The sequence below is a fragment of the Pezoporus occidentalis genome, unplaced genomic scaffold (assembly GCF_034315485.1).
Source record: "Pezoporus occidentalis ecotype Australia unplaced genomic scaffold, CSIRO_AGI_Poc_V1 ctg170, whole genome shotgun sequence".
Classification (NCBI taxonomy): domain Eukaryota; kingdom Metazoa; phylum Chordata; class Aves; order Psittaciformes; family Psittacidae; genus Pezoporus; species Pezoporus occidentalis.
This window is the reverse complement of record NW_026913532.1, coordinates 533,306-1,005,911: the sequence shown is the minus strand read 5'-3', so window position 1 is coordinate 1,005,911 and position 472,606 is coordinate 533,306. Positions and strand designations below refer to the sequence as shown.

Genomic DNA, 472,606 nt, shown 5'->3' with positions numbered 1-472,606 from the left:
GGCATCAGCCCACCTCACAGGCGTGTCAAGGTCCCTCTAGATGGCATTCCTTCCCTCCAGCGTTATCAACTGAACCACACAGCTTGGTGTCATTGGCAAACATGCTGAGGGCGCACTCAATCCCACTGTCCATGTCACCAACAAAGATGTTGAACAAGACCGGTCCCAACACCAATGCCTGTGGGACACCACTCATTACTGGTTTCCAGCTGGACATTGAGCCATTGACCACAACTCTTTGCTCGTGGCCATCCAGCCAGTTCTTTATCCACCGAGTGGTCCATCCATCAAATTGATGTCTCTCCAATTTAGAGACAAGGATGTCATGCAGGACAGTGTCAAATGCTTTGCATAAGTCCAGGTAGATGATATCAACTGCTCTACCCCTGTCCATCAGTTCTGTAGCACCATCACAGAAGGCCACCAAACTGGTCAGGCAGGATTTCCCCTTAGTGAAGCCATGCTGGCTGTCACCAACCACCTTGTTGTTTTTCATGTGCCTTAGCATGCCTCCCAGGAGAATCTGCTTCAGATTTTGCCAGGCACAGAGGTGAGACTGACTGGTCTGTAGTTCCCTGGGTCATCTGTTTTCCCCTTCTTGAAAATGGGGGTTATATTTCCCTTTTTCCAGTCGTCAGGAATTTCACCTGACTACCATGATTTTTCAAATATGATGGGCAGTGGCTTAGCAACTTCATTCACCAGCTCCTTCAGGACCCACAGATAGATTTCATCAGGTCCCATGGACTTGTGCATGTTCAGGCTCTTAAGATGGTGTCAAATCTGATCCTCTCCTGCAGTAGGCCTGAGGTCTTCATTCTCACAGTCCCTGCGTCTGCCTTCCAAGACTTGGGTGATGTGCTTGGAGCATTTGCCAGTGAAGACTGAGGCAAAGAGGTCATTAAGAACCTCAGTCTTCTCCAGGTCCAGGGTTGCCAGTTCTCCTGATAGATTCCGGAGAGAGCACACATTGTCCCTAGTCTGTCTTTCATTTGCAATGTATCTATAGAATCCCTTCCTGTTAAATTTCACATTCCTAGCCAAGTTTAATTCTGACTGGGCCTTAGCTTTCTGAACCTGGTCCCTAGGTTCCCGGACAACATCCCTGCATTCTTCCCAGGCCACCTGTCCTTGCTTCCACCATTTATAAGCCTCTTTTTTTCCCTCTAAGTTTCCTCAGCAGCTCCTTATTCATCCAAGGAGGTCTGCTGGCCCTCCTGCTGCACTTCCCTCTAGTTAGGACACAACACTCCTGAGCTTGTAGCAAGTGGTCCTTGAATATCAACTAGCATTCTTGGGCCCCCCTGCCCTCTAGGGCTATATTCCACGGAACCTTACTGAGCAGGTTCCTGAAGAGGCCAAAGTCTGCTCTCCTGAAGTCCAGGGCAGTGAGCTTGCTGCACGCTCTTCGCACTGTCCTGAGGATCTCAAATTCGACCATCTCATGATAGCTACAACAAAGGCTGCCCTGGAGCATCACATTCCCAACCAGCCCTTCCCTGTTGGTGAGCACGAGGTCAAGCATGGCACCTCTCCTTGTCAGCTCCTCTACAACTTGCAGAAGGAAGTTGTCTTTCAAACAATCGAGGAACTTCCTGGATTGCTTGCACCGGGCCGTACTGTCCTTCCAACAGATGGCAGGGTGGTTGAAGTCCCCCATGAGGACAAGGGCCTGCGAGCGTGAGGCTGTTCCTATCTGTCTGTAGAGTGCTTCATCCACAGAGTCCTCTTGATCAGGCAGTCTGTAACAGATCCCCACAGTAATGTCCCCCATCGCTGTTCTCCCTTTAACCCTGACCCACAAACTCTCTGTCAACTGCTCACCTGTCTCGAGACAGAGTTCTGTACTCTCCCTAACATAAACACCAACTCTCCCTCTCTGCCAGGCCTGTCTTTATTCTAGAGAGCCTGTAACCTTCCATTCCAACACTCCAAACACAGGAGCCATCCCACCATGTTTCTGTGATGCCTATTATATCATACCCCTGCAGACATGGACGTATCTTTAATTCTTCTTGTTTATTCCCCATGCTAAGGGCATTTGTATAGAGGCATCTGAGCCGAGCTCCAAATGAAGCTGGCTCATTGGCTGGAGGGGATGAAGTATCTTTACATTGCTCCGAGCATTTATTACAGGTGCTGGCAACTGACTGGTAGTGCTGGGATGGAATGATGCCCCTCTCTCCTACTACATCTAGTTTAAAGCTTTTGTGGACCAGCTCCACCAGCTCCCAGTAGACTTGGCCTCTCAAATTAAGTCCACTGTTCTAACCATTTATTAACCTGCCAGGTCCACCTGACCTTTTTAAGATCCTCTTTATCCTGCAGAACTGATAAAAAGACTGAGCTCCAGAGCCCCTAACCACCTCTCCCAGGGCTCTGTAGTCCTTCTTAATGTTCTCCAGGCTACTGCTATCTATATCACTAGCACCCACATGGATCACTAGAAGTGGATAATAGTCAGTGGGGCTTACTAGTGCAAGCAGCCTCTCTGCAACATCCCTGATCTGAGCCCCTGGAAGGCAACACACCTCCCTTGAGACTGGGTCAGGCTGACAGGTGGGTGCCTCTGTTCCTTTCAAAGTAGAATCCCCTACCACTACGATCTGCCACTTCTTCCTGGCAGCACCAGTAGAGATCTTTACCAGAGCATCAGCCAGTTGTTCCTTTGGTGCGGTGTGTTTCCTCGTTAGCCCCCTGCAGAACTGCGAAGTGGTTCTGGGTGGGGACATCAGATTTAGGAGGAAGCCCGTTGCTGTTAATTGTCCTCTTCCTCCTGGGTTTTTTTTTTTTGTTTGTTTTGTTTGTTACTTGTTCCCATCTTCCCGGGTTAATGCCCTCCTTTCCTGCATGAACTACTGTGGACGCTTGAGGCCCCTGCACATTTTGGGCCTGGAGCAAACAGTCCTGCTTCCTGTTAGCTTCCATGACATCTTTTATCCTATTGACAGCGTCCCGCAGCTCAGCCCCTGCTGCAGGAGGACCTCCACCAGGGCGCACCGAGCACAGCCCTGCCCATTGTGCACCTTTCCCTCCCCAGACCAGTGCAGGCACTCTCTACACCCCGAGCTCTGCACTGCAGCCTCCCCTCTCATCGGCTCTGTCTGAGTGCCTACGCTGCCACCACCGGGGCAGCCAGAGCAGAGCTCCCGGACCGGGCCCTGGTCATCAGGCGAGCGCTCACCATCCCGCTCGCCTGCCTGCGCCGACCTCTTAGTGGCTTGCGCTCCCTGGGGCAGGTTTTTAACCAATCAGGGCTGGTGCCGCCCCTCCTGGCTCCGCCCCCTGTGAGTCAGCTGCTCGCTTTCGTCAGCTGAGCTGCCGGCTCCTGGGCAGGTCCTGTCGAGGGCTTGAGGCTCCCTCGGTGGCTCTCGCTGCTCTGAGTTGAGGCTCCTGGACGCTGAGCTTCCCCAGCTCAGGTGTTGAAGGTGTTCTCTCTCGAGCTACTCACCTCAGCAATTGACCCAATTGACCCATCTTTCATGTCTTCCCTACACCTTCCTTTTCCAAGCCTTGCACATTTTTTCAGCTTACTGGTCAGTTTCAATCCATGTCTCAAAGACATGCTCCTCAGGAGTGCACAAGGAATATTGGCAACTGTGGACAGAAGGCTCAAATGAGTCCAAAAGGCCCACTGGGGAAGAGCAGGCAGGACTTCAGCTTTTCTCATCTTGTGAGGTCAGAGACAGTGAGTCTACCAGCATGTGCAGAAGTTGCTGTTGTGCACCCAGGCTACTTGTGCATGCTAATGTCCTCACAAGGCAAGAGGGAGCTTGTTAGCATGGGGAAGGTATTTGGGAACAGAGTTGAGAGACTGGAGGAGAGAAGGCTCTGCCATTTCTGTTGTTGGTGGGATGACATTAGAAATCTTTCTATAAGGGACAACTATGTTGTCAGATAACAATAGTTCATATAAACCAATTCAGTGTGTTGTTCATATATATACAAACATACATGTATACATTCTGAAAGCCATGATCTCTCCTGTAAGAAGCAATTATTTTGAAAGTACCATTGTTATGATGAAGTTATATTCTTTCTATATGCAGCCATTTAAAAATTTGCACTGAATTTCCCAGCACTGCAAATATGATAACATGTGTGAGTCCGGTTCAACTTGTTTTAATGACAAATGTCATGCCACAGTATTGCAGGTGCAAAGGGCATGAGTCAGGTACCTGAACACAGATAACTCATAGACTCATAGTATTATTGAATAGTTAGGGTTGGAAAGGACCTTAAGATCTTCTAGTTCCAATCCCCCTGCCATGGGCAGGGACACCTCATGCTAAACAATGTCACCCAAGACTTCATCCAACCTGGCTTTGAACACCACCGGGGATGGAGCATTCACAACTTCCTTGGGCAACCCATTCCAGTCCCTCACTATCCTCACAGTAAAGAACTTCTTCCTTATATCTAATCTAAACTTCCCCTGTTTAAGTTTGAACCCATTACCCCTTGTCTTATCACTACAGTCCCTAATGAAGAGTCCCTCCCCAGCATCCTTATAGGCCCCCTTCAGATACTGGAAGGCTGAGATGAGGTCTTCACGCAGCCTTCTCTTCTCCAGGCTGAACAGCCCCAGCTTTCTCAGCCTATCTTCCTACGGGAGGTGCTCCATTCCCCTGATCATCCTCATGGCCCTCCTCTGGACTTGTTCCAACAGTTCCATGTCATTTTTATGTTGAGGACACCAGAACTGCACACAATACTCCAAGTGAGGTCTCACAAGAGCAGAGGGGCAGGATCACCTCCTTCGACCTGCTGGTCATGCTCCTTTTGATGCAGTCCAGGATATGTTTGGCTTTCTGGGCTGCGAGTGCACACTGAAGCCAGCTCATGTTAAGTTTCTCATTAACCAACATCCGTAACTCATGCCATTTGAAATGCTCTGGGGTAGCCAGCATCTGTGTGAGGCTGGCAGTTGTGGCAAAGTGTAGAGGGAGGACCCAAGCTCTCTTGCTGCGGGTCTTGCCCTGGGCCATGTCAGAGAGGTTGGCAATACTACCGCTGCACACAGTTGACTTTGGGCAAGTCAAGCCCAAAGGGACAGCAGGAGATTTCCTTCCTGATGTGTTTCCCAGGTTGTGTCTGCAGCTTGTTTAATTGAGCAGTTCATCACCGTTTGTGTGGGCATCTTGCTGCAGTTCTGATGTGCCAAGTCTCCTTTTACTTATCTTTGACCATCTATCTCTAACACACCTCAGATTATTGAACCAGAATATTGGGACATTGAATCATAGAATCAATTAGGTTTGAAAAGACCTTTAAAATAAAGTCTAACCATTCACATCCAAAGGAGTGCTCAAAGAAAGTTTTTTTTAAAAATTGACTTCTAATACCTTTGCTACCATATTTCACTTGTGTTTCAAAGAATAGACATTTTTGTGGTAAAGCGTTGAATGAGATTATACTGCACTGATGGATTTATTAATGCAGTAAAAATCATACACAGTTGCCAAGACCTGCAAGTTTTGTTTTGGCGTTATCACATATCAGAGCAGCCAGAGGTGGCAGGGATGTAGTAATCCATGCTCCTCAAGTCTATTCCAGGAGGAGCACAAGGCTGAAGGGTCCTTTTACTCGCAGCAAACTTCCATGCATGCGAACTTCCTATCACATTAAGTTTGTCCCTGTTTCTCTAAGCTGCTGAGTAGTGTCAGAGCATGGCACACGAGTGTATAAGACTGCTGCCTACTTTAAGCTATGTCTTGGACAATATCTGCTCTTTGGCTTTAGAGGCCCTAAATCCCTACTGCTTCTTCAACGTGACCAGCAGTTATTGCCACTGATAGATGACTATTTCGATTGTTCCTGAGGCTGCTTCCACCACCCTATTCACTAGGAGCTCATATTGTGCTACAAACAAACCACAATTCAAGGTTTTATTTTTTATTATTCTGAATGGTAAGCAGTCTGTTGCTGTGTACAAAGTGAAAGCTTTTAAGAGGACTCTTTATTGTGACCTTCACAGAAAATACAAAACTAATATATCTCACTCTCAGCTGAGGATTGTTTGTGTATGTTAACTGTTGACAGAAGCCTTCACCTTGCACATAGATGGTAAGTAACAGTCTGTCAGTCAACTGCTTTAAGAGTAGATATTGTTTGGATAGCATTGGCAGCGTTTTCATATTTGTGGAAACCTGTCAGAGTAAATCTCTCCTGGGTGCACAGAGTAACTATTTTAAACATCAGTGTAAACAACAGCTTTGTCAATTGCTTAAGCTCTAGACTGGGCGTTGCCATCAGAAATCTAGATTCTTCTCTCAGGATTGCTCTTCACTGCTCATTCATCTTGGCTTCATCTCCCCCATCTACAGAAAGGAATCTAGTGGAGGTCTAATTCAGGGTGGTAATGCAATGAGTGTTTAGTATATGCTTCCTTGTTGCATGCCTTCTGAAGTGGAAAGAAACAGCTTCTAAAGACTGCAGTCTGCATGGATAAAGGTTCATTGGGTATTTATTTTTATCTGAGTGCTAGCTTACATAAAAGCATGTTATACCAAAGAATACTTTCATCTTTATCTCTTGCCTAATTTTTCCAGGTCACTATTTATGTACTGAATGATAAAAAACTGGGACAAGATTCCCATGGTTTGGCATGGGTTTAGGCCTTTACGTGAAGGTCAGGACACAGGAGGAAAAAATGTCCAAACATACCTCTCTAGTGTCTGCTCTTCCCTGCATATGAGTTTTCTTCTTAGATACATAAAAAGTGCTTTTCCCAGTCTAACAGTCAAGAGGGCCAGCAGTCTTCTCCGAAAGATTAGTCTCCTCTAAAACCAGTCACAGACTGGGAGCAAAGTATATGACATGTGGCATGTTAGAAGAAACTTTGGGTCTTACTCCCTGCCTTTAAGTTCTGTCTCTTCTGTCTCTTTCTGAATTTATTTCAAGGGAATACTGAGGACTATAAACCAGGGGCACACTCAGCCCTGTGTGGCTAGCCATGACTGACGCACGAAAGCCCCAGATTCTCCATTCAGAGCTAGTTCTGCTAATGGGTCAGGATTATCCCATGTGTAGTGCTCTAGACAAGAAAGTAGTTTTTGTGCCAGTAGAAATGCATGAACATAGACATAGCAATAGTACAAAGGAATGTAAGAAGCAAACCAGGACTGAGTGGCAATTGAAACCAATTTCCCTGTTGTAACATAGTCATGGGCTTAGTCTGGTCCCACTGAGATAAGGTGGGACTGATCTCACTATTCCTGCTGAAGCATCTTCCTTGGTATCACCTGGTATGTTGCCCACCTGAGCACAGCTTGTTCCCTTTCCTGCTGTGTTCTAGGTTATTGAAATGCAAGTCAAGATTTAATTATCATTCATATCAAAGTCTTCATAAGTGTTCATCTGGAGAGCTGTTGCTTAAGAAGGACCCAAGACAAAGTCCTGGTTGCTTTGGGAGGTGGCTCAAGGCAGCCCCAAACCACACAGTGGTGAGGAGACTCAGAATTCAGAGTACTGCCTAAAGGGTCCTGCTGACACCTGTGTCTCCTGTACAGCAGCTCTGCGCTGCTGGAGAGAAGTTAATGTTAAACTCATTATCTCATTGCTTAACATGAGGAAGAAGTCCTGCTTGTAAGAATAAAGGGATACTTTGTTAAGTTTCTAATTTGCATAATTAGAGGTATGATCAGTTTTGTTCTTAGTAATCTAGACAGCTTTGCTCTTACTTACGCTGTTACATGTATGAATTAAAGGAAACCTGTCTATGCTGTCACACCTGAAAAAAAAAAATGGAATTTTTGCACCTTGAGAATAAAGTCGCTTCTCTGGATTTGTAGGGTTGTCAGGACATAAAACAGCAGCTTTTCAAGGCTACAGGTAATAATAATACCTTGCTTCTCCCCACCCCTCAATCATGAATTGTGGTAAGTGGAATTGTGTGTAAATCAGGAAATGAACAGCTTCTATGACAGAGAGGAAATAACCACAGGCTGAGCCAGCCTTGGAAGACACATTTCTTAAGTAAGCTCTGTCAGGAAGTTCTATGTGAACAAACTTCCAAGGAGAGAAACACCCCTCATGAATGGACCCTCTGCTTTCTTTAAGGCTCAGGACAACCACAGAGGAGCACAGGGGGATGGATTTGTCCAGGTTGAGCTAGGTGGAAAAGCCACCTTCTTCCCAATGCTGACTCTCAACCATGTTATCCAACCAGTGCTGGAAAATGAAGCTCGTAAGATTTCTTCATGACCTTCTCTCCTTTTGTCATGTGTTTAGAGCAGCAGGTATTGGCTCTGCTCATAGGTTCACAAGATTTGACTTTTTTGTGTTCAGGACTTGTACTGCTTATATTGAGCTTATGAAATGCCAGCTGCAGACCAGAAATCACCAATTTGTGCCTGGGCTTGGATAAGAGACAATGGTAAAACCAGTTGTCTGGTTGTTGTCAAAATAATTTGAGCACCTTCCCAAACAACAGATGAGGAAAAAGAGTTATTAACAGTCCTGGGGGACCCTGTGTTGCTGGGTATTTTTCACATGTGAGTGGATGCTTTAGTAGGAGAGATAGAAATTTATTCAAGATAGTGTTCTGGATTGTGATATTAAAAAAAAAAACTCTGCTTTTTCTGCAAAACTTTGGTTAAAAAATAGAGATAAAATCTGTAATAAGGAAAACATACAATGAATAAAGAAGGGGCAGGGTGGAAGCTACATATGAGAAAAACTTAGCTTAATAGTCCACATCATTTAGGGAGGAAAATTTCTATTCTAATTGAAAGATGAAAATAAATTTCACGGTACTGTGTGAGGTCTGCTGCAATAATATATCATATAGAATGATTTGGGTTGGAAGGGACCTTAAAGCTCATCCAGTTCCAACCCCCTGCCAGGGCAGGGACACCTTTCACTAAACCAGGTTACTCCAAGCCCTGCACAGCCTGGCCTTGAACACTGCCAAGGAAGGGGCATATATGCTGATATTTTGGGGGTTTTTCACTTTTCTGGATTTTTCTTCCACATAGCTTTAGTTTTCAGCTTGTCATACAGCAAAATCACATTCCCCCAATTAACAAATCAGCTTCTTCAGAAAATCCACAGATAGATTATTGCCACAAAAAAACACAATTATGAGATTCATCATAAAGTTCACAAATGAAGAAAAACAACTTAACTCTGTTTCTCCTGGTTACAAGGCAGAATCTTACGATGATAGTTAACAAAGTGTAAGCAGGGCACATCAAGATTTCTTGACATTATTAAATCATGGGGGGCAGTTTTTCAAAGCAAATATAGGAATATTAACATTTTTTTTCAGCATATGGAACCCACAGCATCTTATAACTGAGCTAAAGTTGTTAGGAACTGAAATCAGCCACTGTGATGCCATCTCAAGGGTTTTGAGACAAGCTTTTAATGCATTCTGTGAATAGACTCATGTTTGTTTCTTTCAGAAACAATGAAAAAAATCCATTTACTTTTGCTAATAAAACCACAGTATATGTGACTACAGTTATGGGCTGGAAATTATATTTATTTTTTACATAATAAATTATATTATGTCAAGTTACTACAGTGAACAATAGTTATTGTCAGGAAATAGATTCAGATAAGTTGTACAAACAACACTTCCTCCCTTAGATTTTCCCAAATTGAATTTGCAGATTGTGGCCTGGGGACAAAGCGTACCCTGAGCTCTTGAAGCAATAGCAGATGCAGTTCTGGCTTGTTTCCTTGGGTCTCAAAGGGTGTGAAACTGTCCTCAGCAGACCAAGCGCACAAATGTTCCCTGCTTGCTTTTGTCCCAAGCCAGCCCTGCAGGAAATCAGCCATTGTTTTTAGTGATGCTACCCATAGTACTTTGTGGCTCTGCAGACATGGTGTCTGCATGGAAGCAATTATAGCATGGGTTACACAAATCATCTCCTTTACACTGTCCTGTAGCTGCAGAGCTCCTAAGAGGGGAACTATGCCCACCCAAGCCTGGATAGAGCACCCCCTGCACTCACCTCAACAGCACAAATGACCTGGGTCTTTTTTAGTGTGTGGACCTCAGCAGAGAAACAGCCATGGAAATGGCGTCAGCTGCACAATGCAAAATATCTTCTGATTAGGCTGTTTGGGCCAAGATCATAAAGCATAAACCAGTGACACCATGCCCTCTACTTCCACTGCCTTCTGGTTTCCCTTGCTGATGGTAACTCTGGACTCTGAAAACCTCTTCTCTGTATTTACTGCTATAAAACCAGATAATCAGCACAGCAGCACAAGCTGTCTTATTTCATGAGCAAAAGATATCAGTAATTAGGTTTTCTTTCCTCCCTCTACAGCTAAGCCAGTGTAGCAAGAGTAACAGGCAACAAAGAGTTTTGCACAGATAAAACACAATTTCTAACGAACATCTGATACACAAAAGTGTCAGGTGCTCAGTTGGAAGGGTGTGGCTGTAGGAAGAGTCCAGCCACAATGAACTGTTGAGTTATGCAAAACCTGCTGGTGCATTTAGGGAATTTCCCACAGGGAATGAGGAAGAGGAAGAGAAGCTGTTGGAGTGCCTGGCTGCTTCCACCTGTCCCCTCTCACCACCAGGTTTCCAGCTGGCATGAGTTTCGTCTAGCACTGCTGCCAGGCTGCAAGGGAGACAGACACTCAAGTTCCTTGAATGGATACTGGGGGTTGTTTTACCCACTTCTGTGTGCCTGTCTTCCATTTACTGTCTGAAACATGTTGGAGAAAAGATGGCAAGAGCCATTCTGCCATGATCCACCAATTCTTCAGATGCCTGAGGTCCCTTCCCTAGTTCCTCTTCTCAGGCAGGTGACTAGGTGAACAAAAATTAGGAAGTGTTAGGTTAGTAAGTTAAGCGTAAGTTAGTTTTCCTCTGCCAAAGCTTCTTCAGAATTGCATATAGTGTTCATTGGTCATTAGCCTTTGCCCTTCAGTTTCAGGAAGACATTTTAATCAGTTAATAAATAAATATAGTTCCTTAAATAATAGTTACTATCTAAAACACCTATGCACAGATTATTCTTCCTGTTCAAAGCCATCTTTAAAGTTATTAAGAAAAGAAGGTCGTATATAAACCCTCTCTCACTCCAGCTGTAATCTGATTGTTTCATGCTCTCAGGCCTACATGAAAAATAAGCACTAAAACGATGTTATAGAAACTTAGACCGGCTTTCTTTTGGAAAAGAGTTACTATTAAGGCTAAGATACAACTTGTGAGCTGAATTCATTGAGGTTTCTGAGCAAAACCTTATGTCTGAAAATTAAGGAGGTGCAGCTAATCATGTTTAAACACCACTAAGACAAGAAGGAAGAGGGAGAATAAGGTCAGCTCTGGAGCTGCACGCGAAGTCACTCACTCAGTCCTGTACATGCTCTGCAGCCAGAGAGTGCCAAGTCTTACAGTGCTTTTAAGGTGTAAGTTGGCAGTGAGGTTTTGTTGGCAATCTATGCAGGTTAAAGGCATCATTTCATTAAATGTAATTGTGTCCCCTCCCAAAACCTTCTGCTCCCACCTCAGAAAAGGTGCAGTTTCACCACTGGCTTAAAATGCTCTAAAACACAGCTGGTCATGATGGAAGGGGGTGTCATTCTCCCACCCAAACCCTGGACAACCTCTTTTTTTGTGTCACTGCTAGCGAATGAGTGGCTGCAAGGCAAGAACAACTTAGCGGTTTCATGGCTTGTTTTAATTTTCTGGCAGGTGAGCAAAGCAGGCCAATTTACCACACAATCATGGGACTGCTATTGTTTAAATAAAGCTATTACTAAAAACTTGTGGCTGGGGTAGGTAAAAGGAAATGGGCTAAAATGAGTGTAAAATCACTCTTTTAGAAAATCATTTTAGAATATCAAGTTGTGTTGAATAAAATATTGCATCTTAAGTGATCTACAAACCCATGTGGCCTCAGATCCCAGTTCCACAAGCAGATTTTGCCAAAAACATCTGTGCTGCCAAGAAAATTGGTTCTACTTTCCTCTGTCTTGTGGCCTTCCTTGCAGTGGCCAAACATTTGTCTGAATTACAAGTTCCCAAAACTGAATGACTTGGAAGAGCTGTGTTTTTTCTTCTGATGTTACAGCAACAGTTTATCCTATAATCTCGTTTAGGTGGCATTTTTTGCAGGAAAAAAAAAGGATCCAGAGCTGCTTATCATAAACTGAATATGAGTCAACAGTACCATGCTGTTGTGAAAAAGGCAGACGTTAGATGAAGCTGTGTGAGCAGAAGTGTGTCCTGCAAGACAGGTCCTTGGAGTGAATGTCTTGCCCAACTGTGGGCATCATATCAAGAAAGACAAGGACCTACTCAACTGAAACTAGGACAAGGGATGTGGTAACGATGAGTTATCTGCAAACAAGGCCAAAGGAGGGAAGACTGCAAAATAGTTTAACCTGGAGAGAGGCAGACATGGCAAGTCTTATGAATCATCAAAGGCTGCTGCAAACAAGAACAAGCCTGTTCCCTGTGTCCCACGGGTGTAGAGAGGTACAGACTTAATATCACAAGAAAGAAGATTCAGATTATACGTTACGGGAAAACTCCCAAATGTAAGGTTAGCTAGAGATGATGTGGAGCATCTGGGAAAAAAAAAACAAAGTCTTGGAGACCTCTGAAGCTGGGAGACAGCCATCACTCAGGGATGCAGGGATGGTGCTGGCTTGGCTCAGTCTGCCTAAGGAGAGGGTTAAATTTTTAAATCCTTCCAAGCTCTATGAGTTAATGGTATCATAGTAAATGTGTACATTAGAAGTTTTATACACACATGAATCAATAATAAATTCCTACATCATATACTTGTAACAAGCCCTATGATTTCAGTAATCAGGGAAGACTGGTTTCCTGCAAAAGCCTTTCGCAAAGGCTGGAGAGTGTGAGTTTTACTTTTTTCTTCCAATAGGAAGATTATTTTGGAACTGCTGACATGATAAAACTTTTTACCTAAATGATAAAATTTTCTGCTGAAAAGTTACCTGGGTCTTTTCAACAGAAGCTGCCTCCACACTTCAAGAATTTGAAGCAGAGAGGTTGAGGGGAGAGCCATATATGCTTTTTTGAAAGATAGCAAAGTCAAGAGGACAAGGAGAGCACTGCAGGCTGAATCAGTCGGGACAGCAGTTAATCACAGACAGCATCACACTATTAACATGCACTCAGCCCACAAGCACCATATGAATAGCAAGTCCTCATCAAAAGGGCTCAGCAAACACTTCGGAACAGACAGAGCATCAGCCAACCCTTCTTGCAAGGCTGGTGTATAGGTCTGTTTGGGGCTGCACATACAGAGTATTTATGGCCAAGAAGCATAATCCATGCCAGGGTCATGCCTGCAGAAACTCTTGCAAGTTTATAATGTGCAGAGCTGAAGGAGATACTGCTGAAGATGCTGTTTTGGCATAAGAAGGGTGGCAGAGCTCTCAAGATAGAGGAGAATGTGTTATCAAGCTTTGTACGCATGTTCTGGGAAATGTGCCTAAATGCTACTATATACCAGCTGATTCATTTGAGGGAGTCAGGAAGCAGTTGTAGCTCTTCTATCTGTATGTGACAAGCTGCTGCATTATGACACTCCATCTCCACTGGCAAATTTTTAAAAAAACAAAACAAAACCACATTTTTATTTTGGGCATATGATTGTCTTTACCACAAACTGAATTTAGCTAAAACTTTCAATATATTTGATTATAATGGGAAATGTGTTTGGGGAATAAACTCTTGTTTTTAATGCAAATAGGTTTGTATTTCTGCTCAGCTTTTGTGGGTAGATGAACACTGCAGGAAATCTGTGCATAGCTGTATTTTTATTTGATTAATTCAGAAGATTAGCTCAGAAAAGGATGTTTCAGAGGTAGCAGAATAAATGGGCACTTTGAGACCTTTCCTGAATATTTCCTCTATGAAGTTTTTTGCTGTATCTGGAAATAAAATAGCAGAAAAAAGGACAACAGTGACTATTACTAAGAAGTCCAAATGAAATCAGTAAGCTGATAGTTCATAATTTTGTTTCGTCCTTGCCTACCGAACTCCTTTACCTAACTCATTTTCTTGTCTGTTCCTCAGTTGTGCTAGTACTTCTAATTTTAACAGCTATTCTGATGCATATATGTTAATAGACTTACATAATTTATACAGTACATCCCAGTAAGGCTGACAATGTACAGCTCACAGATCAATTCAAGCTAGAGCAACAATTCAAGAAAGCACAGCATGAAAATGGTGTTAAGGGAAATTAAATCAGAACAATACTTTTAATATAAATTATAGACATTTCATTTATATTTCATATCCATTTTTACGTAATAACTCAATTTTAGTCATATTGGATGGCTCTAATTTCAGGCAATTATTATCTTTTAACTATTTTGGAAGAAGGGAATTTTGATGAAAAAAGTGCGGCAGAGAACAATAAAACCACCGTCTTTGTATATAACTGCCTGTATATATATGTGACATATCAAATGTGAGTCAGTCATTTATTGCCATTATAAGGTATTCTTGGAGCCATAGATGAACCATCAATTGCAACATGATAAAATGAGTCCAGCTTTGATGGTTGTCTAAGCATGTACAATTAATTTCATTCCTATCTACGGAGTAAGGAGACAAAATCAGCAGGAAAATGCTTAGCACATATTGGTTTTAGAGATCATACAATTATAGAATAATTGTATGATCCAGAATACTGGTTTGAGTTGGAAGGGGACTTAAAGCTCATCCAGCTCCAATCCCCTGCCATGGGCAGGGACACCACACTAGACCAGATTGCTCCAAGCCCCATTCAACCTGGCCCTGGAGATGCTATCTTCTGATGGTTTAAGTGCCATAGATGGGCTGGAATAGGAATAGCGAGATGCTAGATGCACCAGCCTAACCTTGTTAATACTTGGAGGATTCCCCAGGAGGGAGTTTCTCCTTTGTATTTTTTTCTTGATCTTTACACCAGAGGAAAATGGCTGTAAACATGAGGGAATGTGTCTCAACAAAGGTATGGAGCATGCTGACCTCTTTCTTCTTCCCCCATTCCATAGGCTCATGTATTACCCAACTTAGTAGAACTGGACAGGCGGCATTGACTTATTTACATTGCCTACTGACTAGATACCAGAGATAAATGAGCAATCATTACAGCCTTTACTGAGTATGAATGAGTGCCTGGAGGGCATAAAGTTCTGTATCACATTACTAATTCCACTTACCTCAGAGCATTTTAAAAGCTTTTCTGAAAAAGAGGTTGGAAAGCTTTCATCAGGTGGCTGTAGGAGAGGCTGAGAGGTATAACTTATTTTCTCCAAACTCTGTGCAGCCAAGGTGGCTGATGCCTTTCAATGCTACCTGAGAGACACATATCAAAACTCTTAACAAAACAGTTTCAATACATCCCGTTTCTGACAGGAAAGCATCCTGTACTCTAGACCTCCCGTTTTCTTTTCTTTCGGTTACAGTGCTTGTCACCTTGCATTACAGATGAGTAACACAGAAACGTAAAGACATACCCTCTAGAAGAAAAAGAATCAGTTGTATAAGATGAGCAAGCTTTATCATACATAGTAATTACATCAGTAAGTGGTAACAACTGTAGTATCCTAGAACGTTCCTTAAATCCATTGGAAGTAACAGTTTTAAACAGAAATCTATACATGAGCAATTAATAAAGATAACTACAATCCATATTAAGAAAGTGTATATAATGCACATATATAAAGCTTTCTGTCAAAAATCTTGTGAGCTGATTCTTTGCATAGAAGTTAAAGTTTATCATAAGTGAGAACATGTTAGATGACATGGAGAAGTATACAGGGCGTTTTTTCCTTCCCCCATGCAGCAGAATAGGACAGCCTGTCACCTGAAGCTCTTCCAGTGAATTCTCACTGATGTACTTCAAAGTGCTTTACAAATAAGTTCATGTATTTATTCCCACTGGATTGAAACTACAGCAGAGGGCAATGCTATGACAGCTCCAAGGACAGTAACTTTCATTCTGGGGGAGAACTCAAGATGTCTTGAGTTCTTTATGCTGGAACTGAAAGTGATTTTTCTAGAAGTATGGTTCATTAAAAAAATCTGTTTGACTAGCAGTGAACAATTTGAGGAAAAGTTGGTATTTGACATATTTGAATTTTTCAAAGAATTTTCAAATATATATAAGCCCTTTTTGACTTTTGCAAAACCAAATAAAAAATATCTGAATTTTACAGACTGTTTAAAAGGTTGAACAATACAATTACCCTAATCCATTTCTTCCCCAGAGTTTTGGAGATTAATAATTTTAGAGATTTCTGCACTGAGCACAACTTGCGATGAATAAAGCTCTTTTAAATCTTAAAAGTGGGAAATATTTCTCATCCAGTCTTACAGTATAGGTTTCATATCCTTACTTTACCTATACTGCAGGCTTATGTACCTATAGGATATGTAAATTCCAGATCTTTGTTGCTCTACCTGAAGAAGACTCTAAGGCATTATCTAATAAGCCTTTCCTAATACCTGACAAGACTACTACGTGATAGCTGTATCTCATCTATGTATCCACACTTATGTCAGAAATTTTGAACTATTTTCACAAAGCCATTATATACCGCAGCAAAAATTAAAACCAGTATAAATCAATAAGAGACGTATTTTTGTGTTGCCTCTTTCTTTGGTAAAAGAAGCATCACTCAAACAAAAAACAGTCTTACTCAAAATTATTGAATATTATAAATCTAACTTTATTATTGATACAAAAAATAGGATGTCAAATTGGAATAAAAAATACCTTTCAGCTCCCCTTGCTACCACTAATAATTAACAAAAAGATTGTGTTAATCAAAATAATCCAACTGACCTAAGAAGACAAACAGTAATGAGTGAACGTTTTACCATTTAGAAATGGTAAAATATTTTTTTAAACAGTAAAATATTTTTTCTTTCACTTCTTTACTATGCATTCAAGAAGAGCCTACTTGTAAAATAAGTCATGACTTATTTTTGCATTAAAACCCCCAAGTGTATTTTTATATGGATTCAGGCCTTTATTCACTTCAGCATGCAGCAGTAGCAGCTCTGCGACAAGTAGAGTAAATGTTATTTTTGTACTCTATTTAAAAAATAGATGCATTAATGTGAAGTGCGATTAATATCCTTCTACCTTGGAAAGCATTCTACTATGAAAGATGAAGTTACAAATTTTCTGGTGTTGAATGTAACTGTAGCTGGATATTGTTGTAGTTTTGTTTTGCTTTTTTGTTGGTTTTCTTTTTCTTCATGTGTTATGTTTTTCAGAATTTATTTTCTCCTGTTTTTCTTTGTTCTTTTAATAATTTTTTTTTTTTTTTTTTTTTGTCAGAAAAGCATACTCCATAGATACCAAGCAGCTACCAAGGTTATGAGCTGAGAATGTGAATGTAAGTCTGGACCAGGATGAATGGGCTTGAGCAACAGTGGGTCAGCAATTACAGATATCCCCTATCCACTTCCGACCTAACCAGAAATCCCCATGACAAGCAATGACTGATGTTAAGCTTAATTTCTTTACCCTTGTTAAGCAAGACTGTTTGGTATCTTTTCCTTGCACATGATAATGTTGCCTCAGATCACTGCTGCCAGGGCTGCTCTGCCTACAGCCTTTTAAGACTTTTTTTGTTTGGCGTTGTCCTGGGTTCAGCAGTAGCAGTCATTTTTCTCCTTCTTGGTGGCTGGTGCAGTGCAGTGTTTTGACTTTCAGCTCGGGAACAGAGCTGATAACAATGATGTTTTGGTTTGGGCAAGGACTTTGTGAGCCTCATGCTCTGCTGGGGAGGAGGGGAAGCCAGGAGGAAGCAGAGACAGGACAGCTGACCCAAACTGACCAAAGAGGTATTCCATACCACAGCACGTCATGCCCAGGATGTAACTGGGAGTTAGCCGGAAGGGCTGGGAGACTGCGGGGTTGGAGGAGGTATCGATCAGAGCTTGGTCGGGCTGGCGGGGGGGGGGGGGGTGTCGAGTTACTGGTTGGCTGATGGTGAGGTGATGTATTCTGTTCCCTTGTTATTTCCTTTATTATTGTTATTATTGGTGGTAGCAGTAGTGATTTGTGTTATACCTTAGTTACTAAACTGTTCTTATCTCAACCTGTGAGAGCTGCATTCTTTCCGATTGTCCTCTCTGTCCCTCCGGGAGTAGGGGGAGGGAAAGAAGGGGGGGGAGTGAGTGAATGAGCCCTCTGCCTGGTTTTAAACCACGACAGGTTTTTTTTTTCTGTTACATATATTTTCTCCAGGCATTTGTACAGTCCCAGCTACATCTAAACAGATTCATTAAAATAGTTTTCAATGTATTGCATCTGTACCAAATACAATGTTCTCATAAAAAGGCATTGTCTCAGAGATTTCACATGGTCTTGAGTGCCCTGCAATGTCTGATTTCTATTAAGAGAACAGTGGATTCCACTTCCCATAAAGCTGATTTTTATGGCATATGGGTCTGCCTACCTACAAAGTAAGGTGCTGTACTGCTGAAAGCTCAGCTGCATAATACATTAAATGTTTCTTTCAAGGTCACTGTAGGGAATGTTGCTTCTGGTTTATCAAACCTGTTGTATTGAATTATGCACCTCAGTGGCAGATTATTTGCAGGCTTTATGTCAGATGGATAGAATTCCCTGTATCAGCATTGAGCCTCATAAACATCACAAATTCTTCTCAGGGTTACTTACTTATTCCAGATGGCACCCACTGCACTCTCTTCCAATCTTCCAATTTCTTTTTTCCAAGAAATAAGGATACTTTAATATTTTACACATTTTTCCTATTTTTAGGCCAGTATGTGAGATTATCTTGACAGAATAAGCAAAAAGTGATTTGCATTTATACTCAGTTCACATTGAATAAGAGGAAATTTTATCCTACTCTGTATTTTTAATTCTAAAGTTGTTTTCCCAGTTACTAAGGGCTTTCTGAAACTTAATCATATCCTGGTGTCTGCTGAATCCTTTACTTGCAAGAGCTAAGAGCTCGGTTATCAGGCTGTTTCTCTTGACTCACATTTGGAGAATATTATTAAATCTGTGTTATGACATGCCAATGTCTTTGGAACATCCAAAGTACTAATTTAAAGTATCTCCCAAGAATGTCAAGACAGTTTTGTGCTTTGGCTATCAGTGACCCGCAGGACAATACTTTTCTTAAGGATACTGCACTAATCAAAGGGTCTGCAAAATTGTCATTACACAGCTGTCAGAATAGGAAAAAAAGGGAGTAATCTCTGCTAACTTTCAGATCTGACAGTCATGCTTTTGTTAAGTGAGTATGTGTCTCAATATGAAGATTTTAACCATGTGAAAGAAATTTTAAAATTCTATTTTCACTATACTTTGCATCAATCAGGAACTTAGTGTATGTCTATCGTATCTTTATTATATAAGTACCTCTGGAGATCTGAATTAACAGAGTATGTCTGCATAGCTTTAAAATTTTGGTCAGCAACCTGGGCGCTGGCTCTTCGATTTTAATCCCAGCTAGTGAACTTTTGCTCTCTCCAGAGCAAAGGAACCAGCTGAAAATAGGCTTAAGAAGAAAAGCTGCCTTTCCTTTCTTCCCTCTGTGTTTTTAGTGCTGGTTTGGACTACAAGCATGTCTCCATTCAAAATGCTGCTTTCTTCTTCAGCATTACCCTTGACCTAATCCTTTTGCTTTTTGTGCTGCATTGAACTGACTTTACCTGATTTTCCTGACCCATATCATTGCCTACCAACCCCATTAATTTCCCACTGTGTATAGATCTCTTTCTTGCTATTCCAGATTCCCACCAGGATCTCTGCAGCGGATTTCCACCTCTTTACCAATCATCTGGTTTTCCAGCTTTACCCAGCAGCATCCTCTGTTGCTCCCAAATTTCTCTTCTCCATGACAGTCCTTCCATAGAATGATGAAATCATAGAATGGCTAGGGTTGGAAAGGACCTTAAGATCATCTAGCTCCAATTCCACTGCCATGGGCAGGGACACCTCACACTAAACTATGTCACCCAAGACTCCATCCAACCTGGCCTTGAACACCACCGGGGATGGAGCATTCACAACTTCCTTGAGCAACCCATTACAGTGCCTCACCAACCTCACAATAAAGAACTTTTTCCTTATATCTAACCTGAACTTCCTCTATTTAAGTTTGAACCCATTACCCCTTGTCCTATCACTACAGTCCCTAATGAAGAGTCCCTCTCCAGCACCCTTGTAGGCCCCCTTCAGATACTGGAAGGCTGCTATGAGGTCTCCACGCAGCCTTCTCTTCTCCAGGCTGAACAGCCCCAACTTTCTCAGCCTGTCTTCATACAGGAGGTGCTCCAGCTCCCTAACCATCCTCGTGGCCTTCCTCTGGACTTGTTCCAACAGTTCCATGTGCTTTTTATGTTGAGGACACCAGAATTGTACCCAATACTCTAAGTGAGGTCTCATGAGAGCAGAGTAGAGGGGCAGGATCACCTCCTTCGACCTCTGCTGAAATCTCCCACTGACAGCAGTGGTCCCTTTGTTACCCTTTAATATGACAGTAAAAATTCTTTCCTCCCTGAGATTCCTGAAGGAAGGAATCTCATCAACAGTTATTCCATGACCTTTCCCATATGATTGAGGGGTATGTGTAGTCACATCTCTTCCACAGGAAGGCTGACTCCAACATCTGCTTCTAATTGCTAAAAAAAAATATTAGTAACCATGAGGAATGAATTACCATGATCTGGCACACACAATGGCTTAAAATTGGTTAGCCAAGCCAATTTCCCCCACAAAAAAAAGTCTAGATAAATAGGAAAAGCAAATCTTCTCAAATGACATGAAAAGCTAGATTTAGCAAACACAAACTTGTTTGTAGTAATTTAAAAGGAGAATCATAAAAGGCAAATGACATTTACATGTACATAAGAATAGTCTGTTATTTTCATGATAATCAGGATTTAACAATATCAGTGATGTGTAATACGTGTTTGAAAATTTTTCTGCTTTATCAGATAACAGATGAATGTTATTTTAAACATATTTTAAACATCTTTCAAATAGCTGTATCATGCTTTGTGCCTTAGAAAGTAAACCATTATGTCAGCAAAATTGTGAAAGTAAAATCACAAAAAGGATATTAGTCAGTTCTACTTTTCAGATGATATATATGAGGGAATATATAGGTATATTCTTAATGAAACCTAGTTTCTTCCCCATAAGATATTGTAAAACTGTTCAGCAACTTTACAGAATTATTTTGTACTTGATATATTACCTTGAAATGATAAGATAAATAATGATATACAATCATCTCAAATTACTGACAAATAAGCATTCAAAATGAGTAGCAACACATAGCAAATACATACAAGCCCAGACATAAAAATGGTAGTGTAACATCCTTTCCCCATTGCTTTAATCAGTTTTTACTACTGTTACATTAATAATACTTTTTCCAAGGTGATTTTGAGAACAGAGGCCTAGATTTTACATACTTTCTGAAATAGATTTTCCTGTCACTCATAAGAGTGACAACTCACTGGCATGCCCCCCAAGCTCTCATGGTCACTTCTGGGTCAGAATCAACAATTGCACAGTCATACGATGCTATGAACCCTGCTGTTTATGACAGCTCTGAACAATATGCAAAGAATTAGTTCCTCATGGAAATTTCAAAGTAGACATAAGCTAAATGTGTTAAATTAGCTTATATGTGACCACAACTTTCCACCACAGTTTCACAGAAAGCTCCTCGGGTCCCATAATGACACAGCTGTTGGGAGTGAGGTTTTATGAATGAATCCCCTGGAATGAAAATACAAAGAAAGGAAAGCGTTAATTAAGGAGTATAGAAAATAAAGGGGACTGGTGTGCTTATGTGTATGTTCTTTTCTTCAGAGCCCTCTACAGAATAAATCACTTCAACAGATTCCTTTACATCTGTTTGCACATACAACTCACCCATGTTCATACATATGAATTTGTCCTAGAATTTCTTTAAAAAAAAACCACAACAAACCACAGACAATCCCTTCTTTATTGTTGGTGATGAAGAAAAAAAAAAAACGACCATGTTTACTTACATGTGTTTAGATGTATTAGATAGTATATATATACATAGGTATGTAATAGATAAAGTAATAAAAACTAGGTTGGACTTGTGTAAGGATGATCAAGTAATTAAGAAAATATCATTAAGAGAAAATCATACTTTGAGCAGTAAAGCAGAGGAATTAATGACAAACTGAAGGTTACACAGTCAGCGTTCACTGTAGCAAACAGGAACACTAAATGCCTCGTAATTCCCAGGATTGCTATGCAATGACATATTCAAGACTTTCAGCTCAGGAAAAATGCATGTGTGCCTAGGAGAAAATTATGTATTGAAAGGAAACCCTTTCTTCCTTTATTTTGTAGTTAAAATTTAACTCCTGACATTTCTTTTTACTGTATGTCTCAAGTTTTGTGGTAGAATAGATGGTGCATAGTCATTTCTGATTTCTGCAGAAGCTTTATTAATGTACAGATTATGTAAACTGGGACAGAAACTTGCAACCTTATCTTGGCAAAGACAGGTTCTTACTGTAGCATTTGGTTGTGATATACAATGTGCTTACCTTGGAAAGCACTGACTCTGCACTTAGTGTCAAGTATCTGAAAACTCTTTTGAGTCTCAGACTGCTTCTTTCCCTTGTTTTTTTCTGCCTTGCCATTTACGTGCATCAAGACATACGATATCCCATGGAGTTCCACACACTGAATTAATACTGCCTTGGATAGTGCTAGTTGAGTGAATTTCAAATAAAGATGTACTGTAAGAAGCAAGAAAGCACAGTTACTGAGATGCATGCATGTGAGTAATTTCATACACACAAATCCCTCAAATGACCTCCAACCCCTTTCCAAAACCTGGACTCCGATGTTCTGTGTTAAGCTCAAATTTCACTGTGTGAAGCCACAAACAAAACAAGTCAGTTCCAGCGGGATTTGTGCATCTGTTTTTTTCTGACAGAAAGCTCTGTTTGCAGAATGAGAGCCTTAAAACCCCACATGGGTCCACAGTTCCTGTAAATAATATTCCAAATCATAGTCACTCACTGATATTACATGGGGAATACTTTCTAACTCGTTCTGTGCATTGTACAGCTCACCGAGTATTCCATTTTCACATTTTTGTTCAGACAGCTAGTGAGAGAATGAATTTTCTTTCTCACTTGTAAGACTTGATAAAGCAGAAGAGACATATCCAAAATGCATTTATAAATGAAAGAGTTTTCAAATGCCTTTTTGTGAAAGAACCTTAAAAGGAAGTTTAAGATATTTGGTAAATTACAGGCACAGAGTCCTCTAGTTCGTAGAAATTTCTCTATTGCTTATGTCTTATGTGAAACAGTTCTTGATACCAGCTCCTTTGTCAGAGCTTATTTTTTAGTATTAAGGTCTTACCGTTCCTCATTCTACTGTCCTGACTGCAGAAACAGAACCGTGCCCGCTTCTAGCCTCGCTAAACTCAGTGCAAGGAGTAAACATACAACAGGCTGTCTGCAGTCCTCGTCGGGTTACTCGTTCTCAGCAGAGATGCTGGGGAAGGAGTGGAGATGCAGGCTCCCCGTGATGAGCCCTGCCGACAAGCTCCCCTTCCTCACGTTGAATAAACGTCAGTACCGGGTTCAAAGCAACGTGTTTCTGGCATTTCAGTTGGATTTCGCCTCTTGCTTGTGCTTTAACACACGAACACAGCCACCGACTCCCGCCACCGGGCTCAACCCAGGGCTGCCTCTTTCCAAGATTTTCACTCAAAAGCATCAAAACCCCCACAAACTACCGGGAAAACAACCGCAAAGCCCCCAAATCCCGCAGCGGCCAAGCTCATCGCATCTGACCCCTCATCATCTTCATCCCCATGGTGCCCCGAGCTTCCCCCCCCGCGGCGGGCGAGCGGGAGCTGGCAGAAGGAGGGCGCGGGGCTCTGCAGCGGCGACTTTGCTCTGTAAATCGCTCTCCAAAGCGGATTACGCCTGATCCCTCCGCGTCACACCGGAGTTTGCTCGGGAAACGGGGGGAGGGGGGAGGGGGGGGAGGGGGGGGAAGGGAGGGAAGGGAAGGGGGAGTGAGTACCTCCCTCCTCCCGCGGGGCTCCGGGGAGGCGGGGACGAAGAGCGGGGACGAGGTTTAACGGCGGCCGCCTCCGAGGCGGGAGGAGATCTGAGAGGGCGGTGGTGGGGCGAGGGAAGCCCGCGGAGCGCGCCAGCGGCGCAGCCGGTATAGCGGAGGGTGCCCGGGGCGGCAGCAAACTGCAGGGCAAGATGCAGAAGAGCGTGCGGTACAACGAGGGGCATGCCCTGTACCTGGCGCTGCTGGCCCGAAAGGAGGGCACCAAGAGGGGCTACCTGAGCAAGAAGACGGCGGAGACCAACCGCTGGCACGAGAAGTGGTTCGCCCTCTACCAAAACGTGCTCTTCTACTTCGAAGGAGAGCAGAGCGCCCGGCCCGCCGGCATGTACATGCTGGAGGGTTGCAACTGCGAGCGGGTGCCGGCTCCCAAGGGATGCGTCGCCGTCAGCGCCAAGGATGCTGCGTTGGATAAGCAGGTACCGCTCCTCACGGCTGCGGGGCGGGAGGGATGGAGAGAGGCGGCCCCGGGGCAGCGATCCCGCGGTGCTGGCGGCTGAGTGGAGCCACGGCCGTCGGGGCGGTCGGGCACCCTATAACCCTTTCCCTCGGCATCCTTGAATCCATCTCGAAGAATGGTGGTGGGTGCGCTCTATAGAGCTCAGGCAGGAAGGTCTGTGCCACTCCCGAAAGAGCATCAATTGCTCAGAAAGTGGCAAGGGCAGTGGTTGTCCCACCCCGTCTAATGATTCTTCCTTCTCACCGGACTTTTTAGTTGCCACTGCCTGCCCACCTTGTTTCAGTAGGGTGCCCCAAGAGTAGCATCTGGCAAACAGGGTGTTTTATCATATTGATAATGACACTTCTGCAATACAGCTACACAATTCCAACCAAACTCAATAAACAGAGTGTGTGAGGGCACAAAGTACCAAAACAGCATATAGGGGACTTCAAACAGCCACCGAGCCCATTCTGATGTGGGGCTGCTGCTCATCCCAGTGATGCTGTGGGGGGTAATGAGCTCTCAGCTCTCCCTTGGGAACCCCTCCAAGGGCCAGGCTGGTGGCAGGGAGTCAAGGTGTGAGTGTGTGCTCTGGTTTAAGCGTGTGCCTTTCAGGTTCTTCTCCAGACAGGTGCTGTGAAGTTGATGGTGCTTGCAATAGGAATGGTGTCGCAATGCTCGAGGCAGGAGGCAGATCCTTCATGGTTTTGGGTGGGTGAGGAATGCTGAAGGCTCTGGTGGGATTCATTCGCTTGGGGGGTGGCAATTAATAGTTCATGAACTGTCAAATTACCTCCCGCCCAAAAGCTGATCAGTTTGACATACACATGTCAAACCAGCAAGGGGTTAAATACTATCTGTGTATTGCATAACAGTGTAGCAGAGGACACTGTAGTTGTTCATCGTAGATAGAGATTGGGTATCCTAACCACACACCTCCTATTTACACCATGTAAATTCTTGATCTCGCTGCCTGGTTGAATTTGTTTGAATTTGCATCTTGCATGCCCTAGCGTCTCTCTTCCTGAACAGGAGAAACTGAACAGGTGTCAAACTGGTTTGGAAAAGTTTGGGTAATTCTAAGGAGAGTGGTTTCGAACTGGCTGCAGGCATTTCCTGCTGATTATGAGGAAGAGACAAAGACTTAAGTCAGCCTCTGAAAACTGCTGTTTGCTCTGTTAGAGTGATAATTTTGCAAGGAGAACTCAGAACCTGGTCTCATGTTTGTGCTTTTTTGCCCTTTTGCAACAAATGTTTGTGTGCTTAAGCAGCCTTTGAGATGGTGCATAGTTAGGCAAGTGAACTTTGGGATGATTGTAGTTATGTCATATTCATCCACGACATTCTTGCTTGTTGCTTTGAAGCATATTTGTATAAGCAATGATAAATGAAACATTGGAGGATTCCCTAGATGAAAATAAACATTAATATTTCCTTGTCTGCTTTACATTGGCTTAGTGCACTTGTTTATTGGTAGTGTTGTTAAACTACGGCTTGACTAAGAGAAATGTGTGAAAACAATGCCTTTACATATCTGTTCTCTGCGAATCTTAAATAGTGCTTTTATAGTGATGAACCTTTGAGTTGTTTGTAATTACATTTAGTAGTGAAGAGACAAAATAATTGGAGGGTTTGAAACTGAATTTTGCTTTGCTTCAAACATCAGCTATGTTGATGTTCTTAACAATAGCAGTCTGCTGTCGAAGAGACAGAAGAACACTTAAAATTTTTTTTCAGGGGATACTATTTTGAATTTTGGAGGCAGGCCATCAGAAAATATCATTTTCCTGTTCACCTTTTTCTTGATGCAGAATAAAGCTTTTGAGTGTCAGTAGTTTCTACAGATGTTTGTTCATTAAAGTGCACCCTTATTTCTATATTCATTTAGGCACAAACCTTAGCTAAGGTGTACAGGAACCTCCCTCAACAACTAAAATTGATCAACCACAAGAAAAATGATAAATATTTGAAAATTAAACATTTAGAGAATGTGCTCATATTCCTACAGGTGTAAAGGAATAAACTGTGAGCCTTCAGTTTTTTAGCAGAGGAAGACAAAGTCATTTTAATCAGATAATAATGAAAACTCAGTGTTGTATGTGATAACTACTGGCAGTGTAAAAATGCTGCCTAGATTTAATTTGCTTTGATTTAATCACACAGATGTGTTAATGTCATGAAAAGTATTATCTTTATGCCAGTTTTTGAAGAATCAGATCTCTCTCCTCCAAAAGAAAGAGATGAAAAATAAAAATAAACTCTTTTACTTTGGGTTTTATTTACCTAGGCAATTTAGACATTAGAGTGATATGTGTTATAGAATTACACAGATTATGGAAAGAGAGAAAGAGAAATTAATCACATAAGAGGACTTCATCAGCATCCTTTGAGTGGAGTAAGCGATACATTTTCTTTAAGTTATGTAACTGAAGATTATGGAGAATTCATGCAGAACAAGTGGGTGTTGTTTTCCTTAGTTTGCGGATCTTTTAATCTTCCAGTTGTTTGCTTGTCAAGAACTGTGCTGAGAAGTTGTTAAGAGTTCAGTGCAGAGAGCAACGGAGCTGTACTAGTTGTACTTCCCTATACAGGAGACCATATTTCACTCAACACGTGTTTAGGTTTGGGTATCTGTCTCCCAACAAGCTGAATGATTTCACATTCAATCACTGCTGGTGCTCTTACGACCTTCCAGCAGTCTTTTATGAGGGGACAGTAAGTATTACAAGAACTGTACCACTGTGTTGTGGAAGATGCCAAATGCCATCATAAGATTTGCTGTAATTATTAAGAGCTTGGGAAAAAAAAATTGCAATGACAGAACACACTTTTTCTATCTTTTCCATTAAGATATTAGTGTATTTCTTTTCCTTCAGAAGGATACTTGCTTCAAAGCAAATTCATTTAAAGGTGCAGTATCTTTCTTGGTATTAACAAACTGCGTAATGCATGAATCAATTGATAGTCTGGGAATACGGGATCAAGTCAAGTATGTTGCACATAGTATCATTTTTTTTTTTTTAAAGTATTTTGGTCTTGCTCATATTTTAAAAGAGTTTTGTAAATGTCAGACAGGTGTTGCTATCTACTCTGATTTCACATTCTTGAAAAAAAAGACAGAATTTATTGAAACAGAAACAATGTGGAAGAAGCTGGGTTTCAAAACAGCTTCTGTTTAGGAGATGAATTAGAAGATTAAAATACTACATGTGGAAAGCTTAAATTCTGACATCAGTTAAACAGCTTGTTCCTGCAGGAGCTGTAGGCTGCAAACAAGTGCAGCTCCCAACAAGTTCTCTACTGTGACAATGACAGACTCCATGAAAATGAATTTCATTTTTCTTTCAAAAATCCTGGAAAGAGATTGCTTTATCTCAGTGAGTGTCTAGTCTCCCTCAGAAGCAGACTAAAATGCCTAAAACGATTCTTTCTGCAGTGTTTTATAGCAGACTGGCACTTGCTCACAGTTTTTCTTAAGAGTATTGGAAGCAAGAGTGTAGAGGAATGTAAATATTATTATTGTCTGATTTGGGAGGAGGTCTGTGTGTTTAGTTTCTTTTATAACTGTGGACTGAATGCATGGAAATGTTCTGATACAATTATTAATGACTGTCTTAGTGTATTTAAGCTTGTAAATGTTATATGATTTGAGCAGAGACTATTCTTTGTATCTTGCCTGCAATAATCTTCCTCCCACTTAACAAAATTAAATGCAGTATTAAGTCCTTGTCCCCACAGATTAACAGAATCCAATTATTTTAATTTTTTCTGCTTACTGTAGCTCTGAATTTATTTTATGAAGGACATGGTGATTTTGCAGTGTTTGAAACCTCTCTATTCCTTGAAGTGATAAGGCAGGCATATGCCACCAACAGCTTTTGCTGCACCTCAATGCTAATTTAGTGTATATAAAACCTAGCAACAGTGCTTAAAGGTTGTGTTTTTTTTTTCCCCTGAAGATACAATGAACTAAAAGTTAATCTTTTTGCTTTTATTTGGAGAACCCCACTCCACATTGTTCAGCATCTGTTACGTGTGTTACATGTATTATATCTGTTATATGTGGTAGATGACTGAAGAGTGATGTTACCTTTTTGGCTAGAAAATTCGCCACCTTTTGTCCATAATTGTCCACCTTTTGCTTACATGTGGGCAAGTAACAACCTGGGATGTTCCAGTGCAAAGATCCAACAGAGAAGCCCATGTTTTAGAAATCTCCTGCAGCATTTAAAAAATAATGGATGAATTTGTCTTCTCAGTATATAAGAAGAAAAAAGGTTGGCTTTTTTTTTCTTAATTTTTGTTTTTTTTGTGTGTTTTTTTTTTTTTTTTTACTTCAACAGAAGGAGTTAATTAAAAAAGATGGCCAGTGAGAAGATACTAGTGCTATTGGGATTAGTTATTTTTTGGGAAGACCTTCTCATGAAAGAGTCTTGCATGAAGACATCTTTGGGGTAACTAGCTCTTGTTTTCTTTCTCAGGTAACCCCTGCCCTGCCACTGTTGTTTAATCACTGTCGTGAGGTAATGTGGGCGCATTCAACGAATAAATGGGTTCAAACTGTTTTGGTATGCATTTAAGAAGAAAAACAAGTCACTGACTTTGTGCTTAAGGCAAGCTGCATCGAAGTGCCTGCCTCCGGCTCTTCGTGCAGACCTCTAAAGTGAATTTACAGTGTGCTTTCTGTCCTAAGGCAAAAAGCAGTAAATAAATAGAAAAGTATAACCCCTGTAGTCTCTCCAGGGACTGAACTTCGCCATTTAATGGATGTTTTGTGCTTACCTACTTGCTTAGTAATGAGCACACTGTGGGAATAAGAACAGAAAATCTCATGACGATCTTTATTGCTCTTTTGCCCAAATGTAAGCATTTCATTCTACCTCTTGAAAATGTATGTTTCTGCTGTAGTGTTCCAAAATGGGCTGTTTGTAACTATGCAGAAATGAGGAATATACCCAGCTGAGAAGTGAGTTACAGGTAGATCTAGTTTATTTTTGACATGTCTTCCTCTTGAAAGGTTAGTTGAATCTAGACAGACGTAACTTAGAGGATATTGATGCCATTGAATAGTTTAATATTAAACCTTTGTCTACTTTAATCCATATCAAGTGACTTTATAGAATCATAGAATAGTTGGGTTGGAAAGGACCTTAAGATCATCTGTTATGGGCAGGGACACCTTGTCATAAACCATGCTGCACAAGTCTCTGTCCAGTCTGTGCTTGAACACTGCCAGGGATGGAGCATTCACCACTTCTTTGGGCAACCTGTTCCAGTGCCTCACCTCCCTCACAGTGAAGAACTTCTTCCTTATATCTACCCTGAACTTCCCCTGTTCAAGTTTTAACCCATCACCCCTTGTCCTATCGCTACAGTCCCTGACGAAGAGTCCCTCTCCAGCATCCTTGTAGGCCCCAGTCAGAAGCTGGACAGTGATCTGTTTTCTGTTCTCCAGTGTGTGTCACACTTGAGGGCAACAGGCAACAAAAGACATTGCCTGAATATCTTAGTCTAAAGAGTAAGTAAAAGAACATTGGGACTGATGGTAATAAGACAAGATTTTGGTGAGACAAAGTATTAATGAAGAGAAACCACAGGGTGAAGTTCTTAACATTTCTCTGCAACATATTGTAATATCCTGAAATATTACAGTATGCTTTTACAGAAACACATACTCCTTAATTAAGTTATTGAAAAATAATTAGATCCCAAGGCAAATGACATTTGTCAAAAGCTTATTTGTGGAGTTGCTGGGAAATCCTAACAGGTTAGCTAACAGGTGACATATCAGCAAATGAAAGACTGGAAGCAAGTTAGAACTAAATTAGAAATGCATCCCAAAGCACAAAGACCAAAAATGTCACACAAACATTTATCATTTAATAATAATATGTTTCTTAACCTTAAACATCACATGAAGCTATGCAAGGTGACCAGAATCTACTACATACAGCAGTGTAGCTTACACCAATAATGTGAATACTCAAATTGCATTTAAAATAAAATATCATAACAGTTAAATATTAATTCAATTCTTTGACTAGTCTTGTAGTTAATGCTACTTTGTTTTAATTTTGTCTCTTTTATTGGCAGAGTTGCATTGATTTGTCTTGATCTGTTTAGTTCCTCAAATGTAAGAGGAAATTTGTAGAAAACAAATTCTGAGCACAAAAATAGCAAGTCAGCCTCTAACCTGAATTGTCAGTCTCTAGTCTACTGAATAATTATACTCCATTTATCTTAATTTGCCTTTATTTAACTTTAAAAATAGATTTTGCTCTTCTTCTTCGTCACCATCTGAGCAGACTGCTAAGGCACATGCCCTGTTTTCTGGTGGCATGCTACCCATATTAATTTCTTGCCATGTACCTGAATAGCAGATCCAGGCAGAGCTTCTATTTCTATAGTAACGTGACAACATTATGACAGTATTTGTATATCGATATATTATGCATTACAACGTCACCGTTAGTAGTATAGCAGCATTTTTTTGATCCACTTGCTGAGGATTTTTCCATCCTAAGAATCTGCATGTGCAATAAAAGCTGTCATGGTTCCTCAGCTTGGCCACATATATTGTAATTACCAGTCCTCTTTTGCCACTTGCGGTATGCATGCATTACGGAGTAGCAAGGACCTGGCTTGTTTTGATGCAGCCTATTATGGCTCCTAGTGTATGTGTCCATAATGCATCTTGAGCAACAATGATGTCCAACCCATATGGTAGTGCATAATACATACAGAGAGAGCTGATTGCTGCAGGATCCTCTGCCTGCACTGCAAGTGGGGAAATCTAAGTAGTGTCCCACCATGTGATTTCCATGGAGCAGATTCACACCAAGAAGAACTCCTTTGGTGCAGTAAATCATTAACATAGACCTCATGCAGCTGTTGAAGATGGCAAGGTCTGAATATATCAACCCACTGCTTTTGCCTGCATGCAACAGATTTTGCCACTAATGGTAGCACATTCTGCTAGGTCCACCACATCAAAGCAGGCTTGGTACCACAGCTGCTGTGGATTCTGAGGCAACACTAACCCGCTTTTCAGTGTGAATGTTCTAAGCATTCTCACTTCATGCTTCCCAAAGTAGTGACGGACTGGCCAAATTTAGGAACTCTTTCATAGATCTGCTGTGGGGGAAAAGTGGGGTAGATTTTGCCTGGATTGAAAATTTGTCAGTGTTTGCTGCCTCGTTCATCAGACACAGATTCAGAGAGATGATGTCACCTGCCTGTGAGTTGAAGGAAAATGAGATTCCACAGAGTACCTTTTTTTTTTTTTTCCCCTTTTTTCCTGTCTAACAGCCATTACTGATGCTGCGGGTTTTTTTAACACTGTGCCTCTGCACTAGATGTCTAGGAACATATACTTACAATCTAGCTTCCAATGTTTTTTGACTTACTAATCCCATAAGGTTTTCTGTTTGAGGTACAGCATCAGTATATATAGAAGAAGCGGCTTTCCCAATTCAATCCAGTTATTTCAATATCTGCATTGTATGTTCCATGAATTCAGAACTAACTTGAATTAGTGGAAGCATTTTACTGTGGCAGATCAGTTCCACTATTTCTACTGTAACTATTGAAAAGAGTATGGGATTATATTCTACCATTCCTTTGGATGGCATTCTGGAACAGTGGTGTTTGTCCATTTTTGCCTTTTGAGTTTTTGACTGTGGTATTTGAGTGTGTATGGCTGTAGCCTTAAATTCTGAGATTTCCTGTGCTGGATCCTAAAACATACTATATTACTGCTGTTTTCTGTTTTGATGTATTAGACATATGCAGCATCTTCATGTGTTGGAAGTTTAGGATGATTGCAGGTGACTGCTGGTTCTTTTTTTTTTCTGCTTTCTGTTCACTTCCTTTCCCTTACACAAGTAGTTTCTCGAGTTCCAGCAAATGCCAAAGGTTTTATATTCTTCTCTGGAACTGTGGAGACTGTGTTCAATGACTTGTACAGAGTCTCTCTGATATCCTCCAGGATGAAATCAGAAATTTATTTTTAACCCTGTGGATTTTTAGATGCTGAGGCAAGACAAGAAAATTGCAACCTTCTTTTGTACTCATCATTTTCTCTTCCATTTGGCACTTGAAGAGCTATTTTAGAGAAATATTAAAAACGCTTGCTCCTAATAAATCTGTCAGAGAGAATTCAAAATTTATGGGCCACCTGCAAAGCTCTCTGAAGAGAAAGATGGAGGAAATACTGACAAAGGCTGGAGGCATCCAACACCGATTCTGCACAGTATCCTCATTAGTCATGCAGATAGTTGGGTGTATAGATGAGAGGAAGAACAGTACTAAAAGGCATTGAGGTGTTAACAGTGCTGTTGCATCTTGAGGTTTTTTCCTTATTCCTGGGGCCTAACCACAAACATCAGGCAAAGTGATTACTCAGCCTTATACGTATAATCTGCTGGGTATATTTTTTTTTTGTGACTGTGAGGTCTTTTGGTTGTAGCTTTCCTACCCCAGGAAATATTTGATGACTGAAGGGAGTACCAGATGAGCTGAGGAACAGTAATGGGGAGATAGATCCAGATGAATTGGTGCTTCCAGACTCTGGAATCTTCCAGACTTCCACAATCCAGGCATCTCAGTGTTCCTGTGACAGAAGATGAGAAGCGTATGGCCTGCTGGAGAGGTACATGCTTTCTCCCTCTAGTGGCTATCCACACAGCAGATAGTCTGGCATCGGAACAGGCTGCCCAGGGCACTGGTAGAATCATCATCCCCTGAAGTGTACACAAACCAGGTAGATGAGGCCCTTAGCGACATGGTTTAGTGGTGGGCTTGGCAGCACTGGGGCAATGGTTGGACTTGATCTTACAGGTCTTTCCAACCCAGCTGATTCTGTGATTCTATGATACTACCCAGCTACCGCTGTCACAGTGTTGTCTCAGTGTAAAAGGTCCAAGGGCTGGAGGAGGGTCTCTGGTCCTGCACATGCTCCTTACAAGTATTAGTGTGTGTTGTGTGTGTTTTCCATCTCTTTTTTCTCTTCTGTGGAGTCCAAAGAATTGCGTGTGCAGAGTACATGAACAGGCCGTCAGGATGCAGGATGGAGTGGACAGTCACAGCTTCTTGAGCAGCCCAGGACTCAGTCACTCTTTCTCCTGTGTTATGATGTGATGTGCTCTGCAGTTTCAGCAGTTCTGTTTCTTTCCTGGACTCCTTTCTGATGAAGTATTCAAAACAAGTTTTTCAGTTAATACCCTGAAGGGGGCAATTTCCTATAGGGTTTTTCTGTGTCCCCCCACACTCCCCAACTCCTCTGAGCATTTAGAGTATGTGAAGCATGAAGCTACAGAAAGAGAAAAAATATTTCCTAATAAAATCAGAACACCACCTGTGGGAGCTAGAATCTGTCTTTTGCCTAGGACCTCTGTGAAAAACTACACCAATCAGATCTGTGAGGTGCTTGACAATAATTAAACATTCCTTGTTATAGAGCCCAAGCTCGGCACAAGAGCTAGGCATGCAAAGGTTGAACTGATCTCTGTGAAATTAGTGGTTAAAACCAAATAAATGCGCCATTTAAATACCAAAGGCCCATAGTTTTTCAGATCAGGCATGCAAACTGAGTTACATCTGAAACTGCTGGCATCTGTTCTGACCATATTTGCACTAATTCCATCTTACCTCACTGACTGTTGTGAAAATAAATGCATTAGTTCTAAGGAAGCATCTGAATTACTTCATGAGAAGGACATTACCCAAGAAGTTTCTTAACTTTGCTGATTTAGTATGCAATATATGAAACAGACAGATGTGCATTCAAAAATCAAGATAAAGACAGTATGAAATTATGTCGCACTTATATGTGGTAACTGAACTAGGATCTGAAAGAAGAATCACGTCATAAAGGACTGCAGTTACTATGCTTGCACACATTGGACTAAATTAACAATTCACAAGGCAGCTGGCAGCCCAGATGTGGTTCTCCTAACATCTGTGTGATCTTTGTGATCTAATGCCAAAAACTAAAAAAAAAAATAAATTAAAAGACCACCAAATAAAATAAAAACAACATAAAACTGGGATATAAACACATGTCAAAAAAAAAAAATGAAGCTTTTTGTCGTATTTGGTGTATGTTATAGTAACAACCAGATAGACACAATTCATTTGGTGCGGATTTGTTATTGTGTTAGGTGTAAGCTTGCCGGCTCTAGACAAGAGTTTTTGTCATATTTTTTCTGCCTATTGCAGATGGAAGTTTTGTAAGTTCATTACTTGGTGGCCTGAGGGAAAGCCTAGCTAGCTGGTGTCCAGTATTGTACGGTCCAAAATGTGCAGCGACCTGAGAGAGCTCCATCGTCAGAAGCATGAAAATTGCTGCAGACTTCAGAGAAGTCATGTCTGCACCATGTATGCTAATATTAAAATGCTTTAAAGAGAAATACTCTTCCCTTAATACTGCACTCTATTCTTTTAGCTTAGCAGCAGATAACTTGTCTACATGCCACTGAAGTGAATGAAGTAAAGACAGCCATTTGGATGTACATGACAATTCAGAGTAATGCTGAGTGGTTCCACCTGAAATAAATAAATAGATTTTCCCTTCCGCATTTCATAGAAGGGGGAAAAAAAAAAAAGGAAAAAAAAAAGGCACTTTCCCAGCTGTTATTTTGAATAGGATTTCTTAAAGATCATTGACTTTCTGTAAATACCTTATTTTTTTTTACTTTATTTTTTACTTTATTTTTACTTTTTTGAAGACCTCTGGACGTGAGTGTGTCTTAGTGTGTGTTCATAGGCTGGGTGGTACGAAGCAGAAGGATGGTTATTTGGGTTATGTGTGTCCTGGGTGCATTTGCTTCCTGAGCCCCTCACTCCCTGTGGCCTCCTGGTGAATCAGTTTCTTGACTGCCTCACTTCTGTAGTAGTAAACCAGTCCTAATAGTGTTTCCCATATGCTAGCATCTGCATGGGGATATTTGTTTATCCTTGCAGCATTGTAGGGTTTCATCTGCGGCTTAATGGATGAATGCAGAAGTGGTTACCAAGTTAGTCATAAGGTATCATGTGCAAGTTTCTGAATGTAGGAAAAGTACATAGTAAGGTCTGAGAAGTGCCTTATCCTGAAATGTACAGCTGGGATGTTCCTTTTGTTATTCTGTCTGCCACTGGGATCTGTTTGGTATGCCTTCGCCTTGCAAATTTGTCCTTCAAGGAAAAATGCTCTCTTTAGTCCCACTGACCTCAATTGTGCAACTAACTGTTTCAGGCAGTTTAGTTTTGATATACTTAGCCAACACTGGAAACAGTTTGGGTTGGCTTTTCTTTGGTTGGTTGGTTGGTTGGTTTGGGTTGTTTTTTGTTTGTTTTTTTTTTTGTGAATAAGTTACGTGTGATTATAGAAGGTCCTCTTAATACTACTTAGGCTAGAAGGATATTTCTTTTCTGTCAAGACTTACGTTTTTTATGATCATTGAAATTCATGGTTAGGATAATATATGCCTGTACACACATTTGCTTCATCTTTCTGGTGTCTTCTTCTTTGAGTCCTTCTCTTCAGTGTTTGCTTTGCCATGTGTAAATTGCAAGCTGCTTTTGTCTTACTGGGCTGGTTTCTGCCCCATAAATACTAATACAGTGCTTCTGAGCTGCCTTATGTATGCAGCACTGGGAACACCATACAAGTTTGCTTAGTCTCTGTGCTTCTCTCATTTTGATCATACTAGAAAATGACTCAATGTGCTAGCAAGAGTGAACAGATAAACAAAACCAAGTACCTATATAAGACTTTAATCACTTGTGTCCTTCCTTGTGCATGGTAGTTTCAAGGGCATCAGCATTTTATTTCTTGGTCTGCTGGGAGATCCTTTCTTATGTTACTTTCAAGGTTGGTGGAGAAGTGTAAGCAACCAAGTCTTTTCATTCTGACAGTGGTGTAGTGCACAGGAGGTTACTTAAAAAACAAAAGAGGTCATGGGCATTTATTCATCTTCTGTGCAGAAAACATGGAAGAGATTATTGTGGTGTGACCCCCAAAGAGCTGTTGTAGAGAGTGCTCTTTTTGGTATTTGTAACCTCACTGGGAGACCTTGGGTGTTCACCTTCACATGGCTTCTCACTTGCCTTATGCTCACAGAATGGTTTCCCATAGTGAACACCCTTGCAACCAGAGTCACTGTGTGATTCAGCCCTTTTCTGTAACTCTTGTCTTGGCTACTTGGTCTTGCTGTTGCCAGATTGCCATACCTTTTATTTTCTGGGTCATGTACTAGGGTGTAGGGAATGTATAAGACCTCAAATAGAGACCTAATGATTTGCTATATGGCAAGTATAATGGTAAATGTTGGATCTGCTTTTAACAGCTTGTAGAATAAGCTGAATGTCCAGGGGGAGCTCTTAGTAATTTGCTTTGCAAAGGTCATAGGGCAATGCCAAGTAATTTTGAAAGCAGTTCTGATTTTTGCCCATGTGCCTTTTTGAACTCTGTGATGGAGTGTGAGATTTTTTAAGTAAAAAGAGTAAAAACACGCAGCATCCAAGGCATCTCATCCTTTGAATTGTGTTTTTTCATCTTTCCTTATATGTTTAGATGTTTGGACCTTGCCTCTTTACTATAATGTCTCTGTTTGGCAATTATATGCAGTAAAAAGAGAACATTTTCCTATAAATTACTCCAATTTAATTTAAAAATTCAAAACTGTATATATTTTTGAATGACTCAGGAACACAAGTCTCTTTGACTTTGAATCCATCCATAGTCTTTAATTATGTCTTAATGTAGTTCAATGGTGTCCAGACTTCTTGCTTGGATGAAACTCTTATCATAGGACTGAAGACTTGAAGTCATGGTGACTGAGTGAAGGCTGGAGATCCTCAAGGAGGGCAAAAAGGAAGATCCAGGGGACTACAAGACAGTCAGTCTTATCATAGTTTCTGGAAAGGTGATGAATAAAATCCTCCTGGAAAGCATTTCCATAGAGTTGAGTTCAAGAAGGCGATTGGGAGTGGTCAGCAGGGATTTACAAAGGGGAAATCATACTTGACCAGCCTTTCAGCCTTCAAAAATAAGGTGGTTAGCTTGGTGGACAAGGGGAAAGCAGTGGAAGTTGTTTACTTTGACTTCAGTAGTCTTTGGTACTATCTCCCATAACTTCAGCATTGTAGACAGTATGGGTTAGATAAGTGGACAGTGGTGTGCACTGAAAACTGACTGAATGATCAGGCCCAGAACACAAGTAAAAGGTGATGTCAAACCTTCACCCAGGAAAGGCTTCCACTTTCTTACATTTTCCTCTCTACTTGTCAGGAAGTAAAATCACTGGTTAAAAGAACTATATATGTAAGGTCGCTGTTTTGAGTTGCTATGCAGATATCAGTCTTACTTTTCTTTCTCTGGAAGAAATTTATTGTTGGCTCAGCATCTTAGCTGATGGTTTACTGAGAACCGTAATAAAAATCTGAATTCAGAATTTTTAAGAGTTTTCTGAAAAGTAAAAAGATGAATCTCCTCTCTGGCTTTTTGTGCTTGTGATGTGCTTTTTTTTGCATATGTTAGTGCGATGTATGTGACATGTATTTTCTGCTTCAGTTATTCTGTTTTTCTGGGGGAGAAAAGTTGTTTTATTTTTAAATGGTTCCCATCTGATTTAAATTTGAAGTAATCGTTCTGGTTTGGCAAAGTTTTTAATTGTAGCAGGAAAAAATTCTGCAACTAGAATAAACTTTAAACTTCTTGCGCTAATGAGCAGAATGTGATATGACTTGTTAACTGAAGCTGAGCCTTTTTTCCTTCTCTTGAGGTACTTGGAATATATCCATAATTCAGCAGTTTTCTGCTTCTCTTTTCTCCTTGTGCTAAGCAGTAATAATATTTACAAAATACTTAGTTTTGCTACCCTGGGAAATGTAACATAACTTTGGATCTTCTTTAGGCTATATTTATTATAGAGACAGAAGGAAAGAGGGGAAAGTGGTTGTTAAGCTTTCGTGTATTCAGGAAACTGCCAAAAGGGCTAGTATGCTCTAGTGTGCATTACTTTGTTACCCTTTTTTTTCCCCAAGTTTCCTGGTGTCTGTACTGTTTATTCAGGTAGCTTTTTACTTTACTTTAAATCTTCACCCCCTGGAATGTATTTGGGGAGTACCTATGCAGTAGTGAAGCTGCATGATGTAAGAAACTGGAACACCCCCAAGCAAAGATAAACATTGTAAGGGTTTGTTCCCACTCCACTTCCTTTTATAAAAATGCATGAGTTGGTGATTCTTACATCAAAACCATAAAAATAAGAGTCTCTCCTTTACTATGTATATATCTGATATAACTTCAGTAGAGTGGGTTATTTAAACTAAGTGCCTTCAGAGTTTAGACTTTTCTAAATATAAATATAAAGCAGACCAGGTGCCTGATCTGCTTCAGTTCTGCGTACCTTTTACTAAGGGTTGATCATCTGCCATGTCCATTTGTATTTCCTGATGTTCTTTCTAGATTCAAGGTTATTTTTAAGCCACCCAGGTCAGGAAGGATATGAGTGTGGTGGGGTGCAGTGGCAAATGTGAACAATTAATTGAAAATATATCTGAAAGAGCGTTTTGGGAGCTTCCAAAGAAGTGTATTCAAATACAATTGACTTGTTTAATTAAAACTTCTTATCAGAATCAATCTCCCCCTTACTCTTTAAAAAAAAACCTGAATGTAGCTAAAGCAGATTATTTACTTATCACTGAGTAATACGCATATCACTAACAATATAGTACTGCATGTCTTGTATATATAACCTGCAGCTTCTATTATAAGTTACTCATGTCATAAGAATGTCAGTGTATGTTAATTTTTAGTTGCTATTTGGGATATGGGAATATGTAAAATCAGCTTAAAACACCAGCAGCTTTCCACAAACTATTGGAGAAAAACACAAGGCTATCAAGGTAAAAATATGGGAAGTTTTAGCCTAGAATTGTTGGCACCATGTCTTGTTTTTAACTTTGGATTACAATGTGGCACAACAGAGTATGACATAATATTGTTTCTTGGGTGTTTTTTTAAAATTTAAGGACTTAAAAGGGAGTAATTAGTGTGAGATACTTAAAACCCATTTTGTCACTGAGGGTGGTCATATCTGTTGTGAGTGTTTATGTTGAACAAAAACTGTCTCATAGAACAAATTTTTATGGTTATAGCTGTCAGTAGACTAAAACCCCTTTCTACCAGAAAATCGGAACTGGCACTAAAAAGTCTCAATTCCTTTTCTTTTTCCTTTTCTCCTCCTCAGGTAGCCATACTGGAAGTCTTTGATCTCTCACTGCCTTAATAAACTCCTCTTTGGTGGGCAAGAGTAACTGCAAGTTTTTATTATGCAGATAGCTGTTTCTAAAGCTCCAAGTAATTGAGAAAATGTGCGTTATTGTAAACTGTTCTGTGATGAATGGGTTCATGTGTGGATCAGAGCCTTGCTACCCCAGTCCTTCTTTGATGTTATCATTCTGTTCATCACTGCTTCCTGGGTGGGGTGGGTGTGGGGACAATATTGTTTGTATATATGTCACCAGAAATACCTAAGAACCCTTAGCAAACAACCTCTTCCTGTTAAATAATAATAGCACATTTATTTATCGGATATGTTTATTAATGAATTTAAACCTGTAGCAGCCATTTGGGTACACAGAAAACCTTATTTGATTGCAGTGCCTTCTGTTAAATACTCAGAGAAGCTAAATAAGAAGATACTGCTTGTGCATAGAAGAGCAAAAGCTGTATGACTGTATGCGTCTTTAGAGCTAGGCATGCTTAGCTTACCATACATAGACACGGGAAGGCAAAGTAAGATACAGCAGACATTCCAGATTGGATTAAATGGAAGTGTTGGCACCTGTTAGCATAATAAACACAGAGTACACTGAAAAAGTTCTTGTGATCAGTAGAATAAAATACGCAACATGAACTTAGAAGCATGGGGAGATGCACTTTTTCTTTGTTGTTGATGTTGTTACTGAAAACTGCTCTGAGGACCTCCTTAAATTCAGCAGTTGAAATATGTTTTTTAAAAACTGCTGATAAAATAATTGTTTTTGTGTGCTGGTTGAACAACAACTTGATTTTTGGAAACATTTGCCAATACTTGCTTTAAGTTTTTTCTGGAGCCGGGGTCTGGTCTCTTTAAGTGTTTTAAAAATATCTTATTTTACATGTTATTAAATATTACATGAAATTTAGTATATTTAGTGCTATTAAATACTAAATATATAAATATTTAGAGGATGGCAGTAATCCCCAAAGTTTTGTAAAATTTAATGTCATCTTTCCAAGTAAACTCTCTTAACATTCTCTCATCACCTAGAAAGACTTCTTGCAACCTTAAAATGTACTTTATTAAATGTCTTTTATGAACTTTTGTCTCTATAACTACTATCATCAGGAACTTCCAGATGTGGTAGTAATAATTCTTACTTACTGTGCTTGGTACCCACCACACTTAAAGTTGTGCAGTATTTTTTAAATGAACATGTAACTTCTCTATCTCTACACAGGCCATGTTTTAAAAATAATGCTTGCACATCTCCTTTATGGTTATCCACACTGCTAGCAAGCCAACTAGGTTTTCCAGGATAAGTTGACAGCCAGCAAGAGTAATATGATTGCTTTAAGTATATACTATCATCCTATATATTTTAAAGAAAAAATGTAATGAAAACTTGCATTAAAATTGTTTTTTCAGTCACACACCTAGATTAAGATCTGAAAACTGGTGTCTGGTTCCTTGCCTGAGATGTTCTGATGGTTGCAGAACATTAGATAACTGACACTTGTGGCACTCTTACCTAGCTAAACATTTCAAAATAAACAATAATTCTTTGAGGTACCCTTTTGATTTTGTTATTTTAACGGTGTATCCTTGTCTTCATAGGGAGACACACAGCTGGTTCTCTTAGCTCAGTTTTCTGAGCCTCACTGTTTTCTTGAGGTGATGCTGGTATCTGGGCCATTAAAGTACTTACCTGCAATTTATTTGAAAGCCCTTAAATGACCGGGGTTGCATAAAGCTAGAGACCTTTCATTTTAGAATATTTTTTGTTGAACTAAATGAAAGGGATCGCCATGTTTCTGTGGTGATGTCATGTGGTGCAATTTGTTATTATCAGATGTTTACATCTTGACATCCTAGCCTGAAAGATGAGGTCAAAAATACGAACAAAGCAACTTGGCTGTGTTTACACTGAGCAAATCAGAACACCATGTGCTTGGTTTAGCACTGTGGATGAGAGCATTTATCTTTAGGGTGCACAGAGTACCTTTAAAACAATGTTTCAGAACTCAGAGCTTGAGTCAACTTCTGAAAAGAGGGCACACACTTCAAGTATCAACTTTTGCTCTAAATCAGATTTAATTACATGACATTCATAATTGTTACAGAATGCTAGTTTCATTCCTGGAACAGTAGCAAGAATTCAGTATCAATTATGTCAATCAATCCGAGATTGTACAGAGAAGTGCTCAAGACCAGGTTGGACAGGGCTTGGAGCAACCTGGTCTAGCGAAAAGTGACCCTGCCCATGGCAGCGGGTTGGAACTGGATGTACAAGAATAATTGCCAAAACGAGAGCTGATTCCTTTGTTTTGGGTAGTATCGTTCCAGTCAATTCTCTATGGTTGGATCCTGTAGAACTTCCTCACAAAACTCTTGATGGAAACTTGTCCGTATATGACAATATTGATGGGACTGTCACTTTGAAACTAGAATTTTGTTTGACAGTATTCTCCCTCTTCTCAGTTTTCTCCCTTACTGCAGCTGGCTACGTCATTCATATTTCTGCAGCAGGCAAGTAAATTTACATGATTCTTACGCCACATCTCTTTTTACATGGGAATACAGAACTATAATGATACAAGACAGTATATACAAGAATGCACTATAAGAATCTCTATACATACAAATGTTTCCCCAGTTGTGTTCAAGATGTGAACTTTGAAACTTCCATCTTTTAGTTATCAAAAGCACTACAGCTGCTTTTGCATTGTTTTAGCTACAGCAATGACAATCTTAAGGGCTTGACAGGGGTTGTTTGTGGGTTTTTTTCTTCTCTATAAGAAACCTGAATGAAGTTACGTTTCTGACACCATGTCAGGCAGTAGGATGGCCATCTCCATGAATACTGCAACTGCTACAGGAGAAGTAGTATCCCGTTTTTATGTAACCAATAGAACAAAGAATTTTTTTTCCTTACAGGAGTTAAAGAGGGGGTGTCAGAAGTGTGAGAATGAAAGCAACCAGTATAAGAGTACAGACAGGGCTTCTGTATGATGGTCTTAAACTTTTTTTGGAATTATTTTGTATGGAAAAAGTAGTTTTAGAAGACCTGAAAAACTGTCTTTCAATTTACTGTGTTTCCCCCCCACCATGTGATTGAATACGTAGTTTTGTCTGGTTTGATTTTGTGAATGAGATTATCTGCTGACCACAGTGAAATATTTGGCTTTGAACTGAGTTGCATTAAACAATATAGTCAGTATATAGTGCTGTGGTGACCCAAACAAGTCACGTGTGGTGCCTATCACTTTTCCCTGTATATATTGACTCCTCACTCCTCGCAGTACATTCTCACACATTTTCACTTATTTTAATGAAAATAACACAAAAGGCTCACTACGGTAAATACATAGGATAAATCACGGCTTTAAACTCTTCATGTGTTAACTTCACTAGTTCAAAGAAACTAGGTTAAAATATAAACAGCTCAATAAACTATGGCTTTTGACTGTCCTTTTTCCTTTCTGTATTACTTTCATGATTTCAAGCTTATCTCCAGAAGGCCTAGAATTCTTTCTACTTCATTTGTAAGCATACCAAAGTGTTCAGTTTAGCTACGTGATTAGGTGAAGATTTGCTGAACATTATGTTATTTCTAATAAAAGGTAGAAAATCCAGGGTAACCTGATATTCACACCTTCTATTACAAATTCTTTCACTATCTTTAGAACATTTGTCCAGCTTGCTCTTAGGAGTCATGTTATGATAACACCTATAGTTCCTATTGGAAACAAAGTCTGTACTGTACTAAGACTTTGTACTGCAAGAGAACTCTCTCTGAAACTATATATATAGTGCTGCCAATTTCAGTGTAGTTTTATCCTAGTGGTTTTCATCCCTCTCCCTCCCAGCTGCCACGGAGAGCTAAGAATTCATGTAATGTTTGCTTATCTTTGATGAAACCTGTCTTCCACTTTAACCAAGTGTCAATTCACTTCTCAGCCTGAGGCTTCTTATCAGCAAGGCTCACTTCCGAAGAGAATACCTGAGATGGATTTTTATGGTGTGTGAAGGCACTTGCTCCTTCTTAGGAACAGCCTGTTCTAGAGGAAGGTGTCCCTGACCGTTGCAGGGGGTTGGATGAGCTTTAAGGTCCCTTCCAACCCAATCCAGTCTGTGAATCTGCAATTCATTGCTTCTGCTGCATCTGAGAGGCGTGTGTCCTGAAAGACATATGACCACAGACCCACTCTGGAAACACAACTTGGATGAATATTACACCTGTACAGGGCAAGAGCTGCATTACAGTTCCCTTCAGGCATGTATAGGTTGATGTGGGACAGTGTCCTGTGTTCAGCAGTAGCAGTCATTTTTCTCCTTCTTAGTAGCTGGTGCAGTGCTGTGTTTTTGACTTTCAGCCTGGGAACAATGCTGATAACCCTGATGTTTTTAGTTGTTGCTCAGTAATGTTTACTCTGATCAAGAACATTTTTAGTCTCATGGTCTGCCAGTAAGGAGGGGCATGGGAAGCTGGGAGGAAGCAGAGACAGGACACCTGACCCAAATTAGCCAAAGGGGTATTCCATACCACAGCACGTCATGCCCAGTGTATAAACTGGGGGCAGTTACCCAAAAGGCTCAGATCGCTGCTCGGGTTGGGGTGGGTATCGGTCGGCAGGTTGTGAGCAATTGCATTCTTTCCACTTGTTATTTCCCTTATCGTTATTATTATTGGTGGCAGCAGTAGTGGTTTGTGTTATACCTTAGTTACTGAACTGTTCTTATCTCAACCTGTGGGAGTTACATTCTTCCAATTCTCCTCCCAGTCCCTCTGGGAGTCTAGGGAGGAAAAAGGTGGGGGAGTGAGCGAATGGCTGTTTGGTTCTGAGTTAAGGGCTGGGCTTAAACCACAACAAACAGGCTTCAGACAAAGTGGGTTTCGGTTGATACATCACAGTTAGTGGACTCAACACGAAGTGCTAAAAGCTTTTGTTTTAATTTGATTTCACATTTCTAAGTGAATCTTAATATGATAAAATGTTAGAATTTTCTGTAGGGTAGAAAGTTGTTTTTCTTCCATGTTACTACCCCCTACACCTCCCTTGCCCACCTCTGCTGTAAATCAAAACAGAAGACGTAAACAGTATTTTTCATCTTACTAGAAATATTATTTAAAAGGAAAATTGACTTAAGGAATATTTTGTCAGCTGCTGCAGAAAAAAAATGTGTTCTGAGTAAGAAAGTAAGTGAGGCTTTTAACTGACCTGAAAGCTGTAGCTGATTTTCTATTGTAATTTAACATTATGCATTATATGCTGGTTAATGAAGAAAATTATATTCTTTTATAGTTTTCTTAGTACAGGGAATCTCTTAATTTTGTTATCAGTGGCAAACTGGATAGCTTTTCAATCCTTACACACTGTTGTATGTTTCTGTGCCTTTGAAAAGACTAATATGCATGTGGGCTACAAAGCTACAAATATGAGAGAATTGTGAGAAGGGAAATTGAATTTCTGGCATAGTCTTCCCACAGTACATTCCAGTGAGTTAAGACAAAAAAAACTTGTATTTAGATGCAGCAATTGGTGATAAACTGCTTCTCAGATGTTTTGGTTGAAACCGATGGCTGAAAGGTGTGGTGATATTTGTCTGTGTTTATCTTTAGTTAAAATTTTTGTAAAATTTAAAAGAAAATGACGCAATTTATATTTTGTTTGAGAAGAAAGAGAATTTCAATTAAAAATAAGACATATGCAAATGGAAAAAAAAAGAAATGTAGAGCAAATTGCATTTCAGCCCTTGCTGTGTGGATATTTGATTATTTGGGCTGTACAATTACATTACATAGAAAATGTGAATCATGGATATAATTTTGAAAAGCACCACTAGAATAGCAGAGATCTTAACTTCTGAAATTTGATATTAGCAGCACTGAAAGAAAGTGCCATAACATCCTTTGAGATGATTCTGTTTGTATTCAAGCTGAAGCTGATTTATTGCTCTGCTTTCACAGAATCGCAAAATCACAGAATCCCAAGGGTTGGAAGGGACCTCAAAAGATCATCTAGTCCAACCCCCCTGCAAGAGCAGGGAAACCTAGAGTACATCACACAGGAACTTGTCCAGGCGGGCTTTGAATATCTCCAATATAGGAGACTTCACAACCCACCTGGGCAACCTGTTCCAGTGCTCTGTCACTCTCCCAGTAAAGAAATTTTTCCTGATGTTCACATGGAACCTCCTATGCTCCAGTTTACACCCATTGCCCCTTGTCCTACCACTGGACATCACTGAAAAAAACCTAGCTCCATCATCCTGACACTCACCCTTTACATATTTGTAAACATTGATGAGGTCACCCCTCAGTCTCCTCTTCTCCAAGCTAAAGAGTCCCAGCTCCCTCAGCCTCTCCTCATAAGGGAGATGTTCCACTCCCTTAATCATATCTGTGGCTCTGTGCTGAACTCTTTCAAGCAGTTCCCTGTCCTTCTTGAACTGAGGGGCCCAGAACTGGACACAATAATCCAGATACGGCCTCACCAAGGCAGAGTAGAGGGGGAGGAGAACCTCTCTTGACCTACTAACCACACCCTTTCTAATGCACCCTAGGATGCCATTGGCCTTCTTGGCCACAAGGGCACATTGCTGGCTCATGGTTATCCTCCTATCCACCAGGACCCCCAGGTCCCTTTCCCCTTCACTACTGTCCAGCAGGTCAGCCCCCAACCTGTACTGGTACATGGGGCTGTTCTTCCCCAGATGCAAGACTCTACACTTGCCCTTGTTGAATTTCATCAAGTTTCTCTCCGCCCAACTCTCCAGCCTGTCCAGGTCTCGCTGAATGGCAACACAGCCCTCTGGTGTGTCAGCCTCTCCTCCCAGTTTAGTATCATCAGCGAACTTGCTGAGGGTACACTCGGTTCCCTCATCCAGGTCGTTGATGAAAATATTAAACAGCCCAGGTCCCAGCACCGACCCCTGAGGGACTCCACTAATCACAGACCTCCAGCTAGATTCTGCCCCATTAACCACAACTCTCTGCCTTCTTCCTTTCAACCAGTTCTTGATTCACCTCACTACCTGATCATCAAGCCCACACTTCCTTAGCTTATCTATGAGGATGCTGTGGGAGACAGTATCAAATGCCTTACCGAAATCAAGAAAAACCACATCTACCGCTCTACCATCATCCAGCTACCTAGTTACTTCCTCATAGAAGGCTATAAGGTTGGTCAAATATGACTTCCCCTTGGTAAAACCATGTTGGCTGCTCTTAATGACCCCCTCATCCTTGATATGTCTAGAGATGGTGTCAAGAATAAATTGTTCCATCACCTTTCCAGGGATGGAAGGCTGACTGGTCTATAATTACCAGGGTCCTCCTCGCCCTTCTTATAGACTGGCGTGACATTTGCCATCCTCCAATCCTTAGGCACATCCTTAGGCACCTCTCCTGTTTCCCACGACTTACCAAAGATGATGGAGAGTGGCTCAGCAATGACCTCTGCCAGCTCCCTCAGCACCCACGGGTGTATTCCATCTGGACCCATCTGTTTATAGATGTCCAGATTGCTCAACTGATCCCTAACCCAATCCTCATCTACCAAAGCAAACTCCTCCTTTATCCTGACTCCTTCTGGGGCTATAGGAATCTGGGTCCCCCATGGGGAGTCTGCAGGAGTAAAGACAGAGGCAAAGAAGGCATTCAGCACCTCTGCCTTCTTTATATCTTCTGTTTCCAGGGCACCCACCTCATTCAGCAGTGGGCATATATTGCCTCTTGTGTTAGTTTTATCTGCTATGTATTTGAAGAAGCCCTTTCTATTGTCCTTAACCCGACTTGCAAGACTAAGTTCCAAGGAGGCCTTAGCTGTCCTAATTGCCCCCCTACATCTTCTAACAACTGTCTTATATTCCTCCCAAGTGGCCAGCCCCTCCTTCCATAATCCATAGATTCTCTTTTTCCGCTTGAGTTTGCCCAGCAGGTCCTTGTTTAACCATGCTGGTCTCCTGGCTCCCCTACTTGACTTCCTACCCACTGGGACACTCTGATCCTGAGCTTGGAAGAAGTGGTCCTTGAATGCTGACCAACTATCTTGAGCCCCTTTACCACCTAGTACCCTTTCCCATGAGACTTCCCTTAGCAATTGATTGAAGAGGCCAAAGTTGGCCCTTTGGAAATCCAGAGCTGTGGCCTTGCTAGGTATTCTATTCCTCCCACACAGGATCCTAAACTCCACCATCTCATGGTCACTGCAGCCAGGGCTTTAATGCCATCCTAGATTTTTCAGCAATTTGTTATGAGAAACATTGTGAAACAAATATAGTGAGAAGCAGAGCTTTACTTAAAAGTAAATTTGTTTTTGGTTTTATGGCAAGTTCAAGCCCTATGGAACTGTGCATTTCTGTCTAATGGGCAAGAAGTCAATAACCTTTGGCTTTTAGCCTGCTGCGAAGTAAAGATCAGGATGTTGTTTTGCACTTCACAAGAAAAGGCTTCATGGGGTTTATTGTGGAACAGCTGTACCATCATGGGAAGGTTTCCCTGTACAAAGATGATCTCCCTCAGGAGCTAAAATTCTCTGTTTATTCAGATTAGCTTGTGAAAGGCATTGTTGCTAGGAATGCTGCTTGACATAGGAAGCAAAATTTGAGGCTGCATAAGAGGGAGGAAAATAAAATACTCTCTTTGTGGAAAATGAACAGAAAATCCCATTGTCCTTCATACAATTTACTCTTTTCTGGGAGAGTGAAAGCTATTCCTGCACTTTTCTGCCCCCCGCTTCCTTAACCTTTTTGTGACTGTCTTCTCCAAAATGACAATGTCAGCTTAGAATTGCACTCGCTTCTCACTGTCACCTGTTCCTTGTGTATGCTTTGAAATTCTCAAATCGTACATCTGTGGAGAGCAGGATCAGGCTTTACAGGTCACATAGCCAGCACGTGTGCAGGATAGCCTGATAGAAAAGTGCCTGAATTGGGGTGAGATGGCTGCGGTCACTGAGCCTAAGCAACACCTATGACTCTGAAAGAGTTCTGCTTTGCCCTTTGCAGCTTAAAACACACCAACTGTAGTCTTTGGCTTGCTTCCTAAAATATTTCAGAAAGTGATATTAATTTAAATGTGTGTCATATGAAGTGCCCTAAAAAACTGCATTGTTTAGAGAATGAAACTGCACTGCATGCACCTTACAGAATCAGCGAATCACAGGATCATTAGTGTTGGAAGGGGTGCTTGGAAATCACCCAATCCAAACCCTCTGCCAAGGTGGGGCCACCTAGAGCAGGTCACACAGGAACTTCTCCAGGTGGGTTTTGAATGACTCAAAAGAGAGAGACTCCACAACCCCTCTGGACTCTGCCATCATCAGTGTAAAGAAGTTCCAACTCATGTGGAGGTGAAACTTGTGTTTTAGTTTATGGGCATTGCTCCTCATCCTGTCACTGGGCACCACTGAAAAGAGTCTGGCCCCATTCCCCTGGCACGTGCCTTTGAGATGTTTATATGCATTAATGAGATCCCCTCTCAGTCTTCTCTTCTCTAGACTAAACAAGTCCAGCTCCTGCAATCTCTCCTCATAAGAGAGAGGCTCTGGACCCCTGATCATTCTTGTGGCCCTCCACTGGACCTTCTCCAGTAGCTCCTTGTCTTTCTATACCCTGAGTATTATCTCAGAAGAGCTAGTGGTGACACTGCTAAGATGATCATGAGATCCAGGAGTTGTGGAACGTCTAGGAAGCTCTCAATTATCAGAAAGGTGCTTCCAAAGGTCAGTGTTAACCAGTGCAGGAAGGGAAACTCATGCCTAGCATGTATAAAAGGGTTCTTCAACTTTCCTATCCTTTGGTAAACACACTGTGCAAAAAAAGCATCACATGTATTTTCTTGGCATCCAGCACTGTCATCACTCCAGGGGAAAAAGACTTGATATAAGGATATTATCAGTAAATGGATTTCTGAATGTAGTTCTGTAGCTTCTTTTGATGTATTTGTGTTAAGCTCATTTCACCTCTCACAGTCAGAAGTTCGATTAAGGTGTTCTTGTTTTTGAATGGGTGGGATGTTAAGAGTAGTCCAGCAAACTCCGTGGCTATGTGTAAATAGAAATGTGAGTTCCCCACCTGCCAGTACAGTTTAAAGAGTAAGAAATAGATTGCGCGTACTACATAAGTAATTTCGCGTTGCTCTCTTTGTGCAAACCTTGCTGTCTATAAATAGAGGTGGAATGACGCATGGAATTTAAACCAGAGTATTCACAACCAGTTTTTAGGGGAACCAAAAGCCAGGCATTCTCTAAAAGACATTGAATATTTCTATCCTTTTATCAGAGAAAATGAGTAATGGTTGAATTACTTAAAAAGGACACTTCAACATGTCTGTACCCGTATGCATGACACTCATTTAGGTGATGAATCAAGTATTATTTCTGAGTGTTTAAAGTACTTCATGTTGCATAAACTGCAAAATCTTTGTTACTACCAAGCTATTGAATGTATCACAGCTAACATGATTTGAGAGATATTAGTAAAAACCTGAACAGAAAACATGTAAAATAGTTGCAGTTGGGTACATTGTTGAAAACTGAATATATACTTAAGTAGGTCTGTGACAGTAAATATTATAAAATGTGGATGCTATCTCTAAAGCTATTTGTTTTAAAACCTAAAAATTATTTTATGCAAGCTATGAATACATTTCAACAGTCTCCAGCCAAATTTTGACAACCAGTTTTAGGCTCACCACTTGTACAGTGCAATTCAGTTCTCACCCTTCATAAAAAAATGTTCAGGGATGTGACACTCTTGTCAGTGTGAGGTTTTCATTTGTATATGCAAGGTGGGTTAGTTGATTGGGTTGTTTGTGGTTTTCTGGTATAGCATGTCTAAACAGATTCAACAGTTAAGGAAATTTTGGGGAATCGGTGTATAAAACTAAGGGTTGACAATGGATAGTTGAAAATTTGAAATTATGTTCCTCATGATAAGGGAGAGACTATCTTACAGATTGAATCATATTAATTGTTGCTTGGCCAAGATGAGGTGCACTGCATTTTTTTGTTTTCCTTTTTTTTTTTTTTCACTGATGAAAACTTGGAGAACTTAAAGGATAGCAGTTACAAGAATGCATATAGAAATGTCACAGAAATTTGATCCCAACCTTTCTTAGTGGGTAGGAGATGACAGGACAAAATATACTGGATCTTTGTGTATCAGAGTGTATACTCAGGTGATTTTGAGACAGAGCAGTCCAAACAGTTGCCTGGTGGTCTTGAGTGTCCTAATAGGCTTAGTTATAGTCCCCTCCAAATGAGAAAGCACTACTTTTCTACTTACAGTCTTTAGGAGCAAGGTTGGGAAATACAAGTTTAATGAAGAACTTGTTTCTATGTAAGTCATGGTTAGAGAAGCATTTTTTTCAACTCTGTGGATTTCATGGGCTTCTTGAATGCCATTACTTGGCCTCCTGAATGTGGTATAGGTAGCTCTCCTTTTGTTAAAATATGAGTAAATAGAAGGTAAAAGTCCAGGCAGAACATCATTCTGCTTCTGTTGCTTAAAACTAGATTCTGTCACTTTTCTTCCCAAGCTTTTCACTAGATTATGTCCAGGATCCAACCTCTAGGGCTAGTTAGTCACAGAGAAATGTTGTCAGTGAGCATGGTGGAACCAAAAGGACATATTCTCTTGTCATGGAATCATTCAGGTTTGGTAGGCAGTTTTGGAAGCGTTGTATGTGGCTCTTTTCAGTGGTCTTTTATTTTACATCAGAACCCTGTAACCTGTGTTGCTGGTGGGTGACTGTAGAAGTCTTGTCCTCATCTCACAGAATACTACAGTTGCTTGAAATTTTGAGTTTTTTTGTTTTGTTGTGGGTTTTTTTTTGTTTTGTTTTGTTTTGTTTTTTTTGAAACCGTTTATAGGTAGAAATGACTATATATAACAGAGATGTAACAAGGTCTAGGATTTGATGACTTCTTATTCTTGCTTCCCTATCATATGTTGGTTCACTTCAGGGAGAGAAGCCCTGTTTATAGCAATCTTGAGTTGAAGTCATTTACAGCAGATCTATATTCGGGTATCTTCACACATATCCTTGCGCCTAAAATGGGCACCATAATTGTTACCTTGTAGAGGAGTTTGAAGTTAGTTGCTGTCTGAAAAGAGTTTTAAAAATGACAAAACCTTTGTTTGCCTATCTTCAGAATGCAATAAGGAAGCCAGCCAATTAATCTACTTTCTAGAAGTAAATACTTTACAATTATTTGCTGTGTAAAAATCATTTATTGGGCATGATTTGGGGTAGGTGTACCTGTTTTTACTTTTTTTTTTTGAATATGTGTGGTGTTTACAGAGAAATCCAGTGCTACTCCTGCAGTAGAAGCTGTATGCATGCAGTCTTCAAAACAGGCCCATTATATAATTTCATTATTTACCCATTTATTCATAATTTAAACTGGAGATGTGCATTTATAGTAGTGAGGGTAATTTAATATCCAGAATAATTAAACATGGGCTCAGGTCAGTTTTTCATGACTTTTGATGTTAGGACTTATTAGGGAGGGTCTCTGTCTCATCTTGATCCTGTATGTTTGACGCATGAGCTGTCTAGTGAGATTTTTTCTTTATTACGTAGATCATTGGACTAGAAGGTTATAAATATCCCTTTTGGCCTTTAAAGTCTGATGTTTTAATTAAAATGCAGAGATTTCTCTTCAGGGCAAACCAAATACTAAGATAGTTCCTAGCTGAATTCATGTGAAGGAGCTTTGCATTATTTTTAGGTTTCAGACAAGAAAATTGGATATCAGATGCTCTGGCTGTTATTTGTACAAGGAGGTAGAGGCTGTCAGTACATGGAGAAAGGTTAAGGTTGCCTAAGAATGGTAAAGGAATGAGGCAGGGTAACAGAAGAACAAAACACAAACTGTCTTAGTTCCTAAAAAATACACAAACCTGCCAGTGATTACATTATTCCCTGTTGTCTCTTTCTATTTGTTTTCCCCATCTGTCCTTTCTGTGTCACTTTGAACAGCACAGTTTTCTACTTAATGCAGCTGTATTGTGCTCAGTTATGTGGTAGGGCTGTAATCGTGATTCTCTTTAGCTCTACCATACTTGAGGAGGGACCAGAACTTGGATTAAATTGTCTGTTCTTTCCCACCTCTTTAGCTCCAGTAGAAAGGCATCTAAGGGCACACAGGAGAAACAGCGGTAGGGACAAGAAGTGAGGAGCTGTGCCCCCATCCTCCATGCTGGAATAGGTCATCTGTAAGAATAATGGGATTTCTGTGCTCCTTTTTCATTGTTTGCACTGCAGACATGGCACTACAGGAGATCATGGCCCCACATGTATTAGACCATTTGTTGAACATTCCATATAACAGATTGAATGTGTTGAAAATGGCTCAAACTACGATTAAACTTAATTCTTTCAAAGGAAGTGATTTTTCCCTTCGCAAGCATAGGAAATATATTATAAAAAACCTGAAGACCTGAACAGATTGAAAGCAACAAGTAGTAGCTAATATTTACAGGTTTTATTGGTAAGTGGGATCTACAGACCTGAGTGCCGTGTCTTTTTCCAGTCCTTGTAAAGGTGAGAGTCCTAGGAATGAGATTGAGTGCCAACAGTGGTGAGCAGAAGGATACCTACACCATTATGTATTGGAAGCAACTGTCTCTTGGTTCAGTGAGGTTTGATTTTGTTGTAGTTGATAGAAAATGCTTTTCACTTCATAGAAATTCAGTCTAGAAAAAGTATCTTCAGAGCACAGCAACAGCCATCTAAGGAAGTTAGACGTAGACATATATCAATGTCAAGACCAGAAGACCTTACAAGTGGGAGGGGAGGCTAAGGATATGTGGGAAGGCAGCAGTTCTGAGAATGCTGTGAATGTTTACTAGTGAATATAATGGCATTGGGGTGCAGCCTTTCAGGGCCCTGAAAAGTTAAATGAGGGGCTTTATGGATTGCTCTGACAGACTCAAGCATGGTGATACAGTGGAAGTTGGTTGCCAAAAAGCCTTTAGGTCTGTCTTGTGTGCAGAATTCCCAACAAAATGCAATACTTCAGTCCCGTACTTTCACTATAGCTCTTATATCTGGAAGGAAGAGGCAGGGACTGTGAGAATGAAGAACTTCGGCTCACTGTATGGGAGAATCAGGCTCGAGATTGTCTTAAGAACATGAATGTGCAGAAGTTGGTGGGACCTTATGAAATCAATGTGTGGGTCCTGAAGGAGCTGGCAAATGAAGGTTCAAAGCCACTGTCTATCATATTTTAAAAGTCATAGCAGTCAGGTGAAGTTCCCAACAACTGGAAAACCTGAAATATAACCCTCATTTTCAAGAAGGGAAAATGGAAGACCCAGGGAACTACAGACCAGTCAGTCTCACCTCTGTGCCTGGCAGTCTTGGAGCCGATTATACTGGAAATCATGTCAAGATACATGAATAACAATGACGTGGCTGGTGACAGCCAACATGGCTTCACTAAGGGGAAATCCTGCCTGACCAGTTGCTATTTATGTTAGGGATAGGCTGGAGAGGATGGAACTCTCTTTGGAGACAGGTGATCAGTTAACAATTTTTGGGTCAGGGTTAAAGGGAGAACAGCAATGAGGGACATTACTGTGGGAATCTGTTACAGACCGCCTGATCAAGAGGACTCTGTGGATGAAGCTCTCTATAGACAGATAGGAACAGCCTCACGCTCACAGGCCTTCATCCTTATAGTGGACTTCAACCACCCTGATATCTGTTGGAGGGACAGTACGGCCCAGCACAAGCAACCCAGGAGGTTCCTCAATTGTGTGGAAGACAACTTCCTTCTGCAAGTAATAGAGGAGCTGACAAGGAGAGATGACAAGGAGGGACTGTGAGAATGAAGACTTTGTGCCCACTGTAGGAGAGGATCTAGTTTGAGACCATCTTAAGAACCTGAACGTGCACAAGTCCATGGGACCTGATGAAATCCATCTGTGGGTCCTGAAGGAGATCGCAAATGAAGTTGCGAAGCCGCTGGCCATCATATTTGAAAAATCATGGCAGTCAGGTGAAGTTCCCAACGACTGGAAAAAGGATAATATAACCCCCATTTTCAAGAAGGCGAAAATGGATGACCCAGGGAACTACAGACCAGTCAGTCTCACCTCTGTGCCTGGCAATATCTTGGAACAGATTCTCCTGGAAGGCATGCTAAGGCACATGAAAAACAACAAGGTGGTTGGTGACAGCCAGCATGTCTTCACTAAGGGGAAATCCTGCCTGACCAATTTGGTGGCCTTCTATGATAGGGCTAAGGAACTGATGGACAGGGGCAGAGCAGTTGGTGTCATCTACCTGGACTTGTGCAAAGCGTTCAGCACTGTCCCACAGGACATCCTTATCTCTAAATTGGAGAGACATCAATTTGATGGATGGACCACTCGGTGGATAAAGAACTGGCTGGATGGCCACATACAACGAGTTGTGGTCAATGGCTCAATGTCCAGCTGGAGATCAATAACGAGTGGCGTCCCACAGGCATTGGTGTTGGGACCGGTCTTGTTCAACATCTTTGTCAGTGACGTAGACAGTGGGATTGAGTGTGCCCTCAGCAAGTTTGCTGATGACACCAAGCTGTGTGGTTTGGTTGATACGCTGGAGGGAAGGAATGCCATCCAGAGGGACCTTAACACACCTGTGAGGTGGACTGATGCCAACATCATGAGGTTTAACCATGCCAAGTGCAAGGTCCTACACCTGGGTCTGAGCAATCCCAGGCACAGCTACAGGTTGGGCAGAGAAGAGATTCAGAGCAGCCCTACTGAGAAGGACTTGGGGGTGTTAGTTGATGAGAAAATGAACATGAGGCGGCTTCAGTGTCCGCTCTCAGCCCAGAAAGTCAACCGTATCTTGGGCTGCATCAAAAGCAGCGTGACCAGCAGGTCGAAGGAGGTGATCCTGCCCCTCTGCTCTGCTCTGGTGAGACCTCACTTGGAGTATTGTGTGCAGTTCTGGTGTCCTCAACATAAAAAAGGCATGGAACTGTTGGAACAAGTCCAGAGGAGGGCCACGAGGGTGATCACGGGCTGGAGCACCTCCTGTATGAAGATAGGCTGAGAGAATTGAGGCTGTTCAGCCTGGAGAAGAGAAGGCTGCATGGAGACCTCATAGCAGCCTTCCAGTATCTGAAGGGGGGCCTATAGGGATGCTGGAGAGGGACTCTTCATTAGGGACTGGAGTCACAGGACAAGGGGTAATGGGTTAAAACTTAAACAGGGGAAGTTTAGGTTGGATATAAGAAGGAAATTCTTTCCTGTTAGGGTGATGAGGCACTGGAATAGGTTGCCCAGGGAGGTTGTGAATGCTCCATCCCTGGCAGTGTTCAAGGCTAGGTTGGACGAGGCCTTGGGTGATATGATTTAGCATAAGGTGTCCCTGCCCACAGCAGGGGGGTTGGAACTAGATGATCTTAAGGTCCAACCCTAACTATTCTGTGATTCTATGATTCTATGAATTGAGGCTGTTCAGCCTGTAGAGGAGTAGCCTGCTTGGTGACCTCATCTCAGCCTTCCAGTATCTGAAGGGGGCCTACAAGGATGCTGGAGAGGGACTCTTTGTCAGGGATTGTAGTGATAGGACAAGGGGTAATGGTTTCAGGTTAGACATAAGGAAGAAGTTTTTTACTGTGAGGGTCATGAGGCACTGGAATGTGTTGCCCAAGGATGTTGTAAGTGTTCCATCCCTGGCAGTGTTCAAGGCAAGGCTGGACAGAGTCTTGGTCAATATCATCTAGTGTGAGACCTCTCTGCCCATGGCACGGGGGTTGGAACTAGATAATCCTTTCCAACTCTAACTATTCTATGATTCTATGATTCTGCTAAATGCAAGGCACTGGCGACAATGGTAGTAACAAATGTTTTGAGAAGGAAAATGTCCCGCAGCTGACTAATGCACAGTCTTCTAGGCAAGCAGCTTGTGGTTTATGGCAGGAAATTCCTACTGGACCGTGTCGAATACATTTTGAGATGATGGTAACCCATGCTCAGTTTATTATTAGTGAATAATTCAGCTCTGTTTACTGTTTTGTATCAGTTCCTGTAGGCTTTACTTTGTGAAATTTCTTTTCGTGTGATTTTTCCCTGTTGATAAACTACTGCTGATGTACAAATGGTCTGCATTGAAAATACAGCAGATGGGCCTGTATTTGCCTCATTCTCTTATCCATGAAAACAATGCTATAACCATTGTAATTTGGCATAATTTTGATGCAAGTCACAATTCTCATGCAGGAGAATTAAGGTCTGCAGTGACCTCTGTGTATTCCTCAATTGCTGTTTACATGCAAGATAGGTATAGTGGGTTTTTATTGATTTAATAAGAGCTTATAAAACAGGGTAGACTTATGTATAATCTTCCTAACTCCAAAATGGCTGATTGCATATTTATATATAATGACCTCAGAGTGCTGTTGCTCTTGGCCCAGACAATATTTGCAGAATGGCTCAGGAAGGTGATTCATTGGCAGATGCCAGAATAGATTTTATGCAGCAGACTGCATCTCGATTAATCCAATATTGGTTACAGAGGGAAGATACCAAGCCATCTCATCTCTGCAATACAATATAGGGGGTGTGTGCACGTGTGTGTATATATATATAATAAATACAATATATATATGCCCAGTGTTAAAACCCGGAGCAAATACTATAGCCCCTTCTCTGACTTTCTTTGGTGTGGGAGATGGAGATCATAGAATCATAGAACAGTTAGGATTGGAAAGGACCTTAAGATCATCTAGTTCCAATCCCCCTGCCATGGGCAGGGACACCTCATGCTAAACCATGTCACCCAAGGCTCTGTCCAACCTGGCCTTGAACACCACCAGGGATGGAGCATTCACAACCTCCCTGGGCAGCCCATTCCAGTGCCTCATCACCCTTACAGTAAAGAACTTCTTCCCTATATCCAGTCTAAACTTCCCCTGTTTAAATTTTAACCCATTACCCGTTCTCCTACCCCTACAGTCTTTAATGAAGTGTCCCTCTGGAACAATGTCTTCTAATGTGTTCTTGATCAAGTGGCTTAACAGATTAAAAAACTATTCTCATTTAAGTCTAGAAGTTTTTTCTCTGTGGTACTGTTCAATACCAGATTTTTATCTACCACAGGTGGCAAAATAACACTAATAACATGATAAAAAGAACCCCTTAATCTCTAGGTGCCACCACAGAGAAACACAAAAGCTGAAATACTGTGGTGGCTCTCCACCAGTTTATTTTTTTTAAGTATCAAAATCAAAGCCAACACATGCAAGAAAAAACCCAGACAATTAGTAAGTGCCAGGAGTTCATGAAAATGCCAGTGTATCTTGTTTATAATAAGATGTGAAGCTTTGGAAGGATTTAAAAGACTCATATACCAAATGAAGTTTTAATTAGCTCCTGTAAGACTATGAGAAAGGGTTTATTTGAGTGGACCAAAGGATAAACTGGTCTAGTATCTCATTCTGAGGACATGCTGGGGAAGGCATCAGCTGAGGTACATATTTTGCTTTTCCTTCCCCTCTCCTTTTAGACAACATTAAGCTTCCAGTTATTTTCAGCTTTGGGCCTTTTTGAATTCTAACTATGTGAATTCTATGTGTCAAGTAGCCCATGATTTCTCTACAGTGAACTCCATATTCTCCTCACAACCCACTGACACTTACTGTGGTTACCACTTCCTTTGTCAAGGAGGGACCCAGTTTACTACCAATTGTATGAAGAACCACTTTCTTCTGTATGTTGTGAAGCTGATTTTTATGATCTTTTTTTTTTTAATTGGAAGAGAATTAGAGCATTGGATTCCTATCCATCCATTTCATATCTCTTGTGATTTTGTAGACCTATGTTGTACGCTGAAGGTTGTCTCTTTGTTTGTACTTAAGAGTCTCAGCTTCAATTTTTACTAGGTATCTGATTTGGACATACACAAGTCTTTCCCTACCACTTTTATCTTTTTCTGAATCTGTCCCATTTCATATTGCCCTTTCTGTGATGAGAGGTCCAAAGCTACTCACAGTATTCAAGATGTGTTGTAGCTTTGTTTCTTTCCCAGTTGTCTCTGTGCGAACTGTGGTTTGCTTTTTTTGTAGCAGCACCTGAGCTTTGTCTAGTGTTTTCATGGAACTTACTCCAGGATCTTATTCCTGAGTGCTACTACTGATCACTGAGTTTATCTTTTCACATGTGAAGCTTGAAATGTTTTTCCTCACATATGTCACTATACATTTGCAGACAATGAATTGCAAGTGTCATTTTACTGCCCAGTAACTCAGGCTTGTTGAGTCTGCAGATCTTCATAATAGGTTCTTATCATTACTATCTTGAATAATTAAGAAATTTTGTCATCCTTTGTAATGCCTATCTCAGTCCTCTATGCTATTTCCTGAGGAAGTCCTTTGCTGATCTTGTTCCATAGTAAGAACTGAGAGCCTAATATTCCATCTCTGTTTCCTAGCTTGTGGTCAGATTTTTTTTGTTTTTTTTGTTTATCCAGAGAGGGACATTTCTTTTGTAAGTTCTAGACACTTATGTGTTTACATCAAAATTATTTTAAAACCATTTCATCGTAATCCAAATCTTTGTTGACCCCTTCAGAGAATGCCACAGGGTTCAGAGGAGATGGCATCCTTTTACGAAAGCTGCTCCGTCTCTTGCCAAGTACAATATATTAATTCTGATGCCCCCTAATCATGTTCTCATTATTGCTTCTACTAATTGGTGTGATACAAACACAAAGCATATTGGCTTTGTAGATCTCCCTGGAAACTTTAAAAAACATTGTCATGCTTTTCACCCTCCTGTCATTATTCCATTCTCAATTTATCAACAACGGGCTATGAATTCCCTGCCAGTTCTAGTGGCACAGCAAGTCTCAGAACATGGCAAAACCTCACCCTAGCATTTATCTTCTTTTGACTTAAGGCACAGTACTCTCCTTCCCACTAATATGCTGCTGATCTGGGGATGGATTATTGTCTTCTCCTCCAAACAATTTGCTCATCTGCATACACTCATCCTCTTGCACTTGTTCCTTGCACTTTAGGGATGCTACCTTCTTCCAAGCACGTTTCCTTCTTTTCATTCTCTTTCCCCATGATGTAAGAAATACAGTACAAATAATGTTTTATATTTCAGCAGCTGGGAAAATACTGTCAATAGAACACATCTTAATGTGTTATCTTAATGTGAAAACTTAATGATTTAACGTGCCCTTGAATAATATAAGCTGCTTTGATTTAGACTGCATTTTGCTGCTTTTCCTTAAAGGATTATTGGGGAATTTTCAGTTGCTGCAGTGATTGTCCTCTGCTGCCCAACAATTTCCTAGTGTTTGAGATTGCATAGAGGTTTCCAGCTTTAGAAATGGAAATGTCTTTAGAAGTCAAGAATGAGAAATACATTCAGCTTGTCATTTTAAATTCTCTTCCACATTTTTTACCCTCAGAGGTTTTTTAACATGCCCTTATAAACATCAGGTAGTGAATGTAAGCCTTAAAGGTACAGCAGATAATTAAGCTTCCTCATGCCTTGCACTGAAGACAGACTTTTGTGAAGTCTTTTCATTTTTGGTAGCAATCTTAGTACAGACTAACTTTTTACATTTGTTTTGCATTTATAGTCTCCATTCCTATCAATATTGATGACTGGAATTTTCTTTTCAAATTACTGACGTAGTCCTAGCTTGAATGATTAAACCAAGACTGTGCAATAAGTTACTAAAAGATCAGGAAATAACATCTATCAAGGTCATGACACATTTAAGCTTTAAAAATTATATTTTTATAGGATATTATGAGGATAATTAGATTTGTTCTGTTTAGTAAGATAAGTTTAGGGGAAAGTGGTTCTTAAGAAAGTAGCTATTACCACACTATAATATTTTACCAGCCCACAATACAACAAAATGTACTAGTCTCCTTGGAGAAACATAATTTAAATAGTTATATGCTGTGCTTATGGAAGGATAAGATAACAAAGCCACTGTCGACACGTGTCATTTCTCCAGTATCAGTTTTTCTATCTGGACATTCAAAGCTGACTAAATTTATGAGTTGCTGAAGACAGAAACCTGCTGTAGAAGTTGTCAAGCAGCATTATTATCTAGGGTGGCAGCTTCTATGCTTGTGACAGGTTGGAGCACCACTTTGAGAAGATGGGTGTCCATTCTTGGTCCTTCTGTGGTTCAGTAACTGAATTGTTGCAAGCATCACCCCTAATTTACAAATGGAAAAGTCATGTCAGGTTACTAGACCTACTGGGGGATGAAAAGGAGTAACGAATGAAGCAGACACAGTAATATGTTATAAGGGCATAGGGGATCAGAGAGAGGATAGGAGATGTTCTTTGTAGTGTCCATGTGAGGTAGAGGGAAGAGAATGAGCTGTGGGACCATACCAGTGTGTTGGACCATGTGATGTTTCTGTCAGTGTTGCTCTCCCTTCATAAACAGCACATGTTCTTGTTAGTCATGAAAAGAATGGCATTCTGCTGCTGGGATATTTTGTCTCAGGGTATCTGTATTGGTGGAAGCTCTACCTCAATATGCCTTAAAAGCAGTGTTTCTGTTACAGGGCATATATCAGTTTTGCCTTTTTTTTTTTTTTTCTCTTTGAAAGTGTGGCAACTTCAGAGCTTTTGATATCTTATTTTGAATACAGCCATTATTGAGGCAGTTTTATAAGTACAAAGTTATGGTGTCAACTGCTATCAGTGGTTAGCCCAGCATAATCAACATACTCTGTCACAGGACTTTTTTCACTCAGGGTCTTCATGCTGTTCCAGTTTTGTTTCTGAGGCAGAGGTGCCTGACAGCTCATTCCTTAGTCTTTCCTTTTCACCCTAGGAGGAAACTCTGATTAGCAGTAGGTGCAAGTCAGAGAAGTGATACACGACAGTATTCTTCATGCATCTTGATCCCATTGTTCTTTCCTTGACTGTGAGTCTACATAGTGCCTTCACACCTGTACAATGTAAATGAAAATTTCCCTTCTTTTATTCGCAAGCTTTACTTGAAGGACTCCCTGCCAAAGATGTTCTTGTTAAAACTGAGACTTACCATTTTGCTTGGGCATACCTGAATACTGAAAAGACATTTCAAATTAAATCAATGATTTTTTAATATCAAAATACAGAATGTTCATTTTATCTTCTCTGAGTATGATGATTTTTTGAATAAACAATAATAAAAAAAATATCCAACTGGACTACAGACTTACCTTGAAACATGTAGTCCAACAGACATAGTGAATAATGATGAGGGTAGTTGATGTAAATATGTCCTGTAGATCTTAAATATTTAGTTTCACCTCTTAGAGAAACTAATAGTGTGCATACAGAAAAGTGATTTGAAAAGTGATTTTTACCTGTACTGTACTGCAGTCATAAGGAAGCTAAGCTGTTTAACAAATTGAATAGCAGTAATAAAATTATATATGTCTATATATAAATATATATGCATATAGGCCCACTCACATACACCGTCAACTTGAAAATCTAATAATGCATCACAGATACACATCTTATTTTCTTGTAGTAAATTAGTTTTGTAAATGAGTAACATTTATTTTAAAAAGACAATTCAAGGATGACTTAGAGATTGTTTTTAGAGGCATGTTGTGGTATTTTTGCACTTCACTTACTCTAGAATTGACTGCTTCTGTGTAAATGATGTAATAGCTGACACTGATGCTTGAGTGCAGTATGCATCTTTGAATGGGGTGGATGGTGCAGATGATTTTTAAAGTAGCCTCTGAAAACAAATTCTTTTTAAAATCTAGCTGCTTTTTTTTTTTTCCTCCCACATTAAGCCAAGCCCTACTGTAGTAGCCCTCTGTTTGTTTAAATTTGTGCATTTTCTTGATCTAAAGAAGTGTTTAGATCATGCTTACCACCAAAGTAACTGCTGACCTCTAAGCCTTTCCCAAAAGACATCTGAGTTACTTCATTTTAAATGAAAAAGGAGGGAGGACTGCAATATTGTCTCTAACTTGTATCCCTACACAAGGGGATTAAATCCAGTGCTTGTTGACACTTGTATCTTTAATCTAGTTTTATATGTAGCAGCTTTATGAACAGAAATAACTTGTTACATAAAATGCAGCTCTGAACAGTGTGATTTATCTTTTAATACACTTTTTAAAATAGACCATTTCAAGTTATAAACAGAGCGCACTTGTGTCTAATCTTAATGCATTACTTACTCCCCTGTAGGTTGTTTTCAACTGCACTGTATTATTATAGAAGTTTTTATCTACCACTGCTATGGAGATTCCTATGGACCTGATTAAATATTTCTTTTTATTCATGGCATTGAGGTTTAAGTGATATAAACCACTGGGAAAAAAAAAACAAACCCAGTTTGGTTTTTGTTTGGTTTTTGTTGGTTTTCTGCTAGTTTTTTTGGGGGGGTTGGCTTGTTTGTTTTTGTTTTTTTTTTTTTAATCCTTTTAATGATTTTTTTGATCCTTGTCTGTGCTCCAAAGTGGTTTTGTGTCTGAAACTTAGTGGATCTGAGTATGGACTTTATATACCTGGTTAAATGTGAACAGCATGTCTTCCTGTGCCTTGTTTCTGCTTTGTTAGTCTGTGGCTAATCCTGCAGTACTTGTGGTCTTCTGTAAGAAAGGGGTTTTGTATACACGTAACAATGTTTAGAAAATCAATACAATGCTCAAATGAATAGCTTTCTCTTTATGGAATGCCGTAATATGAGTAATGTCCTCATATTACCCCAAAAGAAACCAGATGTATGAGTGTACTCAGATGCACACAGAGGCAGATCCCCAGGCACAAACCTTGATGCAAGTGCAGGTGCACAGACAGTGCTAGAGCCAGTGTGGTGAATCCAGTACATTTGGAGTGTATTGAACCTGCCCTGTACACGCTGTGCAGCCAGCTTGTGTGCTGTTTGTGTACATCAGGCTGCCAGATGTTTCAGAAGAGGCCACTAAATGGCTGGAATAATTTTTTTATATGGATGAAATTTGTTATCAGTGTTGACAATATCTGCTGCCAATTCTCTGAAGGTAGAATTTCATCCCTTCTGTTTCAGTTTATGTATGTGTTCCTCCTGCCTTGGAAATGGCTTTTAATTCTGAGCTGCTATTTGCTTCATCTCCAGCATGGTGTTTCCCTCAGAGAGGCTTTTTCAGCTGAGCTGTGGGTTTGACAAAGAAAGCAGAATGTTTGTTGACATCACTTCAGGTTTCTTACTGCTATGCACAATGATTAATGTCATGGGAGAATGCAAATTATATACTTGACTTGCTGACTGTAGAAAGTTTGGAGTTCACTCTTAAGACTCCAGAAAGTAATTGCTGCCACATACGGTTATACTTGGTTCCCTGTTAACTGGCATGACAGCAAAAGAGGGTCTGAAAAGTTCTAGGTAATGAAGAAAACTGAGTGATCTGATGCAGAGATGTTTAAGTATTAAGAGCTCCTGAATCACGTTGGACCTAATATCCAGATGGTTTTATGTATAAGCAGGCTGCCTGTGAAACAGCTGGCTTACTAATAGCTGCATTTAATGGAAATTACAGGTATGCACTTAGGTAGAGTATTTTCTCACCTATTTTTATATGAATTGGAATAATTCTGTTTGCTACGTGGCTTTAAGTTAATACTTAAGCTATGCAATGTAAGGTTTTTAATGACAAACTTTGAAATGGGTTTTAAGGGTTTTCACCTCCTTACTAGATATTGCTATTATTACTACATTCTGAAAGTAGCAAAGTCTTTCTTGAAATTCTGTGTTCTATGGAAATCTGAGAAACATCCTTCAGGTGCCATCAAAGAATGTGACACTCGTGTGAACAGCATTTTCAAAGGCATTGCAATGACAATTCTGAGTTCGACTTCTTGAAAGAAAGGCAAAAATGTTTTGTGACTGTGATGAATGAGAAGGGGCACTTTCCTAGTCCTGTTGGAAAAGTGAGAAAATAAGCTAGAGCTAGCTAAAATTTTGCATTTTTGGTGGCATTTCCAGATTTGGTATGGTGTGCTGGCATTTTTCTAGAGAAAAATTTTAAGGGAAAAATGAAAGGGAAAAAGAACTACAGGCACCCCACTACAGTAAGACTGTTGTAGTCAGTTGTAGAAGCTGCTTAGGAAATTCTATCCTGTTGTCTTGTGTATGGGAGCTTACGAACAGTAACTTATGACAAGTACCATGAAAGCTATTACCTTGACACACAGGGGAATATGTTAAGGATATAGTTTCAAGTTCAATCCATGTTTCATGACTAAGACCTTAAAACACATCTTCCTAGGCTGGCAGTGCTTTGGGCTATGTTTAAAAAGTCAGATTTTCCAGATTTTTTAAATTTGTTTTATATATCTATTTTATTTAAATGTGCTTCTAATTTTTTTTTCTTGCTCTAATTTGCAGCATTACTTTACTGTTCTTTTTGGCCATGAAGGGCAGAAGCCGCTGGAGCTGCGTTGTGACGATGAAGCTGATGGAGATGAGTGGGTAGAAGCTATTCACCAAGCTAGGTATGAAACCTGATTTTTAATCCTCAGCTCCATTTTATTGTAAATAAATTGATAAAAGTTTGAAAATCTAAATTCAGTCTCTAGATGTCAAGAAATGTTACAGTGGATTAGATGTGTATTGTGATTGATAGGTATGTTATAGGAAAAAAAGCCTCCTAGCATTCGTGCTTACATCAATGATGTATATTTAAGACCAGGCTGGACAGGGCTTGGAGAAACCTGGTCTAGTGGAAGGTGTCCCTGCTCATGGCAGGGGGCTGTAAATGGATGAGCTTTAAGGTCTCTTCCAACCCAAAACAAACCATGCTACGATTCTCTGATTCTCTGATTTTATCATTTTTGAGTGATTGTATTCCAGTTGAAATTGGTTAAAGAAGAAGACTCTTACTGAAAACAACCCCGAGGATTAGTCCTCTGTTAGAGGCAATGTTTATTATAAGAATGAAGAAAGAGTGATATGCCAAGTGAATAAATGAGTGTTTCTTAAAAAAAGCATATACAGAAATAAATGTAAGAAAGAGTAGGTGTTGTGATTTAAGCCCAGCTGGCAGCTAAGCACCACACAGCCACTTGCTGTATTGAATACCCCTTTGGCTAGTTCATATCAGGTGTCCTGTCTTTGGTCCCTCCCATCTTCTTGTGCCCCTCCTCACTGGCAGAGCATGAAATACTGAACAATCCTTGATCAGAGCAAATGCTACCGAGCAACAACTAAACCACAGTTGTGTTATCAGCATTGTTCTCAGACAGAAGCCAAACCACAGCACTGTGACAGCTACTAGGAAGAAAATGAACTGTATCCCAGCGAACACCAGGACATGAGGTCAAATCATTATGAGGATAAAGTGCAACAAATACAATTTTGAGTTCAAAACAGAAGTCCTGACCAATGACACAGGTCTTCATGGAGAATGGGCAAGGTTTACAGTATAGTCTAAATGCAGATCATCTAACTGAGGGTTTATGAAATGGTTTGTGGAGGCACATGTCTTTGCTGAAATGCACTTTCTCCATCCTCCTCTAATAGACAGCTAATCTACAATGCCATGGTAACACAGAAGGAACCAGGCAGTTTCTGAGTTGCTTAGGACATGAGCCACATAAACAGAAGTGATTTTGCTTTGTAGCTAAAAATGAACGCTACCAGCTAGTACCTTATAATTTAGAACTTGTGAAATGAGGCTAAAACTGCAGGGGTTGTGTCACCTGGGCATCCAGTCTTTGGTTCTGCATCCTCTTCTTAACATTGGTACCTAACTGAATGTGGTCTTGTCCTTTCTTGGAAAGCACCTGCTGGGCTGTGGTATTAGGTGAACCACATTTTGCATGGTAGCCCGCTGGTAACCACATTATTTCAGATCTTGAGAAGCTATGAGCTATCCCACCCATCTAATAGTCACACCACGTGCACCCCTGGGACTATCAGCAATGCCCTGGCAAAGGGCAGAGCCCTTCTTCCCTCCAGAGTGGAGGACAGCAACCCAAAACTTACTCGACAATAATTATCACCATCACAATGTGGAAGGCAGTGAAATACAGCTTTGGTGTACAACTGTCACATTGGCAAATCCACTGGTTGATCGAGAAAGAAAGTGGTGCATGTGTGCCTGTGACCAGTGGAGACTAGAACATTCAAGGCCTAGTTACCAGTTGCACTGAGTTTGCAAGGCAGTTACAGGAGAGATGCATAGAGTTTGGGTGTCTACTTGTGTTCATGTGTGCAGACTTAGGAACACCTGTCCATCAGTTAATGTGGGATCCACAGCGCATGTCTGTGCATGGTGTGGGTGTGTGAGGGAACTGGAAGTACATGGGTCCAGGGCTGGTTACTGGGGTAGACTAGTTGTCTTAGACCAGTTACTGGATCCACAGTGTGCTAGGAAGAGGGAGGATGCATGCATATCTCTGAGTGATGGGGACTGAGTACCAGTAACTAGAGAGGGTCTGTGGGCACTGGAGTACATCCAGGACCAGTTCCTGGACAAGTGGACAGGCTGCATGGATAAGATATTTTCTGGGAGCACCTATACGGTTCTGTTATCTATTTTTCCACTAGCATACCTTCATTCCCCTCTCTGATCAGTCTGAGGTGAGAACAGGATAAGGCTGCTGGTATGTCTGTGCCCAACTGAGTGCTGAATGTTTCTCTCTGTGTTGATCCCCTCATCCAGCTGTGTTTGTATGAATATGTATTGGAATTACATGGCCAGCTCACTTCTGGCTCAACATAAGTATAGGGAGCGGTGGCAGCCTCACCTCTGTCAACCTATCAGCTGTGGCAACCTCTACCACTTTGTTCTGTGGATCTGTCTAGATGTTATTTGAAAGGCAGATATGAGATTGCTTTGCCCGTGTTTTGGGCACTACTCAAATTCTCTCTCCCCCGTTCCCAGTCAACTGGAAACTACAAAATTGTAGTTTTATTATAGCACCAATCCTCAGGTAATGCAGTTTCTCCAACAGCAAGGCATTAGTAGCACAGCATTTGCTCCGAGCTTCCAGGCAGCTCTGAGCTACTATACTGAGCTTACAACTACCTGTAAAATATTTTGTAAAATACACCCTGCATTAGCAAATAAAGCATGATAACAGATCTGAGAGCAAGCCTTTTTTTTTTTTTTTTTTTAAATTACTGGTTGGAAGGCAGTAGCTCATCATACGGTTTAAACACTGACCTAGCTGAAAGAAGCATCCCCCCCAACATAGCACTCATGCTCTTCAATATCCCACCCATCTACTTCCCTCTCCCCTGTGCATGAACACAGGTGTGTTGAGTGGATGGTCACTGAGCAGACCCAGAAGAATTGAGATGATTAATACTAAGCAGGCAAAAAAAAAAAAAAAACACCCTAATTCCCTTTAGTGGACACCAGTTTCCCAATTAAGTTCACAGTTGTGCCTGCATGAGAGAAAGGCTGGTAAAGGTGTGGGAATGAATGGTTAACTTACAAGAAGGACAGCTGCTTCCTTCAGCAGCAACGTGGAATTATTCAGGACTGCAGCACACATGAAACTACAGCCTGAAGCACTTCATTTAAGACTTCCCAATAAGCTAAAGTAGAAGTGGGTGAGAAATTTGATGAGTACTGCATCCATATTAAAACAAGCATAGAAGATTTTGAGTTAAATGCAAAAAAAGAAAAACACAAGCCCATAGAGGAATTTGTAGGAGAGGGTGAAAAGTCTATCCCAGTGAGTGAAACGGATCTTTTATAGGAGGTCAAGTTCTGGAACAAGGCCCAGAACAGGGGCAGTCAGTAACAGAGGAATTAGAATTTGCCAGGAATAAGTCCTCCAGCCCAGAAACGTAACTTAGAAGAAGCAAACCTTACTGTGCCACCCTGAACATTACTGAGAACTCAAAACGCTGAGAATTCAAATAAAAATTAAAGAGATGAAAAGTAGGTATGGATGTGGCACTCAAAATAGTAATATTAAAATATACTGCACCTCCCATTGCAAGCTCAGAAGCCAAACAGTCTCTCTCAAATGAGGATAGAGCACTTCAGAAAGGAACATAAGCAATGTAGCATGTAGCTGCAGCATGAAAAAGCATGTCAGCTCTCAACTGTGTTCACAGTACCCCTCAAAATGGCAGTCACATCCCACCCCCAGTGAAATCTTCCAAGAAACAATGGACAGTGCACAGCAGGAAATCCTTTAGGTACCAGTTTGCATGCATAGTGCCTGTTTGTCTAGAGTGGGACATGGGGTGCAGTGAGATTGTGTTTTTTCAACAGTCTGTTCATGACTTGCAAAACAAAACATGGAAGAGATTTTGATGGCTGCAAACATGTACTTGGCAAAAAAGTAATGAAAAAAAAAATCCAAAATTGTATTTTGTGCATGTCGATCTAAGAAAGGGGGGGGGGGGGGGAAGGAAAAAGAAAAAAGGCTCAACATCTTTGTCTCAGATGAAATGTGGATTACCATGGCTACTCATGAGGATAAGACCCTCCAGAAAGCAATTAAATAATTCCATCTCATGGAAACCAACATGTTCACAAAGAACAGGATGTTTACAGTCCTGTTTTCAATTTAAGAGTAGGGGGATTGCTCTCCTAGAATTTCTACCTGAGACATCTGAGATACTACAAAAAAAAAAAAAACCCAAAACAAGTATCTTCAAAAGGCTACACAAAATGTAAGATAGCAATTCAAAACAAAAACCTGACAGAATGGTCAGAAATATCTTGGGCTAGCATCAAATGAATAGTAACAGAGAAAAAGTTGCAAAGCTTGTCCCATTTGTCAAAAATAAGGACAAACTCAAGGAAAAAATTCTAAATCATGATGCAGACAAAATTTAATCCCTGAAGCAAATCTGTTCTATTCTGTTTGATTAAGTTGGCAAGAAAAATCTAATGCAATAGTCTAAAACTATTATTTTAACTTCTTTGTTCAGTGTAGGTGGTAACTATACTATACTACACCCGTGACAGGCACAAACACATGTGTGCAAATGAGTTTCTTAGTCAACCCCCCGACCTCATGGTCTTCCCGGTAGCTGGGTTGTACTTCCTGTGTCCTCCAGTCATCAAATCACAGAGTCTCTGATGATCCAACCTAAACTTAATACATCTCCTAAAGCCAGGCTTCCCAGCAACTAATCCTATTCCCCAGGTAGGCAGGCATGACAGAGGCTGGTGATCACACACTGATATATGCACCCAAACTATACACACACACTCCCACCTCTCCAGTGAGTAACTGGCACTGCAGACACAGAGGGACATATGGCCCCTCAGTCCCAATTCCAGTAGCTGGCGCTTTTAGTTCCATGGATGTATATACAGAGTCCCCTCACCAAGGAAAGTAGTTAGAAATGAAGTTTAATGAGAAGACAGATTGGGCTGTGCTGATCAAGTGCAGAGCATGGCCAGGCAAGTTATTTTGGTTAAACTGGTGACATGTGAACCTTTATCCACTTTTTTTTCCCTTACCTCTATATTTTTCCAAGCTTCCTCCTCCTCAAACCTTCTTCATCCCTCCCTTTTACTGCCTTTGATTTTTAAACATCCTTTGATCCTTAAACATCCCATAACAAGCCTTGCACAATCCCAAAATGCTTTTCCTGTATCCCATAGTATTTTTCACACCCCTATAGCTGGTAACTCTTCTCAGCCTGAAAGATGATGTGGGGAGCCTTCCCACTGACTCATCTTGATGGGTTTGAGCGTACCTCCTGTGCATTTGTACTGCACATCATAGAAATCTGTTTTTTCCCCTAGAAGGTCTTTGTGCTGGAGCAGACATCTCACTGCTGCTGCAGAGGGCTCTTTACGTTCCTCAGTGGTGCTTGTAGGTGTCGGCAGACAGTTTTAGGTAACACAGACATGAAACTTCAAAAGGAATGGTTATACTGGTAATTACAGCTGTGCAGAAGGTTCGTGTGGTAGCTGTTTTCTAAGGGAACATTTGAAATCCCGCCAATCACACTTTCTGGAGACAGTAGCTACAAGTTCATGTCAGCTCTCTGAAGTCTCAGCTTGCCCTGCAAGGAGTGTCCTTTCCGTTGTATTTAGTGTGGATTTTGTGGCTGCTGTTGAACTTATGTCTTGGTTTTGTGTAATGGGAAAAGGTGCCTTTCTGCTCCAGTTTGTTTGTAGGTTAATTCCTGTAGTCAGGTTTTCCTAGATAAAGGAGTGTGCGGACAACTGGAATTCCTGGTTTTAGTAACAGTTGTGAGTCTGATAAGTAGTAACACATTATCTAGTGAGATGTGTTCTCATGATTGTCTCATTCTTACACAAGAGAGTAGCATTCCCCTCCCCACACACCCAAGCTCCTAGAGTAAGCCATACCCTAACTGACAAGGTTTGACTGCATGAAACCTCCTATGGTTGTTGGGCCACCCTTCAAAAATATTCCTTATTCCAGTTTGTACTTCCCTTTCTCAACTAAATGGATATTGTAGTAAAAATCATTTGGGGTACGTACTTCTCATGCTCCCCCATGCATCACACAGCCCTATACCTACCTACCCACCCTCTAAGTCCTGGTTGTTGTAGCTGTTCACCAGTCCAAGTACCATTTCCCACCAGTTTGACTGGAAATCAGCAGACAACCTCTTTAATAGCCTTTCTAAACAGTTGTCCATGCATATCTGAAAACCCATCTTAATTTTGCATTTTCTGATAAACCTCATCTCTGTAATTCTCACAGACATAGGTGTCCTTTGATTTCCCTATCATACAGGAGTTAATTAAAGTTAATAGTTCTTGGGTACAGGTAGTCCCTCAGGTCACCTTGGTTAGAGTCATGGGGGTGATTGTGTAAACTATATTGTGACTTTTACAATTTCCACCTCTAGTGTGGCTGTTCATATACCATTAGACTTTAAAACCTCCTTTGTTAAGGAGTCCTTTAGTTGCCTGAATATGATTTGCATGGGAAGATGTAGGCCATTTCTTTTACCTTCCAGATCCCCACAGCCATATTGCATGGCTTTTATAAAGAGTTGATTAGGTTGTCCATTTTGCATTTCAGAAGGATGATTTGATATGACCAATGCCTGATTCTTGCACCTGCCTTCAGTACAATTGGCATAGAGTGATCCAATGAACCATAACTCTGGCCTGAATTTGGTACAAAAATCAATTGTATTTGCTGATAGCACTACTGGAACCTTTATCTTGGTCTGCTACCACAACAAGGAGATTTTAATAATGAGGCATTGGTTAAACTTTCATACATTTTTCTGTATTTTCTCAACATGTTGGCTCTCACAGGGCATAAATGATGCATCATTTCTCTCAGGACTTTCTTCAAGTCTTCCTGTCTCTAGGAGTGGTAGGTAGTGGTCAAGCAGAGCTTAAGGTTCTTGAAATATCTTGTACAGGACTCCTTTGAGTCCTGTCTCTACAGATGATAGTAGGAAATAAGTATAGCCTCAGCTTTCATGATACTCCTTCTTTTGAGTCTTACTAGATATTATTATAAATTTATAGCACATTCTCTCAATGAAATGTTAATGCCTTTCATAGAAAGCTGTGGTTCACAGCAGTTGCTTCTTTCTATTAAATGATATCCAAGCCAGAAAACTAAATTTAAGTTGGCTGCTTACAAGTTGCTTTATGATTTTTTCATCTTCTTTTGGCATTTGAACACTTTGGTACACTTTTCTTTAACAAAGGAGTTTGTATGCATGTGTAATCAAGTCAGTATTGAAATCCGGCACTCTTGAAAGGCTCCTGACACTATGCTGGATATCCAGGTTAGCACTTGGGGCATGATGATCTTTAACTAATGCATGCAGAGAGATGGTTGAAAAGGGCTGTTGGAAGCATGTGAAGTTTATTCCAGAATCTTAGGATTTTCCTTTCCCAGAACAAGTAGCACTTTTGAGAAGGAAAATGAATAGCCTATTCTAAGATAGTGTAGGTGTACACAGGCTTTTCTAATTAACTCCTCTTTGTACTGCTCATTATGGCAGTGAAGGAAATGTTTGGTTTCTAGGCAGAGATTGACATTTTCTACAGCCAAAGCCACTGACTAGGCAAAATACTCTGCATATATTTCAAAAGTACAAAACCTTTTCAGTCTTCCATAGCAAAGTTCGTTTTCCCTAGTAAAGCAAGACTGTGGAAATCTGGCTTAATGCATTTAAAGAAACTGAAAAACCTCGATGAAGTTTCTTCCCCTAAAGGAGGAAAATAAAAATAAAAAAAAGTGAAAGAAAAACATCATATATAATAGTACCTCGAGTCTTACATCATTTCTGACTGCAGCTGCTGTTCACCCTTTGTGATTCTGTGCCCTACTAATTTCCTGCTTCTTGAATAAAGCAAAGCCAAATCTGTCAAATTCTGTATTGGAAATATTTGGTAGCAAAAGTTTAAGAAAATTTTGAAAATAACAAACAAGAAAAGGTGGTCACCTATCTGCATCTGGATAAAACTATGCTTTATATTCAATGTAAATCAAGATGGTGCTGCAGGTACTAAGGAATGCATTTTCTTGCACATGTTACATATATTTTTGTCTTCATTAACATCTCTCATTGTAAAGCGACCAGTGTTGTATATCTAACCCGGACATTTTTTTATCATGTACAAATATCCCTTACGGTAGAAAGAAATTATGTACTATGGTTTCTGAAAGAAACAGGATTCTTGAGAAACAAAAAAAGATTATTATCAAACAATTTTAAAGAACTAAATCTCACACTTTATTACTGTTTATTGCACAGTTAAAATACATGGATTACTTAATGACAGGTTTTTTTTACATGTGTTATTTAACTTGTTGGAAGAGATACTGTGAGCTTTTGTTTTGTCATTTATTGAGTAAGCTCAAACTGGGCTAAACAATAAAATAGGTGTTAGCAAATTTAAGTAACAGTTGTTCAGGCTGGATGTGGTTCTTTCTGAGCAAACTGATCTAGCTGGAGATGTCCTCACTCATTGTAGGAGGGTTGAACTAGGTGATCTTTGAAGGTCCCTTCCAACTCTAAGTGTTCCATGATTCTATGATTCTGTGATGGGAATTCTTCCATAAAGAGATATGACAGGTAGAGAGAATTAGAAATAGTTCTGATGAATCGCCTCCCAAAAGGATGGGGGAGGGAGGAAAGCAGCCCTTAACATAAAAAATTGAATTAATAGAACTCTTGGGTTTAGCCTGAGGATTAGAAACTCATAAAAAAGATAGGTGCAATTGTCTTGCTTTCAGTAACTGGGTACTGTGAATCCAGTACACCTATGTCTATAAAGGATATTGGACACTGTAAGTTTGGAGGATTTAGGACCAAGCTATTAATTTTATATTAAGACAAAGAAATACAGTTTTGCAGTTTTGTCATTGATGCAATGTTTATTCTGACAATATCTCATAAGGGGATATGGAGGACAATAGTAGCCTATTTTTACTAATGTAAATGTTTTTCTTTTAGTTATTCAGATATTCTGATTGAAAGGGAGGTGTTAATGCAGAAGTACATTCATCTTGTCCAGATTGTAGAGACTGAAAAGATTGCAGCTAATCAGCTTCGACATCAGCTTGAAGATCAAGACACAGAAATTGAAAGACTTAAATCTGAGGTATGTGCCGCAGCCATCAAGCAGTCCCTGAGAAGCTGTGGCTGCCCCATGCCTAAAAGAGTTCAAGACCAGGTTGGATGGGGCTTGGAGGAACCTGGTCAAGTGGAAGGTGTCCGTGACCATGGCAGGGAGTTGGAACTGAATGAGCTTTAATGTCGCTTCCAACCCAAACCAATCTGTGTTTCTATGAATTATAACATTTTGCTCTGTGCATTGCAATAATATTCAATATTTCTGTAATATTTGTGAAAATAACAAAACCCAGTAAGGTTAATAAGTGATAGTCTCCCTGCGAACCCTTGACTAAATGCTTTTTCAACATTTTTGAATATTTATTTTTTTCAATATTTTTAATATATATTTTCTGTTGCTTCTGTAACTGTGAATCTCATTAGCTTGAGAGAGCACTTAATGAATCATTGTTTTTGTCAGATTGTAGCTCTCAACAAAACAAAAGAAAGAATGCGGCCTTATCAAGGCAACCAGGAAGATGAGAACCCAGACATTAAAAAAATTAAAAAGGTAATTTTCTTAAGAGGAAAAGGGTGGGATGGGGGTGCACTTCTGTATTTTAATCTGTCTAGTTTTGTCTTCATTTATTTTTCATTGAGTACAGTCAAATAGCAAGATTCCTTTTTCTCTGCCCTTATTTAAACCTCAAATTACATCAGCTTCCTATGTTTTAGTGCCACATTTATCCCATGGTGTATTTGTTACTTATGTATTCATTATTACTTGCAAGATATATATTCAGTTTCTTAAAGAAGTTTGCACATTTTGCTCAACGGCTTGTTAAGGCTGAAGTTAAGTCATGGGCTGTGTGCTCTGGGAATCAAGTGCAGAATGACTTTATACTCCTTTCTTATGAAAATGATTATAAAGATGTAAGAGAATGACCTTTATTCTGCCACTGAAGCTGGAATGCAAATATTACAAATGCAGAGAGCAAACTGGTTTAGGTTGTCCCCTGCTCTGTTTGATGGCGATTGTTTCAGGACACTATGGCCAGTGTTCTTCATACCAAGGACAGAATTGTCCGACTCTGTATGGCATTTACATGTGCAGCTTTTGGCAGTATTGCTTAAGACTGGCTATAACCAGCCTCCAGAACTTTGCCCATCACTGACTCTCTCAAGTTCTAGTGAAGAAGCATGAATGGAATTCATCACATCTTCAAGCATGAATGGAATTCACACTAGAAGATGTGGTTCCATACGTGTTACCCTTATTCTCACAGTGTTCAGTCTCTTGAATTGCATAATATCCTTTATGTGATGTGGACTTAGTTTGTGACTTTTTCTGGCTCATGGGGTCTTAAGTCAGGGTCAGCACTAAGCTTGTGTGAATTTTCATTTTCATGTGGATTAAGCATCGTAGGAGAAGCTAGAAATTTCTCTTTTAGTAGAAGGAGAGCTCTGATTTTGTATGCAATTCACAGCATCTTGATTGTTTTGACAATTGGACCCTTTTTGAAAAGTTATTTATTCAAAGTAAACTGCTACCAGTGAGATTCTGCATTTATCTTTCAAGATGAATGATCTCCACATCAAGATCAGGACAAAGACATACAGAAATTTTCTGTGATCATATATAGACCTTTTCTGTAATCTTTAATCTACTTGTAACTTCAATGGGTATTATGCTTAAGTAGATTTTTCCATGAACACAGACGTGCTTTTTAAGAATGCCAAAAATCTGTTTCTTCTTCATAGTAATATTTCTGGCCTAGGTGTCTGGTACTAAGCAGTATATACATAGCTTTAAATACACATGCTAAGTGGTTTCTATTCAAAACTGTAAACAGCTATTTTAGTATTATGTCAGCAAAGATGTCTGTCTTGAAATATGTTACCTGGAAGCGTTGTACAGTACTGTAGGAGTTATAAGAGAAATGCGTAAAGGGAGGTAAAAGGAGATAAAAAGCCTGCACAGTGTGTAGCATGGTTGTGCATGATGGGAAAAGTATGTACAATGTTTGATCTTGCAGTAAAATATACTTTGATATGGATGAAATATCATCTCAGTTTGTTTCCTGGCAACAAGTATGACCAAATGATTGTAGGAAATTTAATAACGAAAAAAAAATGAGAAACAATTATAGATCAAGAAGGGCTTGTTTGTTTGGTTTTTAAACAGAGGTATTTCATTTACAGTCCTGGTTCTACAAGGAAGAGCTCATGATAATTTATGTGATGTTTTTTCTGATTCTTGTTCTCTGCTCGGTTCACTTTTAGGTCCAGAGCTTTATGCGGGGGTGGTTATGTAGAAGAAAATGGAAAACTATTGTCCAAGATTATATTTGCTCTCCCCATGCAGAAAGCATGAGAAAAAGGAATCAGATTGTTTTTAACATGGTGGAGGCTGAATCTGAATATGTACATCAACTTTATGTTCTTGTGAACTGTTTTCTGCGGCCCTTAAGAATGGCTGCAAGTTCAAAGAAGCCACCTATCAGTCACGATGATGTTAGTAGCATTTTCCTCAACAGGTATGGGGATTTTTGTTTGCTTTCTGGGGGTTTCGCTGACCACTTCTTCCCATTCTCCTTCAGTTTACAGTAGTGAGGTCTGGCGCTTGTTTGTTTGTGTTTTTTTTTTGCTCTAAATGGAAGCAATGTCACTGAGACAGACAATGTTTCCAGGGTAAAAGGCAAGGTGCTGTTGGTGATGCTGTTTGAAACCAGCTAGACCTCTTTGTCTTTTTACATTTTATTTCTTCCTCTGCTAGAGGAAAAAAAAAGAACAAATGACAAATTGTGCCTCTTGGGACAGTTCTTATAATTTTCTGCCACCTTTCCTGTTTCTTTTTCTCTTAAGAGAGCAAAATCGGACTTAGTGGCCTTATACGATCCAGATAAGACCCTGAGGAGAGTGCATCAAATCTTCTATTTTCTGTTGTCCAGCCTAAGGAGCCTCCTTCCCTCTCACTTGTCTTTTTATAGCCTACAAAAAAGCGAATTGCTCTTTGCAATAGGCATCCAAGTACTGCAGTAATGAGTATGTACAAAAAAGCCAGCAGGCATCAAACATTTGATACAGGGTTGGGATTGCATCCAAGTCCGCCCCAAACTTCTAATAAATGAAATGTGTTTGTTTAGTTATGAGACAAGTTTCCCTTTCATAGCTCATTCATGATCACTATAGTCTATGGTTTTTCTTAAAACTGAGATGTCCCCTACTTCTGTTGACCTCATAGACTAAAATACGGTATTGAGATTGATGTTGCAGAAAAGTTGTAAACTTCAGGTCTTAAACAGCTGCAAGCAAGATTGTAGATGACTACCATTGGCTTGAGGTTTCTGCGTCTTACTGGTCCTCTAAAACAATTGAATGCATTTTCAAGGATATTCTTAGAAAACCTATTCATGAAACTATGGAATGTTATTTAATAGATGATTTTATTTAAAATATCTAAACAGACAGAGTATGCTTTATGCACCGAATACTATGTATTTTTTAGGTATGCTACACTCAAATTTTTAATCCATGCAACAAAAGTAAGTGCTTACTTGCTTAATAATAACTATCTTCAGATGCAAAACATACTATTAACCAAAAGAGGTGTTTTTCTGTGAATTATTAATCAGAAAATAAAACCTGAATTATCTTTTTGTTTAAATACTTATTTTTCAGTGAAACTATCATGTTTCTTCATGAGATATTTCACCAAGGGTTAAAAGCAAGAATAGCAAACTGGCCTACCTTAATCCTAGGTAAGTTACTATATTTTATCTAGAGGTACAATTTTCATATTTAGTTTTGTAATTACAGTAAGGTTTGGGGTTTTTTTGTTGTTTCTTTTTGTGTTTTTTTTTGTGGTGTTTTTTTTTTTTTTTTTTAAAGAGGGCTTTCTAAAGTCCTCTTTGAATTAAACGCATTTCCAGAACTAACACCACAAGATCTGGTATAATGGGAGTCCCATGCGGGCAGTAATGCCTGTGTTCCAGTTGATATGTGAGAATGCCTCTGCCCTAAAATTTGATTAGACATGGGCCCTGGAACTTTCTGTGATATTGTCTGGTTATTAGCTAAACAGAGCAACAACGTTTAGGCAGGTAAAAGAGCCAACTTGAATATTTCTGAAATATCAGTGTATTTGAAACAGAACTGATTATAGTAGTTCACTTCCATAGAACATAGTAGTTTCTTTAAAAATATCTTTCAAGAGGTGGGTAGCTGGGAAAAAAAAAAAAAGCATTTCTTGACTTTTTCTAGCTGATCTATTTGACATTCTACTGCCAATGCTGAACATATATCAAGAATTTGTTCGGAATCATCAATATAGTCTACAAGTACTGGCAAACTGTAAGCAAAACAGAGATTTTGACAAACTCTTGAAGCAATATGAAGCCAACCCAGCATGTGAGGGGCGAATGCTGGAAACTTTCCTTACTTACCCCATGTTTCAGGTAGTCTCTGTATATTTTCTGTGACTATTTGTTTCTAATGCTTGGTTGATTCATTTTGTGTTGCTGACATTACAATTGATTGAAGATTCTTCTTGCTTAACTAAAACCACTTTCTGTTTTTAATTTATTTTGTTATTACACTGAACCTTTGCCTGTACAGATATTTTCCCCAACTGCACTGTTTCATGTCTATTGAGAATCTTATGTATGTTGAAGGAGAATGTGGGATGAAGACTAAAAGAAAAAAAGCTGAGAAACGATCGCTCTACTTCTGCCTGCTACAGGATTGTGGAACATGCCAGAGAGGAATAATGTATCTAGTATAGCAAGTTAGGGCAGCCACAAACGTTTTAATAGGAATACATTTTGAAACTTTCCTGACACTTTGTTCTCTTTGTTCTGTTTCTTGATGTTTTGAAAATTATATTGCAGAAGTTTTAAGAACTTTATTTATCCTGATATTTTGTCTTGATCTGCCTAGATTAGTAACTTGCAGCTGTCTTAAGAGGTTTGTGAAACACTGGTCTGATGGTTTTGTGCCTTTTACATTTAACCTAATATTTTACTCATCAAGAGAATAGTGAACTCCCTCGGTGTCAGTGATACTTGTGTTAGTGCTAGTTATTAACGATTTCTCTTTTTTTAATGTAGAGCTTATATGTTGCACAGTTTGGGGATTTTTTGTTTAAGATAAAAGAAGGTCATGGGATCTTAGAAGGGAGAGAGAGGATCCTATTCATATGTGATGGAGGATATAATTGCTGGTGACTTTTAATTTCACCATAATAAGGCACATCTCCTTCTCACAAAGAACTTTTATCTGTAAAGACAAGTTATACTGCAGTATCTCTTGTTTCTGGTTAAAAGCCCTGAAACTGCTTGAAGTAATAATAAATGGATCAGGGTCATTGTGTTACCCTATAGTCTTTAATAGCCAAATATGGCATATTTTTCAGTGTCCATTAGTGAAATGTGAGTTTTTTCTAAATGCAAGCAGGTTAGCTGATGTTTTCAAACTCACAAGAAATTTAGATGCACATATCATATTACAATTGAGAGAAGGCATGTGGATCTTCCAGGGAGTTTTGAAAGTTTTCTTTATTGGCAGTAGCATAGCAGCTTGAAACAATGAAATTTAATGTCATACTTGCGGCTGCCTCTGATCTGAACTTTTCTTTAGAATGTATTAAATGAATCTTGTGCTTCCTCAAACTGAAAACATACATATACATACACAGTCTCTGTCACCTAAAAGTTCAGTAATAGTTACATTTAGAATGTATGTAGTAATCATGTAGCTGTGAATATTAATTTAAAAAAATACTGTGTTTGCAAAACTTTTCTGATAAAGGTAATGGCTAATATTTAGCAAAAAGCTGTACTGGAGTTATTCCTTTACAGATGTACTTACTTCATACTTAATTTGTTTTAAGATTCCTAGGTATATTATATCACTTCATGAACTACTGGCTCACACACCTCATGAACATGTTGAGAGAAAAAGCCTTGAATTTGCTAAATCTAAACTAGAAGAACTTTCAAGGTAAGATTTTTCTACCTTTCTACCTTTCTAATGCCTGATAATCTTGCATCAAAAGGTTTTGAAATGAAAAATCTATTTTCTTTATTTTGGTTTGGTTTTGTTCTTTTAAAAATAATAAAAAAAAAACATTCTCCTGAAGAAAAGGATCAAAACCAAACCAAAACAAAGGTAATGAAAAATAAAACCCCAAATATTCCATCCTACTATTTTGTCTCTTCTGTTTTTTGTTTGGCTAACGTAAATCTACAAGTGTGTACTGGTATTTTGGGTAGGGGAGAATCTGAGTTGCCATAGGAACTGCCTACTTCTGGGTTTTGAGCAAAGCACTTCTGTTTATATAGAGAAATATATCTATATTTTTACAGTTTAAAGGAGGGCATTTTTGATACTCTGTGATAGGGGGTCTTGAAAAGTACTGAGTTCTCAATCTGTGTTATAGTTTATGTGCATTAATGAAATAAGTGATTTTCACATATGCTTCAGATAATGCCAGATAAACAGGAATTAAAGATAGCTTTAGAGAACTGGTGCTCCCTCTAGAAGCCTGCAAAATTAAGCTCTTCCCTAAACTCCCAGACCATTCGTGGGTGTTCGCCTCTATCAGCCCAGTAAGAAATTTGGTTATCTCTGGGAGACAAAGTTTGCTGCTGTGAACAAAGAAACTCTGCATAAACTCCAGGATATAAATCTAGGGTATCTGGAGTATTCACCAAGAATGTACTTTGGAAATATTTAAATATTCCCAAAGTGTGTAAATACTTTACATATGTTGTAAAGTATTTAATATGTAAAATAGGGATCAATTTATGGTTTTTGTTAATTTCATGCTCTTGACTGCTCAATTTTCTTTATTCTGATAAGACAAAGTTGCTACCATGTGCTAGCCACTTGTTAATTTAGAGCTTATTATTTTTTCCTTTTTGGTCCTGCTGTATATTTAACAGAGGCAGCTGAGTCAGATCATGTTGTGTCACCTCTCCGAGCTTGAACTTCTTGAAGAGTGGCGAAGGGAGTATCTTTTACAGAAATGCTTGAGTTTGATTCCTTTGGTGTTGAGTAAGTTCTGCCCTGTTCCAAGGCCATCTGAAGTAGAAGGAAGTAATGACTCCTTTCCACTCAAGCAAAGCAAAGAATTTCTCTGGGCAGGGTTTTATACATAAGCAGATCAATCAGCTTTGACTTGTATTCAACTCAGAAGTCAGAGTTCATTGCTGAGCCAACTAACTTATCACTGACTGTTCAAAATTGAGGCTGAGACTGATTGATTTTTCTCTGTTTATAAGGCAAGCACTATAGACCATAAGTGCAAAACTTTGTGACTAATTTCGATCCTTTTAGTATGGTTCTGAGGGAGGAGGAGCTTTCAGATAATGCAGTCCAATCCCAATTTAGGAAAATATTATGCATCACAACACTGTATAAACATCTGGGTTGGTTTTAGCCTTGAAAAAGGTCTATATATCTCTGTGTAAGAGAAGGTTGCTTGTGAAAGTAAGTTGAATAAAGTAGGTGGTAAGCCGTCAACAGCATTCATGTGGTTGTTACTGGAATCAAGGTTTAAGTGAATAGTACATTGAGATGGAAACTGAAGCAGAGCAGAGTGGGAACCTTAAGTCATGGGCAGAGACTCTACAATGTGTTATATAGCTAACACAAAGTGCTAAGAAACACTTCCAGGGTCATAGCAGCCTAGTCTATTACGGATCAAGAAGTACTGTTCTACCAGGAGTGAAGGGTTTTTAGCTTGGTGGCATCTTCCAAATGTTCTAAGGAATAATCTAAAAATAAGTCTAACAAAATCGTTTCCACTGCTAAAAAAAAATCAATTACTGCAAAAATTATTTGAAAGGGAGGGAAAAAACAGGTAAGAAGCTTGGTCTAGAGTGATTACGTACTGCATGGATATGCAGCTGGCTGTGTAAGTGCAAGTGAAAATGGACACAACAGGTATAAGATACGTTACAGAATTTAAAGTGGATTTTGTATTGTGTCTAACAGGGTGATGCATGATGAAGTGAGCGACACAGAAAACATCCGGAAGAATCTAGCCATAGAAAGAACGATAGTAGAAGGCTGTGATATATTACTAGATACCAGTCAAACCTTTATACGCCAAGGTAAGACATTCTTTTTTAAAGCTATCTATATAATAATGACAAAACTGTACTAAACCCAGCAGGGTTCATCAGGTCACTGCTGGGCATAGCTAACATCCTAAGACTATTGGTGGTCTGTGGAGGGTAAGTCGCAAAATACCCTGATGACAACTAATTCTGGGCTGTAGTGGAACCTCACTTCTGTGCTCTTTTTTTAAGAACCAGGAAAACCAACAGCACATAAAAAGTATAACACTCATGGGACAGTAACGTAGATTCTGCCTGGACAGTGATCTTCAAAGGTAGAAATTACCTACAGCTCTAGAGACCAGGGCTTCTTAGCCAGTTAACATGGCAGTCCCAGCTGATACCAACATTTGGGTAAAAGTGCAGGAGAAACTTGAAGCTTTGCAAGTAGTAAAGTAATTGGTAGGAAAGAAAAGAGCTGTCAATTGCTCCCATCTTTCTTGGTGCTTTGAAAACAGCTCAATGACAGTGTGACCATGGATATTGTAGCTGAGCATACTCATTTTGCTCCTTGAAATGCTCATTTTTGGGCTTTTGTAGAAGTTTAGGATAGATATAAAAAGCATTTGTACACAAGAATTCATGAAGAAAAGGCTTCCTGTTCTGCCAGGAATGTAAGACTACTGATACATTATTTAGTAAAACAAGAGGGAAAGAGCCATACTGTATTCATTTTTGTCTATTCTTGGCAGGTTTGGAAATTCTTTTTATTGAAATTTAGTTACAGCAGAAGAACTTGTTGTTAAGTTCCACAAAATTGTGGTAAAATAACTCTTCCATTTAAAATAAATGTCACTTTTTAGTAGGAACTGCAATCTGGTTGCATTTCTTATTTGGTGAGATTTACCTTTTTTTTTTTCCCTCCCATATGTATAATTTCCTTCTGGAACTTTTAAAAACAAGGTAGTAGTTTTGTATACAGTAACTACAGACCTGTATGTAGCATAGGGTTTTGACTGGGAAAAGCTTCTTTGTGTCTGAAAAGCATTATATGTAATGTCTGAAACGCATTAGGAATGTAATTTAGGTGCATCCTTTCATGAGGTCTTTTCATGAGCCTCAGCAGAACAGTTGGTATTTAATAGAGCTACATACACAGTTGGTAATTAATAGGCTTTGTATACATTTTGAAATCTATTCTATGCTGTTTCTGTAGTCATGTGGCCAAAATATGAAACTTTCTGTAATAACTTCCAAGATTGTTTGTATGACAGTCACTATTAAATTTCTTGAGTCTTCATTAAATGTATATTTGTTGTAACTGAGGAATTTAAGGAGTTATGCATATGGCTGTAAGGAAAGCATAGAGCTGTTGTATTGTATCCACAGCCAAAAAATTATAGGGCTGTGATAATCCTAGATTGACTTTAACCATGAAATTTAATTAAATTTTTGATTTTTTTTTCCAAGGCGATTACAATATTTTATGTTTATGTATTTGTTGGGGCTTTCCTTCTTAAGATTGACTGGTATTATTTTGTTTGTGTACCAAATGCTTCATCAGTAAAATCTTACTATTTTTTCTGGGGAATCAGTCTGAATAAGATTACTGTTGAAGGCTTAGACCCAGGTCAAACTCTTCGTTTTGGTCAAACTTAAACAAATAGTTTAAGTAAATTAAATTCAGATTTCTTTCTGGGCATACAGTCAAAGGATGAGGGATAAGACTGTAGGTTACAGGGGCTGTACAGAAGGCTTTTGCAACATCCACTGCATGTGATTTTGTGTGAGTGCAAAAATCTGAATAGAGCTAATGAAATAACACAGAGTGCTTTTTCCTTTCACACATGACAGTAGGGTCACTCTGACTGTGATGTGCACCTCATCTACTTTTGATTATGCTCCTATTCTTTGTATTGAGCACTGTAGATTGGTACAGGAAACCACTTTTCAGCTTAAAAAAGGAAAGATGTGCCTTTACCTTTTTTTCAGGCTTTTTCTGTGAAGGCAGACTACAACTTTGTTATGTTTTATATATTTTATTTTTCTAAGAAGAGATCGATCCTGTTGAGCTATGCAAATTGAGACCATAGGAACTATCTCTGACAGTGTTTTGCAATGTGGATCGTGGATTCCCCTTTATGTCTGCTTTTCTCTGTTTCTTGCTTAGATACAGCCTTCATTGCCAGGCACACTGCAAGTCTTGGCAGACAATTAAGGAACATTTTCTTTTAGAGTCTAAAGGAAACATACGGAGTCCCAATCTGCAATCCAACATTGGCTGACACGCAGACAACAGGGCATCTCAAGGCCCTTTAGATGCCTTTAAACACTCTGTCTGATATTCCTGCCATTGACTGTTATTAATTCAGCTTTACTGATAAATACATCACAATTACAAAATCATGGAGTAGTTGAAGTTCAAAGAGACTTCTAGAAATCATCCAGTCCAGTCTCGCCTGCTCAAAGCATCATCAGCTGGAGGAGGTTGCTCTGTTCCATGTCCTGTCAGGTTTTGGTTGTTTTGAAGGATAGAGACTCCACAGTCGTTTGGAATGAGCAACCTGTTTCAGTGTTTGACCATCTCTTCCAGAGTTTGGGGATTCCAGGTTGAGAGAGAGGCAAGACAGAATAGATAAAAAAACGAGTTTATTATTATACAGAAAGATAGGGAGAAAGAGCCTGCAAAGGGTTAAAGAATGGGTATTTTTGGTGATGGGTGTTTTTGGTGAGTGTTTATCTTACCAGCCCCAAAGACCACATGATGACGATCAGGAAACGAGCTTTGAGAGACATCATCACAGTGTGAGGCGGCAGGCTCAACCTTAGTGGGCGTCCCTGCAGAGGCAACGTTGACCTCGGCAGTATGAAGTTCTGCCTCCCCCTGTTGCATGAGGCTCGGGCTTTTATACTAGGAAAAATGCACACTCATTCTGACGTAGGGGGGCAGCCTACACTGGAAGGAGTAGCCAGCTGTACCAAAAGGGTCGCTGGAGGTCAGGACTTTTAGGGGATTGTCAGGAAGGAGACACCAAGGACCATTATCTCATGTGTCTTGCAACTGGTATGAGACTCCCTTTCGCTATTAATGGTGTTAACTCCCCTATTTTCAAGATTATGCTCCCACAACCCATGCCAGACAGTATTGTTCTACTTTTGTGTGTTTTACCAGGGACCATTATCTATTGTTACTGACACACCATCTTTATGGTTAAATTAAAAGACCTCCAGAATGGAGAAAGACAAACTTTGAATTTGTGAATCAGGCAGTTAAAAATGTAGAGCTTTTTTTCTTTTTTTTTTTTTTTTCAATGCAACCTTTTGTATTTCTTGGATTGAACAAAGCATAATGGAGTGACTCTTCTGGCAGCACTGGAGTACTGAAAGTGCTTAGGTTTGTAGCTGGATAAAAATTTCTGAGATTACACTGATCGTCCAAACTGTACTATTAATGAATTTTCTAAAATTAGGTGCACTTGCTCACTGCAACTGTACATCAGCCAGTCATGACCACTCTTTTCCTTAAGAGGAAATCTGTAATAGAATGCATAGTAGGCAAATGCCCAGTTTCATTAATCACAAAAACTTGATAGGAATGCATGAAGTCCTTGCTTGATGTCAGCCATGCAGCGCATATGTGTTTCCCTCTGTAAATATTGAATATCAAAGTGAAATAATGCAGTTTCCTGTTTCTGCATTTAAAAAAATCTAGTTTACTCTGATTTACCTTACTAAATGATAACATTTCAGTTCCATACAAGAACACCAGTAACTTTCAGCCCATTTCAGAAGAACATAATATGGTATTCCTAAAGAATTCTAATGAAAGATAAAAAAAAAAAAAAAAGCTACCTGTACCTGTGTACCTGTAAAGCTTAACCTGTAAGCACATCATACTTACAGATACTGTTATTCTAAGAAGCAAAGCAGAAATAAGACATACAGGTTGAATATTGTTACCCTATATGTGTAGAAGGAACTTCAGGAGAAAAATAAAAAATGACGCTGAGAATTTTGTGATGGGAGATTGCTTGGGAATTGTTTTTTACACAATACTTCACCTTGCAATGTGACCTAGGAGGGAGTCAATATAGAATGGAAAAGCCTCTGTTCCAACACATGGGAATGATCTCCTTCCTGTCTTTCAAAGTTAGGGCAGGTATGCTGCTTAGTCTGGAGGAAATGTACAACCACCAATAAGTATCTGTGGGTTTTGGTCAGAATTTAAGTGAATACAAAATATGTTCCAGACCTTTGCAAATCTCTGGAGTACTACTTCACTGTTTTGTTGCAGTGACACAAATCACTTCGTACACGTTTAGTTTAATTGTGAATTGGCTGTCAAAGAACAGTTTTCTGTTGCATATTTACTGATGTATATCTTGCTATGCCAGACAGTGTGAGTTTCAAATATATTAATAACTTAAAGCTCATTAAATATATGGAGGGAGCTAAGTGTAAAAAAATGTAGATGCACAGTAGCTTTCTCAGTTACTTTAATTTCTTTGTTTAAGATTCTTCATGTGAACTTTGAACAAGATAATTGACAATGTAGAATAAGAATTAGTAATCTAGTATTTCATGGGTGATTGTTTCGTCCGTGCTTGCCACTAGTTTGAGCATTGATACAGCTACACTAGTCCAATATCTTGTTGTCTCTGGAAGAGGAAGGCCAATATCCATCCCCTCATGCTTGTTCTGCTGCTTTTAACTTCCTTTGCATCATCACTGGTGATTATTTGACCTTTCAAGTGAGGGGTATCAGGGAATTAAGTCAGCTACTTCTTTGTAACATTAGTTTCCTGTTGGTTTAGCTCTATTAGGTAGCTAATGTTGAAATAAGATGAGAGCCAGTGTAAGGGTGATAGTAAGGATAGATGTGGGAAAGAGATTAGGAGGTCTTTTGGCTGCTCTGTCTGGTAACAACCAGTTGTGTCATAAAATCCTTCCCTTTGATATATAGAAGAATTGCACTTTACCTCCAAATTTAACTCCAGATTCAGAAGTGATACATGTGGTGGCACCAATCTGGAAATTTGGTCAGAAACTGGTTTTGAGGCATGAAATGTCAGAGAAGCAAAGCTGTCCCCAGTCTGGAGTTCTGCATAGCACAAATTCAGACTTATATAAGCAAGTTCAATTCAGTTCAGAAGTATTTTACTGGTAACACATTTTAGATGAGCTGTGGAGCACTGAAAATTATGCAGTAGAAGGTAAGAAATGGGCTTCATTTCCATCTCTCTTGCACACAGGCACACACATGCAAACTCTTTTGCTTCAAAACCTGTTCTTTTCATCCTCTGCCTCTATGGCTTATTAAGTAATATGTCTTTTGCAAGTCTAGCAGCTGTCAAAAGTGCAGTTTGCTATCCAGCTTCATTTTCTGATCAATGTATGATTAGTGTGTTTAAATTGCATAAGAATTTGCCCAAGATCTAATCCTGCCATGCATTTGTCTAGATATACTTGCTTGAGTCTAGTTATCATAAAAAAAAAAAGCGAACTTGTACATAAAAAGGGGATTGACTTTAAAACAGATGCTGATGTATGTTGATACGTACTGTAATGAAAAGCTGCCTTAAATAAAAATACAATATTCAACGCATTAACACTTTAAACACTAAATATTACTATGGTACAGTAAATTTTGAATCTTATTATCAGGTTCCCTTATTCAAGTCCCTTCAGTTGAAAGGGGAAAACTTAGTAAAGTTCGTCTGGGATCATTATCTTTGAAGAAAGAAGGAGAAAGGCAGTGCTTCTTATTTACAAAACATTTTTTAATTTGTACAAGAAGTTCAGGAGGAAAACTGCATCTTCTCAAGGTACAGACTTTACCTTCTAACTCAATTTACAAAATGAAAACACAACTTTAATATTTCATTATTTTATGGCTTTAACCTGAGATTTGAATAGATTGTTATGGATAGAAGCAAGGTGGTACGCAGTAGTTAACTGCTTTTCCTGCTCATTACAAATAATAGAATTTAGCCAAAGTTCTTGCTAACTACATTTTTTTTTCCTAAGAGCATGTAATTCTAATAAGCTGGAGGTTAGAAACAAGACCTATTTGTCTTGTTTCTGTTGTGTCTGTTTGTATAAGCTAGCACTGAATATCAGTTTTCAGTGCATAAAACGGCCAGTACAACTCCTTGGAATTACCAAGGAATATTTTCCAGAGCTCTAAGAAAATACTTTTTAAAAGTCAAACAGCACATTCTCTTAAAATGAAAGCTCTTCTAAGAACACTCCAGTCATATTTGTGAAGAATCAAGCTTTCATAGTGTTGGCTTGTGAATAAAGGAGTGTTGGTACTTTACAGAATGGATTATGTTGAATAGAATTTTAATTTGATAAAGACATTCCTGAGAGGTTTTTAAGACTGTTTGCATGCTTTCTCACTTTTCACCCCTTAAATAGTTAAAATATTTTGCAAAGTAAATAGAGTATAACCAAACTTTTAAAAAAATCTTCTATGTATTTTATTTAAATTCAGGAGAAGATGAAATTCTAGTTACCTTTTTTAATATTTGTGAACAAGTCTGTACGTGAGATAAAACACAGTGTGGTAAAAATGAAAAAAAAAATTGTACATAAGAGTATATTGTTGATTTGTTGGATTAAGAAAAAAGTTATATGTAATCTGTCTGGGTGCAGTTCTTGAGTAAAAAAATGTATCATGAAATTGATGTATCTTCCTAAAATCTTTAATGTAAAATCTTAAAGTTTATCAATGTTTAAAAATAACTGCAATAAGAAATGGAAACAAATGTAAAAATCTGTGAAAAATGTGCTTTGTTTTCATAGACAGGAGGTGTTCTGTCTTTAATAGAGTGCACACTGATCGAGGAGACAGAAGCAAGTGATGATGATTGTAAGTTAAGCTCAGCTGTTTGTAGTAATTACAGTTTCTAGTTTCTTTAAATTGGTACCCTTTGTTTATTCTTCACAGGAGCAAATTGATATGTTCTCCCCTTTCATAAAACCTGAGGAATACAGTGTTGAAGTGCTTCAGTAGAATAAATGTTTTAGTAACGGACATGCTGGCATAGATAAGAGGGTTTTGTTACTATGTTTATTCTTGCTGTTGACATCCCAGATAGGATTTTCAAGTAGACTGACTGAAGGAATGTGGCAAATTATTTGCTGACTTTTATATTGCAGCTTCACCCAGAGAGTGTTGGAAAGAAAAAAATGTGCCTTAAAGAACCAGTAGCTAATTGGGTTTCTTAAATACATGGGGGTTGATTAAGTTGGCAGAATTAGTGGAAAGTTCTTGTTTTGGAGTCCCTACAAATCTTAACTGCAGGCATGCTCAAATGAAATAAAACACAATGCTCAAATGAAATAAAACACAATCTCAGGCTGATTTTAGTGTTACTAATTTTGGCTTCCAACCTGCAGTTTTAAGCAAGTTTTGCACTTGAATTCTGAAATCAGTTTTCTTTAATTTCACTGATACTTCTTGTATACTGAAGGTATGTCAACATAGCAGTGTAGAAGGACTTTAGCCTTACTTAGTATCTTTAAAAGTAATGAACAGCAACTTCCCAGTATTGCATGTTTGCAACTTTTTTTTAAATTTTGTGTATAAATTTTGGATTCCCAGTTGGGTTTGCTCTTTGTCAGAGAGATGTTTTAAAGTAACTCCAGTTTTAAATGAAACAAGTATTTTCTTTGTCTTACAGTCTGAAGTCTTACATTTTGACTTTTGGGTTTTTTTTCTCTCCTCTGGCTGTAAAGCAAAAAGTTCTGGACAAGTGTTTGGACACCTAGATTTCAAGCTTGTAGTTGAACCTACAGATGCTCCTTCTTTTACTGTTGTCCTTTTAGCCCCATCACGACAGGAGAAAGCTGCATGGACAAGTGACATAAGTCAGGTAGTTTAATGTATTAATGTTTGTATTGAAATCTTAGGTTATTTTGCATTTCTGAAAACTAATCCAAAGGAGAGATGTTGATTTCTTGAGGGCTGATTTGCTGTAATATATGTAAAAACCCCTTAGTGTTATCTGTTTTCCTCAAAATTCTGTAACTGCATTTGAGTCATCAGTGACAGCTGTTTCTCACTGGGAAAGATGGGATGTAAAATACAAAATTGTCAGCTGACAAATATAATAGTAATGGTAGTATTTTTTGTGCCTAAGGAGAGCCCATCCAGATACGTATTTTGATTTACTTAACTTTCACACAGATCAGAAAACATCTGAGAGTCCTGAGAGTGAAAACAATACCATATCACATCAATAATCATCTCCCATGCAGTGAGAAAATAAGATAAACCCTGTTTCTCACCAAAAAGAATACTAACAAACCATTACTAATAATTACTGAGCATTCTAGCAATGTGCAGTTGTCTTTATTGTGAATGAAGAAAAATGGTGATTTAAAATACTTCAATGTCAAGGATAAAAAAAAAAAAAAGCGGGCTTTTGGCTAAAAACATAGCAGAAAAACTTTTACAGGACTCTGTTTGGGGAAAGAAATTGAATGCACTGTAAAAAATCTGAACTTTCAGGCAACCAGGTACGAATTAAGGCGTTGCTGTTTTGTTTATAGAGTTACAGAAGCGCAGAATGATTTTTATTGGAAGAGACATTAAAGCTCATTTGGGTGGAAGAGACCTTAAAGCTCATTTAGTTCCAACCCCCTGCCATGGGGCACAGTACATCGATTTCTCATAGTTCTGAATTTGAGTCCTATTCTCTATCACTATCAAGATAAACAGCTGATTAGACAAATATCAGTGTGGAATTTGATGGATTCCTAAAGATGCCACTATTGCTGGCAACATCTCCAGGTGAATTGGAGTCATAATTAGTAGGAATTGCTTAAAAATAAGTATTTTGAGTTACTTTCTTCTGGACTATTATAGACGAACAAAACAAAAAAGATACAAATCTCAAAATATTGTCTGAGTTGCACCTCAATGCATACAGGTCTTACAGACTGACGTGCTTGCAGATTTTTTACAAAATGGATTTTCAGTATGTATGCTGTTCCATTTACATACGAAAGTATTGGGATTATTTGGGGTGTAAGAAAGACTGCCTAAGAACTAGCCTGGAACATGGGATGCACAGGAATAAGTCCATTCTTAGCCTAAGTAATATTAAATTTAAATGAGAAGGTCAAATGCAGTCCATGTAGACTAGAGATCAGAGTTGGTTCTGCTCCAAAGGCCAGTTCTTCTCCTCCAAACCACTTCAGCTCCAAACAACCCTACTGTGGTGTTAGGGGAAGAGCTGAAAAGCACCACAGCTCACTGGAGAGCTGTGTGCCTAGAAAGCTTGAGAGTGTTTTAGCAAGGCAGAGGTAAACATGACTTCTCTAGGAAGGGAAGCAAGAGATGCTGAGGGGATAGGCAGTGGCTAAAAAGAGATAAAGGGATAAGAAGGGGCACAAGATGCTGTGTATACTCCATATAGAGAGCAAAGAAGAAGAAAATATTGCAAGAAGCATGCCACTTTTCTTCTGCTGGAGGAAGAAAATTAGGGGTGAAAAAACAGATAATGCATGAGAACTTCTAAATGAGTGAGACCACTGGTCTCCTGAAAACCATGATGGTAAGAGGGCTGGAGCACCTCCCCGTATGAAGACAGGTTGCGAAGGCTGGGGTTTTTCAGCCTGGAGAAGGGAAGGCTGCGTGGAGACCTCATAGCAGCCTTCCAGCATCTGAAGGGGACCTATAAAGGATGCTGGAGAGGGACTCTTCATCAGGGACTGTACTGACAGGACAAGGGGCAATGAGTTAAACAGGGAAGATTTAAGTTGGGTATTAAGAAGAAATTCTTTACTGTGAAGGTGGTGAGGCCCTGCCAGAATAAGTTGCCCAGAGAAGCTGTAGCTGCCCCAGTAAAAAAGTTGCCATTCAGTCACAGCATTAGTCTTCTTGTTTAGATTTGACCTTCTTATTAAATTATATATGCAGAAGAATTGTTGGTCTTTTTTTTTTCTGTGTTCCTAGTGACACCTCTTGAATTTATATTCCTTTCAAGCAAACCATACAATTTTTATGAAAAACGCATGGGTTTTGTTGGTGGTGGAGAAGCCTCCCTTCTTGTTTGAGCTTGTTGTCCTTCCGCCCTGGATCTCCATTACTGTCAGGGAGGTGGTAAAATGCTGGGCCAGTGCAGACTGAGCATAAGAGTGCTGAATTACCTCAGGCAGTTTTATGATTGGTGCTAAGGGCTTCTCTGTGAATTTAAAATTCACATGGGGGAAATTACGTATTTTTATTTGATGTGTTTTTCTCAGTGCTTTTAGGTAACAATTTGCTAAAATCATAATGTGAATTGTTAAAACTGCACTTTTCAAATAATCTTAAATACCTGAATTTAAAAACACATCTAGCTACGTAGATCATATTTTAAATGCATAGTTATGTAGATATATTTTAAAACTAAGAAGCCTCTGATTATCTTGTTTGACCAATCTAACATCAATCATTATTTTGCTATGAGATGTTCTAAAGCCAGCAATTTTTATTCTTGAATTCAAGGTAAATGTACCTTGTATTGAAGTCAAGGTAAATGTACCTTAGTATTTATATTTATATATATATATATATATATACACACATATATATATTAAAGATACTCAACAAATAAAACTACAAAGTATTATAAAGTAAGAGTGTTACAGTATTAGGTAGGAAGTACTTGCTGTAGAATGTATAAGCCTGATCCTCTGGCAGACTTTATGCTGACTTCCAAGAGCAAGGCTTACAGTGCTGGGTTGTCTTAACTATATAAAAGAACAAACCAGAAAATAACGGTGTAGAAATGGCTTTGAGCTACCCCTATGTGCCACTAGCACTGAGCTTTTCTGAGGCTTGAAGAGCAACTTACACACCCCTAGTATGTATACTTCTACTAGCCACAGGACTGCATGCAATTTCTATAGTATGTGCTGAGGCCATGCCCCAGAAGTGTCTTTCCAACTTCTAATGCCTAGCCTGAAACATTTATACAAGACTTTGCAAGGAACTACTTGGGCAGCACCCTCTCATCTATGTGTCAGAACAACAGGGACACCTGAATTTGGTTTTACAAGTGTATTTCTAGAAACTGTTTATATTTCTCTTTGGTCTTTTTTGCACAGGGTAAAGGTTAAGTATTAGTGTGTCTGTTCGTGTATAAAGGAGTCTTAACTTCCATGCAGTATTTATTTTTCAAGCTTAATACTCCTTCACAAATTGTTAGGGGTATTTAAATCTGTTCAAAGGAACTTCAAAGGAAGTTTCACTTCCAACTCAAAATACTTCTTCATGTGAAAAAAAAGATGCTGAGCTGAATACCCTGAGTGTGCTGGTAAATATGTGTGGACTTGCAGATGTGCAAATCAAAGACAGAAGACTAGAGAAGCCTGTCTGCTATAAATCTTGATTCACTGACTTTCATGTATGAAAATACCTTGTACCAATCAGTCCATACCTGTAGAAACTATGCTTTAAGTTTATAGTGATACGGAAAGTGTGGAAGGGAAAGTGTGGAAGTCCCCTTATGTTGTGTATTGATTTTAACTGATTTCAATGTTCATTTTCCAGTGCATTGATAATATAAGGTGCAATGGTTTAATGACCATAGTGTTTGAAGAAAACTCTAAGGTCACGGTGCCACATATGATCAAGTAAGTGCAGCATTTTTTCCCCAGTGTACTAAATATCTTGGTGTTTGGTTGGTTTTAACTTTTAACAAAATAGAATGTGTATTTTGAAAATGCAACCTTTTAAATTCCCCCCCCCCCCCCATTTTTTATTGAATAGATTTCATGCTACTTCCCAAAATGCACCTTTTAAAATCTCTTTCTTGAAATGATAGGACTGACTCAAAATGGTAAACTGTCAATTCACAGTATTGGACTGCATAGGATTACAGCTCAGATTTTTCCATTATTTGTGAAGTAACCTCAGTTATGCATCAGATGAATAGTTTTATCTTCTGTTAGCTTTTCTTGGTCATACCACTCCTAATTGTATTGAATATACCTTAAAATATATTCAGAATTTAGATGACTGCAGACAAGTATAATTTTCCAAGGTATTTTGTTATATTAGCCAAATCTTTTCTTCCACTTCTCTTATTTCTGAGGAAAAACAAAAAAATTTCTCTCATAATTTTAACTGATCACATGAAGTTAACATCATTGTTCATAAACTTGCTTCTTTCACCCTTGAATTCATTCAATTTTTTAAAAAAGCATTTTTTTAATTGTAGAGAGCAATTTTCAGTTCCAATTTCTAACACAATTTTACCTCTTGAAACCTCTACAGATCTGTATTTGCATGAGTTTTACCTACTGTTATACAATATAAATATCAAGGAATAAAACCTAGGAATAGAACTATAACTGTTTATTTTCTTACTGTTATCTGTCGCTAGGCCATTTCTCTCTCTTGGATGTACTCTGTACATGAAGTTTTCTCAGATGCCTCTTGTAGTTGTTGCCTCTCTTCTCTTTGTATATGAAATGAAAAAGAGATAATGTGTGAATACAGTGAAAGAGCACATACCTTTGATCCCTGGAAAAAGAAGGCATTTTATTGTCTTCAGTTTTATTTCAGGAGCTCCCCAGTGTGTAAACGCTTCTGTTACCTGCTGAATGTTAAAAATACATTCATCTGTTTTCAAATTGCGGAGTACAGCAAGGTCTTACTCCCGATGTCAAGGGAAAGAACTCTTAATTCTGAAAAAAATACAGGATCCTAACAACAGACACAAATCTGGTGTTCTTCTCCTGCAAAGGAAATCATCTGATTTTCAGTACACATTGACTTTGAGAGTCACATGTCTTTGGATGAAATAAAAAAACAAAAACAAGAACAAAGCTACTTTCCTGAGGACTCAACTTAAGAAAGAATGATTGTTTTGTAATGTATAAGTTACATGTAATTCAATGTATAAGTGTGTGGAATGTCTTCATACTGTATTCTAGGAAAATCCAATAATTTTTAATGAAAAGCTATGGCAATATGGAAAGATGATTTACTTAGTATCCATACTTCTTTTTTTTTTTCTTTACAAACTAGGCCTTCAATTAGATAAAGTTAAGCAAAACTAAACTGGAGAAATGGCATTATGAGTAGCATTATGTAAATGACTGATTTTTGTTTGATAGCCAAACCAAATTTAGTCCTTTTTTTTAACTTTTCCACTGAAACAAACACTCGCCACAGTTTCTGCTCTGAAATTTGAGATATTTCATGCTGCACCCTTTTCTTTTTAAAAAATAAAAGTAATTATTGGAGCCTGACAGCAAGTGTTACCTTGCAGGTGAGCCTTAAGATTTGCTAACAGGCTAATTTTGCTGTCTTTTGCTAGGGTCCGTTGGTTTATTTTAGGTAAAGCTAGATGCCAGCAGAAAAAATGCAGTCAGTCCACTATTGTTCTATAGTGAGCTTTTAATAATATTGGTGTACAAGCCACAGGAGCCTGAAAGAGACAAGAGGGGACAAATCTACCTCCTGTTCCATTTCAGAAATTTAATTATGAATGGTTTCTTAGACTTTGAAACGTAAATTAATTATTTGCCAGAAATAAAATTTAAATTCCCTTGGTTATGGCATAAATTATAACTGAATGGAAGCAGGTGTCGTGAGAGATTAACAGTTTCCTGGTGGTGTTGAAATACAAGAATGCATGGATATTCGATGCCATTATGTTGACAGGAGCAGCTAAAATTATGCCATTACTGTACCATGATCATAGAATCATAGAATCAATTAGGTTGGATAAGACCTTCAAGATCATCAGGTTTTTGGTGAATTGTTCTAAATTTAATTTTTGTGTAGATCTGATGCTCGTCTTCATAGAGATGACATTGATATCTGCTTCAGCAAAACACTGAATTCCTGCAAAGTACCCCAAATCCGTTACGCAAGCGTTGAGCGCCTTTTGGAGCGTCTAACAGACCTGCGATTTCTAAGCATTGATTTTCTGAATACTTTCCTACATACTTACCGCATATTTACTACTGCAGCTGTGGTGTTGGAAAAACTTTCAGACATATACAGACGGCCCTTTACTTCTATTCCTGTCAGGTGAGCTCTGGGGATTTTCCCTTTTAATCATAGGTTTCTTATGGAATTGTAATTTGTTGGGTTTTGGTTTTTTGAGTTTTGTTTTTTTGTTTGGTGGGTTTTACCATCATTTTCTATTACATAAATTAACTAAGAATAAGGTTTTTTCTTTGTTAATAAGATGTAAGTTTTCAGGTAAGTCCGTCTCAACCTTCTTCCTAGGCTTTGAGGGCTAAGTGTCATACAGATTTTGCAGTGCCATGCATATTTGTCCAAAACTTGTTTGCAAGTATTTTCACTCTTAAATCTATTTGGCATTTGTTATCATATTTTGCTTTTTTTGTTTCTTACTCTCAGGTCTCTGGAGTTGTTCTTTGTTACTAATCAAAACAATAGAGGAGAGTACCTGGCCGATGGGAAGTCACCACATCTCTGTCGCAAGTTTTCTTCTCCTCCTCCCTTGTCGCTCTCCAGAACATCCTCACCTGTCAGAGCCCGAAAACTGTCACTGACCTCACCACTGAATTCACGGATTGGTGCCCTTGACCTCTCTGCTTCATCTATGGCAAGCAGTCCTACCTCAACCTACAGCCCGGCCACCTCCCCACCACCGTCAGGTAGCAAAGTACCACTGGACCTTAGCAGAGGGCCCTCCTCTCCTGAGCAAAGCCCTGGCTCCATAGAGGACGGCCTGGAGAACCCTCGTGTTGACCTCTGTAACAAGTTGAGGAGAAGCATTCGGAGAGGTATTATATACCCACAAAATACTGAATGCTTTTTTTGATAAATGGGGCTGTCTCTAAGGTAGGCTTGACTTCTATCAGATCACTGCTGAATTGTTTTGCTTGTCTAACTCCTGATCAGCACAAGTTGTGTTATGAAACCATACTTTGCTCTCTGTTTCTTCTCTCGTAGAGGCTGTGATGAGTTGTTTGTTATCCTTCTTTGCAGGAAAAGCAGTATGACAGAATGGCCGTGTTTGTTTTCACTTCAGCAAAGTGATAAGGAGAATGGCAGAAGGAAATATTTAAGGCCAGTTGTGTTTCCTGAGGTGAAAGGTTTTGGGGTTGTACTGTTACTGCAGGAAGTAAAACATTAAGTTAGAAAGAAATACGGATGTAAAGACAGAACAGCTTTAACATGTTTACATAACAGGACTAGTTTTCCATAAACTGACCCAAACAAATAATTCATGTTATTTACTTGCTACATTGGTGATATTCATACCACTTGGTTGTAATCCATCCAGAAGGTACATGTCTAAAATAGATTAACTGCTCCTATGTGAAAGCCTGTTTTCCTCTATGGATTGTGTAAGGCACCTTGGAATAGGTACTGCTTCCAGAGGTCTGAAGTTAGTTGATATAAACCTCAATGTTGGCATCTAGAAGGGGATCATTGTACTCATAGATGGCAAAGCTCTAATCTCACAGGAGGCATACTTTCTCATAGAGAAAGTAGCTCTAATCTCATAGGATGCATGTGTGTGCTTATTTCTCATTGCTCTTTTGGGATGGAGGGATGGAGGGAATTAGAACTATATGGTATTTTTTTCTAATCTTTGTTACATTAAACAGAAAATAAGGAAATAATAATAATAAAAAATCTGTTTTGCTCCTGAAGTTCATATTTAGAAATGATCTTACATGGCCTGACTTACAGTCTGAGGAATTTGAACTTTGAATCTGAGCAAAATTTAGCCCAGCTTTACTTGCAAGTACTTGTAACAATGAAAATTGATGTAATCTGAGGGGAAAGAAGAAAAAGATTACCAAACATACACTGAGAAAAGCATTATGTCTGTTCCTTACTGATGAATTGAAATAAGTGCCCTGGTAAGAAATTTGATGTTGTACTATGCAGAGGGATTGCTTTTACAGAATGCAGTCAATTGTTTAACAAAAGAATGCTTTTAACAGGCAATTTAGCCACCTTAGCATTATAGGAGTCTATGCTTGCCAATGCTTTATGCTTTCATAAAATGCTGGTTGGCTGTTACACTTAATCCTTATATTTCTTTACACTGGATGTTATTAAATGAGTAGTGTAACAGACTGTTTACATATGTAAAATATAGTATTTAGTATGCAGATTTGAGCAAATTCTTCTTGTGTGTTAATATAACCACATTCAAATCAATATGATAGCACAACACAATATAGACCATGCATTAAAATTAATTGTACACAGATAACTGCAGTCTTAGACATAATGGTTTTTGCTACATACTGTAAAGGAAACTAGTAAAGAGAGATTATTCTGGCCTAGTGTTAGCAGTAGGCATAGTTGCAGAGGTATTTGTATTTTGTATTCCAGTCTATCAAAGCTGGGAGTGTCATCTGGGCAGTGTAAGGAACATTTGGAAATGGCCAGAACCTCATATAAATGCTAAATAACTCTCTGTGCAGTGTCTCCAGTCCCTCTGGGGAGCAGTTTGCACTCAGTTTGGAGTTTGGAGCGAGGTAGCTCAGTTCTGCAGGGGAAAGTCCTTTTGTAACCCAGCTGCATGAGCATGTTGGGGAAGAAAAGTAAGTTCAGAAAAAAAAATCTCACAAGGAGAATGGAGACGGGTAGTAATAGAACTACAAAAAGTTAATCTGCATGATTCTTATCGTATGTAATGTGCTTCTTCACTTCCGAAGTTTCCTGGGTAAGGAGGCCAGTTCTACTTAATCAGGAGCTACCAACCCATTACAGTTAATACTGTTGCTCTGGTAGTGCCTTATTTCCAAAAAAACGACTGTGGCTTGATCTAAATCCAATATAACCATACAGATTCTGTTCCCCAGGACATATTATTATGGTGGTTGTTGTTCTTCAGTGTTGTCCATTTCCATCCTGGAGTTACCACCTTGTTTGTTGTTTGTTGTTTGTTTTGAAAGTTTTTGGTTTGCAAAGTTTTTGTTTATATATATATTCTATATATAATGTTTGTGCTGCAGTCACAGTTGTCATTCATATCAAATGTATGATATATTTTATCAGCCTCTTTTCCCTCATTTCAGAAGTTGTATTTCTGTCATTCCCTTTTTGTTCTTCTGATAGAAGAACTTCTCCATAGAGTAATACACCTTCCAGAGCTGTTTGGCTATTTTATTAAGCAGGTTTTAGTTACACAGTTTTCCAACACAGAAAACGTTTCCTAGCTCATATAAAACCTATGACTTCAATTATCCTTATTACATGTGTGTTTCACTGCAAATTCTGCCATCTTCTCCAAGCTATTTTGAAAGCTGACAATTTGCTGATTTTCACCAAGTTCTTTATTTATGAGCTTTTATGTGGCTATGCCATTGATGCAAAACTTTCCCAGTCCTTTAACTCCACCCAAAGGATAATTATTACTGAGTCTTCCTAACGCAAAAATTCCAGAAGCATTACCATGTAAAGCAGCTATGTTCCTGAGATTAAACGTAAACAACTTTGTGTTAGATGGTATTTAGTGGTACTAGGCTGGTGTTGAAACACTGGTATTAAGTGCTTTTAATTAAATAAATTTAATTTTTTAAACAAGTGAAGTCCCCTTTGATGTCCATATTCTTTTTTTATCAATGCAGCACAGCTCACGTTGTTCAAAGTTGATCACTTTACAGACTTTCTGTCTTTAGGTGTTTTCAGAGATCCACATACTCTAAAATCTTGGCAGAGGCACTCAATATCTGTAAGACAAACTAATCAAACTATGCTCTTGTTCTTTAAAAAAACATATCTTAAATCCCCATACTGTAGTTGCCTATGGCCTCTTGATATTTTCAAAGAACATTTGTACTTTATAAATACATGAATATAATAAAATTAATATAACACAGTATAATACATCTGATAATTAACATAAGTTGTTACGTATTTATTTTTATATACTATATTATTGCATTAATGTACAATAATGTAAAACCATAGAATCAGACTACCAACTAGGTTGGAAAAGACATTTAGGATCATCAAGTCCTATACACGTTTATACACATGAAAGAGTTGTAAATTATGCATGAGCATCCCAGTATTAACACTGATTCTGTTTTAAAGCAGCAGTTCTAGAGTCTGTGTCAGTGGATCGGACAATTCCTGAAAGCACCTCAGCAGTGGACACCGCAGAGCTTTCCCCGTGTAGATCCCCTTCGACACCACGTCATCTCCGCTATCGTCAGCCAGGAGGTGACAGCCTGATGTTTCTTTCCCCTGTCAGTCACTTTGAAGTGTTTAAATACTGCAGCTGTAATCTTTGCAGGGTGTTAGAAAAGAATGATGGTTTATTAATATGTTCTGTTTGTATTTTTCTTATTTCTCAGGTATTGAAAAAAACCTATTAGAATGTGAATTACACTGGTTAATTTGTATAGTAATGTATGGAAGCATACTGGGACTTCGCTGTGACAAATGTTCTTAAATAGTTCAAGCAGGATGTGCCAAAGTTCAAGACTGATATTGAATAAGTCCTATTCTCACAAAAATCTCAAAACCATCACAGATTTCTCTCAGCTACTAAGGGGGCATATTTTGGGCACCATATGTAATCATGAAATACACAACACCCATTATCGTCAATGGGGAGTGACTGTGACTTGTTTCTTTGTATAAGACTGAACATTTACAGATGGTGTCACATTATTCATTCCAAAATTTGAATAAACTGCTCAACTGAAAAGGAAAACTGAGAGCTGGAGCTCCTCGAATAGCTCTCACGTGGCTCTTTGTAATCATTAGCAGAGCTGTGAGCTATGTCCATGAATGCTTAAAATGTTGCCATCTCATGCAAGCCACATTTCTAGGCAGCTATTTCATGCTTGGAATTAAAACAAAGCCAGAGCAGAGTCTTATCAACTATTAGGAAGTTGCTGAGACATTTAATTTCAAACCAATAGTAATCATCTGTTACAGGGCACTTTCACGTTGCAATGGCAAGATTTGGGAGTTGGAATCTCTGTGGAACACTGAATCTTATATGACTTGTGGTCAGAAGCAATGTTCATAGCATTCACTATAGAGAAAGCCAAATAAAATTTGCAAAACTGTACTCGTCCTGGGCAGTGAACTGGGAAAACAGGTGAACCTAGCTATCAGAAGTTGGTTTATGTGCTTAGCTCTCTAATACGATTTTTTGTTTAGGTTTCTTTTCTACACCATTGGTTTTGTCTCACCCTTCCCCCCTTTTTTGTCTCCCCCTTTTTGCCATTTGATTACTGCTTATTCCTCACCTTGGCAGTGTCTTAGATATTTTTTCCATAGCAACATTAATTATAGTGAAATGGAAATAAAACTTAAACCACAAATGTTAATATGGTATTTTTATTTCCCCTAACACAAAGGCCTCTGGCAATGAAAGCATAAAATGCTCACAAAGAATAAGCATTAGTGAAGATTTAATATCTTATTGTTGCTTAACTTGAAAAATACAAAAAAGTATATAGAAGTTGCTAACTTTTCCCTGCCTATTCCTTTACAGTCCAAACTGCTGACAACACCCACTGTTCGGTCTCTCCTGCTTCTGCTTTTGCCATTGCTACAGCTGCAGCAGGACATGGGAGTCCACCAGGTGAGCAATATGCTGTGCAAAAGAGAGGTAACAGTAAGATCCATAGGTCTCAAAAGGTATATTAAATATTTCTTAAGAACATACTTACCTGAATCCTAAATAGCCTCCGATTTGTTACTTTGATCTGCTGGTGGTTTGAGCCTGGAAACCTGGCCTTTGTGTGGACACTGCAGTACAGCATTCACAGATAGTTGGCATCTTGACTTCCAGTTATATGGACATTATGAAAATACTTGTATTTAATTTGAAAGTGAAATTGACCCGTAAGAATGACTAAAACAACTCAGGACAGGCTGATCAGATACATCCACCACATGCATACCTGCTGTGACAGTCTGGAAACTTTGACAAATGAAGCAATTTATGTCACCAAAGAGTAAAATCATCTTTTAGGCTGCTTATACACCACACTGTCCTGGGGACTTGCCAGCAACCACCACAACATATACTTGAAGGAGGGAAAGGATGAGAATTTATTCAGAAATATATTTAGAACAAAACACAAAACCTAGCAAATGTGGACTGCATACTATACCACATACCTTCAAGAAACAGGTGAGCTTCTGTGCCTTTGTTCTGTAGAATCTAAGGAGGCTGCCAAACCAGTGAGGTTTTGAACAATCATGGTGTAAACCAACGGTAGATTTTCTTGTTGACTTAAATCAGAATTATATTTATCACTCAACATTTTCAGTTCATCATCTATTGATTGGATTCCTGTATTCAGCTATTTCCTTGATATTTCTAGTTCAGCCTATTTCTCAAAGATTAATATTTTACATATATGCAATCTGCTAAACATCTTGATCATACCTTTCTTTTTTTTTTTGTTTTTGAGTATTCACTTAAAATTTAAGATTTTATTTTGAAAATTACCTTTCTTATGTCCAAGTTTGGCCTACATAAGAGCAGTTGTGCTTAAATAAATTACGGCAAGCGTGAACTCTATATTCCTTGGAAAGCAGCTCTGTTGTCTGATGACTGGAGGTATTTAGTGCAACTTAAAATACTTGATTTAAGTTTTGAATTTGCTTGCTGCCTTGCTGTGTACCCTTTGAAATATTAATATCTTCCACTGAGGCCTGTCCTAGGTTATGTTACAAATAAAACACAACTCTTTTAAGTCTATAAAATCACTTTCACTTTGCATTGGCACACGGAAGCCCACGGTTCATTTTGATTTTGTAGGAAAAAACATACTTCAACTGTAAATTAACATCTGCCTTTTTTCCATTATAATTGTTGGAATGTCAAGAAACTGCTTTGTAGACTGTCATCTCAAAATCATTCATGAAATTCTGTACAGGTCAGTAAATTGTCACCACTGATTGCAGTTGGTTTTGTGTTCACTTTGTCTAAAGTTGGGGTCATCCACTTGATGAGTGAGTAGGCATCATGAGAAAATAATTTCTGGATAACACGAATCAGTGCTTCTATCAGTCTTGTGTACTTCCTGTGAGCTTTAGAGAGTAATGTTAGTTTTAGCAACTTTATGAACCTGTCAGAAACATGCATTTAGTAAAAGTTTTGTTTGAAATGATTAATGATCTCTGGCTTTGGAATTAGGCACTACTAAGGAATCATTTTGCAGTATGAATTAATTCCAGTATGTTTACATATTGTTCAAAAAATGCAGTAAAAGTAAAATCTATTGGTTTTTCCCACTAGGATCAATTCAAGTAAGAACTACTGCTTTTGTATTGTTAAAAGCACAGCTTTTCAATATTTGCAGCATTGAAGTACAATAGAAATAAAATCTACAAGTATGCAATCAATTGAAGGAATATCAAAGCATGGGAATATTGAAAGAAGAAAAAAACATCATCCCTAATATTCATAAGTATTTTTTTTCTTTATGTTGCCATTTAAGCTAGCTCTGCATAACAGGTCGTTGTCCTGGGTGACTTAACAGTAAGAAGGTTCTGCAGCAAATCTAACAGGAAAAGTGTGTGCTGGGGAGTCTCAGGAGACTGAGCTGGAGAAAGGCTGTCCACCTGTAATCAATACAAAAATACAAGGCTACAAACCACAGCTCAAACAGCTTAATCACCTGGTTTGTAACTTGATGCAATTAGAATCATAGAATCAACTAGGTTGGAAAAGACCTCCAAGATCATTAGGTCCAACTGTTACCCCAGGACTGGCAAGTCCACCACTAAGCCATGTCACTAATTAATCATAGTAGACATGGTATTAATGTTGCAGAGTCATGCAGTTCAAATTTGGTGATTAAAATAATAGTATTTCTTCCCCAGGTATGTATTATTGTAATTATGTGTGGTTTTGTTAAATAATACCTTTTTTTTCCCAGTGGGCTCTGTCTCATTCACTGCATAGGATGGACATGATCCGTCAGTGAAGCAGGTCTGGGTAGTGTATGAGATTTATGGCACTTTTTTTTAATTCTTTTTTCAGTTGGTCATAGGCATCACACTGCAGCAGACATTATGATGTGTGCCATATAATATATTCCTAAGTGGAACGTAGTGGAATGGCAGGTGAAATTCAGTGTTGATAAATACTACATGATAGGCGTGAGGCAAAACAGTCAGAGCTCCATATCTGAAAGAATGGGCTTTGTGCTGGGTGTTACCAGTCAGGACTGAGACCTAGGATTACAATAGATAGTTCCCTTAAATGACATTAGTGCTCAGTAGAGCAAAAAAGATAAAGGAAACATAAGAAATTATTAGGAAAGGGACAAAGATGAATGCAGAGAAGACCTTTATGCTACCACAGTATAAATATCGAATTTGCATGTGTATTGAATACTGTGTACAGTTGTGGTGTCTCCTGTTTTACATGAAGGAATGAGAACTAGAGAAGGTTAAGAGTTTGCAATCAGTGATAAGTGGAAGTATGAAATGGCTTTTGTGCATTTGAAGTTTAGGTCAGAGATGACTTGGAGGGTTGATGAGAAAGTTCTGCAAAGTCGCAGATGTCATAGGGAGAGTTAGGAGGCATTTGTTGCTTTCTCTAATGCAAGAGGTAGGTGTCATCAGATGACTTGCATGAGGCCATGATTCAAAACGAACACGGGCTTGTGGTTCTTTGTGCAATAAGTAGAAAGCCTGTGAGATTCTGCTGAAGGACATTGTGAAGGGAAGAGGCTTACCTAGGTTCAAAAAGTGGGCAGATACCTGCAAGGAACAGTCAGTAGTAGTTACTAGAGTGGCAACCTAGAGTAGGATCAGGAGCTGAAATCAGCTGGAGGTTGTGGGAAGGTATTTGGAGCCAAGAGTCATTTGTGTGTCTTCAGTTCTCGCTGTTCCCTGAAGATTCAGGCCAATTTTGGTTTTGTTTTATTTTGTTTTGTTTTGGGGTTTTTTGTTGTTTTCCCAGGGTATGAGCTCTTAGTTCTTCTCAACTTTCTATCTTCCTGTTCTGATTGCTTAGCAATGAATTGAGGCAAGCAGATTAACAGTCTCCTAGCAAAGCTCTATAGTCACTCTACTAGAACCAGACATAAAGAATATTTAATCATCTCGTGGAGAATGCTGGTAATAGCATTTTATAATGATATTACCATGCAATGAAAAGTTTAAATACTCGTAAGTATGCAAAGTTCTGATCAGATGTCCCGTGGCATGTGATGGCTTTGCATACTGTTAGGTGAGCACCTAAGGGAACACTGTCTATGTTGGTCCTGTCTGCAGGCTGCATGACAGCACGTGGCTTGATGGGAAACCAAGGTTGAAAGACTTTTGAGTACTTTGATCTGCTTTAGGTATTGGTCCACTTCCCTCTTCAGGTGCAACCTGAGTGAAGTGTGTATTAGCAGTGCTCTTAAACTTCTTCATCCCCAGTGTGGTGGAGCAGAGCTGTGTTTTTTCTTCCACACTCATCTGTTGAGTTAATTTGCTATCTGGGTGCATAACGTATACATGTGCCCCTAGCTGGGCCCCAGGAATTGTTGATGCTTGGGTTGCCCAACTGCACTGTATGCTGGGTGCCTCATGGCTTGCTCCGCTTGAATTGGTGCTAGCTTCCAAAAGCAACACAGAAGTTATCTGGCAGCTCTGCTCCAATGTCTGTCTTATAACATGGAGAAGTTCCTACAAAAATTTTAGTGCTAGTGGTCTCATCCTAATGAATACTGTGCTGATCTCTTTTTTTTAGCTCTACCATGAGAGTTAGGTGGTCTTTAAGTGGAACTCCACCTCTTTTAAGTGGAAGTCCCACCTTTTCAGGAGTGATTTCCTTCTCTTTGAGAGTCTGTCACACAGCCAGTGTCAAGAGGAATAAGACTGGCAATGTTGGAGAGGAACCTCCTGCCAAAATGCTCAGCAACCATTTGTAGTTCTGCTGCAAAAATCCTGCAGATGTTACAGGAATTAATAAGAACAGCATAATGTATACAGCACCCACACGAAACCTAGCACTAGATAAAACCAGTTTGTATGGAAGAGTATTTATTTCATCCATGGCTTGTAGAACTTGAAAATTTCCGTGGTTTATCTTTGTACAGCTCTTTCAAGCGTGTTATTGCTGATTTTTAATCCTCGAATTTGTCTTTATGTCTGTTTTGCACAGAATCAGAGCACTGTGTCAGGATCAGTAAGATATCATATAAAAAAGAAACATCTTTTAGTGTTCATTTACTGAAACTCTTTGCTCTGCATGCAGGCCCCCATATTTGCTAATTCTCATAAACTGTCAAGGTGCTCTGTGTGACTGGGAGAGATTCAACCTTCACTTAAAGTCTCTGAACAGTTGTATGAATGAAGTCAAATTAGGGAAATAATGCAGTGGTGAGTGTGTAAATAATGAATAAAGTAAAAAGTACTTACATAAGCTTAGCAAAATTACAAATTTCTTCTCTGCTAAAAATGCCTAAGACAAATTGAAGAAAATAAATTGGTCATTTTATATTTAAATTAATCTACTGAACATAGGCTTCAAGCAGATTTTTTTGCCAAAAGCTTAAATTCAAAGTCTAAACTGAATTTTTTATATTGTGCAGCAGGTAGGCTGAAAAAACTTTGAGAAAGTTGTCTCTTAACTCAATCAAAAAATCCCCAAAATAGAAAATAAATGTTAGACAAGAAGCAAATACTTAAACCCAAAGAAAAGGCTTGTTCCCTAATGAACATTGCAGCTTTATTTCAATAATTCTGTCAGCTAATTGTGAGCTGGGCAAGTCAGTATTTCTAGCGTGCTGCAAGCTTCAAAGCTGCCTCCCTCCCCCTACAGCATAGCGATCCACGCTGTAGAGAATGTACCATTTTTCACAAGAACAAGGTGACATTATGGGAGAGGATGGAAGTGGGATGGAAGCTTGTGGTTGGCAGGAGGGTCTGGCTTCTTTAGTATAAGCATTTGTTTTTTAAAATACATGTGAAAGGGAGAGGAGAGAGTGAGAAAGAACTAGGGAAAAAAGAGCCTTTGGGGGAGTATCTCTGACAAATATGATTTGCACGTAGGAAAATCTGCTCCATGCAAGCAAGGAGGAAAGATGGGCTTATTCTCTCTGATTTTAGTGATTTAAAGGAGCAATTAAAATAACAGTTTGAAGCTTTGAAGCATCTACCTAAAAATGAATTGCTCATATACTATCCATTTCAATCAATCGCCTGCACATATCTCTGGGGCTAAATTACCTTTGACTTGAGTTATTTACCTAGGTATTGTTCAGGAGAGAGAATTTTTCCTAAAGCTCCTCTGTTTCACAGTTCATGCCCTATCAAAGAACATTTTGAAAGTTCTCTCAAACTATCAGTCTGCAAATCTTTTCTTATGCATAGAAAGTACAGCCAACTCCTTCTCTTTTCACAGATCTCTCTGGTGCTTCAGAGAAGCAATCTGAATCTAGACTGCCCTTGGTTTTAGGCTCGCAAGCCTCATCAACCTGTTTACCAGAACATTTTCTGGTATTATCTGTTTTTCCATAGTTCTTACAATCTGCCTGCAGAAGTGATCAGTCCTTTGCAGCTGCAGCAGATTCTCAAAAAAGCAAGCACAAAACCTGCTTCACTAATCTGCTAGCTGCAGCTGCTAAATGCAAGCAGTGTCCTCCTGCAAAGCAATTCAATATGCCTTGGCATACAGAAGTATGTCCTGGTGCCACTTCCATACACTGCCACTGAGTATTTTCCACTGTTGACAATGCATCTGCATGGATGGTCCTGCAATCACATCACTGATTAGGGAGGGGTCAAATTCCTTTCTTATTCTTGAGCTCTGTATAAAAAGGTAGTTGTATGTTAATTTCACTGATAATCAGTTACGCATTTGTGCACTAATTATGTGTGTAAGTTATGTATTAGTGATGGAAAAGGTGAACAGAGGGAAGTGTGTAATCCTGTTAGCGTATAAATGTCTGATTTATTTTGACTTAGATATTTTTGTACTCTTGATCCCTGCTTGTGATAAAATATTGTAGGGCCTTTCTGTACTTTGTTTGACCAGTTCTGAAGTAAAGCTGCTAAACCTCAGTTTTAGAGCAACTGAATGCATTTGAGGATAAACAGTATGCCAGTGATTGATGTGACAGTGTCAGCTTCAACAGCCACTGAAATGAATATGGAAAGTCCTCACCTCCTCAGAAGCACTGTAGGAGTTTGTCTGCCGTAACATAGAACTGTAGAATGGTTTGGGTTGGAAAAGACCCTAAGATCATCTAGTTCCACCCCCCTGCCTCACCCTAGATGATGTAGCCCAAGGCTCTGTCCAGCGTGGCCTTGAACACTGACCAGGATGGAGCAATCACTGCTTCTTTGGGCAGCCTGTTCCAGTGCCTCACCACCCTCATAGTAAAGAACTTCTTCCTTATATCTAACCTGAACTTGCCCTGTTTAAACTGATTACCCCTTGTCCTATTGCTCGTCTCTGATGAAAAGTCCCTCTCCAGCATCCTTGTAGGCCCCCTTCAGGTACTGGAACGTATATAACGTACCTCAACTGTAAGAGCAATAACAAATATAAGTGGACTTTCATAAATTACAGCTATGATTTCCACAATGATCTATCACTTGAAAGCCACATAAGCACTGAAGTTGAGCCAGATGAGTCCTGTGATCTCTCAGGCTCACACACTTTACCCCTGCTTGATTACTGTCACGATATCAGATGAATAAAAATTAACATTTAATGCGTTACCCCTTGTACTATCTCTACAGTCCCTAATGAAGAGTCCCTCCCCAGTATCCCTATAGGCCCCCTTCAGATACTGGAAGGCTGCTATGAGGTCTCCACACAGCCTTCTCTTCTCCAGGCTGAACAGCCCTAACTTTCTCAGCCTATCTTCATACGGGAGGTGCTCCAGTCCCCTGATCATCCTCATGGCCCTTCTCTGGACTTGCTCCAACAGTTCCATGTCCTTTTTATGTTGAGGACACCAGAACTGCACACAATACTCCAGGTGAGGTCTCACAAGAGCAGAGTAGAGGGGCAGGATCACCTCCTTCGACCTGCTGGTCACACTGCTTTTGATGCAGCCCAGGATACAGTTGGCTTTCTGGGCTGCAAGCACACACTGAAGCTGGCTCATGTTCATTTTCTCATCAACCAACACCCCCAAGTCTTTCTCCACAGGGCTGCTCTGAATCTCTTCTCTGCCCAATCTGTAGCTGTGCCTGGGATTGCTCCAACCCAGGTGTAGGACCTTGCACTTGGCATGGTTAAACTTCATGAGGTTGGCATCAGCCTACCTTACAAGCATGTTGAGGTCCCTCTGGATGGCATTCCTTCCCTCCGGTGTATCAACCGAACCACACAGCTTGGTGTCATTGGCAAACTTGCTGAGCGCACACTCAATCCCACTGTCCATGTTGCCAACAAAGATGTTGAACAAGACCGGTCCCAACACCAGTCCCTAAGGGACGCCACTCGTTACTGGTCTCCAGCTGGGCACTGAGCCATTGACCACAACTCGTTGTATGTGGCCATCCAGCCAGTTCTTTATCCACCGAGTGGTCCATCCATCAAATTGATGTCTCTCTAGTTTAGAGACAAGGATGTTGTGTGGGGCACTGTCGAAAACTTTACACAAGTCCAGGTAGATGACATCAACTGCTCTACCCCTGTCCATCAGTTCCGTCGCCCCATCATAGAAGGCCACCAAATTGGTCAGGCAGGATTTCCCCTTAGTGAAGCCATGCTGGCTGTCACCAAGCACCTTGTTGATTTTCATGTGCCTTAGCATGCCTTCCAGGAGAATCTGCTCCAAGATTTTGCCAGGCACAGAGGTGAGACTGACTGGTCTGTAGTTCCCCTTCTTGAAAATGGAGGTTATATTTCCCTTTTTCCAGTCATTGGAAACTTCACCTGACTGCCATGATTTTTCAAATATGATGGCCAGTGGCTTAGCAACTTCATTTGCAAGCTCCCTCAGGACCCACAGATGGATTTCATCAGGTCCCATGGACTTGTACACATTCAGATTTTTTTTGTTCCCCATGCTATGGGCGTTTGTATAGAGGCATCTGAGCTGAGCTCTCAATGAAGCCGGCTCATTGGCTGGAGCTCCTGGAATATCTCTACATTGCTCCGAGCATTTATTATAGGTTCTGGCAACTGACTGGGTGTGTTGGAATGGAATGATGCTCCCCTCCCCCAACACATCTAGTTTAAAGCCTCCTTGACCAGTCTGGCAAGCCTCCTACCAAAACTGCTCTTTCCCTTAGACCAGCTCCACCAGCCCCCACTAGACCTGGCCTACAGACTCGGTCCCGTGTTCAAGACACCCAAACCCCTGACTATGACACCACCCTTTTAACCATTTATTAACCTGGCCAATCCTCCTAGCTTTTTTTAGGTCCTCCCCTGTATCCTGGAGAATTGATGAAAAGACCACCTGAGCTCCAGAGCCCCTAACCACCTCCCCCAGGGCTCTGTAGTCCTTCTTTATGTTCCCCAGGCTACTACTATCTATATCCCTAGCACCCACATGTATCACCAGGAGTGGGTAATAGTCCGTGGGACTTACTAGAGCAGGCAGCCTTTCTGCCATATCCCTGATCCATGCCCCTGGTAGCAACACACCTCCCTTGAGACAGGGTCAGGCCAACAGACGAGTGCTTCTGTCCCTTAATAATTCATGTTTCATAGAAATCCACATTACATAGTGGGTCATGTGTAGTCTTTTCCCTTCTGATAAATCATGCACAGATTGATTTAAGCTGACTGCTAATTTTAAAAGGCCAAAATTAGCATGAGAAAATTTCACAAAAGTTTTTAACAAGACTTGCTTAACTTATTTTAGGTTGTGACCGATGGTGCTATTCTGCAGTCATTCAAACTACTTGCCAGCTCCCAGTGTGACAATATTTTTGTTTTGTTTGTTCTGGCATAAGACATAATTGGAGTAATGGAATGACACAGCTTGTGCCAAATGATACAAGTGAGATCAGACCCTGTGCGCTTGCTCATGTGTACGTGTGTAGTTATACGTATGACTGTGCCAAGAGGAGGCACTGTGGCTGTACACACTGCGGCCATCAGCACTTAAGTTGAATAGTATGACTTGGAGATGTACTGTTATCCTGAGTTCAGCAGTAGCAGTCATGTTTCTCCTTCTTGGTAGCTGGTGCAGTGCAGTGTTTTGACTTTTGGCCTGGCAACAGAGCTGGTAACAATGATGTTTTGGTTTGGCCAAGGACTTTGCGAGCCTCATGCTCTGCCAGGGAGGAGGGGAAGCCAGGAGGAAGCAGAGACAGGACACCTGACCCAAACTGACCAAAGAGGTATTCCATACCACAGCACGTCATGCCCAGGAGGTAACTGGAAGCTAGCTGGAAGGGCTGGGAGTCTGCAGGGTTGGAGGAGGTATGGGTCAGAGCTTGGTCGGGCTGGGGGGTATGAGTTATCGGTTGGCTGATGGTGAGGTGTTGTATTCTCTTCCCTTGTTATTTCCTTTATCGTTATTATTATTGGTGGTAGCAGTAGTGATTTGTGTTATACCTTAATTACTAAACTGTTCTTATCTCAACCCGTGGGAGTTGCATTCTTTTTGACTCTCCTCTCCGTCCCTCCGGGCGCAGGGGGAGGGCAAGAAGGGGGGGAAGTGAGTGAACGAATTGCCTGACTGGGTTTAAACCACGACAACTGTACAAAATAATGAAGGTGTACACGCCAAGTGGGATCCCATTAAAATGGAAAAACATGTAGAAACATACATTATGCTTTTAACAGATGCAGTATTTCCCCAGTCTTGCACACAAATTGATGTGACCATGTAGTTCCACATTGAAGGCTATCAGCTGTACTATTCAGGGAGTATTTCCCTGATTCTGAGCAGAAGCATAAGAAAGTGGCATTATGTTTCCTGAGAGTAGGCAGCTGAGTTAGTGTGGAATTTGGTGAAAATGAGGATAAATCGAGGTTCATAACAGAAATTATTACATTTATACCCATTGTGAGAAGGCAGGCAGAGATTTCCTTGCTATGATGGAGTTATGTGAAAGGTGAGCGGTATCTGATGGTGATGTCAAGATGGATCCTGCATTGTGTGGACAGCTGGGTAATGCACTTCTGTGTTGTGCTGTTCTAAATTCTTCAAATTACCTCAGTAGTTATAAGCTAGCTTCTGGAAAGGTATATATTTCTTTCTGGCTTTGTACATAAGTATCCATGTCTAAACCAAGACCAGAAAATATGTGTCTTTTCTAGTTGATATTCTAGTTATAATGCCGTAAACATTGCTATTAGTAATAGTTACAGTAATTTTGCACTCTAGCAGTTTTCTGGGTTATCACATCTCATTTCTTGTACTTAAAAGCTTTATGGAACCTTTTCCTTATAAATCCAAACCCAAAATAAAGGAAAAAAAACACCAACCCACCATGATGGTGATATAACCCAATCAACAATCAAGATGCAATGCATTTTAATTCTTTCGAATCTGCAGCTTATCCCAGTAGGGCTACTTTTCATGGGAGTAAATTGGATAATCGACTGTGTTGCAAGTATCAGAGACTGTTTCTAAATGATGGGAAACAGACCTTAATTTTAATGGTAATTCTTCAGGTCATGGAACTTCAAGATTGAATTTGAGAGCATCTAGGCTCCTGTCAGAGATACAGGATGCTATCAGTTCATAACTGAAATCATTGTTTCAGGCTGTCAACTTCCAACTGGATAAAATCTAGTGTCAGAAATAATCTGTTTGTGATTCCCAGAGTGAAATTAAGATGCAGACAAGGTCAAGTACTCCAATTGGACAGTTTGTTTATTATAAAAAGTTTAAAAATTCTTATAGTGATAGGACAGATCAGAAAAAAGGATACAAATTAAGCAAGCATTCAAAGTGCAGAGAGAGAGTTACCACTGTGGATGTAGTGGTGTCCCGAGGGTCTGTAGTCATCTTCGGTGGTGGATGTCCCCCAGTAGTGATTACTTTTTCCTCTTTTACAATGCATTAGGGGGAAGTACCTCTGTTCTTAGTGTCACCTACTGCACATTCTGGGTGCATCCAGTTTCGCTGGTCTTGTAGCCAGTTCTTCAACTGTGCATGTCAGTCAGCAATCCTTGAGATAATGGGCAGCAATTCCTGACACCAGTCCTTGAGATAAGGGATGGTGGAGTCTTACCTCAGCTCCTCACACCCACCTTCAAGATAACAGACCTCAGCTCCTCACATCAATCTTTGAGACAATGGGCAGTGGAGTCTGATTTCAGTTCAGTCTCTCACACAGGCATGCTTACCAATCCTGCTTCTGTTGTGACCCTCCCCGCCCCCTCCCCCAAGAAAGTTTGGTTCCAAGAAAGAAAAGAGTTGATGTTGGTAGGATGTGTTATCCTCTCCTGATCTCTTACACAGGACAACCATTTTCACTTGTCATTTATGTTTGACTAATGGCTCTAGCCAGGAACTGGGAAAGTAAGTAACAGCTCCCTGTTGGGAGCATGTTTTAATGACGTTTCCAGACCAATTTATGCAGATTCAGGGTAGTCTGAGAGGCACTGAGATCTGAAAATTAGACTTCCTTGGAGTTCTCCATTCTCCAGAACTCCAGGTTGGAAATACACAATGACTTACTCTACAGCTGATGCTGTTCTCTATTAAAAATGGTTATGTGACAAATAACCACTGGTTTTTACCCAACCAGCTTTCTTTCCTGGTGGCTGGAGTTGCCCAGATGTTGTTACCAAAGTAGAGGTGGCCAGCACACGTTTTGACCAACCCACTGGGGTTAAAAGGATAGGGTTAAAAAGGATGACTCCTCTAGCAGGGAGGGACACTTGCTCTCTGTTCCATTTTTAACACTTGTTCACAAGGCTGCTTTTATGAGACAGCTGTGTATGTTTTCTCCTGCCAGAGGATATTTTACTGGGAAATTCTTAGAAAAATGGAAATCAAGATTAAAATTAATTTTCTTGGAATCTGCCTTCTAATTCAATAACCCTGAATGTTATTTCTTTCCTCTGAATATTCACCTAGTCTGTAGTGCATTTTAATAGGCTTCTGTTTTTGTTCCTGAATTAGGACCCCTTTGAATTTAACAAAATTGTTGCTTAGCAATTTTAGATAACTGGCTAAGCATTCATGTTCAAATTGGGTTGAATCTTCCCTTGAAGTTTTATTAGAGCAACAACTTTGTTTTAAAATAATGACTTAAAAATTTAACATTAGTTTTGTCTCAAGTGATGCCTACCCTTGGGAGTTAAGAGCCAGAGGAAAATGATGATTTTTCTTCATTTTAGCAGAAATTTAAGATACCTTCTTTTTTTGTATATGCTTCCTTCTCTTGACTAAATTTCTTATTCTAGTTTATTAAGGGAGCTGACTACTGAGGATAAAGGTATTTGCGCTGGACATTTTGTGAGTTACGACAGTGTGAACCATATGTTTCCTGATCCTAAGTCCTGAACAGCAGAAAGGAAAACTCTCTGCATCATAGACATGTGCAAGCAATCTCCACTGAGAGAAGAATTCCTTCTTCATCTAAGAAAGGAGACTTAACTGCAGTCCATATCCCTGCCTCCCCAAAATAGGTCATGCCAATCCTACTGCAATAGATTGGGTGGGATGTGTTCAATATGTATTTTCCAGTGGTTTAGATAAGCTTCTCTGTCAAGCTTTTAGGTGGTATTTCCCTCTGCTCTTCTGAGCTGGGGAGGAGAGCAGCTGGAATGAAGCCCTGACCACTGCATGCAGAAAACCAGCCCTAGTATGCTGACGTTGCAGGCAGGGAGTTCAACCGAAAGGTCTGGGTTCATAATGAGGGCAGGTTTGTTTAGATTCTCTAATATCTTCCCTACATTTGGTGCACTCATTAATGTTTACAGGGTGGGAAGAGAAATTCTGGGAGGATTTTTATGTGAGACTTTTTTGCTTCCTTCCCCTTCCTCACTCACCCATTAAGCCTAACTGCATAGTTAATTGCATAATTAATATTTGTTTATGCTACTATTGAGTTGCTACTACTGATTTCTGGCCCAGTCATAAGTGGTCTGGAAGCTGCATATGAGATGGACATTTTGTTCAGAGATTTTTTGTTGACTGGTGTGCATCCTGCCAATTTTTGCTTTGCGTGACAATCAATTCTCTGCTCACAGATGGTCTGAAAAATTATACATTTGGATCTTTGCAATTATCGCCTCCTTTCCATTCAATGTTTACTCTTATTGTCATTAAAAAAAAATGAATAATTTTGCATACTACTTCCTTCAGCCTGTGCAAAATCCCAAACCAACTAAAGGAAAAACAAAAATCCAAAAGCACTTTTTACAGTTTTTCATTTCTAGCTGTATATTGCCATAGACTTTATTTTAACCTTTCCTTTGTGGCAGGGCTCACTGAGAATTTCAAAAATCTGAAAGCTTACTTCTAATAGTTCTTGGAAAGACTGAGTGTTATGCAAAAAATATCTGCTATACTCTTCATGTTGCTGATAGAGCAGGTTTAGAGTATAGTTGATGTGTAATTAAAGAAATCATGACGTAGATTTTGCTTGAAATGCAGAAATACATCAGTAGGTAAAAATTGCTTTTATGTACCCTGAAGACTAGGAGACATAGCAGGAACACTGGCAAATTCACTTGGCTGATGTAAAAATTCAAAGAAATATCAGCTGCAGTGTTGCCATTCTTGTTACTACTCATGAAAGATAATTCAAACATTACTTCAGTAAAGTAAAAGAAGTGACTAAGGTGTAATAAACCAGTCACAAATATAATTGTTAAGGTAGGCTGTTAAAAAGGGCTTCTCTTCTTCCTTGTCAATTGTTCCCCATAGTTCTTTTATATAGGATTTTATATAGGGGATAATCTGCTGTCACATTGCACATTTGTCATGATACTGTGCAATCTGTAAACACAATTGGCTACAGCAGCCTCTGAAATTCAGGATCTATTCTTTTTTAGAGATATATCTAAAAGCATAAGATCTGAGTGGTTTTGCGTAAGACTTCACTGGAAAAATTGGACTAGGAGCTTACACTGCATGCAGGTACCCTAAAATCTAGTACTAGGTTTTGGTGATGACATTAACTCTGTGTTTGCTCTCTTTGCTGTTGCTGAAAGAAGAAAAGAATAGGATGCTGTCGAGTGGTAATGGAGATACTGCTGTTTGCAGTTGTGGAAAATGCATCCTAAAAAGTGCAGTAGTCTAAAGCTTTAGATTTTCTTCCAGTTGTGAAACTCTGATGTAGGCTCCTGAAAGGACATCCCAAGAGTGTGTGCCAGTTTGCCAGTTTTATCTATTGCAGTAACCCTGTTTCTAAGGATTTTTTAAATCACAAATTTTCTAATTCAAAGAGTTCTTTACATTTAAAGGAATATTTTCATTCTTTGTGGTATTCATGTTTTAAGCATAAATCTCATATGCAATATATAGTAATATAATAATAATTGTCAGATAAACCTTAATGTTATTATTAGGAGTTAGAATAGTGCCCTGGTCATAAGTATGTCCTTTAGCTACTTACTTTTTTTTCCCCATCCATTAAACTAAAAGTATTTCACTGGACTGAGATTTTTTTAGACTTCTGGATTGAGTTCAACTTTGCAGCATAGTCATGACATAACTGCTTTATCTCAGTGCTGTATTCTTTAAATTTTTCTGATTAGAAAAAGCCTTTCTAAAGCAAAAGTCATTTAAAAATAGTTTACCAACCTTTCTCTTAAATGTTCTGCAGAAATCGAACAGAGTCAGTATAGCTCTATCTGTGTTACACTATTGTACATCAGCTGGTGCATTGAATCCATGGGATTTACCTTACTAAGACTATAATCCCTTCACTTGATTTGATAGTCAGATTGTATTTGTGGCGGAGGCTTTAGGCAGAAAAATCAAATACATACTTGGAATTACTTCTGATGTGGATGGTTACAACAGGGATTTTCAGTGGCATATTTCTTAGAAAAAATTATTTCATATGTCCCAAGAACCAGTGAAAGTGAAATTAAAAGCCTGAAATGCATTGGACACTTGATTTCTTCTGCTTCTTGATAGTCACTTCTTCTGATGCTGTATGAGATTGTAACCGTTTGTGAAACTCAAATCCTGGCATAGTGAATGATTACAAATGCCTCTCTCCTAAACTCAGCTGGCCCAAAGATGCGCCATGGCTAGACTTGATACCTCCTACTTTCAAGTCTCAGACTGCTCACATAGAATCCCAGAATTGTTTAGGTTGGAAAAGACCTTTAAGATCACCAACTGTTAACCCAGAACTGCCAAGTTCACCACTAAACCATGTCCTTAAGTGCTATATTTACACATCTTTTAAATACTGCCCAGAATAGTGACTCCATCACTGTCAACAGTTAATTTCTACTCATTGAGGCTGTTTCCTCTTGTCCTATCACTTTTACTTGTTATATAGAATCCTCCTTTCAGTTCGTTGTAGAAACCACTAAGGTCCTCCCTGATCCTTCTCTTCTCCAGATTAAACAACCCCAGTTCCCTTGGCTTCATTATGGTTCTGAATGTGTATGTTTGATAATTACAAAAACAAAAACAGCAACAACAAAAAAAAAAAAACAGCTGTATTATTGATCAAATATGCTATTCTATATACAGTGAGTGGGAGTTCATCATCTTTATGCTTCTTTTCATCGAAGTTAATATGGTCTTCTTTTCCAGCTCTGCCATTCTTCAGCTGGCTAGTGTTTCTCACCCTGATATCATAATTAATGAAATCAATAGAACAAGACCATTGACAGGTTAGATTTTTTTTTATCAATATTGGGCCGCTCACTCTCTGATGTATTTCTTTGAAAATGTGTAAAACTCAATTTCTTGCTTGAGAATGTATGACCAATAAAGGTGAGTATCTTTATTGAGTCATCCAAACTTTTTTAGGTATATCAAAAAAAACTTTTTTGTAATTAGGTTTTCGTTGTTGTATATATGTTGGGAAGGCTTTCCTTTTGTGCTGCATACATTGAAGAGGCTGTTTCAGTTTTAATCTGATGGAAACTGAACCAGGCTTGGGGTTTATTTGTTCTTTATCCATGTCAGAAAGTAACACTGATGTCTGCCAAGCCTAAGATTTCAGGATTTGGACCACACTGGGACATGAATCTGGCCTACAACTCATGAGAAAATTTAGCAGAAGAAAGAGGAAAAAAAAAAAACATCCACAAGACAGAATTGCATTTGACGTTTCTTTCGATTTTTTGTCTTTCGTCTCATGAACCATGAATACTCCCCTTCCGCCTCCCTGGGCCTCTGTGGGGTTCGCTGTAACTTCGTCAGAAGCTGGAGTGCAATTTCATCATGTGTTAGGCACTAACATATCTTCAGTGCCTGACTTCAGAGTATCTCAGTGAAATTGACACATAAAATCTTTTTCTGAAATCATACTTTTTGCTAAGAAAGACATCAGAAATTTGTTGAAGACACGCTTCGTAACTTCAAAAAACTTACCCCTAAATCTTGTGAGCAGAAATTATTTTTTTTTATAGAGAAACCCTTAAAAATAGATGTATCATCAAAGATTTAAACAATTTAATTGCTGTGGTCAGGAATTGTGAACTTCTGCATTAATGCAGAAAATCAAAATTCATAACTATAAAGTATATTATTAAGTATTAAAGTATAAGTATATTCATAAAGTATAAGTATAGTTGCTGTTACTAAACTGAGGTTTTGACATCCTAAGAAAAATATGCAAATGTGCATCATTTAGTTTCTTTGACAATACATGGTGCAAAATTTAACATAATGCAAATTTTCCTCTTGGGCAAGGTGGATTTTAAAGGGGAAATAATGTAAATTGCTGATAGAGTCAGGTTTGCTCAGTAGAAGAAGAAAAAGCAGGATAGAATTTTATTGTAGGGACATCTTAGAAGCTTTTGAGGAGGGGCCCATCCTCTGTCTCACGCTGGATGTGGTGAGATCCTTGGATCTGGTCCTGAGTGCAGCAGTTCCACACATCCTACCTGTAGGCATTGATTTTCTGTGGTTTTTGCTTTATGAATAGGATAGATGATGATACCTACTACTGAAAAGTGATTTAGACTTTTACATAAGAAGAGCTATCTATGTACAGGGTATTCTCATAATTTAATCTGTTTCTTTTCTGCAGATGTTGAGATTTATGTCTATTCAGCATCTTTTTTTTTTAATCCTCAATGACAGTGGAAGCTGTAAAGGTATTAGTTTTGAATCTAGTGCACGTAAGAAAAACATCTGAAGGTGAAACCAGGTTTTGCATAACATAATCTGAAGACAAGAGTGATTAAATTACATTGGAGGAGGTAATTCACTGAATCTAGCAACGCTGGCAGGTTAACATTGTGTTTGACAGCCTGTGATAAAAGATCTGCATCACTGTTACATGAAGAAACTTTGTGAAAGCTCTGTATATTAATCTCAACAGATACTGAGGAAAAACACTACCTGAAAGCAGCACTCACTGAAGCAGCTGCCCACTAAAATGATTAATGATTAGAAATACTGCTCATATTTCTAATGTGGAAAGATTGCTTCCCTCAGGACATAAGCAGATATTAACCAAGAAGTGTTTCAGGTTATTTCACCTTGGGGTCTGGATGTTAGCAGTCCCATCCAGAATCCCAATTAAAACACTGCAAAGGTTGGCACCCTGCTGGATTGGACCCTTCACCTCTCTTCTCCTGGAACCACAGTAAAGATGAACTTAGAAGAAATCATGCCTACTTACCCACTGATTTAAGTGTAACATGTAGTTAAGCCCCAAAACTGCTCAATGCCAAGGATATCACGCTATGTGAAAACAACTCCAAAACTGTCCCTTTTAAAGATTATTTCCACCAGGATTTGCTTCTGGATATCAAGCTAGACAAAACTTCATCTGAGGCTTGGGGAACACAGGCTGGAAATGAACCTGGAGGTGCTGATTGATGGCTGCTGAACATGAGCCAGCTTGTGCCCGGGCAGCCAAGGAAGCCAACAGCATCCTGGCCTGTATCAGCAATAGTGTGGCCAGCAGGACCAGGGCAGCAATCAACCCCCTGTACTGGGCACTGGTGAGGCTGCACTTCGAATCCTGTGTTCAGTTCTGGGCCCCTCACTACAAGAGAGACATTGAGGTGCTGGAGCAGGTCCAGAGAAGGGCAAGGGAGCTGGTGAAGGGTCTGGAACACAACTGTGATGAGAAACAGCTGAGGGAACTGGGGGTGTTTAGTCTGGAGAAGAGAAGGCTCAGGGGGACCTTACTGCTCTCTACAACTGCCTGAAAGGAGGATGGAGCCAGGCGGTGGCTGATCTCTGCTCCCAAGGAAAAGCAATAGGACAAGAGGAAGCTGCCTCAAGCTGCACCAGGGGAGGTTTAGACTGGGTGCTAGGAACAATTTCTTCCCCAGAAGAGTGGTCAGGCAGTGGAACAGTGGTGGAATCACCATGCCCGTAGGTGTGGCACTTAGGGACATAGTTTAGTGATGGGCTTGGCAGTTCTACATTAACACGAACAGTTCTATGATTCTGTGATTCTATTTTTTAACCTTTCAACCCACCTTGATTATAGCCAAATGGCAAAGAGTACTTCCAAGTACAGCTCATGGACAGGAATGATACTATGCTAGCTAGTGTATAATCAGAGTTAAAAACTAATCCTAGCCCCAAAATAAGTAGAAAAAGTATATGGGTTATAATAGCGCAGATGCCAAAATGCTAAAAAGTTAACTGGAAACTGGTAGGATACTTTCCAAGATATACTTTAGAGGTGTGGTGAAACCCTTGTTCCTTGCAGATCAACATCATACCTGAAGCCTTGGCTTCCAGTTCTGGTCTGTGGGTCAGCGCCCTTTCTTTTAGCTGCATAGCAGGGTTAAATAAAGACAAAATTTCATATTGCAAACTTTGCATAGTCACTTAGTGCAGGTCCAGGTTCACACTTACATATGGATAGGCAGGGCAGGTGATGTGTGGCCCAGCAATGTTCTGGCTGTCTCCTGTTTTATTGCAGTTGGCAAGACAGCTTGAATTTCCTGCTAGACCAGAACCACTGTCACATATTGCAGAAACAGAGAGAATTGGAAGACTTGGGTTACTGTTTGTCTGCAGCGTAAACAGCAGCAGACACATGGGTTATCCAAACTGGTGACATGAATGTGCAGAATCAAATAAGGTTGTATAATGGACTCCCTGAAATATGCATAAACAAGTAGGCTACTCATACGGAGTAGTTGCAGTTGTCATGGCAGCTCAGGGGTTTGTTTGGAGTTATATTAGGAGAGAATTAAGTGGGCAGAGAGTGAGTGGAGTAAGTAAGGAGCAGCAGTAAAGCTGATGCATTAGGAGGAATTTTCACTATGAAAGGTGCAGGAAAGACTGATGACACATACTACCAGCGTTCACTGATGCCTGCTTGGATAGCTTCTGTAGTGGCTTCATCAGATCTTAGTCTGTGGTCGTCTCCTCTTCGAATTTCTGTCCCAAAGCCCAGGTGGTTTTGAAAGTCACGAGGAGCAAAACCAGTACTGGACTTTCTTTGCATGTTTCTAATTCTATATGATGCAGCTGTGACAATAAGTTTATTGGGAAGAGGGGAAGGTTGTTTAGTCCTTTTCTATGAAAGTTAGAAGAACAAAAATTAACAATGCTCACTGATCTTACTTGTTTGCAGCTGATACTTTTTTCTGAGGTTTGTAAGATTCTGAAATTAATAGCAGTCTTCTGTGCAATTTGAACGTTCTTGAGTACCTTTTCTTTCACATGTTGTCACCTTTTGGTTAATGAAAAGGTCTACTCACTGACTGTAAGAACTACTGAGATTTCTGTTGCTTTCACCTTCAATGTTCACTAACTTTTTCTTTAGATTTCTGACACAATTTCCTTATATTGGGAATGATGCAATCCAGCACTTTAAATGGTGGGGGGGGTTTAGCTGTTGCTTCACTGACTGGAAGGGAGATAACATACCAGTTTTCAACAGATTTACTGGTATCTATGTATGTGTAACTTACAGAGTCTTATGATGTATAAGTGAATAAATAAAATAATGGGGTCTATTGTCTATAATTTTAATGAAAAATTAATGTGTATAAATCCAGTTAAGCTTATCTAATGAATAGTAGCAGTTATTAAACAACTTCTAATTTTTAGATGAATCTAATTAATCTGTGCCTGTTGGGCATATTAATGATAGGATGGTAACAATATCTACCTCATCCTGACAGTCCTGGCTCTGGCTTCAGTTACAAGTCAGCTCAGGACTGAAATGCTTAACAGCTGCATTCTAAGCACCACCATGCCACAGGTTCACACTTAGCAATGTCTTCTGGTGGTAAACCTGGATTATAAAATCATAGAATGGCTTAGCTTGGAAAGGACCTTAAGACCACCCATTTCCAGCCCCCTGCCATGAACAGGGACACCTTTCACTAGACCAGGTTGCTCCAAGCTCTGTCCAGCCTGGCCGTGAACACTGTGAGGGATGGGGCAGCCACAGCTTCTCTGAGCAACCTGTGCCAAGACCTCAGTACTCCCACAGTGAAGATTTCCTTCCTTATATCCCACCTAAATCTCCCCTGCACCTGTCAATGATGACTTCTACACCTCTGTCTTCATGAAGGGTAGTTCTTCATCTTCATCTCTTGTAGTGCATCTCCAGCATTGCCTAGAAGAGTGTCACCAATTTTTGAAGTTGGAGTATGGTCAATCCCTTTGTCCTGAACTGATCCATGTTCCTTCTTCCATGGCTGCAGAGTATTGAAAACCATGTCAATAAGGCCCTTAGTGACATGGTTTAGTGGTGGACTTGGCAATCCTGGGAGTAACAGTTGGACTTAATGACTTTAAAGGTCTTTTCCAACCTAAATGATTCTATGATCTGCTTGGAAATAGCATGGTAGATTGTAAAAGAGGAAGAGAGACAGATGCATTTCTTTCTGAGCATTACAAGTCCCATTACATTTGTCCTGCTCCAGCCTCAGTTGCCTCAAGAAGGTCCAAAGACTCCATGTATTCTCTAGCATTACTGGCTCTGGTTTAAGGCCTAAACCTGCTGAGCTGCTGTCAGAGTCGCTCAGTCTGGAGCCTGCCTGAGGTCTGCTGTTACTGAAAACAAGTCCTGAGGAAAAACCTTGAGGCAAATCCAGACATCCAAATGGAAGGACTCTGAGCCAGTATACAGAGAATATTGGTTATTGCAATCCAATCCATTTCTACGAGATTTTCTTCAGAATCAACCTGCAGATTTAAGTCTTAGACAGTGAGTGTTTCTTCAGGACTTTTGGATTCTTTTTCGTTCCTGTAAAGAATAATAAATTCTATGAGTTTTTTTGTGAAGAAAGAAGAAAACACATCCTGGCTATCTGAGTTGTTTGGTATTAAAAACAAAGTCAAAATGAAGTTAAAAGATTTGCAGTTTTATTTTGAAAAAAAAAATTATTTCATGAATTCAGTTATTTATTTAAAGTCTTGTACCTAAAGATGTACAATGAATCACCCACTTGGAGTTAAATTCACTTGTGTGTCTGTGTTCAGCCTCTTCCTAGAGAAATGTCATGGTCTAAATATGTGGTCGATGAGCTGAGTGAGGAACTGTCTGATATGCTGCAGCAGAGGATGGTGGCAAATAGGTCCTTTTCAAACTGGCAGCCTATCGCTAGTGGAGTCCCCCAAGGATCAATATTGGGCTCACTGTTGTTCAGTATCTTCATAAATCATCTGGAAGACGGGATCAAGTGTAACCTGACCAAGTCTGCTGACAGTACCAAACTGAGTGGGGAAGTGGAGACATTGGAAAGGAAAGCCACCCTGCAGAATGATTTGGATGGGCTGGAAGAGTGGGGTAGTAAGAACCCAAATTCTTGTTCATCAAGGACAAGTGTAAATTCTTGGCACCTGGGGAAACATACTTCAGGACTGCAGCAAAGGCTGGGATCTGCCTAGCTGAGAGCATCTCTGTGGAAAAGGACCTGGAGCTCCTGGTTGACAACAAACTTAACAAGAGTGAACAGTGTGCAGCTGTGGCAAAGAAAGCCAATAGAATGCTGGGGAACATCAACAAGGGCATCAGCAGCAGAGATAAAGATGACATTATCCCACTCTACTCAATGCTTCTCAGGCCACACCTGGAATACCAGGCTCAGTTTTAGTCCCTGCTATACAAAAAAGATGTGGATGAGATGGAGATGGTGCAGAGAAAGGCCACAAAAATTACAGAAGGACCAAGGAGCCATATTAGGAAAGGTTGAGAGAAATTGTTTTGCTCAGCCTTGACAAAAGGAGGCTCAGAGGAGACTTTATCACCGTGTTTCAGTATTTAAAGGGTGGCTACAAAGAAGATGGGGACAGTCTTTTACAGAGTCACATGGAAAGAGGAGAGGTGATGGGCGCCAGTTACTCCTGGGGAGATTCGGGTTGGACACAAGAGGAAAAATCTTCACAAGGAGAACAATCAGACATTGGAATAATCTCCTGAGCAACACAGCGGGTTCCCCAGTGTTGGATATTTTTAAGATTCAGCTGGACAGAGAACTGCCATCTTGTCTAGACCGTGTTTTTGCCAAAAACGGTTGGACCAGATGATCCTTTCCAACCTGTTATTCTATGATTCTTTTCTTGCAAAACTGGAGATCTCCATTTACAGGTTTGAGACATCAACATTACATACTGACAATGTGGATCTGAGTGAACATGTTGATTGCTCTCCACAACAAGCTAATTACCGCTTTAAAATTTTGAGGAGTGCAGATGTTTGCTGAAGTGATCTCTGGAGGTTTTCCTTTTTTCCTTTCTTGCTCTTTTTACTCTTTTTGCAGCTAACTGAAAACTGTCTCTGTAGGCTTTTTTTTTGTTTTCCTTCCAGCTTACTGAAACTCCTTTTCCTTAATGTTACTTTGATAAAAACTCCACTGCTTTAATATGTAATTTTCATTGTGACTTTCACTGCTGCAATTAAGTGGCTAATTGAAAGGTTTATAATAGGTATGCCGAATTGCTTCTGTGAGAGATTAACTGTGGAAGGCGTAGAAAATTAACACACAAAACGTTGCCTATGTTAACTTAAGCCTCAGAGATTTTGTTTACCTTGCTGTTGATGGGCAGTGAAACTCCAGAAGATGTTTTAATGTGAAACTTCCTTTGATACTGAATTTTAGATACCGACAGTGTAATATGCCATAGGTTAAAAAGCTTCCATGAAACAGAAAATATATGTGGAGTTTGGGGTCCAATCTGTAGTAAAAAATGTAAAAATACAGTTAAACTTTTGTTTTCCTGATGATCATTCAAAAAATATAGAGAAACAATTTGGGTTTTTTGGACTGCCGTTAATAAAAATGGAGCAAAACTGCTACTAGACTCTAAGAATACCTCCAATGAGTTTTTCACAGAATAAATAGAAGTTCTATCTGCTTTTGCCATCCATAATAATGGGCAGGTTTTTGAACAGCTTTTATGCCAAAAAAAATAGTAAAGTACTGGTAAAATAGAAGGGTGTTTCCAGGTGTTCCTTGGACTGTGCACTGAGTGAAATGGAAAGCAGCACAACGTAAGATCAAATCTAGCAGAAATTTCGAAAATTGTAGACTTCTAAAATATATCTTTGTCCTGGATTCAGCAGTAGCAGTCATTTTTCTCCTTCTTGGTAGCTGGTGCAGTGCTGTGTTTTGGGAACAGAGCTGGTAACAATGATGTTTTGGTTTGGCCAAGGACTTTGTGAGCCTCATGCTCTGCCAGGGAGGAGGGGAAGCTGGAAGGAAGCAGAGACAGGACACCTGACCCAAACTGACCAAAGAGGTATTCCATACCACAGCACGTCATGCCCAGGATCTAACTGGGAGCTAGTGGGAAGGGCTGCGAGTCTGCAGGGCTGGAGGAGGTATGGGTCAGTGCTTGGTTGGGCTGGGGGGGGCAAGTTATCGGTCGGCTGGTGGTGAGGTGTTGTATTCTCTTCCCTTGTTATTTCCCTTATCATTGTTATTATTGGTGGTAGCAGTAGTGATTTGTGTTATACCTTAGTTACTAAACTGTTCTTATCTCAACCCGTGGGAGTTGCATTCTTTTTGATTCTCTTCTCCGTCCCTTCGGGAGTAGGGGGGAGGGCAAGAAGAGGGTGAGTGAAGGAGCTCTGCCTGGTTTTAAACCACGACAGTTAACATTTTTTTTTAATTGGTGATTTTATAAAATAATTTTATTATTCTTAAAATAATGTAATAATTACTTTATCATACAGATGGTATCTGTGATAGAGCTAGAGCAGAAAGATGAGAAAGAAGCAATAATGTGAATGTAGGAAAAAACTTTCTTGCTTGTTTTTAAAAATGTATGTTAATATTGTAGAGTAAAAAAAAAAAGTTGTATTTACAAGATGTGTAGAGAAGTGGTGCAGTTGCCAACTGTTTTCAGGCAGCTGGGGTTGTAAATGTGTTCTCTGCATACCTTCTCACTTCGTTGTCATTCAGTGCTAAAAAAGAAAAAAAAGCTTATTTGAACAGTGTCTGTTGACTGTGTAATACTGCTACTACAAGAAGCATTTCTTGTGCTGACATTCTTCTCGTCTGTTTAAACTGCTACCCTCCCTTATTTCTTTACCTTCTGAAATTTACCTCTTTCCACTTTCTAAATCCTATTCACTTTCCTTCTGTCATCTGCTTGATGACAGACCCTGTACATTTTTGGGCTTGTCCTGTTTTTTACTGTTATTCTCTCCTATACTGAAGGGAGACCTTGATGTCAATGATGCACACAAATATTCTTCATGTTTCTAAAACTGAATGCTGACCCAGGGAGGTGTCTGTGTTAGTTATGATGTGCAAAGCTGTATTCTACAGATATTGCAGAATTTCAGCAGTCCAAATGGTCATATTTGTAAGTCTATATAGGCATCTTTCCTTTTATTGCACATAAATATTTCAGTTTACCAGTGTTGCTCATACTGTATTTGAATTTTTTCTACCTCCATTAACTTTAATGTGTGCTTTTTCCACACAGGATTTAACAATTCTGAACGCATGTGCGACAAAGAGTTTATAATACGCAGAGCGGCCACAAATCGCGTCCTAAATGTCTTGCGCCACTGGGTCTCCAAGCATTCTCAGGTATTCTGTTGCACTCTTCTCCTTTCCAGCTGTAATACATTTATGTTCTCCCTACTAAATATTTTAAGCTGCTGTATAATGTTGTGGAGGTCAAACAATCTGAAAAGTCAGTGCTCTAAAGGTGATACGGAGAATTTAGCTTGTAAAAACATGCTGTTAAGCAAGTGAGGATGCTTAAGAATGCTAAACCAGGCTGGTTAAGCATCTAGCCTCTGCAAATATCCAGTTACAACATTATTCCTGGTAACACTCCATGTGAATGCTTTACTGTTATAATGTGTGTTGAAATACATAATGGACAGGTTGAACTAATCTTTCAGATTGTCACTGTTCATGCTACTGGCAGCTTAGTTCAGTTACTTTGACCATGGTGTTTGCATACAGGTATTTATTTATTTGTTGTGAAATATGGGAAGAGTCACCAGACTTTCATGTTGGTCCCTCTACAACCATGACGGGACTGTGGGTCTGATATATAGTCATACAGCTGTACTGGCAGAGGAGGGGGGGGAAGAAATCTGAGCAGCTAGCAGAATTTCATAGGTAGAAATGTCCTTTAAGGTGCAGGTGAGAGGAAGGTTGTAAGGTTGTAAGGAGGAAGGGAGGGAGGAAGGTCAAAAAGAGGGACGGAAGGAAGAAGGGAGGAAAGGAGGAAGGGAGTGAGGCAGGAAGGAACCTGGGAAGGAAGGCAGAAAGGAAGGTAGGAAGGCAGGCAGGAAGGAATGAAGTAGGAAAGAGGGAAGGAAGGAGGAAAGGAAGGAAGACAACCTGGAAGGAGGGAAAGAGACAGGAAGAAGCAGAGGAAGGGAGGAAAGGAGAGAGGGAGGGAGGGACAGAGAGAGGGAGGAAGGAAGGAGGAAAGAAAAGAAAAAAGGAGGGAGGGAAAGAAAAAGCACACTGGAAGAAAATGAAAGATTTTTGTATGCCTTGGATAGATGGGAACTTCATGGCAATTATACTGATTTGACACTACATTATAATAATCAAGAACACTTGGTCTAAAAAGGTTTTATTGCACAGCTAACTGCAGCAATGTCGAACTGTCCTCTGCCAAACACAGTCTCCTTTTTTTCTGTGTAATGGGTGTAATTTTCATAGAGGTTAACTTTGCTAGGTAATGAAGTCAGTAAGAAATGCATAAATGTGAAAATTTGTGTTGTGGTTATGAAATTGGTTGTGTTTGAAAAGCTGAACAGTCCAGCAGAGATTAATAAAACCTCTCTTGCTATCATGGGAATGATTAAAAATTTGGAACATTGGCTGGAAACAGCCAATGTACACCAAGTTTTCTTTGACCTTGTTAATTGAAAATCATTGCATGGCAAAATCTGGAGCTGTAATGGGAACATAAGTCTGCTATTATTATTCTGTGTTATGATAGTGTATAGTACATGCTTAACATGTCCCTGCCACAGTTCATATTAAGTAATTGCTAGGAGTTGAGATTCTATACTAATTAAAAGATAGTTAATTAATGTGATTGTGAAAATGTTAGGGATCATCAGAATTTGTCTATATTAAGCAACTGTCTACAACTACTTAGGTGGAACATTATGTTTCAGAGGTGACCCTATCTGAGATGTGATGATTCTTTATCATAAACATAGCCAAAACCCTCATAGTGTAAAAGATGGCTCTTTTAGGTTTTCCAGGTTTTTTATTTACATGTTTTGTTCTTTTAATTCCTTATCCCTCCTCTTTTTCTCCCTATTTTGTCTCTTTTAGTCAGCCACCTGCAAGCCAACAAAGCTCTTGTCCAAAAAAACCAATACCAGAATGTTTACAATTCATTTTAAAATGTAATTGAGACGAACAGTGTAAGACCTTCCTGTTGTAAACAATGAAAACACAAATGACGAGGCAGACAGTCATTGTGAAGATAGTGTCGAAGGGAACAGAAAGGGTTTGTGAGGATAAAACTCCCACTGACTCCTGCAGAGATGGAAAACTAGGAAGGGAAAAGAAGCCAAAAGGAGAAAGTCTCTGATTTTCATTATCCTAGTGAGGTCTTGCATCCTCCTTTTCTTTGCTTAATAATAATTTCTTGTCTTTTATCTAAGCACTTTGTGTTACAAAATTGAGCTTTCTGCTTCTGAGGCAAGCAGATTGAAAGGGAGCTTGTCCAAGGAGAAAGCTTTCACATATGCTGATGAAGACAGAGAAGCTGGCTTCTCCATACTTCCCAGTTTTGAGTGCCAGCTGGGTGCTTGTTCCTGTTGGCTTCTTTGAACATCTCAGCTGGAATGAATTGGCAAACCTTAACTCTCTTACAAACTAGATGGCTGCCATACAGTGTCAGTGTCAGTGAGTTAACGGAGTTGCCACAAGACTTGAGCAGACCATGGGTTGAATTTGAGAGTACTAGTCATGATCTTGGTGCCTGTCTTGTTTCAGATGAGAAATAACCTACTACCAGTCATATTCTTGTTCATGCTGACAAAGCTGGCTTGCGTTTTCAACAGAAGGTTTTGCAGACGTAGTTATTTGTAGCACTTGGGGATTATGTAGGACACCTGCATACTGAGAGTTGTCCAAGCAAACATGATTTCAATTAGTTAAAAATAGTTTTAGTGCATATGAATTGGCCAATTCCATTTTGTACATTGGAATAAAAACAGATAAAAATTCCTTTACATGGGTTTCACTTGGCTCATGTTTAAAGGCATAAAGTAATGAAAAAGCCAGGCTGAATGGAGCAACCTGATCTAGTAGAAGGTGTTGCTGCCCATGGCAGGGGGTTGGAACTGGATGAGCTTTAAGGTCCCTTCCAACCCAAACCATGCTATGATTCTATGATTCTATGAATATGATGCCTGGCAAAGTTACGGTGTTTACTGTAGAAATGTGAACAAATTATGCCACACTTGCTGTATGATAGCAAGATGGGCTGTATTTTAACTACATTTCAAATAAATCCCTAGGATCTGTGGCCTCTGCCTTGAAACAGCACAATAATTTCTGGAGTCCTTTCTGGAATAAACAGACATCATGATACAAATTGTGAACTGAAGAAACAGGGGTTTCCCCAGAGAGGTAAAGCAAGGGAACAGCGAGTGAACCTTCCAGTGTGCCGTTGGTCACTTAGCGAAAAAATCCAGTTTGCACAAACTTATGCCCTTTGCAGAATACAGTTATGCTTTGAGTAGTAATGCACTTAATTGCTGCTGTGCTCTGCCTGGACGTTGCAGAAGTGTAATGGTTTGCTATACCATGACCCTTCAGGGAATATGAGATTCACCTCCAGAACAGAAACCAAGCTTGCAGTCAGTCAAACTACTTAGGAGTACTCTGCATCCACTTCTGCTGGAGCCTGACAGGTCCTCCTTCACTGAGGTCTTTCTGAAAAGCTCTTGAATGTACTACAGCCCAGGTCTTACAGGCAGAGATGTCACATTTCTTATCTGCCCTGAACACTTCAATCTGATGATACATAATGGCTAGATTCTTAACTACAGGGTTACAAAGTGCTTGGATAAGGAGAGGTTCGTATTGTATGTGCCAAGAGTTTCTCAGTTGTGCTGTTAACATAGCTTGTACTTTTAACCTGTTTATATTCCATCAGGAGTGACAAGCTAATGCTGATACTACAGAATCAGGACTTGGACTCGTCCCCAAATGATGACTGTCTCTTTGCGCTTGAAACTAGCTGAAAGACAAAGCTGTTATTCTTTGCTTGCTTCTTGAAGAAAGCCAGACTTACTTTGAGTCCAGGGATGAATTTTCCTGATAGCCAGTTATAATATCTTTTCTTTCTGCCTTCTTCTTCTGTAAATGTTTTGTGGCCAGTGAATTTATAAACATTTCCCTCAGCACAATTGGATGTGATGGCTGAAGTGTGCTTTTATGCTGGAAAATTAAATATTGTTGTAGGGGACTGCAACACTGGAGTAAATTCAGTTAACTCTGATAGAGTTTGATCTGCTGTGTACAAGATTAAAAACCACTCCACTGATGCCATTGAAATAATTATCTGTTTACACATTCGCAAGACAGCTGAGATATTAAAGTCATACGGCAAACCCTAGCTATTTAAAAATATTCCAGATTCCTTGTGAACAGTCTTCCAGTAATCTCTCTCCACTCCTGACTCTTCCTTCCCTCCCTCTACTGTTTTCCGTAGTTCTTATAACTTATGAACTCAAACATAAATTAGGCTCCCAGGTTTTAGCTCCCTTTTATTTGTCTGTGTTATTCAATGTTTCCTCACATTGTTTAAATGAAGAATGTTTGCTCTCAGGAAGATTTAAAGAAAGAGGGGAGGAAAATCTTTTGGGGTTTCACTGAGCCCATGGCAAAACTTGAAAATTACATTCTATTATATTGTATAAACCACCAATAACAAATCTACATATTTCTAGTTGTACCTTACCAGCATAGCTAAATTTTCTTTTTCTTGCTTTCTGCTGCCTCTGCTGCAGTCTCATCTCTTCTGGCCAGTGACTTCAAATCCATCATTCCCTCTTTCTTTGTTTTGGCTTTTTTTCCTCTGCTGGAATAAGTTGCTTCTGAAGCATTTCTCATACTGCAGTACTGCTTTCCTAGCTTCTCCTGGCAAGGAAATGTGCTTGTACATATAAAGAGAATATTGCTGTCTAATGATGTGCATGAGAGAGGTCAACAGGCTGGTTATGAGTCTACTTAAAATGTAATCATGCTGACTTTGGTGCACTGTAATTACAAAAGAGGCTTTTGCTTTCGTAGTGCAGGAGCATGTCAGCAAAATTAATATGCTTCTGTCTGTTGCTGCAGACTTCTACTCCTGGAAACTTCATTAAGTGGTACTGAACATGGTCCTCACCGCTTTTGATCAGTTGGGAACATCACACATCCTATTCTTATCCTAGGTGTCTGCAAGGCAGACTTCTTACTTAACTCATCAGCTGTCATTTTCTTCTATATCTGCACATTTACAGTGGCAGGTAGAGGATTTTACCGAACATTTGACCTAGCATGCTGAATGGGGATGTTAGAGTTGGATATCTTTTCTGTCCATTTATGATACTTTTGTAGCACAACTAGCAAAGATACCAAACTTCTTTTATGCAGCGTTCACCATCAAGCTTTAGAGTAGACAATGCTAATATTAATTACACTTGCTGCTTAAGCTTGTGCAGACTCAAGGTTTCTCCTTCAGCTAAATTTTGATAGTTTCGTATTCCAAATGTTTTTCTTTTTGAAATCACTGGAGCAAACAGTGCTCTCAAGTACTTCGGTTGCATTCCTCATGCGTTCAGTAATGAAATATTTCCAATTACCATACCCAAACCAAACAAAAATCTCTGTCTTCTTTTTGCAAACAGGCTAAAACATTTCCTAAGAGAGTCATTTTTGACTATGGCTATAGAAAATGTGTTTTATAAAACAAACACAATGGAATACCCAGCACTATTTCTTGCTTGGCTTGAGGGCTGTACCTTATAACCCATCCACAGCCTGATACTGCACAGCTTCCTGTTCTCCAATATTCTCTAATATGGACAAACATCACAAAAAAAAACGTAAGACACGTATCTTGGTTTCAAAATATGAATTAGCTGTTGTCAAGGTGAGAAGACTTGAAGAATGAAAAGGGGATGCTTGTAACAGGAGAGAAATGCCCAGGGTGTGGCTGACATGAGCGTTTTGAGCTGACATGTCACAGTATAGCTGTGACACCACCTTCTTTAATGAACATAGTTCCTTCTCCTCCTCTTAAGCATTACACCACTTTTCCGAAACAAGCATCACTTTGTGACTTGGGGTGTGCTCTAATGCTCACACATCCCCTCCATTGAAGCTTGTGGTGAGAGGACATGTGTCTTCAACAAGGGTGGTTCTCCCCAGAGTCATGCATCTCCAGGGATCCTGTCAGTACAGGAGCCTGTCGCAACAGAAGCACTGTAGCTGGTTCTTCAGGAAAATGAAATACACAGCTCTTGCACAGAGGAGCCAAGTATTTCCCATTTTCAGTAATTTCATGGCTTGTGTTCCCATGGAAACAAGCAGAAGCTCACCACGAACACTGTCCTGCTTTAAAGTAACTGTGGATTATGAAGGAAGATCTGTGATGCACTAGATGACTGAAGGTTTGGATTTAGTTTACTTATTGAAATGCTAACTTTGAGCCAAATAGAAGCAGTTTTGGAGTCTACTCCAAGACTTGCCAGCAAGTTCTCACCTTAAAGCTTGTATGTTGTTCTATTCTTTGCTTTTCTTACCAACAGGAGTGATTCTAGGAGACCTTATAATAGTTTTCCAGCATCTAAAAGGAGCTGACAAGAAACCTGGAGAGGGGCTTTTGACAAGGGCCTGTAGGGACAGGACAAGGGGGAACGGCTTTAACCTGACAGAGGGGAGATTGAGATGAGCTCTTAGGCAGAAGTTCTTCCCTGTGAGGGCAGTGAGGCCCTGGCACAGGCTGCCCAGAGAAGTTGTGGCTGCCCCATCCCTGGCAGTGTTCAAGGCCAAGTTGGACAGGGCTTGGAGCAAACCTGAGTTTTAAGGTCCCTTCCAACACAAACCAGTCTGGGATTCCATGATTCTGTGGTTGCTTTGTCTAGTGCTCTTCAATTGCAGTCCTGTGTGATGCATCAGTCTGTCTCAAAAGTAATTAAAATGCCAAAGTTCTTAAGTGCAGTGCCAGAGAGCACTAGTCTGATTTATCAAGCTTATTAGGTTTAGTATTTCACTGCACACAACAAAAAGCAGACCATTACAAAATGGTATCAGGTAAAAATAGCAGAGTGGGAGGCAAAAAAACAGAGAAACCCAGGAAAACAGTGAAAAAAAAAACCAAATCCAAAATAAATCACAGTATCTAGCTTCAGTAGGCAGTGGTCTCAGTATTGCAATTAAACTTTTTTTCTGCTTTTGTAGTCATCACAGGATAAGAGAGAGCAAGGTGTTTTGTGGGTATTGGTGAGATGGTAGTTCTTACTGCAGAAGACAAAGATTAAGTGATTTCCCCATTTCTACACACAAGATAAAGGTTGGAAAATGAGATAAATTACAGCCTTTCAGGGCTTATACCTCTGTGGCCTGTTCATTGCAACAGCTTTCCAATTTTCTTTAAATATTCTCAAAACTTACAGGGAAAAAGAAAAAAAAGAAAAAAAAGGCAAAATGCACAGAAGTATATGCTTTCAGTTTTTTGATCAATATTGGTCAGACAAAAGGGAGTAAAATTGTTTTCCTTTGTAGGATTTTGAGCTGAACAATGAACTGAAAATGAATGTGTTAAATTTGCTGGAAGAAGTTTTGAGAGACCCTGACCTTTTGCCACAAGAAAGAAAAGCTACTGCAAATATACTGAGGTAAATAAGTTTCTAATAATTTAGTGTGTTAACTATAACATGTGAAATAGTTAGGGGAACATGTATCATCGAATACACAGGGTTTGTTTTTTCTCCAGAGTTTTTAATTTTAAAGTATTTTATTAGCTATAAAGTGTTTTATTTGCTATAAGACAGAGTGTTTTAAGATTTGGTCATAAAAATACCGTTTTAGAAAATTCTGCTGCAGAACAGCTGGCAGCCACGGGTTCAGTCTGCTAAGCTCATGAGAGGGTGATGATAGCCCATCATGTTAGGATGTCATGACATCCTAACAAGACCATGTTTGCACTCTCCTTTGTGTTGACACTGTGTCCAGAGTTCTTCAGATAGCTTACAGAGAAGAATTCTTGTTTAATTAATGCCATGAAATAGAAGACCTTTAAGCTTCTGCATAACTAGGGCTATTTAAATTAGGTATAGAACACCTTATTTCGTTACTTAGGGTTGATATTACAGAAGTGAGTGTCTGGTCATGCCAAGAAGACAAATCTCTGTGCATTTTTCAGTGAAAACAATTCCATCTACTAAGTGCAAATATTTTAGAGACACTGAGTTTCATGTAAATTGTTCCACATTACTAAGGAACAGTAAACATTTATAGACTAATCAGTTATTAAAATATGATTTTAAAACACAGATGTATCTATGATGTGCATTGTAGTATATATGTAAGTATTCTGACAGAAAAAAAAACTAAGAGTGCAGTAGATGCAGTGTCTGAATTTTCTAAGATCACTTGACAGGTTTCTCCACCAGATACTTAGATGAAAAAGAGTGAGGGGAAATGTGTTCAATTGTGGGGGAAAAAGTCAAAGGATAAGAAATAAAGATAAGTTCCTAATGGAAGCACTTAATGGGAATCTACTTAATTTTCACTTAAATAAAAATAAACCTCCATTTTAGTAATACTGCATGTGCTGTTATTCCAAGTAAAAATAGTGAGGTTTTTTCTTGTATTTCGATGAAAGAAACAGCAAGCAAAAAGAGCAAAAAGGGTTAGTATAATGGGTTTTATTAATATGTGTGACAGCAAAGGTTCTGTCAGATAGCTCACAGTGGGGGGAAATTACCTTAAGGCCTTTAGCTTCTTTAAAAATATGAGAAAATAAACCTGGATTGGCTGTTCTGCAGAGTAATGGAATAAATGTGTGGAACCTTGGTAATTATGTGGAAAATGTGAGTTGCCCCTGTTTGCATCCTTTTACTGCTATTCTATGGTAGGTTACTTTTACTGCTATTCTAGGTATTGATTGCTCTCTCTTCTCTTCTAGCACTTATTACTATCTGAGCACACTCTATAGTGAATACAGTTAATCAGATATTTATATGAAACAGTTTTTAGAACTTTTAAAAAATTTAGACTGAATTTTTGACCACACTGTGAATTTTCACACTATATTATTTTTTTTGGGGGGGCGGGGGACGGACGGACAACATGACACGACAGGGAAATCTAAGAGAAAAAAAAATCTGAAAAAAGTTGAATTTTTAAACTGAGAAATGAGGCAAATAAAAAGCAAAGGGAAGAAGTGAAATGAAACAATACTCAAAAATAAAATTTTAGTAAAAATGAAAAAATGTATGCACAGAAATTCCAGTAAAAATTAACTCATTTGAAACAATTTATAGAAAAAGATTGCACTTTTTAAAATCCTTGTTTCATAGTCATTATCCTGACAGTATTTCTGGAAAGGATTATGGCATTCTACTTTACAAGCAGACAAGTAAAGCATGAATAAAATGACGTGTCTGAGTTACCAGTGGAGGTTTCTGTTGGAAACAGGTAGAGAATGAAGATTTCCTCAGATACAGTCCTCAGCCAAGCCATCTTTCATCAGGGTCTGCAGCTGCATACCCTAATCCTGCCAGATTTTTTGAACAACATATTTGACTGTAGATTTGGTCAGACAGAGTCATAAGTACTTGGTTACATCCCACAAGATAGCACTGTTAAAAGAGACACTGGTGGCTCTGGTATGGGACTAGACCTTTTGACTGAATGCAGCATGGATGTCCCACTTCCTTCAAAATTAGGCATGAAATTTAAGCCTTGGCTGACATTGCTTACCAAAAATCCTTTATTGCTTTTCAAGACTGGCAATGCTGATAACATACCTGCATGCGGACAGCTTTTTTGTCAAATATTTCAATACTATTTCAACAATATTCAGTAATATTCAACTGAAATATACAATAATTTCAACTACATTTCAGTACTATTTCTATATTATTTCAACACTAACTCCAATAAGCATCGATGACACAGTATTGCTGTCCAAAGGGTTCAAAAAACAACTCTGTTCCATTTTGAGTAGCACCGTGTTTCAGTAGCTGCTGAAATTACTCCTGGGTCCTCTCCATATGTTTATTATATATACGCAAACTGCCCATAAACTTTCAAGTAAGAGTCATTGCATAAATAAACTTTTAGATAGAAGCTGTTGCATAAATAACACTTCCATAATTTAAGCTGTTGTTAAACTGCAGTCATCAGGACATAGTCTCCAAGTTCAAACTATTGTCGTATAAATCAAACTGTCTTATGCTGAGCAAAACTGTAACCTGAAGGCTTGGACTCCCTCAACAGCCACACAGGAGGCAGTTATTTACCAGGCATGTCATAGTTGTTAACAGCTGGTAAAGAAATTAATTCTCCATGAGTAGGAACTGCCTCAGTGACCTTGTGAGAAAGACTGTATTGGAGCAATTCTGGTTTTGGACAAAAAAATCATTCAGCTGGGGTGAAATATACAAATGTACATCTCGCCTTTTCACTGAAAGGAGTAGCTCTGCTTCCTAAATCATCTCAGGAAAATGGGTTTTCTGGTAATTAGTCAAGCTTTCCAAACTTAAAAAAAAACACTGTAGTTACTTCAAGAGATATATACTCTGAACAATGATATATAAGTAACTAAGAAGTGCAAATTGTAGGATTTAAGGAATAATCTGCAGTTGAATGTAACTGTGTGAAACTGTGTATCTGTGGCAGTGACACAGGTACATATCCCTTTATTATTCCACAAGCCTTCATTTTTATTGCACATTATTGAAATACAAGATTTAACAAGTTTAAAAAAAAAAACAGCTGACCAAGTTGCTAGTCTTGGACCTGCTGTCCCATGGAGAATTAAACACAAACTTTTGTCTGCCTCAGGAATCATCTCAGGTAATGGGCATCCAGCAGGAGTCCCTCTGGTCCTCGTTTCTCAGCTTGTTAGTGAATTCAGAGGTGGAACCATCTCCAGGCTGCTCTTTGAAATCTTAATTTTTTAGTAATCCAAAACATAAAACTGAGTACTAGTTTTTATCAGGAGGGTTTAGGTTTTCTGGCAGTTTGAAAAGGTTCTTGCTCAATTCTGGAACTGATTTCATGAAGAATGAGAAACATACATAAGCAGAAGAGACAACATCTGCATGCACACATCCTGTCTGACAATACAGTTTTAAGAATCCAGTTAGCAACCAGGTTTCTGTTGCCAGAAGAGCAAAGTTTTTTCTATAGTTATGCTAAAAATGAAGATACTGCTTCATGTGCAAAAAGAAGACATAGTGACATGGAAATGGTTCTTTCCCTGCCATTTTTGCCTGATGCCTCCCATGGTGCCACGGCTCATTGTAGAAGTAGGTCAAAACGAACACTGAACATGCTTTTGCCTAAGCTGGGAGAGTTCTGTTACTTGTCCCTGAATCTTGTAGGAGGGACAACCAAAGCTATGTTCCTCTTGACCAAGAACTGCTAAGCTTTAAGCAAACGTTCTCATACTGCATGAAGACGTGAAGAGGCACCATGTTCTACACCATTATATCTCTCATATAATTGTTTTCTTTGTTCTGCATCAGATTACTGATTTTCTATTGTTTACCAACATGGCAGAGTACAGTCCATGTTCTGAATGTTAAGACAAGGCCTGTAATGGAATAAAATAATTTCTTGCTCCTTGAACTATCCATAGGTTATAATGACAGTAAGGGGAAAGAGGTTTCCTCTCTATGTTGTCTTAGAAAAAATTCTTTGGTGGCTAACTGAAGCACCTGAGCATGAGACAAACTGTATGCATCTAATGAAGCACTTCTTCCAAGGTAACTGCCTATCATGAAGGAGATTCTGTCCACCCAAATTGTCTAAAGTTAGGGCTCTTGACTGTTCCTCCAGAGATCATAGAAAACACCTTTCTTTCTCAGACAAAACAGAGGCAGTGACTTGCAGAGGATGTGAATCCCACCCCGGATATCCTAAAGGAATCTAGAATCTTCTTTGTTATAGAAATGTGTAAAGGTGCACCAGATACTGTGTTCCTCTTTTGGTTCACGTACCAATTTTTTGGTTTGGAGAAATGCTGCTCACTCCATCATCACCACATACCCTCCTCCTTGGAAATACACTGTCTGATTGGTTTTCTTCTAGATGGAGGGCTTCTATCTAATACTACTTAAAGAAAAAATATAAGTTACCCACTTAAAACTGAAGGGCTTTTTTACTTTTAGTAGAAATCAACTTGAATATTTTTGAAAGCATGTTTTCCACATGAAAGCACAAATTTGTTGTAACTGGAAGCTTTGATGAAACATCAACTCAGAGGGCTTCTCTGGAATGGGATGAAAATGGGAAGGAGGGGTGAGCCAGTTGACATGCCCCTCATGAAAATACCAATTCACCAAATTGCTTGGTGAGTGTCATAGAATAGGCTTTTTTAGTTGTTCTGAGATGCTTGGTGCAGGCTTTGAGATTTAAAAGGCCTTGGCATATTGAAACATGCAGTCTATCAGAATTCTGGTTTGCGAGTCAACCCTCAGTCTTGGCTTCCCTGCATTTCAGTTTTCACAGTCTACTCTCAACTCTGATAAGTAGAGTAATTCAGAGTGAGGTCAGGAAAAGCACTTCTTATCTTAAATTCAATGTTCAAACACTTGCGAAAGAAAGTCTGTGATTTCCTATGTATGGGTATATTCCATGGACTGTGTCCTTGAAAGATATTGGCTTTAAATGTCTCTTTACAAACTGAGTGTATGGGTCCATATGTGCATATAAATTTCTTGGGAAATCAGTCCCTTTGTTAGCAGAGATTAGAGAAGGAGACAGCATTGGTTTGTATTACGGAGATTATATGGTCAGCTCTGGGAAAGACTCTGTATAAAATGTGAATGGCAAGGAAAGTGTTTATAAGAGATACTGAGTTGCTTCATGCCTTCTTGAATCATCAGCAGAACAACTAGTATTTCTTGCATGATGAGATTCTTGTTGAATGGACTGACAGGATTTCTCTGCAGGGTAAAAAAGCTTCTTTTTATTAAATATCCGTTCTGAAAGCTAGGCAAACCTACTGAAGTATGTTTTGCTTGAGATTTTACCAGTCTTATTTACTAACTCCTAAAATCTAGCTAAAATTTCATTGATGATGAAATAGGAAGGTGTAAAGTTCAGACTATACAGCAGTGAATAACTGATAAATACTCTTATCTGGAGGAAAAAAAAAAAAAGGTGGTTCAAGAAACAGTTCTCCCTTTTTCTTCCTCAGAATAAATGTAAATGAAATCCAGAGATATGAAGATGTCAGAATGAATATGCAGATGAATGACCAGTTTTCTGCCTTGTATGATCTCACTAGACAATACATTTCAGGCTCTGTAACTTACACCAGCTTTTAAAATACTCTCAAAATGTTTTATGTAATGTAATGGAGTGAGGAGACAGATGTTAATATTTTCCACCAGAAAATTATTTTAATATTTGGACTGATCAGACATGACCAGTTTAAGTGAGACAGAGGTCTAGTCTTAGCTGCCTACTCTAAGAATTAGGAACTTATTTCATATGTATTTACTTCCTTCATTTGTAAGGTTAACAATGGAAGTGTCATCCCATTCAATCCTGCCTAACAGGGATGCTGTTAAACAGTCCAGCAGAATCTTTCCTTACCCTTGCTTTCTGTCATAACTTTCTTCACTTGTATTATTGAACACAAACCATGTACTTGCTACAAGTAAAATCTGCTAGTGGATTGTTGTCTATATCCACACTCACAGTTCATTTTGTGGGACACTGAATAGGACGGTGTAGTGCCAATAAAAAAGAACACTTCCCAGTGAATCACTCTTATATGCATGCCCATGTTGCTGTCTTTTCTTCACTTCTCAAATGTTGGGTTCTTTTAAAATTTCCCTTTAACGCAGTAGTTCAAAAATCAGAGAAAAAGCTTGAGATGTAATTCTTCACCTTTAGGTTTCCTTGGATTATTCTGAATAGAGGGCTTCTGATCACATGTTATTCTCACTGTGTTGTGTTTTTGCGTTGCCAGTCCAGTTCTTGAAAAGGAAGTTTTACTTTGTCCACCAAACTTCTTTGCACTAAAGCCGAAGTAGGATAGATTTAGAAACCTTATCACTGTAATCAGCAGGTACATACAGTAGCTATTGTCATTGACCATTCTATAGTATATGGTGTTCTTAGCTCAGAGATTTTTGAGCCTTTATGGACATCTTTTTACCTTACATTACTCTAATGTCATTTAAGGTAAAACTACTACTTTTACTTATAACGAGATGTGAGATTTTAGGTACCAGATTTTTTTTTTTTCTTTCAACCTCTTCAGCTGCAGTCTTAGGATTTATTTTAGATAAATATGCTTGCCTATTTGGTTTTCTCAGAACCATAGGCAATTTTATTTGTGTTCTTTTCTACTTAAGATTATTGTGCTACTTAATTTTTCAGGACTCTTTCACAAGATGATCAAGATGATACCCACTTAAAAATAGAGAATATCATTCAGATGGTAAGTTTGTCTTGAAATTTAAACATAATATTAAATCCTGCTATAGAAATGTTGTGTGAATAAGGCAATAAAATGTAGCACAACTGGAACTTTACAGCTGTGGAGAGAAATACTGTTATTTTATATCAGGAATGTACAGTTCAGTTTCGAGATAGTCAGAATATCATAGATGAACAGGTTAAAACTTTAGGATTTGGATTTAAATCAAACGATGGAATGACAAAAAAAAAAAAAAAAGGAGGTACTTGCAAAGTGATTATGTGAAAATGAATGCAGAATGCACAGACTCTAATTAACCTATATAGATACTCATGACTTGGTAGGTGTCTTTTTGTATGAGTTTCCAGTCTGAATATTTACCCTTATGTTGTTAGCATTTTTTCTTACTTCTTATTTCTTTGTATCAAGGAACTTAATTACAACTCCATGTTGAAAGTTCATGTGAAGTTCTTAATACCCTGTGTTTTGAAATGTCTTTTGATGCAAACCAAGGTCATTAAGTGTCCTCCTTATTTTTGCAGGCAGATTGCCCAAAACCGGAGTGCTTTGAGACTTTGTCAGCCATGGAGCTTGCAGAGCAAATAACTCTTCTAGATCATATAGTTTTCCGAAGCATACCCTATGAGTAAGTGCTCTCCTACAAGTAACTGAAGTGAGTATGTTGGATGAGTTGCTGACTGGCAGTCTTAGGCACTACAATGATACATGCTACGGGCAAAAAGATTTGCATACTTAACAGATAATGTCCTTTGGCTGTTTGTGTCATTGCCTCTGGTTTCGTATAGTTTGACCATGTTTTGGAAGACTGAGTTCTTTGCTAAGAAAAAAAACAACCCTCTGGTCTAAGGCTCTGGGCTAGTGAGGAGTGAACATAGTATGGAAGTGATGAATACTTACATACAGCAGTTTAACATGGATATAACCACATCCACTGACAAGAACAATTTCAGTAGGGTCACAATACTGAAAATTAGAATGGGGGGATGAGGAAGGGGATTAAAATAAAATTAGAGCTTCTTTATAATATTTACTGCTTTAGAGAGCATTAAAAGTGATAGAATTGGTTTAAAGCTATGATGTTACTAGTTTCTAACAAAATGAGGTATACTTAAAATCCACTTAGGCTATCATTGCATACAGAGACTCTGTACTGTGTTTATTAAGTGCATTTTTGTTTGTTTTTTTTTCTCTCCCCTAAATATCTAGAGAGTTTCTTGGGCAGGGCTGGATGAAAATGGATAAAAATGAGAGAACACCCTATATTATGAAAACTAGTCAACATTTTAATGATGTAAGTACTTTTTAAATAGACATTGCTTTCTAGGACCCCTGATAACACTCTATGACCTCTGGAACAAAAATTTTTTTTATTATTTTTACAATGTGGTATAGCTTCTTATCTAGTAATGACTATTACAGTCTTTTTGTGATTAACCTTTTAAAACAAAGCACACAAAAATTCTTGTTTTCAAGTACTGGTAGTCAGCGTTTCAATGGCAATTTAATAGAGTGTTTTAAATGGTACTACTATGCCCTTTTGCTTACAGAAGAAACTAATTTTCTCCAGAATGTAAAAATATAGCACTGATTCTATTTAATGAATGCCCTTTGTATCCCCAACCGTATCTTTGCTCATTTACCATTTTCTGTGAATTTTACTGAGAGACTTCCCAATCAGTTTTGCTACTGTTGGCTTGGAGATACCCCCCTTTGCATCTCTTACCCTTTCATATCTTCATTCTCCCACACTTCTCTACAACACTGTTCTCAATACATTTCCTCTGTTTTTATTAAGAGTCATTAGTTCCATTGTACATTAGGTTTTTCTGCCTTGTTGGTTAAATGATTATATGTTGAAAGAGATAATATATGTAAATGTCCTAAATTTATTCTTCTTTCTTTGGCCAGATGAGTAATCTTGTTGCCTCCCAAATCATGAATTATGCTGATGTTAGCTCCCGTGCTAACTCAATTGAAAAGTGGGTAGCAGTAGCTGATATTTGTCGATGTATGCACAATTACAATGGTGTGTTAGAAATCACCTCAGCCTTGAACAGAAGTGCAATCTACAGACTTAAGAAAACTTGGGGTAAAGTATCCAAACAGGTAAGAAAAACAGGATTACAAGAAGGATTTCTGGATTTCACTGGTCAGCGTGTTGCTCAGAGAATGTGTTGAGCTAGTATTCCTCTCATAATATTTACACTTTTACATTATTCTATTTGCTTGAAGCGCCAAGTGGTCTTGGTATTTTATGTTAAGGTCTTTTGTATTTCATTTATCCTTTTTTTTTTTTAATATCATCAAATATCTGTGGGAACAAATGGATTTCAATGGACTTAGCAGGTGCCTAAGACTTTTACTTGGGCCTGAAGTAATGAAAACTAAATCAAAATATTTTCAGATACATATATGTAGATGGTTATTAGCTATAGCTAAAGTCAGATCAGGTGACTAAAATAGTAGCCAATAGTAGCTCTGTTTTAAATGGTTTAAATAAATTTGTTGAATTAGTTAAAACTCAGCTTTCTGCTATTAAAAATAAAATAAGAAAAAAGTGAATATTTTAGTATGATGGAATAACAGAGCAAGGAAGTCAGTAGGACAGAGCAAGTCACTTGTAAATAAGGTAGTATTTGGACACAGAGTTTACTCCAGCTATTTCAAATTGCCCATTTTAGATCTGGCTAATTGACATGTAAAAGGTGGGCTTTTTTTATTGCATTTCCTCCTCTATGCTTTTGCTCTGTCTGCAGCTTTTGCAAAGCACTAAGGCAACCCAAGCAATGAAATCCATTTAAAATACATTCTGAATATCCTGCCTTCCCCAGCCAGCTTTTTCTCAGATGTTTTATAGCTGGTGCTATATTCTTTTGTTAACAAAAATATTAGAAGTCCTTTCAATACAAAATGTTATGTAAGAGTTTACCTTGAAAAAGTTTTATGTTTAGAATTTGTTTGATTTTTAAACTTCTCAAGTAAGAATAAAAAAAAGACAGATTAACGTTGTTGCACAGTTCTTCAGTACTCATTGGAAATGTAATCTGATTGTTTCATCAGCCTGCTATTTAGAAAAAAAAGGAACTGTCTGTTTCAGCCTACAGCTTTCTTTTAACTCGAAATTCAGTTTGAAAACCAACAAATTTCTCATGATTCTGTATATTATTTCAAGCATAAATTGACTGAAAAGGCAAATTTGTTTCACTTGTTAAGTGACCAGGCTCTGATGATGCCCGCTGAAAGTAATTGGTGCAAGACAGTAATGTATTTTCAAATACCTATTCAGCTTTTATCAGAAACTTGGAGGCAAAACCATCTTAGTGCAAGCTGCAAGACAGAAAACATCCTTTACTGTCACTAATTTCAGGAAATGCAGCTGAGGATCCTCAGCAGCATGTAAGATGAAGTCCCTAATATTCTTGTATACACAGTAAACTGAATTGCTGGCCATTAATTTATGAACTTGTTTGTTTCCTGAATTTGCAGGCTAATAATATCAGCATAAACACAAGTTCTGTGGATCACTCAAAGGAAAACTCTTTAATACTGCATAACCTCCATTTTCAGAAATATCCTGGGAACTACAGCAAAGCTAAATTTATAACGCCTATCTTATTACTTTTGAAAATGGGGTCAAATCCTAAGTGAATTACATCTTTTCTAAAATCTAATCCCAGTCATTAATGTGCAACAGCAATGACATTTGTAATCCATTTTCTTTCTAGACAAAAGCTCTCATGGACAAGCTTCAGAAGACTGTATCATCTGAAGGAAGATTTAAAAACCTTAGAGAAATGCTCAAAAAGTATGCTTCCCTACAGTAGACAATTGTGGTTTGTTATAAGCAATGGATAGCACATGTTAAAGATTAACTAGCTTTGACTGATCTTTAATAATTAATATAATATTGGATAATATTTTTATCTAGTAAGTTCTGAAATTCTAATTTTATTCTATTTGGCATTATTGTAGATAAATATAATATCTCCAGGGAATTACTGAAGCAAATTAAACTGTTATTCTGTGTGAATGTTGTTCCCTGTTGGGGGTTTTCTTCCACTAATAAACTTTTTCAATATGTGTGAAGCCATATTTAAAAACAGGGTTCCAAAGAGTCCTTGTTCAAGATAAGAAGTTTAAGATTTAGGAATACCTCTGAGTCAGATCAAAGATCTATTCACCCCTTTATCTTGCTTTTGACTGTGGACAGTAGCTGATAAGAGGAACATAACAATAAGACTAATGCACAACAGTATTTCCTCTTTTATAGCCACTCAGCTCCCTGGAAAACAGTCTGCTTTTTTTATTCAGTAGTGCTTGGGTATTATTTTCTTTAATATATATGCCAAATTGCACTTGACTGTATGTAACTTTGGTACCCAAAAAAATATCCTTTGGCAAGGGTTCTACCCCAGCAGCATGCATAGAAAACTTGTATTTTTGCAAGTTTCATAATTAGAAGTAGGCTTTTCAGGATTGAGTGGTATCACTACTTCAAATGATCTTGAGAGAAGCAAAGAATTGATCTACTAGAATAATTACTGGAATGTTTAAAGATGCATATATTTTTGGGGAGCTAATGACTTTTTAATTTTTTTTTAGTAAAACGAAGAGGTATTTTTATAAACCTTTCAGTTAATACGTTGCTTGCCTGTGTACAACAATAATACTTGTAATCTAAAAAATAACCAGAGTGAAGTGCACTGCTAAGCATTGTCTGCCTAAGTTAACAGTAGAGCCATCACTCTGCATTCTTCTTATGGCAGAGCTTCAGAAATCCTTTTTCTACTATTTCTGCTGAGACAAGAGTCATTGAACATGGAGCTGTGATTACTGCATTAGGAAAGAAACAATCATTATCCCATTCCTCCTGTCACTCCAATAAAACCCCTATTCTCTATATTCAGTATTCCTAGTTTTCCAGATCATCTTTGCTATCCCTCTATCTTTCTCTTTGTTCTATGTGTCCACTGTTGAGAAAGCCTGAATAGACTTTGACAGCATGGTATATACATATGTATACAGATGCATACATGTGTATCTACATGCATATATGCATACATATGCGTATGTATAAACATGTATATATATGCATATATATATATACATTTATATATATGTACATCTCCATATGTTTATGGACATGCTCAACACACACACACACATACATGTACTCTTACTGTTCTAGGATGCTTACACTATTGCAGAACATCAACCGCTCAGAAGTATGTCCACATGCATTTTTAGCATGTTTGTGGGATCTATTTCTGAGATTGTGTGTCGGTCAGGATTGAAATATACTTGAGGGTGTTCTCTCATTCCAGAGGTTACCTGTCCTTCCTCTCACTCCAACATGGTTCTACCTTTTACTGAAGGTCATCTGCCACTAATACTAGATATTGGACAGAACACAAACAATTTTTCACGGGCAGAGCATATACAACTCATGAAATCAAGGAAGATGTCTTAGGAATTAATGTAACCCATTGATCAGAAATATGTTAAGTAATAAAGAGTTTGTGTGAGTTATAAAATTATAGTTTGCAAATTTAGCTACAGGTTAATATGCTGATTTGTTGTTTCGCAGTTGTAACCCACCTGCCGTTCCCTACCTTGGAATGTACCTAACAGACCTGGCATTTATTGAAGAAGGAACACCAAACTTCACTGAGGAAGGCCTTGTAAATTTTTCCAAAATGAGAATGGTAATTTTTGATTCCTTGTATGCTTTCCCAACATGTGATTATTTTTGTGATTTAATTATTGATTTAATAATAACTCTGGAATTTAACTTCTAAGACATACAAGTATATTGGAATCATGCAGCTATTTGAAAGCAATTACTTCACCCAGTCTTCTGTCACCATCTTCTGGTGGCTTAGCTGAAGTCAAAATGCAGTTGTACATACTCATATATATGTATTCTTTTGAAAGATCTCGCATATTATCAGGGAAATACGCCAGTTCCAGCAGACATCCTACCGCATAGAGCATCAGCAGAAGGTAAGGCTCTTCTTAAGCACTGTTACCTCCTGATGAAATCGAAGATATGGCAACAATTAGTTGTAAGATACAGCTGTTGTTGAAAGCTAAAGTCAATGTATTCTGCTCCTGCACACAGGAAAGATATACAGAAATATGGATGGGTACTCTGGGGTTGTAATACTCTAACCCTGCCAGAAACTCTTTGTTTGACACTGTATATAGAAGCAACTTTCTCCTTCTCTGGAAACTCTGTCAGGATTGCGGCCTTCGTGGTTCTGGGGTATGAGGCAGTGTTTTCAAAGGCAAATGTGTTCTACCTGCCCAGTTGGAATATTAATTCCCACAGAATCTCAGAATCTGCTGATGCTGTGTGCATCCTGCAATTCTTCTCCCCTTGTCCCTTTTGGGAATGAGTAAAACTTGTCCAAAGCTATGCCTTCAAAGATTTCATCTCAGGCTCCAGAAGAGGAACGTGGGCTTAGGTAACCTGGCTAAGGATTTGAATGTTTCTAGGAGCCTCTGCTTAATTTATAGAATGCTGCTGGTGAAGATTTGTGTTGTGTTTCTCAAGAAGACAACATGGGGGGATGTCAGGATCCAAAATGGGCTGAAGGGGAAAAAGAAAGCAGAAAAATTTTGTGGAAGTTACAGAGTCTGTTCATCTGTGTTTTCTCCACGACAGGTCACTCACTATTTACTTGACAAGACTCTCATCATAGATGAAGACACCCTATATGAGCTTTCCCTAAAGATTGAACCCAGACTCCCTGCCTGAAGAGCCAGCTTTGCCTCAGGCTCTGCAGAAAGCTTTAGTACAATGAACAAAATAGTGTGTGTTATGTCCTAAAGACAAGGGAAATACTGAGAAGAATACAAGCTCTCTTTTCCAATAAGAGATACAGAGCCTCACAGCATTTCCCTCTCAGGCAATGAAAATGAGCACTGAGGTGGAAGACAAAGATACTTCCTACCTGGATTAATGGATTGCTGCTTCACAAAGATAATGTTTTGCAGCAGGGACTATGCATTTAATGGAAAATAGGAGACTTCCCTGTCAATGGGTACTAACTGTAGCCATCTTAAGTGACTAATTAATGGTACATATATAAAGGTTAGTAATATACTCAGGTATATTAAGATAAATGAGAAAAATGAGATAGCTGTGATATGGTCTGTGATATGGTCTGAACTATATGTTCACTGAGGCAGTTGTGGTAGTGTCCTCATATAGTGCTAACTTCATTGAAAAAACGGGATCTTAACAGTCATCTGCTCTCTTGGAGTGACATGAAAACAGCATCTATTATCTTCAGATCTGCAGCTATTCAAAACACCTGCTGTACATTTAATGCTACCCTTTATAAAATGTTATCTTCTTTTAATATCCTGACAGCCTTTTCTAAGGAGACTGATTTACAAATGAATTGTAAATACTTTTTTTTTCATTAATACAGAATGAAAGTATTTACAGCATGAAAAGCAAATGGACTAGCTGAATGACTGTAAATAGCTGCCAGCCCTGCAAGCTTCAGCTGGGAAATGCAAGGTTAAGAGCTCTATCTGAGACTCGAGAAATCCAGGGATACAGTGAACGGGATGGTTGGTCAGGTTGCACACAGCCCTGGAAAAGACACTTTATTTTTCTGCACCTCCTGCAGCTTCTTTGACAAGTCAGGCTACAGAGCACTTTCTGGATACGCTGTGGAGAGAAATACATGTCTGGTCTGGCAATGGGTAGTGATCAGCTGTGAACACTATGAGTTGGAGTGACAGTTTCATTTCGGGTGGAATCAGTGGTTTGAAAATGTCTAGTTTTTTTGTTCAGCCACTCGGCACTGACTTAGCTCTAAAATTGTTGATATTGGTGGCAAGCTTCGAATGCCAGCAAACAATCTGAGCTAGGAATTATTATTTGCATACGTTTAAGAAAATGTGCTGTTTGTAAATGTTTTCAAAGCCTATGCTTTTGTGACATACCAGGTAGATAGATGTCTTTTCTACAGCTACTTGGTACTTGCTGAGTTTTCCTGATAAAAAGTGGCCTGTTGTAGCTGCATGAAAAGTGAGCTCAAATGCATGCTGTAAAGTGCATCATAGTGTAAAACAGAGTTATTAGTACTGATGAAAAAAAAGTTGGCTGGAAAAGTGTCCTTACTTTTCCAATGATATTCAGCCAGTTGAAGAAAGACGGCTATATCATTGTATACCTCCCTTAAATCCTCTCAGGGAGACAGATGTTTAAAATAAATTGTGACCTAGGCCTATTTGATCTGACATTTCTTACCACAGTCATGATGCTTCTTAACACTGGCAAGGAAAAAAGGATCTGCCTGGCTTGTGGGTTTTATCTTTATTTGCACTTTAATTGTATTGCTGGCCCAGCCCAGAGATGCACAATAAATTACATTCGTTCTGTCTGAGTGTAACTGCTAGCATTTATAAAGGTACCTTAGCCACTGTAAATTTCATTAGGGTGATTCACCACAAGGACGATCCCATTGTAAATAACTGCATAAAGGAGCATTGCAAATACTGGAAAATTCCTTGATTAGAACAGAAGACAGCAACAGAAAAGGAAATTCCAGAAACATTTTAAGTAATTCTAATGACTGCTGCAGAAATGAATGGAAAATTATACTTACAGAAGCTGTATTGTCAAAAATATGCTTGTTAGTTTCACTAATGACTGACAAGAAGCTGATTGCATCTCAGTGCATGGTATGGAGAAGAAAAAAAAAAAGCAGCATGGTTTATTTGGACCACAAAACCAACTTACTGTGTGTTTTCTGTACAAAAGCAGCTACCATCCAGTAGTTTCACAAAACACTTTGAAGTAATGAAGAATCAGTGGGAGATGTGATTCAAAAAGTGATTTTTTGACTTTGTTTTATTGTTCCTGTGTTAAAAAAAACAAAAATGTATGACAACTGTCAATGCCAGTTGGCATCTCTGTTGTGTGCTATTAACTGCTGATTTATCTGCCTGTACCCTATTTTACCGAACTTCCTTGATGTTGTTACTGTTACAGGGTACAATTCTTCACTTAACTCTTTTTACAGTTTGTTGTTTTGTGCTTTATTATGTGTGTACTGGTTCTTCAGTGTTTCAAAGTATTCAGTGCATTTTAAGGCTTGCAATATGCAGGGGTAGTGCTGTGCTTGTGCTATGGTGTCCCAAATGGGCAGAGAGGACGACAAAGGATTGGACGTGGGGTTTTTTAAAAGGTGCTGAGCATCCATATCTTAAAATGAGCAGGGAAGGTGGTAGTTCAGCCCCTCTGGAAAGGAATATACTATTTATATGGCATATACTATTTATATGCCAAATGTTACTCTCAGTGGCATGATTTAGGTTAGAATCACCAGAGTAACTAGATACTTGGTTTGTGTCCAGAGCAACAACAACAACAAAACAAAAAACCTAACAACAAATAAAGTGTATGGTCACAAAACTTTAAAAAGTAATGTTTGCTTTGCTAAGAGCTAATATTAATCTTTCTGGTTGAGGATACAATGCATTTGTTAAAATACAGGAGGTGACTGCTCAAAGAAGTAAGCACACGTCTTGTTATCTACAACCCCATCCAGTGTTGCAACCCCAGCCAAAGCTGGAAGTGGCTCTTCTGTCAAAGTCCTGCACACCGAGTGTAGGGCAGTGTGTCTGCCCCACAGCCAGGTTGGGTACTTCACATGTAAGTGGCCCGAGTGCCTCTGCTACAGTACTGTTTGGGGTATGGCAATAGTAGGCAGCAGCAACCTGCTTTATGTGAAGCTTTGCCCAGTACATTTCTATACCCATCTAGGGCAGCCATCTTCCTTTACAGCACACAGGGATTGTGGAGCTCCTTGCTACCTGCTTCTCTGTGCCACTCCACCACAGCCACATCATACATAGAGAAATCCTGGACATAAAACACCCACTGTTTGCTTCTGGTGTTTTACGGAGGATGTCTCCAAGTGAGGACTTGCTGTCTTTTAGGATCTTCTCCACTAGCTTTTACGCTGTGGAAGCAGAGCAGACTTGCTTTTCTGCAATTGGAGCTGAAAAAGCCCATCTGATTCAGGATTCATAAGAAAGAGAAGGGCTGATGCGCCTCTCTACTTGCCTTTCTTAGCTCCTCAGCCCTGCTGTGTCTGCCAGATGTAACAGCAGTTCTCACGTTGGAGGGGCTGCTCCCTTCATCACTCTCTGGCCAAAAATGCCTCAGGGTGTACAGGCTGGCTAGCTGCAATGGGGATAGCATATTTCACCCACTGGTTCAGCAGTGGGCAGGCTCGCCAGCCAGGCATGAAGGGAGTTTATGCCATAAAAATACTACAAAAGTAGCAGCCTGGATTCAGCCCATTGTTATCTGGGAATCTGGGCAGCAGCGCAGACATGTCCCCTTCCATGTGACAGAGAGCACTTGTCATACACTGATACAGGGTTAGAGTTGCCTTCACCCCAGCCTTCATTTTACCCTATCCCTGTCCTCCCCCACTAAATTCACCAGTATTGTCAGTGGACTGAGCCCATGATTAGGCATCGTGCAGATGAAAACATAGATGATCCATTGAATTTACACTGACAGTAAGTGTGTATATATTCTGTTCCTTTCCTATGGCTAGTCCTGTAACACACAAATACATAGCTTAATAGTGAGACATGATACTGGGACTGATTACCCTTATTTTAAAGTAAAGGAAGAGGTATCTGTCCTCCTCCTGCTTTCCTAGTTTTTAATACTGATTGTTGTTCTTTAGGATACAAAGGAACTTAACTATTTACTTACTAATTTTAACCATGTTGATTTTTATTTCAGCATATGTTCATTATCCCAAATTTTCCTTCATAATCACCATTTAAAGGGTTTTACAAATCTTTACATTGATTTATTTGTATCAATATTCAGTCTTTCGTCTTTTCATGATTACCAGCAACATTAAATTTAGATACATGATTTAAAACTCTCACTGACAGAGACATTTTTACCCACTCATAATTGTTATTCATTAAGAGCAAAATCCTCCAGACCTCATTCTGATAATACCTTAGGCTTCACCGAGAGCTTTTCATAAGTATTTGGGGATCTAGCTCTCAGCTATTTGCCTGTTACTGTTTTTGCCTCCAAAGGTCAAATGTCTCCATGTAGGATGCTCTGTGTCCAATATGCTGCTCAACTATGGTTGTTTCGTTTTACATTTACTTTATAAATAGTCTCTGAAGTTTTGTTATTTAGGAGAATAGATGTATGTTTATTTGATAGATGTACCTATATCTAACATGTTGCTTAGTGCACAATCTAGGTGTTTTTGCATGTCTTAAAACTTATCTTTTGCCCTGAGGTTATTGCTTTGTATTGTTAGTAAGGCATATCAGGCAGGGATATGCCAATATGCTAATTAAACTTTTTTTTCCCTGAGCTTCAAGAGTCCTTACTGGTATCTGTTTATTTGTTTACTTCCCAGTGGTGAATAATTAAAACTACACCTGAATTACTGAGTCTTTTAGAGAAACATGGGATGGGAAGGGACAATCCATTAGCAGGAAAGGCAAAAAGCAGAGGAAATTCTGGGTCTCTAGTGGAAAAGAATGGTTTGAATTACTGGATTTTATTCTTCTTTCACTTGTGCTGCATTGCAGCTGTGGTGGCCATCATTGGGAATAATGCTGATTTTAACTTGGAACAGAGAATGAAGCCTACTTCATACACAACTGGAAATGCTGATCCACTGTGAAGTGTATGGCACAAATATCTAAACAAGACTTAACAGATAAACTCAACCAGCTGCACAACTCATTCTTCTTCAGGTGAGGAAAGCCTCTCCCCTTCTATATCTCGATTCCTTTTATAGGAAGGTACATGTTTAAATATCATTTCAGAAGGTGTTTAAGGAATTCTCATTTCAATAGAATATATATATATATATATATATATATATATATATATTTAGGCAAAGGACAACATATATTCGTAAGTAGGGAATAAATAACATTGTCCCTAAATTCTTTATCTCCTTGTCTTGGATTTGGACTGCTGTCTAAATGTCCCTATCCTTCTTTTGTCTGGAGTCCTGCCCTAGATTTAAAGAAATGGCACTGCTAAATTTTATACCCAAGTAAACACAGAAAATATTTCAGGTTTGTAAGTATGGCATATCCCTCCATTTTCAATAGGAAAATGAGTCATATAGAGATAAAATTACTTGCAAATTGGAAGAAAATAGAATAGAGATCAAGACTACAAAGCCAGATCTCCAGCTTCTGTTATACGCTTTAATCACTGTCTACTGCTTTCCTTTGTTGAACTGGATAAGTTCTTCATGACAGAAAGATGCCTATTAAATTTGTTACAAGAATTAGCATATTTCAAGATGGAGATAAAACAAGTGACATATTAAAATCAGCATCTATTCAATACTCTGTGACCTTGCAGTCACATTTTCACATTTTCTGCAATCTTTTTACATTTTTGGTATTTCATATAAAAACCGAAATAGCCTGAGAGAACAACTTACTGTCAGATATTTTTGTTGTCAGATATTTTCAGTGCAAGAAAAAAAAATCAAACTACTTGCCAAACAGCCCTATTTAAAAGTCCTGCAGGATAATTTCTATTTCAAGTTGTTTTTCCCACACTTCAAACAATTGTATTGACCTTATGCCAAAGAATTGGCTGATTTTACATCTTTATCCTAAGGTCAGAATCAAAGAATCACAGGATCCCAGACTGGTTTGGGGTTGGAAGAGACCTTAAAGCTCATCCAGTTCCAACCCCCTGCCATGGGCAGCGACACCTCCCACTAGACCAGGTTGCTCCAAGCCATGTCCAGCCTGGCCTTGAGCACTGCCAGGAATAGGGCAGCCACAGCTTCTCTGGGCAACCTGTGCCAGGGCTTCACCACCCTCACAGGGAAGAACTTCTGCCGAAGAGCTCATCTCAGTCTCCCCTCTGTCAGGTTAAAGCCATTCCCCTTGGCCTGTCCCTACAGGCCCTTGTCCAAAACCCTTCTCCAGGTTTCTTGTAGCCCCTTCAGCCACTGGCAGCTGCTCTAAGGTCTCCCCTTAAGGATCCTTCTCTTCTCCAGGCTGAAGCAGCCCAGCTCTCTCAGCCTGTCTCCAGAGCAGAGCTGCTGCAGCCATAGCAGCATCTCCATGGCCTCCTCTGGACTTACTCCAACAGCTCCACGTCCCTCTTGTGTTGTTGCCCCAGAGCTGGATGCAGGACTGCAGGGGGTCTCCCCAGAGTACAGCAGAGGGGCAGAATCCCCTCCCTTGACCTGCTGCTCATGCTGTGGGGATGCAGCCCAGCACATGTGGGGGTTCTGGTCTGGAAGTACACGTTTCAGGGTCATGTCCAATTTTGTGTCCACCAGTATCCCAAACCTCTTCTGTGTATGGCTGCTCTCAGTATCTTTATTCCTCAGTCTGTACTGGTACTGGAGACTTCCCCAGCCTAGCTGCAGAATCTTGCACTTGGGCTGTTGAACTTCATGGTGTTTGCATGGGCCCACTCCAGCCTGTTCAGGTCTCTCTGGATCCCATCCCTTCTCTCTAGGGAATGACTCACACCAGTCAGCTTGGTGTCAGCTGCAAACTTGCTGAGGGTGCACTCAATCCCGCTCTCCATGTCACTGATGAAGATAATAAATATAATTCACCCTTGTTTGGGCCTCCCAGGGTCACTACTGGTTAGTGGTTTCCACTTGGACTTTGAGCTATGGACTGTAATCCTTCAGGCACCACCACCCATCAAATCCTTATCTCTCCAATTTAGAGAGGGGATGTGGAGGACTGTTTCAAAGGCCTTACCACAGTCCAGATAGGTCTGTAGGTCTTCCTTGTAGGTCTGTAGGTCTTCAGTAGGTCTTCCTTATCCACTCATGCAGTCACTCCACTGTAAAAGACCACTAGATTAGTCAGCCATGATGTGCTATGTTGGCTGTCTCTCCTCATTTCCCTGACTTCTTTCTGTATGTTTCAACATGTTTTCCAGGAGGATGTGCTCCGTGATCTTACTGGTCACAGCAAGATCATAGATGATTGTTTAAGAAGCATTAACGGGGGGGGGGGGCTGTTTTCTACTCTTTAGTATGTTGCAAGGAAATAACTAAATACTCAGTAAAATGACAGACTCACGGAAATGATAGAATCTCTGAGGAAATCTGACAGCACCCAACACTTTCTAATCTTGAATTTAAAGAAAAAGGGGGAAGATAGCTGGTACAGCCTGTTCAAAATCCTCAGCTATGTGAGAACAAAGCTGAAATTAATCTTGACGGATTGCACAAAGATAATTGATGAGAATTGTGAAGACTGAACTATGCCTTGAAAGTTATACTCGAATGTTCTGTCCCTTCCTAGAAGAATTAGAATTTGAGAAGAGCAGATTTTTACTTGAAATCTTCAGTTTCAAAGAGGACTGAAACAATCACTGGTGTCTGTCTCAGTTTCCTGACTGCTTGAGCAAACCCTCAAGTACATGTGGGTTGGTGAATGTAATAGCAGAAGCTATTTCAAATTTGTTTTTCTTGTGGTAGCAACTCCACTGTGTAAACCTCTTTGAATCAGATACTGGCCTCCAGTACTAATGCTCATGGTGTGCACATGCCTGCATGCATAGGTCTGAAATAGAGCAGTAATTATTACTAAAGGTTTGTGCTCTCTCCCACTACTCTTCCTGGAAGCTCTTCATTTAGACTGAGGACAGCATGTGTAAATCATGTCTAGACTCTGGATATGTTTCACATAAATCAAAAGTAATAATTTTTCCAGCCAGAGAAGGCACAAAGACCTAACAATGCTTTCTAGTCTGGTCTAAATCTTTTTATTTATTCCATTCTGTTTACCATTAAAATTTCATCTTCAATGGGAGCACCATCTGAGAAAGAGCACCCTTATCCTTCTCTAACTATACCTGCTGGAGTTTTGAGGACAAAAAATGCTGGATCAGGATGGTGGGAAGAGAGAAAGTGTCAGACTTCAAAGTATCAAAATATGTTTGTTGGCCAGGTTTCTCTAGCCATTACTCTTTCGAATTCCCTGACAATGACAGTCTCAGAACTGATTTAATGTCACCATTTTGGTAATTTTAAATTAGCTGCTGTATTTTCAGTAGTGTTTTTTGAGGGTAATTAAGAATCCCACCTGTGGAAAGGCTGCTATTAGAGATCCAGATACATGGCTGGGCTGTGTTTTGAGGAGAAAGCCATGGTCTGCTGGACTGTGAGCCTCCATCACCAGCAGTGGCTGGGCCAGTGGCAGCAGTGGAAGAACAAAATGAATACCCTCTACTGGGTTGAAGAGCAGAGATGTCAAAGCCTCCTCTTGTAAAACAGTAATGTTTGTCTCTAATCATGTCTCGATATATATCCTTGAGAGAAAATAGCATTTCAGTGAGATACAGTTAAAAAATAATCTTTTCAAATTTTTAAAATGAGACAGAATCTTCACCACACTGTCACACAAGAGCAACTTTTCAAAGGACTGAAGCTGTCTGAAACAGAATTGTCACCCCTTTTCACAATCATGATCTAGACAATTCCTACCTCCAGTCTTGCTTCTCAAATTGAAAACATATGCGGTACTGTGCAGTGCAGTCTCCAACACGGCTGGCAAAAATTATGTGATCTTAGGCAATTGTGCATGATTCTGTTGTAAGAATTTTTGATATTTCTGTTTTTCCAATGGGTCAGCTCCAGTTTTAGGAAAACCTTTTCTCCTCCCTCTGGCCAGAAAACACACTGCTAATTATAGAGAACCTTTCCTACAGTAGTAGTGGATATTCTGTGAAGAGCAACTTCAATAACTTAAAATAACTGGGGTTATTTTTAACAGGTTGGTTACATCCAGTTGAGCTCTTTATTTAGCAGATGTGGCTCCTCCAAGTGTCTTTCTCTGGAGGCCTAATCATAACTGTAGGAGAACTGTTCTGTGCCCAATTATGCGTTTGGTTATGGTGAATTATGCTTAGCACCAAGTACTTGCTTAAATTCCATCAGTTTTAGTGGGATTTAAGTGGTTGAATGCCACCTCAAAACACAATGTTTTCCAGGTTAATATCTCAGGGACTGGATATAGTCTATGTGAGTGGGTACTGAAAATATCCAGAGTCACAAGGAGATCTCAGGCAGAGGTCTGGTAAACATTTGGTAAACAACTACATTTACTCCCAAGATGGCATGGTTCTCTGTTTTATTCTAAGTCTGTCTTTAGGAACCTCAAGAATACCCATCAAACTTGAAACCCAGTGATTGCCATTGCACTGGGTGCAAGGCGACGGCTACCTTATTTAAGGACATTGTGTATAGTAGCTCTTTGCAGCAGCACAACAGCAGAGCTCTAACTCCAAATGCAGAAGAGATAGTGATTATTATCCTTGCAAGTTCTTCAGAACAAACACAGTACTCTCTAATTCCTAATTGGATACATACATATACTAAGTAAGAATAACTACACTTGTAATTTCTGCCCTGATTCCTGTGACTAATAATTCCCCACATATGGAAATTTGACTTTATAAACATTTTCTCTGAAAGAAATGTGCTAATTAGAAAAGCCTTCCCATAAAATAAATTACTTTCATCTGGTCCATATAAGTAATTCTCTGTTCAGCCAGCAAACTCCAATGGGCACAAATTATTGCTGAATTTCAGGTGAACTCCCTGTCTGGGGACAGATGGCATTAATATGAATTGCAACCGAGTTAACACTCACCTACTGCTACCTCCTCAGCACAAGCAAAGAACCAAGACAGCATTTTAATTGGGAGATTTCACATAAATATTTAGGTTAGATAGAGATGAAAACAGGGCATTATTTATGAATAGTTCTTAGTGTCCCAGCTGTTTCTGCAGCTGAGTTCCTTACAAAATAGCTCAAAGAACAGTAGGACCAAGCTATTTTTTAAGTATTAATGATACAGTCTTTAGAAATCATAAGGAAACTTGCTAACACTGTTTGTTAGGTGTTTGTGATGTTAACTAGCAGGCTGAGTTTTATTTGCATCTTCTGTTCTTCCGGGCTCCGAGCTGGCAAATAGCTTAAACAGCCACATAAGCCAGGAAGACACTTCAGTCCATAGCATCACCTACTTTGAGGTGAAGGTCTTTGTCTGTTCAAGAGCTTTATGAAAATGGCTGCCGTTAGTCAAAAACTGAGACACACCTCAGTCAAGAGCTTGTTGACCTGACATGTGGGGGCTGCACTGCTGACCAAGAGATGATAGAGGCAGCTTCAGAAGTGTTAGTACGCAAAGCTTTGCATTAAATGAAGGCTCAGGGGCTTACAGCAGGAGCAAAAGATGTCATAGAGCTACTAGGGAGCTCTTGTCAAGCATGAAAGGAGAAGCTGGTTTCTGTTTTCCTTGCCAGTTCCTGCACTGGGGCAAATTGTGCTCGTATTTCTGTACTCATGTTACCTCAAGAGATCCTCAATTGGATTTTTTTCTCTATCAATATCAGAAACACAATGTTGGGTTGATAAAAAGCAGGTGTAGTGAAGAGGGGATGTTTCAAATATTTGGTAGTACAGATGCATTGATCTGGAGTGGCTGTTTTGCTTTTAATTATGGTGGGTATGCATGGCTTTCATTAATCCAAATTAGTCATGACATTTTTGGCCTCTAGAACAAAACCAAGAGATACCAATGTTTTGTAAAGTTAAAAAAAAAAAAAACAAAAACCAACAAAAAAACCCAAGAGATTTGCTTTTAGGAAATCACTATGTATAATGCAAGGAATATTAAATGTACAAACGTAGAAGCATTTTTAATTACTGGACTTTTAAAAGCTGCACTGCAGTGGCCTCTGTGTTCCTCTGTTAGCCTTGATAAATGTTCAGCTTTGGGGCAAGCAGAGCTAGGTGAATGAAACCAATTATTCTTTTTCGCTTTCCAAACTATCACATTATTTCTTCCAGTACTTTACCACTACGTAGCCATTGTAATTCTAAATGTGAGGCTTCAGATAGGGCCCTTTTGCATTTCATGTTTCTGGACCCCTCTGCCTTACAAATAGTCAAGAACCAATGTTCTGAATTACAAAGTAAAGGCGGGCAGGAGCAAATGCCAACAGGGATCTCAGCTTCTCTGGGTCCCATTCCCTGCTCTGACCCATTTCCACCTGGGATGCATGCAGGTGGGTTTATCCTGCTCTTTGTGTCCATCAGGAGTTGTTCAGGCAGCCAAGGCAATCCAGCACAGAGGCTGCTCTTGACCTTTCTCCTTTGGCTGTTACTAAACGGGCTCTTGAGGGTGAAACAGCATCCTGTTGCAGTTAAGCATCTTGGCCAATCATTTGCTGACGTGAACTCTTTTCCCTTGAGAAAGATGATGTTGTTATCACCCAACTGCTACATGTCCCCCTCCTGCCACATCCCACTTACATCCTCAAGGGCACCCTTGTGCAAGCAAATGTCACTCATGTAACTCAGTCAAACAGGATTGGCTACTGCAGCAATTATTTTTATTTCCCTCACCTCCTTTTCCCCCCTCTCAAATTACCTGTGCTCCTGTCAGTACACAAACTTGTTACTCCTTTTTACACTGGGCTCACTGCAGGCAGGAGGACGTCTACCTTTAGCTTCAAGGTCAGTTTAACTACCTATATTGCTTTTCCAGCCCCAAACAGTAACATTTCAAATACAAGGGTTATTAAAAATGAACTCAAAGCACCACAGAACGTGGTGTAATGTGATTATAATTTATTGATTTGCATAAGTACTTGGTGCAGGGAAAAATGTCTCAGCCCATTGTGCAGCTGCTTCAAATACTGACCCTTAACTAACAGTTCAAATGAAGAAAAAGTAAGTCTCTTTGCAGATGTGTAACAGTTATGAGAAAATGTCTCAACAAGCTTTTTGTGATTTTGGTTGTGGCGCTCTGCACTGTGGAGGTGAGGGGTTGACGCTGTAAAATAGTGTTAGATTGATTTGGAACAACAAGCATTCCCTGCACATTTGGTTGGGCTTCAATATGGGAATTTGGGCATCTGAGTCTCACCAGGTTGGGTCTGACTGGCCAAACTTTCAGATGATAGAAATCAAAAATTATGTTGTTACTAAGGGGTAGTTACTAAGGGATAGCTGTTTCACCTATGAACAGTCAGTCTTTGTCATGTCTTTTCTATTCATGCATCTATTCATAGATTCATTGTTTGGTTTGTGTGGTTTTTTTAATTATTACATTTTAATAACTATTCACTGACCTCTGACATTACAAGGAGAAAGAAATGGAAGTGTGGTTGATTTTTTGTATAGATGTTCCATGCTGTAATTAAGGCACAATTAGAATGTCTGCACTCACATTGTTTCTGCACTCTGGAGACAGTACCTTAAACCCAGACTAGTCAAAAAAGGTTTGAGCCTTGCTCAGAGTGAGCTATGGGAAACTGAAAAACACCCCACCAATACTGCCTTATGATATTTAGTTCTTTTTTTATATCTTATCCTTTGAACCTGGAGAGTGATTCAATAAACTATAAAATGTTTTCTGAGTATCTAAAAACGGTCTTTCATGCATGTAGTCACTTGTGACATTTATCGCAGATGTTTCTAAGGTGCCAGCAACCTCCATAGATGGCCACAGAAAACTTTCCACTGGCATCTGCAAGCTTTAGCTGAAGCTAAGGATGACTTAAAGGAATTACTTCTCAAATATAGAAGACCAGCCTCCTTCCTCCTCCACCATGTGAAAGTTCAGCTCACAGCTGTGATACCATTAGCTAAACAGCTTAACAGTTTAAGAGTGCATATACATTTTCTGTGATTATGAGCCTGCGTGAACTTTAGCTATGACTCTGCCAGTCCTCTAAAATGTCACTCAGAATCACATGGTGTGGCAATTAATACCACCCATGACATGGTTCAAATATTTAATCTAGTTCTATTTCAGGAAATGTCACTGTAACCCTTGTATCTTCCTCCCCATCTCCGCTAAAATCATGTGCTCCCTAGCGAGAAATACAGGATGACCAATACCTGTGTTCAAATACGTTAAGAGAAAAACAGAGCTAACAACTTCCTCTTTAAAAGAAGTTTAAGTGAGTAAAAAATTAATAGCAAAGAATTATTTTATAAATAATAAATGTAGCAGTAAAGTTCACAAGTTCCTTAAAGGGTGAAGAGGCAGATTGTGTATTTCTGAATCTGATGCCTCTGAAGTTCCCAGAGAGGGAGGCAGCAGCTTCACCTATGTGCAGAGTAGCAAGAGAAGTTTTGCTATGCCAGTTTTCTTAAGCTGTTGATTTGAAAAAAAGGATCTCTTTAATGTTGATGAAGGACCAGCCCTCACCCTTTTGATGTACAAAAGGCATACTTCTTGTGGAGAATACCTTCACCTTTAGCAGAGCCTTTAGTCTAGGTGCATCATGAAGAAGAGGGAAAACTGTTTTAAGGCCCTGAAATAGGCATTCTCCATTTTTTTTTTTCATCCTGGGGTTACAAACAGCCCCTCAACATTAAATGATACTTACAATCCTTTGGGCTGTTTCTCAGCCAGAACCAGATTTGCAGTAATAACTTATGTTAAAACTCCCTGGCTTTTGTCTCTACCTTCTATGCATGGTAAGTGATATATATATGCTGAAAGAGTTTTAAACCCAAAATAAACTCTTGGCAGGATATTAATGTCCTGAAGCCTGGTTACAGGTAACTGAGCATGTCTTGGAGGAAAGCAGAGAGAGAAAGGCTACGACCTCTAAGATCATGACCTTTCAGACACGTTTTGCTGATTCTCTGGCCATAAGTCATCACAGCACATGGGAATACTGGTTTGGAAAAGGCAACACCAATTTGACACTGATTTTATTTACCTTTTATGGTGGTGATGTGATGAGAGAATGGGAGTGAAGAAACCTTGTTTTTTTCAGACACTTTACAGCTTAGTAGCTGTTAGTTTAAGTCACTGCTGCATTTAACCCCCTCATCATTAACCACTGCAGACACTGATCCACAAGATTAACTCACAAGCAATTCATCAAAACTGTTCACTAGGAAACAGCAGGAGGGAACCGGGCCCATGGAGGATACACATCAACTGTCCCTGAGCCAATTGCTTTGTGTCTCTTTTCTCCTGTACCACAGTATTTATGTGTTCTCAAAGTGATAATACAAGTACAAATGACCTTCGAAACAAAACTTTAAAGGACTTCTTGCCACTCTTAGAGTTACTGAGCTGTGCATGCTCTCCGTCCTGGTCTTGGGCCAAAGGCATGCGCAATCCTGGAGGCATATAAAAGACTTCTAACTAGTTATCATGAGGCAAAGCCACTATCCGAAGTATGAGCAGAATGACGTAATAAACGGAAAATTTGCAAGGCAAGTTGTGCAAGCATTTTGTAAAGCTGTTATATTCAAATACCAGGAGCCTTCAAAGTGTCATGTAGAACACTTAACTACTAAGAACAAAAACAAAACGTTCCCCTGCCACTTTACCTGTAGAAAACCCACCTGACGCTGGGTACCAGCTGAGACATGTATGTGTTATTCTCCACCCTCATCAGTTAAAGCATATCTCATTGCATAGCAGTGCTGAACACCATGCTATCTGCAAAGGAGAGGAAGACAGATGTGTTGGAAGTGCTATGTGACAGTAGAGCAGATCACCCCTGACTGTCATAAGGAAAAGCAGGAGATAAATTACTTGACTAGGACCACTGTATGAGAGCCAGTAACCCTGGCACTCACATGAAAGAGATGGTGAGCCAAATCTGACATTGATGCCATGTGCAGAAGTAGCTGCACCCTCCCAGTTACAGCACAGGCTGTCACCACAGTGCTCATGAGGTGCATTTTTTGTGTTTCTGCCATCTGCTAAGGCATCTGAGAAGCTCATGCTCTTCTCTCCCTGATATTCCCTGCTTGCTCTTCTTTCCATCAGGCTGCAACAAGGCTGGTGATGTCCTAGCCTTTGGACTTGAGCTTGTGCTCTAATTTATATTTTCCCACCAGCTCTCATTTATTCTCTTTGGATTTCCATGTCTCCTGATATCTCATCTTCTGCTGGTCTCCATACAGAATATATATGGCGCTCCAGCTTCATAGATAGATCACATCTCTGAATATTTCTTAGACAATGCTGAAATCAAATTACATCATCAAATTTGTAATGAAGAAACTCTCTGACTCATAATGTGCTTGTTCAATGATATTTGGAAAAACAGTCTTATTACTATCAGAATATTATCTGAGTGAAACATGCTTGAGGTCTCATGCCCTGAATCCTGGCAATCTTGTTAAAATCTATACAGTAAAATTATTAAGGTTTATTTTATTTTTTTTTAAAAAGTGTTCTGTCCAATACCACAGAAATTATACCTTATTTGGATAACTGAAGAAGAGGTGTTCATAGAGATAAAAATCAGTGCAGACTTAGACGCAGTTAATTCTGTCCTGCATGTTACAAGAATACAATTCAAATTCATATCTAGCTTGTGGTACATTGAAAGAACTTGAAAATTTCCCAAGGTTGGTGCAGTTAATAAACCACCTAGAACAGAAAAAAAAATTTAAACAGAAATAATTGGGAACCATTTCAAGAATATTTTAGCAGTCATTCAGAATCCCACAACAAAGTAGAAAACTATTAGGAAGCATTCCATCTTAAAAAGAAAGTTAAAGTAATAGTAAAAAAAAATAATAATTTATGATACTGGTAGAGACTTAAGTTAATCAGGTCCCTGCTATTGCAGACAACCCTATATCACATAATCTTACTCAGAAGTGCATCTATGTCTGTATCAGAAATAGTTCTGCTCTGATTAGGATGCTGCCCAGTCCATCCTGAAGACTGCAGCTATCACTCCCTACCCATGGTTCAGGCAAGGAGGTGATGCTGGCTCTTGGCAGGCAATGGCTATTCATTCTAGTCACTCTACTGAACTGCTGTGGTCCCAAGGGGATGATACGATCTTTGAATCCATAAGCTAGAGAGATGCCCTGCTGCTTCCATGCCAGGGACTTTGTATGACCATCACTGCAACAAAAGGACCATTCTGGTATCAGGAAGATGCTGAGGATAAAAAAAAAATGGAAAGAGTTCTGGGTAGAACCAAAGAATGATTAATAAATTTGAAAACATGATAAAAAAACTGAAGGAGGGATATTTAAAAAAGCTAGTTATTAACTAGCTACACGTGAAAAAAATAATGAGTAGAAATTTATACAATAAACGGATAAAAGTAATAACAAAGGCCAGTGATTTAAACTGAAGACAAATAAATGCAGGCCAGAAAAAAAGATAAGAATGTTGGGTTTTGCATTTTTTTTTGTTTTTAATTCAGGTTGATCAACCCTTGGAAATCCTCTATCTACTCCAGTCTCTATCTACTAGAGACTCTAGTATCTTTATTGTGTCCAGTTCTGGGCCCCTCAGTTCAAGAAGGACAGGGAGCGGCTGGAGAGAGTCCAGCGCAGGGCAACAAAGATGATTAAGGGAGTGGAGCATCTCCCTTATGAGGAAAGACTGAGGGAGCTGGGTCTCTATAGTTTGGAGGAGACTGAGGGGTGACCTTATAAGTGCCTATAAATATATAAAGGGGGAGTGTCACGAGGATGGAGCCAGGCTCTACTCAGTGGCAAACAATGATAGGACAAGGGGTAATGGGTACAAACTGGAACACAAGAGGTTCCACTTAAACTTGAGAAGGAACTTCTTCTCAGTGAGGGTGACGGAACACTGGAACAGGCTGCCCAGGGAGGTTGTGGAGTCTCCTTCCCTGGAGACATTCAAAACCCGCCTGGACACATTCCTGTGTAATATTATCTAGGTGTTCCTGCTCCGGCAGGGGGATTGGACTAGATGATCTTTCAAGGTCCCTTCCAATCTCTAGCATACTGTGATACTGTGAATGCCAGACAGATACTTTCCTAATGCAGGTGGTTTCCTTCCAGCACACCTGATCAGTGCGGGCAAGCGCACAGTTAAAGCTGTTATCAGCTGTTATCACACAAGTTCTTCTGATCTTGAAAAATTCTTTCCCCTTCCAAGCTGCACTATGGTATCACTATAGGCATCTACAGGAAAATTGATTTTCTACCATCATGAGCACAAGGGAAGACCCTCAGGAAACTGCAAAAGAAAAACGTGCACTTTCAATTTTTTCGGCTGCGCAATGGTTAAATTTCTCTGATGAAAGTGAAATCTTTGCAGTGGAGGCCTAATGGTAGTCTGTCATGAAACCTGAATCACAGCATGGTATTTCTGGCAAAGAGTTCTTAGAAATACCTTATGCCTTTAACAACACCTTTGGCTGGGATAATTCTTTTTCTCTGTATCCACAGAGGTGCAAATTTATTGTTAAGCCAGGCTGGCATTTTCTGTGAGGAAAAACCCCACACAGCTGAACCTGTTAATGATCTGAGGTCAAATTTGACAAATAGTTCTGTTGAGAATTTTTTTTAGTTTGAGATGATTCTGTTCAGACTCTTTCAAAATGAATCTTTTTGAAATGTCTGCTTTGAAGCAGTGCATTTCTTAGAAATCAAGCTAATTTTAGAGGGAAATGAAAGTAAAACCAAGCCAAAACAGTCTTGTTTCCTGACAGATAAAATGTCTTATTCATTATGTACTCCCACTATGTAAAAACTTTATTTCTTGAACTTGGGTTTTTGAGCAAGTCTATTTGTGCTATTTAGATTGTATAAGGTATAACATGGACTCAGGTTTGTGCTGCAGCGTTGTATGCATTTATATTCAGAGCTGCAGCCCACCCTTGCGGCAAAGAGGTTTTTATTAAATTAAGAATTACACAACATTACAGTCACCTTTCCAATGCAGTTCAGATGATGTTCTCATAGGAAATTCTAACTTGCATGTTCACCTGGGCCCTTTGCATTTGTTAGTCACAAATGATGTTCATGCGATGGCAATGTCATGCTGCAGTCAGAAGGTCCCACCTAAGGAGTAGATCAGGTCAGCTGTTATCTCCAGGTTCCTACAGGGCAGGGGGGGTTGGAATTAGATGATCTTAAGGTCCTTTCCAACCCAAACGTTCTATTATTCTATGATGATGTGATTGATGCATCTCTCACCTTCTCAGCAGAGTCACCTTTTCTGCAGAAGTGATTTGGTTTAAAAAGCTGAGGCACTTAGCCGATGAAGACAGAAGCTGACCGATGAAGACAGAAACTGAACTCCTGCATAAAGAACTGCAAAGTCTGGGGAAGAAAATATTAGAATAAGGCATGTTGGGCTTCAACTGTAAGAAGAAATGTGTAGTTAGTCATTAGGGTTTTATTAAGGGAAAAAGGGAAAAAAAAAAAGACAAAAAAAAAAGCCTGTCTTACTCTGATTTTTTTATTTATTTATTTTTTTTAATTAGGTAGCTATCCTACGCTGCAGCATCTCCAGTGTTGGAGGGTTTTAAGAACTGTCAGAGAAACATCTGCCAGGTAAAGTAGAGCCTACCTCAGGGTAAAGGGAAACGTTTTCTGTGATTAAACAATGCAAGAATGTCCTGGGGGATAAAGCTCAATGGAAGATAACGCTACCAACAAGAAAAAATGTATGTGTTATGAGACTTCACTAAAAATCAAAAAGGAAAACGATTTTATGAGCACAAAATCTGCTTCTGTTCAGGTGTCCAAAAGTCAGTCATTCTGTTCTAAAGGTACAGACCCATTTAGTGGATCAGACCCTGAAAGGGTGAGAAAACTGCTAAAGCTGCCTGGGCAAGAGAGGAGGGAACAATGAAACTGCCCATGCTGAGAGGGTCTGCTTTAGGGATTAGGCATTGCACATCCAGTCAAAGACAGGCACAAGTAAGAGCAAGGACGATGCACTCATACTTGTTCAGTAGAAGTAAGGTACAATGTCCCTGCATTTCCTTGATCAGCCACGTCATAAAGTCTTCACCAAATTACCAGGGAAGTCTCTTTGCATTTTCAAACTAGTTCCTTTTCCCCCACGTTCATCCATTTCTTTTTCCAGGTAGTTTATTTCTCTTTTCTGTTCACAGCCTTTGTTTTCTGTTACAACCCTACACCTCAGGTTCACAGCATAGTTCGGCCTGAAAGTCAAGGATGCCAGTCTACCTACAGCAAAAACAACATTCTGCAGAAGGTTTGGTCTGTTCAGCAGCTCTTATCCAATAGCTGTTGCAAAGACAAAGAGAAGGGTAGAAGAAGCATTGAACCTGCAGCTAAACAACCTTTAGCTTTTAACAGCCTCATCAAGCAGTTTGTCTCTCAAAGAAATCAGAGAGAGCAGCTTCTAGCATTCCTCACCTTTGCAGAGCTCCTGTGAACTTCTCAGCTCCTACAGAGAACCTGGTCAATTGATAGCTGCTGTTAGAAAGGATGGGACTTTCCCATCACATCACATTAGTGCAGGGAATGGAGGTTATGAGAAAACAGCAAACAACAGAGTGCAGCCTTGACAGCAGATATGTGATGGGGTAAATATCATGACCTGTCTGACGCTGTTACCCTTACCTGCTAGGCTGCATTCAACAGGCACCCTGCTGTGCAGTTATTTCTGAAGCATTATAATTACACTGTTGTGCCTCACACTTCTAAATACATACTGTACACAATTCCTCTAATTTAATCAGATACAGAGCAGATTTGTCTCTTAAAATGACACAGGATTCAGAAGCTCCCGAGAAATCCAAGCTGGTGGAGATGCTGATGAATGCATGGGGTTGTTTAAGTCACAATGTCGTTGTCTGCAAGGGGATTTTGACAGAGCTTCTAGCTTTCAGGACAGGATTTTGACTGCCAGACAATTACTTGCAGTAAAGATGGCATCTGTGAAATAGAACTATAAATACACAGAACTGGTGTGAAAATACATGTATTGTTTCTCAGACACTTGGGTATAACAATAATAATTCTGGGCAGATTAGTCATAAGCAAGTATTTCCAGAGTGTAGGATGGGTATGCTATACTGTGAAATGGCACAAAAAGTATCCGCCAAATACAAACACAAAAAATAAAAGCAGAACAAAAACCTCCATCACAAACCTCGTATTTGATTTCAATTTACAGTCAAACATTCTCTCACTGCATTTTTGGAGGGAAAATCCTGTTGCTGTCCTGAAAGCCTATCCTGCAACTCTCACCTAGACAAATCCATAGATGGAACGAAGCCATGCCGAGAGATAAGAAAAGGCTATGGCTGATGATCTGCCTCCTGTCCCAGCATGTATTTCATTATACTATAGTGCTAGGGAGAATAGACCCATTAGTTAAAAATAGTTAAAAATACTGACTGTCAATCAGTCAGCACCTTTCTCTGGAAGGAAAGTGAGGTAAATGTATATTGCATTTCAAAGGCACAAAGGAGACAGAATAACAAAATAACAAAATTCAGGTATAAAATTGTTTAAACAAGACACACGACAGAAAATAAATGACTCTCAAACTTGAAACACATCTGTTTCTCATCTCATATATGTGACCAAATTACAAAGAAGATATTGCTTTGCAAGAGAAAACTATGCAAGGATGTGAGAATTTCTTTCTACCAAGTGAGGAGATACAGATTCAACATTGCATTTGTCTTTAGACAGGCACGGAAAAAGCAAAGAAATACAGGGTTTGGGGCTAACTAACCCAGATCTACATGAAAATAATTGGAAATCAGAAGACTTTGTTCACTGTAAATAAAACCAAACACTTTCAGGTGTTTAATTTACTCTCTAAAATAATGGTGAAGAGGTTGCATAAACAATTATGTTTTTAAAGATGCTTTAAAATTTTGAAAAAGCCACTAAAACTGCATATCCTGAGGAAAATATTTTCCTGTAAACCTACCATGACCACTTCCCAAAGATGATTTACCAGAGTGCAGGTTGAAGAATAAGCTTCTGTCAATGATACAAATTAGAATTTGTGTCCTTTATTCAAGCAGGAGTTATATCTTCCTGAGGAACCCACAGTCACAGGCAATACTAGCCAAATTCTGATTCTTGTAAGAAAAAATGTGCACTGTCTTATTCAGAAGACTCTTCACAGAAAGTCTTCTTTCTGTGACTTTCACAGAACATGTCATTTTGTCTGGCAGACTTAGAGATCTGAACTCGAGACCTAATCCCAGTACAATTAAATAGAAAAAAAATACGTGTATAGGAATAAAACATGCAAATACTAACCATTTTATAACCATTTATAACTATATATAAGCACAAACTGACAATAAAAAGAAACTTCTTCTCTTACAGAGCTACCATCTAAAGTGAGGGTTTACTGGTCATTTTCCCTCCACAGTGACTTATGGGTTGACATTGGCCCTCTTCTCTTCCAGACGTTGTAACCTCCAAGGGGAATGGCTGGCACCTTCTGTCGTCTCTTGGCTGGCCGTGCAACCACTGCACTCTTTGCAGCTGCAGGCACAGGGGTGCTAACCACCGGGTACCTCCTTAACCAGCAAAATGTGAAGGCTGCTGTTCAGGAGAAACGGAAACTCTTCCCGCCAAGGTAAAGAGCTGATTAGGCGGTCAGTGCCCTGTTAATTGGGTTAGGAGCAACATTTAACTCTTTGGAGGAAGAAGATCCCTATCAAAGGATCCCTGCAGGGTTCTCATGTGGCCACAGAGTCTGTTTGCCTGTCCATGGGCTGTGTGACAGCACATGGGCTATGTGAAAAACAGCACCCTTTATTAATAACCGTGATTTTAGGTAGCACCAACAATGGCCTTCAAGGCCAGAAAGCAGAGGTGTGGGATACTATCAACACTCAAAAAAGCCACTGACAAACAATAACAAGCCTAAGAAATATTTCAGATTTTAAGCAGAGCACTAGATTAACCCTTATTTCATCTCATCACCTGTCAAGACACATTGCATCTCAGTCTTTTGGACTGGCTGATTGTACATTAAGAAAATGTGAAAGTATTTTCATTATACAAGTAGTAAGAACATCTCCCATATAACTGCTGCACTTGAAATACTCCTCATTCTCTTACAAATGATGATTACAAACTAATTACAGACCATCTCTGTAGGCTGACTTTGCTGGCATACTTGTGAAAAACAATACAGACCAGGCTCTGAGACAGGCTGTGAATACTATTCAGTATTCAGAATACCATCCTAGTTAAAATACATTCCTAAAGAAATAATGGGGTTGTGCATAAAGCAAATAATTACCAACACACAGTAAATGTGGTCTGACTCACTTGAAAATATGCCTTGCTAAAGCATAACATCTTTATTTTCCCTAGCTTAGTACACCATGCATCTTTCTGTAAACAGTAATGTCATCAAAGCAAAACCAGATATTGTAGAAGAACAAGCACTCAGGCTCTGAATTAGACAGAATGTTTTCAGCTACACTTAATTACCTTTTCCCCTTGAACAAAACCATGTTGGAGCTCTTTTATTTCTGAATAAATTTTCTTTATTTCTTATTTCTCTCAGCAGAGATTTAATGGGGCTTAGTATACTCTCAGAGCCCAGTGGGATACATTTTCCTGATGGCTCTGCATAGCAGAAAGCTGCAACTGCCTGTTGGTGTGGTGGCTCACCAGTGTGCGACATGGGGTACTTTCAGTGACCGGAATCTTTCTCCCTTCCTAAAATTCAATACAATATATAAACCAAGAACTAATTATACTTTTAAACCATGCTGTGTATTCTGTTTCTCATGACCCTTTCAATAAATTCTTCAACTAGCAAGGATTACTCTTCAAAGTGTCACATTAACTGCTTGGGCTTCTTCTCTTCAGTGCAGACTACCCCGATCTCCGCAAACATAACAACTGCATGGCTGAATGCCTCACGCCGGCAATTTACTCTCGGCTCAGGGACAAGATGACTCCCAATGGCTACACCCTAGACCAGTGCATCCAAACTGGTGTGGACAATCCTGGCCACCCCTTCATTAAAACTGTGGGCATGGTCGCAGGTGATGAAGAATCCTACGAGGTAAGATGTTTCCACTACAGTGTTGTATTTGGTTCAGGTTGGTATCTTTCACAATAGCTCATTAGATGAAGAGAGATTCACAGTAGGGTATGGATTCCTGAGGTAAATTCTGTCCCAGAGAGTAAATAAGGGACAGGCCACATGCCTAAAGATGGTGATTTCCCTACTCTTCCTTACACTAGGAAATGCATGGACATGAGGTATTACTACTGGTGCTCTCTCTCCTGCAACTGAAGTTAATGAAGGGTACCTGCTTGAGAGCAGCTGCTACCTGCCTCCAGCATCTGCCCTCATTAATAGAATCCTAGAATGGTTTGTGTTGGAAGGGACCTTAAAGCCCATCCAGTTCGAACTGCCTGTCACCAGCAGAGACACCTTCCACTAGACCAGGTTGCTCCAAGCCCCATCCAACCTGGACTTGAACACTGCCAGGGATGGGGCAGCCACAGCTTCCTACAACTAAACATTTTATGCCTGGGCTGCTGAGGATGGACTGGGACATCTGGCATTCTGGACTATCAAGTCCTGTGGTTCAGCTATACTCAATTAGATGTGTCATTGCCACCACTCCTCATCTGCAGGAAGGTGTGGTTGTGATCAGTGTTGAGCCAAGTGGCTCTAATGAGGGTTTAACACCCCATGGCACTGAAGATATAGACTATTCCTGCAGGATCTAAAACCAAGATACAGGGTGCTGGGGGACTCTTGAGTGTGTGTTCTGGCTGGTAATATATTCTGAAACCTAATCTGATTGCCACTACATCCAGTACCTCTCTAGCAACTAGAGTAGGCTTGTAATGCAATTTCTGTTGTGAAGACAAGCACCCCTCCTTTTATATTTACCCCATCTGCATTTGCAAAGCCCCCTGTATGTCTGTCACCCAGAAGCCTGTGCCAGAGGACTTCTCCTGTGACTTAGAGCTGGTGCTCTGAAGCATTCTATGAAGCTGCAGACTCTCTATAGGTTCTCTTGACTTCACAGGTGTTTGCTGAGATTTTTGACCCTGTCATTAAAGCAAGGCACAACGGCTACGATCCACGGACTATGAAGCATCACACAGACCTGGATGCATCCAAGGTAGGATTGAAATAAAACAGTGAGACAGTAAAGGATCGGGGCTGTTTCTTACAGTGATGATATTGTATACAACAGTACCTTTCTTTTTCCTGATCCAACTCCAAAGGCACTAAGTATAGGGTTAAGAGAAGAGGGATGCCACTCATGGCCCTATCAGCAAGACAGCTGCATCTCTACCTTGCTCCTAGCAGGTGGTTCAGTCCCTACAGTCCCTACTAAGCACTTGGGCCACAGTCTCCCTTGGCACTGGGTCTGTGCATAAGCTGGGAAATAACCATGTGTCTAAGACTCGGAATAAAAATAGGAATTGACTCCAATATGCCCACATAAACATGATAAAACCTTAACACTTTGCTTGCTGCTTAGCGTTTCCTTCACAGTTCAACTACACCACGTTTTAGCACCTTTTTGTTCTTTCCTCTTTCAGTGGCCCCCTGCCACTGCCCATATCCGTATTTCCAAAGCCACGAAAATTCCTTCATATTTTTGGACCATTGCTGGTTACTCTGCCACATTCATTCTGTCAAAGAAACATGTTTTTCCTAAAGAAACCTCCTGGTGTCAAAACTCTTAGGGGCTCCTGGTATTCTGAGTGTTTGTCATCTCACAGAGAGCTCATCATGCTTGGGCAGAAAGATGCCCTTCTGGTTTTTAATGGTGAACTACAAGATGGGGGGATGGGTGTGAACAAATTGTTCATTCTTCCTCCAGATCACCCACGGTCAATTCGATGAGCGCTATGTCCTCTCATCACGGGTGCGGACTGGCCGCAGCATTCGGGGGCTCAGCCTTCCTCCTGCCTGCACCAGGGCAGAGCGGAGAGAGGTGGAGAACGTTGTGGTCACCGCACTCGCTGGGCTGAAAGGAGACCTCTGTGGCAAGTACTATAGCTTGACCAGCATGTCTGAGAGGGACCAGCAGCAGCTTATTGATGTAAGTACAGCTCCAATGCTGACACCACCTTCATTTACTCTCACTTATCTTAACCTTCATCTTCTTTGGGGCACATGCTTTCCTGTGTGGGTAAGGAGGATAATCACAGTATTAACTCAGTAGTTAATGGCCTGTCAATATTTTTAATGCAATAACAAATCATTTAGGGTCTATATTTTGGTTAAGTACCTAGCTGTACAGGTCTGAAATGTAGACTTATATTCCAGATAGGAAGATCTGTGTCAAATCAAACACACATGGCTGCTGCCACCAATGATGTAAATTCAGGACTTTATCTTGGTCATTTCCTTGAGGAAAGATTGATATTTTCTGTATTAATAACCATCCTAACTAAAAATATTACACTGAGATAAACATTACTTATTATCTGTATTCTAGACTGCTGGGGTGGGGGGCTTTGGCTGTAATTTCTGTCTGTCAAAACTACACTAAGTTCCCCAAAATGGCTGTAGCCAAATGCACCCAGGTGACCTTTTCCCAGTCCTGTAACTGTATTTCAGGACTTGAAGGATCAGGCCCATAACGAGAGTTTTCATTGTCACACAGATGGAAAGACAAGGATTTTCATCATGGATTTTGTCACAGCATGTGACATATCAAACAAACCTTGAATGTGCATTTTAAATATCCAAAGGAACGGCTGTACCCTGTTAGCTATATTCATGGCACATTAGTCCATAACATCAACCAAAAGGGAGCTGATGAAGTAACATAACTATTTATAACCTTGGAACTAGGTGTCACAGTCTGGATTAACCAGGAATTAAGAATTTATGTAAGGTCAGTAACTTTTTTAATTGAATGTCCTTGGTAATATGTTTATTGACAAGATGTTGATGGCCTATTGTAGGTTTTATTTTATTGCCTTTTTCAGCATGAGAGAGCTCCTCAGAAAGCAGAGGCTGAAACAAGAGCATGGAGAATATAATTCCCTCATGATTTAAGGTTAAGTCCATTGGGAAGTGGAATAGGTTTCACCGATTCAGAATTTTACCTTGTTTTTTTTTGTTTTTATGTCAATGCAAATGTATAGAAGTCAGGGCATTGAAAGTTGTAACCTCAGGTTCTGTCTTCAATTCATACCATTGCTTACCTCTTCAAGTACTTTAGGACCTTGAACCTCTATGGTGTCATGTTTTCTGCCAGCCTTTAATAAGCACCATTTGATCTTGGTAATAACAAATCAGTGCTAGCTGAATGGCATTCAGCATAAAAGGTATTTCGTACTTTGCAGATTTGAACCACACACATTAAGGGGAAAGTAATAGTGCTCAGATGTTTTCTTGCAAAAGGAGGAAGTTTTCTTTCAAACAAAAACTGTCTGGCTGCATCCAGTCAATCACAGGGTATTAAAAGATAAAAACCAAAAATTCTCCTCTAACAGGAAAAAAAAAGTAAAGCATATCAACTTGTCTACCATGTCATATTTGTTCTGGATAGCTTGCCTCACTATTCTCAATTAAACTCTAGATTTAAAAAACAAATCAAAAGCCCCATATAACATTTGATATGGCAGTATTTGAGGAATTAAGAACTAATGATTTTTGAGCACATGCAAGAAAATCAAATATTTATTGGCTTTGGGAAAAAAAACTGCCTGGTTAAAAGATAAGAATCTAAATTACCTGGAATGTGGCAAGGCAATGTCACAGCAAATGCTACATTTATTAAATTAGAAATAGCACCTCTGTTATGGAACAGAACAAGTCTGTTATTCCAAAAGGTCAAGCTTAGCACTGACTTAATTTCTACTTTGACTTCATCCTCAGAATAAATTGCTAAATCTCTCTGCTGGAGAAATATCTTTTCAGAACTAGCATTTTTAATTTTCTTTTTTTTTCTTCCCCCAACCTTTAGCAACTCATTGCCTTCTCCTATCCTGAAATATGTCTGTTTGCAGAAAACATCTCTGCTGGTAGCAGTCAGGTCCCTACAGGGTACCTTTTAGTGTGTGTATGTGGTATGAGGTCCTAACCTCCCATTCCTCTCCCCATTTGAAAAATGTTTTTGGCAACACATGGTCGTATTACCAATGTCAGTGAGAATCTGCAAGATGCAACAAAATCACTGGTAAAGCACTTTCAGTTTTCAGAAGAAGGAATCAGATTCACAAGCCGTACTATATGATTTACTCGTACATTGACTGCCCTCACTTAAATTGTATTAGAAAATGTTATACTGCTTCCTTGAATGAACTTGAATTTTGTTTTGTTTTCTCTCTCTCTCTCTCTCTTTCTCTTTGTCCCCATTTTGGTGTCCAGGATCACTTTCTCTTTGATAAGCCAGTGTCCCCTTTGCTAACATGTGCTGGGATGGCACGTGACTGGCCAGATGCCAGAGGAATCTGGTATGTTGTGTGATGTGCAGAAGCTTGTGTCGTGTTTTAAAGATTGTGTTACAAATCTCCTTACTTGTCCTAACCTTGCAGCCGCTCTGTCCCTATACTCACAGAATGTTCAGTTTGCTTTTTAAAAAGTTTTCACGCTTAATTTTGGAAAAAAAAAAACAAACAACAAAACAACCAAAAGCCCAAACCAAAGCCCAAGCAAGCAATCAAGCAAAATCCATAGTGAACAACAGAATGGGTAAAACCTTTATATGCAAAAAGCCATCACTAATATCATGAACAGGACACAGCTTCATAGGTGTGGCTCCTTCTTTGGGTTTTTATCTCATTTTTTTCTATTTCTAAATAAAAATTTTATTTGGGAAAGAGCTCATGAGTCACTTTCAACCTAACCCTAACCTCAGCAAAAGCAGCTCTAACACCAGATTGTAGCCACACTGTCACCTAGGAACCACCAGCCATTCAGCTGCAGGACACTGAATAGCAAATTCCTACCCCCCACGAAGTGTTCTTTTAATTCCCAGAGCTGAAAGTAACCCTTTCTTTCCAAAATAACTGGACAAAAGGGAGATACAGAAGTTAAATTTCCTATTTTGTTCTAGGTCTGCTTCTACTTTCACAGCACCCTTGAGGCATTTTGTGCCCAAATACATTATTTTCTGTGGAAATAAAAGGATAATAGCTCTGAGATTAGAGCAGAGGATGGAGCAGCTGTGCGGTGCATAGCATCTGTGTCTACCCTAACATACTTCTAGGCATTACCAGTGCTTTAATTGTAAAAATAAGGCTAAAAAGGATTCTAAGGAATCACGTAGCATATCCCCCTGCCATACACAGGCAAGACTTTCAGAAAGGACAGGAGTCCATGTAGAAAAAAAACCCAACTGTTCTCCAAGCAGTGTCTGACAATACTGACTCATGTTCAGAAGTTCAGGCAGTATTACCATGATGAGCTAAACATGATTTCTGCTGGGGAGCAGGGGCTGTAAAAGCTGATCACCCATGAAACCTGACAACCTGCTGGAAATCTGTGAGGATTTTTTTATTTCAACAAGCTTCAGCTTAGTTCCCTGATCCCCACCTAAATCTGAGAAAAAGGATAAAGCTGAGGCATCTCATTCACTGTCTTTATGAACAAAAAACCAGCAGTACCAATGCAGTTCCTGCCCAGGGATCTCCTGAATAAAACAGGTCTAGGTTTTGCCTTGTTTTACATGTGAAATATCAGGCAGATAGGAAAAAACCTGGCATGATCGCAAAGTATTTCAGTAAGCAAGATTTAGAAAACCCGCCTTTCTCTTGCAAAAAAAATTGTTGTCAAAAACAGTACATTATTTTGCTTATACTGACTGTGACTGTCCTTTTTACTGGCTGCAGGACTATTCCCACTGACCTCAGTGGTGTTCACGGCACAGTTTAAATGTGCTCAGCATGGCCTCCCTCCACGTTCCTTAAAGCAATGGGGAGAGTTGCACAATCAATCAAAGAAGGGAGCTGGGTCAGGCTAACCTCAGACTATTTGGAAAACCCTCCCCTGAACATTCGTACGTGACTGAAGACAGGGTAACAGGACCTTGGGTGACCATAATGTCAGGGCACAGGATGTTTACACCTCCTCAGTATTGCATTGGCAAACTCCAAGTATGAGCTCAAAGTCAGGCTATGGGTGAACTTTATCTTCCAAATTTCATGTGTTTCAAACCTCATAATATTCCACCATTTGCACGAATGAGTCTGATGCCATCAATCACCTTCTACGTGCAGCAGAAAGGCTGAATGTATACAGAGAAAGTAGAGGAAAAGCCAGGACAACTGACCTCAGGTTTGACCCAGCACTTAATAAACCTAACCACAGCTGATCTATTTGGAGCAAGAGTGAATATCTTCAGGCATTTTGATCTTGACTGACAAGCCAGCATCACTAATGTGCTGTCTGCAAGCAACGTGCAGCTGCTGTTCTCAGACATGTAACCTGACTGATGTGGCAATCCACTGCTACCAAGCAATAGAGAGGGCACTGAGATTTGATTTAGGGAAAAATAAAATTAAGGACATATTGCTTGGCCCCCAGCAGCATGTTAGCGTTAAGTTTGTGTCCTAGCTGTACAGCTTTCTGAGAACAATAAAAACTATCCCTAGTGACAGAGGATGCAAAGCCTGGCTTCTCCCTTTGCTGCACCCCAACTGCGCTTGCGATAGAGAACAACACATTTTTCCTCACTCAGCACCACAGCAGCATGTTGTGATCCAAAAAACTGCCCTTCTTGCTGTGCCCAAAAACACATGTAATGCCCCTCACTGGCATAGGGGACCCAACTGGGAAAGCAGCTCAGATGCCTAACTGCAGAACATTATTCTGCCACGCTTAACCTCTCCACAGCCCGAACAGACTGTGATAAAACTAAGGATACTGAGAACTATTTTTCAGGGCCTGCCTTTTTAAAGACACTGTTTCCCTCCCCCAACCCCAATCAGGCATAACAATGACAAGACATTTCTCATCTGGATTAATGAAGAGGACCACACCAGGGTGATCTCCATGGAGAAGGGTGGCAACATGAAACGGGTGTTTGAAAGGTTTTGCCGTGGCTTAAAGGAGGTAATGTCTCAATTAATTTATTATTCCTGTTTGCTTATTGTTGAGCTCTTGTCAGCAGTACTTAATAGGGCTCATACTGAACTGATGTCTCTGGGAGCAACAAAATGAAGTAACACCAGTCTACACAGCAACCCGCAATAATGCAGATAAAGAAGGAAATATGGGAATTCATGCTAGCATGAAATCTGAGTTGTAAGGAAAAATAAATAAAATAGCTTTGTAGCTTTTTCATTCAAATCTTAAGCACAGACTGGCTAATGAATATCACCTTTTTTTGTGTGTGATTTTGTGCCCGTAGGCTGTGGAAATCCATAAATCACACATTTTATTTGGATTGCTTGATTTGATTGAATGGAGACTTTATTTGACCCAGCCTCCTCATTCTCTTCTCTGACGTAGGAAACTGGATGCTGCTGAGAACTTGGGGCTTAGGACCCTTTGGCTCAGTGCCACTTTCAGGGAGATACAGGGGTTTGTGATTAAAATACTAAAATACGATACTGAGGACTCTAGAACTGTATTCTGATCTAGGTATTCACAAAGAAAAAAGAGCCTTCATGAGATGGTGTGTGGGTTCAGTTTTGTCTAGACAGTCCAGGTATGATTCATGTTGGCTATGGGCCCAGTGCAGCCCCAGTACTCCTCTGGCACAGAAAAAGTTTATTTAACAAAGAAATAAGACATTACCATGTCCCACAGACAGTATCATAGAATGGTTAAGGTTGGAAGGACCTTTAAAGCTCATCTTCCCTGCATGGGCACAGACACCTTCCACAACCACAACTTCTCTGGGCAACTTGTGCCAGGGCCTCACCACCCTCACAGGGAAGAACTTCTGCCTGGGTTCTCATCTCAATCTCCTCTCTGTCAGGTTAAAGCCCTTGTCCTGTCCCTACAGGTCCTTGTCCAAAGCCCCTCTCCAGGTTTCTTGTAGCCCCTTTAGGCACTGGCAGCTGCTGTAAGGTCTCCCTGGAGTCTTCTCTTCTCCAGGCTGAATAAGCCCAGCTCTCTCAGCCTGTCTCCAGATCAGACTGCCTCCAGCCCTCACAGCATCTCCATGGCCTCCTCTGGACTTGCTCCAACAGCTCCATGTCCGTCTTGTGTTGTTGCCCCAGAGCTGGACACGGGACTGCAGGGGGTTCTCCCCAGAGTGCAGTAGAGGGGCAGAATCCCCTCCCTCGACCTGCTGCTCACGATGTGGGAGATGCAGCCCAGCACATGGTGGGGTTCTGGACTCAAGCGCACACTGCTGGTAATACCCCAGGATGTTCTTCAGGATGATGATGTACCTCGTCAGGTCCCATGGACTTGTGCACCTTTGTTCTCAAATCTGGTTCTTCGTACTCTCAGTCCCTGACCTTGCCTTCTGCAATTCAGGCAGCGCAGCTGGAGCCTTACAAGGTGCTCTGGCTGTTACAACTAGGCATTTAGAAGTCAAGTGTCCCCTCAAAAGAATCACAGAATCATACTGAAAATCACATGAAACTCAGATTCAGCTGCTTTTGTTTGCTTTGTAGCATTTAAGACCTTTGGGCTTGTGTGTTGCCACATTGCTCCAAAAATACCAAGGTTAGAAGCACATGGCAAAAGCCCTAATACTTATGTGAAGATATGGCTTCACAGGCTAGGGCTATTGCAAACCAATGTGATAGGGATCTTTGTGCTAAAGTGTCAGAGTCTCCAAGCTAATGGTTGTGAGAAAACAATGAAGAAATCCTTGCAATATGCACTGGGAATCTTGGTACCTGATGACTGCAAACATTTGCATCACATCCAAAACAGATGTACTTGGGTGTAAGTTCATCTCCACTGGTGTTAGTGAAGTTCACCATCAACAAAGATATATGGTGAAAAGAATACCCGCTACAAGCAGAGATCTTAAAATAAGACATTTGTATGCTGACCTTTTCTTTGTGCTTTCTTTTTTTATTCTGTCATAGGTGGAAAGATTAATTAAAGAACGGGGCTGGGAGTTCATGTGGAATGAGCGTCTTGGGTATGTTCTGACCTGTCCTTCCAACCTGGGAACTGGTTTACGTGCTGGAGTCCATGTTAAGCTACCCAGGCTAAGCAAGGTATGTAAGTCATTTAAAAGGCCAGTGATATAAATCAGCTCTTCTGATTTATAAAGAAACAAACTTAAAATGCCAACTTAGAGTGACTGCATGTTAACATGATGTGTAACAAGGTCCCAGGGACAACGTACCACTAATTGAGCACACTTTGATCCTGCAAATTATTGTATTTGTTATGGAAGTTAATCTACTCAGCAGACAACTGCCAACACAGGCTTTAATCTAAGGACTGAGAAAACTATCCATCTCTGCGTGTCTTTCTGGAGGTGCTACTACACCGTGGATAACAGTATTGCAACGATTTGGCACAATACACAGGGTGAAAGGCATTAAGCTCAAAACTGTTTTCTGATAGGATCCTCGGTTTCCAAAAATCCTGGAGAACTTGCGTCTGCAAAAACGTGGCACTGGTGGTGTGGACACAGCAGCTGTAGCAGATGTATACGATATCTCCAACCTGGACCGCATGGGTCGCTCGGAGGTAATCTCTTCCTTTTTTTTCCCCCCCCTTGCTTTTTAGCTCTGATCTGTACTGATAGAAGTCAGTTTCCCTCTGCTGACCTCAGTGGAGCCATCCATGGCAGTTTTTACTCCTAATGAATCTGGTCCAATCGAAATGCTACCTCAAAACTAACATGCATAAAATGTTTGACAAATATTCTTGTTATGGCAATATAAAAAGAACAACCCTGAGCAAGTCCCACAAATACATCTTGCTTGCACCATGTTGGGTTGGACTAGATGACCTTTGAAGGTCCTTTCCAACCCAAACTACTCTATGATTTTCTATTCAGGTTAGACATGAGGAAGACATTTTGCACAGTGAGGGTGGTAAAACACAGGCATGGGTTGCCCAGAGAGGTGGTGGATGCATCACCCCTGCAGACATTCAAGGCCAGGCTGGATGTGGTTCTGGGCAACCTGATCTAGTTGAAGATGTCCCTGCTCATTACAGGGGGGGTTGGACTAGGTGACCTTTGAAGGTCCCTTCCAACTCAACTATTTTATGATTCTATGTGATGAGTATCTCCATTGAGAGCACACAGGTATTAGAAAGGTTTGGCTTTGGTAGCAGACCAAAGCCAAACCTCAGGATAATGTTTCTCAGCAACACAGCACAAGTTCATAGGGATGCCTGCCTGCTGGGACTGCTGGCTACAAGATCAGTGTCTGGTGATCTCTGCTATGCTGGACATGAGACATGTTTGTAAGTTGACAGTGAGCACTGAGCTAGCTACTGCACATTGGGTGGGACCTGCCCTACCTGCTGCAAGGTGTTGGGGAAACAAGCAGGAGTCAAGTCCTAACCTACCTGAGGAATCAGACACTGAAAGCAAGACTGGTTTAACATGTTGTCTTCCTTTTAGTACTCATCCATGCACTTTCTTCACAGTTAGACTGCAGGACAAAGGCCAATCCTTTCACTCAGAATAATTGAGGAGGAGTTAGTGTCATCTTCACGTGTCCTGTGTGCTGCTGAGCAAAGGATACAGAAGACCTGGGTTTAAATCAGGGCACATATTTAATTGTGAGCTGAGCCCTCCCTGTTGGGCTGTAGGCTATGATGAGATTCATGTCAGACATTTGTTTTGAAGCTGTCTCAGTCTGAATGAATATTTGTTGTGCCTAAGAGTAGAAATGACCTTACGGCCTTGTGGTGGTGCTGCTCTCCGGGAAGACTCGAGTCCCAGACCTCATTCCAGTTTCATATTTAAGTATTTCATAAAGCAGAACAGCTTATAAGAACAAATCTGCTGAAGGAGGGGGCAGAAACAGCCCTGTCAGAGTTGCAGCCTCCTCCCACTAACTCCGCCTGAGGCAAACTCTTACTCTGGGGCACAGGCTGTTAGTCCTCTAGCAGTGCTACAGATTCCTTTCCCTCACCAAGATCAGGGCTGTGCTCACCCCGGCCATGTCAAGAACAACGGAGGCAAAAATTTACCTTGCAAGACCCTGTAAGTTCAGTGATTTGAGCACTCTGCTAGTAGATGGGAAACAGAGGTTCAAAGCTTCTGTCAAACACATCTTTTACACCCCAGGTTTGTGCTGTAACATTTCAACAATGGTCAACTGCGCAGGCCCTGGTGGGACTGAGGTCTTCTGAGGACCCTTTTTCTCCACCAGCAATGCAGTACATGACTGGGGCTCAGATGCTAACCCTGCTTGTACATGTCAGGATTTGAAGGGCTGCCTGCTTGCCCAGCAGCAAATTGTTAATTACCCTGGGGGATTTGTGCAAGTTAAAATATGATTGCAAAGGAAAGCATGCTGTCAAAGTATGTTTAGCCCAGAGCAGCACAGCACTGAGAGGCTCTGGCAGCTTACATACAGATGCAGTTTGGTTGTGGCGTTCCAGCCCAATCTGGAGTTCAGCCTGATTCTTGGTAGGTTTTCATAACACAACCATAGGATAATGCACCTGGATAACAACTAGATCCAAATAGCAAGTGGCTTCCCTTCCTCACTCACCGTGGGTTTTCCACCACTGTTTTCCACAAGTCAGGTCTTTTTATTTGGAAATGCCCTTGAATGTCTTTGCAGCCAAGGGGCATTTGGGCAGGGGCTTGGATATTCATCATTTTGGAGTTTTATGTAGGCAGCTATGTTCCTTTGGATCTAGACCAAAATAAATAAGAGAGAAAAACTATTGAGCTATATTATTTGCAAAACCAGTATTTGAAAAAAAAATAATTATTAATACCTGAAATATCATAATGTGTGCTTTAGACTAAAATAATTCTTAATAATACAAAATGATTACACAGTACAGTTACTTAATATGAGTTCTACTGACAGATGGGCTAAGCCTACAAATTTTTGCTTACATGAAGACTTCCACAGAAGTCAGTGATGCCTTGTACTGCAATTAGTCAAGAGATTAAGCCAATAGATAAGATACAATCCCCACCTTGAAGGTTCTGAAATCTAAATAAGAGAAGACAAACTCAAGTGGATGGAGATGTTTTAAAATACTTTTTTTTTTTCAGTATAGAATAAATTCCATTATGGGGTAAATGTGTTTGCAGAACTGAATTATGATCCCAAAAGTGCAAGATGAATTATTTGTATTTTTGCTTTGTTTCAGTTACTGGTCAATGCAAACTTAATATGAAATCCCTTTTCTCCTGGAGGCTGCAAGTTCAGACCTCTGATTTCCCAACACAGCTGGTCTGTAAAAGACAATAAAATAAACTGCTAAGCCACTGAAATGCTTTGTAGTAAAAACCAAGTCCCTTGAAAATCAAAGACTGTCACAATAAAGAGACAATAGGATTTGGTCTTGTACTAAGTTTTAACAAGCCAGTCATTAAAGGTTGCTGATGAACCATTCCATGAAGATAAAGAAAAGTCAGTGTTCTAGCTTGCTGGCTAACAATACCACAGGGCCTCCCATGTCACTGCTGAAGTTTGTTGAGGACAAAGCACTTTGTGTTCTCTAGCAATTTTGAGGAATTTTACAAGTCACCACTACCCCCTGCCATAGAGAACTGCAAATTTTGGTACTGCTCCAGGCCTGCAGCTAATCCCACCCCTGCCAGTGTAAATCAAGAGCTGAAAACAAAGGAGTGATGGATGGTGTAGAGCCAGCATGAGTTTAGGATAAGCGTGTCTGCTTCAGAAATGTGCATTGTCCAAAGTGTCCCAGCAAAGCCAGCTTGGCACAATGGGTAGGGTATCTTTCCTCACAGGTGACTAACCATCACAGTAGGGTTCATGGTCATCTCCAGGGGAACATATTGTGTGAAGAAGTACAAGATTCTGGCTTGACAAACTTTCTCAGGCAGTCTAAATGGCTGTGGCAAATCAGGTAGTCCTGCCATCCTCCCAGTGCCAGCCATGTGAAGGACACCTACCCTGTGCCTCCAGCAGTATTCAGGTCCAGTGTGGATGAAGGCAATGAACCCGTCATCCTCTCCTAGCACCACCATCCCAGTCAGCTTCTGTCTGACTCTGCTCACACAAATGCTCCTGCAAGCACAGGAGTAAGACAACCTTGGGAACTGGGAACACACAGCAAGGGCATTTGCAAGAACTGCTTGGTGATATTGAGCACTTATTTGGAAATATTTGTTGCTGGTGGTCCAAACTCAAGACAAATAGGAGAAGGGAATTACTGCGGTTTTCCACTGGACCAGCTTAACCCATATTCCCTCTGCCACTGGGTGTGATTTCTCTGCTGTGACCCTCCTTACCTAACAGCTTTGCCTGCTGTTGCAATTTTCCCTTCCCCTATTAACAGCATTAGCTAAAGCTTCTATTACCGCTATTTTCTTCTTCTTTTTGTAGGTGGAGTTAGTCCAGATTGTCATTGATGGGGTCAATTTTCTAGTTGACTGCGAGAAGAAACTGGAAAGAGGTCAAGACATCAAAGTGCCACCACCGCTGCCCCAGTTTGGCAGGAAGTGATCTTGCTGTTCATGGTGGCAACTGATGGTAAATACAGCTGCCATTCTGACACAAAGGCATCGCTGTATGTCTCTGTATAAAAAACTTGTGTAATAAAACACTACCTGATACCTGATGTCTCCTTAAATGCCTGGCTGCACTGGACAAACCTAGCCCTTTTGCAGCTTTACTAGGATGCACTCAACACAACTACCTTTTTTTGTGGGGACTGCTTTCCTTTCTTTCCTGGTTGGTGGTAAGAAAAGTACTACCTCAGTAATACAAAAAGCAAAAATCTCTGTCCTGCACTTGTACCTATGGTCATACATTCAAAGTCTCCTATGAGCACCCTATGTCACTCACAGACACGCTCCTTTCCCATGATTGTCCAGAAAGCTGAGGTCTGCCAGCCTGAGGGCCAGATTTTGTAAGGTGCTCATTGCTTTTTCAGCAGCCATTGGACACCATGGTGAGTTCAGCAGTTAACTGGAGCAGGCAGCTATACATGCCTTCAGTCTCTGAAGTCCACAGCTTGACCTGTCATCAAGAGCTAAATCATGTCTCTGCACAGGAGCTGTCTTTCTCTATCTAGGAGTAGTCTGCACACAGAATCCCAAACCCTCAGATTTTTTTCACTTCTGGAGAACTCACCAGGTTGCTTCTCAGCTTTCTCCCTCTGGCATAATATCTGGTCTGTGGCCTTGGGCTGTAGAAAGCTGCCCCAAAAATCAGTGGGCAGATATGTTTGCTGATAGTCTGCATCTAACATAAATGTGTTTTGCTTGGCCTGTCCCAGTCTCTTCCTGCCACCTTTAGGTTCCAGGTAATGGAGACTAGCCTCAGCTAACCATTACATATCAAAGTGCCTTAGGAGGTACTGCCAATCTGAGTAAGATCTCTGTACTCAACATTATGTTGATGGTGTAAAGCAAAACCAGCAGATGTTAACAGTCCCATCATTTGCTTCCTGTTTTCATACTGAAACACATTCAGTATTTCACAGTAACTTCATTCAAAACATCAGTTCTCGGGGTGGGGGGGTGGAATTCAAAACATGCTTTGATGAATGTGAGCTGTTGTTGTTGAGTAGGGTGTACCATAGAATGCTTTGGGTTGGAAGGGACCTTAAAGCTCATCCAGTTCCAACCCCCCACCATGGGCATGGACACCTTCCAGGTTGCTCCAAGCTCCATCCAACATGGTCTTGAACACTGCCAGGGATGGGGCAGCCATAGCTTCCTACAACTGCATGTTAGTCCTGGTTTGATTCTTCTGTGGTAGGGACTCCTCTAACAAAGCATCCTTCATCAGAAACCTCGCAGTGCAAAGCCTCTGGAGAAGGATTTTTAGTGAGTCATATTGAAAAGATGTGACTGGATAATTAGGCCATGATCAGTTACAGACTTTAAATGTCATAACTGGAAGCTAATTGAGGGCTAGATGGTGAATTAGCAGATCTTGGAAATAGCAGCATGGTGTGCTCATTTCCCACTTAGGAGAGCTGTTGTGTATAAAGTAGGTTGGAGCTTCCATATGATTGCTGCTTCTCCCTCATCTCTGCTGGGTACGTTCCCTAACTATTTTGCTACTAGCTTTCTAAATGGTCGCTAATAATAGTAATTCTGGGGGAGGAAAAACGACTTCTGCTGATTTCACATAGAAGGCAAACAAGTAAAACTGGAAAGATGTCACCATTAACTCTCCAAAACACTCAGATCAACACAAAATTCAACCGTGGGCCAACTGTGCTCAGATTATAGCCTCTACTTGCTTTTGTCCTGATAACTTGCAAACTGCTGATAGGCAGTGGGACAAAATCCAGCTCGCCCTGTACTAATAACATTCCTGAGGGGCTGATATTGGACATGATGATACTTTTTTAATACCTTTAATAACACCCTGAATGATGAGGTGCCTTGCACGGCCAGCCACTCTACTGCTGGTACTAAATGAAAGGGTACACTGGAGAGCAAGGCTGCTTTTCAGAGGGTGTCTGACTGTTGAAAGGGCTGACAGAAATTTCATGAAGTTCAACAGAGGCAAAGTTCTGCAGCTGGGATACAGCAACACCATAAAACAGCACAAGCTGAGGGACAACTGGGTGGAAAGCAGCTTTGCAAGGACTCAAGGCCCTGGTGGACAGCAGGTTGAACACAAGTCAGCAGTATGCCCATACTGAGCTGTCTTACACATGGCCATAGCTAGCAGCTTGAGGGACATGGGAGTTTCCCTTGAGTTTGGTACTTATGTGACTTTATCTGCAGTACAGAAAAGACAGTAACAAAATGCAGGAGGTCCTCAACATGGCAAAAAGAGGATCAAGGGAGCCAGAGCATGATGTATGGGATGAAGCTGAGGTATCTGGTTTTGTTCAGTCAGCAAAAAGAGGGCTAAGAGGAGATCTTACTGAAGTCCATAACTGCTGTCTGCATTAGAGGATGTATACAAGCTAAGCTCAAGACTCTTCTTGGAGGTGCACAGTGATAGAAAAAGAGGCAACAGATACAAGCTGGGACACTGGAAATTCCAGTTAGATGTTAGGAAGACCTTCTGAACTAGGAGGATGGCCAAACACAGGAACAGATGTGAAGGTAACTCAAGGAAGAATGTCATAAGCAATCTGATCTAAGTTGGTCCTGCTTTGGGTTTGGGGTGTGATGGGTTGGGTGGGCTGGATCAGACCACCAGCCTACATAACTCTGTGATCCTGTGATTGAATCAATTACTGCAAAATGCCCTTAGGTGAGTAAACAGGCCAGAGAAAAGTCCTGGCCATCCTGTGCTCTGACCCGACATGGAATAATGTCTACCCAAAGTATGGATACCCTAATATAATTTACTCTATGCTAAGATTCAGCTGTGGCCTTCTCTGTATTGTTGGCTTCCAAGTGTCTCCATAATCAAAGTACTTTTCTTCATAGGGATTATTTTGTAAAAGCTTGTTATTTGCTATCTACACTTTTTACTTTGGTGATCTTTTTCACTCTCCATGACCTTTAAACTGTCAGCAAGTGTAACTCAGCTGATTAATAAGAATGATGTATTTTGATTCTTCATTCCACATCACTATCTAGTATTTTAAATGAAACTTGGACAGTCATGTGTCTATTAACATTATGCTGGATATATTTACTCAGTCCTGCTCCATCATAACAGTCCTCAGACCAGTTTGCTGTCTGCCTGGACCATGTTTATCTCCAAGTCGAGTACATGTTGGGGCTTGGAAGTGTGAGAAAAGGGGGGTTCATCTGTTCTTGTAATTGTTCAATAACAGGCTAAAGGGAGCAACACTGCAGCTGCACTGTTTCCAGATGACATGCTCTGGAGAATTTCCTGCAGCAGGAAATAAAGGACCTGAAAGGTTTTCAAACAACGGAAGAAAATCATACAGATTATGATTATTAAGAAGATACTAAAGGTTAAAAAGCTGGGTTGGTGCATTAACTCTACACATATGATGTTACGTCTCACTTTCTCATGTTTATTTTTCCCATGCCACCAATTTTGCACTGCTGAGCTCCTTCTCTGCGATAAAACTCTTTCCTGATAGATTCAGACACTGATTCTCCACAAATCTTCGAAATTCATTTGATTAAATACTCCAAGAAGAGCTATATACCATGCCTCAAGTACTTTTATAATCTTGACCAACACATCAGTGACTAGGGATCAGCAAAAGTAAAACTCTCAGGTCATGCTCCATCAAATCCCACCTGTGCTGCATCAAGCAGTTCATGCAGGGTGAGAACTGGAATGAATCTGCCATTAGAGGACAAGGGAAAAGCAGTCACTGTACTCTGAGCTCTATCAGGAAACGGACAATGACTTTGCAAGAGGTGCCTCTGTACACTAGCAAACACATTTTTCTGTGTTGAAACTGCCATACAAATACTGCTGTTAACAGTAAATACTGTAAATGGCTGGGGTGATGGGAATAAACCATGTTGATTTGCATTTGCACCATGGGGAGACAAATGGCCCTCCGTTAGGTAAAGATCCTTTGACCTGTACACTACCAAAACATTAGCCTAAGGACAGACCTACTTTTTCAAGGCATATCCCGGGTAAACAAAGAGACGAAACAGTAGATGACAGAATGAAGGCTGAAAGCACAGGAGAAAAGCCAAGAAAAACAGAAGCCAGATGACTGCCAGCCAGTCAGGAGCATAGTTATATATATTGGGAAATTCAAGCATGGACATATAAGCCAAATTATTTGTGGCAAGCCTGAAGTGTGTTTGGAGCTGCGTTAATACACACAGCCACTGACTCCAAGAAAAGGCAGCTCCTGCAACAAGCCCATGGCCTGGCTAAGCAGCATTGTCAAAAAAATGGAAAGCGGCTCAAATGTAAAAGTCAAGTCAGGAGCTGCAGCAAGTTGAGAGAGGCAGGAAACCAAAGCCCAGGGTATGAAGTAGCATGTGTGCGGGGGCTGCCTTGGAGGAAGGCAAGGGATGCTTCAGGACTGCAGATATGAAGAAACACATACATGCCTTCACAAAGAGGGCTAAAACTTTCCTGTATTTGCTACAACATCGACAGAAGATGACATATTGACAAGTAGGTCTCATGTGACTAAGTAAGCTACTGAACAAACATGTACTGCCTGAAGCAATTCAGTTTTCTGGCAAATTGCAAGATCTACCTGTCACTACAGGGCTGAATATGAGTTGTTTGTATAGAAAGGCAGCAAGACAGTGGAGAATTTACCAGAATGCTGCCTTTTTTTCCCCAAGAAATATAACACAATGTATGCTATAGCAGAGTGCTTGAAAACTGACCTACTGTGTGTGATTTGAAATTTGGCTTTATTCTACACACTGGTGCTCACATCACTCACAGAAAGAGCAAACAAAATTCATGCTTCACTTGGGGGGTTCCAAGTCATAAAGACTTGGTAGATGGGACTACATGCACAGAAGTGATTTATTTCCTGAAGCCTGATATAAAAGCTTCAGGCCCAAGCCTGTTACTATGACAGTGAAATTAATTTCTCTTGTGACACCTTTCACCTAAAATCATTCGATGTTGTCCTGGGTTCAGCAGTAGCAGTCATGTTTTTCTCCTTCTTGGTAGCTGGTGCAGTGCAGTGTTTTGACTTTCGGCCTGGGAACAGAACTGATAGCGATGTTTTGGTTTGGCCAAGGACTTTGTGAGCCTCATGCTCTGCCAGGGAGGAGGGGAAGCCAGGAGGAAGCAGAGACAGGACACCTGACCCAAACTGACCAAAGAGGTATTCCATACCACAGCACGTCATGCCCAGGATGTAACTGGGAGTTAGCCGGAAGGGCTGGGAGACTGCGGGGTTGGAGGAGGTATCGGTCAGTGCTTGGTCGGACTGGGGGGGGCGAGTTATCGGTCGGCTGGTGGTGAGATGATGTATTCTCTTCCCTTGTTATTCCCTTTATCATTATTATCATTGGTGGTAGCAGTAGTGATTTGTGTTATACCTTAGTTACTAAACTGTTCTTATCTCAACCCGTGGGAGTTGCATTCTTTTCGATTCTCCTCTCCGTCCCTCAGGGAGTAGGGGGAGGGAAAGAAGGGGGGGAGTGAGTGAATGAGTTACCTGACTGGGTTTAAACCACGACAGATGTCCTAATAAAAACTGACTAGACAGACTTCAGAAGTTCATGAAATTGTCACTCCTACAAGACTAATGCATGCATGAACAGACCTAATGTAATTTTACTCTGGAAATATCTAAAAGGGGAGCAGATAACTTGGGGAATTACTTACAGCTAATATCTATATGCAGAATTACTTTAGTAATAATATTTGTTGTAATGTAATTTAAAACCTGCCAAAATACTGAATGTCCATCTTCCTACTCTAATGCCTTTTACAGTTTACTTTCAGCTTAAGGCTTAATTAAAGGATTAAAGACTTTTTTTTATGCCATTTCTTTTGCCTGCAAAGATGCGTGAAGACATGGATGTCATACACCAGAGTGCACTATGTAGAGTACAGAAGTCCTACCATGTCAAGCCTTCTAAGAGGGCACAGCCATCTACTGCAGAACATATTGATGCTGATACTGCATTTTTAATTCACTCATAATAAATTATTATAGAATAACACTGGGCTCCTAATAACAAAATACCAGTTATGTTACAATTCTAAGTTTGTAAACAAGGGTAATGAACATATTTTTTCACCTATCCATTTTTCTGGGAACCCAGATGGATCCAAGAGCTTCCTAGACAGAGGAGGAAAAAAAGTTGATTAGCGGTATCAGTTAATTTTGGTCCATTTTGTGCACAGGCATATTCTTGTTTGAAATGAAAACACTGTCCATAAATTTTGTGTCTATGCCTTTATCAGTCTGTCTTAGCTCTTGTTCCAGTTTTGCATCTTTGCTTTCTGAAACAGAATTTTGTGTTACATTGACAGTTATTCAGCAACGGGGGCATGAACAGAATTAGCTGTATTTTTAAAGTGTATAAAAGCTTGTTTGTATGTTTTGCCCAAGACAGCCCCTGCCCTGTAGCTGTTGCGCAGAGGTAGGGGACCAAAAAGACGACAAGGGTTGGAAGCGAGTTCCAGTTCAACGTCATGGGAAACCCTCCCCCCTTCCTGCCCTGCTTCCCCAGGTGTCCCTCCATAATAGCTTCGAGGCCACATAGGAAAAGGGGGTCGACTTTGCACCTCAAGACTGCCTCTGTTAAGAAAGAAAGAAGGGTCATTGTAGTAGGGGATTCCCTTCTGAGAGGAACAGAGGGCCTGATATGCAGAGTTGACCCTCATCATAGGGAAGTGTGTAGTCTGCCTGGAGCCCGGATCAGGGATATCACTAGGGCGCTCCCCAACCTGGTGCACCCGACAGACTACTACCCGCTGCTGGTCTTCCAGACAGGTGGGGAGGAAGCTGCTTCCCGCAGTCTGAGGGGGATGAAGAAAGACTACAGGGCCTTGGGGCGGATGGTGAAAGAGTCTGGGGCTCAAGTGATCTTCTCCTCACTCCTTCCATCTTCCACTGATGATGTGGGAAGGAATGGGAAGATTCAGTTCATAAACGATTGGCTTCGAGACTGGTGCTACAGGCAGGGCTTTGGATTCTTTGATAACAGCTGGTTTTATAGGGCACCAGTCTGGACAATGACAAGTGAGAAAGGTTTATCTCACAGAGGCAAAAGGATGCTGGGGCACGAATTAGCAGGGCTCATTTGGAGAGCTTTAAACTAGATTCGAAGGGGGATGGGGTTGTAGCTGGGCTTGCCCCAGTGGGGCAGCGCTCCAGAACTGATGAAGACTGGGAGGCCTCCTATAATCCTAGGGTGAAATCGGTGTGCTCAGCTCGCTCCCTGGAATGTCTCTACACCAATGCGCGCAGCACGGGAAATAAGCAGGAGGAGTTGGAAACCTGTGTTAAGTCAGGAGACTATGATCCGGTGGCAATTACAGAGACGTGGTGGGACAGCTCACATGACTGGAATATAGTCATGGAGGGCTATGTCCTTTTCAGGAGAGACAGGCCAGCCAGGAAGGGTGGTGGGGTTGCTCTTTATGTGTGGGAGCAACTACAATGCACCGAGTTCTGTCTGGGGACAGATGACGAGCGAGTTGAGAGTCTGTGGGTGAGAATTAAGGGGCAGGCTGGCAGGGGCGATACTGTTGTGGGTGTCTGTTACAGACCACCAGATCAGGGTGAGGAAGTTGACGAGGCCTTCTACAGGCAGCTGAGAGCGGCCTCACAGTCACAGGCCGTGGTCGTCGTGGGGGATTTTAACTTCCCTGATGTTTGCTGGAAGGACCACTCAGCAACCCAGCCGCAGTCCAGGAGGTTCCTCCAGTGTATGGATGATAACTTCCTCCTGCAAATGGTGGATGAGCCGACCAGGAGAGGAGCGCTGCTGGATCTCATCCTCACTAACAGGGAGGGTCTGGTTGAAGCAGTAAGGGTTGAGGGCTGCCTTGGTTGCAGCGACCACGAGATGGTGAAGTTCAGGATCTTGTGTGGTAGGACTAGTAGAATACCAAGTAGAATTGCAACCCTGGACTTTAGCAGGGCAAACTTTGGCCTTTTCAAGCAATTGCTAGGGGAAATCCCATGGGCAAGGCTGCTTGAAGGTAAAGGGGCCCAAGATAGTTGGTTGACATTCAAGGACTGCTTTTTCCGTGCTCAAGATCGGAGCATCCCGACACGTAGGAAGTCAAGGAAGAGGGCCAAGAGACCTGCGTGGCTAAATAGGGAATTGCTGGGTATGCTCAAGTGGAAGAGGAGAGTTTACAGGTCATGGAAGGAGGGGCTGGCCACTTGGGAGGAATATAAGGCTGCTGCTAGAGGATGTAGGAAGACAGCTAGGAGGACTAAGGCATCCTTAGAATTAAACCTGGCAAGAAGGGTCAAGGACAGCAAAAAGAGCTTTTTCAAATACATGGCAGACAAAACTAACACCAGAGGCAATGTAGGCCCACTGATGAACGGGATGGGTGCCCTGGTGACAGAAGATACAAAGATGGGAGAGTTACTGAATGCCTTCTTTGTCTCTGTCTACTCTGCTGCAGGCAGTCCTGAAGAGCCCTGTACCCCTGAGACCTTAGATGAAGTCAGGTCAACGGAGCGGTTTGCCTTAGTCGATGAGGAATGGGTTAGAGATCAGTTGAGCAATCTGGACATCCATAAGTCCATGGGTCCAGATGGGATGCACCCGCGGGTGCTGAGGGAACTGGTGGAAGTCATTGCTAGACCACTCTCCATCATCTTTACCAAGTCTTGGGAAACGGGAGAGGTGCCTGAGGACTGGAGGAAAGCAAATGTCACCCCAGTCTTCAAAAAGGGCAAGAAGGAGGACCCGGGTAACTATAGACCGGTCAGCCTCACCTCCACCCCTGGGAAAGTGATGGAACACCTTATCCTTGGTGCCATCTTAAGGCATATCAAGGATAAGAGGGTTATGAGGGGCAGTCAACATGGCTTCACCAGGGGGAAATCATGTTTGACCAATCTCTTAGCCTTTTATGAGGAAATAACACGGTGGATGGATGATGGCAGAGCGGTGGATGTGGTCTACCTTGACTTCAGCAAAGCATTTGACACAGTCTCCCACAGCATCCTCACAGCTAAATTGAGGAAGTGTGGACTGGATGATCAGGTAGTGAGGTGGACTGCGAACTGGCTGAAGGAGAGAAGCCAGAGAGTTGTAGTCTATGGGGCTGAGGCTAGTTGGAGGCCTGTAACTAGTGGAGTGCCTCAAGGGTCAGTACTGGGACCGGCATTATTTAATATATTCATCAACGATTTAGATGAGGGAATTGAGTGTACTATCAGCAAGTTTGCTGACGACACTAAGCTGGGAGGAGTGGCTGACACGCCAGAAGGCTGTGCTGCCATCCAGCGAGACCTGGACAGGCTGGAGAGTTGGGCAGGGAATAACTTGATGAACTATAACAAGGGAAAGTGTAGAGTCCTGCATCTGGGCAGGAACAACCCCAGGTTCCAGTATAGGTTGGGAAACGACCTGTTAGAGAGCAGTGTAGGGGAGAGGGACCTGGGGGTCCTAGTGGACGACAGGATAACCATGAGCCAACACTGTGCCCTTGTGGCTAAGAAGGCCAATGGCATCCTGGGGTGTATTAGAAGGGGGGTGGTTAGTAGGTCGAGAGAGGTCCTCCTTCCCCTCTACTCTGCCCTGGTGAGACCCCATCTGGAATATTGTGTCCAGTTCTGGGCCCCTCAGTTCAAGAAGGACAGGGACCGGCTGGAGAGAGTCCAGCGCAGGGCAACAAAGATGATTAAGGGAGTGGAGCATCTCCCTTATGAGGAAAAGACTGAGGGAGCTGGGTCTCTATAGTTTGGAGGAGACTGAGGGGTGACCTTATAAGTGCCTATAAATATATAAAGGGGGAGTGTCACGAGGATGGAGCCAGGCTCTACTCAGTGGCAAACAATGATAGGACAAGGGGTAATGGGTACAAACTGGAACACAAGAGGTTCCACTTAAACTTGAGAAGAAACTTCTTCTCAGTGAGGGTGACGGAACACTGGAACAGGCTGCCCAGGGAGGTTGTGGAGTCTCCTTCCCTGGAGACATTCAAAACCCGCCTGGACACATTCCTGTGTAACATTATCTAGGTGTTCCTGCTCCGGCAGGGGGATTGGACTAGATGATCTTTCGAGGTCCCTTCCAATCTCTAGCATACTGTGTATGTTCAAGAGACTACCTATGTAGCTAAATCTGTATTACCAAATATGAAGACACTTACACATATCTGGAGATGGACTTTCCTCCTCCAAACCAGAACACCTTATCAAATCAAACCACTGAAGAAAGCAAAGATAAATTACTAATTCCAAAAGTTACTGGCAAATCTCAGAAACATGTCTAGGTGCCTAGCTCCAACAGAAGGAAAATAGAAGACGTCTAAGCAAGACCTAGTTATCCAAATGACTTTGGCCTTAAAAGCTATTGATAATTTGTCTGGTACTCAGCAAATAACCTTGTAGATTACTGGCACTTTGACCTTCTGTAGAAATAAGTGATTTGTATTTTTCTTTATGGACAGTTGTGAGGATGGAGGCACGGACCCAGAGGTAGAGTGCAAGCTGGATCGTTTATTGAAAAGATTACATGATATTTATATGCTTCCAAGCAATTAGCCAAGCACATCTGTGTTTGCTTTGCGGTTACATCAGGTGAAAGGTCTACCTGATTTTCTTATCGACATCCTCTTTCCAGTTCCGACGTCCTTGTTCCTTGCCAGTTCCAACATCTTCCAAGTACCAGTCAGGGACAGGTCACTCTTACTTGCCTGCTGGAATTCCTCCTTCTCATGGTCACTCTTAATTGCCAGCTGTAGTTTCTCCTTCCCATGGTCTCTGACAGCTTTGATACATTCCAACCCCCACAGCCAGTCACATGAGAAGTAAGACTGAAAAGATTAGAAGCACCCTCCCTTGCTGCTTACTATGCCTAAGGAACCTGTACCTCTGCATTTACTTCTCGTTGCAGCTTTAGACTGTTGGTTTTCCTTTATTCTGTGAAACACAACAGCTTTATTAAAAATACAGCCAATACTGTAGAAGGAAGAGGCCACTGCATCTAAATGTATCCCAGTGAACTGCAGAGGATAATGCATTCTGCATTTCTTTATTCTTTCATATCTTCAACTAGAAATTAGAATTTATCTTGTGATATTAAGGTATCAGCAAGGTGTAGTACTGTGCAATTTTAAGTTACATAGTTCCCAATGTGTGTTTTTCAAAAAAAAAAGGAAAAAAAAAATTCTCCCTTATGAAAAAACAATGTTCCATTTCACTTGAATCACATTTTCCAGATTTTCATTTTGCTCTAGAAATAATAAACAGCAATGTTTCTTTGCAGTGTAAAGTAACTAAATAAAATAACTGACCACAGGTTAACTTTTAAAGGCTTCAGTTCATCCAGGCACTTAAGCAGTTGCCTAAATATAAACCCTTAAATAAGTGAGTTGATCCAGCAACATATGTGAGTTGATTGAGCAACACACTTAAGCACTTGTTAACTATCCTGAAAGAATCAGAGCCACAAGCAACCCAGCCTAATGGAAATAATATGGGGTAATGGTCAGCCAGACAGGCTTCCTGAAGGTGATGCAGCCTTAGTTGTAGGAATTGAAATCCATTAAATATTTATGATTAAAAACAGTATACATCATTATCCAACACAAACAAGAATGCCAAAAAAAAAAAAAAAAAAGATCAGTAATTTGTGTGGCTTATGGTGAATAAGCCGAAGTTAATGGGAGCCCTCAGAATACTGCAGAGGTAAAAGAATTTAGCAGAAAGAGGCCTTACTTTTTATCTTCTCTCCCCAGGCCCAAATCAAAACAACCAGGAGAATGTCATTCTGACACTTTGACAAGTAGTATTAACTACCCAAACACAGGCAAAAAAAAAGAGTCAACAGAATACATACGACTAAAACCTCTTCTGCAGATAAAACTTCTCTTTTGGAGGTTTGAGGATGATGATTATCACCCAGAACAAAACCAAAGTCATTCATCAAGCTTTTTAAAAAACTTGACACTGTGATGCATTCAGCTTCACGGCTGTGCCTGTATCAAATGCCATACTACAGGGGACATCTTTGTATTCCTCTTCCAATTTACTAGAGTCTTTGGGCTCCAAAAATGAACCTGCAACATTCCAAAAAACTCCATCTCAAGTTACAAAAGGCTACAGGATCTGCAGGTCCAGATTTCCAATTCTGTTGTCTCAAATCTCCAGCCCATTTTATGTTTGTGATGGAACTATGAAGAAAGTCTCCTAAAAAGAGGCATTAGACTGTTGCTTTGAACACTGTGCTGTGGACTGGCAATTTGCTGCCTTTTAGTAAAATATGGAAAAAAAGGCAATAAAACTTTACAATAATTTGCGCAACTGCTGTCCTGCTCATTTTTCACCTGCTGCTTGTGCACAGCAGAGGTCCCAGCCAGCTAATGTCAAGCTGGAGCAAACCTCAACCAGTGTAAATTTAAACCAGTGTGGTCACTATCAAAGAAGTGATATATGTGGGGGAAGTACTGTCTTCCTGATTTAGTAGTAAGGTATTCAGCTGCTTTTTTCCACTGCCTGCAAACCTAGCTAGGGATACCGCCTAGACACACAGATAAAATTTTCTGATTTAAAAAGAGAGACAATACATTTCAGACTTCAGCAGAACAGAAAGCAAAGCAAGTCTCCTCATGCTGGCCTTGTGCAGCCTGTTCTGCTTTTCTCTACATCCACGTCCATCTCCAGCATGGGACTCACAACCGGTCTTTTGCGAGCTCAGTATGGAGGAGAAAGGAAGCTACAGCCAAACAAACACCGGCACTGACCTGAAACCAGCGAGCAGCCTGAATGCATCAGAAGCCACACTGCTGTTCCACTTAGTGAAAATAAACTGATAAGCCAGAAGGACATACACATATAGATGTAACTACTTGTATATGTATATGTATATGTATATGTATATGTATATGTATATGTATATGTATATGTATATGTATATGTATATGTGTATATATATGTATTTTATTTCAATTTGACAAGTAATCCGATCCTCACCCACTTTAATGCATAAAATTAAACTGGCCATGCATGCTACACACAGATTAGCAAGGAAAAAAAAATTTTAAAACCTTCTAACACATAAATATGCAGCTGTTCATACAATACAGCCTAATAAATACACAGCATACGGATGCCTGAAATGGATGCAACATGTAATGCTCATGGGATCCTCGATTATCTTCCTGACCCTTGGGTCACTGTCACCTGTTTTAACAGCCCTCTCTGGCTCCATGAATCAGCTCTAGCCATGATTTCTAACCTACAGGCTTGCTGGAGTACACTGCAGGAACAACTGGGACCTCATGCTGTGGTTGAGCTGTAACTACATCAGCAAATTAATTTTAAAATTAAATACCGATTCTTTCTGATTTAATTTCATATTTTATTAACAGCGACTCTTAAACGGCGTTCATAACTTAGTTTCACCTGCAGTAAATGCACTCTTAACTATTCTTAAATCCGCTTGCTCTTACCGACCGTGGCGTAGTCCTACCAGCAAGATCAATACATGCTTTGTGTATACTCCCCTCTAGTGGATGCAAAACCCCGGAAAAACTGCGAGAGGAAAACTACCAAAACAAGGCAAGGCCATTTCTCTAGGAAGACATAAATACGAAGGACAGTTAATAACGAAGGAATGGTACCCAGCTGTCCTAACATCAGCTCAATATTACCAGGAAAGGTAATGGACATCTAGTGAAATGCTAAAAATACAAGAAGCAGAAGACGGACTTTAGAAAAAAAGGTCTTACTGGATTTATAAACATTTATTTCACTGCTAAGCAAGGTACTCTAACAATATAGTCCTGGGGATTTATTTTGTGAACCTTAAGGGATTGGTCTGGGGAGAGCAAAATGTGTCATAAATCATGTTTCCAAAAGCTATGTCCTTGAGAAATTTTTTGGGTGAAGGTTTGAATCAGCTTCACTGCTATGAAATGGAGGTAGGGACCACAGTGGTGCCCCAGCATTCCTCTTGGTGGAAGATAAATCCCATCTAAACAGACTTTACTGAACAATATGATCATTTGAAGAGGTGTAACTGCACCAGCACAGCTCCTCATCTGCAGTGTCTGGTCTAAGTGGCAGAACTGTTAAGTATGGTAGTGTTACAACTGTGAGAGTGCAGCTGCATCCAGGAGGGACAGCGCAGCTAAAGACTGTCCCACACAAGCTCTCCAAGATGCTGAGCAGGTCCACCACTGGCACCACCACAGCATTCTTCCTTTCCCAGTACCTTAGCCCTACCCTGCACTGCGACTGATGCCCATCATCATGCTCCCCTACATACCAGGAAACCTGAACCCAGCCAGCACCAGCTGTGGTGCCCATCATCCCATTCCACTCCAGTGGAAAGACACCTGCACTAGAGACAACACCTTGTGCCACACCTCACCATCCTCCTGGACAGGGACCAGTAGCTGCAAAGGGCCATGCCCCACAGTCCTTTTACCACTGTAAATAGAGAAGTTAAACTTGCCCGGAAGAGAGCCACTTTCCAGGCACCTTCACACATAGCAGATGCACATCTGTGTCAATGAGACCATGACCACACTGAAAACGACCGTGCGCGTATTACTCTGGCAACTAGCAGATGGAAACACGATGGGAACACCGCTGCTAGGAGGGACATCGTGACCTGGCACCAAAATAAACCAGAATGGCAGGTTAGAAACCAACATAACATGCTTGGGGGATCCACCCGCATGGAGGACCCACACCGAAAAGAGACAGTTCACAGCCCACGTATCTTCATTACATACACATCATAATTCTGTGAAATGCCCACCCAATTCCTGCTACTCATTGCATATGGTAACTTGGGCCGATAAGGCTGTGGGGCAGGGGCTGTGAGCTTGAGGAGTTTTCTCTGGGGGCTGAAGTGCTTGTTTGGGGAGAAATACCCCCACTCGGTTTACCCTTCTATGGAAATCCATTAGTTAAGGACACTGGAATGTGTTTAGTGTTTCCAATTAACTACATGTTCTTGTTTGGGCTAATTTATGACACTGAGAGGCTCCTTGAGCTGTTTTCTGTCACAGCCGTTTACCTATTTGTCAGGCCCTGTCGACAGGAGGAATGCCCACATCCATTTGAAGGAAGACAATTGTTGCATACCTTCCTCATCTTGTGAATCACTGTCGCCTTGCCCATGACCATGTTTCTGTACACGCAGAAATGCGTGTTTAATTCGGTATCAGCCCCACAATCAGCTGCAGCCCCTGGGCTGCTGCCCTCACTCCTTACGCCGCCGAGTCGCAAGACGGCGGCAGAGCGCGAAGCCAGAGCGGCATCTGACGGAAGTGACTCCACGCCGGGCCCCGGCAGGCCCAATTCCAGCGCGGGGCGGAGTTTGCCGCTGAGAGACCGGCTGCGCTGCCGCGTCGGGCCCGGGTGAGCTGCAGCTCTTCTGGAGGGGCCCAGCTCGGTCTTGTCCTGTTGGCTGCGCGGCGTTTCTCGGGGTGGGCTGCGGGCGAGAGGGAGCGCAGGTGCCACAGGCAGGGGAAGCGGCTTTGTGGGGAGTGTCCCTTGGAGAGCCGTCTCGTTGAGGGAGCGGGGCTGCGCTGTTTTCCCCGCGGGACAAGGGGTGCGGGCCTCTGTTCCGTGGCGTCCGTGTGTTGAGGAGCTGCCCCCCCATGACGAGATGGGCTCGCCGAAGCGGCGCTCCCAGCGAAAAGGCACTGGATGCGACCCCCTGGGAGGATATGGAGGGGCAGGGCCGCCCAGGCCCTCTTCTCCTGAAGAAGGAGCAAGAGAAGAGGAAGAAGAAGAAAAAGTACTACCAGAACGAAGATGTTAACGGGTTTGCGGCGTTCCTGAAGCAGAGCTCGGGGAGTGACGAGGTGGCCGGAGCAGACAGCGCTGAGCTGGAGAAGGAGGTAGCGATAGCCTTGAAGAAGGACAAGCGACGGGAGGGGAGGAGGCTGAAGAGGCAAAAAATGAAGAAAAATGCCATGGTGAGTTCTGTCTGCAGCCGTAGGTGTTTGTCTCTCCGTGGGAGCTTGTTAAGAACTTGGGGAAAGATCTATGTGGAAAATGCCCGTTCCAAAATCTTTGTTGCCGCTGCCAGGGCTGGTTCCGTGAGGAGGTTGAGTGCTTTACCTGCTACAAGCACAGCGTGTGCTGAGTGACTTTTCACGTTAATGAGGATGAATTCCAGCTTAACCCCTAGCCCCTTCATACTGTTCATGCTGCACTGTGATGAATTCTCAGCCCTTCCTTTCTCCTGAGAGAAGCTAATTCCGTGTGAAATTCTTCGGTACAATCTTTCTGCTGTTTGGGGGCCTCTTTCTGCAGTGACTTCTGCTTGAGAATTGAAGTGGGATCTCCAGTAGACTAATAAGACTGTCTGAAAGCAGTTACTTCACAACAGACTTAGGCATTCAGCATGAACTTGTGCTGAATGTAATATGAGAACATATGAAGAGAGTTACTACTCATCTGAGAAATCTTAAGTTTTTCCTGAGTAAATAGCAGCACGGGTGCAACATAGCTTATGTTTCCTTAAGCCCTTGCTGCAACAGTACTTAAAGAGCTTGGAGAGCTGTAGTCAAAATCAAGTGTCATCATTTGTTCAGAGCACTCGGTTGTCAATGAGTGAATACCCTGTATGGTGTGGTGTTGGTAAAAGAAGAGCACCCGTAATAGTGTATTCTAATGACACAGGCCACTGACATTTACTCTGTGACAGGGTACAGTATCTCTTAGTCTAACTGGTTTTGCCTAAGGAGAAAATATCTTCGTATGTTTGCCTTCTGAAAAGTTAGAACACCTTGTTAGACTGGGATTTTCAGGTGTTTGGGTGCCATGCATAGAATCCTGTCTTTTTATGATGATCTCAAATCTCGACACTAGAGATAAGTATGTGGTACTACCCTCAAAGTTTCAGCTAAGAGAAATAGTGGTCTAGTACAAATCTACTAGGTGATAATCAGATAATCAGTGAGTTCTTTAGCAGTGTCACCTCTAAGTGCTGTGTTTTGCTGTGTGAACTGTCTATGGAAATGCATACAACTTAATTTTTGTTTTCAAAGGTATGTTTCCACTGTAGAGGACCTGGCCATGGTGTTGCTGATTGTCCTGCAGTACTTGAAAGTCAAGATATTGGTACAGGAATTTGTTACCGATGTGGATCCACAGAGCATGACATCAGCAAATGCAAAGCAAAAACAGATCCAGCGATTGGTATGTCTCAGAAATTTGTGGGGTTTTGAGATGCTTTGGCCTTGTGGTTTTTTTTAACAACTGAAATACAGTCTTTGTGCTTTAGTAATTTAACTGTTCTCAGGAGACACGTTAGTGTAAAAATGAACCTGTCAGTGTATGAGTATAGTGCTTATAGTATAGTAAAACATTGTTGTTGTAGTGTCTGGACTTTACAAAGTTTTTAATGTGGATCATAAACTGTATGGGATTTTGCAGGGCCATTTCCATATGCAAAATGTTTCATCTGTGGTGAGATGGGGCATTTGTCAAGGTCATGTCCAGATAATCCCAAGGGATTGTATGCTGAAGGTGAGTGCACTGGTTTACTAAAACCAAAACACATTTTTTCATATTTAGCTGATACGGAACGAGATAACATTGCAAATGAATGAGGATCTGACTAAAAGGAATACCTGCCTATCTTTACTCTTGGTGAAAGCAGATTAGTTCAGGGGAATTCAATGTTAATATTGATTATCTAGGGATTTCATTTTAATTGTAAGCTTAAATTCTCATACTCTCTTAAGTATGAGAACTTGCTTATGCTTGCAGTATCAAAAAGCACACAAACAAAATCAGAATACGCTGAATACAGAATAGTCAGTATTTAAATGTACATATATCAAAGTGTGGTAAAAACATACTGTCATAATATAGTTTAAGACTCTGGGAGGTGTTTGCTAAACACAATGGCTCTAACTAGAAAGAGGACATCTTCAGTTTAAGTGACTTTAATGAGAAATGTGATCTAAGTTTGGATTTCACTTAGATTCTGCTTTGCCTGGTTTCTTTATTGGCACTAAAATGTAGCATTCTGTCTCCCAGCACAGTCTTGAGGCCTGGCAAACTCAAAAGGGTGATTTTATGATTTTACAGTACAATCGCTTTACTTTCAATGTTTGGTTTATATTTATGAAACATAAAATCTATGTTTATAGATTTTATAAATTTTTTATTTTGTATCTCAGAAGTTGGATTGCCTGCCACTCAGGAGCTCCTGTTAATTTCAGAAGTCCCTTTTGAGTATGAACTTTAGCAGAATTCATACTCAAAGTGAAAACTTCCAACAGATTAGAAATAGTATTGTGGTGACTGGAATTTATAGTATGTGGTGCTTTATAGTGCAGTTTGATTGCAGACAGCTTTGTCTGTCAGAGGCACAGACAGAGGAAGCCGTGTTTGCAGGCTTCCAAAGCTGGCTGTGTATCTGCTCCATGATGTTATGTTGCCAAGGAGTGTAGACCTGTCCATAAGGACACTGCCGTATCTTTTTTAAAGATTGTGACTACAGATAAGTAGATGTTTTCAATACACGTACAAGAGCAAAACAGTGTAGGAGGGATGTTTTGAGTGTTTTTGTTATCTGTTACTAGTTTTTTATTCCCAGGTAACAGCTTTCTTTCTTAACAGGTGGTGGCTGCAAACTTTGTGGCTCTGTGGAGCACTTCCGAAAAGACTGTCCAGTAAAACAGAACACAGGTGAGATGCAGGGGAGTGTACAAAACAGTCTGAGTGCACAGCTGAGTAATATATATCTACTGCTTTGCCTGCCTTCAGTCAGGAAAAATTGGGTTTGAGAAGAGAACTTGCAAAGAGCAAAGGCAGCCTTCCTTTGGGATGAGTGCTTCTATTGAGGGGTGTGTGGAGGAAGCATTAAGTTGCAATGCATAACTCAAACTTTCTGTAATAAAAATAGCCAGTTTGTAGGTTTCTGAAGTTAATGTGGGCTAATGTGTACTTGTTAGCCAGTATTTTTGCTGCTGTTCAAAACTTAGCAGCTGTAGAACAAAACTGGCTGCTGCTTCTGATGATTTCTATGTGAAGTGGTGCAGTTGAATGTAGTGTCAGTTGCAGGGTCACGGGACTGGCAGCCTGTAGAAGCTGTGTGTGCAGGCAGGTGTTCAAGTCATTCAAGACGTGAAAGAAGGAGGTAGATCTGTCCAGCTGGATTCATCAGATTGGACAAAGCCTTTTGTGATATGGTACAGTGGGGGGCATCTCTGCCCATGGCAGGGCAGTTGGAACTAGATGATCTTAAGGTCCTTTCCAACCCAAACCATTCTATGATTCCATGATTCTACCTGTGGTGGAAGAATTGCATTATATAAAAAAAAAAACTACCTGTGTAATGGAAGGCAAGTGCATCAAACAAGTGCTTGAAGAATGATCCTGTTACTGGAGTGGTGATTCATTTGTGCATTTTTATGATGTGTTTGCATGGCTTGTAGAACCTTGGGTTAATAATAAGCCACTTTTGTGGAATTTATGTTAGCTATTTATGTAGACAATAGGGGCCTGTGCTTCAGCCATTCTTTTGTATCTGATCCGCATTTTTTTCCTACTTTTTCTTTTTTTTTGAGAAGCTTTATGTCCGTCATGAAGACTGACAATGTTTAATTTGCCAAGGGACATGGTAGTCTTTATCCTGATGTTTTAAAACTAGTTAAAAATAGTTGAATTAGTTGAAACTGTGACACCACTGGTAATATTCTTTGAAATCAGTTTGCATCATGCAAAGTACTTTTAGACTAGAGGAAGATAGCTGATACCTGTCAGGTTTAGGCACTGCAGCTTGTGGTTTCTTTGGGTGGACCTATCCATGGACCTGAACAGGCTTGAGAGGTAGGCCAGTGTGAATCTCAAGAATTTCATCTAAGCCACGTGCAAGGTCCTGCATGGGTCAGGGCAATCCCAAGCACAAACATACACTGGGGCAGACTTGATACAGAAGCCCTGGGGAGAAGGACTGGAGATTTTTGATGACAAGAAGCTCCCCATGACCCAGCTTCAGTGTGTGCTTCAGCCCAGAACTCCCTGTGTGCTTGGGATGCTGGGCTGCATCCCCAGAGTGTGAGCAGCAGGTCAGCGCAGGGGATTCTGCCCCTTTACCATGCTCTGGGGAAGACCACCCTCCTGCAGTCCTGTGTCCAGCTCTGGGGCTACAACACAAGAGGAACATAGAGCTGTTGGAGTGAGTCCAGAGGAGGCCATGGACTTGCTGCAAGGGCTGGAGCAGCTGTGCTCTGTAGACAGGCTGAGAGAGCTGGGCTTGTTCAGCATGGAGAACAGAAGGCTTCTTAAGAGGAGACCTTAGAGCAGCTGTCAGTGCCTAAAGGGGCTACAAGAAAGCTGGAGAGGGGGTCTGGACAAAGGTCCATAGGGACAGGACAAAGGGGAATGGCTTTAACCTGCCAGAGGGGAGCCTGAGATGAGCTCTTTGGCAGAAGCTCTTCCCTATGAGGGTGATGAGGCATACATTGCCCAGAGACGTTCTGGCTGCCCCATCCCTGGCAGTGTTCAAGGCCAGGCTGGACATGGCTTGGAGAAGCCTGGTCTAGTGGAAGGTGTCCCTGCCTGTGGTAGGGGTTTGGGACTGGATGAGCTTTGAGGTCCCTTCCAACCCAAACCAGTCTGTGGTTTGGTATTCTTGGTATGATACGATCTGTTCCAATCCAATAAAAATTAAATTACCATTCAGAATTGGTTAACTGTTTTCTCCAGCAAAGGAGTATGAATTAGTCTAAATAGCATTTAAACAGCAGGATAATGTTAATTATATGCAGGGATGTGAGCTGAGAAATATAAATTTCGCTCTGTTGTGCCTTCTCAGTCTTATTATTTTCATCTGTAAATCATGGAATCATGGGATTGTTAGATTTGGGAAAGACCTTAAAGTTTATCCAGTTCTGTTCCTCTGCCATGGACAGGGGAACTTTCCACTAGACCAAGTTGTTTCAAGCCCTGTCCAACCTGGCCTTGAGCACTTAATAGTGGAGATCTTTCTTTTATGTTCAGACACACTTAACATATTCTGAAATCATCGTCTTAAGAGTTGTTTGGACTTAGGTGAGACCTAATATACCATCTTACGTTTTTTTAATGCTTCTTGGGACAGTCAATAGGAAAACCATGTAGTAATGATTTTGTGAACCTTGACAATTTGTGTGGGGGAAGAAAAGGAGTGTACAAAACTCAGCTTGAAAAAAAAACTTAAGTTGTATAAGGAGAGTTGGCTTCAGAGCTGGAACTGAATGACAGTTCTTCAATGAACTAATGACAGGTTCTTGCAGGCTAAATCTTCAAATGTGTAAGTTTGACATAATGGCAGTGGTGAGCCTTTCCATATCACCTGTCTCTCTCTGCAGACCAGGTTACGGTTGCGCGATGGGCCACTGGGATGAGCGCAGATTACGAAGAAATCACAGAAGCACCAAAGCTGCAAAAACCAAAAGTGAAAGTACCCAAAGTTGTGACTTTCTGAAAGCTTTTTGGCTCTAAATCACTTTGCCTGCACTGCTTCACTTCAGAGTAGGGACTACACAGACTGGGTTGCTGATTCCAGAAAATCAAACTTGACTGCTGCTGCAAAATTATGTTGCCTTTTTTTTTTTTTTTTTTGTCCCCCCCTCATTTTTCGATTTGCCTGCCAGACTTACCCAGCATACTGCAAAGCTGCAAACCACAGAAATACAGTAAGTGGGTATTTTACTTTCGTATATCTCTGCCAAAATACAGCATACCCTCTGACTGCCAGATTTCTGAAGAGGGAAATTGGCTGCTTCTTGGGACAGGGATCTGGCTGCAGTAACCAACAGGGCATGTGTGTTCTGTCACAGGGGCTTATGACTGGTGGATTTCTGTGGTCAGCTTTGTTACCTTAAGAGGGCTAGTTTACTTTACCAGAGATGAACACAATTATGCTGATCTTACCAAGAGTATTTATTTCTCTGAGAAGGGTTGTGCATATTCACTGAAGAGCCTTCTTCTTTTAGAGAAAATTGATCCTTTTTCTGTGTATGCCAGCCTGAACAGTCCTGTGTTGAAGGTACCAGGTAAACCCGACACCCTGTTTAACTTCTGTGTAAAATTCCCACTACTCCATGCATTAACCTGATTGCTCACACGTGCTGGATTGTTTGAGTGTTTGTTCAATTAGTAGAAACAGAATCATGCCCTTCCTGTGATATCTGTGGTGGATACCTGGAAGGAGTTGGAGAACAAGCGAGGAGCTTGTTTCTTTACCTGTTTTCCAAGGAAAGTGGTCATACGTTTTCAGTGTTTCTGTCTTGGTGACCTGGGAGTAAACTGCTTTGTATTACAAGTGCCTGCTTAATGGCAGATTCAGCTTACAAGTGTCTGCTTAATGGCAGACTGCAGTCTGAAAGCCTTAAAAAACTGGTTTTGGGGGTTGTTTTGTTTGTTTTTCTAAGTTTATTCCTGCAACAGCTCTCAAATACTGTAGTAGCAGTACAGCAATACTGCCCATGCAGCCAGTGGTGGTAGGCTTTCACCTGTGCCTGACTGGAGTTACTGGGAACCAGATAGAAAACTGGAGATCAGGACTGGATTTTGACATGCTCGGGAGCAGCCACTGAAACTATAGATTTGCAATGTGCTCTTCTTACAGCAGAGAAAACTTCACATATGGGAAGTTAATGGTGTAGGTATGTTTTATATTTGTACATGTTAATTATTTTTAATAAAATACTGCTAAAGAATATAGTGGTTGGAGCTCTTATTGTAGGTTTCCTTGTTTTGCTCTGGATGCAAAGGCACATTGACTACAGTAGGGGCAAGTATGTTCAGTTTGTATTAATCACAGCACATGTTTAAATGAGGAAGAAGAGTGGATGTGGATGAAATCAAGGATTAATTACAAAGTTTTAAAGAACTTACTGAATTAAAGCTTAAAGCAGTATCACTTTAATATGGACAGTTTTGCAACAGATGCTTATTCCAGCCTAAAAAGTGTTTCCCTTATTTTGTATTGTTAAAAAAAGCATCTTTTTAGATCATTTCCTGTCCTTAAAAACTTGTTGGTACTGTAACATGTTCTTTTATTCATAGGAACTTTGAGCCAAGCACCCTGATTTTCACAGCAGTACCAATAGTTCCCAGACAAGGGTCTGGTGCAGACTGGTGTGCAAGCTGGTGGCTTGGAGGCATCGCCTCTGCCAAAGCACATCTGTGGCTTCCAGTAGGACGTGGTCACCTGGTTGTTCTGAGGCAGTGTGAGCAGAAGTGTCCCCTTTACAGACTGCTGAGTTCTGTGATGTACAACATGTCAGTTGGAGGGAGAGAAAATTTACTGTTCCCTTCCCACAGCTGATGACTGTCACAACCCGGAGTTCGATACTTGTTGCTTTGATCTGTTGTGCACTATACAACCACTTGTCAGGGTTCTACACCTGACTAGTGCTCTCAGAGAAGAAATAATGGACTTCTTCAGACTTCACAGGGTAAAATCACAGGGTACAGCTGCTGTGAGAATTTCAGTCTAAAGGCAGCAGCCATTTTCAGCTTGCACAGGGCTGGAAGCAAGTACACCTCCCTCTTGTCCTCTGCATTAGTGACTGCTGTGGAAAACAAGGCACTGAAATGATTTTGTCACAAAAACAGCTGCATGTCAATCTTCAGTCACTGTTGGACAAAACCACTTGTTATATGCACCCACTAATCACTTTTGAGATTATTTTACAAGGGTATGTGTAGTTGAAGAAAGCTATTTGAAAAGCAGCTGTGAAAGGTGCTGCATGTAAAGCCACATCATACCCACAAAAAAAATTTAAAAGCTAGGCAAATGATGAGTACTTAAGTGAAGTCTGTGTGCCAGAAACCTGAATCTCTTTGTCTTAGAAGTTGCACAGACTCTGGGAAAATACAATCCTTGGTCTTTCCTACAACCCCAATTACATGTGATGACTGTCCAGAATGTAGCCCAGCTTTACAGTGCTTCAGGTTCCAGGGGCCCAAGTCTTGGTGTGGGGGCAGAGGGAGGAACCTGTCATGTAGAACACTAATATTGGTAGAACACTAATATTTAAAAAAGTAGAATCCCAGACTGGTCTGGGTTGGAAGGAACCTTAAAGCTCATCCAGTTCCAACCCCCTGCCATGGGCAGGGACACCTTCCACTAGACCAAGTTGCTCCAAGCCCTGTCCAACCTGACCTTGGAACACTGCCAGGGATGGGGCAGTGGCCTCCTCTGCACTTGCTCCAACAGCTCCACATCCCTCTTGTGTTGTTGCCCCAGAGCTGGATGCATGGGGGGTCTTCCCCAGAGCACAGTAAAGGGGAGAATCCCCTCCCTCAACCTGCTGCTCAGCCTCTTAGGGATGCAGCCTAGCACAAGGAGGGGTTCTGGGCTGAAGCACGCACTGAAGCCTGGTGATGGTGAGCAAATAACCTTCTCCAACTAGCCCCTGCATTAGCCCCACAGCTGAGTTCAGCGTGCAAGTGTTGCTAAAGTCACACTACAGACTGTGCCCTCTGGAGAGCCACTTGGACAGATGATAGGAAAAGCCTGGTGGAGTTACCAGCATTTGGGCTCTTTCTCCCCTCCCGTACATGCATTCAGAGCTGAACATTAGGTGTCTCTGTTCACTAAAAATTGGTCCCACAGAGACTTCTCTACCAATTCAAGAGCTTGTCTGCCATCATCCACACACAGTAAGTGTGGACAGGGCTGGGAGGGCTAAGCTCCTGGTTAACAGAGTCTAATGTCCTCACCCTTCCTTTACCTGCTGAGCCAGGAGGAGGCAAGCAAGGCCTGGAAGGGGCTGCCCTGAGGCTGCTCCCTAGACTGAGGCACCTGACTCATGATAAAAGTGATCCAAAACCAGGCTTTGTATCTACAGTCTCTGCTACAGAGGCAACAACCAGGACCTTCTCTACTTCATTACTAAAGCAAAGGTTATGTTGTGCAGCATACAGTAGCCAGCCTTTGCTAGATGTAGAATATGGCACTGATTTCACTAGTGCTTTTGTTCAAGGTTGTGCCCAAGCTAAACTAGTCTGATTGAGAGGCCAGGTGGCTCCTGGTGCTGGTACCCAGAGGGCTTCCAGGCCTCCCCCTCCTGTCTCTGCTGCTGCTCTTGGTAGACCTGCTGTACACAGAATGTAACCTATAAATCACTGCTGAAAGCTTTGATTTGGTTGTAGGTTAAAAAGAAGATGCATTTAAGTGGGAACTGGACCAGACCCCTAGAGCTCTCACTCTAGCAATTACGAGACTACAGTAAGATGAAATGGCACTGCCACAGCTCACAGGCTTTGATTCCCTTAACACCCCTGTATTCGTGTTATGATCCAACTGCTGATGACCATTACTTGTTTTTCTGAACACGGCTCTTCAGAGCAAAAGTCACAGCCAAAACCAAAGTAGACGTACCACAACAAAAATTTCTGAAACCACTCTTCTTCTTCATCTCTGAGGGCGTGGATCCAAGAGTCTCACTGTTCTGCATTTATTCAGCGCTCTCATAAGAGTCTTGCTCAGAGCTTGCCAGCTGGAGGTCAACAGTCCCCAACATAACAGAAAAGCTGCCTTTCTGGAACAATGTCTGAAGCTGTTCAGAGGCACCATAGTAAGATTTGGATTTGTAACCTCAGAAACAGTATTTTATTGGAAGTCAACAGATAAAATAGAAGTATTAACAGTTGAAGTTAGCAAACACTAACTTAACATGGGGTGTAATCAATTTATAGGTAATGGGTGTGTAAGAACCTTGATAACCAAAGCACTGGGTAACCTATTTAGCAGCACCACTTCTCTGCAAATTTACTGATTTAAAACTTCAGTGGATGCAATTCTGTTCAATATAACATTAAAACAGTGAAATAATCTCATGAGCTACAGTTCTACTGAGCCACGTTCTGCCTCAATTTACATAAAATTCATTAACACAATCAAGACAGAAATCTGTTTAATCTTTTTAAAGTTAAAAACTGGATTTAGAGCCTAGTCTAACCATAGTTTGATAGAAAATGCTTGTACTAGATATCCTCATCTAGCCCAGTATAGGCTACATGATCTAAAGTAACCTGTAGAAAAATGATTGACACAACATGCAGGAATTTAAACCAGCACTGTTTGATCATATTCAGAGGTTTCTTCAGAAATCTGTTTTTAATTTCAACTTGCTGTTGTTCATCTCCAAGAACTTCATACATTCCAAAGCAGTGTCTTCGATGGATTTAGATAAGCCAGTAAGATTTGCTGCAAAGTAAGTCATAACACCTGATGTCACTTGATTGAAGTAACATACCTGTTTAAACAAAAATACATGAAACTAAAAAGCATACGGATTGTAATAGTTGGACAATGTTTCAGAGGCTAAATGAGTATAGAAGTTTTTATGGATGTGAATAGAAACACAGAGTGCTTCTGAAACTGAAGGCAATAATTATCAAAAAGAATATGTCTTTTTTACAGTACTTTAGTGATCTCAGTGTCCTCACTACTGACAGGTCCTCAAGCATTTGTAGGTAAATGCACCCAGCAGTGCAGCAAGAAACATTCTGTGTAACCTGTTAAATAGATGTGCTTTATGAACAAAGCTGTACCCTGAGAAAAGAATCCTGGCTACTGAGAGTTTCTGAATGTTTTCAGAAACTTACTTCCATCAATGGAAGTTACCACTTTCCCACAGAAAATAACATTGGTATAGAGATGGGACTCAGGTCACATAATTACTTTCATGTCAAAGTTAAAGTTAAGCATTTAATCTCAACTGGTTCACTGATCTTCTGCAGCCAAAAAAGAAATGGCCAGCACCAGAGACTAGTTTAATGCACACCTTCTAGAAGTGTATTTTAGGGTGGGACGACTGCCCAACTGGAGGTACCCGGACATCTCTAGTTTAGGTTTCATTCCTAACATTCAGATCGGCCAAAGTTGTGCAAGACAGATTTCACTTTGTGGAATAAAAAATGTGTTAATAGCCAGACTGAACTCTGGCTATTAACTCTTTTTTGTTGTTGTTGTTTTATTGCTGATTCTGTTCCAGACTGCTAGCAAAAATATGACTATATGCACATGTAATATTGCAGGAAAGGAGACACAGCTGAGGTCTGCAGAACCACTCACTGTACAGGAGCTATCGCTGTCACTGTAGATCTGGAATCCAGCGCAGAGGATTTCACTTCTCTGGTAATCTGAAGAAGGTGGCATAGACGTGAGGGTAACTGACTTCACAGCTACTATGTAAGGTTCACTGCAGGGCAAGGGGAAGAATCAAACACTTCTTCAAGAAGATGTTTAAAAAGATACATGGAAATGAGTACAGAGTATGCATGGTTATACCAAAGATGTCATTTTCATATGAAGGCAAACAAGCTTCAGTATTTTTAAAGATATACCTGAAAAAATTCAGTTTTGAGTCTTGTGAAGGCTTTACCATAGCCTCCCACAAGGGAAACTTCTGTGGAAAGCCACAGAACAATCATCCACATATAACACCTCTATTTTTTAATTTATCCTGCTCTCCACAGCCCACATTTACAGAATCAGGGCCATGGAGCAACCCTTACTGAGATGCTTTACAGTGTGGCCCCAGCAAAGGTAGACAGGATTCAGTTTCCAGATGTATGGGGCAAAAAAAGCAAACACAGTTCACAATACTGAATTTTAGAAGCAATATTCTGTTAAAATGAAGAATTACTAATATAAGAAATTGAGACAATAGGAAGTTACACCAGATGGTCCCATTTATCATTTTTCATTATAAAGGAACAAAAGGAAATCTAATGGGGAAAAAAAATCTATGTATCTTAAACTGATCAAGGGGCTTTTTCAACCAAATTCAGCAGCAAAATTTACAGATACAATAAATGTGTCACACCATGGTTTCAAGAAGGGCCAATCACTTCCTTGAGTAAGAAAATCTTCAGAATTACCTTAAATGGGATTACAAAGGAGCCACTTAAACAGACAAACTCCCAGTTATGTGCTTCAGGACACTGACAGGCCCTCTGGGGCAGGCCTTTTTCCAAACTGCTTGTTTGGAATTCTGGCCTATTTTCCCTCATGATAGAAGAGTCATTATCAAAAAAAGCAATTCTGGACTACACTACAAATTTCTGATGTTCTGAATTTACTTCATTGCACCTTCATGTTGCAAAACAAATCTGGTTTCTTAGAAAAAATAAAATCTTTGCTTCCCAACAGCAGGCCCAGGTAAAGGTCAACAGTAATCAAAACTGAGACTCCAAAGTGCTCACAGTTAAACCTGAAACTGCATACTCACCTTGGCTTAAAGGGCTGCCTCTGAGACACAAGAACCACAAAGTCTCTGGGTTTATGGCCAGTCATAGGTGGAGAAGTAACATAATATATTTTGTCATCTTCATTCACAGCCTGCAGGACCTTGCAAGTTCTGCAAATACATTTAACACACACATGCAGACCCTGATGTATGCAACATCATCTTCTGCAGAAAACACCATACATACATATATTCCATCCTAACAATAAGCCTATAATTTTCATGTTCAGGCAGCAAAGAAGAGGAGGGAACACAGAGTGGAAAACTGAGGTTTTTCACACCACCTCATTCATTTGACACCACTTCTCTATCCCACAAAATCGTTAAAAAGTGCTGCAAGGTACTGGAGTAATGTCTTAACAGCGTACCTTTTGCACGCTGTTTGGAATGACATCAGCTTCCAAGCTGTAATGCACCTGCTGAGTAACCAAGTATCACCCATCTGACACACCACAGGAAAGACAGTTGTAAAATTTTATTCAGAGTTGTGTTCTACTTGGTTCAGACAGGACCACTCTTTCACTGTCTTTGGAAGTACTGACCACTATCTCTTGAGTTTTCACTTCAACGAAAAATCGGAGTTTTCCTATATATATTTCATCTCTGCAATAACCACTGGCTAAGCCAGTACTCCATTTTCACCAGTCAATCAGGCTTCATGGTAGTCATATGAAAGCTGAAAATTTTGGCTGTAGATATGGATAGTCAGCTTAGTATTTCATCGTATTTCATTTGTTACAAGCTATAAATGCAGCAGAGTGTAAATTTTCAAATATCCCCATGCTTTCACTATCACCCTCTGATAAAAATCTTTCAGGGCAAAATGACTAATAGAAAAAACATTTTCATTTAAGACAATATTCACTAAATATGATTAGTATTATCAGTTCATTTCTAGTCATTATTCTATACCATATAAAGCAAATAAAAAATCTCAAACACCCTTTACAGCAATTCTGAAACCCATTTCAATTCAGATAATCTTTACATGATATTACTTTTCTTGAAATATGCATTTTGAAGAACTCAGTTTCTTGATTTCTCACTTTGACTGTATGAAGCTGAGCATCAGTGTCCCAGACATTAACGTGAAGTAGTCCATAGCTTTGCCTTACTTCTTAGAGAGCATGCACAATATATCCACCTCAAATTACAGGCAATTTACTACAGTTAAACCATTTAACATACACATATCTAGGCACAGAACTGTGTTCATTTTCAAAAAGGGTGACCTCTGCTGCAGCTCTTTCTTTCATCAGTCCAGGGCAACTGTGTTTTAAATTCGATTAAGAAGAAATCAGATTTTATTTTTAAGGTTAAGCTCCCCCAATCCATACTCTGACTAATTAATCTTTAATGTCAACTTCTTACAGCAATTTCTTCTTAATTATGTAGCAAAGTCTCAACATCTCAAAAATATTTGTCTCAGAAAAGGTTAGCTGTCAGTGGATTAGAATAGTCTTAAATTCAAAAGGTAAGTTCTTACAAGAAATGTTTGTCCCATTGTAAGCGTAATGTGAAGTCAGACAAAAGAGAGAAAGCTAGATGTGATGGTATCTTCACTTGCATTTCAACTTTGAGTGACAACATTGCACCCTCCTCGTGAGTCCATATTTTTATCTGGAAAAGTGTGCAATATATTAGAACCAAAGAATGATTACTATAAATGCTTTAACACTTATAAATGTTACACATTTATGACTTACGCAGATTTTCTCAGTAGTACCTATGAAACTATATGTGGCAGATGAAATGCAGAAATGCAGTTTTACATTAAGATACAGCACAATGTAAAATCATATACACTGATAGCATAATGACATCACAGACTTATAATTACACCTGGTTAGGGAGAGCTGAATTAGCTTGCAAGTGGAACCGAATGAACTAGAGGCCAGTATGACCTCTTTCACACTATGCATTTACAGTCGCTATACCCTTTACGCGGCAGGAAACTTTAAAAAATTAAGTTATTATCAGTGTAATTTTTTTTTCTATCAGGACACGAAGATGTCGTCACTTTCATATACAACAGCAGATCCACTTAGGAATGGAGGTAAAAGCCTCTTCTCATCTTTGCTACAGGAAGTCTCCTCATAGGGGGTTCAGTTCACTAACTCCAAAAGCTAATGGGGCAAGCTGAGGACCTCGTGCAGTTCGTTTTGTGAATCTGGCATCAGTGACTGATGACAGGAGATTGGACTTTTCATACCAGAGCAAGTCAGTATCAGTCCAGAATTCTACTGTTTTCTTAACCTGGCCCTTGAGCCAGGTTGAGTTACAGAAATACAGCATAAATACGGGCAAGCAAGGAAAGGTAATATGCAATTTATTAGGAAGGAATTCCATTCAATTTATGTAAGCTATCTAGAAGTGTTGGTCACTTAGAGCTTTCCAGAAATTTGAAACTTCAGACTAGAATCCACTGGATGTGGCACTGGTGAGCAGGAGCAATGTGGAGTGAGGCCACACTAGACGAGACGAGCACCCCTGCAGTATGTGTGAGAATTAATCAAAATAAGACAAACCAAGCAACTGTCCCACCTGCCATCTGGATTTTGGAACATGTCCAGCAATCCTGTGCATTGCAGCTTTGAGGAGCTTATCTAGAAACATCCAAGCAGGAGCATATTTTTACAAAAGCACTTTCCAAGCTTAAAAGGGGTAATTTTAGATGACAGATGGATGACCTCCTTGATCCACCTCTCCAACCTATGCAGTTCAGTAGCTTGTCTTTAATAAGTAATTTGTAGAGTTCAGCTACTTCAGCTCCCTTTTACATGCAAATTAGTCACACATTGTCCTACACCCTCTTCCCCTAAAAAGATTCAACAATTCTCTTTCCAAAAGACTTCCCTCCCCATTCCCCCCAACCCCTTCCCTATTCTTTACTGTGATGAAGAGCACCTACAGTTAAGGCTATATTGAAAAACTACTTCAAAACACAGTTTTGCCTCTCTTGTCCCACACTTGCAGTGTCTTGTCTTGATTATTTTGGGTCTATTGCTAGTCATATGCCTAAACCCTAACACAGAGAATGCAAAATTAATAACTTGTACATAACAATCACACACAATCATTGCAAAAGAAGGGCTTGGTATGTGTCATAAGCCCTATATAACGGAACAAGTTGAGCAGAAAAGACTGCTCAGAATTAGTGGACTTTATTCCAAATTAGAATTTGATGTTCTGATGATGCGATGTGCTAAATTGTTTCCCAAATCCTAGGAAGTTTAAAAGATTTTCATTTCTAAGTGATAAAAAATTAGTAAGTTTCATCATCTCTTTTTTTTTTTTTTTTTTTTTCTATATATCTTTTGGTTAATGGAGCATTTGTGTAACAAAGAATTTGTGTGTTTTCATATCTTCATGTCTTGGCATAGGGAAAAAAAACCCAGCATAACCCAGCAAGCACCTTGCTGAAGTAAAGTTTGGCACATAGCAGAAGGCCTGAGAGCTTTAGTAACCAGCTACAGGATGCATGAATCAATCCTGCTCTAAGGCATAGAAAGGAAATCATGTTTTAGGAGCCTTCTCCTAAGGAAAACAGTATGTGCAGCTGCTAAAACATCTCCCTGCAAAATGAACACTGGTAAGGCTATATTGTTACTATATGCCTACAAGTCTTGTGGCTCTATGTCAAAGTGCCACCTTCTACCTTCAAAAGTTGTCAATCAAATTGGGGTCCTTCTAGTTCCAGGGAAAAGGGAACAAATCCTCAGCATATACAGAAACACACACTACTTTGTAAAACCTACCTACTAGAATATTTCATCTCAAATATAGTTCAGTCTAATGCCCTTGACAGTCTCCTCTGCTATAGTATGACTGCCTTCAGGCAGAGCATTGACCAGCACTACTACCAGATTCCTACTATTTTTGATCTCAGCCCCTCCCCAAGAAACTATTTAATGGAACTGAAGAGGTCTGTTTGAGTGGACATACTGCTATGCATGTCTGTAAGAGAAGGATAAGTAGTTTTCTGTGTCTACACCACTGTACACACCAAAGATGAGGATCAAGACCTGCTGCATGAGTCCAGAGGACTTAAGAGTGGTAGGATGCATATGTGCTGGCCTGCAGTGTTTAAGGAAAGATTCTGAGCTAGGTGTATCCCCCTTGTGCTTGTGTTTGCAAAAGTGACAAAAGTGAGCATGAAATGGTGATAAGTGCACCAAACTAACAGAAGCCAAGTGAGTTTCATTAACCAAAGCTGTCAGAAACCCCTCCTTGGAGCTGCATCTATGCCAGCATTTAGGGATTCAAGCATGTATCTAAATTCAACTGGAGGAGCTGTGTGTGTAGATGAAGTTCAGGATTGGTTTCACTCACTTTCTGTATCAAAAAGCAAATCTAATCCACACTGTATGTTAACTTAGAGGTAAACATGAAGTTACATATGCCAAGAAATATACCCTCTGCCTACTGCTGACATCCATCCACACTTTGTCAGCAGTTTACTTTTTGCCTACAAGTAGATGTTAATAAGAAAGAAGACTTACTAATGGAATAAATTGTATGCAACAACTGAAGTGGCCTACAATCATGTAACCAAAAGTATGGTTTGCTATCACTTCTGACTGCATATAGCCTGTGTATATGCAGTCGGCATATTTCCCAGGAAAAAAAAAGAAGAAAAGCAGTGTGCTGCCCTGGATCCCTGACACTTCTTAAAGGAGTATCTCATGTCTGACAACGCCAGATTATGCAGAAAGGTGCAGAACAATAGGAACAGATGGTTAGTCTTCACCCATTGACAGCACCAGTGTGATTTCCACCTTAACCATCTAAAATGGGTTAAATCATGACACCATCCTACATCCTGCCTGAGATTTTGCTGGATTTAAGATAATTCAATTAGATGAAAGGACAGCTAGAAAAAGCTACTCGAGATTTTTCACTGAGTCCCAAGTAGCTCAGAAGCAGACTTTACTGTCAGGACTATTTTTTATGATACCCAAAAAAGGGGAGAGAGAAAGTTCCACGCTTCGGTAATACTGGAAGGTACCTGGTGGCTTGCTGAGACAAATGACATCATGCTGTTTTAAAATGTCATCCAGAATGTGCATGGGGTTTGGTTTTTTTTGTATGAAGCAATTTTTTCACAAGATTTAATGCTGTTTGTATTACAGGCTTCAAGCATTTGCTGTTAAGAAGGAAATAAACTGAGATTATGACACTGCCAGTGGATGCAGAAAGGAAGTTTCACACAGATAATAACACAGTCTTAGCAGAAGCTTGAAAGTAACACTCAATTTTTCATTCTGATTGTTCAAGCTTGCTTTTTTTTGAGGATGAGTGCTGTCTGTCATTTATTTGTCACAACAGGATTTACTGAAACAACCTACACACAGAACTGGTGGATTTGCCATCACTGGAATTCCTTATGAATTATATGTATCGTCTTATTCAAGTAGCTTACTGACTAGATGCAATAATCAGTAAGTGAAATTTCATAACCTGTGAGATGCAGGAGGACAGACTTGAAGATATAACAGTTTTTTCTTGTCCTGAAACACCTCTGAATCTACATGATCTCAATCTGCCAGTCACTAACCATACTTCAGAAACCAAACCTTAACAGGTATCCCTCAATAGTTTGGGAAACATGCACTGCAATTAAGTTAAAATAATTTTCCCAGCTAAATTATCTTGCTACTGATTTTCTTAACAGCATCTTCCTATCTTAAAACTGGCTCACGTAAGATTCTTTACTGATTTTGAGTTTACAACACTGATCAATTAATAGGGAGGTGCTTTGCTTTTAGGCTTCTGTAGTTTTTTAACTGAAAAAGGACAGAAGTATCTGGAAGGAAAAATGTGCACAGAAAAAGTCAAGTGGACAGGACAAGGGGGAATGGCTCTAACCTGACAGAGGAGAGATTGAGATGAGATCTCAGGCAGAAGTTCTTCCCTGTGAGGGTGGTGAGGCCCTGGCACAGGTTGCCCAGAAGAGCTGTGGCTGCCCCATCTCTGGGGCAGGTTGGATGGGGCTTGGAGCAACCTGGTCTAGTGGAAGGTGTCCCTACCCATGGCTGGGGCTTGCAACTGGATGAGCTTTAAGGTCCCTTCCAACCCAAACCAGTCTGGGATTTTGTGATTCTACTGAGAAGACAGGGACTGAAAAATATGGTATATAAATTCCTGCCACCTGCCCACAGGGAGTGTCCACTTGGAACTATCACCAAATAATGCCTGCTACTTAGAAGTATCTCCCATGCTGTGAAGTTGGTAAAGATAGTATATAACAGGGTGCTGCACAAAATTTATGTATCACAGTCACATGAGAAGCACCAGAGATCATCAACAGCACTGACTCATCAAAGATAGACGTCTAAGTTTGGTGCTTCAGTGGAATCAAACCATCTGGCAAAACCAAACTGCAAAACCAAGCATGTCAGTTGCGGCAAAGAAAATGCCTCACAAAAATGAGATACGAGTTTGTTTGCGCTTTTACACTCTCCTTGAGTGCTGCTCAACAACCACAACTGATCAGCTGCCTGCAAGTCTGCCTTTCTGCAATTCAAGTCCTTGTGTTCACCAGCCATTGAGACCATCTTAGAACTCCATGGTACTTCCAATTTGCACTGTGTTCTGGACAACCAGAAATTGCTTTGCAACGTTTCCAGTAACCTCTGGGAGTTTTGGTTTTCAGCCCTAGTCACAGTACTAAATAAACACTGTCAAAAAAAAAAAATGTAAAATGTTGCTTTTCTCCACCCACCTCTTATGGTGAAACATAACATGGCTATATAGCTATCCACAATTATGCACTTACATCATCCACTGTACTGGTTACTTCCCATCCTTGTTTTGCTGCTAGGTGTGTCAGTGCAGCTATATTGCTGTAACTCATATATGCCTGTAAATCATAGAATCATAGAATAGTTAGGGTTGGAAACGACCTTAAGATCATCTAGTTCCAACCCCCCTGCAGTGGGCAGGGACAAAGTAAGATACCTTTCTGAAAATAAAGGAACAAAGTTACATTTCACTGAACACTGCAGAAATAAGGTGTTCTTTTTCTATCATTACCCTTCAATGGCAAACAAATATATATTGGCCCAAAAGTGTTCCTTCCAGAAAACGCAGTCCAGTGTTTCTGAATTAAATACTTTCGATAGCTAGATTATGAGCTTGCATTGCTGTTGGCCAAATAGCCCTAATTAAACAACAAAATACTACTTTTGGCTTCTCCAATTATAAAGCAGTGCAGAGAAACTGTGATGCCCGGTGAGATAATACAGGTATTCCTCTCAGACCACTAAATTAATGGTTTCGTCCATCTTCCTCCTCAGGAATTAAAAACTACTAGAAAATTAACCTCTTCATTGTGATCTAGCTGTGGTCTATCTTGGCAATTGCTTTACACAGCATGCTCAGAGCAGAAAAAGTGCAAATATATTCATTATTTATGCTTGACTACAGTGGATAGAGTTCTCATTTAACCACTGTATAAAGAAAATACAGCCTTAGAGTCTTTAATGACAGGTTTTAATATTAAAAAAAAATCTTAAGTAAGCTTTTTTTATCATTGTGTCTGTATTTATATTTTTTTGTTTGCAGAAAAGAAATGCTGCTTCAAACAGCAGAGATGCCACTGTTAACAGCAAATCGCTTCCTGCATTATAATCCTTTTTTTGTTGTTGTTGTTGTTGTGTAATGGAAAAAGACCAGGTAAAACTGCTGGGAGCCACTGAGATCTTAAATGCAATGAAAACTTAACCACAAAAATCTGGCACTGAAAAAAGCATTTAGGGTGTCTGTAAGTCCACCTAAATTCAGGTTTCAGGTTCATCACTACTGACTGCATATTTACACAGTTTCACTATTAATCTGTCTGTTGGTTTGTCTCTGCTCCACCTTTTAGCATTTACTAAATGGTCTTTGCACAGCAATTGAGAAAGTCAGTGGCTGGATAAAGCAAAAAAAGACAAAAAAAAAGGAAAACCACAAAAAAAAAAAAAAAAAACAAGAAACTAATTCCTCCACAGGAGAATTCAGCTTTTTAAAAGCTGGAAACACTGGGACATAAATCTGTAGGAGACCTTACAGCTTGGCTGCTTAAGGGAGCACTTGCTAAGAGTCTATCTTAAAGCCATTTTTAATGATTTGTATGAAATTTACTCTTAAATCAATAGTGAAGGATTTTTTTTTTTTTCCAGAGGGAAAAAAAAAGAAAGTTGATTTTATTACAAATTGATCCATTCTTCTATGACTATCTTAACACTTAAGTACAGACAGTCCACTTTGGAAACTGGTAGGTACAAGTGTTATACATGCCTAAAAGTATACAAATATACCATTTTATGCAACCAGACAATAGAACACAATCTACAGATTACCTGGTTGCTTTTCTCCCAGAGATCAGAAGGTTTGTCTACTTTAGCAGATAGTATACATTTTCTAAAACAAAAGAAAAATTATAGCATGAATGGTTCTTTACACTTTCTTTCTACATATGCTAGAAACAATCAGTTCTACAGGCTGAAGCATCTTCTAAATCTTTTACAGGTATTTTATCAATTTTCAGTTGCAAGACAGGTTTGCAATAACTCCTTTTTCTTCCCAAGAAACACAGGGAAACAAAAAAACTAAAAAGCAAAGTATTTTTGAGACAAGTAACCTCTGATAGTTTCAATGCAACTTCGGCAAAACTGGTCAGAAAGTTAAGCACCATAATAGTTATGTTTGAGGAGACTTTCACTATTAAACAAATGATTACTTTTTTAGAGGATACATTAAAAAAACTTTTCAAAATCAAATTCTACTTGTAACTCAACTATATACCTGAATATACCTGATTAGTTGAATTCTCCTTCTGGCAATAGCTCCAAGGTATCGCCTCATACCATCCTTTACAAAAAGTAAACCAGACAGTAACACATTGATTATTTTAGGACACAGTCTAAAAAAAAAGACAACTAAAAATTATTTCTCACAGATGGACAAATGCCAGAGAGGTATTACAAATAAATAACATACTCTGTATATTGGCCTTTACCCAGATTCGCCTGAGCAAGTTGTTTTCCTCTGACTTTACAATATTCCCTTAAATTTGCACCAACAATCCAATAAAAAAGTTGTAGCACAGTAGCACGTTCCTAGCACATTTAACACAGTGGCAGCTGGGCAGTGCACCATACTTATTCTGCACTTTCTAAATGTGCCATCTGTACAAACAGATGTGATTTGCCTACTCAGGTGGCAGGTCTTCCCTTGTTATTATTCTGCACCAGTGGATGTTTTTTTGAAGCACCTAAGCGACCTAAGAACATACATCATAACAAACTGCATTAAAAGCTCATAGGACTTGTTATCTAGAAGGACATGCCACTTCAAAAAGCTTCTTTTAATCAGCTTTTAAGAGCTGACATGTAGCTTCTGGAATAAGAAGAATCTCCAGATTAGTGCATCCCAGCCTTCTTTAAACTACATGATGAATTTTGAAAACATCTCTTGCCTGTTTGGTAGAACTCTGCCATACCAGCTGTCACTTAAGACCACTGAAAGTTTAAACTACCTTGAGCACATACTAATTTTCCAAGATTTGTCTTCTTTGCTGTAAACAAATGTGTGTGCATGTTCTTACCTTCATGTTTGTGGATGCCGCTCTAGGCAGGTCTTTAGGGAAGCACTATGTTTCTGACAGAAGCTAAACTGCTATGGCTTGTTTTCTTTGTTTTTTTAAGAGGAAGTGTCAGTTCTGCCTCTTTGAACACGATGTAATGGGTGGTAATGAACCTTACTGACTCAGCTAGTGCACAGGACACCTGCATTTATTTGTCCAGTTGCCATCCCATAAACTGCAAGTTCACTGATGCTGAATAATCATTTCATTTCTGTCTGTGCTGGCTCTCTAAAAATTATGTAACTGGAGCAGTAAGGTTAATGACAGGTGACATCACAGCAAATAGTATTCAAACTGCTCTTAGTGCTTCATGAATCACTTTCAGGGAAACACATGCTGAGATCTCCATGTCAAAGGAACTGGAAAGCCTACCCACATCATGGGATTTGACTTCTACAGATTTGCATATTAATTCTATTTCTCACCTTCATTAAGGGTTTATAAAAATAACTTTTATTCACTAAACGCTTAGGAGTTTCATCTACAGTCAGTGGAGGCTGCACAAGACAGCTACTGACAGGTACAAAAACCTGCAAAATAGCAGATTCTTCTTCCCTGTCCATTAACTACAGAACTTATAATGGAGGGTAGTGCCCCTCCACTATACCTCTCAGTTTTGGATGACTGAAGTTAACAATGAAAAATCGCTCACTCAAAGACAAACATTTCATTTAGAGGATTTTTTTTTTCTGTGAGAAAATTTTAGTGCCCTGTTTAGTGTTCCATTTTCCCAGCACGGAAAATGCATGCCACACAGTGGCTGGCTGTGTGACATGCAGTGTTCTAGGTTTGACCACATAATCTCATAGAATCATAGAATCAACTAGGTTGGAAAAGACCTTTAAGATCATGAAGTCCAATCATCATGTATGCATTCGTCCTACTCCTGAGGATGAGAGCTGACCTGTGTAGTAGGTTTGATTCTGGGGAGGGTGAGCAACTCTCCACTGTCATTCACAGCGTTAAAAATGAGAAATGCGCTGTTAATGTGCCGTGGCTGGTTCTTGATCCATTCTTCACAGTTATAAGCCTCGACACGGACACCAACATCCACACTGAAATAGAAGTTTAAATTAAACTACTACAAGTGATGCAGAAGTAGCTCTGAGACATACTAAAAGGGCTGTTGGATACCTTTCTCTACGAGGGAGGCCTGACTCAAATAGCTTCTGTGGCATACAAAATAAATTAGTCTGGACAGAAACATTTCAGAAATAAAATAATAGGTGGCACTAGCTTGAATTAAATGACAAAATATGACCACCAGTAAGCATACTGTGAGAACAGACAGCAAAAGTGAACAGGATGATACTGATTTGACATTCAGCCGAAGCATGGTATGAAGGCAATTCATTCCCTGCTAGCATTCAGTGCGGCCAAATACACTTATAAAGAAAACAGGCACAGAACAGCAATGCCAGGGCAACATTTGCCCCTTGTACAGAATTTGGAGGACAAATTACTTTAGCTTCTGCCTTCTTGCGGCTTGTCTTGCTACACATTTTGCAACTTCTGAACATGTCCTCCTGCTGGGACAGGGTTTCCATAAGATGTGTCACAGCCCGGGCATAACCTAAGAGTCTGTTGGCCCAAAGCCATGCTGTAGGTGGGGAAACAGCCTAGCAGATAAGTGCTATCCTGTTGTCAAAGGTTAGAGGAGAGTAATTCTCTATAAGGCAAACACGAGAGTAGCCCTACTTTTGTAGAGAAGGTAGCACATGCATGGGAAAATTACAGTAACCATTAGCAAGAAGGCTCTCTGCACTATGGGTCAACAGCCACACCACTAAATTCCAGGACCAGGCATTCAGTGTGCTAAAATCTCTGTTTCATGGTTACAGTGACCATATACTCAAATAAAGATAAAATTTCAGCATGGGCTGCAGCCACTTATTCCAAACTGCAACTGGCAAAGCCTCAACTTTGTGTACACTCAAACCAACACTGGGAAGAAATAAACAAAATAAAGCAGGTGTTTTTCTAGCAATAAGTAGAACCTAGATCTGTAAACAGATGCCAAGACAAGAAGATCCTGGCAGCAAGCTTGAGTCTTACGAAGAAACAAAGCTGTGGGATCAACTCATCTCTTGAAAATCCCTGAATTTCAAAGTTACATTCATGGTCTGAATTTGCAGGATTGGAATTTTTTAACAAACGATCTTTAAATTGAGAGTGAATGTCAGAGAAAAATTTTCAAAACTGACACTGAGAAAAATAAAAAAAAGGCACACACAGACAGTTACAGGTATATCCCTGAAAGCCCCAGCGGAAAAATCATTTATTTAGTAATGCAAACCCTACAGATAGCTGCAACCTGAAACACACATTTAGGCTGGTGCTGGACAAGTCAAGGAAGACAACCAGATGAGGAGCTTACCTATTCTGAAATGTATTGTTCACAATTGCATTGAAAACAAGGTGGTCACCCACAACGGATGGTCCCCAGAATTTAAACATATTGACTGATTTCAAGACAGGATATGAATGACAAAGGCAGCTGAAAAAGAAAGCAAAAGAGGCAGAGAGCAAAACATACAGTTGTGTTAAAAAACTTCGATGCTAGATTTGAAGTGGTAGTGATTAGAGAAACAAGGTTTGTGCAACCCAGAAGATCACTATATTACTCTAATTTATTCCATAACTCACTGAAATACAGTTAACATGGTCAGCTCCACGTGCATAAAGTTCCAGCTTCAAACATAATAGTACCATTTATGTCATGCTGTTTCATATTCAACACACTTTACAAACACTGACTATAATTAATTCTTGCTGCTTGATGCTACCTTGTTTTGGAGCCAGATCAGGAATCCGTTACTACAGAGTAACCATTTACTTCACAGAGTTTCGTTAATTTCTATATGACAGCATGGGGAGTAGGATATTGCTCAGTATGTAAAAAAGCCAGATCATAAATCATTTAAACAATTAAAAGAAACCTGAGCAGAAAGGTTGAGCTCCAGAAAAAATGTTCAAGCAAAATACTGTCAGTCTATTTAACACTTGTACTGTTTTGCTTGTTTATCAGCCATTTTCTGCTAGCATTATATGAAATAACAATTAAAACCTACTAATGTAACTGTCAAATGCATAGCTGGTTTTGTCGGGGTTTTTTGGTGTTTTTTTTTGTTTTAAACTTTGGTCTGCTTTACTAAATTATGTGCAGTTCACTACTGGTGCTGAGCTGGGAAACACATCTTTGCCTATACAAAAGAACATAAGACGTTGAAGTGATCACTTAGTGATTCATAAACTGTTGGCTAAATTTCAAAAGCTGAGGGGACAACAGTGTATTACAAACACACAAATCTTAGTAAGCCTGTTCCCTTTATCCTTCTGATTGCATAGTGTGTCTGCTCAGCTGTCTTATTTCAGACCTAATCCTCCACTGTGCTCAATTATATGTAGTCATATTCAGCTGGGTTGTCCTACTGTATCTCTTTGTACTGCTTGTGAAATAGGCTGTAGCCACTGTGGTAAAACTTTGCATGTCTAGGACAGAAGATCGTCTGCCATGCAAGTACCCTTTCCACAAGTATACTCATAAAGCTGCCCTTTAGTACAGTGGATTAACAGATACACCTGATCAAACCCAGCCACACAGCTACAGAAAAAGTTGTGCTAAAGAAAAACCTTTGCAATAGTGTGTCATCTATACTAGGGAATACCAACAACTAATCGCCTCTCTGACCTTCACAGACATTCCAGGAAAAAAGTTTGCAGCACAGATACAGGTTAAGGAAGGGTATGTGGAATTAGGGTCTTGTCTGCATGCTCTCTGGAGTGGGCAAAAATTAGGTTTCTTCAAAAGGAATGCGAGCAGCAGGTTGAGGGAAGGGATTCTCCCCCCTGTTGCGCTCTGCAGAGGACCCCCCTGCAGTCCTGCGTCCAGCTCTGGGGCAACAACACAACAGGGACATGGAACTGTTGAAGCGAGTCCAGAGGAGGCCATGGACTTGCTGCGAGGGCTGGAGCAGCTCTGCTCTGGAGACAGGCTGAGAGAGCTGGGCTGGTTCAGCCTGGAGAAGAGAAGACTCCGTAAGGGGAGACCTCAGAGCAGCTGCCAGTGCCTAAAGGGGCTGCAAGAAACTTGGAGAAGGGCTTTTAACAAGGGCCTTTTGTAGGGATAGGACAAGAGTGAATGGCTTTAACCTGCCAGAGGGGAGACTGAAATGAGCTCTTAGGCAGAAGTTCTTCCCTGTGAGGGTTGTGAGGCCCTGGCACAGGTTGCCCAGAGAAACTGTGGCTGCCCCATCCCTGGCAGTGTTCAAGACCAGGTTGGAGAGGGCTTGGAGCAACTTGATCTAGTGGAAAGCATCCTGCCTGTGACAGGCGGATGGAACTGGATGATCTTTAAGGTGCCTTCCAACCCCAACCATTCCATGATGCTATGATTCTATGATTCAGGGGTTATAAATGTAGTCGAATTCCCAGTCTTTACTGGAATCTCTCTAGATTACATGAGTAGGGAACAATACACAATAATGCCATTTATTTTTGGACTTTGAAAAAACACTGTCCTCATGCATGTGTGCAAAACTCCTCAGTAAGAATCCCATACGCACATCTGAGAATAGATTTTTCATTGTGCAGATCTTAAACTCAAAAATACTGTTTGGTAGCATTCCTACCTTTTAACTCAACTGCACTCTGCAAACTAATGTACCAGAATTCTTAAAAGCACACAATTACCTGTAGCTAACTAACTGACTGGTACATATTTCTAACAGACTAATAGATTTAAATGATTGGCATTTCATTAAGTTGCTCCTCTGATTTTAAATGCAAAACAGTGATCTTATCTATAATGTTCACAAGACAGATGCAAACACAGTATTACTGAAAATAAGGGAGGCAAACCCCAGAAATTAGGCCTAAATATTCCAGTTTTCTGGAAGACTATGCCCCAAATACTAATACTGCAAGTGTATGAAACACAAAAGTACAGATTGGAATCAAACTATTAAATATTATTAATATTCAAATGTCTTTATTGCTATCTGCAATATTTTCATCTACTATCCGGCCAAAAAACTGTGGGCAGGAGGGAAGTGGGAGAACTTAAGGGTGAGTAACCTTTAAAACACCCTTAGAAATGTATTTGTCAAGCGTCAGCCCTCTTCTAATTGTGCTCCTCCATCGGTTTGTGGCCATAGCAACTCTTAATTGGCACCTTAAAAGGTCAGGTCTAATTGTGAGTGGTCTAACAAAAGGTTTGTATCAAAACTAGCCATTTCTCAAGCATAAAGCACAAAATCTCTGTTTTTAACAAGCCTCTGTCACCAGCCATTACTCCTGAAATTTTCAACATGATGAACAGTGTTTGACATACATTAATTCAAACAAAAATTTTTCAGTACTTGGTTTGCTGATGTTTTCCTTTTCTTTTTGAACCTAAGTGTGACTCTCACTAGATAAAATTAATGAAAAATGAAAAGAGATAAATATTTTGGGTCATATTACGGCAAAGATCTGAAACAATCCCTTGGAAGCCAATAAAATGGCATACTTGTGTAAGGTCAGTGCATTCTAATATTACAAAAACTAGCTGTTTATCCAACCCCTACAGAAAATCTGTTGTTATCTGTACAACTACTGGCTACAAATCGAAAGTAAATTAATAATGAATGGGAAAGTCATTTAATTATTAAAGTTAAAAAGCGAAAACATATCACAGAATCACAGAATCCTAAGGGTTGGAAGGGACCTCAAAAGATCTAGTCCAACCCCCCTGCAAGAGCAGGGTAACCTAGAGTACATCACACAGGAACTTGTCCAGGCGGGCCTTGAATATCTCCAATGTAGGAGACTCCACAACCCCCCTGGGCAACCCATTCCAGTGCTCTGTCACTCTCCCAGTAAAGAAATTTTTCCTGATGTTCACATGGAACCTCCTATGCTCCAGTTTACACCCACTGCCCCTTGTCCTACCACTGGACATCACTGAAAAAAACCTAGCTCCATCATCCTGACACTCACCCTTTACATATTTGTAAACATTGATGAGGTCACCCCTCAGTCTCCTCTTCTCCAAGCTAAAGAGTCCCAGCTCCCTCAGCCTCTCCTCATAAGAGAGATGTTCCACTCCCTTAATCATCTTTGTGGCTCTGCGCTGGACCCTTTCAAGCAATTCCCTGTCCTTCTTGAACTGAGGGGCCCAGAACTGGACACAATATTCCAGATGTGGCCTCACCAAGGCAGAGTAGAGGGGGAGGAGAACCTCTCTTGACCTACTAACCACACCCTTTCTAATGCACCCTAGGATGCCATTGGCCTTCTTGGCCACAAGGGCACATTGCTGCCTCATGGTCATCCTCCTATCCACCAGGTCCCTTTCCCCTTCACTACTGTCCAGCAGGTCATCCCCCAACCTGTACTGGTACACGGGGTTGTTCTTCCCCAGATGCAAGACTCTACACTTGCCCTTGTTGAATTTCATCAAGTTTCTCTCCGCCCAACTCTCCAGCCTGTCCAGGTCTCACTGAATGGCAACACAGCCCATATCTAACATCCCTGCAGTGAATTAGGTCACTTAGTATGCAAAAAGAATTCAAACTGAAACTCTAGTTTTGCTAACAAAGCAGCTTTGTACAGCATCCAAGAACAAGGAGGGATAAAAACAATGGCTTTATTTCACTGGAAGAGAAATTAAATGATTTTAACTCTAGGCCAAACTGACAAGCAGTAATAGGCAGTGTTAAATACTTCGCACTTAATACCTGAAGATGACAAAGCCTTTTAAAAAGCTAAAAATATTATGACCCATAGGATGGGGACTCAGACTGAAAGGTTAAATGACTTGCTGAAGGTTATGCATCCATTCTGTGTGTGCACCAACAAAACAGAACCTGTTTCACTTCTTTTTCTCTGACTTACTCTTTCTTCTGGCATAAGGATCTGCAGACTAATATTTAGAAGCCTGTTCACTTTTGGGTATCAGTTGATAGAGGGTTTGTACTGGTTTTATCCTGACTTAACAAGTAACCCTATATTTAAAACAATGCATCAACCACCTGGTGGGCAGGCTTCTGTTCTGATGTCCAATGCTGACTTTCTACTGAGATTCTCAAGAGAAGAACATTGCCTCTTTTGCCTTAGGGTCTCCATGTGTAACAGAAGAGTAACATTTGGCTCCCACAGGGGTGTGGCATGCTGTAGGAACTGTACCACATGATTACTTCAAAGGCCTCCTGCAATCTTAGAAGGAAGAAAAGTCACAAAGGCTTGGGTCTGTATTTTTCATAAAATAAATCCTTATGAAACCCTTAATGTTAAAATCACATCCATTTAGAACCATGTGTGAAGACTATGATAGAGAAAAGTACCTTGCTGAAATACTTGCCACTGTTTCCATCCAAGCCATGATCTGGCCACCAAAAGTGTTTCCATGATGGTTTGCATGAGGAGGCTGAACAAGCTCAATACTCTGTACATGAGTAAGGTCAGTTGAAACTCCATGCTCCTCTTCAAAGGTATCTGAAATATGGCAGCAACATATTAATGAATTATTTCAGCTAGTAACTCTGATAGCCAAGAAGAAAATACCCCGTTACTGAAGGGTGCATTTTGCTTCAGGCAAGACTGAAAAGAATTAAAAAAGAAAGGCACAGAAGACCTCTGTTTTTCGCAAGGCTGAAGATTTACTCTCTTCTCCCAAGGGACATAAGTGGTAGGGGATGGTGCACACTGCAGTCTATCACAGCACAGTGATCCTTCCCAGCCCCCCTACAACCTTTCAAGAAGTGGTGTCAGAAGCAGTCACTGTGACGCTTGGTTATCTGCAAATGCAGACAGCCAACAGCCTCTGCATATGCCTGTGATTATTCATGGTTGCTATGGGCGCTGTGCATGACCTCTAATGGATGTTGTCAGAGCGTTTATCACTTGTTCAAATGACTTTCATAGACTTTGACCACCATATATGATGGCCACCTGTGTAAATGTGTCTAATTAAGGTTAGGCATGATTGTTTCAACAGATCTTGTGATTACCAGAGACAATACAGGACACATGAGAGTAAGAAGTATGGATCTGAATCAGTAATGGATTTTCTAGTTCCATTTTCAAATGTTTAGCTATACATCCACACTCTAATCTTTTTTTGCAGTTATGTTTTGCAAGATCAGATTCAGACATGTGATGATGCCAATCATTCTAAAGTGTATCTATGTTGATCTGAATTGTACTTTTGACTTTTGCCATAATTAACTGAAGTTATGATTATATGAAAGTGTGGACATATTTGACTAACTCGTACTTTGGACCTACTTAAGTTGTTGCATAAGATCACTCAGAAAAACTTCACTTTCTGGATACGATTTATACCTATTTTGCTACCTGGCAGCCTTTACACACAGTATTTTCTTCTCTCATTCCCCTGTTTTGCTTGTTCTGTCTCCTTAAGGAGGTGAATTAGTGCTAACAATGATAAGATCCTTCAAGGAAGTTCCTAGGCAAGGCAGTGGAAACAAAATCATCAACCTCTGATTTGTCTTTCATGGTATTAAGCTGTTTCCTATGAGGCAGTTACCATGAAGACAAATAACTTGTTTGCTTCTAGCTTCTAGCAAACTTGTTTGTGAGTAAACAAGTCTCTTCAGTTCTAGATAATCTTGTTAAATTGTTACAACTAGAATCTATATTTACAACAGGTTTAGCCCTTCCTCAGTAAAACCACAGGATGTCTGTTGTTTGTATGTGGAGCTATGGCTCAGATTTTCCAAATACCAGCATATTTCTTAACTGCTGTGAATAATTTCTTTTGCAGGGGAGCTCAGCAGCTTTTGAGTGTAACTATCTTTAAGAACAGAGGTAAGAAATAAAGACAAACCTGCCTCGTAGCTCAGTTTTTCTAATTTGGTCATGAGGAGTTTAAATTTCTTTTACCTGTTTTGACCTCCATGTAGTGAAGCTTCTCCTGCTTCTTGGTAACGATTTCACAAGATAAACAGAGTTCTTAGTGCTTTCTTGCAAAGACATAACTCTAAGCCTGAGTGAATTTTATCCTCCTATCGATACTACAACTAGTGTCACAGGACCTTTGCAAAAAGGAAACATAGGAATTCCAACATAGGAATTTTGCAACATTCTGTGTGAGCTGTTAAACCTTACACAGATAACCTACATGAAAATCTGCATTTCACATTTATTTAACACACGCTTAGCCTTCAATCCTGCTTTTTTAAATCTGGAATGTCTGAAAGACAAAGAAATACCACTCTATCAGAATGTCTTACACACCCTCACAAATCTGGCACGTGCTTTTCTACATGATACCACAACATCAAAGAGCTCTACTCAGGCATTTTGTCTGCTTTTTTCCTCCCTTGCAGCTGCTCGTAAGTCATTTGTTCCATCCTCTATGCTGACCACAGTAATCACCTTCCTTATTACTCTCCTGCATTAGGTTCTGAAAGAGCTGTTCATAGCCCAGTCGGATTCTTCTTCTCTCAATAGCCAGGCTGTGCTCCAGGTGGTCTTCTGTAGACAGAAGCTTTACAGGTTCTAATTCAATCTATGCAAAAAAACAAACAAACAAAAGGTTCCAAACACCATAATCATAACAAAGTGCACTTTGAGCTTAAAATGGCATCAGCATTTTCTACAATCTTTTGCTATCAACTGTCCAAGATGACAAGTTCTATTAATACAAACAAGTGCAGAGTTAAAGTTCAAGAGATTCTGCATTATCCTTTCTGAATCGCTTGTTAAAACACAGTAACAAAGTTCTTTTAGCTTTTAAATACAAATGCACATGACAGCACATGCAGTTTAAGACAATTCTCACTTAGATAAAAAAAGGAAAAGATCTTGATATGTAGGTTTGACTGCTGATATTTTGTATCAGAAAAATAATCCAGTTGCATTAATCAGCCGTATAGTCTATGGGAAAGTGTATCCCAGAGCTGACTCCCACCCAGGACAGAAATAGGTCCCTCTATGGAGAGTAGAAATACTCTCCATACTCACATTGCCTATTCCACCTATCTTGAGGACCAGTTTTCAAAGAAGCACTCAGGTGCACTAAGATGGAGGAGAAACATGAACACCCAGCACTTAGTGCAGCTTCAGACTACAGTTATGCCCAAAACTGCTACTTCTGCTCAGATACACACCCTTCTCTTGCGAAGATCAGACCTTCTCCTGTAAGTAAAAATTCCCATGTATGTCAGTTCAATAACAAACCCAATCCAAACCTGTACTGGCTTAAGAAAATTATTACATTTAGATAAATATTGCATAGGTGTCACTGGGCAGTCAAGTGTGTGACTTGTCTACAAGGTCTACCTCAGAAACCTTAAAATAATGCACAAGCACTGCAACATGGGCAAATACAACATTTTGTATCCTGCAGTAGTGCTGCTCATGTTCCTCAAGAAGGCTCTGAGTCTTCACTCAAGCTCTCTTGCAGCTTCCTTGCCTCCTTTCTGGCCCTTCTCAACAGCTTCCTAGCTTTTTCCAGACAGCCCCACTAAAAGATTAAGATGGTGAGTGCACACTGTTGCTCTCTACTCAATTTTAGCAACAGTTGCCCAGAAAAGTGGATTTGAAAAAACGTTCTTTAATTTCTCCAACACTATAATTTGTGATGGAATTTGAACTGAAGTCTCAAACTCCCTCTGGGGTGTTACTGTCTTAAGCCTAACCTTAATCATCACCAATTTAATCCTGAATTGATTAATTAATTAATCCCTGGAAATTTGGGCAAAAGTTAAATGGGTAGACGCCACTGATATGATATCAAATCAATAATACACAATCCTTACTTTATACTATTTTGGTGTTTTCAGGTTAACCAATTTAGCTATTAACCTTTCAGAGACAAGCTGGGCTTTAGCTTTGGTAAAACTGCTCGGTTCGGTCTCTTCTGCAAACTAAGCATGAGAAAGGCCTTTCTCATATGAAAGCTTTAAAAGAACTGTGCCTGCTTGGCACAGCAATGTGAAGGCTAACAGTACCATGACTGACTTCTAAATGTCTCCAGGGAGCCAAACACTGGGGAGAAGAAACATTGGCATGAGAACTAATTAACATAAACGGCAAAGAATTAATTTAGATTGGAAGCTACCTTAAAAATAATGTCTTTTATGTGAATAGTGATGTCTGAACAACCTCCTCAAAAGGGGAAGTAAAAGATAAAGAAACCCCACCCCAAATACCCTTGAGGTTTCAGAATGTAGATAGATCAGTAACTGAAAAGGAGAGAGACTATGGAGACTCACAAGTATCTCTCTTCCAGTGCTTGCCTCTCTCAATATTGCAAAGACACTAGTTCTATTATTAGCAAACATGAAACACAAAGTGGAAACAATAAAAAAAAGCCTAGGAATTTTGGAACAGAGATGTGGGAAAAAAAGCGTCTCCATGAAGTCTGCACTTCATACTGTTTTCCTATTACTTTTCAGAATATCAGGTATGAACATTTTATTGTGTTTCACAACCAGAAAAGCTGGATTATTTAGCAGAAAGTAACTCAGTCCCAGTAATTTAGCATAGAAGGAAACAGAAGAAATACCTTTCCACGACCAACTGGTTTGGCTACATATGTTGCATATGCCACACTCACAGTTTTTTCAACATTAGTCAAAACATCCTGTACCGTAACCTTGATGCCAACCTAGAAGGAAGAAGGTAGTGAAGAAGGAGACAAAGTATTTACATCATTGTCAGCTGAATTGAGACAAAATGGTGCAGTCTCTTAAAGAAAAGAACATAAAAGAACTGTGCTGCTACCACTGAGACATCTCTGAACACGTAAGAACATCACAGTATCCACTGAATTCTGAAAAGTGTTTTAGTACAACTGTAGGTATGCTTAGCATCACTTGTAAGATAAAGTAAAAAACAGGAAAGACACTTAGATTTAGTTGTATGGGTCTCTTTCCATTTACATGTGTGCCCTTTGGAGTCCCTGAGATCTGTATGCACAGAGAAGTCTATATAAATGTATAAAACTCAAGGAAACACTTCAAGGTGAAACAGCGTAATTGATCCTGTGTGACACAGGCCTGACATGAATCAAAGCTTCTGACTGTTTTCTAACTTTTAGAACCTTTAAGAATACATCCTCTATGAGATGCACCACTCTATGAAAAAGAATTGTGCTTGGGCATAATGCAGAGAAACTGAACCTTAAGGTTCAGTTATGATTTCAAGTAAGTGATTGGGCAATGCATTGCATGCTTGCTACAAAACAAAGAGTGTGAACATGCACACACCTGAATATATTTTTGTATCAGAAGTTTCAAAAATACTTAGAACTCCACCTAGCCAGTGGATCCTAGCTCTGACCTAAAGACTGCTTAAAGGTCAACCGCTTTGGACTGGACCAACACCACCTACCCCATCCTGTCCACTACACCTGCCAAATATTTTAAGTCTTCAGAGTCCAGTTTCTATTTTGACACCGATTATTTTACAGGAAACATGCAACTATAATACACATTATGAAAACAGTTTAATCAGGCAGATATTCTTTAGATATCTGCACAAAGCTCCCAGACCCATGCTGCATCCCTCCATTCCTCCCACCTATCTTCTATTCTTTAAATATTGTTAAAATAGTGATGATTTGTTACCTCCATGCTGGTTTTGAATGCTCTGTTCACCTTTGATTTGATGGTAATAATTTGTCCGACCCTGTTAAGAAAAAGAGCATGGTATGTAATCATGCAGCTTCATAAGGGCTTGAACCTGCCTCTCTAGGTATTCCTAATAGTGAAGAAAATGTCATTAATCAGTCTGTGCCTTCCATCCCATACTGAAAACGCACTGAAAAAGGTCTAGCTCTGTAATTCACCAGACTTCATTCATGCTCAGTAACAACTTTAGTTGTTCAGAAAACTCTGTAAGCTTAGTATTAGCATTGGTTCTCCTTGCTGATGCCTGTGTGACATCAGGCATGCCTCAGGCCCCACGACCCCCAAGAAATTTTGGGCTACATTCTGCTTTTGGTCAAAGGGACATGTCTGCAAAACAAGATGTGTCTATCACACAAGACACACTCCTTGTATACTCTCTAGCATACAGATACATGTACATGAAGAAATAATACCTGGAGGAAAGGTGCTCTTTCACATCTTTGAAGGATTGGGAAAGAGGTCACTGCAAGTTTTAGCCAAGAACAGGGCTGAAGCATGTCCCTTCTGTTCTCTTAACAGCACACCTCTGAACAACTACTCTTCCTCATTTACCTACACAGAATCCCCAAACAGAATTGTATCTTTCTACCTAAATAGTATCAAATTTAAATGAGAAACTAATTTATTTCCTTCTGGAATGTCTAAAGTACCTGTTAGTGTTGGTAACAGGCGTGATTCTGAACAGGCAGTGTTGAAAGGGTGGAAAGAAGGCAGTTTCCCCTAAAACTGCCTTACTGAGCACAGCAATAGAAGGACATGATGCGCATGGTGAGTCAGAACAACAGACAAGATAACGGCATCGGAGGACCACTGCCTTCAGGGAATTTAGACAGACTGACAGTTGTAAAGATCAGTCCCAGAGTAGGCTAAGTGCAGCTAGCTACATCTGAGTCTTGAAGATATAACTCAGACCACTTGAGTACCTATGAAATAGGCATTTATAGCTAAGGATTTGGCACAGTCATGACCAGGGTTTATATTAGAAAAAATTTTATCATTTCTCCCTGATTTAATGAATAGGGTTTTGACATATAAAGGTATCTGGCTTTTCTTAAATTGCTTCTCTCTATGCCAGAACTTCAAATGAATTGTTACCAAACACTAGAATGGGGAATAGGAAACCTGCTCTTTTACAATACCAGACACGAACAACTAATTACATGGAAACTTTCTTCTTGTTCACATTCAAGAACACAAGTGGAAACCTTTGAGTACATGGGGGAGGAAAATGGCTATACAAAAGAAGACCATACAGCAAATATACAGCCCTCATTAGCATCTGAAGAACATATTCAGAAGGAATTGTTCCCTCACTGATTACAAAGAAAAAGCACAACCATTAATACAGTAATTCTAAACTCACAGCTAAGGGAACCACCAGAAAAAGGAGAATGTATTCATAATTGTAACACGATATTTATGTCTAAGTTTGGAGAAGTTAACATTACAATGTTGTAAAGGCTTTAGAAAGGCTCAAGTCAAAACCCAGTCAAGTACCCTGAAACACCTCTGAAGGCTCTGTATTTGTCATAAAACTCCCAAGAGAGAGGACTTCAGTAACACAGCAGTAGCGGTAATGATAAATACGCAGTGAAAAGAAAGAGAATATGCTAACTGGACAACCTGCACGATTAAAAGCAACATACACCAATAGTGAGAGAGGCCTTCCTTAAGAGAATTCTGAGTCTCTACAGATGCATGCAGGGGATGTCATGGTCCCTGTCAAAAATATCACAATACTGGATTGTCCATGAGGTCCCATCAGGGACGGCAAAGGTCTCAATCTCAGGCTTACTGGCCTGTAAGTATTCTTCTGTGCAAAGATTGTTTATTTCACCTTTGTCAGTGACACCTCCCTCCTGACCTCTATTCCTCTCTGTGAGAACATTGCATAAGAAAGGTTGAGAGAGGTAAATCTGGGTCTGTCTGACTATGAGAAAACTGCAGGGTGGGAACAACAAAACAAAGCTGGATGTGATCTCACTGGGCCTGAGACAGTCCTGCAACAAGGCAGGTCTGAACTTCACGAACATCAGACACCCCGACTGACTGGCACCTCCCTGGTGCACAAAGCAGTCTGTGCAGCTGGACTCACGTTTTGTGGCAGAAAAGTGTACTCTAGAGTCCATGGCCAGATCAGAAAATGAAGATGTCAGAACTGAGATGGTCAGACACTATGATAGTGAAATGTTTTTTCAAATACTTTCAGGAGCTGTTTCAAAATTAAATGGTTTACATTATAACACATATTCTGACTTTGGACAACCTGATTTATTTGGGCATTTAACTAGGTAAGGGCAGAAGTCACAGAACACCATTTACCTACACAGAATCCCTAAACAGATATTCATCTGGCATAAAGCAGAAAGCTTTTAAAATGTAACAGAATGACTGAATATTATTCACATATGGAGCACTAACAAAATTCAAATACATTTAATTTAAAATCAGATATTCTTACTAGCACTGAACTGCTGCACTTTTAAACTGCTGCATATTAAAAAAAACAAGGAAGAAGTATTTATTTGTTATTATGGCATAAAATTGAGTTTTGCAATAAAGAGATTTGTGGAAATATCTGTTTCCATGTCAACCAAAAAGAAATATGTACGGAAGAGTTAATCCTTACAGAACATTTGGTAACCTGAGTTAGGTAAATGAAACCTTGCACTAGGTAACTTACAAAACATATTTTAATTTAGAGTGAGATACAAGAGCTCTCTTATTTATGCAAGATGTTTGTATAATCAAAATGATCTGGCAAAATTTTGGAAATTACACAGTGAACTACAATCGGAATGTTAGAGATAACCTGAGGCTGAAAAACAATTACTGAAACCACTTCACAGTTACTAGGCTTGTAGCCTGAATTCATGTTAAAAATGAAAAATTGGTACAACAAGAGGAAGGAGGACTAGAGACATATTGGAAACAAATTTGGAAGGAAAAGTATTTTCATTATACTTTAGGAGATCTGTTCTGCTCTTGGAAACGAGAGAAAACTGCTCTGAAGCTACTGAAGTCTGAAATACTATGCTGGAAATATCATGCCTGAATTCATTTCTAGGACTCTCTGATTACAGTTTCACAGAGAGGATTTTTTCCCAAGGATAAATAAACATAAAACAAAACAAAACAACAGCAAAAAAAAAAACCAGAAATGAATTACATGCAGGACAAACACTTTAATTTTGTAAATCTGACCAAAAAACTCTGGAGTTCTAGACTAAGAATGACAATGTTCACTTCTTTGTTACTACTTCTAGTTCTCATCCTAATGGCCACTAGTCTAAAAATCTGCTGTTCAGAACTGTGAGAGGATGTCTGTTTTAAACTCCTGTGCTGCAAACAGTTTTAAATTGACATCAGCTGTACATCCAACAGCCAGCATTGTTTGGTTCAGTCAGGACAACTGCATGCATATTCATCAGTGTAACCCCACAGGCTCATTCCATCTAAGCACTCACTGATTTCCAGATTGCAAGGTGTAAAAATACATGAAACCTACAAAGTGATGGCTTTAAGTTTCTGCAAAGATATGGCTTAGGAATAAATATGCAATTTCCCCTTTCAGTGTCTTTTATCCTTTGGAAAATAATGAAAAATGGTTAAAACAGAAGTCCTGTATTATCTTGTAGACTGCTGTGGTTTAAGCCCAGCTAGCAACAAGTACCATGCAGCTGCTCTCTCACTCACTCACGCTCTGGGTGGGATGGGGAGGAGAATCAGAAGAAGATTAAATCCATGTGTTGAGATGAGAACAGTTTAATAACTAAAATTAAGTAAAATCTAATAATAATAGAAATTATAACAACGATAAAAATATTTATAATAGTAACAGGTGTCCTGGGTTCAGCTGTAACAGTTATTTTTCTCCTTCTTAGTAGCTGCTGCAGTGCTGTCTTTCAGCTTTAGTCTGAGAACAATGCTGGTGACACACCAATGTTTTGGTTGTTGCTACGTAATTCTTATACCGATCAAGGACTGTTCAGTCTTTCATGCTCTGCCAGTGCAGAGGGGCACAGGAAGCTGGGAGGAAGCACAGACAGGACACCTGACCCAAACTACCCAAAGGTGTATTCCATACCCCAGCACATCATGCTCAGTATATAGACTGGCAGAAGTCACCCAGAAGGCCCAGACAGCTGCTTGGGTCAGGCTGGGTATCAGTCAGCGGGTGGTGAGCAACTGTATTCTCTCCCCTTGTTATCTCCCTTATCATTATTATTATTGGTGGTAGCAGTAGTGGTTTTGTGTTATACCTTGGCTACTGGACTGTTCTTATCTCAACCCACGGGAGTTACATTCTTTCAATTCTCCTCGTCATCCCAGCAGGAGCTGGGGGATGAAGCTGCAGGGGGGAGAGCGACCAGCTGCGTAGTTCGGAGTCAGCATCTGGGCTTAAACCACAATCATAGGGAACAACCGGAAAAAAAAAAAGGACAAATAAAAATTCATAAAAAACAAAAATGCACAATACAATTGCTCACAACCCCGTGACTGATGCCCAGTCTGTACTCCAGCAGGAATCAGTGGCTCCCTACCACTTCCCCCAGTTTCTATACTGAGCATAATATTCTGTGGAATGGAATATCCCTTTAGATAGTTCAGATCAGCTGTCCTGTCTCTGCTCCCTCCCATCTTCTTGTGCCCCTCCTGGCAGAGCACGAGGCTGAACTGCCCTTGATCGGCATCAGTGTTATTGAGCAACAACTAAAACATCAGTTACCAGCATCGTTGTCAGACCATCGATGTTACCAGCACTGTTGTCAGACTAAATCCAAAAAACAGCATTGCACCAGCTGCTAGGAAAAAAACAACTGTCCCAGCTGAAAGCAGGACATTATCAATATTCAGTGATCACAAATGCAAAATATTTTTGTTTTGTTACACGTACACATTTTTCTAAAAGAGCTGAAAGAAAGAGATATTAAGAAATGAACTGAAGAGCACCTGCAACAGAAGAAAAAAAAAAAAAATCACACAGTAACTGTTACAGGCATGTATACCTTATTTAACAGAGATAAGTAACAGACTGCAGCACTGCCTTTAATTAGAGCCAAAGATCACTGGCCAATCAGTTTCTTACCTGGCATCTAGTTTGCCGAGTCAAAGTAACTGCAGTTTATTTTTTTATGTGTGAAACTGATCTCTTTTCTAGGTGGGCCAGGCTGTCATAGCTAGAAAAGAGCAGTTTTGAGATACAGCCCTGGGACTCCAGGGAGCGCACTGGCCTGCTATCTCAGATTTCATAATGCCTCAGTTTATCTCTGCCAAATAAGAATCTCTAGAATACAAACATTTGACTGATGTTAGTTGGTTTTGTACCTGGCAGCCTCTTCAAACTGTATGTCATCCACAGATGCAGTCACACAAGAAACACCAGCATGTTTCTCAGCTTCAAGAGAGACACAGGGACACACAGTTACAACACTGTGCTTGCAGCAAGATATTCACCTATATACTTTTGCACAAGAGAGAGAGATGAAACACAATAGATCCCACTTCTTTTGATCACCTTAATGCAAGCCTGCAGTAGACCTCTTAAAAAAACAAAAGCTAAGTTAATATTTATCATGAAATAAGGGTAACATCAGATGAGGCTAACTGATGATAATGTTCCTTCTTAGTTTGAAAAGCTCTAAAGTCTGTCTGTAAAAATGAACATTCTGGTAGGAAAGCATCAATAAACATGTTACAAAACAAAAAGAGTCACATAGCATTAACACACCTAAAGAAACCTCAGCAATTTTCCTCAACACAGGATGTCAGGAATATTGGCTGTGTTAAACCAGTGTGGAAGTTTCACATCAGTTGAAGACTCTCAGACACAGGAGGGTTATCTACTGGCTTATTAGCATGGTCACAGCAGTGGAGAGCAGGTAAGTGCATCCTCAGTGCTGTAGTAAAAATGCAGGAATTACAAAAATACAAACAAGAATTAAAAAAAAAAAATAAAACCTGCTTATTTAAATTTTATTTATTTATTTTAAAATAATTTTACCAAATTTCGAATTGCATTCTTCATCCCCCTAGGATGCATTTGACTATGAAAAACAACACACTCTATTTGTATTAATTATGCAAGTTAATCTGGAAGAGATAAACATCTTTACTGTTAATATTTAATAGGCCAATAGTTACCTTTTTACAGCAAGTTATTGTGATTAATTATTTATCTGACCATAGCAGCCAGAGTTCCAAGTCAGAGGCTAAATCTCCTCTAGGGCACACTAGGAGCTGTATAAACACAGGGAAGCCCTGCTCCAAAAAGTTCCCCGCAATAAAAGGCAAAACAGAGGACTAGCATTGAAGCTAGAAAACAGCACTGCACAACAGGCAGGAGTTCTCACGCCAAACAGTCTAGTATTTTTAGTGAGCATCACAAGCAAACACTTGGAAGAACTGCAGGATGGTGCACGAGCTGCATCAGTATGTGAGGAGTTTCCCTTTGAAAATACGAGGGCAAAACACATAAAGGCACTTACTAGAAACACAGCAAACTGGGATGACAGGGAAGAAGTCACAGATGACCTAGAGGGTGGACTTGTCACTGCGACAGGTAATATAAGATGATGAGTAAGCAATAGTTATAAATAGCCTCAAAAGTGAGGAAGAAGCCAGCCATGCACTGGCTGCAGCACACCTAAAGCAGCAGGGTATGAAAGGAGGAAGGTGCAAATCCTAGGCACTTGCAACTGCACCAGCTGGCACTAATGCGAGTGAGAGATGGTAAAGCCAAACAAATCTCTGCCCAGCATGTTGAGTTTTGCTGTGACACAAAAAGTAAACTAAGGAAAGCACATGTCAAGATCCCCTTGTGTGCCACAGAATTAATCCTACGGCATGAATGACTGCTGCTGGCCTAAGCCTAACCAAGTAAAAGCAATTATAAAAGCGAGCTCTGGTGGCAGATTCACAGCTGATGAAGATCATTACAGCTTAAATAAGGTCCAAGGGAGCAAGGATGAACTACTGTGGTGTTTGGGGCTCTGCCACTTCAGAGCAGGGGCTTGAGTTCAAGGCTTGTGGAAATCAGCTCAGTCCCTCCACAGAGAGCACTGTTACAGGCTTAACCACTGAAGGGCTAAAACCAAATGGTTCTGAGCTAGAATAAAAAAAAATACATCATCATATTGTGAAGTTGGTACATGCCAGATACATTATCATGTGAGACAAGTTCTCCAGGATCCAAACTCTTTCTGTAGAGGTCGAGTGGCACTGCACAGTGAGATCACCGTGGTCACTGCATCACATGGAGACTTGAGTTCTCCAAACACACCCGGTACTCTTCGCAAGACTTGTTATGGGCTGCTGGTGCATGCAGTTGTACTTGGAAACGGGGTTCACTGACAGGAGAGATGGCAGAGACTTGGGTTTTCTTTTTGCTTCCACAAGTTAGCCGAGGAGATTTGAAAAGTTTTCTAAGCTGAGCTACACAAGACACAGAGTGCTCTGCCTGTTGGTTGGATTTGTGGCTGTTTATGTTGCATATTTTTTTCAACCTGTGTGCCACTGTTTTTAAATTAATACTTTTCTTTCTTCTAGTGTTGTTTTTTTTTTTTTTTTTTGTCTACCCTTTTTTCCCCTCAGCTGCTGTGGTCTTTAATTCTCATCCTAGCCGCCTGTCACCCGCTGAGATCTGACACTCCCCTCCAGCTCTACGAGCTTTCTCACTCCCCTGATGCCTGTTCCTAATCTAAACCCCCACATCTCACATGCTTCCCGCGACTTAAACTTTCCCTCAACCCTCCCCTCAGCCCCTCCAAAGGCAAAATTCCACTCCTCCTCGCCTGTCATGGGCAAATACGGGGATGGGGCTACCGGTTTTCTAGTAAGACGCTGTCCCCACGCAGCCGACGAGCTCAAGGCGAACTCCTGAAGGGAGCCGGGGAGTCCTGAAGCGACGCTCCCGCCCGCCGCAGCCCCTCTACCTGCGAGGCAGGCAGTGGCGTCCATCCACTTGAGTAGCTGCCCAGCGCTCAGCTCGCCGCGGTGGTCGGCGTGGGCCGGGAACACGGTCTGACACATGCGAACATCACCACGCTCCGCCGCCCCGCGCGCCTCCATAGCGCCGCGGGTGAGGGCGGACAGGGGCGGCCGAGGCTCCCGCCGGACGCGGGGAGACAGTGCTGGCCCGGCTCCTCAGCTGCCTAGCGGGCTGGGGCGGGAGCGGCCCAGGGCTGAGGTGGAACCGCCGCCTCCGACGGGGGCTGAGCCGCTGCGGGGAGGCGGGAGGGACTCGCGCTGCTGCGGGCAAACCGGTAGCCCCGCGCGGAAGGCGGCATCGCGAAGCAAACGTGGTCTCGCAGGGGCGAAGAGGGCGGCTCCGCTCCCATCTCCGCGGTTCCTCATGGGCTGCAGTCAGCCGCCACGATAGCGCGGCAGCCAGGAGCCTGTGCAGGAGCTGCTGGAGGGCCTTGGTGTGCGCTTTGCCACTGAAATTTTTATAATCGGGCTCGTATTTATTTTATTTTTCCCCTTTTCCCGTCACCAACTCGAGAGCCCGGCAGATAGTCCCAGGGTAGACACGTTCCCATCTCCAAGTGGGGAAGGTGCCATGGCCTGGTGAACCCCTGCCACTGCTGGTACAGATGTTTTGACACGTACCTTGGTGGCCATGGCCCTGGTCACTTACTCCTGGAGGAGTTAACTGGAGATCTCATAGAGGGCTCCTTCTCTTACCTGGTCCTCTTCACATGGCTGGTGACATACTGCAGGATGTTGACACTTTTGCAAACTATGAAAATGCAAGCACTGCTGAGGAATCATAGAATCATAGCATGGTTTGGATTGGAAGGGACCATAAAGCTCACCCAATTCCAACCCTCTGCCACAGGCAGGGACACCTTCCACTAGACCAGGTTGCTCCAAGCCCTGTCCAGCCTGGCCTTGAACAGGGAAGGAGTAGGAAGAATAGAGCAATTGCTTCTGAATCAGTTAGGAAAGTTGGTCTTTGACTACTGCCACGCATAACTGCTATTGAAGGCGCAACCATGTGAAGAAGGCAGTTTGGAGATGCTCACTGGCTGGGCTTCTCAGCTGTGAAGGCAGGGCTGGTTGGTGGAGCAGGCGTGTTGCTTTGACGTAGCAGCGTGTAACTTGTAAATGGTCTTTAATGAAAGACTCCAAAGCTTGTCTTTGAGTCTGTGCTATTTGCAGCCCCTTAGGTATTGTAAATAGCATGGTTTTCAACAGAGCAGCAAAACTATTTGTAGGCTTTCCTTACAGCCTTTCCTCTTTTTACCATTGAACTATGACTTGTTACCTACTGTTCTAATGACAGGGGGTTCCCACGTTTATTAAAAACATACAGCAGTGAATTTATATAATGAATATATGTCCATTTAAACATTCCTGAAGAACCCAGAACAGCCAGGAAAATCTGAATTTCAACCAATCTGCCTCACCAAGATAAGAGTTTTCTCAGTGCAGTAGTGATTTTCTTCCCACATGGCCTGTTAATGTCATTGCACTACAGGAAGATCTCTGTTTCCTTGTCACATACTCTTAACCGAGCAACAGGATTGCTGTGCCATCACAGTAGTTACATTGCAGAGAAAATCAGCACACTATGCTAGTCTCTAGATTTATTTCTATTCTGTTGCTTCAGGAAATATGTCTGTACTGATTTCTCTTTCCTTTTTTGACTGACTTCACTGCAAGCAAGGCTTTCTCAAGAAGCGGCAGTGGTATACCTCAGTCTTGCTGCCTGAACAGCATTTCTAAACAGTATGCACCCAGTATTTTCTCCTGACTTGCCTGCTCAGTCCAGATGACAAAACCTCAGGTATCAGCTTCTCACACCATGGATCCTGGATGACAGAAGGAAGAGTCTTTAGAAAGAACTAAACATTTTCCTATTAAAAAAAAAACCACCAACAACAGCAGAAAACAACCCAAAACCAAGCAACAACAAACCCAGAAACCTGTGTTTTGCTTTTCTAGGCCAGTACTTTGTAAATGTGTTTTCAGGTTTACCTTGTCCTGCTCATTGACCAGGCTTTCTCAAAAATAATGCTTATTTTTCATTCTTTCACAGGTAACTTTAAACTCCATTTCACATAGTCCCAGTGATCAGTGTTTGTGCTGTATCTGTAATCTGCTGTTAAGATTAGGTTTTACAGAGCTGTTAGGATCATAGAGATTTAAAAGTGATCAGCAGACTTCTCTTGGGCTGTATGGAGGAGTACTGGAGAAGCAGAAAAGGTAGCCTCAAGTTTCTGTTGGGGTAAGGGAAAGCTGGTATTTGAGAAACATACCTATAAATTTCTAAGGGAAGGATGTCATTCAAAATACGTCCAGTAGAAGCAGGAGCTGCACTTCCAGAACAGGAATGGCCCTCAGGATCCAAATGAACAATGCATATGGTTTACACTGCTTTGGACACTTGGCAAAAACACCTGGAGAGTGAGGTGACAAACTTGCAGCCTAAAATGTCCTTTTCCCAAGAAAGCCTCAGCTTTTGTAAACTGCGTTTCTCCTGCCATCCAGCGCCTCTTCTTGGACCCTGCCAGCTGAGTTAACAGACTTCCAGTCTTCCAGTTGGCTTCAGTGACTCCTTTCTCTGCAGTCATTATTCATACTCCTTTAGCTTCACAGTCTCCACTGTAGTTAACACTGTTTAACATCCTTCAATGTATTTGTCCTCAGAAAATACTTGCAATGTCTGTATTGTTCTCCTTTCACAACTGAAAAATTACAAAAATTAACTTACTAGCCCAAGTAATTTAATTTCTCCCAGAAGAGAATCTGTGCTTTCAATGGTTTTGAGAAATACCTTTTGTGCCACAGTAGCATGTACCACCACTTCTGGCATCACCACTAGGTGAAGGTAGCTGGACCAACACTTTGTGGCTTAGGCAGTCTTTGGGAAGCATCTTTGTGAACCATCAGATTTCTCATTATTGATGCCCACTGTGAGCAAATGGTTCAAGGTAGGTGGAGGATGCCTAACATCCAAACCCATACATCACTCAGTCACCACCAGCTTTGCTGAAATTGTTATTGTGAAATGAGGTGGTGGATTAGAGTGAGCTCAGATTAAAAAGTTTGGTTAACCAACTAAGAAACTGACATCCCTTCAGCACTGTTGCTTGCTAATGCAGTTATAAAAAGTTTTTGTCAATAAATGATTCCCACTTAATGGCCTGAGGCTTCTCCTGCTGAAATGAAATCATAAAAACAGCAGCAACAACAGGTGCAGTACTGTTTTAAATAAAGTAAAAAAACAGAATGGTATTAGGTTATAATCTCCTAATAGCATGCATTTGTAATTAATTGAAGCAACGTAACTTAAAAAGATTTGAGTAGCACAGCAGCATTATCTCATGAGCACTGTGAAGAACAAGACACAGTGCGATGCCTGAAGAGGAACTGTGCCAGAATAGGTAGGGTATTTTATTAATAAAAGATGAGCTCAGTATTAGATGTGATTAAATCTGTAAAGTCATCAGAGTTACCAAGTACTGTAGCAGCCAGCCAGCTAGCAGCCACCTAGCTAATAGTGTAACTGATCCAGACCTGCATTTCATCCGAGCTAGAATTTATCCTGAGAAATATACTGAACAAGGGTGTAGCAAAGAATCAAAAATCTACAGAAGCCTGTCATCTAGAGTTAGTTTTTGTGTTTCTACCAAAATTTCTTCTGTATTTAAACAGATGTATGCATGACTAGAGAGCTTTAGTGTTCCCTGGAAAATAAGAGACCAATGTGCTAATTGTGATACTGTTAACACCTTCACAATCTCTTCTTACCAGTGGAGTCAGCAGCTACAAGACGTAACTCCAAAATGGATCTTTTTGGTGATATTTTAAATACAGATGTCAGTTACTGCAGTAAATCAACTACACTGTAGAGCTGTGCATCTTTGTGGACATTGTATATCTCCATATTCTTGAAACAAAGGTATTACTCCGTGAAGTTATAAATGTTTCAGATTCGTATGGTACTTTCATAACCCTAGTTATTCATGGGAAAAAAAGGGGGGGGGGGGGGGGGTTGACACAGCTTGTGAAAATACAACTAATTCTTGTAAAATGAAACTTTATTCTAAAATGTATCCAAAATTGCAAGACACAAGCACCATTAAACAGATAAATAGACATATATTTATGTACAGAGAGCATCAAACACAGAACAATTGTTAATATAATTCTTATACCATTTTAATGAGTATCCATCAATAAAATTTTACAATTTAAAGAAGACTTTTCAGTTGCAAAACAGTTGTAAAATCATATGTATAAATTATGTTTACTACAATTGCAATAACAGAAGCAAAGTAAAATACAAAAATAATACTGCAAATTCAAATACAAAACTCAAAGTAATGCTGCACAGGTACATACGTACACTGGATGAATTCATGCAGCTAGGCAGTGCAACAAATTAACTGCTGAGTTTAACTTATCACAAATGGAACAACCATGTTGGCAAACAGAAGCAGATATATTTTTGTAATAAATCATAGTGCATTTTGAAGTTAGACTTTATGATTGTTGAGTGATACATTTCTAAAATTCCCCATGAGAACTGAGATTCCCCAACTCATCTCCTGCAAAATGAAATACAAATGACAAAAGCTAAAAAAAACCCCACTGTAGTAGAGAGTCTGATCTGCTGGTACCATCTGGATTTTATTTTTTTAAATTCTTGGTATCAGACTTGTTTGCAAGTGTCCATGTCCACAGAGACATGCAATTACTCCTTGCTACCACATGTAAATCTTCATGCTCCAATGCTATCTCCATAAACTGAATCACACAGACTGCACAGGTTCAAAAAGACACAGCTGAGCCTCGAAAAAAGAACTCTCGAATCCCTGTGAAGTACAGAGAGAGAGTAAAATGGAAGGTAGAGAGGCCTCGTTATTCCTGAAGCTCCTATCCCCAGTTGCTTTAATTACATAAACACAGATAACATAAGAGGATTTTATGGCTTGGATGAAATTTCTGATTTACTGGGCAAGCGCAAGGCCCTTTCACAGTGCAGAAGGCTACAGTGTTTTGGTTGGCGAAAGGAAGCCTCAGGTGACCATGTAGAAAAATACTTCTGTGGTGAAAACAAGTTAAAGAAACAAAATCAAAACAGAACTTGAAAACTGATTTCTTATGTAACTACAATACTAAAACATGGCTGTTCCCCTTTCAGTGCTGCGTTGGCTGAACATGTAGATATGACCAAAGTTCACAGCTCATTGAATATTACTGGTTAAGTGTCAAAATTAAATGAGATACAATTACACAGTCCTTAAAATCTTAAAAGTGATAAGCACGCTCAGTGTTTCTACTAGGAAGTTACTGCTAAAATGCTACATTTCTTTGCTGAGAAGACATGAATTTACAGCAGTCTGTAAACTACTGTAGAGTTGATCCCTGCATCCTTTGTGCTCCAAACCCCTTTTTTCAAGCCATCACTAACTTTCAAGTTAATGGGAATTTCGAGCAAAAAAGGGATGCAGAAAAACACTTGTATTGGGTAAACCATGCAGCAATTTATACAGCAGCATTTTTGAATTTCCAGCATGCAAGTACATGTTAAGAGTGAGGCTAAGCGATGGCATGCACTGCAGTGACATGTCATTGTGCTTATGTCTGGTAAGTATCCTATGGTATTTTCACCTGGGGAAAACATAAAGGTTAGCCCCAGAAGATTCAAAACAGCCAGCATGAATGAAGCCATCAGCTGCTATTTTTAAAGTAAATATTTGTATTTCTAGTAAAGAACACTCCAAGAGGGAAGAAGTTAGTCTACTTGTAGCTTATAGATACTGAAGCTGAATTACAAAGGCATGATATACAAGCCTGTATTTGTTGTAAATTGTATATGCTCGTATATTTTTGCTCATACCACCTTGAGATACTGAATAGCAAAATAGTAACTGAAGATGCCAATGTTAATGGAAAGTTAAGTATTAAAAATAAATGATTGCTGGAGAAGATATGTTTCTACTTTTCCTGGGTGGTGACCTTGCTCACCTTTCCTCCATTAGATGACAATACCCATCAAGATACTCAAGAACATGGTGATCCACTGAGAAAACTGGATGCGTGTCAGACAACAGACAGAATGGCTTTATCCACCTGAAGAGTTGTCAAAAAGTGGGAAGTGGCTGCCACAGCAGTTTTCCCCACTACAACTGTTTACCTGTGGCCCAGAATTCACTGAGAACCCACAGTCAGTCACTGGAAATTCACACCCATCTTCACGCAGAGATGAGGCTAAGATAATCCGTGAATGTAAAGTTTTGGTCAAGTTCAGCACTTGAAATATTGAACAGCAGAGCAGGGATTGTACTACCATATTGGAAAAAAAAATCCTCAATTCTTCTATTCATAGCTACACCAGATGTGTATAATTTTCAACACAGAATGACTTACAGTTTGGGAAATAAAGCAAATGTATAAATACCACTCCTGTTAAAACTCACAAAAAAAATTACACCCACTTTTGTGTGATGAAGTTATATGGCAACTTCAGCTGCTGTCTCAGGCCCAGCTGTGAGAATGTGGACTCTTCATAAAGGTGACAGGGTGCAACTTTTAATCTTCAACTGTTCCTCAGCTTTCAGCAAGAATCAGTACAACTGCTTATGATTTCGTACCAGCAGTTAAGAAACGTATTCAAGTTAGACTAGAATAACGCAGATGTTCACTGAAGCCCTGAGGTGGAACCTGCTGTAAATTTACTTTGCTAACCCACAGTAACACTGATGCAAAGACCTCCTCGTTTCCAAACCAGCATGTGAAATCATATAGATGTACTAAACGTTTACAAAAAATCCCCACCATAAACTGCCATTACTACCTGCATTCTCACAATCCTGAGGATCTTCTAGATTTATTCCTTAAAGCTCCCAGGAAAGGAATCTTTAGCCATCCCAAGAAATGTATGAACATTAGTATCTTTGTTACAGTCTCAGAGGCTTAATTTAAAAGCATCATATGTCTGGTGTTGATTCCTCTGTGCAATGGTTTCATCCTGTGTTGTTTTCAATGAATGAATCAGTGCAGGCAAAGAGTGAGAGTGCAACTGATACAGGGATGTGAAGCTTGGATTCATTCCACCTAATTCTAGGCAGTTAAAAGCATGCAGGTTTCACCAGTGGAGAGGGAAATCTTCCAGAGGCATATCCTCTTCTGTTCCACCTCTGACTTACAGAATAGACGTAGGCTGGCAATTTTTAAGCAGCTGAAATTAAGGTAGGATGAATCAGGCCGCAGTTTGGAGCAGAAACATGCCTGATGTGGTAGAATATATTACCATTACAAAACACAGCCTGTCAGCCTTGTCTGAGGCTCCAAACCAGATAAACTTTTTGGTTAGTGATGCACACAATCCTTGCAAGCTCACCAGTCTCACAAGGATCATTTAAAAGATAAAACAGTGAGACTAGATTTTATGACCTTGGTTTTATGAGCTGGGCAGCGTGTTGAACCTTTCAGACTACTGGCCTTCTGAACCCATCCCAGAGGCTGCTTGTAAATGTTTCACTTAAGGTCTGGAGAAGTTCACAGTTGGAGTGGTTACTCATCCAATTATCATTACATTATCATTAATGTAAATCAAATCAACATGCACACGTCAGTGTATTTATGATGTTGTGGGAATTTGTTATCTCTATGCTTTTGAGCAATTTTGGCATGGCATGTATTCACTCTCTCCAGTAGATGCTGATAGTGAAGCACACACTGAGGAGAAATACAGGTGTTTGGAAATACACAACATTTGTGAGACCCCCAGTCTTATCAGTATTAATGCTTAAGGTCAGAGGCAGTATCAAGTTTAAAATGTATTTTCTATGTTAATATTTATATTGATAAATTTAATTTGTGCTGGTTTGGAAAACAGCTGAGGTTTCCTTTCCTTCCAGAGACTGGAGTGTGAACATTAGTTTCATTTCTGATATTGAAAATTATTCTTTTTCTAAAACACACCTGCCTAATCGTTCAGATGTGACCTGCAAATACTTGAGACTGGGATTCCCATGTTGTTTTTTGTTTTTTTTAAGGGCTGAAATAATAGTAGAAACTTTTTTTTTTTTTTTTTTATCTTAGAGGGAATTTATCTACACACTGGCTTGGAAGCATCAGGAACATTTATTGAAAGTACTCAGTGTGAAAGGGTGAAGGTGCAAAGTCATTAACAAAGACTGCCTTTATTCAAAACATTAACCTACACATTTAAACAATCAATAAAAACATATAAAACACAGAATTTAAAATAATCAAAGTAATTATCCCCTTCAACTTTCCCACTTGTTTCACTTTTCTCATTACTGTCTTTCAGTCTAGACAGGACTTGAATGTCAGAAACCAGCAAAGAACACACACACATTTTCGGGTCTTTGTTGTATATCATAAAATAGTAATAAAAAATAATCCAGCATCCAAGAATTCGGATTATTTTTCTATCTCCATAAACAGACAAATAATTAAATTCTCCTTAAAACACTGCCACACATAAAACCCATGGTGGCTGGGGACAAGGACACAATACAAAGGCAGTGCTTTATCCCGTGCATACCCTTAGAGATGGGTTTCTGTCCTGGCACTGATGCAGTTAAAAAGCACACACTGCATATCTGGCACGAAACGTGCTAAACTGCAGCTGCCTGTTGTTTGCTAAAATCCAGCCCCCAAAAGGGTATGAGCTGGGTTGAATTCTCTTACATTTAATATTCCTGCAAATGGCTTATATATCTGCTGTTTGAAATAAATTCTGAAACCACTAAGCGTGCTTAACAAACCTTTTACCTATATGTGAACAGCAAGTTTTGAGGAGAGAACAGGTACTGTTGTAGTATAAAATACACATGGCTGTACAACCAAATGCCACCTCTTGCTTCAAAACAATTTACAGTAGTAAGCAATGGTGACAAGGCTTCTTACACAAAACCTACAGGAATTTACAGAATATGCATGGATCACTGAGGTTATAATGCCAGCAGTAGACTACACAGAGTATCTTGTGCAATGTGAACAAAGTTGACAATAGTTTACCAATGCTTTAAGTAATTCACATAAATATGCTAACCCACCAGCTATCAAACCCTCCTCCTCTTCCCACCATAAACAAGTGTTTGCCAGATGCATACACAGCAATCCATAGAAAAAAAATCTATTTGTTTTTGTGTTTTTAGGCAAACATGCATGAAATAGATGCACTGCAACAATTTTGCAAGGGGATACTTGCCACAAAAAAAAAGCCCTCAAAATTGGCCTCTAAGCATATACAGCATTTTAATTAACCCTTCTCAAATAGCCACTACAAGGCTAAAAAGTTTATTTTATGGATAATAAAAATTTACTTGCTTCTCAACTAACAGACAATTTCAGCTTCCACTTTACTTATGCCACTCTTCCATGTCTGTATTTTAGCCTTAGTTTAGGAACTTGTATTCTCTTCCTTAACCGTCAAGGTACTCATTAATGTAAATTAATGTAATCATTAATGTAAATCAAATCAAAGCTACAAGTTAATCAGAAAAATTAAAATAGACTGGGGAATAATTTATACTTGCTTTTGAACATCATGTTTATTGACAACAATTTAGCAAACATGGCTTTGCTTTTCTGCTAAGCTGTTGGACACGCTCTACTCTCCTGTTACAGATTGACTTTGACAACCACTGGAAGGACATTCGCACTTTGCTCAGCTGTAACAAAAGGTGTGGCTGGTGGATAGGGCAGCCCCTGGTCCACAACGTGCCTGAATCAAAAAGACCAGCCTTTCTGCTGGGGATTAGAGACTGCAGGATCAGGATGCACCTCTGCTTTAAGAAAGAGAGCAGCTATTGAACCCTAGCTACCAGTTTTGCTGATATGAAGCTTGTTACCAGTAATGTACTTTCCAAGCTATGCCAGTAAAAACTCTTACTTCAATTACAGATCATCTGTTTGGATTTTATTTCCTTCCAATCTGCATGGTAAGTATCAGCTTTTGTTTCAAGCTACTATATGCCATTGCTAGAAATCATCTTGCCTTATGTGAGTCTGTGAGAGGCTAGCTTTCCTAATCCTGAACAGTAAGAGCTCTCAGGATGCTGCACTGCCACTCCACATTTCTTGTTATGCTCAATGTCTCTAATGAAATAAACTCTCTGTAGTAGGGCTTTAGCTAGAGATTTGAATAACTTTCTGTACTTTTATTGGATCTTATTTTTGTGCAGAGATCTGGGACAGTACATTTAATAGGAAAATCCAAATAAGAGAGAAAAAACCATGAAGATGAAACAGAAATGAAACCTACAAATATCCAGTTGATAATTTGGCTCCTGAAGGATTGGAGCAGTTGTTCCATAGCAATAATTCTTCCCATCAAAAGCGATTGCTGATGATTTCACTCTATAGGGACAAACATAGGTTTGGCCATGGTTATTATTATAATTCCCTCCTAATCTGAGGAACTGTATATATCTCTGTAACAGACCAAACTTCTAAATTGTATGGTCTATTTCCTGGTACACCCAGGGTATTGAGAAAAGGCATCACCTTTCAAAAATCCCCATGTTTTGTGCTGATTCTCTATGAAAACTGGTGCTAAACTGCCAGAGTTTTCTCTAAGCAAAATTATTCTTCTTGTCTCAGCATTGTAAAGTCTTGAAGGATCCCCATACCTAACTGCAAGAAGAATTGTCCCAAGTTCTCAAGAGAACAGCGAGGTAGCGTACGAATACCTTGTTTCTGAGCACAAATCTGGTGGATATTAATTGCCAGTCCTTAATTACTAGACCCTGTGAACAAGCCTGCTTGACCACTCGGTTACTCTTCTGAGAGATACAACCACAGAACCCTGCACAGCTAAGGGGCACCCTTAATCCCCCACAAGATACTGTGAAAACACGCAATAGACAAAATTACATTTGTGAATTGGGCTCTTACAAAATCATACATTAAGCAATCCACTTTTGAGGGTGTGGAAGGAGCTTTCAACATAAAAGCCCAGCTGTAACTAGGCAGTAAATTTTGTTTTGATCTGTTTTTCCCAAACCCACATCTTTCAACATATATTTATGATGCTGAATTCAAATAAATAAAAGGTTTGGGGTTTTTTTCCTCAGTTTCTTTTTCACATAAAAATTAAATAGTGGCTATAAAGTGACCATTTCAAATTATAACTGAAAATTGCATTTTTATTAAATGTGAAAACATGTACCCAAGAAAACCCTTATACATTTTTATGGCAAGTTTTCCCATTACATGAGAGGCTTTCTTACACATTTTAAGCTTAAATTGAAAGAACACTGACCAAACAGAAGTTTGGACTAAAATTGCAAAGCTGTTAGCTATGTTGAGGGAAACTATGGCTGCACAAATGAAAACAAGATGGAAGGACAAGTTCACAAAAATAACTCATGTAGTAGTGAGCAACGCTGTAATAAAATAAGAAACAGAAGAAAGCCAAATCTGTTCTGCATATCAGTACTACCAATACATAAACATGGCCCTGCATTGGTAGAATCTTTAAAATAATGTCTGCTTAGGGAAGACTAAATTTGAGCTTCTAGACTGTTCATGCTCAAGTATGGTTATAGCATATTAGCAGTCCCACTTTCCTGAAGGATACTGCCTGTATTCTGAAATCTAGTTGAAATTAACCAAGTGCAGGCTTAATTTCAAACAAATCTGCCCATGTTTTCAGGATCAGTTTCAATGTGCTGAACAGATGATTTGTTACTGTTTTGTTTTGGTTTTTTTCTTCCCAAGATAACAACACTGGCAGACAATATGCATGCATGCACTCAAAGCAGTGTTTCAGATAAGGGCCTTTTCTTGGTTTTGGTTGGTTTTTTTTTTCAGGTTGAGACATCAATTTCATAATTTCAACAGACCCCCTATATTTTGCTTTGTGTATGCAGTTTATACATCTGCCAAATGTCACACCTTGGATAAATTACATATTTCATCAAGATCAGGGTGAAATCCTACCAAAAAAATGTCCTTACATGAGTGGTTTCATCTATTTCAGCAGGACAGTTGGCATAAGCAGCAGCTTACAAGGTTGTCAGGAAAGTAGAGGAAGCCGCACACAGTAACATTTAAATCTAACTCATTCATTTCTGAGTGCACTGAATCTTTACAGTTGTTTCATATCATTAAAGCCTGAATTAGATCCTTGTGATCACTCTGAAGAGAAATAAACTGTCACTGTTGGAAGAGTATTTTTGAGTTTTATTTGGAATATGTGCTTTTGTCAGGATTCTCATCCTTTGGGCCTGACCAAACCCAAGTGGGTTTGGAACAGGAGCCACGGCATTTCATCACTTACAGTGAATGAAAGAAAAATAAATTTACCTGCACTAATCTCTTTTTTCTTTTTCATTGTTAAGCTCCATTTTACGTTCTCAAAATGCAAATGTGTAAGGTCAGATCTTGGAAGACTCCAGTCCTTATTTAGCCACCACAACAAAGAAGAATCAAAGCTGACTAGGAACAGGAGATTACACTTAAAAATAATTAACTGAGCTGAGAAATAGAAATGCTGCAACATGTACCAGCTGAAAATTCATTTTGACTGGCAAAGGGAAAAAGAAGAGTAAAATGTTCAACACTGAATACTGGAACAGCTCATTAAATTACCCATCTAATTCCAAATCATCTTTACAGGCAGTATTTCATTTGCAAGCCACAGAACAGGGGAAAATTCAAATGATTTCTAGCCAGTTCAAGAAGCTGTCCTTTTGATACATGAATTGCTATACATAAAGAAGCAAGACTGTTCCCTTCTTCTTAGTTTGAATTAGTTGAAATAAATAAATAAACAGCCTGCGTATTTCCACTGCAAGGGAAAACAACAGCTGGATATCTTTGGACATGGGGCATTTCATTCTACATTGAGGCAAGCAGGCTGGTTAAGTCTGAAAGCTGTTGCCATCTCTGAGTGTGTGATCCAGTGCTGGTCTGGGCTCTGCAATCAGAAGGGCTTCCAAACAAAAAATGGCAAATCTGGCCTCAGCCACAGGCTGATGGGACGATCCTCTGATCTGGGGACTGTCACTCTGAGATTCCCTCAAGTCTACTTGAGGCACATTTATGTCACTGGGGAGCATGTCAAAGACTCAATGTTATTGAATGTTATTGCCATGTTTTTTACATGCACCAAACTCACTGTACAGTGGAACGGGAAACACAAGAGTGCAACTGCATTTCTTCCTCATGCTCCTTCCATTAAGAAAATAATATAACCCCTGCATGAAAATGTCCACGTATTTTTTTAATGTGCATGTCAAGCTACATGCTTCACATGTGATTCATACGGCTGCTTCTTTGCCCTAAATCTGGTTCTTGCCTACACAAGAATTAGACACGGAGATAAAATCTGGGTAAGAACACTCCTTTTCATAGGCTTATGATGCAGATAAAATTTCACAGTGAAATTCACAAGTGAATCCTAATTTCAGCTGATTTGTACAAGGACAGACTATTTGCCAGAATTCTCACAGTATGAGACATCCATTACTCCCTATTTCTCCTACTCTAAGGTTTCATTACTTCTGTCTTTAAAAAGCCTTACTCTGACTTTGCCTAAAAGAACCTTTTACAGGACCATGGATGATCTATTTATTACTGTATTAATAAAGAGAAATCTACATAAAAATGAAGTGTAGAGAAAATATCCTGCATCACTTAAAACAGAATTCCTCCTAGAGCTGGACAAGTTCTGACATCAGTAATGCTGTTGTGTAATAAAAGGTACGTTACACACTGGTGTCTAATGTATTAGAAATGTAAGTGGGAGTAAGTTAATGCATGAAAATAAGTCTTTCCACTTAATGCTCTAGATGTGTTGCAAACCCTACAATGATTTATAACTGAAAGAAGTGAACAAGCAAAGAGCTCTATGCATATTAGAAAAAAAAAAACAAAACGAAACAAAACAACACCCAAAGGGACACCTATATTTTTTAAAGTTGAATATTTATCATATAAGACTGCTTTCTTATAGTTCAGCTGCAGAAAACTATGTATGGTATTATCACCTGGGCTTGCCAATGCACATATAAGTAATTATGTGCATAAGCATATGGGTATAAGCATCCGCTACAGAAGGCAAGATGATTAGGTTTCATTATATCTGATTAAAATTCTAGCAATTAAGATATGCGAGATTAAGAGTATTCAAGGAGGTTTTCCAAATCTATAATTTTGCAGGCTTGCATATCTTTTGTTCCCCCAGTCTGTGGGATTATGTACAGATGAGAGGTGCTGGACATACCTAGTAACTAGCAGAGAAGGACAGGCTACAAGAAGCAGGGCCTGATCCTGTTCATTTTGAAGCCAGGAATGTATTTACCCAGATTAACACTGCAGGATCAGTGTAACAGTATTATAGATGTTTTGATCTGTATGAATGGTTTGGAAAAGAAATGGAAAGGGGAAACAAAGGCATGATGGCAGTAAGAAAAATTGTATAGAAAGGAGTTTGAAAAAGCCACAGAAGAAAACGCATGTGCCTGAAAGGATGTTTTCTATATAAACTAGGATGACATATTTCTAAAATTTTATTCAATATGTGCTGGCAGTTGCATTTAAGGTGCTTCTCTGCAGAGGTTTAATTTAATGGTCAGACTTTCATCCTGAACAGGGGCTTACAAGCTAAAATATTACAGACAAAGCAAAATTCAGAAAGAAAGGAAAAAAAAATCAAGACTGATTAATCTAAAACCTTACTCTGATTAATAACGCTACAGCGGCACATACTCTGTCTTGTAAAAGAGCCCTCAGTGATACTGTCAGGTGGTCACTGGACACACTGCTTGCCTGCTGGAGCTCCAGCTTGCACAGGACAGCACAGGGGCTTCCCGGAGATACGGAACAGACCCCACATGCATTCAGCAGTGTAAGATCTCACTCTGGGGCACACTTGGTGCATGAATGGGCTTTGGCACTTGATGCATAGTACAGGTGTATCCTTTTATCTTAGTCCAGTGGCAACTGACCACCTGGCTGGGCACAAAAGTCCTTCTTGGAGTACTACCATGGATAATACAGGTGTCAAATGCAGGCTGCAAGGACACCTGGACTCTGCAGTGCACTGGGGACACAGCCACTGAAATCAGTGGTATCAGTGAAAACAGCAAATGATCTGAGGAAATTAGATCTGATTTTTGTGGTTTTGTAATTCAAATCAATAGCAGGGGCTTCTAGCATCTTTTGGGACAGCAACAGAGTATTTTACAAAGATAAGCAGATGAACGCAACCTTCATAATCACTGGGAAGTAAGTCCACAAAATCATGTAATGATTATCTAGTTTATGTTTACAACAAATCAAAGTAGTTATTATCACTTAAAAGTGATGCTGCCAAAATCTTTGATATTTTAAGATAATTTTAAGCCTCCAAGAGTTTCATCTAAGAAAGTAACAAGTGTTACACCTTTTTATTTTCATATATTATATATATATTATATTCATATTAGACATATATAATATATGTAAATAAAAATGAGCTAGGAGATTGTAGTATTCCTTGCACACCCCAGTGTGTGCAGCTGCTATCACAAGGAGTCCATTACATTCCCTTCCTTATTGTAAGTTCATGAAAAAGAAGTCCATGCAAGCCTTCACAGCTATAGCAAATTTCAGAATTGCTCCTCTGATGTAAGTGGCTCTTCTATATGCAAAGTGCAAGGAGAAGACTTTGTTTTCTGTCTGTGGCATGAACTTTTATTCAGCCTCTTCCTGGCCTCATTGCTGTTCATCAACCTTTTGATCACTACACAACTGAAAACTTTTGTTTTCTTGCGGGAGCTGGAAGTCATTGAGAACTACATGTGCCATAACCTTGGTTTTAGAGCTCTGCCTGAAGAGACATGGGATTGCTTTCAGTAACATTTCCTTTAAGACTGTAAGCCCTTCCTCCATTCTGTCCTCAGCTGTCATGTCTGATACAGGCTGACATCCTTATAAAATGGACCACACCATATTTTCTCTTCTGTTCATGGCAAAAGTGAGACCCTCACAAGGCCACCAGTCATAAAAAGCTTACTGCATCATTTTGGCTATTAAAAAAAAAAAAAAAAAGGGAAGAAAAAGGCTGTTTACTGAGAATTTTGAGGGAATTATTTCTGGTAATGATGTGACAAAAAATACACACCTGAATAGTAGGGTGACCTGATTTTCTGAATGGGCTTGGGAAATGCTGTTTATAGTAGGATTGTTACCATCGGCTGAGAATCAGTGAAAATGGGAAAACATAATTGTTAGAAAAGGTTTTGGTGATAAGGACTCTACTGCACAATCACCCCTATGGAAGATCATGCTAAATACAAAACTCATTACCAAGGGCAGAAGAAGCCCTGACGTTTTATTACTAGATTCTATAGCAATTGGAGCTCACTTACAGTAACCTTGTAGTACTCTATATAAACTGAGAATCTTGTTTCAAATTCAGGCTTCCATTTAAAATAGACATTGCAGATATTAGGCTTCAATTAAAGAAGAAAAATAACCCTCAGTGCTTCTTTTTTAAAAGGCAAAGTATAAAAAAAAAATCCCCAAACTAAGTGAAAATTATTAAATTTCTCAAAAAAAATTTAAGTTGAGCTTTCTTCTATTTCTTGAGACAGTACAATTTGTAATTCACAGGGTAACTGGTATCAAACACAAGTTAATGAAAGCTCTTATAAGCAATTTTATTCCTATCTATAATGGCAGACATTAACAAAATCAGAAGAATTTATCATTTGAGTTCACCATAAAAAATAACTTATAAAGCAGTGACATATGCAACATAAAACAGTTCAGGAGGAAAGAGGGAAAGCAAATTTTAATAATTAAAATGTAAACGTGGAAAAAAAAAAAAATAAAAGTCCCTACTTCTCATTTCTAGTTAAGATGTCATATTATTTTATAATGTCCTGCAGGTCTATGTATGTATGTGTGTATTTCTGTATCACACAGACATACATATATATCAACCCACACATGTACATACACAGATAATTGTTTGCAGTTCCATCTTGGGCAGTTCTCTTAATGCCACTCTTTATGGTTATCTCAATCATGTTTGGGACCCACTTTCTTGACAAAACGGGGGAGATGGTAGGAAAAAAAAATAAAGGTGGGTCTGATTGTGTCTGAGATCCTTTTGTTAAACTGTACACTGGGACGAATAATTTTCTTCTGCAGTAGCTCTCTGAAGAGGGCCAACTCATGTGGTCTTCATGGCGAGACTTGTTAACGGATCACACACTCATTGTCATGCTAGGGGAGTACTGGAAAAAGAGGAATCTACATTTTAAAAAACATTTTTCTGGTGTGCCCCCCCCCCCCCCCCGTAACTAAACCCAGCTCTGGACCACAGCAACGGGTTCACATGTCAACATGTTCTTTGAACTTCCTTCTAAAATTGTCCTGTAGCCTGAGGCTGTAGTTCAATTTGTGGTATTATAATTTGTGTGATACTTCTCTCATTATGTGAAAGTACAGCTATTGCTGATAAAGTCAACTTTCTTGAAGAGTGTTTTGGTCTTACCTGGGTAGTGTGATGAACCAATACCTCACTGATGCTTTCCACATATTTTCCTGGTCAGTGCTGGATACTGGGGGGATTTAACTTATGTCAAGAAGACCAGTTGTACTTAGGTGAACCATATAAATATTTTGGACAGCTTTTTATTACTTTATGGGAAGAAAGGAGTAAAGGTATGTAAGACTGGAATTAAACTAGGCTTTTGGTCTGCATTATTCTGTATTACCAATTTTAGGAGGCAAACTGGAGGCAAAGGATCAGTGGTCATTCTCCTTTATGTGAAACAAAAATTCAGTCACCACATTATATTATTACTGTAACACAAATTGAACTGCAGCCCTTATACAAGCTATAGTTTCCCTCAAGTTAGCAGTACTTCATTGCAGTAATCAATGGGACACCACAATGCCTAGAAGAAGTGCATATCTATATGTCTAATTTGTTTTTAAATTGAAAACTGCGGACTGCAGCAACACTTAATTTGGCTTAAATCTTCTAAGTAAACGAAAAGTTCAAATGCAAGAAGTATTAGCATTGTGAAAACTGGTATAAGAAACAGAAATATAAATTTGCCTTTGCAAGAACAGATATGCAATAAAAATATTGCCAAAGCTAGAGTTTCAAGCTGGCCATTTCTAAACAAGCATATTACAAAAAAAAACCATCTTGGATAGGACTTCCCAGTCATGTAAACTATATAGAATGGACTATTTCGGTACGGTAATGGACTACTTAGGTAAAGTCTATTTATGCCTTGTCATGTCTCTGACGTTTTGACTGCTTTAGGGCTACTTCCATCATGTCCTGCTATGCTTATCTTTAGCCACAGAGACCAGCTCAAATGCTTAAAGCAAAGCCTATGTTTAAGTAATTTCCTGTACTGAGCCGAAGTACCTAAGTAATGACTTTGGATAAGGAATCAAAAGATACCTAAACACGTCTGTGATTTTCAACTTACTATTAGCCACACACTGTTCCCCACCCCCAACCAAAACTCTTGGTGAACAGCAAATTTGCATGAGAAAGACTTCATAATAATGCCTACTCTAGCCAAGTAATAAAATACAAAGCAGAAAGCAAAACAGTTCCCAAGGACTACAATGTGACTCATGTTAGAGAGGAACCCATACCTAAATGTACGTGGCATGTATAATGACTGCCTTGTAGTTATACATCTCATGTAAACCTTGGGAAAACTGAGTCCCAGGTTCTTCCAGGTAGGTAAACAACATCTAGGTCCACGTAGAATCCAGGAAGTGTCTGACAAAACTGATCTACTTTTGAGTACAACTGATGTCCTTCTTTCCATGACCTTAGTTTGCTAAACTGGCCTGCCTGCTGATCAGGTTGCCTGCCCTCAGTACAAGCAAAGTATGCCAAATTGAGAGTCGAGGATTACACTTAATGGAGATTCTGTCATGACCGTTTTTTTTTGGCAGATGTTTTTGGCAGAAACATCAGCCTTTTTGAGTTGTAAAAAACATTTTTCTTGAATACTCCACACAATCAGAACATGTGAATATGTGCCCTCGCAATGAAGACATCAACAGCTATCATGCAGAAAGTCTGCCTCTTCACTAGATTAAAAAAGAAAACCCATCCCCATGCCCAATATGATTCCCATTAAATTTGCCTTGAAATTCAACTGTTTTGTGATCGGACAGTTTACTTGTCAATATCTGAGCTGAAGTTCACCACTCCACAGTTAATGAAGTTGCACTCACTTTGGGCAGCAGTGATTTCCAATAATAATAGAAGTGTTGAAGTCACTCAGCACTTCTGAAAAATCACGTCACTCCTATTTAGGAACCTAAATGTGGATTTAGAAACCCAGCTTCAGACACATGAGTATGAAAACACAATGGGCTTGCTCTGTAATGTAATTTATACCACATTTTGTTGCCTCAAGCATTTTCCATCTCAAAAAGCCTGAATGAACACTAGAGGGAACCTTTGCTTTTTCTGCCTCTAACAGGACATGGCATCTTTGCAACATGAGATCTACCCATGCTCTGATCATATCCTTCAGTGAAAATCCTGTTCCAAAAGACATTCCCTACAAAACACACTGTTTGCGTGTTGAAGGCTGGGCAGCCACACATTGAAAACACTCAGGTGTAAGGATCTGTTGACTATGTGTATTTAGGCTGCTTAGATATTGCCTAACAAACACCCACTGTGCACTACTGAATATGTGACGCATAATTATTACTTTTTAACAGATATTTCAGTGATAACTGAGCTCTTAATCTGGAAATTTCTGTAGTAAATCTACACTTCCCACATTTTCCAGTTTCAGCTAAACTTCTAGCAGTCTTTTGCACAATGTTTTGCCAAATCTATAAATACTGTAATTTTAGAACCTAATAAGAACATGAGGCAAAGTAGTGCATTAGAAATAACTACAAAACTGTTTGTTATTGCTGTATTTTTTCTTTTTTTAAACACAATTACAGAGCTAAAGGTTCACAAAGTAAAAGGAAAGAACAAAACAAACAATAAAACAGGTAAAGAAATACTTACGCTCTCACTCTGAAAAGGATTGAGGAAGTTTCCACCCATCTCACCATCATCTCTGGGAGTGCCAGGCTGATTATTCATGCTCATATTACTGGGAGAGTTCTGTTAAATAAGATTTTAAAATACAGATTAAGTGTTAAAGATTGCAGTCCATTTCCCAGCTTCACCAAGTGTGTCAAAGACACAGTTTACATGATACTATAGTGCACTAAAATGCACCGTGTAATGCACTGGGATTTTCAAAGATGAAAAATAAGCCTCTGGAGGGTTCTGCATGATTTGGTCACTAATTTTAGCCTGTAAACTGATGCTTCCTAATGACCTAAAGCAAGAATTATTTACCTGCAATTCTTGCTTTCAAGTTATAGCCATCATCTTCTAAAATCGGGAAGGTTACAATAGCTGCATCAGGATATGAGCCAGTTCTGTTACTACATTAAATCACGTGGCCAAATGCAGTGAAGTCTATGAGTGTGTGCCTTGACATACATGACTTAGAAGTATGTACTTAAAGGCAGACGTATAGATGGATCTGGTCTACACAGACCTTTGCAAAGGCCTGTGGCTGGAGTCTTTCCTCATAGTGTTCACGGTTTATTGAAATACAGTTTCACAAGTACTTCACAAGTGGTGTACAAGTAGTAAACCTCTGAACACAGCTAGCGCACAGCATTCGTAGGTAAAAGAGTTAACAAGAGTCTTTTAGACAAAAGATTCCTGAGTAACAGCTGGACACTGGACTGGGCTCACAAACCCTTTCACAGGAGGAGCTGCACTTTTGCCATTTGCTTGCACACAGCTTAATACAACAGCGTTTTAAGCACATTTTCAGTCTCTAGGTGTGACTGACATACTAATAAATAACAACAATATACAGACTCATGAGGATACAATTCCTTTTTTCATTTGGTTTTTTTTTCTTCTTTACAGAAATGCAGAACCACCTTTGCAATGTTCAGCAATTGCTTTCAGGATTCAGTTATTTAATGAAAGGGTGAAACAACGTAACTGCCACAGAAATTATTCTGAATCAATAGCCAATACACGATTATTGTAGGCATTACAATTAGGTGTTTTTAGAAAGTTGATTGGCGGTACCCTACCATGCCTGGAGCACAGGCTATTCTCTTTCCATCACTGTTAAGATTCCCACTTACAGATGATTTGTGATAGAAAAGGAGCAGTCAGGGAAATTGGGGAGTGAAGTCACGAACGTAAGCATGAAACATTTACGTCTATCACAGTTCTTCTGTCTTTTGATCCAGAAAACGGAATGCAATATTGCTGTTGAGATTTTACTTATACAAGTGCAAATCTGGTATATCATAATAAATTCAACACAAACCTAGTGCAGTCAATGGGCAAGCTAACAAAATGTAACTCCCAAGTAGTGAACTTGATCAAAATGACCACATGATAATGGCTGTAAGAATCCTAAGTGAATCTGTCCTCTCCTTCTTATGTTACCTCAATTATAATCCTCTATGCTACATCTGTTAGCACAAAAGATTTTTTTTTTAAAAAAAAAACAAAGAAACCAAAGAGGTACTTTGAACTTTGAAAATACCTGCATGCAGTCTTCATTTAGTATAACTAAACCTGCAATAGGTCAAACTTAGAATGAAAAACTGGAAACATTAAAGAAAGATAAAGTCCCCTTCATTCCTTGGCACTTCCCCTAGAACTACAAAGGCCCTCTATACTGGCACTTTAAAGATGTACACTGGAGTGCTCACTGAATAGAAAAGGGGATAGGACAGTTATGACTTCTTCTGTATGCTCCTCTTTCACCATATTCCCCTGAGGGAAGATGACCATTCTCAGTCTGAATGGCCAAGTATGTGTATGAGTTCATCTTGGTGTATTTTCACTTATAGGTTAAATATAAAATTAATTACACAAGTGACATGCAAACATAACTTGTTTATTGGCATATGAAATGCAGCTTCTAACATTGGGTCAAAACCCCTGACCCAAGCCTTTTGTTTTCTTCAGCCTAGTTCACTGCCTCTCAAACTGATCCCCAGATCTCCAGAAATCACTGGGCAACACATCCATCAAAGACAAGTAAAAGCCTAAACTAGATGAATAACATCAGACAATTAAGTTTGCTATTCAGTGAAGTTAGTACTGCAGATATTTTGGGATCCACAGCTTGAAAAATGTTGAAAATACTGCTTTGGTTCAACCACAGCTACTGTACCTTAAGCAGGAATTAATTCAGGGAAGTCTGGTTGCCTGCATTATGCAAAGGGTCATTCTATACAGATTCAGTCCCTTCTCACCTTAAAATCTATGAATATAAAGTTTAAAACTCACTAAGGCCTTGTCACATTATTTTATGTGATGCTCCCACATTTTTGTTCATTCCTGGGGCATTTACCCCTCTTTTATCTTGCTCTGCGTAGTGCAAAGCCTTGAAATTCTGCAGTTGCTGGAGCACACCAGCCCCAAAGGTTCAAATTCCTGACATAAACACTTCTGTAGCAACTCCTCTGGGCTGCTTTTATGGACAGTATGGGGTCCAGCCTTGTAGCACTATCTGGGTTTCTCCAAAGCAAGAATGTCTTTGATACCTGTACAAATTCTATGGGCACTTCAAGTATCACTAGTTATTAATGTTTATTTAATATGCATCATTTCAGCTCATTTACTTCCCCCATCTTAATCTACTTCATAAAATCTTAATGTTTTGATGTTCAGCCAATTACAATAAAATCTTCTCTAGAAAAAAACAGCTCTGAAATCTGTGAGATATACTGATTCTACCAACACTGGGTTGATTTTCCTAATCTCTTGGGAATGTATCATCTGCTCTTCTAATATACATTTTACTCCAGTGATGCCCTGTGCCTGGACTTGAGCATCACACTCTGCAAGCTATATTAACTTTAGTGAACAATGCCCATCACTGGGATTTTTCTTTTAGTAATTTGAAAAAGGCATGCATCAAACATGATTTCCATGAGTTAAATTTTAAGGTTAACAAATTACAAGACTTCCAGATAAATTTGGATCCAAGTTTTCAGAGGTCCTGATATTTGTATTAGCACATAGACTGATACTTAATAGTGAGTTGAACACAGGCTGTTATAAAAAACGTTGTGGCAAGCTAATGGAAATGTTTTGGGGTTTTGCCTTAAAAAATGCTGCAGTTTGCAATAAACATAATGAAGAAAAGATACCAGTACTGATTTAAAAAATGCTGTATGGTTATAAACTTATTGGAGGCTTTTATTGAATCCATCACTGCACATCTAAGCACAGCACAACTAAGCAACACTGTCATTTCAATCCATCATTTTGCAGAGCCTGAAAATGTTACAGATAAAAAAATGTACAAAAATACAGGATCGCTCCCTCACAGGAGCAGCAGTGGCCTCGGACACATCCTGCATGCAGCTATTAAAAGGTACTATGTAGATATTAAAAGATCACTTTATCAATACCAAATAAGCTCATTAATTCCTACATTAATAATGATCACATATGTAGTAGTATGTGACACATTTAAGGACAGTACTATTTTTGTTGATGCAAAACCCCTTCAAGTTAAATTCACATTCATTTCCAACTATTCAATGGTTATGCTATCAAAATAGTACTTCTTCTGAAACTACTTCTTATTCTAGCTTTTAGGAACTTATATTAATGATTAAGATTGCCTTACAGAAGTGACAAAAGCAATCATGCAGTGCATAAATGTAACATCCTAATGACATTTCCCCAAATTTACATTTAAATAGAATTGATTATTAGAACTACATTGGGCTTAACAGCATGGAAGATTATAACATGATCAATCAGATTATGAACTGGACATAATTAATCACATTCATTAATACACATTATTAAGCAGTAGGGAATAAATCTACTTATATTCCCCATTTATTATGTTGTTATTGAATTTTCAATTAATACTGATGCTGTCTGCATAGCTTCCAAAGAGCTGACAAGGAGAAAATGTAGATACGTAACAAAAAGCACTATAACAAAGAAAATATGTTTAAGATGAAACATTCTAAAAATTCCCAATATTTGATTAGATACTTACTTTGGAAATACTGTCCATGTCTCCTGAGCCTTAAATTAAAACAGACATTTTTTTTCCATTAGTTTTAAGCTGAAGGTAATCTTAAGAATTTTTTTTCCATAGTAAATATACAGTGTCACAGCAATACTTAAAAAACATAACCAATACTTAACAAACATAACCAATCATACTTCATCTCAATTCCTTCCCAATGTCTCTCTTAGTAAAAGTTTACAGGCAGTATTGAACAATGTTAGCCCTTTCTCTATGAACATACCAAAAACTGAAAAAAGAATAAGAAAACACTTTCGATCTGTATCTGTTATTTGGGTGGCATCCTTTCAGGATAAGAGAGCCAGCACAACTCTAGAAACCAGGGTACAGGTAATGCAATTTATTTGTGGTATTATCCACCAAGGGAGATGTTGCATTAGCTGTATTAAAAAAAAAAAAAAAAAAACAACCACAAAAAAAGAGGCAACTAACTAGTAAAATCTGATGTTCCTGGGAAAAAAAAAAAAACACAACAACAAATAAAAAAAGACCACTATTATCATTAAGGTCAGCTAGGAGGGTTTCATCAATGTCTTTGCTTGCAGAAGCAGAAGCCTACTGCTGAAACTGACTGGAATGACTTCAGGTTTTGATTCATTACAAACACTGATGATGGCAGTATCTTTCAGAAGAAAGCAGATGATCCTGAGGACCAGAGTAACAGAAATAAAATAAAATTAAATATAATGAGTGCAAGACTATTGAATTTTTTTCACATGCTGTAGCTCTCACTCTGGTAAAGCAAAGAAGAAATAAACTTTAGGATGAATGTATCAAAAAAAAGCATTTTTAGCATCAACAGACAGTAAACAATTCTGGTCACCTGTTTTCAGGAAAGATGTATTCTACAAGAGTACTGAATACAAACCCAGAAGAGTATCAGGGAAATCAATCAAGAAAATGGGAGCTGTGGAAGAAGACTGAAATAGCTTACTATGTTTAGCCAGGCAAATTAAGGCTGAGAAGGAATATGATTTCTCTATATAAATACGTCAGATACATAAATGTTGTGAAGAGCTATCTTGTCACAGCCCAAAGGATAAATTTTGTGGCAATCAGAAAAAGGTTTCTATCTAAACATCAGAGCTATGAATAGATAACCATAGAATGGTTATGGCCAAAGAAGTTGGAGAAGTTCAAGATGGACCTTGACCAATTTATCCATCTGATTATGAGACACAGCTGCCTACTGCAGCATGGAAGTGAATGCAGAGGATCCCTTCCAGCCCTCTTCTCCTTAAAGAACTCAGGTTCCAATTTAGATAGGATGTTACCCCTAGAAAGCAGTCATCATTAATTTGAGTAAGCACTTCATCTCTTTCCCTGGAGAAAATAACTAAGCAAATGCTTAGATGCCTGTAAAATCCTTCCACAACTGTTTCAATTTATTTTCTTTTAGCCAAAAATAATTCTCAGGCTGTAGAAACGTGACAGAAAAAGATGCTATTACCTTTTACATAATTTTTTATTTCTTTGAATGTAACGTGCATCATTTTTAGTTAAAGCAACAACCAATGTTAGGATTGTAATAGGTACAGAAAAGCTGTAAAATCACCAGGTGTCCTTATGCAAAGTAATCTAGGAATTTTGGGGACATGCTTTCCTAGGAAAAAAGATAATTCTATTAGGAGACAGATGCATACTGCTGAATTTTAATTGTTCAGACTGTGTCTGCTAAATAAGGTTTGATAGCTGTTTTTTTCTCAACCTTCCATGGCCTCTTCAGATTTCTCCCTTTGTCCTACCAGTTTGTATTTCCTGTCTCACAACCTCCAGCTGTTGGGCTGTGAGAGACTGATCTCCACCCTCCATGGAAGTATGGACTTAAACCATGTGGAGTTTAGGTTGGTCCATGTCTGTGCTGGGAAAGTGACAGAGCTTTTCTCTCGGGATAACAGCAAAGGGAGCACCAGGAGCTTGGCTTCTGCCTGCCTGACCTGTGTTTAGCTTGCTTGGGTTTCTTCCCATAAAGAAAAACACTGCTCAGCAGGGTGTTGCTGGTGCCCCTTGGAGGCACAAGAGTACACTGCTGGTGGACCAGGGGGATAGAAGAGAACCTAAAGAGCTTTACAGCCTGAAGTTCCACCCTGTTGCCTGCATGACTGGCACCCCTTGGTGCAGATGGAAGTGAAGAGTACAACACAAGAACTCTATTCAGAGCTATTTGCCTCATGTTAGGGTAGGAGCAGAAATAAAATCAGAGTATTTATTTACCTTGCAAGCATGGAAGAGGAAGGCGTAAGTGCAATTTATTTAGTTGTAGCTTGCTTCTTAAAATCTCTTTCAAACATCTATCAGGCTTCCAGCAAAGAGTAAGAGCAGAGAGTTTGCTAGGACAGTCAGGTGATAAAGCAGTGTATATTTTGCAGAGTTGTGCAAGGCTTCTCCCCTAGATACAAGTCCTTCCAAAATCACAGTGCCAAAAGCCGAGCAGTACACTGTTCCCCCTGCCTCTGCATGCCCTGACCAGAACCCATGTTCTTTTGGATGTGTTAAAATTGGCAACTGTCTGAAGCTGCTAGTGGGTACAGAGTAATAAACTTAACAGACATATGGCTAAGTATGGAACAAATGATGATATCTAACTGTTGGAATAAAACCAGCTTAACATATACATCAAAATATGTAATAACTTACTTCCAGGTAATTTGTAAGAAACTGCATCAGCATTTCGCAATGACACCTCCCCAAGATTTTCAAAGAGGAACAGAGGTAAATAAAAATAGTTCTTAAGCCTTCACCTCTAAATTACTGTCATGGTATGCTTTCAGACTGCTTTTCATCAACTGCTATACTCTCTAATATAAATAAAACACAGTATTTTCCTTCCAGAGGTGCCAACTCATTTGCTTAAAAGAGTATCCTAATACTTCTCACTAATGTATATACAGCTTTTTCAGGTTTTAAAAGGTTTTTACACACAGTCTTTGACGTAACTCAGAGAACTGGTCACAGAAAATGGCACTAGTCATAGAAAATTCACAATGCTTGTAATATTTACTGTCATTACCTAATGATCCATTCATATGATGTGAATCCATTCCACCCAGTCCACTCATAGGTCCATCTGACCCTGGCCCCATTGGAAACTATAAAATGACCAGACATTAAAAACTGATATTACTGTACCATTTCTTGTAGATAATCTAATAAAAAGAAAATATTTGTCAGGATTAAAAACCAAAAATGAAACAACAACAACAAACAAACAAACAAAAAAAAAAAAAAAAAACAAAACAAAAACCAAAACAAACACCAAAAAACAACCAACCAAAAAAAAAAAAAAAAGAAGAAACACCACAAAAAAACAACCCCACCCAAAAAAAAGTGAAGGAAAAATGCACAGTCCTATGTCTGAATGCGCAAGTCAAATTAAAGTATTTCATGTGAAGACTGCAAAAACATCGTTGTTTCTTTTAACTTTTTCCAATATTACCTTCATGAAACTCTCACCTCTCTGTAGGCTGGAATATAGTTTAGGAATAATTTATTATTTACTTTGACACCTTGGGTATGACTTTCAAACCTGCTAGTGCTGACCTAGCTGTACTCTTATTGGGGTTACAGGAAACTTTTATGATTCCCTTCAATGAAATAAGTAAGTAATTAATTAACAGCTTTCAAGGCTCACCTTTATACTGGCAATTGGACTGCTCTGCATTACCTTTGTGGAGTTTCTGACCAGCTTTAGATATTAATCTTAAATTTTATTCTTCAAATACTTAATGACATTAATATCATAGAAAAAAATAGAATACACTGCGTTATGATTTTGAAACACCTAAATAACTGTATTTTTAGGTCTTACTGGCTTTTTCTTTTCTTCTCCAAAAGGCCCATAATATGGATCATGATTAAACGAAATGTGGTTGCAATCAAGAGAAATACAATAAAACTGAAGCCATAGAGAAAGATCAAGGAAGATTCAAGTTCTACCTGAGAATCCAGATTTTTGTAAGCACTAGAATTGCTGAAATTTAGGCTAAACAGTCAGAAGTTAACTACTTCCTTAGGCAAATATTTAAATGTTATCAATAGGTTTCATTCTTAACATCCCATTTAGACAAACAAGGAAGCTGGTTTCCTCTCAGAGGCATTCATATTGTCCTCTTTCACAGAAGAGCAGGGCAACATAATACTTCTGCAATTTTCTCCTCCCTTTTCAAGGATAGATACTTTGAACAGAAGTTTGAATCATGTTAAAAATAATGCTTACTGGCAGCTCCTAGGATTATGTTCTACCACACCAAAGTCTATTGCATCACAGACATCCCCCAAAATCCACATGCAGAGCTTCTAACGTCTTTTCTGTGTAGAATATGCTCCAATCTTTATGTTGCATGTATTGACATGATTTGTGAAACATAGAAAGGTACATGGTGATGGGAAGCAACTGAAGTGTCACCCATAAAAATGATAAACTTAGTATTAATGATATGTGATGGAAACATAGTGTTTGGATTAAAAAAAAAAAAAAAAAAGCTCCATAATTCAAAGAAGCATGTAACTAGAGTCATATTTACATTAGGTCTGTTGGGTCCAGGTGGTACTGCATTCATTAAAGTGTACATGTTGTCTCCAGAGTTGGTTGAATCTGTAATAAGAGATTATTTTAAGTGCTAATATGTACCTTTCAATAAAACTACTCACCTAATACATATCCTGTCATTTTGTTCATATTATTTCTTTGCCTGAATCACTGATACACAGTAGCAATATAATAGATTTCATTCCTTTTCTATCTACTGCTACCACACAACAGAGCTATGAAAAGAAATCATTGCAATGGTCCCTGAGTGACTATGTCTAGACTTTAGTTTTATGCATGACTGTTAAAAGGTTTATAAATCACCATGTAGCTATAACTGTTTAATTCCATAAAACCCTTTTTCCTGGAGTTCTGAATTACTTCACACATCTTCAATTCTCTCTATAGAACAGGAGTTTCTTATCAATACTTCCTGCAATTTGTTTTCCATCCGTAAAAAAATGGTAAGTAGCTTCTCATTATACAGACTTCAAGTTAGGATAGCACATGAAAAATTTTTATGTTCATCCATCTCAGTCTATTTGATTTTGGATATATCTAACTGTTCAGTGGAACACCATGCAAAGATCCTGGCTCCAAGGACAGCTTCGTATCTTAATGGTACAGCAGGTGCAATGCTTCAGAAAACCTCTCTAAGTCCAAAATCAACAAAACCATTCTGGCACAGAATGGTGCTTAAGCCAGTAAGTTCTGTCAAGAGTTTCACTTGCCCTTACCAAATGCTGACACACCTATATTCCATCTCAATTCTTCTTCTGCAATAAATGCACATGAACATTCAGATGGAGCAACTCCAGAGCTGAAATGCAGGAGGCAACCCAGCTAACTGTGTGGTTGAACTTTCTTACCAATGCCTAAGAACCATTAGACACAGATTAATCATTCTGATCTCCAGCTCATCCCCAGTGCTAACACCTTTCATCAATATCTGTATGAAAGAGAAGGCAAAAAATGCAGCAGATGGTAGACAAATTATGCAAAACCTTTCCCAAAGGAACTTCCCAAGAGATAGGTCATGTAATGGAAAGGTTTGCTGAGAGGAGAATGAAAAAAGGAAAGTCTAAATACACCCCTAAGGGGACAGCATGATTTTAAAAAATACAAGGAACTCTGAAAAAACAGCAACACTACAGTACCTACAAAAAGAATAAAGAATAGCTTAGTGCTCTGCACCCAGATCCTCCGAAAGACCGTTCCACCTCTTTGAACCAGAGTTTTGAGATTATGAATGCAAACAAAAACCACTGCTGAGCTGTAATTCATTTTCAAAGAGGAGGTGACTGAGGAATTTTTGAGTTAGAAATAGTAAAAACAAGAAAGCTGAGCCCACCAAAATGTGTTGGAAGAGGGAATGCAGCCTGACCTCCTGTAAGAATGTATTTGGGAAGTTAAAATCAAGGTTTTTGTCTATTTCTTAACCTTTCTCAGACAAGTTTTCCAAGCATCAGTTCACTTTGGTGAACAAATAATTCCATTATATAACAGAGCACTATGTATCACTAGAACATTTAAATACGCTGTTAGCAGAAGTGGGGGTGGGACAAAAAGCTTTTAGCCTGAAGTTATCAAAGTAAGATTGGCATGTAAAAAGTTATTTTTAATGTTCAATGAGATAGGCAAAAAGTTCTTCCACCATCAGATCCTTCTGCAACACACCTCCCTAAGTTTCCTCATGTTCTGCTGGCTCACGTCAAAGTACATAGAGGCTGCCTGGGCCATGGGAACCTTTGGAGCTGGTTTGTCTCAGAGGCAAATAAATACCATGGCAAAACTCTCAGGTGGTCAGTTTCTAAGTGTTTTCATACTTTCAAAAGCAGAACCTCAAAACATCTTTGAGTCTGACTGAAAGTGGGAAAAACTGTCAGCAGAAGCTTCATTTGAGTAGCACACAAAGAGCCTAACATCTGCCGTAACTGCAGTGCTGAGGTGGCAGAGGCTGTCCATGAGCTTGTTTTATGTTAAAAGGGACTCTGACTTTAAATGCCAGCTTGCACTAATTATCTTTTCCACTAATGATATGAACAAGGAAGCCCTGTGATAGTATTTAATGAAGATGTTACACTGCTGCAAGATGTTTTCATAATTACTTAACAAAATCCTCTACCCTCTTGTGCTGCAGAGGACAGCAAGAACATGTATGATACAAGGAGTGAGGAGGCTGTAACATCACTGAGGTGAACGGGGGACCTCTTAGCTGGTGAAAGTGAGTTACAAAGGCAGATATAGGCCAAAAGGAGTAGCTATTGAATGCTGATATTATACAAGGAGTAGCTACAAAAGGAGTAGCTACTGAATACTGATGTTACACAAGATGCAATTGCATCTTGCATTTTCGCAGGATTCTGTCCATTCTGTCCAGAACTCCATTCTGCAGTTCCACCTTGGTATCAGAATCTTTGCACAACACTGATGGAGGGCAATACTTACATCTAGCTGACCACCTATTAAGCCTTGAGAAGCTGGCTAGCCATCCCAAATACTCCCATCCTCCTCCTTGTTTCCTCAAACCTTGGTTGGAATGTGGCCAATCTTTTGCCTGGCCAAAATCTCCATGTGGTCCAAGTTGCAAGTTGTCCAAGTTGTGCTTCCTAAAATCCTTTACAATTACTTTTTATTATTTTGGAGTATATTTCAGTACCTGCAGGACTAGGCATGATAGGTGTTCCTGGTGGCCCTCCACCCCCTGGAGGACCCTAGAGAGAGCAGAGAATGTCAGTTGGAATGGAAGAAAAAGATACTGCAATAAAAATTGAACACAGTACAAATGAAAAGAAAAACAAAAAAGTACCATGAATTAAATTGGTAAAAACATGCACATTTTCTGTTAAGCTAGCGAAACATCACAGTTTAAGATGAGGTAATGGGTCAGCAAGCTCTGGCACAGATTTCTGATGTATGTAGGTATACAGACCCAAGAATATCTGTTAGTCAATAACTCTTGTGTCATGCAGTGAGTCAGATGAGAGAAATACTTGGAACAGGGCCTAAGACAATTATACTTAATTCCCTCAACCTGTTTTCATTACCAGTGTTTTTTCAGCTGACATTTCTGTTTTGTTGTACTCTGTTCACGGTCAGTGGTAGAGTAAGTAATGTTTGCTAAGCACAAAATATGGAGGTGTCCCATGGGACCAGAAGAACCTAATCACCTTAAGAATTGCCTTTTTAAGGCAGACTTGGTACCTTGATACTGTTGGCATCTAAATTCTGTCTGTACAATATCCTACAATTTTTAAAATAACATCTGTATAAAACATTTCTTCTCAAAGTACTAACAAATGGATTAAAAAAGTCAGAATAATGCTGGATACAGTCATATTAGTTGCCCAGACTGCCAACTCAAAGATAAAAAAAAACAAACAAACCAACCCATCAAAGAACATCTATTTTCTTAGTTTCAGGTATTTCTGTGTTACAAATCTGCTTATGACTAAAAGTTGTACACAAACTGCTTTGGTTGTTAAACAAGTGTTTTAAGCTTCTTTAAGAATTTCTGCAATAATATTATTCTAAATATCCTTACCACTTAGGAAGAACAGAACCATAGCGTATTGCTTCCTCTGTTTGAGATTCACTAATATTTTTAAGTAATATGAAAACCTAACAAATTCAAGGTAAAAATGTCTGTGTCAATAGAATACAACAAATGTTAACTTTTCATTATAAAAAATACACAGCTAGCAAAATTTCTTTTCATTGCCATATGACTATTATTCTTTTAATCATTTTTGTTATAATTTAAAATAGCAGATACACTATTCCAGACAGGAATATTTTTTCAGTGGCACTGGATATAAAGGTTTAGCTGTCCCTGTCTGCTTACAAGACATGGCTGAGATTTGCTATAATTCACTGAAGTATTTTGGAAGGTTTTAAGCAAGGTCACTGAGTAACTTATAGAGCATGCTAGAACACGGACTTGCTCCACCAGAACACCCACAGATCAGCTTATAAAAATCAAGGCATAATCATAACTTCATTTCATACTGCCAGCAACCACATTGCTTTTTACCCCTCCCAAATTAGAACTGAATCAGAAATGAATGTGTTAGAATCTCGCTTGGCAAAACTGTCTGAAAGGCCTACTCAGCCCTCAGCAAGAATTTCCATCATTGCTGCTGCAGAGCAACAGATTCCAAAGAAACCTTTGGATAATGTATAAGACCTTTCAGGCATCACAGAGCTGTCAGACATTTTATCTGCGTGCTTGAGCACTAAGCTCAATGACTTTTTGGGTTTTTTTAGGTTTATATGTATTTTTCAGCATAACATAGAAAGGTGTAGAAAGCACTAACTGTGCATTTATTAGAAAAGTTACTTATGTTCACTACTAACTTTTGCAACTGATGTTAAATTTGCATTTACTCTCATTGCTTGTGTGTTTCCTGCTCTTGGAAAGCCTCTTGGTATCAACTACTTTCACCCTTAGAATATATTCGTATCTAATGGAATTATTTCTCAAAAACTGTCTGACAAGCTAAGCAGACTGAGCCCTCAGAGTTTGTAGGTTCCAGATCTCAAATCCTTTGGCTAAAAAGTTGCTTTAAAAGCTCCCCAGCCTTAGAAGAGTACATGAGAAGTACACATAATCCAAGTACAACAGTACAACAACAATAAAGAGCCTATAAAGATAAACACAGTTAATCTTTTGGGATAGAGACAAAAACCAGTAGTATATATTACAAAAAACCTTTTTGTTGATAGGTAAAGTGTTGAGAGGGTTAGCATTTTGTTTCCTTTTGAGTGACAGCTCAATGCTGGGCCTATTATAAAGTTTTAACAACTTACTTCTGAAGTACAGACTAAGAAAAAACAATGATACCAACTAATCCATACTAAATTAAGACAATATCTGTGAAATGAAGCCAGACAATGGAGAAAGAAAGAAGTTGAAAGTCTTTAGAAGTTAATTATAAAAACATAAATTTCCTTTAAAATGTGCGCTACAAGGACACATATGTATATCTTTAGGGAGAGAAAAGCTTATTCTAAATTTTCAATTTTTTTTTGTGAAAAAGTTCAGAAACTCATACACAATATTGTGATATTGAGGAAACTGGGGTTTTTTTTGTCCCTTATTACAAAGGCAATATATTTTATTGGATATATAAGTGTTCACTGAAGTAAAACTGCACTCAGGGCAATTCTGATCAGACTGATAATGATTCTCCTAATAAACATCAACATATGCACCACAAATGGCAGAAAAAAACCTAAGTGCAGATCAGATGTTCAGTTCTCAACCAATACACAAGGGTTCTTCTTAACATTTGGACAGCTGTGTCTTTGCCTAAATAAAATGTAACATCCATTATAATAAGCAAACACACACATGAGTGTACTTACTACATAGTTCCCAGGAGATGCTGAAGAGTACGGTATCTGTAATAGCAACAGAAACAAACCAGTAATTTCTTCTCCAGGGAGGTGGAGTCCATACATACATTTATGTGTAGCTGTATGTTATGCATATTTGTTTAATTTATTTCAAAGACACAGTTAAGGATCACAAAAAAATGCTACTGTTGTCAAAAACCCACCTCATCTTTTTAACAACTTGGCCTTGTAAGTAGCTTCGACTCAACTATCAGTACAGACACAAACCAAATTTAATATCCAATATTTCAAATAAAAATATTTCCATTTAAGAATAGTATGCCCTGGTATCCACTCAAATGAATACAAATAACATCATTGACCTATTTAAATGTCTGTAGGCTGAGGTCTCTTAACTGCTCTCCATTGTTTCGTAAGTGAGGCATGCATTTTTAACAGCCAGCATCACTTTTTAAAGATACCAGGTTACAGGCTCTAGTACCAATCCAGTTCTTGCATCTACTGCAGTAGTCTTCTTATTCTTACTGTCGGAGCCACAGTAAGGTCTGTAAAGATCTGCAGTCTACAGTAAAAGGTTAAGCTATAAGATTAAGCTATAATGTTATTAAGGTAATATACTTCATAAGGTTTATAAAATTAAGCAGCACATACTTGCATTTAAGTCAAGAGGAGCGTGTACTGAATTTGGATGTTCTTATGTGTACTTGATATTGATTAAAATCTTGACCTCAAAGGAAAAACAACTCTTTAACCCTAGAAGATACTAGTTTTATTTCTTTGCAACCTACCTCTTCTTTTTTTTTTTTTTTTTAATTAAAGGACAGTATTTTATATTCATTTCAAACTCAGTTATGGTATTTATTACAGAGTATATCAGGAGAAATCCAGTTGCCTAAGAATAACCCAGTTTTCTTCTTCATGATGTCCTTTGCAATTACGCTTTCTAGAAGAGCCAGGGACCAATACTATTATATCAGGTAAGAATTAAGCAACTGCACTGACAAAATATAAAATTATTTTGCAGCACCACCATCTTTCACCATCTTGCATGATGGTAGACAACTTGTCAGACAGCTCAGTCTTATAAATATGTCTATTACTGGACTTCTCTATTAATTTCACAGAATTAAAGTATTTCAGCTAGCGTAACATCCATTTTAGTTGAGTACATGCAGAATAAAACCGAGGAAGAGTTTCAGCTGTCTTTTTTTAATCACCCTCCCCCCCCCCCCCCAGCTGTCATTAGTAGAATTAAATAATCAAAATTGAGAACAAGGCTAGAAAGAACCAGACTAGTCCATTAAGACAGACCCATCTTATCCAACTGCAAGTGCTAAAAGATGTCACATTTTAATACTAATGATGTATCATCACTGAATGAAAACTACCTTTGTGTTTTCTGAAGAAAATCCAGACCATTGTTGTTCATGTGGGATGCCTCAGCTTCCTTCAAGCTGTTATTAGACTACCTCATTTTGTAGTTGCCATGAAATTCAATAGAGTTCACTGCTTTTTACAAAAAACATTGAGAAATGGCTGATTTATTGCAAGGAATTGCTCTGTGCTTCTGTATTCCCAGATTTAGAGCAGCAAAATGTGCTTTTGTTATGTAAAATACGTGAGCACCCATTGAGCTGTGTCTTTAAAAGCTGTGATTTCTGTAGATCTTGCTGGGCAGACAGTATTGACCTAATTCATCTTAGTGGTACTAAAGGAAACAAGAATGTATTTTGAATATATCTCAGGATAACTTTTGTGTTATGGAAGTGCTGTAACTGATGTGAAGATGCAGAGCTATTGTACACAGCTGGATATCTGCAGGTCAATGAACGCACACTGTATTTGCTCTGCACTACGGTGCACTAGGGTTACAGGAATATAAAGCATGCAGTATCCTGTTTGATGAATGAACTGGAAGGTTTTTCCTGGTGTACTGATGCGAAATACTTCCTTAAATATAAGATCATGTCTAATATATTTTAAATATTTACTTACAGAGTTGGCATTTGTTGGGTTTGGCCAAGGTCTACCACCCCCAGGACCCCTGTAACAGAAGATGTAAGATGAGACACAGAACAATCCCCATCTTCTAACCAGCTCTTACGGAAGCAAATAAAAACAATCTGTTTCCAGATTAAGGAAGGATAGCTTTTTTGAAATAGTGTGTTTGTTTATAAACCATAACTACACCAAGTCATAATGCTGTAGCAAAATTCCCAGCATTGCACTACTATTATCATTTTATCAGTTTATGAGTTGATGAAAGATAATTTATTTATTGTTACAACCCTGCCACTCACATTTAAGATACTTTATTTCCCGACCCATTCTGATACTTCTTTGCTTTTCAGGACAGGACCTGCCAGAATGGCACCATAAGGAGTTCTTCTCCAATAGCCACACTGCCAGAGGCTGCAGAGGAGATGGCACAGTTTTGCATTGGTCCCAAACACTTGCAAATTTAGGAAGTGCCAGACATTCCCCTTTTATATTCTCAATGCGACAACAATTTGAAAGACATTGTGAGTGTGTGTCTCTTGAAGTGTTTTACTTCTGCTCGCAGAGAATTTAACTCTGTGTTACATATATGCAACATGTTAATATGGCACAGAAGTTTTGCAAAGGGTAAAAAACAAGTTCCCAAATTCTTGTAAGTTCTTACAGGAGTTTTTTCCTTGTACTCTTTTAACCTTTTCTAAAATATCTGGAAGAAGAATCACACAGTCCATGAAAGTCTGCTTATAGTAGAGGCAAAGGCAGGAAGGTACTAAAATAGCAGTGTAATTTCAGGCATAGGAACAGTACTCTTGCTTAGATAATACCTTCCTGAAGAACTGAAGATGAATGCATTTATTCAGTATAGCTTTAGAATACTGCAAGTATGGTAAGGTTTTATTAGTGAAAGTGATGGTAGTACATTATATACGTTCTGAGAAAACTTGTATTTTTAAAAGAAGAAGCCACATTAAATCAGTTACAACCTCTATCTGACAATAATTACAATAAATCCCATGTATTAACAACTGAATACATGTGAGTTTGTACATACTTTGAACATGTTCAGAAATGTATCTAAAAACGGTTTGCTACTTGAGTAAGGCAACAGAAGTCACAGAAACACAAAATATATCCTACAGCAGTCAAAATGGAGATTTTAAACATCCTTGTACATTTGACCCAAGTGGTGTACACATGATGAAGTGGCAGCTCCCCAGCAAGAGGGACAAGAGTTTTCACAGCCACAAAAGCCTTTTGATAAAGACAACTCTGAGGGGACTTCAGAGGGATAGTAAGGGCAGGGAAGGGAAAAAAGGAGGAGCCATGTAGATAGAGGACCTTTTTTTCAGATCTCTTGCTGTTATTTTAAGATTCTCACTATTAGCTGAGCTCAGAAAAAATAGTTTGATGGTTAGGCTTCATCTTTTAACAGTCCCTTATGAGGGATCCAAGCCATATGGGAGGTAAAATCTCCCATGTTTACAGTAATAACATCGCAATAACTGTAATTATTCCTGAGATCATTAAGAGCTTGTAGTTATTTATAAATAAGGCAAAATCACTTTTGGAAGGCCCTGACAACTCAGAGGCAGAGCAGATGACAAAACTTTCACATTTAGAATGGCATTTTGGCCCCTTCAGCTTTAGAAAAGCAACATTAGCCATCACAGCTTCCAGACATGGGAGGGTGATTTAAATATAGAGAAGAAAGCAGGCTTTATTAATGAGTTCAGGAAGTTTTCTATCTATTTTAAAGTCTTGCAAAACTAAAACCTATTAAGTAGATAAGTTGCCTGAGGGATTTAATATTGTATCCTGTGGTGTTTTTTTTTATTACATTGCTGATGAAACTATAAAGAAATTAGTTCAAACACAACTAAACTAAATCAAGTGAAAACTTATTTATTTGCACCGATTTTGGTTTTGGAACGCCTTTTCTGCTTTATTTATTGGGAGAAAGGGGAGGTGAAGCAAGAAAAGGGACTCAACAGTACTCATGCTCCTCAGGTGAAATGGTCAGCATATTCAAACATTCAAATTTTCAGCAATTCCTAAATATTACAAGGTGAAATATGAGGTGCTCCTTCCCCCCCCACCAAAAAAAAAACCAACAACAAACCAAACCAAAACACCATTTTTTATTTTCCATATACAATATTTGTTTTATTGGATCCTATTTTTCAGAAGAGAGCATGGAACTGCACTTGGGATGGATAAAGAGCCAACCAAGAGCTTGTGGGTCAGGACTGAAGGAAGAGCAGGGACAAGGGACATTACAGTGAGGATCTGCTACTAGGCCACCCAACCAGGAAGGCTGAGGATAAGGTCCTCAAAAGGGAGATAGGTATAGCCTCATGTTCACAAGCCTCGTGCTCATGGCGACTTCAACCACCCCAATATCTGTTAGAGGGTCAACACAGCAAGGCACCAGCTGTCCAGGAGGTTCCTAGAATGTGTTGGTGACAACTTCCTACTCCAAGCAATAGAGGAACCAACGAGGAGGGGGGCCTGTGTTGGACCTTATCCTCACATAGGAGGGGCTGGTGGGGAATGTGACGGTCCAAGGCAGCCTTGGCTGTAGCGATCTTGAGATGGTAGAGCTCAAGATCCTCAGGGGAGTGTGAGAAGAGCGTGCAGCAAGCTCACTGCCCTGGACTTCAAGAAAGCAGACTCTGGCCTCTTCAGGAACCTGCTCAGTAAAGTTCCATGGGATATAGCCCTGGAGGGAAGAGGGGCCCCCAAGAAAGCTGGTTGATATTCAAGGATCACCTCCTCTGACCTCAGGAGCATTTGCATTCCAACAAATAAGTCAGGCAAGAACACCAGTAGGCCTCCATGGAGGAACAAGGAGGTCCTGGACAAATTCCAGCATAAAAAGGAGGCCTACAGAGGGTGGAAACAGCAACATAGCCTGGGAGGAATATAGAGAAACAGTCAGAGCAGCCAGGGATCAGGTTAGGAAAGCTAAAGCCATGACAGAACTCAATCAGCCAGGGATGTCAAGGGCAACACAAAAAGCTTCTATAGATATATTGATGATAAAAGTTAAGATTAGGCAAAATGTGGGCCCTCTCCAGAAGGAAACAGGAGACCTAGTCACCTGGGATGTGGAGAAGGATGTGGTACTCAGTGACATTTTGCCTCAGTCTTTGTTCGCAAGAGCTACAGCCACACTGCTCAAGTCTCAGAAGGCACTGGGAGAATGAACAACCACCTGCTGTAAGAGAAGATCAGGTTCGAGAACATCTAAGGAACCTGAAGGTGCACAAGTCTATGGGACCTGATGACATGCATCCATAGGTTGTGAGGGAACTGGCAGATGAAGTGGCTAGGCCACTATCCATCCTGAGAAGTTGTGGCAGTCTGGTGAAGTTCCTGTTGACTGGAAACGTAACCCCCATTTTTAAAAGGAAAAAAAGAGACCTAGGGAACGGAAGGCTGGTCAGCTGGTGCCCAGCAAGATCACGGAGCAGATCCTCCTGGAAACTATACTAAGGCACATGGACAATAAGGGGGTGATTGGTGACAGCCAACATGGCTTCACTCAGGGCAAATCATGCCTGAAAAATTCGGTGGCCGCCTGCAACAGGGTTGCATCATTGGTGGATGAAGGAAGAGCAAATGATGTCATCTAGCTAGAACTCTGTGCAAAGCATTTGACACTGCCTGTAGGACATCCTTGTCTCTACACTGGAGAGAGAGGGATTTGATGAATGGACCACTCCATGAGTAAGGAATCGGCTGGATCATTGCACTCAAAAGAGTTGTGGTTGACATCTTGGTGTCAAATGTGATGAGTATTCCTCAGGGGTCTGTAGCACCTCTGCTCTGGAGACAGGCTGAGAGAGCTGGGCTTGTTCAGCCTGGAGAAGAGAAGGCTCCTTAAGGGGAGACCTTAGAGCAGCTGCCAGTGCCTAAAGGGGCTACAAGAAACCTGGAGAGGGGCTTTGGACAAGGGCCTGTAGGGACAGGACAAGGGGAATGGCTTTAACCTGACAGAGGGGAGACTCAGATGAGCTCTTAGGCAGAAGTTCTTCCCTGTGACGGTGGTGAGGCCCTGGCAGGGGTTGCCCAGAGACGTTCTGGCTGCCCCATCCCTGGCAGTGCTCAAGGCCAGGTTGGACGGGGCTTGGAGCAACGTGGTCTAGTGGAAGGTGTCCCTGCCCATGGCAGGGGTTGGAACTGGATGAGTTGGAACTGGATGAGTTGGAACTGGATGAGGACTTTAAGGTCCCTTCCAACCCAAACTCTTCTACGAAATCAGGAATATTTCTACTAACACTGGAAGTCTGTTCTCACCCCAAAACCCTGAACTTGTTTGTGTGACATTAAGTAACACAAATACATCTAGCAAAAGCACCAAATGGAAAATAGCTCTGATGATACTACAGATTACTCTGAGCTACCAAAATATTAAAATGATGACTGAGATACATGATTGAGTTAAGCCACAGTGACATGGAAATTTAGGCAGCCCTTATGAGGAGACTGACAAACACCTTTCACCTAAAAAGCTGTTGGAATTTGAAAAATTACTGGAAGTCATGGGCAGCTCTAAGTATAGACTTAGAAAACACTGTTGCAGATTCTGCTGGAAATCCATATGGTTTTTGTAGAGCCAAATACTATTAGCTTATAAAACACACATTTAAAAAAGCTACCTGTGTATTTTTTTCAATGCAATGCAAACAGGGGGCTTTGCTCTTTATTAAATGTTTAATTTGGATGCATTGACAGTGTCATAAAACATTATTATCAATGTACCAGTTTCAAAATGGAGTGATTTATGAAATAGCTAACACTATGACTAATAGCAGCTGCATTTTATCCTTAAACTTAGTCCTATACTGCTGATCCTAGTTCTTGGAAAATAAAGTCTGAAGTTGCAGTTTCCAAAGGGGCAAATATAGTCAATCAGGAAATTAAACTCTGAGACGCAGTTTATAAATTGAAGTCAAAAACCAAAATCACTCTTTTTTTTTCCTATTCAGGCATGACTGAGATATTCTTAGTGCTTGGAGACAGCACTGCAGGTCACACAGGCCATTAAAACGTGCCAGTGAAATGCTAACACTGATCCCTGAAATTTGCAATTTTGTTCCAAAAACGGCATTTTTCCACAAACACATAAAACCTTACTAAAACAGGTTACACAAAGTTTCAACTTCAAACCTCATGGTAAAATACAATAAACATGTATTAGCTGTTTCAAAAGTAATCTGATAAGCATTAGTTATGATGGAGCAAGCAATTATTTAGCAGTACTACATTTGTGGAGTATATGCTTTTGGACTCAAATATTATCAATAAGTTCACAAGCTGGTTGTTGCTATTTTTTACAATAAGGACACTTTTTTAAATTGCAGTTAGTAGTCATCAAAGCATGTTACTCGTCAAAGCATGTTCTCCTTGTCTTATCCCAAATGTTACTTCTTGGTAATCCTTTTGTGGGTAATCCCCAACAAACTGCCATATCCCAAATGGTACTTCTACAATGAAATAATGATTTTTCTAAATATGGCAAGATTTCATTATTATACTTACATGTTCATTCCAGGCATCCCTGGGCCACCTAAAGCATTCAGTGGGGGTCTCATTGCACCTCCATAGTTCTGCAATGATAACCAAGGATCAGACTACCACAAAACAAAAAAAGAAAACCAAAGAGGAGGGGGAAAGAAAGGACAGCAGGTTAATGATATCCCTACATAACTGCTGACTGGACAGGCCAATGTAATTCATTCTTTCAGGAGTTTCCATTGTTCACTTCAAAAAATAACACTGTTAACCCCACAAGAAAGACTTACAATACAACAGAAATAGACTACGAATTGCCAGTTGTTTCAGGAGGAATTATTTACACATGCAGAAGTCAAGGCAATGGCCAGCAAGGGGCAGTCTTTATAACGTATTTAACTTTCATATAAAGGGAACTCATTCAAAATCAGAAACCTAGACTTAAATTCCAAATTTCTACATCATGGCATTTAAATAGAATTATTTTTAATTACATTTTGTTAAGATGTCAGTAAGTGCTTGTATAAAATTACACTATATCACTTTTATAACATACAGCATAATCATTACATTTCTTTACTAATCAGTCGATTCTAGTACTATAGTAAGTACTATAAAAAAGTATTTAATAATGAATGTCATAGCACTGCTAACAAATGCACTGCCCGATGCCTACAAAATCTGAGTTTATGCTCTGACATTATGACAGAAGTTTAACTGTACTAGTTATGAGAAAAATAAATTATACCTATTTTCATTCAAAGGAATACAAGCAAAACAGTCTGGGAGTCATAACAGGCTCCCTGAGCTGTATTAATCCTGCTACATTTTTCTGATATTGCAAAAGAATAGATAATAGAAAATTCTCTACAATGGACAGCTGTCTATTTTGGAAGAACGTGGGAATGAATAAGCAATTTTTTTTTTAAAGTAGATTGTTGTTGCAGTCTGTTTTCCTCTAATAAAACCTATTTCATGTATGGTATAAATCAGACATGGTTTATAAGCTGCATAAACTGTATCAGTCATACTTATGGGTGTTCTCTAAATCAGTCTGATTCATAAAACCATATAAACATGAAGTCATGAATGGGAGAAATCCAACAATGATAGTCAAAGTGTGGGTCTGGTGATGCTTATATTTTGACTGATATGACATGATCAGTTATCTAGAACTGATCTAGAAATGATCAAGAATTAGGAGAAAAGTTTCTGTTGCTGAAACAAAAACCCCAAACTAAAAAATATCTTAATTGTTAGCAATACTGAAAGAGTTTCATTGATAGCTGGTTTACAAGAATACAACCAGAGGGTGCAAACGTCCTCTTCCAGACTCAGCAGTGATATCCGAGTTGCTGGTCATCAGTAACTACTTATCCTGCCTTTCTGTACCAGCAGGTAGACTGACTGGTGGCACAAGGTAGCCAGATTAACTCCTGTTTAACCTAAGTTATCCTAAATGATTTGCCTGAGCAACTGTAGAGGAGTAAGTGATGGCTAGTCAAAACAGCTGGGCACAGTGACAACCCCAGCTGGCAGTGCTGGATCTGGAAGAGAAAACAGTCTGACTAACAAGACAGCAGCTCTGTATCTGGTTTATTTCATTTTTCCATCCTGATGTGTAGGGCCAAGACATTCTCCCTGTTTGGTATCTCTGGTATCTCCCCTCTTTATTTTAATTCAGGAATCATTTGTGCGGACTCGGGTTAGAGATCTCTATGAAATCCCACAGGACTCAAAGAAACCTAATCAAATGTACTTCTAACTCTAACTGATGCAAATTCTAATCAAATGTACTCCTCTGTCCTAAAATAAGAGCGCTTTCATTAAGGCTACCAATATACATGTTCCTTCATCTGCAGCTATACTCTCTACAGAAGTTAGTGCCCCAGTTTGTTCCTTACAGCTTTTAACTCTAAGTCAGCACCACCACTGTTTATCTGGCATTTGAATTATTTGGAAAAGTGCTCTTTAACATCAGGTGGCCAAAAGGAGACAGATTAGCTAAAACCTCTTACTTAAATATTGAAGATGACTTAATTCCTTTTGTCTGGAAAGCGGCAGGGAACATGTGGGAGGCTCACCAGCAGATACAAAGGATGGGGAGAAGTAGTAGTCACAGACTGAGGGTAGTACCCCATTCATCTAACATAGCTGTATCTTGAAAAAAGCCTCAACCTAATTCTCTGAACTTCTTCATAAATTCAAGCATTTACAACTATCCACTTTTTTTTTGTTTGTTTCCTGTTATTTAGTTTGAAACAGTCTAGAATCATAAAATACAAATCTGAGGTAAATTTTCTTTAAGTTTTCTAGCACATGCATGCTATATTGAACATAAGCATTTCTATATCAGCACATCAACTGTTCTGCAAGTTGACTGCCTGTGCAGCAAGGTAGCAGAGCTTCCTACTACAGTCACACCTAAGTCAACTTTACAAGAGGATGTTAAAAGTAGGTGAGAAAGAGTCATCAAATTTGGTTTTAGAACTGTATCCTGAGAAGATCCTAAAGGCCAGAAACAAAGATAGATGATCCATTTACAGAAAAGATCAATTTGCAAACTTAAATTTTGTGTAGATTATATTTTTCCCCATTTTAAGAGGATGTTCAGTATAAGAGAGAAGAACCTTACAAAACCACTAGATTTTAGGAGACAGAAAAAATGTAAAAATCATTCTTGCAAAAATTGGCATGAGATTTGCCAGCTGTGTGACTAATGGTGCTGAATAAAGTATCAGTTCAATCTCATATGGCAGCATTGCAAAGTTTCTCTTCCTACCTCCAAAAGGCAAGTGGCAAATATACTTCAGTGATACAAAAAACCCCAACAAATGTATTGAATAATATTCTGTTGGTCACACAGCAGATATAGCATAGACTGCACAACTGATTTCTACCCAAGAAGACCCAAAACTGTAAAGACTTATGAACAGATTTGAAAAGCAAAGCTATTTAATAATTTAAAATTCAGTTGCTATTCCAAAGAAAAAAGAACTCTCTAGAGAGATTATCTGAAATGGGGAAGTAAAAATGCAAAGTGTGGGCACAAGCAGCATGCTGTAAAACAAAATACTGGCAACACTGGTATGAAATACCACCACCTAAATCTTCTCACTGACAGCACTGACAAAACACAGAATAATATTCTGGATTCATATTTTAGGTACGCATCAGAATTAATTTGTTTACTGCTGAAATGTAATACTGACAAATATCCACTCATGTTTTCACAGATTTGAAGAAAAAGCCTATAAATAATTAGCGCCTTGGAGAAGGCTGATTCTTGCAATGCAAGGTTGCTTTGGATGTCAGAAACAGAGCTAGAGAGATTCTTCTGATTGACAAGGGGGAGAAATGGCAGCATGAAATTCTAATTTTACATTAAAATCTCACTAGCAGTCCCCCAAAATATAGATCAACAGTAGATGAAAGAAAAACTTTACAGAATTTTGGGGGTATTTTTGGTACACAGAGTTTACCTAAGTTAGATATATCAATCCTTTCCTCCTAAACAGTATAATCAATTACACTGGGAGGATGAGGAAACACTTGGTCTCCTTCACAAACGTCAGCCTTTGATTACAACATATAATGGCTGTAGAACAAACAGAACTTTTCTGAAGTAAGCAAGGGAAGGGATTCCTCTTTTAATTTCAAATCCTAATTGAAATGACTGACAGTTTTATTTTAGACTTTGTACAGCCGCAACTCAGTATTAGCTTTTGTAAAACAGTTTATTTTAAAACAGGATTAGAAGAACAAGTCCTGGCCATCTTCAAGCTATTGAAAGCCAGAGTAACAGAGTCAGTATAGGCTTATCAATAAAAATGGGCATCTATCTGTGGAAGGTACCTGTGGTCCTAATGGAACCATTCCTCTTGGAGGAGTCATTCTCTGCATTGGCCCACCCATGTTTGGATGCCCTGCAAATAAAATTGTGCAGCTTGAAAAACCATGCAATACACAAGCACCTTCTAAAACAGCTTTAACATATCACTCATTTTTAATTAACAACAGCTTAAGAAGCTGCAGTAAGCTTTGAAGCAGGAAAAAAAGACACAAGTTTGAGAAGCCAGTGCTTTTGAACAGTCTGAATAATTATTTCATTCACCTTGCTGCCTTGTTGGGTCCATCCCACTAGTCAATAATGGCTGACTTCCTGGGACACCTCCAAGAGCCTGCAGGAACAGAAACCATGTTAAGAGCATACACTCCTTTGAAATTTACTTTAAAGATGCAATTGCCTAATTCGCACCTCCTCTGCCCACCCTTCACTTCATCTTACCTATTATTTAACCTCCAAACAGTGCCTTTTTCTTCGGTACATACCAATTTATCCCAAGCTTATACTGTTACAGTTTTCCTTTTTAACTTCCTTTTTAAGCATTATTTTAACATTTCCTTTCAGAAGTCAGGATGCAGACACGGATATTCTCCAAGAGTGAGCCGTAACTGAGCCAACTGTACAGTATTCAGAGTGTACAGATAGTGAGCTGTAATGTGGGGGATATTTTATCTTCCACTCTGCCTTACTCTTCTTGAAGGGCACCAATGCAAAGATAAGCTTATTATTCATATACAGGATATAACAACTGTCACAAAACTTGCTCCTAAATCTTGCCTTGATACATTAAGGTACATTGTGTTGTTACTTCACTTCTGGTCCAAATCAAACACATTGCTTTTATGTCCCCACATTTTAATCCAACCTTTGTGTTTATAGTAACTGAATTAGGTTTAAGGCTAATTTCTACAGTCTCTTACCTGTAGTTTAGTTGACAAAAAAGAAGTTTTTTTATGAATGGGTCTTCGTGGCTGATCCACCTAGCATTTCAAAACACCACCACATTTTCAGTGAAAATGTATCCAGATTGAGTAAATCTGTTACTTGAAAGTAATCTACTCAGGCAATAGAGGCAATGCTTACTGTGGGAATGGGTAAATTACTCTTGAACAGGAAACACCACAGTAGTCTCGGATATATACAAAAGGGAACTTATCTGCAAATACTATAGAGTGCGTTCTACAAGAGGCAGGAAATTCACAATTAAAATGCACATTATTTCCTCTAAGGTAGTACAGCCAAAAGGTACTGCACTGCAAGATTAATGGAATTCACAAATAATCTGCAATGATGTCATCTAAATCAGAGTTTTATATGTACTTCAAAGGCTTGAAGTTAGGATAATGGGTAAGAACAATACATGAAATGTATGGAGAAGTGTCAATTACCAGCAAAGCAGGAACTTGTCACTCCTGCCAAAGATGGACACACAAGGAGAAGGAGGCATTTGCTGCTGTGAACACATGTGACCAAAGCCTTATCTCATGCAGTCATTACACTGTGGATCATTACATGAGGGACCACAGTTCCTTTTTAACACATCAGACTACTTCCCAAGAAAAACAAGTGTTCTGCACAGCACAGTGCATTGCCAACAGCAAATAACTTTGTAAGTCTTGATCTTGTAGGATATGATCAAGTACTGGAGGCAACCTAGGGGTATTCATGCCACACTCAGTACTGATTTTCCTCCTACAAAGCCTAGACTAGCTCAGATAACCCTTACACAGCACAGTGCTGTGCATGCATGTCCTGTGTTACCTTCCTTGACTAAGAAACACAATCCCTACTTTAAGGCATTAAGGAATAAAATGATAGTTAACAAGAGAGAATTTTAACTCTGATTTTTTACTGACTTCCATCTAATCAAAATTTCAGCCTTAAAGCTGCACTACAGTAGTTTATTACTTCCACACATTGCCCATCTATACTGTAACTTAAATAATGTCAGTGTTGCTAAAAGCAGTAATTCATTGATGTGGCATAATGTAAGTGAATGGCAAGAGCAGTAATTCACTGAGATTATGTGATTATGTTACAGCTCTGAACTCAAAATATCACAATCTGCAGACAAAAGCACATCTGAAACTGAAACTGCAGGTTGGCAGTGCTTTCACAGCACTCACCAACCACATCCTGCTTCTACCTGCCAGCATTTACAGTGTTCAGAAACAGAAAAACAAAAGAATATGTGAAACCCAAACACTGAAGTGTTTTTGGCTAAGGTGTTACTGAGAAGTGTAAAAATAAATAAGATATTTTGTACTGAGTTATAGTATGTCTGTAGCAAAGATTTAACTGATGTTTCAGTTGTCCCTTGATGACAACTGAATTAACCTACTGCAAGGTTAATTAAGTCACCCGTTTCCCTTTGTGAGAAGCCGCTGTGGTACAGGTAACTTAACCTGCTCCCAAACATCATCGTGTTTGATGTAGGGGAATATCTGAAGATGTCTTGGCACCTGGTATGCGCAGCCCACTCAAATTTAAACTTCATGCTTTCTGATAATGTGCCGGTGCTAAAGATAAGTTTGTTCAGGTGTTATACAGACCCAAAACATAGCCAGCTCACTGAATTGTGACCAGAAATTTGGACCTGGAGTCTAAGTTGGACCAAAACACCCATTCCATCTATCTTATGACCTTTCCCAATATCTCCTCTAATATCTTCCTCTATCTGCACCAAGGAGAGCCTAAAAATACAAATGTTATCTGCTTTCAGAACCAAACAGCAGCTCGTAACTCATTCCTCTTACGCTGTCATGCATATCCTTTTTGGAAATGAGAGAAATTGGGAATTTGATGATTTTATCAAGACTTCAGTGTCTCTAAGAGCCATAAAGCACTTCACAGTCTCTCCTTCTCACCTATAATCTTCATATTTACTAAGAAATAAATATACTTCATATACCCAACAAAGATTAGGAGAGAGGGATGCATTTTACATAGAATTAAGTAAAAAATATTCTCAGAGCTAACTACTTGATGAGTGGTTAGGAACTTTAGAGAGTGTAACAATTATGGGGACATTCTGCCTCCATCTCAGAGGAGGCAGCACTGACTGGAGGTTAATGCAGCACAACACAAGGCAACTATATACTCCCTCTGCAAAAAGGCTTAGCTCACAATTTTGAGGCATAGACAATAATTATGCATAGGAAAGTCAGCTGGGAGTGGCATGGCTGCACCTTATCAAAATGACTAATGGTCAGATAAAATGGGGTGGGGAAGGACTGAATGAGTTTTGTATCCCACAAGTCCTTGAGAGCCAACAAGACAACATTCCCTGTCCCCACCACTGTACCATCCATCACCCTGGATGATAATGCATCAGTGATAAACTCTTACCTGATTAGGTATTCTTAAAGGTGGCCTTGGACCTCCAGGGTACCGAGGAGACATGAAAGGCTATGAAAAACAAAGAAATACTGCTAAATAATTCAACATAGTTTGCAAATACCACATTGAGTCATTGGGTGTATGCCTTGTGCCATGCTCATACCTCAAGCATCCAGCTTAAATACTTCCACAGAGCATTCAGTACATTATTCCACAATGTTTTGCAGAACTAAATAAATTTTGAGATGCATCTATTTAGAACTTTGCTACAGCACTTGTGAATGCAGAATATAAGCAATGCATTAACAGTGTAGAATAATAAACCGTTTAGATCACATAATCACACACCTATACTTTCCACTGCAGAAGGGGAAAAGAAACGAACCCTGCAACAGAAAACAAAAATGTTCTTGGAAAAGTAAAGAGGTAAGTAATAGCATAAAAATTCACAAATACTTTCCATTCACTTTTTCTTTATAATACAGTAAAATGTAATACAAGATTGTGAAGACACAGATTTCAAGTTTATGTTGTTCCATTAACAATATTAATTCAATGTTGCACTTGTCCCATCCTCCATATGCAACTCCACGCTCACGCAGTACATCTCCTCTCTCAAAGCCAGATTTATACCGCAAATCTGTCATACCATCCTGCACCTTGTGAAGTTCTAGTGTCACTTGATTACTACTACACTACATGATTCACAGCCCATGTGACAAAGAAGGTCAGTGTCTTATAATAAAAAAATAGTGGTACCAGCAAATACATTTAACATCTCTACTTATTCCACCCTAAAGTGTGACAATAACCTAGAAATCTAAATAGCCAGGAGGTTAGTGGCAAGTGTGAGATCTACATACAGAAAAAAAAGGGATAAACATCTGACTAAACAGATGATGAAGAGGAACATTTTGGCAAGCAAGCGTACCTATAACTACAGAAGAAAATGAAAAGCTAAAAGTATGCTCTGACTGTGAACATGGGGACAAAAAGACTGACTCTTTGTATTGCAAAAGAGCTCACTTCTGTTCATGACACTGCCACTGGAGACAAAGGAGAGATAAAGGAAAGGAGTCTGCTGGGACTGCCCAGGAGCCATCTCTAATAACAAAGGAGCTACTGCACTTTTAAACCCACTCTTTGGTGTCTCTTTGGAAAGAAACAAATATAACTACACAGGCATCATCTAGTTAGTGTAGCTATGGACCAATGAATGGCGTATTTCAGATCCATCAGCACTATTGCGTTATAAACTAAAATGCCAGTGAAAAATCAATGCTAGTAATCATGTATTAATAGTAGCAATAGCTAGCAAAAGAATTATTTTACCAATAATTAGTAAAGGATTTTTTCCTATGATCTTGAATAAAAAAATTAATAGATCCTTTCACATCTTAGAATCAGATGAAAGCTGAAATAATGTAACCTATATAAACATGAATTCAAAATAGGTACTAGAAAGCAATTTTATATACAGAGGATTTACAAACTGAAAAAGACAGTTCACTGACAATTGAAAAAATATTATTAAAAAAGGCATTTGAAATTCTGTGCTACAGAAGAGGGAGCCTTCCTTCATGCCCTTTCTCTGATGGTGAGAATCTCTGATAAGAAAGAAAAAGAAATTAAAAAGCGTTCTGCATGTGGTGAAGGCTGTAAACATGCAGGCCCTTGTAAAGCAGTAAAAGCATGAAAAAATTATAATTTCAACAATTTCCATAGAGGTCAACCTAGTGCATTATCTGGGCTGCAGCAAGATACTCTGGAGAGTATCTTAGATTTGCCTTACCTCATTCAGCAAATGAAACCTTAACTTTATTTACAGTTGTTCATAAAAGGGAAATCAGCAGTGTCTCTCAAGTCAACCATATCTTAATATAGAATCACAGTACTAATATTAGTATATAACCGTGTGTTATTGGCAGAACATTGCTCCTTTCAAGCACAGTGGAAACCTACTTGTCCCTCTCTCCCCAGTGGGTTCACCTTTCTATGCAGTTTATAAAAACATCCCAAACTGTACTTTTTTTTCACAGAATTGAAATTTTATTAAAAACAATGACACAAATACCCCAGTACAGTAACAAGAGAAAAAAGCTTACTAACAGAAGTCACAACTTCACTATTCAAAAGATGGTTTCCGATGCCTGACGGTAAGCCTGTATGGTTTGATTTGCCGTGCCCTGATGTGAGTAGCCACCTCAGATTTTTGAGAAGGTCTGGCTCCAGGCAGGTCTCAAGCCCACTGACTTAAAACTGGTGGTCACAGTTGGTCAGTGTAGCACTTGTCTTCTGAAGACAAAAAACTGATTCTTCACATGTTTAAGAAACAAACATTTCTTCCTGCTACCTCAGACTTGTGCCAAATCAAAATTCAGCACCTGTATACTGGAAAACCTGTAATGGATTCCCACACTAAATTCTCTCCTTATTTGCCTCAAAAGTTCAGTGGCGGAAGTAGATAGGTGCCATGCCAGTGAATCAAAGACTTCCTTGCTCACCCCAGCTAGCAGGGAGGAAGAGGGCTGTCAGCCATACAGTTAAAAAAGCACTTCTTCCACCTAAAGATTAGATGCATATGACTTATAAAAAAAAAAAAAAGTAATATCGTATGCTATACTCACAGATTATGATTATGTATTGTACAATATATAAAAACATATATCATCCTACATAAAAACGTAATACATATAATATCATAATGATATATAAGTGTATGGTATTATGTGCTATGAAACTAAAATAATAATTTATAATAACGAAAAAATTAAAAAATAATCAGTATTAAAGTAGAAAGAAAAAGAAAAATATGCCAAAAAATAGGAAATAAAATTAAATAATACAACAACTTTAGCCATTAGGTAGGAAGAAGACAGAGTGGAGCAAAAGATTATCTCCCAGAGCCTCTCTGTGCATAAGGATACTCTCCAAATATATCTGACATTTCAGGTCCAGATTCTGCTTAAGATGTTGCAAAGCCTGTCTATGGGAAACCAGTCTCTCAAAGCTGATCTGACTAGGGCAGAAGAGTATTACCAGAGTGGCTCCCTTTGACAGTAATTTCCAGAGGCTGAAATGGCTCTCAAGGGTTTCCAGTCACCACTGCAGCCTTTCAGTCCTCCTAAACTACCACAGGGATTATGATGAGTACAAGGAGGTGTAAACAACACTACTACACACCATCCTCAGCTACAGTTTACTTCTCCAATGGAGTTCAGGAACTGATACATACACCAGTGTATTAGTGTATTAAACACTTCCCCCCCCCGACAACAACAACAAAAACCAAACAAAAAAAAAAACACAAACCCAAAAACAGAAAAAAAAAACACTCACAAAAAAACTCACCAAAACCAAACCCCAAACAAAAAAAACAAATCAAACAAAAAATTAACAATGAAGTAAAACAAAAAGAGCAAACAAACAAAAAAATGTGTACAGAAAAGAATACGAAGAAAACAAAAGAACAGCAAGAATGTCATCTCTAAGCCACAACTGAGCTGGAGATGTCACCAGCGTTTGAAAACCTGTGTCATACAGGTTACAGCAACAGCAGCAGATTCTGGAAACTGTTTTGGAGAACAGCCAATGAAACACATCTGTGAACATCACTATATTGTAATTTCTGCCTTCAGGTATAAAATTCAGTAATTTGGTATCACAGGAAGCATCCTGAAGGCTGCTGTTATGCAGAAGCTCTGGTCTAAAGCCAGAAGTCTTTATTATGCAGAAGCTTTGGTCTAAAGTGGGTGAAAAAGAAGCCAGAGAAGAAAAAACTTTCGTGCAGTTACTGCAGACTATATGGACCATATGTATTTATCAACTTAAAGAGGAAGAAAAGCCCACCTAAAGGAGAAAATTACTAAAAAAGAATATTTAAAAAATACTAAAAGAATACAGACTACACAAAACAAAATCAAGAACAGAAATGTCAAATTTAGTAAGCTCCCTGCTCTTACTTATAGCATCCTATCAAGCTGAATTGTTAAATTCTTGTTATTGTTAAACAATTGCAACAATTGTTGTTGTTGTAATTGTTTAAAAAAAAAGGTCTTGTTAAATACAAGAACTGTGTAATTATTACTCTTGTCTTTTTTTAGTTGTTTGGATGATTCTAGAATATGGTGTGGTTTAGCTTTCTTGTAACTAATACCAGTAGAATAATAGAATTTTAAAAGTGTTCTACTACGTATGACAGATTTCAATAAATTTATTTATATTTACATTTACTTCCCTTCCAAAAGCTGGGGAAATAATTTACTTCCTTCAAAATATAGTGGTTTTTTTTTTTGCATTGACATTTTCATCCTTTTTCTACTCATTTAGTTACATTTATCAACCATGTTTTGTCACAGATAAATTGCAAAATTTACAATAATCCACAGTCAAATGACCAATCCTAAATATTGCTCACATTTCAATTCCTACTGAGACTGAATTCCTGATGAGATTGAATTTACTGTAAATATCCATATCTATTCCAATACATACATATTACATGATACCCTATGAGTTGTTATACTGGATACCACAACTTTATGTAAAAAACACACACACATCAGGAAAATACATAAATGTAGTTCAAAAAGAATCACTGCAATTACTGAGCGTGAGTAATGGGGAGGCTGCATGTATCTGCAAACTGTAGAATACCAAGAGCCAACATGCTAAGGAACAAAGCCTGGGCTGAGGAGTACAAAATGGAATGCATATCACTTGAATAAGAGAACCCTGTCACCATGGCATGAAAAAACCCCACCTTTTTCAGGTAGGGTAGCTTAAAATAACAACGCTCATCAAGATTAGATTCACATGAACGTCTTCCTAGGTAGGTGTACCTAAACTTTTTTTCAACTCAAGAAAAAAAGTTTTTTGTCTGGTCAAAGCAGGACATAAGGTATGTTTTCAAGCACACCACCAGTTTGGTTTAAAATTACTACATTTAAGGACACTGCAGAAAGCATGGCAGTAGCTCAACCAGTCCCAAACAGCTCTATGCAGACCTGGAAGAGGATGCCCACGCCACACTCTTACTGCAAGCTTAGGAAAGCAGAGGAAAAGGTTCTGCTCGCACCAGAGTGCTCTACAGGGCTTTCTCAAAACACCCCTAAATTCATGATCTTAGAAGCAAACAAATCCAAGTAATAACTCTCCTTCAGCATCCTTTTTTAACTTTCATTATCAAATTTAGATTACTCTCAGAATGTATGTGTCAACACCGTGAGAGGAGCACAGCAAGACTACACCACAAACTAAAAAATACAAGGTGAAACACAGTTTTAGCACTGGAAAAGACGGAAATGGTATTAATTGGTTTGTATAATTCAGTCACCATAATCAGCGCACGCTCTAAATACCATGTATCACTAGAAGCTGAAAATGGAACCACAGACTTTCTTCGTGCACACTATGACAAATTATTTAAAATTAATTGTGCTCCTACTTGGAGATCAGGTATTTTAAGAGGGTCCAAGCTGCCAGCATCAAGGTCATAAGCCAGACAGGAATTCTCATAATGAGCAAATCTCTTCATTTATTCATTTAAAGTTCTAAGTAATAAGAAGTGAAACAAACAAAAAATCTTTGTTCTCCTCTCCTTCATTAAAAACAAATTCAATTGCCAAGTGATATATTGTGTCTCTGAAAATTCAAATAATATTTATCTTTTCTCATTTTCAAACTATTCCTGGTTAAAAGGGTTGGCATCACTTAACTATTTGTAGTTCAAATGGTAAGAAATAAGACTATGAAATATTTTTATTTCATTTTTATATTATGGTAACAGTATTGAAAAATTACTAGGAAGAACATTTTAATGTATCTCCTTAAGACCTATGTGTTTTATAAAATGGTTTAGAAGTGCTTTACAACTACCACTAGCTTTGTGCTTCCATGCTCAATGAAATGGGTTTTGTACTCACTATAAAGTATGTGTGGATTTATCCAAGTTAGTTTACAATTCATATACTTCCATAAATTTAGTTTCCTCTATGCTTTTCTTGCGGACATCTCCATCAACAGCAACAGTCGTCGCTGTGTATAAGACACTCTTCATTAACACGTTTTAATTCTAACCAGGGCTAAACTAAATTAGCTCTCCATGACTCTTGTCCTGACACAGCCTGCTGATAAGCACAAATACGTAACTTAACCTCTGCAAAGCTCAGACAAGCTACCATAAATTCAAACAAAAAATTATTTTCCTATTCAACTGCATTTTACTGTTACTGTTAAAACCCTTCTTGTCCTCCTTTGCTCCCCATGTCTACAACAGTGTTAGAGGTCTTTATTTTATATTTTGCTAAATCATTTTGGAGATGAAATTTGGGTTACACACTATACATCTTGTAATCCACCAGTAGAAATCAAACTGTTTTCATCTGCACTATTTCATGTGTTATAAAAAAATTGTTAAGAATCTCAGCATTGAGAATGATTTCCTTCTAAACTGGCCTTTCCTCATGATCCAACATATTTCCAGGAGCAAGTTCTTCTCTGTTCTTCAAAGTCCCTGAAAAAAATAACTTCAGTATTTATGGTTTTCTAAGAGTGGCCTGACATGCTTTAGCAACCTATAAGCAGCAACAGTAAGAGGTTTGATTTAATTTGAAAGTATGGAGCAATTTTTTTTTTTTTTTAAATCTAAACGCTTTCTACAGACATCTAAATATTCCAAAAGTTACAACAATACTAGTATCTCAAATGAACTGAATGCTTTATCTCTAGTCAAGAAATACAGGAGTCACTGCACCATACAATGCTGCAATACCTTGCATGGTCGGCATAGAAAAATGGAGAAACTAAACCTTTTCCTGAAACAAAAACAAAACCAAAACAAAAAAACCACAAACACCACCCCCCAAACCAAAATAAAAATATTTTGCCCCTAGCTAAACAAGTGGGAGGGAGAGGTTCTAGGTTCTGCACAAGGAAATTAATGGATTTTTTTTTTAAAAAAAAAGCTATTTTAGAAGGGCTATTACCTACATGCATTTTAAAACATGCTAACGGTTCTTACTTAAATTTCTATTGAATGCAAATACTACAGAAAATAAAGAGTATTTCAAACCTTACAAGCCAAAACTAAAGCACCAAGAAGCATAACCTCTTCAGAAAACAAACCGTGCTTTTAGAAATCAGACATCATATGCACTGAGCTTGACAGAGGTTTTCTTCAAATTTAGTAAACCTTCTATTGACCCCTAATTATATTAAATGACTAATTTTTTTGGAACAACTTTGACAATGACAAGCTGGAGTTTGTTATTCCTGCTGTTAAATTTAATAAATATATTATTTCAAAGCTACATGGATTATCATCATTCCAGGATTTTGCCTTCAAACACACTCACTTGCGGCTCATGTAAAAAGGAAGAGTCAGACTAAGACGGAAACTTGAATTAACCTCAGCAGAAGGAAGCATCATACATGAATGACGATCTTTCTCCCTACTCTACCACTTCAGCAGCAATTATAACACCAAATTTGGCATATGGTCAGTACCCACAAAATTCTGAAGGTTATCTCCGAGAGAACGTGAATTTTCAGGATAAGATTCTGAAGTTCAGAACCGATCTCCTAGGGGAATGACTCGTGCCCAATTTCACTTCTTCCCCCTGCTTCACAATTAGCAGTGGGTCTGTGGCTGTGTGAGGTGTGCTTGTGGAAGAGGAGGCTGGGGAAGCATGTGCTCAGAGTTTATTTAGCTACTCAAGCTGAGCAGTTTTAATTATTCTAACAGTTGCAAGCAGCAAAACCATTACCACAACTGCAGAATGGAATTATCAAAGCCAGCAGATGTTGGACACCTTTATCTTTTTTAAAGTTGACTTTATTCCTGGTACTTAGAGAAATGAACAAAAAAGAGTGGAATAAACACAAACTACTTGCAGATCTTTCTAGATGATAATCCCTTCTCACATAGTCTAAAAAGTCAAAATAATTTTTTAAATTAAGATATTTTAAAATGCAGTGTGATACTCACAAGGACAAAAATGTGGAGATCCAAATGCTGTAAAGAATTAGAAATATATACATAATTTTATGCACTTGAGTGTTCCTTGTGGGTGCCAGTCTGCTATACTGGGATGGATGCATTTACAAACAACAGAGATATCAAAAATACAGTAAAACTCTTCTTACTAACATTAATTATATAAACGCAGAGTGAGGGGGAAATCCCCTCTAAAATCTACTTTCAAAGCTTTTCAAGGCCTACAAAAGCTGCTAGCTTAACTCAAAAAACTGCCTTTGTAGCTTTGGTAACATTTCATTTGCTCACAGCAATGTTTTAACAATCCATGATGCTTTTCAGACCTCTGGGACTTCAGTGTACCCCTTCTGCTCAGGGCCAATTCTTTAAATTTTCAGTCCTTCACCTGCAATTATTTATTCTTCTCTGCTGGAATTCAGGATGGCTGTGAACATATAGCAAATCCAGCTAATTTTTCAGTAATTTCAGTTAATTTTTAGTGACTGGAAATTTTAGTTAAAAAAAAAAGGGAAAAAAGTACAAGGAATCCTGGCAAAAGTGGGACCAACACTGAAAAGGCAAGTGATGAAGCAGGACTGTTAACCAAGTATGTCTGTTTCAAGATGGGGGATAAAATTTGCAAAAACAGGAAACTATGTGAACTAGATGGTCACTAAGGTCCCTTACAACCCCAAATATTCCATGATTCTAAGTGAATATTAAGGGAAGAAATAGTTGAAAGAGTTCAAAGAAACAAAAATGTTTTTAAATCAATACAGATACACATTATGGTCTTACAAAGACCTGTCTGAGAGATGCCTGCATCTTCTAGCTCTAGTAAAGTAATTTAGCAGCTGGAATTAGGAATCTTCATTCCTTGTGCAAACAATGACCCCTTGGTGGACAATTCATAGAATCAACACAGCCATTTCAAAATGGCTTTAAAGGGTCACTGGAGGATTTCTCCCTCCTGGAGTTTTTTTACTGCTGGATGCTTGTTCAAATAAGCAATCTTTGAGGACCCTGTGCAAGTGTGAAGCAGCTGAGGCAGAGGATCACGTATGCAGCACAATCATTTCCAGGAGACTAATATATGTGAGCTCGTTTAAAAGGAGCGTAAGGACTGGGGCTGGTTTAACCCCAGATGTCATAGAATCAGAGCAGATATATAAAGGTACCATCTGTATTTCTTTGGGAGACTTTGACCAGTGACTTTTTAAAACAAAGTAGATATTCTATGCTTCCCTTTGCTCAATTATCATTCTCCTTGCTAGTTTTCTTAGGAGTATATAGCAAAGATTTAACTGTTTTCCTCAAATGCTGCATTTTACAAATCCATAATAAAAGCTCTGTATTTAAAATACGTATAATACCATGACTTTACTATACATATTGTAAATGTAAGTGTAAATTTAAGTAGTAAATTATAAAGATTTTTACAAACCCATTTTCTTTTTAAATATAAATAGTTCACTATTTCTGTTTTAAAATGCAAGAAGCAAATAGAGTCATTGATTTAATTCAGTAACTTTGCTTACTTTCAGTAGCTAAACTTTTTTTTTTTTTTTGATAGCAGGCAAGGAGAGAAATGGAAAAGTTCTTTTAGCTCATGTGTCTTACTGTAATGATGCTCTCCTAAAGCATCAGATCTACTAAGGCACAACAAGGCTAAAAATAATACCTTAGAATAATGTGGACTGAGCTAAAATGAAAGTAAGTGCCACTAGATGGCATGACAGCCTTACATTAAGGGGTTAGGTTTGGTCTGGGCTTTTTTTTTTTTACCCCTTTATGTAAGAGGAATATGTAACATATGTGTTTCAAACATGAATGAAATGAAATGAAAAATGTTGACACATTTTTCCCATGCCATGCCAAGTATGTCTCATGATCACAAATTGGTGAGTGAAGCAAACTACTTGACAATTCCTTTAGAAATTATATGCTCAATGGAAATAAGGTTTAGTGGCAAGCTCAACTAGAAGAAATTTTAATAAATCTGCTAAAAACAAAGAAAAGTATTGCATTTAAAAGAACAAGTGCTTTATTTTGTATATGGAATGGTATAGTCAGTGGAAGAATTTAACTTTAAAATTACCATATTAAGTGAACTGTCAATTATAAAACAGCCTGCTGTCTTTACACCTCCGTTGGCACTTGATGAGTTAACTCTTCAGCAGTGTCTCTCACGTGAGTTAAGTAAAAGCCCAATGTTATCTGCCCAAGTGCCTTTAAAAAATAAACAGGTTCCTTAGGCAGATGCAGACATAGCAAACTTTAGGTCAACCATGTAATAAAAGATGTGAAGATAACTGGGGTTAAATTAAATAGGTATTTAAACGTTTCTCACAATTGCAGTGCAGAACCAGAGTCAGATATTCAGCTGTACCAGTTGTCAGTAACATGGAGAAACATGATGAAAGCCACTCAATTAGAACCAAGAATTTCGAAGCAATCCGGTGTTAGTGGAAAGTGTCCCTGTCCTTGGTGGAGGGTTGGAACTGTATGAGTTTTACGGTCTCTTCCAACCCAAACCATTCCATGATTGGATCTAGTTCTGCATATAGGTGCATTAAAAACAAAAAAAAAAGTAACTAAAAGGCAAATAAAATTCTGCAAAATCAATAGTTTTCATTCTGCCTAAAAATACAAAATTCTTCAATGAACACAAGCTGCAGAACTTCCCCTTGGCCTCTATTTAGTTACTAATGCTGATATGATCACCAAGGATGAAATAAATAGTCTACAAAAATAAAAATGTATCTCAAATTTTTTAGTTGATTTAAAGATCAGTGAAGAGATGTGTACCGTGGAACAAGTGTATATAAACTTCAAAACTTCATGATGATATTTTCAAATATTTGTGTTATTTTTTAAAGCACACTGTACAATGATGTGCAAGTATAAAACTTGATTTTTTTTTGTAATTTCATTGTCCTCAAGAAGAAGGGAGTGAGGCTAGTACTTAAAATTTGGAAGACCTTGCTCTGCCTCTATCTAAGAAGACTTCCACAAGGAACACTTCTGTATTGTAGAGAACCAACCCTGGTGAAAAATGCTGGCTGTCCTCAGGCCAGAAACTAGAAGTAAGTTGGCATGTGAAAATACAAGAGTCTGAATTCTATGACCTGAATTCTATGATCCTCTTTGATCACAAGTGGATGAATTTAACTCACCTCAAAGTGTAAAGCTTTGGCTGCTGACATTAATATGCATCCTCTAATTTACTTGAAGGCAAATAATTATTATAATCTTAATCAGTCCCCCAGTTGCTTTACTATTTTGGTATCAGATAGGACCACAAAAAGAGGGCAAAGATGAGGCCATGCCGACCTCTCTGTATGGCCATATGAAAAAACTAACAGCAGGGTAACTCCGATGCTAAAAAACTGGCATGGAAAAAACGTCCTAAATGACTGTATTTGATTAATATAGTAGCTAAGTGCCTTCCTCACACCTGAGCTCCATGTACAGGATGTGGTCCTGGTAAACTGATGATGTATTTCAAGACTCAGACTGGAGTTAGAAGATCAATTCAGAAATGTATACAGCCATTTTGCCCTTATGCAGTCTAATACATTTTTATGACTGCTGTTGCCCAAGTAATTCATAATCTTTTAAAAGGATCATCACTGATGACATTCCATTTTAATAGGCAGAGAAACATGAAGAAAGAGAATTAAAACAACTTATCTTGGGTTGCCAAGGAAAAATTTGGGAACCTTAGCAATGAACTGCACATCATTTTTTAGCATCCAGGCTCACACTGATTTTCAATCATTATTTTTCTCTAAGGCTCTGTATTTAAGGAAGCAACATACCAGAAGCATTGACCCAACAGACATCACCCTCACTGAACTGCAGTTGACCTGTTATTTCAGCCTGAGACAAAATCAACTCTAAAACTTGTTTGGGTTCTTCTATTTGCAGTTTAAGAGTCTTGCATAACCTATTATCTCCTCTTCTCCTGTAGTCCCACACATTCAGTTTTGATGCTAATGAGCCAAGAGCAGATTCAGTTACTGTATAACCCCAATTTATTTCCAGAGTATCACCTATTCTACGTACTGAAAGATGAGGACAAAAAAAAAAAAAAAAAAGAGGTAGCTATGAAATTTGAAGTTACATTAAAATGCAGAGCATTAGATGAAATTGAGACACACCCTAATTCTACATAAACCTGCTTTCTTGACTTTTCAAAGTTTTGTTTTAATTTCTGACACTGTAAACAATTCTCTAAAAAAAAAATTTGTTAATGACAGTAGTTGTGCACAACTGTAGCACCCTCCTTTCACTTATTACTGCAAAGGGTTCCATTTTGGACTCCCAGCAGTGCAGTGATCACCACCTATCACCTGAATTGAAGTACAAAAATACAATTACAGAGAGAAAGAAGATAAATGCAGCTGCTGGCTTCAGAACTCCACATCTGTGGACCAGGCATAAACTGCTACAGATACTGCTAATTAACATCAATCAGTGCTGGTGGTCTCCACCTAGGTGAAAACCTCATTTGACAAACAGCGGAGTTTTACTGTAGGAGAAACCATGCCTCTCCCATAGTTATCTACCTCCATGTGCTATACTAGTGTACATCATTTTATTCAATATTTTCTGTTATAAAAATAGAAATGTCACAGAAATAATGCTGGTGGTCAGCAGTGTCAATAAAGCTGGAACCCAGGTAGTGCTGCCTGGTTCCCAGCACAGTCCACACCTAGGTTGCCACCCTTCCCTGACCAGTCTGATAAGCAGGAATTGCAGCAGCAAAAGCATCCATTTCGCTCATGTCCCCGTTAGTGGTTAGTGCTGCATGCTAAAATTGAGCTGCAGTGTAAAACCAAGAGTTAGTACTCATGAGAAATGAAATGAATTTAAATTGTCCAGCAGAGCTGGACGGCACAGAGCTGTCAACAGGTTCAGCTAGGCCAATCCAAACATTTTGTGAAAGCAGCAAAAGGCAACCTTATAATTCCAGGATGATCTTATAAATGAATTTCAGGTTGTAAAAACTAGGTAAGTTATTATGTTTTGTAGTGCAAAGTCCTAGTGAACTAAATGTAGATATAAGAACAGCTCTCCCACTGTTTCTGTAATCTTCTCTTAAAAACCAAAATTGTTCACTTTTGTGATTTAGGAGTGATTTGCAGGTCTGAATCCCCAACTTTCAGTGAAAGAAGACCAGCAGTTCATGGAAAAGCTAAAATCTGTCAGTATTCATATGAAGACAGATGAACAGGTTGCCCAAAGAAGCTGTGGATGCCCCATCCCTGGAAATATTCAAGGCCAGGCTGAATGGGGTGTGGAGCAACCTGGTCTAGTGGAAGGTGCCCCTGCCCATGGAAGGGGCTGGAACTGAATGAGCTTTAAGGTACCTTCCAACACAAACCAGTCTGGGATTCACACTATGAACGTGTTTTCTGTGATTTGGTTTATTCTTGTCAGCAGTTGGGATCAGAGGAATTGCAGAAGCGTATACAGAACAGATTGACTAGTTAAAGAAAGCAGCTTACTGGAAAAAAAGCAGCTATGAAGGAAGTAGGCATGAGTTTCTCTTTCTTCCTTGTTGTTTCACCTTTTATGGCAGCAGATGATGCTCCTCAACTTTCAAAGTTCACATACACAGCCACAGCTATGTCTGCCAGTATATTTTCTTGTCCTCCGATAAATTGACATTGGTAAGACTTTACTCCATCTGAAGGTATTTCAACCAGATATATTAACTGCTTATTCACAGCACTCACTCCAACACCACAACACATTGTCATGGACTGTCTGTATGTGTTTGCTCTAAACACACCTTACAGTTTCAGTACGTTGTTAGGTAACTGACTGGATTTTGGCTCAGCTCCCCTTGTTGTCAGCTCCCAGCTGGGAGCTGGGTTTGATCCCAACCATATAAACACATCTGCTATCAAACCTGGATTTGCTAACCAGCATGTTATTTCCTTACCTATATTTTAAGCAGATGACTACAGCAAAACACCTTAAAATCCTCTTGAAAAATATCTGTCCTGTTGAGAATCCCATTCAGCTGAGGAAAATAGATCTCTATCAGATAAAACTGTAAGAACTCGTCTTGAGCACTGCATGTTACAGAGAGACAAGGTGGCAGTTTCAAGGAGAGGTGAAGGGTGACCTCTGGAACAGTCAAGACTAGACTGCGCAGACCAGATCCTGGAACCTGTCTTGCAGAAGACTCACTAGCCATGCTGTTTACCTGATGATATCTCTGACTAGTGTCACAAACTGCATTACCCTGAAAATGGATTTTCCTCTGTTTGTTTTCAATATCAGGCCTTGCAAAAAGAGCAGGATGTTGGTGGGACTTCAAGTAAGACTGAAGTCAGTTACTGACAGACAAGGAACATTTACCCATACTTAACTTTCTACCATCTTTAAAGATCTAGAGTGGCTAGAAGTCTTTTCACACTTCTAAAAACAAAACTCCCACACCCTCCTTTTGCAAAACCTTTAAAATAGTTCTTCTCTCCTCTGGAATTCTCATACTTGTCCTATCTGTTCCCTTCCCACTCTTGATTGTCCTCAAAGACAATAAAAAGAAAAATCAATTCCTTTGACACTAAAACTGGAGTGGGTGGTTAAAAAAAGAAAAAGTGAAATATTTCTAAAATAGAAAAATTAAGATAAAATTGTGTGTAAAAAAAATCTACCCAACCAGCTGTTCAAAACAGTAAAAGGAGAAATAAAGTAATTAATCAGTTCTGCCGATTCCTGAGGATTTTCTGACTGGCAAAAGTAAGATATTTTCTACTTCACTTGCAAATATCATTTCATTCATGTATTAAAAATCACTTCTCAGTTTTTGAGTTGATGAAGGAAACAACATGCTCATGTCAGGTTCAGGGTTTCTTTTTGTTGGTATCAATGCTGCAGGGAGCGGTTTTTCCCTTTATGATTGTAGGAAAAGGAAAACCTACAAAAAACATTGTCACTTACATATAGTGTAAATTAAGGCTTCTGATATACTGCCATTTATATGCAATCACCACTGGGATAAAAAAAAAAATAAAACGTTTCTTCTTGCCTTTTTTTGCCCTGATGAAACATGCTTCTTTTATCTATGTATCTCTGTGAAGAAGGAAAAAGATACCGGCCTCTACCTGGACTTCAGGATTTTACTGTTACAGAACACCTTATCACGATATTCTCCCCACATCACAATCCTGCAAATCTGGGTTGTTTCTTTCCCATCATGAAATCAAGTATGTAAGGTAGAAATCTCTGTTCTTCCTGAAGAGCTGTTTCAGTGCAAGAGATGCTGCTACTGTTTGCTCCTGATGCACAGCCACAGTTCACCAGCATGAAGAAAAGCAACCGAGTTTTGGTAGGAGGCTATGTGAACTCGCTCACAAGAGCAGTCTAATCTCTGGATTACAACTGTTAGGCTGGCCTTGCACTAACAGCTGCTATTTTTTCCATTACAGCTTCTGTACTCAAGGTCCAAGGTGCTAACTGGGTATTTAGTTTCATTTATGACAAAACTTAATAGAAGCAACACAAGGTCTAAATGCTTGGCTTGGTTTTTTTAGGCATTATGGTTGAGGATCTTCAACGTGCAAGGAGATGCAATTCTTAATTGCCTACCTCTAATCTAACATCTTAAAAATCTGGCCCGTGGCTTTACCACAGGGCTAAACATGACCAACAACAATTTTACTTTACAATTTCAATGCAATGTACATAATCACATTATTTTAAAATTATATCAACGCATTTTCAGTCTCCACCATTTCTTATCCTTGAAATTTTTAAATAACTTGTGCTGTCCTATTCCATATATTACATACTTGTCTGTCAGAGACATCCCTTCCTTTCCACCTATTCACTTTTGTTAAAAAAAAAATCTCAGTTATTGCACCATAGTAGCAAGACATAATTTAGAACAGGACCTTTTCTACAGACTTGTAAACAGTATTATGGAGTATTTTCTATCCTGAAATTCCTGTAATCATAATTTTTCTGAATACCTGAAAAAAACCCGGTGGTACAGGACCTACTGGCATGCCATCTCCTGGGGGAATGTTTCCTAGCACTGGACTGGGAGCTGCTGCAGCACTCTGAAAAGAACAAAGGAAGAATAAACCTTTGTCATTGCATGGTAGGCATTAAATCCCTAGAAGAAACCAAACCACACCAAGAACCTTTGTCATTGCATGGTAGGCATTACCGCCCCCCCCCCCAACAAAACAACAAAAACAAAAAAAAAAAAGCCCCCCCCCCAAACAAAAAACAAACAAAAAAAAACTTTAAAAAAAAAACAAAAACCAAAAACCAAAAACACAAAGAAACAAACAAACAAAAAAAAAAAACACAAAAAAAAACACAAAACAACAAAAAAACAAACAAAACCAAAACCTGACCAAAATGCAGAAAGCCATTCTCTGGATATGTCATAATGTCACTGTTTCATCTGAAGGTAAAGTGAAATTGTATACTGATTAGTCTATACAAGTATAATATTTTCTTAAAATAACCAACGAATGTTGAGGGGAAGGATGCTAGGGATTGCACAGACATACAAATGCGCAAATAAATAGATCTCATCTAGATTTTAAAAAATATTGCACCTGAGTCTCTACGTATACAGATGTGAATGTAACTTGCACACTTATGTGTAGAAACATCCTCATGCATACACAAGGATATACATAGCAGATAGTAAAGAAAGTAATTTATGCATGTTATCAGCAATTTCAAAGCACTTTAAAGATAATTCCAGCAGACTGTAATAGTCTTTCAGAACTACATCAAGCTTCAAAACAGGACTGTGTTACAAACAGTACAAGAAGGAACGTTCTGCTGACAATACTTATGATTTTACCAACCCCAAAAATAACCACCACGACAAATTAGAAGAATTCAGGTTACGATTTTTGGAAAGGAAAAGAAAAAACATATTTCCAAGAAGTGAATCAGAGGATGAAATTAGTTACCTTTACAAATCCTTCATCTGGAATAAGCAAATAAAGAATATTGCTTCTGGCAATTTACAAGCAGGAGACAGTCACAAAAAAGGGAAGCCAAACTGTTAGCATTGTCATGTGCTGGAACTTCAATTACTTTTAATTTCTAGTAGCCTTCCTTCCTGTGATATGTTTCTGTAGGGCATAAGGCTGAATTACCTATAAAGACTCACAGTCTCCTGTGGAAGGACTCCTGCACACACAACGCACCGAGATCCACTTGCAGCTTACCTGCCAGTATCTGCCCTACAGAATCTGAATGGCTTATGTTTATTAACATCACTCTATTGTACGCTTATCGCTTGATTTCCAGATGATGCAGATCTGGAAATTTTATTTCCAGGTGTTTGGCACACTATCTAGGAAATAAAAGAATAATGCTGGGAAGAGTTAAAACCAGCAGAAAGAAGGGCTGACCTTTTTAAGTCAAGCAGAAAGGAAACATTCAGTTAATTACCACCAAGTTTTCAATGGCTTAAGCTGTGCTTTAGAATCAACTTTCTGAACAACTAGCAGCAGCATATTTAGCATCTAACCTGTATGATCTTTCTAAGCAAACATCTGGAACGTGGCATTAAAATACAAAGACTGCAGAAGGTGCTAGCTTCGGAACTCAGTGTAAAACTTTGACTCACTAGAAAAACCTGCAACAAAGAGTCTTATTTTTGCAAGGATCTGGTCTGCAGGATCAGTATTAAAATACTAGATAATTGCAACTGACAGGAAAAGCTAGTTGGGTGAATTGGATGTAGCAAACACTTTTGAATCATAATGCCTTCTCATGAGAGGCTACCACAAACCAACCAAGCTAGATGATTAAACTGTAGCTCATAAAGACCATTCCTCACTTGCCACTGCCATTCTTTGGGCACAGCCTGAAGTTCAATAGACTGGGTATGATATGGCTGAAATGCATGCAAAATCATGTGACTCCCTGGAAGTCTCTTGCAGGTCTGTCACAGTATCTTGGCCTCCCAGGCAGAGGGAGAAATAAGCAAGTGGTGTGAATGTACAGAAATCACTCCTAAAGAACAAAGTGATTTTGTTATACTTCTTTTCTTTTGCACGGCTTCTGTGAATGTCCACTGTTTTCAGATTATCTGCATTTTCAAAGGAAAACAGAAGAGAAAGTTTTCACCTTTTTCTTAAGCAAAACCTGACCTGTTTAAGCTGAGCATCAGGTAATAATGCCAAGTAAAACCATGAATAGGTGCAGACACAGTTTGAGTGAAGTATGTTGGATCTTACTTCTGTATGTACAGGTTTTCTAGATGAACAATGTCAACAGCAGAATCACTGATGGAGAAAATCAATGACATTAAAAGGCTAAGCATCTTAAAATGTCCAAAAGAGCCTGCATTGCAGTCTCTTGACTAAGAAGGAGTAACCCATTAAAGGAGCACTAATAACAATGAATATTATTACAATATCAGCCCTCCTTGCATGCTAATTCCTGATCACCCCCATGCTACCTTAGCTGTGCCCATCCTTATCAGCCATGTAATACGCACTGTAGTACATCCAATGGAGCTGATGCTACAGAATAAAGCATTTAAACAGACTATAATAAATCACTGGGCAAACACAGGATGAAGTCAGATAGGCAAAATAAAGTTAAGCTGACAGGTATCAGAAAAATGCTAAGCAGCACCTCCTCTGATACACAATTTTCAAAAGCCTTCCATCCCAGGTTCACTCACGCCTGCTCACATTACTGAACTATACCAGGCATTAATGTATGTCATGGTGTCTTCATGCACTCAGTGGATCTCAGATGTCCCCCTCAACTGCAGCCTCTGCCAGAGCTGCCAGAAGTTTTGAAAGAACGCCTGTGAGAGAAGGAAGGCACAACTTCTCAGGATGCAGTGCTCCTATGGTTGATGAGGTTGTGGCCAGCAGGATGAGGTTCAACAGGACTCAGTGCTAGGTCCTGCATTGGGTCCACAACAATCCCATGGAACTCTCCAGGCTTGGGGAAGAGTGGCTGGGAAGCTGCTCAGTGGAAAAGGACCTGATGATGCTGACTGATGAGCCAGCTTGTGCCTGAGCAGCCAAGAAGGCCAACAGTATCCTGGCCTGTATCAGCAGTAGTGTGGCCAGCAGAACTAGGGCAGTGATCTTCTCCCTGTACTGGGCACTGGTGAGGCCGTACCTCAAATCCTGTGTTCAGTTCTGGGCCCCTCACTACAAGAGAGACATTGAGGTGCTGGAGCAGGTCCAGAGAAGGGCAACGAAGCTGGTGAAGGGCCTGGAGCACAAGTGTGATGAGGAATGGCTGAGGGAACTGGGGGTGTTTAGTCTGGAGAAGAGAAGGCTCAGGGGGGACTTTATGGCTCTCTACAACTGCCTGAAAGGAGGTTGGAGACAGGAGGAGGCTGGTCTCTGCTATCAAGGAACAAGTGACAGGACAAGAGGAAATGGCATCAAGTTGCACCAGGGGAGGTTTACACTGAATATTAGGGACAACTTATTCCCCAAAAGGGTGGTCAGGCACTGGAACAGGCTGCCCAGAGCAGTGCTGGAATCACCATCCCTGGAAGCGTTTACAAACCATGTAGATGAAGCACTTTATGACACAGTTCAGTGGTGGACTTGGCAGTCCTGGGGAACAGCTGGACTTGATGATCTTAAAGGTCTTTTCCAACCCAGCTGATACTGTGATTCTATGGGGATATTGGGTTCTGCTCCCAGTGACTTCATCCTGTTTCTCACACTTTGAAAATCACATTCAAAAGGAAAAATGGTAAAATATACTTATTTTTTTTTAAAAAGGGCAATAATGATTATTCCAAAACAGGGGAAAAAAATACCAAAATTATACTTAACATCTGTTAAGATGTTAGCCATTAAACCCCCTAACAAGGCTTTGTAAGAAATATACGTTTTCATAATTGACTCAGTAGTGGGTTGGGCGGGTTTTTTTTCCTATTTTTAAATCTGACTTAGCACCAATACCAGAGGAACCCAGCTTCGTTCCTTGGTGAACCTCAGAGATGAGCGTGCAACTCTCCAGACCGGGTGAAATAGGGAATTCTTTGAGCTACAGACATGGCAGTGAATGACCCTAAGTCTACCTCACACATGTACTAAGACACAGCTGTCAATTCCTGTGAAGGGGATATGTCCTTTTTGGAGGAGTGGGTTTTGTACAACTTTGTTGATGAAAAAGATACAGAGAAAGGAGATGGAATTAAGCCAACACGTGGGACTCTTCAGGCTAGCTACTCAAAATTAAACTAATTTACTAATGTTGGCTGTTTTTTGCTTGTGGACTATGATGTTGGGAGGTATTCGATGCATTAACGCCTAATTATTTGAGACTTCATTACACTGTGCAGTTTATATACACCATCTCTTCTCTGTATCTCTGAGTGGGAAGGAGGACAGAGCAATGCGAAGTTTCAGTGACCATGACAGTAGGTCACTTTTACTGCTCAATAATTGTAAGAATATTGTAGCTGTAGGTATTCTGCAATAGTCCACTCTTACATGTTACAGCAACTTCAGTTTCTATCTTTAATTATCTAATGTACTGAAGTTTTTTTTCCTGTGTTCATATTTATTTGTTTGGATTTTCTTCCCTGATGGGCGTTTTCAGTGCTATAGGTGTTTTATATATATATATATAGCTTGTGCTATCCAATGCATGTTTTAAGAACTTGTACCAGGTAGATCAATAAACAATCTTGCAACTCCTGCACTGAAATACTCTTATTTATTCTATACTGATGAATTATTCAGTTCTTTTCTCATAGTCCCACAGCAAACCATGGCTTCTTTTTGCATGCATTACAAGTTGTTCATCATTTATGCTTCCATTAGTTTGACATTTTAAATATTTGTAATTTGCTTTCCCTGCTTTTCATAAACGGATGATACGGGAAAATTTATATGGTTTTATCTTTTTGTACAGTATCTTACCTCCTTAAAATTAGAAAACTATTTTCTTTTGTAGCTAAAATACTAAACTTATGATATCTCCTTACAATTATTAATTGAAATGGTGTACCTGAATGAAACTTATTGTGGTGATTCTTTGATCTACCTAAGCTACTCTTAACATTGCAAAATAGATGATTGTGTTAAAAAAATTAAAACTAGTCACAGTTTAAGCTGATTTTTCCAATAAAGAAATCACAAAGCAAATAAAAAATAAAAATAAAATAGATTAGCTTTTCCATTTGTACAGTATCTGAAATATTAAAATCCAGAGAAGTCTGCAACATATGGGTCATTTTTTGAGGCTATTACAAGATGAAGTTTGTGGCAGTAGCTCACAGAAGAATTCCAGTTGCAATCAAAGAATTTTACAAAGAAATGACTTGAATTTATCTATAAAAATCCTCATCTGGCTCATTCATTGATCTGGGTATTTCAGGTATTTCGCTTAGAGTAAGACATTCTTATTTTTACCCAAATTAAGATGTTTGTCACATGCTCCTAAATTTTTCCACAATAAGGAAATCTACTTAATGATGAATGATGAAATCTGCTTGATGATTGATATGAGAAGCTGGACCTCACATATAAGACAGATCTACAGCCACTCAATTCCCTCATCATTCAAACTTCCTCCGTAAACCTCTGCTACACCAGCCTTAAATCTGCTGATTTAACTGGACAGCCCTAGTTCCTGCTGAATTAGTAGAGACTGTTGGCACCCACTTCTTCAGCTTCATCAAGTATCACGCCAGCCCCTTCTGCTACTAGCTCATTCAGAGGCAGTGTCCTTGTGGTCTTTCTTCTGTGGCAAAGCATTAGCATGTTACCAGTATGTTGTCCTGTGAAGACTATGCAAGTTAACATCCCTGCTGGACCCCAGGCACAGACAAGGCAGTGCCTCTATATGACACTGAAACCACTGGCACCAGTGTCCATGATGCAGACAAGTTAAAACCCCCATTCTTAGGATTTAATGATACTGAAACTGGCATCAAAGAGGAAGAGGAGCATCAGTTTTTTGAGAGCACAGCAGCAGCTGTGAACCTGTGAAGAAGGAGCTTCATTAATAACTTTGGTTTGGAAGAAGTGGAGCTAAGACTTTGTAAGGCACAGATGCTTGTCAGTGCTGTCAAGAGTGCTAGGCTGAGTCCCTTCCTCAAAAATAAATTTTTTCTATAGGGAAAGTCTGAAACAGTTTTCCCTTTTAAAGAGCATTCCTCTCACAACTTGCAACTTTGCTTTCCCACCCTTCATACCACTTCCCTTCACACTGCACATGTCAGGAAGGTATACCTGAGAACACGTCTCCATCACCCCAAGTTGTGACCGTCTCCGTATACTGCTAGAAGCAACAGCCTTTTGGTGCTTTCACGGGTGATCTCCAGGCTGACAGAGCCTCTGAAAGATGGCCTTTAGGCCCTAACAATCTTACAGTCTAAGCAGAAACATCCTATTGCAGAACTGCCTCATATTACTGCAACCTCATGTTGTATGCACTTTTTTTCTGCATTCAGTCAATAAAAAAACAAACAAACCAAAAATAACCAAGAAACTTGGTCTTTACAACAGATCTCAAAGTCCAAAGTCTAAGCAGCACTTGTGTAGGAACTCCTTCTTATACTCCTTCTGATGAGACTCTTAATTACTTTAATGGTACAACTGAAACCCTTGTTTTTAATTATTCCTAAATTTCATGTCTGATTTTGAGTGATAATCAGAAAAAACGGACTAACTATTGTAAGCACTGACAGACATACTTCAGCTTTCTTTTCTCCTTCTGAATCCTGCTTCAGAGAGAAGTTAGGTCACAAAAATTTTGGCAAGATCTTCAGAAATAATAACACTTTGATCAGTTTTTCTGAAATACGGGGGTTTCATCAAGAGAGGACTTTTCGTAAGAAATCTGCTACAGAGCAATTCCAAGAACTAGCTGTTTTATATACGCAGCATCATTTCACATTTCATCTAAACCTTAAGATGACTAAGATGTATTCACTCCTCAGTTCAAGTACTGAAATACATATATACATCCAGCTCTTAACATAGTGTTACGGATCATTTTTGTTCCTGTAATAAATAAACCATTATTATTTTATTTTAAAATCACTGAGCTTTATAACCTACATGAATTTAGATGTCTTTTTTAGATTATGGTAAGAGTATTGACATTATATTTTCGTATATGCAACCAAAAGATGCAGTAACGAGACAAAAATATTCTTAGAGGATATTAATACAATCAGCTGAATCAGAACAAGAGCAGAAATGTTCAGCACCTCAGGTTAGTTTTGTGTATGTTCATATGACATTAATGCACAGGTAATTTTAACTGAACAGCAAATATGTAAGGATGAATGCAAAGGACAATCCAGGGAAACAAAAAATGGTTTTTGGTATCAAGTTTGAAACACTGATGACAGCAGCATAGAGTTGGCAGGAAAAGTTTAATTTTTGGTAGCTATTTCCTTAAAAGCCATACTGAAAACTCGCACTGACGTTAATCATGAATAAGACTCTGCTAGTCAGCTGACAGCTCTGAGATGAATGTACAAAGAAGTTCATATGAAAGCAAAACATCTTTCCAAATCAGTATTGCTTCATTCATCACATCCAGCAATGCCAACTAAGAGAACTCAGGTAAATAAACATGAGCAGATAACATTAGGGCCATCGTGTTTAGCTCTCGCCAGTCCCTGGTGTGCAAAAAAGTGCAAAACTAAGAGAAAAATACTGTAACAAGATGAGCAAATTTCCATTTGTAACACGCCAATCTGCAACTTACCAAGTGTTTGTAAGCCATTAGCTAGCTACGATAATAATGTTCACTAACTTTTACCTACCATGAATCAGAGAAAAAAATATTAAGAGGAACTACAGTGATTAACCACTAGAAACCACCTCATTTTCTCAAACACGTAACATGAAACTACTCACTGCTCTGAACAATAAAAGAAAAACAAAAAGAAAAGAAAAACAAAAAATCCCCCCCCCCCCCTTTAAATAAGCTGTTATTCCTTCTATAGAGCATTTGAAACACACAGCTGTACACAAAAGAACCATAGCCTCCAGAAAGCATCTGTGGTTTACTTAAGATGAGTTGAAGAGCATGCCCAAAAATGCAGGTATGTCACATAGGAGCAAGCCATTTGAAAGACCTGGATCACAAGATCCAATCAATTCTTGGTATAGTTCCATTGATACGTATTTGTCTAAAATGTTTAATTTCTGCTTTGTAATAGGAAGGCATTCATGTGACAGGAGTAGTCTGAGAAGTCTAATTGTAGAAGGTCATAATGTTATTCCTCATAACTTTTCCGCTTTCCTCAAATTGCAGCTCCTTACAGCTTGACCTGGACACTGGCATTCTATTTTCTTTCACTCCATCTTCACTATATTATGACTGATAAAGAATATATAATGTCATATGTAATAATTTTATTAATAGCCAAGTCGTTTGTCTATCAACAGAAGAAAAAAGAATCACACTTAATCTCTTTTTTTTGGGGGGGAGGGAGCAGGAAATTGATATGCCTGGTTTCATTCAGCAGAACTTTTCACTTAGTGAAGTGGACCTCTTGACGAGGGCTCAATCCACTCTTTTTCCCTCAAGAAATAATCCTCTCCCCAAAACAACCTCACTGCAAGCAAAGCTTCCCCTTATCTGAAGGGGATACAGTCTGCTTTACTGTATCCCAGAGCCCAATCTGGAGTTTTCATTCTACTTAGCTGAGATAGTAAAGTTCTATTACACTACTGAGAAGCTGGTATTAGGTTGGAAGTGTACTGTTAAGGGTAACAGAAATTATTTTTGAAGACAGCTTTGCTATTGATGAATAAAAGGATTTCAAGCTCTTGTCAAAAGACAGCATTTCAGCCCTGTTTCTCAGCTGCTGCTTCCTGGATTCTCCAGAACACAATTTCCAGGTACAGATTATAAAGAAAAGTTATTTTAAAATGAACCTTTTGTTATCCACTGGAGGTTACTAAAATCACTACTGCACACAGGTTATCAACAGAATGGTCACTTGACAAAAAATGTAAAATTAATTTGAGTTTTAAATATGGAAATACAGAACTATATTTAAAAGCTGACTACTTGGATTCTTTTATTTCTTTACAAAGATAAAAAAAAATCGTATTTCAAATAATGAATTCAGACAATTTTCTAGGAAATTAAAGGCATTCATTTCAGCTTAATTCCAAGCCCTGTGTTATTTAGTAATGTTCACCTAAGTACAAAATCAAAACACCAAAGGCTAGCCAGCTGACTTATGTGACACATCTGATAAAATGCATCAGTTATGATCGGATCCATCCATAATAACCATGCAGCTGACAAGTTAAAGGCACCTAAGAACACAAGACACTGTGGATGCAGCTTGGAGCTGAGTTGCCTTGATATTTCAATGAAACTACTTCTTTCCAGAAGTGACACCCCCTGTCTCCAGATTCCCTGGAGACCAGGACTGCTTTGGTCTGTTAGGTTAACAACCACAAAATACTCAATGCACTGTTTTGTTTTCCAAGGTGCACCACCAGATCACATCTTTGTTGAATAACTGACATCGCAGACCATGGGTTTAACCCGATGCCTTCCTCACCATGAGCAATTTGAATTAAGACATGCAAAAAAGATGCTACTCCTAAAAAGAAAAACGATCAGAGGAAATAGCTTAACTTACGACCATGACACATTATGTGTATCTATATGAATTTTTAACCCTCCTTATGAGATTGAAGCATGGCCTTTACATTTAAAATTCCTGAAATATAAAATTGCTCCTTAAATAATTATTCCAAATAATTTTAAATGGTAACTGATGATCATATGGCATCCTCTCTGATCAGGTCAGTCAGTAACTAAAGGTTAGTTTTAGAAATACCATCCTTAGTCCACGTATCAGTTTGTTTAACACTACTTCAAACTTTGAAGTTTTTAATAATACTTCAAAAGGCTGCATCAAAAGGAGTGTGACCAGCAGGTAGAAGGAGGTGATCCTGCCCCTCTGCTCTTGTGAGATCTCACTTGGAGTACTGTATGCAGCTCTGGTGTCCTCAACATAAAAAGGACATGGAACTGTTGGAACAAGTCCAGAGGAGGCCACGAGGATGATCAGGGGGCTGGAGCACCTCCCATATGAAGGCAGGCTGAGGAAGTTGGGGCTGTTCAGCCTGGAGAGGAGAAGGATGCGTGGAGACCTCATAGCAGCCTTCCAGTATCGGAAGGGGGCCTATAGGGATGCTGGTTAGGGACTCTTCATTAGGGACTGTAGTGACAGGACAAGGGGTAACGGGTTAAAATTTAAATAGGGGAAGTTTAGATTGGATATAAGGAAGAAGTTCTTTACTGTAAGGGTGGTGAGGCACTGGAATGGATTGCTCAGGGAAGCTGTGAATGCTCCATCCCTGGTGGTGTTCAAGTCCAGGTTGGACAGAGCCTTGGGTGACATGGTTTAGTGTGTGATGTCCCTGCCCATGGCAGGGGCATTGGAACTAGATGAACTTCAGGTCCTTTCCAACCCTAACTATTCTATGACTCTACTTAAGCCATGACATACTGCTCAAAGTAGGCTGATCACTGCTACTCTCGTCTTCCTGCTCCAAACATGCTCCATTTTGTTCTGTTGGTGTTCTACTGAAAATTCACATTTGGTATGACTGTGCTAGTTAGGCTAGCATGATAAGACTATTTCTCACCCTAACTTTCTCCAGTAATTAATCTGGTGTTTAATAATTTAATCATGCCTTTTAATCATGTTATTAATATAATTGTTAAACTCATTTTGTTTTCTAAAGATTTTAAGATTGCCATAGCACAGTTCTCATGCCACTGCACTCCACGCAACAGTCAAGTGCTCTCCCATTTTAAGAATACAGTCATTAATAAGTTTCTCTGCATCTCTCTTCTTTTCCAAGTTATGAAACATGAATGAATTAACTATGCTGTGAGTTAAAAGACCAATTTTTATTATGAAATGTAAAGTAGACTGGTTTGAGTTACCTGGGAGTGAGTCAGCAATCTTGGCAATATTATATATTTCAAATCACGTTTACCACATGGCTAATTTCAGGTCATTAATAGCTTCAAATATCGTATTTATATGTATGTATGAGAAATGGATTTATGTCTCCATATGTAGCTGGCTGTAAAAGAAAAGACATGCACAAAACTCACATATTTTATTTCAGAAAAAGCTGAACTGCAGAATGTCCCTGATGATGAAGCTACTCCTTTGCTCAAGCAATAGTATATTTGGGTGTTCTTGTCTGGACCTTCATGTCATGAAATTCCTCATTAATAACCTTTATTAAAATACTAACTACAGATACAGCTCTGTTTTTTTTTTCAAGGCTCTGCTGTAGAAGTTACTACTCTGTCCTAAACCATGAAAGTATGATTTCACAATACCATACTACTGACAGCACATTTTCATAGACAAAAACAATACTGAAGCAGCCATTTGGAGTTTTTTGAACATCAGCTTCTTTCTTAAGTTAATGAAACATAACACAATACATTATTTACAGCCTGAATTTCATTACTTTAAAATCAGTGGCATTTCTTGTATATAAGGGTGCTGAAAAATACATGTTTTATTCCATATCAAGTCGGTGTTCACTTTAAGACACAGAGATTGCAATTAAAAACAGCATTATTTGGAAAAGATTTCCCTGTGTTTCTTAAGAGTGAAGTTCCTCCCTAGATGACCTGAAGTTAGCTCCATAAGTAGAAACATCACCACAAGACAAACATTCTCACAAAAATAACAAGCATCTGAAAATTAAAGATATATGGTGGAATTTCTCAATTTCCACATACCACTGAAAGAAGCCTTTAGGAATACTTCCCTACCATGCAAATATAACTAGCCCAGTGAGACTCCTCTCCTCAGGTATGGCCCTGTTCAGCCACCACAAAGAGAAAGCTGCTCAGAGGCATCCTCTGAATGAGTGCATCTCTTCCCATCATCTACAAAGGATGCGCAGGGAGACCAAGACCAGCCACACCAAAACTGAGGTTCACCTTTGTGAAAACCCCTCTATGTATTTGAGCATTTTAACTGAAGTGTTACATGCAATGTATGCTGTACAGTATTGATAAGAAAACACAGTCCATCAGATAGGACTTTTCAGGCATGCCTGAAACTCAGGTTTACAAGAACAGCTAGAATGTTTAATATCAGAGTCTAAGAAAATCATTGCAAATTTGAAGGAAAATGTGGTAAAATTAAAACTCATGGAAAGGTAGCTTGTAAAGCATCTCATTTTTCTCACATTGAGTATCTATCTTTGGATAAATGTAACTTGTTGAGCAGAGAGTTAACACCCTTAAATGCTAAAACAGAATTAAGTAGAGTGCTTATAAAGGACTAACATTTTCATGCTGGTGACTATTTGCTATATAGTTATCTTGGGTAGTCTACAAGTAACAAAGGCCTGACCTGCTACCCATGGGGTACGTCTTGGGTACAGCTGTAACAGTTATTTTCCTCTAAGTTTGTTTGTAAGCCCTCTCTATCATGTGACCCAGAAGAAGAACGATTTTAAATGGGGCCCTGAGCAGCAACAAGCCTCTGAGCAAATTAAACGTGAGATAGTTCATGCAGTGGCCCTTGGACCAGTCAGGACCGGGTCAGATGTAAAAAATGTACTGTACACTGCAGCTGGGGAGAACGGTCCTACCTGGAGCCTCTGGCAGAAAGCTCCAGGGGAGACTCGAGGTCGACCCCTCGGCTTTTGGAGTCGGGGATATAAAGGATCTGAGGCCAGCTATACCCCAACTGAGAAAGAGATACTGGCAGCCTATGAAGGGATTCGAGCTGCTTCAGAAGTGATTGGCACTGAAGCACAGCTCCTCCTGGCATCCTGGTTGCCAGTGCTGGGCTGGATATTTAAAGGCAGGGAATAAATTCATGGGAAAAGCCGGCAGCAGCAGCAGAACTGTACTCAGGTCAGCACTGACTAACACTGACTTCCCTCTGATCATCACCCCAACAAAGAATGAATTTTGATGAAACCAGACGAGCTCAGCAGTGACCAGATGAGTTCAACGGTGTCATCAGCAGGCAACAATCCAACATTACATACTATCTCTCCACCCTGATGTCATGGTTTAAACCCAGTCAGGTAACTCGTTCGCTCACTTCCCCCCCTTTTCTTGCCCTCCCCCTGCTCTCGGAGGGACGGAGAGGAGAATCGAAAAGAATGCAACTCCCACGGGTTGAGATAAGAACAGTTTAGTAACTAAGGTATAACACAAATCACTACTGCTACCACCAATGATAATAATGATAAAGGAAATAACAAGGGAAGAGAATACATCATCTCACCACCAGCCAACCGATAACTCACCCCCCCCAGCCCGACCAAGCTCCGACCGATACCTCCTCCAACCCTGCAGTCCCTCAGCCCTTCCGGCTAACTCCCAGTTACATCCTGGCCATGACGTGCTGTGGTATGGAATACCTCTTTGGTCAGTTTGGGTCAGGTGTCCTGTCTCTGCTTCCTCCTGGCTTCCCCTCCTCCCTGGCAGAGCATGAGGCTCACAAAGTCCTTGGCCAAACCAAAACATCGCTTGTTATCAGCTCTGTTCCCGAGCTGAAAGTCAAAACATTGCACTGCACCAGCTACCAAGAAGGGGAAAAATGACTGCTACTGCTGAACCCAGGACACCTGATAAGACTGTTACAACAGATGGAGCCTGACATCATAGTGTGAATGAACTCAGTGAACTTTGTAAGGATGGTCCATTGACTAAGGAATGATACCAGTCTCTTTGTGTGTGTGTGTATATGTATGCATTTTTATACATATATATATATATATATATATAGACACAAAATGCGACATTATATTGAAAAATGTGGTATCTGAGCATGATGTGAATGGTATGGAATATGGGGTGAAAAGTGTGCTGGGTTCAGCTGTAACAGTTATTTTTTCCTTCTTAGTAGTTTGTGCAGCGCTGTGTTTTCACCTTCAGCCTGAGAAAAACGCTGATAATGCACCAATGTTTTAGTTGTTGCTAAGTAATGTCTACCCTGATCAAGGACTGTTCAGTCTCATGCTCTGACAGTGAGGAGGGGCACAAGAAGCTGGGAGGAAGCAGAGACAGGACACCTGATCCACACCAGCCAAAGGGATATTTCATACCACAGCACACCATGCCCCAGTACATAAACTGGGGATCAGGGGAAGCATCCAGAAGGCCCAGATTGCTGTTCGGGTTGGGCTGGGTATCAGTCAGCAGTTGGTGATCAATTCTCTTGTGCAGCACTTGTGTCATTTGTTTTTTCCTTTCCTTCCCTTTATAGTTTTATATTCTCTCTCCTTGTTATTTCCCTTATCATTATTACCAGTGGTAGCAGTAGTGGTTTGTGTTATACCTCAGTTACTGGACTGTTCTTATCTCAACCAGAGGGAGTTACATTCTTTTGATTCTCCTCCCCATCCTATTGGGAGCAGGGGGAAGAAGAGAAGGAGTGAGTGAGCTGCTTCGTGGTTCTGAGTTACTGGCTGGGCTTAAACCAGAACAGGACACCAGAACTCACGGAAGAGTCATCCATCCATTCTCAAAGAACAGCAGAGGCAGAGGGCTCAGTCCTTCAAGGGCCTGCCTGCACAAGGCTTTTTAGATGTTCTTCTAAATGCTTCAGTATCTGAAATACTGTGTATCTCAAAAACTCTCTATCTGGAATGGTGGTCTAACCCATGTGTCAAAAAATTTTATTTAAATTTAGGACACAAGTAAAATAAAATACTACAAACACACACCCCTCCAACCCCCAAAAATCCCTACTAAGTGGCATTTGAAACCCACTAGTTCTTCTGCCGCCCCACTAAAGAAGCCAGGCAGGACAGCAGTGTCTCTTTAAGATATACACTATATTACTTAAGATTAAAAAACCTACATTCTCCCTTTTCTTTGGGACTCACAGTGCAAAGCAAGTCAAACCCAAGTGGCTGTCTCAGGTTGCTTCTCCTCAGGGAACCAATTATTTTACACCCTGTGGTGTGAAAATACATAGTGGTGATGATAACATGAACTTGAGGGTTTTAGGGATAACTACCTCCTACAGTTCTTGAACACACCTTTAAAATCCTAATCTTTTGATTATTTTATTATTATTCTTAATGCTTTCAAGTTGTGGCCACATAAGATACTGGCACAGCCCATCCTCTATGCTGCCAGCAAGACCTGAACATGGGGACTAGAGTCAAGGCACTTCCTCTCCTGGAGGTTTTACAACCAGCTGTCCCACTGGGCTGAACCCATCCTTCTGTTGGGTCACCCCATGGAGAATGCTAATGTTGATTGCGTATTTTTAAATATGCACGTTATGCTGGGAATGAGAGACAAAATCCAGGTGACTTAATCACAGACAGGCACCAATCATATAAAAATGGCACCATGCAACCTCATAGACATTCATACATGCCTAGAGTGCATATACATACAGATCAGCTTTAAATGTGAATTATGTGTATGCGTATCTTGGCTGAAGATACACATACTATGTGTAGTATAGGAACCTTCACAAAGTAAAGGATGTATAAAAACATTATTTACATAAATTATATGAATTAGGTCAGCTCATGTAACACTAATCCAAACCAAAAGCAAGCACAGTTTCCCAAGCTTCCTCACAAAGTGTGTGAATAAAAACCTAACTGTCATGGTCACTCTTGCTTCAGCACAGCATAAAAGCTGACCTAGAAAACTATTAGAGATAAATGTTAGTACTTACTGGTTGCAATAATGCATATTCACTATACATAAAAAAAAAGGGCTTCCTCCTCTCAGCTTGGAAAGTACAGGTAGATCAGAACAGACTTTAGCTCTGTTCAGTGCAGAAAATTATCTAAATAATTACTTAAATTATTAACACACGTGCCAACTTCTATAACTTAATACCTCTCACTCTGTTATAAGTTAGTTTAAGATCAGGTTAAACCACAGCAGGCTAAGAATAACATAATGTACAGGCTGGTAAAAAGAGAAAATAACAATTTAAAAAAATGGAAGCCTACTCCCCATCCTAAACAATAACTAATTAAACAATAAAGCTTATCACCATCCTAAACTACCTAAACCACGACAGTCAGGGGCATTTTCCCTCTTCACCGCATCCTTCTATAACACTGTTTCTCCTCTCTCTGACACACAAAACCAAACAATTTCTCAGCCAGGCTGGTTAATGAGAGAGAGCTGGCTGGTCCTACATGCTGTGCTACCAGGGGATAATATAAGCTATAGACTGCTTTATAAAAATTGCTTTAAGAAAAACAGCACTATAGCAGTGCTCCCCACTATCAAGTAAATAGCCTGTATTATGTTGGCCTTTTGATGGGAAATTACACAGCTCTTGCTATCTTGCTGATAAGATTCATATCAGTAAGTGGTGGAGAGCTGACATTCTTCTTCCATCCATCTGAAACAGGGCAAGTTTTGACAAAGACCCACTTGTAAAAGATAGCAGCTGAGCTGCCAGATACAGGGTTTACGTCCACACTGTGTTTTGCTAACAGAAAGAGAAAAATGCAGCCTTTATTGGGATTTCCTCCAAGCAAAAGCCAAGGCACAGAATGAAAGCTCATGCCCATCACTTCTTCTTCACTTACAAGTCTACAAATCCCTAGAAACAGCTCCAGGCTTTTCACTCTCTGGGGACTTCAGACAATCTTGCAAAGATAACCAGTTTCTGCAGGCAGACAGTCCCACAAGAGGGATACCCATGTTTAGTACAAAAGCTGACAAAACTGACTTAGTGTCAGGTAACAACGGGTAATGAAGTAGTACTTCATTTAACAGCTTCTACCCTAGTAGCCTCAATACAGCAAGAGCTGATGAAAGGATACGTATTTCTAGGATGGTTGTTTTAGTTCTTTTGCAATTTACTTCAGCAAAGCTTAAACCTGCTAATCTGCAAGCTTGATGTCGTTCACTCCTCCAAGTTCACATGAAACGAATTTGTTCATGTCCTTGTACCGCTCCTCAATGATGCAGTATACCACTGTGCCTTTACTTCATAAAAGTGACTTTCCAGGATCTGTCTTCTAGAAAAAATAATCTTTTCTCATTCCTTATGCTTACTACCTGCATCAATATTTGCTAATCAAAATGAGACACAATACAGGCTGCTCTCTTTACTTTCTAAGCACTCAATTCACTACCTCCTTAAAATGGATAACAAGACAACCACCATCTCAAAATGGTCCAGAAAGGCTTCACAGTTTGTAAGCAACAAGTACTGTTCAAAAGGGTTTTTTGTTGCTCCTGTTGTCCTATTGGCCACTTCGTATCAGCACTGAAATAGAATTGGTAACATCATGAACACTAATGAACACCAGATGAGCTGGACAAGGAAAACAATATGGGATTTATTTTTATAAGCAGCAGGTTCAAGGGGCACTAGATAATGAAGTTTCAAGTGCCAGGAACATTTAATTTCTTCTCAGGTGTATTTAATCCAAGAGAAAGGTGTACTGTTTGCATAGCAGAAGGGTAACCGGAAGTTAACTTTTTCTCTTGGTGGCGCCAGCTTGGTGTTATTGCTGTATAGGCTTATGTTTCTGGCATATTGTATACTATTCATTGCAAAATTCACATTTAGATAAACTATGTCAGGTCATTGACTGTCTAGCTGTAGCTAGACTGAATGAAACAACTTGTAATTTCCAGAGTAAAAAGCAGCCCAAAACATTAGTAACTGTGTGAAAAGGTGACAAAAAAGTTGTAACTTAAACATACTTAAATATACTTAAACATAGCTTAAACAGACACAACATGAAGCTTGGACAAAATGTTTTAACTTCCCAGGCTGAGGAAATATTGTCAAACTTTTATCAGCCACAGCAATGAACTTTTTCAGCCAATTATTTTTACACCCTTTATGCACAGAACAGCATGAAATTTTAACATGACGATACCTGAGATAAGGCACTGTAAAAAAAAAAAAAAAAAAAAAAAAAAAAAGGCTTATTATTATTTGACATCTTGTCACCATTGTTAAATCCGCCTCATCCTCATCAACCCTTAACTCTACCAGTGCCCATATCTGTCAAGCACTCTAGTTTGGAATGTTTTGGGAAAGAAAAATTTTAGATAAAAAAACCTCAGTGGATTTGCCACAACACAGCACCAAAATTTCAAGAGGCAAGGGTAAGTAGGTCAAGAGGACAAAAGCAAGCAGACTGCTTCATGCTTTGAAATTTAAGTTATGCCATAGCTGGCACATGAAGAGAAAGATGTGTGTGCCTGCGGGAAGACTCGGGGCACATTCAAACTCCCACATTTAGAGTGTTCCTCAGCAGGATCTGCAGAGCTCCTCTGTTTCTGCAAAGGATGCTGCTCAAACCGGATGTGGGGAACTGAACACAGCAGCAACTGCAGACACCACACCTGGAGCCTGGGAGGAGGGTTATTTTGGGTGGTCTTGGGAGGTCAAAGGAGGAATGTGGAGGACAGCAAGGCAGTCTAGGACTCTCAATGGGGAAAGGCAAGGCAAATGATCTGTTCAATGCTGTTCTGAGTCACCCCCATCCGCATAATTAAAGAAAACTGCAATACAGGACAGGAAGTTCAAAATACACAGAAAAAAGGCTTTCTAAAACTGCTTCTTGGTCTCAAAATTGTCTTGTAACCAACATTTCACTTCACAGATGAAAATCTTTCACACAGGCAACCCTTCCCCTACACTTTTTAGGCTGTTCCTTTTGGCTGAGGCCACTGTTACAACAGGAAATAAAAATTATATTACTCAGGAAGGAAGCTAATGAGTTTCCCCTCCCTCAGACGCCATTAGATACTTCCTGAATAAAGGAGAAGCAGATTAATAAAAAGAACAGCAGTACGTAAGTAACCAGAAGCTGAGCCTGCTGTATGATTAAAGCTACATACAGTTTCTGGGTGGAGAAGGAATACCAACTCAGCTACTCTAATGCTCCACCACCTTTATGCTGCCTTACAATGTCTGCGCCAGGGTGTTTTGTCCTTTCCGCTTTTAAATGACTCAAAACCAGTGATGCTTTCATCATTTCCTCTGGCAGCATATACCCAACAATAAAACAATTCCTTGTAAGGACAGTTTTCCGTGTACCTACTTAGGAGCTACTCTTCATTTGTTTTCATTGTTTTGAATTTAGGGCCACTTAATAAAACCCCAAATCTGGGCTTTTAGTGTTTGGTTTGTTTTGTAGAATTTGGATGTTCTTTAGACTGAGGGATTTCCCAATCTGGGAAATATCCAAAGCCTGAAAATAAACAAAATACCAAACGCCATATTTACAGAGACTCAGAGACTGACCCTGCTGCCTTATTAACTTCCAGTGCTATTCAGCTTCAAAAAATGCAGTATTTTTTTCAGTGAACATAATTTAAATATTTTTCTGTGGTTCTATGTTAAAGAATATATTAAGATTTTGGCCAAAATCATCAACTTCTCCATGTAGTTAATCTGCATAATGTATTTTGGACTACAGTTACTTGAATTCATTCTTGGCATGTTGGTTTTTTATTTTAAAATCAACTGACTGTAAGTAATTTAAGGAGTGATTCTGAAAAAATGTAAGTCCCATGTGAAGTGGATAAAATATAAAGAGTGAAATTCTGCACCTCTTAAAAATCTTCACAAGAGCAAACCTTCCATACAGAGGAGTATCATTTCATGAATGGTTTGACCACAAACACACATTGTATGTGAGTTTATAGCTATTCATAATGAGTTGCGCTTTTCTGACTACCTCAGCATGACCAACAGTCAAAGCTATGGGTATGTTTCGAGGATAAATGTCCACACACCATATGTTTTTTTATGACATCTACAGTGATCTCTTGTGTTGGTGCCATGTACACCTATGTGCAACGGCTGCTCGTCCTTTCTTCTCTTTCCTCACCAATATTTTCAAGTCAGCATCTGCAAAATCCACTTTCTCTGCTTTGTCTTGTTCTGTTCTCACTTCTTTTTTTCTCTTCAATAAAATCACTTGTTTCTTTGTCTTCTTTACATTCCTCTCAAGTCCTCAATCCATTACTCCTTTTACCTCTTCTGATTTATTTTAGCTCCTGATACTATAAAAATTAACTAAATTTCAGTTTAACTCTAACTGGCAATAATGAATGACAAATAAAAATGCTTCTACTGGTACATAGCAGCAGAACAGAATCCCCATAAGAAAAAAAAAAAGACAAGGAGGAGAGAGCAACTACTTGTAGCTTTTCCCAGTATTGGTATTCTGTAACAACTTCTGTATCTGAACACTGGCTCAGAATTATTTCAAATGTCATTTAGTTAGTTTCTATTTCAAACAACACATAAAATGTAGAAAGCAAAATAATTAAGAGCTTAATAAATAATTAATTGGATTAATTAATTAGGTTAGATGGGGCTTGGAGCAACCTGATCTAGTGGAAGGTGTCCCTGCCTGTGGCAGGGGGTAGAAACTAGATGAGCTTTAAGGTTCCTTCCAACCCAAACCATTCCATGGTTCTATGATTAACTTACATAATTTTAATTTTACACATCCTTTTCCTAAAGTTGATAACTGCATTATTTTATTGTACTTATATTATAAAATACGGCTATTTGATAATCACACTAAGACATTTTAGAGTGTGTTTCATGCTGGGATCTTAACATTTCACCAGTAGCTGAGAACTTGGGTTTTCATCTTCCAAGGAAATTAAGACACGGCAATGTGCCAATATGACACAGTGCCTGTTGAGTCTCAAGATCTAACTACAGGATCTTATTTTTTAAAGAGAAATTACATGAGTCCCTACACCATATTTAAAAAAACAAAAGTGTGTCATATAATCCGTACTGATTAAATTCCTTTGCTACTCTTTGCAGATAAATGCTGTATTACTGACACTCATGTACAACACTTAAAGGGGACAAAATAAAAAGTCTCCCTTTCCAATTTGTTCACGCATTCAACAAGCACAGCTGTTATTTCTAGCAGAAATAGCAGCCTTTGGCTACAGCAATTCTGAACATACCTGCACAGCATTCTGAACAATAAAACCAGTTTTAATTATTGAAGAGAATTCCTCCAAAAGTAGACAGATAAAACCTGGACTGAGGCCAACACTACTAGTCAGCTTTAACCAGGTTTTCTTCACAGTGACCCTGCCTCAGATGGAGCTCTGTAGATGAGAATGCCTCCAGACACTGCAGTGTGGGCAGAAACAACTAACAAATCACTCCCAGCAGAACAAAATGTACATACATGCATAAAACCTTCCATGCCTCTTACTCTCCAGAAATTAAATTGTTGTAAATGGTTAAATTTCAGCACTTGTTAATTCCACAGAAAAGCAAAATAACTCTGCAAGGAATAAATGCTAAATGAAACAAAAATTGTAATTTTTTTTTTTGCCCAATACTGATTGCTTTTTTCATGCTTGCAACACTCAAGACATTATACACTCTAAGCTTGTGCATGAATATCTGGTTGAGCGCGTTTTTTTCACACTCTGCAGAAAGCTTGTCATTGATCACCTGCCAAACATCTAACAGTCTGCAGCTTCTTGAATAGCAGAACCTCTACATCTGTGTTTTCTGATACCAACATATTGTCCTAATATCAGCATAAACTGTAAATACACAGAACGTTTCCCTACAATTTTCTTACCTGTTGTAGCTAAGCAAAACAAAATCTAAACCTCACATAACCCCCCAAATTTCTATCATACTATTCCACAACCACTTTTTCTTCATATAAAAGCCAATGAACATTACATTAAAACATTAACTCACTATGTCATTTACTCTCTCCAGGTATTTTTTCTGACAACATACTGAAAGGCAGCGAATGGAACTAAAGATCACCCCAAGATTAGAAAGGTATTCTAAGCTTAGCATACATATATTCATGTGCATATATATTTATTAGCTCTGAAACCACACTAACTTTCAGGTAGGAGTTCTGCGATAGCAGGTACTAATCTGTTCAATAGTAATCTTGCAAGAATTTTTCCAGCAATGGAGAGTAGAGTTATACCTCGGTAGCTTGAGCAGTTTGACTTCACACCTTTTTTCTTATGCAGAGGATGATGATTGCATCACGAAAATCCGATGGTAATTTACCTTGTTCCCAACAGCGCACAACTAGCTCATGAAATTTAGCATTAAGTGCTTGGCCTCCGTGCTTCTAGATTTCAGGTGGGATTCCGTCGAACCCAGCTGCCTTGCTAGTTTTCACCTGCTGTATTGCCTTAAGAGTCTCTCCCATGGTAGGGGCTAAATCCAATTCATTTTTCACCGGAGTTGTAAAATGTGCTGGATTCCTTCACCTTGGACTACACAGCACTAAAGAGTGTTTGAAAACGTTCAGACCAATGATTCAGGATGGAGATTTTATCTGTAAGAAGCGTTTGGCCACCTGCACTAAGGAGCTTTGAACCTGAAATATGGGTCCATACACTGCTTTCAGAGCCTCACAGAATCCTCTGTGGTCACCCAAATCTGCAAATAATTGAGTCTTTTCTGCTAGGTTGAGCCACCACTTTTTCTGGATGTCTCGAAGTTTCTGTTGGAGCTTGATACATGCAAGACGAAAGGCTACTTTTCTTAGATGGGACTCCTTGAACGCTTTCATCAGCGCTGCCTCCGTACAATTCTAAACATCCATTGGACTGACTATGTGTCAAATGTTACCTTCCTTGAACAGGCAGGGGTCACCAGTATCGAGGCCATATTGCTGAAATTGCAGGTGCACTGGGCAGGGCACATCTCTAGGATGAAGGATCACCACCTCCCGAAGATTGTGTTTTACGGTTAACTTGCCACTGGTTGCCCCAAGAGAAATGCCCCAAAGAAGAGACATAAGGACTCCCTGAAACAGCACCTTAGCCTTGGCAATATTGACTACCATCCGTGGTCCACCTTGGCCTCCAATCAGGAGATTTGGAGACACACCATACATAATGCCGTTGACTCCTTTGAGAACTCACGCAGAACTAGTCTCGAGGAGAAAAGACAACGTAGAAAGAATCGCACCCCACCTATACCACCCAAGGAGACCTTTCGCTGTGCTTTTTGCAGCCAGATTTGCCTGTCTCACATTGGCCTCTTTAGTCATCAGCGTGCTTGTAGTAAGCATGGGTAAAGTCCTTTCCAAATATTCATTCGCAAAGCCAAGCCATGATGATGATGATGATGATGATGATGATGATGATACTTATACATATAGTATATAAGGTATATTACTGTATTCTCATGGGGATAGACCTCTGCACTCCCTGCGGGTGATGCTCTGAGCTTGGTGGCTGCAGTCTAAAACTCTGTGCACTTAGATCTCTGCTACAGAGAGAAATATACAAACTCTGGAGCCCAACAGAAACTCTGCAGCTCTACATACAGATGAATTATAAGTATTACAAAGATGAAGACCAAAGATAGCAATAAAACTTTTATTCTGATTTTATTTTTCCCCTCCCTGTAAAGAAAGGACTTCCTAATAATGAAGTAAGAAAGCAGTAATTATTCTCACACCCTTATATTATCATTCATTGCTTTTTGTTGAGAAAATTGCTCCTGCGTGCTTAAAAAAAAAAAAAAAGAAAACAAATCAGAACTGCTTCAAAATCCTTTTGAATTCAGTAAGATTTTTCATTTTTGGCTTATTATACTTGTACTATCATTTAATAACCATATAAAGACCAAGCTTCTTTTCACCTGCAGATCTCTGAAGAGCTGAGCACAGAAATCTGTTTATCTTTAAGGTATTCAAAATCTTTGAAATTAAGATGTGAATATTCAAAGAACACCTCCCACACCAAGCCTAAAGATAGTAATGTTTCATTCCCATTGTATATTTTGAACTCCAGAGCTGGCAGTTTGGGATTTCTGAATTTCTGAGTGCAGAATATAAACAAGACTGCACAATGATTTCATCAAAGCTCAGAAAATATTTTTAACCCTTATTCAAAATGATGTTCGTTTTTTCCCCTTATACTTCTTATTCTACCTCAGGGGGAGATCCATCTCTTCTGCAGCTCTTTAACTGCTTTATAAGGCATAAACAGCGCATTTATGTAGCACTAAATCACTGTTTCAGATTCAAATAACATAGCAAAACCCTCTTGAACTGGATTTTTAGAACTAAGACATGTAACAGTTGTGAAAAATTGAGTCAAATTGATCTTTACTACAGTTAAACTTTACATAACACAGCTGAAACAGAAAATCCTGATGTTTAGAACTAATACAGGCTGGTTTCAAAGCTAAATCCAATACCAATACCAAACCTCAATACCATTGAGGCAGTGGTACTTAATAGTAATGACCATTGCAGCTTTATAGCAATGGCTATTGCAACGATGCTATCAAAAAAACCCACAAACAACAACAACAACAACAACAAAAAAAAAACAACACAAAACCTAAACAATGAAAAACTATCATCTAAGCAAAATTAACGCATTTCTCAACATGTATTTTCAAAAACAGTTAACTGAGCTTCCCTGAGAAGTCACCTTATAATTCATACAGCTTCTAACAGCTACAACCTTGCATATCCATCACGTATGTAAATAAGTAATGGTTTCTTTGGTGTAGTAATAGGGAGTATCTTAATTTTAATCAGCAGCCTGTACCCTAGACCAAGCAGGATATAACTTCTCTGGGGACCAGGAGGCCTTGTGTGTAAACTGTCAACTCCTTCCTCTTCCCTCAGCAGCAGGAAAGGAAGTGTTAAGGGTGGGACATCACAAACATGTCTTAGGAAAAAAAGCTAGGAATCACAGATAGAACAAAAAATACACTATACCATAGTCAGAAAAAGGTTTACTTTATTCAGCAGAGAGAAATTAAAAAAAAAAAACAACCCTGTAATTACCATATTGCCAACTGACACAGGAGGAGAGAGAGGGAGTAAATGCACTCAGCATGTAAATATAAGTATGGGCTTTTTGTACTGCCTGGTAACAAAGGGGTCAAAAACCCCTCAAAACTTCAGATAAAAGTTTTTCCTGAGCAATGATGCAACCTAAAAAGTCAAAACCTTCCCATCACTTGTGGGAAATGAATGTAGTCATGGCCATACACAGTGCTTATGTCAGTGCTAGCTGAATCTATCTTAATGGGATTTAAGTCAATTTCAGTCAAATTTAAGTTATATTGGAAAGGGGAAGATCCTACATGAAAATTATTTAATTTATGATTTACAAGTCACTTAGTTACGGAGGTCACAGGTCCCACGCAGACAAAACTGACAAGAGAGAACAACCAATCCTCCGAATTATTTATTTTCACTGAAGTCAGTGAATAAATTAGTTTAAGATGTAATTTTAGAAAGGTCCAAGGAGCAACTCTACATTTTCAGTTTAGCAGATTCGTACCTTGGTGTCACTTTTCTTCAAGTTTTAATAAATGTTAATCTGTCTGTAACAGACCTCTGCAGGCCCCTAAGCGGTAGATCTTGCCTATGGTAAGAACTAGAAAGTTCAGTGACACTTCCTTTCACAATGGGCTCCTGGGTTTCAATAGAGCTTTAAAGATCTCATTTGTTTCAAAGACATTTGCTTTAAGACCTTGTTGGTGGAAAGACTAAAATCATGGCGCTATGTAACTCTACATCATAAAAGGCACCTTTAGTTGGACAGGCTGACGCTGCGGCCATTCCTGGGTTTGAGAGCCAACAGCCCTTAAGGGTTCTCTGCAAAATCAATGAGGACATGAAGGTGTTAGTGAGCATTAAAAGACACTGCACATCCCACAGAGGCTTCTCCAGATTTGTGCTCCAAGAAACTTAGAAGCAGCCTCATTTGAGAGGACTAAACGATAAACTTCAAGGATTATGACAAAGAGATAGAAAGACAAGCAGGATTTTACCAAAACCTGGCTCGGGTTGATCACCACAACAGGTAACATTTCTCTTCTTCTAGGAGAAGCAGCAAACATGGTATTCATCTGAGACCCACAGCATAAACAAACATGCTGCCATTCGTCCTACTTCAGTGGAGACAGCACTTAAATCATGCTTGATTTTTACTGAATCTATCAAAGCAAACGACAATGAAACACGCATCGAGGCAGACAATTCAAAGGGAAAGTATCTCTATGCAATTGTCACAACCTCAGAAACAAGGCAGAAAGAACCAGCATAGAAGAAAATATGTCCAGTGCACAGTGACTACAGTAATCCTGTGAACCTCTGAAACACTCTGAAGAAGTTGGGCTCTTACTATGTTAAAGCCATCCTCTTTGTCACCCCCTTTGTAAGACTTACTACAGCAGTTCTAGTGTTCCAGCTACCATCACAGTAAGTTTTTTGTGATGTCTAAATGGAATTTCCTTTATTTTGATTTGTGCCCACATATATTAAGTTTATCTCAATTAGCAAGATCTTGTATCTTTGTGCTCCATATTTAAGTTGCAACAGGCAAAGCAAATTTAGTGAAGCATGGTGCAATGACTCTGGCTAGTTTCAAAAGTTATCTCCAATTCACAATGCGGTACCACTTTAAAAAACCATTAAGTCAATTCTACATAAATGGCTGTCATCTTATGCATAAAAGAGACGGTACTTAAAGTGCTTCCTTGTGTAGCAGATACAATTCAAGTAGAGTCGTCAAAAGAGATTTTTCACCAAACCTTGAACAGGAATATACCAAACAGACGCATGAGACGAAAGTATGCTTGTTGGCCTCACAAAGACATTACAGGGCTGGTTGTGTAAACAATTCAAAGATCTCTAAATGAAGAGCAAAGATATTTTTAATCAGTATGGATCATTAAGATTTTTGAAATTAACAGGCCAGACTCACACTGTGCTTTAAAGCAACTGCAGTACCCAGGGCTGCTTGATCTTAGCTGTTGTATCAAAAAGATTAGAGGAGAACAGTACTAGAAAGATTATCAATTTCTTTCCAAGATAAATGATAATCAGTACAAAAGAAGAGCCAATACTTAATCAATTCCTCTTAATATTGGGCCCTTCCAACCTACGTGTCCACTGCAGCCAGATTAAATTAAGGCCATAAGGCAAACAGTTTCAGGGTTTCTGCAACTTCATCTTCGGATGCATCCTGCTTGTATTGGCAGTACAAATGGCTAAAAGCAAAACCTATTATGGTGATGATTCTGATCAACAGAATTTCTCAGAGACATGCTACATTTCTCATCAAGCAACATCCTCCAGGAAATCTTAGAACACCAACAAACTGTGGTTCTCCAGCACAGGTAGGATTCTTAAAAGAGCCTCAAAGAAAGTCACCATTTCACATGCACAAAACAAGTCTACATCATTATTTGGTGAACTCAAGTTTTTTCAAATATGGTTATTTATGGGATCATAATACCATTTAAAAATAGATTTTGAGCATTCTAATAGGGCATAGTACTTTGTTCAAGCATGAGTTTGTATCAAATTCAAATAATGCCACTTTTCCAATTGCACTTAGGAAAAATTTCTGAGAAATCCGAGCATTTCTGTTTCTAATTAGGTATTTACAATAACACTGATCACCTGTATGTCCACCAGGTGAGTACAGCCAGAAAGGGTTAATACTTATTTTGGCATTCACACGTGGTTGCATTCTTTTATTAACCAAAACCAAAGACTGACCTAACCACTGCTGAATAAAACAGCTTCTACCCATCATTTCTAGCCTCAAAAATACAAAAGACAATGTTGTCATGGAAACCAGTCCAGCCCTGAGGTATACTGCATTTTGCCAGATCCAAATTATACCCATATCCACATTTTCCTTAAATTATGGACAACTTAACTTCTTTGCCATGTCACACTAAGAGCCACCATTCAACACAACTAAAACCAGCCTAGATTTGAATTTTTTGCAACAAATTACTAAGTAATGTTAAGAAATATATTCAAATCCTAAGTTTTGCTTACATTTGAAGTCATAAAATCTTCAAGCAAATATGAAGATGAACTGCAAATCACAGAAGACACCAAGTAACTGAAAATTACAACACAACAGACGCTTGCTCAAATTCTGAAATTTTAAATAAAAAAAGAAAGTTTTTCTTTGGAGTTTAAGAGTCACTGTGCTAAAGTCTGATACTTGAGGTAAAGGTGGTGATTACATCAACCCAGAGATATATAATCAACGATCTGCAAGTGTAGTCTCAGTGGGAGGGTATTACCTGTCATCTGAAAAAAACCAGCAACTAGCAAATTCTCATTCTTAATATTTTTCTGTATTTAATGGAAGAGTACCTCTTGGACAGCACCTGACATGCTAGTTGGGATGTATTCTTGCCCAGGTATCTGACACTAAATGCACCACTGTATCACGGAAAGAATTAATTCAAAAACCATTACAGAAAGAAAAAAGTCAGAAAGCATTTCTGGATCCAGGTGAACCACGGCTAAGCAGAAAAACAGGCTAATAGAAAGTAATTTCAACTTGACTACTGAACAGATATAAAGAACCTTCTCACAGACTTTAATTACAGACTTTCTCAACAATATTCATGCACCAATGCGTTTATGAAGAACTTGGTGAAAACGGAAAACTTTTGCTTATTCAACTTCCAACTCAAGGAGACGATACAATCCCCAAAAATACACCTTTGAAGAACCAGTATTTTTAGTCTCCACAAAGGAGAACAAAAACTGATGTGGAATAATCAGGAAGGCAAAATAAGAATTGAGGTGTAAAAAGACTCTAATGTCACACCTTCAATTTTTTCTGACTTGCTAATGACCACACTAACTAACGACACCAGGAGTCTCAAAAAGTACACTTGGACATGTTGAACCTCTGCGTGGCATGACACAGTGTAAAAACAAGCATACAAATGAACTTTTTGCTGGTAGAGGAGCACTGCTGGTGGGACTGGGAAACCTTGCAAGACTCTGAAGTGCTGAAGTACACAGGACTTTGTAAGAGCAGTATGTTTGCCTGTTTCCTGCTGCATTAGTCTTCTTGCCCAGCTTCAATTCTATCATGCTCTCCCTACACTCCTCATCCCTCTGTTTCCCATGTTCTTGCTGTCTGCTTCTTGCTCCCTTTCTCCTACTTCTCTGGTGGCTGTCCTTTGGGCTGAACTCCTCCACTGCCCTCTCAGTGCTGATGGGCAAGAAGTTGTCTCCCACCTCCCACATGCTTAGCTTTCTTCCTCAGGCTTGCTCCTCACAAGACTCACTGCAACTTCCCAAGGGTCATTTACCTTGAATGAACTGATTTACCTTGAATTTGTATAAATCATATTGCCAGAAGCACTGCCCTCCCCCAGGTTAGGCTACAATTGTATGTGGAGCTAAATTAGGAGAGCTTACTGGAGATAAACAAGTAAAGCTTTTAATCACACATAACACAGCTGAATGGAGGAGTACCATATGAAGAAGAACCACAACTTGATACACCGGAAATATTGTTTCTGGCAGGTCTTCTTCCTTGAGTTTCTGGCAGGAATCCATTACTCATAGAATCATATAATGGCTTTGGTTGGAAGGGACCTCTAAAGGTCATCTAGTCCAACACCTCTGCAATAGAGACATCTTAAACTAGATCAGGTTGCCCACATCATGCCAACACATGCCTGTGTACGCAACTCTATGCAAAAGACAGCAGCTTCTGTTTCTGGAATACCTATTAATCATTGTTAAATATATGGACAGACAACCCTAGATACTGATTTTTTTTTTCTTTTTAATTCAACAGATATATTAATATTCCAGCTGCACGTGGAGCTTTTCACAGTGGTTTGAACATGTCCACCAAAAGTGATGTGAAGGGGGAAATCAGACTGACGTTCACAGTAGTTCAGTTTCCATGGCCACAAGGGATTTTACCTTTCCTACAAAAATACGGTTACTAGGTAGTACAATTGTGAAGAAAATCCAAGTTCCCTCCTAGGACGTATTTCTCTCAGCTTCTCCATGAGAGTTTAGGCAATTAGTGCCCAAAGTGATGCTGTGGTTTTACTACACTGCCATCTATTTACTCAGAGATGAATAATCAAAAGATGGTAATTACCTGCTGCTAATTTGGAGATTAATTTGAACCCCCATTTCAGACTTTAAAATGCCATATGTCTGGCTAGCAATTCAAAGCTGAGATTTTTTTAAAGTGTATTCCTTTCAAAATCATCTTGAAGTGGCCTCATAGCTTCATGCCACCTCTCATGAACTTCAGTGTCTGGTAACTCAATCCCAAGGTCAACAAAGGCTGGGAATATGGTGAAGGTGGTGGCATGGGCAATCCAATCCGAGGAACTGAACTATGCTGAGGTGCAAAAAAACCCGAATTATCTTACACACTGGGGATTTGGCTATTCAAAAAAACATCCTCTAACTTAGGTGTCAAGCTTAAAACTTGTGTCACATCATAAGAACTAAGGCAAGAAAAAAATAATTTATGGAAGGTGTTCACTAGACATAGATGCGCTGTACATTTTTAATAACGGTAGTTATTAAAATAAATAAACATAATGTTGGTTTTCTGTTACACAGTCTCCTCCCTTTCTAAAGACTTTCATGAAACCCCAAATGGTGTTGTAAATGTCATGGCATACTTTGTGGGCAAGGTTTAACTTGTTCTTTAAGCAACATTTTAGGTGCTCAGTGAGAACATTAACATGCATTTAAAGATGAAAACCTGGCACAGTTCACTGTCAACAGCTGATTTCTCTGAGACCCATACAAATTTTAAACTGCAAGACATATCACACCCATGTAACCTATACATCCTATTTCACAATCTAGTTTAAAATGCGTCAAAGGTAACAAAATAAAAACCTGACTTTTCATGCAGTTTCACAAGTCAGTCTTGGAACACCTTGAAATCGGAGAATATTTTACTTGAGATTTCTGCCGAGTTTTCTAAAGGCTGTAAGTCCTTTCACTTATGGGAATTTCCATCCTAAACTTAAGATACACTCTCTGCTACTACAACTAACTAAAACATGATATATTTTTTGCTGCTAATCATCGAAACTGGATTTTCCTTTGGGTTATATTTAAACAAATAATTTTTTTTTCCTTCCCTCCCCCCCCCCCCCCCCCCCCCCCCATTCTTCATCTATTTCTATTGAATGGCTATGAAAACAATTCAGATGATAACCCACACTTCAAAGTTCTTAGTATTATGGAGAACACTGTAGCAACTCAGGACTTCCAAGTAGTTACAAATCACTATAACCTTTTGTAAAAGGAAGGGATAGATAACCTCATTTATTATTTCTGAATTTATGCAGCCACAATCTGAGGCATGCAAAACCATTAATCACATATGGAAAAATCTATTCCTTTATTAATAACAAGACTTGAACACAATCTGCATGCAGAACTCATTACACGGATTACAGTCTACAACTTGCTGACATGTCAGCTTCTACATGGACATTACTGGCCTAGCTGTAATATGTTCTTGGGAAATACAAGTTTATCCATTTTATATTACTACCAAAACAAAACCATCCTCATTTTTTGCTCAACAACACTCAATACTCTTGCCTGTGACAACTCTATACCAAGAATTACAAAGTAACACCTGTACAGAGTTAACACTAACAGTGACTGAAAAATTGTGCCACTTCCCCACAACTTCAGTGAAAGGAGTGAATAAAATAGAATTACGATAAATGCAAATTATCTAAAACAAAGGGAGAGTTGATGGCAATTAGATATATTAAGATTTCTGTGATGATATCCTTTTAATTAAATGGTTGAAACTTTGTCTGCATTTGTCTCAATCTGTATTTTCAGCTTTCTTCCTAGCCTGTTTGTGTTGCACTTTCTTGTTCCAGACTAATTCTATTTCCATACCACCATGCCTAGCAAACTGGAAGAGTACAGAAAGTGCTTCCGCCACTTTGCAGACGTGGAACGGTAAATTTTCAAGCATCACTGATAGATACTACCTGCCTGCATACAATACCAAGTTGTATCTCCTTAAGCTGCTAACAGAAATTCAAAATAAGGAGTATTATTTGGACAAACTCACACATGGGCAACTCAGTGCCACATGAATTAAGGCAAAATTGAAGTTGATCAGAAATTCACAGAACGGTTGTGGTTGGAAAGTAGATCTGGAGATTACTTTAGGCTAACTCTGGGATTCACAGCAGGGTCATCTATAGACAGCTGTGCAGGTCCATGTCCAGATGAATTTTGAGTATCTCCCTGAATGGCTTTTACACACCCTCTGGGCAACCTTGTCTACCTAATCCCACTTACAGTGATGTTTTTTTAATGTTAACAAGAAACTTCCCATATTTTTGTTCCTTGCCTCTTATCGTTTCACTGTGCACCTCTGAGAAGAGTCTGGATACATATTCAGTATTCCCATCAAGTGTTTATACACATGGACAAGATCACCTTTAGCCTTCTCTTCTCCCTGCTGAAGAGTTCCATTAATCTCAGCCACTCCTTGTACAACAGGTGCTCCAAGCCCGTAAACATCTTCACAGTCCATTGCTGGACTCACTCCACTAAGGGCTTTTCTTGAACTGGGGAATCCAGAAGCAGAAACAGCAGCCCAGATGTGTCTCACCAGCGGTGAGAAGGATAACCCTAAACCTGTTGGCTACACATCCCTGACTGCTGTCGGCTGCCTTCATTGCAAGGGCATGCTGCTGGCTTGGTGGACACCATGATCCCCAAGTGCTTTCTGCACAACTGCCTCACAGCTGATTGGTACCCAGCCAATCCTGGTTCCTGAAGTTATTTCTCTTCAACCATGAGGAATTCGCATTTCCTTTGGTTGATCTTCACCAGGTTGGCCTGTCAAATTTCTTCTGAATGGCAACACAGCCTTCCCATGTTATCAACCACTCCTACTCTTTCAGTATAATCTACATAGTTACTGAGAGTTCACCCTGCCCTATCTTCCAGATGACTAATCAAGACACGCACACAACTTCACTAAAAATATTCGAAAGCACTTTTATGCCACAAAGGGGCTGGTAGAGCTGGTCTGACAACAAAGGCAGAAGAGTGGTTTTAGTAGGAGGCTTGCCAGACTGCTCAAGAAAACTTTAAACTAGATGTGTTGGAAGAGGAGGCATCATTCCATCCCAACACACCCAGTCAGTTGCCAACACCTGTAATAAATGTTCAGAGCAATGTAGAGATATTCCAGACGGTCCAACCAATGAGCCAGCTTCATTTGGAGCTTGGCTCAGATGCCTCTGTACAAACACATGTAGCATGGGGAACAAACAAGAGGAATTAGAGATGTGTGCACGTCTACGGGGGTATGACGTAATAGGCATCACAGAAACATGGTGGATGGCTCCTATGACTGGAGTGTTGGAATGGAAGGTTATAGGTTCTTTAGGAAAGACAGGCCTGGCAGACAGCGAGGGGGAGTTGCCCTTTATGTTAGGGATAGGCTGGAGAGTATGGAACTCTGTCTGGGGACAGGTGAGCAGTCCACAGAGAGTTTGTGGGTCAGGGTTAAAGGGACAACAGCTATGGGGGACATTGCTGTGGGGATCTGTTACAGACCACCTGATCAAGAGGACTCTCTGATCAAGGAGAACCTGCGGATGAAGCACTCCATAGACAGATAGGAAAAGCCTCACGCTCGCAGGCCCTTGTTCTCATGGGTGACTTCAACCACCCTGACATCTGTTGGAAGGACGGTACGGCCCGGCACAAGCAATCCAGGAGGTTCCTCGATTGTGTAGAAGACAACTTCCTTCTGCAAGTAATAGAGGAGCTGACAAGGAGAGGTGCCATGCTTGACCTCGTGCCCACCAACAGGGAAGGGCTCGTTGGAAATGTGACACTCCAGGGCAGCCTTGGATGCAGTGATCAGGAGATGCTTGAATTTGAGATCCTCAGGACAGTGAGAAGAGTGTGCAGCAAGCTCACTGCCCTGGACTGCAAAAGAGCAGACTTTGGCCTCTTCAGGAACCTGCTTCAGAAGGTTCCATGGGATACAGCCCTAGAGGGCAGGGGGGCCCAAGACTGTTGCTTGATATTCAAGGATCACCTGCTACAAGCTCAGGAGTGTTGCATCCCAACTAGAGGAAGTGCAGCAGGAGGGCCAGGAGACCTCCTTGGATGGATAAGGAGCTCCTGAGGAAAATTCAAATGAAAAAAGAGGCCTATAAATAGTGGAAGCAAGGACAGGCGGCCTGGGAAGAATGCAGGGATGTTGTCAGGGAAGCTAGGACCAGGTTAGGAAAGCTAAGGCCCAGTCAGAATTAAACTTGGCTGGGGATGTGAAAGACAACAGGAAGGGATTCTATAGGTTCATTGCAAATGAAAGACAGACTAACCCTAACTATTCTATGATTCTGAGTTAAAATTTCATTCTTTTACACAAGCATTGAAACTTTCTTTTGCCTTTAGCCAGGAAACAAAAGAAGTTTAAAACTAAAATCCAGCATCTAAACCTCTTCTTGTCATGCACTTTCTTGGATTTTTCCACACTGATAGAGCAACAGCCGGTTGCTTAATATTTTTAAATACTAGGGAATTTCTTTTAGTGCTGCTGGGCAATGTGGCCAAAATTTAAAGTGACAATAATTTAAAGTGACAATAGCTTAAAGCTCGTTACTGTCATAATAATGGCACGTAACGTAGTTCAAGGATACGTACAGACTGTGCGTTATGCAGTTAAAAGTAATTACACCCATTAAAAATCACCCACTTATTCCAATATTATAACCTCTGATGACGTTCAAAAAATCCTGAGGTGATCTCATCTGTAAACTCTATTTTTACATGAAAGACATACTTAGAGACAAAACACGATGAAAATAATGTAAAGAATCACCCAAATAAACTAAAAATAATAAAATAAAATCAAAGTAATAGAACATGGAACAGCAAATGGCACAATTTTCAGCACACACAGTTACATCAATTAGCTCTACAACAGCTGTTTTCAAGGAATAAGTTTTATTTCCATGAATAAATGTTTCCTTAGAAGCTTCAGCACAAATATGGTAGGAATATTTTCCTTCAAGAATGACTACAGGAATGCATCATCAAGCAGGTCTCTGCTGATATTTTTAACGTGAACCTTGAATCACACCAAGGTATCTCAATACTTTTGTTGTCCTTTTCCAAAGTTCGGATTTCTACAAATACCTATCCTGAGTTGCTGAAATGGTTAACTTTTATAGTAATAGCATTATTTTACATTTTCCTCATAAAAAGAAGTTGAACTCAAGAATCATAAATGTGTAGAACACAGCAAAGGAACCCATAACTAGAACGGATTTATTTAGAGAGCTGGAGATTGTAAGCACATGACAGCAACAAGTACTAATGCTAATGTTTGCAGCAATCTTAATTAGGATTTATCATTCTGACATAAAACATTATGAATGTTGTGTACCTATTTTCATTTAATCCAACTGTGATTTATGGTGCATACATTTTCACTTACATAGCCAGAGCAAACTAATGTACATGACACTCCCATACACACAGTTCAACATGACATTACACTTCATTTCTAGTAACACACGGTACACTGAAAACTGGTAATAACTGACTGTGAATAAAAGACTGTGAAAACTTCAGACGCATAATTTTACTATCCTAGTTGTTTTTAAAGCATAAGATAAACTGTAAGAAAAAGTCAAAGATGGAAGAGGGGTCAAATTTAATAAATAAACAAAATAAGAGAGCTGTCCAAGACATCGATTCCCCAAACTTCTTCTTTAGCAAGTTTCTCCAAAGTAAAAAAGAATTACAAATTTGTGTGCAAACAAGGAATGATGGCCAGTACCAACAACATTTCTCCTGCTGCTGAGTGGCTCTCCCAAACAAGTAATGCCAAGGCTGTGAACAGATGTCCACTCCGAGACCTGTTGCTCCAAACTCTTGCTACTGCCCGGTCAGATTTTTCTGACAAGCACATCCTGCAAAACCCCTCAAAATGTGGCAGGTTAGCCCAGCATCAGTAGTTTGATCACTGTGAGGCAGGCTGAGAGAACAGGAGAGCACACAGTACTTCTCCCTTTAAGATTACTATAGTATCATAAAGTAATTTAGTCTGGAAGTGACCTGTGGAAGTCATCTACTCCAACCTCCTGCCTGAAGACAGTTTGTCTAGGGCGGGGACTTGTCTAGACAAGCTCTGAGTGTCTCAAAAAATGATACCACAACTCCTCTGGTCAACCTGCAGCAGGGTTATATTATATAGGGTTTATATATCATTCCTAAAAGGTTTTTCTTTATCTAGAATTTCTTATGTACCAGTCAGACCTTATTTAAGGGAATTTACCTGGCAGAACTGACTTTTCATGTTATCTTCCCATTTAATTTTCACTATTTATATTACCTGAAAGTGTATCAAATGTACTCTCTGTGCATTTCATTTATGCTGTCTTGGGGTTTGTCTGGATTTTTTGGATGGGGGTGGGGGGGTGAGGGGTGGGGAGGGTGAGGAGGGTCGTTGTTGGGTGTTTTGGGGGTTTTTAAAGTTAGAGGAGAAAATCGTTACACTGGAACCTTAAACTCACTGTAAGTTTATGTTGATAGGCTAAAGTGTATGAGCAAAGACTGCAGAGCCATCTGCATACCATGAATAATTCAGGAATTCATGTACACTGTTATGGAAAAAAAAATGAAAAAAAAAAAAAAAAGAAAAAAAGAAGCAGAAAAACAATCCCCTGTGTTTATTCAATGTCATTCAGTATTTAAAGAAAAACACCTACTTTCCACTGCTAAACTAAAGACTACAGAAAGTTGTGTGGTTCTTTTTCTTTACTATCTCGTATTTCCTCTGTCCTTTAGAAGCAGCCCTATGTCATTTCCAGTGCTGTAAGCTAAAAAGTTCAAAACCCTGACATGAAAACAAAACAAGGAAAAAGCAGTTCAATAGCTCTGCTAAACGCCAAATTAAAATCAGCACAGGAGTTTGGTGGTTTTAGCAAAAGCAGTGTGTTGGAGGCACAACTGTCTTTGCTCTTTGCAGCAGGATGCCCTTTCAGAAAATACAGTATTTTCCACGCTCTGTGAATCTCAGTCCACAATTTAGGTACAGACATAGCAGCATGTTTGAGGTTATTCTGACTTTGTTTTCTTATTCCCCAACTGCTGTTTGAATCTTATGAATCTTATCAAACCTACTGATTAGCCATGTTAGGAGAGGGCCAGTTTCAGACTGCAAAGTTCAATGAACCCATTCACGTATCTCAAATTTTCCATGAAACCAACTAAAGGCTTCCGCTGCACTGATTCCACCCAAGGTATAGTCCGTTGAATTTAAAATTCCATTTCACTGGATAAGAAAGAGCTAGCTAAAAAGATCTATTAAGATTTACAGCTCCAAAATAAAAAAAAATTACAAATAAAATTTCCTAAGGAGACTTGCTGTTGAACCAAAGTATCTTATTTTCTTTTAAGAAACAAAATTACTAGTTATTGTATGGACAGGAAAAACAGAGCTGAACTAAACAAAAGTTGTATAACTTAAAAGCAACCCAGGCAAACCAAGTGCATACAAAATCATCCAATGGTTATGCTCCCAAGAAGCTTTAATACTCTGTAATGATTTCTCTTGTCCTACCATATGTCAATTTTGGCAGCCGTTCCCCAACAACTATTGTCAGTGCAGACGATCTGACTCTGGAATCTCACAAGCCATTACACCTCCCACAGTCTGCAAGCATTAAGTGGAACTTTTTTTTAGCATCTTCAAAGGCACTTTATGGTTTCTTTAGTTGTTGCATCGTTAAATGAAAGGAACTGATTAAATGGCTCTGACATGAAAATGCATCATAAAGGAAGTGCTTCAAAACCCTACCTTACCAGATTTGTTTAAAGACTTCATTATATAAAACAAAACTGTAAGAATTCAGGACAAAATCTTTTCAAATTCTGGCCCCACAGATGTTAGTGAAAGTTTTGATGTCAGCCTGGTCAAGAATTCATCTCTTGGTTTTGGCCTAAAATCTACCTTGAGTGAAAAACCTTGTAGGTGGACATTATGAAACAGATTAGATTTAAGTTCAATATAAACACATTGACAGATGGATAGATGACAGAACCTGTAAATGTTACTGTTTGGGTAACACTAAGAATGGCACTTTTATTTTGTTCTTAGATGTAAATATTAGGCAAAACTAAACTAAAAACAAAATTTGTATTAATAAATATTTTTCTAGCAACAGATCCAAACACACAGATTATTAATGCCACACTATTCACATTCCCCTGGTACATAAAATGAATTATTTTATGAGTAAAGTAAACAACTCATGCTTTGAAGCATGTAATTTACTGAGGTACAAGGAGTAAATCTGTGTTATGGCTGAGACTTTTAAACAAGGAAGATGTGAGCAATTTTAGAGAAAAGAAAAACTGACATTCCAACAGGAGTTTCACTCCAATTAGCCAGCAAAGACCTTTCTTTTTTGTCTTCGTCACACAGGGCAGTGATTTCCACCTCCTCAAAGCAGAGGAGTAGCAGTAAGCTGCCGTTAAGAATCGCTGATTCAGTGAACTCGTAGACACAGAGCACTGCCTCTGTCACAACTATACTACCTTTCATTTACAATACCTTTCTTTCAGCTGGGGAGAACACAAAACACCTTTTGTACTCAAGAAATTTTAGGTTAGAATTCAAAAAGTAATTTTCCCAATAACTGAAAAGATAAACTCCTTACCACTACGAAAAGCACTGTCTGTGCATAAAGAAACATAAGCAGGTAAATCAGCACAACTTTTGCACTGTGGTTTATAATGCACTTGTGCATTAACATGGTCTAAAGCTCGTCTCTGTGAATACACAGACATCAGGTTTTTATTAATTTCTTTAAGTTGAAAGGTCTCAGTAATGAAGAGAAGGATCACTGTCACTGATCAGAAAACAGAGGATGACTCTCAAAGCGATTAAATTTAACAAGTGTAAAACAGACCGATGAAGAGAACACCTACTAATTAATAGAATATAGTGGCTGGTTGGGTTTTTTAAAAATCAACGCTATCGATCTGTAGCAAGATAAATATGTAAAACGATTATGATTTCATGAAAGCAAACATAAATCTAAAATTTTAAGTAATTTTGGCAAGCATATGAAAACACTGATATCAATCCAGAAAGCATCAGTGAGAGTTCACCTGGGACACAGTGGAAACTGACCATTCATAGAATAGAATCAACCAGGCTGGAAAAGACCTTTAAAATCATCAAGTCCAACTATTACTCCAGCACTGCCAAGACCACCACCAAACCATGTCACTAAGGGCATCATCTACACAGTCTAAAGTAAATTAATTTGAGCTTGAAAAAAAATAGGAAAGCACTAGTATGACAACTGCAACAACAGGAAAAGATCTGACCATTAAGTCCTGGTGGAGATCTAATTAGGCTTGCATGGCCTTTTATTAGCCATGATTATTTCCATGATGTGTATAAGGAATACTGGAGGACCTGAATATGGAGCATCTTCATATGGAGTATATTCTTTTTACTTTAACATCTTTCAAAGCAAAACATATGTATAAAATCAAACAAAAATGAACATGACAGTCTACCTCTTTTCTGGTTTGCGAGGTATTTTATACCATAGTATAAAATCAATAATTAAAATTAAAATAATTAAATTTTACTAATAAGGTTTGTTCCAGATCTGGTATTTTTGCAGTAAAGAGTGAAATGAGTGATTCTATCTCCTTCATATCTGCCATTTTCGTATAAAGGAAAAAGTGTTCAAAATACTCGTGCCTGTGTTCACATACTAGACTATTCTGTAAGGGTCTTGTGCACTATGGTCATAGCCTTTTATGACCAAAGTAACTCCAAATAAATTCCTAGGAAACAGAACTATCAATACTGTTGTACTCCTGACTTCGATCAAGCTACACTGAGTTACCTTGGCTGAAAAGCTGTCCCAAAACATTTATGTCAAATCCTGGTTCCAGTATCACAGAACAGGGAAAAAGAAACAAAAGAGTCAGACAACTAAGGTAAGGTGAAAATTAAACCCAAGCACTTTTTCTTGCATGGTAGTACTGAAAATAGAGTGCTCCCCTTAACGCTTATATATAATGATAATAACGTAAGTTCTTAAGACCAGTAAATAATTCTAAAAGTGCCTTTAGAGGTAGTGATACTCACTTCCCCCATTTTACAAGAGCACAGAAATGATAAAGCAAGTTTGGGGAATAAAGCTGCCCAAACAGGGCAAAACAACAATAACACAAGGTTGCCCTGCTTTTGGCTGGTATAATTTTCTTCCTAGTAGCTGGTGCAGTGCTGTGTTTTGGCTTTAGTCTGAGATCAATGCTGATAACACACTGATGTTTTAGGTTTTGCTCAGCAGTGCTTACCCTAATCAAGGACTTTTCACTGTCCCAGGCTTTGCCAGTGAGGAGGGGCACAAGTTTATTTCAATTAATAAACTGGTTTTATCTCAGTTACAAATGTGGTGCTTAGTTAAACCACATCAGAGGAGAAGACAGCAAATCTTAGAAGTCCCTGCCCCACATCCAACCCTTTTATCACATTCTCTTCTTCTTGAAACTATTCATTGAGTGTACAATGCAAGTATCTTTTAGATTAAAAACTAGAAGATGCCTATCTCCTGGCTTTATTGTTCAAGTAGTGGTGTACAGCTCTGTATCTGCATAACACATACAAATCTTCTCCTACTTCATTTTGAACACTCATGATCTCACAAACATGTACTGTCGTGTGCATTGATTTTAAAGTCTATAGTCATGTATATTCAGTTGACAAAGGCACACAACGGGTTAACTGCAGTAAGGGGTTTAGAGAGGCGTGGGTCATGCGATCTGTCTCCTCCCCTGGCAAGCAGCCCACCAGGGACAAACATGCCAAAGGTGGCTGATGCCTCCTGAAGCAGCATGCAATGCAATATAAACTGCACCAAATGATCAAACACACTTGAAACTTAACCACACTGAAACTACTTGCTTATTCTCGTGACCCAATGCAACTGGATCAGACTTGTACATAGAAAAGCTAACATTTTTGGTCCTAGAAAGCTTGGTTCTGACGACTCAAGAGAACAAATTGTACTTGGACTAAACTGAGAAAAAAAAAAAAAAAAGGAAAAGGCAATCATGTTCAACAATAGACCACTATTTATCTTGACGTCAGATTTCATCCATGATGCTAAGAGATGGCATCTGGTCATTTTAGGGTAATGGTTTGTGGTGCAGGTCAGTGGAAGGTATTTTAGAACAAAAGGTTTTCTAGGCATGTAACAACTGTACACAGAGAAGTGGAAAATTCCATTTCAGAGAAAGGGAGTTGCTTAAGCACAGTGTGGTCCCAAAATCCAGAGTGTCCTTGAATTTTAATATAAACACGTTATGATATTTTCTAAAAAAAAGGTTACAGTTAATGTTGGGAATCCCAGTAACAAATTGATGCTACATTAAATATGAGTATTTTATATATTAACAGAAAATAATGTCCAAGTAAATAAATTCTTATTTCTTTATCAAAGATATGACAAAAACCACAAAATAATGTTTACTTTCATTCTTCTAAAATATTGTATGATGTGTAAGTAACCAGCAACAGAAAAAATGCCTGCCATAGAATCCTGGTGAACTAAGGTACCTGACCTTGCGCTAAAGTAAAATTTTCCATAAATGACCCAAATGACCATAACCAGGCATGTTTTATTTCTCTCCTTTACTCACACACTGCACATCTTACACTGTAATTGTACAAATGGGTCTGTGCATGAATGTCACCTTAAAGAAAAGAAAAGAAGTCCTTCCCCTGACTAGAAATCTCACTATTTCTTTTCCATTCAAAGCAAGCTGCAAGTATCAAATACAAAGGAATATTTAAAAATGCAGAAGTATCTTAAAATATGAACATACTCATACAGAAACAAAATGACCACACACTTCTTTGGATAATGAAGAAAAATCTGGTTAACTGCTGCATAGGGAGAAATACGTCAAGGAATTACTCTGATCAGAAAACAAATCTTTATAAAACGTAAGTTTTGAGACACATCATCTGTTGGTCCAAGCAAATCAGTGAAGGGGTTAAATGAAAAATTGTACCACAGTGAAACTAGAAAATTATTTTTTCTACAGTGGGCATTAAAAGGGAATCTTATGCTAAAATGAGATGGTCCTGCTCTGGTATTATAACATTTCTACACTTTATCTTCATTTGGGATCTCCACGGAAGAGCATCTCATGTGTACACAGCTAGGCTTGAACTCTGAGTGTACTCAAGCCCTCCAACCTTTAATAACTTGATAGGCTAAGCTACCACCAATATCAAGCACTAGATGCAGAGTTTCTAGAAAATTAACCGCCTCTTTCACCATTCAAAATCTAATCGATTACTCTCCATGCCTACACACATCAGAATTACTCTAATTTCTTAGAAGCTCTCTAAAATTTAATATTTGAAATGTGGCTCGCTGTGTAATTATTTCTTATAACAAATGTACTACTTTAAATAACTGTTTAGAATCCTTTCTGGAAAACATAATCCCAAACCACAGCTGGTTCTGCATTGAATATGAATTATCCTATAAGCACTTCATCTTATCATAAAGGTATATACAAGAAAGTAGAAAGGAAGAATATTTTTAACAGCCATATCAGAAATCTTTTTTTTTTTTTTTTTAAGAAGGGAAATGTGCTTCCCACATGCCTGTTACAGGCATCATTGGTGTCGGATGTCAAGCTAAGTCTGCATTCACACTATGTTGAAGTTTTACTAAGTATTGCCTTTTTCTTCTCTGGAAGGGTAAAGGAAAGACAACTCCTGAGAGCACCTGTTGCTGCCATCAACAGAGAATTCAGACGAATCCTTTGCTCCACACTCTGCACCCTTACTGGCTATAAACATCATATGCCAGCCAGGGATCACAATGCTTTTCAGTGTTTTTAAGAGAAAGCATTTTCTCAGTTACAATTCTTGAGAAACTTGCTTTGAAAAGGCTTACCAAGAAAGTGAACAGAACTATTCATTTCTGCTTATCTAGTGTAAATCTGTCAAAATAGAGATTAATAACAGAGTAACTTCGATTCCTCCACTGCAAAAGCTTTGTATATTTCCATATTCCTTTACATAATTCATAGACAGATGTCACTTGTGTGCGTTATGAAACGTCATATGACAGGTAGGCTGTATTTATCAGAAAAGGTTAAAACTAATTTTTTAGTATTTTAAAATTTTAACAGGATTTGATATGGTATGACCATGAAATATTTTAATGAAAAAGAAACTAATAGAACAGGGGAAAAAATAAAAATGATGATGTGTATCCTGAAATTAAAAAGCCTTCTTCTTCATAACAATGTTTTTTTAGAATGAAATATTTCTCCACTTTTAAAAACTCATTTCCATAGTAAAATTAATCAAAGTTGACAGCAATGGTGGGGAATGCCGGCATGTAATTAAACCACATTTTCCTTTAAAAGTTGCTTCAGTAAAACTGTACTGGAAATTACAATAAAGTTTATTTTACTATCAAATAAGCCCTTACATGTTTATGAATTAAGATGCCCATAACAGAAATATTATCTTACTAAGTACAGTATTTGAATATTGTGTTGAAACCCATATTTATGATTTGATATTGAGATACACATATTTTTAAGTTATTATTTTGTACCTCATTTTTAAATTAAATACAATACCATCTTTGTGACTGAGAGCACACTATTAAAAAAAAAACTCTGGTAATTCAAACCTACAATAGTGAGAGTTTGAAAACAGTACATTTCTACACAAATAAACTATAACAATCATACCCCAACAAACTTAACTGTTATAAAACTACTGGAATTTTACCACAGCTTAAAGCAAATCCTGCTTCCACAGTACACAAAGATATACAACCCCTTTTAGATAACATGAACAGAGTGACTGTTGAATAGATTTAGCTTTTTGGAAAAGTTTAAGTTTATAATGCAAGTACAAACTTGAAAACTATTACTCCATGTGCCCTCTAGTGTACCTGTTTTTTTAAGTGCTGTATTCCAAGACCTTTTAAAAAACCCTCCCTAGATCTGGAAAAATCATCAAGCAGCAAAGTACTTACAGCACTGTTTTAGATATGTGGTTGAAAGACTTCAGCCAAAATAAAGTATTGTCAAGTATCAGATGCCTGATAATGCATCTGAGAAGTACAACAACAGTAAGATACAGGACTACAACTGAGGAGAGATGCAACTGACTGGCGATAAAGAAATGACAGAAGGCCATTACAGAGGGTCTAGCAGTAAGAATATAGAAAAGGAGAAATATGTCTTTGTATAAAGAGAGAAAACAGACAGAGAGGAGAGAGGAAACCATGTCATTAAAATCACATTTTTGTGACTGAGCAGTGCCATTTCAAGAGCTGTACCAAGACAAAGAGAACCCTTCCGCACAAACTGTAGAACAAAAAGCCAAAACACAGTATTTAGCCAGATGTTAGCCTTCAGCTGCCTATGAATCCTACTGGAGAAACAGAATAGACATGAGATACTATCCTATCTCTAAAGGGTACAAAAATGTGAAAGCAAGAAGAAAGCAGGTGAGGTAAATTGATCATGGCATTGTACTTCATCCTGGTTTAATAATGTTAGATGTTAGATGTCTGCCCCATCTCTGAAATACCAGATTTAAACATAAGGTTCTAATATTCATACACCAATTCTTCTCAATGTTGCTGTTATTCACAACATGTGAAAGTCTTTCTGACATAGCCCTTCACTTTTTAAATGGCAGAGCATTCTACAGCCTAAACGTACACGGTGAGAAATTTCCTTTCATCAGTTCTGCCTTCCCCACTTTTCATTTTTATTCTGCACCTCTTTTGGTGTGAATGGCCTTGAAAATCATCAGTTTTAATAGACAAGCATTGATTCTTATGTTGCCCCACTTCTATAAAGCCACAGACGCTCTCATTAAAATATACTAATTGTAATTTATGATCAACTTCACGCTTATCCCACCTTTATGCCCACGAATTTATACCCTTTGAGCCCAAAGGATTGATTCTCTTCCCTATCATTAACTATGGAGTAGCTGATGACACTCTGGTAAACAAGAATAAATCTTCATTTTAACCACTTAATTTCAATTAGAAAAAAAAGATGTTTAATTCTAGTTGTGACACAAATAACATTGCTTTATATAATTATTGCTTTTGCATTGGAAGTAATCTTCTATTGGTTCTCTAAACCAAAATGCAGGAATATGACAGTTCTGGAGAAAGCATGAGCTGAGAAGGGAAATAAACTGCCTGTGTAATCACCTCTTCTTTCCTCAATGTCAACTATTTAGTTTCTGTGTCCTTCACAACTCTTGTCCATTTTCTCGCTGATCTTCCAGAAGGATCATTTTCTGCAGCTGAGGTGCCCATTATTGCAAACAGATGAGATGACATGAGGCCATAATGCTTATTTTTCATAATGAGGTCATAAAATTTTCCATACAGTTTTCCACCCTGTTTATTATGCGAGTCTTGAACAAGCTTATTTTCCTGTGTTATCATAAATAATTTCAAACTGAGGAATACTTTTTATATAGCTAAGAAGCAAACTTCCTCAAATCCCAATTTCACAAGTACAGTCAGCTGACACGAAGAAAACTAGCACTGCAAACAGCATGAGACGGTTAAATACAAAATGCTTGTGCTGTGAAGTTGGTTAGTTTAAGGTATGGATTTATACATCATGTGAACAATTAGGTAGCGTTTTTCGTAGCTAGTGTGTTTTGTCAAACTAATATTTTTATTTGCATATATATTAATTTTTGCAGCAATTATATTCATATAGATTTGCCTATATATTAAGAAAGATTACAAATTTCAGGGATAAGTATGTTAAACGAACGGCAGCATTCGCACAACTAGAATACTGCACGGAACTCTGAATTACTGGAATTTCCCAAGGACAATTATAAAAAGTGACTTTACTGCTGAACAACACAAGTTATGTACCAAGAATTTATGGTACTGAACATCCACCTTACAACAGCCAATATTTAAAATTATCCAGTCTATGGATATAGGCACTCACATACATGAAAATCTTTAATCACAAAGGCCTTACTAGTCTTACTGGAGCATAACAACATCCAGCAGCAGGAGGTTAAAGTTACATTGTTAAAATTGGTAAGAATTCAACACTAAATGGTATTTTCTAGAACCCGGGATTATTAAACTCTGAACTCGCTCACCAATGAAGGCTGTAGGCTTAGAACTGGTTGGCAGCTGTTAAGGTGAGACCACAGCTGCTTTTAAAAGTTAAGCATTTAACATTCTCAACCACTTTGAGAAAACAAATAGCTTGCATGCTCTGGAGCCTGATTTCCTCCCTTTCTTCCCTTCTTTCACTCTACAGAGAAAACTGGGTTGCTTGCATTGCCCCCGGTGTGCCTGCAACACTTGTAACACTCCACCAGTCAAAACACTATTCTTAAGGGCTTCTGCTGGTTGCCTTGTAGAGCTCAGGAGCAATTAAGAACAACAGTTTGGCTTATGATTTTTGTTCTTCCTTTTTCACTCAACTGGAGGAGTCCGGATGTGAGAAGGTACTGATGACCACTGCTCTGAATTAAAACACACCCGCTTTCTCAGAATCCAGCTTTTGACTTTTTTTTGAGATGGGTGACGCTTCACGGTCTGAGAACACCGGGAAGTCAGACTGACCCCTTTCATCTTTCCTAGTGCTTTTAATTTTAACTTAATCAGTGTTCTGGATCACAATTACCCTTGAGCACACTACACAGAAGTCCCCACTGAACTACCTGCAGTGGCAAATAGCCGAGTTCTCTATTGTTATTGTTTGTTATGACAGTTAAGTGTTTTATGGTTTAGTCCTAATTTTTAAACAATGGAATATTTCTCAGTTTAGTTTTCCTAATCCTCCTAATAATTTTTGCAGGTTGTTTTCACTAAACTTTAAAAATTGGTTATTTCCTACTTTTACCACATAATCTTGAAAATGCATTTTCACCCTTCTAAATTTCCCCTGAACACTGCTTGCTGAAATTCACATTCCCTATTATTTATCACCTTGAATTTCTTTTTAATTTCCATGTGTTTGTGCTTGAAGAGGATTTTACACTTTACTGGTTAAGCATCCCATCTTACCTTTCCTTTCTGTTCAATGGCTTCTTAGAAACTGCTGGTGTCTTCTTATTTAGCATCCAGACCACCTCTCTCTTTTTCTGTTTTTTTTTTTGTTGTTGTTGTTTGTTTGGGTTTTGGGGGGGGGGGGGGGGGGGGTGTTTGTTTGTGGGGTTTTTTTTTTTTATTTTCTAACTTTTAACCTCAGGGTCTCTCATTTTATTGAAATCGCTTCTTCTAAAGCTTAGTCTGCTTCTGTGATGCCTTTTGGGTTTGTGTCTTCCCCTAGGATGTTGAATTTAATTATACTTCAAAATTCTTAAAATAGGTGGATCAGCCATTCTGTCTCAAATAAAGTTCAGTTTCCTATTTAATATTTAATGGAGAATAATGTTGGCTCTCCATCTAACCGTTCTGAGGAAGTTTTTTAATGTGGTAAAAAGCACACCAAAAGTTTTGTGCCAGCCACACATTAATTCAGACTAACTGAAGTCCTGCAATATTATAAAAATTTAGACAAGACTGCAGACTCTTCAGCTCTCTATATTGGTAAATCAGTGTGTGTCCTATTATGCAGTATATCACAGAGTCATAGAATCATCTAGTTTCTTTCAGCTGCATAATAAAAATATGCAGATTAAGGGCTTTAAATCAACCAGGTAACAACGCCCGTGCAAAGAAATAATTAAAACTTGAATAAAATGAGCATGGCTGGAACTGTACAACTGACTGCCACTCCTCACCTTTCACTTGCACAAATGTACACCACATCTGAAAATATAGCCCAAAACCTGCATACTCTGGCAATCTCTGCCTCCAGGGGCAAAAGAATTTCAGCCTGCCTTAAGTCTTTCCTAATTTGCAATGAAATCCCATGTCTATTATTACTCATCATTTGCACATTTACCTTTCGCTGCTGTTTTTACTGTTGGGATTTATTTCTGCATTCTTTGATTAAATAAATATTAGAAATGCAATCATACTTCTGTGTTCCTTTACTCCATATGCTGACAACACAGCTAATGTATGATATACAGTCATACTGATACTTAAAAATCTGATTATGAATTACAAAGGACATCAGTCACACAATGAAGACACTGATTTTGAAACTGGAAACTGCTGTGTCACTGGCAATGCCAGGAATACCTTCAGAGATGGGTTTATGACTTTTGTATAAATTAATCATTTAATAACTGAGAAGTATACTTAAGTCCTGCCAATGTAATTGAAATGTTGCTTTTCCACTGCTTTTTTTTCAGTTGTTCAACAACAAGAGTAATAAATAGAAGTTTATTTCCCTCTTCAGTGTAGCAAGAGAAAACTATATAGAGCTTTACTGTTACTCAAGTAGGTCTTGGCAGAGGAAGGAGACGTCCGGTAACAGCCACAGAAGTAGGAAAATCTAAGACTGTCTCATCTGAAATACACTGATAATACGTTATTAGCCAAGATCTAGCATTTAGTTTATTCAATGGACCTTACTTTTACACCTGACTGTTGATACTGCCTTTCACTTGACTACCATTTCTTAGACATTGAAAGCTTCAAGCTGAGTATGCTGCTGGGTGTTCAAAATGGACCAGAGAAGCATCCCACCTGTTTGCATCCTTTTTCCAATGTGCCCACCTCTAAAGTTTAACAGAAAGCACAAAATCTATTGCAATTTTTTGTGATGTTAATTAAAAAAAGTTGTCGGCTCCTTTACAGCTTATTAAAAAAGGGAATAAAGAGCTCAATTTGCATCTACTATGGGAGACATACATAGGTTTCCAACTGAATCAGGCTTGGCACTAACAACAGGTTGATCTTCTGAATACCAGTGTCCCTTTAACCTGAAGGACACAGAACTGACTGCAACAGACTACTGCAACTGTGCACTTGGAGTCATGAGAAAAGAAAAAATAAAATAAAAATAAATGTTCAAGTCTCCCTTCTTGAAGAAAGGAAATTACTTTGCTCAAGATCTCCTGTTCAGTGTGAAATTACCATAGAAGAGGATATGGAAATTGTTGCTTAGGTATAGTAATATTTTTGCAGGCACAACTATTTGAATCTCTGGGAGAGAATTTAGTTTCAGGTGTATCATAGTTAACTGAAGAGGTTAAAGCTACATTCAAACCTTTTTTTTTTTTGTAATTACATAAAAGTTTTGTTGTTCTTATTGTTTCTTTGTTCCTATTCTATTCAGACAAGGTCTTCCAAATCTGCATCAAAAGGGATAAAAGATTTTTTTTGTTTAATGTTGCTGAGTGGAAAATATTTTCCCCTTTATTTTTTTCCTGTGCTTTACATGAGGATGAATATCCAGGGTATTAAAATAACTCAATCATTGTTTTAAAAAAACAAACATTTACACACTAAGGGAATAATCCTTCCTGATCTATCCAGATCCGATTCTGAGGACTCTCTCCTACAGATGACAGAGAAAGGACATGCTCTTGGTTCTTCATGTTTAGAGTTTAGGTTTTTATTTTTCTTTGCTCTTTGAACTTGCTTGAGGAGGAGTTTCAACCATAAATTAAAAAAAGAAAAAAAAATACTCTTTTCCAGCTTCTCCTTTCTAACTAAGATTAGCCTTCCTATCAATATTCTTGCTGGAAAATAAGGACAAATCCAAATGACATCAAGGTTTTGTGGCACCTCTAATTCCTATGACACAGCAAAGTTTCAGACACACTTAAGTGGTGTTTGAAGGGAGATGACAGAGGTTGACTGGGGGTTTGTTTGCATCCTTGGAAGATAAGGGGTTAGCTCACTTCCTCTTCATGGAATCGGTATTAAAGTGGCAGGCAAAAACTCTGAGAATGACAGTTCATTCCTGTAGAGTAAGACCGACTGAACTGAATTACAATAAGGGCAGTGGGAGCTGCAAATGAGCTAAAGTAGACTGCCAAATTCAAATGCAAGGAATTTCAGAAAAAAGTACCACTATATTCAATAGTTTGCATTTAATACTTTTAATTGTATTCTAGAATAGCATTGCTAATGACTCTAGCAAGACTTTCTGTGAGAAATATGAAAATACTTAGGAGATTTTACGAATGGAAAGTGAAAGTAAACGTAAAATAAATTCACAGAGATTAATCTAAACTTCCAAACCAATTTTGGCACTATATTTGAACTACATAGCACAGAGCAGTGAAAAGGTAAGCAAATTCCTAACACAAAAACGACACCAAGTAACAGCTAAAATTGCTCAAACTTAAGTATGACAAAACATAAAATCAGAATGATCATAATCAAAAGTCGATCAGAAGCGGAGATAATAATAAAATCATCTCCACCTGGGTTTGTATCATTCTACCTACTCTTTCTCCATAGCTATCTAATTCTACTCCTGTACTTTATACTTTCACTGGTTTGTACCTCATTGTACAAAATATTGTTTGAATTATTAAAGACACCATTGATCACACCTCTGCTTCTGATGATTTGCTATTCAGGAATTTAGTATATTTTCAAAAATACTTCCTGGTATATACATTCTCCATGTGCCGCCTTTGGTCATAAGGTCTTATTCATTCTACAGCTAAGGAACTGCAATCAATATTAAACCCTAAAAATCTCCCTCTCAGGATTACCAGCTTTTTTTATTTTCTTCTTTTCCCCCATCTAATACCTATGACTTTATCAATTACAAGGGCTGAATATTTGCAAGTAGCAGAGCTATCTATATCTGGAAAACCACATATTTTTCTTCATAAATTGAGAATTGTATGTATGCATGAAGACCAATTTTGGTATCTATAATTCTGATGGGTTTGATCTTGCTATTAATGCCCAACCCTGCCCAAACAACCACAATTTTTCACTTACTCAGTTTTTCTGAGTTGTTTATACATCCTTCTAAGCCACATTCAACATATTTTAATATTTAGGGAAAGACTTTTGGCACAAGAAATAGCTCAGGTGTGAAAATAATTAAAATAGCTATCTTGCCTATATATAGATACAGAAGAGCCTTAAGGTCACTTTAACATTTCTGGCAACTAAGTCTAACCTAGCTAGCCTAGTAACTTGTAGATGTGCTAAGTTATGACACATGTGTAAGCAAGTCATCATGCATTGAATAACAAATGCTTGAACTGATGTTGTATCAAATTTCTCAAATGTAATTCCATCTTTTTTCAGCTTGAGTAGAAGGAGAGCAAAATTAAACTTAAATTAAAAATTAAAACAGGTATGCTTAAAAAAAAAATCAAGAAAACAAAATGCAAAGCACAATACCTGTGCCAATTTATATGAATGAAGGAAAGAGAACAAAAGGGACTTTTTTATATTTTTCTATTGTGCCTTACTCAGACACTCTGAATGGAGCAATGAGGAGCACTTTTTTTATTTACTCTGCTTTTTGGGACACCATGTAACCTAAACTTCTTTGTCTTTTAAGCCCTGTCCCTCTCCACAGTACTCTAAAGACTGTCTCTGATGGTAAGGAAGGTTGAGGTATCTGTATAGGGCTCATCCCCAAGGAACAGAGCAGCAGTAGCTCAGAAGCTGATGTGGAACAGAGCCTACTTAGACTGGATGTTCTGGGGAGAAGAGATTGTACAAGCACTGCAAGTCAAGTCATCATCTATAACGTGACCTTAACACCAGAGATTTATCTTTTGCTATTGCAAATATAGACAGGACTACACTGCTCTGAACAGAACATATGACTCCTTCTTCAGAAAAAGGTCCAAAATTGGTCTTCCAAAGATAACGCAAAAATAATTACAGTATCAGACAAATGCCATTAGCATTAGTTTTTCAGCTACTTCAACAGCTAGAACTATTAGCAGATGGATACAAAGAACCAGGAGGCCTCAAAGAAAAAGTAAGAAAGACAATACTGACCACCACCTAGGCAGTAGAGAAACTGAACTAGCAGTACATTTCCTTGTACAAACAAACAAACAAATAAATAAACAAATTCCAGGGCTTAGGGATAATCTGAAGAATTGCAAAAAGGTAAATCTGAGGGTATTTAGAGAGCTTCACCACACAGTGAAAGCACTTGTGCTTCCTTGAAAATCCATGCAAGAAGGGCAAAACCAGCAATAGGTTTGATCTCTGAAAGGAATGGAAAGAAACACAGAATTGGCAACCAGCAGCACGTAGAAAAGATAGTGAACAGAAAGTTAGAGAAAGGATCCTTACAGAAGTATTCTGGATGAATATTGGTATAGCAACCCCAGATTTTTGAAGGCCAGAGTACGATTCCATCATTAAGACATTGGTTAAGCAGAGAAATAGTTTTAGCTGCATAGAAAGTAAAGAATGGGACTATATAGCGTAACAGGAAAATACCTGCAGATCTCAAGAGAGTATCTGGTTGTAAGAAGAACAGGGCAAAGATGACACCAAGTTTAAAAGCCTGAGCTTCAAAGCAAAAAGTCTATTGCTCCATGCAGTCAAAGGAGATGGCAAAGAGAAACAGCATACTTTCAAGTCTCCATTTCCATCAAAAGGAGCACGGAAAGGTGCAAGAGAAAAGCTAGGATGTCGACTGGGGGGATGCAGGGAGGAGGGAATAAAGACATAAATAGGTATAAAGACAGGGGCTGTTTGGGCTTGGAGTGAATATACTGAGAGGAAAAAGGGCAGAAAGCTGGTGAAAAGGAGAAAGAGGTAGCAAAATGATGAGGAAAAAGCCACTGTAGGAAACACTGAAAGAGTATCTGCTGAAACAGGTAATGAATGAGGTAAGTATGTAGCCAAGTAATTAATGTCACTGACGGTGGGACAGGTTGAATAGAATCAAGAGCTTGTCAAGACTTCCACTTCAACATAATAATGAAACCTGGTTTGGAGAAGGTCTCTAACAGTTTTGAAGGAGTACCCCACATGAACACAATGAAAGATAAAATGCTGGTGGCAACTAATAATGTGGCTCAAGGAACAGGGAATCGAGGTATCTTTGTGTTCTTGAAAGAACTGACAAATTTTAGTTAAAAATCAGGTGAAATGGAGATTAAGAACAGAAAGGCAAAGACTTCCACAATGGATACAAGAAAAGAGACATGAAGACTGGAACAAGCAGATGGAGACATTCAGTCAGCTGATCGGAGCTAGCCTAGCTAGAACCACAGCCGGCACGCTTCAGCGACCGCGAGGGTCAACGGAGATTAGGAAAATCAGAGAGGAGAGCGCAGAGACATCGCGATTCCCGACATCTCCCGATCCCCGAAGCCACAGCAGCCCTTGCGAGAGAGAGGCTGACGTGGCGGGGGGCGTTCCCACGGTGACGGCGACCACTCCCTACTGCTTGCCTTGAAAAAGCCTTTGAGAGTGCCCACCGGGTGCAGGGAGGAACAAGCAGGTCGGGTTGCTGGTGTCCCAGACTGCAGACCAATATGGTTGCCTCCAGAAAGAGAGCTTGCAGTAAAACGACTACAGCAACTCAGACGGAGACCCCGTCCCAAACCGTGGCTGTTCAGGTCTCTGGGTGCAGGGAGTGCCAGAGCCTGCTGCTGCCGGGGGAGGGAGGACAGCATTCCACCTGCGTGAGGTGTGAGCAGGTAGAAGATCTGCTTAGCCTGGTGGCAAGACTTAAGGAGGAGGTCGAGACGCTGAGGACCATCAGGGAGTGTGAAAGGGAGATCGACTGGTGGAGTAACTCCCTGGCGTGCCGGTCGGAACGGTTCCAGGGAGATACCCCCCAAAAGCGGAAGGACCCCCTGCCTTCTCACACAGAGGGGGATGGCCCGAGACAGCCCCTGCCCTGTAGCTGTAGCGCAGAGGTAGGGGACCAAAAAGACGACGAGGGTTGGAAGCGAGTTCCGGTTCGACGTCGGGGGAAACCCTCCCCCCTTCCTGCCCTGCTTCCCCAGGTGTCCGTCCGTAATAGGTTCGAGGCCCTGGATCTTGAAGGAGAGGTAGGTGAGAATGTGGGGCAAGGCCAGCCCACAAGGCCACATAGGAAAAGGGGGTCGACTTTGCACCTCAGGACTGCCTCTGTTAAGAAAGAAAGAAGGGTCATTGTAGTAGGGGATTCCCTTCTGAGAGGAACAGAGGGCCCGATATGCAGAGTTGACCCTCATCATAGGGAAGTGTATAGTCTGCCTGGAGCCCGGATCAGGGATATCACCAGGGCGCTCCCCAGCCTGGTGCACCCGACAGACTACTACCCGCTGCTGGTCTTCCAGACAGGTGGGGAGGAAGCTGCTTCCCGCAGTCTGAGGGGGATGAAGAAAGACTACAGGGCCTTGGGGAGGATGGTGAAAGAGTCTGGGGCTCAAGTGATCTTCTCCGCACTCCTTCCATCTTCCACTGATGATGTGGGAAGGAATGGGAAGATTCAGTTCATGAACAATTGGCTACGAGACTGGTGCTACAGGCAGGGCTTTGGATTCTTTGATAATGGCTGGTTTTATAGGGCACCAGTCTGGACAATGTCAAGTGAGAAAGGTTTGTCTCACAGAGGCAAAAGGATACTGGGGCACGAATTAGCAGGGCTCATTTGGAGAGCTTTAAACTAGATTCGAAGGGGGATGGGGTTGTAGCTGGGCTTGCCCCAGTGGGGCAGCGCTCCAGAATTAATGAAGACTGGGAGGCCTCCTATAATCCTAGGGTGAAATCGGTGTGCTCAGCTCGCTCCCTGAAATGTCTGTACACCAATGCGCGCAGCATGGGAAATAAGCAGGAGGAGTTGGAAACCTGTGTTAAGTCAGGAGACTATGATCTGGTGGCAATTACAGAGACGTGGTGGGACAGCTCACATGACTGGAATATAGTCATGGAGGGCTATGTCCTTTTTAGGAAAGAAAGGCCAGCTAGGAGGGGTGGTGGGGTTGCTCTTTATGTGTGGGAGCAACTACAATGCACCGAGTTCTGTCTGGGGACAGATGATGAGCGAGTTGAGAGTCTGTGGGTGAGAATTAAGGGGCAGGCTGGCAGGGGCGATACTGCTGTGGGTGTCTGTTACAGACCACCAGATCGGGGTGAGGAAGTTGACGAGGCCTTCTACAGGCAGCTGAGAGCGGCCTCACAGTCACAGGCCGTGGTCGTCGTGGGGGATTTTAACTTCCCTGATGTTTGCTGGAAGGACCACTCAGCAACCCAGCCGCAGTCCAGGAGGTTCCTCCAGTGTGTGGATGATAACTTCCTCCTGCAAATGGTGGATGAGCCGACCAGGAGAGGAGCGCTGCTGGATCTCATCCTCACTAACAAGGAGGGTCTGGTTGAAGCAGTAAGGGTTGAGGGCTGCCTTGGTTGCAGCGACCACGAGATGGTGAAGTTCAGGATCTTGTGTGGTAGGACTAGTAGAATACCAAGTAGAATTGCAACCCTGGACTTTAGCAGGGCAAACTTTGGCCTTTTCAAGCAATTGCTAGGGGAAATCCCATGGGCAAGGCTGCTTGAAGGAAAAGGGGCCCAAGATACTTGGTTGACATTCAAGGACTGCTTTTTCCGTGCTCAAGATCGGAGCATCCCGACACGTAGGAAGTCAAGGAAGAGGGCCAAGAGACCTGTGTGGCTAAATAGGGAATTGCTGGGTATGCTCAAGTGGAAGAGGAGAGTTTACAGGTCATGGAAGGAGGGGCTGGCCACTTGGGAGGAATATAAGGCTGCTGCTAGGGGATGTAGGAAGGCAGCTAGGAGGACTAAGGCTTCCTTAGAATTAAACCTGGCAAGAAGGGTCAAGGACAGCAAAAAGAGCTTTTTCAAGTACATGGCAGACAAAACTAACACCAGAGGCAATGTAGGCCCACTGATGAACGGGATGGGTGCCCTGGTGACAGAAGATGCAGAGATGGCAGAGTTACTGAATGCCTTCTTTGTCTCTGTCTACTCTGCTGCAGGCAGTCCTGAAGAGCCCTATACCCCTGAGACCTTAGATGAAGTCAGGTCGACGGAGCGACTTGCCTTAGTCGATGAGGAATGGGTTAGAGATCAGTTGAGCAATCTGGACGTCCATAAATCCATGGGTCCAGATGGGATGCACCCGCGGGTGCTGAGGGAACTGGCGGAAGTCATTGCTAGACCACTCGCCATCATCTTTACCAAGTCCTGGGAAACGGGAGAGGTGCCTGAGGACTGGAGGAAGGCAAATGTCACTCCAGTCTTCAAAAAGGGCAAGAAGGAGGACCCGGGTAACTATAGACCGGTCAGCCTCACCTCCATCCCTGGGAAAGTGATGGAACACCTTGTCCTTGGTGCCATCTTAAAGCATATCAAGGATAAGAGGGTTATGAGGGGCAGTCAACATGGCTTCACCAGGGGGAAATCATGTTTGACCAATCTCTTAGCCTTTTATGAGGAAATAACACGGTGGATGGATGATGGCAGAGCGGTGGATGTGATCTACCTTGACTTCAGCAAAGCCTTTGACACAGTCTCCCACAGCATCCTCACGGCTAAATTGAGGAAGTGTGGACTGGATGACCAGGTAGTGAGGTGGACTGCGAACTGGCTGAAGGAGAGAAGCCAGAGAGTTGTAGTCTATGGGGCTGAGTCTAGTTGGAGGCCTGTAACTAGTGGAGTGCCTCAAGGGTCAGTACTGGGACCGGTATTATTTAATATATTCATCAATGATTTAGATGAGGGAATTGAGTGTACTATCAGCAAGTTTGCTGATGACACTAAGCTGGGAGGAGTGGCTGACACGCCAGAAGGCTGTGCTGCCATCCAGCGAGACCTGGACAGGCTGGAGAGTTGGGCAGGGAATAACGGGATGAAATATAACAAGGGAAAGTGTAGAGTCCTGCATCTGGGCAGGAACAACCCCAGGTTCCAGTATAGGTTGGGGAACGACCTGCTAGAGAGCAGTGTAGGGGAGAGGGACCTGGGGGTCCTAGTGGACGACAGGATGACCATGAGCCAACACTGTGCCCTTGTGGCTAAGAAGGCCAATGGCATCCTGGGATGTATTAGAAGGGCGGTGGTTAGTAGGTCGAGAGAGGTCCTCCTTCCCCTCTACTCTGCCCTGGTGAGACCCCATCTGGAATATTGTGTCCAGTTCTGGGCCCCTCAGTTCAAGAAGGACAGGGAGCTGCTGGAGAGAGTCCAGCGCAGGGCAACCAAGATGATTAAGGGAGTGGAGCATCTCCCTTATGAGGAAAGACTGAGGGAGCTGGGTCTTTATAGTTTAGAGAAGAGGAGAGTGAGGGGTGACCTTATTAGTGTCTATAAATATATAAAGGGGGAGTGTCACGAGGATGGAGCCAGGCTCTACTCAGTGGCAAACAATGATAGGACAAGGGGTAATGGGTGCAAACTGGAACACAAGAGGTTCCACTTAAACTTGAGAAGGAACTTCTTCTCAGTGAGGGTGACGGAACACTGGAACAGGCTGCCCAGGGAGGTTGTGGAGTCTCCTTCCCTGGAGACATTCAAAGCCCGCCTGGACACATTCCTGTGTAACGTTATCTAGGTGTTCCTGCTCTGGCAGGGGGATTGGACTAGATGATCTTTTGAGGTCCCTTCCAATCTCCAGCATACTGTGATACTGTGATACTGTGAGACCTAAACAGCGTTCCTCAATCTGTGACAGAATAAAACTGAACAAGGGAAGGGAAGAAGGAAAGACAAACCAAAGGAGGTGGAAGGTCAGACTATATGTTATTACGCTATTATTTGATTATTTTTAATGAAATCAGTGAGATTATACATACGAAAGGATGGGAAGGAGAAGCTAAAAACGTCAGCAGGGATCCAAAAGCAGAGAAGAGGCAACTGAGATGGCAAGTATGCAATGTGATGATGCCTGAATGTAAACCTGTTCAGCAACAAAAATGGCAGAGCTGGAACAAAAAAAAAAAGGCAGATAAATCTGTAGCAAAAGGAAGCCGGGCTGGTCACAGGATTTCCGCTGGAGATACTGTGCTACATGAGAGCAGAACTAGAGGAAGTGGATGCTGGGAGACTGCCAGGGCAAGCAGTTGGTAGAGAGGGAAAAAGGGACAGCAGAGTTTACCTAAGAGCTCTGTTCAAATATACAGTTAGGGGAAGAAAAATCCAGGAGACAGAACAAACAGAGGTCAAGACCTGCAGTGTTTGCTCCTGCCTAGAACAATTTGCAGGCAACCTGAAAGGATTAGTCTTGTCTTCAGATAGGAAAAGGGAAAAAAAAAAACTTACAAAGGAAATTATGGATGAGAATGCAGGAAACTGAAATGTTGATTACCTTGAAGTAATAATTATCTCCAAGAAATCTCCCCTTTGATTTGTGGAATCCCAGCTTCCCACTGGCAGAGAGCACAGATGTGCAGAACTGGACGCCTGTGAGTTATTTCTGCATGGCTAAGCTACTGGTCCCTTGATCTAAAAGAGGTTTTGATCCAGTACTCACTACAAGTTCTCAACAAGACTAGAGGTTTTTCAGTCCTCAGTTTTACATACCAGCATGTCAACATTCAAGCAGTTCCTGCTCTGATCAACCACAGCATTGCAGGATTAAATACATGCCTCCTCCCCTTCAGTGATTGTTGGGAGCAGTAACAGAACACAAATTCTTCAACATGCAATTGCATTCAACACAAGCACTGCTGAAAGATATACACTTGACATTATTTCACCAATTAAATACTGAAATTAGAGGCAGCGTCATTTTGAGACATACAGATTATGCCACTTGCATTCACCATTACCTATATATGTTTAAACATCTTGCAAATATATATAGATAGTAGCAGCCTGGGGAACATAAAGAAGGACTACAGTACCCTGGGAGAGGTGGTTAGGGACTCTGGCGCTCAGATTATCTTTTTGTCAATTCTCCAGGATACAGGGGAGGACCTTAAAAAAGCTAGGATTGGCCAGATTAATAAATGGTTAGAAAAGTGGTGCCATAGTTGGGGGTTTGGGCATCTTGAGCACGGGACTCGAGTTTGTAGGCCAGGTCTACTGGGGGCTGGTGGAGCTGATTTTGGTAGGCAGCTTGCCAGACTGGTCAAAAAAACTTTAAACAAGATGTGTTGGGGGAGGGGGGCATCATTCCATCCCAACACACCCAGTCAGTTGCCAACACCTGTAATAAATGTTCAGAGCAATGTAGAGATATTCCAGACGGTCCAGCCAATGAGCCAGCTTCATTTGGAGTTCAGCTCAGATGCCTCTATACAAATGCCCGTAGCATGGGGAACAAACAAGAGGAATTAGAGATGTGTGCACGTCTACGGGGGTATGATATAATAGGCATCACAGAAACATGGTGGATGGCTCCTATGACTGGAGTGTTGGAATGGAAGGTTACAGGCTCTTTAGAAAAGACAGGTCTGACAGGCGGGGAGGGGGAGTTACCCTTTATGTTAGGGATAGGCTGGAGAGTATGGAACTCTGTCTGGGGACAGGTGAGCAGTCCACAGAGAGTTTGTGGGTCAGGGTTAAAGGGAATATAGCTATGGGAGACATTACTGTGGGGATCTGTTACAGACCACCTGATCAAGGAGAACCTGCGGATGAAGCACTCCATAGACAGATAGGAAAAGCCTCACGCTCGCAGGCCCTTGTCCTCATGGGTGACTTAAACAACCCTGGTATCTGTTGGAGGGACGGTACGGACCGGCACAAGCAATCCAGGAGGTTCCTCGATTGTGTGGGAGACAACTTCCTCCTGCAAGTGATACAGGAGCCGACAAGGAGAGGTGCCATGCTTGACCTTGTGCTTACCAACAGAGAAGAGCTCGTTGGAAATGTGATGCTCCAGGGCAGCCTTGGATGCAGCGATCAGGAGATGCTTGAATTTGAGACAGGAAGAGCGTGCAGCAAGCTCACTGCCCTGGACTTCAAGAGAGCAGAATTTGGCCTCTTCAGGAACCTGATCAGTAAGGTTCCATGGGATAAAGCCCTAGAGGGCAGGGGGGCCCAAAGCTCTTGGTTGATATTCAAGGATCACCTGCTACAAGCTCAGGAGTGTTGCATCCTGACTAGAAGGAAGTGCAGCAGGAGGGCCAGCAGACCTCCTTGGATGGATAAGGAGCTGCTGAGGAAACTTCAGATGAAAAAAGAGGCTTATAAAAGGTGGAAGCAAGAACAGGGGGCCTGGGGAGAATACAGGGATGTTGTCAGGGAAGCTAGGGACCAGGTTAGGAAAGCTAAGGCCCAGTTAGAATTAAACTTGGCTGGGGATGTGAAAGACAACAGGAAGGGATTCTATAGGTATGCAGCAAATAAAAGATAGGCAAGACAGACCCTCTCTGGAAGCTATCAGGAGAACTGGCTAGCCTGCATTTGGAGAAGGCTGAGGTTCTGAATGACTTCTTTGCCTCGGTCTTCACTGGCAAAGGCTGTGAGCATACCACAAAAGTCTTGGAAGGCAGATACAGAGACTGTGCGAATGAAGACCTTGGGCCCACTGTAGGAAAGGATCTGGTTCAAGACCATCTTAAAAACCTGAACGTACACAAGTCCATGGGTCCTGATGAGATCCATCCGTGGGTCCTGAAGGAGCTGGAAAATGAAGTTGCGAAGCCGCTGGCCACCATATTTGAAAAATCATGGCAGTCATGTCAAGTTCCTGACGATTGGAAAAAGGGAAATATAACCCCCATTTTCAAGAAGAGGAAAATGGATGACCCGGGGAATTACAGACCAGTCAGTCTCACCTCTGTGCCTGGCAAAATCTTGGAGCAGATTCTCCTGGAAACCATGCGAAAGTACATGAAAAACGAGATAGTTGGTGACAGCCATCATGGTTTCACTAAGGGGAAATCCTGCCTGACCAATTTGGTGGCTTTCTATGATGAGGCTACAGAACTGATGGACAGGGGTAGAGCAGTTGATGTCATCTACCTGGACTGTCCCACACGACATCCTTGTCTATAAATTAGAGAGACATCAATTTGATGGATGGACCACTCGGTGGATGAAGAACTGGCTGGATGGCTGCACACAAAGAGTTGTGGTCAATGGCTCAATGTCCAGCTGGAGATCAATAACGAGCGGTGTCCCTCAGGATCGGTGTTGGGACCGGTCTTGGGTCTTGTTCAACATCTTTGTTGGTGACATAGACAGTAGGATTGGGTGCTCTCTCAGCAAGTTTGCTGATGACACCAAGCTGTGTGGTTCAGTTGATACGCTGGAGGGAAGGAATGCCATCCAGAGGGACCTTGACACGCCTGTGAGGTGGGCTGATGCCAACCTCATGAAGTTTAACCATGCCAAGTGCAAGGTCCTACACCTGGGTCGGAGCAATCCCAGGCACAGCTACAGGTTGGGCAGAGAAGAGATTCAGAGCAGCCCTGAGGAGAAAGACCTGGGGGTGTTGGTTGATGAGAAAATGAACATGAGCCAGAAGTGTGTGCTTGCAGCCCAGAAAGCCAACTGTATCCTGGCCTGCACCAAAAGGAGCGTGACCAGCAGGATGAAGGAGGTGATCCTGCCCCTCTACTCTGCTCTTGTGAGACCTCACCTGGAGTATTGTGTGCAGTTCTGGTGTCCTCAACATAAAAAGGACATGGAACTGTAGGAACAAGTCCAGAGGAGGGCCACAAGGATGATCAGGGGACTGGAGCACCTCCTGTATGAAGACAGGCTGAGAAAGTTGGGGCTGTTCAGCCTGTAGAAGAGAAGGCTGCGTGGAGACCTCATAGCAGCCTTCCAGTATCTGAAGGGGGCCTGTAGGAATGCTGGGGAGTGACTCTTCATTAAGGACTGTAGTGACAGGACAAGGGGTAACGGATTAAAACTTAAACAGGAGAAGTTTAGACTGGATATAAGGAGAATTTCTTTCCTGTTAGGGTGGTGAGGCACTGGAATGGGTTGCCCAGGGAGGTTGTGAATGCTCCATCCCTGGCAGTGTTCAGACGAGGTTGGATGAAGACTTGAGTGGCACGGTTTAGTGTGAGGTGTCCCTGCCCATGGCAGGGGGTGGCTGGAAGTAGGTGATCTTAAGGTCCTTTCCAACCCTAAGTATTCTATGATTCTATGAAATCTAGTTCAAATTTCACTGTAGTGCAATCCAGCCTTTGGTGCTATCTTTGTTAGGAGCACAAATCCAAATTGTTTTTAAAAAAGGTTCTCTAGAACCAAGTCCAAAAATTATTTTTTCAATAATCACCTTAAGAATTCAAGTTTGGGTGCAGTAATGATGATTTTCTTTGACAAAGCCTATATAACACCATTACTTGTGGAAAAGATTATTTTATTTCTTGATCAATTGCTCTGGGAGTCTAAGCTGCAGCATTTTCTGAAACATCCCCATCCTCAATCATGCAGCAGACTCTCCAAATCCCTACTAGAGTGGCACTACATTAGCAGTCAGGAAAATTAACCAAATCCTGACAATTTACATCCTTATTTACTCTCTAATCCTCCTGAAATTCCCCAAGAATTTTGCGGTAGAAAACCAGATTTTGCTCAAGAACAATGGACTTTATTTTTTCCTTATTAGACTTCATGTTAGGAGCACTGTTTCAGGACCATATTTGTACACAGTTCAATCTAATGAGGAAAAAGGGGTTTTATACCAAGCAACAGATGAAAGCTTCGTTCCAGGACACAGTACAAAATTAATGCAGTATCTGAACTACTCAACACAACTCAGCATTCTAGTTTGCATCTAAAAAAAATTAAAAAACAGAGACACATTCTGTATTAATTGCAAATCTCCATAAATAAAAAAACTGGAGAACTCCTCATATACAGAAAAAAAGAAGTCAGTTACTTTAAGCAGCAGATACAAGTTGCTGGATATAATGGCGAATTTATTAATTTGGGATTGGCTGTTCAGTTAAAAAGCTGCCATACAGCCCACATAAGAAAACAAGCTATAAAAAAATATTGTTGTACTTAATCCATACCTAGCACAGAAATAAAAACATATTCCACAGTCCGACACTGTGGGCTATTGCGCCCACCTCTTTATTTCTTCCATAGTCAAGGTTTAACTTTGGCAGCTGCTGAAAGACAGAAGCCCCTGGACAGTATTAAGCTGCAAACTGCTGAGCAACTAGAACAAGGAATATTGGCAACACTGTTTAGATCCAAAAAGAGTACATTTAGAAACCAAGTAACTGGAAACAAGACTTGAACCAATTCCATGGTTCATCAAACACACACAATAGTAAGCTGATTCTAGTGCAGTTACAGGCAATGAATCTGAATGCCTGTCAGGTCAGGACTGAAAACTAAAGCAGAGGTCTTGGTGAGTCAGGAGTTGTTGTCTGAAACAGCCACTAATGCTTGAAGAGGTTTGGAGAGAAGGCAGAACGCACCACAAGGCTTCTCACAAAGACATAGGCAGGGCTGCATCTTCACCGATAGCAGTTGTGAACCATAAGAGAATGTTAAGGAAGTTCAAATTTAAAAAAATAAATAAACAAACAAACAAACAAACAAATAAATAAATAAATAAAGTGGGATGGGTGCGACGAAATGTAAAAAGCGAAATAACTTAGCAGTGTAGGAGTGGTGGACTACCTGAATAATGGTGACAGTGAGTTGAGAAGACAAGCAGGTATTCTGTCAAGGTTGACAGCCAGTATTGAGAGATTTGAGAATCCCTGAGAGACTACTCCTTCAGACTTCTCTTTTACTGTTTTATTACAAGACACTAAATAGATGTACAGAAAGTGAAAATACCATTTTAAAAACAGAATCAGCAAGCTAAAGGTATTTGTTCTGTTGTGCAGAGCCCCAAAAGCATAGGTTCGATTTGTCTACCGTTAGTTGTGCCTGCAAGATGGTATCATCAGGCTGATACTAGATGGTTTATGAAAAAAAAAAATGGTTGGTTACGTCTCCCAACAGTACAATGCAGTACTTCCTGCACACAGCAAAGCTGGTATTAAAGTATTAACTGACTTCCCTTAAAATAGTTTCAAAGAAGTCAAGATTCAGATCTCAAATGAAGAAGGTAAATATATGCAGAGATCTAACACTGCTGAATATACAAGGAAAACACAAGCAAACAAACTGTTGTCTCAGCTTGTTTATTATGTGCACGCACAAAGAAGAGTGGTCAGAGTGGTCACCTCATCTTTGCATTCCAAAACATTATTCAGAATGTCTTTTTCACTGATCTGTAGGGGAAATCATAATATTTCAGTACTTCGCCAGAATCAGGGAGGAAGGAATCAAAACCTATCATGTAGCTTCTGCTAGTTACTTAAAACCACCAGACCGATTTCTGAGCTTTACAAAACACCTTTTTGCTTAAACACTAGCACTAGTGGTTTTCACAGTAACATTAACACTAAGCAAGAGTAATTTGTTTTAGTCAATCACTTTCTACTTATTTTAAAAACAAATAAAATGTAAAAGAAAAATATTGTGGATTTTGTGATTATGAAGCCTTCTTTTATGTTTCTCCATTATCCATTTCAAAGGACATTTCAATACCTGGATTGGGCAAGGTGTCTGGCACTGTCTCCACCCAACATCCTTGTCTCTAAACTGGAGAGGCATAGATTTGAGATGGACCACTCTGTGGGTAAGGAATTGGCTGGATGGTTGCACTCAGAGAGTTGTGGTCAGTAGCTTGATGTCTAAATGGAGATCAGTGACAAGTGGTATTCCTCAGGGGTCTGGTATTGGGTTCAGCATCTCTGTCAGCAATATGAATAGTGGAATCAAGTACCCTCAGCAAGTTTGCCGATGACAACAAGCTGTGTGGTATGGTCAACATGCTGGAGGGAAGGGATGGGATCCACAGCGACCTTGACAGTCTGAAAGGTTGGAACCATTTGAACCTTATGGAGTTCACCAAGGACCAGTGTAAGGCCACCAAATCACAGAATCACAGTATCATTATGCCTGGAAGGAACCTCTGGAGATCACCCAGTCCAACCCCTCCTGCCAAGGCAGGGCACCTGGAGCAGATTACATAGGAACATGTCCACATGGGTTTTAAATGACTCCAGAGAATGAGACTCCACAATCCCCCCCGCCTCTGCCACCCTCAATGTAAATATATTCTTCTTCATGTGGAGGTGAAACTTCTTGTGTTTTAGTTTATGACCATTGCTCCTCATCCTGTCGCTGGGCACCACTGAAAAGAGTCTGGCTCCCCCCTCCTGGCACGTGTCTTTGAGATGTTTATATGCATTAATGAGATCCCCTCTCAGTCTTCTCTTCTCTAGACTAAACAAGTCCAGCTCCCACAGTCTCTCCTCATAAGAGAGAGGCTGCAGACCCCTGATCATCCTTGTAGCTTCTGCTGGCCCCTCTCCATTAGCTCCTTGTCTTTCTTGTACTGAGGAGCTCAGTACTGGACACTGTACTCCAGACGTGGCTTCACCAGAGTCAAGTGGATGGGGAAGATAAGATCCCCTCCCTCGACCTGCTGCCCAATGCATCCCAGGATACTATTGGCCTCCTGGCTGCAAGGGCACACTGCCAGCTCATATTCAACTTATCATCCTGGAAAGCTCCAGGAAGGAAGATACTGAGCCAGAAGCATGCAAACTGCCTATTTTTGTCTCGATATGGCTGGTCAAGCTTGCTTTCCAGAAGCTATGCAGGGTCCAAACACTGAGTGTCTACCCTTGAAGAGTCAAACCGTAAACCAGTAAAAAACCTGTGCTTCAACAGTGAAAACACCTTTTTTTTTTTAGTGTAAGCAGAGCAAAAGGCACCTGGCCTGTAAGGCCTGATATCTATGAAAGAGTACACATTTGTACGTAACACATTCAAATGAAAGTTTAAAGATGGACAGGTTCAGTTATAGGAAGCAGAACAGGAAGCAATCAGCCTGGAGAACTGCACCACAGCTGTGCAACTGCACGTATTTTAAAATGTTTAAGTAAGATGCATGATCCATGATACAAAAATGGATGCATTTCAGTTTTGCAGCTTCAGTAGCTCAATAGCTTGCTTAGTCAGCAAAAATGTAACAGAAATTACTACAAAAAAGGCAATTTTCACTGACAGAATTCTTCCAGGAGAAGATGTAATATATGTGCTTAGGTAATGGTTGTGTGCAATTGCTTATAACACACACAGAAACAATAATTCAATTTCTGCTATTAACAAGGCAGTATCTCAACAACTGCAACATTTGCCAGGCCTCATTTAATAAAGTTGAAACACGTTTTCTGACACGGCTTCCAGCCACTAATAAATAGAATATCCAATATGTAAGCGACTTACAATCTATTTCTTTAAATATTTCTTTTGATCTCAAACTGAAACTATCAGTAATCTAAAATGGTAAGAGAACAGGTATTTGAATTACTGTGTTTTACTATAACTTTTTAAAACCAGAAATGTCCTAAGAGAACCAGGGTATACCACATCTTTTATGTGGCCAATCTACAGAGTCCTTTTGGTTAATCCAGTATTACCCAAGTATCAAAAAAATTGCCTATTTGTTAAGAACAAAGATACTACTACAGACACATATACAAACTGAGCCACAACTTGAAAGAATAAACCATGAGATTAGAAGGGTAAGTATCCTAATACCTATACACACACTCAAGTCTCTTAAATAGGCAGCCTGATTTACAATAGCCAGAGCACCTCTGCAGTTCATCTCACTACAATAAAAGCTTCTGCATACTTCAGAGATTTTGAAGGGGGACAAAAAAGGGGGGGGGGAGGGGAAGAAAAAGAAAAGGGCTACTTAAACTAGCAAGAACTTCTAGCCAATCTTTAGGCACGCATAGTTGAGATTTTATTCACAGTGACAAAATCATCAGAGCACAAATTACTAGTTCTTTCAGCTCCTGCTCTGTTTGAACATATTTTTAAGGCGCATAACAAAACCAGAGGTTTTTAACCATCATTCAAACCTAGGCTTTACAGTACTAACATTAACAATGTTAACTGGGCCGTTTCCAGTTAACGCTATTAACAAAACATCCTCTGCTGCTTCTGCCAGCTCTATTTTTGAACCAGCGGGGGCCTGCGTTACACAAAATCCCACTCCCTGAGAACAGGGGACAGGAACCTCATTAACATCAATCCCCTGTGGCTCACAAGAACAGAATAGCTGGGGTAGCTGGAGTGCACTGCAATGCACATACTGTCACTCAACTACCTTTTCAGCTATTAAGATTGATTTATTTTGTATCTTGGTTAGTTGACAAATTAAGAAGAAATTTCAAAAAAAAAACATTTCAAGTTGTAATTTTCTTCTTTTCCATTTATTTTGAAGTTTTTAGGTCATAGGCTGCTCAACAGCAAATGCACTGTGTGTTAGGCTGTCTAATCCACAGAAACATGGACATGACATGGCCACTGACAAATGTTTCAAAGACTGGCAGAGTCAAAGAGTGTCTTCTGGAAGGATGCGAAGGCTCCAGACAACATAATTTGCGTGCCTACTGTGGGATTTAAATACAATACAGCTGATAATAGGTATTAAAAAAAAAAACAAACCACAACCTTCTAGAAACCTCAGCTCTGCCCCCATGTAGCTTATGAGATGTCTAACTGCTACTGCAGCCTGTTTTGTTAAATCCAAGTTCATAGTCGTTTAACTCTTCCCAAAAGTGCCACTTTCTTAGCAGCTTTGCTGTTCAGTGCTTGGACTGCAGTTCCTCTTCAGTACAGCTCCAGAAACCAGGCATTCCCAGCTGAACTACACCAGGAAAACATTTGCGCTCTGCTTCATGGGAAGGGTAGTGCTGACCACCATTTTCCTGAAACAACTGCTAGGGATTCAAACCTCCACTTTTCCTCTAAAAATGGCCTGTGAGCACGGTGAATCATTTGGGAAGTACATAATCATGTATAGGTTTTTTTTTTATTTTGGGACCCCTGCTCCCCAGATGGACTGGGCTGCACCGCCCTACAACTTCATCCTGCAGCACAAGAGGGTAGTAAGGGAGAAGCATACAGAGTGCAAGGATGATATTTACAAACAGACTATTTAGGTAATTTACAAAACAGTAATCCAGCCTCTAATGATGCCTCCAGTATGCAGAAGTGTCACCTCATCAAAGATTACACTGGCAGTGGTGGGCAAGTTACCTCAGCCCTTCCTTTCTCCTGACAAAACACAATGGTTCCACCAAAGGAACAGTGCTGTTCAACCACTCATTTTTTCATTCCATTGACCATCCATCTAGAGATATCTTTATAAACATAGAGCCATTTCTGCATAAAGGTACTGGGAAAAATGAGTTCAGCCTGAAGCAGACACCTTGGACAGACAATTCAGCTGTAATGGCTAAAGTTTAAGAAAATGCTGAGTACTAAACCCAGGCTCTTGAAAAGAATCTGGGACAGACTCCACTTCATAAAAGTATTACATATATTGAAAGAAAACAGAAAGTTACATTTTATTGTGTGCTTTAAGTAAGTGATAATAAAAAATACATTTATTACTTATAAAGGTTCTAGAACTACTACTATGGGATGAGATGACATCTGGCGACAGCATATAACATTAGAAACCTATTAAAGCCCTCTTTTGAAATTATCTTCTTGGACACGCCTTCAATACTACCTTCTTGAGCTACTCTGGATTTCAGGAAAATGAATATAAGCAATGTCAACCTTACTGTGAAAATTTCCTCTTTTTTTTTTTGCACCCAATCATTTTCCATCATTCACTCAAGTCATGTTTCCTAAGCAATCACGCAGGCTAAACCAGATATTTTTAAAAAATAATGAAAGCTTAGCTCCTTGTACAGCTTAAAAACATGATTTAGGGAACAGAAGCTTCCACAAAACCCTCCACATTCTGTAGTGCTGCAGAAAGAATTTACTAACAATACCAGTTTTGTTCCAAGAACAAATTCTGCAAATTATCAGGAAAAACAAAAGGGATGTAAAAGAGCTCCCTTTTTTTCCTGTTAACGGGGGGGGGGGGGGGGGGGGGGGAAGGGGAAAAGGAAATAACAATTTTCCCTATGTCTCACTGCTAAAATGGCAATAAATAAAGCCTCGAATTTGATAAAGCAGGAAGAAGCTTCATGTCAAAGCACGGGCTGAATATTCCTTGGGGTTCAGAGAATGTACCATATAATTCCTTGAGAGTTTACGGTGTTATGCTCAGCTAGCTACTGGAATTAGCCCAGATCCAAGAGACCACCACAGCTGAGCATCAGGAAGACCACCAACAAAGACAATACAAAAACTCGAGATGCTGATGGATCCATAAGTTAATGCTGGAGGAAAAGGTTTCCCCAGAGACAGGGAGAGGAAGGCTTCCTACCCTCCAGTGTCAAGGACCGAAGATCCCTGCAAATGCTCAGGGTACAGCCATTACACAGCAAGGAAAAACAGTTGGCAGGATGCTGTTTATTGTTAATTTTGTTTATCTTTCAAGGGAGGAGGGCAGTCACTGCAAATGATAAATTAAACTATCCAACTAGTGGAAAGTAAACTGTTCTGAATGAGCAAAAGCCAAGACAGCAGCTGGATCTGACTCAGGAGTCGTAGGAGCTACATTCTTGTGATCAATCAGTCCCCAAGCCAACACACTTCCAACATATAACAACGGGGGGAAAGCAGCTGAAGCAAGAAAAATAAAGCAGTTGGCAACAGGAGTCAGAAAACACCACACTGCTGTACACAGAATAACATAAACCAATTAAAATAGTGGGAAGACAAATGAATTTTGTAAATTAACAGCTAGAATGAAGTAAAAAGCTTTCTGCAGAGATATGTAAAACCCCTCTCCAACAGTTTTGTCCTTTTCAACAGAAATTTTAAGATTTCCTTCACAACAGAAAGAATTGGAAAAGGGTCTCTTTGCACATGAGTATGCAGAAAACCCCAGACTAAATAAATAGCTGGTTTCTATATTGAGGAATAACTCTGAAATCAGATAGTAAACAAGAACGACTCACTGTATTCATACTGTTTCCTATGATACTGATACTGCAAACATATATGAGAATTTAAGAGTATTCACATGCAAAATGCTACCCAGCCATGAAACTGTTCGTCAGATTGGGGCCAAAGTCCCTGATCCTGCCACTGGATCCGCAGAGGCAGATCACAACATCTGTGTTAATGAGGTCGTACTCCACAGAGATTGAAGTGTCTGCCTTTACAAAACTCACTGCAAGTCTTACTCATGTAAAACTGATTTATGAAGTGCAACATCACACTCCACTTTGTGCACTACCTGTACACTTTTCTGCCTGTCTCTTGAAAAAGACATTAAAACTCACCTCATGTATTATATTGCCTTAACTATATTATAGTTGAACTTCACACATTTCACGGGCTGAAATTTCAGGTTTGCAATACATTTACAGACCTGGAAGCAGAACTGGAAAATGTGTTCCAGATACTCTATGGCTCAGAATATAGTATTTGTCATACACCTTATAAAGAGCTTTGTCTTCCTTTTCCTGTTACAGGTTGTGGACCTCTTCTGGTGTGAATTATGTACAGTACTACTTTCTCAGCAGGGTAAATTAGCCTCTGAAGGGTTACAGACTACTGCACTTCAGTTCTGTTATCGGTACCCTCACTAACTGGCATTTTGCGCATGCTACTGTGACAGCTCTATGGAGGTGTCCACTTCAGTTAAGGAAATGTCACAATGAAACAGCATATAATGACAAAATGCAAAGCAGATTTTCACCTTAAGTCAAGCTTAAGTTTTTATTGTCCTTGATTATGTCACAATCTTCATCTTTCTCTACGTATACATGTACGTAGAGAAGACATTTTCCCCCCCCCGTAAAACATTCTGTGCAAGCTCAAGAATCCTTGTCAGCACAACTGCTGGTAATATTAAGACATTAATCTGGGAGAAAATTCAAAAAGACTGTTATCTGTTCTGTGTGACTCATGTTATATAATGTGCACTTTGTATTTACTGCAATGTTTGGATGGTTTGGCTGTGACAGTCCTAGTCAGACATCAATATCCATGTTCCCTCAAGAAGCTTGCCTGCTTTTCCTCCTCATTACTTCATTTTTCACCACCTCTTGTAAGGCTTAGCTGTTCAGCTGTTCTTAGTAAGAGCTGCATGTCTCCCCCAGTTTGTGATCCTCAGGATTCATCTTTCATCATATTAGAGAGCAGATGGAAATTATAGTCCTTTGTTTTTTTCCTGGACTGCGTTAAGCAAATCTGAAATGAGTCACTTAGGCGTATTAACACATTGTGCAGAAGTAAGACTCTCACTTTCACTTAACGCTGCAGTACTGGCTTGCACTATACACAAGCACATTGCTGCATACACATGCACATACGGAAGCAAGCACTTTTGCAGAGCCTTCAAAATACCTTTTCCTAATTAGCTCAGAGAGAAATCTCACTAGCTAAATTGGAACTGCTGAATCCAAGCATCTAATAGAAAGCTACCTAAATCATTTAGCATTATAAACATCAGACAAAATCCTGACAGGGAAAATAAAACATCAGAAGAAAGAATACCAAGGGGAGGAAGAGCACGCAGAGGAAGTGGGCTGTTGAAAGGCTTTAATCCAACATTTGCTCTCTATTGATCAAATGTTTGTTCAGTACTTTATTGATGTAAAGCATTATGCACAGTGTTAAATATTAATGCCAGAAGATCTTTAAATTCAGAGCATTTGTTAGTCAATTTAAGACTCCCAATGTTACTAAGCTTAACAACTTAACAATTTACTTAACCTCCTTTAGTAACTTTCTGGAGCACTGTAAAAACATACTGAGTCCACTATGCAATAAGTAAGAATGACGTGTATATGTCAACAATGTTTTTTAATGCTACTAATATAAGCAAATGTTTATAAAGGCGACATTTCTCAATGCTACTTAAAACTCCCAATAGGATGTATCTTCTCATTCTTAAAAGCAAAATAAATTTGAAAGGAGCAAAGTTTCTACAACTTTCGAGGGAATATCTAAGATCCACAAGGTTTACACTTCCATACATTGAATTATTTAAATGCAAACGTACGTATGCATTAAGTGCTTCCACTTGTAAAAGAAACAATATCCTCTCTCCACTGAAACCTTGATTTTAAGTTCACTCCAAATTATAAAGCTTAAAACTCAAAACTGTAATACAAGTCTCACTGTGGTAGTATAAATAATCCATTATAGCAAACAAACCAAAAAATTATGTATCAGTAGAGTTCTATTCCTAATACATCGGGAGTATTGAAATTTTATGCTGATACATTTAACAACTTCGCTCTGTGAAACGGTTGAAGTTAACAACTGTTCATCAGAGCAACCACAGAGGAAAAGAAATAGCAGCATCCTGTGATTCCTATCAATCTGGTTGAACATTTCCAGTGGAGGCTTCCTCCAGGCAGTAACTTATGTCATACCTCTACAGAAGTGCCTTGGGTTTATTTTGATTTTAAAGAAAATGCTAGACTTCAGAACACAGAGAACTGAACCCACAGAGACATCTATTCTGGAGTAAAGCATCTAGTAATTAAACAGTGTGTCTATCAACATTAAAAATATCTCTTATGCCACCTTTATGAAATGCGACAAAACATTATTTTGCAACCAGCTTTACCTGTATATTATAAAAAGTTTAACTACTGCAAAGCAGCCGGGGCATTGCAGACATTTTCTTTAGTCTTCTGACCTCTACCTCATCCTGTGCACTCCACATTATCTCTTAGACGACTGACTTCAGTTGCGTCTTCAGATACTCGCCTCCTTTACTCCAAGCAGAAGAAAACAGAGTTTTGTCCTATTTCATGAACTTTCATGAATGGTTTCACATATAGTGTATATAGATTTTTTTAGTGTTTTCCTCTAAATAAGTACTTTTTTTTTTTTGCACAGAACATTCCCCCTTATTAGAATGGCCATTATCTCCTATTTTTTTCAATGAAAACGAAGCGTAAAACCGTTCTTAGAAAAGAGGCACTCTTTCAACATGTCCACTGCCTCTCTCTGGGAACTATGAAAGAGAAGCTAAACTGCCTTCAGGGAAGATGGTGGTTCCTCATACAGTCAAAGGCTTCAATTAACTCAAACTAATTATCCATTTTACTTTTAAATTCTGAGAAAATTAAATCTCCACTCAAAAAAAAAAGAAATGCTGAAATTTGGGGGAGGAAATGTTGCTTTTTCTCTCTGAGACAAATGACTAGTCATATAAGAAGAGGAGCACAGCACAAATTTACCTGTGAATCTGCCTCTATAAAAAGAAAAAATTAGTGGATGGCATTTCTGCATCACATCTTAACATTTGTGACACAGAGTAGTTAAATCTAATAATTATATTATCCAGTAGTTGATGGGAAGGAATTATGCAGGAGGATGGCAGAAGCAGAAAGAGCACATCTTCCAATACTTTCTTGGTGGGTTGCTTAACAGGAAACAGAAAGAAAATAAACCTGTATTTTCCTGCAAAAGGGGTCTCTACGATCCAAGGAAATTACCAGTTGCTCAACTCTGAAGAGCAAACAAAACCAGTTTCATAGTCTTGGAGAGAACAGTGCAGCACATTGAGATACACCTACAAATAAGGTGGAGCAAATCCTGACACAAATCAATGCAGTTGTGCAGAAAGTAATGCCCACTTTGATTTGGGGTTGGAGCATGATGTTAATTAATCCTTCCCAAGCAACTGCATTAAAGAACATCCACTAGGCAGTAAAATCAAAGACTGAAAAAGTTAAGGCTGCGTGCGCACAATTCTGCCAATGACGCTGTACAAGATTCTCAGACTGTGAATCACTGTCCCTTCTAAACCTTGTAGAAGGGCTGTCTGTCCTCCCATGGAGACATTTACCTCGTTTCACATTAGTGTTCCTATACAACTGATGGCTGAAGGAAGATAAGAATTCTAAGCATTTTATCACGTTTTTCAGATTTACAGTGTTTTGGTTGCAAATATGATTTCAAAGCAAACATTAGACTTCCTTGGTCTTCTTTTAACCTTTCACATCTAATATGTCTTACTACTGGTATACCTGAACACAGAGAAGTGAGACATTTGGTGGATAAAGAACTGGATGGATGGCTGCACACAAAGAGTTGTGGTCAATGGCTCAATGTCCAGCTGGAGATCAATAACGAGCGGTGTCCCTCAGGATCGGTGTTGGGACCGGTCTTGGGTCTTGTTCAACATCTTTGTTGGTGACACAGACAGTAGGATTGGGTGCTCTCTCAGCAAGTTTGCTGATGACACCAAGCTGTGTGGTTCAGTTGATATGCTGGAGGGAAGGAATGCCATCCAGAGGGACCTTGACACGCTTGTGAGGTGGGCTGATGCCAACCTCATGAAGTTTAACCATGCCAAGTGCAAGGTCCTACACCTGGGTCGGAGCAATCCCAGGCACAGCTACAGGTTGGGCAGAGAAGAGATTCAGAGCAGCCCTGAGGAGAAAGACCTGGGGGTGTTGGTTGATGAGAAAATGAACATGAACAGGCAGTGTGCGCTTGCAGCCCAGAAAGCCAACCGTATCCTGGGCTGCATCAAAAGGAGCGTGACCAGCAGGTCGAAGGAGGTGATCCTGCCCCTCTACTCTGCTCTTGTGAGACCTCACCTGGAGTATTGTGTGCAGTTCTGGTGTCCTCAACATAAAAAGGACATGGAACTGTTGGAACAAGTCCAGAGGAGGGCACGAGGATGATCAGGGGACTGGAGCACCTCCTGTATGAAGACAGGCTGAGAAAGTTGGGGCTGTTGAGCCTGGAGAAGAGAAGGCTGTGTGGAGACCTCATAGCAGCCTTCCAGTATCTGAAGGGGGCCTACAAGGGTGCTGGAGAGGGACTCTTCACTAGGGACTGTAGTAATAGGACAAGGGGTAACAGGTTCAACCTTAAACAGGGGAAGTTTAGATTGGATATAAGGAAGAAGTTCTTTCCTGTTAGGGTGGTGAGGCACTGGAATAGGTTGCCCAGGGAGGCTGTGAATGCTCCATCCCTGGCAGTGCTCAAGACCAGGCTGGACAAGGCCTTGGTTGATATGGTTTAGTGTGAGTGTCCCTGCCCATGGCAAAGGGGGTTGGAACTTGATGATCTTAAGGTCCTTTCCAACCCTAATGATTCTATGATTCTATGACATGCTCTCTGCAGAATAAAAAGAGCAGTAAAGAAAGGCATTTCATTCGTGTTGATAAATGCTATTAACACAAAAGGGAAACGATATTGTTTTAACAATGGAATGAGATGCTTTCATTTCCTAACTACTTACAAAAAGAAGAAATAACCTGTTCACCGGCTGGACACAAGTAGTACCTACACAGCAAAAAGAATCACGTTTGAAGAACATATTCTGAAGGTGAAATTACAGATACAGTGATGACCAGTAAAGACATAAAGGGCCTTCCGCAACTGTGCAGAACTCATGTAAGGAGCTGACAGGTAACTCAGACAAAATGCATTGCTTTTGGTACAACAGTCCCTGATCATCGCTGAGCAAGTATTTCATGATCCTGTATCATCACAATTTGGCATTTGTCCCATCAGTGACACTGAATCTATCATTTTATAGATTATCTCCGAGGTCTTCCTTCCTTCCCTCCCCAGTACTTGTCATCTCTTGTACTTAGCGATGATTGTAAGCTTTTGTTCTGATTTTCTGTTTTAAGCAGAAGGAGTTAACATGCACTCTCCACAGAAACAGACAGCTGGAAAACAGAATCTAGAATTCAATTTTCAATAAGAAAGCTGGGAAGACCTAGAAGCACAAGCTGCTGTAGCTAGGCTGCCTTACAGGAGATCACAGTAGCAAGAGCTGGGAAGGTGTCATGGGTAAAATACAGTCTGGTAACTTGTTCACTCACTTCCCCCCTTTCTTTCCCTCCCCCTACTCCCAGAGGGACGGAGAGGAGAATCGAAAAGAACGCAACTCCCACGGGTTGAGATAAGAACAGTTTAGTAACTAAGGTATAACACAAATCACTACTGCTACCACCAATGATAATAATGATAAAGGAAATAACAAGGGAAGAGAATACAACACCTCACTACCAGCCGACCGATAACTCTCCCCCCAAGCCCAACCAAGCTCTGACCCATACCTCCTCCAACCCTGCAGTCTCCCAGCCCTTCCGGCTAACTCCCAGTTACCTCCTGGGCATGACGTGCTGTGGTATGGAATACCTCTTTGGTCAGTTTGGGTCAGGTGTCCTGTCTCTGCTTCCTCCTGGCTTCCCCTCCTCCCTGGCAGAGCATGAGGCTCACAAAGTCCTTGGCCAAACCAAAACATCATTGTTATCAGCTCTGCTCCCAGGCTGAAAGTCAAAACACTGCACTGCACCAGCTACCAAAAAGGAGAAACATGACTGCTACTGCTGAACCCAGGACAGAAGGCAAGAAAATCAACAGCTAAAACAAGTTCTTCCATCCCTGAGACACAAAAGGCAGAGGAGTAGTTCCTGTGATAGACTACCTGGAAAAGACTGTGTTTAAGTTAAGCATGAGTTCAGAGCACCCAGAGCATTCAGCAACAAAATACAAAATTTCAAAAATCATTATGAAACAGAGTAAGCTTCTGTGCATTTAGATCAACAAAAATCTGCACCTAAAAGAGAGTTTTGTGTGGGTTTCAGAAGTAAAAACAAGTTTAATGAAACTAAACTAAATCTATTCTTATTGCAGAATAGAGTTTCACTGTGCTGTGTGAAAGTAAGGCTTGAGATTTACAGTCACTTCCAACTAATGTGTAATCATGCCTTCAGAGAACATCTTCTCCCAGGTCTTTCATGGCAATCTTCAGTCCAAAAAAAGGATGTGAAAATATTCATAACCACTCAAATTCCAAGTACTACTAACGATAAATGAGGGGGTTTGGGGCATTTAGGGCAGGCAAATGCCTCAGTTCTGCTGAAGAAAGATGGGTCCAGAGAAGAAAGTGGTTAATTTTTTTTAATCATAAGTGCAAAGTGCACTCTGCAAAGTGCAGAGACACAACTTGTTCTTATGAAAGACTCACAAAGAGATTTACCAGCCATCCAAATGTCCAAACACCATGCCAAACAACTTCTATGAAAATTTGATTTATATCACTATGACCTTTAAAAGGACTAATCTGGACAGAACTGATTATAGCATAGTCTTTAATACACCCTACAACCCTCAGATAAAGCTAAACTCCTTTTCATACAGCTAACAAGTCAGGCGGAAACATGGTATCAGCTTATGAGACTGTACAGTCTCTGGGGCAACAAATGTCTTTTTTCTTATCCTGCAAATTTCCTGGCATTCTTTTGGAGCCCATAAAAACAAACAAGATACCCTTACTCAAATCAGAAGTGATCTTTCAAAGAGCTGTGAGGAAAACACCAATAAAATCTTACCTGAAAAATAATCAAGATTTTACTAAAGTAAATTTTTAGTAAATTTTAGAAAAAGAATCAAGATTTTACTAAAAAAATTTTACTTGTGAGAATTAATAGATCCCTCTTTGCACAAACACCACATGGAAGAGCTTCCATTGTAAGGACCATGAGAGAGGGACACTGGACTATAAAAAGATCTTAACTGTTATGTACAGAAATAATCTTGTAAAGAAATACTTTTCAGGTATCCCTCCCCAAACCCAGGGTACAGAGATGTGAGTGAATGGCCAGGCCTGAGGAAAAGGAGAATGGTTACTTGTGGCAGTCAGAAGTTCACTGGTAAGGGTGCTGCTGAAAAGTCATCATTCTTCTTCTCCAAGTAATCACAAGGTTTATATTTTACATCCCCTTCTGACCCAGTATGTTTTCATGTTGTAAAGAAGCGAAATGAAGGCAGGAAACAAGGTGAATATGGGAACCTGCTTCTTTCAACAGAAGATTTCAGTTCAAAACCTAGAAAAATGAGATCTTAACTAGAGATGAAGAGGTAAAGAAAGAAAAACCCATTTTACAGTGACAGCTAAATTTTGTCTCAGAACATCTATGTAAATGATTTTTCACAGGACTTCAAAGCACACAGAAGTCTTCCTCCAAGAAAAGTAATAAGTACCTGGAAAAGAAACACAGGGGCTTTTCTGCTCCAGACAAGCTATTTCTACCACAATGGCTGCAGCACCAATAGCCTAGGTGAGCAAGCACCACTTTTTTTTCTTGAGTTGCCTAAAATATGAACAATTTCTAATTCTAAATCATTTACATTAAAACTTCCAGGCCAGGACCCATCTCCCTAATCCAGCACAGTGACTTTCATGACATGCATGTCTTTTCAAGCCTAAAAATATATAAATGTACCTAAAGAGTTCAGAATCTTGATCACTCAGAAGAAAACATTTCCAAGTAAGTCTCAATAGAAAATAAAAATAGAATCCCTTTTAGATAATATGGAGGACCTGCAAATACTTAAAGCACCAGAATGACTACAGAAAATCGCCTTTTTAAAGTCAGAATAGGCCTTTGCTTTTCTATTTATTGCATTTTTAGTACTGATGAACACTGTTAGTACTGCAGTTACAGCCTCCACCTTGCAGTCACTTCATGTTCCTGCTGTCAGACATGAAAGATTCTTCTCTCATTAGCTTGATAAATACCAAAAGTTGTAGTAGTACAGTCTGAACACAATGAAATAACACTTCCAAACTCTTTCTCTGCAGAACAAAGATGCTACTATAGAAAGAAACCTGTATGCACATACATATAAGAAAGTTTATATGACAGCTAGTGAAAAGAATTTGGGTTTACTGTTGTTTACGCAAATAGCCAACAACAGACTCAGAAGTACAGACTGCTAGGCACAGACAAGTTGAGACTCAGTTTTCTTGATTAGGCAGAGCTGATATTAGAGGGAACTGCACAGGCACTCTTTTCCAGGACAGCATTACAGAGTCCAAGGAAAACCCTGCTAGTCTTCTAGAAGCATGTAGAAGCATACCGTGATTTTATTTACCCTTCATCAGATATGACTTTATACAGTAACTTAAACATCCAGACAATCACAAAACTGTACCACACACAGATACATCGTAATACACATCATAATGCAGACAGAACTGAGCAACAAGGACATGTGATATTTCAAGACCTGTAGAAGTTAAAAACACTGGAAGGGTGATGCCAGCACAACATTTTTTTACTTGCTGTTATTTTGCTTCACCTACTCAAATTCTCAGTATATCTCAAAATTTAGATTCAACAGCAATCAATGAAACTCTCATGAGTTTTCTGTAGAAATATTGTTCTGCAGCAAGTAGGCAGGATTTCCAAGACAGTGGAAAACACTCGAGGAAAGAGGCTTCAGAGTTGAACGATAAACTCAAGCACGGTCAGTAAAGGATTTTGTCAGTAAAAATGAAATCACCAGATGGACAGAAGCTCATGTAGTAAAGGAACCCAACTGAATTCCATCCTAACTCTGGAATGAAGCTACACATTTCTGGGGAACTCCATTTATGCTATGAGAATGGAGAAAGTGGAATGAAACTGTTACAACATTTTGGACCCTAGTTTCTAGAGTAACATGTCTATCTGTTTATTTATTTATTTATTTATATTATTATTCTTGTCATCATCAACAACCTCCTCCTCATCATAATCATCATTATTATTAATCATCATCACCACCATCATTATTATTAGTCCTTGCAGGCAAAACACCAACAAACTCTCTGCTGGGATTTGAACTAAGTTTCAGAAGCATCAAAAGTGGCATAATAATTTTGCCCTTTACTCCTCCCATTCTCTTGGACCACATGATTTTACATTTAACTTACTCTATGGCACCTACGTGTTTATTATGCTGATGAAAAATACCTACTTCAGGACACAAAAATACTTGGAAAACAACTACATTTTAAGTGAGTATGACCCTGACAGAGGCAAGAGGATCAATTCCATCTGCTTTTTCTTCAGCATCAACAGAGGACAGATATTTGGACAGGTCACATCTGTGCTTCCATTTGCCTTGTGCCTTTGTCACCAGTCTGATGTGTTCACGGTGGGGTGGACAGAAGAACATTCTTCATTTTTCATTAGCACACAGGACAGCACTTTTGATCTCTGAGGTAGCTTCCAGGAGTTATTATGTTGCTGGGCAATCAAAGTATTAGGCATTCCTAATTCTAAGGCATTCCCAAAAAACTGAGAACTTACAAATATGACACCTACATTTTTGAACCACTGTGTTGCAAAAAATATTTCTCTGTTGTATTTATACATACAATTAATGAGAGTGTGGTAAAGACACACAAAACTTACATAGTCATGAAAGGCTTTTGCTTCACTTGAATGTTCACATGTTTCTCGTCTTTCCGGAGCTGCACAGTACAGATCCCAAAATACACTGCAAGTTAACAAGATACAGAGATGGTGAGAAGATCATTGTAATACTCGTACAGATTTTATGGTGTATGCACACCACACACGCATGTTCATATATAGAAACAGACATACCACTTCCTTGCCAAGGGATGAAAACACTTGCCTCTTAAGAAAGAATTTAGCTTTGCAAAACATCTATGAGAATTCAAGTCCTGATATCTGATTCTATGAGGAAAGCAGTGCTGTATTCCTTTAATACCACTGTAGTACAGACCAGGAAGATAGTCTAATATACAACGTTCAAGTGTATAAAGTGTATTATTGAAGATTTGCATTTAACCTCATCCCTCTGACAACTGCTGCAATTAACTATCACAAAGTGTGGGAAGGGATGGATTTGTAGTAACATGAAAGGGCAAGAAACTGGAGAGAAAATTGGGAGCTCTTCCAAGGTCCGACACAGGCCTTTAAAGTTCCCAGAGAAACAGGTGTGTGTGGACAAGAGTAGGAAATAGATGGTTATGTTCTTGTTAGTGAAAGGAAATTATAGTGCTCCCACTGGTCTTTCTCCCCTTCAAATAGAGTTATACATGTATCAGTTCCAACACAGAGTTTCTGGAATGAAACTATGTGTATGAAAAAACAACTTGAAAGGATTTTTTTCTTTTTGCGAGAGTTTCAGAGTGTTTTTCTATTGGTTTAGACTTAATCCTTTGTAACTTAGTCCAGCACTGTAATAAGGAATGTGGGCAATTTCAGCACTCTGATGCAGACAAGCAAAATTTAGGATAATGCAGACATCAGAGATACAAGGGACACACTTTTCTTAGACAGGTTCCCATCACATAGCTAAAAGCTGTGAAAGAAAGGTCAATGAAGGTGTCATACACACCTTCCATGCAGCTGTACAAATCACTTGGGTTCAAAATGTTTAAAAATGTTAATTTCTTGTACTCCTGATAGTTGGATATATTCTCTGCAATTCTTTCAAACACAGGTATACTGGATATATTCCAATCAGGTGACAACTAATAAATATCACAGCTAAACAGCACTGACTGTGAATGCTCTTCTCTCCTTGGGAATTCTACACACACAAACTGGTGTGTCTCTGCACACCAGTATACGTAAGCACATGCCACCATGCATAAAAAATTACAAGTCATCCTCATGTCTACTCATCTTCTGAGCTGAGAGAAACTCCGCAAATGCAGACACTGCAGCACCAAGCCCATGCTAATGCACACTGCCTCCCAAAAAGGCTAGTAGTTTGAGTTCAGCTAATTTCTGTCAAATCCTATTCCCGTGACTAGAATGTGGACTGTATGCTGAGGAAACTCGCATCTGTATGCAGAGTCTCTGTACTTACAGGTTTTTTTTAATGCAATTATTTAGGATACGTAGAATAATCTCTTAAATGCACCACTTACCAAAGGTGGTGAAGAAAGATATGCACACCACCTTTTTCAAAGCGGCTTTCTTATCAGCACACTACAGTGTTTTCCTGTATGTATTATCTGTATATTTTTCCATATCTAATTTTCTGGTTTTTTCATTCCTTAACAAGAAACTGGCTCTTGATCCTCATCTTCATGTTCCTTTTACAACATTTACCTGAATTTCCTGCCTCCAACTGCTAGAACTAGCAGCTGGCATATTCTGAAAGTGAGAGGAAAAGAAAATTGATACTTACCACCACCAGGAATGCAGGAATCCTGGGGGCTCCCCCAGTGTGATGTTTTTTTCCCATCTTATCTAAAACAAAACATAAAAACGGAGGTGCACATTTCTGATGATGGTGACTAAAAAGCATTACATAATCCATGCAGATTGGGGAGGGGGGGGAAGAAGAAAAGGTTTTGTAGTTATGAAAGGTTTTATCATCATCAGTTTCAGCAGCCATATCACTTCATTATAGTTACTAATATAGCTGATGCTTAAATTAAAGTTTTCTTACTTCAATAAAGCATGTTTTAGAGTATTTTTATTTAGATTCTATTTTATTTAGATTCTGAATACAATGTTGTTAACAATGTGCTTTGTATCACTCCACTGAGATGCGCATTATTGTAAGGTCAAAAATGCATGACCAATGGAACAAAAAAAAAGAAAGTGTTAAAAAGTACCCTTAAAATGACGTAAAAGATTTTCCAAGGAAAACTAAGAAAAACATAGAATACAGAACTAATGTAACTGATTCAGCAGGTGGCAGTCTTCCCTCCACATCCAAAGCAGGCACTGCTTTATAATCCTCAAGGAATGCTTTACTGTTAGAGGTACATTAGCTATAACTCCTTCTCCCACCATGCAGTGACAATGCTAGTTTGGCTTGGTTTGTCTGTGCTGGCAACCCCTCCTGAACAGCTACGCTGGCTGTGATTTCTTTCCCACCCAGAAAGCCTAGTTTGCTTAAAACTGTTTTCAAAGGAAATGCTATTTAAGAACTCTTATTACCCTTGACTTCATACTTTTCTTGTTGACCAGCAAACCTATGAAACAACATAACGCACACTGAACAGCATTCTGCCTCTCTGCAATGCTTCCCAAATGCTGTGTCTTAGTGATAATCACACGACCATTTTATTGAAGCCATAGTCATTAGTTTGCCCTGAACTCCAAAATAAAGTACTTTGGGCTATAATAAAGCCCGTGCAACTGCTGAAGGAACTCTGCTGCAAGTAACTGAAAGTCCTGCTGAAATCCATACAACACTGTACAGAAGAAATGTCTCATGTTAGAACTGGGTAGAAACTACGGCGTTGCAAGCACTCCAAATTCCTCCAGTTACAACTATACATAGCATTCTTTCCTGTCCAATTTTGTTAATAAAAATTTTGTTAAAAAAACCCAAATTGTATTCTCCTCTAGAGACAGAAGTAATGGCAGACAGAGGATTGTTTTAATGAAATGCTTAAACAGCCTTAATATGAAAGACATTTAAAGACATATCTATAAAAGTACCTAAAAGCTTTCTATAAAAGGCAGATATAGTGTTCATTCTGCTAGAGGCATTGGTAAACCTGGCATTTTCCAAAAGAGAATAAAACTGATTCTCAACTTGATTTCCACATCTAATTCTTCAGAAATTTATACACATCCAAGTTCTGCCAATAGCTTGGAGGAGAATATGTAGCCTGTATACCTTAAAATGTTCTTTGTACTCATATGGAGTAGCCTAGAATAATTTTGCTATATTGTATAAATGCAAATATTCGAAACTAATGTCTCTTAAAAGTATTTTTAAAATGTAACCTCGAGGCACTACCACTTCTGTTGGTAAAGCAGAATGATCCAACTGCATGGCATTTAACCTCACAACCACCAAGTAACAATAGTTAATATATAAAAAGCATAATTTTAAAAGCTGCTGTTTAAGCACTGGCAGATAAAAGTATTTATAAAAATGAAAAATGCAAATAAAAGCCAAAGCTACTGCAAAGGTATTACACACTCTTCAAATAAACTTCTCTGAGGCATGCTTGCTTCTCACATGCACTGGTAATGGCTTGGAGAGACTTGTGTTAATCACCAGGAATACTGAGTGCCTCTTCAAAAGCAACATAATGAAGAGATTCAGCATACAACCAAAATAAAAAACGGTTAGTGAAGTTGAAAAATCATTCACTTAAAAGTTAAAATCATGTCTGTGTATAAAGCCCTCACTACGTCTAACCAGTATCCTCCTCTTCAAAGCAGGGCTTAATAGGGAAATTACCCATTTCACAGATCTTATCCTAGTCCTTTTTAACAGGACATATTTAATATTGAGAAATTTATTCAGAGAAGGAGCATGAAGGGAATGCAGAATTTGGTCTTGTTCGGAGGGAGTTTGTTTCGATTTTCAAACTAAAAAAAAAACCCATGCTTCTGTCTCACATGGCAGATGTCACTATGTCTGATAACAGAGACTTAAAAAGAACGAATTATAAAGAATTAATTTAGGAAAAATGCCATCATTGACAACTGTATTGATTAAGGTCATAGCTGAGGACTGATTAACTGGGAAATGCCCACCTTCCTGCTCCAGCCAATTCTACTATAAACCAATACGATACAGCTGCTGGGTTACTTCATGCCATGTCTTGTGAAAGGAAGTAAATTTGCAGACCAAGATACCAGAGTTACAGCCAAGAAACTGAAGGTCTGCTACCAAGAGATCCAGGAAAATGCTACGTGAGTTTTAGGCCCTGTGTTTCAGAGATGGAAACAATGAAGCTTTGAAGGCTGTCCTCACAAGGACCACAAAGCACAGCCCACCTTGTACTTTAAAGCTCAGCAAAGCACTTCCTAGACCCTACTGACTCATAGAACGACAGAATCACAGAAAAGCTCAGACTGTAAGAGCCCTTGAAAGATCATCTGGTGCAGCCTTTTGTGTGCAAGAGAACTGTGCTTGTTTTTACTGGTAGAGAGTTATTTTTCTTAATAATAGCTAGTATGAGGCTATGTTTGGATTTGTGCTGCAGTGTTGGTAACACATTTTCATTATTGCTGAGCAGGGCTTATACCACCACCAAGGCCTTTTCTGCTCCTCACTCCACCGCCGAGCTGGCTAGCAGTGCACAAGAAGCTTGGGGGCACACAGCTGGAAACGCTGACACCAACTGACCAAAAGGGATATCCCATACCGTATGGCATCACGCTCAGCATGTAAAGCTGGAGGAAAAAAAATGAAGGGGGAATGCTTGGTTCGATATCATTTGTCTTCCCAAGTCACCATTACACATGATGGAGCCCTGCTTTCCTGGTTGTGAATGAACTGCCTGACCATGGGAAGTGGTGAATGGATTCCTGCAAGTGTTCAAGGCCAGGTGGAACAGGGCTTGGAGCAACCTGGTCTCATGGAAAGCGCACCTGCCCGTAGCAGGGGGCTGGAACTGGACAACCTTTAAAGTCCCTTCCAGCCCAAAACATTCTGTGATTCTACAAGTATTCCTTAGTTTGCTTTCCTTGTCTGTGCAATTTTTCCTTTACCTATTAAACTATCTTTACATCAACTCACAAGTTTTCACACTTTTCTGATTCTTTCCCTTATCCCACTGGGGATAGGGAGGACCAAGTGGCTGTGTGGGGCTTAGCTGTCCACTTGGGTTAAACCACAACAGTCCTTGTGGCACCAAAAAGGACAGTAATGGTTTAACCCCAGATAGCAACTAAGCACCATACAGCCACTCAGTCAATTTTTTTCTTGTATTAAGATGAAACCCCTCCCTGTGCAACCTGTACCCACTACTCCTTGTCTTCTCCAGAGAAAGCCTCTGTCTTCTTTGTAGCCACCCTTTAAGTACTGAAACACTATGATGAGGTCTTCCCTGAGCCTTGTATTTCCCAGGGAGAAAAGACCTAACTCCTTCAGTCTTTCCTCATAGGGCAGATTCTCCCTTTAACTTGTGGATCAGTCGTACAAAATTTAAACTAGTTACAGAGCACTACAAAAATACAGGACTGCTTAGGACTACCATGTCCAAGTTAGGGTTAGGTTTTTAGTCTTTGTCATTTATACATACATAGGTACCACTGCCTGCTATATAGCTCAGACAATTTATGTATGCTTACTGCTTTTACACCCCAACATTCAGTTTTAGAGTTACTCTGAACTATTTAATCTTCTTCTACTACTTGTCGCTTTAACTTCTGCATTTTAGTTTAGTTTCTCCAAATTGCACTAGTACACAGTTTTCTCAACTAGAACCTGTCCACCCATATGCAGTTTTTTCCAGGGTTCTCTGTATCAGTGATTACAACCATTCATAAGTATTGCCAGCATAGTATTTACCCTTCTGCACTGCTAAGGAATGAGGTAAATAAACTCACAGCTTCGTGTGAAATCTGACATCTCATACCAACTCTATTATTTGTCCCTGAGCAGTGTTCACCATCTTTTCGCTACTATCGGTCTTAATTTGAAAGATTTTTTATATTCTTATATTCAGAATTCAGACCTGAGAGTATAACTGAACACTGAGTTACTTTCAGAAGCTAAGTTTCTAAGCCCTGTACTGAATGTTTTCTAGAAACCAAATGTCACACCGGTTATACTTCTGCCAACTGCTTATTTTGCAAATATATCCTAAAAACAAAATGAGCAAAATGAATATTGCATAGTGTTTTATTTAAAAATGACAGCTGTTTTGGGAAAGCCAAGATTATACTTCCCATTATTTTCTCTCTTATTTTTCCATTGCTTTACCAAAGAGGAAAAGCTACTGTCAAAAACATACTTTACCATAAACTGATATCACCACAATTCTACCCCTTTTCCTTATCTCTGCTATGTGAATTCTTTATAAACATCACAAACAATGACCTGGGTTCTCATCCTCCCCTCTCCCACCTCCAAAATGTCATCACCAGCACAGTAATTTCATTAGCTTTTGGAGAAGTATCAGCTGAAGCAGCGAATACTCCTAGTGAAACATCTTGCCTATTTTTCTTCACTTCTGCTATCAAACTATTTTTTATTAGCTTAAAGGTTCTCATCAAATAAACATTAAAACCAGTAATAAATTCAAAAGACCTCAATATGTTTGGTGTACAATATTTCTGTATCTCAGATTAAGTGTAAAATGCTAAGGAGACATAATTTACTTCAATCTTCAAAAGAGGCATACAGAGTCTTTGAAAGACTGTGAGAAACAGTAACTATTGTGTGAAGGTGAAAATTCCATTAGCAGTTTAAAGTCTAAGAAACAGGACCTAAATGGTTGCACTCATAATTGATTTGCCAGATGAAAAGAAGTGTTGGGAAGCATAGTAAGAATACACAGAGAGCTCAGCAGTGCTAAAGAGAATGAGAACTTCATGTGTGTAACAACAGGTTGTAAAGTACACAATCATTGTATAACTTGGAAGGGTACATAATTCACAATGAGGTATCAACAATAAGGTTATAAAAAAATAGCACTGTTGACGCGGTCTCTAGCATGCACATTTATTACAAAAAATAGATTAATCTGTGTTAGCAAATCGTAGAACAGGGATAACAAATCACAGCAAAAATACTTATGCAAAGGTGTGTTAAATGACAAAGCGGCTACCACTGAACCAGAAACCTACGCTGATCAACATAAAGGTTGTCAGTGCTCCTTATTCTAGACCCATGTACATTTAGTTCACTCGCACACACTGAAAAGTTGTGTAAGAAAAAAAAAGCATGGGGAAACATACCTCTGATAAAAATGTCTGGGCTGATTTCTGTGCTCCTACATGGAGCAGATACTCATATACATACAGTGCTAATCTGGAAAATAAATAAAAAGGACAATATTTAGTATTGTGCATTTGTTTGCTCCTCTTCTTTAGAAAAAAGTTGCACTCTATTACCTTTCACAAACCACTGCATAGTGAACATGTCAAATCTATTACCTATACCAGAATTTTTAAACTAGGCATGTAGGTCAGTGCAAGCAGAGGCGTTTAAATAGTAGTTAATATTAACCCCCCAAATTACTTAATGTCAACATTTTTAATTGTATTTGGACAAGTGCCCAGTGAGCTAACAACGACCTACTGCTGCTCTGTATTTGCCCACTCCATGGTGTGCTTACTGTAAATACATTCGTACAGAAACATGGATCATTTTTCCAGATGATATTTTTTCACATGCGGAATGGGTCAAGCCTTTAGCACACTTGAACAATAGCCTGTGTTTATTCAAAGAACATGCAAACTTATGGCTGCATCAGTGACAGTAATCCCATCTACGGCATGCAGTACAACCACATCCCTTGAGATTTTTAGATTAATTCAGACTTGTGCATCTAGGAGCTTGGATCACAACACAGCTACAAAAAAAAAAATAGCTTCAAAGGAGCATCCAAAAAAAATTATATTCAGCATAACCTAGGCACATCTTCAACTAAGTCCAAAGAGGCAGCATTAGGATCTCACTGCAGAAAGAGGACTCCCTTCCTGAATGATTCCCCACCAGAACTTGAGCTGGGAAGCCCTGTTCAACAGCCAAATAACAGGGAAGCAATAACAACAGCCAATTTATATAGGCTATGGAGGCTAGATTTGAATTAGAAAACTGAAGAAGTAAGGATTCCTATTCCTCAGCTGACACCCCAGGGAGGATCCAGTCTGTCTATATGTTTCAAGTCTTTTAAAATGAAATCTTGTTTTAAAAGAATGATTTAATAATGCTTTGGAATTGTCCATGAAACATTTCTGTTTGTGAAAACAAGATAAAAAAGTCAGTCTGTGAGTCTTTCAAATTTGGTAGCTGAACTGTTTTTAAGAAGTAAAATATATTTTCATGCACTCTCTGATACCCTGCTATTATTATTTAAAATGTTTTACTATTCATATTCAAAAATATGTAGCTTAACTAAACAAAGTAGAGAGGTAGAGAACCTATTTTCCTGTTACTGTTCAAAACGTTATGCAGTATTAGATGTGGTAACTGTCATCATGGCACTGACAGAGTAGCAATTACAGCAGTAACTTATTATGTCTGAAATTTTAAAACCTAGGACAGGCATTCCACAGAAGATTGCATGTACATTTCACTGTACATGCCATACACACACTACTTTACTCTCTCTCTGACGTAAAAATGTTTTCGCCCACAGATTGAAAGAAAAAATTACATTCAAATGTGTGACTGGTTTTAGTTTGAACTTTAAGAAGGGTCTTATCCCTTTTTAATTCCAGTATTTTACAAAAGAGTTATGAGTTTGCATTGTGCCGTATCAACAGATGTAAAGTTCAGAGTGCTAAGCCAAAAACACTTGGTTCTTCTAAAAAAGCACCACACAATCTAGTGCTCAACTCTGAAGCAGCTCGACAAGGACACAGTGATGTCTCTATAAGTAGTGTGGAGAGGGGATCACATATAATAGCCTCTCATCCCAAAAGCATAACTGCATCCGTCAAACAAAGTCACATCTTGTTGATTTAAGTGTTCCCAGTTCAACTGGCATTCAATTTTTAAACAATAAATAGTTGTAGACAAAACCTAAGACCTAAGAAAGATGTAAAAGGCAGAGAGGAAGGTCTTTTCCTCAGCAGCCAAGATGACTTGGATACCAGGTATGCTTCAAAGCATTTCATTTGTCTTCTGAGATTCCGGTTTTGGTTCTTACCAAAACATGAAACCTGCAGTCCAGATAAAAGAATCTGTGTGATCATATACTTTCTACCCCACAAAGGAAAGTGAAACAGCTCAAAACCACTGCATTGCAGGTGCACCACCTTCACATATCTGCCATCTGCTGAAAGCTTTAGCAAATACTGCACCAGCATACCCAAACTGACAGCACAACAGCGAGGCAAATTTGAGAGTCTCTCAGGACTCCTGGAGTCTACCAGCCAACACAGTGCAGACAGCGGTGCTCCAGCACAAGTCAACATTGCTACCCTGTGATCACCTCTGCTGGTCAAAGAAATTTCAAGAAATTTCAACACTGAAAAAAGACATTCCCAAAACTCTGAATTGTACACATGTAATGTGCTAATTAACCAGTTATAACCTCTCCAATTCTTTAACATGCATTATTGCATCTTGGTCTAAACATACCAGCAGTGAAATGAAGTGGTGTAACAACTGTGTCTATTAAGCATGGGGGTAAATATGTCGTATTTCAGGTGAATTAAGTATTCCAGGTTTTAGGCTTCCAAGTGAATCCCCTTATAGTAAATCAAGAGCTGGACCATGCTGGCAAGGGGACTACCTGGCTCCTGTGACAGGAAAGCCAGGACCGCCTTCCACAAACGGATGTGAATCAGAAGGCACAACACAAAATGACCTGATTGGGTCTTATCAGATCTAAATCACTGGCCCATACCTGGTTATTATGCTCTCAGGAAGCCTTTACAGAAGTATAACAACATTATAGCTTCATTCAGAAATAAATACATTTACCACAGAGATCAAAAGAAAGATACTAATGCCTCACTGTGTTACTTGCAGCAAAAGGATCAATGCAAACTGATGCTCTGAGGAAAGACAACAAAGAAACCTCAAAAAGATGCAACACTGTGTTACAAAAGGAGGATTACCAGATACATGAACGTTACCTACAGCATAAAATAAAAATTAGGGAACAGTCCAAGTGTGTATATTTAACAAAGGAATAAACTGTTTAACATCTCAGCAGAAGACTAAGAGAATAATTGTGAGACGGTCTTCAAAACTAAAGGACATGCATGTGAAGTGGCATTTTAAAACTGCTAAACTGGCGTGAGAAACTGTGAAAAAGCTGCAAGGAGACATATGTTAAATTTTCACATTTGCATACTTGTTGACATCCCATGAGTAATGTGAGGAAAAAATATTTCCAATCAATTTATGACAACACTGCAGTAATTTTTGTTAGAAGATATGCCACAGGCCAGAGTTCCCCCACCCTGCCAAGACAATTAGAACATACATTCTTCTATGCCCCAGTGATATATTTACTCTATAAAAAAAAAAAAATAAATAGAGGTACTGTCTAGCTCTTTTGCTATCCTGGTGAATTTTGTCTCATGATTCCGTTCTAATCAGACACAACATTCATACACCCTGCAAGTGCATACTGAACAAGAAAGAGAAGAATCTTTGAAGTGCTCCTAGTCAAACAGTTATTAGCAGAAAATAACTAGTAATCACTCTAACTGTGCTGTGAATATAACCTTCTTAACACTTTAAGGTGGGAAGATGCAATTAGCTTACTGAGAACTTACAAACAAAGCCCTACAGAACTATCTTCATTGATAAAAAGTAAGCAGAGTAAACTCCCCCAATTCCAAGTCAAAACATCAAAACAATGTCTAGCTTTCCATAAAAGGCAGTGAAAACCTGAAAGCACCAGGAACATGTTCTACTTTACTGCTTTTGGTATATAATTTAGGTGCTCTGAGCCACACTCCTCACAGGGCCCTGCAAGCTTCACTGGCTGTATGCAAGGTACTCAACCAACAGTGCAGACAAACATATGCTATGGAAGAAGGGCTCAAGTTATTATCACAAAGTCATTTAGGAAATAATTTTTCCCTAAAACATAGAACAGTAGCATCTTTGATTCATTCTGTAAAAAGACCTGTACTGAGAAATTTCATCACAGAGTCAGTTTATCATAGACTTTCATAGAATTATCATAGAATTTCATAGAATTATCATTTTTCATAGACTCATACTGTGATTTGGGTTGTAACGGACTTAACTGGGACATGGTGCACTCAATCCCACTTCCCAACAAAGATGTCGAACAGTATCAGTCCCAACAACAATCCCTGAGGGACACCACTCTTCACTGATCTCTACTTGGACATCAAGCTGTTGACCACACCACTTTGAGTGCAACCATCCAGCTAATTCCTTTATCCACTGAGTGTTCCAAATGTCAAATCTATGCCTCTCCGGTTTAGAGACAAGGATGTTGTGTGTGACAGTGTAAAATGCCTTGCATGAGTCCAGGTATATTTCTAAGGAGACAACAAAAGGAGAATGGCCACATTTTCCCATGAAGTTCAAAAGCTGGGCTTAGGAGAGTAAGGAATTGCAAGAACTCAGCTTCTGCTTTCTCTTAAAAGCTGCCCTGTAAACCTGCCAGGAGCAGGCAATTATGACACACAGTTTCATGCGCTGAGGGAAACTGCAGTTGCTTTCATTGTTTTATTTGCCACATGCCATAACTAAAAAAGTACGTGCTTTAATTGAGCATACAGCGGCATATAACCATTATCCTGCAAGTTATGAAATTGATGCAATAGAATTAAGAGCTTGCAGCCCCTCAGCTCTCACACTGTGTCAAAGTACAGTTTGGGTACTGTACCTGCCTTCTGCAGCACCCAGTCAGCTCATCACTGTGACAAGCAACTACTGCCTCTTTGCCACAAAATCTATGACAGTGAACAACAGAGATGTCCTTAGATGCTACCATCTCCTCCACCAGATATTATGCTGTAAACATCTGAGGCTGGATGTAAAAAAAAAAAAAAAAAGAAGGAGAAAAATTACTTTTTCCAGGAATGTTCCAGATTGAAGCATCACCAAGACAGATCTAGCATTTTAGGATTGTTAATACACCATTTTTTAAAACTGTTCATGTATGGGAAGTTCTGCATATGACACACCATCTATTTAACTTTTGTGTTTTTTTAAACTGTAATTAGAAAGCACAGTGAGAACTAGTAACTCAATATCAATACAAAATTTTTAGTTTGTGCAAAAAAGAAAATATCTTAGACATTCTTCCTTGTGTTTCAGGAGACTTGCAGTATTCCAAAATCAGTACTCTGACCTACACAGAGAAACAGCTTATTTCCTTTTTTTTTTTTTGTTTTTTCCTCCAGAGAGGTATGTAGATCTAATTACAAATCCACAAAGTCCTAAGAATCTCACTTATTTAATATCCAAAATATAAACATCATTCTCTGAAATAAGAGAACGTAGTACTGGATCCATATTTTAAATATAAGACAACAGTAAAAGCCATCTCAAATCTGGAGTTTCCTGAGCAAATTTTCTGGAATCCATCAATCCAGTACTTTAAAAACTGCCCTGAAGCTCTTGGTGGTGAGCTGGTTTTGGAAAGTTTCAACTTACAATAGCAAACTTCTCTTTTTTTAAAGAAAGTTGTGTGTTTCTAACAGTTATCTTTCTCCCCTGTTTGATCATACTGACAGTCACTTTCCTCTCTCTCTCGCTTTACTTAGATATAAAAATATACTGGCATACAAATAAGGGTTTTTTCCACTTCAAAACATGATCTTTGTTAATGTTAATGCTCTGTATGCTATTAACAACATGATCAGTTTTCTTAGAAACACCTGGGTATTAAATGGAACTCAAACACTGTTCTGAGAAACACTGTATCCTAAAGGAGATACTCGATGCTTTTGTTGGGCTGAGAGCACTTGCCTTTCCTGAGAGCTCCTATCATACCCTCGTGAACACAGGCAGCATGAAAGTGGATGTATTCAACATGGTTCATATCCACTTATTTCTATTTCTTCCTCTCTCTGTAGGCAGAAGACATTTTCCTCATATCCATCAAAATATCTGGGGTTTATACCCAGTGCTATAACGAACGGTGGTCTCAGTGCCTTGTATTAGGCTTATAGTACTTTCTGAATATGCCAATCCTTCTCATTTATTTCAGCTTTACAGATGGTGGAAGCTTTCTCCTACCATGATACTGGGCAGGTAGACTCACCACTAGTCTCTCTTTCACTTGACTGCTTGCAAGATGTCCTGAAAATACACCTTATTACGTCTGATCACCCTCCCCTTGATTGTATACTCCTTATACCCCTACTTAATACGTACTCCCTTCAACTGTCAAAATCAGTTGTACCCTAGTAAATGCCCTTTTACTCTAACAGCATTAGAAATAACAGCAGAGCTTTTTTTCAGTTTACCCATACACTTTCAACATACAAATTCTTTCTGCATCCTAATTTCACATGCTTTTAGTACTTAACCTCCTGTAGACTGCCAAGCGCCAGCATAATGATTTTCAGCAACATGTTAATTTGTGCATCAGTATAAAACTAAACATCAAATACATATCTGGTATCCATTGATCTTTTGGAAAAGATCAGAGATACACGCTGTGGTGGTGTCTGCAATCTCTCCCACGAGCACTTAGTTGCATGGTTTTACATATTCTCATCTGCTAGGGATCTCCTGGCTCGTGCCAAGATGTCACACTGCATAGTGTTCCTCACTTTACTTTCATCTGACTCTGGCTAAATAACATATTCATTTTTGTTTCAGGTCTCAGCTTGCAGAAATTACTACAGATCTGAAGTACTGCAAAACTGAAACACTTTTCTGTAGACTCCACCCCAAATGGGATAACTTTCACTGATTTCCGAACACTTCATCAAAAGGTGGATTTTCTTGATAACTCTAAGGTTTCAAGTAAAAATCTTTGTCCTTTTTTTACCTGTATTTTGCACGTCTTCCTCCAAAATGTTTCCAGTAGTAGAATTTCACAGGCTTCCTCCTCTATGGTTAAGAAAGAAGTAAGGCTTAGGCACCTGGAAGTTTATCTGCATTTTTCCAGCCGTATTTGCTCGTGTAACAAAATAATGTACCCTCCTGCAAACATAGGTCTCTTGGTACACTAGAGGTGCAACATTATTCCCACAGTATTCCTCTGTGAAAGCTGCTGAACATCTCAAGTTTGTCAGCAGCTACAATCCTCAGAAATAACACTACCTTACTTTTGTTTGCTAATGACAGATGCAAATGGAGAGCAGAACATGCTGAAATTAATCTACTTTGTATTTTCAGTGTTCATGGAGCTTCCTAGTGCTCTGTGACACCAATCTGCTCAGGTCCCACTTTTACCTCTACTGAACAGATTGTGTTTCCGTAGCCTCCTCTCCTACCTTCTTGCCTTCACAAGAGGCTAATGCTAATCACCAGCCTATAAAACTAAACCATTTAGATGTATTGTTCCTGAAGTCACACTGCAGACAGCTCTTTTCTCTCTATATGGGTTGAAAGACCTTGTCCTTGTGCCCTGTTCCTGGTGGTCAGGAAGTAGAGGCTGACTCCAAAATAGCCTGACTGATGCTGATAGAAATTTTGTGTCATCAGGGATAAGTCTGCTGTAGCAGAGGAAGCAAGACAAGCTCTTTGGGTGCTCTGGCGCCTGGAGGCCATAGGCAGCAAAAGCTTTTATCATGTAATTCCAGGGCTGCGCAAGCTGAAGCCAGCCTGCTACTCATGCAGTCTTTGCCCTTTTTGCTTCTCCTCATGGTGGGCAAACTATTTCACTGAAATAGCCACATTCCTTGCCATACAACAGAAAACAAGGCTGAGTTCATTCAATCGCCTACTGACACTGAGGACCAAAAAAATCCTCTTTTCACTATGGGTAAAACTTACTTATGGCTACAAGTTACTCCTAGGGAGATGCCCACTGAACACAGGAAGAAAATTTCCTACAGTGAGAGCAACCAGACACTGGAATAATCTCCGCAGGGAAGTGGTGGGTTCTCCAACACTGGACACTTAAGATTGGCTGGACAGGGTGCTGGGCCACCCGTTCTGGTCATCCTTTGCCAAGAACAATTGGACCAGATGAGCCTTGAGGTCCTTTCAGCCTGGAATTCTAGTATTGTAGGATTCACCACTGTTTCTTCTTCCCTTCCCAGCTAAGGGACTAGAAAATTAACACAGCCAAAAAAAAAAAAAAAAGTGAACAGTTTTCTGCTCGATGACTGCTGTGAATCAGCCTGCCAAGGGCTAGAGAAGCCACAAAAGACCAGGAAGAAGCAGGGGTGCTCATTTGGGCATTCCTGGACTGATAGCACAGGCTTGCCAGCACCATCAATTCCTCTTGCTGGCTAGAATCTCAAACTTGGCATTTTATGAAACCACAGTATTCTCAGGTAAACTCTGTGCAGTATACATACTATTCAACTTGTAACTATAAAATAAGCTAAATGACAGCTTACAAATTGTGACAAAACCTATTTTGAAGTGTAAACTGAGACTTTTATGAGTTTGCACCTCTTCCTGATAACACCTCTGATAACCTTGGTTTTCCCTGCTGTTTTCAATGGGATAGTAATAGGTTTTTACATGCTGTATTTTCCCCTAGTATATAGTTTGCTACAGTTAGAGAGTTTAATGCATCCTACTCTGGCAGTAAGCAGAGCTAATTCCATAAAGCTATCCTAAGGAGAGTCAACAGTGGAGAGCAAAGCACAGGCGCAGTCCTGAGCAAACTTTAAAGGACTTTTGACAAGGGCCTGTAGGGACAGGACAAGGGGGAATGGCTTTAATCTGACAGAGGGGAGACTGAGATAAGATCTTCCCTGTGAGGGTGGTGAGGCCCTGGCACAGGTTGCTGAGAGACGCTGTGGCAGCCCCATCCATGGCAGTTTTCAAGGCCAGGTTGGACGGGGCTTGGAGCAACCTGGTCTAGTGGAAGGTGCCCCTGCCCATGGCAGGGGGTTGGAACTGGATGAGCTTTAAGGTCCCTTCTAACACAAACCAGTCTGGGATTCTATGGTTCTGTGACACAAAGATACTCACTCTGATAATCTCTGCCCAGCTAATCTCTGGAGTGAGTTAGCTTGCTGCTGGAAACTTTATCCTGAATACACACTGGAGAAAGGCTTCCCAAAAAGCTAAGGGCTGAATACTCTTCAGATCCGTCTCATGTTTAACAGAGATAAACTGAAACAGAGAAAAAGATGGACTATACCGGAAATGAACTAAATCAATCATTTACCATTGACAAAAAAACGACTGGGAAAGGGTATGAAGAGCCACTTCTCCCGTAACGGGAAGAGAATGGTATCTCTGTCATTAATTTAGTATTATGTGAAATGTATCTGCAAAAGCTTCCCTCCTTTAAAGAAAAGATCAGAAACAGACCTCACAGGAAAGAGCACACATATACATAAATCTGTACTAAATGCAAGATCTGCATCAGCAGCTGGTTGCACTAAAACCAAAAATAAACAAAATATAACTGTCTGTTTAAATACAGAAATTAATTTTCATTAGGAGTGCAATTCTTTCACTCCCAACCTGACTCAAAATGAGATTTTACTCTAATCTTTAAATTAAGTTATAATACCCTACTTTTATCTTCCAAAGTACCAATGCTTGACTTGGTCAAAAACATATTAATTAGTTTTTTAAATTTCCTTTTATTGGTATGTTACAAGAAGACAGCTTGTCAGCACAGCACCAGGCATTCACAGCTCTGGATTTCACTGTCACCTCAAAAAGACAACCGTGCTTCACCCCTCCCTCAGCAGGGTTTTACTAGAAGGTTGGAGTCAAGTCCTGGAAATACATTTAGCATTAAATACATTTATAAATCTGTATTAAGTAAATTAAATGTTTAATATGCATTTTAACAAAGGATGATTTTGGTTATGGATTTTAGTGCAGCAGTTACACAAAACGCTGTCTTTAACACTTTCTATTGGTGTGCTTACTGACATATATAATACACACTCTTCATGCCTATAACCTATTTAATAACAGACATTAATTATTTATTAGCCCTCTTTAAAGAATTTATAAATGTAACCTTAGTATAAAGCACAACTTGACTGGCCTTTACTTCCACAATAAAAGTGTTTTAACTGCTGCATTAAGAAGTCAACCCTACTTAGAATGAACTCAACAGTAATACACATTACGCGTATATAAATACAACCAAAGAGTCTATCATCTCAAAATCCAGTAATGCACAGCGGACTTCCCAAAAATTTATGTGAGTTGGTTACAATGCCACTCTAAGTGAAACTAGAATCATGTTTAGGTACAATAAAAGAAGCTTTTTATACCTCTGTCATTCAACCACCACGTAAATTTAGTTTTTCACCTAACTACCCATTTTTGTGAGCACAGGAGGTGCTACCCAGGCAGGCTGAACTGATACCCCATCACCAATAAACCAAAGGCAAACTTTAATACCGAAGTCCCAGCAATAGCTCATCCATACGCTAAATCCTCCTGAAAACCCTACTCCCCTGTACATGCTGTTTCAGGTAGGCAGCCAAGATGGCCATTTTTGCAACTCGCATACATCTCCACTATCCCCACACCGGACTATGACCAGCTTTTGTTTCCCTCCATACTATTCAAGATGTCGTTCCTTCCTTCTCTGGGTAACTTGCCATTGACACAAATAATCTCCAGAGCCAGCAGCTCAGCAGGAGGGTGCTCCCATGCAGATAACGCAGATAACTGTGAATGCTGAAAAGCCAGCAGGACCAATCTCCTACTCTGATAAGGTTGGAGAGCATTAGAAGTACTCTTCTAAATGAGATCATCTCAGCTGAGGCTGCCTAGGATCTTTTGCATGCTCAACAGGAAGTGAAAATTTTAGGAAAAGTGTATGTTTTGCCACTCATTTTAAATACAGATTTTGGAAATAGTACTATGTGTTAAATGAGTGTTAATCTTCACTTTTAGAGTAGCTGACATTCTATATAATTTTAGTATTAAAATCAGCTATTAGTTTTAACATGTATAAGGCTTTCTGTGACTCCTCCTGGCACTGCACTGGCTTGTTTTTACTATAAATGTTGCTCTTGTCACATGAGAACTGCATTGAATTTAAAGCAAATACTCACAGCACAGCAAAATGCAAGAGATGTTCGTGAGGGCAAGACACAAGGAGCAACACTTCCCTAAGTTTTCCAGTCTGCTGTTTGCACCTCCCTTCCCTGGGATTTTCCTCCAACTCAGTAAATGAGTAATGAACTCCAGCTTTCCAACAGTGCTGAAACTCATGTCATCTTTTTGATTAAACTCAGGATTTTCCTTCTAAAAGACATCCTCTCCAAACACTGCCAGGAGATCAAATATGACCTAAGCAAATTGATGGAACATCAAACCCAAGTTATCAGTGGCACTACAGACACCACTTGTGTTGCCCACCTTTGAATGCATGTTCTGTAGGAGAACAACAACCAACTGTAAGAACACATTAAAACACCAAACAACCCAGATATGAGGAAGAACACCGCATGGCCTCTTAACTCCTTGCTCCCAGCAGTCTGGATTCATTCAGGACAGAGGCACTGCACCAGGGGAAAATCAAATACAAAAACAAAGGCTCACAGTGTAAAATTAATTCATGAAGCTCAAAATTATTCACCTGTTTTAAGTCAATGAGAAAATATAAATCAAAGCTGCTCTTCATACATTTGAAAAATGCCTGTCTTATATAATAAAGTGTTCTTTACAGACCTAAATTATGCCTTCTATGTGCCACCTCAACACAAAAGTACAAACAGAAAAAAATTAGTTCTTGCCCATATGAAGTTCACAGGGAAGTTGACAAAGGAACTGCTACATAATTTGAATAAAAAAGAAGTCTGAAGTTCATAATAAGAGACTAACTATTGCTTCGTAAGATATGTGAGGAAAAATGAAAACAGCGCAAACATGACACAATACCCATGTACCAGGTAAAGGAAAATGTAAGGAAAGTATTGACACTCAGAAATTAACACAGGATGACACACATCTGTGTGGCATCTGACATCCTTGGGCCAAGACAACCTAAACTGGGTGCTGTAGGTACTGGGTGGGAGTTTGAAGACCAGCTATTGTGGTTACAGCAGCAGGAAGGACACAGCAGTAACATGATGGTGCAAGGAACTTCATCAACACCTACCAACATCTTGTCTCCTTCTACAGAGGCAAACCCAGCAGATGTAGGCATGCAGAGCACACTGGTGTATCCGCGGACAATCATACTTTTACAGGTGATGTAATTTTTCTATTGCTTGGTCAACAAGGCAGTTCCCTGTGGAATTTGGAGGGATTAAAGAGGTCTTCAGCACCTTTCAGGGTAATGAATACAACTTCACAGCACTCATTTATGCAGCAGTCTAGACCTTTGAAGAGCAGTAGCTGGAGATATGCAGTACTGATTAGCTTTGAAAATGTCCTTACACTATAATACAACACTCATGTATCAGGAAAAAGATGCATATATGGAAGTAATAACTAACAAGCAAACCTAAGATAAAGATCTGTCAAGTCCAGCATGAAACTCAAGACAACCTCAGCAAGATCAGCATAGTTAAAAGCTGCTTGTTATTTTGTAATGTGTTCCCTTCACGGTGATTGTGACCTAAATAAAGTCCTTGCTTTTTAGAAGATGTCTACATTACAGTTCCTCACTGCTCTGACTCTCCAAGAGCTCAAGCCTTGCTGTGATCATCACAGTAAAAGGCAGAGGGACTGCAACCTAAACTCCAGGGCCCCAAAGAAAGTAATAGAGGCCCAACGCCTAAAACGATGTGCCCTGAAAAGAGTGTTCAGGGACAGCATGAGACAGGTAAGTCCATAACTGCATTCATTGAGAAACTGCAACAGATGGAGAGATGCACTTGGGAACACATTTACCTCTACAGCCTTTTCTGTCAGATTGCATTCTCTCTTCATCCCTAGAAATGTGGAAAGGGGGAAAAGGGGAAAAGCTGGAAGTTTGCAAGTCCTGCTAGGATGAAAGTAAAAAAAGTCTGTGGCCCTGTGGAGCCTGCATTTGTAGAACATTTTTAATGGGAATCCTGCAATTTCCCTAACTCACCCTACAATAGCCACAGAACAGAAAGATAACTCTTAATAAAAGATTTTTCTTCCAAAGTAGCTTGTTACTGGCATCAGCTATTAGATTGGATTTAAGCCCCATGGGAGTTCTGGGACTTGATGGTGAGTAAAGTCTGACTGTGCCCCTTCCACCTTCTGAGCATTCTATTACCCAGACCTCCTTACAATCACAAAAAAGGATTAAAACCATCCTGTTTTACCAACCAGATCTGCTATGTCCAACAAAGCAAAGAAAGGATCTCCTCACAAAGCCCATACCACAAAACCCCCATCTCTGTACACAGTCAGTGAAGACCCTGCTGGTGCACAGAAAGATAATCCTAGCTGTTATCAGCAGGATCATGTGTTGCACTGTAGTTTTGGAGGAGTACAATTTGTCCCATGCTAGCTAACTGGTGCATGGTACAGAACAGCTGCTCTTCTAGAGGTACAAGAGACTGCTCTGGCTACATGGAAAGCAGATCCTAAAAATGAGTGATTCCTACCCATATTCCTAAAAGTCAGTCCCAGGACAGCACCCTGTCTGTGTCTTGGGAGCAGCTGCTTGCAGTAGAACACAATGCAGTTGACTTCCAGACTGCATCCCCCCAGTCCAAATCGTCATGTTCCACTCTACCCTTACACCCTGCCCAACTTCAAGGCATTAAGACCACGTTCCCCCACCCCCCAAAAAAAGGGCAACTCACAGGACAGCCTGGCTTAATTTCCCTTCTGGACCTACCGTGGACAACAGGGATGTGCTACTTCATGAGCACTGGGTGTAGGGCCCCTTTTTTTTAGCAGAAAGGGGGTTTCTGTGTTTAGCATTCACACAAAGCACATTCAATACCTTCTGGTGGTTTTGCTGTGTTTTGCTCCAATTTTTATCATAGAATAATTTGGGTTGGAAGGGGCCTTAAAGCTCATCCAGTTCCAACCCCCTGCCATGGGCAGGGACACCTTCCACTAGACCAGGTTGCTCCAAGCTCCCTCCAGCCTGGCCTTGAACACTGCCAGGGATGGGGCAGCCACAGCTTCTCTGGGCAACCTGTGCCAGGGCCTCACCACCCTCACTCACAGGGAAGAACTTCTGCCGAAGAGCTCATTTCAGTCTCCCCTCTGGCAGGTTAAAGCCATTCCTCCTTGTCCCGTCCCTACAAAAGGCCCTTGTCCAAAGCCCCTCTCCAGGTTTCTTGTAGCCCCTTCAGGCACTGGCAGCTGCTCTAAGGTCTCCCCTTAAGGAGCCTTCTCTTCTCCAGGCTGAACCAGCCCAGCTCTCTCAGCCTGTCTCCAGAGCAGAGCTGCTCCAGCCCTCACAGCGTCTCCATGGCCTCCTCTGGACTCACTCCAACAGCTCCACGTCCCTCTTGTGTTGTTGCCCCAGAGCTGGATGCAGGACTGCAGGGGGTGTCTTCCCAGAGCACAGCAGAGGGGGAGAACCCCCTCCCTAGACCTGCAGCTCACGCTCCAGGAATGCAGCCCAGGACAAGGGGTGGTTCTGGGCTCAAGAGCACACTGAAGCTGGGTCATGGGGAGCTTCTCATCACCCAACACCTCCAAGTCCTTCTCCCTAGGGTTGCTCTATCCAGTCTCCACCCAGCCTGTGTTTGTGTTTGGGATATCTTTCATGCACCCCATTGCCAAATAGTACCAAAGCCAGAGGACCTGCTCCATCCAAGGCCAGAGGACCTGCTCCATCCATACATCTTTCTGCCCCCCCCACTGCTGCAGGTGGCTTCACGTTTGCACTCTGGCAGCCCTGGGTTTCATCCCTGTTTCCATGCTTCCTTATCCCCCATTACAGGTTTTAGACAAGCTGGACATTTTCTTATGACTACTCAAGAACAGGTTTAGTCAGCACAGCAGCTGCAATATTCCCCAAGAAACCAAACCTTACACTTCATATATTTAATTTTCAACACAATAACAAAAAAAAAAACTCAGAATCATTGTAATCTTCTCATTTCATTGGGAGAACCACTTATTAAAAGAGAGAAAACTGTTTTCTCTGGACCTCTCTATTTTAGTAATCTTACCTATTGACTTCAAGAAAAATAAGCCATTGTTTGTGAAAATCTCACATCAAATTCAAGAGGCAGGCAATGTCTGCCACTCTTTTGAGTTCAATCATACCTCTACAATAATAATTTCATTAAATCATTCAAATATTATTTTCATTTTATCTGGAAGCAAAACACAAGAGGTAACGATTTCAGATTAAGCAATAGACAACATTACTGAAGTAATTATAAGGGAATGCAAAAGGTAAAGGTTATATAGAGCCTGAAATTTCTCATCATTTACTTCAGACCAGGATGACCTTTCCTGTTGTTTGGAAACTTCTAAGGGTTTGGTTTGGTTGGGTTCTTTTTTTCACTCAAAGCGTGCAAAAGAACTGTCTTTAAAACAGAAAAAAAAAAAAAAAAAAAAGACAAAAATATATTACCGACCACTTCTCATTTCAAGATGTGTCAAGTCTTTTCCCCAAAAAATGTTGAAGAAGTATGACGTTTTTGTTTCAGAAAGTTACTAACCTCTGTTAAGAAGCCTGATATATCTGCTTTGTTCACATCTGTGGTGTTTAATACACAGCATCAATGCACAGATGACGTGTAAAACTTAGGTGGGTTTGAACATAAAGTAGATGTTAACATGCTGAAGTGGTATCACCACCCTCAACCTAACACACAGAACAAACCACCACACCAAATCCAACCTACCAAAACTAAAAAGCCCATAACTGAATTCTCAAACTAGTTTTTGTCATTTCAATCTCAAACGTTAGCATTCAGTACACTATCTTAAACAGAGAACAGGTTCCCCTAATCTTCTGTCCCAGGTATTTAATTCTAAGAACAACTTTGCAGAGCCAACTAGCAGGCCTTTAGGCTGTTGCTTTTCTCTTTCACATGCTTTTCTTTTTCACATGCATTCTATCACATTTGCAGATAAGAAGGGAAGAATAGCCCCCCTAAGGTGCTTTTTACACTTCATTAAAGGTGAACAATGCACAGAAAGAAGTGCAGGCAAACATCAGGACTAACAATTCCAGCCCAGTAAGGTGGAATTGAAGATTAGCAGGAGGTACTTGGCAAGGACTGGTTTTACAAAGCATTCAAGCGCCCCCAGACTTCAGTTCACCTTGACCTGCTTGGTAGCAGGGTGGGTGATGATCTCCCATTTATTCTACATGGGCTGATGGATGAGACTGATGCTTGAATGTGACCGTGCATTTTACATAAATGCATTCACATAGAGGAAAAAACAGATCTCTTTTATCTATGCAAAAACTCTGCTGTTTTTCCTGGTGGCCAAGTTGCTATAGAGCTCTTTTTTGTTGTGCAGGAAAGCAAAGCTTCATTCCTGCTCTAGTTATTTCATTCCCCAGGGCTGCCATGAACACAACAAATGAAATCACATGGATGGTGATCTTGTCAGATCTCATAAGCAAAAAAGCAAGCGTTGGCCTGGTCATTATTAGAATAGGAGATTTCAAATATAAGCTTGAAACAAAGACTATGAAATTATTTGTACACCGAGCTGAAGTCACTCAGTGCAGCTTCTCTCTAACAATCTTACTTTCCTCCAAGTATTTTACTGTGTTGATTTCATGTTCAACAAGGACCATTGGAAAAACAAGTTGTACAAATAGCAAAAATAATGAGCCAGCTGCTCAGTTTGTTTAGAGTCCCTTCAACTCATGTAACAGTTTAAAGTAAGTTGTACAGGAAATTCAGCCAGCAAAATACAAATTAAAAAACCCAAACACCTTACTAGGCCTGGATTCACAAAGAAAAAAAAGTCAAGAAACTTCCAACCAGGATGCCAACAGTGTGATTGTATTAGCCTGTGACATAGCAATTAAAAGTAATGAAGTTTTGACTGTTCTCACAAAGTGTTAAGAAGATGAAGATTAGCATTTAGCTAACCGGGCTGTCCATCTGAAAAACCTAACATAGACCAGACAACATACTTGGTGTGGTAGTGCTCCTCCACAGATTCTCAACATCATGAGTCACCTTGGAGCACAGAGACTGACAGTGCAAAACAACAGCAACTTACCTAAAATTACAGCATAGATTGTGCGAAAAAGCACAAAAATCATTTGATATTTAGTGGTACAACACAGAACCTCTTCTTTAAAAGGCCCCAAAACTTACAGTTTGAGAATGACAGGTTTACAAAATATTACACTTACCAAGAAAAATATCTCTACAATCCACAAAAAACCCTGGTGCACATCTATTAAATTGCAACCACACAGAGATTTGTCTGAGGAGGGAGTGGTGACTGCCTAATACCAGGGAGGACCAGGGGAGTTAGGATTAAACAAATATTAAAAACAAAACAAACAAACAACAACAAAAAAACCCCAAACCACTACTATTTTATGTGCCAGATTTAAACTTTAAGCTTTGCAGATGACTACTGGAAGGCTCCAGGTCCCTAAAGGAATAGTTGGGTGGTGAAGAGTTGCTCTAATGGGTGTGTAGAGCTGCTGTATTCTTGCCAACACAAACTTGTATCCAGCTGGTCCCTATTAATAGACACATCCTGGTGGTTACTGGCAGCCCTCAAGCAGCTCTAACTTGTGGCATAAACCGGTCTGGCAGCCAGAGGACTCAAGACAAAGACTCTGCATAGACGGCACGAAGTCATTTCCCCACTCTGCAGAACTGCATCAGATAGCTAAGTGCACAGGAGATAAGTGCACAGGAGTAGTGCAATGTAATACACTCCCATATAGAAATAAACATCTTGGAAGGGGGATCATAAGAAAAAGGTAGTGTGGACAATTTATAACCAACATTAAGTGCCATTTAACTCTGATTTTAAACTGAGAATAATTTCTACCATCTGCCCCTTTCACTCCCACCTCCCCAGTTCTACAGAGACACCTCTGGAGTGTTTGCTGGAATCATGGCAGTTCACTGAGGCATACTACAGATTCATGGAATGGGCGGGGTTGGAAGGGACCTTAACCTTAAAGCTCATCTAGTTCCAACCCACCTGCACAGGCAGGGACACCTCCCACTAGACCAGGTTGCTCAAAGCTCCATTCAAATCTATGTATAACCAGTATGTTCTACAATAACAACTATATTCTCTGAGAAATTTGGAGGAATCATTTGCCTAAAGAAGGTGTTCCAATGACCTAAACAGAATTACTATTCAGACAAATTATTGTTTTCAATACACAGAAACAGTCCTGCCAAAAAAACAGGAAGATAGCGTTTAATCTTTAGTCTGAAACTTTGTTAGAAACAGGGAAAAGAACTGATGATCTTAGGATCTGTGAGATTATGGTTAAACAGGTTAAAGAGGTTCTTCAAGGCAAAAGGTCAATGTGAAGTTTTAATATTTTCTTTCACTCACTCATGTAAATATTAATGTAAATTTCCTGGAAGGGTAAGGCTATTCATAAACTTGAAAATGCTGCATATACAAGATGTGCCAGCAAGTTCAATATTTGGAATAGCCATCAGACTGTAAGCCCAGGAAATCAATAAAACATTACCATTACATAACATTACATTAACATAACAAAACCGTAACATTAGTAACATGACAGAGGATTCTGCTGCTTAAAAGATACTTGTAAAAAACAGGAACAAACAGAACTGCAGAAACTTTCTATTTCATAGTACAAGTTGCTATTTTGCTATTTGCTGCTCCTTTTAGTTTATGTACTTCTGAGTGGTTTTAAGCAGAATATCAACTACATTCATCTTTTAATACTAAGCAACACCTCTTAAAATGAAGGGGAAGACTCAGTGAGCACACAGCTACAGCAGCATTAGTCAGAGAAAGGAGCAGTGAGGCTGATCCAAATACTTCAGGACTCAAACTTCCTCCCAGTTCTGACGTGTTCAGACTCCCGGGAATAAGTGCAGGCAATGCGGCAAGCATGCTCATGAATATATTAACTGACAAGAACCATTGTGTCCCTGTCTCCCGCCACCAGTTAATATATATATATATATATATATATATAAAGGGAAAAACACGTAAAGAGGCTCAAATAGCTAAGTATCTCAGGGTAAAAATACCAAGAACTCCCTCAACTGGAAGCTGTTAGCAGAGCTCTGGTAAAAATAAGGAACCAGGACAACATAAACTCTTCCCTTCCCTGCAGAAAGTAAACTGTATTTGGGAGGAAAGTATTCAGAACATAATAAAAGGGTAACTCACCCCTACCAACATACAGCACACGCACTGGCAGTAGGGGCAGGGATGCAATCCTAACCCTGGTGAAGGCCTGGTGGGAGTAGAACAGCAATTCCTGGCTCCTCACATCATGAAACACAAAGCTCCTGCCCACCAGACATCAATCTCTGAAACGGTTACCACAACAGTTCTGTAATATATACAGTATACATGCCCTGAATGATGACCTGGGGCACTTGAAGGTCTTCAGAAAAAGGTAAATGAAATTACCAAACCGAGTGAATGATTGCTCCTGAAGCCTTCTGCAGAGGTCCTTGAAGTGGAATGGTCCTCTAGAAGGCTGCTAGCACCTATGGCAGGAACCGAAAGGCCAGAGATATTTTAAACTAGAATAACAGAACCACAGAATCGTTTTTGTTGGAAAGGACCTTAAAACTCCTTCAGTTTGAACCCCCTGCCATGGGCAGGGACACCTTCCTCTTAGCCGCCAAGATTCCCAGCCCCAAGCTGTATGTATTCCTTATTTCTTACTTATTTTTCAAACTTCAGGTGACGTAGCCAGAGGAGCGAACCCAGAACTAGACAAGCCAGCTTTGGGTTAGTTTGCAAGTAGACACATGCACATGGCTGAGTTGTTTCTTTTTGTGAGCAGGCAAGGTACTGAAGAGCAACTACAATCCACCTATACTTAAGAGCCTTCCACACTCAGAATAAAGAAGGCCAGCAGAATGGCCTTCAACTATAGAAGAACATGTCAACTATAGATGAAACAGAGCAACTATAATGTTTTAGGACAATGAAGCCAGCAAATAATCTATCACGATATCACACTGCTTCATTTTGGATAGAAAATTCTTAAAACTGTGAAGGAACTGCATCAGGAGAAATGATCTCACTGAAGCACATCACAGTCTTACCATTTTGTAATCACACACATCACACTGTGTCATACCACACTGGAGACAGTCCAAAGGGTTGGATTTCTAAAAACTTCCTTCCACCAAGCATCCAGCAAAAGGGTAAGATGCTTCTGTACACTAACCCCTCCACTGACTTGGAGAAATAGAAATTCAGAAAAGAAAGAGAATGCGAGTACAAGTGTGGTGACCGCCAGCACACAATATAGTTGAACAAAACCTAAATCAATACCCAGGAGACTGCTGAAATTTACTTTAGTTTTACAAACAGTGTGACATTAAAAAGATAAAAGGTAACTCTGCTACTAGGATATACCCATATGCCAGCCAGTTCAGGCAGTGGCATTCTTGGACTCTATAAAATAAAGAATATTAAGAGGCAGAGCATCCATGGGCGGGAAAATGACAGCTTACTGAATCTGAAACTTGAAACTGAATTTGAATGTAAATTAAAAGAAAAAAACGTGAGTACTATGTAAGGACATACCTCAGCATCTTAATGAGAGGAATGTCACAGATTAACTCATGGGCTACACCATGTCACTGAATGTTACGATATGTTCTACCAATGTTACAGAACTTATTTCTCACTTTTACATGTTGGATGAAAAAAAGAAAAGCCCACAGAGAGATGCTAGGAAGCTTATGATGCTCAACAGTGGGTTGAAGTAGCACCTATGCTCGTAAGTTTCCTATGCTCAGCAGTGGGTTGAACTGAGTGCAACGAACCACCACAGAACAGCCAGGCACATCATATATTACTGTAGAATATGGCTGTATTCCTCCTGTGACTGGACTGTCGGAATGGAAGGTTACAGGCTCTTTAGGAAAGACAGGCCTGGCAGACGGGGAGGAGTTGCTACTCATGTTAGGGATAGGCTGGAGAGTATGGAACTCTGTCTGGGGACAGGTGAGTAGTTAACAGAGTTTGTGGGTCGGGGTTAAAAGGAGAACAGCTATGGGGGACATCACTGTGAGGATCTGTTACAGACCACCTGATCAGGAGAACTCTGTGGGTGAAGCAGTCCACAGATAGATAGGAACAGCCACAAGTTCACAGGCCCTTGTCCTCATGGGGAACTTCAACCACCCTGACATCTGTTGGAGGGACAGCACAAGCAATCCAGGAGGTTCCTCGACTGTGGAAGACAACTTCTTTCTGCAAGTGACACAGGAGCCAAAAAGGAGAGGTGCCATGCTTGACCTCGTCCTCAACAACAGGGAAGGGTTCATTGGAAATGTGATGCTCCAGGGCAGCCTTGGATGCAGTCATCACGAGATGGTCGAATTCCAGATCCTCAGGACAGTGAGAAGAGCGTGCAGCAAGCTCACTGCCCTGGACTTCAAGAGAGCAGAATTTGGCCTCTTCAGGAACCTGCTTAGTAAGGTTCCATGGGATACAGCCCTAGAGGGCAGGGGGGGCCAAGACTGTTGGTTGATATTCAAGGATCACCTGCTACAAGCTCAGGAGTGTTGCATCCCAACCAGAAGGAAGTGCAGCAGGAGGGCCAGGAGACCTCCCTGGATGGGTAAGGAGCTCCTGAGGAAACTTCAGATGAAAAAAGAGGCTTATACAAGGTGGAAGCAAGGACAGGCGGCCTGGGAAGAATGCAGGGATGTTGTCCGGGAACCTAGGGACCAGGTTCAGAAAGCTAAGGCCCAGTTAGAATTAAACTTGGCTAGGAATGTGAAAGACAACAGGAAGGGATTCTATAGGTTCATTGCAAATGAAAGACAGACTAGGGACAACGTAGGCGCACTCCGGAAGCTATCAGGAGGACAGGCTACCCTGTATGCGGAGAAGGCTGAGGTTCTGAATGACTTCTTTGCCTCGGTCTTCACTGGCAAAGGCTCTGACCACACCACCCACATCTTGGAAGGCAGACGCAGGGACTGTGAGAATGGAGACCTTGGGCCCACTGTAGGATCTGGTTCGAGACCATCTTAAAAATCTGAACGTACGCAAGTCCATGGGTCCTGATGAGATCCATCCGCGGGTCCTGATGAGATCCATCCGCGGGTCCTGAAGGAGCTGGCAAATGAAGTTGCGAAGCCACTGGCCATCGTATTTGAGAAACCATGGCAGTCAGGTGAAGTTCCCAATGACTGGAAAAACGAGTGGTGTCCCTCAGGGATCGGTGTTGGGACCGGTCTTGTTTAACATCTTCCTCATTGACATGGACAGTGGGATTGAGTGCGCCCTCAGCAAGTTTGCTGATGACACCAAGCTGTGAGGTTCAGTTGATATGCTGGAGGGAAGGAATGCCATCCAGAGGGACCTTGACACGCTTGTGAGGTGGGCTGATGCCAACCTCATGAAGTTTAACCATGCCAAGTGCAAGGTCCTACACCTGGGTCGGAGCAATCCCAGGCACAGCTACAGGTTGGGCAGAGAAGAGATTCAAAGCAGCCCTGTGGAGAAGGACTTGGGGGTGTTGGTTGATGAGAAAATAAATGAACATGAGCAGGCAGTGTGTGCTCACAGCCCAGAAAGCCAACCATATCCTGGGCTGCATCAAAAGGAGCGTGACCAGCAGGTCGAAAAAGGTGATCTTGCCCCTTTACTCTGCTCCTGTGAGACCTCACTTGGAGTATTGTGTGCAGTTCTGGTGTCCTCAACATAAAAAGGACATGGAACTGTTGGAACAAGTCCAGAGGAGGGCCACAAGGATGATCAGGGCACTGGAGCACCTCCTGTATGAAGATAGGCTGAGAAAGTTTGGGCTGTTCAGCCTGGAGAAGAGAAGGCTGTGTGGAGACCTCATAGCAGCCTTCCAGTATCTGAAGTGGGTTTACAAGGATGCTCTGGATGGACTCTTCATTAAGGACTGTACTGACAGCACAATGGGTAAGGGGTTAAAACTTAAACAGGGGAAGTTTAGACTGGATATAAGGAAGAAGTTCTTTGTTGTTAAGGGTGGTGAGGCACTGGAATAGGTTGCTGAAGGAGGCTGTGAATGCTCCATCCCTGCTGGTGTTCAAGGCCAGGCTGGACAGAGCCTTGGGTGAGACGTTTTAGTGTGAGGTGCCCCTGCCCATGGAAGGGGTTTGAAATGAGATGATCTTCAGGTCCTTTCAAGCCTTAACTATTCTATGATTCTAATGTATGTATACTCCTTGCAGCCATAAGACTTTGGAGCAAAGAGTGCTCACTCACAAACTCAAATACTTAAAAGACAGTTTACCTGTTGTTTCAAAAAGTGGAACATCTGGAGCATCTGGTCTGCCCTCTTCAAATGTTTACATTTAGCTACAATATCCGCTGCTATCTTAAGAGCTCAGGTGCCACCCCTTGCACATTACCTGGTGCCCTGCATTCATTGCATTAACCTTGTCTTTCTCTACCCATCTGATTTACTCGACATCATTCTTCACAACATACATTCTTCACAAAAAAAAAAAAAAAAAAAAGCAAAACAAAAAACACCTTTGGGGCACAGAAGTTTTAGGTTGCTTTGGCTGCCAAATAGGAAGAAAAAAATCTTTTATTTTTTTTTCTATAAGCCTGTGTCATTTGCCAGGGGACTACCGAAGGAGACACACTGATAGAAGCTTTTTTGGAGGAATGAGAAGTTTGTTTTATCAGAGAAGCATTAGGGCAGTTGTAAATTCCTAGGCAGGGAAAAAATATTGCATCTATAGACAGCTTTTGCTGTTTTCAGATGCCTTCACTCACACTACTCTAAACAAACACTTTAAGAAGTTTGGTTGTTGGGTACTCCTGTCATTGTTTCCAACAAGAAGCAAATGACAGATGGCTGAATATAAAGTCAGCCTTGGTCAGGTAATTGCAGTTATTACACAACAGACCATAGGCAGGCCATAGGTAGGACACAGTAAATGTCAGGGTTCCATACCAAGAGACACGACAAGAGTGTAATGGTGACACTGAATAAGCTTGGAAGTGAATCAAGAGTGAAGTTATTCTATTAGTAACTTCATTAGTAACTTCATTACTCTATTAGTAACTTATTAGTAACTGAAAGTGCCTCCTCTAATTTGAGTCTGTAATTGAATCAAAATGGTTTGTTCTTTGGTTTTTCATTTGCTTGGGTTTTTTTAAATCAACCTACTTTCATGATTCAATACACGCAAGTATTGCCCAGTTGCCTGTTCTAAGGGCAAAGATAATAACCCTGCCATCGAAGCTTAAATATGTACATAGACTTATGCATACATACAGACACAAACCACATGCAAAGCAATACAGAAAATTCGTAATTTGGAAGAATGCAGTGGTCACCTTTCTTGAGTTACATTAATTCTTTAAATATGCTATTGAACTGGAAAAGCAGAAATTCAAAGGAAGTTGTAGGCATGCTAAAAAGTAACTGTCAGAAAACTGGCTTTAAGGTCAGCTGAAACTGTAACTGAATGACAAAAGGTGAAAAGAACAAAAAAAAACATTTCCACTTTGATGCTGTAGAGTACACAACAACTACTTTACTCAATTGCACCACTGGTCTCTTTAATCTAGTTTCTTGTTTCCCCTTACAGCCCCACTGGAGTGCTTCAAAACAAGCTGTTAGAAAGCCTGAGGCATATACGACACCAGCAACTTTACTCTTTTAGTTTTCCACTTGTATCCAGAATTAGTGGGAATTTGCAGTGTTTGTGCTGAACTTAAGTGCACAACTCTTTATGGAGGCAAATCTCTTCCCTCTATAATACACTTTTCCAGGGAGCCCCTCTAATTATGTTTTAACCATTGAATGTATACACTGCAAAGTTAAACAGAAAATAACACCAAAACACTTTCATAAGTTTTACTTGTGAAAAGTTTTCCTTCCGGCTGCACTTCTATCACCCATAGTCTTGCTTTAGCAGGAAGCCCCTTTTCACTACCTTCTCTTTGGCTTAATCCAGTTGCATTGTTCTACAGGAAAAATAGTTACGGTTTTATGACAAGAAAACCTTTTACTGTCTATTACGCTTTTCTTTCCTTCAGATGTATAAACCTACATGGAATTGTAGACTGACACCAGGCAAATACCAAATTTTTTTCTCCAATTGTGAATAATTAATTACAGTCTTAAAGGGCTATTTTGGGAATATTGGGAAAGAGTTCTAAGGAACTTCTTCAATTACTAGAATTAATACAAATACACCTGCATAAAGTATTCCAGACTGATTCTGGTTTTAATCATACATGTAATATGTTCTGCAAAATCATTCAAAATAATTTATAGGCCCCCCAACTACAGCTAGACAAGTTAGTTAAGTCTTCCATCTTCAAAGTATAAGATACACCTCTTTGTGTTTTGTTGTATTACAGTCTCTCATTTTATTTCTAAAAGATTTTAAAATATGTATAACAAGGTTTGCAGTTACACATGTCTACAGATACTGGTCTCATAAGAGTAAACATTTGTCTTTTATAAAGAATTAGATGTACAGATAGTAAAATTAGAAGTAGCACTGGATTTGATAAACTGCAGAAGTCAGAAACACCAATGCGTTGTAACTTTTTGCTTCTCAAGCATATTCGTGTTAATAGAGGCATATTTATGTATTTCTCACACTGGTCTTCATCTTCTGATGAGAAGCTCTCCTTTTTTATAGCTTTATATTTTTTTCAATGTACTGTCCTTTGTGTAAGGTCTAGGTGTCTATGTGTTGATCATGTACTTTTCTTGTTCCAATGTAGAATAATCAACTTCCATTTATACTGCTTTATAACATGCATGTAAATACAAAGGAAAACCAAACTTATTTCCTCAGGCCAGGATACATGTCTTTAAGTTTTTAAAACATCCTCTCCATGTGTAATACTCTATAAATATTTTATTAATGCTGGCATCATCACAGAAGTCTTTTTGACTCAATTCAAAGGCTGACCTCAAGGAGTAACCAGAACCCTAAGACTGGTCCCCATTCTTTGAGGGTTAGCTGGATAGGGAAGAAAGTAAATAAAACATTTAGCATGGAGAAAGCAAAGGGGATTTGGTTTATCAAATCTTCCTGTTGCAATTACAAGTATTTGATAAAGCAGCACTTCCACAGTAGGAGCATCAGGTGGAATCCTTACTTCCATCCTCATAAATCATGGAATATTTATAACACACAAATACAGCCTGTCAGCCACATGATCCATTTTGTCCTGAGACTGTCAAGAACTACACATTTATTAAGGACTTGTACTTCCATTTCCATTAATTATTTTCTTCAGAAGGCACAGCCCTTCCCAGGGAAAGGCCAACATGGTAACACAGGCAACCTCAGGTTGCCACTGATGTTGCTGTCACATTTTTTTTTAGTTATAAAAGTTTCCAAAACTAACACCGCCACTATTCTATAAGCATTAAGTTTATTATCACTGGAATCTACATATACTGATAAATTATTACTGCTGACAATTTATTGCTTCTGTGTTTTCAAAATACTGGCTGGTTTCTAGGAAAATTACAGGAGTTTGGTTTTAAGGTGAAATCTCCCCCAAAAGCCAGAGCCATTACAAACAAAATGGAAGTTAATATAAAACACAGGACACTGTTTAATCAGTACCTTTGTACATTAATTTCTTCTTCATGACTGAGTCTTTTATTTAGGGATTGGAGATAGGAAACAAACAAAACAGACAAGCCTAAGTAGCAAACCAGCACTTTCACAGGCAATTTAGGCGTGATCAATCCCCATCACAAGTTGGGGGTAAATTCAAGGGGTTTACTTCAACTTTACCCACACACACTTAGCAAAAACTATTGGTTAGATCACATTCAGCTCCTAGTTAAACACTTCTACATTGACAACTGACCTTCATACTGAAACACAAGCCCAAAGGCAGCCTGTAAAGCCTAATAAGGATGGGATCAATCAGGCTATGAATTCAATGCCAAGAGCCACTGAGGACCTTGACAACCCACACCACCCACAAACACAGCTGACAAACTGTACCCAACATGAGAAGTATTATTTCTTTCATTCTAGATTTTTACAAAATCCGTAATTTCCCAATTGATACTTGCACAGGAAACAAGGTGGGGAAAAAGCCTGCTCCCAATACACTTAGAAGAAGGAAATCCAGCCAGTCACTCTTCTTTCATGGTTGGGTCTGGCTTAAAACTAAAACTTTAAGACTCCCATAAACTTGCCCAAAGAAGGACTGCAACCATTTTGAAAGCCTAGAGAAAAAAAAATGGTTAACATAAATTACATTAATTTACATTTTGGCTCTTTTATGACAAATCACCCTCGTTAAAAAAATAAATAAATAAAAAACCAAAACCCAAACAAGATGTAGATGTCAAAACTGCATTGAAGCTGGGTTCTAGAGGAGCTAAAAAGGTTTGTACACAAGAGGTTCCAGTCACTCCGGGCACAGGGAATGAAGGTGCAGAGGGAAAAGGAAGAGCAAGGCCTTGAGGTAGCCCAACCTAAGGAGGCACTTCAGAGACTACGCAGTGAAAAGTCTGTCAAGTTGGCATACTGGATGTTCGACTACTTTCTGAGGAAAGTAAAAAGAAGGAGCTGAACTTACTTCAGGTAAAACCCTCATTCACACCACACTGTAAGGTGAAGCTCTCCTGCTGCACAGAAAAGCAAACAGGATACAGACAAGCAGAAATGAGCTGTCCAACTTCTCTGTCTGACTCCTCAAGCACTCACATGATAAGCAGGAGTCAACAGTTTGTCCTGGGTTCAGCTGTAGCACTTATTTTGCTCTTTGTTAGTAGCTGGTGCACTGCTTTCAACTTTAATCTGAGAACAATGATGACAACACACCAATGTTTCAGTTGTTGCTAAGTAATGCCTACCCCGATGATCAAGGAGCTTTTCGGTCTCATGCTCTGCCAGTGAGGAGGGGCACGGGAAGCTGGGAGGAAGCAGAGAGGACACCTGACCCATACTAACCAAAGAGGTATTCCATACCACAGCACATCATGCCCAGTATATAAATGGGGAGGAGTTGCCCGTAAGGCCCAGGTTTCAGTTTTATATATTCTCTTCCCTTGTTATTTCCCTTATCATTATTATTATCGGTGGTAGCAGCAGTGCTTTGTGTTATACCTTAGTTACTGGACTGTTCGTATCTCAACCTGTGGGAGCTACATTCTTTCCATTCTCCTCCCCATCCCTACCAGAGCCGGGCAAGAAAGAATGGGTGGGAGAGAGCAAGCAGTTGCATGGGCTGGGCTTAAACCACAACACCTGCTTACACAGATTACATTAGTCTGGTATTGGAGCAAACCAAAACAAAACTAGAAGAAACAAAACAAAAAGAAACCCAAAAATCTTAGCATGCCATAATAAATACACACTAGAAAATAAAAATAAAAAGGGGATTTAATCCAGACATCAGCTTGACTATCACAAAATACACAGAAAACGATTCAAAAACCAATTATAAACACCTCCATAATACAAAGAGAAAAAAGAGCCAACATTACCTGTCAAGAAAAAGAATGTTTCAGCTCAGTTTGGTTTACCTGAAAGGGAGACTGCACAGTGGGTAAGGAAGAACTTACTCCTTAACCACTTACTAAATTTAAGATGTAAGAGTTTTTATTCCTAGCCTATTACCTGACACCTATGTATGCAAACAGTCTTCATGAAATGAAAAAATGGTGTTATCACAAGAAAAAAAATAATGGAAGTGTCTTGATCAGTATGTTTCTACAAGTGACAGAATGTTTCAAGAAAACTCTTGCTATCCTAAGCCAATTCCATTAAAGACCTGCATTAATAAGTTGTATGTAGAAACACAAAAGTGTACAAAGTAAGTTGGGAAAGATTACACGCCCTTTTGGGGACATGAACAGAATAAAGTAAGTTAATAAGAGAAAATTAAATACAGACAAATGTAGAGTACTACGCTCAGGAGTAAGAAATCAAATACACAAATACGAAATGGGGAATAATTGGCTAGGCAGAAGTATTGTAAAGAGAACCTGGAGGGCATGTGCACTGCAAAATGGATTATTTAAAAAACATTTAAAAGGAAAAAAAAAAAGGAGAAAACCAAACACCAACAGCAACAAAAAACAGGCAAGTGTTCCAGGGTGCATCAGCAGCAATGTTTCATTTAAAAATCCCAAGTAGGATACCTTATCTCAAAACAGGTAATTATTTTGCTTCTCCATGTTGAACAAGCCCAACTCTCTCAGCCTGTTTCTGTAAAAGCAAATAGCTGAAGCAACCTTTAGAAATATAGCTTTTTTGAGACTGCTGTCTCTTTTTTTTTCCCCCATACACTTGACACTGGAAAACGAGCTCAAAAGCTATCCAGGGTAGTTGGCTGCATACTTACACACAGCACAACCTTGAAAGCCTGCTTCCCTTAAGGAAAGAGACTACAAATACACAATTGTATGATTCAGGGTGGTGTAACTGGGTAGAGCCACTTCATGATGACCTCTCCATGAACCCTCAGCGCAGAAGATGGCACAGCCCACTGTGGTACTCTGCCAGCACAACTGCTCAAACAGTTGCTTTTCAGACTTTTCTGCAAAAGCTTCTTTGGACACCAGCAAGAACACCAGTTAGATGATGGGTTTTCTCCATGAATATGCAGAAGCCACGCCCCAAGGCTTCCCAGCCATGTTGGCTGGAATTGGGGCCACATTTGGTTTCTGTGTTGCTAAACAGGACACAGAGGAGTGCTGATCCAGGTTGAATCAAAGCTTAAGTTTCTTTTCTGGTGTCTGCTCAACTGAGTCACAGACCCCACAGTCCACATGGTTTAGGTAGCTGTCAAGTAACACACAGCTGTTGTATCATCTACTAATAGAACATATCACTCAGATAGGAAAAGGGTTGATCTTGTAACAGCCTTTCAGTACCTCAAGAGGGCTGACAGGAAAGCTGGAGATGGGCTTTGGACAAGGGCCTGTAAGGACAGGACAAGGGGAATGGCTTTAACCTGACAGAGTGGAGATTGAGATGAGATCTTAGGCAGAAGTTCTTCCCTGTGAGGGTAGTGAGGCCCTGGCACAGGTTGCCCAGAAAAGCTGTGGCTGCCCCATCCCAGGCAGTGCTCAAGGCCAGGTTGGACAGGGCTTGGAGCAACCTGGTCTAGTGGAAGGTGTCCGTGGCCATGGCAGGGGGTGGAACAGGGGGTAGATGGGCTTTACATTCCCTTCTAACCCAAACCAGTCTGTGATTCTATGAAACACCAAAACATGACCTCAAGAAGACAGATGTCACAGACTCTATGCAGGGGATGAATCATTTTCCGCTCCTCGTTTTCCAGATGCCTGATGTGATAAAATGGCATCTCAGCCTTAGAATCAGTGGCAAAAGAGAGAGTGGAAGTTGTATGGACACACCAGTGGTTTATGCAGGGCTAAAAAAAAAAAAAAAAAAAAAATCAGGGCTACAAACCTCAAATTGGGCACTCAACAATCAGCAAATATTTTTGCCTTTCACCTCTCTGGCACCTTACTGCCATTTCCAGAACTGGCAGGCAGGCAGGAGTGGCTGATACATATTTTTAAAGGTTTGTGAAACCAAACAACATGTTCTTCCTCCAGGAACAGCTGTATTATGAAACAGAGAGTCAGCCATGAGGCACATACCACATGACAGCAAAATAGTGAATTATCAAATAGCTGCTCATTGTGAAAACAATGCTCTATTCTCCACAATTAAAAAAAACCAAGTTTTTCCAGAGGGAAATAAATAAATAAATCAGTGAACACGCAGTGAATGAGGACAAAGTAAGAACGACACTTAGTATACATCCACATTTTCCAAGAGCACATTATTGAGAATTCAAGAACAGCACCCAGACACTGCACTCAGACACACACCAACACACAATTCCAAATGCTTTTGAATGGCAAATCCTACCCTTCCCTCCCAAAGCTCTGACATCTGAGTTACAGTTTTTAGGACTACCATATACCTCTCTGCCATTTCAGCCAAGTCAGCATTTCATATGTGTTTGTAGGCTTTCTCTTGAAGATAGATATTTTGCCTCTTGGTCTCACAGGGACTTACTGGCACCCAAGGAACGGTCATCTTCTAGTACCTGGAGGGACAGTATGTTCCTCATAAAAAAAAACCCTCCCACTTACTGACCTGTTCCCTTGAAGACGTCTCTGTCTTGGCTCTGCTCTCTGCTTTGCACCAGGTCTGTTTTCCTTGTCAAGATGCACCAGCTCCCACCCAGACCTCTGATCACAATGCCAACTGCCTTAGGGTGTGATTCTTTGTCTCCTCTCACCAGACCAGTCACTTCAACCTTTCTTCCCCAGTCCTACTTCAAGAGCCAACTCCAGTTATCTCTAACCCTGGCATCTCAAGGCTGCAGGCTCCAACTCCTCAAATTCACACATTCCTTCCCATCACCGCCCAGTCCCACTTTCCTTCCCCAAGCCACCCTCTGACCCTGATGTCTGGTGAGTTCCCAGCGTAGGTGAAATATTTAACGATTACAGTTAGTTAGCCGTAAGCATCTGCAAACTGATCTTTCTGAAAAGGCTTATATCCTGGCTAAATTCAGATGCTTTGTCATGTAAATGAAAAAAGACACATCCCTGGAATAAAATCCCTCATCCTTTTCAACCAGATTCCAAGTGGTTTAAAAGGGAAGGGCACTACTGGTCTTCCACAGTAGAAGTTGTGAGAACTTTTAAAACACTGGAAAACACACTTTTTTCTTTGCCCAATTCGCAAGTTGATTCAAAACATTTCAAATGAAATTTTACACACAAAGAAATTAAATAAACCATCATAAGGCTTACATATGCCATTATAAATTTTCCACTTAAGTTTGGCAAAGTTATGAAAATCTTGTTTGGCTACTTTACACTTGTGACATTATCATATGCCTATAATTTAAGCAAAATGAATTATTAATGTATACTGGTTTCTATCAACTATTCTCTCCTCCAGCAAGATTTAATTATCTCTTGGCCAAGCCTGAATCATGCTCACTGTAGTCAAGAGTGCATCTTCTGTACCCACTGGGCCTGAGCAGGCTCTAGGAGTTCTTACTCTTTAGCACCAGAAATGTGCTCGGCACTACAGAGCCAACAAAGGCTGGAATCTGACATTTTGCAATGTTCATCATTAAGAAAAAGCGGGGGGGGCAAAATAAAATAATCAAACCTTTTGTGAGCAGATAAAACTGCATAGAGGTAACAATGCAGAAACTGATCATCTTTTTTTTTCCCTAGGTTCTGTCAGTTCAATGAATTACCTGGATGTGCTTAACTGTATGGAAACACCAGTTCTGTATGATGGCACCCTCAGCAAGCTTGCTGACAAGACCACGCTGTGTGGTGCGGTCGACACACTGTAGGGAAGGGCTGGGATCCAGGGGGACCTGGACAGGCTGGGAGACACTGGGACCATGTGAACTTCAAGGAGTTTAACAAGGCCAAGTGCAAAGTCCTGCCCCGGGTCAGTGCAATCACCAGCACAAAGACAGGCTGGGGCAGACTGGATGCAGCAGCCCTGAGGAGAAGGACTTGGGGGTGTTTGTTGACAAGAAGCTCCCCATGACCCGGCTTCAGAGTGTGCTTGAGCCCAGAACCACCCCTTGTGTGCTGGGCTGCATCCCCAGAGCATGAGGGGATTCTCCCCCTCTGCTGCACTCTGGGGAAACCCCCCCCTGCAGTCCTGATCTATCTCTGGGGCAACAACACAAGAGGGACCTGGAGCTGTTGGAGCAAGTCCAGAGGAGGCCATGGAGATGCTGTGAGGGCTGGAGCAGCTCTGCTCTGGAGACAGGCTGAGAGCTGGGCTTTATATTCTTTATATTTTTCTAAAACGAAAAAGGTGTCATGTTCACACTCACAGAGCAGTTCACCCGCAACTTTTATACGTTTCACCTGATGGGTGAAATCCATGGACAAACGTCACACCTAAATTTTCTAAAACAAGCCAGATTAAGCCCCCAGTTTTGTTTTCAAAGGGGAGAGGGGGAGAGAGATCAATATATCCTTCACTACGTGAAATTTGAAAAACCAGCCCACCATTTCCCAGGGACGAGGAGTGAATTTATCATTGAAAGCAACTAATTCTAATCTGTGTCTTATTTTTATGAAGCTTAGAAGCACTACAGCAGAAATAGGTAGCCTAATTCATATGATGCCATCTTTCCAAATCTGAAGGGAAAAAAAACCCCAAGCAACTGAAAAAAAACCGTTATCACATACAAAACCACAAAAAAAAAAAAGGAAGAAAAAAAGGAAAAAAATACTATCTCTAGAAATCCACAAATCCTCAAAAGCCCTCGGAAATCTCAGTTTTCCTATACAGCAGTAGAATCAAATGAGGAAAGCATTAGTGGTTCTTTCTATTTACAGAGAAGCATACTGGCATCAACAAGAAAATGGCAAAAGTTTTGTCAATTAACTTTGTTTTCCTGCTTGGGAAGAGTAGTTGATGAAGGCAGGTACTCAGGGCACTTGTATAAAGGAGCCCTGCATCTGAACAGCCAATCACCTAAACCAGACTTTAGAAGAAACAACAAAGGAGACATCTTTCTTCTTCAAAGCAGCAGCAAAGTGCAGAAGAAAAATGCCCAACCAACTGGCAAACATCAAACTTCAGGAGACATTTACAACCACAGCCACGCAAAAAAATGGAGCAAGAATAACACAACAGCAGCTACCAAGTGTTACTTTCTCCACATTCTCTCCCACACTGACCTGAAAACCAATCAATAACCAACTCTAATTCTTGCTTTTACATTGTTTTGCATCCTGTTATACCAAAGTAAAAATGCAGATTCTAGTCACTCAGTTTTTGACCAAAACCCACATGGCTGGGTCTGAGCCCCAACAAGGTAAGTGCATCTTGGAAAAAAGACTACTTTAGAAGAGTACTGAAAAATCAAGACAACTGAACACAAAACATATCATCCCTTCAGTATTTAGTTTACCTTATGTTCTTTTTAACTGTTTTTATACACATCCTTTCTAACCTAAAACATTATTTATATTTCTAGATAGAGTTCTGTTTGCAAATAGAATCAGAACTGTTCAGGTTGGAAAAGACTATTTAAGATCAAGTCCAACCATTAACCTACCCTGACGCCTATGGAAATCCTCTTTGAAAAACTACATAAAATTTGTACAGTGTGACTTCACTTCTCCCAGATTAAAAGTTTAGTTTCACCATTCAATGAAATGTCAAAAGGCCTGAACTCCTAGTCTGACTTAATCCAATTTTAAGGAGTAAGGAAAAAATAAAAACACACACACACATATCTGCTGTGAAGAGATTAAAAAGAGGATGCTTAGAAAAATTTTAGTCTTTTTCCTTCTACAATGTAGATGAGCCTTATTTGAACCTGGCACAGCACAAGCTGCTGCTTAATACAACTTTCCTTTCCCTATCCTTTATGCGACAGGGATAGCATGAACCCAAAATTAAGCCTCCAGAACAGGAGGAAGGGGCACAACGACACGAGAGGTTTTTCTCTCTTAATCTTCTTCAGAGCTCACAGGTACTGTGTGCCTTCATTTTTAGCATTTTACTTACCTGTGCTGTACTGTACTTCTCTGGCATAAAATTAGGTATTGTTTTTTTTCCCTGAATTCATCTATCTACACTTCACATGAGTTGTTAAGCTACATAATACAGATAATTTACCCCAAAGGTCAGGCAGGCAGGACAAAGACCATAAAATGAATGCCATCCTTGGAACTGAAAATTCGCCAAGGGATACTGTAAATGACTGGCAAAACTTTTTAATTTTAATAGAAATTACATCACCTCAAAGGACATACATATTAAAGGCAGCATACAGCAAGATACCACACTGCAAACGTATCTGGCACAGGATCAGTCTGTAAAATATATCACATCCTTGATTACAAACAACATCTGAACAACACACATCTTTTCCACACTTGATAAACACCCTTTTCACACCCTAGTCTTGTCACTGGCACACATCCCCATGGGAAAGAAAAATGTTCCATGTAATCAGGCTGTCCAAACCCGCAGCAGTCGATTTTTATTTTATTTCATTAATTATTAGGTAGGGGGGTGTTATTTTATTTCCTTAATTATTACAAATGTATCTCAGATATCAGTTGCTGGTGACAGATTTTAGATATTTAAAACCATGAGTCATGATGGAGTTAAGTTACATCTTCTGCTTTAAAATTTCCAAATTAAGTATAATTATAACTCCACTCTCCTTCATTAAGTACTTAAAGTATCAATCAAACATATATATTTTCCCCCCAGTTTTCAATTTAATACCACCTCACGCAGAAGTTAGAGCTGTGTTTCTCTGAACATATTTAATTCAATGTCAACTTTTCTCAGCAGAACAAGAACTTGTGCATCACCTTGGGAGAAGCATTGCACAGTTGTAAAACAATGTCATAGGAAAGAGAAAGGAAAATGTAATCACAGCTTTTTGGATGTCAGAAGGAAAGCGTAGGAAAATGGCAATGATGTGATCCCATTTACAACGAAACTTTAAAAGATGGAATAAAAAAAAAGAATCTGGAATGTAGTTTATAATGGCATTTCACAACATAAACCAAGTCTTTAGGCTTTTCTATTTTTCATTAAGGGAAAGGACGGCTGGGGAGGGGGGAGATGAGAGAGGAAGAGGGTGTTTCTAAATTCCTGGTTATGTTTATCCATCAGTAGATGCTACAAGATGTGCCAAGTCCGTGATTTAAGAACAAACTAGTGTTTTGCATAGAATAACCTATACTCGAGGAATTCACATTTCCAGCTGTTAGTTGCAAGGAGTGGGAGACAATGTGTATTTAAATCGAACAGCACCATCTAGCTGGCCCCCGTAACTTTAATCAGGAGGGCAGCTGCTGCTTGGCAGTAGGTCAGTTTGGCAGGCTTGCCCTGAAAATCATTAAGTATTTTCATTCCACATGAAGTACGACGTGCCTTATGGCACCAAGGACCCAAAAGAAAAACCAGCTACAACGAAGTAAGACTAAAGCCAGTTTAAAGTTTCAGCTCTAGGACCACGGCACAGTGTGTGTGGCCCGCGCTGGGAAGTTTCTGCCAAGCAAAATCAAAATAACGTGGTCTTCACCTGATCCAACACATAGCAGCCTTATGGATTCCTTTCATCTAGTCCCACAGTGCGATCCCATTCTGCCCTTCAGGATCTTATCAAGTGTACTGAAAAACACATGCAACTATGCAGCAAATATGCAGCACAAGAAAATGGCTTCAATCCGTAATTTCGCCAAACAAGATAAACAACGCTCCCACTAGCCACTTCAGCAATGATTTCTAGAATTATTCGCCCACGGGGAGTAATAAGTGCCACTAGTTGATTACGTTTCAGTGCCCAAGTTGTGTCTCCCACTCCACCCTAGCCATTAACACTGCATGTCGGCACTGCCTGATTTCCTCCACCTTTCCGTGGCAAAGTTAGGCGTGGAATTCCCTAACGTAACATCACTTTAAAATCTCCTCCAGCATTCCCCTCTCCTGTAGCAACAGAGATGCCTAGCCTGCTCCTGTTCCAGGAAGCATGCATGCCAGTCTCTAGAATTAAGAAGTGTCTAAAATACTGCAGAGGAAAATAAATAAATAAATAAATAAATTAATTAATTAATATATAAATAGGACAGAAAAAAGGAAAAACAAACAAACAAAACCTTCTCTTCTAGGTGAAGGTTCAAGACAAACTGCCGATGGGGGAACTCCTCCGGAGCACAGCGCCCGGAGGTTACAGCCGCTCCGGAGCGATGCGGTGTGCGCCCCGGCAAGCGCATGTGGCCGGCGCCCTCCAGCTCCGGACCCTCCGCAGCCTCACTCCGACCTTCCCTCGGCTGAACCCCGCTCGGTACACGTCCTCCCCTCCTCCCCGGCTGCAGCAACGCCGAGAAGCCGCCGCTACAGCACAACTTGACGAGACCTCCGTCCGCTCCTAAAAAACTCGCTTTCCTGCCCAATTATTTCACGCCCCCCTCACACGCAGGGCACCCCCGGCACCCCGTGGGGCAGCTCCCACGGAGGAGAAATCCGACGGAGCCCTCGCGCTACTCGCACGGGGGATTTTACCCACCGAGAATGCATTACAACATTAAATAAAATAATAAAGTACTTTCGCGGCTGCTTCGGTATCAGCCGGGGTCAGGAGGGGTGGAGAGGGCTGTGAGTGTAGCCCCGCCGCCCACCGGCACTTCAAAACCCGACCCCAGCACCACACCGGGGGATGCCCAGCACCTTTGTTCGGCGGGGCGGGCGCCGGAGCGCGGCGTGTCCCCGTGTCTGTGTGTGCCCCGCTGCTGCCGTGCCCCCGCAGAACAATGCGCCGCGGGGCTGCGCGGAAAAGTTGCGGGGCGGCGGAGTTGGTAAGCTGCGGAACGACATCCCCGTCCCTCACCACTCCCCGTACCCCCGTCCCCGGCTCTTTGTCACATACGTTGCGCCGGGGAGGGGACCGTGCGGAGCAGGGACACACGGGGACCAGCGGCGGAAGGACGGGGGGGGGGGGGGGGGGGGAGGGGGTCCGTCCGCTGCGTCCTCCCGCTCCGCACGGACCGGCGGCGGGAAAGTTATTCGCTGCGTCCCTTGGGGCGGTACTCACTTCTCCCGGGCCTGGCTGTCGGACGGGACGCTGCTGTTGCTCTTGCCTTTGCCGTACATGCCTGCGGAGAGCTCCGACTGTCACGCACCTGTCAACCCATCACAGCCTCCCGGGACCAGCCCCGTCACTATGGAGACGCCGCCACACACACACCCCATTGGCCAGCCGGTCGGCCGGGCACGCCCCCCTCGCGGTGATTGACAGCCGGGACCCGGACGGGCGGCTCGCTCCTTACCACCCCCACCCCCCCCCACACTCGGCTCCTCCTCTCCCCCCCCCAAGCGCTCTCCCTTCCCCGCGCAAGGGGGAATTAGAAACGGTTCTAGAAGGGTTTTAAACAACCGGCTGTTCCCGGCAAGCGGCACTCCGCCCGCCGCCGCTGCCGGCTGAGGGAGAGCGCGTCGGCGAGCGCGAAACTGCGGACCGGATTCCAGCGGCACCCGCGGCCCGCTCTCACCTTCTCGCAGCGCGCGCAACGCCAGCCCCACAGCCCCCTCAGCGCCAGTAACTCCCCCGCTCCTGCGGACCCCTCCTCAGCTGCTGGCGCCCGTCGGCCGCTCAGCGGGGACCCGGCGTCCCCCTTTCCCTCAGAGCCTGGGATCAAGCCCTTCCCGGTGGGGCAGGGGAAGGCCAGGGCCGGTAGAGCTCCCCCCGGGGCCAGAGGGCTGCTCCCCGCCAGAACGTGTGCCACAGGCGGGCTGAGCCTAGGCCTCCTGTGGCCTGCGGCCCTGAGAGGCTGGGGGAAACGTTTCCTCAGCCGAAACTGCGGGTTTTAGACACGGTTAAACGACAAAAGAATTTCTCTAAAGAAAATTCAAGGAAATGCTTTAATTTTTATTATTATTGTTGTTTTAAGGGTACATTGCGAATAATCCTGTGTTCCACAGGGATGATGGGAAGAGAGCAGCACAGGGACCATGCATAGCCATCGTTTTTATTAGAGTTGCCTTGTCCCTGCGTTTGACTTCCCGAAGTATGATCCCAAATTCTGCAGATGTTGATACCTGCCTCTCTTTACAAACCCATGACTTAATCTTGTAAACCTACTCACGTGTGTAACCCGAGGGCGCTTTGAGTGTTTAATGGCAAGATCTCTGAGCACTTCTTTAGGTCAAGCCAGGTTGTAAATACACCCCATCTCCCCACTGTGCTGCCAGGAAAAGGTCACGCACAATTCTAAGGAGGGGAGCTGTACAATGCATAGACCACCAGCATCTGTTTATCATTGTTGGAGCTGCAGGGGCGGGGGGGGAACCCATATATTCTCTGGATTTTGAGCTGCTAGAGTGAAGGGAATGGTTGGTGAGGTGGAATTGTTGTGGGAGGATTTAAAGGGTATTAAATGAGCAACTGGGACAAATTAGGGATGGAGCAGCAGAGACAACAGGAAGGAGTGAGCAGCTGAAGGGTCTGAGGTGCTTGTAGCTGGTTCGGGATGTGTGCAGAAGTAAACCACATGAAAGCATATCACAACAAAAGCCATTTTGTGCCAAAGTTGGTTGTTTGTCCTAGGCTTTTGCCCCACTGTATTTTTATTGTTGTATTAACAGGTGAGTGGGAGAGCATGGTTGGAGTGGTCTGCCTTTCTAGTCACCCCGTGGTGGCCGAGGCTCCTGCTTCCAGGCTATGTCAGGGGAAGAATGACGAGCAAGGTGGCTCGTGGTGGGAGAAGGACATATGTGGAAAATGGCAGAAGGATGGAATGGAAGGGTAGAGGTTAACAGAGGAGGTGAAAACCACTGTAGGTGCGAACAAAAAAAGGAAACAAAGTACAGGAACAATGCACGGTAAATTTGAGTGATGAAAGGGGGGAAAAGACAAGAGAGGGAGTCTGAGAAGGGCACGTTAATGAGGCATGAACCAAAAGGAGGCATTTTGCCCTCATTCCTGGGGCTTACATGTCTTGTGCCACAGAGTTCAGGTGGAGGCTAGCTGTATGACTGATTGTATTCGGTGTGAATAGGGGGGGCAGAAGATGGTACAGAGAAAGAAACACAGAGAAAGAATCAGGGCAGAGAACAAAGAAGGACTTGGATTGTAGGTAAAATATAGAAAGAAAGGAAAAAAAGTTGCTGAGGGAAGAGTGAACCGTGGATATCCTTGGCAAACACACAAAGGTAGTTGACACTTTGGCACAGGATCATCGTAATCCAGAATACAGTTTTCATCTAACTATTTGCTTGGAAGAGCAGTTATCATCCCATCAGAGACCTTAACAACTCCCTGTTCCATTCTCCCACGCATCAGCCATGGTATCAGCAGGGCTTTTACATGAAAATGGTAACAATGAAGAAATCGCTCCTGGGCAAGGCAGTCTTCTTTGCATCTTCTGTCTTCCCCCCCCCCCTTCTGCTTACCACAATAGTTTTGGTCGATTTGTTTTGTGGTTTGAAGAGTGGGGGATTATTTTGGGAAGATGGCCCATCAGTATTGTGTTGGCCTTGTATGGGGAAAAGTTCTGTTCTGAGGAAGGACACTGTTGAGGTGTTCCCTAAAAATGTGCTGATGGGATTGCTGTGATGTTCTCTGGATATGCATTCCATGGCAAGTCTTCCATAGGTGAAAATCCTTTGTTCCCATTTTTCATGTGATTTATTTGCATTCTTGTGACTTATTTTGGTCTGAAGGACTGCAGGTGCCTTGCACGTTCATAGATCGAATGGTGATTTGGGGCAGAGTGGAATGAACTTTTGTAGAGTAGGTATGGGCACTCAGGCATGGGCAGGATGGTTCTGTTCCCAATAACAGTGTTAAAACCTGTTCTCTTTATGGGTACAGTTCCTGAGCTACCATTAACATTCAGGTGATGATTTTGTAATTTTGCGTAGAGATCCTTTGGTGGAAAATGCTGGTACTTATTTATTATGCATATGAAAAATAGAGCACAAAAGGAATAAGGTGCTTATAGGACCCTGCTGTAGATCTGCCAGGCTAATATTACAGCTGCCTTTGCAGGAATGCTATCTTGGTGTATTATCTGTCAGCACCACACAAACAAAACATTATCACATGGGTACAAAAGTTTGCTTTGTAAGCAGGTTAATCATCATGAAATCATCCATATACGAAGTTTTATGTGTCCTTAATTCTTTCTTCAAGCGTTCATACGTGTATGAATGTCTATGTATCTTTGCCCTTGTGCCAGTCATTTTGAGCACAAACACTGCTGGTAGCAGCACCAGTTGTATCTCAAGAGGCCAATACTGTAATTAGTGAGATTTGAGGCCTAAATACTGAGGCAAATTTAAGTTTCTAATATCAGAAATGAAGATCCAGTCTTTGTTCAAAAAGGGGATGAGGGGTGGCAGTAGTTTAAAGCTTCTCAGTCTGACACTGGAAAGGAATTCACAATGTATTTTTAGAGTGTTATAAAAATCTCTTACATAATGCTCATTAATTCTTAGGTTTTAGGGAAGAGCACTGGGCTTTGTGTATAATAGTGTTGACCGGCTAAGCCACTGAAAGGGGCTGGTTTGGGCTGGTTTGTTGTTTTGTTTTTTTTCTTTTAACTTCTTGGATACAAAAAGCTGCAAATACTCAATTATTACCGGGTTTTGCTTTTGTTTGGGCGTGCATGAATATTTTTCTGGAAACTCTGTCTTATTTTTGGAAGTCTTTATCGTTTTAAAACATATGTTATATCACCCTGTCTGAGATACAGGATAGCTACAAACTGGGTGGGGTTTTCTTTTTTTCCCCTCCCTCTTAACTGCAGCTAGTTACGTTATGGATTAACATTCAGGAATATCTGCAGTGAAACATTACTTGTGTAGCTGTGTAAGACTTACTTAAGCAATTTAACTTATATTACAGAATCATGACTTTCCTTGTAGTAATGCATGCAATTACTATATAGTTCTGCCCGTCCTGTTGATTTTCAAAATCATCAATTAGGCTTAACTGCCTGGTCCTCACAGCTCTTAACAAAGGGCTATTCAGGAAATTAAGTCGGTTAAATGATACTCCCTAATTTAATTCTAGTTATATATAGTTATCGTTGTGTAGCTGTAAGGATTATTTTTTTTTTTTTTAACACGATATCATGGGAAAGAGATGCTTTTGTTTGGTCTTTTTCAACAGACACGTGACCAAGGCAGCTTTGAAGCCTTTCTGAAGAGTCCTTGCTTCTGTAGGATGTTAAATGTGGAGTTTCCAGCTATGCACTTCATTCTACAGACTTAGTCACTCTTATGCCATACCAGTAAGTAAGAATTGCTCAGATGAGTGCAGTGAGTCCTAAATTGTTATTGGAGAATCTACATGGGTCACAAGTGCAAAACAAAAGCTTCATTTATACTTTCTTTTCCAGTTGGGAGAAAATGAAAGTAATTACAGCTCAATGGCAGGGAGGGAGGATCCTTATAGGTCCCTTCTGATTTGAGATATCCTATGAATGCTATGGTTCTGAGGCTCAAAAAAAGGATTATTAATAACCTGTTTGTCACCCAGGTCTCCTGCCAGCAAGGGCTCTCTCTTTCCCTCTGTGGTGCTTTGTTTCTGCAGTTTTCCTGGAAGGAGGCTCTGACACCACAGAGAGCCAGCCCTGCTCTGCAGTGTTTGGTTGCCTGCATTTGCTAAAGGACACTTGTCCTGTGAGATGCAAAGCAGCTCACTGAAGGGAGCTGGGGAGACCTTGCAGCAGGGAGCTTCAGGATAGGGAAGAGGAACTGCTGTTCTCTGAAGCCACCTGGAAGAATCTGGAATCTGCTGCAGTTCCTGCAGTAGCAGAGTCTGTCCTTGCTTTCTCACTGCCATTCTCCCATGAAACCTATGTTACAGCCCTAGTTCCCACTTGCACTTTCCTTTTTTTCCAGTGAGAACCACAGTTTCCTTCTGTCTGTGGAGAGGAAGCAAGGATGCTTTGCAGCCTCTTGTCACCCATTTATTTCATCCACGAAGGAAACAGGGAGAAGCGGAAGATACTCAGTTTAGAAATAATACTTGGTAAGACTAAATCTTCACTGAGCTTATTGCTCTCATTGGCAATATGTTTGCTCCCACTTTTAAGTACTCTGGCATCCAGCTTGTGTTCACATGCAATTCAGAATGTCAGAAATCATCTGTAAAGGGCACACAGTGACACACAGTCTTAGTTCATATAATGGAAAAAAACATGTTTATAAGTACTGTTTTTCTCCGCATTTAACTATTTTATTCTCTGGTGTCTTATGTGGTTTCAGATCTTTTCAATCTTGTTTCCACCAAACAGGCTTTCACAACATCTTGCTTGCTAGCTCTCACACACAGAAACTCACGTGCTGGCTAAAGGGTGAACGCATGTTGCCTTTCATGTAGAACAGCTCAGATACAGTCTCCCTGTTCTCCCCAGCCATGTATTTTCACTTACAGAACTGGAATTGCTACTCTTCCTTTTGTCAAATTTGCTTGATAATTGGGTAATGGGTTAAAATTATGACTGACATACACATAAACACTCTCAGCATGTGGGATTGCCCTCATTTCTTTGGTTGGCATGGCTAAAACTGGTCATTTTAAACTGACTGAAACTATATGTTACTAGACAACCCAGCCTGTGGGAAAAAAAATTAAAAAGCCTCAATTACTAACCATTTGAAGGATAGCTGAAAGTCACCATTGCTGGTTCAGTGATGTGTCACATCAGGAATGTGATTCTTTTTGCTGTGTGTGCCAATAACTCGGAAGAAAAACAGCTTGAAAGCTGGAGATACAGGTGTATGCGAGGCCAAATTAGACCCCGATCCTACACAAAACTCCACACGGGCAGATTGATTTGCCTTGGCACTTTCAGCATTTAATGCTATGCTAAAACTGAAAAAAAAAAAACCTAAAACAAAACACCCACCCCCCCAAAAAAAAAAACAACTAAAACCAGCCCACAAAAATCACATTAGCAGAATCAAAATTGCTTTTATTTTCAGGGTCACCACACTCAGCAGTATGTTACAGAAAAAGGATGAACCCAGTATGGAGTTGCTGATAATTCCTGAGTTGGTTTGACATATGCAGAATGCTGTTGACTTCAACAGGCTTATTTAACACATTTGTTTCTTTTGGGTTTAGGATTAGTAAAAAAAGCAATTTTGTGAGGCTGTACTGATAAGGTTGCCTATGTGGACTGTAGGCCTGGACTTGCAAGGCTTGGGTTGCACAGGCAGAGCAGCAGAAACACTTCTGCTTCAGCCAGGAGTTAACCGTGATTAGGGTAAATAACCTCTTCAGAACTACTCACAGGACTTTTATTAAATGCTGTTCAGGAAAAGGAAAAAAAAAAAGTTTCCCAAAGCAAGCAGTAGCACTCAAGGTAAAGATCTGGGAAAATAAATGGCCAAAGCTATCATGCTGTGACAGCTCTGGAAAACCTTTACACAGTTTCATAAAACAAACACATCTGATGTTCTATTCTCTGGGTAGGTCTTTACATTAGAAGTTCATACTTAACACAAAAGGTGAGAAAAAATGGTTCTCTTGCTCCAAATGTTTGCTGAGCACATATTGGTGAATTAAGTATCATTCCAGTGGTGTACCATATCAGTCAGGCTCTATCAACACATTCAGATGTACAGCAGTTTTGTGGAACTTTTCTGCTCCCTTTGATGTGTGTGACTGAGGGGAGGTGGAGATCATTTCAGCCTGTGCTGTGGGCTTAATATTCAAAGGAGCTACTTTCTCTGGATCTCAAGAATTGTAGAAAATAAAACAATTGTCTGCGGGCTTGCTCTTGTTTTCAAGAAGTATAAAACATTCCAGTGAACTGATAGCTAAGTGTTATTTCATTTGCTTTCAACACCAATAATTGATCTTCTTCTAGTTTTTATGAACTATCTGATGTTTTCATGTTCAGTTAGAAATAGATATATTGAAAACTGTTAGAATTTCACCATTTTGGCCCTGGAACCCAAAGAGAGGGTGGTGATGATTAAAAACACATACCAAATCAAAGTTATGCGGGATCTGACTGATTAGCAGCTGGCCAATAGCAGTGTTGAAAGTAAGAAAGGAAACCACACTTGCTAATACTCATTCATTAATTTCTACTTATGTATGTTGTGTTTCTCTTAAACGTCCAAGAGATCACAGGTTCATAAAGGAAAAAAAAACTTTACAGGAATATAACTCACAGGACCATTCCAAAATTCCAGCATAATAACAAGGAAAATTGATTTCAAGTGCTTCATAGTGTATGGAGCCATGAAAAGTAAGATAATGCTGCTTATTTCTCACAGAGGCTTTCACTGAACCAAGAGTAGATGGAACTTTCTGGGTTTCAAGCGATACATACTGCGGCAATAAGTTTGTCAGTATCCTTTGGATTTTCATCAGTAACTGGGAAATACTAAGAACTACACCAAATTCAGTCCCTGTTACAACTGTTACAGGCATTATTACACCAGAGGGACCCAATTACAACTTTTTAATTCTGGGTTCTTTATAGGTAAAGCAGGGGTATAGGCAGCACTGAGTGTGCACTTGTTTGGGAGGGAAGCCCTTTAACTCTAAATATCTTCTGTGGTAATAGTGGTGGGGGATTGTGAAGATAACTTGCTACTTAGATTCATCTTTGGTTCAATACCTCTTGGTTTCTATTATGAATAGGTAAAAAGTTAAAACGCAAGCATTCTCTGTAATGTTAACACGTGAATAGTGTTTTAGAGATTTGGTTTGGGTTTGTGCAGCAGATTGTTTTGTGAGACAGAGCCCTTCATAGAAACCAGACTATTTTACTTGTATTCTTTGGCATTTGCATTTATAAAAGCTACTCATGTTTACACACACACACACATGATATTGTTCATGTATATTGTTCATCTGGTAAGGAAGAAATAAAAAAAGAAATTGATACCAGTCTGCATATGCATTCAAAAGCTTAGTGAATTCTCCAAGCTCTGCTGTGGATCAAATTTCATGAATCTGCAATAAAAAAAAATAATCCTTTTTTACCTTGTCTTTGAGTGTTCTGGGGTGAGTTTGTAAGGTTTCAATTACTAGGTAATCACCAAGAAGTCTCCTTTTCATGAGCCTGCAGCTGGGAAATGGACAATTTAATATTGATGGAAAGAACAAACTCTCCTTCTCCCTTCTTTCCCTTTTCTTCTCTACACTTCTGATTCATCATTTTCTTCTCTAAGGTGCCTATCCTGAAATCGCCTTTGTGGAAGTCCAAAATGAACTACAAAGCAAGAGTAGAGCCCAGTTTTTCAAAATCCCATTTATTGACTTTAGTGAGTGTCATATGACACAAAGTTACGACTATTCAAGAAAGAAAAATCCAGTTCATTGACATATCCACAATTATTATTCAACTAAGAAACTAACTTTACATGAATCTGCAGGCTTTCCTTCTGAAATATTTATGGAATACTCTGCCATCGCCATGCCAGGGTAAAGTATGGAAATAATCAGTTCTGGCTTCTAAAAGAAGGAAAATATTAAACCTTCATTGAAAATGAATAGACACAAAGATTGAACTCTAGTAGAAGTAAACAAGTGTCTGTAGTATGGTGCAGACGTATGTAGACATGTGGACACCTGTGCTGTCTGCCCAGCATGTCTTTAAAGATGCCATCGTTTAATGGTATTGTCTAGGAAGGTTTCTGGATAACACACCTTCCACTGCTGTTCACTCCTAGATCCATTTTGGCCCTTTCAAACAAGTTGAGCAAGAAGTTGAAGTTAATTCCTGAAGTTTAGCACATGCCAATTTTTTAGATTAAGGACATGTTCTTTCTTATTTAAACCAACTGCTGGAAATCCACTGTGATGAATGAGAAAGGACAACCCCAGTGCAGAGTCTCCAGGGACTGCTAGGTGTAAGGCAAACATAAAATTAACCCTCTTCAGGCTTTCTACTCCAAAGGAACTCCACACTTAAAGGAATGTGAGATTCTGTTTGGAGACTACAGAAGTCACGGGACTGGACTGAACTAAGCGCTCCAAAAGGTTTCCCACTTCTCCATTTCTGGATATAAATGAGTAAAAACCTTTGCTGATGACTTCTCTGCTGGTTGAGCTGGTTGAGCTACACTTCCCGTGTCTAAGTCTGGTGGGAGCTGAACTGAACAAGCTTTTCTGACGTCTTGCTTTGGCCTGTGAGAGATTTGTTTATGCAGGCAGACTGGTTCTCATGGTTGAAGCCACTTGCTTTCTCCCTGTGTGGTCTTTCTGTCCAATGAAGGGTGGTACTGTGGGTCTGTGAGGAGCATCATGTCATGGTCTGAGCAGCTGGAAGAGGGGAGGTTACAAAATGAAGTCCCGAACAAGGGAACAGAGATGCCCTAGGGCTGTATTAGAAATAGTGGCTTCTCCCATCTGTTCTCTCAAATTCTCCATATACTGAGTGCTGGTAGTCTGGCTAGCATGGTAGTTTCCTGGGATATCTGAATTTAAGGGGAATTGTGCTATTTAAAAGATACGTCTTTTATTGTTTTTCGTACCCAAGATCAAAAATGGCCCAGATTCATGATGCTTACCTGACCTGTGGTGGCCTTTTTCCCCTGATGATTTAAAAGTGGACTTGAGAAGCAGAGATGTTTTAATTTCTTCAATTTCTTTTTATTTTTCTTTTATTTTTTCCCCTCTTCATTCTCTTCCACACTTAAAAAAATCCTGCAAATACCCAAAACATTCTTTCAGCAGCATGAGATATGTGCACACCAGTGCCTCCCAAGGTATAGATTTTAGCAAGGAAGGAAGACATGCATTTTTTGTATAACTGTTGCCATTACACAAGAGTACAGGATAGGAAGGCAGTTCTTAAGAAGCTCCTCCCTGGCCTGGAAGGGCATCATGTCCGATTAAGACAACTTACTTAATTCCACACATTGGTAAATGAACAAGGATGGGGAAGGGCATGTATATGAAAGAGGAGGACTTTTTAATCTTGCAGGCTGACCTCAGGGGGTTTGGTTCAGAAACAGACAGGAGTTATATAGAATTCCCATAATACAGCTGGTGCACCCATAACTGCATTGGCTGTAATAGGATTTTTTACTGTGCTAGGAATGAAATATCGGGCTCTCACTGTTATCTTTCCTTGTGCAGCTGTAAAGAATTTATTTGTGAGTTTTACAATATCCAGAGGTGGTTCCTTTGTACCCTTTTTCAATAAAGTTGAAATGCCAAAAGTTTTTTAGTTTCTTATTACTCTCTTTGCCCAGTACAAAGCCCTTGTAGCAATCCTGAGACTGACACATCTGTCCTATCGTGAACCTTTTCTGAAAGAGACCAATTTCCCTGCATAGATGGTCCTTCTAATGCCATTTTTAGTTAGCCCAAATATTGAGTCTTTTCCAGCATCTTGAGTTCAACGAGCTCATGCCAGACTAGTGAGACTTTTATTAATGGTTCTGAACAGTTATGTTATCAATTCTTGACAAGACTCTGGGTCATACCGCAGATTTTAGGCATTCTGTGTTCAGTGTATTGAAATTTCTTGTGAGCCTGAAGTGTCCCACCTTAGAATGGAAAAAATGTCATACATGAATGTGGGGATAAAAACGTTTCACTAGAAAAGGATACCTCAGTTGCCCAGAATACAGAGGAATCAGGGAGCCATTTCATTGCCACATGGTTGCTTGCTTCCTCGTCTCTCTTTGGTGAGACTACTGATCTTTAAAGAGTTTGGCTCTGGTTTGTCAGTGCCTTAAGTGGAAGCAGGAGAAGGCACTTGATGTGACTTCCCAAATACTCCACTTTCCATTATCAGTCAGTGGCGGCTCGTGAGAGTCGTTCTGGATTTGATACTGCTGTTTGCGCGTATTCCATCCTGACAGACATAGTCCTTTTTTAAAAAAAATCTGTCAGTATTAAAGGTAACTTTCATGTTAATGGAAATGACAACTAGCAAAGAAATACACAATAATAAAAAGAGTATATTTTAGGTTATATTTCTTTTTCTTCCTGCATCCTGATTCCTTAAAAATTAATATAATTGATGTTAAGAAATGCACCTTTTTTTCCACTGAGACTTTTTTCACTGTCTTTTATGAATCCCCTTTCACCTCCGTAGGTGCTTGTCATGTCTAGGGAAACAGTAAATTTTAAATTCAGATGCAGCAGGTCTGATGATGTTGTCTATTCACAAGTGAGTTTCCCCTTGAAACGAGGATGGACCAAGCATTGCTGCTAAGGAGTGAGGAAATAACAAACTCCAAATTTCTGGAAGGACATGAGGGAAACTGTGAAGAAAATCTTTCTCTTAACCTTTTATAGTGAATCTACCACACATACATATATCTTCAACAGCTATTACCCAACAGTCTCCTTCTCATTCAAGAAGTACTTGGACAGATGGAAGTCAAAACAATAGGGGACTAATAAACTGTTTCAAGGTTCCCAAATTAGGTCTGCTTAAAAGTAAAAAATGGATTTATAAATGCTAGCATCCAATCAGAGTGTTGCCACTGATTTCCATGGTTCTGGCAGTATCTGGCTCCTAACACAAATACAGATGTTGTGATTTGTTTTCCATCCTTTCTGATGTCAATGTAAACAGTCTTTTGGATGGATTTGGATATTTCTCTGCGTGAATATGAAGCCTAACTCAACAGTATTGTGCTAGTTTATGAGAAGCAGAAGGGGAATGTGACAAATTTAGTGACATTGTCCAAGCTATCTGAAACACAGAAAATGTCTTACATAATGAAAAGCATATTAGAGTTTAAAACATGTTATATATTCGTTGTCTAAGTGTACACTAGAAGCCAACTGTCTCAAGATTTGAGCTGAAAATGACCAAGCCAAAGCAAATTGCATAGAAATAGTCAATATGATTTAAACAATTCACTATCTAAATCTTCTGAAGCTATTAGAATGTTTCTTGATGATACTGTCTTTTCTCTGAAGATGCATGAGAGAAGTCAGTTCATATAGGATTGAGTGCAGTACTCTGAGAAGGCAAGATTACCCCATTCTTTCCTATTCTTTTAAGAATAATCTGATGCATTTTTCCCTGAATATATATCTGTATCTTTGCTCTTGTCTTGCAATTATTTGAATTCAGTCATCTGCATTTCCCAAGGAAGTCTTACATACAGGCCCACATTAGCAATAGAGTGTCTGTACAGCTTACAAACTAGTAATAGAATTTGACAGAAGGCCCTTAAGCCCATTTTTTAACCAATTTACTGGAAAATTTTCAGGAGTTATTTTTCAGGAACAGTTAAGACAAACAGATGAATGATAAGTGGGTTTCATATGTAAATCCTGCCTCGTTTGCTCTTCCAGGTGCTGCATTTGGTATGAGAATGCAGGGGTCAGTGTGCCTCACAGCAAGGGATGCTCTAGCATACCACAGGCAGCATACATGCCTTGATTTTGAAGTCTGATCACTCTGTGCTCAGCTAACAACATTGTTTACCACAAAAGGTTCAGCAAAAACTACTGCTAAAATTGCTCAGTGGTCAGTTGTGTTTCTCAAAATTAATTTCCAGGCTGAGCAGCTGCCTGCTGTGAGGAGGTTTATGGTAGGTAGACTGCACAAGATGTCTAAGACCTTGCCAAGACAAGATAACCAAGACCTATTCTAAGCAGCACATTTTAGAATATGCACTTGCTTAGGCACATTATTATTATTCTAAATGTCTTGAAGTTACGTTCTAAGTCTTTGTCACCATAGAAATAATTACACAATTACTTACCAGTTTTTCCAAAGAAGGACTGATTGTGTATCTCGGTACAGATACAGTGGTTCTCCAAGGGATTAAAGAATTTGTCTGCAAATAAGATACTGTCTCTTCACTATGCAGGACCTCGCAGGAAAGGAGCAGCTGACAGCCAGGCTGACCAAACACATTTGGGGCTATTGGGTGACAAGAAGCTCTCCATGACCTGGCTTCAGTGTGTGCCTGAGCCCATGTGCCGGGCTGCATCCCCAGAGCATGAGCAGCAGGTTGAGGAAGGGGATTCTCCCCCTCTGCTGTGCTCTGGGGAGAGCCCCCTGCAGTCCTGCATCCAGGCCTGGTGCAACAACACAAGAGGGACATGGAGCTGTTGGAGCAAGTCCAGAGGAGGCCACGGAGATGCTGCTATGGCTGCAGCAGCTCTGCTCTGGAGACAGGCTGAGAGTTGGGCTGGTTCAGCCTGGAGAAGAGAAGGATCCTTAAGGGGAGACCTTAGAGCAGCTGCCAGTGCCTGAAGGGGCTACAAGAAAGCTGGAGAGGGGCTTTTGACAAGAGCCTGTAGGGACAGGACAAGGGGAATGGCTTTAACCTGACAGAGGGGAGATTGAGATGAGCTCTTCGGCAGAAGTTCTTCCCTGTGAGGGTGCTGAGGCCATGGCACAGGTTGCCCAAAGCAGCTGCGGCTATTTATACTACATAAATATATGTATAAAACCATAAATGCTATAACATTAGCATCTGGACATTTTGCTTTGCTTCTCCTCTAAAATTACCTATTTTGTAATTCTTTTTGAGACTGATCCTTCAGAAAGTGAAATCACAGCAGAGTATTTTATATAATGGTGCAATGTCTCTTTTCCTTCCCAAAGAGGAACAAATTGGTCTTAGGGTACTTTGTTGTGGTGGTTTAAACACCTCTGTCTCCTTTATTTAACCTGGTAGATAGTCATCCTTTTAGGGACTCTTACCCCTTTCCCAAAAAGGTGGGCAGGTTTTACTTTGTCCCCCAGCACTCTTTGAACAGGAGAATCTCAGTCTTTTCCTTCAGATGCCAGGATCACTGGTGTCCAGGAAAGTGGCACATGACATCCAGCATGACACCAAGCCCGTCCCACATGGCAGACTGGTTGCATATTTACTGGTGACATCCGGAGATACAGTTCATAGAACCATGGAATCACAGACTGGTTGGGTTGGAAGGGACCTTCAAGCTCATCCAGTTCCAACCCCTGCCACAGGAAGGAACGCCTTTCCCTAGACCAGGTTGCTCCAAGCCCTGTCCACCCTGGCCTTGAGCACTGCCACGGATGGGGCAGCCACAGCTTCTCTGGGCAACCCGTGCCAGGGCCTCACCACCCTCACAGTAAAGAACTTAATCCCTATGTCCAACCTGAACTTCTCCTGTTTAAGTTTGAACCCATTCCCCTTTTCCTATCACTACAGTCCCTGATGAAGAGTCCCTCTCCAGCACCCTTGTAGGCCCTCTTCAGGTACTGGAAGGCTGCTATGAGGTCTTCCTCAGTTTCATCTTGCAGGAAGCACTACTGAAAGATGCATTGGAGCATCCTGTATGTTTTGACTGTGCAAAAGAGTTTAGCTATATCATCTAGTCAGGGCAGATTTGGCCATGCAAGCTACCAATTTGTTTATTCAACAGTTAATCTTTCTTTAAATATTGGAAGCTTAAATCTGAAATCCACTGGTTTCCTAGGACCTTTTAAGTCAGCTTTCAAAGGCAGTCTTTTATTGCTGGTTATAAACCCCTTTACAGAAGGAAAACTTTAAGTCTGAATATTAAAGTGTTTAAAGTTTTTAAAGTTCCTTTTTGGATTCTGAGCCTATTATTAAAGCAGGATGGAAATGAGTTTGCACTCTGCCTTTTACGCAGAGCATCCGTACTGCCAGAGTCCAAAATGAAGTCACTTTTTTGGATTAGGCGCTGACCGCAGAAGTCTTAGAAATGCCACTTGTAATTAAAAACATTGTGCCTGGATCCTTCTGTCTTTATCGAGCTTAAATGGCCACTGAAAACAATACAAGTTGAGACTGAGTAACAACCGCAAGCTCATGTCCTCTATTTTCTAATATATTTAACTGTTTATGGATGCTTGGAAAGCTTTGTACATTTTGTATGTTTCAACAGTAAAATGGATGCAATTTCCTCTGACTTTGATAGTGATTATAACAGTTACTGCTCTGTGAGGCCAAGCAGAGCCACCTTTCCTTGTCCCCTTCTCCATCCCATATGAGACTGTCAGCCCTTCAGTGCAGACAAATCTGTGAGCTGTTGTTGCAGATTTCTTTGGTTGGTTGTTTGGTTTGTTTTTTTTTTTCAGTTTTATCTGTTGTATTTCTACTAATGCTTTGTCTGCTTTATGGATCAGAGACTTTCATCTAGCTGTCTGGAGGAGCTTAGCACAAGGCAGCCCTGATCCTGCCTGAGCTATCACAATATCAATACTAATTGCACAGCATTTTAATTCATCAAAATGCTATGTGAACTGGATGGGCTATATTCAGGAAAGGATGACTGCAGGCACCTGAACACAGGTTTGGTTGGAACTGAAGCACTAAGCAGAATCCTGTGGTCAAAAATATACCCTTCCAGCTGCTGGCAGCTGTAGGCCCATTGGCTTGTTCCTTTTTGACTCCACATTTGACTCAACACATTCCAGTTGGACATCTCTCACCCTAACTCTCACTGCACTTTGGAGGGTACGCATCCTTCTGTTCAAGTTCCCTCCTCTGCCCCTGGTACATATTCTCAGGATATATAGGAACAGAGCCTTCCAATAATAAAGATCTGGACACATTTTTTCAACACACCACAGGGACAGAAGAGAGCTAGCTGGCAGTTAGGGCCATCTCCCCATCCCTCCAGAAACACATGCCAGATTCCAGGAGGATTAAGTAGAAAAGGTGAATATGGCCATGCAGAGTAGTGATCACAGCATTTACCTTGCTCCCAGGGCACTTTGTTTTGTACTATCCTCCAACACCATCAGGCAAGGAAGAATGTCTCTGTGGGCACAGCTCAAAACTCAAGAGTTCCCCATGTTTGCTGACTGCAGTGTAGAAGTACCTCAAGGTATGTCCCCAGTCAGCAGCTTGGTGGCCATTGAGGTCTCTACACTTCACTCAGCAGCCCCTGGGCTCACAACGGGTCCCAGGCTCCTCTCCTGCCTGGAAATGGAGCTTAAAAGCATTTTGTTTAGTTGCGTTTTGTTTTTTCCCTGGCACAAGAGGTCTCAGTATCAGTGAATTCTTTGCAATGACATCTTTTCAGAGGGATCCCCATTTCACCATTAAATCATCTGTGCCCGAGTTTAGATTCTTTCTGATGAGGACTCCCAAATGCGCTGAATTTGCATGAAGTTACTTAGTGCACTTAGCTAATGTGTGCACTAAATACACACATTTATTTAGTGCATTTCTCCTCTGTTTTGTGACCACAAAACAGAGGAGAAATGCCAACAGCTCATTAACCCATGTATCCCCCTCCTTTTAACTGTATTCATTATATCATTTACCAATGCAGCAGAAGTACTACAGCCAACTGTCAGGAGAGGTTTGAGGGTCAAGTATAGCATCCAGGCATCCAGTCCCAGAGCTGCTCAAGTGACTAGGAACTGGGAAATCACCCACTGTCCTGCAGCACACTGATCTATAATGCTTCACAGTTGAGCAGCAACCTTTGTTTTTTGTATTCTTTTCTTAAAATGCATCCACAAATCTGAATGTCATGCTCCTTACCAAGTTACCCAGCTGCCATATTTATAGGTAGTTCATCAAATCCCAACCTTCAAACAAGAGTAAAGTTGTGGGTAAGAAACTACTAATGATTTCTGATCCAGTGCTGGTCAAAGAGGTTCGCAGATCATCTTCAGTTCCTGACAGCAGTGGTGATGTTTAGAAATACTACAGCCTGCAAGAGGGGTGGAAGGGCTATGAATAGTACTGGTATCATACAGTGCAATTCCGGTTTTGTCAATGAATCAGCAGTATTCAGAGAGCTGTAAATGGTTGTAATTCTTGCTCTGTGCCTGCTGACAGTGCAGGATGGTGTGCTGGGCGTTTGTGGGCACTGTTGAGCCAGAGCTGTGTTGGAAGGCCTCTGGATTGCTGCTATCAGAGCCAGGGTCAAGAAACATTCTTCTGTGAAGTAAAATCCAACATGAACATTGTGGTTAAGGGCTCTGCCTCGCCAGTGTAGGTGTGTTACACTAGATAACAGCTTGGCAAAACAAATGGCAGGTTACCCTGCAAGTAAGGCCCTCTTCTTTTTTTGTTTGTTTGCATCAAGATGGCATGTATGTCAGTCAAAAATGTTTTAACTAAATGTGAAAGTTTGCCTCTTCCCTTCTGGAATAGAGACAGGGCACTAAAAGCAGGGGGTTAACTGAGGCCCTGTGGTCTGTGGGTACATAAGGGAAAGAATCAAGAGGGAATTCTGTACATTATGAACTGGTTTGGTTAATAAAAACTGAATATATTTGACACATATAACATTTTAAATATCTCTTAAAATAGTTTACTGGCAAACTTTTAAAGCCATAGGTATTTCTGCACTGAGCCATGGAACTGTAAAGGAGTTCTCTCATGATGTTCTGCACATAGAAAATGTCAAGAAAGGCAAAAATGGCAGCTTTAGAGATGGGAAAAAATGGAAAACTCCTGCACATGCTGATAATTCCTGATGCATGCACTTTTGCTGGCAAACACACGCACGCACACACACTATTTGTGCAAAGCCATTTCATGACAGAGGAGTAGAATAAGATGAAATTAGGAGCAGAACAGACTTTAAATGCAGCAGCTATGAGAGAACAGTGAGAGGAAAATACAGAAAGTCAAGGGCACTGCCAGGTATGACACTGAGATACGAGATCATAGAATCATACAGTGGTTAGGGTTAGAAAGGAGCGTAAGATCATCAAGTTCCACCCCACCCCGCCATGGGCGGGGACACCTCACAGTAGACCACGGTACCCAAGCCCCTTCCAGCCTGGCCTTGAACACTGCCAGGGATGGAGCATTCAGAACTTCTTTGGGCAACTTGTCCCAGTGCCTCACCAGCCCATGCTGGTTTTCCCAAGAAAGCTACCAAAGGTAGCTACCAGCAAAGCTGCCAGCAGCCAACACGTGGTCAAGGGGAAGAACAATCAGATGTCTCTTCCCACAGCTATTAACGTGCAAACAAACACTTCTCAATGGGATCGAAGCATTGCATGTGGCATTGTCACAGGACTAAAGACTGCAGTCTGATGGTTATAGATGTTTACTATCGTCAAATGGGAGCTTCAATGAAACCATGCTTCCCTGCACCACATTACCATAAGGGAGTTGAAGAACAAATTGAGATTCACTGATAAATTATGGCTCATATATCCTGCTACAAACACTGCCTTAGCATTTGAAATGCATGACAGAAAACTGTCCTAAATGATCACTGACCTTCAAACAGAAGGGGGAAGAAAGCCAGACCCAACTTGACAATATCTTCTCTGAAGCAAAAAACCCTGTGTTTAACCGTATTCTCATGAAAGATCATCTGTGCCACAAGAGGATAAATTTGGAGCATTCTCAGTTTCAGAGTGAATATTTTATATAAACACACTAAGCAGTATAGGAAAAATACAGTGCTCTCCACAACAGCAATGCTCAGTGAGCTAAAAACACAGACTGGGCCAGATCTTAGCTATAATTCCCAATGCAACCTATTCTCGAGTACAAAGTACAAAGTCTCCTGAGAGATACCTTACATAACAGGAAATTGTGGATAATAACAGAAAATACATCAAAGCCATTTCAGATATTTCTAACACAAGTAGTATATACTAAATGTTAAGGGGGGGGGGGGGGGGGAGAACCAAAACCTGTGCATATTAGCATTTAGATTTTTATTTTGTAAGGGTTGGAATATTTCTTCCATGAGCAGGGTTTATAAATTCGCTAGGGTGTGGAGTTCTGACCAGTCTGTTGTATGTTACATTCAGATTGTATGATCTCAACAGGAGAGCACAGAAAGGGAACAGACATAGCCGATCAGAAGCAGTCAGGGAACATTAACTGCATACATGCATAATTTTTAGTACGGTGACCTGATGGAGATTTTGCAAGGATTTCAAAACACTACAGCATACAAGGAACAGGAAGAGTGAAACCTTCAAGCCCTTTTGTGTTTCCATACACATGCTAACAAATACAAAAAGACAGTATTCTAAACAGGTTTTAATTCGTAACAGCCTCTCAGGTTTCAGCAGGGATTTTCAAAAGAGAATAACCGAGTGCTTTGAAAATAGTAGAAGACTGCAGCAATACATAAAACCAAATTTGATGTTATGTCAATGTATCCCATACCAGAATAACTACATGAACAACAAAATGCAAAAGCAAGGGACCTTCCCAGCCAGTGCTGTGGGTCCATCCATCAGTCTCTGTACCTGTGTCTGTTCATTTTCTAAGCTACGGAAGTATATTACGCTAACTTAAATGTGCAAAAAGGAGAATTTAAATTTATCAAGCAGGTTTATTTCAACGTTGCACAAGTCTGTTGAATGCTGCGGGCTAATGTAGTCGGACTGCTAGGTCAGAGTCAGGGATTGTAGATTATGGAGATTTAAAACACACTGAAATTAACGGAGCACAATCCACAGATCCATGGTTTTATACCAGCCTGTCTCATTCTAAGGTCAAACAAGAAGTTTCCTGACAAGAGCTATAGACCTGTCTCTCTTCTTGCTCTGCTGCTGACTTAGCTGGTTAGCTAAATGAGTATAACACCTAAAATTCCCCCAAAGAAAAAAAAAATCTACAAATTTAGGTTAAAACCAAAAAAGTTACGGTAACCTAAGTGGCTCTAAGTTTTGCAATAATCCTCCAGTACTTTTTGCATCCCAAAAGGCTCCAGATGTGACCAGCCACTGCAAAATTGCAAGTTGTTTATCAGCATTCAGTGCTGCAAACTGGCACCTGTAATTTCACTCTCACTTTGAACCACCAGAATTAAGATATCCAGAAAACCTTACTAAGACAGGTTTCTGTGTATTAATATATAACCATTTATAGTAAAATGCCGTGTCTGTCACCCTCAAGATAGGGGCACAGCATCTGATGCTTCCCCCTGCTCAGCTGCGCGCATGCAGCATGATCCAAGTGTTTCTCTCTGCTGGGTGTTAAGGATATCTGTATCAAGGGAAAGGGAGAAAATGGATATAAACCAGTTACTGGCAGTGCTGTTTTTAAACACACTGTTATTTTTACCCCCATCTTTTCTGCCATTTTAAGCCATGAGGATGACAGCAGAGTGATGAGGCTTGCCACTGCCCATCCATGGGCTTGCTGCGGCAGTGCTCGTGCCATATACATACATATGTATATAAACGATGACTAGATCCCACAAACTTCACTTGCACAAATAATTTCTACCACTGATGCTGAATCCCTTTGGAGAGATAATGGGGTCCCCAGCACTTGCAATCACCAACAGATTGCAGAGTGGGGAGAGAGGGTCATGGGGAGCCTGAACGCTTGTGCAGAATTCAAGTATTCCCTGGTTTTGATTGTGTTCCCTTCCTGATCTGGTCTGTTCACAGCTATGTGTTGTTTTGGGGAGGAAAGCTTCCTCCTGACTACTTCTTTCTGAAAATGAGTGCCACCTTTTTCATTTTTACAGGTGATGAATTCTGCTGTGATGGAAGTTACAAAATAAGCCATGCTATACCCTAGGGGCAGATGTATTTTCAGAAAGTCACCTCCTTATTTGTGAGAAGCACCTGCCAATTAATATGCTTAAAAATATCACTGGAGTTATGTAAGAGCTTTAAAAATTCTTCTGCTTCTTGACTCTGCAGCACTTCACCTATTACTTAAAGTAATCAAGCTTTGATGTGCTTTAAGATAAACTCAAAACCAAACAGCCCTAATTTAACATATGCAAGAAATCCTTAAATTCTTCCTCTTGTGCATAATCATTCAAACCTGTCCATGTGGTGTGCAGCCTGATCTTGCACTAATCATCTTGCTATAAGTGGCAATCTGTGTCCCTGATCAGGCTGCCCTCAACCATGGTACTGGTGTTACTGGCCACACCATGATTCTCCATTAACGATATAAAAGTGTATGTGACACTGCTTGCAGTTTATTGGCGTTCAGATGGCAATGGGTGAATGAACTCCAGGCTCAGTGTATCAAATCAGCTGCCCAGGGCCATTCTGATGTCCGATCATTCTGCTTTTCTAATAATTTTCTAAGGTAAGACTTCATGGAAATGACTCTTCAGCAGCAAGTTCCAGCAAAGATCTTCCTTGAAGATAGTTTTGAGGGTGAGAGGAGAATCATTTCATGTGACGTGGTTCTCTACTAGGAGTTACACATACACTCGAACTGCAGAGAGCATAAGGGCAGAGTAAACTTGCTGGTTTGTGCTGTAAAATGCAGTGTGTAATACAAATATTGAGTCCTTCATAGCTACTGTTTTGTGTACAGTGTGTTTGAAGCAATAAGGGTTTTCTGGCTTAAACTGATGGAAGATACTGAAAGGGATACATGTTATTTTCTTTTTTTTCAGGAACTGATTCAGGGCACTGAAGTTAATGAGAATTTTCCTTCTGTGAGCTTTGGATCAGGCTTTAAGGCTAAGAGTTCGAACTAAATAGAGAAATAAATATCCTGCAGACACACTTTCTCATTCATGACCCATTCCGAGGTTTGCAGGGCTGGACCTCTGGTGCAGGAGGACCTATTTCTGTACTACAGGTACTCCAGGAAAGCACCAGGAGCTGGTAAGCGCCTACCCTTTCTGTAGTGTTGCAACTTCAGTAAAACCAAGTACATTCAAGACTGATGACTTGATTCTCTCATCAGAAAGATATGCGAGTAAGAATTGTTGTCTATCTTGTAAAAACAGCGCTACACTTGTACATGCATGTGTAGAGCTGTTAAAGATTTTACAAGATACATGGGAATGTGTGCCTGCTTATCTAAGGAAAGAAGTGAGCTCAACATTAACAACAAAAAAATCCACCCTCTCGCTGAGACCTTGCCTGCCAAGTTTTAGCTGTGTGTTCTCTGTTTGCGGCACATACTCCCACATCCTGCAGTGAGAGGTGAACACACTCTTTAATGTAGAGTGAAGATTTAGGAGCAAATTCTACTTTCATTTACATCATTAAAATCCTAATGAGGCTGTAAATCAGGGTAAGAATATGGCTGAGGTCGATAGGGTTGGATGGATTTAAATGACTGTAGAATTTGTCCATTTTAGGAGGAAATATAAACCAGACTAGCCAGAGAAGAGCTCTGAAACAAATACAAGTGCTGAGAGAAAAAAATTTCACATTCTGAACAGGGTAAGAACAGCCCTCAATTTTGGGTCTGAATGGTTTGCTTCTTCCTGAAAAGAGGTAATAGTGAAAAAGTTTCCTGTCCTCAGCTTCAACAGCCAATAACAAATATGTTAAACCGGCCAAACAATAATTTGCAAAAGGTTGAAATGCAGTTTTTTGCTGAAATATCCGTGATAGGGTGGTAATTAGAACTATATCTCTGTATGTCAGGGTTTACTGTTTTCTTTCAACTATTAAAAAAACTTCATGTATTTCCCAAAATATACCAACACAACTGCATTTTCCATGATTCCTAGGTTTGGTTTGTTTGGTTGGGTTTTTTTTGTCTGTAGGCTTCAGTGTTTCAAATATTATATAATGTGAGATGATCTATCAATACATGCACATTATATTCACTGAGACCTTAGGTTATACACGGACAGGGAATTTGTTCTTGAGCTGAAACTGCAGTACGTTTAATTACACCTAATTGCAATCTGAAGTTGCTTTTTATTCTGTATTATTCCTCAAGAGAAAAAAAAACAAACCCCAAATCAACAAACAAAACAACACCAAAACCACCCTGCAGTTGGTAGTGTTTTCTGCGTATGTAGTTACTGCTTAATAGTTTTGCAGGTAGTGCATGTCTAGGATGGTGGTGTGCACCCAAGCAGCTGCCATTTCGTGAGCTGTTGTATGCTATCAGCCTTTCTTGCTTTCCCTAGCCGGCTTTTATTTTGAGATTAGCAGTTTTCCATTATATTTGAAGTCTTAATTAATGTTGTTTTGTAGTTTTTCAGTATAAGGGAGCACAATTCAGAAGCTGAAGAAGGCAGCCCATCTGATATGCCCTGTCCACAGCACTGGTTTAAATGAAAGCCTCCACCAGGCACACAGCCTACGGAGTCAGCCTCTCAGCTGAGCTGCAGCCAACTTGTTTTTGTATTCCTTATAAAGACATGCAGTACTTGCCAGGAAACACAAGAAAATAACATGAACCACTAAAACAGTAGTTGTTTTTATTGGAAATTATTAAAACAAACAGTAATGTAATCATATATAAACTTTAATATTAGCATTCTAGAGCAAAATTATTTCTGATGAGTAGAAGCATAGTATCAAGGACCATTTTGTCTTACAAATAATATTAATATGAGCTGATGCAAGTGGTGAGATTGCCAAATATAATTTTGCTGACACAAGACATGTAATGAGAATCTATGGAATACAGCATATAAACCCATTGTCTTGTGAGCAAAGCTCACATCTTCGAACTGCACAGCAGCAAATCTATGATTCAGTTGTGAAGCTCTTTCCTTACAGGCAGCATTAATTCCATACACCACTGATGTTAATTATGTTTCTATGAGAGAGACACAAACCTGATTATTTTTTTCTAAAATGTGAAGGAAGAGGTTGTAAAAATCCAAGACAAGATTCTATGTAAGACTTCAAACCTGCCAAGAGAAGTTGTAGATAAATAATTACATTTAAGCAGACTTAAAAATTGGAATTACTGGATTTTTTTTCCTTTGTTATGTATGATCCCAGTTCAAAATTACCTGTTTCCTTTAAAAAATGTGCAGTGCCTGTTTTAATGCATCATTTGGTGTACCTAACAATATCACAACACATCCCAGCATTTGAAATACAGATTTTAAGACTGGCTTATACAGAAGGCAGCACTGAAGGGAATCAGAGTCATAGAACCATTCAGGTTGGAAAAGACCTTTAAGATCATCAAGTCCAACTATAAACCTAATGAAAAGGTCTGAGAATTTATGCTATATTGTTGAAAGTACTTAATACCTAAATTCTTGAGAGCCAAGCAAGTGACCTGCAGTGCCCTCTTGGAAGTTGCTATGTAACCCAGGAGTTAGCAATTCCTAATTAAATGTAAAACCATGTGTGCAGAAACATACTTTCCAATTTAATGCTTTAATAATAAAACATACATTAAAACTAGTAAAGCTTACAGTTAGATTCCTAGTGAAAACATTCAGTCTAAATAACCATTAGATTTTTAAAACATTTGCTTAAAATGTGCTATTGGTGTGAGCAGTCCTCATAGTAAATCTATTAGCCAAAATACTCACTAAAAGCAAACAAAGGAGCACAGACATAACCAAACCAAACTCAACTTTCTGTCTTAGTTTACACTTGTGAGAGCATTTTTTAAAACATGTTTCCAGCTCTTTATGAGTCCCCCTGTGATAGGCACTGAATCTTTCAAAACATCTAAACACTGTTCTTTACAGAATTGGAAAATACATAAATATACCTTTGCACCCAAACGACAACAAAGGAACTTTTATGGCAATAGAACGATTTAAGGTGGCAAAGTCAAGCACTAAAACAGCCAGGAAGAGCTGGTGTGGCTCTTGCCCATGAAACTTGAGTTTCTACCCATATGCATCACTACCCGTGCTGATGCAATTCTTAAAGGACATGTACTTAGGCTACTTTTTTTTGAAAGACCATCTGCTAATTTAGCATATGTAATAAATTTACAGTCTACTGACTTTTCATTCAACCTCATTTTTCTATATGTGGCCACAGCCTTATGTAGAGCGTAGTACCCTTTTTTGACCCGACCTATTAACTTTCTCCTAGATTTGCCTATGATTGTCATGTTTCTAACATCTAATTTTCAGAATGGCAATGAAAATAATAAGGATGTAAACCGAGGTAAAGAGAAGATGAAAATGAACACATTTTGGTGCCCAGATTGAGAATGTCCATGTTCTTTCTTCTGACCGATTATCATTTTTATTGTTCTGTATGCTCATTTCCATTAAAAGCTTAAACTCTACCTAGCTGTAACCATTGGTACCTGAAACCACACTGCATTTGCAACCCCAACCCCTTTTTTGGCTGCTTTCTGTCCTAGAGATGTCAACAGTAGAGAGAAAGGCATAAATTCCCCCCCCCCCCCCAAGGTTATCTAAGCTGGTCTGCTTCTGGGTGTACCTGGAGACACATGTCTTGTCAATGCAGGCAATTTAGCTATCACAGCCCTGTCAAGACCAGCAGTCTAAATATCCCTTCACCTGACTTCACTTGTACATTTAATACATTAGAAATTGGCATGACTGACTGAACCTGTGGTCAAAGCCTCAGGAAGGTGTTCTTAACCACCAGTCTGCCATTTTGTATAACGTGGAAGACACTAAGGAGACTGTAGTAATACAGGCTGGGATTTTACACACCAAAACCTTCCCATTAACAGTGAGATTTGATGCTGAAAGGTGACAATATTAACGACTTTGATGCCTGAGGAAGGACAGCTGTACTAGCAGGTTGCCTCCTAGTGCCATGCTAAGGTAGTGACTGAGAAGGCAAAACACCGAATCAACAGTATCAATGCAGGTATTTTACAGAGAGTCCCACATTTAATTAATGAGTTAATTTCTTCTTATAAAATTTAATGCCTGCTTTTAAGAGTGGATCACAATTTTGAAGTAAAGAGTAAAAATTATCTTAAATCCATTTAAAAAAAATAAAGACTATTTGTCCACCCCAAAAAAGGTTGTTTCTGGTTTCTGTTGTGACCATCATGACTAAGGTTTCTATCAAGAGAAACACGTTGTTTTAAGAAGTTTGTAGCAGAGACATTCTGCATAATTTTTTCTACTTCAAACTTTAATTTAGCTCAATCGACACTTTATCTTTTAGTGTAATAAACTGTTACTGTCTCTTTACACGTATCATATATATGATGAAAAAGGAAAAAAAACAAACTAAACCAAAACCCCAAAATGTTTGTCCTACGTCCTTTTCATTTTCTTCTGGGGATGTCTTTTGGAACCACAGCTCCTCCATCTTCTTCCTAGAGATGATATACATAATCTGTACTTCTCCATGCTTGCTTGACAGAAGTAAATAATTTTTTTTAATCTCCCACCCTCCAGATCTTTCAGTAAGAACAGTCAAGTGAATTTCACACCTCATACAATTGCAAAGGAATTACAGCCACATTGACAACACTTAACTCAGTTTGCTTCCAGGGTAATGTATTGCTGGTAAGAAGTAAAATTTACAATCGATAAAACGTATCTTTGAAAACGAAATACAGCAGCATAAGGAAATATTATCTGTATTTCAGTTCATACGTATGAGAAAACAGATGACAATCCCCAATGTAGTATCTAGTAGCCGTAGACAAAGGAGACAGAATTGCTTTGTGCATGGCTCAGTGTATTGCGCAGGGATCAAACGTGAATATGTGCACAGATCAAAGGGGGCACAATGCAAGTCATAATCTATCCAACACTCACCTCAGTTTACACAAAGATCCCCCTGACCTGGTGCATACTTATCTGAAGCACTCCACTTGCCAGCTGTAAGGAGAAAAGCACCATAAGTTAAAAACATCAAAGTATGCTTCTGCGGTGCCCCACATTACAGAGCCTACTGTGGAAACGGCACAGGCCTCCTCGTGGAGCCTGTTCAGCTTACGGAGAAGGAGCATGCACTCTCCAGCAGGAGAGGAGGAAGGAGCCCCGAGGAAAAAAAAAGGCAGGAATGTTATATATTAAAAACCTAAGTGAGGTAACCTGCAGAAACTGCTCAGGTAGCTTCTTTCACTCAATCTGCTCATCTATCAAAATTCCTTTAAGATCTTGTAGAAGTGACACACAATTGTACTTCTTGCACAAACAGCAGCAAAAAGGTCTGAGGATGAGTAACACACATGAAACAGCACTTTCACAAGCAGTGCAATTACACTCTGGTCTTGTCCTTCACAGATTACGCCTCTTTGCAACTGCAAGAAGCAGTAGGAACCCTGCGTATCCTTGGGAATTAATTTTTATATTTGGAAGGTCTAAACCATCACAGTTTCAGTTTTCAGCTGAAAATGGGGAAAGAATTCCTAAGGTTCAGCTGTTTAAAAAACCTTCAATAAAACTGTCAAGAAGAAAAAGTTTTACTTGTTCCCACAGGATTCATTTCCCAAATAAACGCAACATGGCATTTGAATGTGTTTATATTGTGACTTCATGAGTTTTTGTTATATAGTTGAAATATAATAGTATTCAATAACAGCTGATGGCAGAGTTCTTTTTAAAATGGATAATACTGACAGCAGTCAGACATATTACATGCTTAATTTGAATAAGTTTATGATTCACTTGCATTACAGAAATTGTATTTTGCTGTCATTATAAAAATTACATTATTGAAGTACTGTATGATTTTAATACCAAATTATCGTTTCACAGGAAGAAAAAAAAATAAATCTGTGTGGTCAATTATACTGTATTAAAATCCGAAACACCATTTTCGTATTGAATTGCAAACACTTCTTTGTGCGTTGTTTCTTCTCTGCAGCTTTACCATTTCATCAGATACAACCTCATGGTTGAGTTTTACAGAACAGGTCTGAATTGGAAAAAATAGATTATTAATACTGGGATCTGTTATGCTAAATATATGTGTTAATAATCTGTGTTCTATTATGCTTATCTTCTGTGGGTTTTGGCTAGTTTTCAAGGTCCCAAATATCAATGAGTTTTTTAGTAAGCATGGAGTAGGTTACTATATTAGGGATAGAATGGCTAAATGGGTGAGACCAAGGAAATGCACTGAAAGCTGTTGTCTGTGGAGTTGTAAATAGTTCCCAGCAGACATGTTGCTGCTTACTCTGCTAAGGCTCAATGAAGCAAAAAGCACTGGGCCAAGAGAAGCAGATTGTTTTATTTGCTTGAATTCATGGGTGGCCCTTACTGCTCTAGGTCAGTTATTAATGAGGAAAAGAAGGTTAATGGAAATAGGAGGTGCTGACAGTCAAACATTTATCTTTCTGTGGAACCCATGTAATACCAGATAAAAATAGTACTCATATGCTGATTACAAAGTGAGATGCTTTTCAAACATGTCTGAATTTAACCAGACTTTTTTAGTATATGATACAAAGAGAGTGTATCTACAATAAATAATAGCAATACACACAATGCATTAATGTGACTGCCTAATTTCTCTAGCTATAATTAAACTCTAGAGATGGCTCAACATCCAGCCTGATGCTGTTTCTGAAAAAGCTACTGTTGCTCTTCTCATACAGGATATCCAAGCTTGAGGGGTGAATTTCTTCCCCATTCCATTCCTTGCTTGTTCTGTAAGCAAGCCAAGGCAGTGCCTGGACTCCGGTGAAAAGCATTCTTCTTTATCTGCCAATTTCTTTTGTCTGCTTTATTGAAAAAGCGGCACCACCAGAATGCAGGCAAAGAAGGATCACGTTAAATAGCAGGAGATGGGGTGGCACTACAGGGCTGGCCTCACAAAATAGGCAGCTAAGGGTATGTTCCGATTAGTGCAGTGCAATGAAGATCTACAGTGCAACAGAACTGGTGCTATGGACCTGTATCCACACTGTATTTTTGGGGAGGTTCACATCAGACTAATTCAAGTCTGGTTCCGTGGACATTCTGTCCATGGGACGGAATTCTGCCACATTGGAACAAACTTTCTGGAGTCTTACAGTGCATCCTTTGGCTCAACTTCATCTGAAAGGAAACTAACTTGCACACTTCATGGCGCAAGCAAAAGAATGGTAAGTTAGGATCACTGGGAAATCATCGTGAATAGCAAACTGGTCTGAAATAAAAGCATTGATGCAGATGGAGTCTTCAGGTCATCATTATTCTTCAGCATGAATTTCTGCATCTTAGTAATTTGTGCTTCCTCATATCTGAAAAGGAGAGATGGGCTGGAACAAAGAAGCAAACTTTTTCAGTCAGTGTGCAAATGCCTCTTGTATATGCTGAGTTTCAGAGTAGCATTCCTGAACAATTCTGTAATGGTACAAACATTAGCGTGTTTTGGTTTATGCTATTAAAGAAATAGGTCTGAACAGTCACGTGAGAGCTGGACCTCCATTTGCCATAAACCAGCATAACATTAGAATGAGTAGGGCAAATAAGGACAACAGCAGTGAATACAGATCATGCAGTAATGTTTTACTTTTTTAATCTTAGTGTATGCAATGTCTGTGCAGTTACTGAGAAATAATTATAACTAACAGCAAAGGGAATACAAATATAAATCTACAATGATTAATTAGTAGGATATGCTAAAAAAACTGGGAAAAGCAAGCATGTAGACAATGGTTTCCTATAGCTGTGTGGGTATAGATGATATCTGTAACTGGAAAAATGTCCTCACTGGGAACTCCCAGTGAGTCCCAAAAATTAAAACCATTTCTTCAAAACAGAGTAGGAAAGCACACATCAGGAATGGGAACCTACTCTGGAGTATTTGCTATGTACTGTGTAATGTACATGCACTCTTTTTTTTAGTTAGTTGACGTAAAGCTCAACATGACCCAAAATTGTGCACTCGTAGCCCAGAAAGCCAACTGTCTCCTGAGCCTCCAGCACAAGAGGGACGCGGAGCTGTTGGAGTGAGTCCAGAGGAGGCCACAGAGATGCTGCGAGGGCTGGAGCAGCTCTGCTCTGGAGACAGGCTGAGAGAGCTGGGCGGGTTCAGCCTGGGGAAGGGAAGGCTCCTTAAGGGGAGACCTTAGAGCAGCTGCCAGTGCCTGAGGGGGCTACAAGAAAGCTGGAGAGGGGCTTTGGACAAGGGCCTGTAGGGACAGTACAAGGGGAATGGCTTTAACCTGACAGAGGGGAGATTGAGATGAGATCTTCGGCAGAAGTTCTTCCCTGTGAGGGTGGTGAGGCCCTGGCACAGGTTGCCCAGAGAAGCTGTGGCTGCCCCACCCCTGGCAGTGCTCAAGGCCAGGTTGGACGGGGCTTGGAGCAACCTGGTCTAGTGGAAAGGTGTCCCTGCCCATGGCAGGGAGCTGAAACTGTATGAGCCTTAAGGTCCCTTCCAATCCAAACTAGTGTGGGTTTCTCTTTCATTCACTATAAATAGTATCATTAATGATACTGTAGTACCATAAAATCTCCTCCATTCAGTGCCCACTGTTGTGCAAAAACAGACAAAAAGAAGGCTCTTGTTCCACAAACTTTAAAAACAAGTGAAGGTAGAACTACCCACAATACTTGACCAGGGGATTTTGGGCTCACTATCGCTCTACGCTGACATGTTAAAGTGTTTTATCCCATCAGCCACAAATAATACCATCTCAACCAGGTTGCCCTGGCAGTGTCCCCTGTCTTGGTACTCTCATGATCAGTGACCAGATAGAGGGGAATGGACTCTACATATTCTTCTCTGGAACATTACAGACCAAGAGAAGAAAATAATGAGACTCTACTACCAGAGTTTAACCTTTTAAGCTAATAGAATTGTAAGTGCGAAAAAATTTGTGAAGACCACGGGAGACATGTGATGTCTTAATTCCAAATAAAATCCAAGCTTTTAATGCAGTTCTATAGGAAACTGCCATTTTTATATATGTATAAAAAGTATTTAACTTCTGGTAATTTAGAACACGTTCCTACGCAACCATCCAGAAAGGCCAAATTTTACATAATAAATGATCGTTGAGAAAGAGGTATCATGTTATCTGTCTTGTCCACAGCAAATTATAAAGCTATTCTAAACCACAAATGTTGAGTTCTTAATCAAAGAAACTACTTGCAATAATTTTACTACAAATTTTTATATAGCTGTGAGGATGTACATATGTCTGATGGAAAGATGATAAAATGTTTTTATAAGATCAAATGTTATTTAAAAATTCATATTGCTGTATGGCTTGAAATTGTACTGGAAATCTTTTCATTTTTCTCTCCTCTTCAGTACTGCCATAGGCTCAGCACTGTGGTCTTTACAAGCAAAAATACCATGCATGGTTTGCCTATATGATGACATCAAGGGGGGGGGCATTACAGCAGCCTCTGAACAGTAAAGATGACAGCGAGATCCTGCTTCCTTAATCAAAGTCAGTGCGAGTTTTGCCTGAGTGAGGAGGTTAGGATTGGGTCCTCAGAAAAAAGAGGATAATGAGGCATAACTAGGACTAATGGGGTAATATGAAGACACGGAAAATGTAGGTTGAATGTCATTAAAATCTTCCTGACAGTGAGCTCTATTATACCAGGGAATAATCTCATTGACTTCAGTGGGAGAACTACCAGAGTAAGATCTAAGCAAAGGCAGGAGTAGCCTTGGTACTGATCCAAAGCCCACTGACATCCATAGACTTTGGTGAGGTTTGGATCTGGCCCAGGGTGAACAGTGCAGATGTATCCTCCTCAACCTGCACAATTCCTAGTGCTTTTCTCCTAATTGTTGTGAATAGTTGTTAGATCCATGTAAATACAGGCAACACATTGTGTTTCATGTAAGCATAGCTCAAACTGATCAATTTAAGAGGCATCTTCCATGTGGTGTATATGTAAAGAAGCTGTTAAATTACCCAACTACTGTTGTGCAATTAGGTAATTTAAACAACAGAGGCCACTATGCAAGAACACAGGTATGTAGTAAGGCTACACTGTGTTCCTGACTAGACGTAGTAATTTCAACACAGCAGGGTATGGAGGCTGGGCATATCTGAATTAGAAATCTCTGGGGTTTATAGAATCATAGAATCCCAGACTGGTTTTGGTTGGACGGGACCTTAACCTCAACCAGTTTCACGCCCCTGCCATGGGCAGAGACATTTTCCACTAGACCAGGTCGCTCCAAGCCCCGTCCAACCCAGTCTTGAACACTGCCAGGGATGGGGCAGCCACAGCTTATGCCTGTGCACATACAATTTAAGTCATATGTTGGTTTGGAAATACCAGTGATTAAACGTATTTTAATACTGGCTTCCACTGAACCGTGGTAAAGAGTCACAGGTACCAACTATAAAAAATTAGATTTCTTAACATGCTTTTGTCCTTTAGGAAATTCTCTGCATCTGGGTACTTTTTTTCAGCACCTCATACGACTCTCCAGCCTATCCATATGTTTCCATCCTCTGCAACAGACAGGCAGTTATGCAAAGGTTTCTGTTTCTCAGTGAAGTTTCTATTAGCTCTTTTGTTGAGCTGTTGATTGGAGAGGGGAAGGGAAGCAGAGAGGAAAGCCTAAAACTCATCAATTTTTTACTCATTAATACATGTTCCACAGTTGATGAGAAGGAGCTGTAGAGATCTGTAGCACCAACATGAGACTCATAAAACCAGATTAAATAAAATTGATGCATTTGTGTAGGTAAATTTATTAAAACCTCAGAATCTGTGTATGGGAAAAAGTGAGTATGCAACTTCTGAAACTGTAACTTGCAACACTCTGACTTTGACAGATTTGGAAAGGATCTGCATTAGCTCCAGTATGTAGTACTTTATTTTAACCCAAAGCAAAATGACTGAAAAATAGAAATAGGAGCTGAGGACAAATTGAATTGACTGGCCCCACCTTTCCCATAATAATTTAAAGTTGTTCAATCAGACAAGTCATAAGAAATACCTGGAATATCTTCAAGTCAATGCCGCTGCCTCATTGGAGATTCAGTTCTAGACACATCACTCTGTATACGTCATCCATCTAACTTCATCCTAGAAAACTCCAGTCATGAAGATTTCATCCTAGGTCATTTATTCCAGTGTTTCTCTGGCCTTACTGTCCAAAAAGTTTTCTTAATACCTAACCTGTATCTCTCTAACGGCAATGTAATCCACTAGTTGACATGGAAAAGAATGCATTGCCTTTCTTGTGCAGCTATTTTTTAGGCATTTGAAGTCTTGTAGCATGCTTCTCTTCATCTTCTGTGTGGAATATGCAGCATTTCCTTCACTCTTCCCTCACAAATGAAATTTTCTAGTCCTCATTCTCCCTGCTCATCTTTTTACTCTCTCTAGATTGTTATTAAAATGTGGAGCCTATGTAGGGTGTATCAGAAAAGGTCCTGTCAGCACTGGGTAACACAGAAGGATTACCTTGCAAGTTCTGAGGATGACACTCCCAGATATATGTCCCCAAATAATGTCCAACTCTTTGCAACGGTCCAGTGTTTCCCAATCTTGTTAAACTGTGGTTTACTACAACCGTGGTTGCAGTAGAAAGCCTGTCCTTACCCTCTGTAGCTGATTACTACTTCCTGGGAGTGAAACTTTGCAGTCAGCCTAACTGAATTTCAACCTGTTTTTCAGAACTTTTCAACAAAATTTGTAATTATTGTCCTGTCCTTAAACATGACTGCATCTGCCCTCCACTTGCTGTTATCTTCAGATGACAGAATCCTCTCCTATTCTATTATCTAAGTCACTACTAAAACTGCTATATAATATTGGACCAGAAAAGACCACAAATGTGGAACCTGTTTTGATACGTGTTTCTACTATAACAAACCTCTGATACCTATGCTTTCAAAAGACATTTTGGAGTTGTAGTTCTTCCTACTAGAGTGGGTCTTTTTTACAAGGGCCTGTAAGGACAGGACAAGGGGAAATGGCTTTCACCTTATAGAGGGGAGACTGAGATGAGATTGTAGGAAGAAGTGACAGGGAGTTGGAACTGGATGAATTCTAAGGTCCGTTCCAACCCAAACCATTCAATGATTCTGTGATTTCTGGTGAGATATTAAATAGTTTCATGTAGACATGTTTCTTTACCTTGTATATAAGAATTATGTGGCATAGTGACAAAAACCCACTGAATTCAAATACATATGATGTCTACTGCTTCTTCCTATTCTTGATGCCCTTTACTCATTATAGAAGAAAAATAAATTGGTTTGACATGATATGCTCTTGACAAATTCACACTGGCTGCTACTTATCTCTTTGTTGTCTTTTAGAAGCCCATAAATAGTTTAATAAACTTGTCCATGACTGAAGTTAAAATGACTGGTATTTTGTGAGCTCCTCGTCTCTTACTTGTTTGCCCCTTTTCAGCAGTCTTAAGCCTCAACCTCATGCACTTTCAGAAATCACTAGTTATAATGCTGCAACTACCACAGTTAGATCTTTAGATAATACACAAGCTGAATTTCACTAGGTATAACCCATTTTAATACATCTCATGTTTTTTATATATCCAAGATTTTTCTCCCTCCCAACTCAGTTCGTACCCCTTTATCTCTGTTGTTAAATACTTCTGTTGTCTGATCATGGGTTTTGTTGCTGCTAAGATGGAAATGAAAAAAGCAAAGAAAAAGCTCTTTTATTATCAACATCTTTTTCTCACTTTTGAGAAGTAAACCAGCTTTCTCCCTTGAATTTCTTCTTCCTACTGTAATGCCCTTAGAATACCCTCCTGCTATGCTTTATATTTCTCATTAGTTGTACTTAATTTTTAATTTATACCTGTGTTTTTATACAATTTTTTTTGATAGTTTGAACATGTTCCAACTTCATATACTCTCTTCTTGTGTTTTAAGTACTGAAACACTCCTGCTTTAGCTTACATCCATTTCTTAATCTGCTTCTGCATTGGAAGGATTTATGCTTTTACCTTAACTGTCAGACCTATTGGATATCTCACACCTGTTTCCCAGAAAATAGTTCCAATTCTGTGTATTTATTGACTAATGACTTCTTGATGTCTACTGATTTTGTCTTGCCTTCCCAGCTTAAGGGCTAGGAGCTCTTGACATTTCATGGTCATTCTCACCCAAGCTTTATGACTTCACATTCCCAACGAGTCCCCAGTGGTTGGCTTGAATAAAATCTAGAAGAGCTTCCTTTCCCCCTCTCCCTAATTCTATAAAATTGTTTTCAACACATTTCTAGAACTTGCTGGTGTGTTTCCTGTTTTTCTGTTTTCCTGCTGATGTCCAGAGCAGTTAAATGTCTGCATTTCAGCAAGTTCAGTGGTTTTACACAATTCCATCAGTTTACAAAAGCATCATTCACTTAATTTTCCCGCTTCAGTGGCGTACAAAAGCCTATGCTCTGACAGTGCCCTCATTTTTTCCCGTTACTTTCACCCACAAGCTCGCAACCCATCTATCTTCTTTCCCACCCTGGACTTTAGAACAATTCATGCACAGTCTCGATATGCAAGAAAATGCTACTTCTCTTTTACCTTCCCCATCCTTCCAGAGCAAGTTATACCCTTCCAGATTAATATTCTAGTCATGTAAATTACTTAACAAGTGCCTGCTATGCCAATTAACTTGCAGTTTTGATCATGCACTGAGACTTTCAGCTCTTCCTGTTAACCCCCCTACTTTTTGCAATACAGAATCATAAGATGTTGAATAGATGCCTTCATCCTCCTCCTTGTCCCTCCTATAGCCCTATTATAAATATCCCTAGCTGTCCTACTTTGAGTATCCCTACTGTTCTAGGCCTTTGAATTGTACTTCTTTTTTGTAACAAATTCATGGATTCTTTTAACGAATTATCATTGTTTCTAACTTAATGTCCTCATAACTAGGGTGGTAAGCCTATGCCATCCCAATTAACAAAGACAAATCAGAAAAATAAATTTTAAAGACACTTCCTGCTTTTCAGCTAAATTTCAGGTGGCTGGAAGCAAGAAAGAAAAGGGCTGACTAAAACAGGAGATCAAGTAAGCCTGGCATGCTTAAAAAGGAGCCTTCACACAGAGGAAGTCACCTGTTCAAGGGAACCAGAGAGAGACATGGAAGAAAGTCTGGATTGCAATCAGGAAGGCCAAAGGTCTAGATAGATAAACAGGTACGTAAACTACCTTTTGGAGGCCTTTCTTCCCAAAACATTATATTCCACTGCTTAGTAAGCAGTTCTTGCCCAATTCCTGCATACTGCTATGGCAAAGGGGAAAATATTAAGCACACATTTCCTTGAGGTACAAGTACATTGGCCATAACTGAAAGCAGAATAAATAGGATTTCCCCCAGGACGGGCTGAAGCATTAGTCCTGGCATTGTGGTTGCAGTGGCTGGTTACTGTCCTGCCCTCCATGGTCATGCCTGGCTTTGTGCATCAGTCTCACAGCCGTGCAGTTCACACCACGCATCGGTACTCACTACAGTCACATTTCAAGTGTGTGACATTATGTACCTACACCTGAGCTTTGCTCACAGAAGCATCTGGCTTTTTGTAGAATATCAGCAGAGCATGGAGCTGATACACAGGCTTTAGTAAAGGATTGGGATTTAATCTTATGCTTAAATCCCAGACTAATAGAGACCTAGGCCAGATCTGGAAAATAATATAGGTATAGAATGAAACCAGTAAAAAGATAGAAATGCACAGAACTGCAACACAGCAGAAACCTGGGGAGCTACGAAACAGCACATTTAGACCTCTGAAGGCACATCACCAGCTCAGAGTGGCATGACAATGCGACGTGGCCTCAACTATTACCAGGCAAGTGAGAAAAATATAAATTCTGACACTTCTATTTTTGAAGATGGATGATTTTTTTATTATTATTTTTCTTATATCTACAAAGGGACACAATCACAAAGATGTCTTTAAATAATACTTTAAGTAAATAAATAATGTTACAGATGTTACCAGAAGTCAAGAACTCTGCTGAAAAATACATAAAATAGTAGGATGAACTACAGGCTAAACTGAAAGGTGGCTTTTGAAATGCTTGTTAAAATAAAGCCCAGTTTTGAGGAAATAATAAAAAATGTAAGAATTTCTGTAATTTAATAATATTAAAATTCCCTGGGTTATTGAAACTCCACAGATACTCAGAGAAGCTATTAGGAAAAATTTGGGGGGATTTAGGAGAGCCTTTCAGCATCTTGTGAAAGCACATTTCCTACCAGATGTTTGTAAAGAAAGAATAATAAAAAAAGCACATATTTTGATTCCATTGAATCATCAGCTGCATGAGAATCTTTGTATTCTTAAAGCCCCTTAAGTGCTTTCTCTGGATCAAATATTAAGAGGAACTTATATTAAATAATACTTTTTTTCTTTTTTTTTTTTTCTCTCTAAATGGCAGAGAGTGGGTTTGGAAGCTTCTCAGGAAATTTTCTAACAATTTGAGAAACAAGTTCCTGTTTTCTGGGATTTTTCCAGAACATTACTAGCTAGGGTATGGTGGCATTTTTATGATTAGCAGAAGATGTTGTTTATAATGCAGAAGCCTCCCTTTTACAAAATCAAGTGAAAAATATCAAAATAATATATTTTAATGTCACTGATAATTGCCATCACTTAGCAAAAAGCAAAGCAAATCATATTCATGTGGAAGAATTTGCTTTCTCTCTACTCAGGCTTTACTGAATTATGATTTTCAAACTGTCTGTGATGATCACATGCATAATTGCTGCTCTTGCTGTTTTTTCAATGCTTCCAGCTTATTTTACGTTTCTAATGAAAACTGATACATAGCAGTCATCATGAATAAGCCAACATTTATCAACAATGACCATACAATGACATCGGGCAGCTATTGCCTTCCCAATGTTCAGACAAATAGACACGGGTGACTTAGATGCAACCTCAACACTGGAGGGTCCTGTCTCCCTTGGTGGCAATACTGCTGAAGCCACGTAAGCAGCTCTTCCACCACTCCAGCTGCTTCTTCCCACCTCTGGGCCGCCCACAGCCAAATATACAGCTGTGCCAACACAATGCAGCAGGCGGTACAGGAACAAGGACTGGGAATGAGGAGGAATGCTTAAAACGCTGCAGAAATATGTGTTGTGGTGTTGTACAGAGCTTCAGTTTCTTAGGTGGTTGTCACAGAATCACAGATTCATTTGGTTTGGAAGGGGCCTTAAAGCTCATCCAGTTCTAACCCCCTGCCATGGGCAGGGACACCTTCCACTAGACCAGGTTGCTCCAAGGCCCGTCCAACCTGGCCTTGAGCACTGCCAGGGGTGGGACAGCCACAGCTTCTCTGGGCAACCTGTGCCAGGGCCTCACCACCCTCACAGGGAAGAACTTCTGCCTAAGAGCTCATCTCAGTCTCCCCTCTGTCAGGTTAAAGCCATTCCCCCTTGCCCTGTCCCTACAGGCCCTTGTCCAAAGCCCCTCTCCAGCTTTCTTGTAGCCCCTTTAGGCACTGGCAGCTGCTCTAAGGTCTCCCCTTGAGGATCCTTCTCTTCTCCAGGCTGAACCAGCCCAGCTCTCTCAGCCTGTCTCCAGAGCAGAGCTGCTCCAGCCCTCACAGCATCTCCGTGGCCTCCTCTGGACTCACTCCAACAGCTCCACGTCCCTCTTGTTTTGTTGCCCCACAGCTTTGCAGCCCTGGTTCAGCGGATTGACGTCCCCAGCTATTTGCTCTGTCCTGCTGCAGAAGGAAAGCAAGCAGATTGTTCCTAGTCTCTGGCAGCAGGTAGGTACGTAGACTAGGAACAACCTCATCCTGGCCTTGATCCCAGGCATATTGTTTGCCAACAGTGTCCTGAGCTGCATCCCCAGCAGCATGAGTAGCAGGTCAAGGGAGGGGATTCTCCCCCTCTACTGTACTCTGGGGAGACCCCCCCACCCATGGAATTCTACCCACTGCAGGGGTTTGGAAACAGATAAACTTGAAGGTCCCTTCCAATCCAAACCGGTCTGCAATTCTATGATTCTGTGCAAAGTGAATATGCGAATTTAAAGGGTGTTACCCAATCCACAGTAACAGCCTGTGTGCACCTTTCTACTTGGAGATAAAAGTGATGTGGTTCAAGGTAGCTTAACCCTCATTTTATGCATGGACACACAGTCAGCACCACCACAGGAGATAACTGTTGCAAATTCACACCCCAACTCACCCTGCAGTGGCTTGTCCATGTGTTGAAATCCCATGGCAATCTGGCCTAACGCAGTGTGACAACGGAAGCGAGGCTGTTAGTGTCCCAAAAATGAGATGAATGACTTTCTAGCTGTCAAAGTAAAATCCAGGTTTGTAAAATAAGAATCTGCTATATGAATAAATGCTTTGGTAAAGTGGGCTAATACTAGTTCTCTCAGTTTAAGAAACCCAAGTCACATCCACCAACAAATGTAATTGAAAGAGTATGTCTCCACAGTAGGCATTTTCCAGCAGATGGAAGTGACCACACAGTTTGAAACAAGTCATTAATTTGCAATTTCTTCCTAGTTTAAAACAACATAGGTGTATCATTTAGGGATTAAATCTCCTATTCTCTTAGGTTCTATAACTGGTTTCAGTAGTTGCTAGAATCAGATGTTTCAAATAAAAGCTCAAGGAACTGTCACTAAAGATGTGTAGTACTCTGCCTAGTATCTGTGTATATCTCACTTGTTCTCAGATTGAGTGATGATCTGGAACCTGAGGTTTTATATTTCCTTTCGTACCTGTTTGTTTTATGTTTATCTATTATGGCTTTGAATGTTCTTGCTACAAAACCATTGTTTTCTTTTGTAACTTGGAAACTACTTAACCTCAGTTGTCTATTGTGGCAGTGCACTCCCTCATCTAAATCCATGTGGTTTGATAAAATGTTTTCTTTTATTGGCAGTGAATTTGTCAACTTTCATTTTCAGTGACTGTCCCACTGTCCTTATGCATCCAGCAGTGGGAACAGAAGCTCTCAATCTTTTGTCTTAAAAAAAAAAAACACGAAATCAGCATTGGTGTAGCAAGTAAGGGGCAAAGTGATCCTTATTCAGAAATAACTGCCCAACTGCCTATGCCGTTGCATCAACAATGCCATGTATCTGTTGGAAAAAGTATCTTAAAACGACTGACTTAGTTATGACTAACTCGGGCTCAGAAAAACACTAAAATAAAGACTTGAAAGGGGTCTTTTGCTCCCCTGTAACTTCTCAGTTGTGCTATGCTAGTTTCTAAAGGCAGAAAACAAAGAATCGTTCAGCTTCAGGCATTAGGACTGCTTACATGCAATCCACCAGTTCCCCATCAGTATACTCTTCTTTCCATCCCAATGTAGATGCCAGCTCGCAGACAGATCTGCAGTCTCCTGTAGGATACTGGCTTTATAGAAAAGCCACTGCAAGGAGCTCCTCCAAATTTACAACTGAAACAGTACATGTCTTTTATCTTCCCAGCCGGAGATGGAAAACTCTTTTTCATTCCAACTTTCAATTCCCAAACTCAGGTTTCTGATGTGCTACATCACTGTGCTGTATGGCACTAAGCCTTAGATGATTTCTTCTCATGACCTTCAGGATCTCTGGAGAGCTTCATGGAGTTTCTGGATCAAACTCTTCCTTGACTGAACTCCAGATAGTGTTCCGAGTTCAGTGTTACTTGTGCATGAGACAAAAATTGGATAGAAAGTGCCTGGAAGCTACCTGTGTGGAAAACAGAAGACATCTGGAAAAGCCAGGGAGCTAATTCTCATTAACTGCATCCTGAACGCTTGAAATAAGACTCTAAATAGCTAGGCCAAACATGTTAACTTCTCTGAAGTTGTAGAAAAGATTTAAAAAAACAAGAAAGAAACCTAAGTCAACTTTGTATAGGTTGTAATAGCAAGATTTGGCTCAGAGAGCCCCTTGGTGAGTGCAAACAGAATGTGTATTGGTGTTTCATCAGAATTACAGAAAATTAAACTGGAAGGCTGAATGACAGTAATGGGTGACTCTCAATAAGGGCAATGGGCAAGTCTGATATAGTAAGACTGAATTAGGGTAATGGGCACCCA

At 39.9% G+C, this 472,606-nt stretch overlaps 5 protein-coding genes and 3 long non-coding RNA genes across 24 annotated transcripts; 5 read left to right on the top strand and 3 right to left on the bottom strand.

Moving 5' to 3' along the window:
* Positions 1–24,073: 24,073 nt before the first annotated feature.
* RASGRF2 (Ras protein specific guanine nucleotide releasing factor 2) lies at positions 24,074–283,620 on the top strand. 3 transcript variants are annotated; one of them, XR_009963890.1, is made up of 28 exons: positions 24,074–24,505; positions 65,158–65,264; positions 74,158–74,305; positions 74,738–74,827; positions 76,540–76,793; positions 77,938–78,017; positions 78,520–78,713; positions 80,147–80,256; positions 82,255–82,373; positions 87,984–88,144; positions 89,127–89,193; positions 90,063–90,199; positions 93,868–93,950; positions 96,112–96,360; positions 96,697–97,085; positions 100,366–100,494; positions 101,783–101,872; positions 127,182–127,288; positions 134,468–134,580; positions 141,311–141,371; positions 141,893–141,996; positions 142,578–142,662; positions 143,280–143,477; positions 145,097–145,176; positions 146,959–147,076; positions 147,306–147,374; positions 148,039–149,175; positions 283,611–283,620. XR_009963890.1 is itself a non-coding variant. In XM_062613870.1 (27 exons), the coding sequence occupies exons 1-27, from the start codon at positions 24,221–24,223 to the stop codon at positions 148,129–148,131; spliced, it is 3,717 nt and encodes a 1,238-aa protein (XP_062469854.1). In that variant the 5' UTR covers positions 24,074–24,220; the 3' UTR covers positions 148,132–149,771. The 3 variants fall into 3 exon arrangements, 2 of the variants coding, with proteins under 2 accessions (XP_062469854.1, XP_062469853.1); XM_062613870.1 differs by lacking the exon at positions 283,611–283,620 and having other exon boundaries at positions 100,369–100,494; positions 148,039–149,771; XM_062613869.1 differs by lacking the exon at positions 283,611–283,620 and having other exon boundaries at positions 148,039–149,771.
* Positions 159,791–184,771, top strand: CKMT2 (creatine kinase, mitochondrial 2). Of its 2 annotated transcripts, none has more exons than XM_062613878.1 (11): positions 159,791–159,923; positions 166,655–166,724; positions 169,580–169,752; positions 171,003–171,201; positions 172,184–172,279; positions 172,991–173,212; positions 175,495–175,580; positions 178,056–178,179; positions 180,120–180,254; positions 180,610–180,735; positions 184,542–184,771. In XM_062613878.1, the coding sequence occupies exons 3-11, from the start codon at positions 169,601–169,603 to the stop codon at positions 184,659–184,661; spliced, it is 1,260 nt and encodes a 419-aa protein (XP_062469862.1). In that variant the 5' UTR covers positions 159,791–159,923; positions 166,655–166,724; positions 169,580–169,600; the 3' UTR covers positions 184,662–184,771. The 2 variants fall into 2 exon arrangements, with proteins under 2 accessions (XP_062469862.1, XP_062469863.1); XM_062613879.1 differs by lacking the exon at positions 159,791–159,923 and adding an exon at positions 161,874–161,897.
* Positions 180,760–199,951, bottom strand: LOC134161232 (uncharacterized). Its single transcript, XR_009963891.1, has 2 exons — positions 199,795–199,951; positions 180,760–182,870 (listed from the first exon to the last, which is right to left on the bottom strand). It is a non-coding gene; the product is annotated as an uncharacterized LOC134161232 (long non-coding RNA).
* On the top strand, positions 200,084–206,889 carry ZCCHC9 (zinc finger CCHC-type containing 9). Of its 2 annotated transcripts, none has more exons than XM_062613896.1 (5): positions 200,084–200,633; positions 201,711–201,861; positions 202,099–202,191; positions 203,293–203,356; positions 206,023–206,889. In XM_062613896.1, exons 1-5 carry the CDS (start codon positions 200,313–200,315, stop codon positions 206,141–206,143), a joined length of 750 nt encoding a protein of 249 aa, XP_062469880.1. In that variant the 5' UTR covers positions 200,084–200,312; the 3' UTR covers positions 206,144–206,889. The 2 variants fall into 2 exon arrangements, with proteins under 2 accessions (XP_062469880.1, XP_062469878.1); XM_062613894.1 differs by having other exon boundaries at positions 200,085–200,633; positions 203,293–203,361; positions 206,028–206,889.
* On the bottom strand, positions 210,066–243,313 carry ACOT12 (acyl-CoA thioesterase 12). Of its 2 annotated transcripts, XM_062613876.1 has the most exons (15): positions 243,134–243,313; positions 240,528–240,597; positions 235,137–235,197; positions 234,074–234,175; positions 231,940–232,072; positions 229,884–230,034; positions 224,936–225,055; positions 223,463–223,613; positions 221,728–221,783; positions 221,273–221,333; positions 219,706–219,789; positions 214,414–214,547; positions 212,910–213,038; positions 211,751–211,877; positions 210,066–210,929 (listed from the first exon to the last, which is right to left on the bottom strand). In XM_062613876.1, the coding sequence occupies exons 1-15, from the start codon at positions 243,267–243,269 to the stop codon at positions 210,777–210,779; spliced, it is 1,668 nt and encodes a 555-aa protein (XP_062469860.1). In that variant the 5' UTR covers positions 243,270–243,313; the 3' UTR covers positions 210,066–210,776. The 2 variants fall into 2 exon arrangements, with proteins under 2 accessions (XP_062469860.1, XP_062469861.1); XM_062613877.1 differs by lacking the exon at positions 219,706–219,789.
* SSBP2 (single stranded DNA binding protein 2) lies at positions 247,352–432,445 on the bottom strand. Of its 8 annotated transcripts, none has more exons than XM_062613882.1 (17): positions 432,264–432,445; positions 394,853–394,925; positions 389,379–389,440; positions 387,623–387,707; positions 307,837–307,926; positions 291,880–291,939; positions 288,799–288,865; positions 288,540–288,610; positions 284,712–284,803; positions 279,165–279,213; positions 277,179–277,214; positions 274,471–274,525; positions 271,807–271,877; positions 270,294–270,372; positions 267,251–267,279; positions 263,200–263,298; positions 247,352–253,547 (listed from the first exon to the last, which is right to left on the bottom strand). In XM_062613882.1, the coding sequence occupies exons 1-17, from the start codon at positions 432,320–432,322 to the stop codon at positions 253,521–253,523; spliced, it is 1,104 nt and encodes a 367-aa protein (XP_062469866.1). In that variant the 5' UTR covers positions 432,323–432,445; the 3' UTR covers positions 247,352–253,520. The 8 variants fall into 8 exon arrangements, with proteins under 8 accessions (XP_062469866.1, XP_062469865.1, XP_062469867.1 ...); XM_062613881.1 differs by having other exon boundaries at positions 247,352–260,419; positions 432,264–432,442; XM_062613883.1 differs by having other exon boundaries at positions 247,352–260,419; positions 284,712–284,779; positions 432,264–432,436.
* Positions 432,446–434,025: 1,580 nt separating this feature from the next.
* On the top strand, positions 434,026–460,464 carry LOC134161218 (uncharacterized). Of its 5 annotated transcripts, none has more exons than XR_009963887.1 (4): positions 434,026–437,207; positions 452,538–452,675; positions 453,620–454,212; positions 458,100–460,464. It is a non-coding gene; the product is annotated as an uncharacterized LOC134161218 (long non-coding RNA). The 5 variants fall into 5 exon arrangements; XR_009963888.1 differs by lacking the exon at positions 458,100–460,464 and having other exon boundaries at positions 434,026–434,543; positions 436,344–437,207; positions 453,620–455,195; XR_009963886.1 differs by lacking the exon at positions 458,100–460,464 and having other exon boundaries at positions 434,026–436,487; positions 437,082–437,207; positions 453,620–455,195.
* LOC134161217 (uncharacterized) lies at positions 438,513–440,177 on the top strand. Its single transcript, XR_009963884.1, has 2 exons — positions 438,513–439,677; positions 439,780–440,177. It is a non-coding gene; the product is annotated as an uncharacterized LOC134161217 (long non-coding RNA).
* Positions 460,465–472,606: the final 12,142 nt, after the last annotated feature.

What these genes read in the sequence shown, in the direction of transcription:
- ACOT12 (XM_062613876.1), bottom strand. Translation starts at nt 243,269, where the DNA reads ATGGAGGCGCGCGGGGCGGCGGAGCGTGGTGATGTTCGCATGTGTCAG. An exon ending in TCTGGGAGAAAAGCAACCAG is followed by an intron (nt 219,790 to 221,272) that starts GTAATCTGTAGA and finishes TATGATTTACAG; the next exon opens with GCATATATGAGTTACAGCAA. An exon ending in ACAGCGATAGCTCCTGTACA is followed by an intron (nt 210,930 to 211,750) that starts GTGAGTGGTTCT and finishes TTGTTTAAACAG; the next exon opens with GTATGTTACTTCAATCAAGT.
- ZCCHC9 (XM_062613896.1), top strand. Translation starts at nt 200,313, where the DNA reads ATGACGAGATGGGCTCGCCGAAGCGGCGCTCCCAGCGAAAAGGCACTG. An exon ending in AAATGAAGAAAAATGCCATG is followed by an intron (nt 200,634 to 201,710) that starts GTGAGTTCTGTC and finishes TTGTTTTCAAAG; the next exon opens with GTATGTTTCCACTGTAGAGG. An exon ending in CAAGGGATTGTATGCTGAAG is followed by an intron (nt 202,192 to 203,292) that starts GTGAGTGCACTG and finishes CTTTCTTAACAG; the next exon opens with GTGGTGGCTGCAAACTTTGT.
- SSBP2 (XM_062613881.1), bottom strand. Translation starts at nt 432,322, where the DNA reads ATGTACGGCAAAGGCAAGAGCAACAGCAGCGTCCCGTCCGACAGCCAG. An exon ending in CCCAGACATTTTTATCAGAG is followed by an intron (nt 389,441 to 394,852) that starts GTATGTTTCCCC and finishes GTTTTGTTTTAG; the next exon opens with ATAAGATGGGAAAAAAACAT. An exon ending in TACCACCGGGTTTTTTTCAG is followed by an intron (nt 291,940 to 307,836) that starts GTATTCAGAAAA and finishes TGTTTTTCATAG; the next exon opens with CCTTTCATGTCTCCTCGGTA.
- CKMT2 (XM_062613878.1), top strand. Translation starts at nt 169,601, where the DNA reads ATGGCTGGCACCTTCTGTCGTCTCTTGGCTGGCCGTGCAACCACTGCA. An exon ending in ACCAGCAGCAGCTTATTGAT is followed by an intron (nt 173,213 to 175,494) that starts GTAAGTACAGCT and finishes TTTGGTGTCCAG; the next exon opens with GATCACTTTCTCTTTGATAA. An exon ending in AGCTACCCAGGCTAAGCAAG is followed by an intron (nt 180,255 to 180,609) that starts GTATGTAAGTCA and finishes GTTTTCTGATAG; the next exon opens with GATCCTCGGTTTCCAAAAAT.
- RASGRF2 (XM_062613869.1), top strand. Translation starts at nt 24,221, where the DNA reads ATGCAGAAGAGCGTGCGGTACAACGAGGGGCATGCCCTGTACCTGGCG. An exon ending in TTACTTACCCCATGTTTCAG is followed by an intron (nt 78,714 to 80,146) that starts GTAGTCTCTGTA and finishes ATTTGTTTTAAG; the next exon opens with ATTCCTAGGTATATTATATC. An exon ending in CCGCTATCGTCAGCCAGGAG is followed by an intron (nt 100,495 to 101,782) that starts GTGACAGCCTGA and finishes ATTCCTTTACAG; the next exon opens with TCCAAACTGCTGACAACACC.